Source organism: Prinia subflava, chromosome 7, assembly GCF_021018805.1.
Source record: "Prinia subflava isolate CZ2003 ecotype Zambia chromosome 7, Cam_Psub_1.2, whole genome shotgun sequence".
NCBI classification, from domain to species: Eukaryota; Metazoa; Chordata; class Aves; order Passeriformes; family Cisticolidae; genus Prinia; species Prinia subflava.
In genome coordinates this window covers 19,756,669-20,333,384 of record NC_086253.1, presented here as the reverse complement: position 1 = coordinate 20,333,384, position 576,716 = coordinate 19,756,669, and the positions used below count along the sequence as shown (strand labels likewise).

Below are 576,716 nucleotides of genomic sequence, written 5' to 3'. Positions count from 1 at the left end.
GTATTTTAAATAGATATTTAAAAGAAGTATTGCAATGTTTACTGAGATTGATTGTCATTTAATACTTGCTTGGATCTTACATATAGCAGATATTATGAAAAAGTAAAAGAAAAAAGATTGAAGAACCCCAAAATACAAAACAGAAATAAGCACATGCAAACTATGGAAGAGTACTTGTTCCATAAATGAGAATGTACAAATATAAGTTCTCATAAATGAGAATAGCAAAATTAGTTGGGGTGGAGGGGAGGAGAGAGTTGAGTTATAACAACCTAAAAAATGTTTCTGAAACTTTTCTACCTCATTCTCTAAGTTCTTATTTTAACATGAAGAAACACCATTAGAGACAATTCTATATTATGTTAAATGATAGTAATTTAATAATGCTATACACCAAACAAACAATTCACGTGAAATAGAGCCTCTAAGATATGCATTAATAGTCTTCCTATGATTTTGAAAACAACATTGATCATAGATTATCTATTGGGTGGTGTGGGGTTTTTTTTTGTGTTTTTTTTTTTTTTTTTTTTAATTCCCTAATGCTATTTAAAAAACACCAACACCTGACAGCCTGTGTTTGTAGGAAGTCATGGAAAGACTTTTTTGTAGTCAGTGCACACTTTTTCAAGATTACAGAACGAATGTGAGATATTTCTTAAATATATTTTTGCGAGAAATGCATGAAATAAAAAATATGTTCCCCATTAAATTTATCAAACAATATTGATTATATTACTAATGTTCTGCACTTGAAAAAGTTCTCTAGTTATTTCTTAAATTATTCTTTCTTTTGACTATTTTGAACCTGAAGACATGGATATATATTTTTTTCATCATATATAAAACCAGATTTTAGAGCATATGAAAAATCTCTTACTATTGTTTCTTAACAATCTCTTACAATTGTTTCTTAACAAAAGTAGCCTTACTTTAAAAAATCTCTATATATTTATGTAACATTTTAATTATAGATGCACATATGATCTAATTTGTGTAGAGGTTCACTTATATATTCCATTTTGAAAACAAAACCTCCAAAATTATTATTGTTTAAATAGTTAAACTGAGAGAAATTTGTTTTCCTCATATAACTTTGAAAGGCCAATATGTACAGTTAATTTCAGACTAATTAAGAGGATGTATTATATTTATTCTTAGAAGCGTGTCTAGTCCTGCTTGTATACCGTCGAAAAAAACTGGAAAATGGGGATATAAAAACCAAAAAAAAATAAGTGATCTGTGAAACAATGAATATCGTGTTCTGTAGTATTTGTGAATAATTCAATAAATAGAAGAAGCAAGAAATGGGACAAAATGGAAAATACTCCTTTATGCTGCACTTTTGGAAGAGTCTGTATACTACTTAAAGAAAAACTTATACATTAAGAATTAAGGAACTGCTTTATAAAGTTAAGAAATAGGAAATTAATTTTTTTGAATATATGAAAATTAGTTTCAACAGAATATTTTTCACCCCTCTAAAACCATACAGCCAATTATATTTTGTTGTAAAAATCATTAAGACTTTTTCAGTCTGTATTGATTATAATGATTCACAGTCATCATGGACCAAGGCTGAAGAGGCCATTGTTAAAAACAACAGTGCTCTTCAATGCTAAGGAAAATAATGTTTTGTATTTTATTATTATCTATGGTTCTGGTTTTTGACCTGAAAAACTAGCAGAAGTAAATGAGTTTTCTAAAGACCAGTTATCCCTATTTAAAATAAATAATTTGAAGGATTCAAAGCACTAGCAAAAAAAAATGGAACTCATAATTAAAAGCTCTCAAACTATGGCCATTTACTGCTTAAAATATCTCCTACAACCTCTTGAATTTTAATTGTATAATATCACTTCTTTAAAAGCCTATCACTTGTTCTCCAATATTCTAAGGACATGTAGACACTGCTGGCAAAAATGAGTTTTCAACAGCTTAAGGAAATACCACTTTCAAGCTTTAGGGCAGAGCTTTTCCTACAACAACAGAGAATATTAGGGGTCATCCATTGTGCATTTCAGCATTTTGAATATCCTTGTTAATATTAATTACTTGATTATTTTTGTCTTTTCTGGAAGTATGATACAAGGATACAATTTCATTTGCAGCACAGGTTTATTCAGAAGAACATAAGAGTATTTTTGCAGGTGGAGTGGCAATTTTGAAGTGTTACCCACTGCTGGAAAAAATCAGACCCCTTTCTGTGTCTGAAATGCCTAAAGAAAATATTAGATTGCAAGTTACTGTTAATAAAGCAGCAGAACTATTAACCAATTAGCTCATGAGAAAAACTGGCGAATTAATACCATTTCATGAATTACAAAATCTTCAATTTCATAGCTGGAATGGTACCATTAGTGTGGATATTTTCGCAGCTATCAATCTGGTTCCTTCTTCTTCAATTTATTATCAAAAATCTCATTAAAACCAAAAAGTGATACTGAGTACTGTGCAAATCTTCAGTTAGTGCAGTAGCCTTTCATTCAATGAAAGATGGAAAAGATGGGATACTAGATTCAGACTTGGTGATTGACAGACATGCACTGGGGATCATGCAGGCTTACACGATCAAAGGAGATAAGAATTAAACTGTGAAGATCTTTCCTGTCTCCATGGCAGATACTACTTGAAGAAATAAAGATGAATGGTAGAAGAGATATCCAAAACAGTTACTGCATTGAAATATATCTGAATGTGCAGAGAGAATTAGACAGCTGTATGTGAGACAAGGAATGAAACTCTTATACTTTGATGCCAAAATCTGTGTGTCAATTATTATTGAGAAGATCTATTAACTGGATTGCTAATTGTAGAAGGAAATTATTTAGGTAGGCTTTTGAAATTTAGTCACCTGTCATGCAAAATTAAAAAAAAAATTAGTCTTGAGAACTCCGAATTTCAAAGAGAACAACCCCCCCATATATAAAAAGATGGTTTCACAGAGTGTTTTCCAGAGAAGACATTAGTCACCTACTATTGCAGTTCCTTGTCTGTATCTCAGTATTTCTTCCTAGTCAAAACCTCAACATATGATATTATCCCAGAGTCAGACATGGCAATGTCACAGAATTTGTATTTCTGAGGCATTTCTGATGTTCTGAATGGGAATTCATTCAAGATCAATGATGATGGAATTTGATTAAATTTAAATGTTCATGTTGGAAGAATAGATTACAATGTTAACTTTTGGAAGGAAGCTGTTGGCCTGTCCTTCACTGTCATAAGTAGCACAGAAAACAGCTGCTGATATACATACAGTGTTGTGGCCACAGAATAAACCCAAATCAGTCTGGTTTCAAAGCTGGTGCAACTTAATGTTGAGCTGTCATCATTGTGAGCAAGAACTGTCATCAGAGCTAAAATGGATCTGAATTGATGCTCTGGGAAAACAGCTTTCAAGGTTTAAAGCTGAGTGTGGTTACTGAAGAGAATTGAACTTGAAACAGGGAATGTGCCACCTGATATTATAAGCACATTCATATTTCTACCTGAAAAATAATCAGTCTTGTAAAAGGGTTCACTTAATCATCAGGGTACAGAAAATTTAAATCAGATCCAAAATATGTCCTTAAGATTCTAATCTATTGCAGTAGATGGTATAGTTGGCAGCATTAACAATGCAAGGAGAAGAATGAGTTATAGGAATTGGGAGAGTTACTAATTATCCACAAAATTATTATACTGAGTAATGAGGTTTTTTCTCTTACTCAAGTGGGAAATATAATATTTTAGACAGCCCAACAGATAACTTTCTGGTAAGCTGGCAAGTATCCAAGTTTGCTGTAGATTGTTCTTTCTGGGAGCAGATGTTTTGGGAAAGATTTCATCCTGTGAGAATGAGCACAAGCCTGAGCAATGCTGAAAAGTGAATTGTCATTGAAAATATTACCTATAGACACTAAGAAATAGGAAAGCAGATCAAAGCTTTCCAACTGGCAAGAACACAAATCTCTCCTATTTGGGCAAAGTGATGGGCTACCAGTAAAAATGAGTTTGGACTGGACAGCCCCAACAAACTGACTGCATGACTGAGTAATTAATACCAATGTGTACTATATCAAATATCAGTAGATAATTCTCAATCTGCTATGTGTGTAAGGTCTTGCCACTCTTCCAATATCTCTAAGACAACATTTCTTATTACTTCTGTATCAATTTTCTCTTTTCCTTTTCTTTTCCTTTCCTTTTCTTTTCCCTCTATTTTCTTTTTCTTTTCTCTTACAGGTTGGAGGGCTGCAGCACTCTCTGCCCCCTGCAGCCCCATCCTGAGAAGTCTAGGATGATACCCCTCCCCTATACCTTCACATTCCTTGACATGTAGCCCTTGCCCGCTGGGAAGCACAGAAGGATTTGTTTATTTCACTGAACCCAAGGGGAATTTTCGATAGGTACCCTTACACACAAGAAATACACATTGTCTTACACATGGGTGTGTGACTTGATTATAATATGAATTGTACTATGTCAAATCTATAGTCGAATCATTCATATAATTTTGGTAAACCCTACTGAATCACCTTGTAAATGTTAAAGTATTCAATGGCTAAATGCTACTAAACCTTTTTGCACACTTATCTTGCATCCTTATGCTTTGTACTCTTGCCCGCTTTGGCATTCCTGGCTTCTGTGTATATGACTCCAAGTTGCTTCTAGTTTTATCTTCTTTGTTTTGTATGTTTTATCTTCTTTTTTATGTTTTAACCCATGTATATAATACCCATGTATAATAGAGAGAACCTTGCCATCAAACTCTAGAAAGTCGCATTTTCACAAATACATATTAAACTCTGCTTTTAATCTTTGGCAGTGTTTCTTTTAATAGCCAAGCCACTCATTCACAAAACATGTATCATGGTTATTCTGTCGTATTTTTAATTCACATGGTTGTTATCATGCATCAAATAAAGATTGATACATGAGAGAGCTGTAATTCTTGAATTGACAATGGCAGCACAACTACAGGAGATCTACAGGTTTCTTTAATGAGAAGAAAGGGTGAGCAGCTTTTGCAGCAGGGATCCTGGCTTCTTATTCAAGTTTGGAGTTCTTGTTTTATACAGATCTTGTTTTAACAACGGTCTCGTTGTTATACTTTTTTAACAATGTCAGTTGAAGACTCTTAAGATTCGATTCTAAGACACCATATGCTGAAGTCAATAGTACAGATTTTATTTAACAGTAAATGTGAAGTAGAGAGATAGAAAGAAATAGGAGATGGACAGGGGGAGGAAACAGCAAGAGAAATATTAAGTAGAATGATACCACCACCATGTGTATTCCACAGAATCCTGGTGGTCTTCTTCCCCCTGTCTTTTCAGCAGAGGGGATCCTAGAGAAGTTTTTTTGGCGATACCAGGAACACTATCCATGGGGCATAGATGTCATTCCCATAGCTTGGGCTGCCATGTTTATAAGCTGTTGCTTCCTTTCCAACAGTTTGTCACTGTGCAAATGTTTTTTCTGGATAGGTTATCCAGATGTGCCTCACCACACCTGGAACTAGCATCTTGCTGTTTTTGCCATCTGTGCTTATCTCAGTGGAGATTTTTCTAGTGGCTTATCTTACAGGAAGTTCTTTCTGTGCCTTTGACAGTGCTTTGAGACATGCAACTACATTCTTTAAGACTTCACAGAGACAAGCATCAAGTTCCTAGCATGAACCCCAACCAGAACAGAAATTCTACCTTACTGATAAATCTTTTTCACTCACCTCATTTTGTTTATAGTCTATCAGACTTATCAGGTACACATAAGCTAATAATCAGTACTATTATTTCTTCATGCTGCTCTATATATCTGTCTGCACCCACTGACAGTTATTTAAAAGGTTTGAACAAAATGTGTTTTCTACAATTTGTGAGAATTCATATTTCACTACCCCAAAAATTTAGAGGAAAAATACTGGTTTTACTTTAAAATCACTGTTATATTGAACATGTTTCTAGCTTTCATTTAGTTGTGGAAACTAACTAGGTTAGGTGTTTAATATTGACATAAAATAAATTCATGAGTTTACTCATTAAAGATTTGAGGACAAGGATATTGTCTTGAGTTGAGAAAACCTAACCAAAAATGTGTATTCTATTTTCATCTGTTGAAGCCGGTTAGGAGATATTGTTCTTTATCTCTTGTAACACTAAAGGGGGAAGAGGGCGATGCCTTCTGTTGATGGGACACCTGATAACACCAGATAAGGCAGTGCCTCCTTATCTCTTCCTGCACCCATCCTCCTCCTGTCGCGGTGCTGATCGTGAAGCCCCTCGGCCTCACCCCGAGCCAGCCCAGGCACCGGAGCAAGTGTAGGAAGAGTTGTCCCTCGCAGCGATCGGAGAGGTCAACTCCGTAGGTTCTTTTGCCCTGAGCGAAGCCTGAACACCAGCTAGATGTTCCACGCGACGGAGCGGAGTGTAAGAAAGGAGGACTCAGTCAGTCAGCAGTCGAATGGGAGCTTTACTTCACCAACAGCGACTGGGGGTCAGACTGTGCTGAGCCCAGAACAAAGGAGTGCAACAGCTTATAAACCCTTGGGAAGGGGAGGAGAAATGGGAGTTCCCTCTTTGTGGTATCCAATCAGGAAATATCACTAGGGAGACAAGGGGAGGAGTTGCAACCTTCGGGCCAATTGGGAACAGGGGGAGGGGTAACACAACGGCGGGGGGGGAAAAAGGGGGTAAAGATACAAGTATCTGAGAGGAGCTAAAAATAGAGGTTTGTAGGGAGGATGTATCAACTTATGCATAACAATTAGGGGAGGGAGTACAAAGAACATACAATATAGAACCCATCATTTTAAAATTTTCCCAACTATTACACTTCTAAAACCACACCACTTAGTAAACCACTCCTATGTCTTTCATCTTCTTTTCTGCCTCAAACTCTCTCTCTCTTATATCCTTCTCTCAGCACCCTCTCCTTCTTTCTTAAATCCCTTCTTCAAACCTTCTCCCTCATCTGTCCTTCTTTTTCCTGACACAATCCCTCGCAGCACTTACTTGCACCTGCTTATACAGTCCAGCTCTCTCTGGAGGGTTCAAAGGGAAAAACATACAGTAAATGGGAGAAACCTAACCACCACACCACCACATCCTCCAAGGGACATCACCTGTGAATGGGCCATTTAAGGCCTCTCACATGACTGATAACATCACCTCATTCCATTGTGAGATGCTCCACCCAGTGGGAGGAGCCAAAGCCTTTCCACCAGGATAAAACCTGCAATCCCAAACACCAATTTAGCTGGTTTTTTAACTGAATTCTTGAGGGAAGACTGAACCCAACTCATCAGCACTGGACCCTTTTTCCTACAGGATCATAGCTACTTCACAGAACAACATCTGTTACTCCAGGAAGACTTATTTGGACTGCTTCCAACACCCTGACAACAGGGTGTCAGGTTGTATCTCTGACTGTCAGGGTTTTCTAGGACTTTTGTTTGTTTGCTTGTTTGGGTTTTTGTACCACTGCATTTGTATTTTTAATATTCCTAGTAAAGAACTGTTATTCCTATTCCCATATTTCTGCCTGAAAGCTCCTAATAGAAAAACTGTAATAATTTGGAGGGAGGTTGTTTTTTTTTTTTTACATTCTCCATTCCAAGGGAAACTCTAGTTTTCCCTGACAGATACCTGTCTTTCCAAACCATGACAGACATATAGCAATATCAGTGACCAGACTGCCAAAAATTTTAATTATAGAAAGAAATAGGATGCTTTTGGAGACATGTACAGAGAAAGAATGCAATTCATGGATTGTCTACCATATTACTAGAATAAAGAGATAAAAGCATTCATATGCACAAAGTATTTTGTACAGTTGTCCTCCAAATACCATGTCAGACAGGGGAAATGGTAATAAACACCAGCAAGGTACTTAAACCTGTATGATAACAACACAAGAAACAGAGGGCAGGTCTCTTATGGCAGGTCACAACAAAAATTATGATTGGGTTGGACTATTAAATCTACCAAAGTTTTTAACTCTATTGGGGTAGAGTTAATTTTATTCATAGCAGCTGGTATGGTGTTATCATTTGGATATGTGACCAAAACAGTATTGATAATCCACCACCATTTTGGCTCTTCCTGAACAGTGAGTGCAAGCTGAACAATGTCAAGCTGATCTCTCTTTCTCACACTACCCAGGCACTGGGCAGATTGGGAATGTTGGGAAGGGACACAGTAAGCAGAGCTGACCCAAACTGACTAAAGGGATATTCCACATTATATAAAGTCAGGATCAGCACTAAAATCTGGGAGAAAGAAAGAAGAAGAGGAAAGAGGACTGTTGAACAAAGACTTTTGGAATTAGAACACCTGTCTTCCCAAGTAACTGCGATGCCTGATGGAGATCTGCTTTTCTGCAAATGGTTAAACGGTTGCCTAATGATGGGAAGCAGTGAATGAATTCTTATTTTGTTTTGCTTATGCATACAGCTTTTGCTTTACATAATTAATTGTCTATCTCAACCCATGAGTTTTCACACATTTACCATTTAAATATTCTTCTCCAGACCACTGAGGATGAATGAGTGCGCAGTTCTGTTTGGATAAGCTTTCTGCTGGGGTTAAACCACATCAGTAAAGGAAGACTTGCAGTAGATTAAGGTATTTGTGTGTAGTTCTTGAATTCAGACCTTTGCTTTGGTGGATTTTTTTCCCCCATTAATCCCATAGTAGAATGTACATGGGAGAGCAAATAACCATAAGAGACTCAAAATATCATTCCTTTTAAGGTTGTACTACTGGAAAAAAAAAATTATTGTTGTTTTCAGTTCAGAGAAAACAATAAAAATAGTGCATGACTGAAGAGAGAGGACAAAGGACTCTGCACACATTCAATATGAATCTAGCAAAAGCCATTTGTTGTACTTGTAAACATTGTTTATATTTACTTCTTATCTTGGTTTACACAGTCATGCATTATTTGATTGGTAGCTTCTCTTTGTCCTTGCATCTCTTGATTGGTGGCTCTCTTGTCCACGAGGCAAGCACACATCTCTTTCTTAATGTAATTGGTTGACACTGTGAGCATCATTTTACTTGGATTGACACCCCTATCTCTGTCAGCAACTTTTCTGCTTCTTCTTTCTTCTTGCAACATCAGCTTTTTTATTCACAAATATGACCTCATTTTTAGTTCCAAAAAATTAGGCTGGTTCATTTAATACATGTCCATTTTCCTGTAAATATGACCCTACACATGAGTTGTTCTGTCATTTTAATAATAGTCAGTGTAATTTCTCAGGATTCGTATCTAGCACATCCTGAATTTCTGCCTCTGTTTGCCATTTTCATGCTTACTTTCAAATCAAATATTCTGATTTTTTCCTCAATAAGTATTTGTTTCTTAAGCAAATATGAAAAACCAGACAGAATGTAAATTCTATTTTCTATTCTGTCACATGTGAAATTTGTGATTTTTTGCAAGGAAACTCTTAACAGTTTTGGCACAGCAGACTAAAATCTGACATTTATTCTCTGTCTGATATATGCTACTGTAACCCAGCTACACTGTCTTTATAGATTTATAATGAGAACTTGTTTAACAATCAGTGCAACTCAGTCATGGTTTGCTTCCTCCCTGGAGGACCAATTGCTTATCTCATCAAAAAGATGATAATTCCCTCTGTCTGTCACTTGATATGATCTTTATGGGGACACAAACTACATCAGCAGACTGAGCTGAGCTCCCAGCCTTGCTGGTGGTAAGGTATTTGAATTCATGTTTATCATATGAACATGATAGATGCTCTAGCTAGCTTCAGGCATTGCATTAGTGCTAAAGTCCATTAATTCTAATTATGTTTTGCATATAGAGAATATTAAAATGTTTAAATTAATAAAGGAGAAGGGCGATCCCCTTGGCACAGTTTCTGCATATTAATACAGTTTTCTGTGCAGGAGGTGATCTGTGCATGCAAGGAACATTCCTTAGGCCACTGGAGATTGAACACATAAAGCTATTTAGGGGACATGTGCCAAATACAGCCATCTCATATCATCTCTGTTCATTAGTGCATGGAGTTTTATTTTTATAGACTTTGGATAAGAATGGGATCATTACCTTCTTGGATAAAGGTAGGATTGGAGTGGTCCAGCTCATCTGTGCATGTCATGTACATGGATGTGCATAGGAAATTTCCATAAAACACATGCTATCCTTCCTTATTGTCTTCCATTTAATGGAAATAGTTATTACAGTGGTAGTTCAGCTCTTGCATAAAAACACGGAAGGAGCCGGGATGATTATAGCAAATTCCTTGATTGAACACTTTCCTTTCAATAGAGAATTTTGTATGAGTCTTTCATGAAATTTTGCTTTATCTTGCTTTCCATCAGATAACTTTTGTTTAAATGATGACAAGATATGATCTTGTTGAACTAACAAAACCAGCCTTGCAATCTTCTCCTCTATGTTGCCTTTTATTGAGTATATTAATTTAGCTTCCATTTCTACAAAGTATCAATCATCTACTCTCACATTTTATTTTTATTATTTAATTAAATAGTAAAAATATGTAAATTTTAGGGTCCTATTTTAAATTATTATTATTAATAATAATAATAAAAAATAAAAAAGTCACTTCCCTGTTATAACCCATTAACAATATCAAGGAAGAAGTAAGAGCAATCCAAATAACTAACACTGAAATCTACAATCCAGCATTCTTAACCTTAAAAACATCTGATAGAGGACCAAAAAAATATACAGAACTTTTAAACTAAATTCTAAAACACTATGAAAATAAAGAATGTGGTACTAATACTAGTATTTATAATACTTAAGCCACCTAGAAAACCTTTATTAATGTATCCAGCTAATTTTAAAGCAAATAAGCTGAAATATTTGATATCAGGCTTCAACGTTGTATAGAAGCAGTGATCTGTAATTGCCAAAATTTAATGGTAGGTTACCATGGTAAAAGATCTGTATGGATCATTTAAGCTGGAAATTTCAAACAATGCTCAGATGCCTTCAGAAATTTTGGGGATTTTTTTTGTTGTTGTTGTTGTGTAGTATATGTTAAAGGCAAATAAAGCTTATTCTGCCTTGCTCTTGCTGGATGGAGAAATGCATAGCTCTCCTCAGTGTGTTATCATACATGAATCTAGCAATCCCTGATGGGAGACAAGTACAGTAGCTTGCATTATGTATTGTGCTAACACAGCAGTTATTCTGTTCTGCTGGGAGTTCAGGTCAAGCTGAAGTGTGGGTGAGGGGAACCAATATCTGCATTCAAAAGCCTTTTTAAATCTATTTAAATGCTCCAAATGCCCTGTGATACATTGACAAGTTAGAAGCTCATCATTCCAATAGTCTTTTTCCAGCTGTTTTATCTTTTTAAGGTCTTCTGTGTGAATATGATTTCCTGCCTGTGTACAATGAACAATAGAGGTTAATTAGTCTACAGCCTCCCATCACATATTCGTTGCCAGCCAGGGCTCCTCAGAGGATATGTGTCCCCACATAACTTTCTACACCTGGCTGCTCTTAATGAAGATAAATAATGACATACAGTGTTCATCGAAAATGTTAGGCATTTTTTCTTTGGTTTGTTTTTTGGTTTTGGTGTGGGTTTTCTTTTTTTTCTTGAGCAAAATGTACTGAAGCTTTCTGTGTCTCCATCAAGAGCTTAGACAATTTACAGTTACCTCTGGTGCTGTTTGTCATATAGACTTCTTGCCTGCTTTGTGCTGAAAGATTGAGCTGGGACTTGATGCAGAAAAAGCCTATGACAAATATCTTGTTTGGCCTTTTTGTATTGTATATGTCACATTATAGCACTTTGTCCTTAGAGGATATGGCTTCATTCTCTTGTTAAACAAATTATTTATTTTCTTATCTTTCAAAAAGGGTTTATTTTTCAAAATTAATTCTTTTGTCTCCTTTTCCCCTGCTGGATCTCTTACTCTTCTGTCATCTCACCAGCCTCTCTCTCACTGCAGTGCCTTTTTATGTCAGTCTGTAGGCAGTCTTGGACAAACAGGGGGAGCAACTTACTGTCCAGTTCAATAATGGTGTGTGACATACCTCAGAGAATAAATATGGACATAAAAACTAGACATACTCTTGGGTATTAGAGTCTGTGTTGGCAGAATGTTCAACAATAATAATAATAAATACGTACAGATCTTGTTTTAGTTTTATATTTGGGAATATAATACACTAAAGAAACAAACTCAGTATTTCCAGTTACTTGTTTTGTCAAGAATTGGCAAATATTACACTGTCATAACACCATAAACCTAGAATGGAGACATACCAAAAAGTATAGTAAGAATGGCATAAGCCATATGTATAAGAATGGCAAACCACAGTAAGAATGGCATGTATCATGGTAAGTATTACATGCTTTAGATCAAAACAAACCCTGCACTGCAAAGTAACTAAAGCAGGCACTTTACAGAATTTAAAAGATATTTCCCCAAGATGTGTATCCAAAACCAAGTATTGGACTGCAACTCTTCTATTTTCTTTCTTTAAGCAGTGGAAATGCACATATAAACTCTTCCTTTTGGTTTCATTTTTTTCCTAGCAAAAATGAACAAGATATTTTTGGCTTGTTTCATTCAATGGTACCCTAGAGGAAAATGTTATGGCAGACATACAGTTCATTTGCATGTTCAACTAGAATTTTGGCACAGAATTTTAAGAGCTGCTATGCATACTAACAAATAACGCCAACGTTAGAGAAGCTAAAGATGGGGCAAATCAAATAAAAGCAGCATGACATGATGTAATTCAACAGGATAATGCTACTTACAGAGTAATCTATGCTCAAACATGATATAAAAATAATTCAAATATTTTTTCTTTTTTTTCACCTATTTTAGATGTTACAATTCCTAAAAGTCAGCCAACACAATTAAATATTTTTATATTTTTGTTTAAAAACTTTGGGGCATGTCAAGTAAATGCAGAAAGATCTAAACTCTTTTATTGGATGAAAAAATAATAACAGTAAAAAAGATGTCTCTCTCTTTGGTAGCAGTGGTTCAAAAAGGAGGCTTCCAGCTGTTAAGTAGCTTTCAGAAGCATTACACTGCATCACTTTATTTATATAAGTAGTTACCTTTTTTTGTGTTTTTAAGAGCATGTAGCAGTACAGTGTCAGCCTCACAATGGAAAAATGCAAATTTTGACTAATGCAGGAGCTCGAACATTGACTGCATTCTGACAGATATTCTACCTATAAATCTTCAAAACTATTAACAACGGGAAGGAGGTGGTGGAGAGGAAAGATATAACCCAGGTCTTTTACACAGTTTATCACAGGACCTTGCTGTCTAGGGAGTTGAAACCAATTAAGGGGTGGATAAATAATACAAGAAACAGAACAATATTGATTCACAAGAGAATTGACAAAGATCCTTAAACCTTTTTCCTTTTCTTCCATGTCTTACAGAATAACAATTTACTGTAGGATAAAAGGAGACATGCTTTGTGACCATGCACAAATTAATAGGATTCAGACATATTGAATGGGGTTTTCTTGTGTTGCAAACCTCTTTTTGTTTCCAAAAACTGGTACACCTTTTATGCAATTACTTTCAATTAAAATGGAAAAATGTGTTTTGGAGTCACTCAAGCTTATGAATTAATAACAGAAGATTCTAATAGTCTGCCCAGGATAGGAGTCAAAATTGATTTAATGCTGTGGTTTCATTTCTGTGAGGATGGTAAAGCACCATTTGGGTTTAGAATTAAAATTAAAAAAATTAAAAAAAAAAAAAAAAGGTACATGATAGGACTCTGGAAATATACAGCGACAATACAGAATTATGTAAAGTACTTTTCCTCTTTTTCATGAAATGAAAAGCGAGGTTTTTTGCATTGTATAATTCATCAAAACCACTATTTCATACTATGAATGGCACACTTAGAATTCGACCTCTGCATATGAAATTTGAGATTTGTATTCATGATAATGTTTTGCATAAGTCTTCTAACTATAATTTACACAAATTGAAATTGTCATAAGATCCAAACCTCACTTAAATCAATAGAAAATGTCTAGCTTCTATAGAAAAACACCCCCAAATACTACGTGTTCAAGCTATGAAAAAAAATCAGAATTTAAATGTAATAGCAGTCATAGCGGATATGAAATCATTAAAATATGATCAGCAGTTATATGAAAAATTGACATCTAGGAGATATTTAGTAAGAGTAAATATCTGCAGAGAAATGTTCTAACACATATGCATCTGTGCCCTATGCATTACTTATTTATACATAAATAATAATTGTGTAGGAATGGAAATTACTTTGTGACCCCCTTGTTCTTGAAGATTAGGAAATGTTACCTTTCAAAATCTATTTTAAAAATAATTAGTCTTACTACTGTTATTGGACTTTCTTCCTCTGACATTTAGAGACAACTTATTTTTTTAGGGTAGATTTCACTGCAGATAATTTCACTCATTTGCTTTTGTACTCACAAAATTCTTGAAAAGAAATAATTCTTTTTTCATATCCTCTTCTGTTCCCCAATTAGTTTCCAACATGTTTATGCACTTCATTTTGCTACTTTATTCTTTTGTTTTCATCAGTTTCTTTATCTTATCAATGTCTAGCTTACTGCCATTTCTCCTAATTTATTTTTGTGTTATTCAGTTCTTAAAGAAGAACCCTAACAATACTTTTCTGTGTTGATGAAACATTTGCTTTCTAGCATCAGTGTGTTCAAATTTTATGCCTGCTTTGTATATTAGCAGTTATAATATTCAATAATGGTTTTTTAAAAAAGATAATTTTGGAAGTCCAAGCCTTTCATACGGCCCACTGACATCTTTCAGCCACCTTTGACAGTGTCACAGTCACTGCAGTTGTGTCTGCATGCAGCCTCGTATATGACTGGCCCTGAGATTGTGGTGCGACTTTCTCATTGATCTTGAACTTGCTTCAAGATCAAATAGAAATGCTCACAACTAACTGCTCATGACCTACTGTTCATAACCAATGGCTTGTTGGATGGCCACTGGACCACAGCTGACCTTTGTTATTTTTTCCTGGACTTGATCTTGACCCTGACTTGCTCAGGATTCTGTCTCCTTGCAGGCAAGGCCTCTTTCCCAGCCTGGCTTGCTGGCACTCTGGCTGCTGGCTTACCATTCCTTGAGAAGCAGCCAGCCTTGCCTGTACCTGACAGTATGTACAATTAAAGGATGATGACTAGTGAAAATGTAATTGCCCACTGGCCTTTGCTACAAGGTGCTGCACCTGGGTCAGAGCAACCCCCAGTGTCAGAAAAGATTGAGGATGACCAGATCAAGAGCAGCCCTGCTGGGGAGGTGCTGGGGGATGAGAGGCTGAATATGAGCCAGTAATTGCACTTGCAGTCCCAAAAGCAAACCCTACCCTGGGCTGCTTCAAAAGCAGCGTGGCCAGCAGGTTGTGGGAGGGGATTCTGCCCCTCTGCTCCTGTCTGACAACACATCATCTGGAGTGTTGTGTCCTGTTCTGGAGTTCTCATCACAAAAAGACATGTTGGAGTGAGTCCAGAGAAGGGCAACCAAGATGATTAGCTGGATAGGGTATCTCTCCTAAGAGGAAAGGCTTCAAGAAAAGAGTTTGTTCAGCCTGGAAAAGAGAAGGCTTTGGAATGACCTATTTGTGGCTTTCCAGTACTTTAAATGAGCCTACAAGAAAGATGGAGAGGTAATTTTTACATGAGCATGTGACAAGAAAAAGGGGAATGATTCAAATTAAGATTATGTTTAGACTAGATATTGGGAAGAAATTTGTTACTGTAGGAGTGGAGAGGCACTGCAATAGGTTGCCCAGAGAAGCTGTTGGATGTGCAGTTCTTGGAGTTCACGGCCAGATTGGATAGGGTTCTGAGCAACCAGGTCTAGTGGATGATGTCCTTACCCATGGAAGGGGTGTTTAAACTAAGTGATCTTTAAGATCTCTTCCAGCCCAAACCATTCCATGATTTAATGATTTTGAAGGAATATGGCATACTTTATACATGCCAAGTAAGTTTGATTCTGCCTTCTGTAGTCTAAATTAATGCAAATGACACCACTTATTTTAAATAATGCAAAACAAGTGCTTCACTAATTATTCTAGAGGAAGAAGGTGGCCAGAGATTTTCCTCAGTTCATGTCTTTATATCAGTAACTTATGATACTGATATACAGGAGTGGTAAAAATAGCCATTTTTCCACATTTTTAATTCAAAACAGGCCATAAAGACACATTTTCAGGAATGGATCTATGTCTTTTACCTATCCCTTTGATGACAGATATTTGTGATCTGTTTCATAAGATAATGGCACCTTATTTACAAAAATATTTTTATAAACATATACACATTCAGTTTTTATGAATGTCCAAGTGTTTGGTCATTTTTGAGGAAGAATCTGCTGCATGAAGCCATCAGGATAAAGCTGTTTCTTTGTTACCTCTACAGTCTTAGGATTGGACTCTCCATTTCCATTTTCTTAAACCTACCCTTTCATCAATGTGAAATTTTAATGTGTTAATGTGCTCAGATTCTTTTTCAAGCAGCCAGATTTCTTTAGCAAGGAGAAAAGCACATCACTGCTGTCCCCAAGATTTACCTATTTACCTTCACTAATCTGTGGGGTTTCAGTATTTCTGACAATACATTTTTGCGCATGGGAGTTCAAGTTTATTTCTTTTGCTCAGTTTGTTTTTATTAAGGTACTATATTCATGTCTTCTCCATCAAATAATTCACCTTTATAAATTTTATATACATTCTGCTGTTCTCAGATGTGAGATGAAGTGGCAAGTTGGGCAGTTCTTAAGGTCTTTGACTGTATGTCTATATAGGTGTTAATAGTGAATGCCTAGCTGTAGATAGAGGTTTCCTTGAGGAAGAGGAAAACCCTGGAATAATTCCCTGGGAAACCCTGCTTTAAGTGCAGTAAGCAATAGATTTACTCACATTCTCCCTCAGTTCAAGTGTGCAAATTGTAGCTAGGAAGTTCCTAGTTCTTTGTGTCACCATAGGTTGATTTTTGGTGCAGAGATTTTAATATTCCTAATCATTCTCCCCTGTTCTCTCAGACCCCACCTTAACTCCCCTCCCCACACTGGAATGTGTAAATACCCCTGTTTGACCCGGGCCTGGTGCCTTTTGCCACTTGTTACTGCCTTGTTCCAGTTCACTCCAAGTACAGTGTACGCCTTAGTGTTTGTTATTTTTGCATTAATGAAATTCTGTTTCTGGACAATTGGATCAAGGCTTCCTCTCTCTACCAAGTCATCATTGGGGCAGAGTCCCGAGGAAACTCAAGGGAGTCTGATCGTCTGGGCTCAGACTCTCAGAAGTTTCACCCAGCTGTGATGGACTGGGGACATAGTTAACATAAGTGATAGATAAATGCCCAAATAATTCTTATATGATTAAATAGGATATAGAAAAAAAACCACAGCACATTTGCCCATAAAGACACTTTGAGGATGCTATTGATCGTGCTTGGTTTAGGGCCAAATTTTGATATTCTACCTTCAGGTAAACAAGACTGAAATACCATAATACCATTTTAAACAGCATTCTGAGAGCAGTAATCCGTTCAAGACAGAGTAAGGAGGTGGCTGCAGACTAGCTCCCTGTACTGTGAGACTCTGCTGAAACCATATGAGACTAAAGGATGTGGAAGCCATCTAAGAATCAACCAATATTAAGTCAGCAATCAGAGACTTCCATTTATAACCTGACTAGAAAAATAATCACATAAGCATAATCACATTCTTTTTGGAGAATTTGCTTTTTGGAGCAAAAAACATTATGTTGCTTTTTGGAGCTTCTTACAATAAATATTATTTTATTAATTACGTTCTCACAGCTTTTTCTATGTATTACAGATAATCTACTTACTAATGTAATGTGCAAAGCTTTCTGTACGTGATCTGAAGGATTTTTAGTTCCCCTGCCTTTATCCCTCAGCTCTCTTTTCTCGGTCCTGTTCTCTGTGTCAGATTAGTTTTTCTTTTTCATTAGATTCTCTCTGGACCTGATGACCTCTGCTTTGGAAGTTTGAAGTGCTTCATCACAGGTCAATTTCTGAGATCTCATAAAGAGTTTTCAGCTTCATGTCATGTGTTCATTTTAGGGATTTGAACCCTTAATGTTCCAAAATTGATCAGTTAAAATCAAACATAATCTCTTCTATGATGGTAACTTTGCTATAATAGGGTTCTGATACCTTAACAGCTGATATCACAAGTCAAGTCCCCTTGTTATCCTCAGTTTGCAAGGACCTAGACTGTAAGTTCTTTACTCACTACTGAAGAACATAGTCTAATGATCAGATTCAATATTAAAGGAGTGTTTTCCTTTTCTTTAGCTACATTTGCAGAGGAAGGGTGGTTATGGCATGTGTGATTTATATTGTGTCAGGGATGCTAACATGCGTTAAGCATGCTCCAGCATTCCATGAGAGACGTTATCTGTGTTGTTTGTGAGTAGCTTACTGTATGAACTGAAGGCTGAGTTTGTTTAGTCATAGTAGCAATGCACTGTACTATAAGAATCATACTGCAGGAGGAGGAGATCTTGCCTGAAAGTAACTGAGCATGTTCAGTTAGGGAAATGTTTAAACTGTGAGAAGCAAGGACAGCCATTAAGAAGACACAGCAGGCAGTGAAACTTACATATCCAAAAACCAAAATGCCCCGATGATGCATTTCTGTTGAAAGACTGAACGTGGCAACTGTGAATGTAGCAAACAGTAAGGACAGGCTTCAGCAAAATCATGGTATATTTTCATTCTGTGTGGTAGGTAGTTTAGATCACGATTAAGTTAGTTCACAGAAATTGTTACAGAGAGCCATGTACGTGACTTGAATGGATCATATAGTCTTTCATTATTCAGATCTTCAGACTATTTTAAAGGTTTCTCCTGGAACTTAATGAGAGTTGTGGGAAGTTACTTCCAATGCAACAGTGACTAAAAGTTTGTTGATGGTGAAGAAGTCAGAATGAACTACTCACGACACAAAGAAACATTGGATAGGAGAAAGACTGCCTTATGAGTCCTTATTTTAACCTGTGTTACCTGACAGATACATCTCCTGTATTTCAAAGCTACCTGGTTTCTGTGTCTTAATATATCCTAATTATTTTTTAATATGAGCTTTTTATGAAACAGTTGTTAGTATTTTCATTTCAATATATCATCAGAGACCTTTTCTCATTTACAATAAGAAGTTTTATTCTGTCCAGCCTTTCTTTTGGATTGTTACAAAACTTGCTTATATATTGGTTCCTTTCCTACATGACTTCCTCCTAAATCCTACATCCTTCCTCTCTAAATAATAATGTGTGAGATCAAATTAATGTAAGTGCCTAATGGCTTTACCAATGCAGAGATAACATCTTCCAAGGTTTTTTTTCGCTGCCTGGGTCAGTTCTATAAATTCATTAAAACACTCGAAGACTGCTTTTGGAGTGTTATCATTAATTACGTCATTTAAGATAATCTTTTCTTTCTACTACCTGCAGGACATGATATTTTTAAAAGATAGATGAATAGGTGTCATTAAACACAGTAAAGACATTCAGTTTTTCACTTGTCCCATCTGATAATGTAAAGGCTGCTGGTCACCTGGACATCTGTATGCAGGCAGAATGTTCTGTGGCTTTGCCTATGAGCTGATTCCATAAATCTCTACCCATTTCTAGTCTGGAATATTCCCATTCTCCCATTTCCTTAAGATTAATCTTCTATAAACTTGTATATATTTAGAAACTAAATTCTAAAATTTAAGCTGCAACTGTTTCTACCTTTCAAGTCACAGTTAGGATTGCTAAGGTAGTAAATGTGCAGGGATTTTTTTAGGTGTTTCTTCTCCAACAGAGGTTAAAAGAGGAATTAGAAATTTTCTTCTTTCTTCCTGGATATTTCACTCATTTCTTAAACAGATTGCAATCATTTTTGCCTCTGCAGACATTCCTTGTACTACACTGAAATGGGGAAATTAGCAAAAATAGAAAAAAAAACCAAGTTGTGGAGAACTTTAAAGGTAAACAAGCCTTAAACACTAGGACAGAGGGAGAGTGAAGTAAGATTCAGCTATGAATATTGCTTTATATTTTGTTATTGTCTGTAATAGCTCTTTGTCATGGTTTAAGCTCAGCTGGAAACTAAACACCACACAGCTGCTTGCTCACCTCCTCTACCATGGTGGAATGGAGAGGAGAATCAAAAGTAAAAGTTGATGTTGAGATACAAAAAAAGTTTAATAATTGAAACAAAGGTAAAATAATAGTAAATAAAAATCATGATGGTAATAAAAGGAAAAACTTAAAACCCAAGAAAACCCAAGGAAAAACAAGTGATGCACAATTCAGTGTCTCAGTAACTCGCTGACTGATGCCAGACCTTGTCCCCACCCACCAATCTTTCCCTCTTCCTGGTAGCTCTCCCACTTTGTATACTGAGCATGATGTTCTGCAGTGTGGAATACCCCTATGACACTTTCAGATCACCTTTTCTGGCTTCCAGGGGGTTTTTTTTGCACCTTTTTTGCAGATTATAAGACACAAAAATGCCCATGAACTGAGACATCACTGTGTTATCAATGTTATTATCATACTGAATCCAGAACACAGCCTGGTACCATATATTGATGAGAAATTAACTCTATCCCAGCTGAAATCAGGACACTATTATATTAGGAACCAACTGTTAGTTGGTTTTTGTTGGATTTGGGGCTTTTAGGTTATTTTTATATTTTATACTTTCCAAGGGTTGATATTTGGCCTACACTAAGCAGGTGCAAATCAATTGGTATCAGGCAAAAATTACATATTATGTCTCAAAAAGTAATAATCATTTCATATGATACTCTTTTACATACAAAAATTTGAAATTTTAAGCCATGATTTTTCATAATAATTGCAGTATGTAAATTACGTTTTACAAAAAAACCCAAGAACTGCAGCCACTTGAAACGCAGAAAGAATGACTTCATAATAGTTAGGAAAAAAAGATTTTCTAACTGTCAAAATAAAATTACTTTTAAATATGTTTTATATATTTACACAGTTAAATATACTTTCACATTTATTCCTACCTTAGGCATTAGTAATTTGTTTCTAATCAGTGAGTTCATAGACTAAACCATAGAACCATAGAATTGTTAAGGTTGGAAAAAATCTTTAAAATCACCAAGTCCAAGAAGCAACATAGGACCACTACCACATTCTACACTAAACCAAGTGGTGGCATGTCCTCAGGGGTCATATCCACTGAAAACTTTCAGGGATGGTGACTGAACACCTTCCCTGAGCAGTCAATTCCACCGCTTTATAACCCTTTCCGTGAAGAAATTTTGCCTAATATCTAGCCTAAACTCCCACACAATGCCATTTCCTCTCACCGTGCCACTTGTTACCTCGAGGAGGAGGCCAAACTCCAGCTGAGTACAACCCCCTTTCAGGTAGTTGTAGGGAACAACTGAGTCTTCTTTGCTCCAGGCTACAACTCCAATCCTTGAGCTGGTTCTCATAAGAGTATTACTCTAGACCTTTCACCAACTTTGTTGCTATTTCTGAAGAAAAATTTCCTGGTTTCACAAGTCAAGCAATCCAATTTTAAAAATTATTGCTACATTGAAGTAAAGCCCGTTCATAAATAAGCTAGTTGAGTTATTGCTAGCATGTCATATGTCTGAGACACTTTATACTTTTAAATATTATTTGGAAATCTCACATTCAAATTTTAATATTTAAAATAAAATTTAGAAAATTTCCTATAAAAATAAATTGGCTGCCTTTTATTCATTCTGCTGAGGAGGAGTGAGTAAATGAGAGGCTGTACGGGGCTTAGCTACCTACAGGGATTAATCCACCACAGTTACGTGTGAGTCTGGCTCCTTGTGCTCCAGGCTAGCTTATCTATGTGATGATGACTGTGTATTGCCATATAATTTCCTACTCTTTTGAATGTGTAAATTTGACTTCTTATCCCATGCAATTATTAATGTAATTATTAATTCTTGTATTCATCTTGGAAAATATTTCTTCTGATAAGGTTTGAAGCCCAACCATTTATTTAAGTCTATTATTGTATTTTTTCATAGTTACTTTTGATATCTTTGACTGACATAAAAATTTCTCATAGAGTTTGAAAACACACTATTCAGTTTGAATTGACACTAGATTAAAAAAAAAAAAAACAACACGGAAACAATTGTTTAGTTCTGAACAAGGTTCAATTCAGAACCCAGTATAAGCCAGGAAGTTAAGAGTGAAGTATATATGTCCACAAACAATATTTAAATTAAGCTGATGGCATTCTACATAGTTTGCCCTTTAGTACTCAGCCTTTCTATCTGTGTTTTTTGAAAATCACATGAAATTTCAATCAAATTATTTGATGTGCAGTTTTCCTAAAAGCTGAAACCACCATTCTTTTTGGTTTTTTAATGAATATTTCCTGTTTCCTTCTACCCCTAATAAATTTTAAAAATTAATAATCTTTATTTAAAAACATACAGACCCCAAATGAAAAGGGAACTATATAATGCAGAAGAATAAAAAAGGGAACACTGAAATGTTGCTTACAAGTAAAAAAAAAAAAAAATTAGAAAACTATAGGGGGGAAAAATATAATTTCCTAAACAATGGATTTTGCTGTGACAAGTTACTTTGTAGGAAACAAATCAGAATGGGTAGTTTGTAACTTCTGAAGGAGACAAATGATGATTTATGTACAAACTGTTGTTAAACTAAATATCTCATCATTACTACATTCAAAGAAAGCAAAAATTTCAGTAGCAATAATCTATTCAAGCCATAGTCTTATGAAATGAGACTTTATTTTATGTATGACTTTACACTTTATTATGTAAAGAAAAGCAATGTACTCTTGTCACCTTAAATATTTTGACTAGGAAAGTTCTAGTTGCATTTGTTTAGTAATGGAAACAACAGCAATTCCTGTAAAGGGAGGTATATATTTTTTTCAGCTTTTCTATTGCATGTTTTTGTGTACTATTGAAGGGTTAATGTAGTCGATCTCTTGCAGGATGCATTCAAACATAACAGAAACATTTTCCCAAAGTTTACTTAGGTACTATTATCTAAACGAACACATTTATTGAGAAAAATTTCTGCTTGACATTTTGTGTTTTGACTGGCATTTGCTAGTTGCCAGCTGTCATAAGGAAAGGACTGCAATGTATGCCGTTAGCAGCATATGCCTTTTTGGGCGCTGAGTAGCGTTTTCATACAAAAAATCAAATGATCCATAACATATTATGCTGTCATTTAAAAACTGCATTAGAACTGTAACATTTTTCATGCTCATAATAAATTTTGTTCCCCAAGGCTTAATCTACCATTTTCTTACTGTGTCTGGGGACATAATGAAGAAAACATTTATTCTATTAATTGACATTTTGTTTTTTCAATATGTAGACTATTTTCTCCAAATGGAGATCTCATGCAACAGTTTTTAGAATACTTTTATTTCTGTGCTTTGCTACTCTCTGTCAAATCTATTTGTTTTTTCCTACTACACCATCTTCCCCATCATTCATAACACTGACAAGTACTCATAAGATGAGATGAAGATTTGATACCCATCCCATTTTTTTCTTTTCTAAAGAATTTTTTTTTGTTTCCTAAAAAACTGTTTCAGAGATATTTAAGAATATGTGACTAAATAAGATATTCATTAGTCATTTTATATTAAAAATAAACATTTATTCTACTAATCGTACAGCATTTTAATTTTATTTTGCTGAGGAAACAACCACCCTATTTTACCACAAAGAAATAGAAGTCCATTTGTTTCCTGGAAAAAGAATTTGTTATTTCTGATTTACATAAAATGTCATTGATGGCTGGATTTCTTTATCAAATATTTGTCACCTGTTAGGTCTCAGACAGGAGAAAAGCTTTTCTAAATTCCCTAAACAATCAAAAGGGAAAACTGAGTATTTCCTTGGTGGGAATACTATTTTTCTTTCTCCAAGGACTATCTGCAGAGCTATTCAAACTGTGCTACTAACTTTAACAATCAGATATTTAAATTAGGAACTTTAATTTGTTCTTCAATGTTTAAGATCAATACAACATTGTTTCTTTCTGAAAGTCTCCAAAAAGCACAAGAATTAACTGTTTTTTCCCCTGGAATTTTGTTAAGTCAGAATAGTCTTTACCTTCGGCTTTGGTCTGGCTTACCTGTGTTCATTATTTATTGACCATAACAAGACCAAAAATAAATTAGTTATTAAATTTATTTATTTATTTATAGAGCTATTTATTTATTTATTTAATTGAAGTAATTTAATTTAATATAATTTAATTTAATATCACACTAAAGCTTATTCAGTAAAACCAGCTTGTGGCCACATTGTTCTTAATCTCTAAGATTAAGAACTAGTTGCAATACCAGAAAGATTATTTTCCATAGCATAGGTGATAAAGTTCAGAATTTTGAGACTTGTGTTTATCTTTGATTATCCATACTTTCATATAAGTATGTTACACACAAAGGAAGAACTAAACTAATAATAAAACTACATATTTTAAGAACAGCAACTAAAAAAAATATTTGAAGAATTCGTTATCTTAAACCAGTATCTGGAGTTTTAAATCTACTATTGTAATTAAAATTAATGCCATTCTAAAACAAAGCCCAAACTTTGACTTTAAAAAAATATGTTTTCTAGTGATAGCTCTGAACCGGAGAACAAAGGAAAACAAACAGCATTTAATTAGAAATATGATGAAAAACCAGTAGATATTATCTTGGCCAAACATCTTTATTTAAATAAGGTAGCGAGTTTTAAAACAATCCACCAGAAAACATAAATCTCTAAATTTTTTTATCGAAATGAAAAATTAATTCTAAAATAATTTCCTTATGTGTGATAACCACGTTCACGTATACGAATAATGCATATGCCAAGAAAGTATCTATCTATAAGTCCAAGTCAGAGAAAAACTGTGTTATTCAGAAGGATGTCAGTTAAATTACTGACATCTTGATCCTTTCACTGTAATATAGAATTTCAAGGGAGGAATATGTGAGGAATCAGCTATGGAGGTCACATTTCAAAGTCCCTTTTCCTAACCTGCTACTCACTAAAGATATAAATCTAACTCCACAGAATTATTACTTACAGAAGGAATATTTTCAGTGTTCCAGGACAGCTCTGTATCCAAAGCAACCAAGAAGTGGCAAATGGGAGGTGTAGGCATTTGGTAGAAATCAAAATCTCATGCTAGTTTTGTTTAATTTATACCTTTGTAAAAACTCCTACTAGTTAACTCTGAACTACTAGTGCTCAGCTCCTGTAGTCATTATCTTCTTATCTAATATGTAACAGACATTTTAGACAAACAATCTTTGAAAAAATAACAAATAAAATGGTCATTTTTAGATTTTTTCTTAATGTACAGTTAGTACATGGTGTGTGTGTTATCCTGCTCTCTGGCCCAAATTAATTTTAATCTACATTTTTCATCTACTATAGAAAAATAGTAGGTCACCAACTAAGATTACCAGATGAGGTAGTTTACCTTGCATCTTAACCATTTATATATTTAATTAAATATAGGTTAAAAAGAGATGGCAAAATTTTGAGGTAAACATAATATATGATTTTGAATTTTGTTATAAATGTGTTGGGGGGAAAAAAAGAAACTTTATTTAATACTCTGATAGCAATTTGTCACTTACATTAAACTTTATATTTTCTCTGCTTTACTGAGCAGCTCTAAATATAATTGGTTGATAATAGTATGTTGAACCTACATATCATGTATAATTAAAAAGATGAATATTCTGTGCTTAGCTCATTTTAGGAATTTAGAAACATGTCCTTTTCTACTTATATTCTTTCTTGTACATTGTATTTATGAAAACAATATTAATTATGAAGTTGAATACTTTTGTATAGTCTTTCATTTGTGAACGAATAATTTAAAAATTCTATGCATATATAAAGTAAGGCTTGAGTCAGAATGGAGGAGCACTAAACAATAAGCTTTCTCAGCAAGCTTTTTTTTCTTTCTAGAAATATAGAGGGTTTCCTATGAACAGCTTCTTTTTTCAAAGCAGAAGTTCCTTACAGATTTTTAATTCTCTCTGTATATGTTTCAGAGAAAATATTTCTTGCATGTAGCCCTGAGTTCCTAGTGTAAAGACGGAAATAAAATAACCAGCAATTTACACAATGTTGAGTGTAGCAGAGATAATAATTCTTTATTAATATACATACCCATGTTTGAATTTTTTCAAGATGCAACTTTAGTTCCAGAACAAAAAACATACATTGAGAAATCAATATTTTCCAGACAATTCTAGTAAATTATGTACTATGCAGTGAAAAATATTCTTTTAAAGGCTTATTATATGAAAATAAAAGCTTTTCCATTTAATAAAATGGACTTCATTTGAAAAAGACTTCCTTAGTATTTACATTGCAGATATTATTGCTATTAACAGCAAAAAATCCACATTTCTTACAAGAGTGATATTAATAAGGCTTATCTTTTCTCATGAACTTTGTGGAATATAATATAAAAACTTAATAGAGATGCACTATATACCAAATTTAGCCTTTCAGTTGGGAGATGCAAGTTCTGTCTAGAAATTCCCTAGAATGAGAAATATGCCTGCTTTTCAGCCAGTTTAAAATGTCGTTATTACATTGCCTGTCATCTTGAATCTCTTACAAGTATCCTTGGGAGGTTACTTGGTCCTGAGATAAGAAATCGAAATCAAGAGAGACCTGTTAAACCATGATGGCTATCACCATGAGCAGGTGAACACACAACTGTTATTTGAACTCATTTCCACATAATAAATATGTGTAAAGATCTACAGTTCATGAAACTGTCTTTGTATGTTTGAAATATAATGGGAGGAAAAGACCAGAAATTAGGCAAAGAGTTTCTCATGAATCCTACTGACAGTCACACAAGAAGCCATGTTTTTCTGAAATGCGGAAGTTTGTCTAATCTGATAAAGTCAGAAAGACTCATTGGACCATAAAACCACATGCATGCCACATTGAAACTCTGCTTGACAACTTGATCACTGCTAAAGTTGTAATCATTGCAGCAATTCTGCAGAAATTTTCACACGTTTATTAGAAAAAACATTTCTATGACCTTAAAAATAGTTCCTTTCATGCTATATATAGCTAAATATAAACACGAATACTTAATTGCAATACATGTTAACAATTTATAAAGTACTTAATATTAAAAATTACTGGAAAATTTTGATTTTGTGTATTCCAAAAAAAACCCATTATTTTTTGTTCACAAATGAGGGATACAGAGCTCAAGTTTTTCTTTTTCGTATTTCATATTTTGAAAATAATAACACAAAAAAAATTTCCTGTGGAAATCTCTCTCAGAATACTGTATGCTTTTTAATGGCTTTCTTTTTAAGATGCTTCAGTCAACAAATTAAAAATATCTCTTCTTCATACAAATGGAGGGAAAATAATATTTAATAATATATAATTTGAATAATTATTAGAATTAATTAATAATAGTGTCCTATTTATAAATATGTCTAGGGAATAATCAGAATTAAGAATTTGGAACCTTTAAAGATATGTTTAAAATAATTATATCAAATTATTGATATAATGAAAATACAATTTTAATGTTTTTATATAAATACATTAAAATGCAATTAAAAATATGGAGTAAAACTCAGACGATTGGTCTTTCTTGTCAAACACATCTGTTACCCATTTGTTCCATTCAAAAAATTTAATATTCACAGAATCACAAAATTCACATAAATTATTTAACTGGGAGGGGTGTCTTGAGATCATCTCTCCCAAACTGTCTGCTCAAGCACGGTCAGCTAGAGAAGATTATCCTTTTAAATATCTCCAGACTGGGGACTTCCCCACTCTCGGAAACCTATTCCAGAGCTTCACCACGCTCACAGTAGAGAAGTGTTTTCTTGTACTCAGGCGGAATTGGAGCACTTGCATTTGTGTTCATTGGCTCTTTTCCTTTCAGAGTGTCCCACTGAAAACAGCCTGGTTTCTTTGCACTCTTCCTTCAGCTAATTTGTACATATTGATAAGATTCTCCCTGACCTTTCTCTTCTCCAGGCTAAGGAATCCTAGCTTTCTCCACCTTTCCTCAGACAAACGATGCTCCAGCCCCTCAGTCCTCCCTGTGGCAGGTCCTGTGCCAGACTCACTTCAGTGAGTCTTTATCTCCTTTGTGCCCAGAATTGGGCACACCCTTCAGGTGTGGTTTTATCAGTGCTGAGTAGAGGTTAGGGACCATGTCCATGGACCTGCTCTTAACACTCCTCCTAAGGAAGCCCAGGCTGCTAAGCTTCCCTGTCACACGGACAAGTTGCTGGCCTATGGTCACCTTGCTGTTCCTTCTTGCAAAGCTCATTCCTAGATGGTGAGTCACCAGCATATACAGGTTCATGGGATCGTTCCTCCCCAGATTCAGGACTTGGTTCTCCCTTTGTTGTTTAGATGTATGAGGGCCCTCTGTAGTCATTTCTCCAGGCTTTTTGTATCCCTTTGAAATCAGCTCAATCTGATGCATCAGCCATTATCAGTTTTCTATCATCTGCAAACTTACTGAGAGTGCACTTTGTCCCATCATTCAGGTTATTAGTGACCTCAGCATTTTCTGGAGTTCTTTGTCACGAGGCTCCCTACCTCATTCAGTCCGGGGCTCTTGTTTTCCATGGTCTTCTCTCTCTCTCTTTTCACTTGCAGAATACTTTACAAGCCTTGGCAAATTCATCTCCAGGTTCTGGCTTTTCTAACTCCACAAATCTGCATGATTGGACAGAAACTCTAATCTCTTTCTGAGTCCACTGCACCTATTTCTCTCTGTTGTACACCTCCTTTACGTCTCAATTCAGACAAGAGGACCTTTCATCCATACAGATTCTTGCCATCTTTTTTCATCTTCCTACTTTTTAGACTGAACTGTTCTTGAGCTTGGTGGAGGCTACCTTTAATATTAACTAGTTCTCCTGGACCTCTCTTCTCTCCAGGGTTTAAAATCATGATGAGGACAAACAATTTGCAGTTTCCTTCAGCTGCATGAAGAAAAGCTCTTCTTATTCCTACTGATCAGGTCTATAGCAAAAATACACTGCAACAGTGGCAGTGTAGGTCTGCCCTCTAATTTTGACCCATAAGCTCTCAACTGACCCTTCATACCCTCCCCCCAAGACAGCTCCATGCAACTCATTACAATGAGATGTAGATTTATATCTGGGCCCATAAGAATAAACGATCCTGTTATCTTCAGCTGATAGCTTTATATTAATTGTTCCCTGTGATTCAGAAATACATCCTAAACATACAATATTCCATTATTCAGTGAGAAAACAACTAATTCTGCAAAATACATATCAGCTAATTAGTGCCTAACTTTTAAAATGAAGGTATATTTAGTTTTCAAGGGAAAACACAAAATAAGGAAGTTCTTGAATGTGTAATAAATATTTTCATTTGTTTTTAAGCTCTCAGATAAGTAATAGTTTTCAGCTGGATGTAAATTAAATATCTCTAAATCAAAGACATTTTTGCTTTACACACTTCACTTTGTAGAAGAAGCACTAGTTTTCACACTCACCATAAAGTATTTTTATTGACAACTGTCAAGGTATACTGGACTAAAAGCTCCTTTTTCATGCATTAGAATGACAGGTTTTATACAGTATTTAGCAGTACCCACAACTTTGTCTCAAAGAGACTTTTTGCTCTCCCTGAAAAAACTGCAAATAAATTTTAATATACTTAATCTTTAAAACTAGAGATGATATATAAAAGTCTCATACCATAATTACAATGTACAGGTCAGTACAAAAATTTAAATGTCTCCATGTAAGTGTCACATATCTGTTTCATTTGGAAGAATGATTAATTTGGTCATTTATAATATGTAATCCACAATTTTCATGAACTCAGAATGTTGGAAGTTATACTGTTTCTTTAAAAGGCACTCAGAGGAGTAATGCATACCTCTAGTGATTTTATAGGTATCCTTAATTTGCACTTCTAATAAAAAGTGCCAAAAAACCTATGTCTAGATCTTCTTTATTTACTGGGGTTTTTTTGTAATTTTGGTTGCTTCCAAGAAATATTGTTTGCCAGGGGCTTGTTGGTATACAAAATGCCTGGACTTTGATTCTGATCTCCCATATGGTCTTCCTTGGTTTTCCAAATGCTTACCACAGTGAAACCTATTTTCCTGGCAGCCACAGAGGCCTTTAACAGCCCGTACTACCCATTTTCCATTGTTCAGAGATGGCTCAGGTTTTTTTCTTGTTATTTTGGCGTATAACTATGAACAGGTGTCATTAGGTGCAAGGAAACATGCGGTGTCAGTGCAGTGGGGCTGTCACAGAAGATGGACTTCTCTCTTCTTTTCCTGGAGAACAGATGTCCTTTGCAGTGTTCTGCAGGTCTTCCTACCTCAGTCCTATTGGTACCTGGCATCTCTGCCTAATGGAAAAAGCTCCACCAACTTCTGAATGGGCATTCTGCCATCCAGACAGATGGTCCTAGAGTCAGGCAGCTCAAAAAAATAGATGTGGATATAATATATTTTTAAAGGCCATAATCCCAGCTGGCTGGTGGAAGTGGTTGCCCTTTCTCTGCTCCTGTACCTATTATACAGACAATATGTTACTGATATTTTGCCTTTGATCTGTATTAATATTTCAAATTGCATTGCATAAATTTCATTAAACATTAACTTTTCTCATATATACATATATATATGCATATATATGTACACAATCAAATGGAATTAATTGTCAGCATTTAGCAAGTGAGTGACTTATAACTTATTTACGTCATAATACTTAGCAGTTATGCAACCATTTAATATTCCAAATCCCTCATATATTAAACTCACATATTCATTAATTCATATTCAACATCTATATAATCAATCAAGGTCAAGGTAATCACTGTAAACACACACAGTAGAATAAATAAAGTTAATATGTGGCAAAATCTATGAAAATTTTCCTGTCTTTATTTGCAAAAAGCGCATTTGAATTATTACAGTGGTTGATGTCTCCTTCATATTCTGAATCATCACATGGAAGTAATAAAATGAGATTCTATCTAAGTCTTTCTAAAGAAGGTGGACATAAATTAGACTTTGAATGTTTTCCTTCTTTTGACACTATAAAATTTCCAAGGAAACATTAGCTTAAATCCATTCAACTCTTCAGGAATTTTTGGTTAGGTGGCATTTACATATTTGTGCTATATCATCCTACATTAACCAATTATACATGCAATCACTTATGCAATTAGTTGCTGCAGTTTTAGTGCATTTAAATTTACATTAAGAATGCAATGACTTAGGCAATTATATACAGAGGACACTGAAGTGAACTGGGAACTTACCAAGAATTTCAAAAGTTATTTTTCAAAGAATGCTCATTACTGCAGACATCTAGTAATCATATCCTAAGTGACTACAGAAACTGGAAACCTCTAGAATGATCTGTTTCTACATTTTCTATTTTTTCCCCCAACTAAGTTAATCTGTTTTGCTTTTGTACACAAAGTCTCACCCACTTTTCTTTCAAGAATCCAGCACCAAATTATGTCTACTGCGCTATTAGTTGCAAGTATGAAGAATGCCTTTATTGTAATGTTATACTGCAACAATGTTTTAAATACATTATCTCTTGTAGCATACACTTTTCAGAATGACTGTTACAAGTTCTCCTTTATGTGTATAGGTAGTAGCAGATGCAGAAGTGATTTGAACTGGGCAAATATTTCCAAATACAAACATTTCCCGTGTGGTTTCATTATCATAGACATAGGATTTAAGTTCCAGTAGTCAGATTTTTTGTTGCTAAAAATTTCCAATTGAAAAAAGATGGATTTCTAGAAAAGGACATGACCTATTCCACCATTTTATTTCCTTAGCAGAACTGATAACAGCTGTCATTTTAATCTGAGTGCATAGCATGTCCTCAGGCACAAGTAGCAAGAAAAAATACTGCATAATAAAATTGTATATGTGGTGTTGTAATTGCCATAGAAAGAAAGATAATACTGAAATAAATATGAGCTATAGGAAAATAAAATAATGAACTATAACAAGGTAAATGAAAGACTACCAGGGGAATAAAAGATGGAAAAGAAGACCTGCAGTTGTCAGACAACCCCACCAATCACTTGATTATATCATGGTATCAACAGAAACTCCATTTGCAGGGAAATCAATCTGTCCAGCTTTATTTCATAGCAGTCTCACAGCTGTATTCTTATCTGTGATTTATCCCCAGAAAGCACCAGAAAAAGCCGGGGTATGTCAGTTGATATAATAACATCTACCCCACCAGAACATTTTTGGCATCCTTAAGTGGATCCAAGGAGAATCAGTTGTTTCTCACAATCCAAGAATAACCACCTGTCTGAAAACAAGAGAAGTAGCTGGATACTATAGATATTAACAGATTTATTTAAAGTTTGTTTGGTTTTTTTCCCAGATAGTTAGTAACATACTAGTAAGTAGTGAGTAGTTAGTAAGATAAACGAAAATTTGCCATTAAGAATATTATGAAGGTTATGGGACCATGGATACAAGACAGAGCAACACTTGCAGACCTCAAGGGCTTGAGGTAGTTTGTGACTTATGGAAAATACAGTGAATGTGATGCTAGCCTTAAAATATTGACATTCAACTCCTTTATAGGATTTTACAAATCTTTTTGTTGTTACCTTCAGTCTGATGAAAGTGGTAAAATAATCAAAAGTGGTAAAAAAAATTTAGGGAACAGAAAAATAAATCTATTAGATTATTTACAACCAGGGTTAAGATGCTACAGGACATTTTGCTACAGGACATAAATGGGGCAATCTTTCTGAAAAATGTCCTGGAATTCAGAAGAGAGTGCTTCAGCATGGATGGTTAGTATATTAGTAATATTAGTTATTATATTATTATATTATATCGTATTATGCTATATAATACTATATTATTTCTGTCTACTTCCAGGGAAACCTTGTCTTCTGTGGAGTTCAGATACTCACATTGTTTTGTTACTTCTGGCTAAAATTAGGTTGTCTGTGATCATATTTAGATCTATATTGCTTACTTGAAAGTTGGTAAATTGTTTCATTGAGAAGCAGTGGAAAGCAGATCAGGTCATACTGGAGACAGCAATTCAACCCTTCTCTTTTCAAGTCTTTCTTTCCTTAGAAGGTATTTTATACCCTTTAATAAAATCAGCTTTCAAACTTCTAATTGAGGTAATCTAGATTAACGGCATGATACAGTAAGAGGACTCTGCATGTGGAATTATAAGGCACATATAGGACTTCCACTGCTATTTTCTGAAAGTTATCCTTGCTACCAATCATTAAAGAATGCAGGGTAAACACATGTTCTAACCGTATAATTTTATTAATGACTATCGACTTATTTGAATAGATTTTTGAACTATATGTTCCATATAGCCACCATAACAGTGACTAGATGTATTCCAGCATACAGGCACATTTTTATTTAAAAAACAGTAGGAAATGATCTGTATAATTTTTTTTTTCTCTCAAGGTCTTCAGGTCATTTATTGCAGAGTGCCTCTCTCTCTCAATAAATAGCTCAGGTATAGTAAAGATTGTTGTGTCAGTGGTAGCAGGCTGCCCAGGTACAGTAATGAGCTCACAGCACAGGGCTTTTCATAGTAACATGGCTTTCACTTGGTCCTCTGGGAAGAATAACGTGCTCTTACTGAGGGTTTTATTTGCTCTGCTGATGGTTATTTCACAGTAGCTACTGCCTTTCTGACAACTAAAGCTTTTTGCTTGCATTCTTGTTATAAATTCTTCAAAAGACAAGGTTAATTATTTGTCTGTGATTCTAGATTTACTAAAGTGAAAAGAAGAAATCCTTTTTTAATTTCAGTGTTCCACAAAACAAGTAAACTTAGAGAAGTTTGTACTAGCACCATGATCATCTGTTGGGAAAGTGATTCTTAAGAGGAGTCCTGCCAGACAGGGAGCTTGGAGTCTTTGTGGTTTTAATACTGAGATGTAATTTAGTGAATTATGCTACAAGTGTATGCAAAATCAATGCTAACATTTTTTTAATACTTTTGCACTTCTACAGTGTCATTACCTATATCCTATTGATTGTGAAGTTATGTACAGAGGGGCCACCACCTCAGGAAAACACTTCCCTGAATTTGGTATGGTAATGTCAGCTAACAAATATATTCAGTGCTGAGAAGCCACTAAAAACCTGTATGATTGTACAGCTGAAAAATATAGCACAGCAAATAAAATGGATTATGGACATTCTACTTCTGAGTTAATAAAAATAACTTTTAAAAAAAGAACTAAGGACCCTGCATATCAAGCTATATGGTTTCTTTTTAATAATCTTTATCCAAATATTCCTAAATATAGGAGCCACTATACAAAGCTAAAAAGAGGTATCTTTAAATATCAACTTTCAAATATTGCAAATGTATTATCATTTCTTTCAGCCCAAAGGTTGTTACAAAAACAAAATATTACTTGCTTTGTGTTACTACAATTAATTTTGAAATGTTCACTTATAATTCACTTCCCTCTATTTTTTGAATGATGTAGGTATTTTTTGCAATGTGTTTGTTTGTTCCTTATACTTTGGAAAGGCACTGCTAGGGACAACTGAGTTTATGAGAAAATGGCCATTTCTGTTGCTATGAGATATGTGAATTTTAGTGAGAAGTATCGAGGACTGAATACACTTTTCTTGCAGTAAAGAACCAACAAAAAATCCACCAACACCCAAATCTTAACCAAACAAAGAGAAAACCACCTCTGATCAGCTCCAGTTCATCTGGCTTCAGTTGTGAAAGATCACAAGAAAAAAAAGAGAAATAACCATCTCAAGAGTAGCACACCCTGAATAATAAAACAAATAGACAAACAAAGAAATCAGATTTTTTTCTCCAAAACAGTTATGGAGATAAGGCTGGATTTAGATTACCAGAGTAAATCTCAATGTAAGAAAGATGATGTAAGACTGTGGGAAACCAGTTTAATCAAGCATGAGAAACAGCCATTCTGGGAAAATGACAGTCCTTTGGAAACACCTGGGCATAACACAAAATTGTGCTGTACCATTTCAACCTATATGCAGAAACTTGCCTACTTTCTTTTTGTTCTTATCTTATGTAATTGTCATCATGAGGTGAAGCCAAATAGATTGTGATTAAAGGCTTCATCAGATAAAACAGAAAAAATGAACATATCTGTCTAGTGTGCATGAAGTTGCCAAAAAACTACTATTTCAAGAAAAGTTCCTGAAAATACTTGTAACAAATATTTTCCTATATATTAAATTATTATAATTATGCTAATACTTAATATTATACTAAAGAAATTGAAAGAAAAATGCCTTTCTGTTAAAGGGAACTTGTAATGTTTTACTTTCAATTTAATCAATATTTACTTTCAATTAAGACATATCACAATTGCTATACAAAACATAAAACATTTTGAGCTGCTTCTAGATTGAGGTATTATGTCCAGTTCTCCCACTGAACAGATGCTTGGCCCTGAGTTCTGTTAAGTCTTGAATGAAAGTTTCTTGAATTGAATTCAAGAAAATTGTCTATTTTTCTTCAGAAATTTACATGGAGTTATAATTTCTTGCGTTGTGTCAGATCAGAAACACAGGTATCCAACTGGTTACTACATAGTGATGGGAAGAAAAGCTCCTGGATTTGACATAGAATGCCTTCATTTGAAAACAGCAGCATCTAAAAAAATAAGGAAAAAGAAGTGTTGACTAATTGTTCAGTCTGCACTAGAAACTTGCCTATATATCCTATGAAAGGAAGTGATCATTTCATAAAATTAAAAATTAAAACATCATTACTATGTTACCAATTTCCATATTTTCTTGCAGTTTCAGGTAAATTTCCTCAAAACCTTTTATTAAAATAGCTGAAAATCTTCTTGGTAAATATTTTTGATGAAAAAAATCCCTATAAAAGATCTATCTTGAGGATCTCAAATATAAGGTCTCTGAATAACTTGTTTTAATATTCCTTTTTAAATATTTTTCATCTTTTAAATCATAGTGGAATAGCTATTTTATAAATTTTTGATTATGCAGAGCTGAATTGCAAGGAATAGTCCTCCATTCATGCCTAATCCAAACCTCTGGAGGAATTACAGCTGCTACCTGGAAAGAAAAGAGGTTTCCTTGCTGTTATTTAATCATCCAATCTGTTATCTATTATCTGCAGTAATAAGAGCAAAGTTCAAAAGCTGTAAGTCCTTCAAATTAAATACCATTAACTTTAGCCTCACATCAGATTTTCTTGAGTTGTCTAAAAATAAATACCTTCTTTGGATATCTTCAATAGGCAATTCATCCTGACTTGCAAGTAGAGAGTCTGAAATCAAGCACTGTGCATGAAACATAGAAAACTTTACATTATAGCAATGTAGAAATACTGCATTCATTTGTGAGAGAAATAAAATAGTTTTTCATTGTACTTGGGAATTCTCTTGTTAATATAGATTCTTTCACCTTTCTGGTATCAGTACTAACATCAAATTCCTTCCAACCTGTTTAAATCCTAACTGTTCCTGATTCATCATCAGTGGAAAATTCTGTCTCAGAGTCCTGAAGTGCCTGCCTGTCCCAAGTTCTTTATAAAAGAGTATCTATAATTCTAGAAGAAGGAAAACAAACAAACAAACAAACAAACAAACAAACAAAAACAACCAATAAACAAACAAACAAACCCCACACCACAAGAATTCTCTCTTCTCTGGCTGCTTGTGTCAAGACCCCACATTCATTCAGTTCATTCAGTTCATCATTATTAACTGAATTTCTCAAATTAATTGGAAAGATTTCTTTCAGGTTTTGGGTCAATTTATGGTTAGCCTTCATGCATAAATTAATGGGATATTAAAACCTGACAGTGTCTTAGAAAAAGAAAAAAGCTGTGCTCCATCTGAAGGTCCTCAGAATCACATTGCAAAAGCAGTCAGAAAGTGCCTCCAACAGGATTAGCTAACACTGATGGACTCTTGGAGACAAAATTTGACTATGACTCATCTCACCTCTGGGTACTGGCAAAGACACCCTGAACTATCTCCGTGCAGCAGTAAGGCTGCCCAGCATCTTCTTTCATATTATACCTTCCGAAAATATAACATCTCTGGTCACTATTATTTGGAGTGTCTTATGTGACCTTTCCTTCATGGTAAAATCTCTGTCTTTTATAGGCCAAGGCAGATGAAATTTACAGTTTTGTCAAGTTTTAAGCCACATGTTGCAAAATAATATAAAGAAGATGGGAAAATAAAAAACCTCTTATCATGATAATTGTTGTCATTATTTAAAAACAGAGACAAAAAAGGACATCTTTCGAAAAAAAGGGAAAATTACTAACTATTGGTTTTTAAAGGAAATTTTAAACAAGTAACTCCTTTATATTTTCAATATGCTCATGTGTCAATATTCTGTATGCCTGAATAGGCAAAATTCAATATTCTGATTGCAAATGCAAGAAAATGCTGATTACATTTCCTACCAAGGAACAAAATTCTGATAAAAATATAGCCCAGAGTAGCTTGAAAAAAAGCTTTAATGAAACCACCATTTAGCTCCAGGAACAGTGATTCTAACATTTTGACTGTGCTGACTTCTATCAGAAACAGCAGTTTCTCTGAGACTGTTAAAGTCAGAAGTATTTGAATCAGATCTCTTCAGTTTGTTTGACCTTAACTGCTGTATAGTTCCATTTTTCGTCTTAGCTTCAGATACCTGTACTCAGAGATATCCGTATGCCTAGTTTGTAGAGTAGGCCAACTTTTATCTTTTATTGGATGTCAGGTTCTTCTGTAGGAAATTCAGTTCACAAAGTATGCATATAAATTAGCTGGACAGAACACATCCTTACAGCAGTAAATTCTTAAACTTTATGTGAATTTATGATTCATTTGGACGACTCCAAAAGCTCCAAGGAACATTTCAATAAGGAAACTGAGTGTGACTAGTACACTAAATTCCTATAAAAACTTCTCAAACACTCATTTTTATTTCCTAAGAAATAACTGTTACAAAAATATTTAATATCTTTAAATTTATTTGAAACAGCATAATATTTTTGAAGGTAAATTTTGACAGTAATTCTGACTTTTTGTATTGTTATTAATAATTGCTCTTGCTACCATTTTACACAACACAAAGATGTGTTTGAATCTGAGTCCTTGCTAGTCGAGAATAGTAAATAGTAATTCTTGAAACATGGGAAATACAGCTAGAGAAGAAGATTACTTTGTACATAGAAAATGCTCCGCAGAGGGGATTTTGTGAGAAATCAAACAGGCAATTTGTATGAGAATTTTGACAGTGATTGAGCAAGATTCCCTAAAAGGATAAAATCAAAATGAACCATATGGAAGAAGAATTTTGTACAGAAATTTCTGAAGATGATCTGTCAGTTTCTGTGTCTCAAATCTCTGTGATGAAGGAATTCACCTTCTGTACTTTCTGTGCACCCATTTACACAATAATTTTCTTAGAGATCTGCTAGCCATATTAGGGAGCTTCTGAAAACACAGATGGCAAATCACAAAGTGTTGGAGTTCAGTGAGGAACTTGTATAGCTCTCACACAATGACCCATACCTGAGTGTTTAAATAATCTCATTAACAATAATTATTGATACACTTACTCTAAGAGGATTTGTGCACCAGCACACAATGCTTAAAATGCTAGCAAATTAGGACAAATGGATAAAATTTTTATTGCCATTTAAGAGTTTGTATATAGTTGAACTACACCTGCAGACACAAACTGACACTACAGAATTTTATTTAAAAAGGATTTTCCTCAATCTTTCCATTAAAGTTAAATGTATTTTATGTTGCCAGGTAGTTATATCATAACAATTGAATAATTTATTTCAGCATCCTTTGTGGTCATCTTACACCTGAGAATACTAAATAAAATGAAAAACAAACAAACAAATTAGCTAACTCAATTTTTATAGCTGATCCATCATCCACGATCTTGCTGGCTTTGCTGCTGTGGTCCTGTAACTCTGAAAATCTATTTTATCTGAACATTCTTGTAATGCTCTTGCTCTGAAGCTCAAATTTATCAAGTTCCCAGTGGAAACGAATATGCATAATTAACAATTTAATTTATATTAACAATTTATAAAAACAGATTGCCAAGGCTCACAGTCACATGTATAAAGATTTTAACTACATGACCTTATGCCTCTTGAAATGCTCACCTTGTGGGAGGGAAATCTCAGATTCTTGTTACATTTCTCTCAACAGTGGAGGTGGGGGGGAAAGGAAAAAGTTACCATTGCTATAGTAGGGAAATAAAAACAACAATACAGAGAAACCATAGACTGTTCATTCATTAAGAGATTAGACAGCAGATTATGCAAACTTAAGTATTTCTAGTACAGTAATTTACATCACCTATATATTTTTCTCAATTTTTTTGCTTTCTTCAAGAAAGGAGGATTTTCCAGAAGTTTCTTAGTCATGCTTGTAATCAATCTCTTAAAATACGTTACACTGTACATTGGAAAGTTACAAAAATTAAAACACTGAGACACCAAGATCAAATTTTAATTTCAGTGTGAATTGTACCAGCAAACATTTTACCAGGTATTCACTGGTTAACCAGGTAATTAACAGGGAATAGAGTAGAATTTTACTCTTATGGTATATCAGCTAATACCCCTGACATAACCTGGCATAATGTCCTCAGACTACAAGCAACAGGATTGAAAGTTTGTTGTCATGACATGTTTTAGGCGAGTTACAAGTGGAAATGTTGAAGAGAGCTGAATTAAATAAAGACACTGAAGCAGAAATATTTTAGTATCTCTGTAGGTGATGTTAGGATCAAGAGCAAAGTTGTTGTACTCTGCATGTGAAACAGTCAAACATATGCTGATACTGTGTTGTTTTGGTTTTTTTTTCTGAGGGGGAAGAAAAATCACTGGAGGTGCAGTGGATGGGATCAACAGATAAGAAGGAAAAATCAATAATGAAGAGAAGAGAAAAAAAAGCAAAATATTTTAAAAGTTTGGCGTCAGAGGATCAAAAGAGGAAATATGTAAAAACACTCATAGCTGAGAGAAAAGACTGCAAAGGTTAAGCATTGGAGTTGTGAAAGAGGACTCTATTGGTCATGGCTCCAACTGGCAATTTTATCTACATTATCTATTATGCAACTAATGGGAAAAAGAAAATAATGTAAAATGACCCAGTCATAAACAGATCTCCAAACTGCAGGCTGTCTGGTTCCTATTTCATGTTTTGGAAACACTACCAACCTAATATCTTTTTGTAATTCTGTGCTTCACAATTTGCTTCATATGTATATATGTTAATGATATATAAAATCACATAATTTTAATTGGCAAAAGAAGCCTGTACGTTCCTTACCATAGCTCCCTAAGCTCTGTGGTAATTAGTATTTTCTTACTTTTTTAACAAGGAGTGTTTTTGTATATGTATGGATAGAGAAGAGAAGAAAATTTGAAAAAAAGTTATGTGATCAGGTTTGAATGTACTTGATCACTTTAAAAAGCAAGAATTGAAAAGTCTCTATGCTGAGGCAGGAGGTTTACATCTTTAACATTTCAGTGATTATCTTTCACACATTAGGTACATTGTAGAACTACACTGGAAAATACTGCTGTGAAGTGGAAAGATTCAGAGCATAAATGTAAGGAAAACTTTGTTAGAATCAGGTATGATTGAGTAAATTGGGAAATAGACTAGTCATATAATTCAAGATAGTACAGAAAAGTGTTTGGTCTGTATCAAGCATTCTTTCTTCTGGAACTGATTTGGGGCTTTAAAATTATATTATTAGATCTTTAAATCTATGATCCATCAGGCCAAAATTCTTATTTAAAAGTAGGTATCAGAAAAAGCATAATTTGTTATTCAGGAAACAACATCCTTGAATATGTGAAATAAAAACAAACAAACAAAACTCCAAAACATCTAGTTTCTTTAAGCTGGTGGTACAATGTAGCACAAAGAACTGGTTGTATCGGGTCATGTTGCACAAAGCTATCAAATTCAAAAGCTGTTTTTGAGGAGTTATTGCCAGTGGGTTGTTACCTACAAGCAGTGAGTCTTTTACTGTTATCCATGGGAAGGAGTCAGTGGCAGGTGTTCTGCTTCTGGCATAGCTCTGCTTTAGAATTTATGGGATTCTTTCTGTTTTCCAAGGAAGATTTCATTAAATGCTGTTACAGCTCTCTATGCATAGTCAACAACCCTAGATTGAAACATAAAAGAAGAAAAGAACTCTTTCTCCCTGCAGATTCTGAACAAAAGGAATATATTATCCTAATGCTTATTGCAGAGAAGAAGGATGCCTTGTATGGTACCATTTATTGTTATAATAAAGAACAGGTTGCTGATAAGACAAGCAGTTCATTAGAATGCCATTGGCAATTACAGTAAAAAGTATGTAACTAAATGTTCCTGCCAGCCCTGAAGACATTTTGTGCTCATGAACAACCCTTAGGATATTCTTTCAACAAACTACAAACTTTTATTTGCCTCAGAAATGTATAGGTGTCCTGTAGACTAAATTTGTGATGCAAAGAAATTTATCTAGGAACACCCCATATACAGAAATAAAAATGTAATTATTCTGGTGTGTATCTTTCAGAATCCATGAATTTCAGTTACAGCCATAGTAATTTATCTAAAACTAGGGAAAAAACTGTATTGGTTGGGTTTGTTTGCTTTGTTGTTTTGTTTGCTTGTTTGTTATCTCATTCTATCAGCAGAACTTAGTTCCACTTTTAAGACCTGTGTGTTGTATATTAATTTTGTCTAATTGAATGACATGAATAGCATCAGCTTATTCCATCATACCAATAAAATTAAATTCATTATCACATGTGAAACTGATGGGTGTTTTTACAGTTAACAGTTGAGAATAAGTACAAAATTTAATTAAGAGAATGAAGTGATGTCATGAGAATGGAAAATAAATTTAGGAAAATTATGTTCTAATGGAATTCTGTTCCAATATGATTTCTGTAATGGATGCTTATTTGCTGTATAGATTTGGTAAATGTTAAAAAAAAAAAATTATGGAAATGTCAATATTAATAACGTAAAAATTTGCCGTCCAAAAGTCATGGATATTTCATGGCTGTTAACAAATGATATTTAATGTAATATGTGTTTTAGAAAAGTAGATGTAGTGGGTTGACCCTTGCTGGCTTCCAGGCTCCAGCCAAAGCCACTCTATCACTTCCCTCCACAGCTGGAAAACGGAGAGAACATATAACAAAGGGTTCATGAGCCAAGATAAGGACTGGCAGAGATCACTCACCAAATACTGTTGTGGCCAGGATAGACTTGAATTAAAGATATTAATTGAATTTATAACTAACAAAATCAGAACAGGATAATGAGAAGTAAAACAAAACCCTAAAAACATATTCCTTCACCTCTCCCTCCTTCACAGCTCTACCTCCTCCCCCAGTGGCACAGGGAGATGGGGAACAAGACTTATGGTCTGTTCATCACAAGTTATTTTTGCTGCTGCTCAGGGAGTGGAGTTCTTCCCCTGTTCCAGCATTGTGGTCTCTCTCACAGAGTTCTGCATGACCTTCTCCAGTGTGAGTCATCTCACCTAGGTCTTTTCTGACTGCAGTTAAAACTGTGAAATAACTTCTCCTTCTCCTTCTCCTTCTCCTTCTCCTTCTCCTTCTCCTTCTCCTTCTCCTTCTCCTTCTCCTTCTCCTTCTCCTTCTCCTTCTCCTTCTCCTTCTCCTTCTCCTTCTCCTTCTCCTTCTCCTTCTCCTTCTCCTTCTCCTTCTCCTTCTCCTTCTCCTCTCTCCTTTCTCCTCTCTCCTTTCTCCTCTCTCCTCTCTCCTCTCTCCTCTCTCCTCTCTTCTCTCTTCTCTCTTCTCTCTTCTCTCTTCTCTCTTCTCTCTTCTCTCTTCTCTCTTCTCTCTTCTCTCTTCTCTCTTCTCTCTTCTCTCTTCTCTCTTCTCTCTTCTCTCTTCTCTCTTCTCTCTTCTCTCTTCTCTCTTCTCTCTTCTCTCTTCTCTCTTCTCTCTTCTCTATTCTCTCTTCTCTATTCTCTCTTCTTCAATCTGTTATTACAGAGGCCTTACCACCATTTCTGTTTGGTCCAGCCTTGGCCAGCAGCACCTCTGTCTTTGAAGCTGCCAGGCAACCACTCTGTTGTACATGGAGGAAGGTTCTGGCAGCTTCTCACAGAAGCCATCCCTGTAGCACCGCACTACCAAATTTTGGCTGTGCAAATCCAATACAGTAGATCATACAACAACTCGTTGAACAGAGTTATATGTTATATATTAATGCTTGTAATATAGTAACTATAATATTTTAAGCATGCTTATATGATCTGTTGACAAGCATTTAGTAGAACACTCAAAATGTTATTTAATTTCTTGAAAAAAATCAATGAACAACAGAAACAACAAAACTGTGTTTTAGTTCACTCTCAAATGTAAGGTTTTTAATTAAGGGGTCTTTCATGGTTTAGTGTTTGGTTTTGGGTTTTGGGTTTTGGGTTTTGTTTTTTTGTCCTTTGATTTTCTGTCCTGTTACCAGGCAGCAATTTTTCATTGCTGCTGAAAGAAGACTGTTCTGGCTGTATAACGCTTATATATTAAGGATATGGCATATGTTAAGAAACATATCCCAAGAAAGATAATCAGTTTCATGCTAAACTTTGCTGTCTCAAGTAAGACACTTGATAGTTTTTTAAGAAACAGGATAGGTTTTTTATCCTATTGTCCATGTTTTCAGCAGTTCATTTCAGTTTAAATAGCTAGCTGAGATGATCTATAAGAATTTACATCAAAACTTACATGACCTGTAAGTCATGTCTAAACTCTGTAGTCTGTGAGTTCCATTCAGAGTTTGTGTCTGTCCGTCTGTCAGACTGTCTGTCATCCTCTGCATACTCGTCAATTGTCCACTCATCTTTTTTATTTTGTTGTTTCCTTCTTCTCAGGTTAGTAGAGCGCCACAGTGTTGCTGCAGCACTTCTTCCCTTCTCACTGTGTTTGCTATGTGTATGCACAGTTTTGTCCCACTCTGTTAAAAGAGAAGTTGTTTCTTGTAGGACCCTTCAACAGCATTTTAACATGCTTTCTTTACCGTCAGGATAGGTGACATATTTCTGAAGGATATGATGTCATCCAGAGGAACCTGGAGAAACTCAAGAAGTGCACCTATGGTAACCTTGTGAAATTCAAAAGCCAAGTGCAAGGTGCTGCACCCAGGTTGGGGCAGCCCCCAGTGTCCCTGCAGGCTGGGGGCTGAGCAGAGGGTCCTGGTGGGGCTGGTGGGTGAGAGGCTGGGCACAAGGGGGCAATGAGCACATGCAGACCTGCAAGGCAGTTCTGTCCTGGGCTGCATCAAAAGAAGTATGACCAGCAGACTGAGGGAGGTAATTCTGCCCCTCTACTCCACTTTCATGAGACCTCACCTGAAGTTCTGCATCTAGCACAGGAGGGACAACAAGTTGTTGGAGCAAATCCGGAGGGGTGCCATGAAGGCGATCAGAGAGCTGCAGCACCTCTCCTGTGAAGACAGGCTGAGAGCTGGGGTTGTTCAGCCTGAAGAAGGTTCTGGGGAGGCACCTAAGGGGGTCACACAAGAAAGCAGGAGAGAGACTCTTTACAAGGGCATGTAGTAATAAGGTAAGGAGTGATGAATAAATGAAACACTTTATACAATGCCTGCTTTTGAAATTTACTATATAATGGATAACAATAAAATAATTATTATTTACTTTTATCAGGGATCCAATATAATTATAATGTGGATCCTTCCCATTGTAGAATTAACAATAATATTTTCTTTCAGCTTTCATTCCTTTGCTTTTCTCACTATTCTTCATAATTCTAAAGTCTGTATTTGGTATGGCTTTCCTATTTTTTTCCCTGGTGATTTTCCTCATTCCCTTCCACCGGCATAATTCCCTCTTCTTGTGAACAATTAACACATAAATTTTCAATATTTATTCAAAATTATACATACTTGCCTTCTCCAAGGCTTGAACAGGATGCACACTCCACCTTTTATCTATTCTAAAGGATGCATATCTCTTCTGCCCCTCCTAATGCTGTAATAACAGAGCAGGATGAGATCTCAGACTTTAGACGAGTAAGGCATAATAATGACAAACGTTGATATGAAATGACCTGCAAGTTTACACCTTGCAGACTAACATTTCCTTTTCAGATCAAGATCCAGAAGCTTAACTCTGTACAGAAATAGGCTGTGGGATGATGTCTGGCACATGAAGGAGTCTGAGGACACAGAATAGACAGAAGGTAACATAGCTTCAGAGTCTGGAGGGTCCTGTAGTATTTAGGCTCAACAGGGCAAATCAAGTCTGAGAGGTTAATCCTTGTCAGTGGTACAGTGCTCTGTGCAGCACCTGCCTAAGTCGTTGTACGGGTATAAAGTCTCTAAAGATCTTACAACATTTTAGTATCTAAATAAAGTAATTTATTTATACAAAAGCACATATCTGAAGGCATAAGAGTCCTGAAAGCAGCCTTATTCTACAATCAATTATAAATCTAGGCAAATAAAGTCTAAACAAGACAATAACTAAAGCATAGAAATCTTAACACACACAACTCTAATGAAACAGCAAACAAAGCATAGAATTCCTAACAAGCAAAACTAGTAATACTATAAGCAAAGCACATATCTGACCTTACAGCCTCTAGGTAAATCAGCCTCCCATCTAACCCCATGCAGGATTTTCCAACCGTGGGGTCACAATAACAGAAAGGGAACAGAAGATCACAGATCCCAGACAGGGGTCCCAGCCGTGGGGATCACAGTGGCAATGGGGAGTCCTCAACTCGGCAGAGTTCCCGAAAGCAGGGTCACAGGGACAAGGAGGGGTCCCGGGGTCCCAAACCCTTGCAGTTCCCGGTTGCAGAGACAGGAAGGAGGTCCTGGGGTCCCAAACCCTCACAGACTCCCCAGCAGCCCCGAACAGAGTCCCGGGGCAAACGCCGCAGGGGAAAAGGGAAGGGACGGGATCGCAGGGACAAGGAGGGATCCCTGGGGTCCTGCACCCTCACAGGAGGAAGGGACGGGACCCCAGGGCCCAGATGCCAGGCTACGATAGATGGTACCTTTAGAATCCCATTCGGCTCCCTGGCAGGGCTCCTTCCTCAGGCTGCAGGAGGTGGAGGTTGGATCAATAGATTGGATTGATCAATCGACCACTGACCGACTGACACAGAGGCTTTTTATCCCAAATTGCAAAATGCATATTCATATTTTTTATCTACACACTAGCCAATCTAAATACAATTCTAAAGTTCGTAAAACTACGAAAATCAGCGTCAAAACCTACGCACATAGCATATCTATTAACGTAAAACTCTATCTTACTAGCATAAGGATCTACCTTGTTGTACATAAAACTCATACTAAAAATTATAAACAGTACTCTACTCTATTTTTGTTATGTCTATACTCTATCACTAAGCCTGAAGCTGTGTCCTTCTACACTGAACTAGGACTTAGGGCATGTGAAACTTAAAGCTAAGGGTTAGATTTCTACTTTATGCATTTAAAGCTTTTATATATTCTAATTTTTCTAAGGGTTTTAATTCTATCTCTGTACTTTTCACTCTCTGTGGAGGATCCATGGAAACATGGACTCTGACAGCACCTACTCAATGTTACCTCGTAATGATAATAAATAAATATGTTTTATTTATTGTCTCTTCTGACCCAGGATCAAGGTTATTTCTTTCATATCTGAACATCAGGCATGAAGCCTGGTGATCCCTAGGTATGACACCTTGTGATTTGGGAGCAACAGCTCCCAAACCATTTTTTTCTGGTCAGTATGCAGTATTTTTTTTTCCCTTCATTTAATATTTTGGGGTTTTTCCTTCCTTTTCTATAGAATCATTAATCTAATTTTTTTTCTATTAAATTTTGTTGGCCATCTGTTATCCTTAGCATTTAAAAAAATCTAACTTTGAGTGGTCCTAGTAATACACTGGACCCAGAAACTTAATTCCATTTATGAAATCTTGGAAAAAATATGTGTCAGTTTACATGTGACTCCTTTCAGATCCATAAGCTACAGCTACAAGGGCATAAGAAGAATCTTCTTGGCCATGGTGCCTATATAAGAGATAAACTGCAACATGCCAGACAGAAGCTGCTGCTCCTTGGAAGTAGTGGAGAGAAAAGACTCTTCTCATATCCTGTTGCTGAGTCAGGAGCAGTGCCACTCAATCAGAAAGTGGGAGATCTACACAGCAGAATACATTTCAGAAAGTACTAGGGAAAAAAATACACCTGAGAGGGCACCCTATAGAGCACAGTTAATTTATATTTCTTGTCATTTTATCCTTAATTTTCTAATGTACAAGTTACCTCCTTTAAATTCTTTAACAAATTTTCTGAGCTGTTTCTGTTTCTTTCTTTTTCCATAAACTTTTACTTTACACTTAATAAAATATTGGGCAAGTAAAAACTTTCTTTACATTCTCCATGACGTCACATTAATCTTTAATCTCTCCTCTCTTATCATCCACAGTGTGGATTGCTGAGGAACATGAAGTGTGCTACAGCAGATGTTGAAACCACTTTGATCAGAGCACTTGCACTACATAACTTCCTCTGAGCACATATCTGTCCTCATTCTTTCTGACATTGTTTTAACATTCTTGTAAGACTTTATTCCACACCATCATGCTTCTTCATACTATTTTTCCTTCATATCTGGGGAAAAAAAAATGGTTACTGCAATTTTCTACTTCTTAGACTATTTTTAATTAGATTTAGTTCTTATCTCATGAGAAAAAGAGCTTGAAACTGAGAGCAATGAATGAAGATGGGGTAGGTGTGTGTCTATTTTTATTTTTTTCTGTCATCAGATCACACTGATGGCACACCATATTTAGTAACATAACCATCTGCTTCTCTCGCCACTTTTGAATATTCTCTGAAACATAAAAGACCTTAAAATGTCTGGAACTTGTGTTTCTTCCACAAATAGTGTTGTTTTCAGCAGCTCTCGTAATGGTAAAGCAGTGCCATTTTGTAGGCAAAGACTACCTCTTAACACCATTTCCATGGGAAGTTCAAAGAGAATAAATTATTTATTATATTCAAGACTGGGCAAAATGTTCATTAAATATATATAGAGACCTAGATTCTAGCTGGAGATGACTTTAGCAATGAACTTGAGGTGTGCCAGTTATAAATATCTGACTTGACTTGCACCCATATAGCATATTTTTTACATGTCATTGGCTTGATCTCTTTTTTTTTTTTTTTAAACTTAAGGGAATCTATTTCCCTTAGCTTCTCAGATTAAAAACAAACCAAACCAAACCAACCCCCCAAAAAAACCACCCCACAACTAAGCAGCATTCATGTTGATGTTCAAGGAATTTGAAGAAAGGTGAAGCTTCCTTCTTGTAAATTAATAACTGTAATTCAACAATACAAAATCTAATGTGACACACCAAAGTAATTTGCTGCAGTTAGAAGTGGTGCAGATCAAATACAAGAACTATTGTGTTGTCATCTTATGAAGTTGTTTACTTTAAAATTTGGACTGAATGTCTTGATACCTATTTCTGATTGTACAAAGCTGTACTTTGTCATAAAGCAAAGGAGCAGTAAGGGAGAAAATCAGCTGTGGTGTGTACTTGACATTAGACTACCTGAGTTCTATTGCACAGTAATTCTGTTTAAGGTTCATCTGTTCAGTTAATTCAGATTCTGCAGGCATTCCAGAGAATGGTTTGGAAGTGCAAAGAAGTTGCAGTAGAAAGAGGAGACAACTGAATATTGATACTGAATAAATAATGATAGAAAATGACATGGACTGATGCAGTCAAGAGATGTGATCAGATAATTCATATTAAAACTTGTCATCTTCTCTGCATAATAAGGCATTATTAGAAGTCTCTCTCACCACTAAGACAAGGGCCAGGCAAGGGGCAGTGTTTGTGTTTGACAGGTGCTGGTGATATCAGCAAAAATACTAGGGTCCTGCAGTAGAAAAATTTGCAAAGTTTGCAAAACAAACTTATATAATCAACTACATCCTTAAAAGTGTATTTAAGTTGTTGTAAGTGCTTAATTTATTATTAAAAGTATTATCAGACTTTTGTTCCTATACTGCTAATCAATTGTAATAAATTCTCATACTGAACAGAATCTAATTCCCTTGAGGACTAAGTATTAGTGGGAATTTAGCAGGCTTCCAAATCCATATGAGCTTGCAGATCGGATTATTATTAGGGTTCTCTGAGCTGAATACTGCTTTAGTGTCACCACTCTCAAATCATTTAGCATCCTTGCTTCTGCATAGAATTATAGAATGGCTCGTGTTGGAAGGTAACATTCCCTATCTCCAACCCCCTGGTCATGAGAAGAGATGTCTTCCACTAGGCCGGGTTTCTCAAAAACACACACAACTGCCTGACTTCTGTGAAAAACTCAGCTGAAAACGAAAACTTAAATCAAGTGAAACAATTCAGCCTTACACTCAGAAAATGTCAAAGTTAAGATATCTGGAGTGGAATATTTTGTACTCAACTAGACTGTTCTTTACACTGAAATTTATTCATGAGAAGATTTCTATTCATCTTAATTTAGGAAATTATCAAGGAAACCTGAGTCATGCTGAAATAACCAATATTTTCCATAAAGCATTTTTTAGGTATTAATCTTTCAATTAATGGTTAAAAGCCCTTAAGTTCTGATGAAAGCAACATAAATTAATTTCATTAACTTTAAAAAAATTATTTGAAGGGATACTTCATTTCTGAAGAAGAAGGAAAGGTTCTTTGACAGTTCTACTTTATGGTCTCTGATAAAATCTCTCATGTAGGATCTTCTGTTTAAAGTAACATGAACAGGGTTTCTTCCATTTTGTTCTGTAACATAAATATCTTATAAAAATAAAAGTTTTCCACACCATCATTCTTGCAGAAGTAAGATCATATTAAAATCAAACAGTATTTTTGCAAAACGTATCTTGCTTTTTAGTAAGAATATTGTTTGTTATTCTGAAGGGGGGTAGAATATTTTTAAATTTACAACATACTGCTCTGAGTGTATTTGTGCATCACTACAAAAGGATGTAAAGAAGAAATTATAGAAGACATTGCTTAGACACTTTTTCTTGAAAATATGGCATAAAACAATATTCTATGAAAAAGTTCAGGCCAGATTGAAACCAGAAAAGGAGTCTGTGAGACACAGGAAATAAAGAGCACAATTTTAGAAAGGAAGAAGTGTTATTCTTCCTAATGCTTAGCTGACATGCAGGTAAAAAGCTTTCAAAATCAACAGCAGCTTAGTTGTTACTCATTTTTTCATTCACACTGCACATGTTGGTGCTACCCAAGCTGAAGTTAAGCTAACCATAGCAGACAGATCTGCCCCACGTCTTTCCTGTGCCTGCCTTCCTGGGTTTCTACTTTCTGCTACACCCAGATCATGATGCTAAGTGATGATGAATTCAATTAAAGGGTTAAAATACATGCCAAGACATACTGTTTTTCTCTTCATTGATGAAATGGGTTCTAACCACCTTTATAGAGCACTCTGTGTTAGTGAAAATTAATGACATTTGCATGTTGATGAGAATTAACCGGCTTATTATTTACATGGGACAGAAATATTACTGTTTTTCACTCCAACAGTACAGTTGGTTTGAAACATAGCTGAGTGAAATCAATTATCTTGCAAACATCATTCCTCTCCCTTAGTAAAGTAGGATACAAGATATCATAAATAAAAGGGCACTGAGCACTAACCTCTTCCTTGGCCACTTGCTGGGCATGTAAAAAGGCTTTGTCACAAGGTACTAAGAATACAATTTTGGCTGGTTTTCTTCACGCGCAACAGTGTGAGACGCCTAAAGTAAATTACATTTCATCATTGTCAAAGCAAATAAAGGAGCTGGCCTAAAGTGGAAGTCTTTCATAACAGAATAGTAAATAGCAGGTTTCTATTTCTTCCAAGTATTCATGTATGCTATTGATTCAGTCTGCTGAAATTTTGAATCTATCTGAGGTTAGCAAGGCCTGCCAATACCAAAAATGTCAGCAGGTGAATTCATTATTGTTGTCTCCTTACATATATATCATTTACTTAAAAACCAGCAGTATCTTATTTGCATGTATTATATTCAAGGTCAACAAGTTTGCAAATAATCAGCTCATATAGAAGACATTTTATTAAACAGCAACTAATTATATTTTTTTTACACAGATTTGAATTATTGGGTCTGAACAAAAATATTTTATAATTACAATGAATATCTTATAAATTATTTCTAAAAAACATAGTAAATAACAATAAAAATCCATTATGCTAACTATAAAATTAAAAATGTGTTATACAACTAACTAAAATAAGTAGAGCAACATTACTGTGTTTTTTATTATTATTATAGTATTTATTTAATAACAAACTAAATAGTTTCTAATTGTTTTAATATTTACATATACACATCTGAAGTGTCATTGTGACTGTCAATTATCACCATGTCTTACTCTCTGCAAAAAAAACCCAAACTGTTTAATACAAAAATGGTTGATAGTTGTACCCTATCATTACCTGATTTTATTGGTTTTCTATTTTTGAGATGTAAATTTTACTTGTAACATTTGTTGAGTTTTGCTTTCAAATTAATTTTTTTGAAGTTACTGTAAATTATTTTCTTATTCATAGAAATAAAAGGTAAGAAGTTGTTTAATCACATTTACAACTGTAATAACGTTTAACATCTCATCACTTTACAGCTCAGTGTATTAATTAATTCAGATTTTTAAGAGTAAAACTGATGCAGAATCTTCATTTGGCTTTTCAGCTTCATATTCTTCTAGTTATGTTCAAGAATGCAAGATAAACCTTGCTTGATAATTGCCATTCAACTGCTGTACTTAAGATGAAAAAGAGGATTTGAAACTTACAGTTTTATAGTGTAAAGAGGAAGAAACTGAATTGTTTAAACTAGGAGTGAAACCAAACAAGCAAGGAAAGAACGATTAAAACCTATCTCAAAACTTGCTCATTCAGAACCCAGCTCAGCTTGCTGGTATGCAGCACCTTGGCTCTTCTGGGGAGAAAAAGGGAGTAATGCTAATTCTTTCACATGCCCAGGAAAGCCAGTACTTTCTGTTTTACTGCACACACACATTTTCTGGTTTGTTGCACACACATATGAGTACCCTTTCCTGCCAATTTCTTTTATCATTTTGTTCATTGATTTTCATCAAGATTGTGTGATTACATGCTCAGGATGAGAAACAAGTTCTCTCAGCCACAGTAATTTCTATTAAGACTTTCAGAATCTCTCTATTCCTGTATCTTTCTCTCTCTCCCTTCCTTCCAGTCTTTCTCTTTCTCTCCCTTAACTAAACAGTTCTAAGATTTCTTTCCTGAAGTCCTCCAATATTCACCTTCTAAGAAGTTTATCAATGTGCCCACTGGAATTCTCCAAAGTTTTGCTTTGGAAAACTACATATTTCTTGAGTGGGAAGGAAACAAAAAGAAAAAAAAAATCAACAAAAGCAACAATGTATGCTAAGTTTCTGGGGGCTTTGTTAGTTACATTAGAAAATACAAGAATACTACAATGGTTGAAAATATTAAAAGCAATGTTTTATAGACAATTTTTTTACAATGATGTTATACTTCCATTATATTCCACTCACAATTAAAAGGAATATTCTCTCATGAATAGGTCCATTCCTAAAACAAATGTACATCTCAGTTGAAACCTCCAGAGTTTTGTACTGCATGCAGATCTCCCACTGTACATCAAAAGCACTTGATTCAGGTTTTTGGTCACATCTTTAAGGATGTGTCAGCATACATGTTATACACATTTTTTATGGGATCTGTAGCTCAAAGGTCAGTTGCCTAGGTACAAAAAAGGGATCTGGAAAAGCTCATTCCTGAAGGTGCTTAACCCTCATTTGGGTAATAAATTCTCAAATTACCACTGTTCTTTAGGTACTTAACCTGAGCTACATTACAAAGAGCAGTAAGTGCTATAGAAAGAAGCATAACTTAAACTCTCTTGAGGTACTGAAATAACCCAGATATATGTTTAATCTTCTCTGAAGTTGGAAGGACTTGGTATTTTACCACTATTCAAACACACAATAATCATGCACGTTTTTGTGAACATCCACTACATTGGTCAGAGACACTCACAGTAAAATTCAGCCAAATGGAAGAATATCACCTCTATGCCCTACTTTTTCATGATGCTTCCACTTGTTTAAATATCTTTCTCATCCCTTTGTACACAGTGACACTCACTATGCTTTTAACATCTTATTTCAAAACTGATTGTTTTCATCTTGGCCTTTGAAGAATTCTGTGTGAATTCCAAATAATATTCAATGTTAATATTACCTTATTTGCTATTTGTCATGGCTTTTGACCTTGAAAGTTTTTATTCTTTGCTGACTTCTTATATGGTACAGGTTACACTGTGTATCTTTACTATATTTTAATTAGGAAATGAAAATTTAATCTATATGATACAGAGCATAACTGCACTTTAGAATATTCTTCATTAACTCTATTCAGTGAAGGAGTAGAAAGTACAAATATGTATTCAAACATCATCAAAATGAAATTTTACAACTTCTGAATTTCTGGTCATAAAATATAAAATAATGCTTTGTTATTTTGCTTTAAGAGAAATAAATAAAGATCAATAAAGAAATATAATGCTAAGATACTTGGTAATAAAAGTGAATTTAATTTAAATGTAGTTTTACATAAACCTGGTTGGTGATGTTAGAGGTAAAATATTTACAGATTTTGCTACACGTCTTCTAGAAAAATATTTACATGTTTTGGAGACATATACTAGTTTGGGAAGAAATGAATGAGTACTATATCTACTTCCTCTTTACTTAAAACAACTCAAGATAATTCACCTTTTAATCCAACACTATTCTATGTTTTCATTCTAAATTAAAGATAATTTTGCATATTGTACTATATTATACATTATTTCTTCCATCTAGAATAAACATCATTCTATCAGTGATTTGACGATCTTTCTTTGAATAACTAAAGGGCAAGGAGTGGTGAAAAAGAACACCAGTTTGAAACATCTGAATCCTGGATATATAAGAATATCTGTGAGTAGGAAGGTGAATCTAGTAGAGTGTTGACGCTTCAGTGCCATCTACAACTGACATTTATCATTCTTGTTGTGGTAAGGCAAGAAAAATTAAGGACCCTTGGGAGATTGGAACAAGATATTGATCAGAGTTTACTAAGCTCAAAAATCTTGTACTTGAATCTGGAGTAAGTCCTTTAAAAGAGCTGTGTCAGCTCAAAATTTGGCTTTCGTGGAACATGGGAATACAAAGTAACATGACTGTAACATGGTTTTCTGGTGAAAAAAGGTGCTATAAAGGGATATTTGAGTTACAGTTACAAATCTGCTATTTCAGAGAAAATTGTTCATTTTTTCCCTTTTCATTTTAACATAAATTTCAATCTCCTGTGCTGTGAAGTACCTATTGTTATAGATCTGTTCATTGTCTATTGATGTCAGCCTATTCATTGTGGTTGTAGATGAGATACAGAGTTAAGGAACTTACAGTTTTACCCTTCAACATGATCCATCAGACAAGGTAATTACATACAGTTGTTAGTGGGGGATGGAGGAGTATGTGCATTTACAAAGTTGTGTCAGGAAAAAAACTTTCATCTGCCTTTTATAAGGCAAACACATTTAAACAAAGGACAAAACCCCAAAGAGACAAACATACACAGAGCACTATGGTGAAAGGGAGTGTATGCCACTCAAATATTTATCCTTAATATTCCTTAATGGTTGTCTCTAGAAAAATCATCTAGTCATGAAATGCAAAATGTTCTTCAAAGAAACTCAGATGTAATTTTAGGCCATATGAAATTTCTTTTTCAAAACCAAGTGCTAGACTGCTTGTTTCTGTTTATTTTCATATGCAAATTGTTGTGTTGCTTCTATTAAGAGCTTATGAGAGAAACAAAAAACAAGAGAAATTATTTGCATTTTCATTGATTTTATCTGCAGTAGGAGTTTTATTATTTATCTCTCTATGATGCAAATACAACCCAGTGTGTTTGTTTTTAATTTAAGGTGTTAAAAGGGTTTGAGATGATTTCTGAAATGAGTTTTTAAAAGATATGCCTTCAAGACCTTATGAGGAACTGCTTAAAAAAAGAATAAGTATTTCTCTAGATAGACAGAAATTATAGCCTTAAGGAGTCCTTAAATAGATCCCTATTTTGTTATGAAATAATATATTATTATATTTGCCTCATTATTAGTCTTTAACTATATCATACCTAATATTCCACTTATTTGAATGTCCAAGGTATGGAAAACACAGTAAATGGGTAACTAATATCAGAAATTTTAAATATTTATGTTCTCAGAAAGGCATCAAGGACCTGGACCAGCTCCCAGTTATATGAATATAATCAGCATGTTGTATCAGGATGAGACCAAAGAAACTTGGCTGCTAAACAGAGTTAGCCAGTAAAAAAGCCTTGAGGATAGCACAGGATGCAGAATTCTCTCCTTTATAAACTTATAATATTTCATTGAAATTTTGAGAATGCAATTGTCATACTCTCATTTTGTGCAGTGCTCTTCTGTGTGTATACATTTAAACTTAGTAAAAAGAGCTCATGGTCAAGATACTAATACAAAATTCTAACAATTAGATCACCACTTATGGACTTTTCCAGCTGAGCAGAGAGTTTACACATAAACCCCAATAGCTATGTGCTCAGGAATAATCTGTGTCTGAGCTCCACTCTTTCAAGAGGTTTTGGTGAAAGAATGCCTAATTCCTGTGTCTAGAGGAAGTTTGTGGCTGGATTGATTTTGAACTAATTGGACTCTGAAAGTCTGGATATGTGCACAGGCACAAGAGTAGCTTACTAGGGAGCCTAAAACTGAAGCTGGACATGATCTACATAGCCTGCATGTTCTGTCGCGGTGCCGCTACTAAAGCCCCTTGGCTTCGCCCCGAGCCAGCCCAGGCACCGGAGCAAGCGGAATCCGAGCTGCCCCTCAGCGGAACGAAGGGGTCAGCCCTGTGGGTTCTTGGCCCTGGGAGAGGCTTGAACGGCAGTAGGATAACTGAAGCGACGCGCTAAGAGCGAGAAAGGAGGATCCAGCCAGCCAGACAGAGGAACCACAACTTTAATCCAACAGAGCACTGTCCAGACCGAAGTGGAACCAGGCTGAACTGGATACCGAACAAAGAAATGCACCAGCTTATATGCTTTCGGGGTAGGGGAGGAGAAATGGGAGTTCCTCTTTGCGGCAACCAATGGAAACTTGACACTTGGGAGATAAGGGGAAGGGTTGCAAGCCTTGAACCAATTAGGGGATAGGGGAGGGATAACACAGTGGCGGGAAGAGGGGAAAAGGTAACATGTGACCAAGGGGAGCTAGGAATAGGGACTTGTAGGGAGGATGTAGCAACTTATGAATTTCAATTAAGGGGGGGTGTGCAGAACATACAGCATTGTGCAGAACATACAATATAGGACCCACCAGCCTTTCATCTTTTTCACATATCTAAATCCTTCCTACTTGGTAAACCACCCATATATCTTTCAACTTCTCTCTGCCTCAAAACCTTCTTTCCTATATCCTTCTTTCAGCACCCTCTCCTTTTTCCTTAAGTCTCTCTCTTTAAATCCTCTCCCTCGTCTGTCCTTCTTTTCCTTGTCACAGTCCTTCACAGCACCTGCTTGTTCCTGCTTACACTGTCCCAACTTTCTTTGTGGAGTCCAACTGAGGTTTAACATACTGAAATGGGGAAAGTCCAACCATCCACACCACCACATCTCCCCCTTTTCTTTTATTTTTGACCCTGTGAGTCCTATCTCAGATATCCGAATTGAGGGGGGTCCACCAGGTGTTCAGAACGTGGGTATGATTCTGCAAACCACTGCTGTTGAGTAGGCCATTGTTCTCGAGGAAGGCTGCGCACTTCTTCTACGGTGATTTCAAGCTGTTCAGCCTGCTCGTCCTCATCAACGAAGCTTTCCTCCTCTTCCTTGAACGCTTCTGGGCCTACTTCAACGGCTACTCGGTGGACTTCAGCTTTGGGTGGTGATGTGGAGGAAGAAATCAAATTCTGCAACATCTTTTTCATTAGTCCAAGGCTGGCAATAGCAACAAAAAGCACAAAAACAATTAACAGAACAGTTTTAAGAATCGATCCCGTCCAACCCGAGATCCCCCATCCCTTGAACAAATTACTGAGCCAGTCCCCGTATTCTTGCTTGATGTCTCCTATCATGTTTTCCATTTGTTTGAGTGCCTCGCGAGTCCCCTTGGCCCTAGATGTCAAATTAAAGCAGCAGAGCCCCTCAAACTCCTCACACGAGTGACCGTGGAGGAGCAGGAGGTAATCGATGGCTGCACGATTCTGGAGGGTTGCCTGCCTCGTAATTTCCTCATCTTTCAGGAGGTTTGATAGGGCCCTAGAAGTCAAACGGGATTGCTTAGCTACCCAACATTCCAAATGGCCTAATTCTCCGAGGGTCTTAGCAATGGCGACCCACGGCGCAAATACTGTGATTGCGATGCCTTTAGATCTGCTCCAATGGATAATTTCCTCATCGCAATCGTCTGCCAATTTTTTGAGAGAGTAGTCTTCTCTCTTCTTTCTAGAGTGTGCCAATAGATGTGCACCATTTGTAGAATTTTGTGTAACCCAATCCAAAATTTGTGATTTGTTGGGTGAAAACAATCCGAGGGTCCCAAAGGTGCACGGGCCTCCGGAGAGGTGAGAGGGGATACCTGCCCATGCGTGGTCTCCGCAAATCAAGAATGTTCCCCTGGGAAGCTGGCGGGGATGGGCAAAGACTTGGGCTGATTTTTGGGGAGGGATTGGAGGATAACTAAAGGACACAGCGTTGCACCAATGAGTATTAAAATGGGCTTTGGAGGAGACAAAATGACGGTGGTGACGCTGGACGTGGTCGTTGCGGATATGAAAACAAGATTCGGCTCTGGCGGAACCTAGAAGCTCCAGCTCCTGAGGCTCGTTTTCTAACTTTGGAAGACTTTTAATATAATTGTACCACGCGACGATGTAATGGGCATGCTTTAGGTTATGCTCCATTTTAGCAGCTTCTTGTCTAAGTTTTTGAGCATAACCTAGAAGCATCTTGGGCATCTCACGATCTTTAAATGGGATCCCCACGAGGCAGGATGCCATGGGATTCGCGGCACTCGCTTGGTTGAGACATATGTGGTCTTGGCCCAGTGATTTGGCCAAGACAGTCCAGACGTTCTGTTGCGGCTGGGGGACGAGCCACGCCTGGGCGATGGTCAGGAGACTGGCGAAGAGGACGGCTGAACTGATGGCAGTCTTGGCGCTCATGGTTGGACGGATCTAAACAGAAACTCAGAAAAACAAATTGTTACAAAGTGGGAAATCACTGGAAAAGGGGTCCTCCCAGCCTTCTGACTTCTCCTCCTCCCCTGAGTCACTGGACTCACGCCTTCTGCGGCGTAAAGCCGCAGAGGCGACTTGGGGCTTTCCGTTTTCCCGGACTTTAGTTTTTTTCTCAATATACGGTTTAACCCATCTGGAGGGTATCCACTTCGGCCCGGCATCAGTAGAGACGCAGGCGTACCCGCGCCCCCACGTCAAAAGCGTCAGTGGGCCCTCCACTTTCCCCGTTTCGGGAAACCTTACGGTTACCGGCGGATGCTGCTCACTCAGGTCCCAGTCGCGGTTGCTATTAAAATGCCGCACAACTGGCGGATCTGGCTTTTCATAAGAACAATTTAGGAAGTTTAACACATAAAGTGCCCTTGCCAATCTAATTGGTGGAGTCTCAACCTTCAGGACTGGTCTTTGCTGTTGAAGGACCCGTTTGACGTTCTGATGGGTCCTTTCAACAATGGCCTGACCCGTGGGGGAGTGAGGGATGCCCGTTTTATGCTCAACTCCCCATTGCTGCAGGAAATCTGCAAGCTCCCTGGAAGTATACGCAGGGCCATTATCTGTTTTAATTTCCTTGGGGATGCCCATGAAAGAGAAGGCCTGAGTGAGGTGTTGGATGACGTGGGAGGCCTTCTCCCCTGCGTGTGCGGAGGCATAGACTACACCTGAGAAGGTATCAACGGACACATGCACGTACCGGAGTCTCCCGAACGCCGCCACATGGGTGACGTCGGTCTGCCAGATTTCACAACTTCCCAGCCCTCTGGGATTGACTCCGGCGTGCATGGTCGGCACGGAGTGGGATTGACACGATGGGCACGAAGCCACAATCGCCCTGGCCTGTTGCCGGGTGATACGAAATCGGCGGACCAGGGCTGGTGCATTCTGATGGAACAAAGCATGGCTGAGCTGTGCCTGTTGAAATATGTCAGGCAGTGGGGTCTTTGTCACAGGAGCAGCGAGAGCATCTGCTCTCCTGTTGCCCTCTGCAACAAACCCTGGCAAATCAGTGTGCGACCTTGTGTGCATCACGTAGAAGGGGTGCTCTCGGTGGGACACAAGCTTTATAAGTTTCGAGAGCTGCGCATAAAGCGCGTCGTTGGAAACCTGCTGTAATACTGCCTGATCAGCTCTGGACACTACCCCTGTAACATAGGCAGAGTCGGTAACTATGTTTAGCGGTCCGGGAAATCTCTCTAATGCCCTGACGACTGCGGCCAACTCAGCGACTTGAGGCGAACCCTCAACGATTTCAACATCACTGTCCCACTGCTGAGTTTCGGGATCCTCCCAGGTCATCACTGACCTGTGAGAAGCCCCGGACGCGTCTGTAAAAACGGTCAAGGCCTGGAGTGGTTTTGCACTTCGGACACTCCTCAATGCCAATTCAAAATTTCCATCCAGATTGAACAATTTGTGGGCCGGCCGATGAATTGAAATTTGGCCCGTAAAAGAGTCCAGAGCGAATTGTAGAGCTTCATTATTTTGAAGCAGAGTTTCCAACATGGGTTTGGTGATCTGGCCCGAGGATAATTTGATGGGGAGATGGATGCACTCAAAGTCACAACCGGCCAACTCGCAAAGGCGCGTACGTGCCTTGCGGATCAGCTCAGCCATGATTTCTTGTGGCCTCGTAAGTCTCTTGGGCCGGTGGTGGCTAAGAAAGACCCACTCTATGATCAGCAGTGGATCTCTCCCCCCGTGGCCCTTGGTGTCATGCTGTGTGGTGTTCGAATCCCACTGAAAAATGACCCCAAAAAGATGCGGGAGCTTACCCAGCACCACGAACCGAAAGGGTAAGCCGGGGTCACATCTGTGCGCCTGGCGTGATGACAACGCCTGTTGTACCTTCTCCAGTGCTTTCCTTGCCTCCGCGGTGAGCGCCCTGGGAGAGCTAAGCTCATCTCCCCCCTTCAATAAATCGAAGAGGGGTGCTAGATCCTCCGTGGAGAGACCCAGCCAGGGCCTCACCCAATTCAACTCTCCGCAGAGTCGATGGACATCCGCAAGGGTCCGGACTGATGTCCGGATAGCCAATTTTTGGGGAACAATGGTCCGCCGTCCGATTTCCAGCCCCAGGTATTTCCAGGGTGGCATCCGCTGAATTTTCTCTGCTTGCAGCTCAAACCCTGCAGCAACTAACAAATCTGTTACGCGTGTGAGGACTCTATCTAGTTCGCTTGTTGTTGGGGCGCAAATGAGGATATCATCCATGTAATGGTGGATGATAACCTCCTCCGCGGCTGCGCGCACAGGACGCAGCAAGGAAGAGACGTACAGCTGGCACATCACCGGGGAGTTCTTCATACCTTGGGGAAGAACCCTCCAGTGATACCTCTTCCTTGGGGCCGCTCGGTTGATGGTAGGCACCGAGAAGGCAAAACGCGGTGCGTCATCCGGATGTAGGGGAATTTGGAAGAAGCAATCCTTCAGATCAATAACTGCCAGATTCCAATTTCGGGGCAGCATGGCAGGGGATGGCATTCCTGGTTGGAGGGATCCCATGTCCTCTATAACGTTATTAATTTGGCGAAGGTCGTGAAGGAGGCGCCAGCGCCTTCCGTCACTCTTTCGAATGACGAAGACGGGCGAGTTCCAGGGGGAATTCGTTTCCACGATATTACCCTTCTGTAACTGCTCCTCCACGAGCTCCTCGAGCGCCTTTAATTTCTCCTTGGATAGCGGCCACTGGTCAACCCACACTGGATTATCCGTTTTCCAATTCAGTTTGAGGATTGGGCGCTCCTCAGTGACCGCTAGGCAAAAAACCTGAGGGGGGTCTGGGATACTAATTGTGACCCCCCATTGGGACATGAGCTCCCTACCAAGCAGGGGCCGTTCATATTTGCAAACGAAAGGGCGCGTATATGCCAATTGCCCTTTCGGCCCCGTGAATTTCACCATGCGCGCTGATCTCTTAGCCGATTGAAAACCCCCTACTCCGGAGATATTCGCCGGCGCGTCCTCCAAGGCCCAATGTGACGGCCACTCCCGGGTGGGAATGATCGTGACATCTGCTCCTGTGTCGAAAAGAAGACCTTTATTAACGGACTCATCCCCAATGGACATCGTACATTGTATTATAGGTTTTTCTTCTGTGATCCGATGCACTGCGTTGACTGAAAGTGGCCTTTCCTCAGGGTAAACCTGATACTGATCTGGCCTGGTGTGTGGAATTGCCTGGGCCACTATTTGTCCCTTTGGGTGGAAAGCTGGGGGATGAGTGGAACGCAGCCAGACATTGAGGAACCTGGGGTCACCCTTATAGGTCCCCGGGTATACCTCAATGTCTTGCGGAGTGTATTTACAGTCCCCAACAACAATGAACTTACCTTTCCTTTGAAAAGGCCAGTCCAGAAGGTCTTCGCAATCCACGCGAACTGGGTACCAGCTGGTATCTCTGAGGTGTGCACTGTGAGTGAGCCTCAACCTGTAAGGTTTACAAAATGGTGTTAACGTCAAGTCCGGGAAAGTTCCCTCCTGGGAAGGGTGAAGGAAATGCCAGTCCGAGATAGTTGTCTTGGTCCAGTGACCCCCAAAGGCGTTGACTGCCTTCTCTTCTGCACTGCCCACCCTGTTGGGGTCATCATGCCGGGTGGGCCCGCACTCCCCCCCTAGTTTTTTGAATTGTGTTCGGAGTCCTCCTGCTGCGGCCGAGGCTTTGCCAGCAAGTTATGCGGGCATTGGCTCACAAAATGCCCTTTTTCATGGCAGAGGTAGCACTCGACCCGTGCTCTGGCTGGGTTCGACGCTGCCGGCTTGCGGGCCTGTGGGCGACGAGGAGTCGCATCTTCCGCAGCATGCACCTGCCGAGTTCCCTGCTTGCTTGCGGTGGTCATATGTTGAAGCAGGAAAGGGACCTTTTGCTGGCAAACTTGCAGCATCACCTGTAGAGTCCGTGGGGGTTCTGGAGGGAGACTTAAAATCGCTTGTTTGCACACATTATTAGCATTAGCAAAAACAATCTCCTCCAAAATTCTCTTACGGGCGAGCCCGTCCGTTACTTGTATTTCTAAAGCCCTAGTCATCTTGTCCACGAAATCTACAAATGATTCTGTGTCCCCTTGCCTAATCTGGGTGAACGGCGGCAGGGGTGCACGAGGCTGCATCGTGAAAAAGGCTTTGCAGGCCAGGTCTCGCACCCTAGGCAAAACTGCTGGTGGAATGAGCAGTGCCTGAATTTGAGGGGACTCGAAGGAACCTTCTCCTCCCAGCAATTCAACAGTAAGGGGATTACCTCCCTCATCAATTGCTGGGAGTGGCAGGTGCGGCAGCTCTTCCCGCAGGGCTTGCCTAAATGCAGCAAGCCATAATTCAAATTCAGCCGGTGTCATCAGGCAAGAAAATAATTGCTTTAAGTCTGCAGGAAGGGTTGTCGCAGCTGCTAGGTCTGCCTGAAGGAGGCCGCGGAAGTACGGGCTCTCTCTCCCAAACTCTTTGTGCGCCTTACATAAATCTCGAATTATACTTTGTGAAAATGGCTGCCAATTCGGTTTTGGTTCGCTACTCCCGCGAGCCCTTCGGTAGGTGACAGGCGCAGCTGAGAGATGTACTTCCTGGTTTCCATCGCTGTTGTCTTCCGGTTCCTTACCGTGGGAACCGGAAGAGGCAGCGTGGGAACTATCATTCCAAGATGGCCTCCTTCCGGGGTGGGGAGAAGTGCCTGGCTCCGCCCCTAGGGCGGGCCAGGGGGCAGGAGTGGGAGGAGTGTCAGCGTGGGAAAAGGGAGGAACCAAAGGCGGGGTTTGGGCGGCCACAAAGGGAGGAGACATCGGGTATGTGGGAGGAGCCATGGGTGGAGCAAGGGAGGGAACAGAGGGGGCGGGTGTGGGAGGGACCAAGGGGTAAAATGGGTTGGGCAGATAAAAGGGGTTGGGCGGGTATGAAGGGGTTGGGTCAAGGAAGGGATTGGATTTCGGGGGAGGGGGACGCGGGGGAGGGGTAGGAGAACGGCGCGAATGGGCGCCATCTTGTGTGTCGCAGGCGCCATCTTGTGGCTCCTGTGACGCAGCAAGATTAAATCTAACTTTTGGTCGATAACGTGGGGAGACAGGGGAAGGGCTGCGTCCCCGGGCCGCTTGTCCAGGGCGACCCGAGGATTCCTCAGCAGTCCGGACAAGACTGCTGAGGCTGGGGGACCGGGAGTTCTGGTGAGAGCCTGGGCTGGCAGACCTAGGGTCTGCGGCTCTCCTCAGAATTCCCTTCCGAGGAACACGGGGATTGGGAGAAGGGGAACGGGAAACTGGGGCGGGCGGTCGCGTTGGCTTTTCATGCAGGGGAGAGCTGTTAGCGATCGTTTTAAATTTGACAATCAAAAACATAAAATCTTGGGGACATTTATCCGAATTGGCCGCCTTTTTTTCGATCGCCTCCCAATAACGGGGGTTCCTCACAAGCTCTTCAGACGTGTTACTGAACTGCATGGAAAGCCACCGCACCAGCCTTTTTAACGAACCGCGGGAGAACTGAACCTTGTTCTCCTCCAAAACTCTAACAAGAACATAATAAACTCCTTTCTGGGTGGTCGAAAGCGAGGCACCCATCTCGCCGGTGTTGAAAAACCACCCTCACCCAAGACCGGACCAACTAAATCTCAAACAGAAAACCGTAACTGCCGCAACTTAAAAACCGGGCAACCCTGCACTCGCTAAAGCCACTGATCCTCCCGGCGCGCGGCACACGCAACGTCCCCAAAAACCCGACTCTCCCCCAGCTCCGAGCCTCCCTCGAGAGCTGGCAGGAGCACTCTAACGAAACAAACCCGAACGAAAAGAACTGAAAACCGCCTGGGCACGACCAAACCGGGAGCGAGAACAAAAGCGTTAACCCCCCGGTCCTGCGCAGACTTCTCCTCGGAGCCCTCCCCCGTGGCTTGGAGAGGGGGTCCTGATCGCGTGCCCCCGACGGAGGGTACTTACCTGCGGTCTTGGGGAACCCTCAGCGCACAGAAGACTTCGCCGGGAGTGCTGCCGACGAAGCTGCCTCCTGGATCTGCGAGGAGCGCTCCTCCGAAGAGGCTGCTCGACTCGCAGCGGTGGGACTGCCCTGGATCTGAAACTCTTCGGTGCTCGCGCCTGGTGCAAGTACCGCCAATCCTTACGGGGACCACAAAGAGGGAAGACAAGAGCCTCCACGGAGACTCAAGGCTTCTCCTCAGGGTCCCATCTGGGGTGCCAGCCACTTGTCGCGGTGCCGCTACTAAAGCCCCTTGGCTTCGCCCCGAGCCAGCCCAGGCACCGGAGCAAGCGGAATCCGAGCTGCCCCTCAGCGGAACGAAGGGGTCAGCCCTGTGGGTTCTTGGCCCTGGGAGAGGCTTGAACGGCAGTAGGATAACTGAAGCGACGCGCTAAGAGCGAGAAAGGAGGATCCAGCCAGCCAGACAGAGGAACCACAACTTTAATCCAACAGAGCACTGTCCAGACCGAAGTGGAACCAGGCTGAACTGGATACCGAACAAAGAAATGCACCAGCTTATATGCTTTCGGGGTAGGGGAGGAGAAATGGGAGTTCCTCTTTGCGGCAACCAATGGAAACTTGACACTTGGGAGATAAGGGGAAGGGTTGCAAGCCTTGAACCAATTAGGGGATAGGGGAGGGATAACACAGTGGCGGGAAGAGGGGAAAAGGTAACATGTGACCAAGGGGAGCTAGGAATAGGGACTTGTAGGGAGGATGTAGCAACTTATGAATTTCAATTAAGGGGGGGTGTGCAGAACATACAGCATTGTGCAGAACATACAATATAGGACCCACCAGCCTTTCATCTTTTTCACATATCTAAATCCTTCCTACTTGGTAAACCACCCATATATCTTTCAACTTCTCTCTGCCTCAAAACCTTCTTTCCTATATCCTTCTTTCAGCACCCTCTCCTTTTTCCTTAAGTCTCTCTCTTTAAATCCTCTCCCTCGTCTGTCCTTCTTTTCCTTGTCACAGTCCTTCACAGCACCTGCTTGTTCCTGCTTACACTGTCCCAACTTTCTTTGTGGAGTCCAACTGAGGTTTAACATACTGAAATGGGGAAAGTCCAACCATCCACACCACCACAATGTTCCAAGGCTGAGTGACAGCTGGAAGGATAGTGTTTTGGGGGTTTTATTCTGAAGACCTGAGTGACTGTTCACATCCACAGTAAACCTGTTTTAGGTAGCTATGTACTAAATTTAAGAATCTAGTTCTGAAGTAATGAAACTTGTTTCAAGTTGTCTAAATGCCTTCCACACAAAGAACAAACAAACAAAAAAGAGGAGAAAATATATAGTTACTAGTTAAAAAAGATCTTTCCTTTTAAAGAAACATACTAATTATCTGAATGAAAATTAATTTACATTTTTAAATAAATATTTTTGCTCAATTACAGATATCTATAATTAAGAAAAAACAAACAACAAAAAGCCTCAACAAACAACAGAACCTCCCCACCAAACTACATACACACACACACAAAAACAAACAAACAAACCAAACCAAAAAAACCCACAAACAAACCCCTAAAACAAAGTAGTTAACATTTGAGACACTTGCAGTTTTACATAATTAAAATAATTAAATGAGATTTTCTATTCCAGATGTAACTTACAAATATTTTCTTCACTCAAATTGATAGAGAAATCATATGCCTTACTTGAGATCTTTGGAGAATTGCTTTAGAATTTTCTAAAAGGTGTCCTGATGAACAATCACTTGGTCTGTGGAAAGGATTGTGAAAATATGTGGTATCCATCAAAGTCAGTCCTAAACAAAGAAAAATGAAATCTGAAATATAGGATTGATTAATCGGTGACTTAGAGAGCTTAAAGCCAATTCCCACACAGATTTTTTTTTCCCCTGTTGTTGAATGATTTTCTGCATTTCATGCAGTATTCCTAAAAAATATAAAACAGTAAAAATGCTCAGACTCATTCAGATAAAAAACATTACCAAGCTGGTAATGTTCTGATTTACCTCATTTTGTAACAAAATGTTTTGTGAATACATGTTTCCTGGTCTGCATAGAATTTTGATTAACTTTAAAAGCTGTAGAGTTACAAAATAAAAATCTATTTCTTAATAGAGAACTATATGTGTATTTATGCATTAGAAGTGGACTACATAGTCCTTATTTTTGCTGTCTTGGTGAATATTTAAAATTATTTGGATTCATTTAAGAACTAAAACTGTAAATTACTGATTTAGTCTCAGCTGGGATGCAGATACTTGGGAGGAATCAAATGGATCACCAGCAGAGTCCTGTTCTTTCACTGACTTCTACATCTCCTAGTATCTATCTCCCTGAATCCTGCTGCAGCTCACAAAGTCTTTGCCTACTAGAAAGTTCAGGGTAGTTGGTCTCCAACTAACGTTTCCTGAACTGAGATGCAGGATCCAGGAGAGGCACCCTTCAATCATTTCTTTGACTGCTTCACACTAGCAGCTTCCTATTTGATATTTCTGTGTAAGGTCTGGGAATCAGGCCATCCAGCCCTCCTGCTCTCCTGGCTAGACAGGGAGAACAACTTGCAGGAAGATGTAGGAACAGTTTATCAATCTCTGTTGGGACCTAATCCAGCATAGCAACTCTGCCAGCTACTTTGGTCCCCCTCCTCTACTTGTGTTTTCTTTTTTTTTTTTTTTTTTTTTTTAATCCCTCTGTACTCTACTTTCAGTAACTCTTTTCACTTTTCTGTTTGAATACTGCATGACTTGAAACTTATTTCTGTGGCTGTGATCTCTAAATTTGTAGGAAACTTAGCTGCCAAGACCTGTATGTCTGCAATAATAATAATAAAAAAAAGGCTAAAGAACTCAGACTGTCACAGCTTGAAAAGCTGGGATATAAAAAGCCTGCAAGGCCTGGGCTGACAAGGTTGCAAAGCAGAGTAGAAAAGACTTCTGTGCTGGGCTTGTAATGGTTGCAGAGCCTGAAAACATGAAGGCACATGGAGCTGGGATAGATGAAACAGGGTGAAAGCAGAAGTCAGGAACCAAGACAAAGTTCCATTGTTGCTTTTCTCTTTTGATTTACAGATATATACAGCAGGTAGTATACTCATTCAAGCTTAGTCTGCTTGCAGAAAAATGACTAAACATCACCCTTGTGTTTTTGTTAGTGTTAGTGCCAGCATTCAGGGGGCCATACTCCCAGACAACCTCACTTTTTCTGAACATTACACAGGAGCACAACAAACAAACACAATCAGAAAGGACTGAAAATAGCATGACAAGAGGCAAGGCTCAGCAATTTTCAAAGAACAAGGACAATCTACTTTTCAGTAATCCATGACACTCATTTGTCGCATCAGCACAATGTGGTGTTTTTTGTTTGTTTGTTTTTTAATGAATATCAGTTCCTCTCCAGAATGTCTCTCTGACCTGACATCAGTTACCACCTGCAGCAATATCCTGACTAGCATTCACACAAAGTAACATGCAGTGTGGAATGATGGGAAAGTGTTCACACAGGGGGTGAAAAGGTACCTTCTTTTTAAAAAATGAGTATTTAGTCAACAATGTGATGAGGTATTTTTTATAATGACCCTTCATAATTGAAAACACAACAGAGTTGCCAGGAAACTTGCACGGTTTGTCTAGTACTGGCATGCCAAGTACAGGAAAAACTACAGTAACAGAGAGCATATAATTTGTTCCTCCCTTATGCCTTGTTATAAGCCATGGCATTTTTCCTGCCTTGAAATAACACTTCAGATCCCCCAACTGGTGAAGCTCAAGAAACATACCTTACTCTACACTCAGTTTCAGTGAGGTATCACTGTAGAAAAAACGGTGTTCATCATCCCAAACATTTTGGTCATCAGCTACAGATAATCAAGGATATGGCAGTATCCTTCTGTCTCCTTCATTCTGAAATACGTGTACTTGGCAAAACAAAGGTTCTAAGTGACTTTGGTTAGCCAAAAGACATAATAGCCAGGTCTCCACTCTCCTAGTCTAGTGGCTGGAGAGGAGAACCATGTTTTAAAACTAATGTTGTAACCACATTGAGGAAAATTAAAAAAACAAGTCCTAAAAATAGAGCAATTCTTCTAGACAGCTTTTTAAAAAAGGAGAAAAAGACAAAACAACAACAAAAAACAAAAAAACCCACAAAAAACAAAACAAACAAACAAAAAAACCCCAAAAAACCAAAACAACAAAAAAAACCCCACAACCAACTCCCTGCCTTCAAAACACTTGTATTTTGATTTATCTATTATCTTCAAGTGTTCCTTCAGACCTTCAGGATGAATATTTTAGTGCTTTACAATAATCAGCCTTACAGTAACACAAAGCTCAGATGGCTCCCAAATAAACAGTAGAACAGCTGTACTAGATAACAGGAGAATAACCACTAAAATAGCTATCAGGTAATAAGGTGTTAGAGATAACAAAGACTGCCAAGAAGTCTAATAAAAAGTTGAGAAAATTAATTCCTAACACTTGGATTCAGTTATTAAAACATTTAAAAAGGTAAATAAAAAATACATAATAGTATTTTTACATACAACATAAAACACTGTTATTGCAAGTACTTATAAATAAGAAAGTTACCATAAATACTGCTACAACAAATGCCATAAAATTTCATAAAGCAATATCTAGAAAGATCAGTAAATATTTATAATGGAAAGGACTTGAAATACTCTTTACAAATTCCATTGTTGCTGTCTGCTAGTTTGTGAGAAGATAACAAGTCCTTTGAGATTAATGCAAGGTAAACCAGGGAGGAGGGGCTGCTTCAGAGAACAAATCACTCTCTTTGCTGTTGACCTAGTTAGAGTTTACTTCTCAAAAATAGGTCTGTTCTCTAACCCTGTCACATAACCCTCAGTGCAAAAAAATAGGAACAGATTCAATACGATGGGAAAAGAGATTCACTTCTTCTTATGCTGTGTTCTTTATAATGCACATGGAAAAAGAAACTTAGAATTCCCTTATTTCAGATAAGAAAGAAGAGAAATTGCAATATTACTTTCAAACAGTCTTCATAATACAAAGCAATCTGTTTTTCAAGTGAAGTGCATAAAAGAGGAATAGGGATTTGAAGTTTTTTAAAATACTCCAAGAACCATAGATGAAGTTTCTCTAAGCTTCAACTAAATTCGTTTTGATATACAAGTCTCAGTTCAGTCTTGGCTTTCTGTTTATGTCTTTCTCTACCAGTAAATGCAATAAAATCAGACATGTCCCTTTATACCTACTGTACACTCTTTCTATTTTAGCTCAGCTGACAACAAGGCACCTTCCTGTCTTCTATGTGGAGATACAGAAAAAAGATTTTTTTTTTTTTTTATGATAATTTTTTTTTTGTTTCTGCTGTCTTTAAAGCACTGGTCATGAGGACTTATGGAAAAATAGACTTCATGTAGCAAGATAGTTTTCTTCACAGAAATCTGCCCCATTGTTTTATATTGTACTGTTTTAGTTGTGTTCTGCTTCTGATCTGCCAGTAAGCCCTTACAGATAAAGGAGAAATTAGGCTAAATGAAAAATTATTTGGATAATAAAAGTGCAAAAGGCCAAATGAAATTAAAAATTTGCCAAAAATATGATAAGAACATCTCTTGAGGATTAGTTCAATATAGACTTTTCCCTGCTGGCACAGACAAGAGAAGTCATTCCCTCAGGGAAGGTTAGCCTTGAGCTGGTGACTCCAGCACAGGCCATGCCCCACAGGTTCTGACGAAAGCCAGCTGCTGGAAACTGGGCCCAGCAACAAGTCCAGACTAAGAAAAATGAAAAAAGCAGATCTGAAGTCCAGTTCATGGGGTCCAGTCAGGAGCAGCAAGAGACAGGCCCCAAGACAAGCTTATAACCAAGTCACAGCATACCTCAGGAGACAAGGTGCCTGCATGTTGGGCATGAAGCCACACAGCAAGGAGAGACAAGGCTGGGGACAGGCACACCTTGGGCACAGCTTACCAAGAACTGGCTACCCAGGACTGAACTCAGCTGGGCATCCTTGTGCACGGGCCAGGGTGTGGATGGACACCCCTGCAGGTTCCTTGTTGAAGTCTTTAAGGTCTACTAGTGTCCTTGGGACTCCGAGAGACAAAAGGGGTAAAAAGCAAAGTCTAAATGTTCGGGTTTAATAGAATAAAACAAAAAATCAACAACAATCAACCAACTACAACAGAACAATGAACTCTCACATGAATAATCCAAAACCTACAATATTTTCATTTAATCCTCTTTGATACACTTAATCATACTTGATCAACTAATGAATTCAAGTAATAAATTTTGTATCACCAGGACTGTTTCAGCGAGTAAAAATTCTTGTGGGATTTTCATGCTGTAGAGGAGCAACCTGAAAATATTTTCTAATTGCAACCATGTCTGAACTTCTTAAAAAAATTTTTGTTCAACATAAACAATGAAATGTCAAATGTACACCAATTTATATCTAATAACATCTTGGTGTTTTGAATCAGAGACATTTCTTTGCTGAATTTGTATTATTCCTGAAAGGCCAGTGAATACCTGCACTACTTTTTGAACATAGAACATCCATGCTGGGAAACATGCTTGCCTTATATCCCACAGTCACCTGCTCTGGGATTCAGTGATTGGTGTGTGGAATGAAGTTCATTCTCAGCATGTTTGTGTGCAGCCAAACTGCCAGATTGAGAAGAGCAAGCAATTTTTTGGAGGGCCGGGCTGTTCTTCACATGGACCTGCTCACACTGGAGCCATGATCTGACAGGAACCTCCTGAAGGTAAATAAAAACACATGCAGCATTCTCCATCCAGGTTAGAATAACCCCAAATAAGCAGTAGTGACTGGGTAAGAGTTGCCAGAATTGAGAAGGCAGTTCTGCAGAAAGAAATCTGGGATGCAGGTGAAAAATAAGTGGAAAATGTCCCAGAAATGTGCTCTTGCTGTGAGGGAGGTCAAATATGCCAGACTGTATTATTAAGAGTGCAGTTAATAGAATAAGGATAGTGATTTCTCCCTTAGAAATAGTGATTTCTCCCTTTCTCACTTAGAAGTGATTCAGCACTTCTAAGACTCCATTTGGAATCCTGTGTCCAGTTTTGGGTTCCTCAGCGTGAGAAGGATACTGGCATACTAGAAAAATCCATCAGAGCCACCTCAAGACTTGAATTCTGGAGCACAGATTATATAAAGACAGGCTGAGAGAACTGGGTCTGTTTACCCTGAAAACAAAAAAAGCTCAGGATATCAGGTAGGTATTTATATATTTACAGCTACCTGATCAGAGAATAAAGAGAAAAATGGGGTATACTCCCATCATAGGTGCACAGTTTACTTTTCCTGGGATAATTAATTTCTGGAAAATACTGATTACATAGTAAGGTGGTTTGGTGTTCTTTATTTTTGTTTGCTTGTTTTTTATTATTTAAAAAGCTGGTTAAATTCTCAAGATCTGAAATCTCTATCTTTGGATAAAGCACTGAGCAAGAAATCTAATAAAAACTTCTCTGTGTAGGGGTTCAGATTAGAAAGACTCCACAGTTCTGATACAACTGAAATAATGGTTGTACAATTCTATATACATTATTTTTAATTTAACTATGTTGAAAAAAATGATGTGATCTAAAGACATAAGAAGTCTGAGGACATAAAAAGAAAAATTATAATGTATAACATACTATACTCAGTGTATAACTGTTTACCCTTAAGAAATCTTAGTGTCATATCTAAAGTGACATTCATAATGTAGCTGAAATTCTGAGTTATGAGTTGTGAACTTGACAAGAGAGGAAAGAATTATCATGAAGCATGAGCAAATGCACAGTTACACAGATATATACAGTAAATATTTTACAGAAATAAATACACAGATAAAATAGAGTAATCTCCATCCTTATGTTTGCAGATAACCACAACTGATATTGTAAATATAGCCACAGCAGTCTTCAATACTATGTGATTAAGACTTAATGTACATACAGGCAAAAAGGACAATTGAAGAATATAAAGAAAAGAACAGGGCAAGATTCTAACCCTGATAGAGTAAGAAGGATATTAAAAATGTGCCATCTTGAAACACAGATAACAGTAGCTTTTAAGGAGGACACTAACATTATGATGAAGTATTGAACTGACTGGCAATAAGTTTAAAATTATCATGTATAACGGAATGACAAAAATACCAATTTCATGTCTTCTCTGGATTAGAGGCATTTTCTGTTGATGATTTCTAGATTAACATATTTCTGAGCCTAAAAATAATATTTTTCACATTAATCAAAGTAATGAAATTTTCTAAATAATAGTGCTTGTGTTTCATTACTAATATATTAGCTTAGCTTAGATCATGAAAACCCTGAAAACAACTATGTGCCAGCAGAGTTGCTTACTCTAACATCACCACCTGAAATACCCAAACTGACACCCAGAGGGTGTGACAAGAAATGTGTGCCAGCACTAAATAAGTAACAGAACTATTAATGACAATTTTACATTCTTATTAATCATAAGCATTTGAGTACTCCCAGATCTCATATGAAATGAAGAAAATAAAAAGCAGGAGTATGAGTCTATTGTTGAATTATTCTGAATTTTCCCTTTATTTTCAGGGAAAAAAAAAATCAAATGCATGTATATCTGGTGTATTCAATAGGGTTTGCAAAATCATACCCAAATTGATAGCTGCAAACTGAATCACAGAAATTTTTGGGAGCTAGGGGCTTTTGCAGTTTTAATAAAGGTCAGGGAAAGACCCCTTCATGCTTTTGAGATCACCAAATCAGCTTCCATATCTAGTCTACATCAGCAAATAAGACTTCTCTCAATGACTCAATAGATACGTACACTAATGGGCTTTATATTTTCCAATTAATATACATATATTAGATCATTCATCAAAAAGTACTCTGCATATTATACTGATATGTTTTTAGCAAAACATTAAACATCATGAAAAGAAGCCTAACCTGTATCATTTCATACTTTTCAACACTCATCACAATTACATTTCTTGTTTTAAAAACCCCAGATCAAAACAGAACAAAAAAACCAAAAAAAACCCAAAACAAAACAACCAAAAAACCCACAAAAACCCAAACAAACAAACAAAAAAAACCCCAAAACCACACCAAAAAACCCCAAAACAAACAAACAAACAAACCACCAAAAAAACCCCAAAAACCCACAAACCTGAAAGTTATGTCCTTGTTCTCAGACTTTCCCTTTAAAAATATGCTTGCATTAATTAGGGCAATGATGAACAATTTATAGCTTCCATAGAGTTTTATGTTAGTTTCCCCAAATTCACCTTTACCTTTTCAAAAAATATTATGATAGTTTAACACTTCACTGAAATAATTTTTCGTATTTTATATTTTTAAAAATTGTATGCAACTAGAAAGTTTTCCTTCAAAAAATTAGCACAGATCGGTTAGCAGAAGAGTCCTTAAATTCAGCTGTAAGATGCCCCAGCAGAATTGTTAACACTCTTTGCCTCAGCAAGGTCAAGTAGGGATCCTCATTCATATTTAAATTCAGCTAATATTCAGAGAAGGCTTTTGCATCATATTTTCCAGATCTAATTAATAACATCTGGACAGTTTGGAACAGATTGGGAAGTGCTAAATGTGCAACAGCTAAGAAATTCATATGCCAGATGAGAGAAATAAGGAATGGAATGCAAGTACTCAGAAGAATAGAAGAGATTTTTCATTAAATAACTTCTTGCTTTGTTTTATCTCAAAACTATGAGGAAGCAGAAAAGGGAAATACAGTAAAGCAAAGGGGAGATTTAGGTCCTGATCTTCCTCTGACACCTAGCAACCAGGCCAAGTATCCTTAGCAAAGGGAGAAGTAGCAAACTACATAACTGCTGAGTAAGAGAACAAAAAAAGCTTAGGTAAGAAGACCAAAAGTTTTAATCAATAAGAAAGATTAGAGCTATTCATAACACAATTTAACTAATCAGTTATTTTGCAGAGATAAATGTGAGTGGGATGAGGAAACATTAATTTTGTAAAATAGAAAAAAAGAGGAAAACATGAGGTGAATCCCACCCCCTGTTTTCATACATCTATGGCATCCCTTTGTGTATTTATCCAGGTTTTTTACAGAGCCAAAGCTGGTTCACTTTCCTCTGTTTACCAACCTGCTCACAGTTTACCTTGCAGGTCAAACAAGCCATCCAAACCTTATGGAGATCCTGTTCTGACCACTTACCACAAGGAGGAATTCACACAAGCAAAATAATACCAGCAGCATTTTGAATGTGGTACTGGTATAACATCAGATAAATTCACAGAAATAAATAAGGCTTGCTGTGCTTTTAATAAAGTCTATGAAAAAGAGTAAGCATAACTTAGGCTACATTAAAAAACCTTAGCTAGGAACTTCAAGCAAACAAACAAAACAAACCCACAAATTAAGGCTTAAAGTTTGAATCAAATGTAAAATACTATGATGTATCTTATTTCAGAAGTGTATGTTTTAATTACATTACTGACTATCTACATGTAAAAGCAAAAATTGTATAAGTTATGTGAAGCTCAATAATTTACATGCAGCACAAACATATAAAGGATCTAGTGCTGTATCTCAAAAGAAAAGCCATTCTCAAACAAATAGTCATTCTATTTCCAAACCTGACAAAGAGGCTCATCTGCTTTAATGTTCTGTGACTTTGAGCTATATTTGTCCAGAATAAAATTGGCAGTATTGCTCTTTGCACATACCAAATAAAATTTCTGTAAACTGACAAGAAAAAAAACTGTGCAAGCTTTAGGTGTCTGCAGATGTAAGTAATGAAAGAGTTAACCTGCCAAGATTACTTTGTATATAAACAGGATAAATTCAATCATGCAGAGGAATGGAATCCTTACAAAACAGAAAAGAATTACTAAAGGAAGAAATTCCATCTCCAGACAGGACTGCAAAGAATTGGAAGTCAAAAAAGAACTGAATTATAATCATCTAAATGAAAACTGTCATAGGACATGCAGGACTTGCACAGGATAAGATAAATGATGGTACATTTGCTCAAATAAAATGAACCTGTAAATGGTCCACTGAACAGCACACAAATGTTAAAAGGAAATAGTCAGCCCATTGCAGGAGGATTTGTCTGTACAACTAACACAATGGAAGGCTGGATTTCTAGTAGTCCAACGATGACAGGTGATTTCCTTTCATAATAGCTTCAATATTGTGATTCCATCTTAAACCACTATAAAATGCAATGCATTTTACTGTTTTGGTGTAAATAATCCCTAGATTTGACCTGAAGTCACGTCTCATGCCATCTAAAAGCTCTTCTGTATGAATCTCCATGGCTTTGGTGTGGAGAGTAGAAGTAAAGAAACAAAAGGCAAACATTCATTACAGGGAAAAGCAACCCCACCTCCAGATACATGAAAGTTACAGCAGAACAGACCAAATACTGTAGAATCTTGTGATGAAGTATGATATATTCTTAAATTATAACACACCAGAAAATATGTATTTTAATACAAGAAATATAGCAGCTGTACACAAAGTAAATGGCTTCATTCAGGGAACGGTTTCAGCTGTATTTTACAAACCAAAAACAATTCTCCAAGAAATGTAGTCTATTGAAACCCAAGAAGCTATAGATGTTAGCAAAATTTCAGAAATAACATTTTAAACAGAGAGGATGCTGAAATGAACTAAACCAATGGCACCAGTTAATTGAAGATACCAAAAGATTCGTCCTCACAGTGTTATCTTAGTGTTGTCTACTTAAGATGATGGTGAAGAGATCACATGAGTGAAAATAGTGGGTCTTCCTTTATTGTCTGCAGGTGTGTTTGATAAGGGGCCAAAGAGAGTCTTTTCTCGCACCACAGCACTCATTCTGTTTCTCAGTAGAACATGATACTTCATCAGAATCTTTCCTTCACCCCGTTTTCCTATGAAGTCTGTTCCTCATGTAATTTTTAACACCATGTGCTGAAACAAGAATGATTCCTGATTTTTGAATGTCTTGAGAATACTGCAAGGCCTATGTCTAAGAGTTTGTGTATAATACTTTAAAAAATATATTTCTGTGTATTAATTTGATCACATGGGAAAGAATTCTAGCTTTTCTGAAGGTCCTTTTCCAACTTCAAATTGCAGCAGTATTTTAGCAGATGAAATACATAATTGCAGATACTTTCCTAGTTTTAGACAAATGGATATAAATCAATGTTATTTTTTTTACTGGTGCATAAACAATGTTCACACTGTTTTATTTTACATGTTACTGCTATTTCAATACACTATAAAATGAAAATAAAATCTTAGATGTTAGACATGAACACAAGAGAAAAATAGTGCCATCGAATATCATAAGATCTTGGTGGTGCAAAATTGTTTTTTCTTTACTAGCTCACTTTACAAAACTGATCTTTCAAAATGAATTCATAATTCCATACACGCTTAAAGAAAGCCCTCGCTCTGGGAGATGGGAGTCTTTACTCTCTGTGCTCCATTATACTCTACCCAATGTTTTTTCCTCAGAGTAGGAAACTGATCAGAAATAATTTTTCCACCTATGGTAGTTTCATTTGCAGCTTTTCCTCCGGTCTTCGTAATGCAACTTTGCAAACACATAAGTGAGAGAGCAGGGAAGGAGTAGGACATAATTCTACTGCTGTTTGATAGGTGCTGTTTTACAGTACCTTAAAATGTATGGGAGTCACTTTCTTAGATGTCTAGTCATGGTGAATGAATATGTTGGAATTGTGTAAAACATACAAAGGATGTGCTGTTTTGAACCATGAACAAGTGCAAAGAGCTAAAATTTGAGGATGGACTATTTCAGTTTAAAACAAGTGTAGTGCTGAAAAGTTGAAAAGTGTCACTGACTTCTGAAAGATACTGAAGACTTGAAATACCCTTTTAAATTATAAGAGGAGCCTTTAAGAATCACTCCACACCATTATGTTCTGAACTTATGCCTTTACAAAATGTCAAAAGCTTACTGCAGTGGGACAGTGAGTAAGGGGACTTTTTATTTCTTTTTCCTTCACTCCACATCCAGGGACTCTAAGATTATATAAAGGGTACATATCACAAAATTCTCTTCTAAATAAAGGGAGACAGGTCCTTAGTATCTAGTCTTCCAGATATTATTGAGTCCAGACACTGTAGAATTTTGATGATATTAATATATCACTTGCAGAATTCTAGATTGTGTGCCATTCTAACAAAAAGGGAAAAAGTGAACTGAGAAGGGTAGTACAAAAGATAAATGAACCAAGGTCATGAAGTAGGTTATGCTAGGTCAGAGGACTGAGTGATAGAAAAAAAAAGAAACTGGATTGGATAAGGCAGTATGAACGTGAAGCTAAAGGTAATTCACCAGATTAGGAAGTATTTGTAGGACACTATTTGTAGAACACTGTTGGACACTACTGTGATACTGAAATTACAGACAGAGCAAAAAATATAAATAAATTCTACCCACAAGAGTGAGATCATAGAATGATTTTTTGAGACCCCTTCATCCTTATGGTACACTTTGTGCTTTGTTAGGGGTGAGTTCTGACCTACAACCCCTGCCATTGCACATTTAAGAGGTGAAGAAGCACAGATCAATTTGACCCTTTTTGTTTTCATTTCACAGAAATGAAAATACGTTAGCTCTGAAAACTGTTTAAATCTGGTGTTGCAATAGCTTAATCAGAAAAGCTTTTTCCTCTGATGAACTAGAAGCAATACTTCCAAACAGCAATAGAAAAACTGGGCCAAATGCTTCTGTAGTGATGTTAGTCCTTGGCTCCCGTACCACATCCCTACAATAAAGTGCTCTGCAATTAATTACCATGTGCAACCCCCACAGCAGACCAGAGGCATTAGGCATGATTAGAATTGAGTGCTGGAGCTCTCCTTAGCTGATGTGATTCTGCTGCCTGCATCACCACCATCCAATTGTGGCTATTTGAAAGCAACAGCCTTGTCATTGTACTCGTACAGCACCAAGGTGTGTATTATTAAGCATAATACAAAACTATTCTATAATTCTGCATATGTGTGCCACAAATGTTTGTCTATAAGAGCATTGGAAAAATACTATACTATTAAGAAAAAAAAAAAAAACATAAAAACATTGTGTGTCTCTAGACAGAATTCTACTAGGCTCCTCCTTAAATGTAGGAAGACATGACCAACCATATGCTCTAATTTGGAGCATCCTAAAACTCCCAGTGTTGATGGCTAAGGTATTTGGTCTCATGACCAGTGGCAGAGGCAGCTCTAACTCTACCTGCTGTTCTCTTCTGCTTTTGTTATTGCCACACATTTTTAAAGGAAATGAAAAATACTTCTGCTTTGGCAGTGCTGAACAAATGTAGAGAGAGAGGGGAGGGGTAGGTGACAGTTTTTGTTTGTCCTTAAAATTTGAATTCCTTCTCAGGATTTTATACTAAAAATGTTGAGAGCAACATATTTATTTTATTTTAAAGAAGAAAAGATTCTTGCCTCCTAATATTCATAATTAAACCCAAAGAATGTGCCATTTCTGTCTACATACAGAGTTACAAGCAATACTAAATTAGCTTTATCATTTCTATTGTGTTGTGGGCTGCCTAACAGGCAGTGTCACAAGCCAACACCCCACTGTGCTAGGCATCACAAACAGTGAACACAAAAGACTGTCTTGGTGCCAAAGAACACTTCAGCTGAACATTGTAGTTCAGAGAAAAAGAAGCAGGAGCCAAATGTAAAGTTCAAATATAACACTATGTGCTATCTCAGCTAGTTCCCATGCTCATCTGTATGTCCTGTTTTATCTTCTGGTTTTCAGCTTTAGAATGCACCTTGTCATTTCACAGTAAAGCCACAGTGATCTGAGGAAATGTGAATACAAGCAGAAAAAAATCCTTGGAAATACCTGGTACTGTCACATTATTTTTTTTTTTTCCAAATCAACCAGAAGAGTGAAAATAAAGTTTAGAGAAGGAAAAAGGTCCTCACAGAAAATTGAGTTTTTAGTGATTTTCCACCTATCTGGCAACAATTAGAAAGTTGTGTTTAGTAAACAAGTGTCATGATGCTCAGCCTCTACTGTTTTTAAGTATGCAATCTCCAGTACTCTGCACCATTGGTCTGAAATATGTTTGTTTGCTTATATGCTATTTGATGTCAATGAAACCATCACAGAAGAATTTAAATGGACTTAGAACTACACTGACTAAACTACACTGACCAAACATTTCATAATCCAGAGCAGAGGATGGACTATGAAAGAGAAGGAGAGAAAGGCTGGAGAAAATAATTACAACGTAAAAACAATCTGGGGGGGCAGGTGCACCTAGGCAACTTCTGTGAAAAGTGAGAGGTGCCCTGCTCCACACCCCCAGGAGCCTCTAGCCCAGCCCAGAATGGCTGACAGTCACTGGCACACCTGAGGCAATACCCCACACCTGCCCCTTGAGCCTCAAACTAGCCACAGAGTGCTGATAAAACCAGAAACCCACATAAGAGCGGATGACCACAGGAAGCCAGAGCAAAACCACTGCATAGAGATCCACCTTGTTATGTTCCTATTGTCCTTGGACTTCAAGGCAGGTGATTGGATTGTTTGGATCCAAGAGGTAGTACCTCTATTTTGTTCTCTCTCTTATTTTCTCCTTTTTTATTCCCACTTCCTTTTCTTGAAATCTAGGCAATTTATAGTTGGATGGGTTAGAGTTTGCTAAGTTAATGCTTTATGAAATGTAATATTTTGATTGAATGATTGTTTTTAATTTTGTCAAGTTCCTGACTGTGGTGGGTTGACCTTTACTGGACAACAGGTGCCTGCCCACTAAGCTGCTCCATAATTCCCCTTCCTGGCTGGACAGGGTAGAGAAAATAAGATGGAAACAAACTCTTAGGTTGAGATAAGGTAGTTTACTGAAGGAAAAAATAAAGTTTGTGCATGTATAAGCAAAGAGAAAAAAACTTTTCTCCACTTCCTGCTCTCAAGTGATGTTCAACCACTTCTCAGGAAGCAGAGATTCAACATGTGTAGCAGTTGCTTTGAAAGGCAAAACATTGTAAATAATCAATGTTCCTCCTCCATTGTTTTTCCTTCTCTTATATCTGAGCTGATGTCACACAGTATGGAATATCCCCTTTGGGTCTGCTGGTCTGGTTGTGACCCCTCCCAGGACCTTGCCCACCCCCAGCCCTGCAATGAGGGGGAAATGCTGAGAGGCAGCGCTGCTGCTGTGCCCGCCCTGCCCAGCAGGACCCGGAGCACTGCTGTGTTATCAACACCTTTCCACATACCAGTGCACTGCCCTGTGGGGGCTGCTGTGAGAAAAGTCTATGCCATTACACTGTTCTTATAGAGTTTACAAGTTTGTTTTTTAATCTTCTGAGAACACTGTCATATTTCTTCAAATTCTACCTCAGAGAAAAGTAGTACCTTAAACCCCTTTTAAATAAATTTGCCAAGTTGAGACTGAGGCTTTACAGAGGGTGCTGCTTTGCAGCCTTCAGCAGGGATACCAAATGTCTAAAATTTAGAAATACCTATGAACAGGGACAGAGTGGAGAATAAAGTATATTTGTCCATATTGATGGAATGTGTATATTTTTAAGGCAGGCATGAGATTTATGTATCATTTCATGTGTGATCTGCAGTATACTCATGATGTTAGGATTGCTTTTCATGGATATGATTCTATGATACGCTATGGTTTCTATGGTGTGAAAATGCTTTTAAAGTGATCTAAAAATTGTCTTCCTAGACTGGTAGTATCAATCTGTGGAATGAAAATCAAGCCAACTACTATTAACTATATTCATCATTCCAGTTTTGGGGCAGAAGAGTAGGGATTTTTTTTTTATCCTTTTTTGTTTGGTTTTTTTTGGATGCATGCGTAACTGTCCGTCATAGTAATCACTAGATAGGTCATTATCTCTAATTTTCTGAATAAGAAAACAACAATGTGAATCAAACCTTCATAAACCAGGGTTAGGGGTGAGTTATCTACCACTAGGAGTTCTGGTTCTTCTTCTTTCTCATATTTCCAAAGAATGCTCTTTCTGCTCACTGTTAGCCATGCCATTAGCTTGACCTCCTTTGCATCACTTCAGAGAACTGAACTGAGAGAAAGCAAACCCAGACTTAAAAGAGAGCTGGCAGCAGGGAGGAGTAGGAATGCACCTGGGATTTGTAGGTAGATCTGTGTTTATACACACAGTGTCAGGGAACAGTGAGCTGGACTACTCCCTGGGGACATGGGAAGAGAGGGGAGCACAAAACAGGACAGCACCGAGCTTCTGAAAGAGAAATAGCTCCTGTTAAGAGTTCAGTGCTCATCAGACAAAGGCAATATAACAGGTTGAGGAAGTCAAGATAACAGCTCAGGAATGGGGCACTCCCATGGCATTACTGGAGTGGGGACTGCTGGGCTTGGGCTGGGATGCAATGGGATCCTAGGCCATGGGCAGGGCTGGGGAAAGCCCTGGGGAGGCTGACTGGGAACAGTCACACTTGGTGATGCCTTGACATGTGTGAGCAGAGAACGTTTCCTCTCAGAGTGAGGTTTGGAAAAATTACAGTTCAGAACCTTTTTACAGATTCACAGAATTAGTAGATTGGAAGAGACCTTCAAGATCATCGAGTCCATACAAGGGATGAATGAGGAAAAAAAAGCAAGTTATGTGACTTTTCAGTAACAGTATTTAATTTTTTTAATCTCAACCCTAATTAATTTGTTGACTTTGGATAATTACTTGTGTCTTGATTTGAAACACAGTATGCTCAAACACTGGTATTGCATCCCCTGTTAGATATCTACACTTTCTTAAGTGTTTCACATACAGATGTGTGTGGACCAGTGAATTGCTTGAACTCATGCACTTCTTCCTCTCATTCATGTTTGAAGATATATAGTACACATGATTGCATCACAAATTCATCATTTGGACTATCTAGAGACTATAGAATCATTTCCTCTGGAGAGTAAGAAATAGTTCACACTACAGATCTGATACTAAGGACAGCATTTTATGTTTAAAAACAAATGCAGATATTTTAAACATCTTTTCAATGACACTTTTTTGGTATTCCTGTACTGAAAATGCAATTGTGGTTTCCTGTGGCTATTGTCTGAAGGAACAATCCAGTGTTGTCTGGGAGATAAGGTTCAAATTAAAATGAAATGGCAAGACTGAAGCCATTCTGCAGATGATGTCTCAATTCACGGGTTTAGTACTCTGAAAGATGTTACCCATTATATACTTTTTTGATGCTATATTTAAGGTCTGTCTTCATTTTAAATAAGTTCACTTTATAACTGCATTTTCATTCTATCAAAACAAACTCAAAATCAAACAAATATTATTGTTTACACTAAAATTCACTCCTGTAATCCAACATATGCTGGTATAAAACATTTACATAAAAATGTGGGGAAATATTTTTTTATCATCAATATTTCTTGCTTAGTGATCATTCAAAGGAAGTTTTAGTTAACCTAAAAAATTTCAGTTGGAGAAAAATACCAAATTGTTTAGCAATGAACAGAGAGAAATTAGTTACCTATTGTGTGACATTATTTTTATGCAGTTTAAAGGTTAATTAATATTAAAAATTATAGAAATACAAAGTAATGGAAAATAATATTGGGCAACTCTAAATGAAGATTTCCTTTTTTATATTTACTGGCTTCTACTTTCTATGCAATTGCCCTGAACTAATTAAAAAAAAAGGTATTAAAACTCTAGTGAGTTTATAATAATTGAATCTATTAAATGAAACCTATTAAACAATTTTATTAAGGTACAAGCCATATAAGGCATATTGTAAATGTCAGTCTAAATGACAATAGCAATGTGAAGAAAACAAAGTATTAGTGGGAACCATGAGCATGTTTTAATCAACAAGGACATATTTGCTGCCAGATAACTTGGGACACATTCAGACATAAATTTTTTTTATTCACATTATACCAAGCAATGCATCAAACCAACTGCATATTGTACAGAATGTTGTAAATATTGTAGTATTGTAGAACTGTGTAGATAAATCTTGTACAAAATGTATGGTATGCTTTACAGTTACAGGATATCAAGAAGAAATAACCCATATATTAGTAAGTGTATCAAATTAACGTTTAAAAATGAAAACATGAATGAAAATAATGAAAAGTGTAGCAGTTTTATTCAATGTTTTCAAGGTCTCTGAGGAATGAATCATGAATTTTTAACACAGGTAACATCTATCTGGCTATTTTGCTATATCTATGTGCCTTTAATAGTTTGGAATAGAAACACAAAAACTTCAGGCAGGATATCTGGTAGGATTTTCTGAAACAGAAGAATTTGGATTCACCTGCAGGCATCAGAAAGGATTGTGAGGCAAGAAAAGCTGTGTCTGGGAATAATTTCCAAACTATGAAGACAAGTATACAGCCATTCACATTCTTCTTCACAAATACTCAGACTGTGCCTTGTCTTGAGAAACAGACTACCAGGTTGGCATAAAGTAGTATCTGTAAGATGTTGATGGAAGGTCAAATGTCTTGGGAGCTCTTCAAAATGTGAAAGAAAAAAAATAATTCATTTTAATTTAAACATTATTAAAAGTTTTAATTTTTTCCCTGCCCTATTTAAGAAAGGTGCAAACACTGTCACTTCATTTCCCTGTATGCCATTATATTTACTGTGTTTCATAACAGCTTCCCACTTACATGCTCTGAATCTCCAGTGCACATCTGAGTGATATTTGAGGCACACCCAAAATATTGTCTTGTACCATTTTATTTTTTTTTTCCCTCCTGTGAATAGGAAATATAGTTGAAGCTTGCCTCCAGTTATAATCTAATGTAACAAATCATGGGGTAGTTTAAATGTGTTTTGATACAACATTCAGCATAACTGCTGCAGTGCAACACATCCTGCATGTTCTTTATTTTGCTTCTCTACAAATTAAATAACCTAGATGTCTCTGCAGTGCAGCAGCTAGAATGCCTTTGTTGTCCATGCTGACCACATCTGCTCAGCAGCACCCTGGCACTTGTCAGGGTCTTCCTAAAAGTATTTTCAAGTCTAGAGAAAATTTTGATCTCATGTTCCTAAAATTTTTAATCTATCTTGTTAATTTTTAGAAAGAGCATGCCAGCCAGAATGAAGATATTATGTTCTTTTTTTTTTTTTTTAAATTCATCCATTTTATGACACAATAGAAGAAAAAAACCCACTCACAAGATTCTGCTCTCAGTTATTTTTGACTCTTGCCATTCTTCACAAATATAGTAATATTGGATATTTGTCACATAGTCCAGTGTTTGAAGAAAACCAGCAATATCAGAATCTCAGCTTTCAAAAAAAGTGTGTTTCTAGTTCTCATAAAGAGCTTGAGAATACAAAGAAAGCGAAGAAGAATGACTGAGGAGCCAGAAGGAAAGTAAAAAAATAATCATGCAAACAAAATAATTCTACTTTTCAAAATTTTAAACTTTTAAATTCTACTTTTTAAATTTTTAAGTGTAATGGCTCAGTATGAATGATATATAATTAAAAAGTCTAAAAATGTAATATAGACAATGGTGCTACTATTTCAAAAGACAAAAGCTCACCAAAATTATGAAGGAAGTTAAAAAAGATGAGTTAAATACTCTGATATGGTCATGTTCTCATTATATTTTGTCTTTTATCCCTATACTTGTCACTAGCTCACTTTTTCCGTACAATAAAAGTCTTCTTAGAAAACAAATATTAAAATTTAGTTTCTGGAGGTATCAGTAATGTGTCATTATCATTTATTTCTTTTTTTTTTTTTTTTTTTTGGCAGTTTGAAGCATAGGAAAGATAGGACCTTTGGTATTAGGATCCTACCAAAAACGAGGTCAAGATGCATCAATTAGAAGCTATAGGTAAGAGAATATTTTCAGTCTGAGCAGGCTTTCCCATCATCAGCATTTTTTTTTACCCAAGTCTTTCTTCCATAAAACGGTGTCATTTCAGTGGTTCATTTTTTGCCTTCAGTGGAGTTCTGAGCTTATTCAGAAAATATCTTCCTGCCTTTGACATAAATTCAAGGATGAAGATTTTTTGCCTACTTTCAAGAAATTTAATTGGACAAAACCAGATAATGCATAGCTATGCATACCATCTCTGTGAGATATTCTGAAAGGGAATGAGGTCAATAAAACAAGGTAAGCAATTTTTCTCCATTTCAATATTTTGGCTTTCTTTTTTTTTTCAATAACCACAAGAGATTGAAAACTTCTCTATCAGTTGGTTTGTTAATAACTCTGTGAAAGTTTTTTCCAGAAGCGTAGAAGCTACAATCCTAGCCATAAAACAGGAATTGAATACAGATTCAGAGATCAGATTATAAATTATTTGCAATCATTTCATATTTGAGTAGACATGCGTGTAGACTAAAAGATGACCAAGACATGGGCATAGATATGAAGAGACAGATTAAAAAAAGTGCTAATGATTAATCATCAAAATATAATATAAATTTTATTAAAGGTATAAGACTTTTTATAGTGCGCATTTATTGAAAACTTAAGGACTTTCCCAATTCAAAAAGAAACAAGTTTTTATGTTTGTTTGTAGAGATTTTTTGCTGTTAAGGAATACTGTATACATAGAGGTGTATCTTTGCCTATTGCCACTAGACAAGTATGATTGTCTTGATTTCAATGTTTTGAAATCTAACCTACCAGCAAGACTGGCAGCAGTAGAGAAAAAGTTAGACACATACAATTTCAACTTACAATTAAATTTTTTTGTTTATTCATTCAGTTACTCTTTCTCAAGGAAAAAAAAACCAAACTTGTAATTTGGGAATGAAGCTTTTGAAGAATAGGAGGAGAAAAATTTTATTGTATAAGTCTAGTTTGACAGTGATAAGAAATGTCTTATTATATTGCTTAAATTGCATTTGAATTTGTCCCTCTTATGCTGTCATTTTCTCTCTGAAGTAATACCCTTAAATTTCAGACTTATCAGAATAAATAAAAAAATATATAATTAAAAAACTCTTAAATGGCATTAGATAATTAGTATTTATTATCCAAGACTAAAAGTCTTCTGGTTTGCTTACTGACAGAAGTTTCAATGGAATAAAATCATTACTTAATATGTTTACTTGGTCCAGGTACATAAAATAAAAACATATTTTTTAATCATTAGTTGGTAATTAGATATAGTAAATCTGGACAAGTTAGTCTGTCTGAAATGTTAATAGTAATAATAATATACTGAGAGTATAGGCAAGATGTGTGCGCCTACATTTCTCGAAGAGAGAAGGTTATTTCTTCACCTCTAATTTATGTTTTATTCTTAGGTTATTTTTTTTTACCATTTAAAAAAATTGGTAAAATTATATCTGTGTAACTCTTAATACTGTAGTGTTAGCAGGGAATATGAAAAATAAGACTGTTGCAAGTATGAGCAGCTCAAGTCCAGTGGCAGTAGGTATTAATATGCATAGTGAGACTGTTCATTTTCTAAAGATGTCTTCCCCCACTGCAATTTATTGTGTGTAGAAAGCAGATATATTCCTTATTTGTAGAGCAACATTTTTTTTTAATATATGAAAAGATTTAATTCACTGCCAAGGTTTCAGGTATTAGATTGACTACTTTACGAATCAAGATGTGCGCTAAAGACAGATTTTTTACAAAACTGTTTCAACACAACCAAACATTTTTCTCAGCAAATGTTTTTGTGACTTTTACAGTTACATTTCAATACAACATGCAGTAGCTGAGTAATAATTGCTTAAACAAACAAAAATAATCCATACAGTTTTCATAATATCAGAAATATCAGAATGCTGGATGAGAGACTTAGAGGATAACTAAGAAAAAGCTCAGCTTACAATTAGAGAGGTCTTCTGTAAGATTATACTGAACACAGAACATAACAAAATTTGTGTTTGACTACAGCTAATGCTGACCAAAGTTAAAACGAACAAGGACAGTACAAATATCTATAACTCTAGGCAAGTAGGGAATTCTAATATCTCAGGAGATTACAAAACTTAATAGAAAAATTAAAATCCCTTTTGAAACTCAAATTCCTTTCTTTTCCCAGGGAGTAGCCAAAGAGTAAATTTTGTAGGAAACCTTTTTTTTTACTCTAAAACACCAAGTAAAATTATGAAAATATTGAAATTACTGATGTATTTTGGTCATTATGGTAATGTTTTATGATATGACCCACTATCTAATTCTCTAGTAGCCAGTGAGTTAAAACAATAACAACAACAACAAATCACAAACAAACAAACAAAAAACCCAACCAAACAATAAAAACCCAAAAAGCCAACAAAATTTCAGATGAGGGATTTTATTTAAGTTAAAGCCAAACCAACTGCAAATAAATTTTCTCATTATATTTTCTTGACCATCGATGACTGTTGCGGTGTGCGTTTCCCAGGACGCACGAGGCAGCGTTGGGGTGCGACACATTCCCCCCGGGGAGACTTTTCCTCCCCGCTCTGGACTTCGGTGGTCTTGGCAGTTGCTTTTGGGGTGCAGAGATGAAGCAGAGGCGAGACGGGTCTTGGGGTAAACTGAGGAGATTTATTACAGGTATAACTGAAGCATAACCCCGCCGTGCGTTTTATAGACGGGGCGATACGAAGCAAACAACCAATGAGAATGCACTCAGGGAGGAGTCTAGGGCAGGGAATACAGAACTAGATCCGATGGGAATAGCAGAAGCAGTGTAATGATATGAAACAGCAAATGATATATCGAGTGAGGGAAGATTGGCAAGGAAGGTTCTAGAAACAGAGGCAGGGATATGAACAGAGCTGGCCCCAGCAGAGACCCCTGAGGGACACCACTGGTGCCTGGCCCCCAGCTGGATGCAGGCACTGTTCACCACCACTCCCTGGTCCTGCCATGCAGCAGTTCCTGACCCAGCACAGAGTGCTCCTGTCCATGCCATGGGCTGCCAGCTTTTCCAGGAGTGCGCTGTGGGAGACAGTGTCAAAGGCCTTGCTGAAATCCAGACAGACAACATCCACAGCCTTCCCTGCATTCAGCAGGTGAGTCACCTGGTCATAAAAGGAGACCCCGTTGGTCAAACAGGACCCTCCGACCCTCCTAAACCTGTGCTGCCTGGGTCTGATACCCTGGCAATCCTGCAAGTGCTGCGTGATCACTGTTCCATTAACTGTTCCATTAACTGTTCCATAGTCTTACCAATTGTATCTAGAAATGGGAAAAAAAAAAAAAAGCAGCAAATGATAAGCAAATCATTATTTTTTTCTTACAGATGCCCAGTTGTAGATGGCAGATTACATTTTTTATATCTATATTGCATTGTGTATATCTAAAAAATATTTATTCTTACTTAGGCATAGGACAGTCACCACTAATTAGCTTGCTAACAATGTCTTGGTAAAGTCCTGGCAACTCTGTCAGAGCTGAATAAACTTGTAAGCAGCGTGATGAAGGAAAGGGCTAACCCACGTTGAACTGACATACCCATAACATTTACAAATGAACTGACTACTTGGAAGAACTATATCATGCTGAGTTGAGGTAGATTTATTGCACATGACATTCAGTGATTAATGAAAGAATTGCTTCTGGCCTTTCTTGAACAGATGCTCAAGGAGAATACATAGAGACTATTCTTATTTTGTGAACAAACACAATTACTATTCTTCCAGTTGAGCATTATCTACTCTTTGTGACTTTCCATAGATGATATAAAGAGGTGAAAAAAGATATTCCGTTGCCTTCTTATGCTGGTCACGCATAGAAGTAAAGTTTATTATTCAGAGTAGTTTATAATTCTCTGACATTTTTGAGTGCAGGTGGGTAGTTCAGGGGAAAAGTCCATTTTTGCTGACTTCCTAGACCTACAACTATCTTCTCATCTCAAACTTTAAAAATAGTGTATAAAGATAATTTATATTCTCTAGATGCAACAATCTGTAGCAAAACTCATAAACCCAGTTTTTTCAGTGGGAGACCCTGGATTAACATCTTCAACTTTAAGAGGTTGCACTGACATCTTTTGTTTTAGCCTTTCAGTTCCCCAATTGCAACATCTGTCAAACACCATGCTGTTTCATCCTAGTTACTGAGCTTCACAATCCACTGAGAAATTCATAAAATTCCTAATTCTCTCCTTCTTTGTCTGCTCAAGCTAGAGAAAAACAACATTTAAAAATAATGTAGCTATTTGGATCTTCTTTTATTTCCTTCTTGTTTAACATAATGTAGTTTACAAAAGGAATCTTTTGGTTCAGTTTTGGTTGATTGATGTATTTATCACTTGCAGGCCTCCTTTTAATGAGTACTTTTTCATTATTATAATTAATATCTGTAAGAACAAAAAGACTTTTCTTTGGTCTGTTTTATTTTTTAATGAAGGTTTTGATTTCTTCAGGCTTTTGGTGGCCCAGTTTCACCATATCCAGAAAATAATTCACATTTACCAATTAAGACATTAACAAGGTTTAAAATAATAGTTAAATCAGCCAATCTTGTCATTATACTTAAGATGGATGTGTTTAGTAAACTCAGTTCTCTCTCTTACCTTCTTTCCACGTTCTGGCATAATATACCATAAACATGAAATCTGTTTTGGTTTCAATAAACACCAATGGCAAAAATATTATCAAAAAAATCCTCATTAGCTGAGGAAAAAATTCCTGACACAAGACTGAGACAATATTTGAGGCTTCTGATGGTGCTATGATCTGATTATAAGAGATACCTCTGCCTGAATTGAGCTGTGAATGAGACCTTTTGCCAAAGTCAATACTATGGATTTTATTAAACAGTTAATGTGATGTAGAGAGAAAGAAAGAAATAGGAGGAGACAAGAGAAGTGAGAGAGAGAAAGAGAAGGCTTAAGTAGAAAGATACCACCACCACGAGGTTCCTATGGCATCCTGCTAGTCCTTCTTCACCCTGTATTGGGGCAGGTCCAGGGAAAATCAACAAAGCTGGTGAAGAGCTTGACATGAAGAAAAATGTTTTCACTGAAAAGGAAGGCACTGGAACAGGCTGCCCAAGGAAGTGGTAGAGTCATCCCTGGAAGTGTTCAAAAGGCTGGATGTGGCACTTGGGAACATGGTCTGGTGGTGAACGTGGCAGTACTAGGGCATCAGTTGCACCCAATCTTACAGTCTTTTCCAGCTTAACAATTCTCTGACTTCATCTTCCCCAACAAGCTAGTTTTAGAGATAATATTAATGTTCTGCAACTCACTAAATTGATGCAGCAGGAGAGATACTTATTTAACTTATTTAAGTTCACTTTTTGCACTATGATTACTTTCTATTCTACAATTAACAACAGCCAACTATTGGGCAACATTAATTTATGTCTCATGGGGAAAATAAAAGAAAGATAAAATGCATGCAAAGGAAAGCAAACAAACAATTCTACTAGTATATATGAGACCTACTCAAGGGGAGAAGGATTTTCACAAGGGGATAGTTTTAGAGTTTTATCAGTGATCATATTTGTCACCGATGCTGCAGTTTGAGAAAACAAATATTTGAGGGACAAAATCAGTAAAATTTTCACATCAGTAATACCCCTTTTAATTTTATAACATATTTTCACATATTCATTCTCTCCAGTAACCCAGATATTTATTTATAATACTCAGACTGATATTTCTGGTGACAACCCTACATAAAAATAAATCCTAGATTTTTACCCTGTATTCTAATATTTAAATCTGTGAAATATGAAAGTGTTTATATGCACTCATAAAATACAGTGTGACTGCTAATATATTGGCATTTTAAATTCACAGGAAATTGTTCCAAACAGGGCCATTCTTTATCAAATTGAAGGATTATTGCTCCCCAAGGATCAACTCAGATGGGACTAGTCTGTTATTTATCATTTTTATCTTAAAAAGCAGTATAAGAAACACTGATAGCTCACATGTACCATGTGCCAACCAATCAAAATATTTTTATCCCCTCCATGACAACAATCATAAAGACAGTATTGCAGCAAAGCATCGAAATTCAAATGATATCATCAGTCTGACAATATATTGAAAAACAATTCTGTTGCCTATAGCAACAAATAGCTTTATTGAGTCCTATGTTGCCTTGGGGATGCACAAAGGCAAAAATTAAAGAACTATAAATTACAAGTGAAATAATTGGTAAAAATGAATATAAATTAAAAATTAAATCTAATTTAAGAAATAGTAGGCGAAATACCTACCTAAATCCCAAATCTCTTGCCACCAAGAAAGTTCTAAAAGTGTGTATACATTTCAGTAGCAGACCACAGAGTGGCTTAGAAACCTGATCTATAAAATACAATAAATTTGCATGAATCAGGTCAGGAAACACTAAGCATATGGATCAGAGTTTTGCTGTATATACAGTACATGGAATTTGGGCCAAAGTCCACACATAGTTTCAGAAATATACCACCATTACTAAGGTTAGCTTACTGACTACCATTAATATTGCATTCACTCACACATGGAAAAGAGAAAAAATATTCAACTTCTAAAGTAAAGATCTCTACCCTCAAGATTCATATGCATTCCCTGAAAAGTAAGTCACAAGCTGCTTATGATGGAGGATCTTGCAATGCTTTCAAAAGAGATGAAAGAGTTTTTTGTCGCGGTGCCCACTAGAGTCGACAGACTCTGTCCCCGGCAAGCCCAGGCACGGTGACAAGCGTCGTTGAGGGTCAGCCTGCGAGCAGCGCAAGCAGGGCTGACTCCTGTGGGTTCTTATCCTGTGGGACTCTCGTGAGGGATGGAGAAGTGACAGGCAGTGGAATGAAAGGAGGAGACAGTTCTGAGTGAACAGAGGGTTTATTAAAACACCTCCTCAGCCCAGAACTGGCCGAGGAGAGGAGGGTGCAGTGGGTTTTTGTTAGGGGCTGGCTGGGAGGAGCAAGGGGAGTGGCTGACTACCAGTAGCCAACCAGGGCCAGTTGCTGAGGGACCCAGGGGTGGGGGAACATAACGTGGACTAATCAGGAGAGGGTGGGAGGGGATTAACAAAGGCGGGAAGGGTGACTGACACATAACTGAAAGTTACATAACAGGTGCAGGTGCAGGCTAAAAATAACTCATGTGAGGGAGACAAAGGAATATTAATTAGGGGGGGTAGGGTACATAGAACCAAACCAGTACAGAAAACATATGAATTATAACTGATTAAATTAACACACTGCCACAGTTTTTGTCCATTTTGACAGAAAGACAACAGGAATTATATCAAACTAAAACATGATAACTAACATTAGTATGCATTTGAGAACTGGAAATCTTTACTCCTTAAATTAAATGTGTGCACTGTTAAGTGTAATTAGAGAACAGAGACTAAGAAGTAATAGTGGCTGTAATCAGCTATATTTTTTTTCTTTCAGTGCTGTAGGCCTTCCTCAGTCATAATTTTTTTTGTGATGTGACAGTTTATCTAAGAAGTATTAGCTAAAGTGGTTAAAGCATTACCTAGCCTTTCTTTTGTACACCTATGAAATTTTGGAGCCAGATGTCTTGTTGATCAGGATAAGCTAGAACAATCCAGAAAGTGCTGAAATCTGTGAGCCTTCAGATCAACAAATGAAGCATATTGTGACATATTCAGGATGTGGCAGATGTTCCAGAGCACTCTTATAAATAGTAATTTAGAAGGTGGACATCTAAATTTATCAGATCCTACCAGGGAGAAAGTGAAAATATAACTTTTAATTTTAAAAAATATCACCACTGGCTGGCAAAACCCACAAACAAACAACTTTCTTATTTTACACATTCTGGGAAATAATCAGTTTCACATCCTCTTTAGAACACATTTAAGAATAAGTAGGCGTTTTTGTGACTGATACAATGTCATTGTCAGCATGTATTTTCAGAAAGACTTTCCAGAAAACATACTTAAATTAACAAAAATCTAGACTTATCTGCAATTTTTTTCTCCTCCTACAGTTGGAATTTCCACCATTAGCTCTAGATGCACTTGGATAACTTGACAGAAAAATAGCAGGAACTTTCAAATTTGAATAGATACATCAATCAGTTAGAATAAACATGCTTCAGGTAAGATAAGTCAGATCCTGATCTATCAAACATTTAATAACTTCAGAAAACCTGTTCGTCATTAATTAATTATCCACTCTACAGAAATTCAGTATTTCTAGGAAGATTATAGTCAGCTAGAAAGCAAGAGAATTAAATATAGGAGTTATCAAAAAAGTGTCCCTTCACAAATAGATGTTTAGGTATCCTCATATTTCTGGAAAGTAAGAAAGCTGGAAAACATTTTTTTATTCTGAGAGTTTGCATATTGTGTCATTTTTTGTTGAACACTTTATGACTTTTAAATGGAGAACATGGACGGGAATTCCAACTCACACAATTCACAAGCTGAATCTCTTTTTAAGCTTACAAATTTTCAGTTGCTTCTTAAAAAATCATTTAATGAACAAAAGTAATTACAGTTATAAAAGAGAAGATAACTGTGATAGAGTGAATGAACTATACATAGATCCTGTCAGGATGTCCTTTAACATTCTTTGCAGCCAGATATCTCTAGATGCCAAAATTAGAAAAGAAATAGTCACTTGAGGCTTGAGCTATCTGCACTTCAACAGCCCAATTAAGGACTTGAGGTTCAACCAGGGGCACAAATTCTTACATGTGACTGTGAATTGCTAAGAAATACCAGTCTGTAGGAAGAGGAGCACATAGCACAGCAGCAGAGAAGTTTGAAGCTGAGCTTTTTTGTAATTATTTTTGTAATTCTACACAATTTTCCAGGTGAAAACTTGTGGAGAGTCTTAACACTTCCTTAATATAAGCCAGTGGCTAAGTAAGTTGGTGATGTTGGAGGTTGTGTCTTGGAAGGAGGAGGAAGAAAAGGAAGGTAAATGAGTCTCAAAACAACAACTAGATAACTGCTTATCACAGTTCTATATATACAGCTGTGCATAAAGGAGTCTAGTTAGAGAAGAGAAGGTGGCATTGTAGTGGTTGAGTAACTGTAAGTATTTGCAATGGCAAAAAAGGAAATTCTACAGAAGAAAAATTATCTATTTATGAGTTGTTGCAGAAGAAATCCTATGAGACAGCAAATTTATTTGTCTTTTTAGAGATATGCAGGATCTAATCCCATAGTATGGATGAGATGTTAGTGCTAAAATGTGTGGATGTGGATTGCAGATGTTTGACTCATAACAAATAGTTTCCTGTCAAATATAAGGCATTACAGGGAGATGGGAACTCTCTATACTTTTCCTTGGAAAAACATGCTTGTAGGTGCATATTGAGGAACTGAGATCATAGCATTGTACTTTTTTGTTTCACTCAAATATGACTTGACTGCTTTCCATCTTTACTTCAGCATTTCATTTTTTAAAATAACCCATTCTTCAGGTTGTAACTTTCAATTTCTTTTCCTGTAGTCTGCAAAAGGATTTTTCATTTAGATATATTAAATAAATACGATCCTGTGTTATTCCTTGTATAACAGGTAGTACAGTTAACCTCAGGTGTAAGAGCTTAAGATACATATAAATATCCTTTTTAAATAGGATTTCTCCTTAGTTTCTGGCCTTAGGTTTAACTTAAGTAACCTTTTATGCTTTGACATCCTTTAAAAATACAACAAGTTGTGTCTCTCATGGGTGGCAGGGGAATATCTTGTTATCTAACTTCTTGTCTGGGATTCTATGACCTCACTGTAAGTTAACTTCATCTTTCTTTGGTTTTATTTCTTGTTGAAAGCTCAGTTAAACAGCTCATGTAAATTATTTATACATAACTTGCTTAGGGCTTTTTTCTTCGCTTATCTGTTACACTTTATACTCAAATGGGAAAGCTCACTGTGAGCTGTATGCTCAGTACTGATCTACAAAGAAGTTCTAGACACATTAATTTGGGGTTTTTTTGGTCTTGTCTGTTCTCTGCATTATTTTTTGAGATGTGTGTTGTTATGAGGTGTTTTGCAGTTTAGGTTGGTCCCTATATTTCTGTTCTGAAGTGTACATGTACATATTTAAAACTATTTGCATCTCTCTGCAACAAAATCGTTTTAAATAGAATTAGTTTAACTTGGTTACTTATCAAGCACTAGGAAATGTAGAAGGAAAAATATCTAATAGACTGCAATAAAGTCAGCTTTTCTAGGTTATGTGTTTTCTTTCAAATTTCCTTTGATTATCCATTTAAAAGTGCTTCTTTTCTATAAATGTCCTTTTTACTTCACTGACTATTTTTTTTGTCGCTTTGTTGATATTTTCCTTGTGTTTTATTCAAATTCTGCTTACCATCATTAAACCAAGGAGCTCCTTCTTCCAGGAATTACAAGACTTAGGTACATTATTTCCTTTCTTTTCAAGGTCAAGTTAAAACTAAGATAATAAGACAGATGTCCTCTATTAAGGTATGCTGTTTATTGCAGGTAGTGCCTATTTGTTTGTACAATTTTTATATTCATTTCTGCAAGTGCTTCTTTCGCACAAAGCCAAATCAATTGTGCTTTTTCATTTGAGCAAGCTAAACTCCCCATCATTCAACAGTGTTGAAAATCTTAAAAGTGCATTATGAAACACATGCCAGGATATAGATTTATATGCACAATGTCTGCTAATTTACACATTGGTACCAAAATTAATATAAATCAACATTTTTCATACTTTAGACTGAAGAATTTCAGCTACATTTGTATCACTGGATTTGGATTTATCTGAATTATAATGTGAAGTCAGAATGAGACAATCATGGGAGAAGGATTCTGTGTTGTTTTTCTCTTAATGCATTTATATGTCATGCAGCTGTTTATTTCTTAGTGATGTGGTCTGTAGCCACAATGTTAAAAAAAATGATGACTTTAAGACAAAGCGTCAAAATCTGCTATGCCATTTTCTTGTTGTATCACAAAACCTGAAGATATACATGTCAGAATAAAAAGAAAAGAAAAAGAAAGACTGAGAAATATGCTATTTCTGTGTGAATAACCTCAACAGATTGCACTTTGATTTCCCATGTTAGATTTGAATTATTAATATATATTTATTTTTCAATTTAGGAAAGTAATATTAAGTTTCTGTATTATGAATGAAAAGTTTTTATTTTTTTTCGTTACATTGAGAAAACATAAGGCTGGATTGGAGTTATAAGATTGGCAAACAGCATTTGCTATTAAAACCCTTTTTATTGTGTTACTAATTCAAAATTGCATGTGAATGTGTTGAAAATCTCATATTTTTACTTCTTGAAGTAAACTTGATATTCACGTTGTATCCAAATTAACCCCTGGATAATAGAAGGCCTCAAGACAAACTTTGACACCAAACTACTTTTTAACTACAGCTAATCATCTGATTGAAAATATTCTATAGTTAAAATAGCCTTGACTATCATTCTTCAAATAGTGCCACCATAATTACTTAGCCTGTTTCACACACAGGCTCTTGCTCTCTCTCCAAGGTACTTACTCAGTTTTATTGTTCTCTGTAGCTCATACAATATACAGATCTAAAAGAATAAAGCAAGCCATGTGGGGATTAGCAGTGGGCTTAAGTGTTAATGCTTCATAACACTCCACATACTCAGAAATTCACATTAAAATTCTGATAGTGGCATAAGCAGTGTGAAGAATCTTTGAAGAAAGTTACTGTCAAAGTAGGGGGCTGGGGAGGTTATCTAGAGGTGAAAAGTGCAACAAAGAAAGTATATTCCAAGCAGAACTTTTGTAATATAGTGGGAAAAACCCATATAATGAATTCAGCTCCAGTAACTAGAAATACACTAAGGCTGTGTCTGATAATTGTGTAAAGCATTTTTTACTATTTCTGCTATGCTTCTGAATTTTTTCTTGTATTGATAGCTGGTATACTCTTGTTATTTACTAGGGTCTACAACTTTAATTACAGGTTTATATTTGTGTAATAGCATAAGTCATGTTTTCATTCATATTTCAATTTTCGTGTTTGGAACTGATCACAACAGTCATTAGTAATTTAGGAAGTTGTAAGAATGCCTAAAATAGGACTTTGCCCAGTTTTGGTTGTGTTTACCTCAATTACTTTAATCCCTCCTTCACAAAATCTGCTGTTAATTTTATCAATATGAACCTAAACAGAAAAATCCAGATTGAGATTAAAGTCTGTCATCTTTCCTTCATAAAGAGTCATGAAAATGAAGATATCTTACTGTCCAAATTATTACTTGCAGGGTTGTTCTCTGTTCCTGATGCCAGAAGTTACTGACCTCTACACTAAATTTGAAGTTCTCATTTTCCTGGAAGAGGCCAGAGCTAACTTTTTTTTTTTACCCCATTAAAAAAATTACTTTCTCAAAAACTTTGTGACAGCAGTCAGCAGGATAACTCAGAGATGGCTAATCCAAAAGCTGATATCCATTACAGGAATCAAAGAAAAACAAAATCATGAAAGCCTAGCTGTTTTATTCCTCCTCTATTTTTGTTCCAGTCCAGGCTTTTTGGTTGACTCTCTGATGTGCTAAATATCAGTGCTGAATTTTTCAGGACTGAAGGGAGTGAAGACTACCTTTTCTCTTGGCTCTTCAAGGAACATTACCTCAATGTGGTGCTGATAACATACAGGCAAGTATAAACCTGTTAACAGATTTAGAAGCCCCAGATTTCTCAATTCTCTTAACACTTCTATCAGATCAAAGATCTAAACTCATCTTTCATTTTTATTTCACTGTCAGACCTATACTTTACTGTCTCTCTAAAATTATATTGTGTCAGAAATTAAACTTTTTCTTTTCTATGGTGATCCTAAAGCAAGGAGACTGTCTATTCTTTTCTATATCACCTGCAGTATAATCAACAGATTGTTAAAAAGTGTTTTTCCTTTGCTGAAATGTAGGAAGTAATCTTCCTTAGCTGTATATGAAAGTCACTAAGCATACCTATTGTAAAGCAAAATAGAGCAAACAGCACAAATATAATCAGGTAACATTGCTCTACGCTGGTCTGGCAGCTTGATAAAAGAGAACCTTTTTTCACTACATCAAATCATTTGGCCTCACTCAAGTCATCAGTAAAATTCCCACTTGGTGGACTAGAAAAAAGTGACATCAATCAGTACAAAAGGTAATTGTTATTCTTCAACAGTTACATATAAAATATACATAAATGTAAGTATCACTGGCTACTGTAATTGATCAAAAATAAGAGGCATGATTTTGTAGAAGTCCTGGAGCAGTACATACACCAGAACAAACATCGATAAATTAAGCAGAGATTATTGAAAGATGGAGGTGTACAGTTTTTTGGTTTGGTGGAAGGTGGCTGAGATTCAAAACTGTATCCAAAGTTCTGGACTCCATTATAAGGAGGGGTCTGGACAGTATTTAAAAGTGTTTTATCATTTTTTTCCTCAGCAATGTCTGATTTAATTATGAATGCAAGTGTTTATAATTTAAAAATCTGAAAATCACACATATTTATAATTGTATTACACTGATATTTCCCATGCTTTGTGTTATTCTTTTCAACTGGTGTGACCTCCCTTTTGACAGTTTGTGATCTAACTATGCATGCAGGTGATAATCATTTAAAATATATCAGTCACTGTAATTTTAACTCTAGTATTATCCTAGTTTTTTGAAGCAATTCATGTAATTAGCACTTTTCAGTCTGTTTTAATAGGAGCGCAATTTAAAGAAAGAAAAGTATTCATTAAATGGAGAATTGAGTTTCTTCACTGGGGAAGACCAAAGAAATAATATGTTTGTTTTCTTGTTAAAAAAACAAACAAAAAACACCAACATTCTGTTTGAAGAAGCCCCCAGTATTAAAAAGCTAAATGGAAAGACAGGTCTTTACAAAAAAATACAAGTTTAAATTTTGGAATGCTGTACAAGGACCTTTTTCCAATACATTTACAATGTAAAAATCACAAAATCGTAGATGGTTTATGTTGGAAAGGACTTTGAAAAGCATCTATTTCCAACCACCTAACCATGGGCAGGGGCACCTTCTATTACACCGAGTTGCTCAAAGCCCCATCCAACCTGGCCTTGAACACTGGCAGGGATGGGGCCTTCATAACTTCTCTGGACAAACTATTACAGTGTCTCACCACTCTCAGAGTGAATCATTTCTCCCATACACCTAAACTGAATTTCTCCTCTTTCAGCTTCTACTCATTACTCCTTGATGTATCACTACAGTTCCTGATGAAGAGTTGCTCTCCAGCTTCCCTGTATTCTCCCTTCATAAACTGGGATGTTGTTATGAGGTATCCTCTGCTCTTCTTCAGGATGAACAGTCCCAATGTTTTCAGCCTGTCTTCATAGGGGAGGTGCTCTACTTCCCTTCTCAACCTCATGGTTCCCCTCTGGATTTGCTCCAACAGTTCTATGCCCTTTTTATGTTGGAGCACCAAAATTGTACACAGTATGCCAGGTGGGCTCTCATGAAAGATGAGTAGAGGGGGAAGCACAGGGATCCTCCTATTTAGTTCCTTATGGAAGGAAAAAGAGTTCCAGAGTTTAGCTAAAAAATTCAGACTATTTTAATTTACACGCTTCCAGAATCCCTTTTACCACTATCTAAGAGGTCTATAATAAAAAGTAGACCACCTTGTAACTTTACCTAGATTTTGCTTACCTAGAATTTATTTGATGCCTGATTTCCCTGCTTATTTAGCCTTTTAGAGGTAAAAGGTCTTTGGGACAGTCTCCAAGGCTTGTTCATTCATTTTTACCAAGCCCATTTTACTAAATATTGGAGACTAATATCCACTAATGCTAGCATGCCTGTTCCAGAACTGCTTTTAACAAATGAAAACATACAAGCCTTACAAAACCCAGTTGGAAATCTCATTAACAATTTGTTTGACAAAACAAGGTTCTGTTTTAATATACAAGGTCTCCTTTCCTTCCAGTGACTGTATTAGCAAAAAACTCCACGTGTACACATGGAAAACATGCTAAAACTGCAGTACTCCTAATACTTTAATTTGATTATGTGCCTCTGCACCTATTTCTTCACATTGTTTTTGTCAGACTTTCTCTTTCAGGAAAAAAAAAAAAAAAAAAAGAGTTATTGAATCAGCAGCTTTGTGAAGAACAGGTTTGCAAATTAGTTTGAACTGAGGTAGCAAGGCAGGCAGGTGCCTCCATGTTGGGAGCTATTGAACTTCCCTGAACCTAGTCAGTTCATTCCTGGAATGCACCCATGCTTTTATAGATATTAAAGCTGAACAGGATCTATGTAAGGCATTTGTCTCTCTCCTTGCCAATATCAGTCACTATCTGTACAAGAAATATAACAGTAAGCCTAGATCTTAAAAACCCAGGTCAGGAATGCTTCACTTTCTATTGAGACAGTACTCTTCAGCTCAGTTATTCCTTGGAGTTTGCTAGATTTTATGTAGAACCTAAGTTTTTCTTCTCTTACTTTAATGGTAAGTATCTCTGTATTTCACCTCTGACTATTGCACCTTTCCTTCAGATTTGAAAAAGATTGGAATGCTAAACTCAATGCCAAGAGGCTCCTTCATATAAAAACGACCAAGAATTCACTGTCAGATTAGCCTGCTAAGTGACTGCTTCCTCTTACTCACTGTATCAAATCACATATTCAGAGAAAAAAGACTTTTCTTGATTGCTGGAATAGTAAATATGTCCTCCCACAAAAAAAAAAATATTCTAGTGTTGGGGATAGGTCTCTTGTCCTACCCAACATGTTCTCATGCAAACATCCCAAACTGACCCAAGACTGATGATGGTTTCTGCTCAATAAAGATTAATGGACTGCACATCGAATAATGCCATTTGGAATATGACAGCCACTCTACAGCCTAACTAAAGAGTCAATACTAAAATAAGATGGCTTCTTATTTGTATTAAATATATTTAACAACATAAGAAAATTGGTTTTCTTTCCATCAGTGATAATTGGCCCTACAGTGGTATAAGAACAAAGCCAATTCTATTAAATTGTACTAAAATTTGCAAAATAATTAAATTTGAGTAGCATATGTATAAAATATATTAAAATTTTCACAGTATTATACCTTCTCTTCACACGGATTTTGTCCCTATTTTTTACAAGTTTCTCTTATGTAGCAAGAATCTTTTAATCTTTTTTCTTTCTGCAATGAAAGAAAAAATGAATTTCTACTATGAATTTTTGGGGGTTATTTCATTTTTTCTCTTTCTTTCATGGTATCAAAGCCACTATTATTTCATGCAGCCTGAAGAAGTATTTTTCTAACAGCACTTTTCAGATTTGTGCAGGGAATATATTTTTGTCTTTATGATAATACAAGCATGTCAGTTAGCTTTAATAGCCTTAAAATGGAGGTAAAATTATTAATAAATTGCTCATAATCTGTTGTAAGCCATGTATTTTTCAATAGCAGTGGTAGTATTCCTCCAAGAATTATTTTGAACATTTTTCCTACATCATCGAAATTCCAGTAACAACAGTTTCTGATTATAGAAACCATGTTTTTCACATAATGCACTCTTTAGAGAGAGGGGGCAAAAAGCATCAGTTGACTATAAGAAGTTTTCTTTTTTAGATATCTGAAATAATTATTTGTTCCTGTAGTGCATATAATTCCAAGGAGAAGAGCTCAGGTACTTTTATTTTGATTTGGGTTTGTTTTTTTTTCAGGGGAGGGAGGCAGGCGTGGTAGTGTTGGTTTGTATGGGATTTTTCCCGGATTTCATTTGTAGGTTGTACAGGTAAAAGCATGTGGACAAATCAGGAGAGGAATTGATCCTTAGAAAACATAATAATTGTACATGTGTTATTGTTCAATGTATTTATATAAAACAAAGATACAAAATATGTTTTATTACACACACATACATATATGTACACCTATGTATGTACCTGTGTGTATATGGGTTTATATATATATATATCTGCATGTATAAATGTATATTTTGAATTTTTCTGCTCTGGTTAAATAAGGTGGTATTATCTGAATATCCAGGCAGACAGCTAGTATGTAGCCATTTACAAAAATGTTGTCATAGCTGTTAAGAAAAAGAAAACACTTTTGAAAACTGTCCCTGAAGGGATTCAGCTGTGAAGATTTGTGTCTAAGGACATCCAAAGAAAGCTGAAGTAAGTAGCTTATAAAAATCATAAGGTATCCACCCACTGACCCACAAGTAAAAGTTTATAGTCAGTATTAGTTTATAATGAGGTGAAGAATTGAATTATATTTGAAAATTCCTGTTAGCGTTTAGGCGAATAGACAAAAGAAACCCAGCACATCACTTTTATGGACAGATATTAACCTTCACAGATCACTGAGTATATCCAGACTCTATAATTGTGTTTGCTAAAAACAAAGACTCCTAAGCTTCTTTCAGATGACTCAGCAGAAATGTATTTGTTTTAATGATGCTATATTGATCTTAACTGTATATCCTTCAAGAAAATCTATGTGTCAGGAAACTTTGACCTGAATTTTCAAAGACAGCAGAAAAAAATTATATTCCCTTTTTTTTTTTCTTCCTGGATTTAGAAAGAGATTTAGCTGTGTGTCTGGTGTTTATATTAAAAAAATAATAATAAAGCCAGTGATAAAGCACTATTTCAAATGTTGCTGCAATGACTTAAAATTGCATTCCAAACTCCTGAAGAGCACCTTAAAAGTTTCATGAAATGTATGAGATAGTGATATATTTTCTAAACAAATATATGTTACAAAATAATAGAAAGAATAAGAGAGAGAATTTTGTTCGGGTTTTCTTTTGTTTTCAGTTAATTTGCGGGGGGGGGAAGGGTTTGGTGCTTTTTTTGTGGTGGTGTTTAATTTCCTTTAACTAGAAAATATTTATCTGTGTTTTCCACAAACTGGTTTGCAAAACACTTTCAAGCTTGGAATTTGTCTCCGCCTTGACTGAATCCTGAACATCAGACCCTATATCCAGTAATTCACATAATTTTTTCTACTTAGATTCAGCATTTATGTCAAAGAGAAGTCATACAAACTAGGGCCTCTGTTATTCTAGTTTCCAAAGATGCATCTGGTATATAAAGCCTGCCTATCAAACACCAGCTATTGAACTCACCCTAAAACACAGCAGTCACTGCCACTTTCAGGTTCTCCCATCTTGCATTTTACAGAGTATCTACTGAGGAAGTAGCATCCCGTTCCCTCAGAACTTCAAGGCTTTCAGGGTACAGCTAACATGTCTTCATTGCTGACAATTAGATTCTAAGTGCAAACCACTGTCCTTACTGAACTTCTACCAAGCATTCAAGGCCAATAGAACCATAGAATCATTTATGTTGGAAAGGATCTCCAAGATCATCAAGTAAAATAACAAACACGGCAATGCCAAATCCACGACTAAGCCATACCCAAGTGTCACAGCCACTTGTCTTTTAAATACTTCCAAGGACAGAGATTCAACTACTTCCCTGGAAAATCCTTCTCATCCTTAACAACCCTCTCAGGGAAGACACTTTTCCTAACATACAGTCTAAACCTCCCCTGAAACTACTTGAGACCATATCCTTTTGACCTATCACTTGTTACTTGGAAAAGAGACTGAGCTCTCTCACTTAAAGAAAAAAAAGAAAAAAAAAAAAAAAAAAAAAAGAAAAAGGAAAAAAAAAATAAACAAAAACAACCCAAGCCTTATAACGTATAAAATCTCACATGTTCATGCATGGGATCCTACCCCCAAAAAGCATTAGAACATTATTATTTTCATAAAATCAAAACTGATTTTTATGGGAGGTAGAGGTAACTGAGGTGTCAAAAAAGTCATCTTCAACTTACCCTAAGATATTCACTACAGAAAAAGGTGTCTTTTTTTACGTACTCACCCATATTATGTGATTTTTTTTTCATGCTTAAAGTAAAGATGTGATTGGCACTGAGAGATATGATGTGTGGAGGTCAGAGAGATCTGACTAGGCTGACCATAACCCTTCATCCAGGTTACTGCTGATAGCCAGAATTGTAAGAATCACTTCAAGTGTTTCTCCTTGATCCTGTCTCTCTCTGCAATGCATTTTTTGTTGTATCTTGCTACCTAGCATCTGGTCACTACTTTAACAGAAGTCCATACTGAAGATTTAGGTAAATTAGAAATACAAAGAAACTGAATAAATACCTTCAGTCTTATATCCAAAATTACAAGCATCAATCCAAAAACATTTAGTGCAGAATGTCACTAGAGATTTCCAAGGTCGACTATCTTTTTATTTGTGAAGAAAAACATTTACATCTTTTTTCATTCTAGCTCATAGCAAAAGTTTATTTGCAATCCAAAAATGTTCATATAAAGTTTTAAAGTAATTAAAACCTTACAGTGTACATATGTGGATACTGAAAGCGAGAGATCAGACAGCAACAGCAGAGTATGAGTCTCTGAAATCAAGTCACATAACTTTCTCACACTGGCCTGAGAAATTTTGAGGAGAAATCAGAGACAATCCTTGGAAGGTGAAAAACTGTTAAGGTGGAAAACCGTTAATAGGTGTTGTTTTTTCTAACTTGTTATTTACTTGGAAATAACGGTCAGGGGGTGTTGTTCTGAGTGTCCATTAGTGTTTCTTTCTCGAAAGTATATTTAAAGGATGCTGAAAAAAAAAGCTCTCTCTTGTCTTGGAGATCAGAGGTCGGCATGTCATTAATACCCTGTTCCTAATCAACAGCAACACACAAGTTGATTTTTTAGAGCAGCTAAAATATTTACAGTATTTTTGCAACATTCCTTTCATTAAGGATAGAAAACTGAAAAATAAAACCTTAATCAATTGTTTTAAAAAATACATCTTATTCTGTATATTGTAGTGAACGTTAAGGAAACATCCTTCTCTGGCCATTGAGGAGCCACTCTGGCAGTCACGCCCCACCACTCGCCAAGCTACCGGCACCGCCTGTATTCCTTAACAGTGCGTGTGTTTGCATTTAGGTTTTAACAGTAACAATTCTTTCCATTTACCTCTCCCAGCCTGAGGGAGAGGTCCCAGGCCCTCCCTTCACACTGCAACTTGCTGGGCTGTATCTATCACCCGAAGATTTATTTGGGTCGAAGCCTCTGCCCTGGCACAGAGAGCTGTGTCAACACCTCTTGGAAAATGTGCCCTGTGCTGCTTAACCACCATTCCTTTGCTGTTGTTGCTAGCAGATGAGCTAGATATTTCAACGAAATTGTAAAATATTTTAGTTTACCTACATCAGTGATTTTTTTGTGGAAAAACATAGAACAATTTTTTTCTTGTATTTCTAAAACTTTTTTGAGAGTTTCCCTTGTGAATTATAATTAAAAAAAAATTACACAAGTTTTAAATTTAATGAAGATTTATGCATGAGAGAACTCCTCCATCAAACTAATGCTTATTTAAACTTTTCATAAAAAATATCTGAGGAGTTTCTATTATTTTGAAGTATATCTCATAACTCTTAAGCCAAGATTTAAACTGTACCCTGGCTGTAAAATTATTCTTTGAAAAAAAAAACATATTTAAGATCTGATCGTTTTATTCTAACATTCTTGTAATGCTTGAAGAGCAGAAAAGCTGTGGGATTCTTCATGAAATTAAGAAATTATCAATATCAGCATTCCTGTCTGACACAAAGGAAGAATTATAGAGTGAAATGCATTTAATCTTATTCTATAGCTCTTAAACATGGGCTAATCATTCACTAAAGTTATTCAATAAACGACACAGGTGCATTTTACTCTGAACAAGCAGCTATAGACTTAAAAAGAAGTAGCACCCAAGGTAAATTTGCTCAAACAGAGTAAGAAAAATAAGATGACAAAGGGAAAAAGAAGGTAAAGAAGAGTACATTATTTAGAATCATGTGTAATTCAGGCACATACTTTGTAGAAAATATTGTGGAAAAGGCTAGCATAAAAGTGCACAAATTGTCACTGAAATTTTATTCATATTTTATTAGACCAATGAACTAGTCTAGTCAATGAAATAGTGCTATAGGTTTATAAATACACTGAATCAAAAAAGTTCATTATATTATTAGTACTTTAGACTCTTTATAGTTTTTTAACTATAATCAGATGGGAAACGTGCTTTTGGAGCTATATTTTCACTGAACATGGTGACAGACCACCAACTGCCCAAAAAAATCAGTGAGACCATAAGGACACAGAATAAAAGTTGTGAATTTTAAATCACTCTTCAAAAAACAAAATTTTTTAAAAATGATATAATCTGGTCATTAACTACAATACACAAATGAGCTTAAAAAAAAAAAAGTTATCCAAAAAGGAAAGAGTTTGAAGAGGAATTTTTCTAAGGTATGTATATCTTTAGATTGGACCCTTTTGCTAGGTGATCTCATAAATACACACAGATGAATAAGTGCACATAGAAGGATAAATGTGTCTACAGAGTGAAATTCCTCCTGCAGAACACACAAAAAGAACCCAGTGCTTCATTCTGGGGGAAAAAAAAAAGAAAGAAAGAAAAAAAAAAAAAAAAAAAAAAAAAAAAAAAAAAAAAAAAAGAGAAAACTGAAATACCAGTTAGAGAAATCCTGCAGAAAAAAGCATTTATCTTGCCAGCAAGAAGGGATGAAACTCAGTCATGTTAAGCCTGAGAAAACTTTTCTTCATAGATACTTAACAGAACATGTTGTTATGTGTAAGACTGAATTCTGTACAGAGGAATGAGTCATTAAAGCCTATGAAGTGTGACTAAAGGCTGCCTCCTTCAGAAAGGTGTGTGTCCTTGCACTCTTTCTTTGTATTTACTGCTGTAGGTATAAACAACGTTACCAAAGAGGATACCAATTGGTTTCACCCTTTTAAGAGTATTTGATTGTTTATGCAACACTATTTGCATGTCAGCATTCAGAAGTGCAACAAAATGTATATTAGTTAGTTAACAGCCATGCAAACTTGCAAATTTAATTTAGTTGCATATTAAAAAAAAATAAATCTGTCAATACAAAACTAATAAAATGGTAATATGGCAGGAGTGCTGACAAAAATAACACATAACCCAAATAATGAAGCCTCAGCACCTAGAAATGCAGAAACAGCATATGTATTTCAGAGGAATCACCTTCATTTGTGGCCATGTACTTTTCTAGGATCAGCCGATTTAATTTTATGTCTCTTCTTCCACTGAGAAATTTTATACTTTACTTCACTGAAATATATTTACCAGAAACAATATCAAAACTGCCATTTGCAGTAATAAAGTCCAATTATTACATTCACTATCTATAGATTTTTCTATTGACCAGCTTTTAATTCTCTTCACAGTGTCCTGGGTAACCCAAAATGTTATCGTGTTCCTCAACCATCTGTGCCCAAGTTTGTTATTGTCACTTTAAGAATCAGTGGCATGGCTGAAAACAGAACTGTGGGGCAGGGAGGTGCTGCAGGGAGGTGAAACTTTGAAAAATTCATCAAATCATTTGTTCTTGTGCAAATCTGAAAATTAAAATTATAAGAAAATCAAATAATTGTGTTTTCCTGACTGAAAATAGCCTTATTTAAGATTGATTTGAAGATCCGTGTGTTATGTTAACCACAGGATTTTGTTTGTCCTGTGTTATAAGTGGATGTTCACATAATTTTATTGAGACTTTCTACAGTCTGAAGGGCAAGAACTCTATTACAAAACATGTCCAGAAATGTGTTATGAAAGTGCAAGATAATTACTGAAATAGTAATTATTCAAGAAACATTACTCTGGAAGATCTAAAATGAAAATGACCTTAGTAAGAGGCCAAATGTTTGCTCATATTAATAAGTCACAAGTTTGTATTTCTGAATAACCCTTCATAGTGGTAGTATGTTTTTTCCCTCTTTAAATAAGCTTTCTTAAATCAAAGTGGATAAAAGAAAATCCCTCAAAAGAATGAGGCTATTATCAGTCATTGAGCTCATCAGAGTTCATTGGGGACAACAAATAATGCTATCTAATTAATTAGGTTGACAGCAAACTGTGTGACATATTTCGTATGGCTGGCTGGTTTAACATTCTAAACTCTCTTGTTTATTAGAGCCTGCATGTTTTAAATAGAAAAGGATGTTAGACATCCCATCTGCTGTGTAACAGATCTTCAGAAAAAAAAATACACTGAAGTCTTGATAAGTTCATATCACAGTAACAAGACAAATGCAGCATCTTATCTGATATTCAATGACACAATTCCAATTGTTTCTAAAATTCTATTATTTTAACCAGGCTACATGGAAATAAAACTTCCTACTGTCAACACAATTCTTTGATTAAAGTCTGACGTCAGGTTAGTCAATAAACTGTCTCAGTTTGAAATACCTCTTATCTCTGAGTGAGCACCAGTAAAATTTTGAAATGGAATGCACGTCCTGGGATGGCACATCTTGTTTACAAAGTGGTGGTTGGCAAATAGTGATATAATACTGACTGACTACTATGCAGAGCTGTGACTCTAATTATGTGCATATTCTGAAGTAAATTTGTTAGAAAGCAATTTACTTAAAAATGCATGATTCTATTTCATGCCTGAATGCACATATGTGAAAGTGCTGTACTTCTAGTATACTTCAAATAGATTTAGCAAACAAAGGAAGGGGCAGAAATCCAAGTATGCCATAATCAAACTCTTTTTTTTTCATTTTTCTTTCCAATAAAATATTTTATAAGTAATACTTTGTTAGCATAGATATCCGTATTATACATGGTTACATAAAACTGTATGCAATTATAAGTTCTTGAGTTCTGATGGAATCAAATGAAGAAATTAGGTAGCAGAACTACCTAAAATTAAAGCACATGACTGAGAGTATTGTCTGGATGCTCCCCAAATTCTGACAGGCTCGATAATATCACTGTTTCACAGCAAGACATATTCCAGTGACTGACTGTTCTCTCAGTGAAGAAGCTTTTCCTAATGGCTGGTGTGAACCTGCCTTTATGCAGCTGGATTCCATTTACTTGTGTCCTGTTGCTGGTTGCCAGAGGGAGGAGATCAATGCCTACCCCCTGCTGACACCCTTAAAGAAGATATAGATTGCAATGAGGTCATCCCTCAGCCTTCTCCTCTCTATGCTGAGCAGGTCAAGTGACCTCAGCCACTCCTCCTAAGTCTTGCCCTTGAGACCTTTTACCATCTCACCCATCCTCCTCTGGACACACTTCAGCAGCTTCTAATAAGTCCTTCTTGTAGCAAAGTACTTAAAACTGCACACAGAACTGGACTTGGGCAGTCCCACTGCAATGCAGAGTGGAACAATCACCTCCCTTGACCGGCTGGCAATGCCCTTCTTGATGCACTCCAGTGTAGAGGAATTTTTAGAAGAGTGAGGTAATGATTTATTGATAAGGGGTTTGAACAATCCCTGCTACCAGGGAGTAGTATGAGAGTCTGTACTGTTCCTGTGCTGGTCTTGTAGGCCTTGATTAGTAAGAAAGTAGCAATTGTAATAATTTAGTGTGCCTTCTCAGGGATGCTTCCTCAAGGATGCTAAATATGTGTAACAACTTGTTAGGCCTTCTCATGGAAGTAGAAAACAGAATGCTATTCATAGGGTAAAACAAAAGGTAAACTATATGCCAAAAAAAGTGGACCAATGAACAATCATTTAATGTATATGTGTATGTACTTTTAGCCAATCACCAACTGTTTAGCTGTGCTTGCTTTCCTTTCTGTAACCTGATAAAAGTAGAATACTAGGAATAAACGGGAGAGATCAAACCTAGTCATATTGATGCCTGTTTGATACTCTGCTCCTTTCTCGCAACACTCCAGGACACAGTTGGCCCTTTCTGTCTTTCTGTCTTTCTGTTTCTTTTTTTTTTTTTTTTTCCAAATTACTGTTAGTTTGTTAGTTTCTTGAAAAATCTTGTTGATTTACCATTCAAAAAATAAGGAAAAAATCTCAAACTAGGAATGTTTTTCATCACATATTCTCATATCTACAAGTCTAGGTGAGTTCTACACATATTATGCATCAAGTTTATGTGTCAAATGCTTCTGCAGGATGGCTGTAACAGATCTAAGCTAACTGGTTAATCTAAGTTAACTGGTCTTTAAACTTTACATAGAGTGTTTTCCAGCAGATGTTCATGTCAGGTTGCTTTGTATTGATTTTTAATTTTTTTTCATTCTACAGTATAAAAAAGATCTGATTTATTATTAATAAACCCTTTTAGTCAGGAACATTTTGAATGAGTATAGAAAACTTGCATGAAATTTTATATTTTATTGTTGATACTTGTGAATAAGAATGATTGTTACCATGGAAATAGACATGGGCAATATTAAACATGGAAAGAATAAAGTTAATATTAGACTGTATTAAAGAGATATTTTTTATTTCAGGGGAATGACAAGGCAGTGTACTCTGTAATGATCATCTTAGTAAAAAACAGAAGTCCATTCTATGTTTTATGGATCACACCAAAAATCTAAGACTGTATTTTAAACACTTTGAAATCTGCTATTAATAGCACAGTCAAGAAATCTTTTAAGATCCAAAGATCTTAGCAAAATCATAATATAGACAGAGACTCCACCTGAACATGCAAAACTCACAACAAACTATTAGGCTAGACAAGTTTAATCTTTTTTATGTGTGAACAATAAAAATTCTACAGTAACAACAACAACAAAAATCCATCTAGAACAAAAACTCCACAGAATAGGCCTTATCCATACTATTGAATTCTCTTGCCTTCTAAAACAAGGTTATCACAACTGACCTGCCTTGGGAACAGTCTCTAGCCTGAGCCATGTTGAGAATTAAATGCTACTAAATGGTTTTCCTTTTGCTGAGTTGTTTAAATTCTCTTGAGTGTAGATCTTAGCTTAGACATCAATTTCTCCTCTGTGGAGTCTTGCCATGTGTAAGTAAAATTTCAGTGGAGAATTCAACTCCATGGAAATCTTTGTACATGTTCAAATTTATACTAGCACAGAAATTTTTCCTTTGCAATTAACCTTATCTTGGTCTCTCTTTATCAGGTCTCATGGAACCTTTGAAACAATTATTGGAAAGTAACAGAGCTTTATATCATGCATCCAAACCTAACAGATTCAGTTTGTTTTTCAAGTAAACGTGTTTTATCCCTGACAGCATGAGAAACTGTAGTTTGTGTGAACAGGAGTGCACTATGCACAAGGTAAATGGTTTTCTACTGTTAACTGAGGACAGGAGGGGTGAGTAGAGAAATCAATTTCTTTCCAGCCTGGCCATGTCCATTTTTGTCATTAAAAAAATAAAAGTGGAAATAAAGAAGGTAATTGCTCTGAAACAAAATAGTTAAAACCATACTTGGTCTATTTCAAATGAAGTAGTTAACCCAGACATCCCAAAAATGCATTCTCTGAAATAGAGGGATGAATCCTGAATCAGCTGCTGCACTGATTGTGTTCAGAGAGGGGATATCCTTCTTCTGCACAGACATTTTGCTTTGTATAAACCTCTTTTGTAAAGAAATTGAAAACAAAACTTTAATTCTTCCTGCTATAGCTTCTCTGAGTGCAGAAGTTCTCTGAAGTGCTCCCAGTTTTCTGCTAATTATCTTCCCCATTGTAACACAACTGTTTGTCAGCTCCTGAAATAAATATAAATACTGAAATGTCTTCAAGGTTTTTTTTCAGATTTGTAATGACTAATGTATTTAACTAGCTCATTAGTTCCATAGTGATAACACTTGATACATCTGAAGAAGGTAGTTTATGTCTCTTCTCACTGCTTACCCAGTTTTCTGAATGATGCAGAAAAAGATCTGGATTAATTTTGATAGTATACTTCATAGCTTTAAAATACAACAGACTTCAAAAAAAAATAGTCTTGCAGATGGAAACCCAGGAATACCCCAGCAATATAAAAGAGGCTGAATCAAAAGAGATGTGATTTACATCTCTTACATGTATTTTACAGGTAAAACATCTGTATGTAGACCTTATCAATATTTTCAACCATTGAAAAAAATCTTTTTAGCTCCCAAAGAACCTCTTAGTCTCAGTGAATGAATCCAAACTTTCCATTTTAATAAAAATCATTTAATGAAAAATCAAGGAGAAATGAACTATCATGAAAATGAGCAAATATTATTAGACTGTTTTTCAGGTATTTGTCACACACAAGCACATCTCCTGGTGCAAATCACTTTAGCAGTATTTTAAGCTAGTCTGCTTGCCTTACTCAAAATCATGTTTTTGGGCAAGAGAAAACTAACTTTACATATCAAGCCAAGAATTCATTGCTAAAATAATTGAATATTCACAGTTTTACCTGTCAAACCAGAATAAATCCTAGAATAGAAAATGAGTGCTTATTAGATAACATAATTTATATGTTGAAAATCTGAGACTTAATTTATTGACATTCTTGTCTGTTGACATGGGAATCAATGTTCAAAACAAGATTCACCTTGCATCTGACATATCAAAAAATTGTAAAAAAATTAGAACTGTATCTTATGCATCCACTGGGTTTACTGCAGGAGAAGAAGCTGCATTGGGAAGAGAAAACTAAATCACTTTAAAGTAGGACCACTAAGCACTGTATGTTGCCATACATAGGTGACATTTCAGAAATTTGAAATAATTTACTCAGTGTAAATAGCTGTATACTAAATTGTAGATAATTTTATCTATTGGATTTAAGGCCTCATAGAAATAGAACAATTACAAACCTGGAGTTGACTAGACAGGAAAATGTGTGGAGGTATAGTAATCTTAGAGGTAAGAACACCATAGTAAAATTAAAATAAAATTAAGAAATCCTTCAAATTTACAAAAACCCAAAGATACAGAAAATGGCATGAAAACCTTACATTTGTGTACAGCAAATATGTAAAGGTCTGTGTGGTGGGTTGAACCCTGTTGACTAAGTACCAACCAGTCTAGAGTGACGGAGGGTGAGAATCAAAAGGGCAAAAGTCAAGAAAGAAAATTGGATCAAGATTAAGACAGTTTTATAAGTAAAGAAAAAAAAAAAAGAGGCAACCACTTACCACCTGCCACCCACAGACTGATGCCCAGCCAGTCTCTGAGCAAAGGTTATCCAGGAAAAGCAATATCCTCAGTGTGGAGTCATATGATATTGATTATCCCTTTGGTCAAATGGGGTCAGTTTTCACAGCTGTGTCCCTCCCAGTTTCTTGCCCCCTCAGCCTACTCACTGGACAGGGGCAAGGGAAGAAGGCAAGGCAGAGAAAGAAGCAGAAACCCTTTCTGCTGTACAAACAGTTCAGCAATGGATGAAACACGATGTTTGTTATCAACACCATTACACAGCACTACACAGGAGGATATGAAGAAAATTAACTCCATCCCAGACAGACCTAGAAAATTAAAAAACTAACAGGTCTGCTGGATTTTTCTATTTTATAATAATTTAATAAATAATTATAATGGAAACAAAAGCTTTCCTCATATGTGAAACAGTCATTTTTGATAACCTTAGTCAAATATCTGCATTTTCATGACTGGATGGATTCTTTGTTTTCTCCAGTAAAGGCAAGATGTGCACAGATGTATCCTTTATGTCAATTTATTTATTTAACATTGTGGGTTCTATCCTAAATATAATGAAGTTAAAATATTAACTTGATGTCCCAAAGAAAAATATTTTATTCCAGCCAATGTAGAACATGGCCAAATGTTGCATTAGATACCATCTGTATCAACATATTGTTAGCCAGGTGCAAATGCTTAGCTGGCAAATCTGGCAGTCCACCTTCTACTTTTGTTTAAACAAATGGGTTTCTGTTCCTCTGGGATCCTTCGTCTGCTTAATGAAATTCTTGGCATTTAGTCTTTCCAAAACTTATTAAATGACATTTCTTTGCTTCTATGCATTTATACACTGGTGACACAAATACACATTTCCTGAAGGTGTTCAAATAGCATTAAAAGACACCGAACTCACAAACGCATCTAGTCAGAGTTAGTAAGTTTTATGGAGCAATCCTTGTAAGTGGCAGGGAGTAGCTAAAATTCAACACATATCTTCGAAAAACAACAGCATAAGGAAGTATACTATTTTTATTATGTACCTCAATTGATCATATTTCCTCTATAATCTGAAGACAATAATTATGTCCTTGTGTTTATGTAAAATATTAAACTCAAAAATCCTGCTACAAACAAACAGGAAAATACCTCATGTGAAACTAATAATTTACTCTTAGTCCAAATAAAGTCTGAACAGCTTTACAGTCTGACTCATTAGTAGAGTTACCAATATTGTAAATTCACTATTCAAACCAACACAAAGGAGTCTTGATAAACCATTTAAAATATTTCATGAAGGCTTTCCTGGTATCTGCTGCACTGCTGGGTGGTAGTGTGCAAACACTGCCCATGTGCAACTCCTGAGACTGTGTTTGTTGCGCAGGGTTGAGAAAGTTTTGCTGCACCACCCTGAAATCTTTCCAGAAGAGTTGTGACATCACTAACAAGGAGGATTTCTTCCTTCCTTTAGAGCAAGGCAGAGAGCTAAGTGTTTTATTCCTTTTCAGTCTTGGAATCCATTTACATTAATTTTCCCAATTTTTCTTAACACAGTCTGCCTAGATATCCTTTCAATTCACTGACTTTCAATTATTTGGTGTTTCTATTCTCTGTCTAGTAGCAAAAATTAGTGCAAGTGGAGAAGATTATTTCTAGAGCATTCAGGTAGACTCGTGTTCCTGAAAGCAGTCTTTGAAGCAACTACTAAACTCATCAAAATCTTTGTGTCTTTTAACATATTATATCTTATCTATATTAAAAATTCTTTAGTTTTAAAAGCATGTTCTGTGGTTAATATTTTTAAGGATAATTATTATGTTATAAATTTTTAATGTCTAAATATTTATATATAAATAGAAAAAAAAGAATACTCAGAATAAAGGAAATTCACCTTATTGCAATGTGTATACATATACATATTTGTCTATACTTAAAAACTATACCTGACATAGGTTATGTACTATGCAGAGATTTGTCCAACTTCTCAACCATTCAGAGTTCCTCTGGAAATTTCTGGAAAACATAATTTTAACTTTGTATCCAAAAACCTGAAGTTGGTTTAAACGTGGCAGTAATGAAAAAGAAAGTCAATAAATATATAAACATTTCAGAGGTTTAAACAGGGTCTTTAAAAATTACTATTCTAGTCCCTTAGTTCACATGTATGGCAAAAAAAATGTGTAAATAAGGACTATCAGAGACTTCATAAAAAATCTAATCAACCAATGGTTTTCAACAGTATGTCTGATAAAGTGTTGGGTTTTGGTACTCTTTGCATCCAGCCAGTGAAATATGAGAAAGATCATATTTCAATCATAGTCATTGCTATAGATCTATTTTATTATTTAACATATCTAAAAGCTATTTTTTAAAATAAATTTCAAAACTTTCTCATGCACACACACACCATTTTCAAAATTTAAGTTCAGCAATTTGACCTAAATCCAGCTCTGTATTTTGCTCCATCGTGAAAACTTTTCATTGATTTTAAATTATATTTTACGTATCATACTATGTTTTTTACTAAATATACATTCTGTTCTATGCAACTTCAAGACATATATATCTTATGCATCACATAGAGTTTTTTATGTGTAATTTTTTGCATATATATATATATATATATATATATACATATATATATGTATATAAAATGTTAACCAAGAATATTTCCATAAAATGAGGGTTTTTTCCAAGGGAACTGTATAGTCATGCTGATTTGAAAAAAATCTCTGTAGAACTGTGTGTTATTGTGTGTTCTCTTTACTCTTACAATTACTGGGAAAAATCACAAAAAATTTTAAGGGTTTTATTGCTGGTTTAGTTACCAACTTTAATTTGTTTTGTGGAAGACCCTACCATAGACCAGGAAATAATTGCATCTTAGTTTACCCATTCTAAGATCATCAGTTATATATATGATTGACAGTTTTTCTTAGAGAGAAAAATATAGAAGTCTATTGACAAATATTTAATTTTTATGTTAAAGTCACATTCAGCCACTTGTTTGCTACTCCACTAGTGGGATTAGGGAGAGAATCAGAAGGGTAAAAAATAAAGAATTTGTGTGTTGAGATATGGACAGTTTAATAGGGAGAGCAAAAGCCAAACACAAAGGCAAAGCAAAGTAAAAAATTCATTCACCACTTCCCATGGGCAGGCAGGAGTTCAGCCATCCCCAAAGATGGGGCAGGGCACCATCATAGGTATCTGTGACTTGGGAAGACCAACACCATCACTCTAATTGTCCCTTCTTCCCCCAGAGCATGATGTCACTGGTCTGGAATATCCCTTTGGTCAGTTTGGGTCACCTGTCCTGGCTGTGTCTCCTCCCAACCCCCCATGCACCCCCAACTTCCTTACCAGCACGGCAGTACAAAAAGCAGAAAAGCTTTGGCTCTCTGTAAGCTCTGCTCAGCAATAACAAAAACATTTCCATATCATCAACACTGTATTCAGCACTAATCCAAAACACAGAACCATTCAGAGGAACGGAAAAAACAAACAAACAAACATACAAAACTAAAAAGTTTTCCCCCTCTTGCCAAATAAAGTAGCTCAACTAAAATATTATTTAGCTTTCTTTTCAAAAGTAATGACATATAACTATATTTTTCTTGCTAACATAATTAAAAAAGATAAGAAGAGTGAGAAAAGGTAATAGGATACAAAGGATGAAAATTTGATCTCTTATATTGACTCCAACATTAAAAGAAAGATTTCACACCTCTTCATCATCAGAGAAGAGCAACAGCCCAATGCAAAAGGCACAAATGTATGTTAGATGCGCTGTGTCCATGCGAACAAGAACAGACTCAAGTTTTATGCTGCAAAGGTAGTTCTAACCACATACAAAATATGGTTTCATAAGATAAAGCAAAGTCTGTGAAGCATATTTATACATAATGTCTTTCTAACAACACATTAAAGGTCTGGTTAGTGTCTAATAAGTCTAATAATCCTGGACAAGAGCCAAATATTTTCATGGACCCCACTCTGCATTTCCATACAAATTTTAAGTTGTTTCTATTTGATATCTTATAGCAGGAGAAGATAGAATTGTGGACAGCTGAAGACAAATTCGGGGTACTGCAAGCTGTCCTGGAAAAGACATGGGAAATGCTATCACACATCAAATACTTTTGGGTATGCACAAAATAAATGAATTAAAGTGTGTAATCTAAGTTTTAGAAAAAATATAACTCAGAATTAAAATATCTGTGTATTCAAATATCACTGAAACTGTGGTAAACTAAATTATCTGTAAATGAAAACCCAATGGAATTGGCAGAATTCACTGTGTAGTGTCGTAATTCAGCTACTGTGAAGGTCAGCTAGGTGTAAGTGCTATTGAACTGACAAAAGTATCAAAAATCATGTCTTCTAAACAAAATATCCTACTGCCACTATTCAAAAAAGGTTTGTGGACTCATAAGATTTCTCTGGTAAGACACTAATCACCTGAAAAAAGCAAAAAAGCAGCCACAGACACAGTGATGGATGTGAAATTATCTGAACTTTTTTTTTCTGAAACCTATGATAAGTTTTAATACTGTAAGAACAGCCTCTTCCAGAGGACTTGTATTTTCTAGCACACCTGTTTCTCAAGCAGCACCTACACAAGTGCATAGTTGAAATTTGTGTAGTTACACAGCATTCAATTATGTGAGATTAAGAAAAGAGATTTGTTGTTCTTGTTTTAAACTAGGAAATATGAATTAATTGAAACCAAAATGCTTTAAGCTAACATGGCAATTCCCAGAAAACCCTTCTGAGGATGTAGCAGATGCTATTTTCCCTTCAAAATCAAGGAAAAATGCTCTGTATCAGGCTCAAATTGTCCTGATGCTGTGATAAGGATGTTTATACTTAGTATGATGTTCCAATATTAAAGTGCAAGCTTAACAAAAGTAAGCTACTTCATCTGAGGATATAAAAGTTCAGTCTGTTTCTGGAACAGACTGAATGCATAAATGCATAAATAAAATTTTGTTTTTCTTCACTGATGCAAGATACAGTTTTCTAAAACCTTCAAGGAGAGTTCAACTCCTTTTAAAAAAGAACAGTTTGAGAACTGCTAACTATTGTATTTTTCCTTTGGAAGTAATTTTCTGATTGTGAAGGAATCTCATTGCTGTAGAATACCAGCAACACAAAAATACTGCATACCAAAGCATTTCATAATTTCTGCTTCTCATTTCACAGGAATCCAAAACCCACAAAGAGTAGGGGAAAAAATTAGCCAGGCTATTTTAAATTACTGATATGAACTAGACTTAATTTTGTCTGAGCTGGAGTTGAAGATCTGAACATCAAATAATGTGACTGTTACTAAGCAGACAAGTAGGCAATAGGCTCTGTATCAGTAAAAAGGTCCTCCCATGCATTCCTGCCCTATCTGATGTCAAGGAATTCTGACTTCAAAAATTTAGGATGAGACTGAACTTGTTTCTGTTTAATATCTCACATGTTTATATAGATTTGTCCACAGTCTCCAAGCAGTATGAAGCTGTAAATAAATGCTGCAAATTTAAGTAAATAAACTGAATAATCTATTTGTTTCAAGTACCATTTTTTTTTCTTAGAGATACTTCTTTAAAGAAGTTTCACTTCCAAAAATGATACTGAAAAATAGTGAGTAAATATGTGGCTATATCTATCAATTCAAAATTGTTTCCAAATCAAACATAATGATTATAAACACAAAGATAAGGGAATCTTCACTTGCAGTTCTGCAAACTTAGTCTGAGGTCTGACAATGCATATGTATTGTTCCTTTTTTTGCCTACTGTTTTCACTAGCAAGAGATGAAAGTCAAGAGAGTCTCTCAGTTGTCTATGCCCAATATGCTGCTGCAGCTTGTTTTCTGCCAAAGTTTTTGATTACAAGAAAATAGAACTGAGCTCCTTATCTCTCTCTCCTGTGGTATGGCATGCCAGCCAAAAAAAAAATGGTTTAGCTTCTTTAAGCAGCAGAAAATTATAGTTGATCCTGAATGCGTGCACTGGAACTGATTCTCAACTGCACCCAGAGAATACAAGGTGACTGAACATGCCAGGTGCAGGCCTAACTTCTGAACAGGAAAAGGAATGTGTTAATATCTCTCCAGCTTACTACAATTAATTGTTGCAAACAGGTAAAAATACAATTTTGAAGTGAGTATTGTCCAGCAGTATATGGAATAGATGGTCTTCAGCTCCACGTGGTTGAAATCTGTGTTTTCTCTAAAGCATTGTTTCTAAAGAATATCCTCTGAAGGACACTGCCCTAAAGGACTTCAAAAAGATTTCAAAAGTGACACCACCAGTGCTGCCCATAGACCTGGCTGCACTCCAATCTTGATCCACACAGAACAGAATTGCTTGGAGACAAAAAAATATTTTGCACATGCTTGTCTTCCAGATGAGGATGTATAAGACTAAGTAAGTAGACACATAAAGAAAAGTATATTAAAATTATATTCTGTACTGAAGCTCTTGTATTATGGTCTGGAGGATGTAGAATTTAATGATTATATACTAAATGTTTTTCTGTATACCTAGAAACTGACACCAGAGCATGATGCCAAACTATTAGGTTCTATATCAAGGGGAGAATGTTCCCCTTTCCTTTACAGGTGCAAACATAGTGTATTTTCAGGAGTTTCTGTCTTTGAAAGCAGACTGGCTTCCTTCATATGCAGTCCAGAAACTTCACAATTTCTTGTTGCCTCAACAATATTTTACACTATGTTTTATTCACTCACTTTACAGAATAAGAAATAGCACACAAATAATCATATACCTAAGGCTTGGTTCTATCATGGTTCTATCATTATGAGGCATGGTGAACTCCCATTGAATTTTTGTTTTCATTCACAGCCTATGTGAGATGAGTGTATTCTGTATTTATTGCACATCATTCTGTAGAGCTTCAAGATCTCTTCTGAAACAAGAAATGTTGCATATAGTAAATGTAGAGTTGAACTTATTCAATATCATTTATTATTTATATTAAATATACTCTGTTTCATTAGGAGCAAAAACAAATATTTATTTTAGGTTAAAACTGGTGGTTTTGCTATGCAGCAAATCCAGTTCCAATCCAAATCTTTTGGTGCCAGACCATTCTGCAATCTGGATTTCATGGATACATTGTTCTGAATTTTTTTTTTAAGTTTGACCTGGATTTTGATGATACTGAATACACTTAAAGGATAATGAAAACACCAAAGAAACTACAGAATACAGAGTAAAAATAAAGCACACCATTCCTTTCTCAAGTGCTTTCTCAAGTCCCATCACTTGGTGTTTTGGGGATTTAAGAACTGATTTTGCAGAAGAGGAAGAAGAAATCAGGTGAAGTTTATTCTTTGTACCCACCCACATACAAGGCAAAAAAATAACATAATTACGTGTTTATACCACAATTTAGTGTATATTGTCATTTGTAAATACAGAAGCATTTCTACCTGCAGATGGGATTTGTACATTCCTGTTGGGTTGCCAGATATCTCAGATTACCAAATTACACTCACACACATTTAATAAAAAATGCAGGGATTGGATGAGGTCTTCATAACTTCTATGGGTCGTTTGAATTCATAGTTTGGAAATTTTTTAGAACTCCTGGCTCTTGTAGGACACTGGAAAACAATGAGAACTTTTTTACCTCATTTTATCTTCTATGTAACTATTAAAATTGTCATTTCTGTCATACCAGACCAATAGATTTTTCACCCTCTCACTGCTTCACAGCATAATTAATAGGGCTACACTATGACTCATGATATTAAACTATTGTAAAACACATTTTGGGAAGACATAGATCGAATATAATTGCTTATTCTGTAATAACTTTTTGTGAGGTTTTTTTATTTTGTTTTCAGATAGGACAGTTAGGTATTAATTAGATCATACTGCTTGTACCCTCCGTATTTTTCTCAGTTCCAAATCTAATTCTATGCAAGTTAGGAGTTATTCACTATACTGTGTCATTTTAATTATAGTTTGTTAAGTGCCAAAGCTAAACCTTTTTGTCATTTCAATAGAAATGCTGTTTAGGCATAGGTCCATTAAGAAGTGAAACGGATCCAAAGTAGAGCAATGGGTACTTTAAACAGGCATAAAAGCTCAGGCTGTGAATACAAAGTTCTAGATAAAATCTGAATCATAATATAGGTAATACAGAAGCACCTAGGTACACTGTTAAATATTATTACAGTTTGGTTGAGATTTGGAAAAAAAAAGTTTTTTATAAGAAAAAAGAGCATATTGTTCAAATAAATCAATTACTATAATGGAAAGGGTAGAAATAGAAGCTGTCTGTTGATATTCCATACATTTCTCAGTATATTATTATAACAACTATAATTTTCTTCTTATGTATGTAATATAATTCTAGAATAAAATCCTGGACAAGAAATATGAAATGCAGAAGTACAAATTCCTTACGTGAAGCAAAATCCAGACCTGTTCTTGTAAATATACTTGTAAATTTTCACCTACTTGGAAATCTTGCCCTTACCTAAGTGAATTCAGGTTTAAGAAAATAAAAGGGTGAGGAGAAGAAAGGCGAAGCAAATAATTCTACACAAACAAACATACCAACTTGAGGTCAAACATTTTACAGATTTCTGTTAAATTAATTTTTTCTAATTTAAGGGGAAAACCTATATTTTTTCGTTTAAGTCATATTTATTATAAAAATTAAGGTAATTTATACCCATACCAAGAGAAAACAGTATTTCAATTATTTATGTGCTATAATAAAACTCAGAAACCCCATTCAGCTGTAATAGGGGTAGGTGACTGTACTGGTCCCAGTGACTGATATTTTTTAATTTTTTAGTTAAAATTTTTACTTCCTCTTTATGCTCAATTTCTGCACTCAAGGTTTGCCCTTCTTTACTTGATCCCAGATATTTTCCAGATAGAATTTATATTTCTGCTTTATTTACTGCTTGACATATTGCTGCTGCCTCTTCCCTCACCTTCTCAGGGGAAGTTTCTCCAGCTAGAATATCATCCATATATTTTGCTACAGTGTCACATCTTGGGGGAGTGAGTCTCTCTGCAAAAGTTCAGCAAGTGTGGCATGAACAATTATGGGTGAATATTTATATCTCTGTGGGAGACTGCTAAAGGTGTATTGTATTCCCTCCCAAGTGAAAGGAAAATTCTCTTTATCCTCCTCCTTCAAGGGAACCATAAAGAACATATTTTTTATATCTAGCATCACCATCAATGGGTGTACAGCTACTTTCAAAGCAGCAGTTAAATTTGCAATGTTTGGTACAGCAGCTGTTAGCATGGCTGTATCAGCACTCAGATACTAATAATCAATTGTTAAATACCACCTCCTGTCTGCTTTCCCACTGGCCAGACAGCTGAATTATATGGGGAGAGAATTCTGGAGATTATTTGTTGTTTCCCAGTCATGACTTCAGAAATTCCATTTTGTGCCCCAGCAGAAATCTGTATTAATTTTTCAGTGAGGGAGTGCATTGGTTACAGTCATTAGCACACACATTGTAGACTCCCAGTTCCTACCAAGGCTGGGATGGATGTCTGAACCTGAGGACCACACATCAGCATTTGGCAGGTACATCCATGTAAAACATTGAAACCTAAAATATTTTCATGACAATCTTTAATTAAAATATATGGGCTACCATCACCACTCAATAAGCCTCCACGTGTCAACTGAGAGGCATAATTGCCTGAAGGGGTTTTTGTTTGTTTGTTTAGTGTTTTTTTGTGTGGGTTTTTTTTTTGGGGTGGTGGGTTTTTTTTGTTTGTTTGTTTGTTTTGTGGGGGTTTTTATTTATTTATTTATTTATTTATTTATTTATTTATTTATTTATTTAGGGTGTGGTTTTTTGTTTGTTTGGTTTTTTTTGTTTTTCTTTTGTTGTTTTGTTTTGTTTTGCTTTGCTTTGCTTTGCTTTGCTTTGCTTTGTTTTGTTTTGTTTTTTCTTCATGCTCTGTAATTCTTCCTTAAAGGGAGGGAGGGATTGTGTCCCTTTTTGGAGACTGATGTCAGAGGAGTTGAAATATGTTTCTTCCTTTCACTGTTATCTCATTTCTCAAGCACCTAATACATTCTCAAAGCCTCATCCAGCCTGACCAAGAACATTTCTAGTGACAGGGCATCTGCCACCTCTCTGCAACTTGTTCAGGTGTTTTACCTCCCTCACTGTAAAAAAATGCCTTCCTTATATCTAATCTAAATCTACACTCTTTTAAACTGTTCTTACTAGTCCCCTATATTCTAAGGTTTTCCAAAGTTACCAGGACTCAGAAATATGCTTTCTGTATATGTGACACAAAAGCTAGATGAAGTTGAAACCTGGATCTAAAGGTTTTCAGAGCTGCTAATGTTGTAAAATGAATTTATCAGCCCAGACAGTTTCCATTACTGGGATAAAATGTATAATTATTTTAACAGAGATCAAGATTTTCTTAGCATTATGTATATTATTAAAGGAGTTAGTTTTAAGCTGATTTGAATTATTTTTTGAGAACACGCATTGAGGAAAAATTGAGGTCTCTGTCAAGAAAGCAGGACTGTGAAACAAAAACCTAAGTTCTACTGGTTGAAAGAAATTCCTCTGTTATAAAAATCTATTTGAATATTTCTTGTATCTTATTATTCCTTCTTTAGACTATGTCATGTTGTAAAATATAAGTATGCACACCTAAAACATACATGTGATCAGTGAAATGCTAACACTATTTGCATTCAGATGCTATGGCGATGGCCACAGCATAAACAAGTTCAGAGTGAGATCTATTGTCAAAGACACTAAAGGTCATCTTGTCCAATCCACCACTCAAAGAAGGGACCAGTTTAGGTCAGGCTGTCTATCACCCCAAGACAATAGTTTCCACAGCATTGCTGGGCAGCCTGTGTTTGACAATTCTAATTGTGGTAGGCATTTTTTCTCTAAGGTCTAACCAGAAACTCTGTTAGAACTGAGGGTTTTGCCCCTCATCCTTTTATGGACACCTCTGAGTCTGTTTTCACCTTCAACAGAAAGTATCTTTAGTGTAGCATTTTAAAGAAAGTAATAAATAACACTCTTTTTTTTTTTAATGTTGTAAATTGGACTGATGAAACAATAAGAAAACAAAAACATTTTGTTGATGAAGAGATTAATATGTCATCATACTGTCTTTTCCTTCTTCTAAGCTGAAGTCAGAGATTAACCAGAAGTGTGTGAGTGGAGTGCTTGCAGGGCATTATCTCCCTGGAGTGAGGAGGTGTTGTCTGTGTCCATCACTAGGTGCATGGTCAGTATCAGTACAGAAAATGTAAATGTCAGACAGTCAGACCCTCCATAACAGGAATTCTGTATATCCTACCCAAGCACTGGTCCTGACAGGCAACAGTATGTGCCTGCAAGGGAAGAGCCCCCCATGGAGAAGCGTAATTTTATGTTGCAGACAGTATAAATATTTTTCATTTGTTAAAGAACTACTATACTACTCTCCCATTGTAGGTACATACATTTATAAATGATGTATTTTCCATTTTAAAGGTAGATGTATTTAGTAAAGTATATTTTAAAAATACATGAACTAAGACAGAAATAACATTCGTTGCCCACTTAGCATCATCTGGCATATGTAAACTCAAATGCCTTGTCAAACTAATTTCCCAGACACAAAGTGCTGAGCCTACCAAAGAGGGGGGAAAAAAAAAGATAGAGAATTTTAAGAATTTTTGGTTACTTGTAAGGGGAGCAGTGAGGAATCTTTTTCTGCTTATGCAATTTGTCATCTATATTTCAATCTCTCTGGTACAATCTGTCTCTAACCGACGAGCATTTCTCTCCTAACTTATCACACCAGTACTGGTTTCTCATATATAATACTTTGAACCCTTTTCTGTGGCAGTTCAAAGTCCTCAGTCCTATGCAAGTTCTTAATAGAAAGAAATTTTACACACATTGTAGTGATATAGTACAGATGGGTTATGACTTGGTCAAAGGCAAATTTATTACTTGATAATAGACTGAAATGTCTGAGAAAAGCTAAAGAAAAAAGGTCTAAAAACCCTGCAAGTAAAAGGCATATGCACCTGCTGCAAGGAAGTGCTACCGAGGTAGTGACAGTCTCTTCTCTCATGTAACAAGTAATAGGATGAGAGGAAATGGCCTGAAGAAACCTGCCCCAAGGTAGGTTTAGAATAGATATTAGGGAAAATGTCTTCCCTGGAAAGGTTGTCAACACCGAAAGATTTTCCCAAGGAAGTGGTTGAGTCACAAACCCTAGAAGTATTTAAAAGACATGTTGAGAGACATGGCTTAGCTGTAGACTTTAAAGTCCTAGGGTACAGGTTGGACCTGATTTTCTTGACCTAAATGATTGTATGATTCTGTAGGGGCTCCAGCATGGGGACAGCCCTGGACACACTGCTCACCTCGAGTGGAAAATGGGTGGGGCATAGAGAAAAGTCAGAGTGGCCCCTCCCACAGTCTTAGAAAAATGATTACATCTAGATTAATTAATTAATTAAATAAATAAATAAATAAATAAATAAATAAAATCAGTATTTCGAAGTGTTTTGCTATGTTATGCTGTAACTTTTGTTCACAGAAATGGGCTGAGATAGGAAATACAGGTTGTCGTCTTCTCCATACGTAGTCCTGAAGGAGCCTAGGTCTTCTAAATTGAGAGTAAACATAGCAAGTATTCTTTGGTCTGTATAACTGAGGGAAACTGCAGGTTACTTTCCACAGCATCAAAATAAGTCAGTCAAACAAGTCAGTGGCAATACCTGGAAAACCTGCAAGTTTTATTTTTGTTAGCCTGTTTGTTGAAAGAAAAAAAAAGTGAGTTTTACAGCTAAAAGCAGCAAGAAGCCTGGTAGTAGCTATTAGTTTGGGAGGTGTTTTTTTGGGTTTTGTTTTGGTTTGGTTTTGGGGGTTTTTTGGGGGTTTTTTTTCCCCTGAATTATTCCTTCTTTTTTTAGAGAGACATTTCAATAAATAAATTTACTGCAGATAACTTTCTTTCAGACACAACTGATTTCACAGATGATCATAAAATGTCCATGAGAGACTGCAGAAATGGAAAGCAGAACTGCCTGACAGAACACTATTGCTACAGTTCTTCATAAATAAGAGTATATGATTAAAATGCTGTGGGGGAAACGACTACCATTACATTCAACTAGGAGATTATTACCAGAACACATCTGTATCCTTCATTTCTCACTTGCATATTCTGTTATTATTCCTTCTAACAATCTTGGATTCTTTCACTTCAGCTTCTAGGTGTGCCCTGTTTTTACTAAATGAAAGGATTCACCCATCGTATTTTTAAAAATTATATAATGATGTTTTGAAAGAAAATTAAATAATTGGTAAAGATTTGAAAGAAGAAACTTTTCTGTTATTTTACTGCAGTACATATGTACATACTGACTGCATTTATATGATTTCTTTGTGCTTTACACTAATAATAGAAGATATTGGAAGAAAATTATTTGATGCGATGCTTGCTAAAGTATTTTCTTGCGATACATATTCAACAATATAAAAAATAAGAACTACAAAATGAACTATTTTAACATTTCTGAGATATGTGAAAAAGGCAATTTCTTGCATTTTCATTTTAATTTTTTAATCTATTATAACAACTTACTTATTAAGCATACTGAAACTGTGTAGTGGAAAAGTTATTGTGAACATTCATTCAAGCAAATGCCAGATGAAACAAAATATTTACTATGCTTATGCTCCTGTCAAGATTAGTTATTGCTTAATTTGAACTACTATGTTCAATAGTAGTTATAAAATAAATAATTGTATTTTATATATATGAATATACAGTATTATATTTATTAATAAGTATTCAATAAATATAGATATATCATAGATATGCAATACCTGTGAACTCTCTTATGCAAAATACAAATGTGAAGAAAGAAAAAAAATCTGAAAGTTTTGTTGCCACTTTCTATTAATCCTAGGTGTATTTTCATATAATTTTTATATGACAAGATTCAAAATACTTATGGACTTAAAAAAAAAATCAAGACTCTTTTAGTAAGAAAAATTATCACTTAATGTCTGTATTAATCAGCAGAAACTAAGGGGATGGGAAAAGCTGTATTGGAGTAAGACAGGACAAAAATTATCATAGTGGGTGATTTAATTTTGATTTTTTTTGGATTTTTGGGGGGTTTGGATTTTTTTTGTTTGGTTGGTTTTTGTTTGGTTGGGTTTGATAGATAGATGTCCAGTTTACTTTTTGGATGATATTTATGACTAGATCTTTTTTTTCTGATTGAAATATCTTTTTTCATTTCACATTTTCAATATGTATAACAACCTGGACACTAAAGACACCTGCTTTTATTTTCATTGAAAACAGCTGCAGCTTCATCTTTAACTTCAGTGGGAAATGATCCTCCTTAAGAGCAAGTGAAGGAACAAATTATTATTGATGACTCAGTGCCATTGTGGATTGGTTTTTAAATGACAATAATTCATTAAAAAAAAAAAAAGAAATTGTAATGGATTTATGTTTTATCTTTTATGTTTCTATTTTGTCTAACATTAAACCTCTAGAAACAAAGACACCATAAAATAAAAAAATGGGTCAGGAGGAAAAAAAAATACTGAAAGAGAAGAAATAAAACAATTCAAACTCAAAAATGTCCTGAAATAAGTATCAAAATGCTTTGTCTTTTTCTGCAGGTTATATCCATATTGTTGCTAAATTGCACTGCCAGCTTGTGGGAAGCTTTGTCTGTTTGTCTTGAAAACAGGCAGCTGGTAGCTCTCCAACTTTGAAGGCAAGAGATCTATTATAGAATGGAATTGTAGAAACCTAAACTTGATACATCTTGATGTGACATTCCCTGTACTTACTATTGATTCCTCTCCACTCAACATGAATTTTCAAACGCATAGAGTGACTTTCAAGCTAATTTTGACCAAATTCTTGATAGTGTTTCACCAAGACATACTCAGACATTCTTTATTCTGCTTATTCATCTGCTCCATGTGCTTCCAGAGAGTGGTAGAGGGGATTCTTTCATTTTCTCCAGTTATTAGCTATCTTCAGATACCAAAAGGATGGATTTCACCCATGCAAGACAAACGACACAGTGTCTTAGTCCCCTTATTTTGACAGACTTTCATTTCAATGTTATGTCCTTATGATTCATACGTTGTCCTTACATCCTTCTAATAGATAACTAAAAAGAAAAAGATACACCTTAACAATTTTAACCATTGTAATATCTCATAACCATATATACACAAATACAGCACGTAAGTATAGTAGTACATAGTATCTAGTACATAAGTGTAGTAGTAAAACCACTACATAAAGTATCTTGCTTCCAAAGGAGTCCAGGTAATTTTACATAATGTATTTTGTTTTGTTCAATTGAATTATCTTAGCATACATATTTTAAGGTACCACAAAAATATATCAGAAATTAACTTTTCCATATGTATTTCTGCAGATCAATTAGAAACACTGCTGCATTTCATTTTTGCAGCTTTAGAATACTGTTTAGTCATAACATGGGGTCTCACACAAAACTGCAGATAAAAAAGTCAGGGGAGGGGGGAAGAAAAAGAGAAAATATATTCCATAAATATTTAAAATAATTATAAAGTAATTGGAAAACAATGCTTTTTCTAAAGTGAACATATGGTACTTGTCCTGTACTAATCGATATTGATAATCATGGAATTGAATCTTTCCCTAAGAATTAGGAAGTCTTTTATTTCCTTACTCAACTGTTTTCATCATATAAATCAAATATGGAATTATATTTTTTAGCTAATATATAAATATACCTGTATAAATTACAGCAAAAACTATTTTCAAGTCAATAGATTAGATATATAAGCTTTATTTTAAGAACCTTTTTTTTCCACTTTAACAAGGTATGACTTTATTAAATCTATTAAAAGAAGGAAAAGGCCTTCTGGAAAATGCATAAAAGTTAAATAACCAAATAACTTATACAGAGGGGAAAAATGTCTTTCCCAGGTGATAAATCGGTACACAAACTTTTAAAGGAATCTTTGATCTGATCAAAAGAGGTGGGTGTTTCTTATATTTCTGTTGAAATTCTCAAATGACAGGAAGGGCAATTAGGGAAGCTGGATGATTTATTGCTTCAGGGGTATAATAGACAAAATTGTTCTAACAAAATTAAAAGCATGAAACTGAACTAAAATGCCTAGTTACTAGAGGCAGCCACAACCAATATTTGCCTGTTTTGAACTGCATTAAAAGGCTTATGAGAAATTAATAACAATACATACCACAACTTTCTGTCTTCTTTATTTCACAAAATCATTGTGACTTTCTAACTAAATATATACCTTTTTCAGAAAGAATATTAAGACAAGTTCATGTATATGAACATTTATTAGCAGAATGTGTAGCTGATTGCATACCTGAACCATAATTATTAAGATTACCTTGGAGTAACCTCCTCCTACCTTGGAGGAGAGAGAACAAGAGAGAGAGAGGGAGACAGAAAGGAGTTAAGGGAGAAAATGCCCAGAGGAAATGGTGAAAGCAGTTATAAGAAAGAGGGAACACGGATACACATCCTCCCCTGTGGGGTTTCCCCAAATTCAGGATGTGTCAATGATGATGATTATTTCCAGCATGCATTTTTTCTTAGCAATACCCTTTCAGTGAGATCTGCTCATTGATTCCCTTTTCTGATGACATAACTTTTTGGAAAACAAATGTTTTATATTTATTGGTCATTGATTCCCTGTTGACACATATTATCAGGTATTTTGAATGAATTTCAGTGACTAGTGTTCACTTTCTTTGTGCACTATGCTTGGCTTTCTGGAGTAAAAAGTAAAATCTGCAAAACAAAAATGAGAGTTAGCGACAGCATATAGAATCATATAATATTTTGAGTTGAAAGGGACCTTTTTGAGCATTGAGTTCCAAGCCCCCTGCAATGGGCAGGGACACCTCACACTAGACTAGGTTGCTCTATACGGAGCAGACACAGTGATTGATTCATTTCTGTGACAGCTAAGAAATGTTCAGTAAGCAGAAGCTGAACTTTTACTAGCTTGAATTTATGTTCCTCTGAAGACAACAGTCAAAGAGATGACATTATCTCCTAATATGATCATCTTTTCTAATACACACATGTGGATAACCAAAAAGGATCTAAGGAATCACATATTAAGCATATTCTCATTACAAAATAAAAAATATTGTGCTACTTAGAAATGCCAAAGTTGTTTTCTTTCCCTTGAATTTTCTTTTAAATTATCTGTAAGACTTGGAGAAAAAAGTTTAAGAGGACACAATACAGTAGTTTTTCAGATAATAAAGTTTTCCTCCCTTTCAGTCAATACTTTGATTTTAATTGCAAAAAAAATATTAATGTCAAAGTCATAAACAAAAAGAATGGTAGAAAGAAAAGATAGATAAATAAGAAAACTATGAAGACACAAGTAAAATTTAAAAAAGGAAATGATTAGTAGAAAAAGAAAAGAAAACAAGTTTTTAGTAAAAAGAACTAAACTCCCATAAGGACCAGCTTTTTGCATGATGCCTAAATGAGAGGAGAACCTTTTAAACAGAAAAATCCCTAGTTAATGTCATATTGGCAACCAGAGCCTAGAACAAGATGTTCAAAACAGCAGGTAAATGATTAGCATTCTGCCAGGGTGAAGCCTATCAGTAACCACAGAAAGCACATTTAGTCTTCAGGAATCCATGTCAAAATAGCATTGAGCATTTGAGCCAGCATTATCTCAAAAGTGAAAAATTAGGTGTTAAGGCAAACAATATACACAGCTAAGTACAGCTGTAGGGAAGTAGCCTGAGTAACCCAACCATCATTCAAGTTCTCTGGTGGCAAAGCACTTTGAACAAAACAGACCAGTTGCACATGCAAGTGTTCTGTAGACATTTGCCTCTATAAAACAGTTCTAGAAGTTTATTATGATCTGGCCAAAGACAGGATTTCCTCAGTATTTTTGAATAACTGGGGTAGAAATAACAGGGAAGGTGAGTTTTGTAGGTTTTTAAAAATAAACATGGCAGAACACTTGAAGAAGACAATTTTTTAATTCACCTATGACAATTGCTGTATTGATTTCTCAAAAGGTGAAAAAATCAGGAAAATCAAAGCCTATTTCTAGAAAAGATAGATATATAGCCAAAATAGGAAGAATTATAGCATACTTTCTTAATTTTGTTCACATACTGAGTATGCAAGCAAATCACCAATGGCCTTGAAAAGTATGTTGTCCCCTTACATATACCAATCATATATGTTGCAATTATGGAGGAGATAACAGATGACAACTAGACTTTCATGGTGAATCTTGAATTTTGTCTTATTTTATTCAGATTGCTCCTGTTTTCCATATACCAATATTAAAAACATCCGTATTCTTTCAGTATCTGACATATAACGATTGAGAAATTTGATTGTCCTACACTATTAATCAAAAAGGCAAGAAGATCCCACAACAGTTTTAAAAAAACCTTTCTTACCTGTGAACATAGATGTTCAAGTTAGTATGAATTATGTTCTTTGAAATACCAGAGCTGAAATCTGTGTTATTGCTCCTGAGCCTTTGAATTCAAAGGCCTCATTTCACTGTCTTTAATCTTCTATTTGAAAACACTAATTCTAGGTCCCTAATGGGATGTTTGCATTTTATTTTATGCTATATGCATTTCAAATTATTGAATAGTAGTTTTGATCTGACTTTCTGATAAGGTTAAAACACAGCTGATACAAAAGAACAAAGTATTTTGTATCCTGTTACATTCTATTAAGTCTGATTGTCTCATAATGCTGAAAATTGCATTACATCTAATGCTCCCTGGTATGCAGATCAGTTTAAGTACAGTGTAATGGTAACAAAGAAATGAGGAGGTTTTACATGTAATGTTCATTCATTCACTTTTTTGGCACTTGATAGACAGAGCTTCTTCAAATTTTTAAACTTTCTTTCTGTATTCATATGGTCTGAAATAATTAAAAACTACTTATATTGAGTTCACAGATAATTTTTAAAAATTGGAGAAAACCTTTATTTGTTGTTTTAAAATGTGTATATTAACAAAACACAAATTAAACCAACGACATTGGTCTTTGACACCTGAAATAACTTACAAAGAATTATACATTTGTTTAATCAGTTACAATGAAACCCTACACCCTTTTTTTTCTCCACAGAATCCTTAAAAATATCTCAGGGGAAACATCAACAGGATTGCAAACTCAGATATTTGTCATTTATTAATTTATTTAGGATGTTAAACCATTCCACTATAATAGAATTGGATCTAGATTACAAGTCTAAGAATTCAGGTGTCTGCTCTACTAAAACCTCCTGAATATGCCTAAGCAGACTGAAATGCCATTGCTAGCATTTTTCTTTCCTCACATCATTACTCATCTGTAAACAAGTTCAAATTAAAGATATATGTGCAAACATTACAAATCAGTTTTTCAGAGAAGATCAAAAGTTTATTTGAGATATCTAAATACATGTGGAATGCCTTATAAAACATGTATAATTTCAGTTTAGCAGTGAAGCTGGACTCATAGTTTGTAATTATTCAACCATTACCATAGTAACAAACTCATCTCTTTAACACAGTCTGTTTCATTGCAGTTTTATCTGAAGTTGAACATGAAGAGAGTGAAAGCTCATATCTATCAACAACGCAACAAATTTGAGCAATAATAGGAAAAAAGAAGCTAAAGTATTCTAACTTAAAAGTTTGTATTAATTGTTTTAAGTTAACTCTAACAGGTAGCTAAGCACCACAGAGCTGCTTGAACTCCCTGACTGCTTAAGCTTATTAAAGCCAAAGCTACACGCACAAGAAAAGCAACTGAGGAATTCATTCACTACTTCCTATTGCAGGCAGATTTTTTTTAAGGAAAAGCAGGGTTTTCTCATGCCTAGCAGTTACTTGGGAAGACAAACATTATAACTCTGGACATTGGAATGCTCTGAAGTGGCCTTTTCAATGGACACAAATGCCTATGAATTATCCCTGTTCTTAAGCAGACTTATTCACAGGTCATAGTCCCTTTAACTGGAGGCCTCATTCGAGTTCCAGCCTGTCCAGTACAGCAGCATAGGAAGAGCAAAAATGCCTTGTCCATGTGCTAACCAAGGCATATTGCTGTTGCAGTTATCAAGCTGTTCCCAGGCACAGCACAGTAAGAGGATGAGCAATACAGGAAACAGCGAAAGCAGCCCCTAACAAGCACTAGACTTTTATATACAATAAAGCAAGCAAGCCCCATGGCAAGCACAGGAGACTGGCAGTGGATATCTGAACAGTTACAGCAGCCATAAATTCAGTCTATCACACTGAAATCTGTCCTTATCACAAACCCTTCAAGACTCACATTGGGTTCCATAAAGGATTGTTGTAGCTTATCCCAGTAGGCAGCTCAGCACCACGCAGCCACTTGCTCACTCCCCTCACAATGCAATGAGGGAAAGAATCAGAATGGTGAAGGCTGAGATAAGGACAGTTTAAAGGATTAGGCAAACACTGTGCATGAAAGTGAATCAAAATAAGGAATTCATTCATGGCTTGCCATAGCCAGGCAGATGATCAGCCATTTCAAGGAAAGCAGGGCTCACCACATGTAGCAGGGACAATCAGATTTGGGCAATCAGATGTTGTAACTCAGAACATCACCTCCTTCCTCCTTTTCTCCCCCATCTTTTATTGCTGAGAATGACATAATATGGTAGGGGTATCCCTTAGGTCAGTTTAGGTCAGCTGCTCCAGCTATGTCTCCTCACAGCTTCTCGTGCATCCCCAGCCTACTCACTGGCTGGGCAGAATGACTGGATGAAAAGTCCCTGGCTTAAAGTAAGCACTGTTCAACAACAACTAAAACACCAGTGTGTTATCAACACTGTCTTGGTCACAAATCAAAAACACAGCACCATACAATCTGCAATGAATAAAATTCCCTGTATTCTAGCCCAAGCTCATAAAATAATTTATTAACCTTTTGTACATACTAAGTTTTGATACCACAACATATGAAATAAGTCATTAACATAGATTATAAAATAATAGTAGATTTGTATTTGAAATATCATGTAAAAATTGATTGCATAACATTGTTGAAATTCCTTGTAAGGACTTGGTGTCTTCAAGAACAATAGCTATTTGTATGATCTTCATGGCAGACTGGGAAGCTGAATTGTATTTCTGCAGTAAACATGGTTCAGAAAAGCTAAACTTTGTATTAAACTTGAATTATTTTGAACATTTCTGTATGCATATCTTTGTAGTAATTTTTTAACTGTAAATGAATTATAATGGATTTTTCAATTAATGCAAGTGAGGTTTAGAAATTTAAATTAATATACACTAGAGTTAAATAAGAGAGTCTACATATTATCTTGGGTTGTTTTTTCTATTTTTTCCCTCTCAGGGTTTGATTGATACAGTTGCTTTCAGCTAGCACCTTGCACTGAGACTTTTTCTTCAAAGCAAAGCTTTGTTATACATTCATACAACACTTTACTAGAGGAATGGGTATTTCAAGTATCAATGCATCAATGTAAATAATAGTATTTGTGAAAACTGCAGTACAGTAATGCTCCAAGTACCAGTCAAAGTGGCAGTTCTGGAGTATTCTAGTGTAATCTTTTCAACTATGCTTGAAACATTACGTGATGTACGCTAGGAAGTGAAATACACTACATATAATAAAATTACTAATACGAAACATTGACACCAAAATTAAATTCACAGAAGATAGTATTAGAATGTTTGCCCAGTGAAATCTGTACATCTAACTTACATTTTATACTGTGCTTTACAACACAGAGAAAGAGAATGGAAGTTGAATCTATTACAGTGTGGAAAGGGTAAAAGAATGAGCTTCTTATTTTTAGGTCTTAGAATTGTAGAATCATAGAATGATTTGGGTTGAAAAGGACCTTTAAAAACCATATAGTTCCAAACTCCTTCCATAGGCAGGGAAACCTTCCACTACATCAAATTTCTCAAAGCTCCATCTCACTTGGCCTAGAACATTTCTAATGATGGAGAATTCATGGCTTCTGTGGGCAACCACTTCCAGTACCCTACAACCCTTTTAGTTTTAATCTATTAGCTTTTGTCCCATAACAGGTGGCCATTAAAATAAAAATTAAAATCACCTTTCTAGTATTCACCTTTAAATATGAAAGGCCAAAGTAAGGTCTCCATCCTTCTCATTATTTTCAAGACCTTATTATGAGTCCACTTTAACAGATCCACATGTTTATGTCCTGGGTGCCCCAAAGTTGGATGCAGCACTTGAGGTGGCATCTCACCAGAGCAGAGTGTAGGGAAAGAATTTCCTCCCTTAACTGGCTGCCACAGTTCTTTTCATGGGATAAGGATAGGATTAGCTTTCTTTCCTGCAAGTGTACCTTGTCAGCTGACACACAACTTTTCCACTACCAGTGGAACTTTTCCACCTCCTTCTCATCGTGGCTGCTCATAATCCACCCATCCCCTAGTCTGTTGTGGATACTGGGGATTTGCCCAGTCCAGAGAAAGGGTCTTGAACTTTGCCTTGTTGAACTTCAAGAGGTTCACATTATACCACTCCTCAGGTCTGTCAAGGTTCCCTCTGGATTCCAACCTTTCCTTCTAGCGTATCAACTGCATCATTCATCTTAGTGTCACCCAAAAACTTGCAGAGGCTGTATTTAATCCCTTTATATCATTGATTAATGTATTCAGAAGTATCAGTCCTGACCTGAGGGACCCTCAAAACCCTGAGGGACAGCACTTGCATTAATCTTCTTTTGGCCGCAGAGCCAGGAACTGCAGCATTGGATGCAGCCATCTAGCCAGTTCCACCCATTTAGGAGTCCATCCATCAAACCAATAGCAACAATGATTTTGTGTGAGACTGTGTCAAAACCTTACCAAAGCCAAGATCAAGAAATATTGTTGTGATTTTTTTTTTCTATTCTATTCCATTCTAACTCTTTTCTACTTCCTTGTGCCTCTTGTAAACTGGAACAATGTTGACTAGTTTTCAAGCAGTGGGGATATTCCCAGAGTCCTTAGACCATTGGTAAAAGATCATAATGGGGTACAACAAGGTAACAGACAGGATCTCACTTCAGTGATGAAGTGTCTGACTGAAGTCAGACAGGACTTCTCAGTGGAAGTCCAAGATTTCATAAAAAGTTAATGTGGAGAATTCAATCTGTTTAAGAAAGGAAAAGTAGCAGTAGTCTAGGGAGTTCTCAGAGAGAGAGGCTCCATTTTAGATGAAAATAAATGGCCTGTTATAGAGATATAAAAGGGCATAGAACATATTATTTAGAGCAGACAGTAGATGCACTTGATTTTTGTTTTTTTAACCTTAACAGCCAGTAGATGATAGTATTTTCTGTTCCTTCAGAGTAATTTTATTTTTCCAGACAGTTTTCCACCTTTTCATCCAGTAAGTTTCTGTTACAGTGCCTTGTTTTTGTGCCTGTCAGTGGTATCTCAGGATGGGTCAAGTCTCAGTGTATCAAGCTGTACTTCAAGGAAGTTTATCATTCCTAAGCCTATTTCCCAGCCCAGCAGTTTCAGCCTGGGAGTCCTTTCTCTGTCAGTTCTTTTTCATCAGTACTTTTCAACGCTCATATTCTATTGCTCAGTAAGTTTCACCTTCTAACCAAGCCACCTCTACAGCTGCTCTCATCAATAGTGAGCCAAACCCACTAAAACAATGACTGAAGAAACAGCTTTCCTATAATTCAGGACATGTAGACCTACGGTTTCACCAACTCATTGAGAGAGAACAGAAATGCAAGTATGTATATATCATTATATGTAGGAAGGCCTCAGATAATTTTTAATTTTGACAAATTCTTTTCAGAACATGTTATGGTGCCCACTACAAGAGGGGCATGTGGAAAATGACTGGTAACATGCTGGCAACTAGTGAAATTTAGAATCCATCTATTGTGCTTTTGTAGATTTTTATTTTTAAGGGGGACTATTTGCTCACGTTTTATTTGCGAGATTTAAATTCTAAAAACCTGACCATATCCTGGTGACTGTGCCTAACACAAATTTATTGAGCATGGTAGAAAGACATCTGTTTTGTTTCCTCTTGCTTGTTCTCTCTGTTATCTTTCAGAAAAAGTGGTTGTGGAGACTTGCATCTTCTTCTGCCCCATGTGAAAAGGAATTAAACACTCCTGTTAGCTGAGTGCTGCCTCTAAGCCACAAGTACACAATTTGTCCCTTAGTGTCTTTTCAGGTTCCTTTCTTTGTGATACATTGTTGTCCCCAGGTGCCATTGCTGACACTGACTTGCCTGTGGCTATGCATTCCTCATACCTATGGTTTGACACAAACTTTTTTGACACAAACTATTGTCTGTAGCAGGTTTGTTCTTCACAAACATTAACTACAGCTTGTCTTGTTGGAAAGGTACAATGTACCTTCAGGTTCCTCTTACAATACTAGTGCTGCAGTAGTCAGCACCATTTTTGTATTTTATTTTGTTTACAAAGAAATAAATTTATAAAACCCAAAACATTTCTAAGATGTACATGGAGATAAAATACGTACCAACACAAATGTTAAAATAAAAATATTTTTTCTATACTTTAGAGTTTATGGACAGTAGAATTTCAGTTTGTTCAGAAAATTATTATAAAGCAGAACCCAGTTGTATCATTTGTATCAATATTATTAATGCAACTTGACTAGACATGAGACTGCAAATGTACAGACGGTTGCGAAAGCGAGATAATATTTTCAAATGGAATCTGTTTTATGAAAAGTAAAAGCTAAGACTACTGACTTGAAAACTTGGTTCTTGCTAACATATAATTGCTATAGGGGAAAAGAAATAAAAGGAAGACTTTCAAGCAGAGACATTCGCACAAGACCTTTTAAGAAATTTTAGAGTTAGATTTGTCAGATAATTGGTATTGTGTGAGAAATTAGATAGAAATAACATATTACCAACAAATCAAATTTTATAAAAATAAATTACATCTCAACCTTCATTTCATATTATGTACAAGGCTTCACATTAGTATGGAAGAGAAGAATAAAATAAGTTCATAATCTTTCTTTTAAAAATAAAGTAAAATTTTGGTAAACATAACATTGTTTACATATTTCACCTGCCCTAGTTATCATATTACTTCAGTAGGATTCTCTTTTTTTGTTGTTTTTGGTTTTTGGGTTTTGGTTTTTGTTTTGTTTTGTTTGTTTGTTCAGTGTTTTTTGTGGGTTTTTTGTGGGTTTTTGTTTTGTTTTGGTTTGGGTTTTTTTTTTTAGTTTTTTGGGGGTTTGTTTTGGTTTGGTTTTTGTTTTGTTTTGTTTTCAGTCTGGAAAAAGCTATAAAATTCAGAAGCAATGCATGTTTATTCCATTAACAAATTCGGCAAATCTAGCAAGGGGTTTGTTGGCACTGTAAACTGCCTTCTTAAGTATTTTCCATTACATTATTGTACTTTCTTGAAGAGAAACTGATATTATAATAGAATAAGAGTGTCTTTCCACTCACCAACAAATGAGCTTGTGTACAAAAGAGTCCTTGACATTGTTTTCTTTTCATTACCAATTGCTAATTAGTCCACGGAATTTGTCTATGTGTGTTGCTGTTGTCATGCTTGAGTGCCCTTGAAAAAATCAAGTAGCAAGCATATATGTTTGATGTCTGATAATTAGGTAATGTTGTAGTCACTTGGAATAATTGGTCTGGAAACACAAAATTATTTATTATTCTGAAAGTATTAGAGGTGCTGAGTCTAAATGCACCTGATTTTTGGTAAGTTGATTCCAATTATGCTTTAGTTAAAAGGATGTCTTGCAGAAGCTGCATGGGACAAAGGTGAGGGAAATATTGTCCCTGAACAGAAGCTGAAGAGTTGATGTAAAGCTTCCTAACTTCGACTTCACTAAGACCAAGTTAAAAAATGCCTGTCTGTCATGAAAACGTCTCTTTCTCTTGCTTTCTATATCTTCCTTTGTTAAAAGGGCAAACAATAAAAGTTACTATGCATGAAATAAAGAGACATTCCTTCTTGCAACGGTCACTTCCAGACTTTTCTCTCCTCTTTTCAAACTTGCATCATCTTTTTTCTCCCATGTTATTTGTCTGTTTTTTCTTCTACTGCTTTTACTTTCCACTTTTATTTTCATTGTTCCTATTCTTCTTTTTCCTCATTCTTTCTGTTCACACCATGCTGACATATTTATGATCAACTTTGTTTCTACTAGCAGTGAGTAACTTTAGTCATACCTCAGAAGAGGAGAGATGGAGGTGAGCTATAAGGAAGAACTTATTTCCAGTGAAACACTGGACCAGGCTGCCCAGAGAGGTGCTCCATGCCCCATCTCTGAAAGTGTCCAAGGTCATATGGACAGGGCTGTGAGCAATCTGATCTAGTTGATGTCCCTGCTCTTTGCAGGGGGATTGAACTTCAAATCTTCTTTTCTACTTAAACCATTCAATGATTCCATGTAAGGTTTGTGGAAAAATCAGAAATCGCAAACTAACTAGCAACTGGTTTATTGAGGTTAATATATCATATATTATACACTATGTATGTGATATATATATCTTACATTATACATATATGACATATTACACATTGTGTATTATTTAATATTTGCTTATTTTAGCTTCCAATAATCCCTTTCAATTCATGTATGTGGAAAGGCAAAAAGTATTTTTGTGTTGTGCATAGCTACGAACTAAGAAGAACTGATGCTCATGACACATACAGAGATGCACTTAAAAGACTGAAATGAGGTTAGTATGAACTTTGCTTTTGTAAAATATTTGTAATATTCTTTTTGTAATTTTCATACAGCTTTTCATGGGTATAGATAACCTATGTATCTTCTGTACTGATATTTTATTTGGACAGTCAATATATCAACCATTAGTTTTGTGTTATGGTTGTGGAGGTAGTTGGTTATTCATAGTTAAGCATTTAAGAGAAGCAAAAAAAAATGCACAAATCTACAGGTTGTAAATATACTTTTCTAACAGAAGAGGTAACTAATAGTCAACAATATTTGCAAGTATTTGTGGAAGATAAGCATGTTGTAGATCCCTGTGAAGCAGTAGCAGCTAAGGGCTTGATCAAATCTATGTGGAAATCCATGGTATTTTACCTTTACTAGAATGACTTTATCACTCTTCCCTAACTGAATTGATTTTAAGTCTTGGAGCTGAATTGAGGACACAAATTCCATCAGCTTTATCTTCCAGCAGGTAGACTGCCTTTGCCAGTGGAAAAAGAACTGTTTGCAGATCAGATAAGTACTAAAACCTCTCCTTATCTTAGGGTACCAGCAAGTCATAAAACTAGCATGATTTGTCTTTTTTCTTGTACCAAATAAACACAATGCTATGTATGAATCCCTGAAAAAAACTCAAGGCATATTAAAATTCTCTGATAAATAAACCACAGACCATATATAATGTTTGTAAATATGTAAATGTTTGTAAAGATGATGTTAGATGAAAAGGGTTTATGTAAATAAAAGGGTCGCAGGTATTTTAGCAAAGTTATTAAAGAATGATACAATCAGGAACACAATTTTCACACCTTAAGGATGCATCCTGCAGCCTTAGTTCTATGCATCAGAAAAATATTAGAAATTCATATGTAGGTACTGAACACTAAGAAAAACCTTTCATAATAGCTTTAAGGATGAATATTTTATTTTTCTATATTGATAGAGGGATAACAAACTAATGTGGAATTAATGGGATAACACTGGAATACAGGATCCAGTTCTAATGTCCACACTTTTTAAAAGATACTGAAAATCTGAGTTTAGAAGACACCTACAAAAATATTCTGAGAAATCAGGGCCCTGAGTGCACAGATGGGCTTTAATATTCAGGGAAGGGTATCAGCCCTGTTTAGCTCCTCTGAACACTGCCCTAAACACACACATGCACATCCCCACACATCCCACTGTCCCTGTGCTTAGAGGCTCCAGTTATGCTCAGATCTGAATGTCACCTCCCTGCCATGGGTGTCCCCCAGCTCAGCCCTGCTCCTGCCCATCCTGCTGTGCTGATCTGCTCCCCAGGCTGATCCTCAGCCCCACTCCTCAGCTCCCCTCTGCCTGGTGCTGGGCAGGATGCACTGCTGGGGCTGTGCTGCTCTGCTCTGCTTCTCTTTTGGGGTGGCACAGCCCTGCCTGCCCTGGCCACCCTCGGGACCAGCCCCACCACTGCTGCTCCCTGACAGCCATTGCCTTATTATTTGAAGCAAAGAAAGATAGCTTTTGTTGGTTAAACTAGAAGGAACTTGACCATTATCTAAATGGAGAGACATTTCTCATTTTAATACATATGTTGACTAACACATACAATTCTACAGAAGTTCACATTACATGCTGTATATTTTTTAAATTACAATTTTTCTGTGGTTTTTGACTATTGAACTAGTAATAGGAACCACATACAAAATTATTGTCCTTTATCACTTAAATTTCTGAAAGCCCTGTGGAAAAAATATGCTAGCACAAGATTATTTATTTACTCAGTAAATCCAGTAGTCTTTCTTATTCAGGATCAAACTAAATGGTTGTCATACTGTTCTCTATCCTCATAAAAATCTATTAAATAGCTTTCATCATGTAAGTAATGTGGAAAATAAAATGAAAAATTTGATTTAATCTGTCTATTCAATGATAAGTGTGAAAGTTAGTAATAAAATACAGAAATGTCATTCTCCTAGATTATACATTTGTACAGGAAATAGATAAAGTTTTGATGACTGCAGAAATTGTGGAACATGTTATAATGTAAATATGACAAAATCAACAGCCATTCTAAAGGGAACTGCATGAAATCCAGATCAACACTGACAGGCAAGAATGCCTGCTCTTTTTGCACTTGAATGAGATAAGAACTTAAACTTATATTTCATTTCATACAAAATGCTAAATTTTACATAACTTAGCATGTCTGACACTAATTACACAAGCATTAGAAGTGTTCTTTTTTGAGTCAAGAGTTTGCCCAGGGCAGTTTAGAAATTATTCCACATGTCTTTGTGAATAAGAGTTTGTGCTGACTTACTTACATTTACTACCCTTTCAGTGTTTTACTGGTCTAATAATTTCAAGACTTCCAAATATAGAAATAGACAACATTTAAAAATGCAATTCTAAAATATGACAATAAAGCAAAAATTTTGATTTTCCTGAAATTTCTGTATACACTAGAATGACACCCAGGTCTCACTTCTCAGTATCAGGTTCTTCTGCTGGAAAAAAAAAATCATATCTAATATGCAATGTAGCAGGCAGTGTTAATTCAAACTCTTTGGTTTAGAAATATACCAGTTTACATCTGTTTTTTCTCCTTCATTGCCCAAGTTTACATGCTGCTGTGGCTGACACCGCAAGATACACCAATTGTACCAGAAATCCTCATGTATATTTTTAAGCAGAGGTTTACTTTTAGTTCAATGAATAAAAAAGCTTAACCTTTGCATTTAAAGTCAAAAAAAAGATTCAGAGGGAAACCTCCTTTGTTCTTAAGTCTTTTTTAGGGCAAAAGACAGTCTATGTCTTTTGAAACATTGCCCTTAAAACATCTATCTATTTTTCTTCTGTCATGTCTTGAAGATATTTTGGTTATACCAGCTACAAATCAGATCCCTGAACTGACTGACAGCCTCTGTCCTTGGGCTCCTTAAAGAGAAAAGCCATCAGGTATTCACATTCTTCTTGCATCCTAATATGCCAAAATATTATCTTACCAAAATCCCTATTCTTCAACATGCTTGATTTTGCCTTTGTCTTGGATGAAATAAGATGTTTACTGTTGTAGTGGGTTGACCCTGTCTGGATTCCAGGCACCCACCAAAGCCTCTCTCTTATTCTCCTCTGCAGCTGGAGAGGGAAGAGAAAATAGAGGGTTCAAGAGTAGAGATGACAGAAAGAGATCACTCACTGAATAATATGATGGGCAAAACAAGCTAGAATTCGAGTTACTAAATTTATTCTATTACAAAAAAAATCAGGTCAGGATAATGGGGAAAAAACCAACAAATCCAAAACTCAAAAAAACCTTCCACCCACCCCTCTCTCCTTCCCAGCTCTATTTCCTCTCCCAGAAGTGCAGGAGACAGGGAATGGGGGTTGCCATCAATTCATCACACGTTTTATTTGCTACTGCTGCTCAGGGACTGGAGTCTTTCTCCTGCTCCAGCATGGGGGCCCTCTCACTGTCTCACTATAGACAGTTCTCCATCAGCTTCTCCAATGGGAGTCCCTCCCACAGGCAACAAACTGCTGCAGTGTGGGTCACTCGTCTACAGGGTGCAGTCCTTCAAGGACAGACTGTCCAGTCTGGGTCTCTCACAGGGTCACCAGTCCTGCCAGCAAACCTGTTCCAGCGTGGGCTCCTCTCTCCATGGGTCTGCAGGCCCCTGACAGGACCCTGCTCCAGCACAGGCTCCCCAGGGGTTCACAGCTTTGTCTCAGGCATCCACCTGCTCTGGTGTGCATCTCATCCGTGGGCTGCAGGTGGATCCCAGCATTCCCGTGTTCTCCACAGGCTCCAGGGGCAGAGCTGCCTCACCATGGTCTGCACCACGGGCTGCAGGGGAATCTCAGCTCCAGCACCTGGAGCACCTCCTACCCCTCCTCCACTGACCTGGGTGTCTGCAGAGTTGTTCCTCTCACATATTCCTACTCCTCATTTTCTCTGGCCACAATTATATCTACACAATAATATTTTTTTTTTGACTTTTGATTGGCTCTGTCGGACATGGAGGAGGTTTTCTCCTTACCAAAGCTTGGCCATGCAAACACTGTCTATCAAAATTGTTCAAAAGAAGGTGGAGAAGGTAGTCTGGTCAGTGAAAATCCACATTTTAGTAATGACAACAATGACAATAACAACAAATAATAGCAGTTGTTATTGTTATTATTGTTATTGTTTTTATTATTACATCTTGATTATTTATTTAGCATTATAAAAAAAACAAACAAACAAACCAAAAAACCACAAAAAAACCCCACAGGTTTCCATTAACCAGATTTTTGCTGATCCCCATCAAATAAACTCAAAAATTATGGTGTCTTCCAAAATACAAACTCACATATAACTTCTCTGGGAAAAAAAAAAATTAAAATGATAGTGTAATAGTATTAACTTTCAATTAGGCAAACAAAATTCATTAATTTCATGTTAGGAATATAACTAACTGAGCAGTGAGTTACTAATCACCTGTCTAGTGGAGTTGAGAATGCATTTTTACATGGAAACACCCACTTAGGTAAAATTTTCCTCACCTGTGACAGAGACTATAAAGATTTTTCTGAGTCCTGCTCTGATGAAGAAGTTTTCTGTCCCATTCTATGCTGTGTTGTTGGAATCTACACCAGATATTGGGAAGACTGTTAGATGATAACTAGGATTTGCTGGTAGTGGTGGCAGAGCTACTCTGTGTTTTGTGAGTAACAGGATTCTAATGACCTTCTTAGCCAGGTGAAGAGGGTGAGTTCAGGCAGAATTTCTATCCCATATATTCTTGACCAATAGCAAATATAGTAAGGGCATAAGCAACACACTAAAATCAGCTGAAGCAATAAAAAACAGTAATTGAAATTATGGTGGAACAACATAATAATTAATGTAAACGAGACTGGCCAGACCTGGCTTTTGTCTGTACTGAGGACAAAGAGTTCAGTCCCTCTAAGCCTCCCAGCTTGTGAGCTTGTGCATACATTAGCTTCGGTAATCAAAATAAGAATGAAAAACATTTTAAAAAGTATGTATCAATTACAGGAATGGAGGAGCCAAGAAGGATCCTTTGCTAACCTTTAAAATGGAGAAGAAAATTAAAAATCCAGTGTATAGCTGTTGTTCTATTTTTCTGAAAAAGAATAAAAAGAGGACATGAGGTTTCCGAAATGAAATACTTACATGATTTCCAGTAAGGTTCCAATGATTATTGCTCTGTTATAATTTCATTATGTGTATTTTAAATAAAATTAAAGTAGAAGAGTTAATAAATCTTTGCTGAGCTGAATCTTATAGAGAAAAAGACAAGTGAGGGCAAAAAAGGAAGTAGACATGCCTTGTTAGAATTGAAAATTTTTCAGATCATAATAGTAATTAATTAATTAATTTTAAAGTGTGTTTAAATGGGGCCTACTGCTATGTGAAAGGCAAGAAATATTTTTTAACCTCTTGTACATATATTTATAGGTGACAAGTCAAGCGTGTTTCTTGTTAAATGCTATGCTAAATAAATCTGTTAGTTTACCAGAGATTAAGTACAAAGGGGACAGTCAAAAAATACATTTAAAAAAACCCAAGAAGACATCTTCTGTTCTAATGAAATCATAAATTTATAGACTGACAGACTGCAGAATCAAAGACCCAGAATTTTTTACAAAATACAGGGATAATACACTAAGAGAAATTGTAATTGTTTTCACTTAGAAAATATATGCAACAAAAACTTTATTACTTTCAAAATTTATTTTGAGAAAAATTCACAATATGAAATTATTCTGTTTCAAACAGTCTCCATTGGCAATAGATGTTCACAATTCTATGTTAAGCTATATAAGTAGCTCTTCAGGATATAAATGTAAGTGAAATTCTGTACAGGCAAAGGGCAGCTGTATGTCTAAGTGTCCCTCACATGAGAAAATACAATTAGCATTCATTAAGGAGTATGTAATCTTTCAGACCAACCAAAGCATTCTGAATCACACTGTGGAAGTGATCATGTTTACTATCTAATTATGTTTTGTGAAATGTGTTGCACATAGATCCTTCAGATAAGACAAGATTTTTGAAAAGACCAAAGTCATTCCTGAAGAATGATGAAATCCCAAACTACTAGTGGAGGAAGACTAAAAAAAAGGGAGGGGCGGCAATGCAAAATTTTATGTGCCCTAGTTACCATCGTTTGTGCGTGATAACTCCTGAAAGGTGCAACAGTCAGAGATATTTTATGCTGTCTCATAGGTTCTTTATAACTTATCTTTGGCTTACAGTAACATAATTTAGACAAGCTTGGCATGTGAGAATCACATAATATATAAATCATCAGATGCAAGAAATTATACTATATTTAATGGCAATAACCATCCCCTTTCTGTTTACATTCTTTTTTCATACCACAAATTCAGCTTATTACTTCATTTTGTTTTTGCCCTCTGTGAATTTAGTTTCCATGTATGCCTTTATTTCACTGCTCAGTTGTTAAGGTTTCCTTCTGTGCAATGAGATTTGGGTCTCATTGCAGTAAACTACAATGTAAAAATGAAGTCATTGGGAATTAAATTGGAGCTTAATTTTAAGCTCACACTAGAATTCAGTCAGAATAACACACATGAGCTCAGAAGCTTTCTCAGATGAGGGCTTAAACACTGAATAGGGATTCATTCAGTTCTTCCTGCTTTGATTCTACTTTTTTCAAGTAAATAGATAGGTCCTAGCTCCTAGATACTTATTTAATAACAGCTGACTGAAAGATAACATTTCTTTTTGCACCAATGTTTGAATTTACAATTTATGGGGTTTTTTTTATTATTCTGCCCACAGCATGTTTTTTTCCAGGACAGATACACACCAAACTGTCCTTTGTTAATTTGTTGTACATGCTGTTGTACACTTGCTTGATCATACCAATTGACTGAAAAAATCACATTTTTTTACAAAATAATATGATTTTCAACTTGTTCACATCAGGTATTTATTTTCAAGGAATCTAGGATCTAGAGGGTCAGAAGTCTTTGATGTTAAATAGCAGTTATAAATATTGTCCTGGTTAATATGCTTTGTTTGTACCAGCATTGTGACTGAACATGTGTGTCATGCACAGATGTATATATGTATATATGAATGGATGTAATCTTTCAAGTTATGGTGCTTGTAGGATTCCTAGACAAAACTAAAAACACCTTTGCCTCTCTTGACCATATTGCTCACAGTCCTATTTAATCTTGTTGGCTAAGCAAATACAGCATTAGAAAATAAAGGTAAGACTGTTCTTGATTACAGTATTTTAGTACATGTATTTGAGATGGAGACAAGAGGATATGAATTATATCCAGATTGTCCCACTAATAATTAATAATTTTCATACATTTACCTATACTATAGAAACAGAAATAACTCTGAATTTTGTTGGTTGTGATAGTTTTAATCAAGAATAATGGTAGTACAGGGACAATTATGCATATCTGTACATTTTCAACATACATGCACATTTTCCTATACAAAATTTGACCACATGTCATAGTGATGTAATATGATCTTTTTAAAATATGATGATGCTCTGAAAATATCCCTCTAAAAGTATATTTCTCACCACTGTATTTCTTATACATTGTCTTCCTCTCAAATAAAATTTATCAGCAAGTAAAAAAAGATTAATTACCTTTTGTAGAAAAACTGAAAATCCCTGCAAATTCTTTCATGCAACATGTCAAGTGTAAGATAATTTGGTGCCGAGTTCAAGTCTCCCATTTTTTCTCTCTGAGCAGTAAAAAACAAGGTTAGTTTTGTTATGTACTTTTCCTTTAAATACGTGGATGGCTACAGAAATCATAATGAAAAAACCTCCTGTTTTGTTAAGATCAGACCTTTTATTTGCTTTATTTAGGTTTTTTTTTATCCTTAATGAGCTCTGGCATTTCTGGGTAGTTCTTACCTCATATAATTTTACAGATTTATGTTTGTTGTTAGATATTGTATGTTTTATGTTCTGGTTTTTAATTTTGATTTGTACATAGACTTTGAGGTAAAAATCATCTTTCTGTTATGCATCTGTTCATTAGTACCTTATGCATGACATTTTTGACTATTCTTAACTTTTACACTCAATCACCAATGGAACATACACTGTATAATGCTTCAATTGAAATATATAGCTCCAAAGTTCTGTTGGTGTCTTTGCTCTAAATGATAAGGATCAAATAAAATTCTCAACTACATATAGAAGTGTAGTCTATATTGAAAATTATTAAAAAAAAAAAAAGAGAAACATGAACTTTAACTGACAGATTCTGAGAAGCAGAAATTAAATACTTAGAGACAATTTTTGTAAGCTTTGGGATTTTTTAATACTCTCATGGGATCAAATGAACTTGTCACCCTTTATGTAACATCACATCTGCTTAAGAAAATGAAAAGAAGTTATTATGAGGCAGTTGTTGCAATGTATGAGTCACGCTGTCCTCTTAGACTATTAAATGCACTTGAAGAGTAACTTTTGAAGATTTGGTTAATGTACTTTGAACAGTCAACAAAACTGATACATACTTAAGATGAAAAATTTAGTCTTGCAACTTTGACATATTCTTTTATTCTCTTAAGGAGAGTGGCCTGCTAAGGACATTTTTTTGCTAAGGCTCTAAGTTATGAAGAAAAAAGTCTATACTAATAGACAGTGGTTGGTGTTTCCACAACCACTCGCTTTTAGGAGTAGAAAACTAAGGCAAAGTAGCTGCAAAAAATAGATTGTCTCCATCGTGACCATGCAGTATTTCAGTGTTCACATTTTGTTTTAGGTTGAGTTTGTTCAGATGTAAAGATATCATGAGAGACAAAAAATAAAGGAACAAACGTATTGTTACAAAGGTAAAATGGTTGCGAGGTGCAGACAGATCTTTACATCAAGAAATACTAAAAAGTATGTAAATATTTCTCAGAAGCATGGAAATGGCCACCATGGATGCTTCTACACAGATAATTCAATGAAAGCCAGCCACACACTTTAAAGTAAATATTTTTCTGTGGGAAATATTCTGTAGAAATAATCATAGTAAAACATAACTTTATATTCTAGTTTATTCTTTCAGAAATTGTATTTAAATCTACTTAATCTATTAATTGCTATATAAGATGTCGTATTTATCTTCTCAAAGATTCTGTTTCTTCGCCTTTCTTTGCCTGACTATGCCAAGTTACCTTATTTTTCTGTCACTAAAGGTACTCAGCTTCTGCTTACTATATATGAGGGCATAAAGAGTCAGTCATTTAATTGTGCAGTGTAAAATAGCATGTGCAGTTTCTGAAACACTTGTAAATAATACGAGAAAGATATTGAATATTACATAACATTTGAAGTCTAAATTGAAAAGAAACAGCTTCCCTCTCAGTGAGTGAATTAAAATTCTGGCAAAGGAAATCTCAAAGTGTCTGGAGAACAATTTGTTATGGGGATAATTCAGTCTTCCTCATAAGCTTGATTTTTTTCCCACAATTGCATTTTTTTTAATTGGTGGTTAAATACTATGAATACTCCCGCCAAGCATCTGGTGTGACAGACATGGTAGGTGATAAAGAATCCTTTGGCAGCAAGCAGGCTGAAAAATACTGAAAGTGATTGACTTAGTCAATTTCAAAACTATTTTGCAACATTAGAACTTTGTTTATAGTTTTTCAAGATAAGTGATTTAGATAGGAAATAATGATGGGAAAGATGTAGAGTGGTCTGCACTAGATTTTTAAAATGTAGTTTGTTTTAGAATCTGCAACCCGATTCTTAATTTTGTGTTCCAATATTTTGCTGTATTTCTGTCAAAAATTTTTGATAACTCTAAGCTTATTCAGATCCATTGATGTTCTTTATTTTAAAACTAAAATTTATAGTTTCTTTTCTTCTTTTCTTTCCTGTCTCAACATTTATTCAAGTCATTAATTAGTTGATGGGTATTTGTAGAATGGGAAGGGAAGGAGAAATAAGTACTACTACACTGCTTGCTTTTGTTGTATTTGCATTATAATCAGCATATACATCTTTGCAACCAACGGTCCATTTGCAAAATATCCCCATAAGGTTTCTGTGAATCAGGATTTTACAGCACAGCACAGTAAATTTATCATCAGTTGTACTTCTCTCATCTGCTTCTGAGGAAACAGCATACAAACGTGGAGGGTTTTTAGACAAATTATTCTAGTGTCTAAGGGAACTGCAATATAGACTCTGCAAGCAATCGTAAAGTCCATTAATATCTTTCTGGTAGAAGCAAATGCTATCTTTGGACACTATCAGCTGAGAACCACACTGAGGGGAAAAAACCCAACAAACTGTGTAAGATCCTGAATCTTGTCTCAGTGAGACACATCACAAAGTAAGTAATATATACGCTTGTAAGAAATACATATTCTGATCTCTTTTGGAAAAAAAACCAAAACAAAAACCCAGCTGTTCTATGCAACAGAATAGCGTTCATGACATGCAAGAAAACACTTCTTCCATTTTTCCTAATAGAAATCAATAATGCAGCAGCAGCTTTGAGATCACTGTAAGCTTTACACAGAAGCTGATTAGAGGTGAAATTGGTATAGTTAAAATGAAACCAAATAAGATGCCTTGTACTGTGGTTTTTTAGCAGAATAGGAAAAGAACTATTATTTTCCTCCTTGTGGAATAAACAGAATGCATAATAAGCACTTGCAGCACTGCATGGAATCGATTTAAATGGAGAACAAATACATTTATTACTCACTTATGTCTTTGGCTTCAGCTGAATTAAGAGGTATTCTCATTACTTGTGGAATGCAATTGCTGTTCCATAAGTGCCTAGGCACCCTAATGTGTGTATACTAAGCTCTGAACTTCATGAAAGAAATTCTATTAATCCTAACTATAGGCTTACTCGTTAGAAATAAGTATATAAAACAATACAACTAATGATTATTTGGCATGTTTAGTGTACACTGAAAAAAAAAAATCTCATCAGCAGTAAAAGAACAGTAGGATATTTTTGCAACAATATTAAATTTAATCTTAACAGAAAAGCAGCGTTACCTAATACTTCCACGTTGACCTCTGATGAAGAACCTGATATCATATAATTTATCACGTACTGTGGCCTCACTTTCAAAAAATTTCAGAATGTGACCATTTTTAGCTTACATTTTACATTGCTATCAGATACAGGGCTTCTCAGCATGTGCTCTGAGACAACCAAAGCCATTAGGACATTTAAGTCTGATGCAAACCAGAATCATTCCCTCAGTGATATTTCAGAGGGTTGTAGTCTGTGTTTGACATAGTTCTACTACTACTATTTGACTAAGAAAAGCTTGTATCCTCTTTGCTCAGAATACCAACTGATCTAGCTCAGTTTTACCAGGGATGCCTTACAAAGTAGTGCCCTGAGCACAGGAATATCTCTGACTTGGCTATCTTTAAAGTGTTGTAAATCCTTAAAAATTCATTTTTCAGTTTGCAAACAGCCCACAGGTGGGGTGTTATTGGACCTGGTGATGCCTCCCAGACTTACTGTACAGAGATCTCTCTTTGCTAGACAGTACAACTGTGGTGCTCAACCTTCATATCAGGAAAGAAGACTATGCAGAGTAGGATTTCTTCCAGCATCCTTCGACAAAGACTGCAAATATTCAATATCAAAGATCACAAAAATGGAGACAATGAAGATGATCAGTAATAAGTTCTTCACTATAATTAATCTAGCTGTTCCCCTAATTGAGGCACTTCACTTGGGGATGTTGAATAAAAACCAAAATATTTTAGTAAAAATTGGTTTATTTTCTCTTTCTTGTACCTAAAGTTAAGCATGTAAAAACTTGTTAGATAACTTTCTGGAACTATATTTAGATAAATGACCATTGCATCCTGGATTTTCAGCTGAATGTCAAAAACCAACCCGGGGAGGGATAAAAAAACACAAACCAGCAGTAACAACAGGAACTTCACAATTAGAGGTAATCAGATCCACACACTTGACTGAAGATAAATGAGCAAATAATTTAAAATTAATTTTGGCTGCCTGAAAAGGTTTGTGAAAAGGATACTGAGAAAGCCTACTCACTTTTAATGCAATATTGAAGAATCAAATTCAAGATTTCGGAAAAAAATCTTGTTCAGTGAACTATTTCTCTTTAAATTGTGCTATAACGGAAATTAAATAGTTAAAAAATAAACTATGGTACATATACATGCTCATATAGATCTGTTTCTGGATCTGTATGATAAATATACAGAGGCTTACATATGATATTTATAGATATATCTTTTCAGGTGACATATATGGGGACATATATGCAGTAATGTCAGTTGAATCTAGAAAAATTCTGATCTGAAACTTTAAATCTTTTTTTAAACTTCCTCATTCTGCAGACAGGTTATTTCTACATTTTGTCTAAGGAATTTATAGGATATTTATTTTATTTTAATTCTAAATTAAAATCAATGTACATATTATAATTTTTAAAACTGGCAAAAAGAGACTACAAAAGGAATTGCTAATGTCTCATTTATAGGCGAAATTATATAACCTAATTAGAAATAATTTGGCATGCATTGGAAATTACCAATATGGATGACAATACTGCTTATGCTGAAAAGTGTCTAAAATAAAGAAAAGAAATAAGAAAAGTAAAAGCCATTGGTATTCTTTGTTGTTTTGATTTGTATTGATCTGCAGTAAACAAAGTAGTATATAAATTGATACAGTGGCATGGAGTGTTTTAGGAGTTTATTTCTTCATTATTTCATTTTCTCTGGTTTGCAAAACTTGTGTTTCTCAGACTGAACTCTCGTGTAACCTTATGTAATTAAAATCCAAACATTACCTTTTCTTTTAATAGTTAAGATACCCTCTTAAAGGAAGTGCCTATAAAATACCTAATAATTGTAATAAAGGTAATAATTTGATCATGGTGAAACATAAAGCTTTTCTCCTTTTATCTAACTTTGAAAAATCTGGATAGATTTTCCACCTTTGAAATATCCTTGTATTGTCTGTAGATGTTATTACACAGAGAGAAACAAATCCTATTCAGATCTCTTTTCTTGTACTTTCATATAAATTGTGTGACTTGAATAAAACCTCATCATTTTCAAAATATTAAACCAAATTTCCATAAAACTCTCTGTCACATTCCCATTCATGGAACTCACAAAGAATATTAAAGCAAAGTCACTATACAAAACAACAGAGGAGAAAATTGTATGTACTAGCTTATTCTGAAAAGTTGAGATAAAATAGAAAAGAAGATAGAAAGAAAAGTATATGCATCTATTATAGAAAGCAATTTATTTGATACTAAAACCCATAAAGAACTAATCTTTAAAAATAATGGCTATCTATATTGTTATGTCTGATGATAAAATTAGGCAGATATATTAATCCTTATGTATACATTTCTCTATATTTTAAAAAGGTTTGCAAAAAAATGACATAATTACCTAACAGTTTCCAAATTTTACAAGGTTTTAGTTTGTTGTTGTTTTGGGTTTGATTTTTTTTTTGGTTGGTTGGTTGGTTGGGAAGTTCTGAATTTTTTTTCCCCTGGTGAAATTTCTCCTCAATGTTTCCTGAAAGATTTGGACATAATTTCATGCTTACAGCAATTGTTCATGCCATATGTATATATGATTCCTTGACATAAAGAAGATATGTGCAGCACTATTATGGATCTGCTCTGGTTTCAGGTTGTTCCAAGCAACCTGTACTTAGGCCTGGTAACCTGGGTGTATTTATAGGAAGACATCAATATTTCTTTGACCTAATTTTCTGAGAAGAGCAGAAGACATACAAGGAAGCCTAAATTTATGACAGTTTGTGGAATTTGTGGTAGTTCAAGAAACATATTGCATTTAAAAAAAACCCACCCAACAAACTAACCCAACAAAAATTATCGTTATCTACAGCCAATAAACTCTATTTTTATTTTCCCTAGAAATAAAATACTTTATCAATGGAAGAGGAAAAAGACAGGGGCTGATTAATGGTGTAATCCTCACATAAACTGTAATTATCTATATTAGGCTCCATCTCTGTAGTACATGTGAGTCTAATAATTGCTAATATATTTTTTCCAGCTCTGGGAATTGCATTCATTTTCAGAAAGCAATGGAGCTGTACACAAAGAGGTGTTTAGGAAGACAGTTCTATTTAAGGAAAATATTCAAAACGTAAACCTTTAAAACTCCTATTCAGCAAGCACCAAACACCAGAGGTCATTAAGTTTCTCAGGCATCTACATTCACTAATTTTCTGCTTCAATTTGAAAAGCCATCAGTAATTCACCATGCAAATGCTCTTGGGAAAAGAAAAAGACATTCTACCACCTGTCCCATTTCAGAGAGTTGAGCTGTTTAGTGCAAAACTAAACTAGAACTTGAGTTGCATTTAAAATAGGGCAAGACCTAACTATGATTGTATTTTGCCCTCCCTTAACAAAAAATGACATATTACCTCAATGACAGTAATTTGAATAATTGATTCTGAACAGATCCCATGATTGGACTTTGGGCCTTAGTCTGCACAAGCAAGCAAATAGTATTTCACTATCATACTTTCTTTATCTCTTTATAGTTAAACTGCTATCAACATATTTTAAGTCTTCAACAGAAGACTCCACAAAATAACTTTATGCCCTGATAAGCAAAAAACTTTTCTGGGTGTTAGAATGTTTGGCTTATTGATTTTAAGTTATTAAATGGTACTTTTTGGGTATTACTGAGCTAATAAATGAGTGAGGTGAGGTGGTATAATGAGTTGCAGAAGCGATTGGAGATGCATGGGGCTGAAAGGCAAGTGTTCTGAAAGCAGTTACTGTGTCTCTTTTTTTCTCAGCTTTGATTTTGAAATCTTCACTGATAAGGACATGTTTGCAAGGTGTACTCTTCTGGGAAGAGAAGTAGAGGTCAATACTATCCAAAATTGAAAATCTGAGTTTAAACAAAAATTTTAAAGGATGACGATGGATTTACTGCTCTGTGATAGTCTTGCAAGTTGCCAAGAAAGACCAGTTTAAAAGAAAAGCCAAAGTAGTAAATGAATAGGAACTTGCCTGTCAGAAAATCCTGGTCAGTGTACTTAAATAAAAATTAATACAATTACTAGTTCTGCAGACTAGCAATGGTGAAACAAAATATGTGAAGCAAACAATTATATGATCCATTCTTAGAGCATAATGTAGACAAGTTTTGTGTGAGCCAAGCAGTTGAAAAGGGCTGAGAGAAAAAAGGAGAAAGGTAAGGTATATCAGCTGTAAAAATATTTCAATGAATCCACCACACAAATACATATTCAGACAAGAAGGAAAAAGAAATGTGGTCTTTATTCACTTACCTGCACTTTGAGTTTTAAATACAAAAAACAGCAACAGAATTTCATCTATGTGGTGAAAATACTTTCAAAAATAAGTAAATATTGGAAGTAATAGTGTGAAACTAGGCTTCATTAATAACTCATGCTGTTTGAACTTTATAATTTCAAAAATAGCTTATTTTGTCAAGTAACATATCTTTCTTTGCTTGAATTATATATTTTTTATTGTTAATGTTATATCTTTCAGCTTACTTAAATCTTTGAATTTTCATATTGCAGCATCATTTCTTGAAATGAAATTACTTTTACCTACAGCTAGCTGAAAAACCTGAAAGGTCCTTAGGGCTATGGTACATATACATTAATTCATGTTCTCTGCATCTGCAAAGCACTCACAGATATACTCAATTAAAAGTGATTTTGAATAAAGATATTTTTCCAGTGTTTTCCAGACATTTCATAAGCAATGAATATTAATAAAGACAAATGACAAACAAATGGAAAGGAATTTGTCATATCTAATGATATAAAATATCAAAATGAGTTTTTGTTTTGGGTTGATTGTACTTTTTTTTTCTGGATACTGAATTACATTCATTCATTTTTAAGACTTGTTAAAGCATACGAGAAATACATATAATTTCTATAACATTTATATTTGATTAATTGTTTTTACATCGTTTGCGATAACTTACTTTGAGGTTAACCTCAAATAATGTCAGATTATTAAAAAGGCATGCAGTGCTCTTTCAGAAAATGTTGATACCTCTTCATATTCAGGAAATTGTTTAACTCAGAACTGGATATCAATCTTACAAACACTGAAATGTTTGATCACATCTTTAGAAGAAAGAAACAATCCTAGATGATAAAATAGAAGCTGCTTAAATTTGTATAATCTTGGCACTGTCTCCAACATTATGAGGCAGAAACAGATGGAGGAGGAAAAAAAAGTACAATATTTCTGGGGAAAGCCACTCATGGCAGAGCAGACTAATATGGCATAAGAATGTCCATTTTCAGTTGGAGAAATGCCTTACTCCTTCTCTAGCATGGTCAGTGAATAATTACCTGCAGTATTCCTGGTTTGATATCTGTCTCAGTTAATTAACTACAACATTAATTCATAAAAAGTTAACACACAAGTGTCTTCATTTGGATGAGTATGCTTCTCTGGCTTAATTTCAAGCTTGTCTGGATGTTTTAAGTTTTTTTACTATAATGATAAAAAAAAAAAGAAGGAGGAATCAAACAGTGAAAAGATCATAGGGAAAAAATATGGAGTGAGGAAAATCAGAAGTAAATATATAGCTTTAGCATGAGGAAATACAGAATCTTCACCATGCCAATAAAAAAATACACTATATTGTAAATTTTTAAAGAATATAGAGGAAGTACCCTTTTTGATTCTGTGTAGATGTTTTAGAAATAGTGACTCTGAATGCTTGAATATGTTATTTGAATTTGTGTTTGAGACCAAAGAAAAAATTGCCATAGTTTAGGTGAAGGCAATTTTAACCTGATTTTCCAATGTTCAGAATGGAAATGTTTCGCTCCTTCTTATTGCCTCTTCCTATTCCTACCCACAAACACAGGGAGAGAAAGGGGTCCATTTGTTTCACATTCATCTGTTCTCCATATTCATGAACTCTATCAGATTTTTGGCAAACAAATAGTTTCTATTTTAATATTTTAAAGAAATTAAAAAAGAATTATTAACAAGTTACACTCAACAGAAGCAAAAATCCTTTATGGTTCACCAGATTCTTGTCAGAATTTAAAATGCCTTTTTGATTTCTATCAGCATCATAATGCTGATAGCTGGGCCTGTAAGAGCAGTAGGTGAAGTCACTGGGCCCCCAAACCAAAAAGAATGTAAAGAGAAACTTGTCATCCGAGCTCTTCCCTAAAAATGGAAAAATCAGAAGTTCTTGTTAGCTTTCCATCATAATCACTTAGCCCAAGGTAGGAACATTTACCCACTCTTTGAGTACTTTTAAGAGGTCGTATTTCAGAATTATAGAGAATTATGTGCATAAAATTATAATATTTGTAATGCCCACTACTTCTAAGTATAGAATTAACTGTCAGCTGCAGGTTTCTTATAAACTCAACTTCTTTGCCCCTATACCAGGTTTCACAGCTACAAAATAAGTAATTTTTTTCATATCAGAGATATATAATGTAACCTAGAAACTGAAGTTTCAAGATCAAGTCTGCAAAATGGTACATGAAAGAAACATACCTTAAATTTTGAATATTTGATTAATAGTACTTTAAATTACTGCTTTAAAGGGAAGCTACAATAGTTTTCTTAAAAAGCATATCAGTATTTAGGGAAATGTACTACACAGCCAAAGGTCTGCAAAGTAGTTAGTAAATTAATTTCCCATAAGCATCTTGGTGGATTGTGTGTGTGTTAGATCAATGGTTCATATGTTGTGTTCATCACTAACCTTCAATAGTTCTTGAAATAAACTCAAAGTGAACTGTTCTTGAACTTCCTTGATAAAATGTCATATAATTGCTCTTTTTTTTTTTTTTTTTTTTTTTTTTTTTTTTGCATTAATCCTGTATACAGTTACTATTCTAATTGAGTATAAATTGAAAGGGGAAGGGTATGGTAAATGGTATTCAGGTTTTAGATTAGAAAAATATTAGCCATATACTGTGCCAGCACATATAGCTAAATAAATGAGCTTGACGTAATTGTGTATACTTAAATGTAAGCTGCATAGGACATTCAATTAATGAAGCACATAATGTGAAGCATTAGCAGTACTAAATGATCTGTTTATCATTCACATCAAATCATCTTTTCCCATTAAAATGCTTGTATCCCATAATAAGTATTAGCCTCTTGTCTCAAAATGAAAATAGCAATTTACTGGCTTGCCATTATAATGTTAATGATAGCAATACTCTGGAAAGGAAAAATACAATTAAAATATGTATCATCCAGTGTGTTTTTCCTCTTCTCTTTTTGAATAAATACTGTTGTAGATAGCTCATATAGAAAAAAAATCTGATAAAATATTTTTTCTTTTTATGTTTCTTTACAATTTAATTTACATATTGATTATATAGCCTGAAAAATCTCCCAGTTTGATTAAGTAAAGGAAAAAATGCCTAAGAGTAAATTGATAATTGAAATTGGAGGATGTACTTTCATCTAGTTGTATTATTAAGCTGCACTGATTAGGTTTGTTTAGTAAGAAAAAGCCCTTTTGTCATTTTTATTAACAAAGACTCTAGCACATTCTGTCTTTTTACAGTATTCTCATATTTTTATGGCATTCTTATTACATTCTTCAAAATCAAACACTTTTAGAAGACTTGTTCAAACAGAAAATATAACAGAATAGTAAAGACTTATAAATTACTTGCACAGGGAGCTATGTAGTGTCTGTGAAGCTTCGTTTCGATTGGCTTTGTGTTGCTAGATGCAAATTGCAAGACAGAAAAGCTGTAGTCTGACATTTTTCCTTAAAGAATTTTTTGTCAATGTCTTTGTCTATTAATGATTCAGGAGTTCTCCTGTGTGTGAGAGAGTATGGACTTTTTTTCCACTTTCCAAAATGTAAGGAAGCTGTTTTTAGTGGCTTGCATTACATGTTCTTAATAAATATACACACCCTGAATTTGTTCTTTGAGGTTAATATCATAGATTATTATTATTATTGTAGTTAATATCACAGACTAGAAGATTTTTCTGGAAGAAAAATCTAGACTAGATGAGGAAAAAACCAATAAAGCTCAAACAAATTATTACACTTTAAAACATTTGAAACCAAACCATTTTTGTGGTATGGCATTTTGCTTACAGAAACACATTTTCTCTTCTCCATATACAGGATATACATATACAGGAGAACAGTCTGAAAGACAAGTATCCTAAGATATTCATAAGATCAGATTTTAAATATCTGACAAGACCGTGTCAGAGGAAAACAACACCAACCAACATTAAAAAAAAAAAAAAAGGAGATTTTTGGTACTAGTTATTTCTGCTGTTTATTTCTGAGATTTTTTTTTTCAATTTGAGAATGTAACATTTTCTTTTCTAGGATACACAGCATATCTGCTAGTCTCAATGGCGACTGAAGCTTATCTTGCTGTTTTGCTTAATCACTTCTGTTACTTTTTCCTAATTGTACCTTGTTGTCAACAAACTAAAAGTCTCCTCTTGCAGAAAAATCACAGAGATTAGCAACTTTCCAAAAGCCACTGTTGTTCTCTGCAAGAGGTCAGCTTCTTTTCTGATCTTCCAGTTTTGAGTTGCTACGTAGAACAGCTCCCTTTCTAGTACACCATGCAACATTTCTTCAGAAAGACTATTTTGATGTGATCCTATCAGCCAGCTCTCCTCTTCAATTCAGCATCTAGGTTTTTAATTAAATGCACCCAATTTTAATGAGAAAAACCTGTCCTTAGAAATCATAGAAAAAAAAAATCATGGTTGTACTTTTTGTAAGTAAATTATTCCCCTTCTCTTGCTATTCTCTTACTGTAAATGTAGAATGATGTAAATGTCTTATATGTTTACTGAAACTTTCATTCATTTTCTTCTAATATTCTGCACAGACAGAGGAAAAGGGAATTTAATAGCACTCTGCTTATCTGAATCATACCATGTCTGTAAAAAAGGATTTCACTGCAAATATAATTGAGTAGTTTTACAGACTTAGTACTACACAAAGCGGACAGTTTAATATTATTATACAGGATATCTCCTCATGTATTTTTTTTTTATTTATTCTCATTGTTTTGGTTTGATATCTTTATTTCAAGACTTTTCATGATGTCTCTTTCTTGAAGGCTCAAAATTGTTTTGAAGAAAATTCCCCGCTTCACAATGGACAATGTGAGTTTTGCTTTGCTTGGAAGTCCAGAACATCTGCCTGGCTATCATTTTGCTTCATAAGAATTGCATAAGAATTCATAATATTTGCTTCATAAGCCAGTAGGAAGTAGGTTATTTCTGTGTACAAAATATACCAGCATATTGGAAATCAATGATTCTTTCTCTGTAAAAGTTCATTCTTATGAATATATATGCCACTGTATGGGTCTATGTGGCATCATAGCTTGTTTCCTTCTTATTTGATGTCCAAATCATGAGGTAGAATATATGTTATCAGAATGTATTGCTGACCCAATAAATTATATAATTAAAAAAAAAAAAACCTAGGGGTTTTCTTTTTGAGAATTAGATTATTTTCTACCAAGTGTAAAACCTGAAAAGCCGAGTATATCCATTCTTATAAAACTTATCCCTGTGCTATACTCCAAAAAATAGGTAAAGATGAAAGATCTAAAGCTTTTGTAATAGCAGGGGATAATTTGAATGGAACAGACCTGGGTAATTCCAGGAGCTGAATCATGTATGCAACTGTGAAGACGAAAAGGGAAATGAAGAATACAGAGAGAACAAGCTCAGAAGAGAATTTATTCAAAATTTCTTAGAAGTGGTGGGAAGAAACTGCTCAGATTCAAATTTAGCTGTCAGTATGTCCCTGAGGAGGTGAGCAAAAAACATCAGTCAGTTATCAATGTGAAAAGCATTCTTTGAACAGTCTGTGATTACTGCTCTCTTTTCTTGACTTTATCATGGCCAGTATCCAATGGGAGAATAGATGACAACAACCTGATTGTGAATCATCCACACAAATGATATATAACTCAGAGGATAGCAGATGATCTTCTGCAGTATGAATTTTTGTTTCAACCATGAGCTGCAACTGTCATCAGCAAGTAGCATACACATTCAGTTCTGTTCATTTAGGCATGCAGAAAAAGAATTAAGATGCTGATTCCAGAGCTCCCAACCTACCGTGCCAGAAATTACCATTGTGCAAAAATGCTGATGAACTTTTCACACAACTGTGTTAGAGAATATCTTTTGAACAGGCTAGCTAATTCTTTTTAAAATACTTAGAACACTGGCAATTTTTCCCCTGCCATATTATTATAGTGGCAGACAACCCTCAGTGCCAGGAATGGACTTTTGATCCTTGCACCCTCTCATACCTCAGTCAAAAGAGCTGAAAAGCTTCCCATTACAATTTTCTAGGTGTTTGTACCTATACACATGGATCAAATTGTTTCCCAGCTTTCTTTTCAATTAGATGATTTATTTGCTCTCCTCTAGCCCCAGCTAAGTTTAAAATACTTAAGCTGATGAAATGCTGTTATTTCCAGTACTTAACATTTTTTCTTCTTCCAAATGTGAATAAGATTGTTAGAGGTCTGGGATCTCCTGAAATCATTACACATACAGCCTTCTCTCTCCTTCCTCAGCATCTTCATCTATCCTTTTCATTTGTTTTAATACTGACATTACCCATTGAAGAGATTTTATTGTAATTCATAGGTCTTTATTCTTTTCTAAAATGGTCTGTCAAATGAGCTTGTGAAATGAAGACAAACTGATTTTGGTTTAGTTTAGCAGTGCTATACTTTATTGGATTACTAGCAACCTTACTAGCCAATGCAGGTGTTTTTAAACAATAACCTGTCCTTCTCATTATTTAGAATCCTTAAACTTTATTAGATTTTAAGTCAGCCCTGGATTTTGATATTTTAAATAATTAAACCAGTTTAAAAAAATTAATCTTTGGAATATCTTGTAGTCTTGTATATTAGATCTCTAATAAATAAGGTTAATTAGCATCAGTGTTCTGAAATCTACTGGTGAATCAGTTTTTATTTTGAGATACTTGTGCATATTTTCCATGCAAGTGGTGAAGAAAAAAAAAAACTACCTAAAGATTCAGCATGAGTACAGTAATTTTAAAGCACTTCAGAAGACATGATAAACAGAACTGTTTTAATTATACAGACTAAAACTTGTTAACTCTTGAGATGCACCGATGAAAGACAAGTCCAAAAAGATCAGAATTTATAAAAAAAAAAAAGGCTGACAGATAAGGCTGAAAAAGGGTCTGACAGATGAAAAAGTTAAGAAGGTAAAATGAACTAAAACCAGAAAGACTTTTGAAATGGCAGAACAAGAACCAAATACTGATATTTATTAGTCCTTTATCTGAGACTGAACTAATGAAGATGCTACACTAAGAATTTAAAATGCTGGTTATGAATATAAACGGTTGCAGAATAAGTCTCTTCTAAATGAAAGTGCTCCAAGTTACTAGGTATGTATACTGAAGTGCACTGAGCATAGGAAGGAACAGCTGAAAAGCTAGTTTTATGTTTTTAATTTATTTTTGTTTTGTTTTTATTCATACAATAAATATATAAGAATACAGCATAACATTTTCTAATTTCTGTCATTTTAGAAGGGTGATCCAGAAATGACAGACTAGATATTCATTATTGAAAAAAGTAATAGAATCCAAATTCAGGACTTCATTAATAAAGAATTAGGCACTAAAAATATTATTAATGACAATCAATTTGGTTTTAAAGGAGGTACTGCATGTCACATAAAATTGTGATCCTCAGAAGCAATGGAAGAAAGGATTTCTTTTCTTATCTGTCATCTGAAAAAGATTAACTGCATATGTGAAAATCTGTACTTTCTGTGTAGAAAATAAATGTTAAGACATTACAGAAAAGAAATCTACTATATAACAATGAAGACTTCATACATAAACTAAATTAATCAGTTATTAATCATAATTCATACAGAATATTGACAGGTACAGCCTAAAAATTTGCCACTGAGTTTGCTCCAGAGAGATTCTGATTGCATCTATGAGGTCAGACCTAAAAGGCTACCTTAAATTTGAGAAAAATACTCAAATTAATTTTGTCTTCATTTTTCTCTGGCTTTTTAAGACACTAAGAGAGCTATTCAGAAGTACAAATTGCTTTGGTACCAATCAGTAGCAGATGGGAACTTTTTATGATCTGGCCAATTGTCCTCTATTCTTCCAATTTTATTTAACTACACCCAGTTACAGGAGAAGATACAGAGGTGTTCACTGAGATAATGAGAATTCCACTCCAATTTAAGAGTACTAGCCTTTTAATTTCGGTTTCAAAGATCTGTCATTCCATAACAAAGAACAAGACTTTCTTCAGATAAAGACGGTATCAAAATAAAACTCCCCTCTAATGTTCTCCTGTCTTTGCACACTAGCATTATTGCACAACTTTCATTTTTTCTTTTCACTGTTGAAATCTTCAGATAAGTACCAAAGACACATTTAGGTTACAAACTCCATAAAAAAGATTGCCACTTCTTTTTTTTTTTTCCTAAGGAAGTATTTCTTACAAACAAACACAAAAAGTATGGAGTTGATAAAGTTTGTAGTACCTTAAAAATTGCTAAAGCACCTGCATTGTTATCAGCAAGCATGCTATAATTGCTACAGCAATTTATCACTGTTAACACTGAGACTATTTTTATAAATACTTCTGAGACTCTTTCAGCTTCAACTTCAGATTCTCAGCTGATAGTTGGAACCACTGAGGGAGTGGATGAAGTGGGATTCTATTGTTTCACCTGAGAATCTGCCTTGAGAGCACAAATTGTATTGAATTCAGACTTCAAAATTGGGTTGAAAGGTTTTGCTCTATAAAATTTAGTTCACATAATGAAAACTGAAGAAGCAGTAATTGTGTCAGGAATCATAGGAGAAGAAACTGATAGAATTCTGAGTCATTGACAAACTACAGACCCTTTGCAAAAACAAAGAAATTCAAAGCGGTCGAGCTTACCAATAAATTTAGCCCAAATTTCATATTTTGATTAAACAAGATCAAATACCTAATCCATTTAAAAATATTTAAAGATGTATTGGTATTTAAGGTTTATATTTTTGATATACTTGTAAGCTTCACTGTAAATGAGTATTTCTATTTTCAGTTCATGATCCTGAAGCAAAAGGAATATAACACATTCTCATATACAGTGACTTACAACATCTTTATTTGTGCCTTTGTTTTCCTGATTGTATAACTGTCTTCTCTAAGGGGTTTCTATCCTATTTCTTACCAATCAGATTAACGTATTTCCTATTTCATCCTTTTAAAATAGTTTCATATATATTTATAGATATATAAAATTTTCTGCTTTTCTTGGACACTTAAGAATACAGAGAATACGATTTCTTAGGAATACAGAGAATATAATTTCTTAGGAAAATCATATTAGAATGCTTAAGTGAGGGTGCCTTCAGGGGTGCAGTGTTCAGGCAGGTCGAAAGGAGACAATCACAGCAAGAAGACATACAAAGTGCACATACTCTCAGAGAAACAGAAGCCAATTTTTCCAGGAATGACCAGAAGCTGGACGAAGTTTATTACAGCCCAGAGGAGAAAAAATATTGTTGAACTGAGGACAGTACCAGTGAACAGGACTCAGTGAATAGACTCAGGGTCCAGAGGGCAGATGTATGCATAAATTTCTTTAAAATTGGTTTCCCTATTTCCCCAAAGTTCCCTAACATTCTGTGTTTCTCAGTTTGAAACCTTTTGATTATAGCTTTTGCCTAATTGTTTGCAGCTTAAAATAATTTGACTGGTTCTGGTGTCCTCACTTTAAGAAAAACAACAAAACAACCCCAAAACTCTGGTGGGCAGAAAGTGGCGTCTTTGTTTAAATGACAGTTTCACTGCACCCTCCAACATATTTAGCCTGTAGAAAGTCCCAACAGCTTTGTACACAAAACTGTTAAGCATCATATTATCACTATATCTGACAGACTACTGCTTAGTGTTAACCTATTAAAAATGCACAGGAAAATCTATTAATTGTATCGTGTTTGCACCAGAGAAATACGGAGGCATTGTGCTCTAGCAACGAGAGGACAGGAAGAGGCTCTATGTTATTAGTGCAGAAACAAAGTGTTAACTGGATTTTACCTCCAGTAAAAATAACTCATTTAAAAGTGTCAAGTCTGGCCTTTCATTAATGATACTTTCACATTTGCTGAAAATCTACAGCCACAGAAGACAGCATGCTGTTTTCTGTTTGTTCTTTTTCATGACTTTAGAAATAAAAATTATATCCAATAGCTTTTATTTATTTTAATTTTGAAAATAAAAAATCATGAAATCAAGTACATTTGCAAACAGAATTTGCTTCAACAGTTTCTCTCTCCATAAATTCTTGGGGTTTTTTCTTACTGTCTTTTCTTATGTTGTCATCATTTGTCACAGGATGATCACAAGAACACTATTGTTATACCTGAAATTCTTAAGTGGTGTCCCTTTTAGCTACAATTCTTTCTTGAATCCCAAACTTTTGAATGAGTTAAGGTTGAGGAACTTCTGTGCATGAAAAATGCTATTTTTGTTACAATATTCAGTATTTGAAAGACCTAATTCTGAGACTGAAACTAGCATTATTTGTGAAAATTTCTAAGAATGTAATTTTCTAAATTAATGGGGCTTTTTGTGAAAAATTCTAAGAATCTCATTTTCTAAATTAATGTTTTTTCAATTGAACATGTGAATAATAGGATATATTTTTTTAAAGTATCATTGCTACAATCAGTTTTTGATGAATCTATGCAGGTCATAGATTCCACAATTTTTCTATGACTCCTATGTTCTAGCAACACTTGCATCCAATTCTTTGCCAAACTGTATGCTGGAGATTTAATGTACTTCTTAGTACATTAATAGGAACAAAATAATTGAAAATACCATAAAAATAAATATTTAAAAAATAAGCTTATCTATTGCTTTTTAATTTCTAATATAGTAATCTCTAATTTTACTACTTTTTTTTTAAGAAATCTTTATGTTTCACATTTAAAAAGTTATTGTCCTTCTAATTATCTGGTACTAGAACTCATAAAATAGTATCTATTAAGGCAAAATATTTGAATACTGTACTTGCTTTTTCATAAAGAAAAACATGGAATATACCACCATTATAAATGCTTATAGGTTCTTTAGACTAACGAGTGTAAAATTTCTTTCCCCTCTCAACCTTTAAACCTTCCTCTGAACTTCAGAGAATGAGATAACAAAACCCCTGGAGCACAAGATTTTTTCTTTTCCTAGCCAGTATCAGAAAGGCTGGAGTTTCTTTTGCTGGTTTCTTTGTCTTGTTCATGCTCCTGAAAAAGACAGTCCAACACACATTGAATTTGACACTTCACTTCAGGACAAATCTGTAAGTGTGGGTCTCTCTTCTATTCATAAATGCCTTGAAAATAAGTGGAGCTCCATCAAGAGTCAGGACTGGAGGTTGTGAGAGTGACAGCATGTTTTACACACACGCATGCCAATGTGACAACAAAGTCCATTTTTAGAAACCTGCAGAGAAACCTCTCTGCATCAGTGTCAAATTAGAGATACTGTTCTGAAACACTGATTATGACTGCATATTTAGCCTGTGTCAGCTGAAAGTATCTGACTTATCTATCCATCTATTACTGCCTGCTGCTCAAATGAATGTCATCTTGTCACTGGGCTCATTGCATTCAGCTGGAAGGTTTGCAGACTCTCAGCTCTGAGAAAGAACCATTATGGTGTTTATGTATGGCTTCAGTACTAGCACATCCCTTTTTTAGGAGTGTCAAATTTCTTAGCAATCCATTTTGTTGAACAAAATGTGTCTCTGAACAAAAATGAGTCGATTAATGAGCTTTCTATACCATTCTTTTAAGGTATAGCTCCTCAATGATTCTTTATGCCCTTATGAATGTTCCACTTCTATGCTTCCTTTAGTGTAACTCTGGCTGCTTTTGTAGTATTATTTGTTTCCAAAAGCACAGTTCTGTGAGAGAATGTGTTTGAAAAATTCATGTATAAGTGGCAAATTTTATGACAAGCTGAGGGACAAGACAGAATGATTTAGAAATACTTGATTTTATTTTTAACATACCATCTATAAATTAAATTCTTGTTCAATTAAATTAGATTAATGTCTTATAATAACAAAGTATTTTCTAGTAAGTCTGCTATACTTAAGATTACAAGTTTCTTGTCTCCAGGTTTTTCACACAGTGAACTCGTATTATCTGAAATTTATGGAGTGCAGATTTTCTTGGGTTTTGATTGGGTTGGGTTTTTCTGCTTTGTTTTGCCTGTTTATATGCATGTATAAATAGAAATTGCTAAAAATAATTTCATGTTTACATGTGCCTGTTCACACTTAAAAAACTTGTAGGAAAAAGCTGCTAGTCTGAATAAATTATTGAATTTTTCTATGTCATAAGTCACTTAAGTATTTAGTTTTTTGCTTTCTGAAAGTTGTGACAGGCTAAAAGTATTGTATGGATGATATAAGAAAGCTTACTGGTTTGCAAATATGAGTAAGATAAATAAAGAGATGCTCTTAAAAGAGTAGAACCTGGTAAGGTGAATGACATAATGTGATCAAGAGATATGCAAAAGAAAAGAAATAAGGGTATTTGTCAAGAGATTCTTTCTAGGCTCTGGACTCTATTGTTGGCCACCTCATTGAACCACACTCCTGCAGCACCAGATGTCAAAGAGGTGATACAATAGAGCAGAAATGTGCTTATTAAAGGTCATGATAACATTGCAGAGATGGAAATAGAAACATGAGAGCAGAACAGAGCCACGAAGAGAAAATATTTTTCCTTCTGGCTTCCATCTGCCACTGATATCAACTGGATTGATGCAAGTGGTTAAGGATTTATCTGTGAACAAGTATTTGAGGTCCCTATTAAGCATATTTATTAAACAGCCTTACTAAAATTAGACAACAAGAGAATAGTTAAACTAAAATTAATTCCTGCATCATTGAATGGTTAATAATTCAAATGCAAAAAACAGACCTTGAATTTGCTTTTGTTTTAGCACTGGCTTTTATTTTACTCTTTATTTGGCATTTTGATAGTTATGTCAAGAGTAGGAGTGTTACTAGACAGCTAGGGAGTACATGGAAATGAAGGAATCTCTAAGTTCTGGGAATACCTCTGCAGTTCTTTTCTGGGAGGAAATGTAGCCCACTACTGTATTTGAAATAGCAACTCCCTACGATTCGAAACAGTTTAGAAGGACTTTCCAACCCCTATATGTTTTTTTCTGTGCTACTATTCTTGAGCTGCTTTATAAACAAAAAGCCCATGATTAATTTTTTTTCTAGCATGAAAATAATTTTAAGGCTGATCTAGTAATCAGGGATGCTGATCTATTAGTCTCATACAAAAGTTGCTACTTTCATAAAAGACAGCATAAATCTTTTTACAAAGGCATCATAAACAAAGGGAGGGCTAAGAAAAAATTCCATCCATCCTTTATTGCATACAAGGGGAAATATAATGACAGAGGATACAGAAAAGAATGAGCCCACAAGCTGAAAGACAGAATTGGGGAGCAGAATGAAACCCCCATAATCAAAGGGATGAAGCACCTCTTCTTATGAAGAAAGGCTGACAGAACTGGGATTGTTCACCCTGGAGACAGAATGTTCCAAGGGAAAACTTATAGCAGCCTTCCAGTACATAAAGAGGGGCCTAGAAGACAGCTACAGAGAGTCTTTACAAGGACATGTAGTGATGGGACAATGAGGAATGGTTTTAAACTGGAGACTAAGTTTAGATTAAATATCAGGAAGAAATTCTTTACTGTGAGGATGGGGAGACACTGGAACAGATTGCCCAGAGAAGTTGTGAAGGCCCCATCCCTACAAGTGCTCAGGCCCAGCTTAGACAGGGCTTTGCACAAACTGGTCTAGTGAAAGCTGTCCCTGCTCACCACAGGGGCACTGGAACTAGATGATCTTTAAGATCACAGAGTCAAGGAATCATTTCAGTTGGAAAAAACCTTCAAAGTCATCACATTCAAAGTTTAATCAATGACTGTCTTGTCAACTAGACCATAACACTGAGTGCCATGTCCAGTTGTTTCTTGAACAACTCCAGGGATGGTGACTCCACCTCCCTGAGTAGCCCATCCCAATGCTTAATAACTCCTTGCATAAGAAATTATTTCTGGTCCCTTCAAAGACAAGCTATTCTATGATTTTATGAAGAGAAAGAAAAGTATTTAGGCAGATAGTAGTGACATTAAAATGGAAATTTTGTCAAGACAGTGAGGTTATGCTAGAATGTAGTCATGGTTAGTTTTAGAATTACTTTTTTCCCACCATTACGAGGAAAGGGAATTGACCAGTCTTATTCTAATTAATTAAAATTCAACATTTATCCAATAATTCAGATGGCTGGATGTAATTATATGTTTTTCATTGTTATGTCAAATGGATAAAATAAAGCCCATTCAGAGAGGGAAATGTTTAATATGCAAGGTACAAAAAGGAAGAGTTGTTTAGTAAACTGTAAATACTCTGAGGTATAAGCTCATTACTTTTGTTGCTATGCAAAAGAGCCCCACTAATTCACATTAATGACTTGGAGACTCACTTTGAATGACTGAATTTTATTATGAGACATTAGGTGAAATAAATGGTAAAACTCTCATGGACTTGCAATTGCAGTTTGATTGGTATCAAGACAAATGAGTAAGAAAAATAGCAAGAACTAATTACAAAATATCTGCTGGTCATTTTTATGATAGACAGTTTCATTTCAAGTATTTGAGGAGGAGTATAGACGAAACTGAACTAGGTTAATTAACATCTTATTAAGTAGAAAAAATGGAGCTAAACTATATCAATTTTAAAAACAAAATGGTACATTTATTTTTTAAACATTTCCTCATATTATTGAGATTGTTGGTTTTTTTCCCACTTTAATATAATAATACTATAAATACTTACAATACTATTACTACTAATAATAAAATTGATAACCATTATTTTGGCCACAAAAACATACACTTCTAAAGAAAAAAATGCTGAGGAATAGATACTGAGGCATCTTTGGAACTCTATTGCAGGCTGATTCTTTATTTTCACGGTGTTATTACATACAAATTTCCTAATTTCAGAATCACTCACCAGTTTGTGATTAGATGCAGCATACTAGCAACAGCACCATCCTTTTCTGGTGACCTTCTCTATTTTTCATTGTACTGTGTTTTACTTGATACAACAGGAAGAAACAAACTATTTTACATCCTTAGTTATTAAAAAAAAATTCACAAGATGTTTTTATACTTTCATTAATTGTAAATTTTCATTTGCTTATCTGGAAAAAATCTGCCAACCATTATAAGCCGTTGACTGCATGTGAAAGAATGTACAATTAGGTTTTGTACATCTTTTTCTTAATATTCTGCTTGCCATCTGGATCTGAATTTAAGGATGTTAAATTCTGTAGAAATTAGAGATGTACAAGGGGAAGGATATATTTCAAAATAAGTGGAGGAAAGAAAAATCACATGGACTAAAGGTGTCAGAAGATGAACAAATAAAATGCATGGGAAAAGGAGTGTAGCCACTTAACTAGATTAAAAAAAAAAATCTAGGATCTGTGCCCATTATCAGAAAGATGGAAAATTGGTTCACACATACAATTTCACAAAAGCAACTCTGTTTATCAGTATTCTGATAAGTAGCTTTTCTACATCAGCGGAATTAATTTTCAGGATTCTGGCAACTAACTTACATAGAATAAGGGATTTCTGGAGACTACATGTGAGAGAAATTCCAGCTTCTGATTTCAAGTAATTCTACTGGGGTTTCTTTGTCTTTGCTACATTAAATTAAACACGAAACAACAGATAGCAATGGTGCCGAACATTTTCTGTGGCAATTATTCGCCTACACAGAAACCCAGTTCCTGAAAGGATTTTAATGCTACTCTTCGTAGAATGGAAAGTTGGTGTTTTTTGTTTTATCAAAGAAAATAAAGCCCTGCGGTACCACTTTAGGTCCCTGCAGCTAACAATCTAACACTGAGGTCTTCAAATATCTCTAGCACAAGGGTATTGAATGTTCACTGTATATTTTTACCATCTTACACAGCCCCATAGAACAGTTATTGCTTTGTTGTGCTTAGCCTTACAGGTGTGCTCCAAATTCCATGTAAATGGCAAACAAAACTGTCAAGAACAGGTTGCAGGGCACTCTGGAGAGGAGGAGCAGTGACACAGGCCTGCTACCTTGCTCCTGCAGTATCCAGAAGAGCAATCTGTAGCTCAGGTGGGCTGCAAGGTGCCTCTCTGGAGCACTATTTTCCATGACACTGTTCCACAGCTTCCATAACAGCACCCTAAGGTGGACATCTTCATTATCTTCTCCCTTTTCAGTTGTAGAATACTCAGATTTTTTGTTTGTTTGTTTTAACTAAAAATTTATTTAAAATAAATAAGCTTTCTTGAAACAGAAACTTCTGATACAGACTGCAAAGCATATAATGTGATTACACTGTCATAATCAGTTTCTGGTTTTCTGACTACTTTGTCCTCAAATAAGTTGCGAAGCTTCACCAAGAATGAGTAGAAGAGACCTGCACAATCACTCAGGAGCTTGATAGTGAGTGCACCTTTACACAAAGTGACAGACCTTGAGCAAACATCCTTCTTTGAAGGAACATGGTGATCTGAAGTCTTGAATGACCTCAGTAAAGTGATATATTTGCGACTGAGTCTCATGTAAGGAGCTATTTTCAGTGCCCAGTTTCATAGATGCAGTCTGAAATAGGGTTTTTTGTGGAAGGGAGGATAGGTATCCAGTTACTAAAATTACATTATTAAATGAAAAAAAGAGAAGAATTGCACATTTAAGAGGTGTTAAAATAAATACAAATTAAATGAAATAGAAACTCTGATGTCAAATGCACAACATGCACCCCTTTATAAGGCATTTCTTTAAATTAGTCTAACATTAAATGAGTTAACAAATACAACTTGATAGGATGTATCCATCAGTTATACTAAACTGCATTCAGTGAGAAGTCTCAGCTAAGAAAGAGAGAAAGAAATAGAAAGCATATCCCACATTCCAGTGTATTGAAAAACACCCTACCCTCTTTACCAAATAAATCTTTCTTAAAGGCACCTTCTGACATTCACTGTGACAGAGAAAATAGCCATCAGCAACAACTGGCAGCCAAAGAATATTGAGCTGCTTTGAGTTGTTCTCAAGAGATAGGAATTCTAGCAAGCAAATCCTTTTACACTGGCTAAAAATGTCCATTTTTTTTTTTTACCTGTGATCACCAGATACTCAGCAAATAAATCTCTCCTGCAGCATCCCTCTGCTGCAGAGCTCAGTGAGGTTTTTTTCAAAGCATTTTATTTCTATTGACTTTTTCATACCTTAAAAGTTTAGTGACGTAGTGAAGGTGTAGTTTAGGCCTGAATTACTTCTTTATTGCTGCAAAATAAGCTGAAGTTTAGTAGCTCAGATCTGGTTTTCTGTGACATAAGAAATATCACACACCATTTCTAAAGATTTTGTTATCATTGCTTAAATGTCAGATCACTCCTTGTTAGAAGTCTCTGTAGAGGCTATATAGGTGTACTACAGTACTACTACTACTGTAAAATATATTTATAAAATAAATAATACTCATTTATAGATTAAGAAATGCCTATGGCTTAGGCAGCACTTCGTGAAAATAATAGACCTGACTAAAAATGCAGTGCTTCCAAGTAAAACTAGCACACCAGCTTTTGCTGGAGTGTGGTTTGAATAACAGTGAGGATGTGCAGGATATGACTAGCTGTTTGCAAGCACAAGCTGTGACCGTGCAGCCCAATAATAATTGCCATGGCTATTAACAGGCCATAAGCTTTGTACAGAAATTGCTAACCATCAGGACTGAGGCTTGTCAGACTTGGTCTGTCTGAACATTTCTTTAACTTACAAATTTGTTTCACTGTGAAAACAATTTCTTCATTTGGCCAGGTATTTATGGCTAAATAATTTTACTTTTGTTTATTTTTATGTGGTGAAAGCATGATTATATGGAGGCTAACAAGCAGTCATTCTGCATAGAATGGAATATTTCAACTCCAACACAACGCAGCAGAGAAATGCAGACCTGGTACCATAACTGAGGCTTTGAGAAGCGGAGACAAAGGATGTGACAGAGGAGTTCAGGCATGGGATAATCAGGGATGTAGCACAGATAAAGAGATCACACAGTAATATAGGTTTCTACTCGTGCAAATAAGTAAATTAACAATGTCATTGCAATTCCCAGGAATGTTTACAGTGTCTACCATGGCTGCATATGCATTTATAGGATCTCTAATGCCCTTACAATCTCTAATATTAAACATACCTGGATATAAAATATGATACCATAGATAATAATATCTTCTTAATGGCATGTATTTAGGAAGATCTTGACCTTCTCTGATTACTCAGTATTTTTTCTGTCTGCTAACTTCACAAGCTTCTGGGAATGTTTAAACTGGGTAAACAGTTATGCAGAACTTGTGCTTAAAGATTCTGGTTATGCTTCAGTAATCTAAGAAATCAAGTAAAGTTATTACAGGATCTTATCTATGTTCAGCTGTTACAATATAAAGTCCAACTTTAAATTATTTGTTTTTGGTTAATTTGCCTGCATGCAGTATAATAGCAGGAAGCTTCTGTTGGAATCTGAAATCTATTCCAGTCTGAATCTAATTAAAACCCAACATTCTTTAACTGTGATGGCAAAATAACTTTATTTTCAGGGATATATTTTCAAAGAAGGTTTTGAAGAACGTTATTGTAAAAATAGATACCTTGGTGAATATGCAAATTTCTTTGCATGAGAGGATACCAGCTCTGTAGTATACATGTAAATGTTATTTGTGCCATCCATTTCCAGCTATGCAAAGAAAAGTAGAGATAAGGATTTGATTCTTCAGGAAATAAAGTATGGTAGTTCTTTTAAAGAAGTACAATAATTTCACATTAAACCCAAAAAATAATATTGTAAGGTGCCTCTAAATTATGTGAAAATAGAACTGTCTTTTTAGATTCATGGTCTTAAAAGAAGTAGAATTCCAAATTATTTTAGAAAATTTCCTCTGTTACATCTACAGCTCTGATTTGCAGGACTGAGATGTTAAAAATTGTAAATTCTTTCATATGTTGTGCTACATTAATGCTCCTTTTTTTTGTATCCAAAAATATGATGAAGGGCAGCTTAGTTCATAAATAACTCATTTTGCATTCTCCCTCACTAAATCTCAGTGATATGTTTTGTGTACAACACAAAAGCATACTAGAGAAAAATAATGAGAAAAACATTAATAATTACACAGATGACAAAAAGAAGAGAATACCTGTTGCAACATGAAATGAATTTTTAAAAAAGCTTAGAATACTGGAATTCATCCAATCGCATAAAAATATGCAAAAAATTATATAATACACAAAGGGAAAATAAAAAAAACAATAGCAATGATTTAATAAAAAATTAGTTCTTAAACTGAACAAAAAGCAAGAGATAATCCAGTTACCGAGACCTTGACTTTATAGAGTATTATTCAAATTACAAATAAATGCTTTTAATTAGTTTCTTTCTAATTTCTTTGCACAACTCTCAAAAAGGAGGCCTCTGTATCTTATTTTTGACAGTAACAAAGCTGTATTACCATGGTAATAATTTGATTTGAGTTTTCTGTCATTTCTTTAAACATTTTTCTTGTATAGATCTGACTTATGAGTCTTGTTATTTTAATTACTTTATGCGAAGTAAAAAAAAAAAACAACACGTGGGGACATATACAGCATTTAACAAAAATAAAGACATAACTGCTCCCTATCCTCGTTAGTCCAAAACAGCCACATAGCTCTGCTTTAGTCATTGCCCAAAAAAATTATTTGGAATGTGTTGAAGTGTCTGTGACTCTGTACAGTTTCTACCTGGAGACCTGCATATCAATTTTCAAGCTTTACCATACTCTTCAAGAAAGTCAACCTTAACAGCTTACCAAGGATGCTTCCCTAGCCTTTAGCTTTATTATCTTATTCAACACTCTACTTTCTATTCCTTACATTTTCTTCCTGACACTCCACTCTTTTATGACCTTTTTTCAGAGCTATTTACCTTTGCCTGTCAGTTTAGGTTGTTCTAGAATGGATATTTGAGACACTTCTCTAATAAGCCTACTCTCTTCCAATGAAAGAGAAAAGAAAAAAAGCAAACCTAAACTCATTTATTAATAACACATATAAAAGAATTAAATTTTGCAACCAAGCGCATAGTAGAATAAGTTCCTCTTTTTTTTAGCAGCCTTTTTATGAAAAGGCCGATATTTATCCTTCTGGTAGTTATGCTTCTAGGAGGCTTGCAAAACTAATATAAAGAAAAAAGTGTTTCTTTTATTCTTATATAATTGTTGTACAAACCCTTTCACTTGTTATGTTTAATGCTTCTACCATGAAGGAAAATCAGAAAGTATGATCTTCTGTTTTAATCTGCTTTTTTAAGAGGCAAACAATGAAAAATAGTGGCAAAGGTCACCCTACTTCAATATAATATTTTTGTAGTACTATTAAGTAGTTCAGTCACAAATCAGAGAATGTAAGAGATTGGAGATGGCTTACCATTACATAGAAAGTGTCAGAAGATATATTTTATAGAGTTTTAGGGAATTTTGTAATGAGAATACTTTGTAAAATTATTTATAAGTGCAGCAGAATAACAAGGAATTTCTCAAATTTTATGCCAGGACCCAGAAAACTCAAAAGTTTATAAATAGATCCAAAATACCAAGGGTCCTGGCCTTTATAAATCTCACTGTAGCAACTAATTCTACTTTGGAATATTTTAAATAAAGTGGCAAACTTCTTTAAACTGCTTTGGGAGTCCTTAGAACAAGAGGAAAAATAGCATAAATATATAAAAGTATGCTTTCTTGATAACCATCAAACTATTACATTTTGATTTTTGAATATAAAAAAAATCTAAATCTAGTTTGCTGGAAAGTGGGAACAGCTGAATTTCTGGTTGCTAGCAGTTGTTTAAAAAAACATACAAAATTGAGTAAACGTGAAGAGAAAACCACAACATTCCTTTAATGAGAAAGAAAATGGAATAAAAATTGATGAAGTGGAAGCTCTTCTAGTAAAATCAAAATTTTTATGTTGATTTTGAAGTATTCTTGGTTTTGTGGGTTATAAAGTTTTCTAGGAATAAGAATCTTTTAAATAATTTAAATATTTTTGAAGATAAAATTGCAAAAACATTTGTTGTTCTCTCTGTCCACAAGTGGCTGCAGGAATAAATCAATGTATAATCCTAGTTCAGAAAAGCAGTTATGAAGAATGTTCTATATTTAAAAATAAACATATGAGATCTATGTGCTACAAAATATTGAAATGTAATGCATCATAAATATGTGTGGTATTTTGAAGGTCAGCAGGAGTTAAGCTCTTAATTCAGTTAAGTGCTTTTGTAAAACTGGTGACTATGTGCTCCCCAGGTCCATGAGGATGCAAAAAAAATCTTATATATTCTACTATTTAACTGACACAAAAACCAGTTTGTGAATATCATTTAAAATAAAAAGAATTAGGTTGTTTGCACAATAAAGAACGACACATTTACCAAGATATCTGTAATAGAATTCACTCAGGTTTTATCAGCACAACAAATTCCTACAAAGATGGCGGAGTGTAAACAACCAGCAGAATTCCCATTGTTATAAAGTAAGTTTCTTTAAAATGTATCATTTAGGTCAAAAAACTGTCTCTTGCAGGCAGGATGAAGTATGAAGAGAAAAGTGGTTATGATATCTGTACTTGAAAATAGAATTGTTTAAATATAGCTTTATTGTTACACTGTTTTTGCCAAGTTACTTGGTTAGTTATATAGGGTAACATCTATTTTTGTGAAGGCCAAAAAAAAGAGTGAAATCCCCAAAGATCCCTTTGCTTCCTTCCTCTGGAAAAGAGAATGAAGAAAAGAAAATATAGGGTCTTCACTTGACAATTCTGTGCATGTTCATTTACTTTTGACAGATATTAAATATCTTGATAATAACTTTTAAACTGAAATTTGCATTTACTTGCTTTTTTCTGCTTTACAGTTCTTAAAAGTTTTAAGAATTAAAATAGAATGATTGCTGCTGCATCAAAACATTCAGAACAGGAGACTGAGTTTTATGGTTGACAACAAAAATATCCACACAGACAAATTGCTTCAGAAAAATCTATGGATTTAAAAATTATGCAGAAATTGATTGGGGGATTAGTTAATATTCTAACGTCAACCTTCCCTTAGATATTCTTTCTAAAATATTTGTCCTTGAAAAAAAAAAAAAAGTGTATGGTCACCTATAGCAAGAGGTATCTTCCTGGACATTTCCAAGTTTTTGATTTTATGCAGCACATCAAGGTACTGATAAATCACTCGTGGGTTCCAAACACCTTCAATGCACCTTCAGCCTGATCTGCAGTGCTCAAGCTGTCATACTCTGAATCCCTTCTGGACAGAGCTGCCAATCATGCTAAACCATGTGAGCAGCTTAGTGACACAGACAGATGTTCACTGAGAATGGGACAGAGACCACCAAACTCACTCATTTATAAATTTAACAGGATTGGAATATAGGACTTCAATGTGACAATCTAGTTCATTTATCTGGTAGTTTCTTTCAACTGTATTTTTAGAAGATATTTTGCAAACAAATTATCTCAGCCCTTTTATATTGCTACCACCAAACCAGAGGGAATACACTTAGCCCCATTCAAGCTTTCAAACTCAGCATTCTTCATGATTTTGTGGTAGTTCAGAAAATAGCTTTTCATATTAAGCTCTGAACTTTATTTCTCAAATCTTCTTTCACTTGGAAAGAGACATGACATTGAGGCTTAAACATAATAATTTTAAAAAGAAGGAAACTCAGAAAAATTAAGTACTTTAAGCAAAACCTGAAACACAGGAACGCAAGAATTTAACAGCCTACAAAACAAAAACAAAAACAAAAAACCCAAACAAAACTAAAACAAAATGAAACAAAACAAAACACCAAAAAACAGAGACAAAAGATCATAAATATTTACATAGGTATGATTTTCATTTCAATAAGAAATACCCAAATGTTCTTAATAACTTCAGCAAAACCCAAAAGCAATAAAATATTTTTATCTGTGCCTGTGGTAAGATCATGGAAAAAAATGAACAAAATAATAGCAGGTATATATATAATCAAGACAAAAATATAAAATCACTGTACTTTTAAACATTTTTTTTAGTGAAGCCTAGTTCTGACATTTTCTTCAGTTATAAGTACGATATATTTGATAAGACATCCTGAACTAAACTGTTTTCCCCCAAATGCTTTGCCAATTACCCTTTTTGAGGTATTTTGGCTTTTTGAGGTATTTTAACTTTTGGAGACAGTTTGCAACACATATCACAGGAAGAATAAATACAGTTTCATGTATTGTTATTAATTTTTTATTTTACATGATAGTTTAAAGAGTAAGTAATTTACATGTTCCATTTTCTGAGACAAAGATAAGGCAAACTCCAGTGAGGAGCTTATATCCAGAAATGGTGAAAAATAGATCATTTTAGGCATAACACTGAAGTTGGACTTTCAGATCCAGGGATAATATTTTTCTTCTGGGAATATCTCTTGGCTCTTTAAACTTGTACACAAAAGTTAATCTGTGTGAAAAGTTGTATTTGAGTCTGGAATGGTTTCATTCCTTAAAGAGAATTTAGCTGTTTCTCAGAGGGCTAGAAGAATCCATAAATTTAAATTTTCTCCATATATGTGGAAGCACATATTAAGCACACAGGTGTGAGATACAAAACCGAAATATTTGAATCTTCAGCAGGGAGTCACCTAAATTAATGAATACCAATTGAAAAGGAATGTCTCCTTTATCTTTTTCCACTGCAGAATTTTTCCTCCTCTAGCAGTAAAAATTTATAAGGATTTAATAAGTAATTCGGTAATCACAATATAAATAACTATTTCAGGAAATAAAAAAAAAAAAAGAAATTTTGAGAAACTGGTTAAATATCTCCTATTTTACAGTGAAGACTTCCAGGGAGTTAGAGAGAGTAACTGCTCTATCATACTGGACTGTTGTATTTTGAATAGAACATCCAATAATGGGGAGAAAGACTTCATGAAATAGTCATCATGTTATTTCATTGAAGAAGGGAGACATGCACTCCATTAGTCCTTTAAAATTTTTCTTAGATGCAGTTATATGAGAAGAAATTTAATCTGCTTTCTGAATTTTTATCCAGTGAGTCTGTAAGATTTTGCTACCTGTATTATTTTATTTCAAATAATTCTTTACCATAGAATGGAAAAAGAAGTCATTTTACTGGGAAAGACTGATAAAAAAATCACTGTAGATTTTCCCACATAGTGGGATTTTTTTCAGCAATGTCCAGAAAAATTTAAATTTCAATGTCTTCATACTGGATCTGTCGATTCTCTGATGAGTGGTTCAAGTTTCCAAACTAGTGAACACTGAGCTGATGAATGATTACTAACCATAATTCACAGGACATTCTAAGATTGACAGTAGGTGCACAACTCTGGATGTGAAGTGAATGGAAGGAATCACAAATTTTAGCCCTTCAATTGAATGACTTACCTCTCAGCAGAGAAAGAACTCAGTATTTTTAAGAATTTGAAAAAAAAATTAAAGAAAAATTAGAAGTGCCTTTGGAAAAGGACTGATTCATCCAAAGCCAGGTAACAGTTTTAAGCAAGTATCAAGTGTAGGGGAATGCTTACATTACCATTCTAATTTTTGTTTCAAAATAATTTTTAACTTTTTAATTACTTTTTGTTCACATATTTAACTATTAGCTTAGAAGCTAAGATTCAATCTCAGTTTGGGTTTAAAAAAATGCTCAAATAATGACAACTTTGCCTTTTTTTCTCTTTTCATGACAGCTAATCTCTTAGGATTAGAAAATTACTTTTTGCTCATTTTTAGTTAAAATAATACATTTTTTGATATTAATCCTCTGCATATTCACAAATGCTTATTTTTTATGTTAGAACTCAATCCCCTAGAACATACTGTCAATAATTACAACAGACAGAGTGTAGGAAACAATTTATTTTCAAACACAAATGAAACAATTATTGAAGCAAAAGAGTTATATGCTATATCTGCAAGGAATGCATTTACATACTTTCATTTCGAGAAAGAGGCTCCTTCCTTTGAAATGGAAGCAGTTTTCTAACTTAAAGTAGGTAATTACACACTCCATTAAACAAGTAATTAACAGATTACAATTTAAAAAAAAAAACAACTTGAAAATGAGCCATTGAGATGCTAAATGTGAAGCACACTGTTATAATTAGCATAATACTTTTTGAAATGGATTAACAAATACACAATGAAAATGGAAAAACAATCTATTTTTTCCTTGCAAATCATAAGCAACAAACAGTATTTTTTAAGTCAAACAATATAATAGTATAAGAACCTAATGCAAATACCTCTTGCTAAATTGTTTACTTAAATAAATAAATAAATAATCTCCTAATTCCCTGGAGATATAGCTAAAACTTTTGGAAGATTATTACTGTGTACGCATCATGCTGGGAGCATTCATTATGTGGAAATAACAAAAAGGTCAGATGCTGGGGTTTCACAAGCAAATATGCTTCTCCTATTAGTTTGAAGATGCATGTGAAATTTTACCTACCACGATTCTAAACATCAGGAAAAGCTACCATAATGACAAACACTATCCAATAATTTATACCTTTTTATTTTGTACACCTGATGAAGTTTCTCAAATAAAGGTTAATAAACCCAGATAGAGTAGTGAAAGGCATGAATTGGTTTATGAACTAATTTCTTCAGCTTCTTCAACCCAGCTGGCACATACTGGCCACCTGTCTATTCCACCAGTACAAAATGTGTGCTTTTCAGCTGCTTGTAGAAATGTAAATTTTACTTCAAAATTAAGGAAATGGACTTTGATAGGAGCCATTTTCTTTGTATATGGTCAGAGTATTTAATCTTCTTTATAGTTATCTCTTTTTATTTGGTGAAAATATAAACTGTAGACAAGAAGCAATCAAGACAGAATCTAGTTTAACCTCTTTTTCACAGGTATTTAATCTAGCTGTTCTCTTGAATTCTCATTTTTATCACCATTTTCCTTCAAAACGGTACATTCTTCTCCTTCTCACTCACAGGAAGATTTTAATTATTCAAACATTATTTTCAAATGTTCTTTCTTCCATAAAAAGAAATTACTAGAATAAGTACTAATACCATTTCCATTATTTTCATTAAATCAAAAGAATTATCATAGGAAGTTTAAATCAGAAAGGCTGTAGAAGGCAATTAACAGTAAAAAAAAGCCTTAAAAATTAAAATTTTAATAATATAAAGTCCAAAACAAAACAAAATATTCATGTTCTGTCTTTTTTTTTTTTTTTTTTTTTTTTTTTTTCCCCTATGAATTCATGAATCCAGCTACTGGCAACCCAGTCTTCACTTATAGGACCTGACAATCAGAGCCCATGGCAATGTGACTGTGCAGGAGCAATGTTTTACTGAATGCATTAATGTCATGATAAGCTGAATTACTCTCTTGCTAATGAAGTTGACCTCTTCTGGTGTTATTGCTAACCAGGACACTAAAGAATTTTAAATATCCAAGAATCACTCAGGCCTTAATTTGCACTGAAATAGAACAACTACAAAATATAGTAAAAAATTGAATTACCGTGTAATACTGAATCAAATGCAGTATCTGCGGGTAAAGGAGACTGCAAACCTTACAAAAGGGAATTGGTGTAAGAAAAACATATGACACATCAATGTGATGGGTTACTACCACATACAGAATACTAATTTCTTCTATTTGCATTTACCTAACAGGTTGTTTTGAGGAAGCACCATCTCATATGGTTGAAGGAGGAGGGTCATGAGATGAAATCAGAATGGTAAAAACAGTTACTATTCCTCTGAGTATCAGCAATTGCTGTAACTTCTTCAAGTGAATAAAGCCCTCCTCTGTTTCTTTCTTAGACATCTTTCCCTTCCTTAAACATCTTTCTTGGTCTTAATTATTATCATGGATGGTCCTTATTGCATGATCATGCATGAGAGCAATAGGAATTTAAAAGTTGGGGTTTTTTTTCATTCTTCCAGGTATGATTGAAAGCTACAATATAAACATGAGAATGCATCTATAAATGTACTGTATTTTATCTTTTTTCCTCTATGGAGGAATCATTTGTCTGAAATTATTAATTTCTACCAAGCTCCAGGAATCTTAAGATTCTGATGAATATGATGAATAGTTGAAACTAATTTCATAATCAGTTTGAATTTAGTAAAGATAAAAGCCTACATATAAATACACAGAAGTGGCAGCCATAAAAGCCTACATATAAATACACATAAATGGCAGCATAAGACAAGTTACTTGGACTGATATCATATTGTAAAATGTCCCATATGTGAAACTTCTGGCAATTTGCATTTTTTGTTGTTTTAAATCTACGGATGTAATTCTGGGCTTGTTCCATTCAAGTAACTTTCTTTTTTACTATTATTTATTTTCTCAGTAAATATAGAAAACTGTTCTGGAATATTGTTAGGCTGATTGTTTTCATTAAATTCCTATTTAAAGAATCTGTTTTCTAGAATTATTCGATTTCTGACAATTTAGCATCAAAAAAAAGCAATAAGTCTTATTCACAAAAAAAATTTTTTAATATGAGTTTCAATGACACATAAAATGCAATACTTTTTCCCACTTATTTGAGATATAACTTTATTGGACATGGGTTTATTTATCCTGAAAAGAGAGATATACAGATATTCTTAAAATTAGGACTCATATATTACCAACAGCAAATAAATGTCCAGAGTTCATAGTGTTTCTTTATAAAACAAATTTTAAAAAAAGTATTTTGCTACCTACATTAGACTTCCTTATTTTGATTTCCATTGTAATTTCAAAAAAGGAGAAAAAACTTAATAACATCACCATTAGACTAGCAATTAAGTAAATAGTGACTGCAATGGTCAGTCTTATGTTTTAAAAGCTATTGCAGGCAAAAAAATTAATCTAGAAAAGTGCTACAGAGAGCCAGCAATTCTGATCCTCTTTCTGCAACTGTTAAAGACAAAATCCCTCTCACTTCCTATCTGTAGATTATTTTTATGATTAGTCCTCTTTTCAATGCTGTACTTTGCTGTATACTAACTAAGATGTGTGTGCAAAACCATATGAAGAGATTCTACCTAGAGCAGCTAACAAAGCTAATAGTTTTGGAAGATAAACCAATGCAAACTCACATGACACTAAATCTGATTATCTTTTAATACCCATTTCTTCTGTGAAAACAAAACACTTTAATAATTGACCTTGTTGCAGACTTCAGTGTAACTCACAGTCTTGCTTCATGGTCTGAGAAAGCAGCTTTAGAAGCCCAGTATAGAAAGATAGGTTTTGGAGGAACTTCAAGGTTTTTCTATTCGAACAAAAGCAAATAATTTCTAAGAAAGACAGGTAATTTTCAAGAAAGATGGAAATATTTTCTTTCACAAAATTTGGAAGAAATAGAAGGAAAGGCAGAAAATTCCTCTTTTTTTCTTGTACAATTTTCTAGCATAATGTTCCTTTCTATTTTAAATGAAACTGTAAAAGCTGTATAAGTAATTGTGTTAGTTTGCAATGGAAGTCGTAACCAAAAGTATGTGTTCTATTGCCAACTGTTAAAACCAGGTGGGGCAGTATTCCTTATTGCCTAGGCTGGGTACGGGTATAAAGTCTCTAAAGATCTTACCACATCTTGATATCTAAATAGAGTAATTTATTTATACAAAAGCACATATCTGAAGGCATAAGAGTTCTGAGAGCGGCCTTATTTTACAACCAATTACAAACCTAGGCAAACAAAGTCTAAACAAGACAATAACTAAAGCATAGAAATCTTAACACATACAACTCTAATGAAACAGCGAACAAAGCATAAGATTCTTAACAAACAAAGCTCTAATAAAACTATAGACAGAGCATATAATTCACAGCCTCAGGGTAAAGCAACCTCTTATTACTGTCTGCATTTTCAATCTCTGGGATCACACTAACAGAGAGGAATCGATCACAAATTTCAGACAGGGATCTCAGCCACAGGGATCGTGGTAACAAAAGGGACCCCGAAATTCTAAACTCACACAGAGCCCTCGGCCACAGGGACGCAGACGCAACGGGAAATCCCAAACCGCACAGAGCTCCCATCCGGGGGATCACGAGGGCAGTGGGGACCCGAGCCGCGCAGGGTTCCCGAGGGCAGTGGGGGCCTGAGCCAAACAGGGTTCCCGTCCGGGGGATCGCGAGGGCAGATGGAGGGTCCGAGCCGCGCAGGGTTCCCGTCCGGGGGATCGCGAGGGCAGTGGGGCCCCAGGATCCCTCCCCACACAGAGTTCCCGATTGTCCCAACCAGTGCACTGGTAGCAAGTGCTGCAGGGGAAAAAGGGGAGACCCTGGGGCCCAGGTCCCTTGGAGCGGGGACCGCGATGTATAATACCTTAAAATCCCGTCTCGGCTCCCTGTCAAGGATCGTTCCTCAGGTTGCAGAGAGTGGAGGTTGGATGGATGGATCGAATTGATCAATCAATCGATGCCTCCACCTCCAACCCTGAGGCTTTTTATCCCAAATTGCAAAATGCATATTCATATTTTTTATCTACACACTAACCAATCTAGGTACAATTCTAAAGTTCGTAAAACTACGAAAAACAGTATCAGAACATACGCACATAACATATCTATTAACGCAAAACACTATCTTGCTAGCCTGAAGTTCTATCTTGTTATTGTAAAAAACCTCTATCCTATCATATAGGAAAAACTCTGTCTTCCCTACATAAAGTTTATACGAGTTACAAACAGCAGTCTACCCTATTTTTGTTATGTCTTCACTCTATCGCAAGGCCTGAAGCTTGTTACCTCTACCCTAGCAGCTAGGCACTTTGAAAAGGTTTAAGGCTTAAATTTCTACTTCATGTGTGTGTGGCTTTATATACTTTAATTTTTCCCAAGGTTTTAGCTCAATTTCTCTATTTTTCATTTTCTGTGGAGGATCCATGGGAACATGGACTCCAACACCTTATCTCTTCCACAACCCATCCTCCTTCCAAGGGCTTATCTTCTGTTAATGGGCCTTTGAGGATCACTGCATGACTGACAAAATTACATCATCCCATTGTGAGACGCTCCACCCAATGGGAAGAGCCAAGCATTCCTACCTGGATATAATCTGTCGTTTGGAATAGCACAGCCAGCCCCACTGGATTCCCAGAAGAAGTAGACCTTTCAACTCCACTACTAGACCTTCAGAGGAAAACTACACCCTTCCACAGGATCACTGCTTCTACAGAACCACATCTGTCACTCCAGGAGGACTGCAGCAACTATTTAACTGGACTGCTACCAACACCCTGACCAAAAGGGTGTCACATTGTATTCTGATTCTGTCACTGGTTTTGTACTGCATTCTATTTTAATTTTCATATTAGGCTGTATTATTTTCTCTTTTTATTTTTTTAAATTTTATTTATACATACTAGTAAAGAACTGTTATTCCTATTTTCATATAGATGCCTGAGACCCCTTAGAGTTCAAGACTATAATAATTCAGAGGGAGGGGATTTACATTTTCCATTCCAAGGGAGGCTCCTGCCTTCCTTAGCAGACACTTGTCTTTCAAAACAAGACAGTAATTTATTTGTTGTAGGAGAAGAATATTTCAGTTCCTTAAAACTTGACAATAGGAAAAGTCTGTGATCTTGATAAATAGCATTTATCAATTTATCCAGTGGGAAAATTAATTTTGCATCAATTTGAAAGAAATACACTGTAATAAATTTAGCAAACAAGGCCATAAAAATCATCAATATATTTGAAAATAAACCAGTAAAAATTTTATTATGTTGTTCCTTATTTTCTTCTAGATTACACTACCATATAGTTCCCTCTTGCTAGAAGCAACCAAAATCCAGTGGAGTCCACAACACTATCAAACTGCAGGGTTCATTCCAAAAGGAACAGAACCTAGACATTACTTTCAGATTAATAATTATTCTTTCATTGTTGTGGCTCCATTAGATATCAGAAGCAAATATCTTACTCTTGCCAGCTACTCTAAATTTCTTTTATTGGACCCTGATATATATTGTTGTATCTTCTAATGAGGTTCCAGAATGTCAGCTTTATCAGAGCCAGACACACAATAAGAAAGTGTAGTAAGTTTTCCTTTTAGAAATGTCTGGCATCTCTTCTCTTTTATCAGACTGCAGCCTCAGGTGATCTTAGCTGAGCCATCCTTCCCATAAATAGTAATTTCTTATGATTCTGCAATTAATTTTTAGTCTTGAATGATCCAAATTCCTTAGTTAATGGTTAATAAAATCTGCCAGGTAATTAATTTTATAGAACTTTATTAATTTTTATTTAGAACTGCTAAGTAGGATACTGGTGATGTGTTCTAATTCTGCCAGCCAGCAAGGTGTGGCACAGCTACTCTATGCAAGCCTATGGCAGTGACAGTACTGTAATTCTTCAGTCTGTTGTATTAATAGGATATGTAAGACTTTTATAAAATGTGAATCAAACAGGTCTCATGACTAGAACTTCAGAGATATACAAACAAAATGTATTCATATTTTATTGTCTATACCTCACCCTGTTGTTTGAGTTGCTCTACCAAAGAATGTTAGGATTTTTAACTCAAAGACGAGTTAGGATTTTGACTCCGAGCCAAATAGACAAAAGCCTTCTGAATACTGAGTTTCCTATATTACACATATTGCTCTACCTGTTGGGATCACCTGTGTGTCTTTCCGTGCCCAGTTCCTCTACATAACTGAGGCTACAACTCTTGCATTGTATTGAATATCTGGGAGGACTTATCTGCCTCCCTATTTCTTACAAATTTGAACTTAAACTGTCTAGATGGCATTAATTACAAAAGGGAGGAATCACAGGTAACAATTTGTATATTGAAATACTTTTTCCCAATGTTATACTCCAAGTATAGCTGTACACTGTTATGAAGCATGTAACAAGTTCTGGAGAAGACTCTGCCTCATCAATCCCGTTTTCAGCTTCTATGGAAACAAGGGTGTGAGGTGAGAGGAAATGGAAGATCATGTATGCTTTAGTATCAAAGTGGCAATGAAATAAAATCAGCTGAGGAAGACAGATCTCAAAGCTGTCATATAGTTTTAATATACTGGTATAGAGTACATTTTCTGTGTAACATACAATGTTAATAATATCATATGACTGTGATCACTGTATGTTTGCTCTTAATCAGGGCTTCCAGAGGAAGACAGCAAATATTTGCTTCACCTTTAATTTAAAGAAATATAAAAATGACCAGTTGAATAGAGTTGTGTGTCATGATGAAGAAGTAACAAATGACTCTACAGAATTAAACTAAACTCTTTGAACTAATTTTGCGAAAAATTGTGGATAACATGTCATGCTGTCCTATAGTCCAAAAGTGCAGTTTTTGACATATTCCTTTAAGTCCTTTCATTGCATATATTTTTTCATAAATAAAAAATATTGTTTTCCTAAAATTCATAGGTCCTAGAAGGAAAAGACAAAAATATAACTACTTTTATCAGTTTCACCTCAGGTTAAAAAGCTGAGAGCTACAAAGCGTAAGAATTATAAAAAATGTGCATCAACTCTTTACAAACAAAAAAGCATTTCCTACAAATATCTTGAACCTTCATTTGTTGTCTCTTTGGGCTATCACTTACAGCTGTACAAAATAAGTCTAGAGTTTATTCATACCAAAAGGCTTACTTATTTTAAGTACAAAGTAGCACTTTTTGGTCTTATGCACAAAAATATGATTCCAGAAAAGATTTGAATGAACTGTGTGAGAATTTTAAGACAACGTATAAATCACTTCTGAAAGGTTTCCTTGCTTTTCAAGAAAGATGGTAGAAGTATTTGTGGCAAAGATTTTTGTTCCCAGTCTGAGATAGTCTAAAAATTTAATCAGGTGCAGAAATACAAATTAAAGCATGTTAATAGAAATTATGCATACCTCACTAAAATTCCCTGTAATAATAATCTAAGAGACAAAGTGATTGAGACTATGCTACAGGGCACTTTCCATTAAGTACATTTGAAGCTGTAGGTTAAGCTCTTGGTAGCTCTTGAACGCTGTATGGAAGATATTTTATATTTCACAAAGTACTGCATCTATTTATCTCTTATAGATGCCGTGACAAGGAGGAGATCCTTCTTAATCTGCTTCTCATCAGCATGTATTAAAAACCTTTGCTGGCCATATTTAGGTGTGATGTATATTTCCTAAGTTCTCACTGTTTCAGCTAAAGTGCCACACACATTACAATGATAGTTATTAGTGCTACTTGCATAGAATTGCTTTGTACATACCTCATCTCTGTAGCTATTCATATATCAGTGTTAGAAATGAGTTTGGAACGCCAATGTCAGCATCTTGGTACACAGGGATGAAACAAACACATTTATTATGATTCCCTGTGCCACCTAGGAGATTTGAATGTTCAGTTCCCATTAATTAGCATCCAAGTTCCCTGAATGCCTGACTATCTCAGCTTTCATCTCCCATGAATCTTTCAGGAAACAGTATTAGCTTTGACACTGCAAACTTCAGTATGCTTAAATGTTGGTACATGGGAAGTAAAGTTCATATATAACCTGATAAAAAGGTTAAAAATACATAACAATATGTTAAAAAGTTGATGCTTCAGAGATATCAGGTATACTTGTTAGCAATATTTAGAATTACTCTGACAGCTTTCATTACAGTTACTGTCCACTAATTTCTTTAAATATTTTTCCTCCAAAGAAATGCAGTCAACTATGTTATAATTAACTTGGCTGCCAAAAGATATTATATATCATCAGATGCTCTACCGGCCTAAGGTAGTCAAAGAGTGGCAGCTGTATTGTTCAGTGTTTAATCAGGTCAAAACTGTGGCAACTTTAATTATAGTTATTGTCAAGATGCTGCTTAATGCTTGCAACAAACCTTGTCATATGTCAGCTCTTGAATCTTTTCTTTTAGTCATGTGTAAGAGAAAAGGCCGTCCCTGTTGAATTTGACAGGCATGATTCTATAACGAATATTGGTATATTGCTAGATAAATTTTGGGTAATTTGGACATGTAGTGTGAGGATAGGAAGTTGGCAAACATATTGAGGTAAAATGGAATAAATTCTTACTCTTGTAGCTAACACAGGATAAGAAACAGGTGCAGAGAAAGTGAGGCCAGCAAGTCACAATTTTATCCATTTCTTTTTTGAAAAACAGTCCCATTACATACACCACACTATTTTAAAAGCAAAATATTATCATGTGTTATCATGTATCATTGTAATGTATCCACCTGAGTCATCACACAGTACTAATAATGTAGATCTGTCATTCATGCATCTGCCACCTGGCTCAAGAAATGAATGTCTAGTGATCCTTTGCCCTGTTTTCCAATTTATAATGTCTTGTTCTGCATAAGTGTTACATTTTTAAACAGCGTCTCACTACTTCTCTGTTGGGGGTTAGATTTGGTTTTTTTTTCTTCTCACAGAATTTTTTCCCATAAGTTTCCAAGAAGCCTTAATGACTACTTAGTCAGAACAAAAAGAGTGCTTGAGAGATATGGCAGCACGAAGCTACACCTATTGTTTTTGAGTCCCTGGGAGTGTCCTTCAGAAGAGAGAGATGATGAGCCTTGGGGAAGGCAAAAAAGACAGATCTGGGGGAAGGGGAGGCACTCTTGCTCTCAGCGCCGAGGAAGACGGTCAGGCTGCACTCTGCCTCTGCCTCGTCCTGGGAAATCTATCGTCATCTGTTCGTGTACCCGAGACTCCTGAACTCGTTTTCTCCAGCCTCTCCCCCCCACCGCCGCTGCTTCTTCAAACCTTTGAGACCCTCCTGCTACTCTGTAGCCCTGCACTGCCCAGCCCTGCCGGGACACCCCTGCTGCTCCAGCTGCCAGCGCAGAGCTCCTCATCTGATCCACCAGCCCGGAGCTTTTCCTTCCTTCCAGTTCGGCCTCTCAGAGTCCTGCAGGGGCATCCAGATCAAACTGCTCTGGGCTTTTGTAAAAGAAAGCCCTCAAGGTTCTTAGTTCTGTTTATTATTGATGCTGTAGTTGTTGTTTGTTTGTCGTTTTGTCATATATATATTAGTAAAGAACTGTTATTCCTACCCCCATAACTCTGCCTAAAAGCTCCTTTAATTTTCCTTTTAATTAGAATAATTTAGAGGGAGGGGATTTGAATTCTCCATCTCTAAAGAAGTCCTGCCCCTTCCTAGCAGATATCTGTCTTTAAACCAAGACATTCTCCCACACTAATAGTTCGGCTCATTTCCTGTTTTTGTCCAGCTGTATCCACACTGTCTCTATTCTCCTGGATCCCAAGGCCCCATCCGAATAAAACAAAATTGCTTCTCCCAAGGAAACAAGCTGAAAGGATAGTTGGCTTCAAAATCTTCTCCCTGTAAATCTGGCACATCTTAAGGATGGATAAGGTTTCATTCCCTGTGTTCACAACAATCCTTCAACATTATTCTGGCATATATCTTATCATATCATATCACAGTATGCCTCCACAAGCAATGGTTGAGATGCATGCAGCCAACACTGTGGGTGTCATGCTATGGGAAACAAGACAGTAGTCTCATTATTTATCTGGCAAGTTTATGTTTTCATGAGGAGTGTTCTAAGCAAAATCTCCTAAGATATGTCAGAGTACAAAATAAGAATTTAGGGATGTGGAGTCAAAGAAACTCCTTTGTCTGCTCAGTCTTTTGCTACAATTTCTTAGGTGATCTGGTCCCCATGCTCTAAGTAGGATTTTCTAAGGCGTGAGTTGAAAGGAATAATCACTCCTCTCTAGCTACTGGCAGTGCATCTGTGTTTGGAAACAGACTGGGAACTGAGCACAGGCGCAAGGCCAGAAGGGCCAGGACCCAAACCACAATGACCTTATGCCACTGTATGTGGGTGAGGTAAGCTGGGCAGCTCGAGGAGCGGCACAGGGAGTCAGGCCAGAGTCCAGATCACCATACATACTTGTGGTGAGGATGCAGGTCTGGGTCAATGTTGTGGTGTGCATTTCCCAGGACGCACAGGCAGCGTTGGAGTGTGACACATTCCTCCCGGGGAGACTTTTCCTCCCCGCTCAGGAACTCCGATGGTCTCAGCGGTTGCTTTTGGGGCGCAGAGATGAAGCAGAGGTGAGACGGGTCCTGGGATAAACTGAGGAGATTTATTAAAGGTGCAACTGAAGAATAAAAACTAAAAGCTGAACCCCAAGGACCGGGAGCACGTGTCCCACCGTGGATTTCATACACAGGCAATACAAAGCAAACAACCAATGAGAATGCACTCAGGGAGGAGTCTAAGGCGGGTGATACAGAACTAAATCCAATGGGAATAGCAGAAGCAGTGTAATGATATAAAACAGCAAATGATATATCGAGTGAGGGAAGATTGGCAAGGAAGGTTCTAGAAACAGAGGCAGGGATACAGAGAATTGACACATAATGGCATGTATAGTTTAAATCATAACACACAAATGAAATAAAAAGCTAGCCTGAAGACTCAAAGCAAAAACCCACACCACCACAGGTCAAGTCAGGAAGTCAAGCCACATTTCAGGGTTAAGTCCAGCAGCTGTAACTAGTATCAGAAATAACCTGGTGATTGCCAAGCACGTCTACAGTCCATAGGTCAAAGCTCAGACCAAAAAGGTCCCTAGCCAGCCACATGCAGAGCTAGGACAGAGCTAGAGACATGTACATGGCAAAACATATCAGGCATGAACTAAAGATCCAGGCCCAGGGGTGCTTCCAAGGCGTGAGGTCTGCCCAATCACTGCCCTACTCCTCTGGGCAGGGCAGACAAATTATAACAAAAGGTTCATGGGTTAAGATGTGGACAAGGAGAGATCACTCAACAATTATTGTCATGTGCAAAACAGACTCAACTTGGGGTATTTGATTTAATTTAGAACCAATCATATCAGAGTGGGATAATGCAAAATAAAATCCAAATCCACTGTAGGGTCCTGTCTCCACAAGGCTGCAGGTCCTGCTCCAGCATGAGCTTCCCACAGGGTCAAAAACTGCTTTGGGCATCCACTTGCTCTGAGTTGTGTCTTCCACAGACTGCAGGTAGATCCCTGCTTCCCCACAGTCCTAGAGTGCCTCCTCCTTATTCACCAGCCTTGGTGTCTTCAGAGCTGTTTCTTGCATGTGCTCACTGCAGTTGCAACTGCACAGGCATTTCTCTCCCTCTTCTGAATCCATCATCCCAGAGGAGCTGCCACCAATGCAAATGGGCCCAGCCTCGGCCTGGATCGGGTCCACCTTGGAGCTGGCTGACACTGACAGATGTAAGAGATGTAAGACAGATGTAAGAAGCTTCTGGCAGCTTCTCAGAGAAAACATTCTCTTGCCCCTGTGTCTACCAAAATCTTGCCGTGCAAACGTAGCACAATTATCCATGTCTGGCCCAATAGTAACAGGTTCAAAGGAAAGAATGAGCTAATCAACATGAAATGTTTGGGGAGATGAAGTCTAATTTGTAGTACATGAATATATGAGTGAGTAGAGGGACCAGCTGGGGACTTTTGGTTTGGTTTTATTTTTACTGTGTGTGGTAGAAAAGGAATGTCTCTTACTAATTGGGGACTTTTTTGGAGGGAGATATTAAAAAAAAGGTCTTTTTTTGTTACATATAGAACTTTTATGCATTCATTCAAGTAGTTTACACTCTGATTGTGAAGGCTACTAACTTTAATAATTGCCTCAAAAAGCAGTTAAATAATTAAAGAAAAAAAACCCCAAAATTTCCCTGTGATTCATAAGTTATAATTATGATGAGAATAGACATTGATTTTCATATATTGCAATGGAATCTAAGAAATTAACTGTAAATCATCTTCTTAATGATTGTAGAAGATCCCTGTGTAGGTACACATTGATGTCTATTCTAGGCACTAATTCTTTTCTCTCTCTGATGAAAACAATAAGACTCAGTTCCCAGTTACATGAAGGCAAAACTTGAAACAAAACTAAAAGACACCTAGATATCCATTTCCTAAGAAAAGCCATGATTCTTGGTGATTCATAGTAGTACATTTTTTTCCAAGAAGGATAGAGTCTTTGAGAAATAGAAAAGACAGCAAACAATATATAAAAAAAAAACTACTAAGGGAATATATCTAAATTATTTTGCCCTTTGTTATCACAAAATAATAGAATGGTTTGGGTTGGAAGGGACCTTAACAATTGTCTAGTTCCTACTGTGCCATTGGCAGAGATACTTTCCACTGGACTGAGTTGCTCAAAGCCCCATCTAACCTGGCCTTGAGCAGTCCAGGGATGCGACAGCCACAGCTTCTCTGAGGAACCTGTTCCAGTGTCTCACCCCCATCACAATAAAGAATGTCTTCCTAGTATCTCATCTAAACTCCTTCTTTCAGTTTGAATCCATCCCCCTCTGTCCTATCACTTATGCCCTTGTAAAAAGTCCCTTCACAACTTTCTTGTCAGCCCCCTTGAGTTACTAGAAGGCTACTGTAATGTCATCTTGGAATCTTCTCCAGGATGAGCAGCCTCATAAAACCTGAGTTCCTTGTATGCACAATCCTTCACAGGAATCTAAAAGCATCACAATACAGACAGCTTGAGAGCTAAGGAACTCTTAAGAAAATTAGGAATTATAAGTTATTTATTTTGATTTTGGGAGTTAAAAACATATCAGCTTTGGAAACATCATGAAAATATTAGTGGTTTTTCAATCTTTATATGTGTATTGGTAGGATTTAGAGGGGCAATCTCCTTTAAAATTGTTATTAATATATCACTTTTTTCAGTTTAGGAATTGCAATGTTCCTAGTTCAGTATAATGAGTGTAATTCATAATTAGAAATGGTGGCTGTTTGGAGAATATAAAGGTTTTACTAGAGCCTGAAAAGTTATTAAAAGAGATTACCTTGATCTGTTAATCTGTCATTGTTATTATCTCTGCAATCAAACAGGTTAAATCGCCTAAGTTTCTGAAGATAGTCGTGGCTAGAATGGATGTTTATCAATTATGAATCAATTAATTTATACTATAGCTATGCAAACATTATTTTTAATACTATGTCAGATTTTATTCTCTTGCCGAATTTCCTGAAGATAAATTCTCAGCTCATAGCTTCTAATTTTTCAGTTAATTTCTACCAGAGGGTTATGATACACAAATCATTGGACAAAATAATTCAAATAAATGGTGGTAACAACATACATTTTTATACCATCTTTCATCTTAACTCTATATCCAGTATCTCACTAGTGCCTAATTTTGTGATACTTCAAGCAGAATCCAACCCTCATGTGTAGCTTTTCTTAGCGGTAATTGCAATTTTGATGTGAAAGTTGGCAAGTAGATAGGCACCTCTTCCCAGACTAAGAGAAAATGGTCTTTGGTCAATGGTCTTTCTAAGAGAGGTCTTTTGTAACAAACTTCAGCAGACAGATGATTATAACAGAACCATTTATAGAAAATTCTTTATGCGTGTGAGAGTGGCAGCTATGCTGTAAGAAATATTCTAAATATATATTGGTAACAAACACACAAATTGGTCACACACAAAAAGTGTTCTTTTCATGTTCCTTTGGGATGCTTTTTATATAAAATTTTATCAGAGATTATTACTAAATAAATAATTAGTATATCCTTATTATGCTATTTCTTATATTGGTAAATAATATTTATCATATGAAGAAATAGGAAAATCTTCATGGACAAGAGAATGAGAACAGTTACAAAGATATATTAGTTTTCCCAAAAACCCCCATCAGTATTTTTATTACTTGGTATTTAAATAATTCATTATAAGTAAGCTTCTCCTAGATGACAGCAACTACAACAAACAACAGTAACACAAACCTCCGTTTCCAACTGAACATAAAACAGAAATTCTGGCAGTGGATCCTGAGTTAAACATCACATATTTTACAGCTCTATATTTAACATCTCTATCCTCTGGACAGTTTTATCCTTCAGATACCTTGACATTCGGATTGATCAGTCACAAATTAATGTACTTTAAACACTGAATATTGTGTATAAAATACTTAATCTATATTGGGAGTGATTCAATGCAGAATGGTAGAGTTTCATGAAAATAGAATTTAAATCATGTATCAAGTATTTTTCTTCTTTGAATTGGCATGATATCTAAACTATTAGTAGGAGCAGTTATTTAGACGTGAATCTCCCAAAAGTAATAATGCCCTAATTCTACCTTTGTTGAAGACAGTGGTAAATTTTCATTATATGTAACAGGAAGAGAATTTGCCCGGTGTTTTGAGAGCTCCACATTTAGGCTAAGCTTTATTCAACTGCTTAATTAAAATTTCTGCTTGTTTTCTACTTGGTTATTATTCCTATGGTGAGCTTAATTGCTGCTATATGAACAGTGCATTTGCCTGGAGATATTTATTAGTTTTCTGTTGAGAAGCATTCACTTGTTATACACAGTTTGTGATAAGTTTTGTTAAGCAGTACCCTACTTCTATGCACGTAGTTCATATGATGAAGTCTGTAGTGTGAAACCATATAGAGCAATTAGTTTCTGTTGTCATGAAAAACTGACAGTAATATCTTTATTCATTCAGATGCTACAAACTCCTTTCCCTCTTCTCTTCTTGCTTGGATAAGTATTATTATGGCACTGCATGATGATCTGTGTGTGGCTGAGGATTTTCAGAGGTTAGGCAACTTTCACATTCCGTACATGCACAACATTCCATCTCAAGTTCATACTGAAAGTGTTCGGTTTTGCAACCCCTTTTTTTTCAGTATCAAACTCAGAAAGAATAATTACAGTAATAGTGGTAGGCAAGAAAAATTGCAACAATTAATATATCTGTCAAATACAAGAAACATCTTTTCCAGCTTATTTCTGTTATGTGTTGAATCATTAAATATCCTTGCTTTTATTCTTTAGTATTTTACAGAAAAAATTAATGATTCTTCCTTTTTATACTGTATAAATCTGACATGCTTCACCTTCCAATAACTTCTTTAACTCTTTATCCTGATCATTAACTTCAAAAAAAGTGCACTGATCCCAAAAGCAGTTGGAGGAGTGAAGTAGAAATAAATTGACACACAGACACATTTTCTCAAACACAAAACTCAGAACCATTCCGATGGATAGTGAATGTAATCTGTGTATCTATTTAGCCATCATCTCTCTGATGAAATATGATATTGTTTCAACAGTATATGCTACACAGGTCAATAATTCTAGACTGTAGTACATAAGACTCAAATACCCCTTTCTTTTCAGAATTATTGTATTCAACAAATTTACCTTCTGAAAATACACTTACTTACCTGCCTCTGTCATTCTTTCATCACCTTAATACAGGCACAATTTGATAATTTTTGTGTGTGTGTGGTTTTTTTTTTAAGACATTTTGACTGTTTCTATGTAGATACATACATCTTCCTCCCTCTTATGATGTCATTCAACATACTGCAAATACACAAAATCTGGAAAGACAAAGGCAGTAATCTTTCTATAAGAAAAAAACATGCTTTGTATTAACATTTGTATGGTATAATATACATTTGCCTTTCCAGCTTTTAGGAAAGATATTTTAGGAAAGCATGTTTTAAGGATCATATGTACTTTGTTTTCTCATACCTGATAACCACAGCAAAATGTAGATTTTCTTGTATTTTCTTTTCTATTTTATGTCTTCATTACATCACACTGTAACATCAATTTCTCCATTTTCACATCACAACTAATCTTCAGGAAAACAATGCTTACGAAATATTTGAAAAATACATTTATTCCTGATGTTTGAGTTTTACTTAAAATGTTATCTTTGTGTACCTTGATTTCAAGACATGTTGAATTTCATGCATATAGGGATATCTACAATTCTTTCTGTTTCTTTTCTGCATTAAAGTCAAGTTTTTAACAGGAGCTGTTCTGAGTCATTTTCTCAGTGAAAAAAATTGGTATCTTAGTTACTTAAGAGAAAAAAGTATTTCCTGGGTTTCTAATGTGTGGAATTGTGTATAATACACAACTTAAATTTAAGTCATATGTCCCTTAATAATTCTGATAAAATTTCTAGTTTAAGAAAAAAATAATGCAGGAAGGGTCAAAATGCTGACCCAATAATGTTTTCAAAGTCATGTGGTTTATTCAAATCCACATATTTTTCTGACAAAATCCACAAAATTCTTATTCTTTACAAAAGTATACAGCTATTATACCTCTTTTCTAGGTACATGAGAGCAGGTTAAATACTTCTTTAATATTTTCAGGAAATGGACAGCTTAGTAGGTACAGCCCAAGGAGAGGCAAAGACAACTAAGAGGCCATTATGTGGATTAATTCAAAAAGTCATTTTAGCCTTTGGAAGACATCCCAGTGTCCTAGAATTAGGCAATGACAAAGTTGAGCTTTATGTCTCTTGTGTGCAATCACTTACTTCTCCACCTTTCAGCTGGCACTGCATGCCCTTTGGCTATTACTGAGAATATAGCTGAGTTTTAACTCATTAATGTGATAGCAACTCACCAGCTGACACGGGAGGCCTTGTGCTTAAATGGGCATGTTCACTGAATTCTAGTGGGATTCCTTTGTTGTGAGTGAGTATGGATCAGAGAGAGCAACCTAATTGCTCAGCAGCAGCAGACATCCTGGCTCTCTGTGAGAGAACTTATGTGAACGACTCATGCTAGTTGTCTGAAGAAGTGGGCACTGTTGCTAAATGCTTAAATGCCTCTTTTAATAATAAAATTTTAGTGTGGCTAGGGAGGATGTGAGAAAACCAGGAAAATTAAATGACCTAGAAATATTAGTACAAATTATTGCATTCTTTCTGGAAGTTTCTTAGTAATTCTACTTTGTCAACGCAGGTTTATGTTTTCATTTAAACTAACAAGATTGATGTAAATATAAAGTAATATACTAGAAAAAAGGCTGACAACTGTCTTTAGAGTAAAATCCCAAAGCCCAGTCAAAAAGATGCACCTCAGTTGTGACAGTAGAGCCTATTTTGACTTCTCAGTAACTCAACTATTTTACACTACTTGAAATATTTTCTCGTGTATTTTATATCTCCACTTCCCTATGCCACTTGGCCTTTTTATTCTAATTAGTTGTACAATCAAGGATAGTATTTGCTGTTATAATAGATATTTGGACTAAGCCTCCTCTATAATAACTTACTGGAATATTTTTGTGTAGAAAGGTCATAGTTCCTTGACCAAAGGACATTCTTTTGTTATGCAGTACTACACACAGAGGGTTTTGTCTGATCTTACATCCAGGTTTGTCTAGAGTTCCTTGGCACCTTAATGACATACCTCCTACACAGGAGCAGAAAGAAAAGATTCCAGATTAATATAGAAGTGTTTGGCGTGTGTATCTCAGTTAGAGCAGACTACAGCACTGCATTGGAGGACAGTAATACTGAGTGGTCAGGTAGTTGGGCTATATGATTATTGTAGGTTCTTTCCAGCTGAAATTTCTATTCTATTCTATTCTATTCTATTCTATTCTATTCTATTCTATTCTATTCTATTCTATTCTGCTGTTCTGAGTAAATATAGGTAAACCCAGGATGGAAAATCGTGCAGTGCTCAGGCCAAATACAGAAGTCTGTAACTAGGAAGAGGAGGCTCTTCAGTACTCAGAAGTTTTAGCAGCAATTGATTTTTCAGAATTTTAAGCAAGAATGCTTTTTGAATTTCACCAATGCATCAACAGAAAATGCCCTGTAACATCAAAGTTTAGCATTATTTTAGGAAAAATAAAAATGTTTTGGAATATTTTGTAATCCAATTTATTACATTTCTGCACAATTCCAGTTACATCAAAGCAGAGAGTAAAAGTGAAGAGACTGAAAAAAAAAATACTTGGAGTCTTTTAATGTGTGTTTTTACACTTTGCTTTGGCTATAGTGAAAGCATTCCCCAATAGCATAAAGAAATGAATCAGTGCAGCTAAGCATGGGGTTAAGGGTCACCAAAGCCATTCTTAAACAAGTGAAGTAGCAGCCTCCCCCACAGAATCACAGAATATTCTGGGTGGAAAGGGACCCAAAGGATCATTGATTGCAACTCTCGAGTGCATGGCCTGTACATAGATGCCTGTGTAGTTCTTACCTCTCAGCTCTCAAGGCTTTATACTGTGAATTTAAATACCTGAAAAGACAGCAGTTTTCCACAGAAAGTATTTTATTTGTTTTGATTTCTGTTTTAGGCAATTCTTTTCAACCATCTCTCAATATGAATGTCAAGCTACATAAAATTCTGTATAACACAAATGATGAGGAACATCATTCACGTATTGAACTGGAGGAAAATTATATGCCCTATTCTACTTTTTCAGGTAAACAATTAATACTCAATAAAAATTAAAATGGTTAATTTAGAAAATGATTTTATTTAAAATTATTTTTTAATGTTTGAAAATTGATGATATCAAACCATCTCAAGACAATGCAAATTATTCCCCAATAAGAAATAATATGAATACTGTCTTGGGGGAATAGATCTTGCACATTTCATTCATGTAACTAGTTCCACAGAAACCATTGAAACTATGCACATAGTCGGGATGATTAATACGAGAATGGCTTGCAAGATGAATCACTTCAGGTATGTTGTTACTTTTCACTGTTAGCTTAAAAAAAAAAAAAAAAAGAGAGAGAGAGAAAGGCCATATTTCAAATAATATAGAACCAAAATGTAACAGAAAGTTAAATCTTTGGAAACATAGTTCTGGTAAAATCGATGTTGAGTTGGTATAATAGATTATTTCTGAAATGTTAGTTTTAACAACAAACATTACTTCTGTGGTAATTATTAGGTTGTTTTGAATTCTGTCTACATCCTCTTGTTATCTGGATGGTATAAACAGAATGTGGTCACGGAGATGAGCCAAAGTTAGTTAACGTAAAAGTACAGACTCTACTTTTCCATGAGATTTGCATGGAGTTCCAGGTAAAGGGAAAGTTCCCTTTAGGGAAAAAACAGGTCTATGTCCTACTGAATCAACTCAATTGATATGGGATGGGAAAGATTTCTGGCCTCTTCTTTATTGTGGCACCACTGGCATTCTATTAGAACAAGAGTATGTGCACTTGCATGGCTAGTCCAAGGGGGATGGGAATAAAGAAGGAGACAGGACTCTCTGAACTTCTCAGTTCTTACATGTCTGGCCACAGTTTGGCTTCCAAACTGTATTGTCAAAATATGAAAAAACTATGCAATTCCTTGACAAAACTGAAAAACCATTTCTTATCCACTTACCATGGTACCTGTCTATTTCCCAAGGTTTTATGTTTCGGTTTGTCAAACCATGAATATGACCCTATTTGGAGTTACAAAACCAAAACCAAAATCTGAAGTCATAAATTTTAAAACTGAAAGGAAAAATATAATCCAATAAAACAGTGATTTTAAAAAGTTTGTTTAACTCCTGTCTTACTTGATATTGAAGGATGTTTATAGGGAGTACAAAATGTGTGTATCTTGTCAGAAGAGAAAGACTGGCACATTGTTGAGTTTGGAAAATGTCACCTGTAGTTTCATAGGTGGGACTCCAAATACACAGGGAGCTATAAATGCTAAAACATTAAATTTATCAGGAACAGAACTATGTATTGATAGATTTGAAGACTTATATCTGCTGAAATGATAAAAAAGATAATTACAATTACACAAGGAAAAATTCAAAATATATAAGGCTATCAGTGAAACAGAAAAGATACATGACAGGAAACTCAGGAGTAAAACTGTGTGGTTTACATTGCAAATTTAAATGACTGTGCAGCATTGTGCCTCAGACTGTGGAAGTCATTCTGATCTCTGTAGTAATTACATGTTATTAACTTCAGTCAATTTTCTTCAGATTTGCACAGTTGTCAAATAGAAAATATATTCTATAGCTTTTAGGAAGGAAGTTTTACTTTTGAGGTTGAATATCTAACCAAGCTAAAGCTTAAGATGTTGGTAAAAAATCAATAAATAATTAAATAAACATGGAGATGTAAGAAGGGGAAGAAATACTGTGGCATGATTACTGGGATCATAGGAACCTTGCAAAAGGCAGTGCATTTACTATACACCTGGGATTTGGAAACAGTGGATGTAAGGATAGCAACGAAGTTACAAATGATAATGCTACCAAGAAAGCTACTGAAGTAAACTGCAAACAACTTACAAGTTCATGGATTTTGCAATTCAATGCATCCTAAGGGAATAGTTTTAGAAGTGAACATTGAAAGTTTAACACCAGGCAGTGTAGAAAAAAGCATTTCACAAATTCTAACACTTGATTTAAGTTGCCTTGTGTAAAGGGTTTATATTTATTTTTAAGATTGCATTACATCTGGCAGTAATAATAACAGTAAAAACATTGAAACCTATATAACTGTTTCTCTTGGAAAAAGAGTTGATATTAATGAATGATTCAGCATTTGGGAAACAGTATGTTTATCAGTATCACCAATAGATTGACAGCAGAGTGAGTGAGCAGAAGATTTCACTGGAATAAATCAGTGATAATCTTTCCTAAACCTGGTAAGTTTTATGAAAGAATCTCAAACAGACAGAACAATTTTTCACAGACAAAAAATAGCTTTACTCCTATATGCACTGGGTAAATTTTTGAAGTCACTATGAGTATTGTTTTGTTATTATGACATAAACATATTTTTCTTCTTTATTTTAAGGTGGATTTGGTAACTATTTACTCTTACAGTGTCTTTATTTCCACTGGTTTTTAATAATATTACTGAGAGTTGCAAGAGCTCAAGGATCAGCTGACAGCCAGAATATTTTTTCTCTCTTAAATTTCTCACTAGAGTTAAAATTATATAGATATATAATGAATTTGTGAAAGCAGTATCATCAGTGATATTTTCTGTAATTCTGTAGCATAAAGACTTACTCTATGTCTTTCAAATCAAGAGCTTTCTTTTTCGGTTGGGGTGTTTGCAGCTCATTTTATCACAGAATCACAGAATATGCCATGTGGGAAGGGACCCGCAAGGATCATTGAGTCCAAAACTTGGCCCTGCACGGGACCATCCCCAGGAGTCACATCATGGGCCTGAGAGCATTGTCCAAACACTTCTTGGACTCTGCCAGGCTTGGTGATGTGACCACTTCCCTGGAGGGACTGTTGCATGTGAATGTCGTACAGTTGGTGATTCATATTTTCAATTGTGTATAGAAGTATTTGTAGATTCTTGGTAGTCAAAGAAAACATTGCCTTTAGTTATTTTATTTTAGTATTTGATTACTTCATTGGTAATTGGTTGATTTTTACCGCTCATTTAAATGTAATTACATTGAATATAAAATTTAATGTCTTATTGATTGTAACTTGGTAATGTTTCTTAACATATGTGTAGTTAGAATAATAAAATTAATGTAGCACCTTACCTTGAGAGCTGTCTCTGAGCTAGTGCTTTCATAAGAGGTTTATTATATTGCTGTCACTAAAGAGTTTTCTTTGTGGCAGTTATACAATAGTCTCCTATTGAGATATTCTTTCAGCACTTGCTCCTCTCTGGATTTACAGTGTTCAGTAGCCAGATCTGTACATTAAAGGTCATTTTTTATGAATGCCAGGAGCCAATACAGACAAGCGTACACAAATACCTGCAAAGAAAATGCCAATCAAAAATAAAGATGTTTTCATCTTGAGCAATGATATGTTAGGTAATTAATTTTAAAATCCAGGACATTTCTGCTCGCTTCACCATTTCCAAGTTGTATTTTGCTAGGCTTAACAGTCTAATTACAAGGACATGGGAAAATTTTCAAAAATAATCTTCTCCATATATCCTTACAAAGAGTAAGATTCTATGTATCTATGTGTGTTTATACTTGACTGAAGGATCAATTTTTAGCCTATAACAGATAACATAGCTCAGACACCAGCACAAGTCACAAAACAGAGAAAGCTTTTTCAAAATTTTCATATGCTACTTTTTCTGCAACAAAACTTTTAAAATCACAATATTATAAGTGAACAAGGAATGTGGCTATAAAAACTGTATTAAAAAAAATCACTTTGTCTCTATTTCTTATATTTTCAGTACAATTTTACCATAGGTTCTATAGTAACAAGACATAGGGCATGATTGTCTCTTTATGTACTTTTATTTCACGCTCCTTTATCTTCTTTGACTAATGATTATAATATAAATGCTGTAGAGCTAATGACAAATCAAGTTCCATAAGTACTAAGTTTATTGGATTTTTATCAGAATATTTTGATGAAGATAATTTTGCTGCATTAAGTAAATTCATTTTCCAAGTGAACACAACAGTTATTTAACAGCTCTCAGGAATACTAGATATCAGTCTGGTCCTGATGTGAAGATACCATCTTTTTTTAAAGCTACCCTCTTCCTGCAATGCTAAATAAGTTGACAAACACCAATAGATTGAAAATCTGGCCAAGAAACTAAAGATAATTAAAAAGGTATCTGAATGGAATCACTGAATTTAGGACTTCAGTGAACTAACAAGCCTCAGGAGGGATCTCTAAAGATAATGCTGAATTGAAAAGTGGAAAATAATTGGGACCAAAAAGAAAAAAAACTTTCTTAGTGAGTACATTGTTTATACTTATATCTTCTCTTAGATTAAACAGAAGCTTTGTTAATTCTGTTGTCCAGTAAAATATGAATGAGTAAATAAAACCATTCAGATACTTTGAGTGCTTCCACCATTGTGCTTTTACATACAGTTATGATGGCATGCTAGACTAACATTCCAAAAAATAGCCCATCCTTGTACAGAAACAAAGAAACACACTAGATGAATAAGAGAATGATGGCAACAAAATGGTATTTTCAGCCAAACAATTCATTAATACTTTCTGTTTCTCAAGCCTGTTTATGGGCAAAGTTGAGATCTGAACATAAGACCAGAATGAAAATCCAGCATTGCATGAAGCAGTAAATTAGGATATTTCTTCATAATTTTTCATAATATAGCATAAAACGTACTTTCAGTTAAGGATTTACAGATAAAGCCAGTCCCTAATCCTTAAGAGAGAACTGGCAGTCAGCATGAACAGAGATCATAATGGGTACATCATGACTTCTACATAGTTCCTATCTAAGAGGAAATACAAAGATTGTCTTTCTTACTTTGTACTTTGTCTGGCAATATCTTTTTCTGGTAAAATATTGATGAAGTAATTGAAGACAGACAGCAATTTTATTGAGAGTAAAATGACATGTTCTTAACAGGTCAAAATAAATAAAATTATATTTTTAATCAAACTTCAATCTTGTCTTTTCTAAGCACCTTTTCTGAAAGTATTTAAGGGAATTTGCATCTATGTTTATGCATCTACGTTTATGCATCTACTCTTTTCTCTGCTATCTCTTCTGGAGCCCATGTGTGGCATACAGGAATGTATTAATATTTTTCATGCTACTATCAGGAATTATTTGAACTAATCTGAAAAAGAGTAAAGAATCTAATAGATTATTACATTTAAGGTGATGAATAGAATATTGTGCATCAATTTGGCTCTTTTAACAACAACAGGAAATCAAGTACCATTTAACTGACAGACATTTTCTACTACCGAAATACTTCAGCTCTGTTCAAGATTAGGTTATGCAGAAAAAACCTTACATCAGTTAGAGCAAAGTCTCCATGTAGATGTAGCATTGCTTTCAGATAGTCATCAGTATCTAAAAAGCCTTTTGATTGCTTCTGATAAGCAATCTCTTCTTGTGCAATTACAAAAGTGCCTCTAAAGGCTTGCATTAGCCTTCTCCTTTTGGGACTCACTCTGTTTAGGTTCACCCAAGCATGCCCTCAGGCACATTTTTAATCTCCTATTGATGTAAATTCCACTTACAGAAGGCTGACCAAGGAGGTCATTGGAACCTCCTACTGCCCCAAATTGTACAACAAATTTGAAAAACTATTGTGAGTATTCAGAAATTGTTTTTTTTTCCTCAGAGTTTTTGTTCATCTCAGTAATAGCACTCACATGTAGTGAAGATATCCATCAGACTTACTTATGTCTTGATTAGCCAGCAGGAAAAATACTAAATATCAATAGTAGGGAGAGATAATTCCTGCAATACTGGCTTACCAAATAAACAAGAAAACTTACTTCTGCATGCATAAATATCACATAATATGAGAGGAGATATTGAGATGATGCAACATCCAAGAGTTTTATTATAAATTCTGGCTATTATATGTTTCCAGGAGCTACTATAAAATCTTTAATCCTCTATTTTGAATGACTACAGGACAAGTTTTTTTGATGTGGAAAATAAATATGAAGTATTCAATTGAGAAATAAGATAGTAAGATATAAAGTCAAAATTAGACCTGTAAACAAATAAAAGATTCATAGAGAAGCCTAAATTCCCAAGGAATCTAAAAATACTACCATGAAAAATGGCATTAAAACTATTGGGAGCATATAGACTTTCTCAAGTGTATTTTCTCAAAAATGCAAAGCAGATCATTGCCAACAAACCTATATACCAGTACCACTGACAGAAAAAAATCTGACCATTTTCCCAACCCATGTGTGGAGTTTGAGCCTGTATAGGTGCTTTGAACAACCTTACAATTTCTAGTGTGATAATCCAGAACTTGCTCTTCACAACTACACACTTTTAACTCCAGGCTAGAGAAACATCTGATTCTGTATCATTAGACAAGCATTTTATGCTGTAAGTTTTACCAAATGCAGTAAAGAACATCACTGCTTTCCTTTTTAAATTTGAGCACAGGAAAATTGGATGCCAAAATTTGCCTTGATAAAGTCCATTTGACTCAATGAGATTACTTTGATTTATATTAATTTTTACTTACGAAGCTGGAAGAGGCTTATATCCCCTCATAACCTACATTTCCACTGAACAGTTAAATTGACCTTCAAATGTAAGCCTCTTTGTAAACCTGAAATTCTCATGAGTGCCTGGTGTGCACTGGTGCCTCATGACAGTGTTTTGTGCTATAGAAACAAAGCAAATGTCCTTCTGGGAGAGAGGGGTCTTTGAAAGCAGCACCATCTGTACCCTGCACCTCGACACCTCTGTTAAGAGGAAAAGAAGGGTGGTTGTAACAGGAGACTCCCTTCTACGAGGAACAGAGGGCCCAATATGCAAACTGGACTCAACCCACAGGAAATCCTGCTCTCTCCCAGGGGCTTGGGTAAGGGTCATTACTGGAAAACTCTCCAGTCTTGTAAAGCCCCCTGATTACCCACTGTTACTGATTGTTCAAGCTGACAGTGACAAAATAACAAAGTCCAAGGTCAATCACAAGAGACTTCAGGGCCTTGGGACATTTGGTTGAATAATCAGAAAATCAGCTAGTGGTTTTCTCAATCCTTTCAGTAACAAGGAATAGTACTGATAGGAATGGGCAGATCTGTCAGGTCAGTGTGTGGCTCTGAGACTGGGGTAAGCAGAAAAAGTCTGGGATGATCTATTCAGTGCCTGGTCTACTGACTCCTGGTGGGATCTAGACAGGAATAAAGCCTCTCTAGAGGGGAAGAAGATTTCTAGCACAGGATAATTGTTGACAGAGCGTTAACTTAGAAGAGGGAAAAAGAAAATACCAGGCTTGCAAGTGATGAACAATGGGGTGGTGTGTCAAAACTTGAGGAAATGAGAATTAATGGGATCCCTCAACCTGCATCATGAGATGCTGACTACAAAGTACCACTCCTGAAATGTTTCCACACTAATGCATGCATCAAAAACTAAAAAAACAATCTTGAATCTTTGACCCAGTCCCAGATATTTGGTATCAAACCAAAGCCTTGTGAGAACCAGATGAAATCACTTGGTTTGTTCAGCTTGGAGGAGACTTAGGGGAGACCTCATTGCAGTCTACAATTTTCTCCTGAGGAGGAGGAGCAGACACTGATCTCTTCTCTGTGATGATCAGTGAAGGGAGCCAAGGAGCAGTGGAACAGGCTACCTGGAGAAGTGGGCACACTTCCAAGCTTGTCTGAGTTCAAAAAGTGTTTGGACAATACACCCAGACACAGGGTGTGAGACATCCTGAACAGAGCAAGGAGTTGAACTCAATGATCATGATGATCCTTCCATCAATGATCCTTCCATCTCAGTTTATTCTGTAATTCTGAGATTAGTAATCCAATACGACCATTTCTAAGAAACTTGCTTGAGAAATTTTCTGTTCAAGGCACATGGCAAAATGCTGCAGCACCGCAGTAATAAAACCTGAGTGTCAAAGCCAAATGTATTGTACTTCAATGAAAGCATCCTTTTTTTTTTTTTTTCTTTTTTTTTTCTTTTTTTTTTCTTTTTTTTTTCTTTTTTTTTTTTTTTTTGGTAAGAGAAAAAGAAATCTGCAGTCAATCAAACTGCAAGAGGACTTTTTTGTACCCAGTGGCCAAGGTACTGGTGGTGCTAGGCCTCAGAGATGGCCTTTGTGAAAATAAGTTGGGTCTGGTCCCTGCCAGACAGAGACATTTCCAGCCATTTCCAGTGAGTTCTATAACAGACCCACCATGGCACACATGTCAGCCTGGTGGCACTTCTGTGAATGTATTTAAGAAAGACAAAAAACTCCACCCAGGCAGAGAAGGAGGGAAAAGAATTCAGTGTGGAATGGTGAACACAAAGATCAGAGAAGGAGGTGGAGCAGGTACTGTGATGCCAAAGTGCTTCCCTGTAGTCCACAGAGAGGAGCAGATACCCATGCTGCAGGCCATGAAGGACTCCATGGTGGAGCAGGCAGGAATTTCCTGAAGGCTCTTCAGCCTGTGGAAAGTCCACACAGAAGCAGCCTTATCCTGAAATATTGTATCCCTTGGGAGGGACCACATGCTGAACCAGGGGAAAAGTAAGAGAAAGGACCAACAGAGAGGAGCAGTTTCATACTGACCATTGCCTTTAGTGTTCCATTCCCCCAGGCTGCCAAAGGTAGGGAGAGCAGACAGAAGTATCATGTTGAGAAGGAAACCAGCTGAGCTCGGGGAAGACAGATGTGTGGGAGAGGTAAAATTTTGATAGTTGTGGGGATTTTTTTCTGTGTGTTTTTTGTCGTTGTTGTTGTTTTGTTTGTTTGTTTTTGTTTGGTCTTTTCCCTTTTTTTCTTTCTTTTTTTAACGTTTTGGTCCTCAGTACCAGAATATGCTTTGTCAATAAATACAATTATGTTTTCCCTTCTCAAGACTGTTTTGCCCATGACAGTAATGGGTAATTAATCTCACTTTATCTAAACCCATGAGCTTTCTCATCCTATTTTTACCCTCCATCCTGAAGAGGAGAGTGAGTGGGAGAATTGCTGAGTGGGTAACTGGCTGCTGGACAAGAATAACTCTATTGTAGCTTTCTAAGTGGCCAACTATTACTCAAATTAGATCTAAGAGCTCTGTGTCTGGCATAGAGGAATGTTACTGGTATTACATGCCAGGGCTAACTCTATGGTGAAAATGTGCCAGAAGAATAAATAACACTTAGGATACCTCAGCATAAAGAGGGAAACAATCTTAACAGGAGGATTCAAAACAAAATAAAGATACAGAATAATTTCTGAAAAATATAATAAAATCCTTTAAATATGGACTGTTATATAACAAACTGAATGCAATCCCATTAACTCAGACAAATGTACTGTACTGTCTAGATCAACCTCACAATCATTTAAAATAACTAGAGAAGCTTTGCATGTGTTTGTTTTTTAATTTCATTCTTTTGGAAAAAACCCAACCAATCAAACAAACAAAAACCCATCCAGATTTTGTTGTAACCCAAAGCTGGTAGCTGGCATAAGCACTGATAGCACTGAACACATACTTTAGTGTAAGGAATTCTCTGAGGAAGCACCATGCACAGGAAACTATGGTTTGCTGCTTTTCTTTTTTTTTTCAATAAAAGCAGGTCATTATGAGAACCAGATATTCTGCCCTTTTCTGCCCTGCTTCTAAGCATATTTATACCATTTCCACCACAGCCATGTTCTAAAAAGAGTGTATGTTAGTTATTGACTATTTTTTTCTAGCCTTATGTAAAAGTATATCTGAAATCTGAACAATAATAACTTCAGCATGTATTCATGACTTGTTTATAATTTTCATACTTTTTTTAATATCTCTTCAGGAACTGTGGCCAGTAGTGTTTTCTGCACCACAGGGTACATTATAAATAACAACTGTCCACAGTTACAATTAGACTACTGAAATGAGAATTAGGAGAATCTTTTCGTGAAAAATTTCAGCTTGCCTCATACTTTATGAAGTATTCAAGTGGAACCATACATATACACACATAAACAGAACGTGTTGGTTTTATCGGAATAGAAGTGGTTTAGCATATGATCTTTGAAGGAGTGAGAAATAAAGAATATAAGCATTGAAGCTTGTAACAAGGTCAGTATAATTTTAGAGCTTAGTATATATGTTTATAACTGAAATATTACTTGCTATTGTCAATTATTGACTAATAGAACATATTAATTCTATGTAGGATATTTTTCATACTGCATTTCTGAAAATTCTTGGTTTATGCTTTTTCAACATGTATAAAATCTAGCTGCTTTGCCAGTAGAAAGTGTTCAAAATTTGTGCAGCTTCAAAATGTTATTGGGCAGCTAAAAAATATTAACAGCCTTTGTTTGCTCTTAAGTGTGCTAACTTGAACCTAAATCCTGCTCTTGGGGGATACTTAAATATGTTTTTAATTGTCTGTAATACCTGTAACAGCAGATTTTATTCTTTTCATCTATACTTTCCTCTTTTCAGAAGGTATTGCAAAAAGCTATCTACAGGTATGGTATATATGGACTTTCATCATAATACTTTCAAAGATGTAAATGTTTCTTAAATTATTTCTACTAGATTTTTTTCCCAAGTAGGAAGGTTGTATAGACAATAAAGTAAATGGCAGCACTATTAAGGACTTGTCCAAAGCTGTGTAAAACTGTGAGAAAGCCAAGAAATAAACACAAAACTTTAAAGTTGTAGAGCAGGCCCAAAATTGCTGGCCTTTTTAAAGGCCAGCATTTCTTAAACTTAATCTAACAGTCTTTCTTAACTATCTCAGTGCAATATCTATATATAGATATAGTAACTTGCCTCAGTTAAATTTGGGAAAAATAGGCCCTCATTGAGATTAAGAATTAAATCAATTATGGTGCAATTTTGATATTAACAATCTTTCTTCTACAAGAAAGAAATAAGAGAAAACATCTTACAAAGAGAAAAACTTCGTTAAAGCATACTATAATCCAGCCAATAGAGCTATAACAGACAGATGAATAGAAATGAATAATAGACTACTAACTAAAAGTTCATTTAATAGCAGTTCCACTCCTAATTTTCAATAATGAGTACTGAAAACAATACTAATGACAACGTTAACTAGTAGTGTCAAACACAGGCAATATCTTTTTTACTCTAGAAATATTTGGCATCATCTATTCTTCTCTTCAATCAGCCTCCAGTAATTTCTCTAAAGGCTTTTGTAGTTCTCTGAGTAGAAACAGCATATTGTCTGTTTTCCAGGATTTCATTGGGATGGGAAGGAAGTCACTTCTGAATTATAGCCTGCTGTAGTCCTGTGTTTGATCTAGATCTGTCTGATAAAATCTGTGGGTAATATACTTCTTTTTTTTTTTTTTTTGAAACAGTTATTTTAGAATCACTGTGTGTTGGGAGAAAAACATCGTTACTACATTGGTTTACTTTTGCCCATGTACTTAAATCATCATTCTTTTGTGACCATATGATTCATGAGTGACACTAGGAGCAGATGAGTAAATTATGAATTTTCAATCCAATGTGATATTTATAGGGTTCTTTATTTTTTGTGTGCTGACAGACATTGATCAGTATAAGAAATGAATGCACTGGAAAGATAAAGTAATCTTTGTTAGAATATACAGTAAGTTATGACTTCTCAACTGAAAAACAGAGTAACAGCAGTACAGTAGCAGTTTCCTACCTTTTTCAAGTATGGGTGAATAATGCATTTGTAAAGATATGATTCTGAGAAAAATCATATCAGTATATTTATTGATTGATGATGTAGAATTCTTATTTTGCTACAATATACTTCTACTATGAATTGTGTCAGAAAATAGAAAAAGAAGAATTAATCTGAATTGGCAGTTAATTAGCACTGGAGGCTGGGTCAAGACATGTGGATGACAAGGAGGTGATTACAGATAGCGAACACAGTTTCAAAAAGGGCAAATCATGCCTGGTGAATCTAGTGGCCCTCTACATGGAGTGACTGCCTTAGCAGATAAGTGAATAGCAGCTGATATCATCTACCTTGACTTCTGCAAGGATTGATACAGCATCTCTGTCTTTAAAGTGGAGAGATGTGGGTTTGATGGGTGGATTCTTTGATGGTTAAGAAGTTGGCTCCATGACTGCATCCAAAAAATTTTGGTTAAGGTCTCAATGCCCAAATGGAGATCAGTAACAAATGCTGGGGTCTGTACTGGGGCTTGTGCTGGTCAGTATCTTTACTAATGAAATAGTGAGATTGAGTGCAGCCTCAGCAAGTTTTTGGATGACACCAAGCTGAGTGTTGCAGTTGATATGCTGGAGGGAATGTATGTCATCCAGAGGGATCTTGACAGACCGGAGAAGTAGAACACTGTGAACCTCATGAAATACAACAAAGCTAAGTGCAAGGTCCTCCAGACTGGGTCGTGGCAATTCCCAGCAGCAGCATAGAGTGAGGGATAAATGAACTGAGAGGAGCCCTGCGGAGGAGGACCAAGGAATAGTGGCAGGTGAAAAATTAGACATGAGCTGCTAATGTGGACATACAGCCCAGAAAGACGAATATATCCTGTGCTGTATCTGAAGTGTGACAAGCAGGTCAAGGGAGATGATTCTTCCCCTCTACTCTGCCCTCATGAGATCCCACCTGGAGTACTGCATCATTTTATGTGTCCCAGCATAACAAGGACATGGACCTGCTGGAGGGAGTCCAGGCCATGAAGGGCCAAAAAGAGACCAAGGGACAGAAGAACCTCCCCTGTGAAGACAGTCTGAAAGAGCTGGGGTTGTTCAGCCTGGAGAGCTCTCCAGAGAGACCTTACTGCAGCCTGCCAGTCCCTTAAGAGGACCCACATGAAAGCTGATAGGAGAAGGGGAAAAAATTTAAACTAAAACACGATAGATTTAGACTAGATGTAAGGAAGAAATTCTTTACTTAGAGTGTGGGGAAGCACTGAAACTTGTTGCCCAGAGGAATTGTAGATGTCCCATCCCTGGAAGTGTTGAAGTTCAGATTGGGTGCAACTTTGAGCAAACTCTATTGGAAGGTATCCCTGTCAATGACAAGGATGTTGAAACCAAATGACCCATAAGGTCCCTTCCAACCCAAATAATTTTATAAATTCATCACTATCATGGTTGAAGTTCTAGCTTTATGGAGGGAGTCAGTGGAGGTATATGTTAAAAAGCAAAAAAAAGCCAATGTCCTAAGTACTTCCTATTACTTTTATTACTGCTTTAACTACTGTCCCAACTAATTCCTAATTGAACAGGTGAATTAAACTCAGTTTACCAATCAAAATCTGCATAGTACTAAAAGGAGATTTACAGTAACATCTGCGGTGTTGAACGAGGGTTTCATTCCCACTCCCTAACTTAGCAGCTTAAAATAGAAAGAACCAAAAATTTTCATTTTGTGAAGAATCAGCAGTTAGATTCAGCAGGCAAGCCTTTCTTTTTATTCTGCTACTCATGAATAAAAGTAGAAACCATTTAATATGTCAAAAATAATGGAAAATTTCCCTAGGGGTATTTTCCATCTTGGCCTTTGCCATCATGCATTCTCAGGCTCACATTATTTTTTACATTGTACATTGTTGTTGTTAAGGTGGAAACATAAGCAATTAAAAAAATAATATCCACACTGTTTCCATGGAGGCCATTAGTGTTCTCCACTATTGTGGGTTTTGTGGTTTTGTTTCTTTTTATACTAATAAATCCCATTTCTTTTTTTATTTTATTGTAAAATGTGTAACACTAATGTATCAGACTTTCTTCCTCTGTCAAGTCTAATGCTATGTAATAGTTTGTTTATACTGTTGGCTGCCTTAAAATAAATAAATAAATAAACAAATAAATAAAATATGAAAGAAAAAAGTAAGAGGGAAAGACCAATTTTATCACTTATGTCATTAACCTGTAAATTTGTTGGCACAGAAGTGACAATATTGCTGACAATGACTTTGGCAAAGACAGGTCTCTTCGGCTTAGTGTTTGATAAGATTGTATTTAATTTGCAGCTCTGACTTGAAAGACAATGGAGGAGCACACAAAAGATGTAGAAATCATTACCATGGAACAACAGTTGGTAGGAAAATAAAAGCCACTAGTAAAAGCACAAGCTTTGCAAAAAAAAAAAAAAAAAAAAAAAAAAGCTATGTAGTGCCTTTTATTTTTAATAAATTCTTTCTATAGCTAATTTTTCATTTCTCAAATAATTTATTAAATAATTTATTTAAATAAGTTTTAAGGGCCATTTTTCTTATCACTGTTACAGAACAGCACAAGTTTATCTGTTTCTGTTTCATTTTTCATGTTAAAATAAGAAATAAGATTACAGTGTTTAGTCATCTTTCTAGATTTATCATTGGTACAAGGTACTGCATCATATTAGAAACAGATCAAAATGGTGGATTCCTCCATATTATTGTATTTTTAAAAATTATTTCTTTTCTTTTGTTCAGGAGATTTTAAAGATCATAGTCCTCGAGACTCAAAGCATGGATTAGTAGATCTGATGAGTCATCTGAAAATGTAACAAAATAAGAATTGCAATATTGGCTCTGCTCCAACAATTCAATATCTTAAACAGCATTTATTCTCTCCCTCTGGGGTTATTTTATATATTACAATGCTTCCTTTGAATGTTCACTGACAAGTTTAGGCCAGCCTAGCTAAAAGAACAAAGCTATATATAAATTGTGCGTGCACAAAGGAGTTTTGTCCTTCTTCGTAAGTGTACACTCAACAACATATAAAATAAAAATACATAAGAAGATGCAGCCCTGGCAGCTGAAGCTCTAAGACACAAGCTTTATTCACATACACACATACATAGCCTTCTCTGAAATTATTTGCGCTATTGTAGCTGTGGCCCAAGGAAAAAATAGTTTGTCGACATCAGGGTTCATAGAGAAATGTAGAACAGTTGTGGTCTGAGGATTTGTAGCAATCACATAATTTTTGGTATATAGCAAATCTCATCTCTTGTCTTTCTTGTTAACTGCAGGTGAAACAGGACTTTGATAAGAAAATTTGGTTTTGCTCACATCTACTACTTTACTAGACTTTGTTCATTTCCTAATTCATGTACATAAAGAAAAACAAATCAAGTGTGAATTCTGGAATTCATAATGTCCTTTTAGCTCATTACACTTGAAAGGGGATTATTAAGTCACAATTCTAGTTGAAGAACTCTGTCCTTAATGCTACCACTCTCCTGACAGCAAGGAAGAAAACTGTACACATAATGAAGCCTTGATGAGGTTTATTTCTTTTCTTATGTAACTTCTGGGTAAGAAAGAGACAAGCTGGGCTAAAAGGTCATGTTCTGTCCAATGATAACTGTTACATTTTAAAGGCTTGATTTGATTGAAAACAACCTTCTCTGGTAAATCTAATATCACAGTAAGAATCCGAGAGCTAAATTTTTATGTTTTTATTCATGCAGAATAACCCAGTTACTAATGCCTGACTTCAGAGGAGTAATTTAGAGGTGGTACAATTACAATAAATGTTTCTTTGCAAGCAAGGACATCCAGATTGATACTAAATTGAGAAACAAATTATTATCTAAGGAATAGAAAGTCCACCTCCTCCATTCTTTTTTCTTTTCTATGTAAGAATGAATCAAAACCAATCTATGTTATGTCTTAATTTATACAATGTATCCTGTGAAAGGACTGAATACAGATCCAGAAATACAAGTAGAAAAAATAATTTTTCAAACTTAAGGTATTTGAAATTAGAATTAATGCAAGTGCAGGGTATACAGAAATTTAAATTTTCTGAAATATCAGATATATCTCCTTGTAGAAAGTGATAAGTACTTTGTATAATTGATCTGAAAGACAACAATCAGAAGTTAATGTTCATACAAAGCCTTTAGTTCCTATTATATCAATGAGTAAAAACTATAAAAAATTAACTCATTCCAGGTCATATAGGATGTAAGATTAAATATTGTAACAGGCCATAATTGTCTTAAAATACATTAACATAATGGGAAAATTTACTAAAAAAGAAAACCAATCTAAAAAAAAGCAGTAAAGTGTTACTGCTGCAATACAACCTTCAGAGAAGTGAAAAAAGTACAAGGACATCTTCTGAATGAAGATAAGTTTAATATTGACTGTGAATAGACTGGCAACAGCTGAGGATAACATTCAAAGTTGGGAACACTTATTGGCTCATATCAGAGACTGTAACTGTATCCTAAAGCAAAAACCAGGATCTAAGGATCTATATCCACAAAACCCTAATTCAAAGAGTTTTTCCACAGAATAGAAGTCATTACTCTTTGATTAATACAAAGGTCTAAATAATTCAGGTGAACTGTAAGGAACATTAGTCCTGGATGCAAAATTATCTCACTAAGTAACAAGACACTTAGAACTTGCATTCCCAAGGTAAAGAAATTTAATATAATTTTACATCATATATGACTTTTTTTACAAGAGACATAGTAGAGAAATAAGAATCACCAAGATATTTCCTATTACAATTCATAGCAATTCTCAGAGTACATGTGGTATAAAATCTTTTGTAAACTACCTACTATGGTTTTTTGTCTCAAATACTTAATCCATGAGCTTCAGTTCCTAGAGGCTAGGAAGCTATCTAGGAAGCGTCACATAAGATTGCCTTTGTTTTATACATTTCCTAAAGTATCAACTAGCAAACTCCAGTCTACTGTCAGAGTCAGGCTACATGATTAGTTTTGGTTCTGATCTTTCCTAGTATGATTCCTAACTTAATAAAAGGAGATAATGTTCTTATTTGGGCAATATAGAATTTATGTACTTATATCAAGCCAAAAAGTTGAATTTGTTTGTTTTCATGAGCTATTGGACCACTGGTTTCTTCTCAAACACAAACTTTTGAAAATTCTTTTCTCAGAATAGCACATTTTTGTCGCGGCGGGCAGTGGTGGTCAGTGCTGTGATGTCCCCAGAGAAGCATCCTGAAAAGGACACACTTGTGGCACAGCCACGTCTGCAACCACCCAGTGATTTCAGCTCAGCCTGGTGATTTCAGCTCAGTGGGGAGCTGAGCCTCCAGGGCAATGACAAAGGAGAGACAAGGTCTTTGTCTGGGGTTTCTCAGAGCCTTTATTCTGCTGCTTCCTCAAAGAGCTCCACGGCAAAGAACCAGAAAGAGCAGGGATTTATATATATAAACCAGGGGGCGGGGTTACACAATTTGGCCAATGGGGCTAAGGATTGGAAATGAACCAATCAGGGGAAGGATCAAAAATGGACCAATCAGGTAGGGTAAAAAGGAGGCAGTAGGGAATGAACCAATGAGGTATAACTGATTGACATATCAACCACAAAGCCTCATGGCGGAACACATTTGCTCGCCCTGAGGGGAGAGCAGCCTCCCAAGGTTTCTGCCTTAGGGGAACTACCACAGTCTTGAAATCTAAAGGTTGGCCTCTCTCCAAGGGAGAGTGTGTACATTACTGATTGGTCTACGGGCCTCCACACACTTTAACATGACTGGTGAAGAAATTAATTCTGGCTCTCTGTTTTCTTTGGTGACAAAAGCAAGGTAGATATAAAAATGTATGGAGAAAATAATTGCTATACCTGCTTTTCTCAGGCATTTCTCAGGCATGCTAGGTAAGAATGCTCCAAGAAATTGCATGAGGTAAAGAGAGAAACCCACAAAGAAGTCACAAGGAGAAATGTCTGAGTTCTGATTGCCTGTAAAAACTTTGTTATCGCAAGTTGCACAGATATAGGGAGGAGGAGTCCTCTGAACTTCAACCAAAATGGAGTTTAAAACTCTCGTTTTCAGTGCTAGCTGGATAATAGATTTTATTATCTTAATTATCAAATCAACTGAACAGTTCAATTAACAATGAACACATTATTTTTCCTTAGAAACAGAAATCTAACTTCTGGAAAACATTATAATACAAGATTTAATTATTTAAACACATAAAGAATGAGGATATTGAGAGAATAGGAGTACAAGGCCAAGACCAAATAAAAATGGAGTTAAAAATTACTTCAATAAACAGATCAAGAATACCATTCACACAAGAAATTTATTCTTTAAATCTTTTATTCTGATGAATCATACTCCAGACAGAACAAAGGGAGTAGTGATCTGTAAGCAGACAAAACTTATTAAGAAGCTTTAAGATGCAAAACCAGAGTGTGTACTGCAGCTGGGCTTTTAGGAGGCAAACTACAAAATCACAAGAGTCTGTGAAGACTGCATTCTCTAGAAATGAAAGGAATAGGCTGGAAATTAAACCAAATAAAATAAGAAGCTTCCTGGCCCTACATTAGTCTTCTACAGGGATTGAAAGAAACCCCAGAAGAAGTCAGTGTTAAGACAGATCTTCATTAGATTAAAAAAAAAAAAAAAAAAAAAAAGGAAAAAGAAAAAAGGAAGAAAACAAAACAAAACAAAACAAATCTAGTATAGTGCAGTTATTGCTGAGTTGGGTTTAGTAGCCCAGGAGACCCTATGGTTTATCTTTTCCATATAAACTCTCTGAAAAAGATTGCTATAGCTAAAAAAAATATGGTAATTGGTGAGTACAGACATGGGAAATATCTCATTCAGGATAGTGAGACCCAGTGTGTAGGGTGAGACCCGTACTATGTTGAACCTTGGCCACCCAGTGGGTCTTACATGGACCCATCAGTCATAGAGGTTTACTTTCAGAGAGGCTACTTACTAGTCACAGAGATTTTGGTCTAGTCCTTCATTAATGTTCATGTCAAAATTATTTTTCCTGATCTGCGTTTTGCTTTTTAGATGTGAGGAAACTTCTCCTCTTTTAACGACTTGTGCTTCTCTCATCCACCATGCTTCTCTTTATTCAGTGAGTCACAGGAAAGATATAGATATATTCTCATGCTAATTTGGGTTTTGAATAGACCCAAGCTCTTATACTTAAAAGGAAACTATCTAGAATAAAGTTCTCAAATCAGGATAGCCTAATGATTCCACATGTTCAATATGTAGAGATAGCTGTCAATTGAAACTCAGGTCTGAGTATGTGAAACAGCATGGAAAGGGAAAGAACTAGGATGTTCACTGTTAAGCTGAAGAACTCCATCAAGTCTCTGAAGCTATCCTTTCTTGCTGCTGTTTCCACGGTACTATTATCTTCCAGAGTTTTCTGCAACTTCTGAAAGTCATGCTACACTTAGTGCCTTATTTCCTATCCTTTAATGCCACGAAATCTTAACACTTTACAGTATCCTACTGCTCTTTTCTACAGACTCCGGAAAACTTCATTTAAACTTTACTTCCTTTCCTTTCTTTTTGAGATGCTCCAGGCAATTTATCATCAAGCGATGAACTCTGCTTGACATCCTGTATTCCAGTATTTGTATATCATATTGCAGCCCTGGAACTTCAATGAGTTTCTTTCAAGTAGGTGTTCTGTGTCCAATTTAAATTCTATTTGCCTAAGGGTTTTCCCTATTGGAACTGGTATAAGCTGTCACACCTGTACAAGTGACATTTTCTTATTTAACCTTGACCCATATCCCAGTGAATATAATTTGAGTGATTTTTATAATATCATCAATCTTCTAATAATATGGTCCAGAATTATTTATAAATCTTTAAACTCTGTAAGTTATGATGCAGAATTATTGGATGTGACAGGACATCTAAAAGACTTGCCCTTAATTCCTATGCCCTAGCAGCTAAGAAAGTCTGAATAAAGTGCTATGAGACTGAAAATAAAAAGAGGAGCTTGTCATTGACATACACAATGTAGGAAGGTAGTAGAAATCCCTTTTAAGAAAAAAAATGCATGTAAGCTTTTGAAATTACAGTAATTTTTCTCAGCATACTATCGTTCCTCCCTTTGTTTTTTTTTTTATCAGACAGACTTGTAATGCTTTTCAGCTGTTTTTCTCATGATTTTCACATTTGAAAATTAAGGTCTTCCAGCTGAAAAATTTATCTATTATTCCGCTTTCTGATTTTATTTTAAATATTTCTTGATCTCTTATTAAAAAACACCTGATCCACAAAAAAAAAAAAAAAAAAGATTGTTTTTATATTATATATTATATTCCGCTGTTGGTGACAAGAAAAACTTTGGCAATCCTCATATATAAGAAGCAAAAATTAAGTGATTCTTAACCTAGTTTGACTGATTTTTGTGATCCTACTAACTACAAACCTTAAATACAAAATATTTGCTGCAAGTAAATCACACTTATATGACCCTGAAGTGGTAGCACTATCCTGAACTTTCTGCTGTTATAGAACTTGGATTGTTTTACATTGTATTTAATACATTTATTCAAATTGTTACTCTCTTGCCTTTGTGAAATGGAATAAAACGGTATGAAGATTCTTATCTTGGAAGGTAGTAAAGTAAATTACTCTTGAGTGTCCTGATACACATTTCCAAGTGTGAAAATCTGCTGGTAAAGCATTTGGGAGACATTGTTGCTGAATTAGATAGGACACGTAAATTTTTTCCCTGTTAGAAGAACCCTTTAGAAAGCCTAACTCCTAAGATATTTTGGGATGTTGTTGATATTAGAGATGTTGATATGCTTCATTATGTTCTCTGACAAAAAACTAATGTAATACTTGAGTAGCTACAGATTCTACTTATAAAAAAGTCTAAATAAATAAAAGTATATGCCCATTTAAACCACTGTAGTTTTATAATATTTACCAAAAAAAAAAAAAAAAAAAACCCAACAACAACAAACCAACAAAACTTTGAAGATATATAGCCTACCTTTAAGTTTAATACCTATGAGATTTTGCATTCTGTCTTTCTTGATTTTGGCAGGGACTATGGTTTTTTTAGGCTTTCTATTCTATGCTTCTACGCTTCTATGCTTCTACTTTCATAAATTGATGTTCCCCATAAAATATTCAAACTCTGTTCTGATCGAAAACCTTAATGAAACAGGAGTCCTTACTATGTGATTTCTAAAAGTAACAAAACATATTTTGATTCATATTTCTCCTGATTGTCTAGTTGTATGGGAATATATAAAAGACAAAGCTACTGTCTATACTTTCCCTACATATTATAAATCTAAAAAATCTATTTTGTGTGAATTTGCATTTGAAACAGACTTATGTTATTGCTTGTCCACATTTTTTTAAAAATGTGAATGTTTTGAAAGAAAATAATATAATATGAAAGTAATCATAAAATGCTTGCTAATAATGTGATATTCCTTTAAGACAAAAAATAATTATTCTTTTTTCATTAGGAAAGACAAAGCCATCATAAATTAATCCATTAAAGCTCATAATGGTGGTCATATCTAGTCTACATATGGGTTTAATGGTTTTTAAATGCTCATGCTCTGTGAAATTTGTAAAACTGTCATAAAATGTAGTGAATATATGGTGTCCTTATCAAATAATTACTTAAAAAAAAAAGAAAGAAAAAAAAAGAGGATACTTATATTAGGTATAACAAAACATTATTGAGATTTGATAATTTGACCACTCCAAGTAAATTGAATGTGTTTTCTAGACTTAGAAACCTGAAGCAGGATGATTTAATGAGATATTCAGGAGAAATTCCTTCCATTATAATTTCTCTGTCAAACCTTCAATATTTGATGACCCACAGCATATCATTACAGAAAAGGGAATATCAATATAAAGATTTTGAGTGATGAAGAAGACATTGTTTCAATGCCATTATTTTTAACACATTTTATTTGCAATACTAATAAAGCTTATTATAGTAACTTAGTCTGCAATAAGCGTTATCAAATCACATTTCAGGAGATTTCATTGAGCTTGAAAGAGTAGGTGTCAAATACCAAACTTAAATATGATTCCCTTTTTGCTGCTCCTTACCAGAATTTAGGATACAATTCAGTTTTGCTCTACTTTGAAATCCCCAGGAATTTTTTGTCAGAGTTTTGTCAACGTTTCAGGCTCTATCTAGGTATGTATTTTGTTGCTAGTGTCATAGTTTTGTGTCACTGGAGCACAATTAGACTCATTTTATGCAACATATAAGCTAAAACCAACTGTGATATCTAAAACTGTACAGATTCATGAAAGTTCTGAAATTAATACTGAAGTCAATCAAAGTCCACACTCGAAAAGCAAGTTCTCTGAGGTTTAAAGCTGTCTTCTCTCAAAGACTGCAAACTGGATGCACTCCTTTGGCTCATGGAGTTTTTTAATGGAGAAGCATAGTTTTATATCTACATATACATATATATACACACACACTTTACTATCCTTTATTTTACTGCACCCCCATGCAACCGCATATTGTTTTGAACATGTATAATTTTATTTGAGATATGTGGTACTTTTCAGCATAATGATGATACTTTTGTTTATCTTGGTGCCCAGACACAATGGAAACAAAAATTCTCTGTCCCCTAAACCCCTGCTTCTTCCAATTTCATCAGTGATCAGTCTACATGAATGATTCCAATTTAAACTAAATATCACATGAAAACTTTCAGCAGGAAATAGTTAGTAGCCTGTGTCCCAGAAGACAGAAGGTTTTCTGGACTCATAAAATACTAAAAAGAGTGTTTTGCCAGTCAGTATTTTATATGAGTGTTGAAAATTCATTTAAAGCTAATGATATGCAAAGTGGTCTTGCTAGGAAATGCAGTTTTCGCTCATATAGATTTACAATCTCATTTACTTGAGTAGACTCACTAATCTGATTGTAATCATGTTACTTATCTTTAAATTTTGTGTGTGGCAGCTGTACATCATAAATGACATACGGGTGGGACTGTGATATATTAAATCAATTTAATCACATTTAAATATTTCAAGGTTTGGTCTTTTGTAAAAAGCTAGTTCATAAACAAGAAACATAAAAAAAACCCCTCAAAACATAACAAACTCATAGCTACATGCTTATGTCTAATTATGTCTAAGGTTAAAATATTTTAACATTAAAATTGACCTTAAAATAATATAATTATTGCTCACGATTGAGAAGACTCAGCCAGCTGTTTGATTACTTTGTGATAGAAGAATTGCAATGCTCATTGAAATAAATATATTTTCCCACCTTTTCAAGGGGAAATTATATTCTTTAATCAATTTATATTTATAATTTGATATTTCATAGAAATATTACTATGTTCTCTCACATGTATGCAGAACACCTAATTAGATTTCATCTTGATTGGTTACCAGCCAAAGGGACTTGGATCTAGAATCCAGTAAAACTGCTTGAATTCCTTGCATGATTTCCAGTGGCATTGTCATTTGTAGAGATGAAAATTCTGAAGACTGGCATTCTTCCAGGAGCTGTTGCTACTTAATATCAGGGTAGTTTTCTAGTGGCAGTAAGACAGGTAGTACTTCAGATGATACAATCCCCATCATGGCTGTCAGTCCTTTCTCCATTATCCATCTTCATGACATTTTCTGAGAGCACTTTATTGCTACCAGTAAAATATCACATGTCTGAGCCTATGTCTCTGGAATGGTGACGCCTATTGCTTTAAGAACTTACATAGCTTAACCCTGTACTTAAGAGCACTCCGTGTAAGAAATACTTTATAACAAATACAGAATAAATAATTTTATGCAAAATAATTACATATTCTCTTAAAAATTAATACATACATTCAATATAGCATTCATACAACTTGTGTAGATAGGTCATTTTTAGCATATCTAAAGCTCAAGGATTTTATATGCCATTTTGTACATTTATTGATAGAGAGTTGCCAAATCTAATATCAAGAGGTCATGACTGACACTGGGTGCAACCAGTAGCACGTATTCTCAGTAGTCACACACATAAATGTACTATACAGTGCATGCTACCTTGTATACAGAGCCAGCCACACCGATAAACACATGCAGCACATGCAGCACCAACAGCTGCACCCCATTCCCTTCTCTGACTGACCAGGATAAGGATCCAATGGTGGGAACAGATACAAGTATTTAATGTTCATTCATCCTGTGTCTGGGATCTGCTGCCCCTAGATGCCAGGATTCCCACTCGGTAGCATCTGGCCGTGCCACCCTGAAGGCCATAGCCCCACTCCAGCTGCAGGCCTTCAGACTGCACTCACACAGACACATACACTTATCCCTTCAAACAAAGAGGTACTGGGTACACAGTCCTGCATCCTCCTGCTCCCCGTTACCTCTCACCGAGGTGTTCGTACACACAAGGAGGTTACACAGCCAACCTCCAGAGCCCACCTGTGTGTACCTGGTCCCACCTTCTCACCGCTGAGGCTGACTTGATGTCCGTTTGTGATCGTACTTGTGGACCAACACTCATCATTCCTGCTGGTGACCCAGACACACAGACTCTCTGGCACGCCAGTCACTTATGGCTCTTTGACTTCCCATACACACATGTGCAAGTGAAAAGAGCCTTTCACCCAAGAAATTAGTTAGAATTTAATGAGAAAACAAGACAGACTGTGGTGATGGAGCATACAGCACCATCAGGTAAGAGCACTGACCAGCACTGTGCAAGTAACCATCCTCTCCTATTTCCTACATCTCTGCAGAACAAGGCTTATGAGGAACAGCTGCTGGAGCTGGGGGTGTTTAGCCTCAAAGGACAGCTGATTGTTCCCTACACCTAGCTGAAAGAAGGTTGTGGTAAGGTGGGGATCAGCCTCTTCATCCAAGTAAAAAAAGTGACAGGACAAGAGGAAACATCCTAGAATTGTGTCGGTGTGCTCACAGAGAGCCAACGGGCTCTGTCGCCGCTGGCCCAGACACAGCGACAGAGTGGTAGGGGGTCAGTGTGCGACCAACGCAGGCAGTACTGACTCCTGTGGGTTCTTTGCCTGGCAGAGGCTTATGCGAGCGATGGAGATTCGACAGGCAGTGGAAAGAAAGGAGGAAACAATTCCAGACGAACAGAGGGTTTATTGCAAACACCTCCTCAGCCCGAAACTGTTCGGGGGGAGAGGGGTGTGGGGGGTTTTTGTCCGAAGGATTCAGAGGGGGGGCAAAGGGGGTGGCCAGCCACTGCCAGACAACCGGGGCAGGTTGCCAGGGAATACAGGTGTAATAGAACATCACTTGGACTAATCAGGGGAAAAGTAGGAGGGATTTACAAAGGCGGGAGAAATGACAGGCAGCTAACCGTGTGCCGCATGGCAGGTGCCAGAGTCATGTGAGTTAAACAAAGGAACAATCGAGGGGTGGGGAACAGAGAACCCAACAAGTACAAAAGTATACAAAAGCATAACCGATTAAATTAACACACTACCACAGAATTGTGTTTAGTTTGGACATTAAGAAAAAATCCTTCACTGAAAGGGTTATCCAACATTGGAACTAACTTCCTAGGAAAGTGGCTGAGTTGATATCCTGGAGGTGTTTTATAAGGCATGTAGGTATTAAGGTTATGGCATAATGGTGGACTTGGAAGTGTTAGGTTATTCTAGCCTAAATGACTTCTTGAGCTACTCTCCAAAACACCTCAGGCACCCTTTCCTCTCCTTTCATCTTTTCCTGAATATCTCATTGTCTTGTACAATTTCCCAAAAGTCCTTCTCCTGCATCCAGTCACAAGTCCCGCACTCCTCTGAGCATCAACCTCTCCTTTAGTCCAAAATGTGAACCAGAAGCAATAGTGAAACATTAAGCTTAGGAAAAAAGTTACCATAGTGTGCTTTTATCTAAAAGTTTTGTGCTGCAAAAAGACAAAATATACTATATTATTTATTAATAACATAAACTTATACAAGGAAACATTCACCCAGACAATATAGCTAAATAAAAATAGAGATTAAACCACAGAAATTTAAGGATTTATATGCAGAGCAATTTGGAAACCAACTTTAATTAACCTCGGTTTATATTACACACTAAAGCTAGCAGAGGTAGATCAGTCAAACAGATTGTAGACAGCAATCTCTCTAGTTGGCATGCAGGTGGAAAACCCTTGTTACAGTTCTGCCCTCCAGCTGCTCATTATTACCCTTTTGCCAGCAGAACTGGGAGGGCAGTCACCTCCAGCAGAGTGATTCCTGTGATTGATCCCTCTTCCTCTTCAGGCAAAAGCAGACAGGTAAACACAAGCAATTTAAATGGTTGGCTTGAGGCTCAGGACAGGAATCCTCTTTCACATCTAGCTGTGCTGATATCTATTGTTCCTAGTTGTCTCTGTGCTGGAGACTATGCCACTCACAATGTCCAACCAAGTAGCAGATATCTCAGGACTTCTTCTAAGACAGGCAAGCTGAGATCTATGTATGCACAGTTTAAACCCACTTGTTAACCTGTTGGTAGCAGATCTGTGTTAATCTCTGTTATAAACAGCATAGTGTGCTTTTCTGTATCATTTGGAAACTTCACTGGCTTTGCTCTGAATGTGGATTAGACAGAATTTGCCAGAAACACTTCACCAGCTGAGCTGTGAAAAGGGTAAGCTCCAGCCAGTGAAAAAGAGAGAGATTGATGTTGCTATATCAGCACCTGCAGAGGTGTCTGTTTATAGCTTTAGGCAGTTAAGAGGGGCAAGAGATGTGATTCCTGATTGTCATAGTTTTGTTCACAAGTGAAGAGACTTTACAGACACCAATTATAAAGCTTCTTTAGTTCTATTTGAGCTGAATGATAAAAAGACTTTCTAGAATTGTACAAAGTGTGCCTTTTCATTCACATAAGTATCATGCTGCCAGTAAACCCTTTGATATTGCATCAGATCTCAGGTTCTAAATGTACTCCCTAAACAAATTTTCTAACTAAAAGAAAAGTGTAGTGAAAGCATTATATAAGAAGACATTTTTATTTACATTCTATTAACTACTAGAGCTAGTTTTTAAATGTGAAGATGTTAGGAAGCAAAATGCAAGTATTGCAAATCCTGCCTCCTAATAAACTCTAGACTTTCCAGAATGTAAGTAGCAACTGTTCAGCTTGATGTTCTTTCAAAGAGACAAAAATGTTTCTAGGGGTTATTATAACCTCTATTTTATTAAGAAAACAACTTAGGAAGAGAAAACTGCATTTGTGATATGTATTGTGAAATTCTAAGTATTTGTGACACACTGAACAAAAAGATTTTGTTAGAACTGAAGTGTATTATAAATGTATTAGCTTTAAATATGTTCATTTTGTAATGGTGTTAAAACTGCTGCTAGACAGCAGCATTACCTTCATCTGAAAGGATTTAATTTTATTCAAGCCTCTTCCAGCCACAGAACACAGAGAGGCTGGACAGAGGCATCAAGTTCAGCTGCCGTGCAAATATGCAAGAAGGGCCATGCCTGAGGTCAGGGTGGTGTCACAGTGCACTCTCTGCATTTGCCAGTGATGCAAAGAGGCTGTGACCCCAGCCAGAGATCCTTTGACTGAAGGGAATATCATTCAGTTAAATGGACTGAACATTTCTTTAACACCATTTCAAAAAATTGTAAGAAACTCATATGAGCTGCAGTGAACAAGTAAAGAGACAACATGAATGCAGTAGGGAGGTCTTCCTAATGGTCAGGCAACTTTCCGCGAGGGTTCTTAGCAGGAACTCCAGCTGACATCTTCACTGATAGTTATGGTGTTTACATGAGTGAAATCAAGGAGATACTTGTAGTTTAAAGTCCACTGTAATCACAAATCATTTTGTCACATGGAAACACTCTCATTTTTTAAGTTTGGCCTGCTGTGGAATCATTTGGCAAATTATAGTTTTACCAGTGGTCACTTCTCCATTACAATATAACCACAAATTAAATCAATTGTATGTTAATATACTTAAGTGCATTTCTCCAATAACCCTAAGAATCATAATTGAGGTAATGGCAGTGAATAAATGTCCTTAAAGATAAGCTACAGTAAAAGCTTCATACTGAAAATCTAAATGCTGAAAATTTCACTATTTAGTCCCATATACCATTGCTAGTTACATGACTGTCAGGTTAAATTTTACCATGATTATTGCAACTTCTCCTGTAGTCTGATGCTAATCTTAGCTCTTTATTCTATTAAAATCACAGCCACTATAATTATGTTTCTCATCTCTCATTTCTTCTGTAACATATCAATGAAGAGTCCAGGCATTGATGCCCCCTCCACAGTGCATTAGATATAGATCTTCATCTTCTTCAAGACCTTATACAATTTATACCCAATTTTATGTCTCTATCTCTGCAGCACCACATATAAAAGTCTTTATGTTCTGTTCTGTCTAGGAATTCTTCTTCAGATTTCAGTGCTGATTCAGTTGCATGCAGTATAGTCCTTGTTACAAATGTTTCTGATCCAAAACTTAAAAAAAAATATGACATTCTTCTGTGAAGTTAATAATTATGACAACAAGAAAACGGGAGAATCTTAGAACCTTATTTAGCTATGTACATTAATGGTCTACTTTTCATAAGTACTGGCCATTCTCTGAATGGTCTTCACTGAAGTTGCTAGATGGTGGAAATGAACTTTCCAAATGAAGAGTCAGAAACATTCCATCTATTTTCTAAATTATATTTCATGTATTATATACAAGCAATAGGATCAATTGGATTACTTATCTATTAACCCTCTTTGCAGCCCTCAGTGCAAAATTTCTCTTGAAATGTATTTCAACATTCATTAATTCTGATAATGGTAGCTCATAGTTGGTGTGTCAGTGACAACAAGTCTCATGGAGAACTTCTAAATGTTGTCCCCTGGGATGACATTCCATGGTATCTTCAGCCTCTCTGGAAAGGTCAGGGACACAGATTTGCTTACAACAATGTAATCCAGTCCAAGAGTGACAGCCAGACTATTCAGCATGACAGAGGCAAGGAAGGTTTGTAAAGACTTTTCACTTGTAAATGACAGAAACAAGTCATACTGGGAATTGCAACCTTTGTCTATCTAGAAACATCTTTGAACACAATGAATCAGTACTCCTTGATCTGGTTTAAGACATAGAAGGTAAGATCCTGATGTTTTGGCTTAGTCATTTCCAGGATAATTAAGCCCAAAGGTATTATTACAGAATTGTTAATTCCTTCCCAGTGGTTCTGTCATCTATATATATATTCAAAATCCTTACATATGGAAACATCACTTGCCATTGGTAGTCTTTCTAATAGTTTATTTCCCACCCACATCTTCTAGCAAGCAGAGATGTTCCTTTAACCCCTGTTTTATATTATAATTGCAATGTTTCTTTCAGTTGTGAACAATCTGGAAGAATATATCCCTGTGTTTAGTCATCAGGTATATAGGTATCAAGTCTTTAATTCATATGAAGAGTGTATAACTCAAATTTATTCCTAGAATAGAGGTTTTTCATATGCTAAAAAAACCTAGAATAATCTTAACTCATTTACATAAACACAGATTCTCTTCTGATACACATGCAAGCAATTAGAAATGCAAAATTAATTTCTGTCTCTGTTGGTCCTCGTGACTTGTTATGTGCATTATGTACTGTGTCTATGTGTGTCTGCCTGCTGCCACTCAAACTTACTGGCTGGACCTGAGAGCACATAGCTTCAGCAACCTTTTGGGCTATCAGACTTGGCAGTGCTCTACAATTTCTACTTTCCTTCTTGTCCTTGCAACTTATTCCTCTCACTAATTGTCTAGATGACAAATATAACAAACTACAGCTGCTGCAACCTTGGCTTCTAAGTAAGGTAGGCCTCTATGTACTTCATGTAAAGCCTTCACCTTCAAAAAGAAATTTAAAAATAATAGATAAAACTTCCACAATTAAAAAAGTATATGTAATTTATGACATATATTGGAAAGAAGATTATTTAAGTAAAGGAATTATTTAATTTGAAAAGGAAGCAAATATGTGAACATGCATGAACTTGATTAAAAGCACTGAAGTTTAAAACCCCAGATGTTACAGGAGCTCTCTTCAGTCACTGAGTATGAAGTCTTAGTAATAATGTGCTCCTTTTCATATTAACCTCAGTTATGAAAGCTTTTAAGCAAAAACAGTAATGACTACTATATAATTAAAAAGAATGCAAAGAAATTGCTCTTTTTACACTGAAAAAAATGCCTTGTCACCCTTAATTTAGTAATTAAGATTTTGCCAATGAAAAGGGAAGACAAACAATATTAAGAATTTACTGGAGCATGCTAAAGAAGAATCCTTTACTTGTCATGCTAAGGTCATCACAAGCATGATATTCATGTGAGGCCATGGCAGAGAAATTTGGTCAATTATTAAACAGCAATAGATCATCTTTTTGGTTTCTTTTCTTTTCCTTTTAAATGTCAAAACCTTGTTATTACTGCAATAAAAATAATAGAAAACTAGAGTATTATTTACCTTTTAGATATTGCCTTGCCTAAAACCCTGTATTGGATGCATAGGTTTCTCTATAGGATGAAAGCAAGGTAACTTAAAAGTACTACCTTCAAAATATACCTAACATTACAGCTGATAATAATTACCTAAATAATAATAATTTCCCCAGAAGTTTACTTAGAAGTGGGTCATACTAGAAAACACTGATCTCCCATCTGTCTTAAGCTCTCATGACCTGCTGTGGTGGTTCAGTGCTGTGATATCTGTAACAAGCTGACTAACTACTCAATAAATGCACTAATTTAAAACAGCTCAAAGGGCTACCACAATTAAGAAGATTTCTTGGAAATGCAGGCAAACATTTGCCATATGGATGAAAGTAAAGTAGGTGAAGAATCTATTCCTGCTGCTGACAGAGCAGAGGCAGAATAGAAAACATGTTCTTACCTTGTCAGGTGCAGCCACGGATCTCATGTGAGATTGGGCTGTGGTTAAGTTTCTGTTCCATTTAGGTACAAACTGTGCCATATTATTTGAAATCACCTAAGACATTGTAGACTAATTCATTGGATTTTGCCCAGCAAAGGATAAGAAACACAACACTCTCAGGTACAGACTGTCAAAGAAATTGCTCCTTTTTCACTGCATTTTGAACTGCTACTGCCAACCCTTGCATCAGAAATAGGCCTAGCACAGGCAAACATTCCTTGGCCAAGAATTCAAATTTGACTTGTAAGCCAATGTACCATAACTCAGATTATTATTAGAAGTAATTAAAAACATGGATTAGGAACACTCTTATGCAACTGAATCAGGAAAAAAAAGAATGTTACAGCCTTTTTCCCAACCAATTTTGCAAACTCGATTTGATCAATACGATAGGTGTTTGTTGTTTACATCAAGTTACTCAAAGGATTTAACAGTGACCTTTAATCTTGGATGAGGAGAAAAGCAAGCTTTCTGCCATCTACTTTTTTATGAAGCACTTTAAAGGTACACCACTTTGGTCTTGAATGGAGTTCATTTTCTTTATAGTAGAAGACACACAACCAGGGGGCTGACCTGACCTAATCAAAGAGATATTCCATACCATATAACACCACACTTGCAAAGAAAAGGGAAAAGAGGGGAATTTAGGAGGGTCAGCCATCTTTAGATCAGAAACTGTCTGGGCAATATTCTACCCATGGAAAGTGGGGAGTGGTTGTCTTTGCATCACTTGTTTTTTTTTTTCCTTCCCTCTTCCACCTACCCTTCAATTATTAAGCATTTATTGTTATTACCATTATTGTTTGTTTTGATACATAAGTTTTCTCTTTTTTTATCCTTCATTTACTCTTCCTCCATTCCCCTGGCAGAGTGGGAGAAGTGAGCAAGCAACTTTGTAGTGTTTGGCTGCCTATCAGAGTTAACACACAGCAGGAGATTAAAGCATTCTTTCAGGAAATGGGAGCCAAAAACCAGCCCTGCTCTCATCCTCACTGACTTCAGATAGGTGTTTTTGCTGACGGATTCTGAGATCTCTGCAAGATTATGATTATCAGATTATAAGTTATGTGGATTCTTTGTCTCTTTACAGTGTTGTACCATGAGCCTGATAATTTAGATTCTTTCCCTCGTAGTGATGTTTAATCTTTTGACTGCATGATAAACGAAAAATATAGCATGCCTACTATCAAAAATACTATCAAAAATTACATCACATTCTTGTCATTTGTTCAGTTTCTTCAACGTATCCTTCTGCTTTGCTTTTACAGTGCTAAAAACACAGTTCAGTAAATGGCAAATAACGATGTTGTTCAAATGTTCTACTAAATAGCATTAAAATTTGAAGATGAATGACAGAAAACGTAATACAAATCTTGAACAATTATAGTCAGTTGAAAGGGGTTTTTTACATATTATTGTTTGGAGGATTTTTTTTTCCCAGTAATTACCTGCTTTTTTTTTTTTTTTCCCTTTGCTGTTAGTCAGAAAAGAAACTGTTTCAGTCTGAAAGGTCATTATAATTAAATCACTTTTCAGTTTTAATTTTCCCTCTACTCTCTATGGTCTGATAAATTAGGCAAGTCCTCTCTGTTATTTCTGTTAAGAGGTATATTAGTTATTATACATCAATGCACATTTTAATTGTGGAGCTAAATGACAGAAATGTAAAGTCATGATCCTAAGGGATACGTAAATGATTTGATGTCATATTTTCAAATATATTCAAATATGCCATTTGAATGTCATACCTGTACAGACTTTCTTAAAAAAAATACTTAAATAGGTTAAGAGTCCGTCATTGAAAACAGATTAAAGCTTTTGCTTTGATTTTAGAGAAAATGTGAGATTTTTCTCTATTTTTTCCCTAAGAGATCTTAAATAATTATCGTATGCTTTCGTTGTCTCTTAATATTCTACTTCCTTACTTCAGACATCTTTAAACATTTAAGATACTCTAGTAGGTTTCTAATTAACATGTTTTTAGCTAACATTTTAGCTTTATGTCCAACCTAAGAATTCTCGGACAGAATCTGGAGAAACCAGCTTTCCAACACAGCTCATAACTTAAATTGGTATGGCTGTGTAGCTTGTTAATTTTAGTGACTGCAGATCAGTTTGAAAAGACAATTGTGTTCATTCCAAATACTTATCTCAATTCTAGGTCTGTTTTTTGGTTGGTTGTTCTGTTCTCATTTTTTTATTGCATTTTGATTTGGATATTTTGTTAGTCTCTGCCCTAAATGATTGCCAAATCAAAATTTACTTTACAAATCATTTACTGCCAGAATTAACTTTAAAACTGATATGCAGAATATATATAAAATGCATAGGGGCCCTTTAAGCCCTCCTTTCTGAGGAGAAAACAAAAAAAAAAAAAAAAAAAAAAAAAAAAAAAAAGGGGATTCATTTCTGTGTCTCTCTACCACCTGGCAGGCTTCATACACTGCAAAAGGGTTATTCAAAAAGATGATGGTTCCTAAGTTAGTTGTTTCCTAAGGAACCGTGTGTTCTAGGAATTAAAGACTAGTTTCCTTTTACAGACAGAAAGATGAGATTATTGGTGTGTTTTAGTCTTTATCTAGAAGGCAAATCTGCTCAAGTTTATTAAATTGTTTAGTGGTAAAGCAGCTAGGCTACCTGGCAGTAGGTGTATTTAGCCCAAAGGAAGGAGGCAAAGGTGACATACAGTGCACATGAAACAAAATCTCATAAAGAAACTGAATTTTATTGTTATTTTTATGTACCTAAAAAGGACTCCTTCTGTATCCTTGTGCTTACTGCATTGGCATAACAGCCCAAAAGGTAATTGTGTGGTGCTTTTCATAGTCTGTTTTCACTATTGCATTCTTCCTGTTTAATTAAGGAAGGAAAAAATTGTCATGTATCTGGTTAAACTGATTTTTCTTTTCTCTACTCTGTGACTTCCAAAAAAAAAAAAAAAATCCAATTTTCTGGGCTAACCTGAGTGTTTTTGAGTAGTCTTCTGTTTTTCTCTATTGTGTTCTGATTTGAATAGATTGGTTCTATTCCACACAGTTTCAGGATTCTGGGAAGCCAGAATCAGAGTGAAATATTCAAAGAATCATCCATATGAGTACTTCCACAGGAGCTGTGGAATCTGTATCTGTAATTCTATTTGATCCTTAGTGACAGTATTTTAATAGTCATTTGCTGGTTTGTAACAGAGTACACTCATCAAGTACTATTCCATTGGGTAGGACAGTTAAGTAAAGAAAGAAGGACTGTTTATCTTTCCTGATGAATATTCAATTTTACAAGTTTCAATGTACTAAGTCAGAGTACCTCACTGCAGAACAGTTTGTGACTGGATAGGTGTGAAGAAAAATAGTATTTAAGATGCAGAACAGGTGCTGCTTATTGGATGTCTGCTCTAATAGATGGGAGTGTGCCTTAGCACTTGCCTTGAAGCAAATGAAAGCTACTATAATGATCGTAGATGATATATGGAAAATCTGTTCCAAAGAATTTTTATTTCCCTATTAAAATTCAACTTGTGTCTGGTGAGCTAAATGCTTCTATTGACTCAGTCTGTCATATTTAAACTGCATAACGGAAAACTGATTTTTACTGTAATTTTTTTCAGCTGTGTCAGCATTCTCCTTAAATATCTTACATGAATTTGTGGGAGCATGTTCATAAAAGTTGCTCACAAGCTAAAATTTGTCAAACAAAGTTGCCCTCCTTTTTCACTTTGATTTTTATTAATGCTGGTGGTTTGTTTTTAGTATAGCAATGGTTCTAATCAGAATAGTTTCTCAAATCAACTGAGGTACTTAAGCATTTAAAATATGACTAAGAAGCCCTCACCTAAAGTTGCTGAAGTTTCCTGAACTTGTAGTAATAATAGAAATATTTATGTCTTATTTCAGAAGGTTTATAAGCTTCTGATCAAAACTTATTCCCACAATAAAAGGTCTCTCACTAGCAATGAGGTGTCCTTCTATATGTGACTGTAGGTTTGTTTCACAGTGCTTGATTGATTTCTCCCTTCTTGCTTGTATGTACATATGTATGTATAAATATATATGAGTGTGGGTATATGCAGCTGCGTGTAAGTTCTCTAAAAATATGCAACATGAGACCTTGACTTTAGCGTGGAAGCTTTTAGTTTAGTGAACACAGATGACAAATATCCCATTATAAAGTTAGCCAATTATGTTCTGAGTAAACTGCATAACATTGAATTCTGACAGGTTTGCAAAAGAGATTTGTTAAAGATATGAGTGACAACAACAAAAGCACGACTATTTTTCAACAACACAGATATGAGAATAGGACACAACTGAGAACTACTCAGCTAATACATGGAGATTAATCTCCTGAAAGATAATCACATCTCATCACAGCCTAGGAAGATGCTGTTGAAGTGTAGGCAGTTAGGTGCCTCTAGGGATGACTTAGCAATGGTGTTTCATAGCTTTATACAAATGTCTCAATTCACTGAAGTCTAGATTAGCCATTTGTTTCTTATTCTTGGTAATTAATACTTGAGATTAATTAGCATTGAGATCACTGCAGAAATTGCAGTTAGCTTGTTGGCAGTAGGTATTCTCCCAGTTTGTTACATTAGCTAGTTTTGATTTTTTATCCAGTCAAATTGCATTAAATCTGTGGTCTAAATAATAAAGTGTCAGTTGTTTTTTTTTGCTTTTCCTTCTGCTCACTGATACAACCTTAGTGATATTAGTCCAGTTCAAGAAATGTAAGCAGGTGTAATACTCATTTGTCAGTGTCTTATTTAATGGCAATGTTACCATCCTAGTAATTTTAGAAGACTTAAAAAATAAACTACAACTATATATGTGTTTCACTGCTTCTTCAAAGAAGTTCTCTCTTGCTCAGAGAATTTAGGTAACTAAAAGAAATAATAGCACATGAAACAAAATAAAGATATGAGAAGTATATTGGGTGGTGTGGTTTTTTTGTTATGTTTTGTTTTGTTTGTGGTTTTGTGGTTTTTGGGTTTGTTTTTTTGTTTTGTTTGTTTGTTTGTTTTTTATAATGAATGATTAACAAGTCATTAGGGACCTCTACATTGAGGATCAATGTCAGCAAAATAGCAGTAATAGCTGAAAATTTGTAAAATTTTTAAAAATGACCAAAAAAATTCTGAACAATTTCTCTTGACACGTCCTCAAAGTTCTTGATGATGTAGACACATTCAAAGGGTTACAACTAGACCAGAACCCCTGTCTCATAGGGCACTATAGGACACCCTGCATCCACACACCTGTACTGGAGATGTGGGTGCTCCAGCTTTGTTGCACCCACAGAGCCCACTCCTTTCAGCTTAGCAGAGCACACACAGGTGGTGAAGACACACGGAAATCCAGGTGCCACCTCAGCCCCCAAAGGTGGGCATCCCCATGTACTGTGCCTCATACTTTTAAACTAGGAGCTGCTCTTTCCAGCCTGGCAAAGGCCGTTATACCCCATGGAGCCTTTGGCTGCATCATTCCATTTTAGCTGCATTTCTGTCTTCTCATTTCTTCAAATTTTAATGATTCTTTCATACCGCGCTTAAAGATGACTCACCTTTTTTGTTTGTTTTTCTTACCCAAAATTTTCATGGTCATTCAGAGATGATTGTTTATTTCAACAGATATTAATCACTGGTGCCATCAGTTTGTTGGTTTGGTTTGGGGGTTTGTTGGTTGGTTTCTTATTGGATTTGTGGTATTTTTTGTTGGTTAGTTGGGCTTTTTTTGTAAATATCCTCTTAAACACATTTGAATATTCCACTCACATACATTGTTTACATGCACATTCCTATCTTATCATATATTGTTACCCAGGCTGTTTTACCAAGGGAAAACTATTAGTGTTTCTCCACAAAGATATAGTGCTTCTAGTTTATATGCTAGCATGTAAGAGCTACAAGAGGAGCTTGAGCTCAGGCTGTGCAGAGATCCCATCTGTCTTAGTGAAATACTGAAGTTTAGTGACAAAGGACCCTCCAGATCTTTGCAGACAGCTTAAATGACAGAATGACACCATATATCCTGTATTCAAGCTGTACATGGATGCATGGGCTCTTTTTGTATAGTTAACCACTTTCAAATTCTATTCTTCCAGGCCCCCTAAATAACAAAAATTGCCTGTGGCTTGCATCAACACAGCATGAGGTGCATTTTAGTACACAGTTTTTTCCACAGGTTGATATCAAATATGCACAATTAATTTTTAAGGTCATCTTCCAGATGTGTTAGAAGCAGGGAAAATAACACATAGAAGCAGCTATGTCTTCAGATATTGAAAGGCTAGATGCTTGGGGATTTGCTTTCTTCAGTTACGTTTATGCATATGGGGTGTTTTTAATTTTTTTTTTCTCAGTACCAGAGGTACACATATTCAATTTCTTCCCTGTGCTTTATGGTGCCTGTGATTGTGAACCTATGTAGCTTTAATTTCAGCTGTGTTTTGTTTTATTCAAAGTATCCAAATTAATTTTACGAGAATAATGTGAAGTAAACTGGATTATTCTGAAGTATTCTGGAGAGGCTTTGGTTATTCACAGAGAGGAGTCTATGGAAAATTTGCAAGTGTAGCATATCTCTTACCATGCTTATCCAGCTTCTTGACAGATACTATGTGAAAAACAAACCAGCAGTATACTTCAAGGCAAGTGCATCTTTGTTGTCTTGAGATAATATAATTTTGTGTTCTGTGGCCAGCACGTAGTGCAAGTGTGCATGCATGTGAGATGTCTGGTGAGTGTACTGTGGTTACTTTCTTGGTTCTAATTTTTCTGGCTAGCAGAAATATAACTGGCATGCACACTAAACTCGAAGACAGGCTCAAGTCTTTGAAGGATGTATCTTATTTCAGTTGTCTACAGATTTTCTAAAACTTATCCAGATTTGTTCTAGCTAACAGTTCAACAAACAGTTCAATTGTTTGTGTTGAACTCATGTCCCAAGTATTTTGAAAGAAATATTGTATTCCTACAGTATCTAGTGTCTCTGTTTGTCTTTCTTTTCAGCAAGACAATTTTGCTAATCTGTTGTTGACTCTGGGTTTTGGTGGTTTGGTTTTGGTCTTTGGTGGTGGTGTTTTGGTGTTATTTTTGTTTGTTTGTTTGTTTTGGGGTTTTTTTTCAAGGTTTTTTGGGGAGGTTTTTGGGGTTTCTTCTTTGTCTGGGTTTTTTGTGAAGCTTTGGATTTCATTTGGGGGTTTTTTTGTTGTTTGTTTGTCTTGTAATTGCATTTTTTTATTTTCTAGTGTGATGTGTTTTGTGGTTTTTGGAAGGTTCTTTGTTCACTTGTTTGGAGTGAAACATTTTGGGGGGGGCTGGGGCTTTTGTTGTTGGTTTTGTTATGTGTCTTTTGTATCTGTGTGCATGATTTCACTTATCTAGTACATTTGAAAGGGTCCAATGAAGGCCAGTGGAAAGTGAAGGAGGGATCATGGGACTGAACTTCTGACAAATAGATTTAAAGCTGTAAGGGGTATCAACTTTATGTTTTGTTCTCTGAGAAAAAAATCCAGATTTGATAGTGTATACAGAACCCTCAGCAATAAAGTCTCAGTCCTCAACTGTCCATCTTCTGATGTAAGACAACAGTTTCTAACTAAAAACATTTTATATTACCAACCACTAGAAAACAAGGATATAAATAAAGGAATAATAACCCATCACGGAGTGTGACCCTCAACATCCCTTTGCACTGATGTACTTTCAGGCTCTTGGATTCATCTTACAGAACTGTGCTTTTGCACAACAGTTGCTATAATGTGCCTCTGGGTTTTATAGTTATAAATAATTACAACCATAATAACAGAAACGAGAAACAGGAGCTTTCATTTTTTTCACTTTAGAAAGGAATCTGCCTTTCAGGCAATTTTCTTTATAAATATCACTTGAAAATCTTTGCCTCCTTTTACTCTATCCTCATACCTTTTTATTTCTAATTCATGTTCAAATACTCTCTGTATCTATGTTAATATTTCATTCTTGTAAATTGATTTTAGTGAACAAAGAACCAGAATAATTTTTATGTATGTGAGAATGCGACATTTCAAGAACAGATATTTAATCAATAATTAAGCTGCAAAACAGAGTGTGCAGAATTCTTTCTTTTGGTGTGATCTCCTTAATTTATTACTCAGTCTATTGTTGTTTATGTAGAAGTTTAAGAAATATTGGCATTCTAATGCTGTTATGTACTCACTGCAGGATCAAAAGTGATGCAATCAGTCACAATCACTGGGTTTAGTCAGGGAAGGGAAGCACATAGAAAGTGAAAGTGGTAGTGGGTTGCCTACAAAGAATGTAAAGACCTTGCCTGAGCAGGCAGGAATAGGTCTAGGAAACCCAAAGCTTACCTGCACCTGAAACTAAGGAGCAAGTGAAAGTATTAAGAGTTTCTGTGGCTAGCTCAGCAGCAAAATGAGGTGTAGGAAAATGAGGTACAGCTGTTTAGTGGGGCAGGTGACTTGGTTGGTGATGAAAGACAAGGAAAAGACTGGGGGCCTGAAAACCTTTCCACCACTTGTTTTCTCACCCCTCTCCCCTTCCTCTTACCATCCTCCAGCTTTCACTTCACAGGTATGACCCCTGTTCTTTTGAGCCCCTTTCACTTATACAAGATGACCAGAAGCTATTTCTGTATTGTGGAGAAAGATAGGGAAACAATCTGTGATGAAATCACTGGTTAGATGGAAAAGGAGATCAGAGGAGATGCTGCATACTTATTTTTAGTAAGGCTTTTTACTTAATTCCTTACAGTATTCTGAAATCCAAGTTGAGTATAGTTGGTGCACTTAGCAGATGGATAATAAGGTGCAAGCCTGGATCATTGAGCTCAGAGGGTTGTAAGCAGCAATACAAAGAAAAAGCATTGATCTGATGATCACTGTAAGTGGTGATCATCAGAAATAAAAGTGAGACCCTTTACCCTTGCTAATGGTAATGACAGCTATCTGTCACCAAGTTCCCCCATGGTTCAAACACTCCTAGTGGCCCCAGTGTCACACATCTTCCAGTCTTATGTTCTCACCTGCTTTGTACCACTATTTCTAATTCAAAATTATGTTAAGGGAAAAACAATTTCCCTCTTGATTTTTGGGGTACAATTACAATAATATCTTTTCATTCTCATCAAATTCTTGTAAATATAAAGCTATAGAATTTATGAGGGTGGCAGATATAAAACTCTGTAAATAACAAGAGAATTCAGAACCTCTTCAGTACTAACAGAACTCAATTTGTAATTAGGCCATGCTGTCCTTGTCTTTCCAAATACTCTAGTAGGAACATCAAAAAACAAAAGCAGTGAGGAAGTCCATCGGTGTGCTCACAGAGAGCCAACGGGCTCTGTCACCGCTGGCCCAGACACAGCGACAGAGTGGTATGGGGTCAGTCTGCAAGCTCACAAGCAGTGCTGACTCTGTGGGTTCTTTGCCTGGCAGAGGCTTATGCGAGCGATGGAGATTCGACGGGCAGTGGAAAGAAAGGAGGAAACAATTCCAGACGAACAGAGGGTTTATTGCAAACACCTCCTCAGCCCGAAACTGCTCGGGGGGAGAGGGGTGCGGGGGGTTTTTGTCCAAAGGATTTGAAGGGGGGACAAAGGGGGTGGCCAGCCACTGCCAGCCAACTGGGGCAGGTTGCCAGGGGATACAGGTGTAATAGAACATCACTTGGACTAATCAGGGGAAAAATAGGAGGGATTTACAAAGGCGGGAGAAATGACAGGCAGCTAACCGTGTGTCGCATGGCAGGTGCCGGAGTCATGTGAGTTAAACAAAGGAACAATCGAGGGGTGGGGAACAGGGAACCCAACAAGTACAAAAGTATAGAAAGCCTAACCGATTAAATTAACACACTGCCACAAGGAAGTGTAGGTTTGAGGAATATTAAGGCAGCACTGGTAGGTTTATAACAGAGATGTGCTATTCTTAGTCCTTTCTAAACCCAACAAAACTGTATTAGGACAATCAACATCTGATGTAAGTAGTCTTACATGTAAGAAGTCTTACATGCTCTATGTAGTCTTTTATGATCAGGAAGACAAACTCCTCCAGTTCAACTGGAAGGATGCTCTGAGTTTTTCAAACTCCATAAAAAAATTCAAAGGATATGGAGTGAGTGACATTGAATACTCTTAGGCTATCTTTATTTTTGTGAATTTCTCACTTTGCAGCCTTTCCCTGTACCACTCTGCCGTGTTGGTCGTGCTCTATTCTGACTGGAGACATCATAAGAAGGTTCACTTCTTTTGAGAAAGGTAGTCAATTATCATTGTTGCATAGATTGATCTGAGCAAGAGTATATTCCCTTCTCGTTATGCACACAAGAAACTCAAGTCTCAGGCAACCTTATGGTATTTCATTTTTGTACAGTTTACTAAGAACTTTAAAAAATATGTTGTTGAAGATCTGCATTTTAATTATGCCTCATATACCCTGATTTTTAGTTATGCAGTTTCTTGGCATATCTTGTTACATAATTGGTCACATTTCTGAAACTCTTAGAATATCCTGAACACTGCTGTGCTCCTGGAATTTAGGACAAGCATAGCTGTGTGTACAGAGTTCTAATATCTGCTTTACTGAATCTGTAAGTGGCTTGTTAATGTTACTTTAAAACAGCAGATTTGCTATGCTTAACAACAAGTGATTTATTTTTTCAAACCTGTTTTATTAAATACAGTTTAGCATAAAAACAGAATTCTAGACCCTCTCCTCAAAGAATATAAGGTTTTATGGATCATGATAGGAATAAACAAAATTTCCTTAGAACCAGAAAAAGTTCATATCGTTCCAATGAGAGCAATCAGTAAAATTAGTCTTAAATGAGAATAAAATATTTTAATGATACATTAAAAATTGTAAGGTTCACTAATTTCCAAGATGGGAGTTTGTTGTATTCACCTTAATGTTTTATCTGTTGCACTTTTTTGGGGGAGTTTTAGGGAGACATATAGCATGCCTAAATCCAAAATTTGGACAAAAACTATTCTAATGTAGATGGAAGTATATTTCTAATTATTCACTTTTGCCAAGTGATCTATAAAAGATCAGCTCAAGTCACAAGTTTCATGACAAGTGGGAAAATAAATTGCTCAAGATGGGATGCAAATTAGGGACAAGGTTCAGCTGACTACCAGAATATGTAATTGTATTTTGATATGTCACAGAGTAAGGCAGTCTCACTTGATTTAAATTTGTAAACTAAAAATATTTGATTGGAAAAATGGTAGAGAAAGGGTGTATAAAAACTGGTAACTCTTGAGAAATATAAATATGACCTTGAAATATAAATCAGAGAAGGTTAGAGAACAAGTTTCTTGAATGCAATTTTGTCTTGCAATAGTATAGAGGTGAATTTGTGGTTATATTTGTTTTATGGATGATGGTGAATATCCATAAATACATCACTGGTGGTCTGAGGGAGAAAAGATTCTAACACATGATCAGCTGAAAAATCCAAAATATCCATCACAATGTATTGATAGTGAACAAATACAAATAAATAATTATGACCAAAAGAAAATCCCATCGAACAGTGAGGCTACTTCAAAAAAAGAATCCGGGACCAGAGGATTTTAAGACTTGAATACAGTGTGTAAGCAAAGAATATGATTAAGAGGGTGTGGCTGCAATACTTCAAGGGCTGTGCAACGTAATTGGTACTGAAAGTTGATGTTCCTGGAGTAGTTCACTCTTATAAGCACTTCAGAACCTGATTTTGATGTATCATTCCTTGGCTGTCCATTTGTATGTATACCTGCTTACTGAACATTTGATGGTGTATAGAAATATTTACTTGCATGATCTGTGTCTGCATGCATGCAAATTGCCTATCACAATTATTGATTAATGAATGCAAATTCAGCTTTTTTTCAAAGCCACTGATGCACTGTAACTCAGCACCTATGGATGCCAGAGTAATGCTCCATATGTATGTGGATTTAAGAGTTTAACATGAGAGAATAATAGCGAAGCAGTGAATCAGTGGGCAGAGAGCAGTTATACAGTGCTGTTTAGTATAACTTTTTTCAACTAAAGTTAAGTTTGCCCTTAAGCACTTGATTGTATCTTTAGTTTAAGGTTTGATTGTATTAGGCTGGCACAATGTTTGATGGAAAAGCAGTAGGTTTTTTTTCCTCAAACAATATAGACACTAAAACATCACCATGAGAAGAGTGGATTTCTGACAAAAGGCAATGTGATGATGTCTGGAGGTACTCCTGAGCCTTGACAACATTGCAGCAACAGCCTCTAGCCCCTTCTGCACAGCAGCCCTACTCTGCTTATTTGTATCTAAGCGCAGAACAACATTGTACTGTTTGGATGCAAAGAACCAAACTGTATTATTTCAAGTTTACAACAAACAAAAGAGAGACATAGAGACATAGAGACATAGAGACATAGAGACATAGAGACAGGAGGCTGGTTTGCCAGCAAACCAACAAGGCAAAAAGATGGTAAAATTTTTAGAGGGACAGGTTGGAGAATAAACTCCTCTGCTTGTCACTGGCCTCTAGGTAGGGGAAGACACTTTAAAGATCACCTTCTGTTTTCTATCAGATTTAGGGTGGTTTTTACCCAGTTAGATATTTTTAATTTTTTTCATCCATTCAGACTATAATATTGCAACCTGGATGTAAGAATAAGGCAGGAGGCAGTGCTGAAAGCATTGATTAAAATCAAGGTACATTACTTCCACTAGTTTAACCTCATTAATAAAACAATTTGTTTTATCAAAGCATGTAAAGATGTTTCTCAAGAATCGTTTACAGTTGGTAAGTATTGATTCTTCTCAAGTACTTTGTTGTTCATATGCCCAGAACTGTGTTTCAAGAGTGTGGTGGTGTGGATGGTTGGACTTTCCCCATTTCAGTATGTTAAACCTCAGTTGGACTCCACAAAGAAAGTTGGGACAGTGTAAGCAGGAACAAGCAGGTGCTGTGAAGGACTGTGACAAGGAAAAGAAGGACAGACGAGGGAGAGGATTTAAAGAGAGAGACTTAAGGAAAAAGGAGAGGGTGCTGAAAGAAGGATATAGGAAAGAAGGTTTTGAGGCAGAGAGAAGTTGAAAGATATATGGGTGGTTTACCAAGTAGGAAGGATTTAGATATGTGAAAAAGATGAAAGGCTGGTGGGTCCTATATTGTATGTTCTGCACAATGCTGTATGTTCTGCACACCCCCCCTTAATTGAATTTCATAAGTTGCTACATCCTCCCTACAAGTCCCTATTCCTAGCTCCCCTTGGTCACATGTTACCTTTTCCCCTCTTCCCGCCACTGTGTTATCCCTCCCCTATCCCCTAATTGGTTCAAGGCTTGCAACCCTTCCCCTTATCTCCCAAGTGTCAAGTTTCCATTGGTTGCCGCAAAGAGGAACTCCCATTTCTCCTCCCCTACCCCGAAAGCATATAAGCTGGTGCATTTCTTTGTTCGGTATCCAGTTCAGCCTGGTTCCACTTCGGTCTGGACAGTGCTCTGTTGGATTAAAGTTGTGGTTCCTCTGTCTGGCTGGCTGGATCCTCCTTTCTCGCTCTTAGCGCGTCGCTTCAGTTATCCTACTGCCGTTCAGGCCTCTCCCAGGGCCAAGAACCCACAGGGCTGACCCCTTCGTTCCGCTGAGGGGCAGCTCGGATTCCGCTTGCTCCGGTGCCTGGGCTGGCTCGGGGCGAAGCCAAGGGGCTTTAGTAGCGGCACCGCGACAAGTGGCTGGCACCCCAGATGGGACCCTGAGGAGAAGCCTTGAGTCTCCGTGGAGGCTCTTGTCTTCCCTCTTTGTGGTCCCCGTAAGGATTGGCGGTACTTGCACCAGGCGCGAGCACCGAAGAGTTTCAGATCCAGGGCAGTCCCACCGCTGCGAGTCGAGCAGCCTCTTCGGAGGAGCGCTCCTCGCAGATCCAGGAGGCAGCTTCGTCGGCAGCACTCCCGGCGAAGTCTTCTGTGCGCTGAGGGTTCCCCAAGACCGCAGGTAAGTACCCTCCGTCGGGGGCACGCGATCAGGACCCCCTCTCCAAGCCACGGGGGAGGGCTCCGAGGAGAAGTCTGCGCAGGACCGGGGGGTTAACGCTTTTGTTCTCGCTCCCGGTTTGGTCGTGCCCAGGCGGTTTTCAGTTCTTTTCGTTCGGGTTTGTTTCGTTCGAGTGCTCCTGCCAGCTCTCGAGGGAGGCTCGGAGCTGGGGGAGAGTCGGGTTTTTGGGGACGTTGCGTGTGCCGCGCGCCGGGAGGATCAGTGGCTTTAGCGAGTGCAGGGTTGCCCGGTTTTTAAGTTGCGGCAGTTACGGTTTTCTGTTTGAGATTTAGTTGGTCCGGTCTTGGGTGAGGGTGGTTTTTCAACACCGGCGAGATGGGTGCCTCGCTTTCGACCACCCAGAAAGGAGTTTATTATGTTCTTGTTAGAGTTTTGGAGGAGAACAAGGTTCAGTTCTCCCGCGGTTCGTTAAAAAGGCTGGTGCGGTGGCTTTCCATGCAGTTCAGTAACACGTCTGAAGAGCTTGTGAGGAACCCCCGTTATTGGGAGGCGATCGAAAAAAAGGCGGCCAATTCGGATAAATGTCCCCAAGATTTTATGTTTTTGATTGTCAAATTTAAAACGATCGCTAACAGCTCTCCCCTGCATGAAAAGCCAACGCGACCGCCCGCCCCAGTTTCCCGTTCCCCTTCTCCCAATCCCCGTGTTCCTCGGAAGGGAATTCTGAGGAGAGCCGCAGACCCTAGGTCTGCCAGCCCAGGCTCTCACCAGAACTCCCGGTCCCCCAGCCTCAGCAGTCTTGTCCGGACTGCTGAGGAATCCTCGGGTCGCCCTGGACAAGCGGCCCGGGGACGCAGCCCTTCCCCTGTCTCCCCACGTTATCGACCAAAAGTTAGATTTAATCTTGCTGCGTCACAGGAGCCACAAGATGGCGCCTGCGACACACAAGATGGCGCCCGTTCGCGCCGTTCTCCTACCCCTCCCCCGCGTCCCCCTCCCCCGAAATCCAATCCCTTCCTTGACCCAACCCCTTCATACCTGCCCAACCCCTTTTATCTGCCCAACCCATTTTACCCCTTGGTCCCTCCCACACCCGCCCCCTCTGTTCCCTCCCTTGCTCCACCCATGGCTCCTCCCACATACCCGATGTCTCCTCCCTTTGTGGCCGCCCAAACCCCGCCTTTGGTTCCTCCCTTTTCCCACGCTGACACTCCTCCCACTCCTGCCCCCTGGCCCGCCCTAGGGGCGGAGCCAGGCACTTCTCCCCACCCCGGAAGGAGGCCATCTTGGAATGATAGTTCCCACGCTGCCTCTTCCGGTTCCCACGGTAAGGAACCGGAAGACAACAGCGATGGAAACCAGGAAGTACATCTCTCAGCTGCGCCTGTCACCTACCGAAGGGCTCGCGGGAGTAGCGAACCAAAACCGAATTGGCAGCCATTTTCACAAAGTATAATTCGAGATTTATGTAAGGCGCACAAAGAGTTTGGGAGAGAGAGCCCGTACTTCCGCGGCCTCCTTCAGGCAGACCTAGCAGCTGCGACAACCCTTCCTGCAGACTTAAAGCAATTATTTTCTTGCCTGATGACACCGGCTGAATTTGAATTATGGCTTGCTGCATTTAGGCAAGCCCTGCGGGAGGAGCTGCCGCACCTGCCACTCCCAGCAATTGATGAGGGAGGTAATCCCCTTACTGTTGAATTGCTGGGAGGAGAAGGTTCCTTCGAGTCCCCTCAAATTCAGGCACTGCTCATTCCACCAGCAGTTTTGCCTAGGGTGCGAGACCTGGCCTGCAAAGCCTTTTTCACGATGCAGCCTCGTGCACCCCTGCCGCCGTTCACCCAGATTAGGCAAGGGGACACAGAATCATTTGTAGATTTCGTGGACAAGATGACTAGGGCTTTAGAAATACAAGTAACGGACGGGCTCGCCCGTAAGAGAATTTTGGAGGAGATTGTTTTTGCTAATGCTAATAATGTGTGCAAACAAGCGATTTTAAGTCTCCCTCCAGAACCCCCACGGACTCTACAGGTGATGCTGCAAGTTTGCCAGCAAAAGGTCCCTTTCCTGCTTCAACATATGACCACCGCAAGCAAGCAGGGAACTCGGCAGGTGCATGCTGCGGAAGATGCGACTCCTCGTCGCCCACAGGCCCGCAAGCCGGCAGCGTCGAACCCAGCCAGAGCACGGGTCGAGTGCTACCTCTGCCATGAAAAAGGGCATTTTGTGAGCCAATGCCCGCATAACTTGCTGGCAAAGCCTCGGCCGCAGCAGGAGGACTCCGAACACAATTCAAAAAACTAGGGGGGGAGTGCGGGCCCACCCGGCATGATGACCCCAACAGGGTGGGCAGTGCAGAAGAGAAGGCAGTCAACGCCTTTGGGGGTCACTGGACCAAGACAACTATCTCGGACTGGCATTTCCTTCACCCTTCCCAGGAGGGAACTTTCCCGGACTTGACGTTAACACCATTTTGTAAACCTTACAGGTTGAGGCTCACTCACAGTGCACACCTCAGAGATACCAGCTGGTACCCAGTTCGCGTGGATTGCGAAGACCTTCTGGACTGGCCTTTTCAAAGGAAAGGTAAGTTCATTGTTGTTGGGGACTGTAAATACACTCCGCAAGACATTGAGGTATACCCGGGGACCTATAAGGGTGACCCCAGGTTCCTCAATGTCTGGCTGCGTTCCACTCATCCCCCAGCTTTCCACCCAAAGGGACAAATAGTGGCCCAGGCAATTCCACACACCAGGCCAGATCAGTATCAGGTTTACCCTGAGGAAAGGCCACTTTCAATCAACGCAGTGCATCGGATCACAGAAGAAAAACCTATAATACAATGTACGATGTCCATTGGGGATGAGTCCGTTAATAAAGGTCTTCTTTTCGACACAGGAGCAGATGTCACGATCATTCCCACCCGGGAGTGGCCGTCACATTGGGCCTTGGAGGACGCGCCGGCGAATATCTCCGGAGTAGGGGGTTTTCAATCGGCTAAGAGATCAGCGCGCATGGTGAAATTCACGGGGCCGAAAGGGCAATTGGCATATACGCGCCCTTTCGTTTGCAAATATGAACGGCCCCTGCTTGGTAGGGAGCTCATGTCCCAATGGGGGGTCACAATTAGTATCCCAGACCCCCCTCAGGTTTTTTGCCTAGCGGTCACTGAGGAGCGCCCAATCCTCAAACTGAATTGGAAAACGGATAATCCAGTGTGGGTTGACCAGTGGCCGCTATCCAAGGAGAAATTAAAGGCGCTCGAGGAGCTCGTGGAGGAGCAGTTACAGAAGGGTAATATCGTGGAAACGAATTCCCCCTGGAACTCGCCCGTCTTCGTCATTCGAAAGAGTGACGGAAGGCGCTGGCGCCTCCTTCACGACCTTCGCCAAATTAATAACGTTATAGAGGACATGGGATCCCTCCAACCAGGAATGCCATCCCCTGCCATGCTGCCCCGAAATTGGAATCTGGCAGTTATTGATCTGAAGGATTGCTTCTTCCAAATTCCCCTACATCCGGATGACGCACCGCGTTTTGCCTTCTCGGTGCCTACCATCAACCGAGCGGCCCCAAGGAAGAGGTATCACTGGAGGGTTCTTCCCCAAGGTATGAAGAACTCCCCGGTGATGTGCCAGCTGTACGTCTCTTCCTTGCTGCGTCCTGTGCGCGCAGCCGCGGAGGAGGTTATCATCCACCATTACATGGATGATATCCTCATTTGCGCCCCAACAACAAGCGAACTAGATAGAGTCCTCACACGCGTAACAGATTTGTTAGTTGCTGCAGGGTTTGAGCTGCAAGCAGAGAAAATTCAGCGGATGCCACCCTGGAAATACCTGGGGCTGGAAATCGGACGGCGGACCATTGTTCCCCAAAAATTGGCTATCCGGACATCAGTCCGGACCCTTGCGGATGTCCATCGACTCTGCGGAGAGTTGAATTGGGTGAGGCCCTGGCTGGGTCTCTCCACGGAGGATCTAGCACCCCTCTTCGATTTATTGAAGGGGGGAGATGAGCTTAGCTCTCCCAGGGCGCTCACCGCGGAGGCAAGGAAAGCACTGGAGAAGGTACAACAGGCGTTGTCATCACGCCAGGCGCACAGATGTGACCCCGGCTTACCCTTTCGGTTCGTGGTGCTGGGTAAGCTCCCGCATCTTTTTGGGGTCATTTTTCAGTGGGATTCGAACACCACACAGCATGACACCAAGGGCCACGGGGGGAGAGATCCACTGCTGATCATAGAGTGGGTCTTTCTTAGCCACCACCGGCCCAAGAGACTTACGAGGCCACAAGAAATCATGGCTGAGCTGATCCGCAAGGCACGTACGCGCCTTTGCGAGTTGGCCGGTTGTGACTTTGAGTGCATCCATCTCCCCATCAAATTATCCTCGGGCCAGATCACCAAACCCATGTTGGAAACTCTGCTTCAAAATAATGAAGCTCTACAATTCGCTCTGGACTCTTTTACGGGCCAAATTTCAATTCATCGGCCGGCCCACAAATTGTTCAATCTGGATGGAAATTTTGAATTGGCATTGAGGAGTGTCCGAAGTGCAAAACCACTCCAGGCCTTGACCGTTTTTACAGACGCGTCCGGGGCTTCTCACAGGTCAGTGATGACCTGGGAGGATCCCGAAACTCAGCAGTGGGACAGTGATGTTGAAATCGTTGAGGGTTCGCCTCAAGTCGCTGAGTTGGCCGCAGTCGTCAGGGCATTAGAGAGATTTCCCGGACCGCTAAACATAGTTACCGACTCTGCCTATGTTACAGGGGTAGTGTCCAGAGCTGATCAGGCAGTATTACAGCAGGTTTCCAACGACGCGCTTTATGCGCAGCTCTCGAAACTTATAAAGCTTGTGTCCCACCGAGAGCACCCCTTCTACGTGATGCACACAAGGTCGCACACCGATTTGCCAGGGTTTGTTGCAGAGGGCAACAGGAGAGCAGATGCTCTCGCTGCTCCTGTGACAAAGACCCCACTGCCTGACATATTTCAACAGGCACAGCTCAGCCATGCTTTGTTCCATCAGAATGCACCAGCCCTGGTCCGCCGATTTCGTATCACCCGGCAACAGGCCAGGGCGATTGTGGCTTCGTGCCCATCGTGTCAATCCCACTCCGTGCCGACCATGCACGCCGGAGTCAATCCCAGAGGGCTGGGAAGTTGTGAAATCTGGCAGACCGACGTCACCCATGTGGCGGCGTTCGGGAGACTCCGGTACGTGCATGTGTCCGTTGATACCTTCTCAGGTGTAGTCTATGCCTCCGCACACGCAGGGGAGAAGGCCTCCCACGTCATCCAACACCTCATTCAGGCCTTCTCTTTCATGGGCATCCCCAAGGAAATTAAAACAGATAATGGCCCTGCGTATACTTCCAGGGAGCTTGCAGATTTCCTGCAGCAATGGGGAGTTGAGCATAAAACGGGCATCCCTCACTCCCCCACGGGTCAGGCCATTGTTGAAAGGACCCATCAGAACGTCAAACGGGTCCTTCAACAGCAAAGACCAGTCCTGAAGGTTGAGACTCCACCAATTAGATTGGCAAGGGCACTTTATGTGTTAAACTTCCTAAATTGTTCTTATGAAAAGCCAGATCCGCCAGTTGTGCGGCATTTTAATAGCAACCGCGACTGGGACCTGAGTGAGCAGCATCCGCCGGTAACCGTAAGGTTTCCCGAAACGGGGAAAGTGGAGGGCCCACTGACGCTTTTGACGTGGGGGCGCGGGTACGCCTGCGTCTCTACTGATGCCGGGCCGAAGTGGATACCCTCCAGATGGGTTAAACCGTATATTGAGAAAAAAACTAAAGTCCGGGAAAACGGAAAGCCCCAAGTCGCCTCTGCGGCTTTACGCCGCAGAAGGCGTGAGTCCAGTGACTCAGGGGAGGAGGAGAAGTCAGAAGGCTGGGAGGACCCCTTTTCCAGTGATTTCCCACTTTGTAACAATTTGTTTTTCTGAGTTTCTGTTTAGATCCGTCCAACCATGAGCGCCAAGACTGCCATCAGTTCAGCCGTCCTCTTCGCCAGTCTCCTGACCATCGCCCAGGCGTGGCTCGTCCCCCAGCCGCAACAGAACGTCTGGACTGTCTTGGCCAAATCACTGGGCCAAGACCACATATGTCTCAACCAAGCGAGTGCCGCGAATCCCATGGCATCCTGCCTCGTGGGGATCCCATTTAAAGATCGTGAGATGCCCAAGATGCTTCTAGGTTATGCTCAAAAACTTAGACAAGAAGCTGCTAAAATGGAGCATAACCTAAAGCATGCCCATTACATCGTCGCGTGGTACAATTATATTAAAAGTCTTCCAAAGTTAGAAAACGAGCCTCAGGAGCTGGAGCTTCTAGGTTCCGCCAGAGCCGAATCTTGTTTTCATATCCGCAACGACCACGTCCAGCGTCACCACCGTCATTTTGTCTCCTCCAAAGCCCATTTTAATACTCATTGGTGCAACGCTGTGTCCTTTAGTTATCCTCCAATCCCTCCCCAAAAATCAGCCCAAGTCTTTGCCCATCCCCGCCAGCTTCCCAGGGGAACATTCTTGATTTGCGGAGACCACGCATGGGCAGGTATCCCCTCTCACCTCTCCGGAGGCCCGTGCACCTTTGGGACCCTCGGATTGTTTTCACCCAACAAATCACAAATTTTGGATTGGGTTACACAAAATTCTACAAATGGTGCACATCTATTGGCACACTCTAGAAAGAAGAGAGAAGACTACTCTCTCAAAAAATTGGCAGACGATTGCGATGAGGAAATTATCCATTGGAGCAGATCTAAAGGCATCGCAATCACAGTATTTGCGCCGTGGGTCGCCATTGCTAAGACCCTCGGAGAATTAGGCCATTTGGAATGTTGGGTAGCTAAGCAATCCCGTTTGACTTCTAGGGCCCTATCAAACCTCCTGAAAGATGAGGAAATTACGAGGCAGGCAACCCTCCAGAATCGTGCAGCCATCGATTACCTCCTGCTCCTCCACGGTCACTCGTGTGAGGAGTTTGAGGGGCTCTGCTGCTTTAATTTGACATCTAGGGCCAAGGGGACTCGCGAGGCACTCAAACAAATGGAAAACATGATAGGAGACATCAAGCAAGAATACGGGGACTGGCTCAGTAATTTGTTCAAGGGATGGGGGATCTCGGGTTGGACGGGATCGATTCTTAAAACTGTTCTGTTAATTGTTTTTGTGCTTTTTGTTGCTATTGCCAGCCTTGGACTAATGAAAAAGATGTTGCAGAATTTGATTTCTTCCTCCACATCACCACCCAAAGCTGAAGTCCACCGAGTAGCCGTTGAAGTAGGCCCAGAAGCGTTCAAGGAAGAGGAGGAAAGCTTCGTTGATGAGGACGAGCAGGCTGAACAGCTTGAAATCACCGTAGAAGAAGTGCGCAGCCTTCCTCGAGAACAATGGCCTACTCAACAGCAGTGGTTTGCAGAATCATACCCACGTTCTGAACACCTGGTGGACCCCCCTCAATTCGGATATCTGAGATAGGACTCACAGGGTCAAAAATAAAAGAAAAGGGGGAGATGTGGTGGTGTGGATGGTTGGACTTTCCCCATTTCAGTATGTTAAACCTCAGTTGGACTCCACAAAGAAAGTTGGGACAGTGTAAGCAGGAACAAGCAGGTGCTGTGAAGGACTGTGACAAGGAAAAGAAGGACAGACGAGGGAGAGGATTTAAAGAGAGAGACTTAAGGAAAAAGGAGAGGGTGCTGAAAGAAGGATATAGGAAAGAAGGTTTTGAGGCAGAGAGAAGTTGAAAGATATATGGGTGGTTTACCAAGTAGGAAGGATTTAGATATGTGAAAAAGATGAAAGGCTGGTGGGTCCTATATTGTATGTTCTGCACAATGCTGTATGTTCTGCACACCCCCCCTTAATTGAATTTCATAAGTTGCTACATCCTCCCTACAAGTCCCTATTCCTAGCTCCCCTTGGTCACATGTTACCTTTTCCCCTCTTCCCGCCACTGTGTTATCCCTCCCCTATCCCCTAATTGGTTCAAGGCTTGCAACCCTTCCCCTTATCTCCCAAGTGTCAAGTTTCCATTGGTTGCCGCAAAGAGGAACTCCCATTTCTCCTCCCCTACCCCGAAAGCATATAAGCTGGTGCATTTCTTTGTTCGGTATCCAGTTCAGCCTGGTTCCACTTCGGTCTGGACAGTGCTCTGTTGGATTAAAGTTGTGGTTCCTCTGTCTGGCTGGCTGGATCCTCCTTTCTCGCTCTTAGCGCGTCGCTTCAGTTATCCTACTGCCGTTCAGGCCTCTCCCAGGGCCAAGAACCCACAGGGCTGACCCCTTCGTTCCGCTGAGGGGCAGCTCGGATTCCGCTTGCTCCGGTGCCTGGGCTGGCTCGGGGCGAAGCCAAGGGGCTTTAGTAGCGGCACCGCGACACAAGAGGACTTCCTCCTTGATTTTTTCCAGGCACAAAAAATTAATCTCATTGGTCTGTAGTTTTCTGAATTTGGCACACTAGTCTTTTTGAATATGACTGCAATATTTTTCCTTCTGCAGTTCTCAGATTTCCATGACCTGTCAAAAATTACTGACATTAGCCATCCAAGGACATCAGCCATCTCTTTTGGTACCCTTGGATGCAGCTCATCTGATCACTTGGATTTTCATGGGTTGAGTTGTCTGAAGTAAACACTATCCTCCTCCAGTATTTTCCTTTCTGACTCCTTTCACTGAGCACAGGTGCCTGGGAAACATTCTCAGCAAAGACTGAGACAAAGGTGGCATTGAGCACTTCATCCTTACACACCTGCTGTCACTAAATGACCGGCCCCTTCCAGCACTATACTTGCATACTACTGCTGTGCTAGAAGCAATTCTTGTTGCCCTTGTCATCCCTAACAGGTTTCCAAGAGAGCTGCAGCACTCTTAACAACATCCCTGCATGGCTGAACAATACTTCCAAATTTCTCTTTAGTAGCCTCTCCTCAACCTTCTTGTACACTGCCCTTTGTTTTTTTCATTTGAATTCCACCCTGAGCTCTCTGTTTTATCAGACTAGCCACCTGAGACATTTTCTTGTTTTCCTGGGAGTCAGGATGGACTATTTCTGTGTTTGGCTGGAGTCTTTCACAACCTTCTTGAGTACCTTTGCCTTTTAAAATGCCTCTTCCTACATGATTCTATATACCTGTTCCCTGAATGAGATGAAAGCTGCTCCCCTTAAGTACAGAATATAGACTCTGCTTATCTCCTTCATTCTCCTCAGGATCTTGGACTCCACTAATTCATGGTTATTTCAGTCAAAGTTACCTTTGACATTACTCAAAGACCCTGAGTCATATGTCCTCAAATGGTTCTGCCTTGTTTCTGAGCAGCTGATCCATGGTTCCAACTCGTGGTTGGTATCACTATTTGCATCAAGAAGTTACCCCTGACAAAAATCCTGTCATACTGACCTACCGGAAAATGCCAAAGTATTCCTCCATGAAAATTAGGGTCTGTCATCCAGAATTCCTTATTTCAAAATAGCTTCATTCATATCCTCACCATGACCAGGTGAACTGTAATAAACTCCTACCTCTGGGTCTTCCTCACTGGCCTCTCTCTTGATCCTGAGTTGTGAACTCTCAGACAAATCATTGTCTGTGTCACAGAAGGGCTCCCATACTTCTGAGCTACTCCTTCACCTCTCCCTCACCTACTTTGTCTTCTTCTTGATATGTCTTCCCTCAAGAATGTGTATCCACACATTCTTGCAATAACCATCCATTGCAATAACCTTTTTGTATGAGTTTTCCCACTACAGCTGAGTAATCAAAATGATGTAAGATATGTGGATGTGTAAACACATGCACAGTTGCTGTCCTTGCTGCTTCTTTTCCTGTTCATATAACATGCTTGAGATGGACCTCCTTTCACCCTGTTTTACTACTCTGAAGTTCTCTCCTGTACCTGCCACCTGCCCACTACTTCTTTGCTTGACTGTGGATTGTAATTTCTTTCCACACCAGTTCATAGGTTACAGCTGTACTCACCAGGTTTACCAATCTGTGGGAAAAGCTGCTATCAAGTGCTTTGTCTTCAGGTCTCCAAAGGGCCCTGTGGTCTAAATCCAAAATTGGTGTTGGAGACATCAGCTACACAAGCCTCTAATCAATTCCCTAAAATAACTGGGGTCATACCTTATAGTTTGCAAATTTTTGTGATGATCCAGCTATTGAACACAAGCTATGGCAATATCATCATCTAAACCAAAAAGAACACTTAGGAGAATGGATTTCTTCCCTATAGATTATGTGCTGATTTATTGTAGCTGAGGATTTCATCAGCAAACCTCCATGTTGCTCCTGTTAGATTAAAAATATATGTTTTTATAATCTTCAAATAGCATCTCTAAAAGCATTCTTGGTTGCAATAGGCACTGGAAGATATTATAATTTCCCAGGACATATTTTAAATCTCACTGTACTTTCTCTTTGAACTAAATTGCTGCTGCTCTGGGGTCACTATATTTCTTTCTTGTGGATTGGGAAGGTGGAGCAACGCGAGGCTTGAGATACTGCTGTCATGTATGTTCAATCTTTACTGTGTTAATCTAACACTGACTGCTCCTTTTTCTCCCCAGGAAAAACTTTTTAAAGTCTTTAACTACTATTGAGAGCAAGAGGTTAAATGTTCTGTAATGACTTTTAGGTCAACAAAAAAAAATAGAAGTTTCTGGGGAAGTTTGAAGAGGAAAAAATGAACAAAAATCTGTCAAAGGAAGATTGCTTTCCTTCGCCTCTTGGGCAAATGGATTCTGGGGGATATTTAATGTAACTGGGGAAACAATATTGTATATCAATAAACAGTGAAATAGTACACACCTATATGTCACAATTACAATGGAATGCATTTGGGCAGATCCTTTGCAGCTCTGAAATGCTGAAGTGCAATTTAGTCTTAAGAGATTTCTTCTTCAAGAGAGATTTGAGAGTTTTTAATTTTTTAGCATTCCAATCAAGTATATATTGGGGTGCACTAGAATCTGGATATCCAATAGGGGATGGAATTTATAGCAAAAATATTGAAAATACTAAGAAGGCTGCTTCATTTTCCTGCTTGTAATTTGAGTATACTGAGACAAACTCTATTCAGATTTGTCCCTATGCAGATTAATTCCAGTTGCATGGGTAAACTGAAACAGAATTTCAGTAGTTATTTTTCTGTACATATATTCTGCTGTAGTTATGCAGAGGCAAGATTTTTTTTATATGACTAAAAGGTAATTCAGTTTTCTCAGGAGTAGGGCATGAAAAATTTCACATCCTATATTAACAGACATTTACTTATTAAAAACTTTAGTATGACTTTGATCTATTCAAAAATAAGTGGCAGCCAGATTTAAGGATTACAAATAAACACCTTTAGCTATATCTGATTCCTTTCCACAGTTCTAGTGTGAAAAGAAAGGATAGAAGCTGTAAGAACCTGCAATGACTGCTTTCTGGTGCTCAGAGGCAGAGATCTCTCATTGAGGCATGATATCTGATCCTAGCTTTTTCTACAGAAAATCAATACTCTCACAAAGGTGGTAATACGTCTTTGGAGTTGGAGTATGTCTCCTCCATGTCAGAGAGTACACTGTAAGTTCCTCAGGTGTGGAGAAGTAAGAGTTAGATTCTCCTGTCTAATCTTGTGTAGGATGCACCACAGTCCACAGTCCTGCTTCATGTATTGCAAACAAACCTTTTATTAAGCTATATGAAAATAAAGGAACTAGTTCTGAATTATCTGAGTAATATAGCAGTCACATGTAGGATAACGTGGTTATCACCTCTGCACTGTGCTGCTTTTTTTACAGTGGCAATATCCTTTGAGATAGATGGTAACCTTCTTATTTCCATGTGGTGAAAAATACCAGAATTTAACTCTCAACAGATATGGCAGATTTAACACATTAAGTGCAGATTTACACTTAATGACATTACTGATGATAGCACAAGAAATTTCAAACACAAAGAAATTTGAGGGATCTGGTTTGCTGTTGGGGAAAAAAAAATCAAACCCTTTTTATTTTCATCCATAGGTAAACTTCTGTATTAGTTTTCTTTTAGCACTAGTTGTCACCATGTTTAGGAAAAGCAAAAAAGAAAAAGAATAAAGTTATATATGTCTCCTTTTTAGAACTAAGTATTAATTGGCTTTGATAACTTAAATATCTGCATTTCTGTCTTTATAGCCTTTTATTTATGTAGTTAATTAAGCCAAATCAAAATGTCCAGTTTCTCAACTTTCAGTATCCAAAATGCACTTTGCTTAAGTTTAATGCAATTCTGTGAACTCATTTACATTGTTTTTAAGGTAATGCAGCATACACTTCCCATGTTTGTAACCCATGCTACTGCATGGTATGTAAGGAGTATTTTGTTCTGCAAGCCAGAGTTTTAAGAATTTTGGAGGCTGATAAAGTTCCAGTACCATTGCTGTCAAACAATGATCTTTATATACATGACGAACACCACTGGTATTCTGAATAATTCTTAAAAGTGATGCCTTAAACCTTCATATTTTCAGATTCAGTGCTGCCTAGGTGTGTAGTTCTGAGCCTCATATTAAGTGCCAGTCACCTCTCTTCACAGGGTATGTAGACAAAACAAATCCTTTTCCTGCTGAGGACCAAGGACAACTTTCAGGCCCAAGTCATAAGCAACAGTGGGCTGTTGAATAAAAACAAGAAGGATGAGACTTCACAACCCGAAGCTGTAATTGGGCAATTAAACCCCAACATGCAAATAGACCAGAACTTATAAAAGTGTAAGATCTCATGCCCAGTCAGCCATTTTGTGACCATTCTTAGTCCACCCTGGGTGTAGGCCTGGTCAGGCTCCTGTCCTGCCCAAGGTGGATCCTGGAGCCCTTTCAATAAATACCTGCTTTATTCTCTAGCTCTGTCCAGTCTCTGTTTCAGGTCAGCCTTTCCAAGGCATCAAAAGTATATAATTGTAAATTAAATGAATGTACCTTCATATAATAATCTTTTTATTTCCTGCCATGTTATATGAGAATGTTTTTTTTTAAAAAAAACTGCAGCATGATTCTGTGTTCTTTAAACTAAAGTAATACTAACTTGTATTTAGTGAAATGTTTGTTATGCATGTTAGCTTTATGGGTTTCAATCTAGGTTTTAAATAAAGTTTTAAAAATTAAAAATGTTTAGTTAGTCTCAAATCATTGCAGATTAACCTGCACAGATGTTACTGACTCCAAAATGATGTTCTATGGAGACACAGTTGCTTTCTGTAATTAAATGTGAAGGTGAAGAAACAATTTTTTTAATGTCTATGGGAGGGAAAAAGTGTTATATCTTTTCAATAATATCAGAAGATACAGCAGAAGTTCTTATTACATCACTGATGCCAAATATTTTAGGTGTCATATTTGATAAAACAGACATATCCATAAACTCCAAACATCACGAACATCATCTGGTGAGACCTCACATATTAATGTATACTTAAAGTACTATCTTCTGTTTGTACTGGTGTTCACAAGTATAAAGTTTGAAATAACAGACACTTTTGGAAAATTGCAAATGTTTTTGGTTTGCTTTGCCATCCATCTATATGAATTTCCACAATCAGGAGTGCACAAGGTAAACACCTGTGACAGAGTTAAATAAACGACTTCTTCTAAAACCTGTGTCTATTCACATGTCCAAATCAGTCACGTAACAGTCTGTTCTAGTGCTTGTAACCTACACAATTCTGCAAGTTCAGCCATGTGTTTCCTGAGGCAGAGAGTTTTAGAGTTTAATTGGTAAATTTATTGCAATCTGGATTTTAAAAAAATATAACTTTTTCTCCCTCATTTTCTAATGTTTTCCCTGTTGAAAGTTTTCTCAGTAGAAGACTTTCAGCAGTAGATTTCCAAGGAATAACTGTGGTTAGGCATAAATTATTTTTCATCACTCTCTTGGAGAGACAGCACCAAAAGCATTGACTAGCAGAAAACATTTTCTGAATCAAGGTTTTTTTACTTTTTTAGCTAAAAAAGAATGGTGTGAGGGCTGAGGTTTTTGTTAATTTTGTTTTGGTGTGTCTTTGGTTGAGAGTTTTTAGAGAGAGAAGGAGACTTTGAACACAATATTCTGTTTTCAGTAGTGGTTAGTATATTTGTTTTGGTAATAGAATGGAAGAAACGGAGATATGCTATTATTGTGTTATCCTTACACCCTTCATAAAAAGAATGAAACTAGAAATACTGTAGATTTTTTTTTATTATTTATGTGAGCCAAATTCATAGGTGCATCCCAAGATCTGATGTCTGACAAAAAATTGTTCCATTCAGTGTGAGGAAACACACTTCCATATATCTTGAATGCAGTGCATCATAAGTTCTTGTGATGACTCATAGCTGATTTATTAAGCAAAACTAATAGTTTCATGACTTCATATATGTCACTGTCAAACTTCTCAGTTCACTTCTCCAGGCTGAAAAATATTATGTTATTTATTCAATCACCCTAATCAGTGCATCTTCTAGTATTTATATTCTTATCTATTTAGAGATGAATGGTCAGAACTCTGAAAATCTTAATGATGCACCTGCATCTTTATTTAAGCAGAAGAATTTATTCTGTTTGACGACTCTTCCTTAATTCTAAGCCTTCATTCTGCTTTGTTTTGTTGTTTTCCATTTTGAGTGACACTGAACAGTGTTCTGGAATCCCATCACTGCATAAGGAAAGACAAGATGTTTTTTTTAAGCGTTGCTAAATTTATTTTTATCTGCAGTCACTCAGTACAGAAAACAATATTCTGTAACTTTCAGATGTGACCCCAGTCCATGACAAGCCAAACTCTCACCCTTAATTCTTTCTGAATGCTCATGTTGATTAGCTGAATTTTCTTTGGACTGGAAAAGTGATGTTTAACTTTTTGTAGTCAATACATTATAGTGCTTTATAGAAGTTATAGTACAAAAACTTCATTCTCCAGCCAGCACTTTTGCATCATAGCCCCTCTATTAATTCTATGCCCACCTAAATGAGCATGTCATACTAAATGTACCATTAATTAGCCATCATCCTTTCACTGATAGCACATAAACATAATCAGAATATTCATCAGGGGGTCCAAACTGTTTGGAAACAGGCTTAACTTACTAGGGTTGGGCAAAAGATGGTTCCTTCTTTCTTGCATATATAAAGCACTGTACCTCAGAGGGACCTGGAGAATTTGTGCATTTTCCTTGCATCTCTACACAAGGTACAAATTAGAGTAAGTAGAAATGTACAACTTGTAATTGTAGGGTTGTACCTACCATGTGATTGGTTCTTTATCACACACAGCAGCTTTTCAATCCTCTCTGGAATTCAGGATATTTTTTTTTATCAGCATAGCACCAGAATATTCTAAATTCAAGGCATACTTCTTGCTCTGCCACCTTTTAATATTCAAACATGAAGTTATGTGTGAGTCTACCATAATTTTATGCTCCTAAAGATAAGGGTGGCAACATGATGGCTACCAGACTCTCAGAGGTCAGACTGAAAAAGAATATGAAATCACCTGTCGTTCCAGGTCTGTCTTCTAGTTCAGCACAAGGTGGAGAAAAGCCAAGGATGTGCCAAGCTGATTCCAGGTACTGTCAGCAAGAGGAGATGAAGATTAAAAATAATGCCCTGACTTTTGTTCTAGCAGCTTATGTGAGATAGGAAACTAGAGAGAAGCTGAAGCAGGTTCAGTAATTATCCAGTTGTCTGTGGTTACTGTACACTGCTGCATTAATTGGTAGATGCTAATTTATGTATTTTGTTCTGTCTTACTAAACCTTAGAATAAATACAGGACCTCCTACTGAAGGTCTTTATTATCCAATATTCTGGATTGGATTCATTGGATAACAACAAAGAATTCTCTGGAAGCTTAAAATTGATTTGTGTCCTGGGGTGACAGGACATTTTCATGCTTTGTATCCCAAATCGTGGTTTTTGGGGTTTTTTTGTTTGTTTGTTTGTTTGTTTGTTTTCCTGTTCCCATGTTCCCAGTTTGTTTTGTCTATAGCTGAGCCCCTCCCCCGGCGTGCTTTTGGCTTGCTGCTAGCTTTTGGCTGCTTTGCTGGCTTTGCTCCCTTGCTTTCTGCTTTTTGCTTGCTTTTTTGCCATTTTTCTGCTTTTGTGTTTCCCCTTCTTTCCTTCCTCCCTTCCCTGAAGACATTGGACCTGCTTCGGGCCCTGATTCGGGAACATCAAGGGAAAACCCCCCGGAGTCTGCACCTGAAAGAAGCTTTGGCACCCTCCCCAGCAGAGACTGCTCACCCTCTCTTGGACTGGTGGACACATTTGTTGTCATCTCGGACTGTTTTTCTTGTGCTGGGGAGTGTTTTTTCGTTGTTTCTCAATAAACAAGTTTTTTCCACTTTTCCTCTGAGGAAATTCCTCACGAACCCGGTGGTGGGGGAGGGAGTTGTGGGAATTTTCCCCTAAATTTGTCCTAAACTAAGACAAACATTTTTTGGTGGCCCGTACAGGGAGGCGATCATACAAAGTGGAAAAAACTTTATTCTAATAATATTTTGGTTTCTGTTGTTTTGTGGGCATATTGGTATGTCTCTTTTTGAAAGTATAATGTCATTTGGAGTGAAAGCCTGCCTCTATTTCTGGTCATTAGGGTTCTTTGAAATTTTAATACCTTTTTGGTAGTTAGGTTTATTCTCTTATCCAGCAATAGCTCCGCTATTGTCCCTAATGCGTAGCTTTTGTAACCGTGGGGCGCTAACCAGAATATTTATCGGGCTGGGCTTGGTTGTGATAATTTGCAAGAGGTTCATAAAAATGTTGCTATCGTTTCCAGGAATGGATGGTTCATGGTTGTGGTTGTGTACTCAGTTTGTTAGGGGAGAAGCAGGGGAGGAGGCTTTTCAGCCTTTGCTCTCCTTCTTCTCCTCCGAATTGTTTACATCTCTATTAGAAAATGTTTGGTCCTCCCTGACTGCCAAGGACACCATCTTTCTGGCATTCAATTTAGTAAGCTTTCTTTATACTGTCTGCAGTTTATATAAGATGAAGGCTGAGATTTCTAGAGGGGCTGGTGAGACTCCTGATTTAGGAGTGAAACCAAGGGTGAAGAATTCTGAGTGGCGTGGGAAATGGGAGGATATGGGCCAAATTTTAAAGGAGTTTTCTGATCCTGTAGTCTGGGACTTCCCATCTGAACAAATTCAGAACCCAGCTGAGGTGGTAAAGTATCTGAAAGAGAGGTGCCATGGTAACACTAAGGAGGAAAGGATCATTGCAGTGAGCTTGGCCCTGGCACATGCTTAACGCACCCTGCTAGATACTGTGGGGCAGCAGATAGAGGAAAGGGAACAGGGAGACAAATTAGTTACTGTCCCAGTCACTCAGGCTGCAGCTAACATCCCAGGCTCCAGGCCAGTAGTTAAACCAGACAGTAAGCCCCAACCAATGGCTGTTGCTGCAAATACAAAAGGTGGAAAGTGTAAAAGCAAGACTGACCAAAGGGTGGAGGATGATGATGATCCAAGAGAAGGACCATCACCAACATCAGAGACCACAGCAAGTGGCATAGATTCCGGAGCCAATATTGATTCCTTCTCCCTGAAGGACCTTCGAGGCCTAAGGAAGGATTATAGGTGACAGCGCAATGAATCTATAATTAGTTGGCTAGTCCGCCTTTGGGATGCAGCAGGGGAGGCTACCATTCTGGATGGCACTGAAGCGAGGCATTTAGGATCCCTGTCACATGATCCTGTCATCGACCAAGGCATGATGAGGAGGGCTAGCCCTCACAGCCTCTGGGAACGAGTCCTGGACAGCATAGCACAAAGATACCTGTGTGCAGATGACCTTTATATTCAGCAGACACAGTGGAAGACCATAGAACAGGAGATCCAATGCCTGAGGGAGATGGCAGTGGTAGAGATCATTTTTTCAGATGATATAACAATTAGGAATCCGGACTTCGTACCGTGCACACCTGTAATGTGGAGGAAACTTGTGCGCCTTGGGCCACCTGAATACGCTTCTGCTCTAGCAATAATGAAGCGGGATGAGATATATGAGACTGTGCTCGATATGGCAAAGAAGCTTCGGGCATATGCAGATGCTGTACATGGCCCGACTCATGCCAGAATTGCAGCTGTGGAAACACGACTGCAGAAATTAGAAGATAAAATAGAGGAAAGTCGTAAGAAACTCAGGGAAGAGATTAAGGAGGACCTCCTCCAAATCTCAGCTGTACAAATTAGAGGCCCTAGTATCCAACGCAGACGTTCCTCTGTTGGGGAGAGAAGGTACACCCCACGAGCTGAGTTGTGGTTCTTCCTACGTGAGTCTGGAGAAAACATGAGGAGATGGGATGGGAAGCCTACTGCTGCTCTGGCACAACAGGTGCGTGAATTGAAGGAAGGTAGGAAAAGGGAAGCAGCTCCAGTTGCCCGTACTCGAACTGTCAGGCATAATGATGATGATGACTTGTCTGATCCCCTTGAAGGAACCTCCAAGACATATGTCTCAGGAAAGAAGGATAACCAGGCTTAGAGGGGCTCTGCCTCTAGCCAGGTAGAGGTTAGGGAAAACCGAGTTTTTTGGACAGTATGGGTTCTATGGCCTGGCACATCAGAGCCACAGAAATATAAAGCTTTGGTTGATACTGGTTCGCAGTGTACCCTAATGCCATCAGAACATGAGGGAACAGAACCTATTTCTATTGCCGGGGTGACAGGGGGATCACAAGAATTGACCCTGTTGGAAGCCAAGGTGAGCCTGACCGGGAAGGAGTGGCACGAACATCCGATTGTGACTGGCCCAGAGGCTCCGAGTATTCTGGGCATAGACTGTCTCAGGAATGGCTATTACAAAGACCCTAAGGGGTTCAGATGGGCTTTTGGAATAGCTGCCGTGGAGGCAGAGGGCATTAAGAAATTGAACACCTTGCCTGGATTATCAGAGAACCCATCTGCAGTAGGACTCCTGAAGGTAGAAGAGCAACGAGTACCTGTTGCCACCTCGACAGTGCATCGCCGGCAGTATTGAAAAAATCGAGATGCTGTGATCCCCATCCACAAGATGATCCAAGAGCTGGAGAGCCAAGGGGTGGTCAGCAAAACCCACTCACCCTTCAACAGTCCCATCTGGCCTGTGCGTAAATCTGAAGGAGAATGGAGATTGACCGTGGATTACCATGCTTTGAATGAAGTGACTCCACCGCTGAGTGCCGCTGTGCCAGACATGCTGGAACTCCAGTACGAGCTGGAGTCCAAGGCAGTGAAGTGGTACGCCACAATCGACATCACTAATGCGTTTTTCTCCATTCCTCTGGCTGCAGAATGCAGGCCTCAGTTTGCTTTCACCTGGAGGGGTGTGCAGTACACCTGGAACCGACTGCCCCAGGGGTGGAAGCACAGTCCTACCATCTGTCAAGGACTGATCCAGACTACGCTAGGAAAGGGTGAGGCTCCAGAACATTTACAATACATTGATGATATCATTGTGTGGGGAAACACAGCAGCAGAAGTGTTTGAGAAAGGAGAGAAAATCATCCAAATTCTCCTGGAAGCTGGCTTTGCCATTAAGAAAAGTAAAGTTAAGGGACCTGCTCAGGAGATCCAGTTCCTGGGAGTGAAGTGGCAAGATGGACGGCGCCAGATTCCTACTGATGTCATCAACAAAATCACAGCTATGTCCCCACCAACCAACAAGAAGGAAACACAAGCTTTCTTAGGTGCTATAGGTTTCTGGAGGATGCACATTCCTGAATATAGTCAGATTGTGAGCCCTCTTTACTTGGTTACCCGTAAGAAGAATGATTTCTATTGGGGCCCTGAACAGCAGCAAGCCTTTGCCCAGATCAAGCAGGAGATTGCTCATGCGGTAGCCCTTGGCCCCGTCAGGACAGGACCAGAGGTGAAGAACGTGCTCTACTCTGCAGCCGGGAACCATGGCCTGTCCTGGAGCCTTTGGCAGAAGGTGCCTGGTGAGACCCGAGGCCGACCACTGGGATTCTGGAGTCGGAGCTACAGAGGGTCTGAAGCCAACTACACCCCAACAGAGAAAGAAATCCTGGACGCGTATGAAGGAGTCCAAGCTGCTTCAGAAGTGATTGGTACCGAGGTACAACTCTTCCTGGCATCTCGACTACCCGTGCTGGGGTGGATGTTTAGAGGAAAGGGATTTGAAAAATCAAATCCCTCCACCCACCATGCTACCAATGCTACATGAAGCAAGTGGATTGCCCTCATTACACAGCGCGCCCAAATTGGGAAACTAAATCGTCCTGGGATTCTGGAGGTAATTACCAATTGGCCTGAAGGTGAAAGTTTCAGTCTCACTCGTGAAGAGGGAGAAGAGCAAGTGACCCGTGCCGAAGAAGCTCCACCATATAACCAACTGCCGGCAGAAGACACGCGCTGCGCTCTTTTTACTGATGGTTCCTGTCGCCTTGTGGGGATGAACCGGAAGTGGAAAGCAGCCGTATGGAGCCCCACACGACAAGTCGCACAAGCTATCGAAGGAGAAGGTGGATCAAGTCAACTCGCAGAGCTCAAAGCCGTTCAGTTGGCCCTGGACATTGCTGAAGCAGAGAAGTGGCCAAAACTTTACCTTTATACTGATTCCTGGATGGTAGCCAATGCTCTGTGGGGATGGCTGAAGAGATGGAAGGAGGCGAACTGGCAGCGCAGAGGAAAACCAATTTGGGCTGCTGAAGAATGGAAAGACATTGCTACCTGGTTAGAGAAACTACCTGTGAAGGTTCGCCATGTAGATGCCCATGTCCCTAGAAGCAGAGCCAATGAGAAGCAGCAGAACAATCAGCAGGTAGATCAGGCTGCAAAGATAGGGGAGTTGAAGATAGATCTTGACTGGGAGCACAAAGGAGAGCTGTTCCTAGCACGATGGGCCCATGATGCCTCAGGCCACCAGGGTAGAGATGCACCTATAAGTGGGCACGAGACCGAGGGGTGGATCTAACCATGGATAGCATTTCTCAGGTTATTCATGACTGTGAGACGTGTGCTGCCATTAAACAGGCTAAGCGGGTGAAGCCCCTCTGGTATGGGGGGCGGTGGTCCAAGTACAAGTATGGGGAGGCTTGGCAGATTTATTACATCACGCTGCCTCAAACCTGCCAAGGCAAGCGCCATGTGCTAACCATGGTAGAAGCCACTACGGGATGGTTGGAAACCTACCCCGTGTCTCATGCTACAGCCCGCAACACCATCCTGGGCCTTGAAAAGCAGGTCCTTTGGAGGCATGGTACTCCTGAGAGGATTGAGTCAGACAATGGGACTCATTTTAAAAATAATCTTATTAACAACTGGGCTAGGGAACATGGCATCGAGTGGGTGTACCACATCCCCTACCATGCACCAGCTGCAGGTAAAGTGGAGAGGTACAATGGATTGTTAAAAACCACTTTGAAAGCACTGGGTGGGGGGTCTTTCAAGAACTGGGAGCAGCATTTAGCAAGAGCCACCTGGTTAGTTAACACTCGAGGTTCCACCAACCGAGCAGATCCTGCCTGGTCTGAGACCCTTAATATAGTAGATGGAGATAAAGTCCCAGTGGCCCATGTCAGAGGTTTGTTGGGGAAGACAGTATGGATTAATCCTGCCTTGAGTACAGGCAAACCCATTTGTGGGATTGTCTTTGCTCAAGGACCAGGTTATACCTGGTGGATAATGCAGAAAGATGGGACAACCCGTTGTGTACCTCAGGGAGATCTGATTGTGGGATGATATCATTGTTTGCTGAGCATTACCACCATTTTCTGTACGTTAGATCATACAGATATGAGACAGAAGGAAACGTGAAAGTGTCAAAGGTCTGAGCAAGTAAGATGGAAGGAAATGTGTAAGTGTGGAAGGTTTGAGCAAGTGAGAAGAAAGTTTTTTTTTCATTGTGTTCAGTAACATGTTCACGATATGGGATAAGGGGTGGAATGTCCTGGGGTGACAGGACATTTTCATGCTTTGTATCCCAAATCGTGGGGGTTTTTTTTGTTTGGTTGGTTGGTTGGTTGGTTTTTTTCCTGTTCCCATGTTCCCAGTTTGTTTTGTCTATAGCTGAGCCCCTCCCCCGGCTTGCTTTTGGCTTGCTGCTAGCTTTTGGCTGCTTTGCTGGCTTTGCTCTCTTGCTTTCTGCTTTTTGCTTGCTTTTTTGCCATTTTTCTGCTTTTGTGTTTCCCCTTCTTTCCTTCCTCCCTTCCCTGAAGACACTGGACCTGCTTCGGGCCCTGATTCGGGAACATCAAGGGAAAACCCCCCGGAGTCTGCACGTGAAAGAAGCTTTGGCACCCTCCCCAGCAGAGACTGCTCACCCTCTCTTGGACTGGTGAACACATTTGTTGTCATCTCGGACTGTTTTTCTTGTGTTGAGGAGTGTTTTTTCGTTGTTTCTCAATAAACAAGTTTTTTCCACTTTTCCTCTGAGGAAATTCCTCCTGAACCCGGTGGTGGGGGAGGGAGTTGTGGGAATTTTCCCCTAAATTTGTCCTAAACTAGGACAATTTGAAAAGCAAGAGGTGTACATACATATATATAGAAACACACACTTATCCACATTGTCCATCCATAACCTTTTTTATCCTTCTTCCAGTTTTGCTTGTGAATTTTTCTGTCTCTTCTCTTGATTAGGCCTAAATAATGAACCATTACAGCATGTGCAGCAGTTTGTGGATCTTTTCTGATTAATATTCTGATTTCTGCACATCTACTTGTCTTATCAAATATATGTTCAACTAACTTTGAACAAACTACTAACACCAGAACCTTGCCACAGTTAGAATCAGCTTCGTTTTCTGCAATCCTGTAACACAGTTACTACTTAAGAAGAAAAAGAATCAGGAAGATGATTTTCCCCAGCTAGATTTACTACAAGTTATAAAACCTGCAAGTACCTTTGGAAGAAGAAAAAGTATACACTTTTGTGGGGAAATGGCAGAATCCTGTATTGCTATTTGGGGAATTCTGTATATGCTAGGAATCCTTGAGAGGTAAGTAGTAAAAAGACACAGCAATTTTTTGTCCTTTTGTTCTAGTCTTTCCTTCCTTCTCTGATTGCCGACAGGACTGGGAAAAACTTAAGTGGTTCATTGTTATTTAAGTTGCTCTCTTCATGACACTACAGTTTGCTCAGTGTGAATTTACCAAAGGAGTAGTAAACGTGGTATAAACCTGCTTTTATACTACTTTGGCTTCTTTGTTCCCTCAGTATTATCCTTGAAAGCACAGCTGAAAAGTGTTGGTTTTTTTTCATTTGTTGTTAAACCATGAACATGAAAAAGTTGGTTGTTATCCTAAAAAGAGTATAGAAATATGAAAATTATATCTTGCTTATTGGCTCATGCCAAAACTTTCTTCTCCTACTGTGAATGCTGTAGAAGGCAGCTGAAAATTGCTTTAGTAAGCTTACAAAAAAGGAATACTGAGATATAAACATTTTTTAACAATTACCTAAATCTTTAGAAACATCATCTTAAATAGAATGACATGCCTTATAATTAGAAAGAATCCTTTTTTATAAATTACAGTACTATACCATAGTACCATAGATAGCTACAAATTATGCATTAATATCTCCCTATTTTAGAATCTTTACATGGGTTTGAAAGTCCTAAAGGAATATGTTTCTCTCAATTCTGGACCAATTACATTATACCTATTTGCTGTTCTTTGTTCCCTTTTTTCCTCAGAGGTTATTCCACATAGGTACAGAATAAGTATTTTGCATTTCCTGTCCCCACCCCAGTTTCTTGGCAAGTGTATCTCAGTCTTTAAACCAGATGCACTTGCTTTAGAATAAAGATCTGTATGAACTGCCTGACTAGAATCCTACCATTTTACTAAGGAATACACTCATCCAACGTTAGTGTTGCTTTCTTTTCTAGCAAAGGCTGGATGATTTGCATATTTATGAACTATTAGGCATCTTCTATACACTCCCCTCAGGAGGCTCAATAAAGACATGAAATTATTTCTGCCTAGGTCACATTTATTAATTTCAGTCTCTGCATAAGATTTACAATTTACTGCAACGCAGGAGGGAGAAATGAAGCTAGGGTTAAAGGGGAGCATAAATTGTTTGCTTTTGCTAGTTTATAGCATTCTCTCTTACCACTCTTAGTGGTTCAGGAAATTTATCATATCTTCCTGTAATCAGTTTCCTGGATGCAGTGGGTAAACAAGAAAATGCAGATAAAGGACAAAATAAACAAACATAAGGTCATGCCTTGCATACTAGTAAAAATAAACTTGAAAGCTTGATTGAAGTTACTCGTTAAAATACTGCTACTGCTGAACAAGGTGGAGGGGCAGCTCATTCAAGTGCAGTGTGAGAAATCCAGGGTCAGGTGGCGAACTAAACCTTCTCCATAGGCTTGTAGATTCAGACCTCTGCTCGTGGAAGGAAGAATCCTCTTTGATACATTCATTAGAGAAGACTAGGAAATGTTAACTTAAAAGACATTCAGAGAAATAAATTTGCAATGTAGAGTTTATTTTAAAAAACATTCTGGCCAGCTTGTATTAACAAAAATCAAAGCCTAATCTGTAACTATGGTAAAAGGATATAAACAGCACTTTCTGTGGTGTTTGCTGGGAAATTGTATTCAATGGTTTGCAAGGTTTCTGTAGTAATTCTGAATTTTGCATAACATAGAGTCAGGGGGTGAGAGGAGTTTTGACCTTCGATCCTTCTCCCCACAAACACATTGTTCACATATTGTAACTGATGCAAATCCTGTTTTAATGACTGTTTTGGAACCTGCTCTTTCAAACAAACAAACAAACAAACAAACATAAAAAAGGCTATGTGTCGTGTGATCCAGACAGCTAAGGAATAAATCTTTCTTTTTAGATGTTCCTTTTTGAGGAGGATTTGTTCTTGATCTGCAGTTTATGCTGAGATGGATAATTTGATTCACAGCCAGAGAGAACCGGAGGTTTTTAGTTCCTTCCCCCCCCCCACCCCCCCGAAATTCTGCATTAATTGTGTTGTTTTTCTCCATATAGAAACTCCACTGACATTTTAGGATTTGCTGATTGTTCTAAACTTCTTGGAAAAAATAGTAACCTTGCAGATAATAAGAAAATTGTAGTTCCATAATAGAAATACATGGACTCTTACTAAAGACTTGTTATTCCACTTAATAGGAAGGTTTAGAACACAACTTAAAAATAAGCCCTTTTGAACAGTAATCAGAAACAGCTGTTCAGGTTACAAGTACTCTACTTCTGCTATGAAAATAGCTGCACACTGTCCTGGGTGGCAATAGCCTCTCCTCTATCAAATTTCACTCTGAAGACAGGTAAAACCTCAGCTGCCTCTGTGGCTGGATCTGTGGCCGGCTACTAAGGCAGTGTCATCTTTGCCATTCAAAATATCATTAAATATTGAAACTAGCCTGTGATTTATTCTAGTAAAATTGGAATAGACTGTCCAAGAAAGTAAACTGGCAAATGGGCAACCAGTTGAACATGTTATATTTTAATTTGCAGAGACAAAAATGACAAGCAATTTATTTACATAAAACTGTACAAAAGCAAATTAAATTATGTAAATATTTCATAAATAGAGGTGGACTAGCGTTTAATACATTTTGCCATGTTTAGCATAGTTGCGTGCATAGTGACTCATAATAAACAATGATAAATTGTTCTCTGCTTCACTATCAACATCCAAGTTGCAGAACAATAGTCAATGATTATTATTACAAACAGATCGTACCACATTGAATGCAAGTGCTTTAAAATTTAGGAAAAGTTGTCTGAAAGCATACCCCAGGTAGCTGGTGAATGTTGTCTTCTTCCTCTTGCTTACACTCTTTCAGTCAGTAATTCAGCTTAACTGATGGGCTTCAATTTCTATTGCTTTTTCATCTGCTTCTTTTCTTAAGGAAGCTGTGTATATTTATCACCAATAAAACAGAAGGAAAAATATGTCGTTGTTCAACTTCCTTACAAGTGTTTGGTGGATTTATGCAACATCTTTATCCATATTCACGATTTTTCTGCTTGACAACTTCTAGGGTAGCCTTTCAGCCAATCATTTCAATCCCATTTAAGTTCTTCCCCCGCATAAAAATAATGTTTAACTTTTTTTCCTGAAACTCAGGCAGCAGGCCAGTCAGAAACGATAATCCATAAACATAGTGGGTCTGAGATCTGGAATAAGCCTTAGATTTTAGACCAAAGCTATTGAGCTTTCTAATACATATAAAGTTATATATTAACGCATCAATCTATAAAGGTGCCCTAATGTAAAATACATGCAAAGCTCATTTGAGTTTCCCATGGAAGTAAAGAAAAACATGATTTCTATACTGTACAACTAAAATGTGATGAAGGCTAAAAGCAATTTTAAAAATTGTCAATTTTCCTGGCAACATGAACTGGTGACACCTTGCTAAATAACTATCATATAGACTGATCATACTTTTCCAGGCAGCAGAATTAAAAACAAATTAAAACAACCCCAAACCCCACACAAATAGTAATAAAAAAATCCTCAAGACCTACTTAAACCACAGCCTTGTGTTATTAATGCTTAAGACTGGTCCATTAACTGAGTTTGGCAAAAGGCTTGTTTTTAAATATATCATTTATAATTTCTCAGAAAATAAACACAGGTAAATATACAGGTTCAAAAAAGTTGGGAATAGCCCCTTACCCCTCAGTGTCCAAACCCAACTACCACTTTACCCTAATAATAGGTATAAAAGGCACAGTTGCATATTTTGCATTCACCCTAATTATTTTTATAGCTTTATTTCTTTATTTTTATACAAAAGCACTCTATTTATGGAGTGGCACCAGATTTAACCTATTTCAACTAAAGAGGAAAAATACAAACACAAAATATATTTGTATGTCATGCCAGGTCAGAAGAGTAATCAGCATATTAATAGTGGCTAGTTCCACAAGAATTGCTGTGAATACTTACAGTAGATAGAATTTTTAAAAAATTCTTTCACACGCATTTTAGATCTAAGGAGATGCACACAAGAAAATTATTTCATGACTGTCTTATGTGGTGCAAAAATTGGTGAGTGACTGCTGATCCATTTAATCTGAAGGTCTACTATGACCTGTATTATTAGCCTTGTAGAAAAAGTGTCTAAGAATATACAGAACCCAGCTACCTAATTTATTTTCTTGTCTGTAATATTAAATAAAATCTTATTAAAGGAAGTTCTGTTGAACATTTGTGTTATGCAATTGTGTATTCTGTTGAAACGTGCAAGAAAAATGTGTTTACATTACATAAGCATTTTAGAAGCATTTTTAAACAGGTACTTACAGATTATACAAAGTAGTAACTGCTATATGCAGTCTCATAACAAAGTACTAGCTTGCATCTCTCCATATTACTTAAATAATTAAACATAAAAATGTTCAATCATTAATAATTTTTGATTTTAATATTTTCTTTCTAAAATGTGCCCATTCATCATAACTGCTATACACAAACTAATGTTACTTGAAGAAAGTAAACTTTAGAGAGGAGAATGAAAAGGCCAGTAATGGCACAACCCACTCTATGGAGAAGTGAATTCAAAAGATAAATGTGATGAGTTTTTTTGATTTACCAACCTCTACCTTAGACTGTTTAAGGTTATTTCTATGCAATTCTTCAAAGCAAGAAACTACCCAAAGCTACATTATGACTATAGTTACTAGAGTCATCTACCCATGCCTTCATGCCAGGTTCAACAGCCAGGGATCCAAATGCTTTCCTGTCCTTGAGCTGTCCTTGCTGTGTTGTTTGATTGTCACTTTTGTCTGAATGTCTGAGCTCGGTCTCTGATTATTACTACAACATCAACTACAAAGCAATTGGTTGATGTTCTGCATGTTTTGTTTCTTTTATTGCACAAAACCCTGTTTCATTTCCTCTTCCTTTCAAGAAGCACTCACCATGATAATTGTTACAGCTCTTGCATATCCCAGTAGCTTGGACTCTTTTTAAGTAATTTTGACCTCCTCGGTATCATACCACTGTTTATCAGACCATTTGTTACTAATGCTAAATATTCTGAGTCTTGATATCATTTAGTATTGCACTTGGTTTTAATGCACTTGGTTTCAAGAAAGCTTTCATTATCCTCATCTTTGACATAACCAAAGCACTTGATAAGCTGCAACACTGATGACCAGACTTAGCAACTATGCCTTGCAATCTGAAAAGGAGCTTTTGTATCCAAGTTGTGATGTTCTCTTGTTACTGCATTATCCCACTGTCCACCTTTTTCCCTCCCATCAAGCATCCCCACTAACACAGCCTTCTCTTCTACTATTAGTTTTAAATTTTGATCTTAAAAATTCCCTGGAACTACCATATGCAGCATATCATATGCAGCATGTGCTGCAATATATCATGTCATTACAAAAAAAGCATCAGTTCCTTTGGGCATTCAACTGAACTTCTCTGGAAAAAAAATTGTCATCTGGGCTTGTGAACTGTGCTGATGTGTAGAATGTAGCTGAAGCTGTGTTATGAGTACATGTGTTTTTTTGTGAATACATTTATTTTCTAAGTCAAGCCCCAATACTTAGCAGTTCCCCTGATCCATTGTGTGATCTTTGGCCTTTTTGTTATTACAATCTTCCCAGCTAAATGTTAGTCTTTCCCAAAATGATGGTTTCAACAGTTTATCATTGCTATCCTATGGTAAAAGTGTCAGTAATTGTGTTTACATTGAAATAATCATTACAGAGAACGAGAGAGAGAGAGACAGAGACACAGCAAGACACATTTGTTCGATGGATAAAACAGAACCAGAGTTCATGAATCACAGGAAAGTATGCCATGTTTTTGACTGCAGTCTCAGGCTGAATGTATTTCTGTTGCTTCCAGCCTCAGATGAGAAGTGAGAATATTAAAGCTGTGGTCTTCACAAAGTGCCTACTAATGATTATTCCTTTATATTTATCCTATATCTTTATGGTTTCTGAAGGATTGTCCCTGATGGGGATCAGCGATATTCAGATGGTATGTTTTGAATATATTTTCCCTGACCTGTTATCCTCAACAAGCCAGATGACAAACAAACAAAATGAGTGGTTTAATTCATGCTTCTGCCGAGGGGAAACAACAGTGTGTTGTGTTCTTTTTAATCAAGCTTGCTACTGTGGGAGTAATTTGCAACCATAGATCTAGGAAAATAAAAATCAGGGAGAGGGGAATTAGACATGCAAGTAACAACAATGTTTTCTACATTGTACAGTAAAGTCAGGCAGACAGTATAATTACATGCCTGCTATGGAGGCAGAAGTGGCAGGCAGATCTTTTGTCTCTTTGGTGGCCCCCTCTTTTTTGTTTCACATTTTTCTTAAAATTGTTGTGATTTTAAGACATTTGCCCCATTTCTTTCTTATATTATGAAAGAGCTTTGTTGCTGCTTGTTAGCCTACAGGTAAACTTCTCTTCTAGTTAGAGTGTTGACAGGAGATGGCTTGTATTCCCCTGTCTGTGTAAGGGGGATATCCTCTGGATTGCCTTCTTCGTTTTTGCTGAAACTAGCTGCACTGAAGGTCTCATAGGATGAGGTCAACTTTTTGTTGAGGAGGTTTCTGTTGCGATCACCCATGAGGGCGGCTTCTCCATTGGCCAGCTTTTCCTGACTGCCCCGTTCATCGACAGGCATGAAAGTGGAGAGTTTTGGCTGGCTCTTCTGCTTTCTCTCCGGAGAAGTGCGCACTGGCATCCAGCAGGAGTCTGAGTGGCCGTACTCGTCACACTCTCGGGTGCACTTCCCCGTTAGGGCTACATCTGGTAGAGGTCGTGAATCTGAAAATAAAAGGAAAAAAGTTTTGTCTTTACAAATTAATATTACAGTGACTTTGACTGAAACTGACAATACTTAAATTCACAAAAGGTATTTTTAAATGTTTTGATAGGAATGTTGCAATAAGTTCCTGAGTAATAATTTTTTCCCATTACATGTGCCCAGAGGCAACAAGCAGATCTGTACAGTTATTCTCAACCTAAATAATTGAAAAAAAAAGGCTGTTAATCCTCTTCCTGTGCCTGTAAATCAATTCCAGAAACATTCGGCATTAGGTACTGAATTAATTTTGAAGCTGAAAGAGTCAAAGAAGCACTTAATTCCATACTGCCAATTTTCTAGAAATTTTTAAAAATACCTTTCCTTGAATTTTTTTTGTAGAGAATACTTTGAATTTATGTGGAAGGATCCTGAGACACTGCACCCTGTAAATACTTGCAAACATACTTAATGCCCTGCAAATGAACAGATCTGCTATTGACAAAGGGACTGAATTTTCATATAATGTAAACCTCTGCTTGTATTTCTGAGGATTGGGCACTTAAGTTGTTAGTTCACAATATGTTACATAAATTGTACAATCAGTAATTGCAGAAGCATACAAAGCCTGTGCTATGGGTTATAAATGTTATCAATAGTGCAAATAAAGCTGTTCTCTGTGTATATGTTCATGTTGGGCATGGAATGAATCTGACTGCTGCCTAAAGAGAAACATTTTATATGTGACTTGCTATGTTAGAAGGTGTCCTGTTCCTGCTCACGTCTAAGTTTTCTGTACTTCTAGGAGCTTTCATTGAAAACCAGCAAAGTTCAGAGGCCTGCAGGATTGAGTCCTACCTGTTTGCAGTGCAGGTATATTTAATATTTGTATTTTGATACTTACGTACAACTGAATTTAAAAGCTTCCTCAACTATTTTAAGGGATGGGTAAGATTCTTAAACCTTGATTTTATTCAGTTACAGTGTACTTTATGGTCTAAAGGAATAACTGAAACTATCTTCAAAGTAACAACATGATATTCAAACAAAGTTGACGAAGAACATAAATCAAAAAATAAATTTTTCAAGTGTGTTTGATATGATTTTCATATGATATGATTTATTTGATGAAATATGTAGGTTTGCTGTATAAAAATAAATTATTTTAGAAGGTAGCAAGGAACTTCAACATGGAAACATAGTAAGGTACTTCATATGGGCTGTGGATTCTTTCTACTTTCCCACTACAACACCAAAGTTCTTGTGAACAGTAATTTTTGCCTGTAATAACATGTGCCTAATAAAAAATCTTTTAAAGGCCTGCTCAGCCTGCATTCTGTTATTTTTGTTTTTCTTATTTTTCTTTGATTTTGGCTGATAGAGTACTTTCTCAAATGATAATTCAAACTGTCGTTTTCTTATAAATTGATAAAAAAGACCACTGCTGAAGATTAAAAATAAAAAAACCACACACACACAAACAAACAGACAAACAAACAAACAAACCCCACAAAACCCCTCAACCAAAAATATTTCGCTCTTCCAGAGTGAACATTTTAGTTTAAACTACAGCAGGTGCTTGCAGAGAAAGCATTATTTCATTTCAACATCTGTGTATTTAATCCTGATAGAGTTGCAAAAGTTCTTGAAAGTCAGATTTATCTTCATCTTGTCCTGATTTTTTTCAGGCATTTAACATTAATTTAATAAATAATTTATTGCAGTATTGTAAAGAATGTGTACACTATTTGCTACTGACAACATATTATAGAACCTACTATATGTACTCTGAATGTTGTACAAAATTTCACATTTCAATGAAATATCACTAACTTTAATGAAGAAACAACCCTGGTGTCTAGATAATTGAATAACCCTGTAAGTAAGATGTGTAAGTCTGGGAGGAGGCAACTAAGTGATTTTTTCCTTTTTAAACTTTTTCCCCCAATTTATTCGTAAGGTTTTTGCCCTTAGACACAATTCCCCCTCTTTTTTTTATCAGTGAAGAATGCAATACTGTGAAAACTTGTCAGCCCTTCAGTTTTCAGATGGCTATGTTCTGCAAACATACACAGAATATGGGGATGGTAAGAGGAAATCCTCTGTTTGTCAGCTAAATCAGCATTATTCTGACTCGCCCTAATGATAAGAAACATAATTCACTGTGCAGCTGCCCTGATGTGCTTTGACTCTTAAGCAGGATTTTTCATATTTTTATAACAGGGCCAATTCCTTTAAATCTCCATAAACTATTCAAACCAGGACCTAATTCCCCAAAAACCGAGCCATGAAACATTATGCTTGATTCAAGCATTTTAACTATTACTCTGACATAACATTAGCAACTGCTTATCAAGGCAATATGTCTGAGCTTTATTTAAAACATAAGAATATATGTTTATTGAAAAGATTTTCTTTTCTTTTTGAGTTTGGGTTTTTTTTCAGATTGAAACAATTAGCATCTCATTATATCTGATGGAGTCTCTTTAGCTGAAAAGAATTTTGAGTCAGCAATACATGGGTTCATAAAAATCCTTCCTTTGCTGGTGGTTTTTGAATCATGCACATGAAAATGTACCATTTTGCATTGTAGTGCTTCTCCTATTCACTTCTGGACAAATACTGGAATTCCTTATTTTAAAGCATGAAGACTTAATATACAATTCAGACTTATAATGCTGTTTTAATAAGTAAAAACCTCCAAGTCAGTTTGTTGCTGAGTTTCCCTGTTGGGTTATGTGATGAACTTTATCTTCACACCCACAGAAGAGCTCAGAGAGACACTGGAAGAACAATATCAGCCCAAATAATACAGACCTAGCCAGGCCCACCATAAGGACAATCAAACCCTCAAAAGTCCATCTGTCCAGACCCAGCGGAACACAGAGTGTATAGGAGCAGATAGGAACTCAAAATAAGGATTCAGGAGGAAAAATCATCTTTCTGTGTAATCCTAGAGATCCCTGTCTAGGTATGCAGAGCACATTATAAGTCATGGGGAAAAGGAATTTGGGATAGCAAAGGGCTTAGATGATGTTTAGGGAAGGAACCATTGGAAAGACAAGTGAGGAGTTTTGGTGAGAGAGGAGAAATACAGGTACAAGGGGATAAAAGGGCCATTCACATGTAAATAGTCTGCTGGGTAATAAGTTTATCTGGTTATGTTCTGTGCCAGATGAGCACCATCTGTCCTGTGCTCATTAAATTCTTTTGTAACTCTTTCCTGGGAATGATCTCTGTTATGAGTGCATGTATAGACATGGGCATGTCCACTATCACTAGTGGTCCTTCATCCTGTCCAGCCAGAGGAGAGGACAGAATGAGGCACCTGGTGTGTTTATGGAGGACCTTTGACTGTCTGTGATCTGTGTGGACATTTCAGCATATATTTGGTGTATGTGTGTGTTCTGTGGATGTGCCTGTTGGGAATGTCTCTTCATCTTTGCTGCTGTTTGGACTTGGGGGTATGGAGCAGCAGCAACAGCCTCATCTCCCTCAGGCTGTGAAACCGAGTGCTATATATTTTTCTCTAAAACACCCTCAATTAAGATTTGACACTTATAGTTAATACAGCCTTCTACTCCATTGCTTTTTGCATCCGTTCTCAGAGCTTGAATCAGTACAGCATTGGAGTACAAATTTGATCTAACATGTCTTGAAACCTGTTGCATTTTAGTTTCTCTTCTGTTTAAAAGATTGACATACCTAAACTAGTCAGTTAAGGGAAAATGGAGCACTTTCTATACACTGCACTTGATAACAGTGATTTAATCTCTTATTTGGATAAACTGCTATGCCACTTTAGCTGTAGAGTAAGTAACTGCATTTTTGCTGATTCACTGAAACAGATCAACCCTCTTTTGCTGAGTAGGGACTCTACACTCAGCATTTTAAATTACCTAGTCCATGGAGTTTTGAAAAATCTCTAAATTTGAAAATAAAAATAAACTTACTGATGTCCTCTAATATAATTTGTCTATCTTTAAGCGAAATTCTTTTTTAAGTGCTTCTCAGTTTAAAAGTTAAATACCCCAGCAGTGACCCCACTGAGAGCTCAAAAGTCTAATGGAATATGACATAGCAAACAATTTGTCAGCAGAATTGGCAAATCATCAAGAAGCAGCACAACATATTCCTACTGCAATTACATATCTGGAAACCAAATTAAATTTTTTGCTTAAAATGCCTCTTATTAACCAAAAAAACCCCAAAAAAACCACAAAACCCCCCCCATGTTAAATAGTGAGAAAGATATATGACATTTCTTGTTATACAGAAATCTGTAGATTTGGGATTAGGTTCTAAGAGTTTATATAGACCTGTCAAATCCAACCTTTTATCTGCACAAAAGGATTATCAGAACATGTCATCAGAAGGTATCCTCTTAGTTATTTTCAAGAATACCTTCTCATGGTGTCTCTAGATCAGAACTGGGTATTGCTTGACATAGCCATTGTAAACCCATTCCCTAAAATGCAGATATTTAGGAAAAAAAATAGGTATACATGTAAATAGAGACTTCAAAAATTAATACTTTTATAACAGATTTCACTTGCCAGACTTCAGCTTGGGAAAAAATTGAAAACATTTATTTAGAGGGCCTTAATTCTGTTTTGTCATTGTATCTCATAGAAGTTTCCACTACAAATTTTTAAAAGTTATCTGATAAAAATATTTTTTAAACTTTAATAACTACTCATTCAACAAATCTTTGGACATTTTCATCTAATTTCTGAGAAAGTGATATGTTTTATGGTTTCCATAAAACTTTGTACAAAAGAATGTAAGTGATTGGAGATATTTATGCTAGTGTTTCTTCTGATTGTAGCTGTTTCTTTAGCTAGGAGGGTTGTTTATTATCAAGAAAGGAAGGCAACTACCACTGCAGGTTGGAAAAGGAAAAGATGATGTTCTACCTCCAGTTTAATGCCAAAAAAAACCCCTCAAATATTCCAACCAAGAAGTTTTCCACTATTTTCTCTCCTCCTATTCCTAATCAAAAAAGGTTTATGTATTTCATCAAGAACATAACCAGTATTATGAACTCAGTAGTCAAGAAGTACACCTGGGGATTGGAACTAGATGATTTTTAAGGTCCCTTCCATCCCTATCCATTCTATGACTCTGCATGTTACAAGTTATGTGCTTTTATTTTACACACACATTTCAGAAATATAGTCAAGAATGCTCACTCTGGCTCCATTCTACACATTTTTAAACAACCATTCTTGTACAATATATTTTATAGACCTACATCTAGTCATGACATAGTTCTAGCGCAGACACTGGAGAAAAATGTAAAGAGCTTTTAACTTTTTTATTTCTGTAAACCACACACAAAATTGATGGTAACAACAGACTTGAGATGTACTTAACCTGGCAAAAGTTCTGTTCCACCTATCCCTGGAGATGGAAAACCTTCCAAATCAATAGTGACTATATCTAGACATAATAATTGGAACATTTTCAGAAAACATTCCTAGCTGTAGACCTTTTCCTTGGAGGACTACAAAACCACAGTAGCCATATAGTACTACAGCAGTGCAACAGTTTTTCTGTGAACCATGCAGCTTGGGCCACGGGATCTGAGGAGTCATTGGCAGAAGAGTTCTAAATAGTATCTATGACAAATCAATGACTACATGCAGATTTTGCTTTCCACATTGACAGGCCCATAATAGCCCTGCATGGTTCCATTTATTGAGGGCCCATAAAAAGTGCATGTGGAGTAGCTCCAGCTACTATGAGAAAATCAAAAAATAAGGCTAGGAACAGTTATATAGTAAAGGAAGAAGCTGTGGTTTGGATGAGCCCCATTTTTTCTGCATTCTGTATACAAATATGTTACATTCAGAAGACCATCCAAAATGCAAGTGAAACGCCACTATAAGATTAAAGGGGAGTACATTTACATGGCTTTTATATTAAAAGCCATGACTGTTTTATGAGCTGTGTGATCAGGGACACAATAGAGCTCTTAAGGCATAACAAGTATTGACTACATGATCAGGGAACAATAATGCAGAAAACAGGTGAGAGAGTGCATATTGTATAAAATCACTGTTTAAGGGGGGAAAAAGAAAGTTAGTCTACAGGGATGTACAGCTACAAGAGTACTGTTGTTGAAATTCTTGCCTCCTAATTGCAGTAATTCAGGAACTGGACCCCAGTTTGTGCTGTAGCATATTCTGACATGCCAAGACACTATAAAAATACTTAAACATGTTTGAAAGCATCAGCAATTTTTTTTCTCTGTACCTTAGGCCAAATACAGTTAAACAGCAATTGAACATATCTCAAGGAGCGTTTAGTGCCCCTAGGCTTGGGCTGCTGTCATTCTGAATGTGGCATTGTCGTGTACCGCAGAGATAGTGCACGCCATCTCTGAAACAGTCTCACTGAATAAAATCAAACACAAATCCACTGCCCGAGACATGCCAACTGCATGAAGTCATGAATATATTAATTGCGTTTGGACTAGAATAATTTTGTGCATATCATGCCTAATTCTAAATTTCCTATCAGTGCTTAAGAAAATACTTGAGAGTACAGAAAGGGTTTATGTCTGTTGATGGAAGGATTGGTACTGTGAAACAAGGCATGGCAGAATCATACAAAATAATGAATTCTGAAATTTTGGGGTTTTTTTTTAATGCAAAGGAAAGAAATATAGAAATAAAGAATGAAGAATATTGAATGAAAGTGATAATTTTCAATACATTACTTGAAAATGGTGGAAAGTAATAGTTCCTCTTAAATAATTCCTAAAACCAGTAAGACTCACTGTTGTGATTGTCCAAAGTCTTAATACTCAGCAGGTTCAAGAGAAACCAGAGTGACATGTTAAAGGAAACACGTGCTGCTAAATAGTCCTTTACAATTAAAACTGATGAAAATAAAATGAACAAAGAAAGCAATGTCATAGGAAAATAGAAACAGTTAAATGATTCTTTATCATTTTTTAAAAGTTCATGCTAGATGAATGAAAGTGAATTTGTGAGAAGAGAAAGTAGATATCATAAAAAAGAGCACTGCTAAAAAAAAAAAGAACAAGAGCTGAAAAAAAAAAAAAGAACAAGAGTGGAAACAATCTGTTTTGCATGCCCATAGCGAAAAAAGACCAGAAATAATGTCTTGATTGCAACAATGACAAATCAGGTTAGAAATTAAAAAAAAAAACTTTGAGGATGAATGAAGTAGTAATAGAAGGTTACAGAATCTCAAATGAGTTTTATGAATGTCTAGAAAAAAAATTTCCAAGGATAACATAAAGGTAGCTAATCATACCTTGGGAAAGAAAGGATAAAAGACTAAAAGACTAAAAGACTTCTAAAGTTTCCCTTCAGCTCTACAGTTCTGTTGATGTGATTGCCAACTCTCATGTACTTTGGCTTCAGTTCCTATTCATAACTGCTTCTGGGTTGAGACTCTTGACTTATTTAGCAGTAAATTAACCTCAGACAGTGGGCCACAGTTCAACCAAAAATCCATTTTGGAATCCTCCTTAAAAATTTATGGTAATAAAACTACAAGCAAAACCCAGAAATAGTTGGACCACTTAATTCAGGTGTTAAAAAAATACAGAAACATAAAGCCCATAATGCTAAAAACACCCTCCTCACTCTCAAGTTCCAACAAGATAATTTAACTTTTATAAAATCTTGTTTCCTAAGGAAAAAAAAAATCTGTGCCATTTTATAATTAGTTTCTTCACAAAGTTAAAGACTGAATATGGCTTTTAACTGTAGTGGTGCAAAACATATCACACCTCTGAAGCCCATTAAACCTGAAACTGGTGTAAGAATCGAAATTTTACAAGTGTTTATATCTTATATTTTTGTTTTGCTACCCTTGAATATTATCTGTCTGTAGTTTAAGGAGGAGCAGTCAAAGAAGATAACGAATGTACAAAGTTTTGATTGCTTTTTTTTTTACTCTTATTAAACATACTATACTAATCTATATGGCTACTTAAAATGACTCAGCTATGTAACCAAATATCACTCAAGAAATAAAGAAATTACCCAAGCAATAATATTTCTGACTTAGATTCCACATACTCATGGTTATTTCTATCATAGTTACCTCCAGCAGGTTAAAGTATAATATTCTTTAACTGTTTCCCTAATTATGGAACAACTTGATTAAAAAAAAATCTTGCTTAAATTAGTGATTATACCAGTTCAATAATGTTGCTGGAATATCCACGTCCTTCAAGGAATCATCAATATTTCACAACTAACTTAAAGACAGTTTATATTAAAAACAGATCCATGGGTTTGGGGTTTTTTTACACTAAAAGCCCCATACTTGTACTCTTATGGGCCAAAATCATACTGATTGATGGTTGTCAGTGGAGGATAATAACATAAATTGTTTCAACATTATAGTAAAGTGAAATCAAATTCAACAGGCCTAATTCTAGACAAATACTAGTTTGATTACATTATAAAATAGGAAAGGCCACCAGAAACAAAGATTTCTCTTGTTTAAACTGTATTTATCCTGTAGTTCAGACTGTATTATTTAATTTTCTTTCACAAAAGCAATTGCATATATATAATGAGAACTAAGTATCGGCTTATGGGATACTAGTGGTGAGTGCCATACTAAATACACCATGCTGAACCTCAATTCCCCAGATTTGAATTTTCTAGATTTAAATGTAATTGCTGCAAGACTTCTTGTAATCCTGTTAAATCCTTTGATAGCCTGATTTACTTCTATCACTGAAATGGCAACATATCCTTCAGAAAAGCAGGACTTACTGTGGCTTCCTGAAGTAGCATAGACATTAAGATGTAGGAAACATTTAAGCTGTCTAATTGCTCTGCCAATCTAATGCTAAGGTATTAATCTGTCACTGTGTCAAATTACATACCTTTATTTTTTCAGTAAAATGTGTCAGTGCTTAACAAACCCTGAGCTGAAACAATTTATGGAGCAATTAGAATGTCAACTCTCCTACAGATGACTTAAGAAAATCTGAATCGAGGCTCAGAAGTCACCATAACTTCCTTGATACTCTGCCAGAGTGATGGGACTGCAGCAGCTCTAAGGGAATCAGGTAGCTAAAAGCCATTATTAGCATACCTCAGCTGTTTCTCCCTTTTATTTCCTCTTGATAAGGATTTAATCATATATTTTCACATCAGGAATGGATACCAGGTAGGAAAACAAGTCCTTTTCCCACAGAAGAAAAAAACACCATGACTTCCCCTCATCTCCCTTCAATTTATGCTCATCTCATTCAACAGACAACTTATTTTTAGAGATACTTCAAATAATATTTTCTAAGGGATACTAATGAATGCAGCATTGCTTCAAGTTAGAAACTAAAAAACAGGGGCCCAAAAGGTGTCCAGTGTCATTTGGTCTCATGGATATCTCACAAATATCTTCAAGGATATACAGAACTGATTATGAAAATCCAATACATAGAAAAAGTCAGTGACAGAGTTTCAAGCTCTTTTGTAAGACTGAAATTTGTTGAAAAAGGATAAAAGTTCATACATTCTATATGGCTAAGGTTTAGATTCAAATGGTGATTGATTAAAAAGTTAACCCCCCACTAAGCATATGGCCAGTTAATCATCACAAGTAATGGCAGGAATAAAACCAATAAACTAACAGAAAAACGAACCACTTGTGCTTGTCAACAAGAACTCAAACTAAAGTTTGAGGCTTCTGTTTGCAGGCTTCTATATTTGAGAATTGGCTTTAAGGGAAAATACTGATTTCTTTCTTTCATACTTTTCAGTGAGTTACTTTTTCTTACAGAATTATCCTGACACATGAAATAGTAACTTGAACTGATTATGTTAATAGTACCACTGCACTTCTGAAAATGAAATGTTTCATGTTCTTCCACTTTGTGCAGCAAAATATTGCTGGATTCTGGATCATATTTCATACCTGCATACACAGAATAAAATATTATATAGTAACCTATATTAAATAGTAGTACTGCTTTCATAAAAAGGGAATTACTCGGGTTTCCAGAGGTTTTCCTGTGACTCACGTAAAGTATATTTTGTTACACATTGTAGACTCACAAAGGGTAAACTTGTAAGTGTAAAATGAGCTGAAGCTCTGTTAATTTATATTATGTTGTTTTCAGATGGGGAAAAGAACAAAGTTATCCATGCTCTACATGCAAATGATCACCTAAATAATATAGACATCAGCATGATGCAGAAACAAATAACTTGCATCTTTTTAGCAGATGTCAAGAGAAAGTCACATTGCAAAGAAATATAGCAGTCATGTGAAGGGTCTATTTGACCTTTTGTTTCACATGAAGGGAACCTTATCCCAAACAACGGAAAAAAATACACTTCTCTGTTCATATCATACATGTTTCTCTCACAAATGCACATATAAATTTGTAATTTTACTTAATTATATTAGAAGACCTGTGATACAGAACCAAATTTAATTCAATGCAGTGAATTGAAAAATATGAAGAATGCATTTTCATGTCTTTAACAGATATTACAAAAAAACCCCGAGTACTGAAATGAATGTTAAAAACAGAAATAAAAAACCATTGTATTAATTCACATTTTTCCTATCTGTGTAATTAAACTTCAGAAGAAATGGGCTAAATTTTATAAAATAATTGCTCATCCTCATTAATTATGAGAATAACAGGAATATAAAATCATACAACTCAGCCATAAATAATAAATAATACTTTCACTTGTCACCAGGAAAGGAAATAATTTACTGATTATCTAGTTACAGAATTTTGTCTTTTATTCCATGTCAGTGGCATGAATTCTTTACAGGAAATATTTTGGGACTTTGAGATTTTCCTAAGAAGAAATAAAATCTACCCTGGAATTTTAGAATAGTAGGATAATGGAATATTCTGAATTGGAAGGAATCTACAGGGATCATTGAAGTCCAACTCCTGGCCCAACACAGAACAGCCTGAAGAACCACACTATGTGCTGAGAACATTGTATAAATATTTCTTGAACTCTGGCAGGTTTAGGATCATGACTGCTTCCCTGGGGAGCCTATTCCAGTGCTCAAACACCTTTTGGGTGAAGAACCCAAAATATCCAACCTTATATTTTTAATATCTAACCTTAATCTCCCATGACACAACTTCAAGTCACTCTCTCAGGTCCTGTCACTGATCATCACAGAAAAAAGATCAGTGCCTGGACCTTCACTTCTCCTCTTGAGGAAGTTGTAGACTGCTTTGAGGTCTCCCCTCAGTCTCCTCCAGGCTGAGCCGACCAAGTGACCTCAGTGGCTCGTGGTATGGTGTCTTCACCATCTAGATGTCTAGACCCTTCACCATTTTCACAGCCCTCCTTTCGATGTTGTCTAGTTGCTTTCTATCTTTCTTGCACTGTGACACCCAAAACTGCACACAGCACTCAAGGTGAGGCTGTGCCAGCTCAGAGCAGAGCAGGACAATCCCCTCCCTTGCCTGGCTGGTGATGCTGTGTCTGATGTACCCCAGGACAAGGTTGGCTCTCCTGGCTGCAGGAGGTTTATTCAGCTTTTCATTGACCAGGATCTCCTGGTCCCTTTCCATGTCACTGCTGTCCAGCATCTCATTCCCCAGTCTGTACACACACCCAGGGTTGCCCACCCCAGATGCAGAATCCAGAGCTTTCCCTTTCTGAACTTCACGTGGTTGGTGATTCCTCAGCCCTCTGATTTGTTGAGGTCTCTCTGCAAGGCCTCCCTGCATTTGAGGGAGTCAGCAGCTCCTCCCAGCTTTTCCTCATCTGCAAACTTCCTCAGTCCTTTCCAGTCCTGTGTCCAAGTCCTTTATGATATTGAGGAGCTCAGAGCTGAGGATGGAGCCCTGTGGAACCCCAGCAGTGACAGGTCACCACTCTGCTGTCACCCCATTCACTGCAATGCTTTGTGCCTGACCCATGAGTCACCTGCTCATCCAGCACACCATAATGTGTTTACCCAGCTGTGTGCTCAAACTTTTGTCCAGAAGGATCCTGTGAGAGAGAGTGTGGAAAGTTTTACTGATATCCAAAAGGATTACATCAACTGGCTTCCCTTGATCAACTAGGTGGGTAATGTTTTTGTAAAAGGAAGTTAAGTTTTACAAGCAGGACTTGGCCCTCATGAAACTTTGCTGGCTGTGACCGATGATTGCATTATCCTACAGGTGTTTTTATTACCTCACACAATTAGTTCCCCTAAATTTGGACTTCTGTTATAAGAACTGAAGCTTTCTTATTGGGATTTTGCAGGGAAGAGAGAGTTTTAGGAGTTTGTTTTTTTGCTCTTGATGTCACTTTTATAGTATGTGGAAAAGTCTTTACACCTCAAAAAATGAAGAGAGAAATACAGAAAGATAATGAATCTCTCAATGTGATTTATGTCCTGCTCAAAGGGATTTTTTCCATTAATTTTTTTATTGATTTTTCAGCTGTGTCTGCAGATTACAGTGAATTAATTGCAAACACCAGCTCAGAATTTTTCCATATTTATGACAGATTCATCTGGGTTACAGTCCATTAGTAATTAAGTATTAAATAAGCACTAATTCCTCTTGAGTGCATATAGCTGAAAGAGTGTAATCCTACACATGAATCATAGGGATGTCATATGAAAAGAGGTTAGAGTGCTCATCTCAGAATGGAATGAAACAGAATAATGATTTTTTTTCTAACAATAGAAAGTATAGAAATAGTTTGAATTAAACAAAACAGGACTGACAATCAAGTGTTACTTGCAAAGTCTAAGCTTGTTGGAAACAGTAGTGTCAATCCTTCTTGTGAGAGGTGGAATCTAACCGTGTGTATCACAGCTATTTGACCATACTTATTCTACAGGGTTTCATTCATTTAGCAGTTGTAGGGGGTAAAGAAGTATAGCTTTTACGTTACAAATAGAACTGTGCATTGAGGAATGTTAAAGGCAATACTGGACTTCAACAGGGGTATCTAAGCATATTAGTCAGGAGCTATCTCTCATCCCAGTGATGAAGATACTGGGGTTTAGTTGACTAGGTGACAGTGTCTTCAAATTTCCTAAGCCATTTAGTTGAGTTGGGCATACTCTGCAACAGATTTCTTGAGATATTCCTCCAAATTTTGTGAAATATTTCCCAGCTCCAAAGTAAAAATGGAATAATTTTTGTCAGAAGTATCTGTAGTGGAAGTACTTTTTTAGTGAATCAGCTCTGGTTTTGTTTTAAGAATGTTTAATGTTGCAATTGATCTCGTGTTGTGTAGCACAATACTGAAATTAGTCAGTTTACTTCCATTTAACATGGATGCCAAAGCATTTAACACACCCATAAAAATGTAAATCTCAGGAAATATTCTATTGTTCCTCTGCTTGTGACATCTCCAGATTTCTTAAGATGTTCAGTACATGTACTAGGCTACAGCTTCAGAGTTAACATCTGCTTTTTCCAGAATAAATATTTTCCACCTTGTTCCATTCATTTGAATACCAAGAAGTTTTGTAAATTATTAGTTGATACTTTCACTCAGACTTCATAAAAATGACAAGATTAAGCTTGCTTCACTGGCAGTGCATGACTAAATTCTTGAGAATAGGTAGAAAAAAACCCTAATTATGTCTGTCAGAAGAGCATAAAACTTAGTCAAGCAAAACATATTAACAGTGAGATTAAATTATCTTCTTTTTAAAGTACATATACAACTGAAAAAAAATATTAGTGGTTTAAATGTATTGACTGGAGGTGAGGAAAATAAAAAATAATCCTCTTCATTATTTCCAGTTTAAATCTACAGAGTAATTTCTACTAATCTACCCAATATTAATTGCAGTTGTCATAATCAGTTAGCAGCTGCTGGACTGTTTTGAAAAGCCAAAGAAGACACAAATCACCAGTGGTTAAAGGGTCAAAAATATGAGCTGGCCAGAACATAAAGAAGTGGAAGATGAAAAAAATACAAAATCCGTAGATTTCGTCTTACTTGAAGGACAATTCTTGTTAAAACCAATGAAGCGATGTGGTATTTTGGCAATGATTATATCAGACAAATTTTTAATAAACTGTTAATTTACTTCTATTAAATGGTTATTTCCCACTATTGCCCCCACAATGTATCATAGCTGGGCCACATGGTGCATAGTTTGCACAGGCATTTTCCTTTCAGGTCACTCTGAATATGGCCTCCTGGCAGAAAAATGTTTAGTAGAAAATTGTTCTCTCGGCACTGTTTCAGTCTCTGGCTCCTTTCTAGATCATAATAGAGGTGTCAGTTGGGATTGTGATTCTTTTGAATGCAAAGCATTGTGCATTGAAGTATAGCTAATTTATTCATCTAATAGATTCCATATTGGCTGGTACAATTGTTTTCTACTTGTGTCTACTATGAAGCTGCAACTTCAGGCAAAGAAATGTGTACCGAAATATCAATCACCTGAGCCACATTTATTGTCAGATGAGGGAATTATTCCAGAATTATTCCAAGTGTATGACATGCTCCTACCAGAGCTGAATGAATTCCTACCAGTAACTGCGCATCACACTTGGATATTTCATGGACCTTGTACAGGAATGAGCAACAGAGAGGGCTGATGAGCATATTTAATGCCCTTTTGTAAACAAAGCATTTCTGACAGTGATCCATTAAATTAGGTCTGGACTAAGCACAGCAGATAAACCCACAGTCCACAGTCGTGGACACCAGTGATCAGTTTATTAAACTTAGGCTTTAATATAACTAACTTAAATGGATTGGTAAAGCATTTGTTATATTTATATATATATTATATTTTAAATCAGAGATGAGTGGCTAGCTAGCTAAATTTGAAAACTATCTGCTTACTTTCAAGTGATACAGATAGAAATCAAACAGAAAAAATAATGTGTTCTCAAAATATTTTGACAGAAAATACTTTTCGTCATTAAAATTAACATTGATTTTATTCTGCTCTCTCTGTGAAGGTATTTTGAGACTCCTATATTTTATTAGACTATTTATGTATACTCTCAAATTTCTTTCCCACCAGGTGTGTGAAATCTAGCTATATATGTAACAGTGCAATAAAAAACTGAACAAACTCTCAGTGTATGCTTTACCCTACCAGACATGTGAACTGCAATTACGTATATCTTGAGCGTTATAATTATTTGGTTCTGCTGTAGAAGTATTTTGTGGAGTTTTTTCTGTTTCTATTTACTGATACTTTTAGACACTGGAAGTAGAGGAGATACAGAAAAAGGTCAAAATCAGCAGCAAAACTGAATTGGGGCTTCTCATGCCAATGAAATAATGAAAGCTAGAGCTGTTCTTACAGCAATAAAAATGAATATAAATAGACAAAGCTCTGAACAGCTACTGGGAGAAAGAGAATAAGGCATCCATTTCAAGAGAAAATCTTTTCCTGCCATCACAGATAGCTCTGTGAACTGGATAAATTAGGGTGCCCTTTAAACAATTTTCATGCTTCAAAAATATCTGTGAGAGACAGGTCTTCCTTATTTTCCTTTAAGGAAGCAGACTTAATAGGTTGGATTTTGCTTGTATTTTCTACACTTATATTTCTCATGTCAATCATTCTTGGAAAAAAATTGTTATCTCATCTTTGACAAACTTTGATACTTAATATGACTGCCTGTTTCCTTCCATGGATTTATTGTCTCAGGAACACATATCCTTATATCTCCACAGATAACACTGGATATATAAGGATATACCCTTATATATCCACAGATAACACTGGCAGAGTCCAAGTACCATCTAAATAATCGTCACTAGATACAAAATATTTGTCCAACTCTTTTTTTTTTCTGTTTAAAATTAAGTCCATGAGTAAATGTGTAAAATTGCAGCAAAATAATTTATTGGAATAGTTTTATCTGTCTGGTTTTCTTCCATATAAAATGCTGAACACTATACTTAAAAAAAGAACAAATAAGGAGGTTTTTTTTCTTTTTTGGTAGCATCTTCCAAACCCACAAGATTAAAAGTCATTGTATAGGTGCCATATAATTTAATTTCAAGAGATTAGAATGTTTTTGCCTGTTACTAAGTGATTCTATGGACCTAATGTAATTTATACCACATTGTTAAAAAATCAGTAGAGAAATATCTTGTTTCTAATTGAAACTATTTGAATATAATTATTTCTTTTGCTGGAATAACAAAATGGCAATTTGTTATGATATTTATTAATGTCATCTTGCTATAAGAGAACAACTCTTCTGGATAATGTAAAATAATTTTGTTCATAGGGAGATCTTAATATGAATTAAGATTTACAGACATATTTCAAATTTTAAGAGGTAGAACTCATGGAACAGGAAGAAAGAGCAACTTTGGAATAAATTTTCCTTGCTAAACAAAGTTTCATTTAATTTCTCTTTTGTTAGATTCATCCATTATGCTTCAGTCCATGAAAATTTGCCTAGCTGTAGGCATCTCCCGCTTTTCAAAGTAAAACTTATGTGGATTTCTACAATAATCCATATTTTGAAAACTCTCTTAGGAAATTTAAATTTTTTTTAAAGATCTCAGCTACACAGATTTGCCAAAGGAATTACAAATATCTATGAGAATTTCTGTCTCAGTTTTACCTAACCTGTCTTTCAGGAAAAAATAGTACACACATAAGGCATAGCTTTCACAAGATGCATTACATCAGTAGTACATAAGATTTAGAAGTCTGGTCAATCCAACTTCATTTAAACTTCTAAAAAGCATAAATATTTTGTTTATTCAGAGACTAACTTCATACTGCTCTGATATCCTTTGAATCAATTATTTCTGTCATCAGTGAGAAGTACAAATTAAAAAAAAAACAACTAAAGCTGGTATGATCCAGATCTGTTCCAAGGATACGAACTGAAAATTTCAGTGAACAGAAAGACAAGATAAAGTCTCTCAAGATTATATGTTTTGCATTTTTATTATAAAGAAGATGAAGATTTATGCAACTTTAGACCCTTTTCTAAGATACTGACATCAGCAGCATATCCAAACCATAGATAATTTTTCTCCAAAAAGATAACAGGTATCTTAAAGATGGTACCAAAATGTTTACTATATATCGCTGCATCTCATCTATTAAGTTTACATGGACAGAGATAACAAAACACCATGACAGAAAATACAATTTAAAGATGTGTTTGTAGTCTGTCACATAATTACTGTGTAATGTATTTTTCAGCTCAGAAGTGTAAAGCTGCTGAGCAAAGCTGCTCAGCAGCAGTGTGTGTGTTTTTCTGACTGAAGAGTTTTAGGTTAAGTGGAACCCCTTTGAGGAAAATGAAAGATTGCTCAATTCTCAAGAGTAACTAAACTTGTTTAACTGAGAGAATTTTCTATGGCTCAGAGGGGAATCTGTGCCCCTGCCTCTAAATTTATGGGTGACAGAATGAGACTTCAAGGAGACTGTAGAGTTTATTCCACATAGGAATCTACTGAAGCTTTCTTGACTACATAATGTGGGAGGAAAGGATATTAAAAGGAAGTGGCAAAATACATATTTCAGGTTTTCATATTCTGTCTAGCTCATAAGATCATTGTTTTCACCATTAAGAACAACAAAAAAATTGTTAGCTTATTACATAGTGTTCTAATAAAATAAGGGCATAGGGAATATAATTATTTCGACATATTGTTATGTGTTATTTACCCAACAAGGCTCAACTAAAAAGGTTATCAAACAAAAATATAAACAAAGGGATCTCATCCCTTTTTAAAATCAAAAAATATGAATTTGTAAAGAGATAGCACAAGAAAATGAAACTGAAGCTACTTATGGAGCCATACCAGCTTTGCTTTACCCAGGGGTTATATCTGTAAAAGTGCAGTAGCCCAGAAACATAATGTGATGAAAAAAAAAAAAATCTGGTCTTACTAAAAATTCTTTTGCTTTAAAACTGCAGTGATTAATTTTTCAATGCAAATATGGGATTCAAAAGGATTTGAGTAGTAGAAACTTGATCTGATCCTTAGTCACAAAGCAATGTTGCAAAGAGCTCAGAATATAATTTTTAGGAAAAATTTGTTAGTAAGACAGACATCTGCTATGATAGACCATTGCCATTTTACAAGTAATATATTTCATACTATAAACATACCAATGGCAGGTTATATATGCCTAAATGTGGGTGGAACACAACAGACAGGGTCTAAAAGAGCGCTGTATAATATGACATGGCAGATGGAAAAGAACAAAACAAAATTTTACAGGATGGGAAAACTTTTAAGTACTTAAGACTAATTTACACCCATTTTCTCTGACTGCTATGAAACTGAAATACAAACTGTACTGCACATGCTAGTCTACTTTGAACATTTTTCTGGCCTTCTAGGATAATTTCAGGTATTATTTGGGTTGGGGGATAGTATTTGTTGGGATTTTTTTGAAAATAGCAAAAGAAAGTTAAGAAGAACATGGAAGAGACATTTCTGTTTATAAAATATGCAAATCTTAAAAAAAAGAAAAAAAAAAGTGAAGGAAAGGATAAAAAAGAAGAAATCATTAGATTTGAAAGGAACTCAACCCAAACAGAACACAAGCATTTATAATGAAATTTTTGTAGTGTTTGAATAGATGGATATTCCAGTCAGTAAACCTGATTTAGTCTGAATACTGTAATTGCCTGTTTCATGCTTAATATTCTGTTGTTCAAATGAAATGCAAGCTAACTCTAGGTAGTTCTGCAAGTCTAGCTTAAAAATAGAAGTATTATCAACAGCTATAGTTCATCTTATCTCAAAAAATCTATCAGGTAACCAACACATCAAAGGACTTGCACTGCAGTTCTATCCTACTCTATTTCTAATTATGAGGTTCTTCTCTGCAGGAAGCAATTCTAAAAGAACTGAAACAATTTATTTTAAAGGCTACAAACATCAGAAGAATTCTGTGTCATACATCCTGAAATGCAGAATATCTTATCACCTCACAGCTTGCAACAAGCAAGTACACAACCCTTTTCTAGGTAAAGAGTCTCTGGAAAACAGCTTTTCAAAATAATTTCTGAATTTAATTTCTCACTATTATTAACTTCACAATCTTCTGTTAAAAATTAAGATAATCTTCTATTGATCAAATGAAATTTCTGAAAAAGTATCATTCTCTAATATCTGCCTGAGAGATATATTTTGAATTTCCTGTATTTTAAATAGTGAGAAATAAATAATCTTGCAGGTAGAAGTAAAAAGAGCAATATTCTTTTTGTCACATGCAGAAAATAACTTGTGTGGAAACATTAAGATGGGGAGAAAAGAGTGTCAGACAAAACAATAAGACATATTCAGACTTCTTTTTCTATAAGAAGTTATAGTACCTCACTTTGGAAACTATTTCACTTGTTCTGAAATTACGTGTCTTCTGAGCTCTGCTACACACAATAAAGTTAAAGAGATCCTTTTATTTCCATAAAGATGTGTCAGCATATTTCAGGAAACAAAAACATTTATGACATTTTACATTATTACATTTTTGTATTATATCCTTTGCCATGACCTTCAGTACAGATCATCTGCAAGATTTTGATGTTATTGTCCCAGATTCAAATTGAAATGGTGCATAGAAAATATTCTGACTTACAATTGTCAGCAAGACTTACTTAGAAGAAAGTTGCACCAACAAACTGTGGTGTCTTAGCTTAATCTAGGTACAGAACTCAGGAGTAGAGACCTGAATTACATTTTTTACTTTATTTCTTATTTATGCAGCTGATATTTCAAGTCACGCCTGTGTTCAAAATTGAATGTTCATAAACAGCTTCCCTTCCAGGTAATGTCATGGGAGCATTCTCTTCTCACTGAATATGGGAGAGATCAGGAACATGATCTATGTCCCTTGCTGATTGACAAGCTAGACTCAGCTAGAAGAGGAGGTAGGGACCTGTGGTCAGCTTTCAGAATGCATATTTCTGTCCCTGGTTGAATGTTTAAAAGGCCACAGAGGGAAAGACACTCTGCTTCCCTCTCTTGCAACAGCTCCTAATGGAGGCTATGCAGCACACAGCTACAGAATGATGATTGCTCCCACCAAGAAATGTCTAGAGGTGAATCCCCTTAAACAAAAGATAGCACCTGCAACTTCCAAAAGCTTGCTTAGCTGAAACTGTCTGTGTCTTCAGCTCTGATTCTGACCTATGTGCTAGTTTCATGAGTTAAGGGAGTCTTTAGAACTTAACTGCTCTTTGTGGCCGGATATCTGGATGTCACCAGAGCACAGATTTCCAGATGAAAAGGTTTTGTAACCATGAATCTTAGCTTAGATTCACAGGTGACTTTGTGATTCAAAACACAGAGTAAAATAGATGCAAGAGATTAGCTTAATGAAACTGCTTCTTAGGCACATCTGCCTCTACCCCACTGCTAGAGCCAAAAATAGATTATCTTGAACTCTCCTATTTGCCTTAACAAACCAGTCAAAAAGGCTTTGGCTGGCACCAAAACTGTCAAAATTTCTGAGGTTTTAAATTTGAAAATGGCAAGGTCTAAAGCTGCTCTATGACACAAATCATAATGCTGTTAATTAAACTCTAAAGCAAAGACTAAATTTTGAGCCTCAATAATTACCAACATTTTCTCTAGGGCTCAATATCAAGTACTTATTTCAATTAATTAGCTGGTATGATGCCTTCAATAACTTTAAAAAAAAAAAGAGGTGGTTGAAATTTAGCTGAATTTATTAATAAAATCTTTGCCCCTCAAAAGACTGAAATTTAGCTTATTATCACCTTATCCTCAAGAGATTAATGGCATGAAGTCCACAGTTATCATCTATTCTTGAAAAATATTCAATATTCTGCAATAAAGTCTTTTAAAGTAAATATGAGATGACAACTGATTAGAGATCTGTCAGCTTGAGCAGGAAGACTTGACACTTTGTTTCTAGCTGAATTTCAAGTCCCTTATTTCGATAATTGCACAAATGAAACTCTTGCATATTTTTCCACGATGTGAAAGCTATGAGTAAATAAGGGCTGTCATTCATTTGTTAACATGAAATAAAAGTAACACAATGAATGGAAAACATTTGATTGGCCAACTTTTTCTTTTGTGAACCAATACCCTGCTGCTAGCTAGACATTTTGAAAGGCTCTGAGGGCTCTGCATCCATCAGGATGGTTCATGAAAAACAATTGTTCCCCTGTTCCAGTCATCATCTACTTTCTTCAGCTCATATCTGGATTCCCAGCAATAGTCAACATCTCACTCACCAGTGTGATTGAACATGAGTTGCAGGAGCATCAAAAGACATCTGATTAAACTGATATTCATTTAATGTTTCCCATCAACTGACAGACAAATTACATCAGGAGTTTCATGCCTTTGACCCTTCAAATTCTGTCAGAGAATTTAGTGCTATCAGTCAGGATAAACCTCCACAAACATTATTAATTCAATTACTTGCAGGCACTGTAATGGCAGTATTTATTTTATACAAATAAAACTAGTAAGCAAATATTTGCAAAAATACTTAGACTCAATTTCTCTGTCCAGAAGGTGCCACTATGATCTTCCAGATAGTTTCTTGAATGCATGAATTGAAGCTTTTCCTCCTCCCAGAGGCAAGATAAAAAGTATGTCTTCTAGAAAATAATACAGTTTAGACTCCAAGAAATGTTGAATTTATTAAATCTGTCTGGTGAACTGTTCTAATTACCCTTTCTCTTCCTCCTTAGAGGAGCTTGTTTTGTCTACGTGTACCAGAAACATACAAAACTGGAAAAAATGTCTTATATAAATATATCTAATGCAGTATCTTCCCCCTTTCCTCTTTACTTTCTTACTTAATGGAGAAGCTTTGCTCTTTTAAAAATTTATCATTGCTGAAAAAGAATCAGTTGTAATATATTTCCTTAGGTTAATTGAAAGATATAACCTGGAAAAGAATTTTGAGACCTTGGTGCAGTTTATCAGGCCTTAAAATGTATTTGTAAACAGACAGACTTCATTAGCTGCTGTTTTATTTCCACATGAACTGAAGATATTTAGAACACTTTTTTTTTCCCTTAAAACCAAGACTTTCTTTCTGTTTGCGAAAAATCAACATCTCAATGGTCCATTTTATCATATACCCTTCTTGAAATATTTTTTCAACTTTTATTTGCTCAAATTGTTCTTTTTCTATTTTTCTTACTCCTCTGTTGTTTCTGAGCTACATCATCCTACCACAACAGCTTACACGATAGACAATAAACTTTAAAAACTCTTAAATCTCTACCATTGTTCTCCACTTCCAAGTTAAAAAAAAGAAGAAAAAATAAAAAAGGAAAATAATAAAAGGAAAAGTACTGGTAGTTTTGCCACTGATTATTCTAAAAGCCTTATTACACTCTTGCTATACTCAAACTATAATGGATTTACTACAGAGGTTCATTTACGAAAGGCATGGTATCTGGACACCATGATATACCTAAAATTTGATGTATATCTACCTTATTAAAAAAAACAGAGATCTAACTTGTTTTTATTTTTAATTCAAACTTCTTTTAGAATTTCCTGTTTAAATAAAACACTAATTTTTACCTGTAGACATTAATATATGTTTGATTGCTTTCAATTTCACTGAGTATAACATAATCTGCTGCCTATAGCAAAAAAATACCGATGCAGTTTTCCAGCAAATAGCAAAACTGGACAGCGAAGCAAAAGCCATTAAAAGCTTTCAATTAATAACTAACAATTAAGAACTCTTTTTCTCATTTAAATAAAAAATTGTTCTCCAGACAGTATGTTGGACATTGTAGTCTCACATTCATTTTTATCAGTTTCTAGACAAAACAACCCTTCTGCCACAAACACATTTCTACTGTATTATAGCACATGAAATAATCTGCATTTTAGTCATAATGTTTAGCATTAGTTGTATAAACATAAAAACCCTTTTTAAAACAACATTGAAATCAGAGTCTCTAAACCCATGTGGGGTAGGATCATCTGACAGGTACGAAATCTGAGAACAGGATTCTCTGTGCTTCACAACCACACATTAAATGGCTCTTTCTTGTCCCTTTACCAACAAATATACACACTTCCTATAACCTATTTCTGCGTTTGTTTCTAACTTTTCTCTTTGCTGGCGTCTTTTTCGCTTGAGTTGGCGCCAGTCAATCGGGACTTTTGTTCTTCAGCTGCTCGAGCTGCAGCGACCAGGGCAGCCACAACAGACACAGTTCTGGCAGCTTCTAATGTGTGCCCCTGCCTTTTATTCAGATGCTATTTACACAGTGTTTACATGTAGACCACGTAGCTTTTATAAAGCTCAAAGCTTGGATGGAAATGGAAAGCTTATTAGGCACAGGAGTCTCTCAAATTAAATCATAGTAAGTAGCTACTTAAAATGCTTTGGAAGATAGAATCCAGAGTAATACATTTTTATACACAAATAATGCTAATTTGAAGAAAAAAGACAGAAATGGAATAGGAAATGTAATCAGTGAGATGGACTGGACACTGGAGTTTTATTGCTACACCATCTTTCTACTGTAGAGAAAACCCAAATCATTCTTGTCTTAATTTCATCACGTATAGGTAATTGTGAACATACAGAACAAGTAAAAACATGAAAGCAATTTCCTTAGCTAAATCTCCAAGAAATAGACATTGAAAGGGTACCATACTGTTAATTTTTAATTTCTGTCCCAGGAATTCCAGACAAAACAATATGATCTGTCTTAAAAGCCAAGCAGTTTCCTTTCTGCCCCAAATCTTACTTTCTTTCTCTTTTCTTTTCTTTTCTTTTCTTTTCTTTTCTTTTCTTTTCTTTTCTTTTCTTTTCTTTTCTTTTCTTTTCTTTTCTTTTCTTTTCTTTTCTTTTCTTTTCTTTTCTTTTCTTTTCTCTTCTTTTCTCTTCTCTTCTCTTCTCTTCTCTTCTCTTCTCTTCTCTTCTCTTCTCTTCTCTTCTCTTCTCTTCTCTTCTCTTCTCTTTTCTCTTCTCTTTTCTTTTCTTTTCTCTTCTCTTTTCTTTTCAACTTGGGATGTAGGAGTTTCAAATCTATGTTTTGTCTCAGACATGGAAATTATTTCAAGCTGGGTGAATTTCACCTATAACAATATGGAATTCTGTCTAGGAATTGAACTATTAATTTTATTATCAATATCTCCCTTAAAATATTGTGTGTTTGTATGAAATATTCTGATTAAGGTGAATTTAATTTGTATTGTACTGCCTCACAGTTTGTGCTGAACTTATCTTTTAACAATTTCCTATTTCCTCTTCAGTCTGCTTGTTTTCAAGTTCTGTACCAATAATATAAGCTTTAGGAAAACGTAAGCTCCTTATTCCCTATTTATAGTGCAGCTGTCTCCTCACTCTCTCTCATCCAGTATTGCACAGTTATAATTTAAAACAGACATAAGTGCACATCCTGCAAATGTGACCCTGCAGCAACCCTCTGAATCCGAGAAATGTTTGCATCAATGTCATTTTATTCAAAGAAGAATGCTACTAACAGAGTTACCACTTCACTGTGGTCTTAGTGCACAGAGTTTACAAATATAAGCAAAAGAGAAGCTATTACAGGCTGAATTTGAAAAATCTCTTTCAGGCTGCACTTCAATTCTCTTTACTAAGATTTGAAATGTTCTTGGAACATATATCTCTGAAATAGCATATGAGAAGGTTGATTGAGGAGGCAAAACCTCTGATCATTAAAGATAAATGGAAAAAGTCTTTAAATTTCTAAATTTTTTGTTAAAAATTTTAGTTCTACTGTGCTTTAAGCTGTTTCGCATTACTAATGAATGATGTTTTTGTAACATTAAGGTTTCATAACTGATAGTATTGAAAAAATATTGCCTTAAAATTGGGATTATTAATTGCAGGTTAAAAATATTTTCATCATTCAAGAGCATACCATCATTCCAATCTTCTTTACCAAATTATACTTTTCTGCATATCTTTGTAAGTAAAATAATACTGAATATGCTGAGATATGCATAAACAATCTTTTAACATTAAACACTTGACTGGTTGAACATTCAAGGGAATGAGGTAAAGTCTATTTGCTGTAACACGCATCTCCAAGAGAGGAATGAAAGTGTATTAATATTAGGTTCTTTTTTGGTGACATCAGCTAAGTTTTTCATGTGTAATTCAGAGCAATGCCTATGAACAGAAGGGTAGGAAAACTTTTATTTTACACTGCTCTGGAGATGACGGTTCAAAATCCAGTACATAATTAAATATATGGGATGGATGCAGCTGAGTGGTTAATGCATGTAAAATTTCCTTTGACAATTCAAGTTTAAATTCACTTTAGTTCTTATAAATCTTGCAAGAGTATAATTGACTTAACATTTTCTCCAGTGCAGCTAATACATTACTTTTATTTCTGATAGCCAACACTGAAACATCTGGGGAAGGCTGGGCTTTTGGTTCTTTTTTTTTTCCCTAATCTTTTAGATGTAGCCATATGTGCAAGTAGTTGATGACCTAAAAGAGTGATCTTTTAATTTCAAGACAATAATTGCTAGTAAAATTAATCTGATAAATTCTGACACTATGACACTAGGATCATAGGTAAATAAGTTATTGTGTTAAGAATTAAGTATTTCAGGTGTTATACATTTATTTTCTACATGTCATTGAACGGATAGAAAATGGAAAAAGAAGGATATTTACCTCAAGTACCTTTACATTCTCTATTTTGCTGAATCCATAGTTAGTTCCACTGAAACTGAGTGACTTCAGATTTCCATACCTTCTTTCTGCTGCTCATATCAATTACAAATATAATCTTGAATTCAAAATTAAATTTCCTTTCTCCTTTTTTTTTGAGAATTTTTCTAGCACTTTGATTACTTATGAAAAAATTAGTTTTTATGCCTGTATTTTTAAGTTTTTAGGTTTATAGTACATATATTTAAGTAAATATAAGTAAAAAAAAAAAAGTCAACTTCTAGATAATTATTTTAGAAAGTTAAAAAAAATACACACTTACTATAAATAAATAATAACAACAGCAGAAAAAAACCCCACAAACACCAAAAATTTTCAAAAAAACTCCCTGGAAAGCCATGCTGCTTGAGACCAGGGTATAGTTAATTTTCTTCACAGCTAGCAGGTGTTTTGGATTTGTGCTGGAAGTTATTCTCATTATCAACAGCTTCGAAATCCTAAACAGCACAGAAATCCTAAACAGCCTCATACCAGTTACCCATACGTGAAGAAAATTATCTCTACCCCAGCTAAAACCACCACAAAGATGTGCTAGGCTTTGCTTTACCTACTGAACTGTATTTATTTCAACCCAGGAGTTTAATCATGTTCCCTGTTCTGATCCTCTCCTCATCCCACTGGGGAGAGGAGTGAGTCCCTCTGTGGGCCTCAGTAGTCAGCTTGGGTTAAAACACAACAAAAGCAGAGGAAGAACAAGTTTTATGTCAATATCTTGTGAACAAAGGCATATGTACAACTCTGACATATATTGGTTGTAAATTTAAATAATACTGAAGACATTTTCTTCCTACTTAATTTGAGTTTTCAGAAGAAATAATACTAATTAATTGTCTGGTGTTTTATTTATATTTATTTATAATTAATTAATTATCCTGATACTTATCAAAACCCCAATCATTTAAACAGCAAAGCAAACAAAGCAAAGAAAATAACCATATCATTACACAATGATATCAGATGTTATCAGATAGGGTGATAATTACTTCCTAGTTTCTGTATTTATTCATTTATTTTAAAGGTTTTATCTTTTATTTCCTCAAATAAAGGAGAAAATAAAAAAGTTGCCTGCTCTAACATTTTCTTCAAGATAATTTTCCACTTTATACTTTAGAATGAACTGAATTGCTCCCAAACTCTCTTTACAGAAAACTCAGTCATTCCTGTATTATCAGCAGGACAGGCATGTTTCTCAGACCTGCTGAGTTTTACTTTAGTTTGTCTCTTAAATTATTTACAAATTAGCCTATCCTGTAGTTTTTCTTTTCTCCTTTGATAATAAGCCTTTTAGCATTCAATCACCTCTTTCTCAAAATGGAAGTTTCTTTTTTTGTTTATGACATTACACTCTAAGTAGAAAATTCATTCAAGTAGATCAGTGGACTCTGTCTCTCTGTCTCACCATTGCTACCTTCTGTTAGACTGTTTAAGAGGATACAAGCAGAGGAACACTGCAAAACTACCCCACCTTTAACATTTTAACTGATCTGCTGTTCTTCTCTATTGCATAATGTTTTTCTGCAACATTTAAAGCTCTTTTTAATGTCTAATGAATGATTTTACAAATGCATTTTTTTATGAGTAGCATATACAAAGTCTATATTGAATCTCATTTTCTGCTTTGGCTATTCATAACAACTGCATTTCAGAAAAAAAAGTAAAACTAAATAAGGCAATGATTTTCACAGTTTTTGTATTTGTTGCTATAAAACAGGCTCTGTTTTCATCATAAGGACAAATGTCCCAAACAGTTGCCAATTCAGCTTCGGAAATGCCTTGTCTCTCATTAGCAAAAGCCTAGGTAAGCACAGAACACTGCTTTCTCCAGGGACTTCTCTTATGGTTTTCACCTCTTCCCCATCTTTTTTCCTGTCAGTAAAACTAAACTAAACTAAACTAAACTAAACTAAACTAAAATAATTTAAAATAAAATATGGAGAGGAAAAGTCAGGAAACATTTTCTGAGGTGTAGTGCCAGAAGAGATTCAAAATGCTTCTACTAATATGCTGAGTAAATTCAACTCTTCTTGTTGGGAATTTGGAAGTATAACATTCAGAATTTTTTCTTTCTTCTGCATCTGTCACTGTTAACCTAGCCTTTTTTAAATACATATACTTTAAATAGTATCTCTCTAAAAAAAGAGGGGTTATTGTTTGCTTATTTGGGGTTTTTTTTTGGTTGAACTTCTGTAACATGTTTTTATTATATAACAGCAGATTTGCCTCCCTGTGGCTCAGTAATATCTTTGAGCATTAAGAATGCTGAAAAGAAAATGCTTCACACATAGAAGGCAGAGGGGAAAACAGGTGTGAGAACTCCAAGCATGTAACATGGAAGAGCTTTTCAAGTGCTAGTAGAAAGTATTCACTTAGGGGAAAAAAACCAACCCAAGCCCAGGGTCTATGTCTCATGTCTCTACCTTTAAAATCTCAAATGATACCATGAGGAAACCCGATTTACTGTCTACGCTCTGCAGTCAATGCAGGGCATGTGCATGAAAACGTGTCAGGCTTGAGTAACACTGTGAATATAATTACATAGTGAAGAACTGGTACCTGCAACTACCTGTGCTTCATTAAGATCTCTTCATGCCAGATTCCCAGTCTAAATGCTCTGTGCAAATGCTGAACATTTCTGGATAGCAGAGTGTACTAACTGAGCAAATTAAAAGGGAAAATTGTACACTTCCTCATAGTACATCATGCCACCTTCATTTCTGAAGCTTATCTCTGATTTTCATTGATGTTTCTATCATAGTTCCTTGAAATAGCAGGAAAAAATAGGCAGACAGTGAAGAAACAACTATTCAGAAGTTTCTCCCCTTTATAATATTAACAGTAAGGCAAAAGAAATTCAGATATATTCAGAAACCATGAATATAAATGATCAAGAACTTTTGAAACTTAAATGGTGCATCTCTAAAGTGAAATGTAATGCACATTATATGATCTGAGTTCAAAAGCTCTGGCAATGAGTGCAGACACCCTTTGAGAGCTTGGCAATGAGACCCTAGTGGAGATATCAGTATAACTCCATGCTAGCTGGGCAGATCAAATTTGTTTTTTACTTTTTTCTTGACTTTGTGGGACAATCAAGGCATGAATTCAAATGAGTTTCAGGTTTACCTAGGAAATTCCACTTCATTGCCACATTTAATTTTACTTTTCTATTATATCAGTTTTCAAGGAACAGAACTAAAGTTCATTCCGGATCACTATTCTTACAGTGCTGTTGTCTTGGCATTTGGTTATACTGCTTTGATTTTGGGGCATGAGATATTTTGAAAACTGTAATCTGAGACAATACACAAACTAAAAGTGAAACCCCAGTCTCCCAGATACTTGAAACAGACAGTGGAAATATGTTGAGTTCAGAGACCATCCATGGGACTTTAATCCCTTAGACAGGTTGACACACTTTGCACCAGAGCTTTGTATGCTGCCTTACTAAACAAGCCTTTTTTTTTTTTTTTCTTTTTATTGATTGCAATAGAAGAACCAAAGAAGCAAAGTGGTGAAGTAATTGAAGGTGCAAATGCTGAGTCAACCAGAAAACTGCAACTCAGAACTTCAAATGTTAAAAAGGAAAGATCACCACTACACACAAGTGCAGTTTATCTTTTATATTTTTATCACCACGGAGAATCTCACTAATTCTTCATTCCCTCCATCGTATTAAAATTATCTTGTAATCTTTACTTAAAAAAGCTTTATACGGTGAATTTGATATATCTACCTTAAAATGACAAATTCAGAGAATAATAGACTGAACATCATCAACAACAGCTGTTTGCAACAAGTTGGAAGTACATGTGATAGGATGCTATGTATCACGGCCTCTTTAAAACAAGCTGCTGAACTAGAACCTGTGCTGCACAATGACTTTTGCAGTTTATTCCTACTGTGTCTTCTAGTGGAGAGTATTTGGAAATGCTCATCCATAACACAGCAATAAAATTTCAGTAAAGTGGAGCACGATGGAGAAACAAAAATAAAGATGTATTTTGTAGAAAAACATTCTTATGCTATTAATGCATCACTGCTAAAATATTGATTTCCTTCTGTCCAGTCACACATAAAAAGCTGATTCGTCAAAATGTTATACATCATAAGAATGAATACTAGATTTTTTTTTTATCACAATCACTTGAGTTCTATTTTAAATTCTGTTAGATCTTATTCACATGACTTTTACTCTCCCTTTTCTATACTTCATAGCAAATGGTTCAGTAACATCTGTTAGTAAGATCAAGGCTCTAAAACAGAATTTGTACAAATAAATCTAAAATACATTATCTCATCTTTTTAAAAAATATACACTTATTTGTGGGGATGTCAATCTATTTGAAATGGTGAGTTAAAATATTTGCCTAAGTAAAAGAGTATATGTACTGACAATATACAAAATTCATATTATACATGCTCAAAGGGTTTTTTTTAATACAGATATCAGATATATAACCATCCACAGGAGTGGCAGATACAACAGAATCCCCCTGCAGTCTGCATCATTGCCTGCAGACTTCAGCAGTGTGACCTAAGGAAGAATGGGCAGACAAGTTCTAGGGAGAAGAGCACCCAGAAATAATGAACAGGACTTGGAATGAATATACAGGTAAATGAGATAACACCAGCCAAACCACTTTCCTGACCCCTCAAAGGGAATTAATTTCCTAGTTACCTACATATGCTTATATTAGTGAGTTCAGATCCACACCTGGTTTTGCTTTTTTTTTTTTTTTTTTTAAGCATGAAGCCTTTTTATTTCAACTGTTGCTTGAGATCATGACTCATAAATGCCTGAATAAACAGTTTCTTGCCAGCACAGTTGACTTCTGAAACCAGTGATATTGCTCGATTTTTAAAAGAGCAGGAAGAATAAGTAATGACTTGCATGAAATACAGTTCCTCTGCTCTTTCCTCCCAAATTCTAAATTGATTTTCCAAGCACTCTTATTGCCGAGAAACATTGAAGTTCATCACATGTAATAAAAATGGTTTTCCATATTACTATCTCAGACAGCATTCCTGGTCCTTTATTGCATCTGTCTTTCTTTCCAGCTAGAGTTTGCAAAGCAAACTCTTCCCAGATCTGCAGGTTCAGCTTTAAAGGATGCAGACCTTAGTTAGGAGTGGGAGACCAGCACATGGATTATCATCATGTTCTAACATTTCATTATTCCTACACTGTCCTGGGCTCTATGAATGGCACAAAGAGAAATGTTGTAGAAGGCACCACATTTCCTAATGTAGGTATTTCCAACTCCTTTTTCACACAAGACAGAGATGGAATGGCAACCCATATTAAACTCCTTCTGAAGCACCCCTTTCATCATACTCCAGATATTTCACAGATGGTTAACTCTGGTCACCATTGCTTTTTCTATAATTTTTGCATGGCAGGTAGGAATCAAAAAGGGAAATAAGGATTAGGTTATACTACTTCCAAAACAGGTAAATTAAATACAAGAGCAAGTCAATAAAATACAAGTCAATACATTACAGGACACCAGTACAGTATTTAAAAAAGGGGATCTTTCTTTTTGGGGGGGGGATTTAATTTAAAAATATTTCCTCTGTTGACCTGAAGTGCTGTATAGTTCCAATATTTTGAGAGTACCAAACCCTCAAAACACAGACTTGAGAACTGGATTTGTTTTAAATTTCAGGATGAGTAATAGATATAGATACTCCACGTAATGGGGTTTCACGTTTTTTCCTGCTGATTTTAACAAAGAAAGTGTGTAAAGCGTTTGACTACGGAGAATAAGATGAATAAAGTAAATGAGTCTGCTTTTTTTTTTTTCTGATGCTCAAGGGATCTCTGTGAAAATTGATAGATCAAATCACATTTGATAAGCTCCTCTCAGGAGTATAATCTCTTTGCTGCTTACAAAATAACATATGTTCACTTTACTTGACACTACATGCAGAAGATAACATGCTGCAATGTGAAATTTGGAGCAATATACCTCATGTGGTTAACAAAAACCCTTAGAAAATAAAAAAAAATTAAGAAATATTTTTTTATGGGAAGGTTGACATTCATGGTATCATTTTCTTCTATTTCTACTGGCATGAATTCCAGCTCTATTGACTTAAATGCCCTATTTTTAACTTTGTACAGACAAAAATAAAATCAGGGAATTATTAATTATAGCTGCAACAAAGAGTTATGAGGCACCACTTTTGGCATAATGAGGCTTCTGTTCCATTAGTGTAAACTAGTTGCACTTTTCTTCATTCCAGATAAAGATCTGGATCAAGAGTAAACTGTAAAATGAAACGTGAAGTGTAATGCTCATAGGTAATATCAATAGTAAGCAAAACTTAGTGGTATGAAATTAGTGACTGTAATTGTTTTCCCATGACCTCTTACCTTGAAACATTACTGTTTAGAAATGCCACCATGCAGTTTTTGCTCCAGGGTTTTCACTTCATTCTCCATGCACTTTAACAATGTGAATCTAATGGTAAATGGTAATGGTAAGAGCAAATACTCATATGGAAAGCTAAGAAGCAAACACACATCTCCTTTGCCTAAAGGAAATGTTTTATGTCCAGTCAACTCTCTGCCCTTTCAATAGTGAAGTAAAACTATTTTAAGCTATAAAAGGTTATGAATAATCAAAATTTTTTTAAAGAAGAAAAGAAGACACTTATGGATGTTTCTAAGTTCATTAAATAACGGGCTTCAATTATACTACAAACTCTTAATACCAAATAGTATATAAACTGAACAGGGGTATGTCAACCATATAAAAACAAAACCTTACTGTCACAATATTATAACTTATGTACATACAGATATAAATCATGACATATTTCAAAACATTATCAGTTGAGTGGTTGATTTACTAGTAATTATGGCAGCAAAATTTTACATTTTGAAAGTCTGAAGACTTTCATGACAATTTGATGACCTAAGTGAAACAGACCTTCTGTCTTCAAACATGTCTGTATTCTGTGATACAGAAAAGTTTGGCCTCCCTATGCCAACAGTTTTGAATTGACTGGAAGCTGAACAGCAGGGCTAACATAGCACTGAGCCATTCTAAGAAGCCATTCTGAGGAATGAGGTGTGTTAGCCTGGAGATGGCTCCCCACTGATGCAGATACTGAGACTGCCTTGGAGCAGAAACTCACTCTGCCTGCTCTGAACAAACTCGAGCTCTTCCACTGCCCCACACAGCCAAACTCCTGCCCACCACACTGCAAGTATCATCTGGAATTGACATTCAATGGCTCCTTTCTTTCACCAGGTAGAAGAGTTCCTATTGATCCTGAGTTTAAAGGTTTTCCCACTAGCAACCATTGTGCTATCCTACAGTCTATATTATTTCAGCATTTATCCTACAAAGAGAAAGCATTACAACTAAGATTAGCCTGAAATTTTCATTATCTCTAATGAAAATATACAACCTTGTTGTGACAACATGATTTGAATTTTGGAGAAAGTATAAAAATAAAACTTTTACAGAACTTTTGTTCCAAAACATGCGAAACATTGCCTTTTAGCTACAGTTTCATCTGTTTAATTGAAGTATCAAGCAACAGATCTTTGTGTTTTCCCACATTTCCCACAACTAACTTTATATGTAAAGACATAAATTGCCTCATGACTACACTGCTGTAGAGCTTTTGCCTATAAATGGTATTTTCTGAAGTTTGAGCTCTGCATCTCTTCTAGATTATGCAGCTCACCAAAATTTTCACCATAGCACCGTCCATTACTGCATGAGTAGATTCTAGAAAAAAAGAGTACTTATAGAATCACTAAGATAGTTTTTACAGTCATTTATCCACCCTCCTCCTCTTCAGATACAAAAAGCATAATTTGAAAAAGGGGAAGGGCATGGTTTGTTGTACAAAGAAAAAAAAAAAAGAAGGTACAGTTGGACTTTTCTTCAGGTCAGTCATGGATTATTAATATTCCTGAAACTTACAAGAAAAGTTTTATCCTTCCTTCCCAACAGAGTAATTTTCACTTTATCTGTGGACAGCTTTACATGAACTGTATTTGTCAACACTCAGACAAAAAGTACCTTAATGCTTTGTAAAAAAACTTTTGTGTACCTTGAATTTTAACGAATTGCATTTTTAATCAATATGTGCATATTCTATAATCTCAAAATTGTTCAAAGAACATTATTCTTCTTGTTACAAGAGAGAAAAAATCTAGTTGGACTTTTAATATAAATTGGTTTCATTTCTTATGCCTCTAATATGGAGCTTACTTGACTTTCCTGAGTCATCTAATTCCAGCTTAATTTTATAATTAGAGTACTTTTTCTAATATAAGTGGTAAATGCCTCATGCTTCAAATCAGAACTCTTTTCTGTCATGGGTTTGCATGGTTGAAAGCTATTTTCTTGTCTCTTAAGTGATCTCTCACTTCTCTAGGCTAGAATAAACCCATTTATTTCCACTTTCTGCTCTTGTATTGTATTTCTTAGCATTCTGATTTTGCTATTCTTCTGCAAATTCTGTTTTACTTAATAGTTTTCTTAAAAAAGTGACACAAAAATGATGACACCTGACTTGATCTACTAATATGAGTAGAAGTACATCATACACTTTATAGCCAACCTTCTTTCACATACCTTTACAATATTTTTGTTGTTTGTTTTGAGGTTTCTTTTGTTCCCAAGATCACTTCAATTTCTACTCCTTTCTTCTAAATATTCCAACTGTCTCTCAGAATGGTATTATCTGATATTTAATAATAGTTCAGCCTTCTTTCATTCCACTTTTTAGTCCACTTATCAAGTCCAGATTTGGGACAAATCTCTCTAGATTATTACACTAAAACTTCAGCAACTGTTCTGAAAATATTTTTCCAACAACTTCTAACCTGCTTCATACCAGCTTCAATGGTCATAACTCCCTAGATTTCTTAGAAGAATATCACAGAGTATTCAAAATCTTTGTGTATTGGGTCTAGCTGAGCTGGAGTCCATTTTCTCACAGCAGCCCCCACAGGGCAGTGCACTGCTATGTGGAAAGGTGTTGATAACACAGCAGTGCTCCGGGTCCTGCTGGGCAGGGCGGGCACAGCAGCAGCGCTGCCTCTCAGCATTTCCCACACATTAAGGGACTCGAAGGGGACATAACCAGGGTAGCTCACCCAAACTGACCAAAGGGATATTCCATACCATGTGACATCATCTCAGATATAAAAGCTAAGGGAAGGAGGAGGAGAGTGTTTGTTATTTACAGTGTTTACCTTCTGGAGCAACCACGATGTATGCTGAAACCCTGCTTCCTTGAATATCATTTGCTGAAGGGAAGTAGAGAATAAACTTTCTTTCCTCTCTGTTTACATGCATGCAAACTTCCACTTTGTCTTGATTAAACTGCCTTACCTCAACATATGAATTGGTTTCCATCTAACTGTCTCTCCCTTGGGCAGCTGGGAGTGGTAGAATGGTTTGGTGGGCAACCAAGGTCAACCCACCACACCTGGAAGAAGTAAAAGTATATCACACCTTCAAGCCTCACTGACAGATTTGCATTTCTCTATTATTTGGTTGTACTTCCAGCAATGGCAAAGGCAGTAATCTCTGAATAATTTTTTTTTTTTGACTAAAAATCAAACTGCAGGGCAGGAAGAACTGGAAAAAAAAAAAAAAGGTAGTTAAATCCTTCTGGAAGTCTAAGTGCTCCTGATACTTTGTGAGCTGCTGGCTGCACAGATGAGATTAATCTTGGATGATGAAGATTTAGTCCTATTTTCTACATTCCAATTTACAATTAAAGAAGGAAAGTAGAAAAGAGTAATTGTATAGACAATTACCCTCATAGGTTAGAGCTGCCCTCTACCTTCTTCAACAATTCTTTGAATATCGAAGTAGAATAACTTTCACTGCTTTAGTGTTTGTCAAAGGTCATCTAGATCAGGAAAGGAGGTTTGAAATGATAAAAATATCTGGCTTTATTCAGGATAAAAGATCACATATCATAGCTCAGAGGTCGCTTGGGACGGGATCCTCAAAACTCTTTCTTCTAATTATGATGATCATTATTATTATTATAAATAATAGCTTGTCCATTACGTGTCAGAAATCCAGATTATTAATTTAGATGTAAGTTGTAAAATCCTTCACAGATCCAGCATAATTTAAATACAGTTCAATTGCATCAATAAAATAATTTGCTCTCCAAAATTTAGTGAAGAGCTTTTTGCTTCTACCTTAATGCTTCCCTACTCTGTTGTGATAGTGTTTCCAAAAAAGGCTGCTTCCCCTGCTGTTTGGGGAAATGTATTTATAATGTCTTGATCCAAGCATTTCATATTCAACAGATGGGAATCTTGGCTGTACATTCATTCTGGTTTCTCTGAGCCTGAGTACTTAATATGCCTTTCTCTGCCAATCACTTCCTAACCAGCAAAGGAATCCTGATCAGACATGTATCGTTCCTGGTGTTCTCGCTCACCTTTGGTGAACACTGACACCTTCAGACATAATTCTGAGATGTGTACTTCAGATCTGCCAGGTGAAGGAGGAAACCTCTCACTCTTTCTTTAATCCTGAGTACAGGCAGGGAAGAAGAGAGGTCTGAGTTTCTGCAGAATTAATATTTATTTCTTCATCAGAACATGTTCAACAACCTGCACTTCTACAGGCTGAAAAACTTCCCTCTCAGACAGCTGATCTTTTTTAACCCAAAGACAAAATCATATTGTAGAGACAAGTTTTTTCCTATGAAACTTAGTTTCATTTCTAAATCTGAAGAACATAGAGGAATGAATCTATGGACTTTCTGTAGCAGTATTTCAAATTTGGTGGGATTTCTTGTCTTTTTTTTTAAATTTTTTTTACTTCTTATTGTACAGACTAATACATAGATGGAGAAAAAAAATATAATTATACAGTTTTAAACAACACAAACAATACTGCTCTAAACCAGATTATCCAGAGCGATTTTTTGAATGACAAGTTCTATGTAACAGAGTTAGTAAGTTTTTTGTTTGCATTGATATTTGCTTTTTCTTTTAGATCCTTGAGCAAAGTTATTTTTAAATAAAGTGGGAATGACACCAACAGTTATTGTCCCATTTATCTTTTGTCTATACAGGAAGCAGTGAGGCAGAGCATAATCTGCTCATATTGATGACCATATCAAGGTGGACTTCTTGTTGTTGCTGCTGTACTAGGACTTTGTTCATTTGTTTTTGTTAGGTTTTGGGTTGCTTTCCTTACTTATTGGAGTTATTTGTTTTCATTTTTTTAAAATTCATGCTAGTGGCAAAATCAATCCAGAAAACTGAAAACAAAGGCAAAAAATGCTAGCCTCTATGTAAGAAACAAACTTGTTTGGTTATCATTTTTAAAACTACATATATGATTAAAAGCAACTCATGTACATGCTTGTAGTTTATCAGTAATGTTAAGGGCATCTCATAAAATCCATAGGGAAATATCTCTTTACAGAGAGAAATGACTTACTGAATAAATATATGTGAGACAAGCAATTTGAGGAGATATATCATCCAGGACTGTTTCTTTTTTTTCAGATTGTTTGTAAATGGTGTGAAAAATGAAAAATAATTTAATGATCAGTTATATATTTTAAAAAACTAAAATTATAAAATTATTAGCTATATTAATTATATATAATACTTGAAAAAATATTATTATTACACCTCCCTGGATTTTTGCCTGCTTCCTTGCTGACTAAGGAGATTAAATTTTTTTTTGCTTTGTAAAAACAGGGATCCAGTTTTAAAAAAAAACTAAACTAAAAAAAATTCCGATCACAATACTGGACTGTAGAATGGGGATATGAAAACACTGGTTAACAGAGTAGGAATTAATTTTTTGTTTTGCAATTTTTGGTGCAGTATATCCTATTTAGATTAAGTCCTACGGTACTTAAATCTACTTTCCAATATAATGAACTTTACTGTCATCATTAATTAACATTATTCCATACACAATCACTATTACTTAGCCTTCAGTATTCAGATTTCTAGTAATGAATTGGCTTTCTGGGAAATCTGCAAAACCAGTGTGCTCTGCTCTACATTGTGTGTATAGTCTGATTAAAGACTAAACAGGACAAATTGAGACATTTTGAAGCCACAGGGATTTTTATAGACATACTACAGATCTTAAAAATCTGAAATTTAAAACACTATCACACATACTCTACTGAAGCCACTGTTTATATCTATTAACAACTAGAAAATCTTTATATTAATCACTTAATTCCTTTTGGTTTTCCCACTGACAGTTTGAAATTTTATTTACTTCAGGAAAAAGTTTCATTCACAAGCTTCAGATGCAATTCTCTATTCACCACGGGAGAAAATTCACAAGGATAATTTATGGTTTAAGGATATATTTTCTTATTGTTTTGCATATCATATAATTCAGATGAGATGTTAAGTATCACCATCATCATCATCCCTAAGGCATTCTACATCATTATTCGGGTATGAAAAAATAGAGCATTTCAAACTGTGCAGCTTGCCAGCTTCTATTAGAACTCATGGCATTTGAGTTTCACTTCCTGTTTAGTGAATAGTTCAGAACACAGTTTGTGGATTCATTATTTTTAGAATTTCCAGCAAGAAACCTGAAGTATTTTCATTTAAATCTTTCCTAAATGGGGGCTTTAAAACTCAATGCTATTGTTATCTACTGTGATTTTCGTTATTGGCAAGATATTTTGGCATCTCCTAATTTGAAAACTGTAATAATGGATTAATGAATATATTCAGAACAGGATTTTTGGCAAAGTCTGGAGGTTTGACTTCAAATAATTCTCTCACTTTTTCAATAACCTGGAGGAGGTGAGTAGAGTGCACAGTTGTCAAGTTTGCAGATGAAATCAAATCACAGGACCAGTTCACATGCTTGAGGGCAGGACGGCCATTCAGAGGGGTGCAGGCAGACTGGAGGAGCAGGCCCGCAGGAACCATATGAAAATCAAAATCAAGAAATGCCAAGTGTTAGAGCTGGGAAGGAAGAGTCCCTGAGTTGATTGGCTGGTGTGGAGCAGCTTTGGAGCAGCTCTGCAGGGGCTTGTGGATGACAAGGTGGGTGTGAGTCAGCAGCTTGTCCTGGCTGCAGTGAAGTACAAATCATCTTGGGCTGTACCAAGAGCAGCACAGCCAGCAGGTCCTTAGGAGTGATTAACATCTCTCCTCAGCCCTTGTGAGCCTGGAGTCAGGGGTCCAGTTTTGGATCTCTTGCTCAATATGAGACATTGGCAAACTGGATTGACTTCCAGCTTGGGGAACTTGCCCTGTGCAGAGAGGCTGAGCAAGCTGGAAACTCTGGAGGGCCCAACAGCAGCCCCCAAGTATTTATGAGGAGTTAATGAAAACATGAGAGTCAGACAGCTCACAAACGTGGAGGGAGAGAACGAGATAATGGCCAGAATTTGGAACAAGACAGGATCCACCTCCATGTAAGTAGAAACCTCTTGACCCCAAGGACAGTCAACCAGTGGGGCAGACTGTACAGAGAAGTAATGCAGTCTTTGTCCTTGAGAGTTTTCAAGACATAAAGACCTAAATAGCTTATCTGACATCATAGCTGAATCTACTTTGAGCAGGAGGCTGAACTAGAGATGTCCTGAGGTTTCTTTCAATTTGAATTACTGTATGGTCTCATGATAAAGAATAAAGCATGTTGATATACATCTATGACCTTCAACTGTTGCAAACCCATCTCACATGATTGAAGAGATAGAAATAATTGTCTCAATAGTGATTGTCTGTATACATCCATTAGGTAGCTTGCAATATCATTGCATTTGGAAATATTAATGCATACACAAAAAGTGTCATTAGTGTACATTTAAAGCTGTAATAATGAAGAAGATAATTTCCCTTCCCATTACTTTTTCTCATTTCTCTCTATCCTTAGAATTATTGAGGTAATTTGGGTTGCTATAACAAAGGGAAGATTAGACTCTAGAAACTTCTAGAAACTAGTGTCAATGAAACTTGCTGAGATAAAACCCTGTTTTATTATATTTGATTGCCTACAAAATATTAGCTTAAATGATTGCTTGTACTAAAATTTTCCATTCTATAGGGACTCAACACAGTGAATAATAACAGAAAATACAGATGTGATATCTACTAATTATATTGAAAAAAAATAACCACCCTCTGTTTTTCTGTTATGGAAGCAAAGATTAAGTCCAGAGACCCTGCTTTAGCTTCTGGCTCTACCAGGGACTGAGCTTTGATATCCCAGTAACTGGATTGCTTAAGCTGTGAAATAAATCTTTTCAATTCAACATGTTGGAGCACTTATTGGAGTAAGAAGTAATTTATGAGTGTTATTCTGAGAACATTTTTAAAACTTTATTTCATTTCAACAAAATATTTAGAATGCAGAATATCTAGATTAGGTTAAACTGTGAATTTATCTCAATGTTTTCACCATGAGGAGTAAAAATATCAGTGATTACATATTTATATGCTCATTTTCTTTTACTCATAGAAGAAATTTTCCTATTTATAAGAACACAACACTTTCTCCATTCATCTGTTTCCTTTTCTTACACTAATGAGTAAAAAGCTAGTTACACAAAATACAAAAATAAACCCTCTAGAGAAATACTTTTCCTGCAAGAGGTTAATATCCCATATTCCAGACACAAGGGTAATTAATGCATATTAACACCTTGAGAAAGCTCACAACAGAAAGATAGTAAAAAAACTCTTAAGTTTTCAGAAAACTGGTAGGTTTCATGACTATTTTCAAAATAGGTATCTTTATTAACAGAGTAAATATATTAATATCTTACTTTTTTTCTGGCTAAATTGTCTGATAGACTGGGTTCATCAAAGTTTAAAATAACATTTTATGCACCTAAAAAGCAAAAGCCAAACAGGAACAACGTTTGAATTGATACAATTTTTTATGTATCCAGGCAAAAATTTTGGTTTTCATTTTAAATTCTCCCATTTGCTCTATTAACATTTGTACATACACTAAATAATCACACAATTACTATGCATTTTATACACTTTTCGCTTTAAAGGTTTTAGTAAACCGACTAAAAGCTATCTAGAAAGGTATTGAATCATTTGTATACTAAATACACTTTCTGGACAGAAAAGCCGGATACTAAATCCAGGACAGGACATTTCTCAGAATACAAGAGTATTAAGGTAAATACAAAGCACACAAAGAAATTCTGGTTGTCTTTCATAGATCTCGACAATTTTTTATACTCAGCTTTAAATTATAAACTCTAAAAAGCCTTTTGCTTTTTAGAAAGCAAAAGGCTTAAGAAGTCAGTAGGTAGTCAAGTGGTCAAGAACAACACCATCTTGAGATCTGCTTCTGTTCCTAAGCTCATAGGCTTCAGGATAAACAGATGGAAGTCTAGCTGAGGTTTAATCCATACATTTCACACATTCCTTATAGAACCACAATGCACAATCAAGGCATTTTCAGAGCACCTCTACAGCTAAAAAAGTGATTGTGGCACTGTGCATATTTCCCTGAGCAATTCAGTGTTTTCAATAGCTATTAATACCACTGGAAAACCACATTCAGTTACATCTGCTCAAAACATAACCCTCTTTTCCAGTCTTCAGCTATTCTGAACTTAGTGTTTGTGCACTTATTCATATTCCTACCTGATGAATGTTCTGTATTGCATAAAAAAATATTCATCATTTTCCTCCCCCGGCCCTCATGGGAATGAATGTATGCCTCTATGGTTTACCAGTGAAGCTATTCTTGTTCTTATGAAAAATAATAAAATATATATTGAAATTGGGCTTGAAGCATAAGATTTTTTTTGCCCTCACAGTAAGGATTCTGGGCTACAGTGACATGTGATACAGCTCCAGTGCTCAATCACATGAATTATTCTCAGCCATATAGTAAGGTTGCAGCAGAAGAAATTGCACTATTCACTGTAAGTGTACTCTGTAACCAGCCTGCTAGTTATGTTCCCAAGGACTAAAGGACTGTTTTAAAGCCACAAAGACAGAAACAGGAAGTCAACTCATGCCATCAGTATTCTAAAAGCTGTAATAGGAGAATGGAACATCTCCTTTCACCATATTTTAAAAATGATAAAAAATGAACACCACGGTTGCCTCAAACAATGACCTTGCAGAAGGCATTCAAGCCTTTGGACGTTTACTAGAGATATGCATCTCAATCTTATGTCTCCCTAACCTGAGTAATTTAAGCACAATTTCCACTGTAAATGGATTGTAATGATCACCTTTAGGGAAACTTCATGCTCCCTATTACAGAAGCGTGAGTTTCCTCTACAGCAAGCTGCATAAATGGTAAAGAACTATACTCTAGCTTAAATTGTGTCTATCCCCATGTTTCAATTGAAAGGACACCAGGGTATTTAATGAAATTGTATGACCTTCCTATATATTTAGTGCACACAGATATGAAGAACATTCTTTCTGTTCACTAGGGATTGCAGAAAAAAAAGGAAATTCACAGCAACATCAGTAAAAGCTTATCTAAAACAATTAAGCTCATACAACTTGCACTAGATGGAAAATAAGAATGGAAGAAAAAGCAGAAGACAAACTCAGTCTGACACTATAGATCATTAATAATTTTGTAACAAAAATGAATAGTGAGTTCAGTAACTGGAACAGAGACTCCTTTTAGACTCATCTGCTGGGTGGGGAGCTGCAGAGTAAGGCATAGTCATTCCCATTTAAATGCATGACAAATATTTAGAACAATTTGAAGTGGTTTGAAGGCAGAATTTTTCCTCTAACCAAGCCACAAGATCAAGTCTCTTCAAAAAAGACAGTTTAGAAACTCCTCAGTTCTGTCTGAATTAGGACCATTCTATGCCACTGAATTTCAGTCTGAAAAGGTTTTGTTTGGAAATCAATACTGGATCTTTTTTCATATGCCATCTCTTTCATTTTATCCTTGTAATCCCAGTCAGGAAGAAAAGAAAAAGACAGAGTTAAAAGAATATGTTTTGCTTAACTTCAAGAAAGTTTCAAATTTATATTTGGTTTCAAAAGAAATGGTTTGTATTTTTTTTATCTTAACTAAATCAATTTTTAGAATCTTGAAATGAATCAGATCCTGGCACAGGATAAGAATCCTTCCATAACCCATTGTAATTTCATACTCCTATGCTATTCAAATAACTCATTGGAAACAAGGAGAGAGATTGTGCCTCTTCACCCATTCTAGTAATGGGAGCACGAGGAGTCAGATAATAACCCATTCAGAACTTTTTACCCTCAGCATCAGAATAATAAAGAACAAGTCACAAGTCAGTAACACTCCCCAGGCTGCCCCCCACCCTCCTCTCCAAAACTAGATTAATGCTTTTTTGCATCACACAGTAATGCAACCCAAAACGACTTCATAATTTTTTCATAAAAATTATTCTTTCTAGTTCTTTTACTTAGCAAACACATACAAAAGGGTAATATATAATTAAATACATTTTAACCTACAGCTTTGCTAGATGAAATGTACTTCATAAATATCAATGCGTCATCAATAATAAAAAAACTTTTCTCTTAAAACCCAGTAACATTGTAGCATTTAAGTATATCTAATTTAAAGGAGAGCTAAAGTTTTTTTCAAAATTACTGTTGGTCATTACAATAAAACTTTTAATAAATATATCTATTTCAGTAAGTAACACCCTGGCCAAATTTAGGTTCCAGCTGATGGATCTTGCTATGCTTTGTCATTATTGGATGCTATGCATCATCATTATTATCATTTTTAAATCAGGATATAGTTAATTTATATTTCTATATTTAAAATTTTAAACCAGTTCACAAGTGTGCTTTACCACTCATTTACTTTAGATTTTTTTTTTCATAAATGCACAAGAAAAAAATCGCAGGTTTCAAGATTGTCCACAAAACAAAAATACAAAATATTCTGCTGCAAGAGCAAATGAAATTGTTTCAACTCCAGTTACACCTAGAACTCACCAAAATGTGTGCTTTTATCAGCTACAAGTTGTTTGCTGTGTTTCTCAAAATAATTATTCCACACCACTTACTATATGGTATGCCTGTATACTCTCATGAAAGAGAGACTATAGAAATATTTCTATGTACCAACAAATTTTTAATTTTTTAGCAACAAAGGTTTACTTCTTTAGATGTTTGAGTTACAGAACTTTAAACATAAATTCAAAGTAAAAGTACTAATTAAAGAGAGATAGTGTTAGCCTTGTTCCCGGGAGTATATTCACAATCAGGAATACGGCTCAGTCCACTGCTTCTATCAGGATCTCTCATTATGCTTGATATTGTGCAGGTGAGGGTCTACTACTATGACTTCTAATTCAGGAATTTTAAAGGTATATCTGTGTCTAAAATATCTTCCAGTCAGCCATGATCAAAGAGAAATCAGTCTCCAAGCCTCTGTTTCAGAGAGCACAACAGTCAAATTGAGAATTAGCTTAGGATGGTATATTTTTAGTAATATAAAACCAGTAAAAAAATACATTTATTCTTGGCAGGTGGCTTATACTGAGTCTTTCACTGGGGACAAAAATGGCACTGGTCTGGATCCAACACATGCAAAAAATATTTATGTATTTTCAATGCTGACATACTGACTACTTCACACTACCAAGAGTTACTTCAAATGGAACAGCATCAAGAAGAAATGTATAAGAGCAGGGGTTAAGAGGATGCATAGAAATTTACAGCTCACTCTCAGTATACACAAATATATAGAGAAAATATTTTCATAGGACAAGGAATAAAGGATGAGAGACAAAAATATTCTACATTGTTCCTAGCCCCAGGGGGGAAAAAGAAATTGTGCTAGATTAGCACAATAACAATTTAAACCCTTAAAGATGGTGCATTTGAGAAATAATTCTGAAGAAAGCATTTGTACTCTTGTAAATAAAAGAGCTTGAATCAAGAGTTAAACATCAATTGGCAGAGATTTTAGTAAGTCTCCAAACAAACACTTACAATGGTTGACTGGCCTGCATCAGAAAAGTATTTTACTTATTGTTTAGATATATTTTCTTTGACTTTACAATCCCTATAAAGCAATATAACATTATTCTACTAGATTTAAGAGCTCTCCTCAATCAGGTGTCTTTCCACAACTTGATATTTTTAAGCCATGGTCAAGTCATTGTGATTCAGAATTAAATATATTTATTAACACATACAAAGATCATTGTAGTCAACAGAATATTGAAAATTTTAGCCACAGGAAGTCACATCTTACAACTGTGACATTAATGTTTTATTGTGAACAAGTGCACTTTGGACTATTTCATCCATGTAAAAGGGCTTTGAATATATTTTTAGGTCATAGCGGCAAATCATCTAGAAATTTTTCTGTTCCTGTTGTTATATTATTTCTATTTGAAATAAGACAATTAATGAAGACTTTCTCATTTTACCTTAATTAACCCTGTGAATCAATCGTCCAATAAATTTAGGCTTGTCATGTCAGAACACAAGAAACTGTGTGCTTGAGAATGAAATCTGGAACACAGACTCAGCAACAGATCAAGTAAGGAATTAGCTGTATTTGTAAGCATAGAGATAAGCATAACTGTAAGCATAACTCCACATATGTGAAAACTAAAACATCATTCTCCAGCCCTCAATGAAAATTGAAAATATTCAAAAACCTCAAACAATTTTAAGCCTTAATTAATGGAAAAGAATATAGACTGAAACATGGATTAATTTTGACCTTGAATGAACTAGGTATTTTATCAGCTGCCAAAATTTAATTGGCACATAAAGTCTATAATATCCTTTAATTTATAACAAACTCATAGGTAGTACGTCAGCTGCAGTATTTGAAGGACTAAGATTTGCCTGCATATTCCTGGAATGTCTGGGTTATTTTCTCTGTCTACAAAGTAATTATAGAGTGATATCATCATGGATGTGACCAGCTTTATAACTAATCAATGGTTGTCAACTCATACTGTGTAATAGCTTTTTCCATAATGCCTGTCTCTTACCACACCAACTCATAATGATTTTCCTTCACCTCTATGTAAATTTTGCTTCAGATAATCGATATATCATCCTGATTGTAAAGAAGCAAAACTCTCTACCACCTACTTAATGCCATGAAACATATTTCAATGAGAACTGACAGTCTTCTTAGAGATGGGTGCTTACAGTCTGAATGGACAATATGAATGGATAACTTGCTCCAATAGATTAATGCTAAAGCTTCTTAATGCTCTTCTATAAAGAAAATGAAGGGATATTTTCTCCTCATAAGAATGTAAAACAATTCTATTTGTGAACAGGCTTTGAATTACTACTCTTCTGTCAAATCCATTTACCATCCACACAGACCATATCTTTAAAAGCAAACACAAAGAAGGAGTTTTTTTCACTCACTTCAATAGAACTGGGTTTTTCTCAAGACAAAAGGTGAGATTGAACACATCTATAGCACTTATTACAAGCTCAATAAACACTGCATAATTCTCTTTGTTGAAGCTTCTATTTCTTTCATTTTGACCTTGCAATAATGGGAACTTAATTTAGGATTATTGATTTGAGGTTTTTTTGGTCTATTAAACCAGCACTTAGAGAAATTCCAATTTCAGGTCATACAGATGTGAAATGTTTTTGCATATTTTGCAGTGCTTTTCATTTTTACTAGCAATACTTAAACTCTATTAAAATGTCAACATCACTATGGCTAAGAACAAATGAAATATAGTTTCAAAATTAACATCTTTAACTAATATGTCCATTTATAACTTACTTTCTTGGGGAAAAATCTATTCCCTTACAATAGCTATTACATTTATATTATGTACATTTCTGTGAGCATTTCTAGGTGCATAATGTCCTTCAAAAGATCAACCTAAAACACTAAAAATTTCTTTCTGTTAATAGAGCAGCTTATCTACAGTGATACCTAATTTAGGCTGGAAGTATTTCATTATATAAGACCATTGAATCTGATGAACTTTCTCAAACTAATTTGAAAAGTATTAATCAGATGCATGTCTAAATACTTAGAAAAAGATTGCTTTAAACAAACAGGTCAAATATTATGTTGCTCACTGATTTTTAGTATGATAGAACAGTCACTCTCTAGACTCACCCTGCCAGACAAACTCATGCTGAAGCACATCTAGAACCAAAGAAGTATCCTGGACCTTTGAGAAAACTTCAGTTCCTTTCTTTGGTATTTAAAAGAAAAGCTTTGACTATATCATGGTTAACTTACCAGGAAACTTTAAAACATAAATAAAACAGCCTTTGTCTTTCATAGAACCATAACATCTTTGTTACTTTCATAGATTATATTGTAAACCTATAGAATTTCAGATTTTGTATACTAAATATATAAAACTTGATACTTTTCCAGTGGTACTTTATAAATGAATATATACATATATTCACTCCTTAAATTAAAACAAAACAAAACAAAACAAAACCAAAAAAAAATTCCACAAAAAAACCCACCAAAACAAAAAAACAAAAAAACAAAAAACAAAAAACAAAAAACAAAAACAAAACAAAAAAAAAACCAAAAAAACCAAAAAAAAAAAAAAAAAAAAAAAACCAAAAAAACACAGGAATGCCAGGCTGGGAAGGGATTTGCAGAGTGCAGAACAGGGAAAGCAAAACTCTGCATAAACAAAATATTCTCATAAGTTATGTGAGCAGCAAGCCTGGAGCTAGCAGCTACTTCTTTCTCACACTATCTGACATGCATAGAGGTTTATTGACCAGTGAAGTTATGCTTACTTGAAGGTGGGTCACAACTGACCTGCAATCTAAAAAATTTCTGTGCTGCCATCAGCAGTCTGTAATGTCATCATCAGTAGGAGCAAGAATAATTTTCCCTTTTAAATAAATATACAACACAGTACACTCATTCTATTTACAACACTCTGCTCTGCAGACATGAGATGTAACATTTTTCTGGATGCATGTATCTCCTTTGTGTATCAGTATCATGTTACATTCTGTCCAATAGCCAACATTTATATACCAGGAGAAAAAATAAATACTGCTTTATTACCACTGAACAGCATGGCACAGGCAAAGAGAAGTTGTTACCAAATAATCATCACTGTCTATTTAGCAAGTTTTTTTCTCATATTATCTGATTTTCGCATTTTGAAAATATTCTGTTATCTAGCAAGCCAAACTATTGATAATGTTTTTCAATTAGGCAGCACAAAAATAGAAGATTAACATCTGGGACATTTTAGAAATTATTCAGTGGAAAATAAGTTTTATGAAAAATCTTAGCCAAAATCTAACTTACATAAGAACTGTATTCTTCATATTTTGCTTTATAATAGAGAAACTATGCTTTAGAATTTTCATGGGAACAATAAATATGCATTTTTTGATTTAGTTCATCTGACACATTGTAAATAAGAGGACAAAACATGGATGTCTATGCACAAAGGCATATCTTTGTGAAAGGAAGGAATTTCAAATAGCAAACATCTCATTAATGGGCAGAGCATCTACAGTTCTGCATGTCTGTAAACCATTTAGAGTTGTATAAAGCTTAGTTTCTTACCCCCTACTGTGCCTGTTTTGCAATGTTCCACTAAGATGCAGATCCAGCAGCTCAACAATTGTCCCATGGAGTAAAAACAATGCTTCATTTACTCTCTATGGCATGACCTGAGACCCTCTCTCAAGTTTTCTTCCTTCTTTTCTCCATAAACAATATCTACATATTTAATATGTAAGACAAAATGTAAAAGGTGCCAGCAAGTTTCAATATTCAGGCTTCTCTCCCTTCCTCAAATGAGAAGGCAAGTTTTAAAGTAAAAACAAGGGGAGACTGCTTTTTCTTCTTTAAGCAGTTCATTAAGCTGGAGTGCATTATTGGGCATGAAGATAAAATTAAAATGAAGAGAAAAAAGGAGACAAAAAATTTTAAAATCCCATATTAGATACCATACAAATGGAGAACCAGAGGGATTACAGAGGAGGGAACACAAAGGTTAAACTACACTGGTATGTCTTGATGCAGGTGTTGTCCCTTCACCTTTTCCCCACCTTGTCATCTGCAGCTCCCTCCCCACAGAACAAGTCCTTTATCGATGCAGTTCTCAAGTCACATGTGCCACCATCTGCCTGGCAGATGGGGCAGGAGCTGAGCGCTGTCACTCACCAGCTTCCACTTGTGCTTGTCATGGTCAGAGTCAACAGGTTCCATGGCAGGAGGTGAGCCATGCACACAGCAGGAACAGCAGGAACAGCACCTCGTGCCATATTTGTTCACCCAGTGTCTCCAGGGGAAGAGAGGGTGGTGAAGGAATGAAGAGGCAAAGGAAACAGGAATTTTTCTTTCACCTAGCGTGTCATTACAGAGGAGCCGGTAGGTGTTAGCTTGTTAACTGTTACCTCTCCTGTGCAGCACATCCTTTCCTTCAGGGTACCTTTGTACCCTGAACTCACACAATGAAATTATGAAATTGTTCATATATTAACTTATGTGAACAACAGTCCTTTTTTGTTATGATTTGGTGTTTTGTTGTTTTTTTTTTCCCCAAAATTCAGACAGATTAAAAAACAAAAAACCAAAACCCAAAAATAAAACAAACAAAAAACCCCAAACCACCAAAACAACAAACAAGCAGAAACACCATCCTCCCCCCTCCCTCCCGCCCACAAAAAAAGGTAAGTTTTCAGGAAAAGCTGAGGAGGAAGCCCCATAAAAGGAAAGATTTTTTTTTCTTGGATAGATCAGAATTCCAGGGCTTATTTCTTATCCAGACTAGGTAACACAGAGTTCCAAGAACATTTGTCTTGGAACAAGAACAAGTCTCATTTGTTTCATCTGCAGGTTTACACTTCCATTATGAATTTGATGTGACTGTCAATAAAAAAGTCAACACTTACTGTGTAAATAATCCCCACAGAAATCTGGGAAACCTCCTAGCCAGAGCAATATCTCTCACTGATGTGTCAATGAAATCTGCTGGTGACTTACTGTCCCCACAGAACAGTGCCAGAGGATGTGAACTGTTACTTGGCACGCTTTCTGTAACTAGAAACTGTAGGTCTTATAATGTGAGGAAATTAATTTCTCTGTACATTTAAATGATTGATTACAGAGAGAATTTTTCATTTGGAAAAATGCTAAAATAAACAGAGAATATATACTCAAAGCAGAAGTCTTAACTATGGAGATGTTTCTTGATATTAATAAAACTTATCCAGTGCTGGTTTGTTTTGGGGTTTGCTTTATTTTGTGTTTATTAGGGAATCTTTAAAATATTAATTTTTGGGGTTTTACTAATATAATGTTTTATCACATAAATTTGATTTTGTAATGGACAGTCAACCATCTAACCATCTAAAAAAACCTTTTTTTTTTTTACCAAAGGCAAGGTATCTTACTATATTTAAATTTACTCTACAGAAAATATTGTCACCTTAGTTACTCTCCAAGTATGTGTTTCCAAACCTCTATTTTTGAGACTAATGCCTTATTTTGATTTCATTTTGCCTACAGAAAACACACCTCTTCCAATGGAGACCAGGAATTACATGCTTGAACACAAGGGAGATTCGTTCCCATTAATGTTGAAGACTATATTCTTCTAAATTTTCACCACAAATCATATTACTAACTTTGATTCCACTCCTGAGCACATTTTTCCTGTATAGCATGATGACTCACCAAAAAACAGTCAGCTGGAAACTCGTACAATTAAAAAACTCTAGATTAGAACGCAGATATGTTTTAACGCAGATATGTGTTTAAACAGAATACAACTGAAAATGACAATATTTCAATCCTTTATGCCATCCCAATTGTTTTGTAGAAAGCTCCAGCTGAGATTCATAGTGTGAGCAGTCTTTTACTGCCAAATATTTACATATACATACAACTACTTTTATATATATATGTATAAAATCATACACACACTTCATGTTCCCACAAGACACTTTTTTGCTGATTTTTCTACTTAATATACAGATTTGAAAAAGCCTCCATCCTCCAAGGAGAAGTATACAACTACCAATTGGCAACCGATGCAAAGGAGGAAGCAGTTAGACAAAGAAAAGTGATTTCTAGATTGGGCATCCACAAGTTCATTATTAATAACATACAGAAACATTTTATACCATGCAAAGTACTGATTAAGAGTTCATAAAGTCTCCTGCAAGTAAAGACTGTCAGTGTATTTTTAAGCTTTTTCTTTTCTGTTAGATCAGAAACATCTGCAACTAATGCATTTTTTTGTGTCTATTTCTCATAATAGCACATTTATCTCCTTTCAGAGTCACACAAATATACTCTCTGAACCTCATAAGTATGCAGGCTCTGACTTAACCTCATTTTGTTGACTCCTATGACCCAGAGATAAAAGCTTGAAATCTATACCAAAAAGATGAGCAACCGCTCTTGACATTCTGAATTTATCAGTCCATGAAGAAATTTATTTATTTTTTTTTTATTTTTGTTGCATGCTCAAAGTGACACAAAGACATTAAAAATTTAAAACAGGAATTAGGTACTAGGAATTCAGTCAGAGAAGAAAAATGAATAAATAAATTGTTTCACTTTGTCTGGATCCTGTGGCATTTTTAGAAGGCAGATCCAGAAAATAAAAGGCATAAACCAGTGAAGAATGGATCATTATTGGAGATGGAAATTGTTTCTTATTGATTTTCACTTTGTTATGAGCAAAAGAGCTCCTAACACAAGGATTATATTTATAAAAAGCAGGATCTGCATTATCAAGAGTCTCTACACACTGTGCAGGAAAAAGTTGTTTCTCATTTTTCACTTTTACATTTTTTACTTGTCCTGGTATGAATTGTTTTAGCAAAAGAAAAAGGAGAAGAAGTTTCATCATCATAAGCATAATCATCATCATCATCACATCAAGCATCTGAATTAAAGGAAAAGGGAAAAAAAACCCCTTAAGATTAGGGATATAAATTCACATATAGTGTGAATAGTATACAGAACAAGTATACTTGTAATATGCAATACTGATACAAGCATTATTTTGCTTCCAGGTAAAACTAGAATCCCACTGTGTTAAGTGTTTCACAAAGAATACAGTAAAAAGTCTTCATGTGCAGCCTTTTTCAGCAAGTAAATTATGTAATAGTTTTTTCTTCTAATGATTATATTTTTGGTAAAATTCTTTGCTGGACTGGACAGAAGAATCTTTTAAATCTTCTGCTGTTTAGTCTGCTAGAAGAGTTTGAGCTGGGATCCTGCTGATAGATTGTAATAACTGCTGTGCCTTCAGGTTTATCAGGATATAGTACAACGACTTTGATCTTTTCCTGTTTAAACCTGAGACATTAAAGAACTGCAGCTACAATAGATAATTACTATTCTCCTTGCATTCTTGAATTTGCAGATAGCTTCACTCTGCCACACCAAGACTCAGTCCCAAGGCCTGATCGTATCCTCATTTACATTTATGTACACTGAGAATAATTCCACAAAGGCCAGTGGAAACTTAGTGAGGTGAAATTGGTGTGAAGTGTTTTGTGAAGTGAGACATAAATTCATGGGTTTTGTGTAATGAATTGCCTCATCTGCAACAAAACATTTGAAGCTGGAACAATTCATAGTGGACAATAATAACGCACTATACATAATCTATTTTTCTATAATGCAGTGGCTTTTTTCAGGACTGTTTGTTGTCTCTTGGATTTTTTTTTTTCTATTTCTAGTCCCTTTCTACTTTATTATTAAATGGTTGCAGTTTTACTGTCTTTCTGAAAAGGAGGACAAACAACAATAGAGTTTAAAAAGGGGGGGGGGGGTGGGGGGAACAACATGTATTTGTTCTTGTCCAGAATTTAAATTTCGGTTTTGAGTACAAGTCATAAAAAAAGATTTTAGACATCAATTTACAAACAGTACATGATACACTACCTGTAACACTTCTCAAAAACTGAACTGAAAATTATATAGGGTCTTCTCCTTAATAAAACAGCTGTATGCTTTCTAACCAGAAGCAACTGAAATACAAGATGACTTCAGTTAAGTTTACCTGAAACTAAAGAAATTTTTAGTTTTAACACAATTTTCCCTAATGATCAAGATTATCAGGAGAAATGAATAGTCTCTGATTCTATATAAAATCTCATGTCTCCCAGTTTTCTATATGGATATCCCTTAAACATGAATGGCCACTATGGTGCATAAAGAGAGAATGAACACAAGTGTTGGAACCTGTGCCACACAAGTATTAATACTTTAAAAATATTTATAAATTAAACTGTAAATTAAGAAGATATTTATTGATATCCTTTTTCTAGGACAAGGGTGGGGACAGCACCATACTCCCCTCAAAAAAAAAAAAAAAAAAAGAGAAAGAATCAACTTCTGGAACACACTGCTTTCCTCTAAATACAGGATGCGCTTTTTATCTAAGTAGATGAGGTTCCCTTTGGCAATCATTTCCCCAAGCTCCACGTCTATGCAATATACTCGCCATCACCTTGTCTGAGATGCATACTACTAATAAAAGGTAGATATACATATTGGACAAAGGGTGATAACATATTGGACTCCCATTCACAATGTTGAGGAAAACAAAAAAGAAAAGCAAACTAACAAACAGAAGTCACAGAGCACCTTAGCTGAACTGAAAGGTTTAAATAGGTGCCTAGAAGTTAAATTCAAGACCATTTAAGATATGCCAAAATGCACGTACTTAAAACAGTGGAAAGGAACCAGAGGCAGGTGTGTTTAGTAGTCTGTCCCTCTGTGTGAGTGATGCCTCTGCTTTCCAAGTGACACAAGATAAAGTTGAAGGAGCTACGGCTGGGGACTGACCCAGCTGTTACAGCCAGGCTGGGGTTCTGTACTGTGCTATACTAATAACTAACTAATAACTAATAACTAATAACTAATAACTAATAACTAATAACTAATAACTAATAACTAATAACTAATAACTAATAACTAATAACTAATAACTAATAACAACTAATAACTAGATAACTAATCTCCAAGAGAGATTAGTTTTTTCCAAAGACATTTAGCATCGGATCATAATCAAAATTTTTACCATGAGTGTTGCCAAAAACATACTAGCTGCATTTCACATATCTAAATTTTTAGCATTTTGGATTTAGGAATGTGCTGTCTTTCTCTTCTCAGATGATCTCTTTATGTGAAATTATACAAATGATCACAACATACAATCAATATTAACTAAATATGAAACTGAAAAAAAATCAGAGTCTTTCACCACTCAGTAAAACAGATTGAGGGTATGATGAAAATGTGTGATAATCTGTCACATAGCAGTGATCAAAAAACTGCAAAAATTACAGAATCAGAGGTTGGCTAAGTTGGAAGGACCTTGGGAGTTTTTCGTGTCATAAACCCCTGCTCCAGCAGGGCCACTTACAGCTGGTTGCCAGGAAAACATCCAAATGGCCTTTGAATTTCTTCAAGGAAGGATACTCCACAATCTTCTTGGGTTCATTTTCATTTGAGAAGGGACACCCAACCGCCCTCTAGTTTTAACTAGCTTAAACATCATAATGAATTAAAAAAAAGACTATGTAAATAATGATTTTTATCCTGAAAGACAAACTGAAGATCCACACAACAGGAAGAAATGTGAGAGTAAGAGGTTTGTTGCACACATTCTACCAACAAGACTAAACAATAAACTAGCTTGTAGGAAGAGAAATATTAATTTCTAGGTCATCCAGCTATTGCCATCTTCCAAATGACACGATAGGGTTCCAAGGGGAAAAGTCCGTTCTCGTTGTATCGAAAGAATTTAACTTTACTATGTGAGTCAGGGTAAGCGTTGCAAAGCAACATAAATACATAACTGATAGTTACATAGGTAAATTTATTAAAGAAGAAATGAAAGGTCAGATCAATTAAATATGTATGAAAATGTATGATGTGGGTAAGCAAGTTGGACCTAAAGAGAATTTAGTTCTCCTTTGGCCTGAGCAAAATGATCTCTTGAAAGTATATTGGTAAAACTTATGCTGAGAAGCAGTACTTATAGAGCCTGAAGAAGAGAAATATTTAACTTGTAATTTTAGCTTGTAATTTTTTTTCAAACAGATACTTCTAACCTTTGAGTATATAGATTGAGATTAGGGGCAGGGTGGGAGAAGGTTTTTGAACGTTCTGTAAACAAACACAGGCATTCAGCAAATTTTGCTAACAAAAAAGGTTTGCTTTTTTTTATAGATTTGAGAAAGCATGGCTAGGCTATGCTTTTGAGAAAGCATGAAGAGTAACAGAGTAAATCAGGAAGCTGCAATACTTTTAAAGAGTGTTAATGAAACCATATCAGATACTCATGTTGAAAGTGTTTGACGAACTGTGACTAGTTCAAGATTTTCAAGGTAGGAAACACACTAGATGAAATAAGACAAGCTGACAAGATATGCCAGATCAACCATGTCAAATTCTGGCAACACATTACTTCATATGCAACAGAAATTGAAAGTGCATGCATGTGTTATTTCTGAATATATTCTGAAATAACATAACTCCTTGATTTCAAAACCAACCAATTTCATCTTGTAAACTGGATCATTCCAGTTCAAAACTTAAGGTATATTCAAAATACTTAGATTAGCAGCAGTATGGATAGATAATGGACAACCATATTACAAGAAGACAAAAAACCCCAACAAAACAGCTCAGGGAAGTAAATAAAACACATTAGCCTGGATAGCTGTAAAATTATGCTGATATAGCTATGTAAACTCATGCATAAAAAAATATGCTACACAACATGACCTTTTCTCTATGACTGTGCTGTTATTTTTCATGCATTTCCATCTTTGTCAGTCTATTACTGTATGTTATCAAGCAAAGTTTCCCTGGCAGTTCAACAAGAACTAAGCTTGTAATAGTTTTTGAGAAATTCTTTGATTATTTATTTTTCCATGACATCCATTTTTTATTTAATCAGAAAAATATTTAGTAGTGCACTTCTAATGATAACAACTGCTCTGCTGTTCCTTAATTTGTTTGTTTATTCTTTTCAAATGTGCCACATGACAAAAAGATTGTAAATTCCATCTAGAATACTGAACTCAGTTTGGTAGTTTTACTTTTATTGAACATTTTCTATGGGGCTGTACATTATGGACTTAATACACAAGGCTGATATATTCCTGAGAAGCTTGCTGTTCCCTGAGTCTTCTCTTAAGGGTGTAGAAAGGCTAACTCTTCTGTATATTTCAAGACACACAGTGAACATGATGCAGCTGATTTTCCCATGACAGAAATGTCTTAGGATGTAGATTCATCTTTATCACTGCACAGAAATATTCATTTCAGATTCACATCTCAGATTCAATCTGTGGATCAGAAAACAAAATTCTGAGTCAAGTAAGGACTCTCAAAAATGTCAAAAAAATGATGTGTATAGGATATGCTCCTATACTTCACAAGAAATTGAATTGATAAAACAAATAAATGAGCAAACTTAGGGAGGGAAGGGGGGCATGTGTGTGTGTGTATTAGAAAAACAGGGCAAACTAAACAAGGCAGTATAGTCTGCTTCATAAAATCAAAGATATGTACATTGTTACAGAGGGTGATTCATCACCTAAGTGCCAATAATCAAGTCAAAACTACACAGCTATGTTTCAGAACATCCACTAATTGTAGTCAGATATAAGACCCCACAGGGAAGCCTGGAATCATAGAAAAAGCATGTGAAAAGAATCAAAACTTACATTACAACAAATTTGGAAAATTGCTTCTGAAGTTAAAAATAGATGACTTGTTCACAGACCTGAGATGATAAATTAACAAGATGATAATAAAACTGAGTCACAGAATCAACTTTCTAAATGCACCTTCTTACACAATAAATGTGAGATAAGCAAAATAAACAACTCTTCTCACTTTAAAACTACAAGGTTTTACAGACATGAGACAGAGTGGGGAGCTTGCAAAAAATAATACAATGAAGATTGTGTCTAGTCTAAAGTCAAAAGTGGCAGAGAATGTTAAACCCAAAAGGAAAAAATGTATTACTCCAGTATAATATGAGGTTCTATTGTAAGTGACTGTTAAATGTAATATTGGACTATGACAAATACAATTTCATTATCTTATTTTCATACAGTAATAAAGAAAGAGTATTTTTACTAGTTCCTGAGGCCAAAGCACAACTGGAAACATTTTATTCAGGCTATATGTAATTTAAATCAAACTCTAAAGAAAATATTAGTGGGCTATGTCTTCCACAAGGATTGATACAAACAGGTAATGGAGGTAATATATAAACTAGAGATTTATAACTACTGTTTTAGAGGCTTTCCTATGATATGAGAATATTTATTGAAAATGTGCTCATCTGCCTCCTGCTGAGGCTTTTCTACTCCAGTTCTTTCTTCTGGTCTTCATGATTTGCATATCCTGACTCTGCTCACTGTACAGCCAATGTACACACACTTATGCCCAGGGTATTATAAGATACCTGTATAGACCATTTTGGAATTATGGCAATTTCCAAAATACGTTTCAATATAATGGATTTTAAGATTGTAGCGATGTACCAATATAGGTGGTATTACTAATAGCATTGTAAGTAAATTATCAACATCTGAAAGGTAGAATATAATTTATATTTTATATGATTTTATATATAAAGTAAATTTATTTATTTAAATTATTTTTAGTATATCTGCTATTATACTACCACCTAATGGTAAAAGATAATTAATATAGCACACAGTTACATAAGGATGTCCTGACAAGCTCTGCAATTCAAGCATTTGAAAGTAGGAACATCCTTTTCTCTGTCTTTTACAGGTGTCTTATTTCTCCTGCTGTTAAGACATTTTGTACTCCTTTGTCCATACTTCTATCTTTTTCTGCAATTTTCACTACTTCAGGTACATTCATGGATTATTAAGTAGTCAAGCATATATCACTGCAGATAAGGTCATATAAGTCCTGTGTTCAGCAGTATAGACATTTCCTGTCCTCATACAGTTACGCTAGCAGTTGCTTTCAACAATAAAATTCCTTTTCTACCTAATTTACTTTCTTCCATTTTATTTTTAAGATACATTCACTTAAATCTGTAGTAAAGGATCTAGAGGGTGGGGTCTTGCTGGACAAGCTGAGCCACAGCAGCAGTACAGGCTTGTGTTAAAGAATGCCAACCACACATCCATCTCCACACTAAAATCAACACACATCAAAAGCAAGTTGACAGAAGTGATCCTCTACTGATTCAGCATGTTATAGGGAGGGTGTATATGTCTAATTTTCAGTTCCTCAGTACAAAACAATCTCTTTTTTTTTTTTTTTTTTCTTTTTTCTTTTTTCCTTCTTTTTTTTTCCTAGAAGAGGCATCAAGACAATTAGGGGACTGAAGCATTTGGTGTCAAAGAAAGGACTTAGACTTTGGTTTATCCAGTCTCAAAAAGTGGAGATCAGAAACTGATTTCATTGCTGCCTTACACTATTGTGGAAGCCTAGAATATAAGATGGCAAGATTTTGCTGGCCTTCTGACTTTTGTTGTTCCTTTTGAGGACAAGAGTCTATCAATATGGAGAAAGAGAGTCAGATTCCACTGGAAGATGTACTTAAAAAAAAAAAAGGAAAAAAAAAAGTAAAAGATAAGAAGTAAGGGATGGAATTTGCAGTACAGGAAATTTCAACTGGATATCAGAAAAAAAAAAAGTCACAGTGAGAGGAGCCAAATGATTGGAGTATTATGTGATTATGTCCAGGATTATGTTGTGAAATATCCATCATTGGATATGCTTGAAGCTTGACTGGACAACACCAAGAAAAATGGAAAAATACATGTTGTCATGATCTGTCTGAACTTCTTGCTACATTTTCTCTCAATTTATACCTAGCATAACAACTGAAATATACACAAAATCTTTGCCCAGCATTTTTTGTTAGCATGACTCAGCACCACTTCCCTCAGAATGAATATTCCTATTTTTTTTTTTCCCGTCCATGTGCATCACATATTAGGCTGCATATAAGGATGTTGTTGTTTCACCCCAGCTGGCACCTACGTACCATAGAGATAGCCACTTTTTCACACCTAGTTTCCCCTTTTCCCTCTAGTGGGGTAGGAAGGAGAAGCACAAAAAAGTGGAAATTTCTGGGTTGAGATAAGAACAGCTTAACAATTAAAATAAGAAGAATAAGAAAAGGATTAATGAAAAGTAGAGAGAAAGAGGAATAAAACCCAAGAAAAGCAAGTGATGGACAATACAGTTACTCCTCATCCACTGCCCATCACTGAGCAGCAGTCTCCTGGACAACTTCACCAATTTATATCCTGAGCATGTTCTATGCCATGGAGTATCCCTTTGAGCAGGCTGGGTAAGCTGTCCTGGCACTGCTCCCCCACAGTGTCTTGTGCCCCTGCTCACTGGCAGAGCAGGGGAAAGTGGAAAGTCCTTGATTTAGAATAAGCACTGCTCAGCACAACTAAACCATTTGTTTGTTTTCGAAACAGAGTACTGTACCAGGTACAAAGAAGAAAAAAGCTGAGACCAGGACAAAGGAAGACATTTTTGATGATGAGTATGGTGAAGCACTGGGAAAGGTTGGACAGAGAGGTAAGAGATTCTGGGAACATTCAGGTTGGTTGGGGCTCTGAGCAATCTGATCTAGTTTAAGATGTCTCTGGTCGTTGAAGGTAGGTTGGTCTTGATGACCTTTAATTGTTCCTCCCAACTCACGATCTTATGACAACAACTTGGAAGAAAACAAAATAAAATCACTACAGAGAGAGCAATTTTTATTTTGCTTAAAAAAATAAACAAAAATAAACCCCTAAAACCTACACAAGGATGAGAAGATTTGTTTACTGAAACCTGTTCCTTGATAACACAAACTGCAGCAAAATTTAACCTCAGCTAAACAGAACAGAGCTTAATTAATTCTGTTGCAAATTAGACTTCTATAAAAAAAAATTATTCTGTTCACGATTGTACACACACTTTTGAAGACTGATGATAAAAGCAAAAATATGACACATAACCAATATCTAATCTCATTTTAAATTCCAATTTTTATTTACAGTTATTAATCTGTATTAAAATGAAAATTCAGAATAAGAGCTTCCATGATTTGTGTGTTGAAGCTCAAATATGTGATTAATTTGTCAATTCAAGCAAGCACTATTGCAATTACAAAACATGGATCTCTTTTTATCCATTTTAGTACAGGGGAAACACACCACAGATAGCAACAACTTTCAAAAGCTAAGCACTAAACTGAATACACTTCTCTCTTTTCTCCAACTCTCTGTCTCAGTATTTGAAAAAAGCAATTGACCACTGAAGTTTAAAATCGAGTGAAAAATAAAAATTCCAGATTATATGAATAATATATAAATCTATAAAACACACTTCTCTAACATCTGCATAGTATTATAGCAGAGCTACAAGTTCCGTTTAAACATAAAAATTAGATTTAAAAAAAACTATAAAATATAGGAAAGTGCTAGTCAGATGATGCAGAATATCAGTATTGCACAGTATCATCATTTTAAAGAAAGGAAGTATTTAGATGAATAATTATGGTCAACATAAAATGAGCTGACAACTTAAAAAATAATTAATCTGCATTTTGCTTGAATTTCACCTATGTCACATGCAGTTCTAAACATAGCTGGAATTAAAATCTCTGATCTTAAATGTTTTCTGTTCTATAACCTCTGCTTTTAATCTGAAACACACATCATGTACTTGGTTGTCCTTCCTGTGCACCACTGCCTTCAAAATTCTAAGGGAGTACTCTATCTTACTCTGTTGATGTCCGTAGAAGATACTTTGCTAAGACAACCTTCAGATTTAATGTTTCCGCTGTATCTCTTGGCTGAAAAACTCAGTGTGCACGTGGCTATGAGCATTCTCTTTGCTGCAGTGCAATAATGCCCTTGTTTGATGAATTAAGCATCCTGTCATTTTTAAAGCACAGTTTGATGTTTTATCCTATGAGTACAGTATGTAGAACTAAGATCAACTGTTATTAGTAAAAGCTTGAGGCTTATGATCACTTCTGTTGAATTTACCTTTCATTCCACATAAAGTAAATGAGTTGGAATTAACAGGTCTGCCCTTGCAAAAGTGAACAGGAAGGCTGACAAAGTAATTCCCTGATAATCACAGCAAATTAGTCTTGAAGTCCACTGACATGGAAACATTCTTACTGGCATCAAGCCTGAGGAGTAGGCATAATCCCTTATCGTAAAATTGTAATGTTAGTTTGGAAATTTTAACTAAGGAGAAGGTCCCTTTTTCTTTTACTTTGTTCTTTCTATTTTTATCCTGGTTTAGAAACACTCTTTGCTAAAAATTATGTGTACATGTACATACTATATATTCACATTAGTCAAATTTTGAATACATATCCACAAATAGAAAGTCTACCTACGTCTTTATTTGGAACTGTGTGTGAAAAAGAACAAATCCATACCTACCATTTGTGAATCTAGAACAATTTTATTTTTAAAGCCAACATCTCACAATTACATGAAATCAAAACATTGCCCTCTAGACATGATGATTTCTTATGAAAGAAGCCTAAAAGCTCTTGTTGGGGAAACAAGCCAAAAGCATCAACCCCTGTTAGTAGAAATGATAATTTCAGAGTTTTACACATGGATCTTGAGGCTGTCAATCTCACACTAGGTACTAATGCTGATGAGTTAACTGCGGAAGAGGCAGCAATCAGATCATTAAAGACAGGCCTACCAAGTTATTCTTTTAACTGTGTGCATGTTCCAACGTGTTTTGTAGGTGTGCTAATATTTCTGGTTTGAGTCTCTCTATTTGTCTGCATATGTGTGGGACTTTAGACATAAGACAACAGCAAAAAAACCCATGACCATGGTGAGTCACACAATATTACAGAAGCATGACATTCCTTTCTACATCATGTAAATTCAGTATTTTGAGTACTCAGTATTGGTGCTGTTAACTGCAGTAAAACAAACTTCATTATAACATTTTGGGTGGTGTTGTGTTTTTTTTTTTTTGTTTTTTTTTTGTTTTTTTTTTTTTTGTTTTTTTTTTTGTTTTTTTTTTTTTTTTTATGATTGGTTGGGTTGGTTTGTGAGGGTGGGCTTGTTTTCTGGAGGGACGTGTGAAGCAACAGGCACAGGTAACCAGGGTGACCATCAAACCACAGCTGAAATGCAAAGGGTGCATTTAATTTCAGCACCTTGCTAACTCTGTCGGGCTTCAGAGAAGCACGGGGACCCGGGCTCCTCAGGCTCAGTTTATCCTGTCACCCAGCAGGGGTGGAGGCAGGGCTGCTGCCTGACCCAATATAACAAAAATCTTCTTGCAAGCAGTGTTTATCACAGGGCTGTGCTCTTATGGTCTCCCTCTCCCCCAGCAGGAGGCTCAAGCATGCCTGTGAGACTGTGTTATCTCTACACAGGAATTCTAATTCTCAAAAGAGGCAGAGGATGAATGACTTCAGCATGACTTAGATATGACTTAGACATGACTTAGGAATGACTTGCCCACATTCCCTGCATTCCCAACTGCAACGTGGGAATTTCACTTGGGGTGAAATTATTCTGTCCCCCTCCAAAACTTCTTGTTTAAACTCTTTCCTCCTAACAATGTGTGTTGTATTTTTCTTTTCCAAAGAAAAATACCAGAAGTGATATTTTTACAGCTACTTCTAACTGTCACATTGGCAGGGGTCATTTGGAAACCAAAGGAAGAATTTTTTAATTCCTAGACATCCAAAGTACCTCCAAATTGATGGACATATAGATAAAAGTTTACACACCTGCTACATAAGTGACCTCATACAGAGGTATACAGAAAAGTAAAAGCCTCAATATATTCATGATTGAACAGAACCAAAAGACTGAGGCCTGAAAATGCAAGGCATTATGCAACAAGAAATATATTTTGCCTTGAAAAATTTACAGTTAAGACAGAACAGTCACCATAAGTAGGCAAAACACAGACTAGAATTAATGCCATCCAGGGTTAAATACTAAGACAGTATGCACTAAATTCTCACCATAAAAATCCCCACCCTGAATGCTCTCTTTTGTCCAAACTCAACTGCATATCTTCTCTCTGTCTTTTTCTCCTCTTACTTCAGTACATCCATATCTCCCTTGTACTGGGGAGCACAGGCTGGGACACAGCACTCTAGACACACCTTACCAGACCTGATCAGAGCAAAGGATCACCTTTCTCAACCCACTGGCAATATTCTGCCTAATGCAGCTATGAAGGGTTTTGGCTTCTCTGCCAAGAGGGCATGTTGCTGATTCATGTCCAGCTTGTCTGCCAGGACTCCCAAATACTTCTCTGCAGAGTTACTTTCCAGCTGGTCAGCACTCAGCCTATTTTGGTGCCTGGGGCTAATCTTGCCCAGTTGCAGGACTTGGTATTAAACATCTTTGGGCTTCATGAGGTTCCTGCTGGCTCATTTCTACAGTCTGTTTGTATGTAGCCTCTGAATGGCTACACAACTACCTGGCATACCTGGTTTATCTCATATATATGAAGTTTTAGAACAAAGCTATGAATTTATTGGAAAATGTTCTTCACTGAGCTAAAGTACATGAAAATTAGCTGGAGTTTCTTATCTTGTCAGTTACATATGGCAAAATTCAACACTATCTTAGGGCTTCCACCCACCTCAAAACTACAAAAATCCAACATGTCCCCGATTAATGTGGAACATAATCATGTCTTGAGTTACCATGAGTATTTGTTGCTATTGAAAATGGTCATAATTGATGATGATACTATATTGACTTCAGACTTCTATTATGCTATCCATAAATAGTAAAATTCAATGAATTATCTCAGAATTAAAAATTTCCTGTTCTCTAATTCTCTCTAAAAAATTCTCTAATTTCCTGAAGAATATGAACAAGTTTGTAGAAGAAATTCACATCTTGGAGACCAAGATCTATTTTGAAATAATAATAATAAAAAAATACCCCAGCCAAACTATATACACATGTATGCTTTCCTAAACAAGTTTCATGTGTCATCATCACAAAAATGTAGAATATCAGGAGCTTCCAAGGATAACCAGATAAGAGATCTTGCTGTGTCTTTTACAGCTCTAAATTCTGAAAAATTCTTAGTTACTTGTCTATGTAGATATATACTCAATGTAGTTTTTGCAATTGCCCAAGACCTAATTCACTTTGTTTAATCTGCAATTATGTGATTTAAAGCAACAATTGGAATCCTCATCTTCCTTCTCCAAATAAGTCCTCCAATCATCAACAAATGGATAACAGAGCTTGACACAGAGAGAAGAAACTGGAACTCTCCAAAAGGAATTCACATCTCTGATGATTTGACTACTGAAAAAAAAAAAAAAAGAGAGAAGAATATGTCTTCCTCTCTACCCATATATTGAAAGATTGGGTTAAAGTGCCTAATTCAAGGTGGTGAGCAAGTCTGTAACACCACCCCAGTTATTTCCTGCTGACAAACTCAGGGCAGTTTCACTCAGAATGCTGCCTTCTGTGAGTTTCCTTCCTTAGCAGACAACTGCATGGAGAGAAGCATGAATAGCTCAAACACGATAAAAGGTGTGCTCCACAGACATCAGGCTCTGAAACAAGCTGGTGGATGGTATGATACACTTTTGTAGATCTATTGCTGAATGCTCAGCCATATTGACACACAAATATCTCTGAAAATTATAGCTCGATAAAGCCAAATCAAGACAAGGTCATCCATAAAGTGTCTTCAATGTCAAACTGATAAGAGCAAAAATAAAAACACTGAACACTCAACATTTTTGATCAGCTGGATTACATCACTGAAACTGCTTTGAAAACCAAAGGCCAGCATGTCAATAGAGTGTCAAAAACTTCCTGCAGAAATACAAGATTTAGGAAAACAGTGGTAAAACAATAAGAAAGATAAAAGGTTTCATCAGAAGTGTAAAATGCATGAAATACAACAATGGCTAAATAGAACCAAAAAGGTAAAACACAGATTTCACTACAAACACAAGAAAAAAAACCAGAAGAGTCTAAAAAAGGTGACTAATATGGAGAGTTTTCGAATCAAGGGTTGAGAATGGCTGGTCTTGGGGGATTGGGAACAAGTAATGTAGTCTTTAGAACAGCAAACTGCACTCTGTAGGTAATGGGTTATTTATGTTCTCATCTGTAATGTATCTTCTGCCTAATAATTACCTCCTGTAAAGCATAGAGGAAATGAGATTGCAGGTAATTTCTGAATGGCATTACTACCGAGATACATGTTTATATACATAGAGATCACAAAGTTCTTATGTTTTAAAAACAGACTGTGATGTCAAGGTTAGTAACGGGTACTCTGCATCTAGAACAAATCCATGGTCTGTAAATGATAATACAAATAAAATAGCCCCATTTCATTATCCCATTCCAACACAGCTGCAATCAACACACAGACCCTCAAGATATATGTGGCACATATTTGAAATGAAAATCTCTCTTCTAAATGTTGTACAGGTATATTTGTATCATGTTTTTATCATCTACTAACCCTTGTCACAACCACAAGAGAAAATAAACTACATCAAGCCTCTTGCTTTCCATAGCTTCCACTTTCAAAAGAGAGGAGAAAAAAATCCTACACAAACCCCCAGCTCTCAACACAAAAGAGTGCATTTGCTCTGCCTTATTAAGTATTCGTTCATTCATTCATTTATTCATTCATTTATCAGAAGCATTTTAAACTAGGGGTAAAGTATGAGAACTTTTAAAATTATATTCTTTTCTTAAGCAAATTCTGTACTGTGTGGTTTTGTTCAGTTATGGAATTGCAAAACTATGTGCAAGCTGAGATTGCGCATATCATAAAGGTATTAAGTCTCAAATTATATAAATGTATGTGCCATGTAACATTTGCGAATCTTCTCTCAGTAGGTGTTTTGACTTTTTTTTTCAGTACTTACATGCAACTAATAGTACACAAGCAAACTAGTACAAAGACAAAACCTAAATTGTGTTTTCGGGCTGTTACTTGCTTTTTAAAACACAGTTGGTGAGAGGTCAATGGTGACTTTAGTTAGCATAATTCTCTTAGTATCTTTCTACAGATTCTCTAATAGAAGGGATTTTTTGTGCAACCTACAGCACACTGAGGGATGTGGTTTTCTATCCACCTGTCAAGACTTTGTGACCATAGCACTTAGTACTGACTGTGTTTTGACATGCTAAGCATGATCATCCTTCTTAAAAATGAGAAGAATTTTTGAGAAGTATCCTGGTTTCAGCACAATTCCATGCAGTAGAAAAGTGAGTCACAGCACTGTTGTCTGGCACATTTTCTATCAGGATTCAAAGACCTACTTTCTGATAGCATCATTGATCATTCTCAAAGAATACCTCTTGAGCAAACCAGAAACACAGTTTTGTGTATAGTATATATCATCACTACTGCTGAAGGATAAACACTGGCAGATTCATTAGTCAAAATTTTCATGTTCTTTTTTGACATGTCTGAGTAGAACAGAGTTACCCTGTGCAACAGATAAGGCTATGCTTCCAGAACCCATATATTTTGGTGAAATCCATTGCATATGAATCCTCTTAGAGGCACTGTTGCTCAATATTTTTTATGATACGTCTTTCCTGCCTAATAAAATTGCTTCAGTATATTCGAACACATCGGCCTACAGGTACCTTGGACTATCCTCTAAATGACAGTGTTAATACTTAGGAACTCTCTGGAAAGAAATTTTAATCCCAGCTGTGATTTTAGAGGTTTGTTTTTTGCTTTCTTTCTTTTGTTCTTTTTGTTGTGTAGGAAGGAATTACACCCTTGCATCATTACAGACAGTAAACCCGTACCAAAATTTTATTCAAAGAGATATCTGCATTACATTTCAGAAGGGAAAGAAGTCTTTAGAGGGCAAGTATTTAGTACTCTCTAAAGATATCGGGTGTATAAGCAGCACCCCAGACTTCCTCAAAAACTATCTCAAAAACAGAACCTCCGAAACCAGTAGCAATTCCCAAAAATTTTTATGTGATCTTTTTTTGTAGGCAAGACTCATCTAGTGAAACTTGGACATTTGTAAGCTGCATTTCTGGAAACAGTTTAACAAAAATCTAACTTTATTTTGAACCTAAAATTTTATTTTCTGTAACAATGGATAGTTTGAATTAAAAAACTGTATTTTTGTTGATTGGGCTCTGGAAAAGAACCAAAAAAAAAAATAGTACTTAGTCATTCTTATTTCCATAGCTTCTAAGTTCCATTCTAAAGCATTATGGCAAGGGGAATAAAGATTCACAGGTCTTTCATTGAAAAACATTGCCTCTCCTGATAACAGGCCAGTTCTTTAAATCTCACTTTGTAGCACACACAAAACATTAGTACTTTAATGTTAAGTCTCCTCTAGTTGAGAAGGAAAAGGGAAAGCATTCTGGAAAATTGCTGGTTTTGTCACATAGGGAGTACCCAAACTTGTTTACACTCTAAGGAATCAAGTGTTGCAAATGTCTTGATTTTTATAAAGTGCAGCATAGACTTCCCATATAAAAGGAATCTAAGAGGAGAAAGACACAGAGAAAGAAATTACCCTTGGTACATCCCTGTCCACCATTTTCCTATATGCATGAAAAAAGATGGCATACCATATACCACAATTGCTTATATCCTTGCTTATAATGCTAAAGTGCATTGGAAAGTCCTATTTGCACTGGTATTTTCAGTACTATAATCTTCACTACCCTGAAAGTGTTTTTGCGTGTCTAGATCTCAGTACAGGAAAGTACATCATGGAAACATGAGACATTAACTACTTTACACACCAAAGTCTAAGTAGCTGAAATTCACATAGTTATAGTTCAACACTTAAACTAGTGGAAAAACACAATATTCTTTCATCTGTGTTTTGCTGGGAGGGAATCCTACTACTGACAGAGCCTAATCCTTGTCAAGAGATAAAACCTGTAACTTTTTTAACAGAAGCATTTACTTCTTGTACAAAGGCTAAAGGAGTCTAAGACTGAAGTCTCAGTAATATCCTTTGAATTTCTTATCAGCTAATTCAGTAGCTGACTGACTGTTGTTGTCTGCTATTTGTTCAAGAATTCATTCTTATTCATCTATGTTATGCATTGCATGGGAGGCTGAGACGTTTAATGTAGGACTGTGAATACAGTGACAAATTCTCCAAAGGTTTACACAACACAGTAATTTCCTAGTTTCAGTCCAAATTGCTTGAAATCTTCCCAAGTACATATCTTCCTTTTCCTCTTTGCCTTTATTATTCCAGCAGTATGTTTGTTTTCAGAATATGGACTAAAGTTGCAGTTATTTAAATCCACAGACATTTTTATTTGTGTTTCTTTCTGATAACTGTTTTTTTTACATATAGAAAGATAAGTTTAAACCACGTGGTGATCCCAGGACTGGTGGCTGCAAGGGATACTTAAGTATAAACAACACCAGTAGAATACAAAAAATTGTGGAGTTCACATAAACAAAAAACCATGCACCAAACTATTCTAGTTGAAATATTATCAATGGCTAGTATGAACTTATCATTCTTACATTATTAAATAAATTTTAAAAATATAATATTATAAAAAGAGTCTGTACTGCATCAAAATAGACTTAAAGCATGGTACTCAGTAGAAATGACTAGGTGTAAGCAAGCAAATTTGCAGGTTGTCAGGTTTTATTAGCTCAGTTCTCATGCTATAATAAAGCAGCAAGACTGTCTTAGACTGAACTTGATCTTGAAAGCATCATGACCGCATTTGTACAATGCTGAATCCAACCTTAACCTGGCAACATGAGGGCACGTTGATGTCATGTGTAGCATAGATCTCTACAAACTAGTTTAACTACCCACTATCAATAAAAAAGTCTACTGTTTTAGGAATAATAAAAAAGCTGTAGGTTGACCTTTCATAACTTCAACTGATTTTTTTGGTAAATTACATTCTTACATGTCATATTTATTGAAAAGTACAGAAGAAAATAAGTTCAAGTGGGAAATTACAGCAGCTCTTTGTTTACTATAGGGATCTTTCCCAAGATGAGCACTGCAGATTTTCTTTTCTGAGGGAAAAACTGTTTACCAATAAAAGAAAATAGATGTTATCTTTTTAGACAATATTTAATTAAGGACTTGAATATGTCTGTCTGCATTCTTTTGTGCTTCTGCATTCTTTCATGTTTCTGTGTAGCTACAAAAAGAAAGAAAAAAAGGTTTCCTAGGCTTCTTATTTGTGTGCTATTCTAATACTCCTCATACAAACAATTTGTTCTAAGAGACATACTATTTGTAGCTTGACTACCACATTACAGTTATGTGAAGAAAATTGCAACACACAAACCTCCTTAACCTCTATTAGTCTTCAGCTGTATGGAATGCATTTTAACCTGTCAGATCTTGTGTTCCACTGCTCTAAGATCAAGCCATATGTAATATTCATCAGCTTAAATAATGTCAGAGACAAACACTATTCACAGCAACTTCCTCAAAGACTGAAACAAGTAACTGGTGTTGAGTATTATAATACCATTTGTTATTTACCTCAGCAATAGAGTTCATTATTGAACAAATTACCTTCTAAGTTACTGATGCTGTTCCATAAATAATTGGAAGCAGCAGAAGTGTTCCTAAGAATTTTTCTGTTGTGCTTTTAGATACATAACTGCTTGGAATGGGTAAAAAATATTTGTTTCAGAAAAAAAATTCTTCCATATATGTTTGTTTCTATCATATTTACTGAAAGCTATATATCAGGTCAGTCTTGTAAGTGAAAATGAGGAGACATAACTTTCTTTAGCAATTCAAAAGTCTCTAATGACAACTCACATATTTTATGAAGGTAGTGGTTCTGCTAACGCCATTGTTTTGAACAAACAGCATAAAGACACTGTAGGTACATGCTGTAGGATTTTCAGGCAGTTAAATTAAAAATGGTAACACATCGAAATAAGGTGAGTTGTTTTCCTTCATAAAGACAAAAACAAACAAACAAACAAAACCAAAGAATCAAACCCAAAACAAAAATAGCCTTAAACAAATAAACAATGTTACCTCATCTTGAACCACAAAAAGAAAACTAATGGTATCTTGCCTTTGTAGATGGCATGAGCTGATACAACAGCGTAAAGCAGGGATTTCTGCACTGGCACAATAGCTGTGTTTCCTTTGATCAGGTAAGAAATTCTGTCTCCTAATAAGTTCATAAATACTCTGCTGATCTAGAAGATTTATGCACAAGGTCAATGCAAATTCATCTTGAACTACTCTCCCAGCTACCAACTGATGTTATATACCTCAGTTAGCTGGAGTTAGGATGAGGATGTAGGAATGGAGCCAATAAGCCATGGTAAGTGGCATAAGCTTGAAAGACAAGAAGCAAAAAATTCTAAGGAGCTACAACATTTTTTAAGTCACTGTAAGAAGAAAATCTTGTGTGATTGCCTGTACAAAGTCTCATGTCAAAGTCAAATACACTCATAATTAATCCTACAAAAGCTGATAAAAAACTGCTTTCTAAACCAGTCATAATTTTTTTGTAACTGTTGTCTGCCTAGAAAATGCTTTTTTAACCTCTTGTACACTTCTATTGCAAAACATCTAAGAAATTGAATTTTCACAATTAACTAAATTAAAACATAGTAGCTATCTGATTACATTGATCCTACTTTTCTTACTTAATTCTTATTAAATATTTACTATCTGCTTCTGGAATTTTACACTGCAATGACTTCCATTTTCCTGAACCTCCTACTGTTTTGTACTGTACATGAGGTTGGAAGGACACAGGAAAGGCTAATATTTCTCTTGCTCCCTCTAAAAATTTTCTGAACAATTTCAGAGACACAACTCTCTGTAAACAGGATATAGGCTCTATGTATCATATAGGTTAAGTATGTCACCTCATTCTTCTTATAAAATGCAGGAATACACAGAGGATTGAAGGTTATCCACAACTGGAAATCAGTTTGTGTGAAATACAAAATGGGTTCTCATCACTGTGAAAGACTGATTTTATTACAAATAATTGTTAATAACTTCTAGTTATATTTGTAATACCATATGCTCTAGAATTTTTTCATCTTACGTCAGTCATACGAGTGATGGAGGAAGGTGCTTAAATGGACTATAACCACACTGTAGAAGTCAAGTGAAGATCAAGTAGACTTCTTCCAACAGTTATTCTGGTAAAATGTGACCCAAAACAAACTAAATCTATATACAGTTCTTCAGCTTTGAATTTCCTAGCCATTTAGGAAATAAAGCATGAATATTCCTTTGCATTAATGTTGTTAGCATATGCAACTTTCAAGATAGACTTCTATTTTATTTTTTACTGAAATCTGTTGAAGGGGCTGCATACAGAGTATTTTTGTCATGAAAACAAACAATACTAGTTGGCTATATTCAGTCTGGTTTTGCAGTTCCACTGGCATTAAATATTTACCTTGCTTTTCTGAAAATTCAACATTTTAATGAACACCTTCATGTTTTCCCTGCCAACGCCCACTGTCTTACATCACAAAGTTTGAAAGTAGTAGCAAAGGTTAGTGTTTTCCCCATCACATTATACTCATATAATTATATTCATATCAGATAAGCTGATGCAGAAACAGTAGTTTAATATAATTAGGTCTCAAATGACTTAAAAACACACTCAAAATTCCCAAAGAAAAATAAAATAACACAATGATAGATTAAAAAATATTTCTTCACAATTTAAAAATGCATACCCGGATTCTTACTTCAAAGAAATTTCAGATTTGATCATTTCAACATAGTCATTATGAAGAAGTAACCAGGTCTAAGCATCCCTTTTACTCTCTGGAGTAGACACCCTGTGGTAGATTCAGTTTCAAAGAGGCTTCTGCATTCCAGAGGTAGGTGAGAGGGGAGCAGATGTGCAGCATACTGCCTGAGCAAATGCCACCTCTCACATTATGTACAACTTGGCTAGTCACAAAATGTTAGTTCAGACTACACCTAGATTTTTTAAATTGTTTTCCTGGACCAGAGAGTTAGAGGTGATTTGCACAGATGGAGACCAAGAAATAGAACACAGCTCAAGATATGACCTTAAACAAAGCTGGTTGAAGCTTTCAAAACCCAAGGAAAAATAACCAAAACAAGCAGAACAAGAATTTCAGAACAAATATCAGTGAGAAACAAAAGAACTCATCATTACATGAAAATATTTTGTGTGGGAAGAGACAAAAGGTAGCCTATAAGGCAGAGGGTTCCTCTTTAATTTTTGTTTTCTTTCACTGGGGCAGTAAAACATGTACAAACAAATACACATTCCAGATGGCTAAAACAAGCATACTTGTTCCTAATAGATTCAAGATATTGTTTAGTACGAACTTCACTCTCCTGGAAGCAGAATTATCCCTGCCATACTGCTAAACTCAGTGAAAACAGAACATGCCTGCTATGCAAGAATCACTGCACAATCAGAATGGCCCAAGAGATGCACTCTAGGTAAGTGTCCCTGTCCACATTAAGCCACCTCTCTTGATAAATTATGCTTGTGTAGACATTAGAAGGACCATAACTAAAGCACAATTACATGGAAATTGAGCAATAATCTAGCATAAGTAATTCTTAAACAGACAACATACACATCATAGTTTTGTCAAATCTTGCCATCTGTTGCATGTGTTGTAAGTAGAAAAATAATAATAAAAAAGAGCTGACTTTTCCCTCACAATGATCAAGCTCTTCAGAATTCTTTTATCTCCTTCCAGATTGTAACACATAGAAGTTCATTGATTTGAGGCCGTTTTGCAAGTTTCTGACAGCCAAGAAAAATGAAAAAAAGAGAAAATATTATCATCTGAAAGGATGCCAAGTATTTGAAAACAATTAAAAAAACAGAACGCCTCTTTTCTTCTATTTTTTTCCGAATCTGTTTTAAACCACACTATATTAGGAAAAATACAATGTAAAATTGTTAGTAACATTTGTTTTATTTGGTGGCAGAAAAAAATCTCTTTAGTAAGCAGTCAAATACAAGAAGAGAAGATAGCAGGGCTCCCATATTCAAGAAGAAAAAGAAATGAACAGCAATGTCTTTACGTCTTTTTTTTTTTAAATCACTGTCAATAAGGAGTCACTTTAGGCTAACCTAAAATTAAACACCAAATCTATTTGCAGCTTTTAAAAAATGAAATTAAGAAAGCATGTTGCCATGGTTTTCCTGTACCTTGGAATTACTTCAAAATCCTTCACTAAACACATAAATATTTCTATAATATTTGTTCATATATGCATATGTATGTATGTGTACATACACAAACATATTAAAACATATTAAAAGTCATTAATATGAATGCAGATGGCTTAATGTTACAGATGTAGGAAGAAATTTTACCTTTACCCTTTCCTTCCAGCAGATGCTTGGGAAAACCAAACCAGATAAGGGAAAATCACAAAATAAAATATTACTTTTATGTGGAAGCAATGGGCTAGGGTTTTAAGCTGAAGATTCAGGAATAAGATGTTGCCATATATCTATCTTTTTCTACACCATCTCATTACTTAATAAATAATTAAAGAGGAAATAAAATTAGAAAGAATTACAAACTGACATAGAGCATTGTTGTACTAATGAGTATTTGGATGGCTCCCTTACCATTCCCAGTTTTGGGTTTGTCACACTGGACTAGGTGAGTCAGTATAGTAGTTTTTAAGTCTCATAGTCTGGCAGCACTCATAGGCAAACATATCTATTTACAGAAACAGATTATATGCATGGTGTCGGGTTTTTGGTGTCTACTTCTCCAGTAACTGATCAGTGAAGAGCTGTAAATAAAGCCATCTGCTGTTGTCAATACCTTTTCTGAACCAGGTAATCTTTGTCTGCATTAATTGTTGCTCATTTCCAACCAAAGTAATTTTTCAAGGGATTCAAGGTGTTTAGGATGGGAAACTCAACAAGTTTTGGTTTCCAATTTCCTTTACAAAGGAAAAACCTTTTTTGGGCAAGGTAATCCACCATAAAATTTTCATTTACAACTAATTAACAAGCTTTTAAGTGTACAGTGTTGAAGTTTTATAGGCCTTGGTTTCACAAGGAGCTTAAAGGCAGACTCAGTCTTTGCAGCCTCGTGTGAAAAGAGCCACCTTGTAGCCTGAAACAACTGGTGGCTGTAGTTAATTTTAACAGATTTATGACATATTGTAATGCAGCTGCATGCCTATTAAGTCAGAGTGGCATTTTCAATTATGCTAACTCATTTTTATTGATCAACTTTGGCTTCTGAAAGAAAATGTTTTCTTCTAGGAGTAAACAAGATCTTTATACAAGAGAACACATTTAATGTCAGCTTTAAGGAAAAGTTGGTATTTTTAACACCATCTCTTAGTAATAACACAAGCAATGTTTCCCAGCAAACTTTTCCTAACCAGACTTGAGGATTGTGTACCCGAGGCATCTTGAAGGTTAGGCTAGCTTCTGTTTTTCCAAGATGTTTGAAATCTACACATTGCACTTGCCTGTCTACACAGATATTAAAGTGTGCTATCATATTTGGCATACAGAAAGCAGTTAACACTCAAACATTTTGAAAGTCATATCTGCTGTAGCCTTAGCCAACAGGTAAGTAGGCACAATCTACACAGCATGATACATTTGTACACATGGGCCTGAGAGCACAAATGGTTACATTCAATACACTGTTGTTTATACACACACATTTTTTAATAAAAAGATATCCAAATAAAGGCTTTCTCAGACAGAAAAGTATCTAGTTAAACTGCTGCTCTGAGACAGTGGGCAAAACCACAAATACATCCACCCTATTTCAGTGACCAATGCCGTTATAACAATTTCTAAATCAACATTACCCCACTTATCACCTTCTAATAGCTTCATGTTATCTTTCTACGAGGTTAGCAATGACTTCAAGTGAAAAAAGAACTATGGTTCTCAGCAAAGGAAAAATGCAGTACTTTCTTTTCAAAGAAAACAGAATCTTCTGTAATAACTCCATAAGGATTAATGTGTGAGTGCAATAAGTATTTTACTTCATAGCATTTTTGTTGTGCCAGCAAAGCTGCCCTTAAAACATATTTTACTAAGAAATACCTTCAAGGCATTGAGTTCCTTGTGGTATAATTCATACACTTCAAAAGAATTACGTACAGGATGGATGTGGTCCACAGTATCTGCTACTGGCATTGTTTACTTCCAGGAGGAATTGAATTCCCTGAACTCTGAAGAGCAACATAACAGTAATGTAACATATGTGCAATCAGGTCACTTGGCCTCTACCTGTTCTTTAAAAGATAATTCATCAGGAAATTTTTTTAAAGCCCTTAAAGTTACTAGGTGCATAAATTAGTCATATTTTTCTGTGCTAAAAATACATGAATTTTGATAGCTTTGAAAAACAAAACAAAACAATCCCTGATTTCATGTTCTCCCACTGTTTTATCATTTCAGGTCTTATATTTTCCTGATTGCTCCTTTCTAATACAACTCAATGGGTGCAAATACATCAAAATACAGTACATTAACGTTTGCTATTCTTATCAAGAATTTAAAAATATTTTATATATTTTCATATATTCTTCCTACACATTCTATTACACCTATATCTACTTTTCCCAGAAGACAGTAGAATTTACACATTGCTAGAACCACACCACTGCCTCAGTAATTTTCCAAGGATTAGGAAAATAATAACTTTTAAAATATGTGCTGATGGTTCTTGCTAGTGTTACCTTTTTTTAATTACAAAGACATTTCTAAACTCAGGAGTTCATGACAAAGGAGGCTGCATCAAGAATTTAATACAATTCTCACTTCTATTTTTAATTCTATAAATTAGGAAGGTGTCGTTGCCAGGGATTTTTTATCCCACTGAGAGTCTTATTGCATTGAGTCATCTCTACAGAAAACCACACAAATAACAGATACAGGGAAAGGGAGGAGACAGTACTTTCCCAGTATGACTGGCAGTAAAATTAACTCATCTGGAAGCAGAAAGTACTAGTCTACCACAATTGTAGCAAGGCATTTCCCCTGAAACTACCTGAAGATTTCAAACTGAAGCAAGGGAGAATTAATGAATAGAAATTTTTTAGGATACCTAAAAAACTATTACAAATTGAAAGGGGAGGTAAGGAAAAGTGGGAGGGTTGTAAACTGGTTCCCTGCTAATACAGAGGGAATGTACATTTGGTTAGGACATGAAAAATAAACAACGAAAATTTAGTTTGCAAGAGAATTATCTGAACCTTTTCAAAAAAACTGAGTAGGTCAGATGATAAGTCTTCATACCAAAACAATGTCCTTGGTCTTGTTTATTGCTTAATGTTTTCTCTCAAGTATGGGTTCTCAGTTTATTATTATTATTATTATTATTATTATTATTATTATTCCCTTTGCTTAAAGAAACAATAAATTTAGAATTTTTTATTCCTCCTTTCATGAATGTTAGGGAATTAGCATCTAGGGTTTAAAATTATTTTGAGCTGGACACACAAAGGGCCATTAAATACTATTTGAAATATTTTCTTTTATCTCCTCTTCTAGCTGTAACCAATTAATTAAAAATGCGGAAAAAAAAGAAAATAAACAAAAAACTAGTTTACTTTTAAATACCAATCTTGATATATGATTGGTCAAAGTCTTTGTTTTCCTGGTTGCAACACATGCAAGGAGTGGGGTGGGAACTACACAGCCAAGCAGCTCAGGTTGTCTTTTGAGCACAGGGCTGTCATTTCCAAAGTTAGATAAAAATAGCTGTGCAGTCAAAACAATAAGAACTAAGGGGTAGATTTTTTTTTTTTTTTAAAGGACCAAAACCTCTCTTTCCCAAGCCTAGCAGAAGGACACAAGGCTTCCAGCCCGTGTGCTGTTGGGCGCTTTACTGTGCAAACCTTTCACTCTGACTACAATCCCTACTGGAGTCTGCTGCTTTAAAGGAACAATGTGTGACATATGTCAACTCCCCTCGGAGAAACAAGAGCAGTGACAAGAGATGAACAGATTTAGAGGAGTGCCATCAACTCCAGAGTGTCTGTGGCTCGCAATTATGTTGGAAAGCTTGATCTAGAAAGGGCACTGTGACGTTAGCCATGCCAGTACTTCAGAGCTCTCTCTCTGCCACATCTTCAGTCACTCGTCTGAACACTCCTGCATGGCATGAACAAGCCAAACACACAGAAAAACAGCAACATCACAGTGCCTCGCAGAAGTGGAAAACCAATAGTGCTGAATTACTTATTATTCAACAATAATTGCAAAATCTTTTTAAAATTATACCAGAATTGCTGCAGTTATTCTTGAGTTTCTCTGACCCTCTTAATTCAATTCCTGTGGTTACCCAGGAAGCATTAGAGTAACAACAGACATATGGAATGAAGTGAGTGAGGTTTTTTCAGATTCTATGGGAGGTGAAAACATCTAAATGTGCTTAGCAGATGTGGCTGACACAGTGTCTCTTTATCTGGATGTAACTTCTTAAATCTCGGGAAAAGTATAAAAGATAGTCCTAAGGACATGGTATGAAAGTTATTCACCTGGATACCTCCACTATATTTGCAGTGTAGCTCTAAATTCAACATTACCAGAATGCCTTTCAGTTAGAGTCCCAAACATGTGTGACAAGAGTCTAACTACCCTCACCACTGCACATAAACTTTTTTTGTAAGTACTCTTTGTACAAACTAAGCTTACTTACCAAAATAAAGAATCACCCAGCTGCATGGAGAACACACCAAATATTTACACTGTGTTAAACAATTTCCTCTGGGTGACAGTTGTGGTCAGTGAACTACAATAGCTAATCTGCTATGAAGATTGTTCATGCCCCAATGGATCACAAGCTGACTATAGCTAGTCCTCCAATAGAACTTGATCGAAACAGAAGAGCAGCTGCTACCAGGATAAAAAACCATTCCTTGAATACACAAAAAGCATGTTTTCCTGAGAAGCAGTCTCCAGCTTCAAAGATATCTGATACTGCATCAGAGTGCAATCTTGAAAAGTAACATCACACAGCCACTCCCTCATAGTCCTTTAGTAGGATGGGGAAAGGATCAGAAAAAAAAATTGAGATATAAGAGGTTTGATAGGATAGAAAAGGGAGGGGTAATAGTAATAATAATGCTGATTGTGATAAAATAAATATGTAAAACAAGTGACGCACAGTGCAGTTGCTGACCAATCCCTGACTGATGTTCAATCAAGCCCTGAGAAATGGGCTGCTGTCCCCCGTCCAAACTTCCCCAGTTTCATTGTTCATCATGACATTATACAACATAGGATATCCCTTTTATTAGCTGGGGTCAGCTGTTCTTTGCTGTGTCCCTTCCCTACTCCTTGTGCATCCCTATCCTCCTCGTTAGTAGCATGGTGTGAGGGGTTGACTTGGTGTAAGCACTGCTCAGGAACAACTAAAAAACGTCAGTGCATTACCAACATTATTCTCATTCCAAATCCAAAATACAACATTATATCAACTCCTAGGTAGAAAAATAATTCCATCATAGCCAAAATCATGACTAATTCACAATGCAAAATGGAAATATAGTTCACTGAAATTAAAAAGGCAGATTACACAGATGGATCTGTATTCTTGGGCAATGTTTTGATTCATCATTCCCATTGACTTTATCACATTCCTTAACATTTCTATTTTCTTATGTCCACTCAGTTCGTATGTCATTATTTTGTACCTAAGATACTTTAAGTTCTTCCAAGAGAGAAGAAATTAAAAAGACAAAAGAGAAATAAACAGATTTTGCTTATTCACCTGCAAAACAAACATAAAATTTAAAATGCATTTTAATATTTGTGACTGTCGTGGTTGGGGGGGGAGGTGAATTTTTCCAGGGGGATGTGGGCAGTCCAATCAGTGATCAGCTTTTCTGCTAGCACCTGGATTGGTCACTCGGAGGTTTGGACACGCCTCTGAGGACACAAAGAGTTAAAAGCAGGAGTCTGGGGGGCTCGGCCTCTTTTCAGATCCCGGTTTCAGCAGAGAGACGTGTAAAGCTTCTTTCCTCTGCCCAGCCACGAGGCTGGGTGGGGGAGGGGAAACACGTGGTCGGCTCAGGTAAGCCGGAGCCCCCCGGGGGGGGGAGAAGAGAGTGGACAGGACTGGAACTGAGCTGCCCCGTCCAGGATGGAGGGGTGGAAAACTGTGGAAGTGCCTTCTGTGTGTGCTCACCCCCCTCCTCCCCCCCAAACTCTGGGAGAAGGTGCTCAGCCACCTGGGGGTTTGCGGAGCCTGGGAGTGCCTCCGCCTGCAGCACCCTGCTGAGAAGAAACTGTTAACCCTTGCTTGGTAGAAAGAAACTTTTCTTAGACATTGATTCTCATGACTGGTGGTTTTCGGAGAGAGGGAAGCGGCCTGGGACCGAGATGATAAAGCATGATTGGAAGGAACTCGATGGAAGAATGAGAGGAGTAGCCTTTGGAGCCGGACTTCTCTTGCATAATGTCAGCCATGGACTGAACTTAAGTCTCTTTTGAACATAAACTGCATTTTGGGTGGATGCAGCTGCCCCTGCTTTTGCTACAGTGACTGGCACTTTGAAGAGTGGAGCGAGCAGAGAAAAGAGGGGGAGGGTGAGGTGGCACCCTCTGCCCTCAGGGCAGACCTGCTCCTGGAACCCCGGCCCCTGGGTAAAAAGGGGAGAGCTTGGCATGCAAGTATCCTTAAAAGAGCCCTGTATGCAGTTTTCAGCCTGTGGACAGCGGTGAGAGCGCTGGACATAGGAAAAAGAGAGTGTCACCCTGGCAGACTTCTCCGGGCGGTGCCACGGGTGACATGGGAACACATAAGGGGTGGACCCGTGTTTTCTGAGGAACAGTCTGTGGTGCGAGAGAGACTCCTCTCTCCCTTGCTGAATTGAAGATTAGTTTGTTTTTGAGTGGTGATTGTTTGATCTAAAACCCAAGGGTTGGTCTGTGAAGAGTGATGGGTGGGGAGGTAGAAACTGGGAGAAGAAATGTTCTAAGAAGTTTTTATTTCTGTCTCTGTGTGTGTTTAAGAGTATTTCTGTCCCTGTTCTTATGTAATTAATAAAGTTTTGGTGGGGTTTTTTTGTTTTCAAGATTTAAGCCTGCTCTGCTCTGTTCCTGATCACATCCCACAGGAGTTGTTAGAGAAAAAACATATATTCATGGGTGCACTAACATCTGGCCAGTGCTAACCCATGACAGTGACCTAAATGCTATTAATAGTGTGTTGAAGTGACTTCAGTGATTATCTTTAGCCATGGTCTGAACATAGATAATTTTAAGCATGAAGGTATTTAAACTCTTCTTACGTTCTGCCTTTAGGACTTGGGATTAAGGATAAAGTGTCACACAAACACCATCCTCTTCATCCATTAAATTGCTAGACATACAATGCCCTGGATTACCACAATCATTTTCTGCCCAAGAAGATATTGACAATACACAATTGACACAGCTAAACTTTAAGAGTACTCTCACTGTCACAAAGTCAAAAACATAATCTCTTTGCTCACACCTATCTGCTTGCCAGGAAACATAAAATCATTAGGGAAAACAAGGGGATTTTACCATGCCCTAGTTAAAAGACTTATTTAATTTCTTTTGAGGGAACATAAAAATCAAATATATATACATACATCTACATCTACATCTACATCTACATCATCTACATCTACATCTACATCTACATCTACATCTATATATAAATCAAGCATTCATTGAAAGAAGGGCTGGGATCCAGGTCGTCTAACCATACTCACTAATATTTCTCTTTGAAACAATAATTTGCCAAAATACATCAATCTGATAAGAATATGAAGATTAATTGTGAAGATTGTGTTAGTTCTAGGGACCTGCAGTCCACCCAAACAATACAAATAAAAGCCATGACTTCTTCACATTTGTACAATGTTTTAAGAAACACTATTTCACACAGTTTCTTAAAAAATGGCTTAAACACTGCGGCATAATTGTTATCTGTGCAGACAGTGGTTTCTTTGTTGTTTTACAGAAATGTCAATATGTCACCACTTATATCAATGCTAGCTAAGACTTGCAAATCCTTAGGCTAATTTACTCTGACCTTATCCCCATTGACTACACTAGGAACTGTGGAGGTTCACTGTACTGAACATAGCTAATACCACTTCCAAGTTACTGTCCTTTTTTGTTAATGAGGATAATAATAAACTCCCCAGTGAATGGGAATGTATTTTCTTGTTCACTGTGTTTATATTACTGAAATGATTTAGTATGATGATATTAAATGATTTAAAACTATGATATAATTCAAATTCAACATCATCTGAAGTTCACAGAAGACTCTCCATTCCGTACTACTGCATGATATTAACCACACCTACAGTCAATTTACTAATGTTAATGACAATGGTCTTTGTTGGGCAAGATCCATAAACATGAAACAAGCTTTAAAAGTCATTGGTTCCCTCATTGGTTCAATATATTCAAGTTTTAAATGAATCTGACTTGAAATATATAGAAAGTACTGTATTGTGCCTTGGATATTCTGTAACCTGCAACATATAACTGGCTCCAACTCATCTCTGCCACTGCATCATTCTGCATATGGGTCAAATCCTAGAAAAGAACCTTTCAGTAAACCCAGCTCAACCCATGACACTTGGGAAAGTACAGCGTATCAGTGCTGTGTGATATAGTACAGACTAGGAATATTAGCAACAAACTATAAGGTACAGAAATTAATGATTAGGTAAGTCTTACATTAGAGAAGCAGCAATAAATACTTACTGGACTTTAGACTTGTTAGTTCAATTCATCCATATTTCGTTTTGAAAAGTATAAATGAGAAATTTCACAGGTTTGAATATATTTTATTTCTTTCTCTGGAAAAAGACTAAAGCCATATGTTTCTTGTTTCAGCGTCTATTGTTAAAAATTTTCATTGCTCTACAATATTTTACATACATTACATCCATAATGCTTTTTTTTCTGAGATTTTAAGATTGATTTTTATTCCAAACATCAAAACAAACCTTATTTGGAATTCTTGCAAAAGTCTTGGTGAAATATATTTACTTATTTTTAAAGTTTTGTGGACAGGGTAGTGGAATTTTGCGCTACTATAATCAGGCAAGTGTCTTAGTTAATTTAATTGGATTTAAACAATTTTTAGGATTATATTTGCAGAGATTGAATCAAGATGTTTCTTGTTCTATATATACTGTAATTCTTAAAAAATATACCTAATCCATGGCACTTTACCATAGCTGTTGCCCTTGGTGAATAGTATGTTCACCAGAGTTCTTCACATACCTTTTAGTAGAATTTAGAATTAGCAAGTTTGAAGAAAATTTGTTCTTTACATTGCCATGTATTCCCCTGACAAAAGTGTTTGTTTTATTATTTCATCACTTTTAAATAAAAGCACATATGGAGATTTATAATTGTAAAAATTTTTTTTTTATATGTTTGGATTTCTTTTGGGTTTTGGACTGTTTTTTTAAACAATTGTGTAAAGATATTATAGATCCTTAAGTGGGTTTTAAGATCAGTTTTTGTCATTTTGGCTGAGTAATACTAACAAAACAAAATCTTACCTAAGCACTGTCTGTGATCCTACGCATGAATGTTAATAAAGCCTAACATTTATGGAGTTTCACTGATTATTAAAAAAAGAAAAAATAAAAAAATAAAAAAAAAAAAGAAAAAAGAAAAAAAAAGTTTATTTTAGGAGAGATATTCAGATTTGCGAAAAACAACCAGAAAAAAGAATAAAGTAACTCCCTTTGAGCAGTATACAAACAGTTCTGGATAAAATACACATAAAACTGGTGTAATCTGACACAAACAAACCTCAACAGCCCTATAAAGAATGAGTATGAAATACCCAATTATGGTATTGAAGGCTCTTTCACTGAAAAAGATGTTTCAATTTTTTATATTGACTTCCTTTACCACATTATTAATGGCAGATACAATATTAGTGTACAGAAACACCTGTGTACACATATACAAGTAAGGTTCTTTTTTCCCACAGTTTTTGATACAGATTTAAGAAATTGTCAGATTAAGATACTGCAGCTTTAGTTTATATGGACAGGGAGTAAAAGGACAACACAGAATAATAATGGAGACTAAGTTGTACCTTCCCTTCTCCTTATAACAGCACTGAAAATCCTTGTTGTTTCCAGCTGGTGCTCTGTACTCTGATTTTCTCCTCTAAATGCTCCAAAGGCAATAGAAAAGTGTGGCAGAACTATGACCTACCTGCCCCCCTCAGTGTGTATGCCTGTGAGCAATTCAACACATCCTGGGACAAAGCTTGAGGGATCACACTCTCCTCTCATCACAATTTCACTTAAACTCAGATTTGGATACTCACAATCACAAACAGCTTTGCTGAATTATATAGTACCAGGAGACATCATAATTAATCATGAAATCATGAGCAAGGATTATGTGCCATGCCACAAGAAATTCTGCTGGTTACTATTTCCATTGATTTCTTTAATAAAATTCAGATTTGATTACAAAATGTCTCTAAATGCTATTAAAAAATAAAAATATTTTCACTAATATTCATGAAATCTGACACTTCAGGACATTTAAAAAGACAAATTTCTCACTCTAGTTAGAGGAGCAGCAGCAACAGTTATTTATGGGGGTGTGTTTGGGGTTTTTGTTTGTCTATTTGGGGTTTTTTTCAAAGTTTACTTTATTTGGCACAGGAATAATTTAGATTCCAAAGCCTGATAAATTGATTTATTTATCCCAAGAATTCCCAAGTAGGTGGTAAGAAGTAGAACACTGAAAGACAAAATTCAAAATTTATACTTTTTTAAAATCTCTTTTAACTGCACTATTTCTCTGACTAAATTGAGGGGAGGAAAAACATCATGGCCTAACATTTTTTCAAATCTGAAACATTTTCAAATAATACTGAGAAGTGATGGCAATCTCAATTTCCATTCTAAACAAATAAGTAAATAGAGAGCATGTATTTGGATAGAAGAAGACATTGTTTAAATTAAAAAAAAAAAGGTTTAATGTTTAATATCTGTACTACCCCCATAAGGAAAAATTTTAAGAGTGCAACTGAGCTCTGTCAGTCTATAACAGATGAAGTTTTACAAACTATTTTTGTTTCTTCTGGTGGATACAAATGAAATGAAATCCTAGTCCTGTAAAACACTATCCACATTCTAAATGGAGCATAGTAATCCCAATTCCCATTGACTTCAAGTGCTCGTGTTAAGTATTATTTGTTGCACAGAAACATTTTTCAGTCTCAGGAGGTTTAAGCTCCACTTGAATGAATAATATCCATTTTCCCATGCAACTGATAGATTCAGGGAAAACTGTTCTTCATGCAAATTAGGTTACACCATGAATAGAATTAACCTAAAACAAAGGTATAAAAAAGTAATAGAAAGCCTCTCTTCCATCTCTAGTTCAAGTATAGGGGTGGGAAAATTATTCTGTTCCCTGGGTGAACTTCAGTTCTTAATTTGGCTGCTCTAAAAACTTAACACTAACTGAAGATCTTAATATCATGTGCAGAAAATCCTTGAAGAATTATTTCTCTCTTTATTTCAGAGTACTGACAGAAGAAAGCAACTTAAACATATATTCAAGCATCTCCTAAAAGTAGTATAATTTCTGGCTACCTTTTGTTTTCTTGGAAGCAACAAAGTGAAAATACAGAACCAGAATCACAGGAGAACTGCTGATAGATACTACAGTTCCCAAAATATCCAGTCCATTTCCACATAACCTGCTGGGCTCTCCAGCTCCCTTTAACTGCTACAGGGTCATAGTTCTAAAGTATAAGTAAATACATCTGAAACCATTGTCTAATATAACTCTGAGCAATACTCCATATATTCTTATTTTACTCCAGTGAAGGGATGTTGAGAAAAACACTTTTTTCAGTCTTTGAAGGGATTTACAGTCAGTGGCAAACAGAGAAAACCAAGCAGTCCATAAGAAGGTGAGACAATACCCTTAGCCAGCTCTGCCACCATCACTCCACCAGAAGTAGCTCAGCCTAGTAAAAGTGGAGGATTAACAATAAATAGAAGAACTGAAGAATGAGTGTACAGACTTGCTCTGCCCAACTACTTGTCCATATTCTTTCCCTCGTTATGTAGTATCACTTCCCCCATAGCACATACATTTTATCCAAGTCTCCTTGCATAAAAAAAGGAAAGTCTACTTGCTTTTCCTATGGTTTAGGAATGGCTTTTTCTATCAGGTCTTAGAAATTGTCCCATTTTACTCATTTTACATTGACACATGTACATAGAGCACTAATTATGACTACATTCTACCTAGCAAGAGATGATGAGGCAGGATTAAAGATGATGCTCTGCAAAAAGTCTAAGATATGCACTCTAACAGTTCTTTCTTAATTCCTTTTATCTGTATCCAATACAGGTGTGTCCTAACTGGCATACTAAATTCAATTAAGAGGCCAGCATATGTCTGCCTCCAGTTAAACACACACATGGAAGGGCTTGCATTATGTCTTTTCTGCAGAGTACTGAAAAATTCAAACATACATTCTAAAGTGGAGGGGGAATAAAGGAAGAGAAAAGCAATATAAAAGAAATTCCAAGAGAAAGTTTGAAATGACATGTTAAATCATGGACATATCAGCTAAAAATGACACTATCTTTCAAGAAAATATTTCTGTCTTTGTATTGGTGATTAATTTCTCATGTGGAATATTTATCAATGTGTCTTTAGACATACACTAGTTATAATGAGGTAATTGAGCTCAATTTTTGAAAAATGTCATTTTATTTGTCTTACTGGTCCATTAACTTGGCTTGCATATAAGTGGAAAAGTTACTGTAATATTTGCTTGAACCACAAATTATTCTTCATATGTTTCCTCTCTATTACCAAGGATTTCTTCTTTGCTTGCACATCTCCATAAGCACAATATTCTAGAAGTTAACACAAGATAGATATGGCTGTCTTTTTTCCTCATTACTATAATCACAATGTTTTCTAAAATATTACTGTACTATTATCTTCAAAGTGAAACAAGTATTATCCTAAACAAGCTTCTACAAGTGCTCACAGTACTTGGATGAAAAAATCCTTTATCCATCAGGATACAGTTTAGCAGATCTAGCAGTAATTTACAGACACTTTTCAAACATGTAACTACTAAATCACATACAGCCTGTATGCACCTGCTCCTGAACTCTGTTTAAAATTTCAGGTTTAAACTCTCCTGTGGCATAAATATAGCTTAGTCATCATCACTGAAATATTCAAAAGCATTTCTCAAGAGAGGCTTTTTTTAAGTGACCTATATTAGATACAGTTTGGAGTGATGTTCATCGTAAATGAATTATTGACTACAGTACAGGGGAACAGGTTTGTCATGTCTTTCTCCTTACATGGATATATTGATATGAATTTGTATACTTTAGTCTCCAGGTATAAGATTTTTTTTGAGAATTGGGTAGCATTACATGAGACTGAAGCACTGAATGTGCTATGAGACAGAAAGTTATTTTCTGAAGTGCTGCAGTTTTCATCAGAGGGTAGGAACTGTGCTAGACCAGACAGAATGGAATTTGGATTACACAACAGTTTCAGTTAATATCACAATACATGTATTTTGGGCATCATTTTCACATTAAAACCAGAGGTCTTTATGTATTTGCACAAACCATAAAAAATTGCTTATGCATATTTAATATTTATCAGTGCAAAAATTTCCTTAATTAAAATTTTCTTGCTGCATTTACCAAAGTAGTGGGTTGACCTTGGTTCTCAACTCCACGAAAACCATGCTGTTATGCTTCTCTTCCAGGAATCTCTTGCATAAAGAGGATGGGCAAATCAAAGCACTTTTATTATCTTAAGCACTAGAAACACTTATTTTCTGTATGCAAATCCTTTCATTCATAATATATAATAATTTTTGCATTATTTTTTCTCATTAATTTTATAAGTGAATGCCAGGCAACATTAAAGTATTACATAGACTGATGACAGAATTATGTTTTAGACCAGTACCTTATCTGTATATCAGATACATATTCCAGCATTAGATTCTAGTGGATTCAAGACTGAAAAAAACTGAAATAGAATAACAATATAACTGAGACAGGGAGGGTAGGCAGTATGGAGAGGGGAAAAGACTTTGAAAGACTTGTGAGAAGATAAAAATTAAAAACTTTTTTTTGGTGGTATTTGTAAAAAGACAAAACAGAAAGTAACTGGACAGATCAGGAGGCAAAAGCTCTGCCAGACTCTGCAGGCAAGATTAGGAAAACTGAGCCAGTTTATTTACTGAGAATTACTGCACAGTTTAAAACCCAAGCAGTGAATAAGGTTAAAGATAGTGCAGCAGTGCCAGACCATGAGAGAGGAGATAAACAATTTAGAATTCAGAGCGTCAGGTAAAAAAATCAACATTTTTTTTTTAAATAAGATACAAGTCTTTATACCAATACTGAGAAACACAAGCCCCTTCATCAATTATATGGCAATGAACCAAGAGCATATAAAGACAGCATTTGAACCTTATCCCCAGACTGATCACATGGAAAGTTCTGTTGCTGGAAGAGTTTTTCTAAAAATAGCACTATGCCATATTTTATATTTGAAATTAATCCTTATGGCAATGCATCATCTAAAAGGTTCAGGAAAAAATTAAAAATAGCTTTTTATAAGTGCATAATAAGGAAAAAAGTTGTTTACTCTTTTTACAACTAATGCTTAGATAGAATTTAAATGCCTTAAGCTTGTTTTTATATATTAGTACACTCTATATTTTCCATTTAACTTTTATACAAAATCTTTTTTTTTCCTTCTCAGCTCTTCTCAATATTATTCCAAAAATTTTTGTTGAATGTTTTTATACCACATTTGCCTGCCTTTCAAAATATTGTTGTGAACAAAAGGAACTGTATTATGTAAGCCCAAAGCTCTGACCATTTTGATAGTTGATACAATAGACTGCCACCAGTCTCTCTCCCAAATTACAAAATAAAGCAATAATTTTTCCTGTCAGAGTGAAATCACAAGTCAACGCAAGATGAACAAGAAATTCAATAATACTGTATATTCTGCATAAAGTTTACACACTGAATTTAAAGCGGTAAAGGAAAAAAAAAGGACAGGGTAACAAAAGAATATTGCCCCACTGAAGACCACACACAGGAATACAAAGTTTTTACACTATACAAATAGTTTATTTTAGGTTTCAGAGACAGAATCATACCTTAATAAGTTTGGCCAGTGGATATCTGCAGTTACATATCAGCTGGAACTAAGACCCACATAAGATCCCTTAGCTTAGCACAACTCAAGGCAAGCTTAAAAATTTACAATTACAGCTTACCCTGAAGAAATGAAAACAAGGCAATAAAGAGAATAATTTCTTCACTTTGTTGGTTTGTAAGAAAGACAAATGCAACTGGCATCCATCAGTTCTCAGAGGAAAAAGAGTTTCTTTTGACTAGCATCTCTAACAGTAGTAGTCAGTCAAAGGGCAAAGGAAGTGAGTGCAGCTGAAACAATCACACTGAAAATAACACTGTCTACAGCTGCAGAGGGCATTCCCAGAGAAAGTAACACTTGGGTGTTAAATACAGTTTTTTGCTTGTAACATTCCTGACCTATTCCAGGGCTGTATAAACTCAGTTGTGCAATTCCACTGGAACTAAAAGTTGGTTTAATTATCATTCAAAATACTTTTCCTCCTTCTCTTATAATATCAGATCTTTAAAAACAAAACACCTAAAACCAACTAACAAAACGTCACAATTTTTTAAAAAAGAAAAGAACCAAAACTTCAGTAAGAAAACAGGCTACTATTGTACTTGCACATAAAGTTCTTTTAAAGGTCCAACAAATGCCTCAGCAAGCTTAAGATTTGGAGAACCTCTGGAAAAGGAAGGTGAAGTTGCCTGAACAAGACAAAGCCTAGGCAGTACTTTAGTGAGTACATCTGTTGAACAACAGCACAGTCAACATCAAGCACTAGAGGCTAAATTTGATTCTTAGAGAAACCTGTCAAAGAAATAGCCCACCAAGTAATACATCAAAAGAGAAGTGTAAGTTTTCTGGATGATAGTATACAAAACTGAGAAAAAGTTCAAGGTACTCTTCAATATGAGCAAGAGCACTTTGACTCACACCTATCTTTCCTTCACAACAATTGATTTTGTTCTGTTTATGGTGTGTCATGAAATTGTTGGCACATCAGTGCCATCAAAAGCCATCTGATAATTCTACATTTATTCTATTATTCAGTAGAGAAATGTGCAAGTGCTCAGGTTTTCACCTCAGCTCAAATTTTTTTAGTGAGGGAATTTAATTTTGGATATAAATGTGATAATCAGTTCAACAAGAACTATTTAGAACATGTGGAGCTTAAGTTTAAAGAGAAAAAATAGAGGAAGATAATATATAATTGCTGTAGGGAACAGAGTTTTAAACAGAAAACTTCTTCATAAGCTGTGGGAACAACTATAAAATAATAATTTGGATTAATGTTACAGGAAAGGTTGCTACTCAAAAAATACCCTACACCTCTAGGAAAGTCAGAAATTATTAATATACATAACTGCTGGTTAAAATGGCTCTAATCCGTAAAAATAATCTTCCAGAAACAAAAATTCCCTGTTTCTTTTAATCTGATTTATTAGTATAGTATTTTGGAGTTATCATGGTGGGAAATCTTATTTCAAATAAATGACAGATATTTTATAATGAAACAGGGGTTTAAGGGAAAAAAAATGAGGTAGTAATCATGACTTTCTAACTTAATAATAAAAGTAAATGTTAAAGGGACTTTTAGGAATCACTGTATTAGACATCATGGTGTGGCTCTTCTTGATCCATTGTACATAATTATGCCAATTGGTTTGTGAATTTTTTAGCTCTCTACTAAAGTTCAAATGTTGATTTTTAGTTCTGTTAAGGTTAGGAATATTTTGATATCAAATTGACTATGTGCTTCACAGAATGTTATAACCCAGCCTGCTACAATGTTGTGTGGAAACATAGCTGTTTGTCAAAGTACGTAAATAAATCCTGATTAATTCTATCTGCCTTTTTTTTTTTTCTCAGACAAGCATATGATATCAGAAACTTATGAGTCTGATAAGAAAGACTATATTTCAATTTTACCCTTGATTTCTGTGCATCTGGATTTGAAGCAACTTTTTACATAGCAAATACAAGATCCAAAATGTAATGGTTATGGATCCACCTCCTTTGGTAATTTTGCTCTCTTTATACTCCTGTCCATGGCCAGAACATGTTCACAGGTGTTCTCAACACTGAGTTAGAGTTGATGCAATGCTGTCTTGCACTGCACTGGGACAAACTAGAACTAGGTGGAAATGTATGAATAAAATATATCTATCTTAAATGAAAAAAATATTTTAAAACACAAACATAAGAGAAAAATTTTAAGTTAACAAAGGTAAACTATAAATCATAAAAATATATGAAGTTTTTGTACAGCTCTCTTAAGGAGAATAAATCCTTTACTGTTCCTGTGGTTTACACAGTTTACACAGACGTCAACTAGAAAAAGTATAGCAAATTGAAACCCTGGTTTAAACTGTTCAGTGTACCTCCTTCTTCTCACTCTGCCTGCAGACAAGATGTTTGCAAGCTCTTTTATCTTGCACCAGGCCTCTACAAAGCAATGGCCTCTGCCTTTGGGCAAATCATCTGCCAGCTTGCTAAAAATCTTAGATGATTTAGCAACTTTCTTACGTTTCTCGTGGGGCTGTTAAAGCCTATCTCCTTTTCATAATTCACTTCCTTGTAGGTGGCAGTTTAATTATTTTACTGCTAAGCTTTTAAGTCCGCGTGCTGCACCCTGGGAACCCCACAGCATACCTGGTGTTAATGGGCGTTTGCCCAGGCAGGTTCGCTCTTTGTAGTTGTGCACATCACTCTCCAATTACCTGGCTGCTTTAAAGATAGCGTGTATCAGTCTTGAAGCTTCACAGGCCTTAAGAGGCGTCTCACTGAAATATGATGCCTCTTCTGCAATTCTCTGTTCCTACAGTGCTTTCTGAAAACTGAGTCAGAATGATTCATGTTATATCCCCGAAAGAGCACCACCTTTCCCTCTCAGTGCAGATTTGTACATCTAGTTGAACCTGCTCTTAATAGAAACTTTTCTTTTTAAAGGCAAACTGTGTATGCATTATATCACTGTTCGGAATCGTAGCTTTATTTGTAAAACAAAACAAAACAAAAAAAATATTTCTTGTAAGAAGGCATACAGGGAAAAAACACAATAATAAAATACCAAAGGCTGCAACTCTTCTATGATTCTACCCTGAGACTAGACATACCAGTTTTATGTATAAGCTTTACACTGAAAATATTTATAAAGCTATAAATATATAACCACCTCATTAAATCCAGCATGTTCTAAGTGTGCAGTGAAGCCCAAGCCTATTCTGGATGTACTTAGCTAACAAACAACTCCTGTTCACACTCACAGGAAGAAAAATAATTCCTCCTAGCCAAAAAGAAATATTTTTACTGCACTAGCCCTAGACATCTAGGTAGCATTCTGTTGTGTTAAAAAGAAAAACAGAAATCAAACACTCCTAATTCATGAATACTTCCTGACCTCCTTATCTGTATGTCTGGTTTCTTTGTGGCATTTCTGTTGCAATAATCCAGCTCAGTGTACTCTGACTTAGTAAACAAGAGAATTCTTGCAATACCGATCTAGCAACAGGCATTTTTGACTGAGCCAAGGGTACATTTGCTGTAATCAGAGAAGCCAAGTTAGAATATAACCCAATGAATTATAGAGTGATTTGGGTTGGATGAGACCTTAAAGATCATTTGGTTCCAACCCCTCTTCCATGGACAGGAACACCTTCCACTACGTGGCATGGTTCAAAGCCCCATCCAACCTGCCTTGGACATTTCCAGCAGTGAGACAGAAAGCAAAAGTATTACAACAGGCTGGAGGACACAATTATTGAAGGAGAACTACAAAAGCTCATAGTATTTCTGAATTTGCTCCAGTATGGAGCATCTTGGCTCTCTTTCCACTTCCCATTGACTTCCTACTTTGCACTTCAAACAAAACTATTTTCTAGTAGTAAGTTTTGATGTAGGTTTGGATAAATTTTGTGAATCTCACAAAACTGAGACTACTCATTACATCTTAGTAGTTGTCCAGCAAACTAATATAAAAATATTGTACAATACCTTGTTATAGTTACTTTTATTTAAATTGATTCACTAAAATAGTAACACTACACTCAGACATACAATCTACCTAACCTTTTTGGGACTATAACTCTTATATGAAGACAATAGGATATAAAAAGTCCAATCTGGGGGAAAAAGAACTGAATTATAAAGGAGTCTTTTGACCTGTGACTGACCAAGTAAAAAAGGCATCTCTATCTTTACAGTTACACTACTACACAGAATTTGAAAACAGTGCTGATATCAATTAACTACTGGGGAAAAATCTCATGGACATACTTAATAACTCTGTTTCATTGGTAGATAAAAATTAATATCTCTTATTTCAATTGTTCTGTGCTAAAATTCTGCTAATTCATTAAGCATGAACCTTATTACTAAGCCATTTATATCTTTAATGAAGGTACAGGGTTGTCTAGCATTGTGTTTGTGATTTTGCTCCAAAAGAAAATTTTGCTGCACCTCATTCAGTATCATCAAAATTATTCTACAATTAGAATTTAAATTGTATAGTTCAGAATGTGCCAATATATCATTAGGATCCCACCTAGCAATGTAATGCATTTAAAAGAATAAATCATTCCAAAAATTTTGACAAAATGTGATAATTAACTAAATTTTCTTTCAATAACCATTGTCTAATTATCATTAGGAGTAAAATATTTATTCAGTATGTTATTATATATTAAGATATGAGAGCTATTTCAGAGTCTGCTTTAAGTTCTTTTCATAAAAGTAACTTCTGCAGAAGAATCATTGTTTAGGAAGAAAGTAGAAAAGCAAAGAACCCTCTTAAAAACACATAAACAAACAAAAGCCCAAATCACTCTGTATCATGCACATCATGATGCCATTTGTGGAAAAAAAAAGTCTTTTTCCCCCATCAAGTTGTACATCACTAATATTCCTTTGTACAGAAAAGGTTCTGCCCTGCAGCTTACCTGCTCTATGATAGCATACAGTCCCTGTATAGTTTTTCTGTTTGTGATTGAAAGCAGTTGGTGGAAGTAATTTTACTTATTTGTGGACTGCATGGTCCAGTTAAAACCCAGATTGTGTTTTGTCCATTCATCCTGATGAACACTTAATTTGGCAAAGTGTTCATTGTACATTACCTAACAGCTACATCCAGAACTTCAATGCATATCTGTGGAAGTGCAGTGGGCTGCATAAGAATGTCTTAAAAGATAGATCTTGTCAAGATGATCAGTCTTGCTGTATCTAACTGTGCTAGGACAAAAGGATGCCTGCAGTTTTAATTCCTACATTGGGGAACTAACATTTCTTCACACCTGCACATTCCATTTTTCTTCAAAAGCACTGAACTTTCTCCTTATGTCTCTTGCACTGTGAAATAAATAAGTGTATTCTTTAATTTGCTTGAATTTAGCACGCTCCTAGATTTCAAATAGTGATGATTTTCTGGGCAGCTGATTATTATTTGGTACAAACACTTTCCCAAACCTAATGTTGAATTAAGGCAGCACCAGTGTAATGCCCAAGCTGCATTTCCCTAACCTTAAAATAAATTGTAACACTTCATGTCCCTTGGCCTAAACCTCAGTGCTTCAAAAGACAATTATTTCAATATTTAGAAAAAAAAAACCAAAAACTAAAATCAGGTAGTTTAGATGGCATTCTAAAAATGCAGTCTTCCAGATCTCATATTGACAGATATATTTTACTTAAGCAAATGTAAGGCTAGACTCTACAGTATCCTTTTGAAATATTGGATAAACAGAAAGAAAACAATGAAGAATCCTTTGGAAAAAATGAAACTACTTTTATTTTAGTAATTGTTCAGGCTGAAATAAATAAATACTTCTCTAGCATTTATAGCAGTCCATTTAGGGATCACTAATTTTATTACTTTAGTTCTCTCTAGCAATTAAGAACTCAGATAGTTATGGCCAGAGTATGAAATAATTGAACTGTATTCCCTGCTCTAAATTAGGTTGTTTTCATTTCAAGAAGAAAATAATTCAAGAAAAACTGAATTAACCTTACACATAAATACATTGTGAGGTTATCTTCAATTTATTAGATAAATATTTGTGTTCTAAAATCATCCTATGAAAATTAGTAGAAGCTTCAACTACACTACATGAAGAGAACTAAGAAACCTCAAACCTTGCATTTCTTCCCTAGACAGAGGAATCTTCAATGTTTTCAATCAGAAATGAGAGAAATGAGCCTCCACAACCCCCCTTGCCCTTATGCCTACGAATAAGAGTCCTACAAACCAGAAAGAACAATGGAAGAGATAAATCCACAGCCTTAATAAAGACAGGGACTAGAAAAGAGACCAAGAAGACATAAATTCTCCTTGTCATTATCTTATATGCCTCATGTCTTTAACCTCTAAGGAGCTACAGGCACACAAACAAAAAACTTCCTTTTGTGGTGATGAGAAAAGTCTCCTGAATCAAGATTCAAGAAAGACTTTCTAAGTTACCAGTGGGATGAGAGCACTCCAAAGGCATTACTCAAAATTGTTTACTGCAGCAGAGAGAAGCAAACCTGTTATGCACATCTATGTATTAGAAATAATTTGCTTTGTGGCCTCATAGTGTAGAGCAGATATCATTATGTCCTTATGTGGAAAATGGAAAAGTTAAATATTTTAATTAATTATCACTTCATCATCTAAAAAAACTAAACCGATGGCAAAGAGTTTACTTTTGAGAGTTTAAAAGTATCTTAGTGAATAATCAAGAGCTTGTTTTGAAATATCTGGCATGCACTTTACTAAAATCAAATACCACTGGACTGAAAACAGAGGTCCTATCCATCATCCTTGAGTCTAAATTTTTGATTATAAGGAACAAGGATTACATTGGTCACTTCAGATCCACTAAAAGTGAGCATCAAGGCCTGCATTTAGTCCTGTAATTTTTTGAACTTTTACAGTGCAATTGAAGCTGTTCCATTGAACACATAATTCATTTACTTCTGTGAAATCACTCTGGGTTCTCTCCTATGTGTAGTATGAAGCAAGACCTTGCCTTGCATTAGTGGGAACACTTAGGACATCCCAAGTCATGTCCATAAAATAAATAATTCAATTTCTTGACAATGGCATGTCTGAAAGTTTATTCAGGTCTGTCGAGGTGTCACTGCAGTTGGTAACCAAGTACCTCCCAGCTGCTCACTCATCCCCCACCAGCAGGGTCGGAGACCAGCGTAAGGTCCTAAGCAGACAAAAAAAATTTTGGTTTTGTTTTGGTTTTAATACTTTTCTTTGTCCAGCTTTTAGCTTAGTCAGTATTTATTACATACCCTGATGTTAACTTTTTGACGATAAACAGCACTGCATTTTCCTTAAGTGTACGAGCACCAAGCTGACCTCTACAAATTTAACTTTTTAGGGATAGATACTCATTTATAAATGCCAAAAAGTGAATGACGCTAGTTTTTCTGCTAACATCTAATTGCACCTTTTGTATTGTCATATTCTATTCTCAAGTCCTTAACTAACTCTGGTATATTTAGCTTTGTTACATGTTGTCATTCCATCATCTATATAATAATGTCCTTTGTAATTCTGACACAGGTAATAGCCAGCAACTGCAAACATCCCATGGGCTAGCATTTATAATTTATAAGTTATGAACAGGAGGGAAACTGCTCTTTTCACATCTTTCATTTCATTCTTTATTCTCTTTACCCCCTGTTATTTTTCAAAATGGGAAATTGCTTATGGCCTCAAAATATCAAAAATGCTCTCTTCTACTGTATCAACTACTTTGTCAATATAGAATCCATATTCGGAAATGCTCTCTTGTACATTTTAAGCCTCAAAATCTGGAACATTCTAAAGCAGCTGGTTTTAAAAAGAATGCACACTCAGTAAATTCCAAATATTTTAAACTTTTTAAAATAGTTTGTAAAGTTCCTCACATTAAAACAAACAAAAAAAATACTTATTACTTCAGAAAAACAAAAAGGAAATACTTAGCCTTCTTCAAAAGACAAATATTTGTATTAGGAAAATAGCCAACTAAAATAGAAAATAATTGAATATGGATATATTAAAAAAAAAAATCTCAGCTTTAGATTTATCTAAAAAGTTAAGTTAGGAATGCGGGACCACCTCAGTTTTTCTCTTTGACATAGGGCTTTGGATGGGGGTTTTTTGTTGATGTTTATTTGTTTAAATTTTATTTGCTGATTTTTTTTGTTGCTATTGTTATATCCACAATGAGCACATATTTCATAACACCAGGAAAACACATCCCGGGAAGAGATGCTATGTCATGAAACTATTTGTTGTGCCAGATGAATAAATCCCAATAAACTTTTGGCAATATAGCCACCTTCAATACGTTCAAATAACACTTTCTGCTCTTAATATGACTACCATAGCCACAAACACCTCTTGTGACTGCACATGTAATCATAATACTAGATACATGGTTATAATACTCATCTAAATTGAGATTTCATATGTTCTTCAACAGCAACAAAAAAAGAAAATATAGATGTTTCTGCAAGAAGGGCTGTAATATTTCTGAGACTCACATTGCTCCCTGAAGAAAAGACATATTTCACAATCATTTCTTTGATCCCTACAAATGACTTCAGCAATAAAACCCAGGCACCTGCAGAATAATTCCTTTATTGTCACATCTCATTAGTCTATCTGTCAACTTCCTTACACTACTCTCAAGGGATCTCATACTTTTGTTTTCCAATGTTTTAAATCCATAGAAGACAAAAATAAAATTAGTGGAGGGATCATAAAATTTAGGTGTTACTTTTATCTAGAAATACAAAATACATTTTATTTGTCATTAAGACTGAGTCTCAGAAAAGTTCAAAGTCAAACATTTTAACATATTTTACTGATCCACATAAATTTCTTACATGATATAAACCAGATTTTACATTCACATGCCACTTCTCATCACTTATTTTTTGAAACCTAGAATATATTTCAGTGTATTACTAATGTAAATTTCTTTGTAGTTTAAAAGTTCTATTTTATTTCTCTTGTCTTGCCAGATTGGGCCAAAAAATAAATTACTCAAATGTCTAAAGAGCTATTTTCCATTACTCACTGATGATATTATAGTCCTAGCTAAATGTTTACACAGAAAAGAATTAAAATTAATTAAGGAATATGCTTTCAGATACACAAAAAATAGCTTAAAACATTTTTGAAGAGCTTGTTTTTATGTACTCACTCTGTAAGATCTAATGTTTAATGTGTCTGGGGTTAATCTAAATCTGACAATATGGCAGTTTTCTCACAGATTATATGTCCCCAAACCAGAAAGAGAGAGACCAAAGAATTCCTCCTATTAAGCAAAAGTGCACTATAATTCAGTTACTTTTAACATTAAATAAGCCTACAGGCTATACCAGAGGTCATCTTCATAAAATCAGCCAGTCATAAAAGAACTTCCTTTTCTTAAATCATTTCTTCCTTTGAAAGGCCATCAAGGACTCTCAGAATATGAATTAACTTAATCGACTTCTGTAAATGAGTGTAGTGCTGTGTTAGCCCTTAGTGGGTGTACAGAGTTAAGAATATGAGTTATTTGAAGAGGACACAAAGCTGAGAAGGTACTTGCCAAAGTAAGCCAGAAGTGAAAGTCAGTAAGGTGTTGGTGTTTAACACCAAATTCAAGTTGTATTCAGGGTGTCCACATTGAATCATATAGAATAGTCTGAGTTGGAAGGGACCTTAAAGATTATTTGGTTCCAATCACCCTGCCATGCACAGAAACACCTCTCACTAGATCAGGGTGCCCAAAGCCCCATCCTACCTGGCCTTGAATACTTCCAAGGATAGGGCATCCACTGTTTCTCTGGGCAAGGTCTTCCAGTACCTCACAACCCTCAGAGTAAAGCATTTCTCCCTAAGAGCTAATCAACACCTACTCTCTTTCAGTTTAAAGCCCTTCCCCCTTGTCCTATCACTACAAGCTCCTGTAAAAAGTCACTCTTTAGGTACTGAAAAGGTCTACTTCAAGCCTTCTTTCTCCAGTATGAACAATCCTAACTCTCTCAGCCTGTCTTCACAGGAGAGCTCATTGGAGCAGTTCTCTCTGGGACACCTTAGGTGCACAGTGGGGAAAGCCCTTTCTGAAGGGCAGGCCGGATGGTCTTCGCTCAATAGTCCAACAGTCACAGGGAAGAGCTTTACTAGAGTAATGTCTCTGCCTTTCTCTGCCATCATTCTATGTAAGGACAAACTATTCCGGAGGTTTGTAGAGCAGAGGGCGTTAACTTTTTTTACTCAAATATCTAGAGCACTCACCTTCAGTGTGAAAGTTTCAGTTTCCAGTCTTTTTCCCTGAATATTTAATGATCTAAATAAAGGTGGGTCTGACAACAACAGAATATGACAATCATGTTGGGGCAAGGACAGGCAACCTCAGTTCTAGTGCAGAAGGCACAGTGAAATATCACTTATTTGATGACCAGCCCAAATGAAAGTAATGGAAGACAGGTTCAAAAGGAACTAGAACAGGTATATATGTTTTCTACCAATAATTATGAGACTGGACTGAAAATTCAAATTAAATCAAAAGAAACACACACACACTAAATAGTTTGAGATTCATGATAAAATCTGAAGAGTTGGTAAGGCTGTTTGCAGCACCTGTGAAAGATTAGTTAGCACATACACTTATAGGTATATTACAGAAACTTTTAGACACACTACAGACGTACAATATTTGTATATAAAACAGACAACATGCACTGCTGCAGGCACACTACAGGTGGTAGGTCTTACAGCTATAGTTAATGCTTATCATTGGCCCATTTCTAATTAAACATTCTAATAAATGAAAATTCCTAATCATGGAGAAAAATAAGCTATCCCATTAGATGGCTACTAATTTGTTTTTTACTGCCAGGTATCTGTGGCTTTCTGCATTTGAGAAATACACAGAATTTATGGTTCGGTATTTCTAATGTACAAGAATTTCAGCTATATTTTAACTGTAATTTCTTGATCTTCCTGTTTTGTCTTTGTCCAAATAATGCAGAATTTTATGAAGTATAGGTATAGAAAGCCATTTGAAAAAATTGCATCTACCAAACATTGCAAAATATGTTTCAGATTAGTCAGAATTTATCAATTGACTCTATTTTATGTTCATTTAAAATGGGAAAATAATAAGAACTGTCTAATATAACTCATTTTATTGTACAAATACATAAAGAACAATGATTTATTTCACAAGACACATTTATCTTTCTGCAAAACTTTTTCTAGGAAAGACAGTGATTTGACTGAGTTTTTTCAGGGGTAACACAGAAAAACATGCATTAACACCACCATTGCTGTAGATAGCCTGCAGGTGAACTGAGGTCTTCCATTCCCAGTCTCATTTGATATTTTTAACTCAACGCCGATGGTAGGATTTTTCAACACTAAGTTCTAGCCATGAAATGATCAAAAATGTACTAGTTTTTAGTGTTGTAAATCTCAATCTTGTCAATGTAGTATGATTCTGTGGCAGTTCTATAGCCAATATTATAAGAAATCAAGATTTAGATTATTGGCTTCAGAATTTGTACTGTCTTATCATAAAAGAAAATGTCTTCAGCTGAACAAATACTGCATGGATAGCAAATATCAAAACAAGTGAGAAGTACTTATTTTGTTTTTATCTTTTGTATCTTCAAGCCTAGATTCATCCAATACTAAATGTTAATGGAACATGAATATTAGAAAAAGGGATGGAATATGACAGTGCATATGGAAAATATTAGGTTTCCTTCTCTGTCTGAACTTTGTTTCAACTTAATTCTGACTAGAGTGTTTTAAAGAGTTAGACCTAAACAGTTAGAAAAGTGACAATCTTTATATATTGTGTCAGAAGTAATCTGTTATATAGTTCAAAAAATTCACTGTTTTTTATGCTTTTATTTTAATAGTACAGTCGTGTGCACAGAATTTGTTTTATGAGTCAGGGTTTGGTTTTTTTTTAATTAAATGCTTCTATTAGCAATTCTTCGGTTTTGTCTATAGGAAGCTCTTTTAAAATGACTAATCTCTTTAAAGCAATTTGGTGTTCCTTAAAACATTTTGTGACCTGCAGCTTTATAATTTTATTCATAAAAAATAAAACTATTTTAAAGAGTTTCTTGTTTTAAGGGCTTTCAATATGAGGGCAGATCTGGGGGCAGCCCATTTTTGCTAATTTGGGAGCTCAGCTGGACTTCACAGGTTTTTTTTAATCATCAGAACCCTCACTAACTAAATGAGTATTTGGGAATGCCTAATAGTTCTAAAAATATACCATAAAAGTCTTAAACAGATTAAAAGGGAAGAAAAAAAATGAAAAGCAAGCAAACAAATAAAAAAACCAAACCAAAAAGCACAAAACCCCAAACTCAACAAAACAAAACAACAAACAGGGATAAAGTTTCACACAAAACCTTATCAGTAATTGAAAATATGAAAATTAGAGGTTTCTCTTAAGTGTGTGTGCTGCAATGTAGTAAGTTCTTAATGCTGAGTGGTAAATCACAAAAACTGACTTCAAATCCTTTATTCAACCTTGTTCTTTGAGAAATAACTTTTTTTTTTAATCAACAAGTAATCTTCAATGCAATAATCCACATAACAGAGAGGTATATGGGCTTTGAACAACACACAGGTCTCTGTTCTTCATATTTCTGAATAACAAAATAGAAAGGGTGTATAAAATTCTTTACAGAATTTTTAAAATTACTAGATTTTGGGTCAATATCTGTATGACAAAGAAGTAATAACTAAATTGCAGGAGCTTTGTCAAAACACTATTTGGCAAAATCTGATCAAATTTGTCTAAGGAAACACTGAGGGGTGACCTCATCACAGTTTTAAACCTCCTCGAGAGGGGTAGAGGAGATGCCCATGATCTCTCAGTGACCATCATCATTACACCAGGAAATGGAATGAAGCTGCATCAGGGGTAAATTCAGATTAGTAACAGGTTCTTCACACAGAGGAAGTGGGCACTGGAGCAGGCTGCCCAAAGAAGGGAAGGTCGTGGCACTAAGCCTGCCAGAGCCCAGGGAAGCATCTGGACAGCCCTTAGTCATATGGTTTATTTTCAGGGACCACAACTCAGTGAGCCTTGTGGATACCCTCCAACTAAAGATATTCTATGACAGACTATGGCGAGTTTGGCAAACTTTTTACATTGTCCTTTTTTTTATGTAACTCAAGGACTTCATAGAAGAGCTACCTGAAAAAAAATAAAATTATCTGTTTCACCATGAAATAAGAATTCATGGAATGTTATTACTTTTCTGTTTTAGGAATGATATCTATCATTAAACATATAAATCTTCATATATTTACAACTTTACCATGACTTCTGAAACCTACCCTATTATATAACATTTAACTTTGCTTACAAGAAAAAAAAAATCAAAAAAATAACTGTGTGCCAGAGCATATTTACTTTATTTATTGTGGTTTTGACTTTCATTGTCATAATACTATTTGGTATGTGTAACAGCTCTTAGAAGCTTCCTCAACATGGAAAACATTTATGATAATTTTAAATCACAAGAAGAAACAGTTTCATTACATTAGCAATATAGCACAACTCTGTAATGCTGTATATCTACGGACAAAAGCAACTATACTATGTTTGATAAATGAAGTCACAGTAATTGGTTTCAGGAACTTCTTCTGGCTAAAGAATACCCAGTAACACTTTTGGATATGAAATTGCATATTTCAAAATGTCAATCTTGTCACAGTTCCACGTAGAATGCATACTGATTACTGCTACTTTATAAATATGCTTGGTCTAATAAAATCAAAATAGTCACATTAAACTACTCCAGGGTTTGAAGTTTGTCAAAGAGCAATAAAAATAAATAAGTAAAAAGATAAATATATAGCATAAATATTACTAACCTGTTTGTTTTTTCTGTATGAAGAATGTGAGAAATATTTTCTAAATGTGGAAGATTTCAGTATTTGTGTGACTGAGATATATTACACCTTTTTATTCTCAAGTCTAGAAATAAAACTAGGGTTTATTATATCTTTAACAATATCTACGTGGTTCGATTTTTGTAAAAACAGTAATTTAAGATCTCAGTTTTGCTGTCCACTCTATACATTAGTGCAGATTTTGGAAAGAAAAAATACAAACTACTAGTATTACTAATCATGCAATCTAGATTAAAAATGAAACAAAAAATATAGGTAAAACTTCTTCACTATTATATTTTAAGAGTACTGTGTATAAAAATAAAAGCTCTTTCTTCTCAAAAACCTCAGCACTCCTTTTCACACCATTACCATTTGCTTAAGAAATTTAACCAGTCTTGTATTATTTTAAAATGCCTGGAACACACAACTTTTGTTTTTTGCCTTTTTAGTTAATGATCTTTATCCCAATTTTACAGAAATGGCCATTGAAAAAAATAAATAATGGGAGATTAAAATAATCAGCAGAATTTTGCACAATTTTGTAACTTTTGAATTAAGATTAATGGGCTTGAATTCTAGCAGTAGGGACCTGCTGGTAAAATTAAAGGGAAATAAGTACAGACAGTGGGAACAAGGACAGGTAACCTGGGAAGAGAACAGAGAAGTTGTTTATGTAGGGATGAGATGAGAAGGCCAAGACAAAGCTGGAATTGAACCTAACAAGGGGTGAGAAGAACTAACAGAAGGATTTCTATAGCTATAGTTGACAACTTTCTTGCCTCAGTCTCCAATGACCGTCTCCCTTCCCACACCTCTCAAGTGGCTGGACAGCAGGATGGGACTCGGGGAGCAAAATGCCTCCTACTGTAAGAAAATATGGTGAGCACCTGAGGAACCTGAATGTGCACAAGTCTACGGGACCTGATAAGATGTATCTGAGAGTCCTGACGAAATTGGCTGAAGTAGTTGCCAAGTCACTCTTCATGCTATTTGAAAAGTCATGGCAGTCAGCGGAAGTCTCAGGTGACTGGGGAAAAGGAAACTGTATCCATCTTTAAAAAGGACAGAAAGCAGGACTGAGGGATCTGCCCACCTGTCAGCTTCACCTCGTTCTTGGGAATATCATGGAACAGACACTCCTAACAAACTGAGGCACATGGAGGATAGGGAGGCAATCTGAGACAGCCAAAATAACTTCCCCAAATCCCTCCTAACCAAACTAGTGGCCTTCTATCATGGAGTAACTCCATTAGTGGACAAAGGAAGAGCTACAGATGTGGACTTCTGTAAAGTCTTTGACATTGTTGCCTCACAATATCCTTCTCTCTGAATTGCAAGGAGATGGATTCAATGGTAGACTGTATATGGAATGGTAGAAATGTGTACTTTGTTGGATGGTCACATTTAAAAGGTAGTGGTCAATGGCTCAAAGTGCCAATGGACATAAATGACAAGTGGTGTCCTTCAGGGATCCCTATTGGGACAAATGTTATTTAATACCTTCATTAGTCACACACATGAGAGAAATGAGTGCACGCTCAGCAGATTTGCAGGTGACATCAAGCTGAATGGTGTGGTTGCCACACCTGAAGGATGGGATGCCAACAAGAGGGACCTGGACAAGCTTGAGAAGTGGGTTGTGGAAATCTCATGAGGTTAAACAAGATCAAGTGCAAGATGCTGCACCTGGATCTGGGCAGCCCCCTGGTGCCAATACAGCCTGGGGGATGAAGTAGAAAATATTTTTGTGTTATAATACTTCCACGAGAGCTCAATACAGTTTCACAAGCATCTTATGTGATGGAAATAACATACACCATAATATCATGCAATTCATATCAAGAGACATCAGTGCAAAGGCATACATGGTTCGTACATCATTCAGTTGCTAAACTACAGCATTTTACTGCTCTTCATCTGCAGATTTTATAAATGTTTCAAAGACAGAAAAAGATTTGTGGTTTGACTTATGAAGGTGAGCCTTTGCTACTCTTAGATGAGTAGCTGGAATTCAGATCAGCAAACTTATATTGTTTTCAATTTCATCTATTCCTTTTCCAAGAACTGAAACTTGCAACACTCATGAGTTCAATACAATCATCTGTGTATTTTGTCACGTGGTAGAGATTAAAAATGACCAATCAACTATTTTGTTTCCATCTGGCTTTTCTACACTGTTCACAGACTGGTGGCATCTACAGCCTGCAGGTTCACAGTGACTCACAGCACTGCCTACATTCAATGCTCTCTCTTTTACTGAAGCTAAACTTAAACTACACCCAAAACATATTGACACTTGTTCATAAAAAACATTCTCATATTTTTGTGTAGTTTTATTCAATGAATATTCTAAGTACAAGCTTGTAGCGCTAAGACTACATGCCTATTTGTACCAGAATGTACAAAATGTAAAATATAAGATTCATACCTAAGTTTTAGGCCTTATTTTTCACCTTTCATAATACAGAGACTAGAAGTCCAACTCCAAGATTCTGTTTAACTATATATTGGCTCTTCCCTTCCAAATTCACACCACTGTGACTTTGTTGCTCCTATGATCTGGTCAGAAGCAGGCATATCATACCTTACAGTAAGATAAAATGGTGATACACCACTTTTTTAATCATGAAAAACATCTCATTGTTTATAATTTCTTCCTTTATTCATTCTATTTGTCTTTCTTCAGGTAATTTGGTATAAAAGAAGAAAAAGGTTTCATCATTTAAATATTGCTGACAATTCATTAAGCCAGCATATGTTACTGGCTCTTTTTACAACATATTCATGTCTCTTCACAGTTGAGTGAAATTTGTTGCATCAATTGATTTAAATACCCTCATTGTTCATAAGAATACTTTTACCTCTTTTACCTGCTGCCAGAGTGTACTTGAAGGGTGGGCAGATGTAGAGTCAACTCTCGGTATGTGACTGGCACCTGTTCTCTTTTCTAATGAAGAACTACAGATCACAGGTAACAGAATATACAAAATATCTTGATCTAAATGAAAAGCAAAAGATCAAGGAAGCTAAATGAGAAGTTAGCATGCAATTCTCCATTATTGCCTGATTCTTTCCTTTCAGGAAAGAGAGGGACTAAGCTCCTAGTCACTTTTTTATTTGGAGTGAGTATACTCATTGAGTTAGCATGTGCTGCTCAAAGGCAAAAGATTGGTGCTTCTTAACATTTCAGTCCTTTGGTTTGACATCATTGTGTTAATCTGCCATCAGTCCTACTGTCAAATTCATGCAGTATTAAAAACTAAGAATGTAAATTGGACCCTCTGGTGTTCACCTCAAGGAATTCATTACCAGATAAGGAATGGGTTGATGAAATTAGTCTACTGACACTCAGGTATTTGTTGTTTGTTGCAATTGTAGGGAGTTATCCTCTAATTGCCAACATTTACAGTAATCTCTTAAATCTGAATTAGGCAGAACTATTGTAGTGTTAAATAGATATTGGTTAAATTTTGATCTGGTTTAGCTACATTTTAAGTAATATTTTTATTCCCAAAATAAAAACAAGAATAGGCAGCAGATAGGCACACACAGTGTAGACTTGACAATGCAGTCAAAATACTAAGTTTTTGACTCTAAGTTTTTTGACTCAGTTCACTGATCTGTTTTCAGGAGCTTACCTTTGTCTGAATAAGAGGATGCAGTTTTCTTCACATTTAAAAATATCTCAAAACAAAAAAATCCACCTTCAATTTTCTTACACGGATAGAGGGAGATTGTGATTTTTCATTTTACAAACTATTCTTAGTTATGATATTTTAAGCAAATTGTCAGTTGATTGGATTAGATCTATTTATTTTAAACAGCTAGACAGTAATAACCTCTTATAGAGAAATTTGGGGAAAAAATCATAAGGATTAGGAAACAACTAGTCTAAAGAACAGAAAACTGAAAAATAAGATTCAGCATGAAAATGTAAAAGAAAGAAAAAATATTCAGAAAGGAATATTATGTAGAAATAAAAGTATTGGAAAATACATAATACCAGAAAAAATGTATGCCATGAAACAAACCCCCAGCATGATTTGCAGCCAAATATATAAATTCATCCCATTATAAAAGAAATAGGATCACTTAATTCTATATATGACTAATAAATTGCACACAAAACCTGCATTTATTTATGTACACTAAAGAGACTGGAACCATAGCGACAAAGTGTCACTTCATATATTGCTCTATTTTCTAGACATGGCTTAAAAATACTGAACATGTGTAAGTAAATTAGTCAGTCATCCAAGACAGCTGATATTCATATGATGCTAAAATAATGGAGACTTTTACTGACAAGATATTTAATCAAAATCCATGTAAAGAAACCTACAGAAATAAAAGTCATGAAATTGTGGGCCAGACCAGTATCAAAAGAAGTACAGCCAAAATTTTTACACATTGCTGTGCAAAAGAAAAAATCGTAACAGAATTGAACTCTACAATGATATATTTGGGGAATTCTATTTCCGGGTATGTTGGTCCTATGAATTAAATACCTGTACCAGTTGGGAAATGTTGTGCTTTTCCTGCAAAGTATATTTTGTCTAGCTTCACATAAAAGGAATTCAGTCCTCATACTACAACACTGCTCTGCAACAGCAAAGCTCTTTAGGTCATGACAGTCAGCAGTCTGAAGAATGCTCTTGCACAAAGTAGGATTCATACATAGATATACCCAAAGTCCAGAACTGTGAGAGCAAAAACTTGTTTGGTCTTTTGAGGCACTTTGTGTCTTATCCCAAAAGTTTTAAAAAACGCCTCCAGGCACACTCAGAACTACATTGGTTTTGACAGGGCTAGGATTGTATGAGCTCAGTGTCTAGCTGCACCTTATCAGTTTCTGGAGATCAGGCGTTCCGCCTACAGGAAGAGGAGAAGCATTCACTCCAGTATGTGTGAGAAAGATTCAGTTCTTAGTCAGAGAACTTTAAACACCACGTCTTCATTCCCCAGTGATGACACACAAACACTGTCTAGTCTACTTCTAGAGCCTTCGTTTCTCGCTAAAGTTTGGACATAGCTTACAGGAGGTCAATCTATTTGGGCAAGAGAAAGAGCAAACACACAAAACATTGTTCCACATGAGTCATTAAAACCTCTGACTATTATAAAGGCAAAAATGGAAGTGAAAGGAGATCTTGTTCCATATTATCTTAGTATTTTATCCAACAACTGTGGGATACACGAGTAAAAATAGACATGGGGACAGGAATCATAATCTGAGAAGTTCCCTTCCCACATGCAAGTACAGAGTTGCTCATAAATATTATTACTTTGGCATTTCATAATAACTTTAGCATGAAGAAAGAACTTGGCAAATTCAGTGAGCTAGATTTGGATGTCATTTATCTGAAGGCTAATCCAAGCACATCTCCTGCTTCAAAACAATTTATAGTAGTAAATTAAATAAGCTTAATAACTAACGTAATCAGATCAAATTAAATGACCTAGTTGGTTTTTTTTTTTCTTTATTCTAGTAATGTCTCGAGGACTAGCACTATAAATGCATTTTATCAGAGAAGAGTTTGATATACTAGTGAATCAGAGGAGAAATTATGTTGCCAAGTCAGATAAAGATGAAATAAATATTTCATCTGTGGTTGTTATGCACAACATAAATTCTGAATGTACATCTCAAGGTGCTGCAGAAACGTTAGGAGGTGCTGAGGTATCATGGTTAGTTTATCCCAACTTTCACGTACACAATTCAAAAATAATTAATCTGTAAAACTTTTTTTTTTACACCCCCAAAGGATGAGAACAAAACAGCCGAGTTGTAAAAAGGATTAGTAAATTATTCTGTTTCCTCTATCTACTTAACCATGCTGGGTGGTCTGCCCTCAAAATCTGTCTGCTAGCTATCCAGCTGGCAAGTACAAACCACTGTCTGTTGAAACTGCAGCACAGCTGTATGAATGCCATGAAGGATTCTTTTTCTGCCCAGATCACATCCAAGTTTCTTAACCCACACTGAGCTAGAAGGAAACTACATTACACAAATGACAGACAGGATGTGAGTTAATTTTTCACATACTCTCTGACATAATTTTTTTTTCCCCAAATCAAGAAAATTGCAGTGAAATAATATAACAAATACAAAAGCCAGAGAGCTGTTCTGATGATTGTGTTTCTAATTTAGTTGTGGTTTAGAGGAACTTATAGCAGTGCCTAAAAGTAAAAAGGCAAATTCCTTCACATTTAACTTTCACAGCAGTCTAAATAATTGCACTGAAGACTGGTATGGACTGTTCATATACTCAGCTTAGTTTCATCCTTTGGGATTCCAAGTGCACTGAGATCCCCATGAGAGAAAAAACTTTCAAAGAGGAATTGCAAGTCACACACACACACTAATTTACTGGTGTCCAGAAAACACCTAACAGAGCTGAAAAATTAAGTGCATGATGCTCATCCAGAAATGCAAAGTGCCTGTGGAATAGACATACTATGAGATTCCAGGGGAATTGTTGCTGGAAAAGGAGCAAATAAACAAGACATACAATTTTCTTTAACTTACTTTTTTTTTCTGTCACTGGGTATAAGTTGAAGGCAGTCTTTCTGCTGTGATAAATAGTTTCAAAATGTCGATTGTAAAGCAACAGAAAAGAAATTTGTTCTTTGATAACTCACATGGCATCATTTAGTCATATGGGTTAATCTTCCATGAGTAATTAATTGTCGGGATTTCCACTCATTTTTGTTTCCTCCCCTTTTCTTTTGAGAAAAAAAGACTTGTAGATGACAGCAGGCAGGACAAATAAACTACAAAGCATGAAATCTGTTAATAATGACCACCAAAGGAATGCTGCTCTTCTGGAAAATAGAGCAGATGGCCAGATAATGCAGTGCAATTAATAAAGAGAAGCTCATAAGGACTGAGGTTTCGCTGGGTGCTAGAACAGCAATGGTTAGCAAGTGAATGCTATTTTGATTTGATTGGGGTCTTCTATGATGATCTTTCTGAATGGCGGATTTATTAATCTTTTTTTAATACCAAGAGTTGTAATCTATTATCTTCAGACGCTTGCTCTCTGCTTTGTTTGAAGTCAGCAAGTTATAATTCAGAGTTTAGCAACAATACTTATGCAATTTGGAGCTTTATTTTTCATTTTAAAGTGCATTCAATATTATTAATTTCAGAGTGTACACTGATTATTTGTTTAGCCAATTTCTACTACTTAAAAGGACAAGATCAGTTTCCATTCCAGAAATCTATATTATTTAGAAAATAATACAGAAGGGTAATCTTCAAATACACATTCATTTAATGCATTTTTTTCTCCTTTAAGAGCAAACACATAAGCATTGTCTTTATATGATACTATATATAACACTTCAGTTACCAAAAATATACTCAGATCTGCTGGAACTTTCTTTAACAACATGTTCTGTAAAAAATAGTTAAAAGAGATTTATTTAACTGAAAAAGAGTTATATTACTAAGCCTGATGAGAAGCTGAACATCTGTCATGTCTGTAAGATAAGAAATCCAAGGTCGAATTTGGAAATTACACTCTACATGTCACTATAGAAAAAAAAAATAGTAATATAATTAACACATAAAAGTTTATTTTTAGAAAAATTGTTCTAGAAAACTAAAATCAAAAGAAGAGTTACAAAATAAAAACTAAAGAATAATAGCACAAGAAGTATTATGATTACTGCTGGTTTATACCACATGTAAAAGTACATCAACCAAAGATGCCTGCTTTCCTCATCCCTTTCATATTTTCTCTTTTAAGATACAACTTTTGTTCTTTTATTCTTGTTCCAAACATAACACACTTTTTTTTTCTTCTTTTTTTTTTTTTTAGAAAACTCAGTGTGTGAGGTGTTTCCTTTAGACCTGATATCAGCAAATACAAACATGGTTTATTCCACAGATACATGGTACAGATAGAAAAATTTGGCATCTATTTTACAACCAAAGTCTTTGTAGGGCAGATTTTCCAGATGTTTATGATAGAAATCCTTTCATAAGGAGGATTTTCTGGGTGACCTCTAAAATCCCTTCTGACCAAAACCATTCTAGGATTCTATGATAAGGCAATCTTTATAAGTCGTGTAAAGAAAGTATTTTTCCAGGAATTATAATATTAATAAAGGAAACATATTTAAAAAAATCTTCCATTGAAACTCTTTATGAAAAAAAACAACCTTACCCATAAGTATTTAATATTTTACTTTCCTAAAGCTCTGAAGCTTTAGGAACCAACCACAGAAGGTTATGATAACCATGAAGTTACAAGTTAAGGTGTGGAAATTTTAAAGGACTGTACACTGGGTGCTGTTGTTCTATGGTAAAAATACAAACTCTTTGAAGTAAAGATAAAAGACAAGACTGAGAAAGCAGAAATCAGTGTCCTAATGCTAGACTCTCAGCTGGGTGAGCAGAACCCTTGTTCTCTGGAAATTCTCTTTACTTCAACTCACCGTTGTTGAGCACATATTACTGACCCAGTCCTGGGAAGAAAAACTACAATTTGCCTATGATCATAGCAGTTAAAGATGGGGAATCTTGTATCCCAGCCCAGCAGTTTTTTATTCATTTTACCCAAGATAGTCACTTATTAACACTTGATGATTTAGGCACTCCTGAGGTTTGTAGGAGTCAGAATTTCAAGGCTCTGCAAAAAATAGAAATACTTGAATCCCCACGTGTCTTTACAGCTTTTGTCATTGATCTATGCTGGCATAAGAGAAAGTCATACAAGTGGCTTAGAAGATCTTAAAGCAAGCTAAATGAATCAGGGAAAAGAAAGGAAAGGAAAACACTTATTCTGAGAATCCTTGACAGTTTTGGGATTGTGTCTAACACCAGAGCTTAAGGGTGTAGGAAGGCAGCAACAATATAATGACTTTGTATATATCCACCAGTAAAAGTGTAAATGCTTGAAAGATTAGATTCAGCCGAGTTGTTTTGAGGCTACCAGTGACACTTAAATGATAGATGAGTACTTAAAGAAAAGAGATAAACAACTACATATCTTTGAAAAATCTTAGCAGTGGTTGCTAGATATAACAATTTATCATAAAATAATTCTAGAAATGCCCACTGGGTTAACGAAATAGCCTTCAAGCAAGAGATGTTCCTTGCTCTACAATTACAAATGTTCATATGAGGCCTCTATCTCTTCTTTCATGAGAATATTCTACTTCTTTTTATCTGTAAGCACAAAAATCTTGGCAGCTAATTTTCTTTCTTAATTTAATGATAAGAACTTATTTTGCATTTGCCACACCTAATTTCAAGCCTTTTAACTGACAACTCATCAAAAAGACCAAACAGGAGATGGCTGAATTTTTATTGACACACTAACTCATGTTATACAAAAAGTGCAACAGTGACCTTAATTCTTGGGTCTTGGTAAAACTTGGGTCAACATTATATGGTCCTGAAAGGCTTATCTCCTCATGCATATGAGCTGAAAATCTTCATCCTGAAAACCAAAGAACTGAGAATATCCTCAGCTGGAAAGAACTCACAAAGACCATTGAGCCCAACTGTTGGCTTGCACAGGACAGTCCCAAGAATTGCACCTGAGTGCATCATCCACAACCCTGGACAACATTTCAAAGACATTTCCGATAGCTCTAGATTGGAAAATGAAGAAGTGTTATGATTTAACTAAAGAAGAAATTACCTAATTTTTGTCTCTATAAAGAGGAAAAACTGTTAGACCAATGGCTATCTATGTCATGGTAACTAATTATAAACATGTAGAATCTATAATGAAATGTTTTTTCTAGAACTCTTAAATAACAATAATATTTAGTTTAATGGGCTCAGTAGGAAAACTAGAATAACACATGAAGATTAGGAAAACTTTTTTTTGTCTGATGTATATTACACCAGATTACAATAATTTATCATCACTACTACACTCATACTCCTTCGTATGAGAAGACAAAGGTTTATTGAAAATTAAAAAAAAAACCAAACAGCAACAACAATAACAAAAAAAAAACAAAAACAAAACAAAAACAAAACAAAAAAACCAAAAAACCCCAAAAAAACAAAAAAAAAACAAAAACAAAAACAAAAACAAACAAACAAAAAAAAATGCAAAAGTAATTAGACAAAATGACCCCAGTGGATGCTGATAGAATAAGCACATTTCAGAAAGTGTCCATCTAACCTTTCTGGTAAACCAACATGAACTATATTGAATGAAGATCAGGTTTGGCTAAACAAATAATCTGACTGCAATTTTCTGCAACCCATTCCCTGGTATAAATGCAGTGAAGGCCATGGAAATTGAAACACAGTTCATTAAATGTGTGTGGGTTTTTGACAAGCAGCTCTGGAATCTGTGTTCTCTCTGATGACCAAGAATAATCTGCACTGTAACAAGCTGATGATGTGTTTCAGTGCACAACCTATTAACCACCTGCTGCTTAATATGCCAAAGATGATACTTGAACAATCCACAAGTAGCTAGGAATAGACAGGAAAGAAAACCTCTCATCCCAGCTTCAATACGCATTACCGAAAATCAGCAAGTTATTTGACTGAAGAAGTCAAGGATGGTTTAATCCATAAAGCAAATACTTTTTCTCCTCCTGAACTTCAGAACAAAACCTTTGGTTGCAAATAATAAATAACTAAGTGAATTGAAGTGTTACTACTGAAAAATAAGTTAATTTGCTGGAGATCTTAAGGTTACTGAGAAGTGTGAGGCTTTTCACTGAAATCACTGTGGGAGGCCAAGAGGTGGTGGTTATTTAGTAAGACAGAGGAAGTTCTGAATAATGAAAGGAAAAGTAATATAACTGAAGATATCAACACTGGAGCAAGTATCCCAGTGAGGTTCTGGAATCTGTCCTAAGAGATTTTTCAAGATCCCGTTGAACAAAGTCCAGATCTGTGAAGGCCCAGGGGCTTATCCCCAAGGTAGCTGTGCCCTAACCCTGGAAGGACAGAGGCAAATGGGGAAAGACACCCCTTTAGGTCATGGTGAGGAAAACCTCCCTCCCATGGGCTTTTGCAGACACATGTTAATATTTCTTGGGTTTCATTTTCTATTGGCTTGTTAAGTTTATGTCACCCTATTACCACATATGCCAGAATGTTCTTCTTTCCCTTGAACCTCTGTAGCCCTGATTTCATGTCTGAGATGTTTTAGATTGTGAAATTTCTTTCCCAGGCAATTTGCTGTAAATAAAAAAAAAAGATGTTTTGTTAACTGTATCTATGTCATTCATTACTTTTTATAGGAGGGACTTCTTGATGGCCCTCTAGCTTAACCAATGTGGTTGAAGAAGTGTTAACTTCGCCCATCCAATCATATTAGTCTCTGTGAATAGTATATAAAGAAAATGCATTTTGGATAAACTGCTTTTTTTAGCCTTCTGAAAATTCACGGAGATAGAGTAGTTCATTTCGTGCCTATAGAGACAAACTTCATTGGGTTAATTTTGCCTCAGTGTTACACCTGTTTTGTAGGTGTAAAATCTATATGTATATGTGTATAATTTTCACTTTTTGAAAATGAGCAAGGAAGCATAAGATCAAGGTCAGCTATCTAGCACCCATAAAAGGGGTTAAATAATTATTTGGTCTCCCATTGTGAATAGAGAAAGGCAGATTCCTACAGAGAATAATTCAGACATGAAAAGTTTTGTACGATGATCAAGTTCTGGATTATTATGGAGTAGCCCGAAACACTTAAGCTCAGTTTTAAACAAAGACACTCCAGATGACAAATGATAAATTAGAAATGGGCAGGATGATTTTTACACTGGAGATTAAAAATGATAAAATAGCTCTAAGTTGTGATATATAAAATGCTTAATTAAAAAAACCAAAACAATCATAACTATAACAAAGCTGTAGAATTTAAATGTTACTGGACTGAATTTGTATCACTATTAGATTTTTCATTCACCATTTTACTGTAGATCTGACGCTGTTCTCAAAATCTGGGAGTCCATATATATTTTTCCATGTAACAAGGTAATGTTTCCCTGCAAATAATTTTATTTTCAGTTCCAAGGACACTTAAAAATAATTATGTAATGTAAATTTAACCCTGATTTCTCAGGCACCTCTGGCTACAGGAAAATGTCATATATATATTTTTTAAATCTTAGCTATTTCTAAAATTATTTAAAAATCTAAATGTAATACGATGACAATTATGAGTCAAAGGCTAGTTATCATCCCTCCAGTTTCCTAAATGATCCATTTTTAATATACGTGCCACCACTGCAAACCTCTCTAATATATTACTTACTAGTATGTTACATTTGAAACTAAGTATTTTGTGAAATGGAAAACTTTTATCATATTTCCAGAAAGAAAAAGAAAAAACCCTCAACCAGCTAACCAAAAAAAACCCAACAAACTGGAAACAAGAACAAAATCCTTCATATGTGAATCCTTCATATGAAAATATGACTATTTTCAAAATATTAAAATAATCTACTCTTACCATACAGTCTCAAAAAGTTTAAAGGATCTCATGAATTTTCTAAACATTGTCTTGTAAACCTGGCCATTTTCATTAACAGCCTTTTAAAAACATAATACAGCTCCTACTTGATTAATGAGTGCTTTAAAATTATATGATCTACCCTTTTTCTTTTCAAATACAACTATTTCAAAAATTCTTCTATACTGTGATATTTAATTATAATTTTTAGGAAAAAAAATTATATATAGGAAGGAAGTCCTTCCTATATATAATTATATAAGGAAGTCCTTGCTCACACATTATAATAAGAGGCACCTGTTATAATAAAGATATTCAAGACAGGTTTTTCAAGACTGGTAAAAAACCAGGTTTTTTACACACCTGGTGCTCTGTGGTGGGAAGATGAAAAGAAAGAGCTTTAAGATAAAAGATGTTTCAACTGGAAAAGCTTTTGCAACCAGTTTGATTCCATGAAACTCACAGCTTATTGTTCATCGTCATTGGAACTTATATTCTGCAATCGGATTTATCATAATTATCAACAGATTTATTACACGAGAATTAAATGGCACATACATAAAAACAAAGAGATGCAATGAAAGGATCCATCTTTGATTTGCTTCCATATATAATCAAACTCAGAAGTAATTTAATCTGTTTCTCCAGTTGAGATAAGGTTTAATGTCATTAAACCTAAAGGGAAATTCATGCTATTTTTTATCTTCTCTAGAAAAATACACTGCTGAATGTTATTTTTCAAGGAATTTACAGATGTTTACCTTGCATTTTCCTAGCACCCAACTTAAATACAATAGATGTTGTCTGAATAATACATGTTAATTTATTACACTCATTTAATAAAGATTAATAGAAAAGACTAGTTTGAAGTTCCTTTTCCTCCCCGGGCATCAACTAATATGTCTCTAATACTGGCTACACTGGAAAGCATTTAAAGCAGAACTTGAAAACTGCTTCCCAGATAAAGGTTTTTCTGCCCACTTATTATTAGTTTGCATCACATTAAATTGAAAATCTCATTCTGAAGTTTATGACTACTATGAACTCAGTTTATAAATCTTAGAAGCTTTAAGCTTGTGCTGCATTGCAATGATTTTCCACACTAGGACCACATGCTGCAAACAAAAAAACTCTGGAATACATCTTCAAATAAATGACTGGAGTCAGTTTGTTATGTTTTAAAGAAGATAATTTAAAACATAGTTGAATTATCATCAAAATAACTACAAGCTTCATAAAGTGAAAAAGTATTCCACTTCTAATTGCTATAATAATAAAGTTCCTAAATAAAGACATGCAAATGTTAGTGTTAACATAGAAAGGTTTCTTCCTGCCAGTTTTATAATAACTTAGGGGGATAATTTATTTTACTGAGCATAACTATAAGATGAAAATAATCTTTAGATAAATTTAAGTATTATCTGTGTAATGGTCTGAAGTATTAGAAGAGGAGTTTGTAAGTTCTGCACTGCAATTCTCTTATGAGTGTTAACAAAATCCGATAATTTTATCTACAACTGAAAAGTTGATGCCTACTCTTATTATAACTGCAAAAACTCCAAAGCAACAATGATGCTTTGACAGCATCTTGGAAAATTCCTTTCCTTATTTTAAACAGCAAGTAAGTTTTAATCGATGCAAAGTGCCTGCCTCCATCCCAAAGTACAGGGTCCCCACATTACAATATACACCTCTGTTAAAATAGAAAATATTATGATACTTTTATATCTCTTTTAGGAAGTACTGCATAAGACTTCTTACTATACATTGAGCAAAAGATTGACTAGTAAAGTTTCATCATGCTTTGAAGCATTAAATATAATTCAGGAAAATAGAAGTAAAAAACTTTGCATCTTGTTCTGACAATCTTTTCAGACAAAATTATGTGAGTGGGTGAAATGTAAAGTGTGTATTTTAGATCACTGTGTATTCATGTAGCATAAAAAATTGTTCTCTAATGTGCACGTGATGACTTGCCAAAATATATATATATGTCTATTCACACACATGAAATGTCACATAAAAGTTAAGAAAAAATAAAATTGACTTGGTAGAGGACTTTAACAGTTTCCTATAATGATGCCATCAGTAGTGATATCTTTATGTTTCAAAATATCTTCTTGGGGTTGTTTGGATTATTTGAGTTTTTTGATGAGCATTTTGTTTTTTCTTTAGCGGGTAGAAGAGTAAACCTAGATAATTACTTGAAATTACCTATGGAAGCATTTCAGTTTGTATGTTGTTTCTACACTTGCAAAGTTGGAAACAATGAAGCTCAGTATCCTCATAAAGGATACTCACTGAGGGAATACTGCGTACCAGCAGTGATCCATTCCAAAATTTTGAATAGTAAAGTTTAAAAAGTGATCTGGGAAAAAGACAACAGAAATGTAGAGTATGAACAGTTACTCCATCAGTAACATGACATAATATGCAAGCAAACTCAAGCATTCAGAAAAAAATATAATTTTCCATTTTGTAACCAAAATAAAAGAATTTGCTGAAAGAATAATTAGGAAGATAAGATATGCATATATCTTTCTGAAAAAAATATATACTCTTGATACTCCCGATACACCATATGCATGTTTCCCACAAAGCTCAACGCATGTAAATTTAGTTTTTTGATGCCAAGGACAATGAGACCTTCAACAATCTGCTGAGTGTGGGTCATCTAAATTAGAGTTGCCTGGAGTCACACTGAAATTATTTTCTTCCAGGGTAAAAATCAGAAAAAAACAAAACCCCAAATCAAAAAATAAACACATTCTCATCCCTGTATTTATATCTGACAGATTTTGTAAAACGCTTAGAACAGAGGTAACAATAGTACAAGCATGTTTGCATAAAACAAATTTCTCCTCAATTTATCACAAACTATAGGGAAAATAAGAAAAAAAACCCAAACAGCAGTATGTAACGTAGAAGCACCATGAAATCAATTAACTTGCTTATTAATCAGTAGTTCAGAAAATCACTTTAATAACATAAGAATAGGTAATTTCAATAATTGGAGACAAAAGCACTGAAAAAAGTCTATCTTCATGTCTCTCTTCAAATAAAAATAAAAATTAGCTACATTTATTGATAATATGAAATCTCAAAAGACTTTTAGCCTCACAACAGCTTAGTCAACATCTGCCATGACATTCTACATGTCGAAACTTAGTCTTGACTGAGTCAGTTTAGGCTTGAAGCCAAAAGAAGGGGTGAATCACTCTGCATCTCCATCTGATATTGTTACATCAAAAACTGGGGAGACACAGAAGCTGTTTGTTCAAAGCTACCTAAAAGTAATGGAACTAAATTGAAATTTCTAATGTTTGCACAGTCATCTTTTGGTTAAAATTGAAGTTATAGTAACTATATATATTAAATAGCTAAGGGAGGATGTTAAATGAGATGATACTTCTGTGAAGAGGTTTCTCCTGGAAACAGTGGAAATAATTTCTAATCATGGAAAATGTTGGCATAGTTTTATCTTCCTATTATTTTTTTCCATAAAAAGTCTATCAGGACTACTGTGACATTTATTCAAGTCTTTTGAAAAAACCCACAGTGAATATCCACAACAATAAAGTCACTCAGAGAAAACAGATACATATGGCTGGACAATTGACGTAATTAAAACAGCAACTGTCTGAAAGGGGATCTAAACATTGCTAGTCATACAACAACCAAAATTCCAGTCAGATTACTAGTATGACTACAACTTTTCAAACTTAGTTTAGGGCAATTTTTAACTTAGCCCATATATCTCACTCATGTTATTTCCTTCTGTAATGCAACCAAAGTCAAACCTAAAACAATTACAGAAGAGAAAGCCTTCTGCATATCCAAGTGTTTGTTTTTCTTTCAAAAAGGTTTAAGATTGAATCTGAGAGTATCTGAGTAAATGAAAAATACAGCTGCATAATTAGAATCTTGTTAATGCAATTAGACCTGAACAGTTCAAGTTACAGGTGAAACAGCAGTAATTTAATAATTTGTTTCTTCAACATAAGCAAGAACAATCTGAATAAATAATAATAATAAAATGTTACAGTGCATCATAGTTGTCTTACAACTTTTAGAATTCATTCTCTGGACAACATGTTCTAGTGCCTCACCCCCCTTGCAGAAACAAGTTTTTTCTAATATTTAATCTAAACTTACTCTTTCAGTTTAAAACCATTATCCTTTGCCCTGTCACTACACGCCCTTGTTTATTCTACAAGAAAACTCCTGTGCCTTTAAAAGTGTCAGTATTCTGTCAGTCTTGGTTGACCAGAATGGGTTTTTAGTGTGCATTTTTAATGGCTTTAGAAGCACATCTGAACTATATTTTAAGAAAGATAAAATTCCGAGTTATCCTGACATTTATTGTTTTTGAACACAAAGTACTGAGTTATTGAAGCTTCTCATCTGAGGAACTTAAAAAAAAATAATAATTACATGCTTTTTATGTGGATTTTTTTTTTATTCTTTCAACACCCTTATCAAACCTTGCATACTAAAATTATGAGCTTCTGAATGTGCAGTTCAGATATCAGGACTCCCATCACCTGTGCAAGAAATCTACCTCACAGATTTACTTTTTTTTTGTATGTTATTTCCTCTAAGTTAATGAATTTTGTCTTCTTTTCTCCATTGTGTCACACATTCAGGCACAGAAAGATACTTCACCCAAACCTACTGCCTCCCATAAAAGAGGAAAGAAAGCTTAAGGAAACATCAAATAGAGTTTCTCTATTTACTGTGTAAATATTCTAATAATTATTCAGTAAAAAATGTATTATCGTGCTATAAAATATGGTGTTGGCTACCAATCTCTGCCTATTATTTTTAAATAATCTATTCTTAGAGAAAAGAAAAAGAAAAAAAGCCAAAAACAAAACCCCAAAACCAAAATCCACCAAAAATATACTTACTATAAAGAAAAATATCAATGCCCTTGTCATCAACTTTACCTTACTAGTGTAAACTTAAAAAATGGAGGCATTGTAGATGTGCCCAGAGTTTTATACTGACTAGTTGTGGAGAGCTCACTTAGCTCATGTATGGTGTTTTGGGGTTTCTTTGATTGGGTTTTTTGTTGTTGTTTTGGTTTTGTTTCTCTTGCTTATTTCTTTGTTTGTTTTGTTTTCCCTAGTTAATTTATTTGTGTAGGGTTACCTTCACAAAACACAAAGCTCCGAGGCTGGAAGTCTACTCTTGATGGCTGCCTGAAGAGAGAAATATACAAGTAGCTCTTGCTCCTGAGTCTCTCATAAATTAGCACCTATGTCACTGGCCTAGTTTGTGCTACATCTTTTCAATGTCCTTCTATTTGACTATTTCTCATATCAAGTTTATTACAAGTAAAATTATTATAATACTATTTTCAGAAAGACCTGGCTGAGTGTGGTACTTTTCCTGCTTATATGCCTTAAATATGACCATTATTTTGATACCAAACTGGCATGATTTTTAGAGGTCTTCTTATGTGGTCTGACTAAAATGTGAAATGCCACTACTACTTCTCACCTTTTTCAATAAGGGAGGAAACACAAAAGCGCAAGCCAGCAGAATTATTATCCTGCTTGTAGATGCTAGAACCCTCCAGGGAGTTTCAGGTTAATTACTGATGACTCACTGGGACAGCTGTGGCTGATCACGCTCAACATTTGGTATAAACAAGTAAGAAGAGCAATATTCTCCATCAAGCCCAGTGATCTGGGTATAGGTACTGAGGGAATGAATTACAAAAGCTGGCATTGAAATCAAGGGAAAAGAACATAAAGGAATGGTGGTTCTACTTATGTTGTAAGGTTGAACCTGGCTTCCTCACAGCATAGGTTTTGTCTCAGCTCCATCTGTTATTGATGATTCTGTGAGATTCAGGTGAAAGTTGCAGCTGGGAAAAAAAAACAAACTCTTTTGTGGGCAGAAGCCAGCTGCAATTATTATCTTCCAGTAAAGTCATGTGCTTTTCTGAGTCAATAAGCTTAGCTCTGCTAATAATGTCTCTTAAATTGTTTGATTTTAGAAACTGGTAACCACAACACTACGGCTTTCCTTAAATTAATTTCTAGACCAAGGCAGGATTATTCACTTATGCACATAGTAATCTCAGCTACAAGTCGGTGATTTCTATTGTCTCACACTCCATATTTTAAAAAAATATATATTTAAATTTGTTGGTTTACTCAATGTAAACACTTTTCCAACTATGTATGTTCTCTGTCTATAAATATATATCTAAATACACCCACCTAGATTTACATGTTACACATGGACTCACCTGGTTTAACAACTCAGCTAAAAAACTACACATGTAACTCTTCATCTACAACCTTCTGAACCATTTTCCAAGACTGAATTTTGAAATTAGCTGTCAAAAGAAAAACATAGGAGGAAAAAAGTATGGCTTGATCTCATATGTAATAGATACAGGGAGAGGTCATTGGTTTGGTGGTCGCTGATCTAGGAAGGCTTGAACAGCAAAACATTTTTTATTTAGAAATTTGGACTATTTCATAGGCCTGGGGTGGAAAAAACCTAAAGACATAGGGAAAAAAGGAGTGAACTGATTACTATTTTTCATCTTCAAACTTGTAGTTCCTGTCTATCTTAAGAGAGACCTGTATAGACTGCCTTTCCTTTTAAGACAATGGCTTTAGATTGGAACTTAACAAATTTACAATGTGAAATATACAGTGAAGTTTATGAGAGAATGGGACTACCGAGTGGGAGATCTCTTCCAGTCACTGTAGCATCTATTCTATTAAAAAAAATAAATCTCAAACATCATATTTTTTAAAAGGGTATTTCCATCTAAAGCATTTTTTAATGTCGTAGTTCCCTTTGGTAAAGTTATGCAGCACAAAATGAATGTTTCCTGTATTTTGAGAAAATTATTCCAACATAATTTTAAGTATATATTATATTGAAAATAAACACTAGTCATGTTAGAGTAAGTTTCATTGTTTGAGGAGAAATTTTAAAAACTCTGAGCTTTAGTACTGTATTCTGAATTTTACATTACATTACAATACATTTAGTAATGTATTCTGAACCAGACATCCTTAACAAAAACATCTGGAAAATATACTATTAAAATAAAAGCCCAGAAAAAAACTATTTAGAGTTTAGATCTGGTTTTCTTTCCTCTTTATTCCTTTTTTTTTTTTTTTCTCTTTACACACAACACTCCGTTGTATTACATTATTTTTTTTAATTAGAATAGAATAGTTGTAGTAGGAAGGGATAGACCTCCAATTATCATCTAGTTTAACAGAAAGTTAAAACATGTTGCTGAGGTCATTGTCCAAACACCTCTTTAACACTTACAGGCCTGGCCATCGACCACCTCTCTAGGAAGCCTGATCCAGTGTTTGGCTACACACTCAGTCAAGAAATGCTTCCTAACGCCCAGTCTAAACTTCCCCTGGCATAGCTTTGAAACATTTTCATGCATCCTTGTCACTGGATCCCAGCAAAAAGAGCTCAGCATCCCCTTTTTCACATCCCCTCCACAGGAAGCTGCAGAGAGAAACAGGTTCACCTTTCAGCCTCCTTTTCTCCTAAGAACAGACATTAGGGCACAGTTCAACAACGAAGAGAATCAAATGATCTACTAGATCTTATTTATAGCTGTACCTTTTCATGGTAGATTTGGTTAGGACAGCAGAAAGGCAAAGGTATTATCTCTCTGTTACTTTTTGCTCTGAGGTTTTAATTTTCAGTTCTCCAAACCAAAAGGTAAAAAAACTTGTAAATTATTTTTTATAGATGTCTTGATTTGATATTAGTGGTTTGCATGACATTTTACTATGAGTCAGGAAACCACCATGCAGTGATATAAATATTTCTCTTGCAGCATACCCCGCTGTTTTATTTCTGTACCCCTGCAAGGCTAATAAGCTACATGACATATTATCATCATGAGGTGAGGGTAACACTCACAAGAGACCAAAGTGTTTTGCTATTTATTATACTCAAAGCCAAATCATTTCCTTCACTATTAGCATAATCAACTATAGACTACAAAAATCTTTATAGAACAAGGGAAAAAAAAAAAAAAACTACAAAGCCACCAGACGTAACTAGAAATTGAGAAAAAAAAAAACCCAGTGGTTTTCCAGAGAAGAAAGATCTGCTATAAATAATGGGATTTACCCTTATTTTTTTTTATATGTTATTGGAAAAAAAAGAAAAAGTAACTACGCAATGTAAAGTTAACTCCAATGATTAACCCAGTTCTCAAAAGAGTAATCTATATTATCAGTGAAACCATATAATGGGAGAAAAAAAAAAAAATGGATTGGAAAGTCTTAAGCCCTCAAAAGTATGCATATTCAAGCAAGCTATTTAAAAAATATATGCTGTATGCTATTATTGCTGAAATATGAAGGAAGGATAATTTTTTTATATATAGAATTCCATCCTGGAGAAAAAAATTATTTCAATCATCTTTGATTGAAAAAAAAATTTTTTCTGGGAAAAAAAATCCAAACCCCCCCCATACTTTCTCCCAAAAGATCCACCAACATCCCTAACCCTCTCTCCCTGCCAAGAAATACAAAAAAAACCCACCAAAATTTTAGAATGATAATATCTTTTAAGAATTTTGGGTTTTGTAAGGAAATTTTTTGTTGTTGTTCCTTGGGTTTTTTGTTTGGGGTTTTTTTTGGGCTACGTCTACAGAAAGATTAAAAACTACCACCTTGAGCATAAAAAAATTTTGTAAAGTAGAATTTTATATAGATAAAAATGTGGAAAAATAAGTGAGATTTCATCATGAAAACAGTTGTAATTCTGACACCAGGGCTGTGATAAGCACTTCAATAAATAATTATATAATGATAGGTTTATAGTCAAGACACACTGGGAGAGAGGCGTGTATGATCTTCTGGAAATAGAGCAGTATCTATCACTCAAGGAAAACAGACTATTCTAATTCAGGAGAGAGATGGAATAGAAAAACTTTGCGGTGTACATGAAGGTATTTATGTGCTTGAAATAATTAAAATCCATTTTCTTTCTTTAAAAAATGCATTAAGGAAGAATTTAATGCATTTTTTTCTACTTTGGATTGTCACTATTCTTAGCTGAACTTAACCTTTGAATGAAGGTAAAAAAATAATTTAAAATGCTAGATTTATGAAAGGGGTAATTATTCCTTAAGCCTTAAGCACATCAAAACATTCAGCAAAATAACCTTCACTATGTTGCTAGCTATAGTGCTCCTAAACATCACGCTACAGGTAAGTTGTGGCTCAGCAGGTTGCTTAAACCCAAGCACCTAAATTACAAACACTTCTCCAAATTCTGGAAACTACTCCAGCCAAACTTAAGAATGGCCTTTCAGAAATGTTGCTGGAGTAGTGGAAGCTTTGCAAACTTCTTCCCTCCTGCTCCAGACATTAGATGTACTTGTTAACAACAAATAACTTCTTTGTGGAGGATGGAAAGACCAGCAAGGCTTGGAAAGGGTCAGAACAATTCTGTTGGAATTAAGAATTGCCAATTGACTTCTAAAATTAACAGGATATTCATGTAAAGCTTAGCTTATTTAATACAGTTCTTTCAACCCTGAGGAAAAATATTTATTTAGGAAAACAAATGTATTGGTCCATATCAAACCTCTACAGCTCCCTTTTCTTCACTTTTAATATTTTTCTCCTTTTGTTGACAAATTAGGTGCTTGCAAATCACCATGAATACAGAGTGATTTTTCAGAAGATAAGAATAGTTGGAGTAAAGGTTGAGTTTAATCAGACTAAAACTTGGAAGTAATTTGAAAATGGAAATTATCAGCAGCTTTCCCTTTAGGAAGCTCACTGATCTTTACAAAGAACTTCCTATTCATTTTATGAAGTGTATTTTGCATGTTTCATAAATATTTTTTTTATTTTTTCATAGCGATTGTGGCAGAGCTGAAAACAGAATCTAGACTCTCCATCTCCCAATATCTATTCCCAGTCATGCTGTGAAATGAATTCTTAAGTTGGACTGAAAAGTGGAAACAGCTTATTTCTTGCTGATGCAGCATGATGCAACTGCTTCTCCTGCAAAGATTTCTATTTGACTACCTGAGCTGCTGATTAATCACTGAGATTTGATGTAGCGCTGATTTCTGTGTGAAATGTTTTGGTTTGTGAAATTTCTTTCCCAGGCAATTTGCTGTAAACAAGAAGAGATGTTTTGTTAACTTTATCTATGTTATTAATTCCTTTTTAGAGGAGGGACCTCTTGATGGCCCTCTGGTTTAACCAATGTGTTTGAAGAGGTGTTAACTTTGCCCACCAATCATATTGGTCTCTGTAAATAAAGAATATAATTATATATATAATGAGTATAATTATATATTATATATAAAGTGTATATAAAAAATTTTTATTTTGAATAAATCGCTCTTTTTTGCCTTCTGAGAAATCACAGAGTCAGTGTGTTTATTTTGTGAGCTATAGTGATGATGAACATAGGTGCCAGTTTTTTTACCTGTAAATAGTTTTCCAACTCTTTATTTTTTTAAACCTAATATTTGGACTTATTATATCAGAACCATTTCTGGTTTTATTGTCTCATTCACCCAAGGAAGAGTCTTTGCAAGACAGATCTGCTAAACTGATAAAAATAGTTCTCTCTAGCTAGCTATAGTAGTAAATGCAAAGATTTCAAAGGCTGGTAAAGTTTAGATTTCAGAGAGTAAGAAACACACTAAGACTTTCACAAAAACTCTTACCTACTAGAAAATTCAGGAAAATCTAAATAGTTTTTTAAGTGCTTCATTTAAAAATAATTTTATAATTATTTTAAGGATCAGAAGCTTGAAAGGCACAAATATTTGTATATTTTGCCAGAGGTTTCATGTCACAAAACATGACAACTCTCACTAAGGTCACTAGGATTTAATATAATGCTAAAAGAGAAAATGTCACATTATTTTGTCATTGAGTGTATACATAAATAAGATTGAAATAAAAAATATAAGGAATTTTTTTCAATAGAAATATGACATAATTTTATAGTAAAAAATAGAATTACAATTATCTTTATTAATCATTTCAACTTTCTACATATTTTCCTTCTCTGCTTCCCAGGGCAGTGTCTTGCTGCAAACACAGAAGTGCCAGCTTGCTCAACTTTATTATTTTTCTGAAGTCACATCTATGGATGTTGTGAGAAAGTTATACACACAGATCCAGCCTTCAGGGTCTATGAACGAAGCACAGAAATGTGGAAAAGAGATATGAAAACACGTGAAGTTAAATAAAAATTATCAGAAATTTGTATAAGTTTATATTTTGCTTTGAGGTCAATCTAATATCTGTTTTTCTTATGGGGGCTTTCAATTCATTCTGACAGTAATATGCTATTATATATGTGAGCATCTTGAGACTTGTAGGATTTAGACAATGTGTTGAAGCATATAGTATTTGATCCAAAGTTTCTGTAATCCAATAAGCATAAAACATAACAGGTTTAGATATTTGTTACAATTCTACACCCCTACTGATAATATTAGTTACAATCCTGTCATTTGAAACTCATAAATAATGGTTTGTCTGGTTGAACAGATACTACTTGCAGTGTTTTCATGATATCTCAGTATAAAATGCCAGCTAAGTGAAGAGCATTTGCAAAATATAGAGCCTTAAGGATGGAACTATATTTAGCTGTTTATAATGGTTGCAAATCCCTTCTTTACACAGTTATAGTAATGTGAATGAATTTTTAATCTATTTTCTTATAGCAGTATCTCAGAAATATTGTATGCTCAAATACTTTATCCCTTTTGTGGACTGTAGTTCATCTGGAAAAAAAAAAGCAGTTATTGTAGCACCATGCTGAAGAAATTTTAGTCCTGTATGAGATATGGAAAGGAAAGAATAACTCAGATTTAGTCTGTCTAAATGAGTTCATCGTTTAATTGTTGTAAACTGATAATCCCTTTGCAATTGCTAATAAAAAAGATGATGCAATAAAGTCCCACAATTTCCTCTCAGTGTGCAAGATGTTTTGAGATTTTTGACACCAAATTATGAGGCATAACACAGAGACTCTGCTCTCCAAGATTTTGTCAGTGAACGTAGGGGAAAAAAACCAAACACTTTAAAAGGCACCTTTAATGGAATTTCTTCACGTTCTTCTTGCTCTTCAAGACCTGTTTGGAAACTCTATCAAACACACTTAGTGAATATATATGTGAATTTCTATTATTATTATTTATTGAAGAGGTAACCAAAGAACTGGGAAATTCACTTAGCAAGAGACTTTCAAGAAATATTTGTGAGAGAAAATAGTAAATCAACATGGTAAAATTTTGGAAAAAACCATTTTTTTGGTAGGAGATCAGAATTGATTGAAAATCTAGAGAGTAGAATTTTTTTTTGTTTAATTCTGTTTTCCACCCTTTCTTGACAAAGAACAACTAACATTATTTTCAGCTAATAGAGCACAAGCTTTCCTGAGTTGCAATACTGTAAAGTATCATTACTTTCCAGAAAGCAACAGTAAGCATTTCACATTGTAGTATTACTAAAGCACCTCTTTACATTTAAGTGATCTGACCTTGTTCATGTAAGAACATTTAAAATTAGATTAATATAAGTGTTAAGAAGTATAGGAATCAGTTCTGCCTTGAAGCTTAGGCCATCACTAGTGTCATTCACTACAATTATGTGAAACTATTTTAATTCACTGCTGAAGTTCAGCCCTATGTGGATTTCCTCTTTCCTCATAAACCTGGTGCTGATAGGAAGTGCCAGGGTGTGAGTAGACAGAACACTTTGTCCACGATACAAAGCCAGCCCAAAAAGTAGTGCTTGGCAGTCATTGTTATTCAAAGACTAATGGACTTTGTATCAGATCCTTTTACCTTAGTAGCGCTTTGCTCTCCTCTTTCCTGAGCTGACAGTCTCAACAGGATGCTAGTTAATGTTTGTGGGGGCACAAGCATCTCTCCAGTAGGCAATATTCTCAAAGTGCTAACTCATTTTATACGAGCCAGTTAACTGTCACCTGAAAGTAATGACTTTCTATCACTGCTGAACTGGATTCAATTCTTTTACTATTTATCTTCACAGTAATAAACAAATTTGTCTTGTCAGTTTGTTTGCTCAGGCCCTTCTGAAAAAGAACCCTCTAAATGTCTGTGACAGAAAATACAATACTAGATAGAGAGGAGAGGTGGTAGAGAGAATATTTTAGTTTTATAAGTTCCTTAAGTTCCTCAATTAACATAGCACGTTTGATAACATTTCTCAAGAAACTTCAGGACAACGTCTTTATGTTTTGGTAAAGTTTTTCAACTTAAAATTCATGGCATGAACAACAGCATGTGGGACTCTACCTGCTAAAACCTAAAGGCAATTGTTTCCTTTTGAAGAGAAAAGCAAGAGAAAAATATTCACTTATCTAAACCTTTGGGAGCATCTTGGGTTTTTCTGCATTTTCCCATTACTTTTTGTGAGATTAGATCTGACTGTGTCTCAAGTTTCCCTATCTGTGCTCCTGGCAAGTGAGCTATGCCTCTAAGCAACATCCTTTGTTGGGAACGGTGCGCTGTGGCAGTACAGAGCCTGTCCTCTGTATTGTCATTTATAAAATCTAGGATGTATTCCTCTTTGACTCTCACAACAATTTTGTTTCATCATTCTCTGTGAGCCAGCTTCTTATGCCACTGTTATTTCCCAAAGTTTAATTCTGCAGGTATGGCCATTTCCAGTATAGGAGGAAACAATGGGTGGGAAAAACCAATTCTATTCATGCCCCTTGCACACTGCTGTTGAGTCCCTCAATTGAATAAAAAATACTTAAAGATATTTTGGTGTAACTTAAATTTGATTTTTTTCCTATCACCCTTTATCCTTTGTCCTTGGTGTTGTTCAAGTAGAGAATTACGGGCAGAATATATTATTTTAGAATTGCTTCCAAGAAAATAAAAAGACAATATGGTGTCAAAATTATTGACTCTAGTTTTTCTTAGAGCTTTTATCAGGCCAATATTAATTGCTAAAATATGAGAGGGCTATCTGGAGCATGCTAAGAGTAGAACCAAAGCCCATGCTGTTTCTCTCCTCTTCTGCTTTGCTGTACTTCTGTACAGCACCATGTTGGAAAGAGGGCTTCAGGAAGGATGTGTCATCCAGGCAGATTCCATGAATTCTGAGTCATACTGTGCACATTCCTTGCATATTGTCAAATGGATCAGTCACATTATTTCAGTTCTCCAGGGTTGTTTAAATTTTTCCTACATCCTTTAACTGTCATTAGAAATTTTTTTCATCATGCTATTATAAGCTTTCAATAAGCATGAACACTTTTTGTACATATAATTAACCAGGAGGTCTCATTTTAACTACCTTTGTCTGTCCTTTTTTTACCAAAAATAATTTAACCAAATAATGAAACTGCATTAAATACAGTATATTAATTACAGTATATTAATGCTGTAGGGAATTTAATCAGACATCCTCAAACACAACTAAAATACTTAGATTTCTTGTATTTAAAAAAGTCAACATATATAATAGTGTTACTCATGGTTACTCCTCTTTTGTCCACTTAACCCCCTTAGCCCTAGAAACCACTATAAACATAGAAAATAAGCAAAGTTAACTATTTTATTGCTCTCTCATACACTTGAATAATGGATGTGTATGAGATACTTAGAACACACACATTTCCAGAGCCGTCAAATCTACTGGTATATTACAATAATCTCTATATTATTACTACAATACATAGCAGAATATGAAAAGAATGTTAGCATAAACTTTCTAATTCAGTAGCGGGGAATGATGGCCACTGTTAATAGAATTAGACATTGAGAAATATTAATAAAATATACCATGCATATGTAACTTTATCTCTCAAATACTTTGTTAAAGAAAACTAATAGGTTTCTATTCTCCACTCAGAGAATAGAAGTTTCTGTTATTGGCTAGCAACAATATAAGGTAAAATTACATCAACTCTCTTTGCTTTCTCTTTGTAATAAAATTTGCAATGTCATATTCCACTGATAATGTTACTTTAATATCTCATGATTATGAGAATATTATTGCACTGCCCCAAAAAGGGACAGATTCTCCTCTTCAAAGAAAATATGAATTAATTTGAGCAGAAAAACTACATAAGAAAACCACTGACTGTGCAGCTGAAATAATTTAAAGACAGTAGGACAGCAGGACACCAATAGCACACACTTTTTGAATTCATGAGATTTAATTTAAAAAGCCTTTTCCCAGAATTCTCTCTATGGACACTACTGGTCTTTATAGAACTATTAAAATTTTAGAAAAAGAGGGAAAAATGCTTGGATCAAGAAAATAAATCTACCATAAACCCATAGAGGGAGAAAACTAATACTTTGGTGGAAGATAGTCCTGTGTCTTGTTTACATGCAATTTAAAATATTATACACTTTGCTTTTTCTTCCCTTTCTGATGAAATAATGCATATTGCTTATTAAAAGAACAAGTGCCCCTGCAGGGTTGACTTTTTCCTTAGATAGAGCTAAAAAACAGGTTAAAACAAGCAAGCTGGAGAAGCTCATATGGACATGTTGGATAGCAAGAGATAACACAGTGATCAATATAAATTAATTATCATTATTATTTTTCCTTCACTGCCTTCACATTTTACTTTTCCTATTATCTATACAGAAGTTTACATTTATGTCTTAATTTCCTATTTTACATGTTAGAAAAATGTACAGATTGGAATAATCCATCAAAACAATCTTTTTTATTATTATTATTTATTGAAACATGCTTTTGTCCTTTCTTAAAAGCTGTATAAAATTGGACAACTCTTTTAGACATGAGTGACAAGTTATCTACAAGAAAAGATTTGCTATTAATGTTATTAGAATTTATTACTCTAGTCTACAGAAAAAAAAAAAAGAGCACCTTATAAAATAGTGATTACTAAAATACATTTCCTTACATAATAAATACTGACTTTTCTTTTGCTTTTATCTGTGCACAAAAATTGTGTTTGAGCATAAAACCCCTGGGTTTTTTGGTAGTGGGGGTTTTTTGTTAGTATTGTTCCTTGCCCAAAACAAGTCAAGAAGCCCTGAAATACTAAGTTACTGTACTAACAAATTGAAGCAATTTCTTAAAATTTCTAATATATATCTTGTTCTAGTATATGCCATGTTTTGGGGTTTTTTTTGCTTATTCAAGACATTGAGTTGACATTGACATTGAATGCTGCGTTGCTGTTGAGGCAAAAAAAAGCAATATACGTGATACCATAGTAATATTCAGAAATACTTAAATGTCTGAATTCATATTATGCTTGCATTTAAATCCTCTTGTCATCATAGAAATTGTTCCATTTCCCTTGGCGTATCTTAAATCTGATTTAATTTTGAAAATCAGTTATGAAATATAAATATAAAATAGAACTTTCAGAACTATAGATAACACCTATCATACTGGAGCTTCTAATTCCTTTAAATGCCATTCTGTAGATTTTGGCAAACTAAATTTACATTTATATTTGCTAAGATACATAAGAGATACACACACTTCCCTTCAATCTTTGGGGTTTAAACCTTTTGAAATAATAACTGAATAAGGGACTTCTTATACAACAGCAAATTTTAGTACGGGTACAAATCAACACATTCTCATTAAAAAATTGCTATCAACTGTTCCTTTACAGGCTACGAAGTTTATTTTTCTTTTGTCCAATCCAAGACTTATTCTTGGACACACAATCACTTTGAAAACCCTCATTGGGAAAAAGAGATATTGATAGTTGCCTGCGATGGAAACTGGACAAATTTGAATACGTAAATCCATAAAGATTACTAAATGTACATTATGTGGCTCAGGGAATCGGAACTCCCAACTGTTGATGCATAGAAGACTACATGGAAAACAAATCAGTTTGTCCTGCTATACCTTTCCCTGAGCACCTTTTTTGGGCCACCAGATGATCTTTGCTCTTTGCTCTTATACATTACCCATATTTCCCATATATATTTTTCACTGAAATTAAGATGAAATACCTATAAAACACTTGGTTTTGATCTTCATTATACTGAAGATCCATTATATTGAAGATTTGGAGGGATAGAAAGATCTAATGTTGTCCAGGAAACTGAAGAATCTGTCATTAAATAAAGCCAACTGGGAAATACAGTGTGTTGAAAGGACTCATTGGAACAGAGGAAAAATAAATTTCCGTTGAATCTTTGCATTAGATTTTTTTCAGGAAAAAGCCTGCCTTGGATGCAAAGGTTGCTAAATATTCCATTCATAAACCAGATGTCTGTTCTTCCTTGAGTCTGTAAATTTTGGAATGCATTTTGCCTTCCATCTACACTGAGGACTGTGACAGTATCAAAGGGAGTTCTGCAATCTGCATCAGTGGGAGGCTGCCTGAGCTAGCAGCTGGCACAGAAGGCTTGGACAAAAGCCTAACTTCACTAACTCAGTTGCAAAACCTTCATCAAACTGGAAGCTGATGTTCAAATTATTGCTTTTTGAGGGGTGCACAATGTTTGGATCAATTCACAGCATGGCAGTGGACATACTGCTTTACTTTCTGATCATTTACTTCTCCACTTGTCAGTTTAGTATGTTTGTTCTTATCCACCTCAGTGAATTGATTTGAAATTCATAGATGAGGCAGGTTATATAACTGCAACTGTCTAGATCTCATGAGTATTTGCAGTGAGAACTGACTCATTGAGATGTGTACAAGTGTACACACCCACATGTACATACAAACCCTTCCCTCACTGCTTCATCCTAACAGATATAACTGCAGATATGGTACTTTAAAAATCCAAAGTCTTCCTCCACTTTCAAATTATTGCTTAAAAACTGATGGAATGTAAACACGGAGTTCCTTTTTTAAAGGATAATAAGAGAAATCAAAGTTTTAGTATATGTTGTTTCAAGTTATCTGGTATCAATAAGCTATTTTTAACAGTGGTGAATAGATACTGCGGTGTGTATTTTCTTTTTAAGAGCAAGAAACTGAAATCAGGAGTGGAGGAAGAAATCCTATAATATGATTTTTCATAACAGAGGCATATGCTTTTCACTGTGCAGCACAAAAGGAGCTAGGACAAATACCTCGGGAAAGCAACCGAGAGAACTGGAAGAGACGTACAATTCTATTCAGAAAATCAGAAAAGTGATGAATAATTTGTTTTGCTACCAATGCGTGGGGGTGGATTTCCAATACAGAAATATACATTCCCTCTTTGATTCAAGCAAATCCAAGCATATGTTCTCCAAACAGTGAAAATCCTGATCAAGCAGAAAACCATTCACAGCAAACTCAGGTACACCTCATGAACAGAATATAGAAATTGTTGATGTTTGTTTGGACAGTCAAGAAAATTAGAGAAGGTACAAAAAAATTGCTATTCTGTTGTCTTCAATGAGAGCTATTTCTGATTGTATTTGGTGTATATTTGGGGCTTTACTTTGCACTGTGCATTTGAAGTATAATGTAAACACAGAATAGCAGTTAATATAAATAAACCTTATTGCAGTGATGTACAATGGACAAACTAAAATAATTTCTCAACTCTGTGTTAAATTATTGACTTAATAAAGTAAATTTATATGTAAAAATATATATCAGCACTAGGAATTTGACACAAAACATATTTCCCTCATTTCTATTACAAGTGTATGTAAATAACACTTCAAAATACAAGTAATTATTAAAGAACAGCCATAAAATAGTTTTGAAACTAAAATATTAATGTGCATATCGGATATCAAACTTATTCCTCTGTTGAAAAAATTCACCGACATATGGGGTAAGGTCATCTAAAGGAGCACAGTAAAAGATCTGAAATGAAAAAAAATCAAGGAAGAAAGCCAATATTTTTCCCAGCCAGGTTCCCTGCCTTACATAAGACTGCACTAGTGTACCAGGGATTCCTGCACAGTTTGTCTTCTGTCTTACAAGCTGGGCTTTTTTTTAATCTTATCAAATGTCTTTTCACAGATCTTATCAGAATGCTGTATTCTCAAAAAAAATCCCTGCTTCAAGATATAATTCATCACTGAATATGTATGTGTTCCAAAACATTACCATGTATGTTGCTAGTGTTACAGAATCCAAAATTCATCCTGGGCCTAATTATAGGTTAACATTCATCAGAAACAAGGACAAGAATTCTTATGTGTTTCTCTTATATAATAAATTTTGCAGCACTTCCTTGCATTTTGGGTTCATGCATGCAGGGTGATATTTAAGAAAAAGTAGATGTAGCAGCCATGAAATAATAAAAAGAAACAAACTAAAAAAAAAGGAACTGTTACTGTGTAATCACTACATTGAAAACCTTTACTGGCTCAGCCTCTCAGATGGACTACTTACATCAACATTTTCAGGACACAATTTTAAAACAAAATGGTTCTCATGCAACTTTAAGACCTGGATTCAAGAGGAAAGAACATTTGAAAATAATGGGAACTGCAAAAGCGCTGTCATTATGTGAAATAATTCAATGAGTGTCTTTTTGCCATTATACAATAAGGACAGTTATTCAAGAATATCAGGTGGTATTTGCACTACAAAACCTAAATAAAAACAGAACCTGTAAACATAGGTTCACTAAGTTAATGGATTCTTTTCTTCACACTTTCGTCCAGAGAGCAAATTAAGAATCTATTTCACAAGTAAAAGTGAGAGAATGTTCTAATAGATTAAATTAATTACATTTATTAATTGTCAAAACTCACTTTGCATTTTCAAGCCATCATTTAGTACATTATGAACCTCTTCTCTATATTGATGGTAGCACTTTGACACTCACAGTCTAAATCTGAAATTGTCATTGAAAACAGAGTGTATTATCAGACTATGAACTGAAGTATTGCACTTTTCTCTCCTGGATTTTATTTCTTCATGTGTCAGTCAGAGAGTAATTTATCTACTGATTTCTTTGTGGGAGTCAAGTAACTGAATCACAAAAATTCTGAGCTCTTTTTTAAGCTCTTCTCCTTACTTTATCTGTGACTTCAGACATGCCACTTAATCTTTCTTTACTCCATTTCCCCCTGCAAAAATGGAAGCTGTAAACCACTCCTTTATTTTCCTTCTTTCACAGAGATGACTGCTCTTCTCCAACCCTGTTTGATACTGAAACATGGGCTAACTTAAAATTCTGTGCTGCAGATCAAAGACATGTTCACGTAGAAGTACCTGAGCCAGCTTTAAGGCAGGTATCTCAGGTGTGGCAAACAGTTTAATTAGGATTGCATGGAAACAAATCCTGAGGGAAGATCATACAAGCCATAACCTGCAGTGCTGTAGTTTCACCACTATAGGTCACTCAGCTAAATTAAACAAAAAATAAAACGGATTAGGCCACTGCATGCATAAACAAACAGTAGGTATGCAGAAATAAGGGGGTAGGGAGAAGGAATATAATGAAATATTTCTGAGAACTGCAAGAAATCTGACTGAGACCTAATAGAATCAGGTGAAGGGAAATTAAAAAGAACAATGAAAGCTCTCTTTAAAGATCGTATCTGTAATTAATAACTAAGAATTAGTATGAAAAGGCTGTCTTTTCCACTCCTCAAATTGTGAGGAGTGGAAAAGACATCTCCATCTATCCCTACCTTTGTGAGAAGAAATAGAACCTAGGAAGATTTCTAATTCTTAGGAAAGGTAATTATAAGAAAACATAACAATCCATAGTATTTAAAATGCAATTCTTTCATGTTCTTTCTCATAATGGAAAAAAAAAAAAAAAGAATAGTCACTAAAACAGTTAAATAAGAGTTAAAAGAACAACCAAAACCAAAACAATTTTGGCAGCCTTTGGAGGATTTCACTGTTGAAAGACATACTTCAGGCCAGTAACTTAGCTTGTGGTAAATTAGTGGGGTTTTTACTAGTACTATTATTATTATTTAGAAAATCACGTGCTGACTATTAACTGTTAGAATCAGGAGGAGAGGTAATTCTGGAAGTTTCTGTCACAGAAGATTTTTAAAAATTTCTTCTGAGTTGTCGTATTAGGCATGGTCAGAGCTAGAAAGCTATGACAAAAGACCAAGAAACTAATTTACCATGGTAATGTATTTGCCCTTGATATACAAATACGAATGTGATGGAAATGTTCTTCAGAAAATTATTGTGCAATTTACATTAAGAGAGTACTATTCTAACAGCAAAATCAGAGAAGGCTGCAACATATGAGCAAAATTTCCTTGTAAGGAAAGCTCCAAGGGCAGGGGATAAATTAGCTCAGAAGTTACTTTTGGTTCTGCAGATTTTACTAATTAACAAGATCTTTGCATACTGCATTTTCACAGTCAATCTGCTAACATTTCTTTTTTTCTTTCTTTTTTTTTATTTCTCCCACATCTAACACCACAGCTAATCAGCAGAATAAAACTTCAGTCTACATCTGACAGTCATGTAGGCTGGTGGGCAATGTACACCACATTCTAAGAAAATCAACCCCTTTACTCTTTTTTTCCCAATTTTCTACTGTTTTATTCCCAAATGAGAAAATGTAAAGAAACTTTTAACAGCAAACAGAAAGTTGAATTTCCTATATACTCTGCCTGTGAACTGAACCTTCTTAAATTTGCCTTAACTACAAAGATTACTTGTTTTCCTTAAATATCTAGGCTTGAACAAAAAAAGGAAATGTAACGTAAGGTTTCATGTACTGTGCTGAAGATTATTATTTCGAATTCTAAAATGAAAAGAAATCGAGAGCAATTAGTTATAATTGCATTGTTTCACACAAATTGAAATTAAATTGGTAAATATTTGAAGTAAAAATTATTAAGCAAGATCACTTCCAAAATACTGTTTCCATGGAAAATCTTCATAAAAATCCAGGATAAATCCTGACTAAAACCTAAACTAGCCAAACGCTGCAGATTACCTAGATTCCAATTAAATGTGACAAATGGAAAGGTTGACAGACTTCAATTTCAAATCAATTTCTGTCAGAATAATCTATAAATATTGAAGACTACATTATCAGAACTTGAACAATGCAAGTGGACTTAAGAATCATATGACAGAAAACCCTCACTCAGATATCAGGTATTACATATATGAAGGAACAAAAGTACATTCCATCCCGTTCCATTGGTATTTACAGATTAATGTTAACAGAAATTTCTGGCAGTAGATGACGTCACTGTTGAAATCTTGTCTTTCAAATGTGACAGCAAAGCCCAGAAGTCTGTTGACTGTAATTTTCACCACAATAACACCCATGTTTTAAAGATTTCTGTTCAAGGTTTTATAAAGGAGGAGGAAATTCTGATTCTATGTATGTCTTCCCATGTAAAATTTTTTTACTGGAGATTTTTTTTCATTCACCATGAACTAATGTACTTATCTACCTCTACGTTTCTATCTATTAATTTTAGAATACTATTTTCAAAACCAAATCCAAGAAATTCATCCCACCAAATATAAAATAAACTATTTAAAAAAAGCAACCCAAAAATATTTTGGGTTTAGGCTGTAATTCCAGTTTTTGCATCAATATTAAAACTTAAACTATTTTGCTTTAACTTATAACACTGCTCAAGCACTTTTTGTTTTCAATTACACTTCAGTTAGTGTCATTTTCTTTTTCATTGGCTACCAAATACATTAAAATTTATATTCATTTGTGATTTTACAGTTTCTCCAGCATGGATCAGGCATATCCCGTGTCAAAATACTTTCTGAATTCAGAATTTCATGTCTACAAATTCTCTCCATTGCTGGATTATCCTAACCACAAAATCTCACTCTAAAACAGACAATAAAATAATCAGCCTAATTTAGGTACAAAATCTATAAGGTTTTTTTCTGACATTTTTTCTAGTAATATCATTATCAGTTTTTCCCCCTACCACATCCCCAGAAAAATAAACAAATATATTCATATAAACAACCAAGGAGAGTATATAAATACAAATGTATAAACATACATAACCTAATATATCTTTAGATGGATAATACTGTCTTCTGTTTTTGTCAATTAATTATTTTGCTTTTGGGATATACACTTTCAGCATATGTAGACTTCTGTAGCCATTCTTCAGTAATATATACTAGATTTGGAAATATCTTACCATGAAAAATAACATAGTTTTAATGGGCTGACATGTCTCTCTCAGATAACACAAAATCTCAACAATTATTCAGTATTGGAATCGCTGAAAAACTAACATGCACTTAGCCATATTAATTAATTCATTCCATAACAAAAAAATATACCACCCTTCTTGCATGTACCCATCTCTTACAATTGAATTAGAAAACCCATTATTTCTTTCGTTATGAAAAATCGGTATACTTTGACATATATTTATTTTGTTGTTTATGGACAAATGAAAATACAATTAAGTCAGTCTCCGACTTCACAAAACTTTAGATCAAGGCTAAAAAGTGGAGAACATTGAAATATTCCTGTTTTATAAAATACGTTTCAAAATGAATAAGTCTTTTTGGTTTTTTAATCCTGAATAGTTTTATATAGAAAGAAAAGCAGAACCTAACCTGAGACTTATATTAATATTCTTTCATTTTTAATAATAGGAGAATTACTATGGAATAAATAAGTATTTAACATTTTCTCCTCTACATAAATGGACCCTGAATTTAAATGAGATGTTGTAAAAGTACCACACAAAAAAAAAAAAGTGTGAAGAAAAGGAAAGTAATGTTCTTCTATTCTGAATAATGAAGAATGGACTTGACATTGGGTTTTATTTTGAAAACAGTCTATACAACATTTTTGGGGAAAAGAGAATTCTCTAGAGTGGGGTTTTAAAATGTTATTTTCTTTTTCCGATTCTGTATATATTACATTCTGGGAAATTTCCTAAGTATGTTTTGAATCAAAAATGGAAGGAAATGAGAATATATGTCCTTTATGGCCTTTTATCTAAAATGAAAAGTTTTTTATTTTATTCAATTACCATTTCCCCAGACCTTTATTGATATTTTTTTCAGTGTTTTAACTACTTCTGCAGTATAGATTTTAAGTCATGTAAAAAAAAAGAAAGTGCTATTTTAATTAGTGGTGTTATGTTCCATTATTTTATATACCTGCATTTTAACAAACTTTAAAAATCAGATACTTGAGATATTAGTTATTTAATATATTTATTTATGTTTTTGGACTGACCTTTCAAAAGTCTACTTAGTATCACTGGCTAGTGAGATTATGTGTGTGAATGTCGTGTTTGCCCCTACCATTTTCCATATGCTCTGCCTCACCAACACTGCCATCCGGCGTAGTCCTTTCGTAGTTGTCCTCTGGGAGTGGAAGGGCACCCAGCCTTGGCCCTGATGAACTCTTACTGCTTGGTGTTTCTGACTCCTCCAGACCGCTGTCATAGCAACTCTGCAATGACCCTTGATGCGGGTCCTGAGGCTGACTCACAACAGAAAACGTCACTCTACGAAACGGCTGCAAGAGAAAAGATTCTGAATGTCACTGCAAAGTTCAGTCTTTGAGCAACTGATTCTCAAAACATGACTTAAGCAAACTAATATTTTAACATTTACCAATTAAACAATTTTGTCTACATTAAAGCAAACAGAAAGTACAGTTCTTACATAAAAGGCCACTGGACAGAATATGCATGGAATTTTACTGTAATACATGGTCCAGAGCCTTCACACAGCTTATCATATCCTCCTTTCAAATGGGCTAACAAAGCTGATTATAATTAGTTGTAAATTTTGTACAGTTTCTCTATCAAGCAGTTGTAATAAGTCGATCAGAATTAATATCAGACAATGTGTGCACATGTAGGTGTAAGATTGTGTGCGTGGGTAAAAATGCTCATCTGTAAACTCTATTGTGGGCATTACGAACATAGCAACACACCCATAAGATTTCTCTAAAATCACTACCTGTGTTTCTGACAGCTAGTTAACATGAGAAGGGAGAGGGGAAAAAAGGAAAAAAAAAAAAAAGGAAAGGGATAAAAAAAGTCTCTTAGGTCCTCTGCCATAAAAGCCAGTGCCTGGAGACAGGGTGTGTTGCCAGCTGACTTAATAAAGCCTTTAAAGTACCACGAGCACAGCTGACACAACATGCTTCCACTGGGACTGTACAAACATGGATTGTTAGAGATTTGTATTCATTCAAAATGACAGATATTACTGTTGCTCTGGAAGCCTACATGCTGAACCCTGGCACCAATGAGAATCCCAGGAAGTGGTGGAGTCAGTCCTTCACATTTCAGAGGATGCTGAGGACGTGCAGGATTTTCAGTGGGAAGTTAGGGGATTCTCCTAGGATTTAAACTACACTCAAGCAACAATGATACATTTAAAATAATTTAATGACACATTTGAAATAACTTGCTGTTCACAAGGCTAGAGAACTGCTGAAAAAATGTCTGTTGTTCTAGAAAGCACCTTCTGAAAGAAACACCAATAGATTCATTTTATGACACCATGCTAATTTTCCTGTGTTTAAAATGGGGTGTCTGACAGTGCTGTCCTTTGGATTCAGATTTATTTCAAGCCCTATATTAGAATGAGACATAGGCATATATTGCTCCCACTGGCAACTGTAGTCACTATAGGATGGAGATATATATGCAGGCCACAAGGGAGAAAACAGCAACCACGGCAACCAACAACTGCAACCACTCACACAAGCCCTGAAGTACAGAAGTCCACATCAGGTTTACAAGTAGAGGGGAAGGTGGAGTTTCATTTTAAGGGTGCAAAATTCTTTTGAGGGTACAAAACTTTGAAGATATAAAGGTAGTTAATGCTGATGATAGACAGGTGGGAGAAGAAATACAATGCTCAACCTTCCTGGCGCAAGTATATCAGAAGTTTAAAGAGGTGACAGTTATCAGAAATACTGTTCGATGGACCGAAACTTCCTGCAATGAGATGCTTTAATCTGTAACTATGCATCAATTACTTGTGGGCTGATGACACAAACTGTGAATTTCAGAGATTTGAATTCATTTAGACCATCCCATAAACTATTCCTGAATATCAAACTTTTCTGGCAGTCACATTTGGACCAACTGAGCTGGAAGCAAGGCCCTTTGACATCTACGCACCTCAAACTCACAGAGTCATATTAGGTTTCCTTACTGGTTTGACCCCAAATTTCCTACAGCAGAGTCTCAGATGTCCCAATCCTTAAAATAATTTAATCTTGATTCAATAACCATATAAAAAACTAACAGCTCAAGCTGGCACCTCTGAGGAGGGACCCTGAACTGAGGGAATCCTGGGGTTTTATATTTTCATACGCTAAGTGCGTGGAAGTCTTGGGCTCTTCAGCTTCTGCCGTGTCTCTGAATGTCTGATCACCTGGATGGGCACAGGTCCCCATGCCCTTTGGTCCCCATGCCCTCTGTATGCAAAGGGTCAGCTATCCATGCCCTCTTGTCTAGGGCTACCAACACCCAGAGCTCACACTGCAGCTGCTTACCAGGCTACCTGCACTGACTGGTGTTCCTCAACACCAGAAGGACTTTGCATCATCTACAGTTCCTGCAAGAACAGTGATGTAACCTTAGATGGGAATTAGAAAAAAGAAGTCATCAAGTATTTTGAACTTTATGTTCCATTTCTTTTTGATTTCTTGGAAATCAGTCTCAACTAGATCACGAGAACAGAGCACCTGCTTATCACCTCTGTAGCTACCACAAGAATCATAGCAAAGTTATCTAAAATAAGTTTTGGAACTAAAATATGAAAGATTTAGGAGCATCCTGTTCATTTTCACATATTCTTTAAAAGCTATATGCCTTACCTAATTGGCATGTAGGGAAGGGATGTGACAGATGCAAAGTTGGGCTGTTTTATAGCTGAGGCTGAAAATTCCCTAAGAACATCACTACATGTCCTTGAAACTAAAAGAAATTTTATGTCCTTTTACTAAGTTGTTAATAATAGTTTTTAAACAGATCTGAGTGTTAATCGTGTTTTTTTCTTAAGTGCTGTACTGAATAGGAATTATCTAACACATAGAATATTCAGTTCAGTAAAGTCAGCTCAGCCCTTTCCACAGAATATCAATGAGAATGACATAATGATGATAAAATTCTTTCTGAAAGAATGAGGTGCATGTTAATCCTTATTTTGCAGGATCTATTACACTTCTACTTTCAGTACAAATGTCAGAATTCTGACCTTTCTATTGCATTACCTCTGAGAACCAGATCTTCTCAGGCAAATGTATTGCAATTTTTGAATGCATCCAGCCCCATGGAATAACATCATGCTCTGTCCTTTTCCAATAAGAAGAAATAAACTTGGATCATTGTATATGTCTGTTATCTGCATAGTTATAAACACTCATGTGATTAATATAAAGAATTTTATGAACAAAAAAAATTAAATATCTGTATTGTAGTTGACTGTTTCCCACATGTCATCATCGCTGATATGCAAATTGCCATATACTTTAAACAGTATAATCTGGATAAAATTTGTCAGAGCAGAACTATCAGTTATAAAAGATACCGAGTTTTTACATGCTTTAAACATTTGGGCTGAAAGAATTATGGCACCTCATTTTTACACCCAAAAAACTAGGACATGATAAAAATGATAAAAACACAGCAGTATAGGATTGCTCTAAAATGCCTCTGGAAAAACCTTGTATATGTATGTACATGTTACTGTTCATGAAACTCATATTAGTCCTTTAATTGTTACTAATAAGAGCATTTAAATTAAATGAGTTTCAATCCCTATGAACTAAGTTAGGAACTCTAGAATACTAATGCATAATAAATAATACTTATGCATTAGTTTTTATGAATGCAATAAGCCCCCTCCAAACCCAAGAACTTTCTTCATATACTCTAATCTTTGTTTATGTCCTAATCTGCAAAACAGTTGAGATTTCACAGAAAACTGCATATTAATGAAACAAGAGGGAAAGATGATGAATACCAGCATTAATATTTACAAAAAGTTATTGGTTAAATGATGGTTTTCATATGCATTTATTGCTATGCGAAAAATACGGATAGGGAGCTCCACTTTAACAAGTAGAGACAGGCTACATACTAAATCTTGTTCTACCATTTATAAAATTACACCAATAATTTCTCAGAAAAATGGGCAGAAGAAATTTCCAAGTGCTGACAAATTTAGACACCTATCTATGAGGGGTAGAGGGTTATGTTTAGATTTATTGGTTTTCAATGCACAACATTAACACAGCTGCATCTGTCACCACTCTGAAGCAACATGGTAGAGTTGCTTTTACCTAAATAAGTCCACAACTATTCAATTTGTCCATCCTCATCCCTTTGGTAGGGACTTGACAATATTCAGGTTTAGCAAGGAGACTGTAGGTTTAGTAAAAAGTCTGTGGGTTTGATAATTTTCAGCCTCAGAAATCTGATATATTCTCTGAGAACAGCATATGGAGTTCTTCCTAATTGCATCTGATCTTGGAGATTAACAGATCACAGAGAAAAGATACACCTTTTTATTATACCTCAGTGGTAAATCAATTTCTTCCTTGTTTCAATTGTGTTTCTTAAATAGAATAGCTTCTTTTCTACCCATCCGTAGAACAAAAAGCACTGCAATGCCAAAGACATATCATTCCTGCTATCTCTAGTAATTGAGCTCTATTAATTTATTCTATGATACAGAGTTTATATTAACCTGTATTAAATAATTCATCCCTATCCAAGCTGGAAACTATGTGAAGAACCCCAGTTCTGGAGTTGACATTAGAGACAGAGTTTGAATAGACTTGGTAAAAAGCAATATATCCATATAGTTCCACAAGGCTTAATTGTGACAATTTTTAACCACTACAAGAGAGATTTTTTTTCATATCCCAAAGTTTGAAGTTTTGCATTGTAATATCTGATATTTCACAGTGCTCATGAATTGCACTCTTTCATGGTTTCTGTATATCAGTTGCTATCAACATTATAAACATTATTCAAAAATGTTGGTGCATTTGGACTGTAGTAGTGGGTTGGCAGAGTAAATCCTTTTCACATTTAATTGTTTAGAGAGCTAAGCTTGCAACCATCAACCGTTTCTCAGCCAGTTACTTCACCACTTATTCTGTGTACAAAGTGTGCGCCCTAAAGTATAACTATCTTAATTACTTAACACTTGGATAAAAATAGTAAGACTTCCAGGCCTTCCTGTGGTCACAATACCTACATCTCAAAATCATAAGGACAGAAAACCTTTTAATCAAGTGTAAAATGCAGTCCAAGGTGCAAGTTGGCATGTAGAGAAGAATAAAAGCATTAGCCTAAACTGAGAGCCAAGCTAAAGCAAGCTATACTATTTGAAGTATTTCTACCAGTTTGTTCATCGATAGCTTGGATATTACCCAAACTCCTGGAACAGTAGGAATTAAACTTCTTTTTTTTTCCCTGGCTTTCAAATCAAGATGACCTTCCACTTTAACAATGTATGATATCTTGGGGTATTTGCAGGAATTTAAGGTGGCCTAAGAGCTAGCTGGAGACCATCCAGTCCAGCTCTTCTGCTCAAAGTGGGCTGGAGAACTTTGCCAAGGGATATGATCAGTCAGGTTTTTAGTATCTTCAAGAATGGAGGCTCCATGGTCTTTCTGAGCAAGCTGTTCTGCAGTTTTACAACTCTAATGGTCAAGGAGGTTTCTCTTAAGTTGCAATGGAATTCCTGTATTTTCTGTTTGTATCAAGCATGAAAAGCAATGGTGATGAGTCAGGCCTAAATAACATAATTCTTGTTAGCTTCAGAAAGTCAATCAACATCAAGCTGCTTGTAAGACTAATACAGTGACTCTGGGGTGTGTATAGGGCAGACCTGAAAAACAGGCAGAAGAGATGTATCAACTGATCATGTAAATTCAAAGTGTTTCTTCAGCACTTGAATTTTGATACAACATGTCATTATCCTTTTCTTTCTATTCATTCTTAATTGCTGGAAGCTTGTTGGAAGACAAACAAAATATTAATGGATGATTCTTATTCTGCATGAATAGTTTCAACCCACACAACTCTTTTCCCTATTTGAATCAGACATTTCTACTGTTTTAAGCTTCTGTAATTGTAGTTAATATAAAATTGGCAGGAAATTAAATTAAACAGGCATTATTTTTTCAATAGAAAGACTGAAACACCTGAGATTAGTATTAGAATAGCAGGCTAAAAGAGGAAAATGATACAAATAAGATTTTTTTTTTAATTAGCAAAATGCAATGAAAATTGTAACTTTAAACAAGACTTAAATAAAATAAAAAATATTTTGATATTACAGCTCTGCAGCAGACATCTCCTATGATGAACTTTAATTAGCTTATTTTCATTTATTTTGGTTTCACTTTTATTAATTTATCTTGCAGTAGTGGTCTTCTGGTCATGAACCAGAAGTGCATTTTTTTTCTGTATAAAGTTGAAGCATGCATCCACTAATATCTATTTGTTTAAGCCCAAGGCTACATGTTAAGATCTGCTATTCAGGGATGATATTTTATAATTAATTTTAAATTATGGACATCATAGTGTAACATTCAAACATACTTTTTTCCTTTTAACTTTAGTGCTTTTCTTAAATATATTTTGTTTCCTGTTATCCAAACTTCCCTTTTTGAATCACAGCAATCACTTCTGAGCAGGCCAAAATTATTTGTATTCACATGCTACATTAATGAAGTCAATTACTAATAATTCTTGTCTCTAAGTAAACAAATAAAAGGCATTCCTTTATTTCAGTGAATATTACCAGAGAAGAACCAATAATATGAAGAATATCTCTTACTCAAAGATACTCTCAAAGACACAGCATTCTTTTGTATGAGAATCTTCATATCAAAATACAACATACAAGCTCATTTTGGAAAATTAGACAAAATCTTAGAAGGTTTGTAGGCCAATATTGATAGCATATCACAAAAGCTCTTGCTAGCTATTGAAATGTGAGCATAAAAAACCAAGAATAAATTAGAATCTCCATCAGAGATGGTCTAAATAATTTTACTATACTCTTTTGACTCTTCATAAAGATGTGTTTTTGTTATCACTCCAGTGTGCAATTGTTTAAAAATTATAAACACAAAGCATCTATGACACTGAAGTGTTCTCCTATTATTCTACTGCAAAATGAAATGAAGTAATATTTTCATACCAAGAACAATTACAACATGAACTAAGATTTTTATCATATCTCTTTCTATTTTCTTAAAAGCTTTTTCTTATATTTTTCATGAAGATTAAACAGAACTTCTATATATCTAGTCATTTTTTTCTGAACTCAATGCATTAGATTCCTGTACTCTACTCTTTCTGATAATTTCCCTTGAACTCTTCTGAACACTTCTTTGACTCAAATCTATTATTAAAACACTATAAACGTCTTATTTTATCTAAGTGTCCAGTGTCTGGTACTCACACCTTCACGTCCTTGGCTTACATTCTCTCAAACTTTGCAGTGATCCTATCTTTTGCTGAAATATTGCTGAGTGCTTCCCTTTCCTGGAGGAGTTTCTTTTGTTTTCTTTGGTTTTCAGCAGAGAATATGCTGCCTGAAACTACTCCAGGGATATTAGTTCACAGAGTGTTGTGTCTCTCCGCTCCTGTCTTTCAGCATGAGACATCTTTATCTTTGCTAAAGGATATTAAAGTTTCATTAAAGTTTTTAATTGGCTGAAAACAAACAAATCGCTCATTTCCGTCCTAGCAGCTCAATCACCTGAATGTTTGGGTTGTGAATGTCGTCATCTTCTCTTGAATCTGGAATATTATTAAATAATTTAATGTGTAGAAGGGAAAAAGAATATTCTCCTTTACCCCAGTTATCAGGCACTAACAAGCCCTAGAATGGAAGAAAGCCTTTATAAACCTATTTCAAAACTCATTTACACAATATTTTAGTTCACCTAAGGCCCATTGTTTCACCATACAAATCAATTCCTCTTGAGCCATTCTATTTGCTATTGTAGACAGAGACAATTTTTTAAAAATTGCTTTCTTTTGTTTTGTTTCCCTGCTCAAAGAGAGGCTTTTCTGCAAAGGAATTTTTACCAGAATGCTACTGAAATCACAGATACAGATAGCTAAAGCATATAGGAACCTTTCAAAATACAGAGCCTTAGTATTAGCAAATCACTGATGCATAAGTAATGTCTTCTATGTAATGCAAAATATTCTTGTTGCTGAGATTAAATATTTTGGATAAATTGAAAATATACCAGAGTGTTCTGTATAGAAATGATTAGCTAAAAATAAAACTTAAAAATGACCATCAGAAAAGTTTTGAATTATAAATCATATGTTCAATTAAAGTAGAAATTTTTTTTGTGTCTCACCTAAGTCTCACCTAAGTGCTGTCATTATTAAAAAGGCCAATTATTAATACTATTGGGAATATTTTGGTTTCTGTTATTGTTCACAAGACTCTAGCCCAGTATGAATATGAGAATCGCAGCATCAAGTTTTAGGAAAATTCAGCAATAGCTCCTGGAAGAATCAGATCAAATTCTAAATGTATATGAATGCATAAACAAGACATTTCCAGTTCAATAGGGAAGATATGTAAATATATTTAATACAGATACAAAGATTCATTTATTGTCTGAGTGATTAGGGATAAGGACTTCTTTACTGGTCACCAAAATTGTATTGATGATGACATATTTTCCAAAATCTGCTGTTCAAATATTTTCCAAAATTATCTAATATAGTTAATGTTTTGTATTTTTTTTATCTGCAAGGTATTCCTCAATGTTTACCATTTATTAATCTAAATCATCCAAATTATTCTTTAAATTTAAGTGTCTTAAATTTAAAGGCTTAGTGATATTTAGAGATTGACACATTTTCTAGGCACTGGACAACATAAGCTCAAGCATAAAATCTCAGATAGTCAACTACACTTCAACTACAAAAATGAAAGGGCAGAACTCTATAAGTGTATCCCTTCTTGGAAGATGTTTAATTGAATGGAAATATTCTTCAATACAGATTGAGGAATTTAAATTAGCTACAAAATTTGAGATCACTCACATCATGATTCTGAAGAAGTCAATGAGACAATTGGCTAGAAAAAAACAATATGGTCTTCACTAAATCCTTGAATATAGCTACTTTTAGTAACCTAGGACTTGATTTCCACATGTACAGTTTCAATTCGATTTTTTCATGCCAAAATCACTTTTATCTGTTGCTTCAGATTTGGCCCCAAAAATGAAGGACATATGTTAATCATTTAAAATATTTTCATCATACACTTTAAAACAATCATCAAATAAGTATCTGAATACAAGTCAAATTATAATCCATACATAAAATACCCTAAAATATAAACAGAAAAGCATGAGTCATTATAGAAATATTTTAACTCAAATTATCTCATAGGTAAAACTTTATAGATCTGTTTTTCATAAAGTGTTACTATCAATCAGTTTTAATTGTCACACTAGTTGAAATAACTGGTTCGCATAAAAAAAAAAGAACACATTCTCAGTTAAAAACAGGGCTGGCTGTACATGTCAGATTGCATCAACGATTTAACAAAGTTGAAGTATAAAACTTCAGATATGACAACCATCATTATACAGAAAGAAGTCATGCAAAAATACTTTTGTTGATGAATGCTGATTGTCCTTCAATGATTAGAACCACAGCCTGGTCTAAAGGTTCCCTTTTAAAAGACTCAGGTGATTTGCTTCACTTCCAAAACCTTTTCTACATTGCTCAACTGCTGGAATATTCACAGACATTTCTTCAGATTGGTTGTTTGTTTTTGAGAAAGATGCATCAGTTTTTGTTAACAGGAACATGTACTCACTACATCTCATGGTCTTTTAATCACTTTAAATGATTCTGAAAATAAGACAGTAGAAAGAAATATACTCTAGGCTTAATAAATGGCTGGTTTTGATTGAATGAGTCATATAAATAAAACAGAAAAAAAAGGATTCATAATACATTTTGTTATATGGCTGATGAAGGATAAATCCAAATTATGGTTCACTAATCCTTACAGTTTTAATAGTCACTGCACAGTCATCCCTGTCAATCACACTTTTACAGATATTTTTTGATCATAAGAACATTACCAAGATTATTCATAAACACACTGAGTCTCTAGAAAGTTCTGCAAAGAGATCACAAACTGGAGTTCATATTCTTTCATTTCACAGCTATAGACCAAATGGGTAGATTTCAGCATCACAAGGAAACAGTCTAATGAATTTTCTGGAAGGAAATGCATGCCCAGAGAACAATCCTGTGATTGAAAGATGATTAAAATAAGTCTGTGTTGTCATTTCAGACAACCCAATTCATTCTCACTATACATTTTCTCGAATATTCATCTAGGAATGTTTTTAATGCTGTGACTGTAATTCAAGACAGTCTGATGCTTGTTATCAGTTCCAAAGAAGTTTTAAATATTAAGATAATATTAAAATATGTGACAAGGCGAAATGAACCTTCATTGCTTCTACCATTAAGAAGTGTCAGATAGAGATGGAATGTTTTTCCTAACCACCTTTTCTTCTCCTGAATACCAAAGTATGGGATGCACTGAGAGCAAAAATTGAGCTTTGGACACTTGATGTAATTCCATTATTTCATTGTACAATGTCATGCAGAACATAAAGTTGGGTAAAGAACATAAAGTTTTGGGATAATTAGGTGTCACAAAAAAAAAAAGTAAAATTTGACTAAAGCAAAAATAGAATGAAAATAAAATGTAAGAATTTTTCATTCTAAAACCTAGTTTTTATAATATTGTCATTCAGAAAGAAATTAGGATCACAACTTGAAAATATCATGTAATTTAGAGATGAATTTCACAGCGTTAGGCTAACCTGCATATTCTGATAAACTGCATGGATAGCAAGTACTGGGATCCTCATAGGACATGATTGTTCTTAATATTCAGCAGAAGCAGCAGCAACACTTAAATTTTCTCTCTGGATATAGCAGGGAGAGCCTTTCTGGCAAGGAATCTGGGCTTCAGTCTGAACTTTGCTATACATCTACACCACAAATTGTCTTGCTGTGAGAAGTCACCCTAGCCAACTCTAAATGAATTGCACTGGAAGGCTGTTTGTGAGCTTCTTAAGTGCTTTGCATCTCTATTTATACAACACCATATAGTGGAATGTGTGCAATTTCCACTTTGAATGCAGCAACTCTCAGAATGCATTTCACTATTTATTCTTCATTTACCTCTTGTGAATGAATAATGTTAGAGAGGTCAAACCCTTGGCTGATGTAAATCAATGTACTCTTGTTGTCTAACTCGAGATGTCTGTTCTTTCCCTAGTTATATAAGATGTTTTTCTTTTTCAAAGAAAACAACATAATGGGCAACAGCATTGTCATGGCTGCAGACAGTGTTGGATCTTGATTGCATGAGGCAGCATGCACTTCATAAAGCCAGCTGGCATTAACAAAACACTTTCTGGTCAATGCCCTCTAAAAATAAAACAGTATCAATCTCACCAAGAGCAGACCCCTATTACAAAGTCAAGAATTAAATGTTGCTCTCCCATTTTGCTGCTTTATTGCTGCCACTATGCCATCTGGCCAACAAAATTATGTAGCACTGTATCAGTTTTATATCTGTAACTTTTAAAGGACAAATATTTATATTTGAGTTTTGTCCAAAAATTCTCCTAGATAAGTGGTAGAAAAAATGTTTCTCCTCCCAGGTCAAACAAAGCAAAAGTCTGGGCAGATGTAGGGGAAAGAAATCTAATTCAAGAACTTTACAGTGAAAAGGAAATTCAATACTTGTGCGACTTTTAGACAGATTTGAATAGATAAATTATAAGTGATTTTATGCAGATGTCTTAATCTTAAATGACATGGTCTTCTCAGATTGTTCCGGATCATTATAGATTATTGGATCAAAACAGATGTAAAGCCACAGTCTGTGTAGAATTGATTGTACAGCTCTTATTCAGAACTCTGAATGGAACAGTTAGATCAATTAACTTTTTATTTTCTTTAATTTCATGCCTTCTAAGATGAAATTGCACCTGTTTAAATCATTATGTAAAAGGTAACAGAAAGTGCACAATTTTCTAATTGTAAAATAATTAAGTGATGATCATGTAATTGCATTTATCACAGCACTCTTCAGCTAGAAGAAGGGAAGTTGAAAGGAAAGGAAAAGAGTGTTGGAATGTCTGGGTTTAATTCCTGGCTCTGTGCAAATGTCATGTTTTGCTTTGGCAATGTCTTTCACCCATCTGTAGATTCAAGACAAGGATTACCCTTTACCTTTGCATAATGATTTCCTTGACCTCATAAATAGACTTTGTAAGCCTGTGGTAAAGACTGATGGGAGCACAGATGAGAAAAACTGCACAAGCTAATGAAACAGGATTTCAAATAACTGAAGACATTGCAGGGGGCCACCACAACCCTAAGATTCCAGAACATGAGAGATACTGCTGATTTTTTTATATATTGAATCTTCTTGGAAGCTGAAACAAAAATGTATTAAAATTTCTGGCCAGCAACATTACTAAAAATGTGTAAACATATCACTGATAAAATGTTTCCAATACTGCATTTCTTCCAATTGTTTCCAAATTATAAGCCTCTGCAAATAGGCACAGCAAGAATAACTAAAAGTAAGGGGCATATCACCAGGATTTTATAAAAATTGATTGTGTCCCAACTTCAAGAATATATTTTGAGGCTACTCTACCTCAGTGGAGTATGTGTGCTCTCAAAAAAGCTAATATTCACTGAACTAAAAAAAAAACCAGCTAAAACTACACTACATGAGGGTATTGAGTCTTTCATTAGTAAATTTGTAGATGACACTAAGCTGGGAGCATGTGTTGATCTGTTGGAAGGTAGGAGGGCTTTGCAGAGAGACCTGGAATGACTGGATAGATAGGCAGAGTCCAATAAGATGAAGTTTAATAAGTCCAAGTGCAGAGTCCTGCATTTTGGCCACAAAACCCCCCTGCAATGTTATAGGCTGGGGAGGGTGTGGCTGGACAGTGCCCAGGCAGAAAAGGGACCTGGGGGTGCTGGTGACAGCAGCTGGACATGAGCCAGCAGAGTGCCCTGGTGGCCAAGAAGGCCAAGGCATCCTGGCCAGCAGGGGCAGGGAGGTCATTCTTCCTCTGTGCTTGGCACTGGTGAGGCTGCACCTCGAGTGCTGTGTCCAGCTCTGGGCCCTCAGTTCAGGAAGGACACTGAGTGCTGTGTCCAGCTCTGTCTCCTCAGTTTAGGAAGGACATTGAGTGCTGTGTCCAGCTCTGGCCCCTCAGTTCAGCAAGGACATTGAGTGCTGTGTCCAGCTCTCCCCCTCAGTTCAGCAAGGACATTGAGTGCTGTGTCCAGCTCTGGCCCCTCAGTTTAGGAAGGACACTGAGTGCTGTGTCCAGCTCTGGCCCCTCAGTTTAGGAAGGACATTGAGTGCTGTGTCCAGCTCTGGCCCCTCAGTTCAGGAAGGACATTGAGTGCTGTGTCCAGCTCTGGCCCCTCAGTTCAGGAAGGACATTGAGTGCTGTGTCCAGCTCTGGCCCCTCAGTTTAGGAAGGACATTGAGACACTTGAGTGCATCCAGAGGAGGCTGGAGAGGGGCTTGGAACACAAACCCTGTGAAGAATGGCTGAGTGAGCTGGGGTTGTTTAGCCTGGAGAAAAGGAGACTCAGGGGTGATCTTATCACTCTCTACAGCTCCTGAAAGGTGGTTGCAGTCAGGTGGGAGGTGGTCTCTTTCTCCAGGCAGCAGCTGACAGAAGGAGAGAACACAGTCTTAAACTGCACCAAGGATTTGATATGAGGAAAATGTTTTTTTACAGAAAGGGTGATAAAGTACTGGAATGGTCTGCCCGGGGAGATGGTGGAGTCACCATCCCTGGATGTGTTTAAAAAGAGACTGGATGTGGCAGTTGGTGCCGTGGTTTAGTTGAGGTGTTATGGATGGGTTGGACTTCATGATCTTGAAGGTCTCTTCCAGCCTAGTGATTCTGTAATTCTGTGATCTTTTTACTTTTATATGAAACCTTCTGTATGTCTGGCAGATAATCTCCATTGATGCATATTAGTCTCTGTTTTGGATGCTCCTAAAGTGGTATTTCATGACCAAACCAAGAATTAGACTTTAGAGAAACTATAATTGACAAAGAAATAACGGATTCAACCACATTCAGACTAGAAAAAAGAATAAGAAAGTACTGACAAAAAAATTGTATTACAGGTGCATATATTAACAATGCAGATGGCCATGTTTGCTGTTAAAATACTGAAAAATGTTAGAGTGACATTCATTCAAAGCAGAAATATTTGTGGGAACAAAGCTCAGAAAATACTATCATTCCAATGCTTTTTCATAGTTCTCATATACAAACTCATCAGTCACTCATATATTTTCAGACATTTTATAAACTATTTGAAACTGTTACCTGTTAACTCAGCTATAATACAATCATGGGCAGTTTCATCTGACAATTTATGTCCAACATTTTTAGGTTTCAGTGTTTCACCATAAAGATAACTCTAGACATAGCTTTTTTTGCAGTAAGTAAGTACCCACACGTCAAAGATATGAAGGTATGTGCCAATACTTAAACTTTCTGAACAACAAGTTTCTGAACAAGTTATAATTTTAGACTGGGCTATGATGTTGTAATTTACAAGTAATCCAGAATATGAACAAGTATCAGTAACTTCTGTTTGCTCTTTGTTAGTAATCATATGAAGTAAGTAAAATATAAGTTGTCTGAACCTTCACAGCAGTAGAGAATACTTTAATTTGCTTAACTTTTCATGTCATAAGACAGTACCACAGCACATTTCTCTTTCCAGGCCAGTTGATAAATACTCAAGCTTTAGCTCTGATTGTGGTCTCTCACAGATGGTCAATGACATTTCTCTTCCTATTCAGTCGGTGGCATCACTAATTAAGATAAATATCAAAAATCATCCCTTTGTGATCCTAAAGCAGGATCCTTGACAGAAATGGGACATGAAGACAGTTTTAAAAAGGGATTCTGGTATTCAGCACAATTTAAATCAGAGTGTGACTTCACAAAACTTACAAACCTCTTACAAGAGCATAAGTGAGGTCAAAATCAACCTGCCAAATTGCAAAGAATCTCTACTTCATTTAACCTCCTATATCTACCAAGAACAGGCTTCCTAATATGTTCTTTTCAGTGTAAACATGGCAATGCTAGACTGAAAGGGTAGTTACAGGACTTCTCTTTTTCTTTAACCAGCTTTCTGAAATGTGAGGGGAGAGTTAGGGGCTGTACAGCTAGTTCTTCCCAAAGAAATCAGAGAACAATCTAGAGGTCAAAAGAGAAGAATCAACTTCCATTCATATTCTCAGGGAAAGGTAATGGCTAAAGGAGGCTGATTTTCTCTTTATGTAAATGAAAAGCACATTGATTATAACCAGTGGTGAATTACACTCAAACCTCAGAACAGATCGAGGAGCTATGAAGGCATTAAAAAACCACAGAGGGCTACTAGAATAGAGATATCTTTGTACAGGTCGTATTAATCTTAATAACTAATAATCAATAAGTAATAGTACCATTTTTACCTACTAGTTTATACAGAAATAGGTTAGGATCAAAAGAAAATTTGTTCTGTGTGCCAGATTACACACTGAAGCCTCCCTAACTGGTTTTCAAGTAGAGGGATTTATTTGGGTTTGACATCTCTACCATTTACTCTGCCTCTTGATATAACTCTAAATAATGTTTTTTAAAAAGGGAGAGAAAAAAGACCAACTGAGCAACTGAATCCTAAATTCCTGAAATCCATTTGCAGCAGCAAGCTGGTACATTACTTGTTCTTTCCAGACCTCTCTCTCTTCAAGTCATTGTAAAATGGAAGTAAACCCTTGGCAGCAATATGCCCTGAGTCTGCACTAACCTGTTCTCCAACATTTGAGACAGAAATAGGAGCACTTAAATTTCAAGTGAGCAAGCACTGTAACAGGTGTCTCTTGGGGGTGATGGGTCTCTAGTAAGTGAGCAAGTGAGTGCCTCCTAGGGGTTTAAGGGGCATGGTTAATTATTAACCTCAGCTACTGCAATTCTCTGCTATTTAGAATGCATGTTTTAAAATTCACAAGGTCAGAAAATATCTCTGTGTGGGTGGGTGTCTGAGTAGGCTCTCAAGGGGAGAGGAAGACAAACAGTGCTGAGAAATAAAATCATTTACTGAGGTGCTGAGTGCTAGTCCTACGAACTACCTTCAAAGATAAGCAGTACTAGTGGAGAGGCATTTAAAAACTTGTAATGAAAAAGTAGTCAGTGACTTTTCTCTAGGAATTATCTTTTTTGGTTTTTTTTTGGAGAAGAATGACTAAGAACAGCATTAAGTTTTTTGTTTAAATCTGCTGCAACTACAGAGACTTTTTCCTGTGGGTTTTTTCCTACTCAGTTCTATTTCCTTCTTCATGCACATTTTATGGTAAACATTGGTTTCTTGTACAATTCGTTGGAGAAATAAGCATGCACATTCTGTCCCATAGCTACAATAATATATTTGTGGGTAAAGCAGCATCAAAAATATGACTGAAAGAGTAGTTAGCAGGACTGCACACAGAAGCAAAGACAGCAAGAGAAGTCCTGGGATCCTTAGAGTTATTGATCTTGAATCATGAAAGAAGCCTACAAAAGACCTAAAAATCTTTTACAAAGCTGAATTATGGAAGTGATTTTGATGGTCTTTGTTAGAAACATGAAAAGGGCAAATTACAAATCTAAAAAAAGTTAAAATTAATAATTTAAAAAATTTTACAAATGTTTGACACAGACATCTTGCTTCCAGTCTCATTGTCTTGTCTCAATGTAATAATGCAAAATCTCCATCAAATACATATTGATTCAGTCTTAACTATAGCAGAGATTTGCATTGATTTTTGTACCATGTGGTCCTTTCAGAATAAATTTTCCATGGAAAATTCTGACATCTTTTGTTTCAGAACAATTAAGGCATGTTGTTTGAATGTCATCTGTCTAGGATGCTTCTTATTTTATTTATAATATTAAAATGAAAAATCTTATTTTAATAATAGAAATTTAAAAATGAGTCTTTTGTTTTTCTGAAAAACATAAATATTAGCACACCTCTTTAAACTCTTTTTAACTTAAAAAATGACATTTCCAATAGCAAAGTGTTCTATGTGAAAAATTATGGAAATGCTCCTGGTGAAATAGTTTCTTTGTAATGCTAGAAGTATGCTATCTAGCCACTGAAAGTAATTTTATTTTATTTGTTACAAAATTATCCATGAGATCCACACATACACCTTGTAGCTCCACAGTCTTGCAACAAAACACAAAAAAAATTGACAGATGAGAACAGGAACACTATCCATAGCCATCTCTACCTAAAAAATCTCCATTACTTTTTCATTCAGTCCAAAGTCTAAGGATTCTTAACAGGATTAATAATGTAGTTCATATTGACAGCATGTACTACCAAAGAAACCATTTTATACAGTAAAACAAATTATTCTGTGTGTTAAATGCATTTCAGATTGAGTACTTTTATGAGTTCTGCACTGTAGGTAAAGAGAAATGCATATCTATTTGGGAAGGCAGTGATGAATACAGGATTCTTCATGTAATCAGAAGCTACAACATGTTCTTCTTACATGTTATTGAATCCAGAAAATAAGAGTAAGCCTTTGTTAAGAGTTACTGAATTATAATGGCAGATTTCTGACATAGGCAGTTGTGGTCATCTGAATTCGGGTGAAGCAGGCCAGTTATCTAGGAGATGTACTAGCTAGCTGGCAAATGTGTATGATATTATATCTGCTGTCATTCTTTTAAATAGAATAATTAGAAAATTTTGTATATCAAGATTTAGAAAGAAAAAAAAAAATTGTGTAAATCTTAAGGGCTAAGTACTCTTCATAAAATAAGCACTGACCTGGACTTTTGTGATTTATTCTATTTTTGCTATGGTAAAAACAGGTATACTGATTTTTTTCAAATGGAAGTATAAAACCATTGTTTGCATGAAATCTTTCAGCGACATGTTCTCCTGGCAAAATATCATATAAGTAAAATTTAGTTTGAATGACTCAAGCTCCCTTATTTTTGATTGTTTATTTTTTTAAAATAAGGAGAGGAATGTAATATTTTGAGAAAGATCAAAATGCTGTTTCATATGTCCTGGGAAAAATTATTATCTAAAGTACGTGGTCTGACTAGCATGGAGAAGTTTTTGCATGTAAGAAATATCAATAGCATTACAATGATAATAAGCAGTATAAAACTGCACCAATAGATGACAAACTGGAACTAATTTACCATTGGTTATGGGCCTCAAGTTCTACATCAATAGTCTAAATACTAATGAGGTAGACTGGTCTTCTGCTGAACACAGGGAATAAAAATACACACAAGATGAATAGAGTAACTATCCCCTATCAGATCAATATGGATAAAGTGACATGTCAAATACATACCACTGTAATTCTGGCTAGTCAGCTGTTGTGATTCACTCTTATGCTGACTCAGTGCTTCAGAGTGAAATACTGCCTCCCGCCCACTCCACCAGTGCTTGCCAAATCCCATTAGGAAATGTATAGTAATTAAGTTTAAATAGCACCTTGCTATTCCGCTCTGCCCAGAAGTTACTCCAGAATGTCTCTGAAGTCAACTAGAAAGGAAGCTTCTCATTCCAGTTCCAGAAATGCTTAATATCTGTGAGTAGCAGGATCTGGGCTGATCCCTCCAGGAAAGTGAGCCAGGAACCCGGGGTGACTCTAACTCAGGCCAGGCAGTATCAGCACTGGGTGGGAGCAGCCCCACTGCACCTCAGCCAGGCCAGCAAAGAAGGGTGGGAGCAGCCCCATTGCACCTCAGCCAGGCCAGCAAAGAAGGGTGGTGACACCAGCAGGTTCTACCAACAGCAAAAGGATCATCAGGCTAATGCCAGCTAAGAGCAGCCCAGAAAACCGAAAAAAACTATTCATAAATAGCCACATCTGATCTGAAGTGGAGCTCCTGGGCTCACTTGTTTCAGATCAATGTACTAGAATCTAGGGTTTAGTGTTACTGATGACTTTGCCCCTATCATTGCATAAAACCAGTCTTTTTTTTCACAGATTTTTTGTGAAACAACATTCTCCTGTGCAACTTTTGAAGCAAATGTCCTTTATAATTTCATGTCCTCAGGAAAAAAAATTCAAGCTATATATTAGGAGACGTATTTTTCTCAAACAGAAAGGCTCTAGCTACCAAGGCACATTTTTTCAACCAAAAAACTCAAACAAACCACTGCCACATCTGCCATAATATTTCACCTAAAATAGCCAGCAATAGAAGCCTTACTGCACAGGGAGATCACAAGAGGTCTTCTGCTGTTGAAGTACAATGAAAGGTAGCAGATTGGACACTCTTCAATTTACCCTGACTGCATGGGGCAGCAAAGGGCAACAGAGAGAGAGAGGAATGTTATGAGTGGTCTCAGAAAGCAACCTGAAGAATAGCCAGCCTCGTGCATCTCATCAGTAAACATCACCACTTAAAAAACCCCACTGTCTGCCACAAGCTGAATGTTCTCTTGTGTTCCACACATACCTAAAGCACAAGAAGATTTGTGGGTGCTTGGCTTTTCTGAACTACTTGTGGAACAGTTTCAATTACACTCTCCTCAGTATCTTGGCATCTGGATATGCAACTGCGTAGTAGGGTATCTGAAAACATTTGCCTTTAGCCTGTGACTCATCGTGCACTTTAGGTGCCTGTTTATTAATCAAGAATCACACACCCTGCTGTGTGTTATAATTTTCAAGGAAGCAACAGAACCATTAGTGTTTGCTGTTTCTTGTTTTGTATCTCACATTCAAGTCAGAATTAACCAACACACCTGAGATTTAATTACTCTAAGCACCAGCACATTTCAGTCTTTCATGCATTTCAGCCTTTCTCTGACATTCTCATGGATAGGTCCTAAGAATTTCTATAAACGCTTCAGCAGTATTGCCTATATGTCCATATTCACATTTGTAAGTTTGAATAAAAAATAACCTACTTTTTTTCTGAAAATCTTTCTGTGATCAAAGTAAACTTTGGAGGAAATAAAAGTAAGATTTAATGCTTTAAAAAGGCAAACATTCCAGATAGATTTCTAAACTACACACAGAGAGATTTCCTACTATAGTTGTGGAATTTAAATATCATGAAAATGAGATCCAATACCAGAAGTAAAAAAAAAATCCTTTTTTCAAAGTTTTTGTTTTGTTTTGTTTTTAGTTTTTTGTTTGTTTGTTTTGTTTGGGGTTTTTTGTGGGGTTTTTTGTGGGGTTTTGTTTTCGTTTTTGTTTTTTAATAATTAAACTTTGTGGTTACAATGCTGACTTCTCTTGGCCAGTTAGGAGTTTTTCTACTTACTTTATGGGAAACAAAAATTATGGAAGCCTTGCCAGATATACAACTAATCAAGCTGCCTGATTAGTAAACATAGTAAAAAACTGATGGAACTTTAGAATTTTTTTTTTGAGATAAATCTTCTTATGAATTAGTACTTCACACTAAAATAAAAGTTTGATAGTAGTCATTCTGAAATCAAGTTGTTCAACTGTACTTTTTGCTCCCACTCCACTCTTGGTCTTGCTGATCTCATGCTGTTTGATAGTGTCCCTCTGCAATTTAAGGCAGCCTAAACTTCCAGTAGCTCCCAATGGAACAGTAACAGACATGAATAAAAGTAAAATGACAATGAAAAAAAATAAAAAAGGAGTTATGATGAGGGAGCTAAAGGATATTTCAAATCACAGCATTAAATCTCTTGGGAATCTACCTGCATCTTGATGAATCATGAAACACCAGAAATTAGAGTAATCAATGATACCTATTTCACAAAAACAACAGGATCAGTTTTGCCAGACAGGAACTAAAGAGGTAGAATAAGCTTATTTTAAAAACACCCCAAACACACAAAATGTTATGTTAACACTGAGGTAAAATGTCACAGCTTTCAGATGCTGATTATCTGATTCATGTCTCCAACATGAATAAAGTTGACATATTTTATTGATGGCACTGGCTGTCTAACAGATCAAAAGTCAGTGTGGATTTAGTCTCATAATGTCTTCATACATGTAAATGAAAGACTCAGCAGCTTTCTTCTTCTGAACTACTAAGAGCAAATAACAAATTACTCTTCCACTGCTTTTAGAAGAAAAGGAGTAAGATTAGACTCTAACAGACTCTTATATTTGCAGGTCGTATTGACATATAAACAAGTTTACCAGTATAATCCAAAGACTTTGAAAGCGAACCTTTCCTTATCTAGGGATAAAAAGCAATTTCAAATGTATTACCATATAGTCCCATTTGTATTTCCTCATAAAGGTGCGTTAATTGCAAGTCACAATTGAACAAACTTCCTGGAAGGGTTTATTCCACAGGAAATTAAAGCTATTGCAGAATTAATGTTTATGATTTTGTCAGGAAGGTGCTAAATAGAAAATCAGAAGCATCCTACAGGTTAGGTGCGAAATCAAATTCCTCTTTACACTCACGCAGGAAAAAGAAATAAGAGAAATTGCAAAAGGAAGCAGTGCAAACTGATTTATACAGGGAAACAAAGCAATTTGGAGGACCAAGACAATTCAAAAACCTTTAGGAAACAATATGAAATAAAATACATTCTGATTTTCATTGTATTTGTGTTAGGATAACTTGATTAAATCAAAAGTTTACATCATCCTACAATATTGCCACATAAGCACAGAGGGCAACCCAAGTGCCTTTTATCTAATCAACATTTATTAAAAGGAAAAAGTGGCTGGTCACATTACATGCCTTATCATGAACCACAAAGAGGTGCAAATTGTATTTTTTATTCCAGAGTCTCTTGTGAACATTAGGGCACTTTAAAAAAGTATGCTATATAAAATGCTTCTATATGAAAACATTTAATGGGAAAATTTGCATGGAATTATTACTTAAGTTTATGATCTTTTCTTGCAATGAAATATTAATTAAGTTGAAAACTTATGGACTATTCCACTTATAGTTATCTTACTTTGATTAGGATTTTCTCTGAGGCAGTACACTGAAAATATTGTTTATTATATAGATTTTGATTATATAGTCGAAGGTGGCAAACCCCATATATTTCTCCAGAGACATGTAGATCATAAATTAGAATAATGTTGCTACTTAATTCTTACTTTTTAATATTTTTTGATATAATTTTCCCATTCCAAGTTGGAATGAAGAACTGATAAGTTTCATATGTTTCTTACTAAATAATAACTGGAGGGAAAGAAGTAAAAAGAGGTCAATCAGAATTTCATCTTATGTATTCAAAATGTCTCATTATAATATATGCTGTACCACTATTACTAATAAATTTCCAGAATGAAAAGTTATTTTTAAGTCAAGCATTTAACTTTTATTTTCTAAGTTGAAAAGCAGGATATTTAATTATTCTGAAATGTTTGTTAAAAACAAAAGTTTTTTGAAGCAGACTTAGAAATGGTTCCAACCAAGGCAAACCAGAATTTTCCAAATAACATAATAAAAAATCTTCTTTTTATAATGTTAAATGGAAAATATCTAATTTATTTTGTCATAAAAAATTGTCAGTTCTTTGGATTTTCCCTCGGGTTCTCGTTTTGGTTTGATATTTGTCATTATTTGCAATTTTCACTGGGTACAAATTGTAAATAAAACACACAAAAAAAGCCTGGGTACCAGCCTGGGTACCACTACTGGTGGCTTTTGGCTTAATGAAATAATACACCAGTATTTTATTATCTTTAAAGTAGAAATAATCCAAAGAAACTGAGGACATGAAAGATAAAATTTTGTATCTTTGTTGGTTTAGGGTTTGGGGTTTTTTTTGTACTTTATGTCCTTAGAAAAACTATCTCCAAATGACAGAAATCATTTTTCCTCCAATACATTGAAAAGAAATCTTTCTACCTTGAAAAAACTGGAAATCTGGAAAATCTATTAATTTCTACTTGTCTTAAAATAAAATAATCACAATAATGAAAATATAAGAAACATGAATGAGATTAACAAAAATGTGTGGTTTACCCTTTCAGCTTATCTGCCTCATTAATTTTTTTCTGGTCATGCTTACAATAATGATATTTTACTAGCTTTACTCATTTGATTCTTTTGAATCAAAATATCAGTAGCTGAAAATATGTGCCAAGTATTTTTGGTTACAAGCAACGTCTTTTCTAGGCTGATCTTTCATACATTCTCTGCAATGGCGTTTTTCTGGCTGATCACCTTCTGTTCCTTTGGTGTATTCTGCATCTGGGGCACTCACAGAAAGTTTACTGCATTTCAAGCACACTCAGAGATATCTCAGAATTGAAGCTGATTAGACAGAACAGTGACACAGGAAAACATATTCTCCTCTAGCACAGTTCTGAGGCTGACTAAGCCTTTGGAATCTCTCCCCACATCTGGAGTAGCTAATTTCTTACATGTTTTATGCAAAATAATTCCATCTAAACATTTACCTTCTCAAGAACTGCTGAAAAACCTTGCACTCAGCTTTGCTGAAACATTCAGTGAACTAATACGTAGGATAAAATATGAGTTATTGGCAGTATCTTCTGAAAAACCCACAATTTCTAGACAAGGCTGAAGAAAAAGGCAAACTACTTATTGTCTGTAGAGACAATATATTAATCATCATTGTCACAAAAAAAAAATCATGACAAAGATAGGAAAAATGCTAAATGAACACCTGACAAAGTTTTTGGGTTTTTTTTCCTATTAGTTCTATAAAAGAAAAAATTTCCTGTTTTATGTTCCATTCTAATTTACTAGATTAAAGCACTTTGGTATGAAGTGATTCACTGTCAGTGTCTTTAAAATCAAAATTTGGAAAAAAAATTCTTTTGGACCAAGCACAGATGACTAGTGCATTTAGAACCCATGTCAAAACCAGTTAAAATCATCACACAAGCATTTTACATCAAATACTGCCTTTGTGTTTCATGGGGACAGCAGAAAGAGACTGGTCACATTTTTGTTCTTCTGCAATAAGCCTGGAACTTCAGATAGACTTCAAATCGTTATATCTCATATGCTGATCCAGGCTGCTAACTTGCTGGCATTAGCATTAGCTCAGCATTTCTGACAGTGTCCAAAATCAATACAGAGCACTGAATGCCTTAATTTGATGTAGCGTGCTGGATACAGTATGGTTGTATCCAAAACTCCACTGGGGGCTGAAGACACTGGCATAACTAAGAACCTGCATTTTGTTGTGCATCTGAGCTAAGCAGGAAAATGCATAAATGTCTGTCTTCCCAGACAATTTTGGAAAGTTTATCATGTGAGACTTTAGCATAACACAGTAAGGTATGATCTGTAAACTCTCTGATTATCAGACATTACATTAAGTAGTTTGTTGGTAAGTTCCCTATATGAAATTTAACCTTAATTTTATGAAAAAGGACTTGTAAATATAAACATATCTATGTATCTCTGAAATAAAAGCGAAAATATATAAATTAGTTTTGACCTCAGATAAACTTCTTGTTAATGCTCTAAATGTACTGCTGCTAAAGGAGGAGCAGCTGCTATTAATATCCTGTAAGGATAGGCATTGCTCTGTGAAGTTCAATGGACTTGTTCACTTATCACCAACCTCATTAAGTTTTAATTTTATTTTTATATGTTGTACGTAACCAGTGATAAGATGGATGCTGCCAAAGCATCTAAAAATCAATTCAAAAAGCTTTTAAAACCGTGTGGAGAGACAGAGTGGGGTTATAAATGGAACTGCTGACAGAACTTATCTCTAGTGTCTTGAATGTCTCTTGGTCATACCCTAACATAGTTCTTAAAACAAAACTAAAATTCCTACCTCAACTCTTTTGAGAAGAGCTGAAATAGAAGAGGATAGTCTATATTCTAAGCTCATTAAAAATATTGCTCTTTATTTTTAATAATTTTCTGTAGATTTTTCTTTCTTTCTACTGTAAAATGACAAAGGGAAAAAAAACCCAAACAAACCTGTGTGTGCATAGCCACGTAGCAAGGGAGGTTCAACTACTGGAAGATCTTTGTTAAGTCTCTATTTCTGAATTTTTCTTGGTAAAAAAATTTGGTGAATAATTTTTTGTAAAATTATCTGCAAAATTTCTCATTGAACTTGCTGAGAGAAATTTCAAATCTACATATATATATACACAATAAATATGCCTATACAGCTGAATTATGTGAAGAATCATGATGAGTCTGACATTTGGAAAATTCCTGCTGAAACAAACTAAATAGCAAAAGTTAGACTAAATCTTAAAATCAGTAATACAGAATCTAATATGTCAGAGGGAAGCCTACAAACATGAATAAACAATATTTGTAAGTAATAGTGACAAAAATAGACTGCATAGAATATATGAACAATAAAATTTGAAAATTCAACTGCTACAAAAATATTAAAAGTTAGATCACTGAAATATAGGTTTGTCCCAAAACCAAGAAATTTAGGGGTTTTTTTTAATCCATTTTCTCTCAATGTTTAACTGAAGTCTTCATCATTTTAACTCAAGGCTGAGATGTACACTCCAAAGTGGACAATATAAATATGACACAGAATTATAGGTGTCACTATGAAAAGCAATTATATTAGTAGTTATACTAACCACTACAGAAGTCCACCTCACAAATACACACTATTTTCAGGTGACCCATAAACACTAATGGTAAAGATTTAATTACTCTTCAGAATAATATAAAAATTTATGAACATAGTAATAAGTGATAGAACTTATCAATGCTTCTTGATTATCATATCCTTTAAATTCTAGATTTATACAACTGTTTACATTACTTTTGTTGACCATGCTGTTTTATTTTCAGTGGAGATACAGCACATGAAACTGATGGAACCAACTGAAAAATTAAGGCTTGCATAGATGGCAAGCTATTTCCTCAGGCTAATGCCTAAATTGAATATTAAGAAGAGATCATATAGTTCCCTTGTTTTGGGGTTTTAAGTTTTTGTGGCTTTTTCTTGTGTCACAGAGAAGATTTTGTTTCCCCAGTGCTTACTGTTTTAACCAACACTAACCATTTCCTCAACCTGTGTGGTATCTGAATAGGAAAGTCCAGTGTTGGCTGCTGACAAAGGAATTTGAAACAAAGGGGACCTGTTCCCTAAAGTGATATCTGTTTGGTATCATAAACTAAATGAGAAACATAGAGGTTTTAGGATTATTTCATTGTGTGATGTCTACCTATGGAAATACTTCAAGATAAGGAAAAAATACATAGTTTCTTTCCTCAAGAAGAACAAAAAAGTAAATCCCAATACTTAATTTATTTGTTTTTTACTGTAAAACATGGAAATGTTGGAAATTTGGGGAGTATTTCTGATGCACACATTGTTTAGCTTATTTTTTACTATACTTCTCCAATAAGTTTCTACAATAAGGAGTATAAATATAGTATTAGTGTTAGCATTATTTTGTTAGTCTTTAATTGAGTAATATCCTGTAGTGGCAAAAAAGACAAGTAAAATACTTTTAAGCAAATCAAATTTTAGTAATTCCTCAGGTAAATTTTCCATAAATCAGTAAACACAAAATATTGTTTGACAGTTTCTCCCATAATAATATTCTAGATACGTTTTACTATGAGTTACTGTACTCTTAAATATGGAAACAAATTTCTCTTTGTCAAAGTTCTACAAGGAGGAAAAAACATTTGTTCTGATTCTTACCTTTGTAAGGTCTACACTTACATCAAGGGGATTTATATCAACTACTAAAAGTCAGGAATTACATCAAGGGAGGTGGTCGTTAAACTAATAGTTCTCTCTTAAAGTGACCATAATCGAAGGAATCTAGAGTTCTGAATGTATTTAAACCAGAAAACTGTTAATGATTTTTGAAGACAGGGACACTTCTTATTCTCATTACTAAAAAACCACTGGTTTGGATTTTTCTTCTTTTTTTTTTTTTTTTTTTTTTCCTATGCCTCTCTACGATAGATAACAACATGCAAACTGACAAAAAGAGCTTTGGACTTTAATGTTCATAGGTCATATGATATTAACTTTTTATTGTTTTCCCTTAAATGCTCGGCTGAATACTAGCGTCTTTGTTAATGCTAATTGAAGAAAAGCATTCTTTCAGTATTTCTGCAGGTACTGAGCAGACTGATATTTTTCTTAAAGAGCACCAACATGTGTAAAACTCTGAATCAATAAAACAATGTAAAATTCTTAGATTAACCACAGTAACTCCCGAATTCATATAGTCACACTTCCTTACACTTTATGAAATCAGAGAGTCACGTTCCACTTCCAGAGCAGACAAAAGTCACAGTATTTCAAATATAGACATACAAAGTACACTGTTGGTTCATTTATAAAAAACCCTTTTCTTTTATTGTAAATAATTGTGTGTCTCAGAGTCAGGAAACTTACTTCATAAGAAAGCTCATAATGCAGAAACTGTTAGGGACTGTTCTGTAAATATCGGGTGAAATAGCAAATGAGAAAAGACGAAAAAACAAACAAAACTATAAAAAAATTATTTCAACCTAACAATGAAGAAAATTTAGAAATCAGAAAGATTTCTAAAATTTCAGATAAAATTATAAAATAGCTTACTTCAAAAAAGAAGAGTCAGGGAGAACAATAGTTTTAAGATGTCATTTTGTGGCTCTGGTAAATGAGGTTGCATGTTGAGCTTCAAAATAAGGGATTTGATTTAGTGACACAATATATTTTTTTCCAGTCCCATTTCTAATGTATGTGAACTGAATTGCCTTTTACAACTAGGAATTGTCATAACAAATCCACCTACTCTTAAGTAAGCAGAAAAACTCTGTTTGAAAGCTCTGGTTTCCTTTTATACCCCAGACCCTCTACAGACATCCTCAAGGATATTCTTCTGTGTCAGGAAGGAAGCTAAAAGATACAATCACTCCAGAGATTCTTGTCATTCCAGATCAGTGACTGGAGTGAAATGACACCAGAATTTTTTCTGTTATAATCAGTTTCTGCACAGTTTATTATTAATTTTTAATTAGGTTTTGAGAACTGAGATATTTCTTACATTGAATTTCTTATGATATGACTTTTCATGTAGACAAACTGGAACTATTACTGTAAAAATGATGAGAATTATACTTCTGCTTTTATGTTGTGAATCCTAATGCTTGATAATTTAACGATCAGCATTTCATTCTATAAGAGTTGAATTTCATGAGCACTTTTCCATGCTGAGCAGTGAGCCATACATTTGTAAAACTGTCTAGGCTAATTAGGACAATATGTCCACTTATGTGCACAAATGTCTGATAACAGTGTGGTAATGGCCTGCACAAAAGTAGTCTCCCAAATTGTTCATGGATCTCTGACATCATATAATAAAAATATGAATGAGTGAATTAAAATATTTTAATTGTTGATTATTTTGGAGCTTAAATTATGTTCAGAGTTAACAATAAATTCTGAGCTTTAACACATAATAATAATATTTTAATTGTTTATGTATTCCTCTGTCCTAACAGTGCAGAGTGAACATATATCTCATCATATGTCATTGACAATTAAAACAACAACAACCCACCAAAACACACACATACTCAAAAAAACCCAAACAAACAAACAAACAAAGAAAAACTACCGCATAAAAATTTTTCTTTTAGAATCCTTGCTTCCAAGATGGACAGATTCCTACTAAGAGAGAGAAGCCTAAGACAAAGGTTTCTTTTGTTAACCTAAAATTCATAATGTGATTCACCAGTAATCTGAGTTTGGTACTAGAGTATGGGTAATGAAGGAAAGTTTTTACTGAGATCATGGCAGAGGTGAAAAGGAAAAATAAAAGGCAAGAGGTATATTTAATGTAATCATTTAATCATTTAATGCTGAGAAATTCAGTGCCCAAATCTTCCAATTAAATCAATAGATTATCAGTCAGGAGAGAATTTAGCCTGAAAATGTCAAAGCAGAACACCAATGCGATCTGAGCACCTGGTTCTTTCAAAAATTCAAGAAACCTTAGGGACAAAGCATAAGAAGTTAGCACATATTTCCATGGGCAAACCCTACCTTCTGTAGCTGAAAGGCTGATGTGGAACAGCATAATAACATTACAGCATGATGAGAAGAGAGTATTTTCTAAACCTTCAGACTGACAACTTCCAACAAAAGAGAAATCAAACTTTATATGATCGGCAAATTATACTTCAAAGGATACGAGAGCAGAGTCTCACACTAAGTTATTTAGTGTTTAATTATTTCAAATACCAATTATATGAAATGAAAATCTCATCCACAGCCCTTTGTCTTTCCAGGAAGCCTGTGTCTGGTTTGTAGTGAGCACTAACTTCAGTTTCTGTCTGTGTTACACAGAAAATCACAGCATGATTTGAGTAAGTAACCCCCTGGCTCATCCTCCTGCCCCAACCTGAGATGTCTTAAAAGCAATAGGTTCTTGACTAGTTAACTTTCCAAGAATGGAGTTTCCTTAACTTCTCTGGGCAACCATTTGTACTCTTTGGTGAACTTCATTATGAAATATTTCTTCCCAATGTCTAGTTAAAATTCCTCTGGTTGCAGCTTGTGAGACTTATCCCTTTTGTTACTGACTCCTCTGAAAAAAGTCCAGCTCAGCCACCCACTGGAATCTTGAATATCTTTATCTTATGAGCACACATAAAATGCATACAGACCCACACAATATACATGTCTTTGATATCTTCCACAAAGTTTTTCTATCAGAATTATTTATCTTAACATGCATAAGACTAACATAAAATCCTACTTGTGAACATGAAAAAATATTCCAGCCCTACATTCAGCTCTAAGGGATGAATAGCAAAGCTTAATAAGTATCTCTAAAGATGGTAGTTCCATTCTATCATATAATTTTCAATTTAATTACAGATGAACAAATATTAGTAAAGTGTAGAGTACGATTTGGGAAAATTTTATGGTGAACATAAATTGTAGTATTATGGGGAAAAAAAAACAATAGGAAACTAATCAAAGGACAATGACAATGTAGAAGAAAATGCAAATTTCTGGAATAGTTTATTACTTTGATCAGTTATTAATTTTTGCTTAACATCATCATGTGTGAATATATTATTAAATAATACTAAGCAAAACTGAATGATCTATTAAACATAATGAAAAGCAGATGGTAACAATGAAAGCATGGTAGAAAGTTCATTGAAAAAATGAGACTATTTTCCTCAATATATAACAAACTGGCATCTTGACTCAGTGATAGAGTAGAGAGACTTTTGTACAAAAATGCTGATGTGAGTTGTGGTCAGCACTTGTCTGTAAAATTTACATTGAGATTCGTGACACCTGCAGATGCCCTCAAACTCCATTCCCCTCTTTATAAAGGCTGCAGAGCTGCTGGCAAAGCATTCTTTTTCAAGGGACTTTTCCTCTGGAATGCTCTTCCTTGCCAAGGTCTAAAATAGCCATAAACTGTTGACATTCTGGGTATGCTACAAGGTCCATCTGTGTGAGCTGACTGAGGCAGTAATGGGTGGAATATCTCGTGGGAAGGTGTGATGGAGGTGCACAGGTCTTATGACAGGAATTAAATGGGGTGTTAGAGAGTGGGAGGACAGAAGACTGCTTCTTTTTTGGGAAGCTTTATTTATTGCAGTCTCTACATTATATTTTAAAATACATGCCAAGGTTTCTCAGAGTCTTAGGTGTCCTCTGGAGTGCTTTTTTTGGATTAAAATCTAAATGAATGATAATTATATTCGTAGTGTTAATGATTCATTTTGTTTTCCAAATTTCTTAGAGACTTTCCATAAATTTAAATCTGAGCAGAAGACTGTTATTTTTCAGAATACTTACACAATTAAATTAGTATGACTTTTTAAAGACTAAGACACTGTGCAGAGTAAGAATGCAAGAATCAACCCAAATGATTTTGACAGTTAGAGCATGATGGTTTACAGCAACTTTTTTTTTTGTTAAAATGCATGTGTTACACAAAATGTGTTACAATGGTAGCACTGGTTTGTTTTCTAGAGAAAAAAAATCCCCAGAAGTAATGATTCTGGCTAAAAATACAAAGAAGTAAACCGTGAATTATACAAATTCCTGGGATTAATTAGATTAAATATCTATCAGAATATTTTGATAACAATAGCCCCTTTATAAAATAGAAAATACAAAAAAAATTAGTATTTATTGATTTCAATTTCAAAAACATTCACATTTTCCTGTGTTGAACACTATGACTAAAATCCAGAACACTTGTCATTTTAATCACTGATCTTTAAAGAGCCTATGTATTGGTAGTCTACTCCAGCATTTGTTTGCAAGAGTAGCCAAAGTCCTACATTTAAACTCAATTTAGCAGAGCTCAGAAAATGAAAAAAAGTTTCAGGTAACCAGTATTTAAAAAATACTCACTTCTTACTACATCTTTATAAAAACTGTTTTATTTTTAAGATTTGATTCTTTATTCAGAGCTATTTGAGAGATTTCACACTCCTTTTTCTCAGCATATTTAATTCTGGCTTTGTAAATATTAAATGCATATTCTTTCAAAACTTACAGAAAACCTCAACAAAGCACAGTCAGGTGGAACAAACAAAAAATAGCACATTTTTAAAGTTATCCAGCTATTCATACTGTTAAGTAAATTGATCATCAGTTTTTAAAAACTTTGCTTGGTAATGAATAAGCTCACAATAATTACTCTCCCCTTCTCCACATTCCTGTCTCTTCTTGATACTGTCTAATGTGAAAGCAGGCAGTCCCACAATGACTCTGATGCCCTTTAAGGAAGCTATAAAAGCATAACTTTTCATTGCAGGCAGCCACCAGCAACAACAGCTCTTCAATTATGTCTAAATCCATTCAATCAAGATGAATTTCAAGTCTTCTCTGGGATTTTTTTCCCCCTTTTATATTTTATTTTCTGCTCATTTTTCTTTACCACAAAATTGATCATTCTGCTCGAAGAATGTTATAGACTCCCACTGGAAATTCCCAAAACATCTGAAAGAAAAGAAGGCTTTCCTCTCAGATTCCCTGTCTCTGCTCTCCAGGTTGCACTGAATTCTTGTTTCTACACCTTAAAGATCTTAATTTTACATCAAGTAGCCAAGAACATTCCAGTATGCTGAGGCAGACAAACCCTCTGTGCCTGAGGTATGTCAGATACAATCAGCCTCAAGAAGCACTGAAGTAAAACACCAAGACCTTTTGAAGCTTATTCAAAAAGAGAGTCATTAGAACAGACACATTAATCAGGCTGGCATTATTATCAGTGGTGTAAGTGGACATGACAACACAGGAATGCCACAATTTGCCCCTCACTCTTGCCACCTGCAGAAACAAGGTACAGTTCTCACAGGACACTGAGAATTTGCATTCTAATTCATACAGAGGAAAGACAACTATTTCTGATGTCTGACTATGGCTTGAGCAAGACTTCACTACAGAAAAATTCCACACTTTCACTATAGTATTTACAGTTCCATATGTCCATTATTCACACTACACAAGCAAGAGCTGCATGTATGCAGTAGTGGTATATTCCAACTGAGATAACACTGTGATAACAAAAGTCTGTCTGGCAGCAAGTTTGAGGTCATTCTTTTAAAGTCACTATTTTGGAATGTTAGGTTTTTTTCATTAGGCTCATGGATCACCTGAACAGCTATACATCTATACAAATGTAATAAAACCACCCTGATCCTCCCAGCAAATTAAACAAATCCAAGGATAGTTGTACAAACAAATAGAACAAATAGCTGAAACAATGGACACTTATAAATCAACAGAATTTACAGAGCATGCTTTTCTGAGGAAAGAGCAAAACAGAAATTACACGTCTTTTGCATGACACACTCTATTTCTTGGTTTTAATATTCACCTTTGATGTGCTACAGGAATAAGAGTTATTAAAAGGATTCCTTTGCACGTTAAGAGTGATTTCAAAACACAGTGAAAAGTATTTTATTAAACTGTCTTTTTTTGCTTTGCTTACTCCCATGTTAGGGTGAACCAGGGCCAAGACTGCCATACACACACAGTAGCCAAAAAGCATTTTCCTTGCTGCTGAACACACTGCAAAAGTCAAGCTGATTTTGCTCTGCCCTCTCTCTTCTGTCAATAACTCAGCTTTACTAGCATTCCCATTCTTTTGCATTTTCTTTCATAATGCATGATGTTGAAAAGTGGTGGAGAAAAATGTGGAAAGGGTTTTGTATACAAAAGGGTACTACAAAAATCTGGATTTCTAAATACCCCTGTGCTTCTTCCTTGGTATTTACAAATTAAATAAAACTGCAAATTGAAATGTGTAAGCTGTTTGTTTGTTTGTTTAACATAAATCAAATTACATAATTTAAATTCAAATGCATGTAAGTATGCAGATTATGCACATATACACATTGCTGCATTTTTTTTTTCATTTTACAAATGCATTTTCTAAAGGCAGAAATTCCTTATTCTTAGGACCAGAAATAATTAATGGTTTCAGAACAATAGCATCTTACTGAAACCATGAAGCTGCTTCTTGTTAGATGCTTTGGACCTTATTTCATGTACAATAAGAACCCAAATATTTAGGATTAAAATTATTTACAAAAGTATCCCTTTTAAAAAATAATAATTTTCTGGATTAGGTGTCAGTCATTAGAACATACCCCATTTTGCTTCCTATTTAAGTACCATTCAATTTATTTACTCTTAGTGAAAAATATAGCTCAGCACTAATTAACCTCTAAAAGTGAAAATATCTGAATAGAAACTATCTACACACAAAAAAGTAGTATATTAAAGGCAATACTTCCATAAGCAGTCCTTCTTCTTTGAAACCATAGACAATGTACACGCTGCATACACATCCAGAATGCAGTAATATCTAATTTCAAGTCATGAGCTATTTAAATTTTTAAAGCTTCAAGTGGAAATTGTGCAGAGAATTGCAAAGTGTGAAACAGACTGTTAATCTATTATGTAAATGATGCAATATTTAGGGTAATGTAAAAAAGTATCTCCTGGTTAGGCCTTATTGCTGAAAATCATAATGTCTGCTTCACACTTCTTGGGCAGAAGGGCAAATTTTCTTTTCTGGAAGATCAATATAAAAAAAGCTAAATACAAAAAAAATATGGTTTGATGAGTTGAATAGCATTCATAAAATTTAAATGGAAAATTATCTTGCTAATTCTAAATGTGGCATTACAAGCCTGTCATCTGAAAATTTTGCCTGTAACTGATGGGAGTTTGTAAACCTTTGGTTAGGGATACATCTGTACAGGAAAATTTTGTGTAGTTGAATGTAACTGCTGTTGAGGTTAGTATAAGATTATTAAACAATTGAATGTGCTGGAAAGCAAAGTAGTTTCTCTTGTGTAGAAAAAATTTGATACAATTCTCATTTTATTAATATGTAACAGATACTGAAGATAAAACTCATCTAACAGACTAACAGTTTCTTTAATTGCTAGTTTTAATAAAATTATTTAAATATATAAATTTTTACTGTATTTCTCATTCCTTGTTTCTAAATTCTACCTTCCTGATCCTGCACCTTTTTTCCCCATGGAACCATATGTACTATTTAAACAAACAAAAAAAAAGCCTTGGAACCTTTCAACCATCATCACATCATCTAAATGGTTAGACATAAAATCTATGTATTAGCCTGTGTATATAAATGATTGCATATATATATATATATATATGCAACCTATAAATTACTTAGCATCAGTGGAGCAACTGTCATATCAGAAAGTATGTGACATCTAGACCAAAATGAAAGACAGAAAAGTAACATAAAGTTGGAGCTAAAATATTCGTTTCTATATAAGACCAAACTTGTCAACCATTTCTGATTCAGGTGAATCTACTCTATCACAGGAACAAGGTAATACACTGTGTACTGTCAGCCTCAGAGAAATAACTGGGAGCACTTATGACTCTGTTGGAGTTCCCTGACTTGGACAATCGTCTGTGCTTGGGTCATGCTGGATCCAAATGCTTACATATTCCCTATGTGTAGTCTGGCTACAAATTCTGTATCTAGTTCCAGTACCATAGGCCTTTCTGTTATTACAGATTTTGTCCCTGTTTTCCCTTCAGTGAAGGTAGAACTTGGAGCCCCAATGATTGAGGCCCTTAGGACCAGTGTTGGTTCCTAGAATATCTCAATAAATTATTCAACTCTAGTGGTTCAATATGCTTTTCCCAACAAAAGCAATTATTTGAGATGTAAGATATAATACATTCCCACTTTGGGGGCTTTCACCAAGCTCCACTAATACATTCAGCTTTGGTCTACAGATGACTGGTAGCTCAGGGAGCAGCAAGCAGTCTACAAAGCAGGTGCAGTGAAAAATAAATAAATAAATACAGACACATATCTTCCTACACACTTTGAAGACACAAGTTGGTAGCAGCCAAAAAGCATAATGGGAAAGCAGGTCCCAGCTTCTGTCAGTGCCTCCCTGCAGGCAGTTAGCTCCATTTTAGTGCATGTTCACAGCAATACAAGTTCAAGAGACTTGCTCATACAGACCCTGGATCTACATGATTATTTTCTGTAAAGGGCATCAAATCCTAGCTGATATAAAAAGGGTTTTCAAGTATATTACACACAATGTTTACAAATACAATCCTTGAGCTTAATGGCCTTTTTCCATGAACTTCAGCATTAATAGATTCTACATCTCATGCTGTGTCATGGGTGTAGGACCTTACAGACTATACCAATAGGCCCATTTGACCAAGAGACATGTGATACATAATCAGTGGTCAAAGAGGAGCCTTATACTTCACAGGTAGGCAGTAAAAGCAGGGCCTCAGCCTTTCTTGGAAGTTCCTGTGCAGAATGGAACTTTCTGAGCACCAGGGTGGTCCCAAAATAGTTGTTAATGTCATTTTAATGCGAAGCTAATCAACTCTCTCTGATTCAGACTACCCTGATTCAGTGCAGGTCTCCTACCACTGACGCGAGTCCTCTGAGGAAGCCACGTTTGAATTAGTTTAAGCTGTATATTCCACAGCTGCAGTTCACGTAGACTTGCTATCAACCTTAATTTCATAACCCAATCATGTTAAGCATGGCTAACTGTTGTTGAACTTTGGAAAGACTGGGGACTAGAGTAACGTGAGACTAAACTAGTATGGTTTCTAGCACGAATTCCCCTTTATTCTGCGAGATGGCCGGTTAAGTACAGAGCAGATAGTTTACAGTAGCAGGTGCATTGTGATAGGCAGTGAGCATACAGAAGTATGTAAGCAATCTAGGATTAAGGTGGCTACGGAGATCTAGTGCCATTACCTCCATGCTGCGAGTGGCCATACCTTAACACATACGTAGCAGGAGATAAGGTTATCTGCTGCTACGTACTCAGAACGTTCCGCGGCCTACTAGGCCCAGGCCTGAGGCCTAGTTTGGCCTAGTCTAGAATAGCTCAAATGGTATCTGTGAGCATATCATGCCCACGATACCTGAGAAACTCAGCCACAGCTAACTTAATTTCACCCTAATTTCAGCTTGATTTAAGTGTGAATATGGGATGCAGGGTCTCTTTTGAAATGTATATCATTTTGAATAGAGACAATAATATACAGGTTGAAATGTGGGGAGTTCTTTTAATTGTAAGGGTTAATAGTTAATAGCTTAATTGTAAAATGGGTAACAGTTCTAGTTCTATGGTTTCAACAAGAAGCAAATCAACTTTCAGGAAAACTTAGGGAAATAAGCCTTGGTAAGGCCCTCATATCAGAAACACTGTATAAACAAATATACAGGGATTCATCAGATAATATACACAGGCAAAATGAGATGGCAGAAAACACATGCATTTAGTTATATTTTATAATTCAGAAAATCTCTGAAATAGGACTTTGTTTACTTTTTAGATACAAAAGTGCTGGGATGAAAATGTCTTTAAACATTGCCAAATCCTATGAAGACCCATTCAAACTGGTCCATTTCTTGGCTTCAGACACTTCATACATAAGCTGCAATGTCATAATAAGACAGGTGTTCTCCAAAATGGATATTAATTTTGAAGTGATATATTGCACACTATATTTCTTTGTAGATGATCATCCCATGTAAATGAAGCATATGAATTTTATGAAGCAGGCACACAAATTTTAATGTGACAGTGATCTATCCTTCCTTGTGGTGCATAGAGGTTCATGTGTAAAACATAAAAAACAGCTGGATGCTAAAGAAAGACAGCCCTCAAGGAAAAAATGTAGAACATTTTACAAAATATAGGTTAGGAATATACTGATATGTTTATACGGTAAATTCTTCAAGGGAGTTTTCCTTATTTCATCTATAAAGTGCCATTCTTCAGAAATAGAAGGACTGAGTCTGATCACAGTTAAAATTATTAAGTCTGTTAAGGGTGATGTAGATAAGGCAAAGTAGCATGCTCATGTAAGCAATGAGTGTTGGAATTACAAAATGGGTCCTTAGGCTTTCACATACAGAAAGGACTTTACTGTGCCATAGTAAGAATAGTCCTGTCTGTATGGCAGTGTAGTGATGTAAGAGGCTTTAAGTTCAAGAAGTATTTTACTCATGGAGCAGTATTTTTAGAAGTAAAATAGCCAAATAGAAAGCACCTACTTTGGGGGAGCTTAGCTGCCATTTCTTATGTTTGCAGCAACAATTCCTACCAGCTCCAAAGAAGCTGCAGCAAGAGCATTACACCCACTGGGAGAAGTTCATATCAAATCTTCTACAATGCTGGAGGTGGTGTCTTGCTAAAAATAAAGGTAACTGTAGAATGACACCCTTGAGGTTCTATAGGAATACCGTTTGAAAGAAAGACAAATATGTCAAAAAAAAGAAAAGTTTATATTCAAATCAATAATGACAGCAACAGTGTTTCATTGAAAAAGCTTTAAAATAGGCTGCACATAAGATTTTTTTTGAGGTGTAAAGAAATTGCACTAGAAAATGCTGAATATTACTTCATTTGTCTTTCATATTAAAGGAAAAATTAAGTTTGAATGATTTCAAAGCTTTTGTTTTCCATTACAATATCTGTACCTTCTAAATGTCTGAGCTATTCTACACCTTATTAACAATCTTAATGAAGTAAAAATGTTTGTTTTTCATTTTTTGTTTACCATAACTATACAGCATAGCTGACAGTATAATTTTAATAAGTATCTACATTTTTCTTCTCAAAAGTTCATCACCAATTAGTGAACTGAAAGGATTTTTTCCAACATTTCCTTTTATCAAAATACTCTGTGCAGCAAGCTAGCGTTGTATTTAAATGTGGAGCAATTTTATTGCAATCTCAGTGGTATCTGCCTGTCAGCAAAAGGGTGGCATAATGGATTGTAATCATTTTTGCACAGAGTAAGGACAGGTCTAGCAGAAAATATTTAATTCTAGGTGATAGCTCCTGCAGAGTCAGTAAAGGGCACATGCTAATAAGGAAGCTGCAGAAAGGCACTGGTGATGACATGCTTCCTGAAAACAGCAAGCTCAGCAGATACAGTGCAGCTAATAGAACCATTACTGCCTCGTGTCAAGCTATGAAAAATACCAAAGGACAGAGTCATCACAGTGAAGGGAAAAACAAAGCTCTTGTACATTATGGTTGGAAAAGCTTTATAGGCAGAGCAATGTTAGGATAACAGTGTTATCAAATGCATGAATAAAAATATGGCAAAAAGCTTGCTCAGTAAAAAGAGCAATTTCCCCATTGTAATTCAACTCTATATTCCACATGTTGTAGCTGTTCCACTCATTGTATTAATTTTCACTTTGAAACTCATTTCCCACTAAGGCATCTGTTGTCTTCTGCTGATGGCAGCAAGTTTGCTTTAGTTTTTCTTTTTTAAACTTCAGTTTATGATAGAGTCCACAAGTAAAACATAAAGTACTGCAAAAGAAGATGAATACAAGGCAGGAAAAGCATCCAGATGCTTTTACAGAGAATTAATTTTCCAGGCTCTGATTAAAGGCTTCTGTTACCACTGGCAAAGTGTTGATCAGCTTCTCTCCTCCTAAATCTGGGAGTCTGCCCAGAACCACTAAGACTTTGAAATCTTCAGAAATACTAAGATTACGAAACCTTCATAGCGTGCCTGTATTACAGCAAGAAGCACTCTAGCTGGTCACATTACACACAGATAAAAATCTGTTTCCATCTGACAAAGCATTGGCAGTTTAAAATTCTGCTTACCAACATTTTATCGCTAATTCCAGATATGAATAAAATGCTAAATATAACCAATGAGTATTTAGATACAATAAGTATTTAGACCTAAAACATCATCTAAAAACTTACTGCAAAATAAAATTTTAGTGAACATTTTTCTAACTTTTTTTCAAAGCCAATACTGTTCCTAATTCTCCACAAAAACATAAAGTGTGTCCTAAACTACCAGAGAGAATATTGCACTTGCCTATTTATTGTTTTTAAGGACAAAAAACCATTAAGGTCCCTCTTCCTCATTCCAGTCTGTGAATATGAGTTTGACTCTGAGCTGAGTCATTGCTTAAGAAAAAAACAAGCTCACAAATGCCAGACACAAGGGTAGCGCTCTAACTTTGCACTCTTTGCAATTGCAATGCTGCTAATAGGATCTTTGTTTTACTACCAAAGGGCTTAATTAGTCAGGATTGTTAGTGAAATGTGTCTAATAAAAAGCCTACTAAATCTATGGAGTCTCTCTATTGGCTTTCATTGGCGCTGACTTTCAGAACAGTATTAATTTGATGAGTTAAATCTATAGCACCAAATCTTGGAAATCAAGAGGTAGAGTGGGGTTCTGGAATATGAATTTCATCCCTTAAAACTTACCAAAAAGTTGGCAGCTTTATTACTAGATGAAGAAATGTTTCAAAGTACATTTTTTGTATAATTTCCCATTATACTGTTCTCTTAATTTGCTACTTAATACAAGCTGAACGTCAGAGGCCAGCTCAAGAATGTCAGAAACCTCATAAATAGTCCTCTGAAACATGCAGTTTATGATCCCCATTCTTCCTTTTCTCTTTACACAATTAATTGAGTGTTTCAGTGGGATATCTCTGAATAATGTAACTTTTTTGCACTTCCTGACCTGCTTCAAATGATCAAAAACACAGAACCACTACAAGAAATAAGTTAATTAGAAAATATTCTCTGTCTATTAATGTGTGTCATTCATCATAAAGATTAATTGTATTAGAAAACAATAATTACACCTGAATCTCATTTATAAGGAAGATGAAGTTAAGTGCATTTTCAAAGAACTCGGTCACTTGTATTCATGGGCATTCTTTACCACTTAGACATTTTTGAGCGAAGTAAGCCTCAAGTAATTAGTTTCAACCTGGCTCAGAATACCAAATGACTGAAATCAAAGGCTTGTGTAGTAAGAAACAACCTATAATTCACTTAGTGATTTGAATTCCTATAAAGGTCTCTTTTAGAACCTGAGAGGAACCCTGCAAACCATAGTCACATGAGAAATCTTTTGTTGTTGTTGTTTTTGACATGAATAGACCCATTAAGTCAATGGGGGTACTCATGTGAACAGAGAGTCATGTCAAAAACCACTGATGCTGAGAATGCAGACTTTTGTATTTTCTTTCATTTGTATGGACAAGCAAGTAAGGATGCATGAGGAGTACTATGTGGAATATTATTCAGTATGCTAAACATATTTCACAATACTTCCCATTTATAAAAACTATGGCATGCTATACTCTCACTCACACTTTATCCTTAAATCTGTTAAGTAGTGTTGGAACAGTAGATGCTTTTAACTCCAGACATGATTGTAATACCACAGTAATTAACAGATTCCATACAGGTATCGTTTCATCCTTTGAAGTTTCCTATTGAAGATTCTTCATTGAAAGAAAGCTTTATTAGGATTTTGTTAATCAATATTGTTGTTTCAATAATTCTCATATTTCTACAGAGACTGATCACAGACTCATGCATTTTTGAGTAAGGTTCTGATCCAGCATGCGTCAGAGAAAAGGAAGGTGTATTAAATAGTTTGGTTTTCTTCTCCTGTTTGTGTCAACTAAAGAGAAAATAGAGATGCCAGAGTACATTAGAAACGTACTACACTCCCCATCATTGCCACATCAAATATTCTTTTAACTGGACAGATTTCTAACTCTGTCATGTATACAGACTAAACAATGTCACTGCTGTCTGCCAAAAGGTGTAGCATTAAGACAGCATGCCTGTTGTGTTCCAGCTTGTGGCTCCAGGAAGAAAGGAGGAGAGGTTGCCCTCTGCTTCTGTTTGTCATTTTCTGCATGTAAATTACATAGCAAAACTGTGGAGATCTTGCCTCCTCTGGAAAATATTGTCAGGCTATAAAAATGGCTCTGATGATTTACTGCCACTTCTGGGATACCAGCAGTTGTATACAGGGAACAAGCCTCTCCCTCTGCAAAATACCAAAGTCCTTCACAGCGGTTTAACTGGCACTTCAGTATGCTACTGACTTCTGCAAATACATACTTTACCTAAAGGGGAGAAAATTTGAAAAGATCTTCATGAGCTGTTTTACTAATATAGTTTTGCTGTTACATTGTCCAGGTCAGGGGATTATTTAGGAAATAGGCTGTAAAGCTATCTAGCTAGCTCAGAAACAATGAGAAAATTTAAAAAGAGATTTTCTTAAATATATTAATGCATGCATCTTCACAAAAGAAATTCTGTCTTTCTTGTTTTCTTAATAGATTTTAGAAAAAAAAAAAAAAAAAAAGGGAAGTGGTTTTAATTAAAATGAGAGCTATCATATTACCAATCTCTGTAGATGAATTGAATCGGGGGAAGTAATTTATCATTATTTTAAGCTAGTCACTGAGAAACTATGTTCCAGGCTCCATTTTGTCTCAGCCTTTAGATCAGGCCAGAGGGGTGTGAAAATTATATATTATCTGAAATCAAAACATATCTAGTGTACTGCAGAGAGCAGAGCTCTGTTTCTGAGGATGCCCTGGCTGTTTCTGAAGTGCGCCTTCATGGAGTGAGCTCTTCTGTCAGAGAGGTGCTGTGCCACAGTTACGGGTGAAGATTCTCCTTCCTGATAAAACACTCTGGGTTTGTTTATACACAAAGCTTGACCACTTTATTGATACCTGTGTACTTAAAGCCATGCTCACCTAGAGTGTACATGGAAATATACTAGTATTAGAAACCAGGTCTAGTTCAGGTTTCCTTACAGCTGTAAGGAGAGGGACAATATCTTTTGATGTGAATCACCAAAGCAATTACTGCATGCTAATGTAACTTCATACATGTTAATGATATACAACTCCATTAAGAAAAAATATCATGCTCCTATATAAAATAATTTAACCAACATAAAAACTGTATTAAAATCAGTAAATATCCACCCTCCATGATGATTTCAAACAAAGATAAGGCTGTCACAGTGTTATCTTCATTTCCAAACTTTGCAGCCATAGAGAAGTCTCACAATAAAGCCTGTTGTTAAGACTTTACGGTTGTCATATTGCATTGTGTTATTATAACATTAAATCGTTACTACAGTGAGACAGATGAGAAAGAACTGGAAATAGTCCCCCAAGACAGTTAAAACGTGCAAACTTCACTTTTCATTCCAAGGAAAGGGAATCTCTCCTGCTTTCCTGTAAAATAATGTTTAAATCACAGTTGCTAAAGAGTTGCAAACAGCCGCTCACTTCAGTAGGTATGTGAAAGAACAAAAGCACTTCAGAGCAAGGGCCACAAGAACAAATGTCTTGATGGAAATACCCTCTCTCACCATTATGAAGAAGCTTGGAAAGTAAATAGATCTTAACTGAATTAGTTGAAAATGGTTGTCATCCCTGTCTCTTTATGCATAATAAAGATAACAATAAACTCGCTAATCTATCAGAGTATTTATCTTTCTTGTTCTTGGAAATGCTGTCAGAAAAAAATACCAAATCAATTAGATAAACATATTTTGATTTTTTTTTCTTTTCTGTTTTCTTTGTTTTCATTGAGGTTCGTTCCAAGTTAGCTTATTCAAAATGCTTGAAACCACCTGATTGCTTTTTTCATACAGGCATAATATTCTCCAAAATTAAACCTGAGTACGTGTGAAAATCTTGTCATGTTATAATCATGTTTTGTAGAGAAGTATGGAAAATAGAAAATTATAGAGATAACTAAATAACCATCAAAGATGGAGGTCATGTACAAAAGAATGTGGGTTTGCAATCTATGAAAGTGAAACAAGATTTGGCACAAGAAGGCAAAAGATCTCAATCTTCATCCAATTGACCTTGGGAATTAATAAAAATACAAGGCATATACAAGCACACTTAGTGTGGCACTTCTGTGTAAATATGTCCTTTTATGTCCTTGTCACTGTGTTGCCTATGAATACTTCATTTTTACCTGAACAGTGATGGATGAGGGAGGAGGTAACTAACACCACAGGATTGCTGACTAGCCTGCAGTCTTTCAAACTGCATACTGTCAGGTAGGTTAGGAGTGAGGAGAACTCTTGCACATTGCCCTGCAGCACTAAGCAGGGTATATCAAGTGGACTTATAGCTGCACAAACCACTGTAGATGATGGTATCCGAGAGGGAGCGTGCTAAGAAGAATCATCCAGTGACCAAAATTAGTCAGGAAACCCCTCTGATGTAGCAAAGTACAGTGACAAGTGAAGATGAAATGAAAAGTTTCTGGATTCATATAAAGAATTTTACAAAAAAACCAAAAGCAACCAAGCAGTATTTCCCTCTGTATTTGGCCCTTACACTACTTATCAGTGAAATTTTTTTGGAATTTTTACAATTTGCCTTTCAAAAGAAAGACTTTGTAACCCACACTGAACCTATTTATTAATAGAACACAACAACTTTCTTCAGTTACTTTGGGTACATGCAATTTGCAGATGAATCATTGCATTTGTCCTTGTTCAAAAAGGCACAGAAATCTATTTTTGTCTATTTAAATTAAATTTGAACAATGAGAAACTCTTATATTACCATCAAACAAGCATTTAATTCTCATATACTCCATCCCCACATCATCATCAGGCCAACACAACTCTAAATCTATACCACTCAAGTGGTACCCTGACAAATGAACTTGATCTTTCATTTTGTGGAAATCAGTAAGAATTCTGGCAAATTGCTAATCTAATGGGGATATATTGCTGAAGGAAGTTGCCCTTACACATGAAACATTTTTTAAAGACAAGATTTTGAGGTCAGGGGTTGATCTGCTATGCTAAAGTGTAGGATTTGGCTATATAGAGTTTTAAATTATGTTTACGGTGAAAGCCAATGACTTTTGAAGATGGATGTATTAAATGGTGTATAATCAATATATGGTTTACATTTTAAAATTCCATTTTAGAATGCTAGTTATAAAAATTCTTAAACATACAGTTACATACTCTCCCTGATGTTAACCTTGACTCTCTTATGGAATTCATTGGAATAAGGAAAGCCAAGAGCACAGGAAATAAAAACATTTCTCTTTTAGAGAAGTTAGTTGTTAGGGTGAAATCTATAGCTATTTCTTAAAAATATATATAAATATGAAGAAAAAATGTTAAAATATTAAAGACCAAAAATAAGTGAAATTACTATCATGAACTATTCCTTTATATTCCTGATTAGTTTTACAAGGCAATTTAGGCAGATTTCTAATCTCCAATAAAATAATATAAAAGGCATTTTTTCTGCTAAGAGTTGATCATCATCCCAATTAAAACTAATTTTCAATGGATATTGTGTTGCTATATCAAAAGATCCATTACAAGACTTCCAGTCAAAATGTGTGTACTTCTGTAATTTTTTTTTAAACACATATTGGATGGAATACTATATTGTAAACCAGAGGCTGATGTACTTACCATGAGTATAAAAAATCTGCATTATTCTCCCTATCATAACCTATCCAATTGCTGGGGTGGAAAAATGAGTAATTTTCGGTAGAATTGATGAGCTATTGAATTAACTTCATTCAGTTAAGTGCAGTCGGTATTGATTCATACTTGTTCACACATAACTTTGATTTATACAAACCAAACCATACCCTCTAATATCTTTGTGTAATGGCCTAAAAACCATCTAGACTCTAAACTGAGTGGAGGTGTACACATGCAGCCTAATAATAACACCTGTTTCAGTTGAATAACTTCTTCAGGAAAGACCTGTGTACCCATTTATAGAGCATAAAGAATGCCTGTTTTAAGGTTACCTATATCACAAGATATATTGGGGAAAAAAAACCCAAACAAACAACTATTAGGAAACTAGAATAATTTGTCTTAAAATGTTTGTTTAATGTTTTAGATATTTTGAGTTTTCTAATCCATATCAAGTTTTAATGATAAATTTATTAGAAGGAAATATTAAGTTATGGTTCTTATTTCTCAGTGTCAAATGTCTTCATCACCCACAAGGCCCTTGTTTATAATATGCCTACAATAATAGCTGCTAGTCTGTGACTGAATACCTCTGAATCAAGAAAAGTGGTAAAAGTGAGCTCATTGAATTTTACACTGAATGAAAGGATTAACCAGGATAGGGAAGTAACAAGGATTTAAACACAGGTTCTAAAATCTGTTCCAAACTTGTATGTGAAAATGTAGATTGACAAATTGTACTACTTTAATTTCTATAATTACTGTGTCTGTAGAATATAAACTAATGTTTTCTTGGAATAGTATGCTTTATAAAACTTTCTTCAGCTGTGTACAGGTGTTCCTCATTCAGCTGTAAATAAAAGACATTTCTTGCTTTGACTATTTTGGCTGTATCTGCTACCATGAAGACAGAGTACAACAGTGAGTATGTGATTTATTAACACTGAAAAGGGTTAACAGTTCTATTATTTAAATATTATATTTTATTGTTTAAATCTACATAAATCTTATTTTATTCTTATATTAAATCTTGCTTTCTTATTTAAATCTATATAGCTTTGTAATAATTCTATTTGCACAAATGAGTGGAGTATCAGGTATTTAGGATTCATGTTTGCTGATCTGTTAGTAGAATCCTGACAGCTATAAATCTGCATATTAACTAGTGATTTTCATCTCACCCACTTGAGAAGATGAAAATTAAATCTATGTAGCTATTTATTTAAAATACCTTCCACACCTACCAAACACCCTCAATATTTAATAGATTTTTGCTGAAATCCTATTAAAAGATGTCAAAAGAGCTTGTTGAAACTGCTCCTTGAATGTCAAGTAAATATGACATGCATTGAAGATTTCAAAAACATAGAATACAAGAAAAAGAAAGAAAAGTAAAAAAAAGAATTTAAAACACAATGAGAAGGAAGATACAAAATTACTAAAAATAGCTGTTGAATACATTCATAATTCTTACTTATTCCTAGCAATTCTTAAGTATAGTTATTATATGGGTAGGTAGTTTTATAAATATATTCTGAAATTACTTTCATTTTTTTGTAATGTAAAATGTATATAAAATTTTGTGTGATTGTATGTAAATTTTTTTAGTTTCACTTTTCATACTTTAAAATAATTTTTTCTTAGTTTTCTGGAAAGAAAGCAACAACAAAATTCCTAAGAAAATAGGAATCCATGACTAAAAAGTTTTTAAGTTTACTGAGATATATGTATTATATCTTAACAGAATTTCTTCATAAACAGTATACATTCAAATAATTTTTAGTATGCACATGTATTTTGAAAACAAATTTTATATACTGAAAACATACTTCACCCTCACATTGGAAAAAATAGAAAAACAAGAAACAAAAAACTAACCACAACCATTTCTAATATGATAAATATAATCAACTGCAAGGTGTCTGTTTTCAAATAAAAGCCCAAAAATGTAAAAGAGAAAATCTTAGCTGAGCAAAACATACTTTAGAAAAAGTAAAAATTGAGTATTATTATTATCAGTGAAGAAGGGGGAGATTAGATGAAAATTAAACTGCATTTAAAACATAAACCGTGCAGTGAAGTATAAAACAAAATAAAAGATATTTAATGAGCAGGAAGCAAGAACTGGTACTGTAAGCAGATTTTTTTTTCTTCAAGTTACAGAGGAAGAGAAAGCTGCAAGAGGATAAATATATACTCAACCAAACATATTCTCAGTATATTTAAAATAAATAATTGATTTTGTCATTGTTGAATCCTTTACAACATTTCAAAGATTTGTGATTTTCTCAAAATCAAGGTGTGCCTTAACATGTCATTAAGCACCACATTTTATATCTTCATCTAATATCTGCATGTCTATTATTATAGAACTTTACATCTCTAACCAGTACTGAAATGTGCATGGTTAGTCTGCCAGGTCAGTCTGCAGGTTATATTCTTTAGAAGATCTGGAAGATTTTGCCCTGTCATTTGATGAAAAAAAATCAATTGCATTTTAGACAAGCAGCATTTTAAATTAATTCACATTTTAATGTCATCCCAATGGAAAAAAAAGTTCCTCACCCAACATTTTCTTAATGCCTAAAAGGTAAACCATATACATTGCAGGATATACTTATCAATATAAAGCAGGGTTTCTGCTTTCACAACACTGCAATTAGTTTTCATTCTTTTGCTTGCTTTTGTGAACCTTGCATTCATTACTTATTATTTATTCATTACTTATTAACATCTTTTTTTAAGTTCATTACTTATTAACATCTTTTTCATTTCCTAATCAAAAGCATGATTAAATTAAGAGCAGTTAGGATAATTTTGTATAGGAAAACTTACTAAACTTGAGAAATCAGGTAAATCATCTCCTTGTTAATCCATGAAAAGTCTATTAAAGCAAATAATAGGGATCAAGTATTGCACATATACTAAACTTACAGAAAATGAGCAGCCATGGGGAAGCCAACTGAGTTATACATGGATTTAAACATATAATGAAATACCCAAGAAGGTAAGGGTCTGATAAAATAGAAAATGGACTTTAATGCCATTTTCCTTAAGGAGGCAAGTGGGTCTCATACTGTTGAAGTCAAGTCAATGGAAAAGACATAAATCCAAAAGACCAAGTGGGAACTTTCTGCTGACACAGCTATATTTTATTGCTTTCCACGAAAGGCTAAAACAAACAAACAAACAAACATACAAAACCAACTTATTTTACTCTTTCTTTTTTTAATCTAATTTATTAGTCTTTTTATCTTTGATTATCTCAATCCCGAATTAAGTACCTTAACTAGGTCTTTCAGCCTTTAAATTTTTCTTGCAATTACTCATTACTGAGTAGAGCAGTGATTGTCTCAGATCTGTAAGCAGAGTACAGTAGAAATAACAACACAGTAAAAGAAACATAAATGACAATTTTGTTTTCCTGGACACAACTGATCTTACAGGCCTGTTCCTCTCTGTGTGGATCTAGATGTCTGCTTAAAGTCAGAAGAAGACCACATTATCTAAAAATAGCTGCCTGTGTGCTCTCTCTTTATGGACTCTTAAAGAAAAGATTCTGCATTTCATCTTGGTCCCAGCAGAAGTATTAGCAATCAAATGTACATGCATCATTGGCAATGTAATACTTAAGAGATTTAAACCTATATGAAAACCCTAGAATAAATACAGTGTAAAAAGTTTATAATACTTCAGAGCATTATAGAAATATTCACATAAAAATTATTTTAAAGAACCTCAATTATAAATTTTATAATGTTAAATATTAATATTTTAAATGAAATATTCTGTAATAATTAGGAGCATCATCATGGTACTTTGTCATATGAAAAAAATACCAATATACACAGTCTCTTTCTATCCTGAAAATCCCATAACATGCTGAAAAACAGTGTATTTGATATTGATGGTATATAGGATAGAAACTACACCTGACAATATGATCTATATTCTCAACAAATGCTCAGACAGTGACAAACTTTGGAACGCAGAGGGGAAAAATAAATAACAAAAAATCAGAACTAACTACAAACAATATTAACTTTTATAAAAGAGCTATGGTTTTTGTAAGTCCTGAAAAAGCAACGGAAGCCAACTGCATTTACATAACCTGTCACAGAAAGGATTACCTCAGTTCCAGGCAAGCCAAACATCCCAGGTACTGCAGTGTCATTATTCAGCAGCAAAACAAGTCTTGATTTAGGGCAAGAGCTGTCAGTCTTCCTAACAACAGGGAAGTATGCCACCAGCTGAAAGATGCCCAACAGGGCAATTCCTCCAGTTCACAGCACGTTGGATCATAGTGCAGATTGCATGAGGAATTTCAAATGTCTTATGACAGGGATACCCTGATCTCCATTCTTTGTAAAATGAGAAGTGTAGGACATCATTTGAACAAAAGTAGGTATGGACAAGGAGAAGGATACTGCCACTCTGAAAAAGTCTCTGCAATACAGTGAAGCAAGACACCAATTTTAGAGACAACAGATCCTACAGGAAACCTGACAAGTTTGCTGCAAATGCCTGTCAAGAAGTACTCAAAAGGTATTTGTGATTCTTTCACAGTGCCCATATATGCATGATGAAAATTTTACTAGCTAAATAAAACTGAAAAAGCAAATTGGATCCATCTTAAATTCTTTTACTCCTGTTCTTCTGTCCACAGAATATGCTGTAGGTAAAGTTACCACTTCATTTTAATGTTTGATCTACTTTGTGGCCCTCCTTTGGACTCAATCCAACAGTTCAATGCCCTTCCAGTACTGGGGACCTCAGAGCTGGACTCAGTACTCCAGGTGAGGTTTCACTAGAGCAAAGTAGAGGGACAGAATCATGAATTATCTTAGATTGCATCAGCAGCCTTGGCTGAAGTGGTTCAGTGATTTATCAGTGTCCTAAAGTGCTCTCAAACTCTATGCCATTATCTCTTCTCCTGTTGCAATAATGACTTATGAAACATAAGTTTGAAGAGACATGAACAAAGGTAAAAACACAGGTAGCACTGCTGCCACAGTGGACACACTCATGCCAAAATATGATACATACTCTGTCACACAAATCCCTATATCCATGCAGAACAGAAGAAAACATTGTAAATATTTACCAAACACTTAAGTAAGTCCAGCCATACTGGAATACACAGACAGAGTCAAAAAAAAGGTAGCCCCATTTGTATCACATACATTTTCTGCACCATTAAATATATATGTGTTACAAAATCAAAGCAGACAGGAGTATGTGTAATGTAACATCCCCCATAACAGCATTACAAAAAGCAAATGTGCTTAAAGAAAAGACCAACGAAATTTAAAAAAATAAAAATAATGCCTTTTTTAAGTTTAGAAAGGCAATTAAGGCTAGATCAGAAGGAAAAATGTAAGTAGGCTGCTTGACAGAACTATGCAAAAGAACATATTTTCACACCAGCAGGCATGACTCTGTAGGAAGGATGGGCAGGTGGTGGAGGAACTGGATGAGAAGCAAAGCAAATGAAGATAGATGAATGTTTGAAAAGCTTTTAAAATATTTGGAATTTAAATTGGAGTCAGTGGAAAAGCATGAGCATCCAGCTGCCATTCCCATACTGGTAATTAATGAATTTTAGTGGTTACTGGTGCTTGTGAAATACAGAAAGCTTTTGTCAAAGTTTGAACTCAGAAATCAATTTCTTAGGATAGTATGAACTGGAAAAGAGGTAAAACAGTCTTTCCTAAGGGTATATATGATAAATGGAACACATCTGGTGAAAATTTGGCTGTAATGACAGCCTATCTGAAGAATAATTCAGTTCGGGGTCATATATGATATATTCTGATATCATATCAGCATAAATTTTGAGCCAGAAGATATTTAGGGCTGATAGACCCTCTTTGCCAAATAGTAAATTATTCTCTTTGTATATACTAATTACTGTGGGCATGGAAGATTTTAAGCCTAATGTGAACAAACGTATAGGTGTCCAGTACAGAAACATATAGAATAAGTTTTATATTATTAACATACCTGTCCTAATTTTGAAAAAAAAAAGGATATTTATTTAAGCAGTTGTATGAATCGTGATGAAAAGGAAAAAGATTAATTGTATCTCCATGTTTAACTGCCTGGTGAACTTATCCAGGTGTGAGATGAAGAGTTTTTATTTTAATGTGTTGTTTTCAAGGGGCCAGAGCTAGTCTAAAGAGTAATGATTACCTTCTTATTCATTAGTGTTTTGAACAAGAATAGCAACTGATGAATACCACACAAAGGCGTCCCTCCACTAGTATAAAATCCATTTAGAACCTATTAATGGAAGTTTCAAATTTAGAGGATAAAAATATCACTTTGAATTCTAAATTTAAGTGTTTAAAATAAATGTGCAAAATAAAAACCTAATGTCATGGTTCCTTTGTGTATGCCAAGTGATATTTTTTATGAATCCTACAAATAATACTCCACAATAGATCCAGCAAATCCAGACAGACATCTTCAGAAAAGCTTGCTGTTCCAGTGAATAGTCTTTCAGTTCTAGCAGGGATTTCAGTAAAGTTATTGATTTTATTGTGGAAAATGATAAAAATATATAGCAGTGTTCAAGGATATCAATATAAAATTTCAAAATGGGTAGAAAGACGGATAGGGAACTAGATAATAAAAAATGATATATTTATCTCTAAAGCTGATTGTAATAGTTCAAACAATCCCACACTTCCATGTGGGTAAAATAAAATGGTGGTTAATATACTATAAAACAACTAAAATTCTTCTGTGTTGCTTACAGCATTCTTGGCTTAAAGTGATATAGAACAACCTCTTTTCCAGTGCAGCATGAAAGACAGAATGCCTTTGATTTCTCTAAGCACAATGGATATGCACTGTGGCAGACTGCTAAATCACAAGGTTCATCTTCTGCTTCATTTTGGTTTTGGCCAAATAAGCAGTCCTTTACACATCAGTTATGTGGACACCTGTGTAATTCTTGTGTGAGGAGAAAAGTTGGGTATATCAAGGACATGAGGAAGATGTACAGAAAACTTCTAACAGACTAGTCTACTTCCCTTCAACCTATTCAGGTTTTTACTATTCTGCCCTGATACTTTAACTAGTACCAGGAACTCAATTACCAGACAAAAAGGGTTTGGAGCTCCAAAAAAGCTTAATGTACAAACCCATTTCAATTTTTCTCAGTGAAAATATTAGAAGATATAAGGTCAATTTTTCTTCAACAATTTTTACTTAGATTAGTAAATCCAAGGAAATCATTCAGCAGTCCTAATAGGAATGCACTGACAGCATTTTAAGATTTTATGTGCTAATAAAAAGAAAGATGAAACTTTCAGTGAGAGGCTCTCAATGCTACTTCTGATAAATCCCCGAAGTTTAGCAAAGCTGGAATCTTAGCTCCCTGTTGTATGTGACTCTCAGCTTTGCACTTGGGTATGAAAGGTGAAAGCCTCTTCATTACCCTAACAATAAAATTGACAGCTAAAATCAGAATTTTTACAGCTTAATGCCATTGGGACTTTATGCAAACATACTCTTCCTATCACACAGATCTTTTTTTTTCTGCTGAGTAATGAGGATATCAGATGATTGGGCAGACTGTGATGCAGTGAAGTTTTCCTCCAGTGATGGAAAGCAGTAGAAATTGTGCACATAAATTCTCCTTCCAATGGTTCAAAATTCAATTATACAAGCTGCAAATAGTCTCTACAGCCTGTCAGAGATTCAGAAATCTGTCTCTTCCACAGCCTTACTCTTTCACACTTGACCATTAAGCAATTTCCCACTCTCTGCACACCCAAAGGGATATTATTCTCTGTGCTCTTAAAATACTGAATGAGATTAACACAGCCACAAGACACATATATGTTATTCACTCTGCAGTAGTAATGTTTTTCTAGTTCTGAGGAAGGTGCAAGGACAAGAGATATAAATATTCTGGTCCCAAAGATCTATTGATGTTGGAGTTTTCAGTAAAACACAATTACTCTCTTGCTCCCTTTCTCACTCACTTGTGTATTAATTTACATTTTCTCATATATTAGACTTAGGGCTCTGGTTAGGACCGACAGAGCACAGCTTCAGATGGTACTTTCACTTTTAAAAAGCCTATTCTGGTATAACTAGGTAAAATACAGACTCAAAGCTCATATCATGCTTAGGTGACAAAAGAATGCCAAACCTAAGAGATGTCAAGAGCACAGTTAGTAGACATCATCCCATGTGGCTGATGCCACAGTACTCTTCACAAAGGGATTTGGTGGATGAGGGAGGAAATTCCAGGTACATATCCAAATTTGAACATACTGACTAAGTTCTTTTCCTATAGATTTCAGAAGGCAAACTGTGCTGACTGGTCCATAACAGCTGTGCATAGTTCTCTCTCCAAAAGTGGGTTATCTCTGCAAAGATCAGCATTAACTCCCACAAAATTTCTGCTGGAAATCTATCAGGTTGCTAGGATAGCATGCTGTGCATAAAGGCTGCTCCCTGGCTGTGTACCCTCCCCGCAGGCACATGAAGCCCTAATTATGAGGTATATACACAGAAGAGTTTCTGTGAGCTAAGGAGAAGCATCAACAAATGCACTGCTTCCTTTGCTCCATGAGTTACAGACCCTTTGGAGCCTTTTTCTGTTCCTTGGTTTGTGCTTGCATCATCAAATAGGAGGCTGTTTAAAACTTCATTTTTGTTATTCTGACCAAAACTAGCATCTAGTTTTTACTATTACTAATTAATTTATTTTAAAATTCAAAGCAAAAAAATCCTGAACAGCAAGCAATAAACTAAAAACTGAAAGGGGATGATATTGTGTTGTGACAGCAGGTCTACCCTTGCCCCATTTCATTACCAGTTAACATGATTTTTTCTTTTGCAAAGTCATTTAAATGATATATAAGAAAAATACTCTCTTTTTTGTCACATTATACACCTCTATTAACTTATTCCTTGGTGCATTTATTTCTTTCTTTTGCCTCATCATGAGGAGTGGAAAACAGTCTCTTTCTTCACTTCATGTTCTATTTCACTTTGTTCCTGTATCTATTTAAAGACTTCTTTGCCTCCTACAAGCAAAAACACCTTCTAATTTCTATAAGTCCAGCATCAAGTCATAAAGGATGACTTAAGCATCCTTACAGGCTCACCAGTACGACTCCAAAGACTACTCCTGGCTTCCAGGAGCTTATATGCTATTTCCATAGCTTTCCCTGATGCTCCATAATGAAAGTGAGGAGACTGAGATTATTCTGTATCATTACACTAGCCCATAAATCTGACTGCAAAACACTTGTGTGTCAACATGGACAATATTTTTAATTTCCTAAATAACCAATTTATCTGTGCATTTCTAGAATATAAAAGTTGAGAAACAGAATAGAACAATCTTTGCACTGAGAAACATAGGTGAATTTCTTAAACAGGAGAGAGACAAAGAAATTACTCTTTCATTTACAGTAAAAATGTTTTCCAAATCCTCACCGGTTAAAAATACTAGTTGTCATATCTGTTTTATGTCTTAGCATCTTTGTTTTCTTTATACTTAAGATGTCCTCAACATATATCCTCATGAATACAGCTAAATTGGAAGAGGAAGGTTAGAAAGATTTATAATGTTGCCAGAGCTGTCATATGGGCAACACACAGGGAGTATTTCATCATAAGGACTATGAAAGTATTCTGGTTACCATTTCTTTTAAAGTACATTCTTTCCCTTTTTTTTCCTAATGAACAAACATCAGTCCTTTTGAAACAAAAACGTAATTTTTTCTTAACAATTAGAACAGCTTCTTTATTTTTAGGTAGAAATCACAGAAATAACAAACATTGGCAGAATTAAGTATGAAACATTTGCAGAATGTGCATCAGTGAGTTTTATTTTTCTTACACTTAGTTCAGGTAAACTAAATCCTTCTTAGTTCTTTTCTGCTGTTTTTTCTTACACTCACATCTAAGTGTACACTAAAGGGGCTTCATCCCCTTATCCTTCATCCATCACTTTGTGTATAATATATTTAGATTTATAGGTTGGAATTCATCCCCCAAAATAAAAAAAATGACAGTAAGCAAACCTTTAAGTTACATTCTGCTACTATAAATACTAGCCTGACAAACATTTAAAGTATAATTATAATATTAATAATAATATTTTAATAAAATATTTAAATGTAATTAATGATAGTATTATAATTATAAACATAATAACAACAGGTTTTAATTATGTACATTGATTGATCACTGCATGGCTTTCTTATTTTAACCAAATACCTATTCCATGACAGTTAGGATTTTGTTTGAATTTGGTTGGGTTTTGTAGTACTTTCCTGAAGAGCTTCAGCAGACAACCTTCATCAGAATCAGAAAGGGGGAGAAAAAGCACCAAAAACCTAAAGCAGCAGCTCCAAGACACAAGATACAACCATAAAAAGTACCTAGTACTTCTCTGGACATTTGGAAACGTTCTAGCCCTTTTGGGAAAACAAAATGCACAAGAGTTCTTAGATAGTTCTCACAAAATAGGCCCAACTGCTCAACTGAGACAGGAACTCCTCAAAGAGGAAAACTCCTCATATAAAGGGGATGAAGCCCCCATATGGATTAATTACAAGAAGTAGTTCAGGATTAAAAATATGAACATACTAGAGATTGCCTGCCTTGGCAGTACTGGGAAGAGAATAGTGTTTCAAGCTGCAGAAAAATGAGGACACTAAGTAATTGGAAAGAGTCCATTAAGCAAGTCATAAATCTATAGAATATTTTATCTCCCCAAGCATCTCCCTAAACAAATAAACTGCTTAAAGTTTCTGGTTCTATATAAGGATAAATGTATTATACCAAAATGTAACAATCTCTTAGTCACTCTATTCAAGTATCGGGCTTCTTTCCAGCACCTTAATTGAGAGTACAACAAATGTTGTACTCCTGCAACGTTTAACATCAATGGTGAAGAGCAGACGGGGAATTCTAGCTTTGTGCTCACTTCAAGGAATTTGTTGTCTTAAGTTTTTAGCTTGATTCATATTAAAAATTATGTTATCTAGAACTGAATAAAAAATTTTGTTCTTAGTTTTTAAATCTTCATTGTGATGTAATTGGTTTTGTGACAGGGTCTTTCCAGCTTCTCTTCTCAAACATGCAGGTGAATGGAATATTTATGTGAAAAATCTATTTATTTGAAATCAGTTAAGCTTCTTTCAGCATCCTGCATTTAAGTGGTATGGATGAATTGGCTGAATGGCAGAGCTCAGAGGGTCATGATCAGTGGAGCAGAATCCATCTGGAGACCCATAACCAGTGTTGTTCCCCAGGGATCAGTGCTGTGTCCAGCCTTTTTCAACTTGTTTATCAGCAACCTGGACTAAATAGAGTGCAGCCTAAGCACGTTTGTTGATGATCCAAAATAGGAGGGAGTGGCTGATACACCTGACAGCTGTGCTGCTCTTCAGCAGGACCTTGAAAGGCTGGAGAGTTGGACAGAGAGAAACCTAATGAAGTTCAGCAAAAGCAAGCGCAGAGTCCTGAACCTGGGGATGAATTACCCCAAGTGCCAGCATAGGTAGGGGGACATCTGCTGAAGAGCAGCTCTGCAGAAAAGAACCTGAGAGTCTTCATGGATGACAAGGTCACCATGAGCTGGCAATGCCATTGCAGCCAGGAGGGCCAGTCCTGAGGTACATCAGGAGGAGTGTGCCCAGCAGGCCTAGGGATATTATCCTCCCACTCTACTCTGCCCTACAGGCTACAGCTGAAGTGTTAGGGTCAATTCTGATTTCAACAGCCCAAGAAAGACAAATTGTTACTGTCAAGGGTCCAGTAGAGGCCACAAAGATGATGAGGGGTCTGGTTTCTCCTATGAGGATAGCCTGTGGGAACTGGGCATGTTTAGTCTAGAAAAGAGAAGACTGAGAGGGGACCTCATCAATACATACAAATATTTTAAAATTTGATATCAAGAGGATGGTACTGGACCCTTTTCAGTGGTGCCAGTGAAAGGACAAGGAGCAATGGTGATAAAAAAAAAATGCAAGGAGTTCCATCTCAACAGGATGAAGACCTGCTTTACACTAAGGGTGGAAGAGCACTGGAGCAGCTGCCTAGGAAGGTCATGGAGTCTTCCTCTCCTGAGACATTCAAAACCCACCCAGACGAGCTCCTGTGTAACCTGCTCTAAGTGACCCTGTGATCTCCAGAGGTCAATCACAACCCTAACTATTCTGTGATTCTGTGATTCTGTAACTGGAATATAGTTACAAAAGACAAAAATTATTCCTTTTAGAGAACTCTGGTTTGAGCTTTGTTCATTACTTGTATTTTTCCACCTATCTTCCTTTGGCATTACAGTGAGCATCCCTGTTTCAAGACATCAGCTGTCTCATCCTTCTTTTTATGTTCCTTCCTTGCAGTGTTCTCTACATATATAAAAACAAAAATCTGAAACAGAAAAATCCCAAACTGTCTCCACTAGGTGATCTTAGTGAAGAAGAAACTCTGGAGGAACAAACAGAGGCAGAAGCTAACTTCTGCTTTTTATATTTTCTTCCACTAAAATCAAACTGCTTTTTTCTATTTTCTTCCACATAAAACCAAACAGCAGCTAGTTTGCCCTCGGCATTTTGCATTATACATTGTGTAGAATACATATTCTTGTCCATTTATATTCATCAGACCTAAATATGGAAACTGTTATCATGCTGACAAAGAACCAGAGACAGAATCTAACTCCTGTGTTGCTCCTGTGTATGACAATATGATCTCCATGACTGGAAATTCACTTGGTACCCTTGCACAGTGTGAAGATGGTATCAATCTGCCTGAAACCCATTCAGTTTCCAACTTTGACATGGAGGGAGTGAACTAAACAGCTACGAAATACCTCATGAGTGTCCTCAAAGAAAAGATCTTTTTTTGGTTTTTAATATTTTCTTGTGTATACTAGGAATTAATCAAATATTTTCGGTTGCTTCTCAAGTTTAAATACTAAACCATTAAAAACCTTGATCCATTACTCTTCACAATGTCAACAAAAACTGAAGCAGAGCACAGAATTAGAATTAATTGCATAGCCTGTTTGCAGAAGGAGTTCTGAGATATCCACTTGGAGCTCCAAAATGGGCCTTTTCCACCATTTGGGGGACCTTAAGTAAGTTATTTTGTCAAAACATCATTCATTTGACATTCCATAAATTTTGCAAGTTGAATCAAATTGAACAGTGCATGCTTTATATTTTCTACCCCTTCTGTTCAGTAAGCTGGAGCACCCTACAAATTTTAAACAGGGACCATTGCTACAGTTCAAAGTGGGGCTTCGGAGCCAACCATCCCATTGTCAAAGTTGTATTAGAAAATGCTACAAAGATGACACATCTCTGAAAACCAAGTTGGAATATTGTTCACTTCATTCACAACAAAGACTGCAGCTTGGGGATGACATGAATAGTAGCACGTTTTCAGAAGTATATTTCACATTAATTAAATTCACTGCACAGAGATGATTAAAAAAAAATCACTTTCCTAATGACTTCTTACACTAACTCTTCTTAAATGTGACAAAAAGCTCAACCTTTCCATCTCTACCTTAGATTTTACATTTAGTCTTTATGTTCCTTGAGTTTGTCAGCACTCTCCTTATCAGCATTTTGACTGAAATTTATGTTTTGCTCTAAAGAGCTTTACATGTGTATTTACTGCAGTGGTATATAAATGAATAGAACTTCAAAGTGAATGACTGAATATTAAATAAATCAAAAGCATAGTTTCAAAACACTTAAAATGGAAAAGTACTACATTTACAGAACTGTCAGATTTTTTTATTCAGTGTATTTACTTTCCTAATACTGATCCCAGACTCTGCAAAGGCAAGGCTATCACTAGTCCAACAAAGAAAGCTGGAACACTGCAAACTGCTTTGTTTTTCCTGCAAGATATTAGTCAGAGATATGTTAAACTACATATGACTACACCTTCCTTTTCCACAAAGTCAGGTAGTCAGAGATGACAGACCTGCACACCAGGGAACTTACATACAGGGAGATCAAATTTGCACCAAAAGAATTCCCAGGGAAGAAAAATTCCCCATGGAGAAACATGAAAAATAAGAAAAAACACTATCCCAAGAACTTGCCACTGTATATAAAAAACACACAAGCTAAATTTAAATAATTGAATGTTTAAGTGAGAATAATTTTTACCAATAGAATTACTACATTTCATGGTAAAAACTAAAATAATAACATAACATGCAATAAGACAATGAAAAACATGGTGATAGAAACAAAACAGTTAAAGTGTTTATGGTTGTATAGTCTAAAACATCCAACCAAGCAGGGATAAAGATAAAAGCCAGTTCAAAAATGTGTGACAAAGAATGCATTAATCACAGACGAAAAAGAAAATAAGGATAACTCATAAGAAAACAAAGAAAGAGGTTTTAAAAAACGGTATCAAAAATCTGAATAAAAATTCTGATTCCAGTAAGGATTTTTGAAGATCCTTTAATTCTTATGATTTATTAGTTCTTCAATAGAACTACTGCACTGAGACACTATGGAGGGGGTTTTTTATTCGAAAATGATTAATGCCACTGCAATCACTAACAACTACTTTCTCTTTCATCAGCTAGTGGTTTGGTGCTGATCAGATCATAAAATCAAAGAAAGAGAATTGGTAAACCAGCTGGAGAAAGCATTTCTAATATGACTTAACAACAACAGAAACAATGGAGCTTTCTCATTTTTCTTTAGTTAACTTCTGTCTGTAACTGTGATTTCATTTATGCCTAGAAAAAGTGCGATAAAGTCCTTACCTAGTACTTAGACTAACCACCTTCTCCCAAAGGGATAAATTACAGCACAATCCAAATACAGCACAGCTGTAAGATCTTGGGGTTTTTTGTGTCCTACCCTGTATTTTACAATGGGAAATAAACATGCACCAATTATGAGAAATCTGTATTTTTAATCCTTTCTCCATAAGTAAAAATGCAGGAAAAGGTACTACATCCCTCTGTGAATTGAGTGAATGAGAATTTAAAAAGACTAAAGGACCAGCAAAACACACACAGACTGTCCCTCATTAGATTTTTTTGCACAATAGTGACTATAGAGAGCTATGAATGCACAGTACTATGAATAATAAAACATCTGTGAATTACATAATATCACTAAGTACATTCCAAATGGCATGCATATATTAACCCACAAACACAGGCTGGTACTTATTTAATACAAAATCAGCAAAAAAAAAGATGTTTCACAAAGGCCCTGGAAGTTCATTATGTTGTCCAATTCTCACATATTACTTTAAGGAATGTGATGCTATTGTTACACCACAACAAACAATTGTCACAGCAAGAGCTCTCAGTGACAGGTAGCAATATCTCTGGGAAATCAATCAACTTTAATAAAACAGTTTAAGGAAATGTAATTTCTTCATTCATTTTAAACAGGCTGGAGTGTATATGGAAAAAAATATGAGGCACTTTTATACATATTAAGATTCCGTATTTTCAAAGCATTTTGGATTGCCATTGAAATGCAGAAGCAAACTTTGGGGCCATAGTACCTTATGACAATCAGAAAAATGTTCCTTTGTATCACTGCAGACTTCACTCAGCTTGATTGGAGCCCCCTGTTTTAGAAGTGCCCCAACACCACCCTGGTGATAAATCATTTTAGGATTCATGCTTGCTGTTAGCTTTAATCATGATGTGCTGCTTTTTCACTGCTGAAGCAAAGCTTGTTTTTAAGCAGCTATAGTAGTCTCTTGACAGTGTAATACACATATGGATCCATAATTATAAAGCACAATCAAAATTATGATTTCTCTGCTGTATGTTCTTCTTGATGACTTCTTCAGAAACAGGAACATAGACTATTGTTTTAACCACAAGTCTCAAACCCCTAGAGGTTTAGATTAATATTAGACTTTTAAAAATCACATTTTTTCTGTCTCTCTGAAATCACCTACTCTTTCAATTAACAGAAATTCATCACTTAGTAAAAATACCCAGTATTTTATCATTCTATTATAGGTTGAACCCATTATTTGGAAAAGTTTTTACTATGAAGTAGCATACTGTTTATTCTCACCTAGTCATCTATAACACCAGACAATTTGACAGTTTACCACACTAAAACCTGATTCAAACCCTCTTGAAGTCACTGACTCACATTTTCCTTTTACTTTGTTGAGTCAGAAGTCTTTTAAAAGTCAAATGCTGTTCATCCTTTCACTACAGTATGCAGCACTCCAAGCTCATCTCAACTGCCTCTTCTGATGTTATGACCTCCATGGTAAGATAGTGTAGTAAAGGGTTATTCAGTATAAAAACTTAGGATGAGGCTCTAGGGTTTATGAAATTAACAGATGGCCTCAGCCTAAGTGTATTTAAAGGAGATTTTATTTTTTTAATGAAAATAATTTGAGATTGGGTATGTAACCTAAACTCAGGTATATATTTGATCTTATCCCAGAAATAATTCAAGATAGATCATCCAGGTTACCATATGGGTTATATTCCATTCCTATTCCTATTAAAAGCAGATTACAGAGTGGCTAAAGCTACTTATGATTTTTCAAGATTATCAGTATTAATTTGAATAAGATAATAGATGAGGGAAGAATGATTGGCAGCCATTCCATCCACACAAAGTACAAATCTCTTCAGCAGAATTTCAATGGATTGCAGAACTAAGTATCAAAAGATCTAGTGATAATTTGATCTTCCATTTTTTAAAATAGTAGTACTTCTTCAGGTAACATTATTCACTCTACTTTTTCCTAAAAATAGAGATTTGCCATATTTAGATGCTGTCCTAAAATGCAGTACTGCAAAATATTATGAAAGTTAGGATATATACACTGAGGTATTAGGTATGTGCAACATAAATTCGGTTGATGTGCAAAAATAATGAAGCTCAAGCAGTGAGTTTAGAATCCAGTCTTAACTTCCAGGCATTGATATCCCTGTCAAGAGACAAGAATTCCAATTGCCTTATCCTTCCTGGTTATAGCATGTAGGGAAGCAACTAGTGCATCTGTACAGGCCCTGAGAGACAGATGAACAAGTCAGGGAGATGATACAGATGTCCAGAATCTTCCCACCTGACACCTGGCTGAATTCACAGTGCTTATTGCAAGATGTGGATAACCATCTGTCCATCTGCCTGGTAGGTACACTTCAGGGTCATATTGTTTCAAAAAGTTGATCACTGAAGTAAGTAATAGGAAAGATTTTTGAAAACTCAACACTATTCCCTACATGAGCTATAACAGTCATTATAAATCTCTCCTGGTGCAGTTCAACATGGCCAGAATACCAGAAATCCAGCAGAGACAATGCACTATAAGAGAAATGTTTTAGTGTATTTCCAATAAATTATGCAAAAAATGATATGGTTACATTTTAAGGACAATTCTCTGCCTTTTTTTCCCCGTCATATCAATATGAGAAAAAACATTATTCTAACAATAGCAAAGCTGAAATTATTATGCCAGACCTCATGATTCTAATTTTTTAACATCAACATATAAATACACTGCTCGTGTGCAGATGAAGATTTTCCCTAAATTTTATATTAGGTCATAAATCAGTAAATTCCCATTGCCACTCATGAATTTTGGATAGAATTTACTTAAGCAATTCTTACCCTGTACTACAATGTAAGCTGTCCTGTATGTATTTCATACACCAGACAATCAAGGCACACAGAGATCTAAGGTGACTTCTTTCATCCCAGGATAGCAGGTCAGTGTCATTCACAAGATCCCCAATTCCCACTCCCCAGTTCCATGTAGTAAACAGATTATGCACTTGAAATTAATGCAGCTCATGGTATAAATGCAGAGTCTACTGAAGCAGACAGTAAGATAGAAATATGTCCTGCTGTATGCAAGTTTTATATGTAATCAGAAATCTAAAAAAAAAATATCAAGGGGATTCTAGAAAGTTAATGGACTAAATGGCAGCTCAAAAATCTTCTGCCTTGTTTCAAGACTTGCTAATATATCATCTTCTATCATTACTTACAATAATTAATTCTGTAAAGCAGAGATTCTGACATTACTGACCTCCCACAGTTATAAATCCTATTCTTCTGAAAGCACTTTTTACCATGAAATGTATTAAAATAAACCACAAACTCAATCAAAGGTACAAAAATTAATTAACAAAAACATTCTAAAAACATATATAAAAATATTATGTATTTTTCAAAAGTTATCCTATCCAAAGTAACTTTTTTGAGTGAAATTAAAATCTATCTGGAGCTGCTCACTGACAGCTCTAATTTCAGTGAGAATGATTAAAAAGCAAAGTGTAGAAGGTTGCATGGAAGTGCTCCACAACACAGCGCAAAATGAAATTATGTCATATTAAAAATCTAATGTTATATTTAAACATTAAAATCAATTTTAAATGGGAGAATAAAAAAAAATACAAACCAGTTTATTAGTTTTGCCCCTCTGTTTTTACCTTTTCATTACTTCAATATTAATGCCAGAAATCAACACAATCAATGCAAGAAAAATAGAGGAAAACTAAAGGCTGCTTCAAGAGATTTTATTTTATTTAGCTTCCTGCACACATTTCAAGTTCTTTTGTCTGTAAATGGGAACGGCACAAGCTTTGCTCAAGAGCTATGGTCAGATTCATAAAAATATTCAAACAGATCTTCCTGAAAGATCAAAACTTGAACTTAACAGGTAACCAGCAGTTACCAACTCCTTATCACTGCAGGATGCTCAGACTTCACATGCTTTTAAGCATCTGAAACACCAGGTGAGCATGACATGGTGTCACGACATGACATCAGTTTTACAGACACATGCAACTGGACTATTTGCATTCTCCTTTCACCATCTTCTCTGCACTATAAACTCTTTATCATGCATAAGAAACACCTGACTAATTGCATCAGGAAGTCTACCTTTTTTATTCCACAACACTGCCTGTAGCTGCCTCTTTCAGGCTCCCTGGAGCTTTAATTCACACTTTTTAATGCCCTCCACGGGGAGTATTTCAAAATGAAGGGTGGAAGCAGGATGAAGGCAACAAGGAAAACACTGGGTCTCCCACAGCTTGTCAAGTTTTCTCTCTATAATCTAAGTTTCTCAGGACAAAGCTCATGTGTCACTACCAGCCCTGAGTACATAATCAATGGTTTCACAATACTATTGAACTAGTTACTTCCATATCTTTTCTCCAGTTTGTTGAAAGACTTTACCTACTAACCATGCCAATATATACATACTGCACAGTCGTGAAATACTTGCACAAAAAGAGATGTGCTATGTATAGTTAAAAGAAAAAAAAAAAAAAAAAAAAAAGGTTTCATTTGCTTGCTTAACCTGATTCTTTAGGGAAAAAAATGTACCTTTTTTTTTTTTTTTTTTTTTTTTTTCTTAATTGCAGCATGGTTAAATCTAAAGCATATTTGACAAAAGTGCACTGAAGTGTATATATGTAACTGTTCCATATACATAGTGATGAAAATGAATATTGCTTTCAAACACTTTGGTCAGGAGGCAGTTCATAGCTGTTAAGCAGTAAAAGGATTTGCTCTGAAAATCAGTTCTTTCTTCTTCAGTGGAACAGAAGATATTGAAGCATTTCTACATCATACTACACTTTAGAGACATTTCTGTGGGTTTCATCACTGCACCTTGTAAGTAATTCACAAAACAAAATGGATCAAAGAACTTTCTGACTCAGGCAATCAAAATTACCCTTTTCACAGGTGTAACCCCAAAGAAGTGGGTACTAGTAGCAGATACAGGAACAGACACTGAATTTCCTGGTTTCTAGCCCTTCAACAGCTAGACTGATTTTCTGCTCCTCCTTAGAAATGGAGAATGAGAAATGGTGTGATGTCAGTAAAGTCAAATGTACAAACTGTCTTCTATCGTTAGATGTATGCTAAAACAAACCAAGTGTGATGAGACATTTCTGCTTAAAAGTGTTCCATGTTAACTGACATTAGGTGCATAAAGATTTTGAGCTTGAACACATAAAATTCCTGAGATTAAATCTCTCTGTAGACTTTCAGAGAGACATCAAAAAAGGTTTCATCCTAAATATCAGGAAAACAACTTAGGCTGAATGAAAGGGTGCCCACATAGGCCTACTTCCTACTGATTGTGACACTGTGCAGCACTGTTTGGCACTGTGAGGTGCCAAACTTCACAATAATCATAATTCACCTGTTAAAATTGTGCCTGTGTAACTGGCTATGTGCTAACTCCCTTCTTAGAGGTGAAAGCTGAGACTGGCTAGAGTTATCTTTACTCCCTGTATGCTTCTACCATTCTCACAGTACAGGGCAGGACAGCAGAAGAAAATGATCATTCTTCTAAGAGTAAAAAGGAAGAGCTGATGGACATTTATGATATTGAACTCTGCCCACACTTCTGATGAGGTTAATTAGTTTACGTACCACTCTTTTGCTCTTATATTCTAAAATAAAATTGCTCTAGACAATATTCAAGAAGTGATACCTTTTATACAGAAACAATTGTCTACACAGATTTACAGTTTAAATAAAGGTTAATTTGTGTCAAAAACCAATTGAAAATTCTGCTTTCCTGAATAAAACTCTGCAAAATGTAACATAAACAGATAATTAAGCCTGATAAAATAAGCTATAGAGCATAATCAGGTTTATTAAAGTCCCACAGAAGCTTTTTCTCTGTCAGATTTCTCATAGATAATATAGAAATAAACATAGTATTTATATGTATAAATAATAAAAAATGGATATTTTTAATTGGATTTGTTGGCACTTGCTATTCAAAATAGTGTTACTGGGCTAAACTAAGACTTTAAATGTGAAAACTAATCTGATTTGGAAGAAAAGTAATTTTAAACTAAATGTAGAAACATTAATGCCCTTGAATTCCACCACTGAAGAATATTGAGGGCTCTGTGGTAACTGCCAGGGGTCATAACAAATCTTTTCTTTTTTTTTCCTCATTAGCACCATAAATTCCTTAGAAAGGGCAAAAAATTGGTTTCCTGTGATAAATTTCTAGGAACTACAGATCAAAGGAAAAAACACTGCTGAAGTAGTAATCTACTGGAGTATGATGGAGAGTAGACTTCAATTTTGGCTTCTTGATATTTCAGGAACACATTCCAACAAAACAAAGAGTTTAATGCTAAACAAATTTGGGGCATGTCCATGGCGACAGAAAGGATTTAAAACATTTGTCACGTTCATCATATTTGCTCTTAAGGTAGATTCTGTAAATTAAGGTAAAATACTGAGAACAGTATAGAAGATGGAACAGCAGTTCACATATTTAGACTTTTCCTCAAAGGAAATGTCAAAAGTCAGATATAATGTCTGCAAGCACAATAGCTCAATTTCTCCCCAGTGAAAAGGGAGATAATACTGAGTTTTTAAGAATGCATAATTAAGTATACATTGGAAATTTAAATATAGCCAGTGTATTTGATAGTACAAAGCTATCTTTTACTAGCTCAGCAAAATTCAGTCTATTGAATGACTCTCAAAGAGTAAAAGGAGTAATGGGTTAAAGCATGGATTGTCCAGACTTTTTAAATGATGATTAGGTGAATCCTAGTCTGTGCTTATGGGCATAAATGAAGCTTGCAGGAAGAGTAGACACAGAGATTTTTTTTATAAGCTTGAGAAATCTCAGATGAAGGTTTTAAAATGTTTATGGGCCTTTGCAAAAACAGTTTATTGAATTGAATTTTATTGATCACCCTGAGACTAAAGTGTGATCTGGGTGGTGCAAGTTTACTTAATTTAATCTTTTAGTCTAGGTTTGATAGATAGATTAGAAAGCAGAATACTACTGAAAAGACTACATCTACTTCCCCATTTATATGTAAAATTGTGGTTGGCATAATTGAGAGTGCCTCTACAAATTGTGGCAGTGCACATTCACCAGAAGTAGAACCATTAAGAAGAGAAAAAGTGATCTTGTGCCATACAGCTCCCTTTCCCACTGGTTGACACTTCATATAATATTCCTACTGATAATTTATCTAACTTGCTTTGTAACTAGCTAAAAAAATTGCATATCACAACTTCCCTGATAGTTTTCTACCAACCTATCTTTTTCTTTAGTGTTCTTGTATGAAACAACTGAAAATAAAGTGGTACTGGAAAAAGAGTGGTCTTTACTTACACAAGAAATCTCTGCGTGTATTTGGCCTAGTCCTATGAGTAAGACAATTCAGATTTGGTTTTAAAAGCTCTAAATTAACCTTTTCCTAAAAGATAGGAAAATGAGAGTCGGATGTATTTTTTCTCTCACTGAAGCAGGATAATGGCAAACAGAAAATAGAATGTCACTTGTCACAAATATCTTTCACTCCCTCATTCTGACATAAAAAAAGACATTACCCAACAATGAAACAGCCATAGGAGGCAAAAAGGAAAGAAATAGTTCATAAAAGCTATATTACCACTTGCTATTCTGAAGCTCCCAGTATCTTGCAAGTTAATGTAACAGAAGAAAAAACTCTTCATTTGGTCTCCCACTGTTTTGCTGCCCTTTCCCCACTGGTATTGTAGCAGGAGGCAATATGAAAGTGCTTTTATTCCATACAAATTACTTGACTGCTAAACTCTCTGAAATCTGAAAATCACAGTAGTTACACTTTTTTTTTAAAAAGAGTTTTTCTTCACAATTGCTTCTGACTGGTAATTAAATACAGAAGAATGAAATTGCAATAAACACAGAAGACAATTTTGATTTCATATCCAGTTGAAGAAAAATTTTATTGAAACAAAACTGGTATATTTGAGATAAGAATCTGATCAGAGGTACTTAACTATGCCTTTATATGATCCAGGCTAAAATTTTTTCTAAGAAAATGTCTATATTCAGAAAAAGGCTGAAAAATTCACATATGTATTATCATTCTTAGTGCATTCATTTTTGCAAAATGTTACATCTGATATATTTTGGTGTTGTTTTCCTTTTTTTCTCATCTTTAGGTGAGATTGGCAAATGCTCTGAACTCACAAAATATGATTCATGGACTGCAGTTATTTCATACACCATTTCTAAGCATCAATTGAACTAAAGAAAAGGGATAGAAAATGCAAAAGAAAGAAACGTGTGAGCTGATTTTTTTTTAACAAAGCTGTTGGTACCAATCTTTATAGTTCTCTGATATTCCTAAACAATGAATTCCAATAGAAAACTCTGCTTTTCTTTATCTCTTTTGCATTTTTTTTTCCTTCTCATTCCTATATGTCTTTACTGTAATCTTCTTTCTTTGTATATTTTATTAATTTCTTTTATGCAGTGTTACTAATGTTCCAGACTAACAATCAAGTTTAAACAAACAATGCACATGAAGAAAATCTGAATCAATTCAAAAATAAAAGAATTGATTTTTTTATTTTAATTTTGCTCATTGATTTTTTTCACAGAAAACAAAATCAATATGGTAGCAGCCTACTGACTTTGAAGTTTGATAATATATCTCAGTACAATAAAGAGGTCAAAGCCCCTACTGTATCATAAATTCCTCCACTCAGAACTAATTACACCAAATGGGGAAAAGTGGCAGACTATCAGTTTTGAAGGGATAAGCACAAAGGATGAGCTAATTCAAGCATAAAAGCATAACAATCAAGAGAGAAAAAGTATTTTTCAGCATTTTTGTTCATAGAGTTGAAAAGCCATACTATGAAGGCAAGTCACAATATACAGTCTTATTACAAATATAATGTAGTTTTCTCACGCTGTTATACCAGATTTACATCAAAAATTTCAATGGGCTTCAATATGCTTTATTCCTAAGAAAAATACCTTGTTGGAAAATTATTATTTAGATATCCTCTTTTGTTGCTTCTTAATATGAAGAATATGACTAAATAAACTATTTTGGAGAAAATATTCAGCCTTTCTCTAAATCATAAGCTGATATGTAGAGTAATATCCAAATACATATATAAAATGAATATAAAAATTGGTGTGCGTAGATATATATATATAAAATTGAAGTTGGCATTATAGCCTTTATTTTTATGTGATGAAAATAGCTTAGTAGTGACTGCAGAGTCAGAGGTTTCCTGTATATATGGTTCTGATACTGGCAATTGTACAATCCGTGGTACAATTATTCTAGGCTGGACACTCTAGACAAGTGAATTCAGTTGTCTTTAGCAACCAGATTGTGTGTGTACCATGTGAGTGACTCTTGATTTCCCTATTTGTTGATAGGCATTTAGTATTTAGTTTGGTTTCTCCTTTGTATCTACCTCGATTTCCTTGTACAGACATTTCTCTCAGCAAAATCAGAAGGACCCAATGCTGCTTGACTTGAATCCTCTTCCACACACTCTCTCATGTACCAGAGCAGGAGCAAAGATTTTCAAATCTTAAGACTCTTCCTGGATTTACAGAATTTCAGTCCTGAGGTATATTTTTTCTTTGTTTATCTAGCATATCATCAGGGTTGTTTTTTTTCTTTTTTTCAGCAAACCACAAATATTTCATTGATTTAAACACTGAAAATTCAACTTTGTTCACACTCATCTCCCAGTTACTAATTCAACAAATTATCTAATCAAATTCCAGTCCTTTCAAAGACGGAACAAAGAAGAAAATGGTGAGCGTTTTCATCCTATTCATACTGCTGAATTAGATGGTATTTGATCCTCTTCCTCCACTTACGATCAGTTCTGCTTACCAAACCCTTCTCATGTACCATTTGTTTTCCTGGTTTGGATTCTTGACTCCATTAAATATCTCTCCAAATGCATCCCAAATGTAATCTGAATATCTTGTTTTCAGTGGTTTTTGTCACGATTTATCATTTTTGTTTTGTTTTTTCTCATAGCTTTGCTTTAAATGTCCACTTAGTTCTGCAGTAACCCTGTCCCCTGGGAATCAATGTCTTAACGTAAGAGTAAAGAGAGTTCATGGATTTTGTGATCCAACGTCCCTTAGAGTTGGAGTGTCATTTCATAAATAATTCACTTACGAGCACATACATTCATTTTACATGATTCCTCAATGTGGCCAGGGTGCTGCGTAGTCTGCACTGTGTCCACCTACAAAAAATACAGAAATATACGTCTGCTTACCGGGTTGTGAGTAGGATTTGGCTAACTTAATCCTTTACCATGGATCTTACTAGTGAGCAAAAAAATTCTCTGCCTTAGGTCCAAACATATTCCACAGAACAACCATTTTGGCAGCAAAGACAGTTAGAACTGTCTATTTCATACAGACATGTACAGAAATATACTGTTTCATATTTCTTAAGAAGGAATTAAGTGAACTGTGCCCAGAAACAGGCTGGTTTTAAATTATAGACAAATTGGAATGATTTATAAATTCTTCCCTTTCTTATTCAGAGTTACTGCAGACAGCAGAAAGAATAATATAGATGTCTCAGGTATCAGTGATGAGCGTAACTCTTCTTCATTAAATGATGGGATAAGTAGCTCAGCACAGAGAGCTGACAGAAGAAAAAAATAGGAATTTTACAAGAACACGAACAGGCAACTCCTCTTCCCCTTCATCTCTCTCACTCAACCACCAGATAAAATGCAGTGAGCAAGCCAGATTTGAAGGGCAACATACAGTATACAATGTATGTATAAATTCTGTGAACATCTACATTCTTCAAAATACCAGGTATCAAGTATCTTGCTCTAAGGTGGACATAAAGAAAATGGAGAACTAGGAGAGAACCTTCTTCGTTTGAATAACTTTGATCAGTATGCTTGTGAAGAAAATGAAAAAATGAAACACTAAAAAGACATGCACATCTAGGGATAAACAGTGGAGGTTTCTGTCCAATATATCCTTCAGAAACAGAACTTCGAATATCACTTGAAATTGGGTCAACCACATGAAAAATATTAACCCATTATTGTTGGTTACATAACATGTTTCATTGACATTCGTAAGTCTTTTCAGCTGTTCCAGTACTGTTGAATTATTAATAATTTTTATTTATTTTACATGAGTGACTACTGCACCCTTATTTTAATGAATCATTTCTTCTAATCTGTTACATATATGTAAATTTAAAACCAAATTACACAAAAGTAGGATAGCAATGTCAAGCATCTCTATAAAACATCTTTTAGTCTATGAATGTAATCCATAAAAGACTCTCAAATGTCCTCAAATAATAATGTCTGCTCCTCAATCTAAATACGATCTTCTTACAAGAAGCCATCTGGGACAAGCAAGCATCCATTTGGTTGCAGGAGAAATATATTTACACCCCCGTAAAATTCTTCATCAGGATCAACCAAATTATTTACAAATTTCTTTGTTCAATTTACACTGATTTAACCTGACAAAGCAGCAAAAATACTAAATAAGCCACAACATTCAATAAAAATACAGGTAATGTACTTACCTACCTACCTACGTACCTACCTACGTACCTACCTATTTTTATTGATCATTCCGTACCTTTGGCTTAAGTTCATTGGTATCTCAAAATTCTTAACAGTATTCAAATTCATATAAAAATTCAGTTTTGCTAATTTTAAGGAGAGTACACTCACTAGAATAGTGGACTTGTCCAGCATGCAATCAACAGGGATCAGTTGGTATATATTTTAAATATTTTTCTCCAAAATATAAACACAATTGTGAGCATTCAGTGCATTCATAAGATATTTCTGAGGTAAAAAAAAATCATAGGTGTAACATATACCTTCTATAGTTAGAGCTTTCTTGCATGACAGATACTGATACCATTTTTTTTTCAGTTAACAAATCAAATCATAAATTGTGAGAGAGAAGCTAAAACAAGCAAAACAAATTCCCTGGCACATACTAGACAAAATGTTGGATCTTTTTTATCACAAATGAAATAAATACATTGTATCATTAACTCCCAAACAGTCATGGAATTCTCAGTGTGTGTGTGTCTATATTACCTGCAGTACACCTGAGGCAGCACACAAGGGGATGACAGTGAGATTTGTTGCATCCTAACAAGCAACAAACTCTGCATCTCCTGCCAATCTTTGGCACACACTGTGCAGGCATAGAGAGCAGAATGATGGAAGGCCTTGCACCTGCACTGCAAGTGCTACACACTGCATGACATTCTAAAGACAACGCTGGAACAAATCAGTGCCTCAAAATGCTCAGGGGTGCTCAGAAATATGGACAGAAGGACTCCAAACTCAGACTGAAGACAAATTCACACCCAAATCACATTCCCCTGCTCTGTGTCATTAGTAGATGCATCCATACATAATAATTGACAGAAAATAATTAGAAAGTTATCTTTTCTCCCCAAACTTCTGTTAAATTCGGTGCCATTTTCCCCGTTTTTCTGCAGCAGTTGAAGACTCTTGCTAATTTCCATGAAATTGATACTACTGTCATGTTCCTCCTTCCATTTCCTTGCCCAAAAATGCAAATACACCAGAGTTAAATAAAGAATTGAGAGTCACTACTTCAGTTGTCATGAGCAAGATGCTTAGATCTCTCCACTAATCCAATCCATAATACTAAAATATAGGCCTGGAAGTTTCTTATTACATACTGGGTACACTTGCTTATCATAGGTGTAATTTCACATAATTTCTTGATAGGTTACAATTCTTTTGCCTAAATATTTCAATGGGAAATTGCTTCCAGAAATTCAATGCTGCAGTGCATAAAAATTATTGTAAAAACAACCCCAAATTTATTAATGGATCTCTATTTCTGTTTCTCCTTTTTCCTTAATTTACATATTCGTTGCCATTGGGAAGTGGCCTTTTATTATTAGCGACATATATATTTTATTAATTGTAATTATTTTTCATTAAATATGTGAGAAGTCACACTTTAACAGAGTATAGTGATCCCAGCCATAACGTATTGCTGTAAACTTGGAATTATTAACTACTGCAAGTATAGTTTTATTGGGGGGGGATGGTGGTGTTGTCACTCATTTCACTTTATTCTTAGATCTATATCTCTGTCTGTAAATATGTTATGATTGCAAGATATATAGTCATCTGATGGACATGTGCACATGACTAAAAACGTGACAGATCACAAGTTTCTATAATATTTTTAAATGGAACTGAAAGGCACAACAGGCTCATTTTTGCCCACTACAGAAAATGCCAGATAAAAATATATCTCCATAGATTTCCTGTTACATTTCACAAGATAGTTCTAACCTATTTTTAAACTTCTTATACATATGTAACTTCATTTTCAGTTTGTGGCAGAAATCAAAATAGGATATGGGGAACTACAGAAAGTGTATTGAATATATTTCCTTAGAATGAACATGTTGCATAGGGAAAGCTGATTCTCATGTTCTCAAATAAACAAAAGAAAATTAATCAGTAAATAAAATATCCTCTATTTTGTGCCATTTGTAAAGGCCACATATAGGGCAAAAAATAGGAAACATGGAACTCATGAACAGTTTTTTTTCTGAATAAGGAATTAATGAGGACTTCTACACATGATCACAAAGAGATAAATAGATTTTGATAATTAAAATTTCTGTAATAGATATGGTCTGAATTAATATAAAAATTTAATAATCCTGACAATTTTTTAAGAGAAGTTAAAGAAAACAGTTTTAAAGGGTAACACACCTAGAGTTAGTACACAGTTTAACATGGTTGTAATCTCACCTAACCTCATTCAAATTAAATTTGTCATATTTTTTTCTGTGACTACTTCTGAGTCCTGCATGTTATGTAAATCAAGTCCTTCAAAACTAATATTTTTAGTTCTCACAAAAACAAAACAAAGTTATTCTCTTAACCCTTCATAACAAGCATAAAATTGATAAAATAAATATCTATCATCTGTTATCTTTACAAACTTCATGGCTTATTGATTTCTTTCTCCTGCCATGCTTATCAAATAAATTTTGAACATTTAGGAATCTGTCAAATCCCACCACCTATGTTATTTTCATTTTTTCCCACCATAGGTGGTGGTTTTTTTCCCACCACCTATCATATTTTCATAGTCACACTTTGCAATAATATGGTGAGATATCAACCTCTCTTGATATTAAATACTAGAGGACTACTGGCTCCCAAAGACAGTGGCTATAGATGGAAGAACTGTGAACATGCCATTGACCTGAAAGTAAGTAACTCATCCCCACAAAATAAAGAATTTAAAATTGAAAAAACATCGCATCCCCTTAAATGTTTGAGAATCAGGTCTTTCTAAACAAACTCAAAATACTGTAGATTAATAATAAGCATATACCTTCTATTAGTAGTAGGTAGGAATGGAAACCAAAGTAAAATATATCCCATTTAACTCTCTAATCCACTCTCAGAGAAGTAGTGCAATATTTAAAAAATGCCTATTTAATACTAAGTACTAGAATGAGTTGCTGTTCCCAAAGCACAAAACTGTCTTCATTACAATCCACTATAAATATATCATTGTTCTATCTTCAGTACATATACATTGACTTACGTCAGGTAGACCACATTCAGAATTATAACTTGCTAGAAGTATTTTGAAGGCACAGAGTGAAATAACAGTATTAATCTGCCTAAAGTCTCAGTAATGTAAACTTCCATATGGTTTGCATTCAACTTATGTGAAACACTTATCAAAATTCAGTCACCTTTCTTATTGATGTACTGCATTAAGAAGCACTGTAGTGACAAGAATTATATCTATTTACCTTATTTATTACAATCAAGCCATAGAAACTCTGGACCTCCTTAAAAACTGAACTTTACTGCCATATCAAGAAAAAACAGTTCATGAAAAAACAGAAGCACAACTACTGATACCCTTAGATGCCTCTGCTGCTGCAAACCTCACACTGAGAAGTTTGTGCTGCTCCTTAAGCAGCTGACAGAACATAGCTTGACCTTGGTGTACATAATGCTCCTAACAGTTTAATCCATGATAATGGAACTAAGGCCTTAAAAGCATGGCCCAGGTTTTGATGTTGTTTTCTTTTTTCCCTTTTGTTAGGAGTACACAAACTTACTGGAAGGAAAAGATCTGTAATTTTATTATTCTCAATGGATGAAGTTCCATTTCAAAACTATAAAGATATTTTTACGTTACCTCAGTCTCAGAGAGTTGAAGTTTTTTTTTTTTATTTTCTAAACTAAACATATAGTTTATTCTAAACAAACATATAGTGTTTATTTGCTGTTATGAATATTTGATATAAATATACACATTTGCAGTTATGAAAATATTGTTCTTTTATAAGTTTTGCTGATATTTATTCCAATATATTTATGAAGAGCAACCACATCTCCTCTCCCCACTTACCTTCTTAATGCTCTGAGGTAAATGGAGCAGAGGCTTAAAACCAGAGGGCAGGAACTGTTACCATCTGCTCCACCCTCCTGATGGGCACCAAAGCCTTCAGGGCAGGGTGAAAGAGCTCATGTACTACTGCAGTCTTCAGCTGGGTGTATTAAAGTAAAAGAATTCCAGTTTTGGTTTACCCTAATATACAAAGCAGTGGTTCACAAAGTGATTCAAAGGAGCTCCAAGTATTCATGCCTTGAGGATAGTAACAACTTCTGCCATCCAATTTTAGCTTGCCACAGCACGTCTCTCAGAGCCTTAAGTCTGAATAAGCAAAGCCCTTTTAGTCTTCTCTTCCACAGCTAAGTCTGTATTCCATGGTTATTAAACAGCTTTTTCTGAATGTTTAAAAGTAAGCGTAATTCTTCCTGAAAAGGGTTGACTAGAATAATAGAATATTTTTTAAGAGGCAGTCTCGTGAATGACTTCTCAAATGATCCGGCTATGCCTGTTTCTCTCACAGCAGCACCCAAACTGATGCAGCCTTACATTGCAAAAATGAATTTGTTTGTGTCACTAGTGCTCCTAGTAAATCTTGCCTAATTTACTAAATTCTTCTCTTTTTCTATTGCTCCCATATCAATTTCCTAACTGAATTTACAAATTGTTCTTGCTTTAAGTTTTAACTTTTAACTTAAGTATAGAATGTTTTCTAGTCCTTCATCTAATACAATCTAATTTTCACACAAATTCATGATGTTTATCATATTTGTTCCATAATCAAGTCTCCTTTTACATTTGCACTAATTTCACTTTAAAATATAAAGCAAAAATGTTCTTAAGACTGGTTCTTTACTCAAGTAACTTCTTATAATGCTTACCTTTGCAAGAAAACCAATTGTCATCTCATTTAAGTGAATTTCTTACATATTTTTTGATTCCTTTAGTAGTATCCTTTTTCCTCAGGTGCACAAATAATTTCCCAGGTGGCACAGTATCAACTGATTGTTGAAGTCCAAGGAGAGAGATTACTAAATTTTCTTTGTCTAGAAAATTGGTTATCTTTTCAAAGAAAGTTATCAGATTGGTTTGTATGAACTCTTTTTAGTAAAGGCATTTTCAATTTTCATGCTATCTCCCCTCGTTCTTTATGTCAGTAACTTAATTTTTTTTTGTATAAACTCTGCTCTAGTGTTTGATAAAAGATGAGGTCACACTTTTAGACCTTTATCCCTTCTTTTCCATCTTCTCCTCTACTGAAATATAAATACTGTGTTTGCTATTCTCCAACAAAACAGTACCTTTTTTTTCCTAACAGAGTTATTTAAAAGAAGACGTGGCATACTTTGCTCTATACCACTCAGAATTCTGTGGCCACTCCTATCTGGTCCTACTTGACTTGAACACATCAGACTCCTGGTTTTGCTTTTCTCTTGGATGCTTCCAGCTTTTACCTCCCGTGTATATCCCAGTCACATCTACATAATCTTTCTCTTCCAAGTGTAATAATTATCCTGATTCTTTCCCTTGCTCTTATAACTTAATAAAGTTCTCTTTTAATCATCCCCTTAATGTCTACCTTAGTTGACATTTGTCAGCACTTTATTTTGATGATGACCACATCCCTACAATGTACATCTCTCTGGTTGTCTGACTTCCCATCTCCCTCCTTTTCCAATTCATTGCAATTTCTTGATCTTAATTTATTTCATTAAAAAAAGTTTTCTCATCTACATGGGATAGACATCCATGCAGCTCTGAGGAGGAATTTGAGATATTTTACTTCACAGACAAGTATGAAGAATATTTCTACATCAAAATCCCCACTTTGTCCTATCTGTCACTGTATATAAAGTCATTGTCTACCCCTGCTACTGAAGGCCAATGTTGAAGAGAATAAACTGTATTCATTGAACAGGGGACATACTTTTCCAAGTCCCAGAATTAATCTGCCTAGAGGCAAAATGTCTGTGTTCTCTATTAATGATCCTTTGTCACTTCAAACATAGTATTATATTTATTTATAATTTCTCTAACCATAATACTGTACTCACCAAGACAGAAAGAAAATTAATAATGGCACGACTTCAGTGCCTAAAGTATAAAAAAGCTGAGGTAGAAGACAAACATGAGTTTTTAAATGTAATTTTATTTTTTAGAGTCATTAATATTTGGTTGTTTTAAAGGAGAATTTTTTAAACATTGTCTAACATAATCTACACAGAATGGCACCTGTCAATTAAATTTGTTGCTCACTAAGGTTTCCATTTGCATATACAAGGGCAGAAAGGACTTTTAGTGAAATGTTTGTGAGAGACAGAGGAATTACACAAGGAATTAAATACTTTGTAGATAATATTTAAAACATATCACTGTGATGTGGTAGAGATAGCAAGCTGATACATTTATTGCTTACTTTGTTAAGGGAAGTCTTACGCTTCATCTCATGGGTATGACAGACTTCTGAGGAAAGTTGTTTACTTCAGGCCTTTGGAGGCACTGGGCCAGTACTCCCCATTCAGAGCAGACACTCCTACTCTGCCTGGGGTACAACAGACTCCAGGGGCTTCTCTGCCCCACCAGCACTCACAGCCCCCCTGCTTGCCCTTGACTGAGAGAGGCATTTATCCTCCTCTCTAGGCAAAATGCACGTCTGAAGCAGAGACCTGCTGCTCCTTCTTGGGTCAATAAAACTCCATCCATCAGGCAGCACAGGAGATTATCCCAAAGGCACAGCAGGGCTCTACAGGTAGAGACTTACACAGCAGCCAAAACTAAAAGAAAAATTCATGCAAAGCAGGGAGAGTGAAGGATGTAGGGAGGTTGGTTTAGCTGTTTTATACAGGATCCTTAGCCAGGAAATGACAGACCTAGCAGCCTTTATATCAAATTCCAAAGTATGAGTAGATACCAGTCTCACCTAGAAAACTCACTGATCACAGCAATACCTCTCATGGTAGGGATGTTTCAGTTAAAAAAACCCCACCACCACCACCAAACTATGATGAAAATGTCAGAAGACAAAAGAAGGCACTTTTACCAGCGTACCAACCATTTGAAAAGAAATGTCACAATAGGCATAGGTCAAACCCACTGTTTGAACAGATTACAGGAAACATGGATGTAAAATACAGATTCAAAAAGTGACATTAAAGGAGAGAAATTAAGTTTCAGAACAGCAATGAAACTGTGCTTAACCTGGCTGGCAAGCAGAGTACACCAGCCAAGACTGATAGGTTACAATTCTAGATATTTATTTCAAATGGAAGGATGCCTCAGAAATTAAAAATTAGTGCATACTTCATGTATATTTTAATTGGTTTTCTGCACCACTGTAGAGCATTTTACAAATGAAAGGCCTCTGTCTTTCTTCAAAAAGCAAGACTCCTGAGCTGATTTCATCTTAAAATTTGCATAACCTTTTTACTGATGCCTTTTCAGCAGTGATTTCTTGCAAAACTTGAGTCCTCCTTTGGATGCCCACAAACAGAATTTTTTTGAGAAATTTCTAAATAATGGCTTAGCTGCTTCAAGGAATTGAGAGACCTTCGAAGATATTTTCTTAAAGACTTCATGTATCTGAGGGAAAAAACATTGATTCTTTACTCCAATTTCTGGCTTTCCTAGAAACAAATAAATACCTGGTGCAGGTCCATATACACCCTCTGCTTTGTAGTATGAAAAATATTTAAGTCCCTTCTGTGTATCAGGCAGGAACTTCAGAAATCCAAGGCTATAGATCTTTGGATCTGCTACATTTAAAATAATGCAAATTCATTATGTGATAGTGTAGGGGGAACTAAAAAGAAGAAAAGTATCTTGACAGGTCTTAGTATAACACAGTAACTAAGCTGTGTTGGAGCAGATTGCTAAATAAGACCAATTCATTGCAGAACATGAAGAAAGCAGCAGCCTGTACTCTGGTATCTGCACAGACTGTGGGTAGCACACAGGGCTTTTACTTTATGGATAGTGAGTTCCACTCTCAACAAAACTTTAAACCTTAGTAAAGTCTTTCTGCAAAGTATTTCTTTTGAGTTGAATGTGAAGAGAATGTACATTTGCAGTGAGACTTATGCCATATTTAAAAGTAGCCGAAGAGAAACGTACACTGGACATTTACCCCCCTGCTAAGAGTATGAACAAGAATTTCACCATGAGCATTTATATCTGCTCAAGTGGAAAGCCATGCTCAACAACATCTCCCCCTCTGCTATTTTAAAAATCATTTTAGAAAACCTTTCTTTGTAGATACTTGCTAAGACTCAAAATGATTGAAACAAGCAGGCCAGATCACCTTCCTGATTCGTGATTCACAGAATTTTACATAGATTACCTCTATGCAACTATGTTTCATGAAAGCCTGTTATGATTCAAAACTATCTAAAGACAACAATTAAACCAGAAGAATTATAATACTCAGAGTGTTTTATGCTTAATAAGTCATGGTTCTACCATATGCTTATAAAGAGAGAGGAAGGAAGGAAAAAAATAAAAGGAACTACAAAGGTGTTGCATCTTCAGTGAGTGCAGATATTTTAGATTACTTGATTTACTCAATTTGTTTTAAGAGTGAAAAGCAATCTTTGACAAAACTGTCATCTTTGAAATATGGTGATATTTTATCTTCTCCCTTCTGCACTATTTAGATTGCTGGGAACTGAAATACTTCCAGCAGTCACTGTGTCCAATTTTTCAGAGCTGTCACTCCCTAGCAAATCTGCTTAAGCAAAATACTTATGTTAGAAAACAGAGCAAACATATGATATAAAATATATTCTACATTTCTTTGCAGGACAACTGGTACTCAAACACAAAACAGAATGAATATGTAAACATCTGTAATTTGAGTCCTATAGACTCTTTTAAACCGTAAATCTGATTAATTTCCAAAGGTGATAGAATTAGCTCACTTTTTTTCTTAGCTGATTTTATTTTTTTTCACAATAATTATAATCAAGCTATAAAATAATTTTAAAAATTAATAAAAATGCTATTTCCAAAGAAAACACTCCAGGTCATTAAAACTAAAAATAAAAAAAAAAAACATCTGAAAGACAGAAAACCAGAAGATAGAAGATGCTCAGTTTTAACTCTCTGTGGTTCACATGCCCTTCAAGGTAACATAAAACTGGAACAACTCTGCACTTAGGTATCTTTAGCCTCCAATATAAAGAGAATAGCCATCACATGAAAGGCAAACAAATCCTGTAGGCTGCTAAAAATGACACTAAAAATATTAAGATCTTTACCTAAGACAGATTACATTTTGTAAAAGAAAAATAATATAGAGAAAAAAAGAACAAACAAAACAGATTATAAAATAAAATGTTTCTTCCAAGAAGGAATTTTAAACTCTGGATGCCAAAAAATGTTACAAAGGAAAAAATGCAGAATGCTGGTGACTCTTCCACAGCAGTAAATATTAAATTTTATTTTCAGAATTTTAAAAAGATTTCCTGATTTTATTAAACTAATGATACAAAAATCATACTAATGTTTGTACATGAGGAACTATGTCAGACTAGCGTTACTCCTGCTGCTTCAGAAAGCCTGTCATGTTACAGGAGAGTCAGTGCTTCTTCCTGTGTACAGCTCGAATCCCAATGGCCCGTTAACACCGAGTGTGTCACCCTTCAACACCGCAGGATCAATACACTGGAATGTCATGACACCCTGATGAGCCACAAAGCTTCTGTGTACATTTATTAGACAAAGATTTTGTATTACTTCAGGGAAGAAATGTGTCAAGTTAAAATCAATTTCAAGTTTCTTACTAAGAAGGGAATAGTCCTAGGTAATTTTTTTTTCAAATTTCAATCAAACATAGGAAGTTAAAAGTCATTTAGACATCCCCTTCTGAATAAGGATATTTGAATGGGCACCTCTAAATTCTACTGCTCCATTTCAAGATTTTTTGACAGCTCTTTCCCATCCATATCATTACCCACACAGCCCTTGATGAAATCTTCTTTCAGGATAGGATAAAAGAAAAAAGTACAATCAAATAATAATAATCAAAATCAATAATAAATCTTAGTTACACAAAGCTCTTCTAAAGATTATTTCATCCATTTTCTCATATGATCATCTGGATATTGAGACTACTACAAGGGAGACAAGACAATTCCTTACTTTTAAAAAATGCTTCTGCAGCACATTACAAGGAAGTGGAGACAAAGTTATTGACCTTTCTGGCAGCAGTGGAAAATTGCAGATGAGACAAACCCATCAGCATCTTCTCAAAATTAAATCTTAAAAATATTTTCTAAATCTAAGACAAGAAGTGCTGATTACTTGTGTTCCACCCTTGGATAAGCAATACTTATTGGCCAATCTGAGATTACTCGGATGTTTAACGGAAAAAAAAAAAAAATTTAAAAACCTCTTCCTCAGCTGCTGTGCAGCTGGCAGAGTAAAGATTACTGTCTTTCTTTAACCTCTGGATTTCAAAGCTGTGTACATTTGATACAGACATGCACACCTGATTCTGGTATATCCCAAAGGTTTTGTCAGTACTCATATTTCTATTAAGGTACATTAACTACTTAGACCACTTAACTACTACTTAAATTCATAAAATAAAGTCTTCCTAATCCATATGAAAATTAGTTATTTTCTCAGTTGAATAGCAAATGGCCAACACAGATAGCAAATTCAAACTGGATTCTTATGAAATTTAGTGTTGTATTAATTCATTACAATTTGCTTTAGTATACAACAAAATACTACTGTAAAAATTAGGTTCTTCAATACTTTTAATAAATATGATTCTCCAACTGATTTATTTATGTGACATAATAAATGTATCAGTATTAAAGTTGTAGTAAATACTTGCATGTGAGAAAAGTACATGTAAAATATTTAATGTGTTTCTAAGGTAGACAAATAAGAGGAAACTTCTTTCTTCAAAGAAATGTAAACAAATACCTATTACATTTCATGAAATTTTTCTTTATACTGACATAATATACTGTGATAGAATGATTGTGTGTCATTCTGTGAACCCAGCTGCTGGCTATCCTGCATAATATTAACTAAACTGAGGGGATTATCAACAGGGCTTTCCATTAATACATTGGTGGCCGTAAAGATGAAAAAAACCCTCAAATGAGGCAATGCTGCAACTTTGCTGTGTGAAATCATTGCATTCTGTCTCAGAGGCTGTTTCCATACAGGTACTGTTCTCCTTTTCCCTCAACCAATGACATCTAGAACAAGCAAAGATAAAAAAAAAAAGATCTGAATATGGTTTCTGCATGCTGCAATAGAACCTGAAAATTTCAAATGATTTTGAAAATGTCCCACCAAATAAGGGGTTTTAGCTGTAAGTTATGCAAATTGCATACTGTGAAGAAAGAAAAAGAAAAGAAAAAAGAAAAAAGAAAAACAAAGAAGTTCCCTGAGAATATGAATATCATGTTTTGTTTCCTGTAAAGCATTCCCCACACAAGATTGTTCCTATTGCTACTTTTCCTGGATGTCTTAATATTTTCTATGGCATCTCTCTCCAGCTCATGAATATCTCTTAGCAGATATTGCTGTGCTTGCCTGTAAATCTTGGGAAGGCTAGAGTACTTTTGCCAATTAGAAATAGGCAAGTTGTTTAATTAACATGCCCTTTTCATTAATAGTTTAACCCAAAGCTGACAGAGAGTCTTTGTTGAAAACCTGAAACAAAGAAAGGAGCACTAATTAAACACCCTGAAGTTTCTAAAATCAGAGTTTATTTCAGTACCCAAGGGATTCTTTGAACTTCTCAAAGGACCTCTAGAGCCTTCCAAGAGCACTTGGAATTTCTTATAATTGTCCTACTCACTCTGGAAAAAAAAACAAAAAACAAAAAAACAAACAAAACAAAGAGAAAAAAAACCCAAATAAAAACCATCCAAAAATAAAAACCCCAAACAAAATTCAAACCAACGAAAAAAACAAACCCAAAGCCTAAATATTCTGGAAAATTCTGATGGTTTTGATTTCAACGCCTTTGAACCAAACTAAAAGAAAACCAATTTTGACTTCAAAGTAACACAAGTGTAAATTCAAACCTGGAAAACCATTTTCAACACTGACCTGACTTAATGCAATCAGTGCTGGGCAAGCCACTGTGAGCTACATGTTAGACATTACATGGGAGCTAGACTGATGCACAAGGGGAGAGGAAAGGTGACGCCCTGCACTGGCACTAAGTACCTACCAGAGGAATAAACAGAAAAGTCTGTTCTATGGCTGCAAACTTGTTACTTTCTACATTCTTTCAGACTTTCTTTCAGTCTGTGCATTTTATTGTACGTGCGTGGTGAATACATTGTCTGCAAACCAACTGGCAAATCCAAGTAGCAAGCAAAGGTTTCCAACTGGATGTGGGTTTGAACAGAGAGCTTCTGCTGCAAGGAAAAGAGCAGCTTTCCTGGAGAGAGAAGCAATCCTTGCTTCAGCTCTCCATCTTTCTGCCTCCTCACAGATATCTACACCCACACCACGAAAAGCAGAACTCTTTATGAGGCAGCAGCTAACAGCTGCAGTTTACAACCTGGTACAGTGAGGGCAAAGAGCACTGATTCTTTAATATTTGGGCTTCAACTTGCACTGACCCAATAACTGCTGCATGAGCAATTCCTCTGCTCAGGAGCAGCAAAGTGATAGACAGAGGTGGTGAGTGTCACAAAGTTAGACATCATGCCCATGAATCAGACCTCTAAGGCAGACTGGGTATGAACTAACTGTAAATGCAATGTGCTTTCAGGGAGCAGAAGCAGTATTACACTATTTTATTCTCCCTTACACCCACATGCACTTAGCTCCTAAATTTTCTAGAGTCCAAGAGAATGACAGTTCAAGAGAACATGACCAGACTTTTAGGCCTAAGGCTCAAAATATCAGCCATCCAGACTTTCTTCATCTATCTTCCTTTCTATTTTAAGAACATACTATTTCCTTACTGTTTTCTATACATTTATACATTTATTTCATTAGTAACCAGGAAATGAAGAAAATTCTTTTTTCATTTAACTGAACTTATGTACTTGCTTTTTAAAACATATATTCAGATGCTAAATTCAAGACTTTTGTGATAATGCCAATAAATTATTTTTTAGATTCAGACAGATCCACAGTTCTACAGATCCATGCCTCATTACACCACAACCAGCAACAGACCAAATCCTGCTGATTACTGTCACAAACAAATGAGAAATAAACAAGTTTGCAGTTCGAGAACTGAGCTACTCTTTTTTATGCAGTAATGGATCAGAATTTCATTTACAAAATAGATTTTAAAATATTTGCTTTGTGAAGTTTCTTTATAAATACATTATTAGATGTATGTAGGAGTATTTATTTATCCTTGCTTTTATAGTGCTAGTACTTTGGAAAAACTTGATAGTATCACTGACAGTATTTCAGTTCAGTGTTTCTATACACAAAAAGTCTGCCACCTATCACTGCCCACATTAGAAAAAAAGCTCTAAGGAAACACAGTATTAAACCCACTGTCAACTACATTCAATCACAGTATGCCTGGAGATCTAAGAGTATACCAAAATCCACTGACCCAAAGATTTCACAGTTTCTTGTTTCATGATTCAGTGGAAAGGATATGAATGAACAAGTGAGAGAAGAACAAATAGAAGTGAATCAGGACATGCTCTGGAACTCTAACAGGCAGCTGGGCTACAGCCAGGAGTCTGCACTTGCTTCTTTTTCCTCCCTAAGGAACAGCTCCAGCATACTGAACTGCTCTTTCAACTAACAAAAAGAAGCAATTTTTACATCCCTGGCCTGAAAATTTAAACTAGTCCCAGTTCCAGACAGAAAATATTTTAAAATCTAATGCCTATGCTCCAAAATCGCTTTTAAAAAATGTTTTAAAATAAAATATATTATTCAGAAAATATTCACTGTGAGATTGCCTTCAATAAAATCTTATGTAGATGGGATAAACACAGCAGCCGACTGGTACAGCCCTCTGGAGTAAACATTTCTTCCTCCAACTCTGAATATTTTTCCTTTTCTAATTCTCTCATCCTAACAATTAACATAGATCTGATCTAGCCTGCAGGAGTTATCTTTGGAGGCACTAATCACCCACTGCTCTTCGCTGACTGTAGTGAGAATTGTCTTTATTCATCTGCCTGAAAAGCAAGCTTTTAATGATCTAGCATAATGCAACTTTATTTTATAAACTGTTTTTTCTAAGTAGTAATTTTGTAATTTTAATTTAAATTCTATTTTTTCAATTATCTCGCCTTTACTTTGAATTTTACATTATGTGCAAACGAAAAAATAGAAATAAGTAAATGATGCCAATATGGCAAATAACTATGTTTTTTGAAAATAGCTTTTCTTCTGGTCTTTGAATTTCTTTTATTTGTTGGTCATTTTATTTGAACTGCTTTCACTTATATACAAACATTACACAGTAATAAAAGTATTAAAGGAGTAGTCCAATCAAATGGAGTAAAAATAAAGGTATATATTCTATGGACTCATATAAATATGAGAAATAAGGTGGAAAAGGTAATTGCAAATTATAATTGTGAAAATTATGAGGAAATCTTTGCTTATTTTCTTCTCAATAAAACAAAGTGAGTATCTTTTTCCTATTTCTTTGAATAAATCTTAGACGTTCTTTCAGTAGATCACGAAATACAAAATATAGAAGCATAGTTGCATGTACTCAAAGAATAACAAAAAAGTACAAGAACACACCTACGTAGCATTTTTGAAAGCTACTTTTAAATCGTGTTTTACTAATAGAACTCAAAAATCAAGTATATTAAATGATTTTTCTACCACTGAATTTAAAAATCAAATCCATGTTTTTCCAAAAGTTAATGTCATTTTGATTAAAAAAAAAAAAAAAATCTATTTTGAAAACTACTTTTCAAACCCACATGAATTAAGACTTCATTTTGCCAAAGGGTTCAGCTGATGCCTAAGAGATAGCTCTGAAATCTACTGATATCCTGATCACATATGTATGTACCCACAAGACTGAGGTATCTCCACAGTATGGTTCTCTTCTCTCTTGAAAGAGATATTACTTTCTCTTTTCATTCTTGAACAGCTTTGTTTAAGTCTTCTCAGTCAGCTATTTCTCCTTCAGCCACTTCTTGCTCAAAAGAGTTGTAAAGAATAACAAAGGCTGACTATGGAATAAATGGCAAAGCAAAAATGATGTGGAAACCAAACAGCAAATCTCCCTCTTGTTCCCCTTTTCTCTATCAGCTAAGAACTGCACAAATTGTAAATGCATTAAGAACTCTCTCTGAAGCCAATGAAAATCTTCTGAAGGGAAGGAGAGGAAAAATAATAAATAAAATATAATGTCTCCTTTAGGAATTACAAGAGAGTCATGAAGGGCATGAGCACAACCCATGAACAAATAAATCCGTTCTTTGTAGCTTCCATTACAAGAAGTTAAACTTGAAAGGAAGCCCTGCATTAACCAAGGTAATCGCAATGACGTGCCTGCCTCCACGGAAAGAAGAAACCAGAATTGCTACAGCTGGTTTACTTCACTCCTGCTTTCCTAACTTTAGAAGAGCAGCAATCCAGATGGATTTAATTAGCAATTCCAGACCACTGGATTAATGGTTGATACACAAAATGAACTATCAGCTATTATATACAGAGTTAGTATTTCAGCATTAGAAAAACTCAAATTACTCAAACAAACAAACAAGCAAATAAAAGAAGACTTTGAAGTAGCAGGAAAACATATGAACTAATAAACAATAAAAATAGACTTTATAGCAGCAGCATGCATTTTGGCCACTAGAATCAGGCCAGTGTCTCTGTGATTGCCAAGCTTGGCAGCAGTTCCATAGTTTCCTGTGATTTACAGGTAGGCGTACGCTGCAGGGCCCAGTGAGATTGGATTGTGTAGGTAATGGAAGCAGCTCAGTTCCAGTGTTAACCAAGGGATTAGCAGTTAATGGCTGCGTGCAACTACAAAAACACTGAACTCGTATTTTTATGAGGTTTTTTTTGCAGAATTTTGCTGAATTCCATACTGCTGTTATTACCTAAACAAACTGGCTATATCCCCATTTAGGGTATGGCAACAATATAATCAATGTATTCAGTATCTAATAATTTTCTCTGTGTCTGGTATTCAGTGTATTTTTAAACCATACTATTCAAATTTAATATACACATTTTTTCAAAGAACATTTAGGTTTCCACTTGACTAGAAGTGAAAATATAAAAATACAAAACTCTGTCATTCTTTTCTAGGAGGTGTTTTGATTTTGATTTTCTAGGAGTTGTGCTAGCCTAATGTATTTTTCTTAATGGTCATTCTTTGTAAGTAAGTTAGCTTATTCAAAGAGCATCAGATCTAAAGCCAGAATTGAAAGAATATTAAGTGACTGAAAGAGGATATAGACTAGAGTTTCAATATGAACTTATCCAGATGAAATGACCACAGTATTAGTGTTCTCCATGTCATTGATATTCAGTTAGCTGAAAAAAAAGCCATTTGGTTGCTATCCACGTTTTGCTGGCAGGAAAAGGCAAAACTGCAAATGAGATGCTATAGGAATATTTCTTGCATTTGGTTCAATATTTCTTTAATCCTGAGCAATGGTATACTCCTGTGGGAACTGTGGATGACCCAAAACAGGGAAAGGCTGTGAGCACCAGGAAGAGAGCAGGATTTGAATTCAAATGACCTTGACAAATCCACAGACTAACTCTGTAGTAGAATTGTAGCACTGAAAAAAGGGCAAAAAAATCACAAATACATAACAAATTACATCTTATGCTGCCTCACAGACAGGAGTTGGTCCAATGGAACAAAAAACAGAACAGAATGACAATGAAAGTTAAGCCAAGATGTGTAGTAAAGAGTCAAACACTGGAAATGCACGAGAAGGAATGGTAGTACCTAGGACACTGAGAAACCCATTTTCTATTCAGAAATGATAATATTTCAGTTGCAATAAAAAGCATTACTCAGCACTAAAATTTTTTGGCTGCATTGTCATCTGATCTCAGATATACTGACATGCAAGAAAGAACCCAGAAGACAATGACAATTAGAAGCCTGTGAAACATAAACTTTTTTGATGCAACCTTGTCAAAACATAACAAAACACTAATAAGATTCTCCAAAATGTTTTAAAAGGACAATGAAGATTTTTTTTTTCTGTGTATACTAACTAAGGAGAGGTAAAAATGAAACTACCTTACCGTGGTTTCCACATTACAATTTCGATATGCTGATTTTGGCATTTATTGCCTTCTTCACACCTCATTCACTGACTCCCTTTTTTGTCTCCTGTTCGTTGAATGCTTCATATTTTTCTTTTTTTTTTTTTTTCTCTCCATCAAATGTTTCCATTAAACGTTTTTTGTTTGTTTTAAGAACTTAAAGAATATTAGAAACAATAGAAGTCACTTGCAGATATGAAGAAGGCTTGAGCAGCTTAGGGACAGAGGTGAAGTACTCTTAAGCAGCACAAAGAATCACAACAACAGCAGCAGCAAAGCTTTTAGGAAAAGAAAATACAGTTATAAATTCTATTACACTCTGCCTAGGTAGACGGTGAATGTTCCTTTTTTAAAGGTTCTGAAGAATTTAGATGCAAGATGTCTAACACTACATCATTAATGCTTCTGCAAGTTTTGTATCCTTGGACAAAAATGTCTTAGAAATAATATGCTAGGTAGCATCAAAGTTTCCTGTGCCTCCTCCTGTTCATTCTGAGTTTTTAGTTTGTGGTCAAAGCAAAGTAAAAAGCTGAATCCATTACCTTATATTAAATTTATGAAAAAGTACAGCTAAAACACTTAATGAAGAAACATTTATGAGGGAAATCAAATGTAAAAAGACACCATTCGGCATGTGCTTAATAAATATTTCATTAGCCTTTTCCCCCTGATCTTTTTCGGTAGTGTAAACATAAATAGAATGGATTTTTCTGGTTTCTCATTTGTGAGTTTTGTAAAGTTATTGGTTTAATAGATAAATTTCTCATAGGCAGTAGTTATAGCCTGGGGGGAAACAGTCCAACTATTGTATTACTCCCCTATCAATATAGATCTCCATTTACTCTATCAGTCCTGTGATTTGCTGCCATGATCTTCAGCCAGCTATTTTATTTGCAAATCTGTTCCACAGATTTATCCAATGTTCATAACCTGCCATTTAGGAACATTTGAAAAAAAGTTATTTCACATCTCTCCTCCAAGAAGCTTAACTGGATTATTACTTTTACAATTAGAGAATTCAAAAGAAACATGGAAAAGCTTCCAAAAACAAGTATTGCAGTCATCTATACAACAAGCAATCTCAACACTTTCAAATTGCTCAGAACTATTAAAAAAAAAAAACAAAACCACAAAAAACTTCCTAAACATTTAGCATGATACCCAGTTAAAATCAAATCCCTTACTTCCTTTCTTTTTTCCTCAGAACACCATTTCTACATTTACGTGCACTTTGAAATCTTTACCATGGGATGACAATTAAGCATGCTGTTCTGGGCCAGGAGGTTACTGCCCCCTGTTTTTACCAACTGCTTCTCCTGACTCTTTCCTGTTGGAGGTAAGAAGCTCCTCACATCTGACAAGAGAACCATATGTGCACTTACTTCTCAACTCAGTTCTGTCAAAATGATTTCCTTTACAAAAAATCACCCAAAAAAGCCAAAACAAATAAACAAAAAAACCCCAACCAACCAAAAAAACCCACCAAACAAACAAACAAAAATATCTGTTTAGGAACTATTTAGGTTAAAGAGGAATTGCTTGTCTGAATGTGTCATAAAGGCAGTTTATCTTTAAAGGTCAGAAATCAAAGCCTCTGTTAACAATGACAATGATAATCGACTTATGCTTCCCAAATGTTTCCAAGGCTTGTTCTTTTATGCTCAGGGACTAAAACATGGAATATCTGAAGGTAAACAAATTGTTTCTTTTCTACTAGATCATATATTGACATGTTTTACAACATATCATGCTGTCTTACACAGTTAGCTTCATCTATGATTGTAGAGAGCATTGTGACATATTAAGATATCATCATGTCTGTCCAGACCAGTGTATTTATATCACTCTTTTAGATTTTTTTATCATTATTTTCTGTGATTGTAACATATTTCTCTGTCCTCCTGTAGGTTATAGGAAGCCTTCAGGAACTCTGTTATAAAAGATTCTATCACTACATTTGATACAATTTGACATTTGATGTAACTTCAGAAATAACTATTTACAGATGTTATTCAGCATAACATAACAGCTACTAGCACAGAATAAATGTGAAAAAATACACTTCAAGTCAATCTAAATAAAAACAGTTTGATAAATCTCTTTTCTGCTATAAGTAGGTATATATAATTATGAACTATCTGTCCTGAGTTCATGAGAACTTACAAATAGGTGCTTATCCAGATGGCTTTCAGGTCAGTATTAAGACTTCCAGTGGTTTTGCTATTCAAACTACATTAGGTTCTGAGACAGAATCACCAATTTCTGTCTAATCCTCTGTGCTGCCTCATGACACAAGCCAAAACAATGACTTTGAGCCAATTATTTTACTGCTTTGAAAAGGTGAATTTTTATTACTATTATGATGACATTATCATTAAGACTTAGGAACTTGAGTTAAAAAATGACAGGAAATCAAAGATCACCTAACGCCTTAGAAAAAAGTCTTAAAATATAGGGTAATTAAATAATTAGATGACTGTGTGGCATCTGTGTGAGAATGACTTACTTTTCTTCACAGCAGCACGAAGGGTACCATGTTTCAGATTTGTGACTGAAATTATGTAGATAGCACACCAGTCTTTTGTCTACTGGTGAGCAGAGCTTACACAGAATCAAGTTTCTCTTTTACCCCACCCTGCCAGCAAGTAGGCCTGGGGTGAGCAAGAAACTGGAAGCAAACACAGCCAGGACAGTGGACTAAATCCAGCAATATCGATATCCCATGTCAGATGATGCCATGCTCAGCAAGAAAACCTCAGGCAAAGAAGAAGAAAAGGGGGAAGTTCAGGCTTATGGTTTTTGATTTCCTAAGAAACCACTACTTGTGATGAAGACATGCTTTGGAGGAAGTTGCTAAACACCTGTCTGGGAGTAGTGAATGAATTCTTTATTTTGCTTTGTTTGTGTGCACAGATTGCACTTCATGTACAAAACTGCCTTTATCTCAATCTGCAAGTCTTCTCATATTCCCTTTATTTTCTCCCCCTCCATGGAGAGGAGAGTGAGCAAGCAGCTATGTGGGTGCTCAGCTGCTGGTTGGGGTCATCTTGCAACAATGGCCATTTATAGTAATTTACTATAACTAAACAAATATCAATGAATGTTAAAGATGTAAACCTCATAAGAACTTCAGCATTACTGAAAATTTATCAGCGATACCTGTAATATCTGTGTGTAATACTTGGGGGTTTTTTAATCAAATATAATTTCCAGGAGGGTATTGTCATGTGATCCTAATTTTTTTCAGTCAAAAAACACCCTGATTTTTGTCAAGATTTTTGTTCAGAGTAAAGGTTCTTACATTGCATGACAATCTCTTTCCTGTTAAAAGCTTGTAATGTAATGCATTATGAATAACTCTCACAAAAAGAAAACCTCTTAGATTTCAAGCAGTTTGAAATAAAACATATTTTTCTGTTAAAAAAAAAAAAAAAAAAAAAAAAGGAACCAAGTGATACATTTGGGCTTTTATCACTACTGCAGTTGCCATGTTACAGTCAATTTTCCAGCTACTTGATGGATGACTTGTGTGTGTACAACAGCCTGTCCTGTAAAAGGCAAAAGGGATTTCAGGATATATTCTAATGAACCATGTTAAAGGATAGTAGCTCACACACACCTGATACATTTTTTTTCAAGCATTGCCAACTGTTTCCATCAATCCAAGCACATAAGTGGATAATAAAGATTGATTGAAACCAGAAGTATTTGAATTTGAGCATCACGGAGTTTGGAATGGAATAGCACAATAGTCTCACTGAACTGCTTTATGTAGCTAGAATTATCTGTATTTCGTGTACTGCTCTTATGAGTTTTATCCATTATGAGGTTGAAATAGCACTTTTATTCCCATCATCTATTTCTCATATAATCCTCAATGTATTTTGTTCATGTATGTATTTTATTCATACCTGGGCAGATTTTTCCCCCTAATTTGAGTACCACTGCTCCAGCCATCTAGGAACTATCTGAGTGTGAAAGAATGATATTTAAGTGGGTTTTTTCTCCTAAAAATGATTTAGCACTTTTTTCCTTAGGTATTTAAACATGCATCAAACCCTGATATTAACAGTGGTACTATATTTTTCTATTGGTAGTAGTCATTTCAGAGCTTTTATATCTACATTAACTCTAATGCATTTTTATTAGCTTATTGGAATGGTAAACTCCAATTGCGCCTCAAGAAATGAACAAGAACCTGTCATAACATTACACTGTAAGAATTTCCTGAGGTTCACTCAATACCACCAATGCCTGCTGTTAACTTCTTACACTCTATTCAGGGACTGCTCTCAGCATCTTGTGGTACCATAGCCACCCTGGGATAATGTATTTCCCAGTGACAGGAATTTAAGTTCCTACACAACTGCAGGGATTTAATTTTTAGTGTTGAGAGAATGTTTCAATCGCCACTTTGCAGGAATAGATGTAAAAGTATCACGGGACATATTCTACTTTCAGTTATATAAATGTAAATTTAGAATATTTTTTTCTGGTGTGCTTTTATACCTAAGCTGAAATGAGAATTAGGGTTCATAGTTCCATTGGTAATATTCCTACAAAAAGCAGTTCCAAGTGGTTAATAGGAAATGCTGTGGGCATTATTTTTCCCATGAGATTTTATTTAATAGTCATATATTGGAAAGAGCAAAAGAACCCTGATTCTGTAGAGCACTGTAATCAGAGTAGCAATGCTGATATTTACATTAGAAGGATTTTTTAAAGAAAAACACAACCTTTTTTAAGCTTTTAAAAGAGGCTCAAAAAAACCAAGTTAGACTTAATTAAGAATAATCATACTTACCACATAATATTATAGGTATATTTTTGCTTTACTTTGTTTTTTTGTTCTTGTTTTTACTTTTTCTTTAAGCTGAGATCTGAAATCAAAAACAATGATCCTACAAGTAATAGTCTGCACAAAATCCCAAGCCTGATGTTTATGAGTCATTTTTCCAAGTGCATGCAAAAAATATATCAGATAAAAAATATGTGTGATTGCAGTCACTTTTAAAAATCTGCTTGATCTTTTAAGTATGTCTATATTCAGTCATCACATAAAACTTTATTTTCCATATGGAAATATAGTTATACATTAGCATCTTGGCATGTAGCTGCAATACAGAAAATATATATATATATATATATTTTTTTTTTTTTTTAAGAAGTCTATTACTGCAATAAACTAAAAGCTTTCTGAGAGGACAATAAAGTATTATTTATAGTAGTAAATTGTGCAGGGTCATAGAACATTCTCATCTTCTGATAAGTGGGTATCCACAGCACTAAATTATCTGCAGGACCTTTAGTGCTATTTTGGTTGATGCCAACCAGCACTTGGTCCCCAAGAGTGCTTAGCCACAATTCAGCAGACACCACTGCCCAGGAATCATTCCCAATCCATAGTTTGAACCCAGTCATTCTGTTCTGAAGGGTAAGAGAAGCATGCTAGCTGGTCTGACAAAGAACAGCTATGATCCTAAGAGTTAAATTATGTTAGTCAAATATTTTTTGGCATAAAAACGTAAAAAGCTCAAAAAAAAAAATTCTGGAATAAGGTTTCAAAATGTCTGCAGCAACCATAGTTGTATTAGCTGCTTATCTATTGCCTGGGGATAAAAGGAGGAAGCAGACATTGTTGTATTTTATCAGTGTACCTCCATACTTATGTAAAAATGTGACCTGTATTTTTCCTTAAAATGCTGAGTAATGCCACAGTTCACATGCATAGAGAGAAAAAAGTCAAAGCTCCGTATACAAGGTCAACTTTTAAGAAAGAAATTGAAACAAATTACATATATCACCGGTTACTTTAAAAGCAAGCAAAATCTCTACGTTTCTTCTACCAAGCTCGTATCAAAATGAAATTCTACACTGATATTACACTGCAGGGTACTACACAGAACACATAAGGAAGATTGTCCTCAAGTAGGTCTCATGAGAGGATAAATACTGAAACTGCAATGAGTAATACACTAACTTCTCTGGCATCCTCTGGGAATGTGATAACTTGGAAGAGACTATGCTGACATTAGTAACTCCTTATCACAGACACTCTATTAGCGGTTCTCTTCTGCTGGACTTTTCCTGCTGGGATTATGGAGAAGAATGGGATACTCCTGAGTATATCACAGCGAATTTCCATCACTTCCAAAAGCCAGCAGACAGACTCTTACATAAAGTGCTTGGCCCCTGATCACTTTCACAGCAGGTGAATGAAACACTTTTAGAATTATATGACTTGTCAGAGTGCTTCCTTAGGTAGGTCAATGAGAATTTTTATGTTCAAAAATTTTAAAATGTCAGAGAAATATCAAAGAACACCACTTTTCAGCAGCTTAGACATAACTTTGAATGTACAGACACAGATTTTGGTAGAAATGTAATGAATTATGTCAATGCACTGCACTAAGACTGTGCCACCAGCAACCAATGAAACACAGCAGTGATGAACCAGTGCATAAAATTGTAGCCTTGTGCTCTGGTATGTCATGCTTCTGAAAACAGAAGAAAAAACAAAAAAACCCCAGCAAACAACAACAACAACAACAAAACTACCAAAACAAACAAAACCAAAACCAAACAAACCAACCCCACAAAAACAGGGAGGTCCCTGTCTTGTGATCAAGTCACATCAATGTTCAGTCCCATAATATTATTGTATAAGTGATGTTGTACACAATGGTAACAACACTCACACTACGAATCCATTCAAGTTCCTGCTCTCTCTATTCTGAGATATTGCTCATGCATCTTTTTAATGTAGGCAAACATTTAATTTTTTTTTTTTTTTACATTTTTTATATAGAAGAGTACTCTTTAAAATAACACATTTTGCATGAACACCAAGTTTGATTAAAGAAATTAAGCTTTAAAGAGCAAAATACGTATATCTAAGTAAATATAAAACTAATACACTTCTAATACATATGGTCATAACTTTTTCTTCTAAATTATCCACTGCATGAATTGGAAGGTTATACTAAAATAAATACAAAATAGCTTATTTTTATGTGGAGGTGCTAAGCCTCAGAAATTCCTTAATCTGTTAGCTAATGGATAAAATCCAGGGTTATAACTTTTAAAAAAATTTTTTTTTTTCCTTTTCTCATTTAAGTAATTAAATTATCATAATTAATGATTTATACAGTTAAATATATGTATTTATAATTCTATTCTATACAATTAATATTTAAATTTTCATGCAGAATATCGATTCAACACTGCAGAATAATAATTAATTCTATAAAGTAAACAAAATTATTGAATTACATCAGAGTTGCCAAACAAAAATCACCTTTTGATTATTATTGGACAAAACATTAAATAGTGAAAACCATGCTTTTTAGGTATTGAAAATAACTCTATTGATTTAACAGTAAGTCTGAGAATAAACAGCATACAAAAATATCAACCTGAGGTCCAGTAAACACAGTCTTCATCAGAGTATGTAGGACTGTGCCTTTTTTTTTTCTGTATGTTTCACATGCGAACTCTGTTTCTTTGTTTTTAACACTGGGAGATAAAAATACTAAGCCACTGATACACAGGTGTTTCCTTTCACAAAATGTGCAGTTCAAGATCAGTGAAAGGGATAGAAAAATCTCTCTTCAAACCACTTTGAAAATCATCATCATTACTTTATAAGCAACCTTCCCCCAGTCTGGATGATAGAAACAGCTCTGTATCTATATTTGGGGAGCAATGCACTGCTCCCCAAATGGCCTTATGCTAGAACAGAAGTCAAGCCTGCATTAAGGCAATAGTTTGGAGACAGGAACAGCTAAATCTTCCATGACTTCTCCAAAATCCACTAAACCGGGGACTAATAACGTATGCGTGATGACATTTCTAATTATGTGCTCAGTCTGGCTCTTTGCCTGTTTTATGTCTCTATAGATGACAAATCCAGGAGAACAGGAACAAAGATGTGGCCTTACAAATTTTTGCACTAATTGGCATTAATATCCTGTAAAGTTAGAGAAACCAGTCATAGGAAGTAGTTACACAGTTTATATATATATATATATAAACTGAGTTGTATAGACCCCTACAAATTCATTGACTAGGCCTAAAACATTTGTGAAAGTTGACCAATAGGAGAAGTTTGATTTGTGTAATATAACCATGTCTGTATGAGAAACGCATTTGAAGAAATAGGGGATAATAAAGTTAAAATCGATTGTTCAAAATCCAGGCAACCTATATGTTATGTTGTTTGGGCATGAAGAATCTACAGGTCATATATAAGCAATTATAGTATAACAACCATATCCTGGTATCCTGCATGAGTTGTGTGAAATGAAACAGTTACAGAATCTATTGTAAGAACCCACAGTACTGAGTTACTGCTTCTCATCTGTAAGGACCTCTCTGTCACAGCATCTTATTCTTCACAAAGACATATCGATTGATGGACCTACAGCCCTCGTCTGCAGCTAGGCAGGCACTTATCAAGGACATACAAACCCATCCTAGTTGGATGGACCTCTCTGAAGCATTTCAGCTATAATTCCTGCCACACCTGTCTCCCTGTTCAGCCACTATATCCCTGTGTGCAAATATATCCAAGTTAATTTGCCGTTTTTTCCTCCTAGGGAAAAAAATCATATTTTTCATCTTCTCACTTGAATCTCCTTGATCTGCCTTGTGACTTTTTCTATCTCATGAACACTAGCTGTTTCTCAGCAAAGAGAGAACAGGACATAACTTTGAATGTACAGACACAGATTTTGGAAATACATTCATCTGACACTCAGAACTCACTCAGTTTTCAAGACTAAAACTTCGCTTGTTAGAACAATTGCATTACTATTTTTACTTTATATTGTATTTCTACAAATATATTATGTATTTTAGGGGCAAAGAAAGATCAATGGCAGAAACAATTTTTATAAAGTCACCATATAATTACCAGTGAAGAAATTGTAACAAAACACTATATTGTGTTACCATATGTTACCAGGTTAATATGTTGACATGGTATGATAGTATGATAGACAGTTGTCACAAAGTATTTTGCAAAAAATAGGGTCAATCTTGCAAACAGGAATTTTATTTCTTTGAACTTCCTTAAATTACCTTTCCAGTTTCTTTGAGTTTGTGGTTGCTGTCATTACTAAGTTTTGAATATGACCATTGCTAACATTTCCAAGTCATTAATGTTTCCCTTTTTTTTCCTGAAGAGGCTCAATTTAGAGGAAACTTTACCAAATCTCTTTTATAATCTTCAGCACTGACACTATGATGAAGAAAAAAACAGTACAGTATTAAAATCTGGTGCTCCAACAGTCCTAACAAAATAAAATCCCTGTCTTTTGGCACATTTATATACAACTTCTATGTCTGTATCATGATATAAAATGTATCTACCTGCTATTATCTCTTGACTGTTACAGTTCAAGCTGCATTTGCTAGATAAATGCCAAATAGAGGACAAAACATAAAACAGCTTAAGACACTGTGGCTGCTGCATGTTATCTTAGTTATTAGGCAGGCTATAAATACTTTCTAGTAGATCAGTTTGCATAGTCCTCATTTTCTAGGCTTAGATACAGAGAGAACAGGCTCCATCAATGTTATTTATGACATGTGATGAACACTACAAGTCTGTTTTTCTTTTTAATTAACTTTGATGTTTACTGACTATAAAAATTGCCTAGGGCAAGAGGACAAAGCAAAGCATCAAAATTCTCTGCAAATGTGAGGTGAAATCAAAGCATGCATATATCCTGGTGGTGATGAACTTGCAGTCTTTTGTATCAGCATCACATTTGTGCTTATATTTCCATCATTTATACTTTTTACTTAAAATAACTAACAAAGAGCTGATTGCAATTTTTAGAAATAATAATATGACCAGTAATTACAGAGAATATCTACAGAGTATCTGCATTTTGCTTGCTTTCCTAGTTCCCCCAGTCATTTTCCACATTTCCAGAAAGTACAGCCCAGCAATAAGGTGAGAAGGCAGAAAGGATGCATAGCTGCACTCCTCAGGCAGGCCTAGTCCCTGTGCTCTTATCCTCTGCTTCCACTACCTAATGCATTTCTCTATGCTCCAACAGTCAAAACATACAGAAATACCTCAAAATATTTTTATTATAGGTCTGTGTCATTATTTGTGTGGATGAAATATAACATAAAAAATAGTCAAAATTTATACCTGCTTTTGAAAAACCACAGGGCAGCTGGAATCTCAACCTGAATCTGACCTAGAAGCCACCTAAACTACTCTTCTGCCATGATCAATGGAGAGAGAGGTCCAGGAGACAGTACACAGCTAAAGTGGAGAGAACATCTTGACTCCTTAAGGAATCTATCGCTCCTCGTGTGAATTGTCTCTAGACTTGGGCTAGATGACCAGCAAGCTGAGGTGAGATGAATTGATTAGCCTAAGGGCCAAAGTAGACCTTTAAGTAACAAACTTTTAAAAATATATTATTCATTAACATGGGCATTTGTACCTAATTCTTGCCATAAGAATACAAACTGATATACATATAGGAATGTAACAATAGTTCTGTCATTTGAAATACTTTCACAGAAAGCAGTTAAGCATAATTCTATCCCAGTTATTTAAATCTTTCAAGGGAACAGTAATACAGGGAAATTTTGAAAACCTTATCCCCCTTCAGTCAATATGTATGTAGTTAAGCTTATTTCAACAGTGCTAAATAAGACCAGTATGCTCCAATATTGGGATAAAATATCTACTATATTCCAATAATTAAACACAAACTGAACATATAAAGAATGTAGAGATTTATTATCCTACTATCAACATCAGTAAATAGGAATTTAATTCTGATGTACCAAAATAAAGTAAAATGTATAAGAAATTTAAGACACTGAGTTCTCAAGTGAACCAAATTCAAACTCTATTGAGATGCTGAAATCTATTACAATGCATACTTTAGTGTATTGCAAGCTATCTCTATAAATATGTATAAGATAGATCACCTCATCAGGGTAATTTCAAACTGTCCTACAAAAATTACCCCCACACTTTTAAGAGCTCAATACAGTAACCTTACAATTTGGGCTTGTTTGCACTTCCCTTAGGATGTATAGCACAACCAGATCAGAGAACCTGACTCTCACAACATTTTGGACTCTGACTTGCAGACTAGAATCCAGAGTGTGTGCAAAATTCTGCATGCAACAAGAACATTGGTTCATTTACTGACCCCTCTCCAAACTTGTAACATGATCATGAAGCAAAAAAAAAAAAAAAAAGCTATTATCTACTTCTTATGGACAAGAAACAAAAAGGGTGGCATTAAGGGCATGTCTAGAATAAAACAGACCTGAACATATGCTAAAAAACACTTATGACAGCACACTGTTAACAAGGTTCTGTATTTCTCACATGGATTCTTTCTCACACAGATTCTTGTTCTGCTCCCCTTAAATACAAATGAGAATATTTGATTTAAAAAAAACCAAGAAAACAAACAAACAAACAAAAAAAACACACCTTGATGTGATTTATTTCATTATTTTTCATAAATTTTATGCATTTTTCTGCCATCATCATGAAACATGTACTATTTAGAACTACTTTGAACAAACTTAAGCCCAGAGTGTGATAATAGAAAGAGTGTGAAAATAATGCATCATACAGTACTACATCAGGTATTAATGTAGTGAATTAAATTGTATTACTGAATATTATGCACTGTGGATAGTAGTTTGCAATGATTTTTATTACCTCTACTCCGTACTTTAGATGCTAAATATTTATTCAGCTTAAGCTCTAATAACAGGTCATCAGAGTGTTTCTATTACTTTGTCTGTACCTCTCTTTTCTTTCCATGCCTGTAAAATGCCAACACATAATTTAATAATGAACTGCCGAGAAGATAGGTAAATGTTTACCCAGAATTTTCCAGTCTGAATAGCTTTCTTTTAAATTCTCTTAGCTTCTTTTAAGACTGTGTGATAAACCCTTAAATTCTCTTAACCCACTCTAAGGCTGTGCTATAAACCATGAATCTATTCATAGCTTGGATCATTAATGAGTAAGTATATTCCTTCCTTTAAAAAGAACTGGCAAAGGCGTAACATTGCCTCATTTTCCCCCTTCACTGTCAATTACACACAAAGTCACAGAATAAGCTTCTCACAAATCAGGCTTCCTAGCTCTTGAATTATGGAAAAGTAGAGAACATGGGCACTATTTCATTTGTACTCAAAATGCTTAAGCCTCTTTTGGAAAGAAAAGGTTTCATGAAAGACAGAGGATTAGTCATAAAACTGACATCGTCTCTGTTTATACTCTACAGCATGGGTCAGCCATAGGTGTTTGCCAAACTGACTGAATTTGACTAGGGGTATTGATTTATGGAAACAGAAATCAGCCTGAGTTGGGGAACATTTTTGCAGGTTTGGGTTGATTTGGGGGGTTTTTTGGTGTTTGGATTTTTTTTCAATTTTTATATTTTTGTTGTTGTTCCTTTAGTTTTTCTTATTATAACAGAAAGAAATTCCCTCTTTGGGAAAACAAGTATCCAATAAGTCATACAGATGTGCTGTTATTCCCTCAGACAGGGAAAATCTGTAAATTAAGATCTTAACTGTCTTCACTGTCTTATCTTTCATCATATATGCTCAGATCTTCAAATATTTAATGTTTTAGAATACATTTTAATTATTAAAAATGAAGAACATCAACCAAACACGAAAAACCCAACAAAAAACTAATAGTAACATACTTATATATCTACAATACTTTTTGCAATCCAGCAGAAGGAACAAAATTGAAATAATAGTCTCCACATTTTCATAACATTTGATCTCTTATAGTGGTATCTGACTCTTTGAGCATTAGAAAAATAAACTAGTTTGGTGGGAAGAACAGAGATTGAAACAAAAATCCAAAAATCTTCAGATTTCTACTGGGAAGATAAGACTATAAATGCAGCACAAAGCTAAGACTAGAGGACATATAGTATAGGAGTCCAAGGTATGTTAAATGTGAGTGAAATTCTCACATATGACAGCATATGTATTTTACTGCCTCCTCAAAGTAATAGTTCTCTGTCCAAAACACCAAATACTTTTAGACTGATTTCATTTGGTTCTCAAAACAGCTTTCCTTAAAGCCAACATATAAGTAAATATTTTAAGGTTCCCTAGGTTGATTTTTTAACCACAATCTTCATATTTAAACAAAAAAAATGTCAAAAAAGGATTTTGACAGCAATTTTTCCATCATAGCTTATTTTTATTTTATTCCTTTATGTTTTAGTAATAGTTATCCAGTCTATGCTTCTTGTAAAGTCCCTTCAAAATCATTTCAAATATAAGCATAGAAAAAATAAGTAGGCAGTTCTACAAATACAGAAAGATGAAATTTTCCTATCTGCTCCAGTGTCTTGAAAGTGCTCTGCTTTTGATGAAGATGATGAGGAAGATGAGGAAGATGATGAGGAAGAGATAAGTTTTACTTGTCAAAGTTATACACCAATATTAATTAATGACTTTGCCAGACTCTGGAGTGTTGGATGATTAAAAACTAGATTTTCTTAGTTATGAAGAAAACTCTAAAGTTAAAGAAAATTAAAATGGCAGAACTCCTACTTTTCTCCTTTTCTATGAGAAAGGTCTTGTTCAAATGCTAGGCCTTTCCTTTGAGAGACAAAACAAATACCTACAGATTCACGTTACAAGAAAAAAAAAAATCTGTGTTTCCTTTTCTCATGAGATCTTTCCTTTTCCTTCTCCAGATTACAGGATACAATGCCTTAAACATGGGATGTACATTACAATGTACCTCACTCAGTAGCCAGATTGTCTAATTACTGAGCCAGACATTCCGTGAGAGAATGAGAACATATGTCTACTGGATTTGCAATTTTTTCCTATTAATCTTGCAGTGAACTGTAAGCTGTTGATTGTATCCCATAACACTTGTCTTGTAAATAATCAAACTGTCCTCTCTATAGGTTTTATAAAAGTTTGAAGTGAATCTCAATGATGTTAAAAATAGGAAAGACAGGAAAATGTTTTCTTCAGAGATTCAAGGACTCTGAGACATGCCCTTGGTCCAGATTAGCATGGCTTTGATGATGTTCTGAAAATGTGAAAAAAATTACCAGCTCAGTGAGGATTTTAGAAAGGCTGAAGATTAATTCCCTAGAATAAGAAAGATTAAAAAAAATGAAGTACTAACATTTCTAGACATCTTCTTACTCAATTGCTTCCCTTATTCAGGACTTTCTTCTGTATAACTCAGGATTTCTTTTCTCTGCTATCACGTTGAAAATTTAGCATAAATATTACATATTAAATATTTGGATTCTTTGTGTTCTAATTTCTTACAGTATACAACTTCAGATTTATGTTCAATTATTATTGAAATTCCTATTTCTATTCATAATCCAAAAATGTGGTTTCTGATTTGAAACCCCCCTATTACCTGTGAATGCTGCAATCTCAAAATGGAAGACATGATCTACCACATTTTGATTTACATAGAAGTAGTTTTTAGAAAAACTTTCAATTCAGACTTCAAGGGCTAGGTACCTTTAAACAATGTCTTAAGGCATTCTTGAAAGTCTGAAGAGTCGTTCTGATTTTTATTAGTGCCAAACTTGCTATAGTATTCGCTGATCTTCTGTAAAGGAGCTTTCCATATGGGGTTACATGTTGTATATACAACAGCATGCTGCACAAAACTCCTAGATTCCCTCAGTGTACATGTTAAGGAATTCACTAATGTGGGTAAGAGCTACACATTTCATTATGCATAAAGAAACCTTCTCAAGCATACTCATATTAGTATTAAATTACTAACTGGAAATGATCATTAGTAGTAATAGAAAAATGTTCACTATTTTAACTTTCAGTAAAGGCAAGATACATTTTATGACTTCAAGTTTAGGGGCATTTTCTGACCATCTCTTAAACTGAATTTATCAAGCTCACAGTGATAAATGCATGTTGTCATAATCCTTCACTGTCACTGTGTACTGCTGCCCTAACAGCATCCACTCTTGTAAAACAGAATTGCAATCAAAAAGTTCAAAATTAATAGCTGTGAAATCTCAAGCACTCATAAGCATGTGTTTTTATCACTTCCATGCTCTGCAGATCGGGTACTCTTGTTATTTATTATTTGTGACAGTGAACAATTCCCACTTGCTTTAGTGAAAAAAGTGAAGAGCTGTTTGCATAACTAGCAAGGTGAAAAAAAAGATTCAAAACTGTTGGAATCATTTCACAAGAACAATGTACACAGCCCAGAAGACAGTTTTCTTCCAGAACACTGTAATGTGCTGACTACAGACAGTATTTGCTATTCTACCCTCTATGTATGCCTTGTTTAAAAGCAGCTTTTACAGTGTGTTCTGTATTTGTGAAGCACCTGAAATGATGGAGTCTTGGTACAGTACTGGGGCTGCTGTGTATTTAATCACTCTCATCAGCTTCACACTGGAAAAATGTGAATATTTATAACGTCTTAACCATGTAATCTTCACACGTGCTATATATGGTTAGTATGGGATCTGCAATTGATCCAGAGAGAACGTTGGCACCCACACCCCAGGAGCAAGCCCACACACACCAAGAGAGAGTGAAGCACTACTTCCTGCTGCAGTTTGTCAGACATGTTCCTCAGTCCCTGAGATAAGCCATAGAATATGCAATATTACTTCTTAAAGTATCAACAGTACTTCATCTTTTAAAGAAGCAACTGTTTTAAGAGGGGAAGCTAAAGGGAAAAGCATGGCTATAATGTTTCCCTTGAGATTTCTCTTTTATGCATTTCTTTTCAGAAATTAAACATGAAGGTAGTATCTCCAAACAATACATATTTCCAATTAAAGAGGAAAGGTTAAATATGGCAACTGCAACAAAATGACTCCATCTGATGTAATATTAACATGCAGGAAAATCTATCATAGGTCAGGACAGCGAGTAAGATTTGCCTGTGGGCAGTGCTATTATCAGCACACAATTAGTTGCAGATTGGAGACACTAGCCTTAGATCTGCTCTCAGGCCCATAATCTGTTTCCTAGCTGATTGAAAACCAACAGCTCTTGATGAAATGCTATTTATTTAGCTACTGACAATTTGATTAAATGTAAGGGTAATAATAAAACTAGTAATGCCCAACACAACATGAAATGGTGTAGTTCATCTTTTAATTGAGACATTTCAGTGAAGGACAAGAAATTATGAAACGAGACAGGATACATTACATGAGATGTTTTTATGGCAAAGTAATTTTCTTTAGTTTAAAAAAAATCCTTATATTGTAAATGTTAAAAGGAACTCTTTTCTACTGTCAATTACTATAAACCCATCACAAAGTATGAATACTTAGTCCATAATGCTAAGTCTTTCAAATCCTTGGACTTATTTAATTTATTTTTTTTCTTTGATAACAGATGGATTTTCTTTTATCTTTAGTAATTTGCATCAATAGTAGATCATGAAGTCTTATAAATATATAAAGCCTTTTAGAAACATTTGGTAGAGTGATGCTTTAGCCAACCCTTTCATATTTCCGTAACACTAATTCTCCAGGAAGTTTACTGTATAATTTAAATAGTTCAGTCCCTTCATATATTTAATTAAGAACTAGTATAGAAAAAAATACATAAATTTAGTATTCAAGGTTCCTAGAAAGGTGCACTAATGTGCAGTATTAGAAAGTCCAAGATAAATTTTCAATTCATTGAGCAGCTTCTGAAGGGCCAACTGAATAAAACATCACCCAGTCTCCTTGAATATGAGACCATAAGTGATAAAACGTTTTGCAATCTAATGAAAACAAAATCTTCTTAATTTATGCTGCACAGAGGAATTTCACACTGTTGCTTATCTTCTCATCTGCATTAAAGAACAAACATAAAGATCCAGAATACTAGCAACACTATAGATAATTATTTAACGAACAATGTTGCACAAAAAAAGGATAAATTATGTAAGTGTCCAGTGATCTCTGCAAAACACAGGACAGCAATTTTGTAAATACTTGCACAAGTTTACTTCTTAACTAAAGCTGTCTAGTGTATTTATTTTTAATTCTTGCATAAAAGCACAGAAAAACACCACAAGTAGCAAGCATTTTAGTAACATATCTATCCTTTCTGCCTATGCAGCTGGTGAATTCAAAGAGCACGAATTACTGTGGTGCACCAAGGCCTTGTGGTTTCATGTCTGCTCCAGGATCTGCCAGTGCCAGGACTGAAACTATTGAGTGAACCCACCCACTGCACAAACCCACATGCTGGTGAAACACCTCAGTGGGAATTCTCTGTCAGTCTATAAAGCACTACTCACATGTGCACTGCTGTTAGTTCAGATATGTCATACTATTCTGTTCATATGCATATAGTAACAAATTGAGCAAAATTCATGACCCAGACTTTATGTTGCTATTCCTTGGAAAAACACTCATATTTTAAAGACTCTGTGAAAGCAGGTACTGCTCTGTTTCACCCTGCTGTGACTTTTACTCATCAGAATTAACACCTGCTCTAGAAATACCTGAATTTTACTCTTATTCAGAAAAATGCCATTAAAATAAAATGGAATTTTATTTTAATGGAATTTTTCTAAATACAATTAAAATTCAAGGCCTTAAGTTGCAAGAAGAAAAGTAAAACTTTCAGTATATAGTCAGAGGAGCCGTCTGAGTGAATTTTCTAAATTCACTAAAGTGTGACAGGTCTTACCCAAGATCTGGGCTGAGGTTCAGGGGTTGAGTATGTAGTGCTCTGTTAAGTAGATATTTCTAGTTTCCAGTGTAATTATTCCCTTCATATAAGAACTCACAATATTACTGGAAAATTCAACAAATATTTCTCTCTCAAGTAAATCAATTACTGTCCTTCTGTAAACTTGTACTGCAATTGCAATATAATTATATGCTCATGGAAAACAGCACTTTTCTAATCCAGCAGAATGATGGATATCCTCTCTCACTGTCACACAAGGCACCTGTTATTTCATTATAACCAATCTGGAATACATGGATGAAGATAAGAAAACTGATTAACTATTTCTTTACTCAAATTTTATGATAATGTAGCTTCACTTAGAGCAGGTGTGACATGATGAGATCAGATGTATGGTAAAACCAGCAAAACTGTAAAAGTTGTGAGTAGAAAAGGTGTAAAATAGGGGCTTAAAATATCACCATGAAAATATTAGGAGCAGATGAACTACTGCTTTAGTTATCTGTTGGTTTATAATCTGTATTTCCATTTTTGTCTTTCACCTTTGGAAAGACTGCAAATTACAGAAGTATTTTCTCTTGTTAAATATAGTGTTTTAAATAGGCCTTGCTATAAACTAAGCAGATTTTCCTAAGCAAATGGCCAGATTTCATCTGAAGCAAAGTTTTGAATTAGGAAGTTGATAGGAACTTTTAAGCCAAGCCTTTCTTGTAAATATGCCTACAAGGGGTAACACATAGCTCCATGAACAAAGGCCATGACCTGTCTGGGGACCAACAGAAGTAACTTGACATATGCCCTCTTGGTGTTCCATTAGTTTAAGCAAGAATGTGTTCAATACTAAAATCTTATTTTTTTGAAGTGTCATTACAACCACATCTATTCCATACCCCTTTAGAAAGATAATTTTACATTTGGTTGTTATACATGACGGAAACTCACGGTTATTTTGCAAATTATATATACATGCTGATAACCTAAATGCAGGGGATTAACATCCAAACTGACAAATTGGTGTTCTCTATCTATATCCTTTTTTAATATGAAGCATTTTCTGAATATTACAACACCTGGTACAATTTACTGCAGTTAATGTTGGTGGAGGGTTAAAAAATATAATTTGTGGGTTGAGGTATGTGTAGGGGGAGGAAAGTAGAGAACGTACAACTGGAACTTGACGCAGCTCAGCTCGGAACAAGCGTCAGCTTCTGCAAACAGCTCCATGCTATTGTAATGACCGAATCAAGTGTGACTGCAACTCAGGGGATAATTGAGAAGCATTGTTTTAACCAAATCAAGTGTGGATCAGGGTAGAAGCGTAGGTATGATTTAAGATAGTAACTAAGGAATAGGATAATCAGTATCTAGGGGTGGGGGTTAGTTAACATGTGTATAATTTAAACTATAAAAATCACGAATCGACTCTGTATTCTCTGGACATCAGATTTGGGTGTACATTCACCCCTGTGTCCCGCGCTCTTGAATAAAGAACCACATATGATCGCCTTCGCGTGGTTATATGTTTTCCTACGCTAACATTAATACTAGTGAAGTTTGATTTACTTTAGTGGAATTACCTGTTGTTTCACCTGAGATGAACATCAACCTGAGAAGTCTGACAATGAATGGAAATTCAGTTAATTACTTATATCTGATCAGGTATCTGCACATGCAGATTCTATTCTATTAATTGACATGTGTATGGCACACACATTTGACAGTTGTGTTGAAGTTCTCACAGGAAAAATAATTTCATCCCTGACAAAGTGCACTACATGCACAAAGTGCTTGATTCTATTTTAAATGTTGTTCCTTTAAGCCAACCAAAGGATTTAGTGATTGCTCTCTTGTTTGGCCTTGAGCTGCAGCAGCAGAAGAGTGTCACAGAAGACACCCAGGTCTTGCACCACACACCCTGTGTGTGCAGCTCTGTGCAGATAGAACAGGAGCTTTCAGGTACCTAAACTGGCACTAGGATGCACACCCTTAGACAGCTGAATCGTAACCAGAATGCCATGACAGTCCCCATAACTTCCTTTAGTTCATTTTACAGCACAACACTGAAGTCAGAAACATAATTCTACCCCAAAGTGTATCCCTTTAAAAGCATTGTCCAGATGACAATGTCCTTTTTTTACCCAAGGATAAGTCTCTGTGTTGAAGTAATTCTGCCTCTCAAGATTCAGTATCCAAAGGAAGTAGAGGCTGCTTCTCATATTTTACACTGCTCCAGGGTCTAAGAGACCTTGACATTTATACATGAGTAGACAGAATAAATTACAGCAGCCCCTCTCATTTCTCTTTGAGAAGTGCTACAACAGACAAAACATTTTGCACATAACACACAGTACATTTCCTGGCCACAACACCAGTCAAGAATCTAATTTTAATGGAGTTTATGGCAGATTCTTCATAATCATCATGTGACATGTAATTCAGGATTTTTTATGCTCTCAGGTGGCAAATATTTTTACTTACAAGGTGGTACCATAAAGGAATTTGTCCAGACCTGAATTTTTGGCAAGTGGAATCAGTATTTCTGTATTCTGGTTCTAAGAGCAATTTTCAGCATCAGCCAGTACCTACCTTCTACACCTATCCTTAAAAAAACTAACTTTACATTATCCATCATTATCTGTAGATAATAAAAGACTTTATATTGAACAGTTTGATAAATAACAATTGTATTGCTTCCTAATACTGCAAGAATGCTATTTGCAAGCACACATCCCTTTCATTCAGTGACCAACTCAGACATTAGAACAATGTTTGCCTTTAAAAAATATACTCATCTTGTCAGTAGTTAATAACGTAAATTAGGTTTTGAAAGACAAAGATAATGCTTTCCTTCAGCTTCTAATAATTGTGTTATTTGTGATCCACTCTGAGTAAAATTGAACTTTTGGGGCTATGCTGCACCGTTTTACAAACTAATGGTTTCAAAACATTATTTTGCCTAAACGAGAGGATTTTTTTTTGACTGGTATAAACAATAAAAAGGGAAATCACATCACTTTTACCTACCTTACAGTTTTAAATGGGGCCAGAACATTGTTTTTGTTCAAACTTCTAAACCCCAAAACATACTCTAAAGTTTCTCCATAATCTGCTTTCACAAAAAAATACCAATAAGAGGTTTCCCTACACTGCTTGTATGTGCTATATATACAGCTAATCCCTTGTTTTTCTAATACTTTCAAAAGTTGTTCTTAATTTTAGTTTTTAGATTTCTTGTCAGTGAAAATGGCCACATAAGATTGAGCAAATACTCATACTAAGCACCTTTCCACACAGTTGGAAAACTTCAGTGTGTATCACTGACATAATTCAGGAACTTGACTAACTGGTACTTCAGTATAATCACATATTGAGATTTTGTCTTGTGTTTATGACCTGCTCTCAATTAAATATTTATAGAGGAAATTGTATTAAAACAAGAAATTGAAAAGTTTAAAACCTCCCATGGATTGTTCCAGTCTTATTCCATTCTTATTCTTGTCACCCATTTCAGATGCTCCACTAAACTCAGTTACTCCAGCATTACTGTGATATTTTGTCATCCACAACAACAGAGTGCAAGTGACTTTGGGAAATCTGTTTCCTGAAATATATGGAAGACAGTAAGTCAGTCCTAGCTTCAAATATACCTTTATTCATGTCAGAATTTTCTTTTTCAGACTTAATTAAAAATTAAAGTAATGCAAATTTATATACAAAAAATAAAAATAATTAAATACTGTTTTTTGATCTTTGAGACTAGCTGTTAGTCTATTTTTTTGTCATTTCAATTGTTGATTAGGATGAATTGTATAGTATATCCTAGAAAAGTCCAAAATCTGATAACAGAAAACAAATTTACTTTTCCAGGGAAGAAAAATACAAAAATACCATCTTCTCAGCACATGCTGAGATAAAACTATCTAAAAAGGTAATATTTTTCTTTAAAGGGAGAAATGTAGAACATAAATTACGTGGAAGATATTACATGTAATATGGCCTAAGACTGAAAAAAGTATATTTTGCAGGTTTAACAGTTTTTAAATATCTGTTGGAAGCAGACTTGCTTAGAAAATCTGCCTGCTAAATACGGTACTGGATTGCTCATATTCTTCTATCAGTATTTCCTATATATATAGTCAAAATGATGTTCATATTGTTAAGATTAGTAATTAAGTGCTAAAATGTTTTGCAATTATACTGAAGACATGAGGGTGCTTGACAAGGATTCAGTTGACTTATCATGCCAACTGCTTCTGAAGTTTGTTGATTTTCTTTTATATTTTAATGCAAAACCAAATTGATTAGTTTTATATCTCAAAGTAGCCCAGCACAATACTAAGTACAAAAACCTTCTAAAGCTTTTGAAAGAAAATACATAAAAAATGAGTCTGAAGCTGTAGATATGAAACAAAACTGTACTGATGGTCAATTAGCAATTATCCAAAATATTAGAAAACCAGACAACTAAACATAATCAAATAATCAAACAAAAAAAATAAAGAAGAAAAAGAGAGAAAGGAAGGGAAGAAACACCCTCAGAAACAGTAAGACTGACAGCAATAGTAAAGCTGCTAACCATGGTTATAACCCAAGTTTGCTATGTACAACGCCAGAGAGCTGTCTGAGTTGATAAATCAGATTCTAGCCTTTTAAAGATGTTTCTTGCTACCCCTTGCCTATAATAGTACTGTTCTTTACTTATTCAGAGCATGTATCCTCCTTTACTCAGATCCTGTCCCTTTTGGCTCTGTACATCTCCTGGGAGTGCAGAATGATTCAGTGGTAACTTAGCTATTTGCGCTCTGTACAAGATGATTTTACTGGAGAGGAAAAAAAAAGAAAAGCTGCACTTATCAGTGGAAGAGTTTCTGTTAAATAAAGTTAATTAAAGCATCAATGATACATCCATTTCATGTTTAATTAGCCCCTCTATCATCATAATTCGTTACTGAAGGTCAAATGTGGGTCACTTTTAAAAACTAATTGTAAAATATTTAACATAATGCAAAATGAGAACAGAAAATTGAAAACACTTCTGTATACTTTTTGCTAAACAATATTAAAGTTAAATGTACGAAAGAAGTCACCAGTGTAAATGTTTATAGTCAATAACCATGTTCTCTTTCTTTTTGACATGGCAGTTAGTGCCACCATGAAATTGTTATTTTTATGATTATTATACCATAGTATATTTGCTTAGCTTAAAGTTGTGAAAAAATTTATTCTTTAAAGGTGTTTGGGAATATAAAAGGTAACCTTTGAGAAAAGCTTCTGTGTATGTGTGTGTCTGTACATAAACAAGAGGAAAGATGATGCCTTCCTGTATGCTTAAACTGACTGCTTCCTTAATGGATGAATCTGGGGTCCTGTTAAGGCTTCTGGGTATACGTGCATGTTTATGAGGAAATTGATCCATTTTGTTTATAGATACAATTGACGTACAGGATAACCAACTAGTCAAAATGCTTCTGCAATATTGCAGCAGACTGATTAATGTTTGAAATTTTCTAAAATAAATTAACTGGTTAGTGAAAAGGATATTTTTTTAAAGAAATTAATTTCTATGTATTTCACTTTCAGGGAAGTAAGACTTTACAGGAAATGCATATAATTTTGATTATAGTGTCCAGACACTGGTTTGATAAACATTTTTCTTCATGAAACAGTACATTTTCAATGAAAAAAAGCATTGTGATTTTTCATAAAGAATAACAGAGTTAGCTAAGAAGCCAATATCTGAAGTACAGAAATAATTTTACTCAGAAATTCCTTTACTGCATTGACTAGTTCCACTGATAGTGATATCTCTTAAAAAATAAGCAAAAAAAAAACCCTCAGCATCAGAACTGAAGTGTTTTAAAGAGCCAATAATCATTGCTTAGTAGAGCAAGTAAAAAAGAAACCAAGATAAGATGATGGTCAAGAAATATATAAAAAGTTTTTTAAAGGCCTGTTCTTCAAAGAGTGGTTGATAACATGCAGATTCATGATTAAAAGTTTCACTGAAATAAAACTGCTTATATGGCCCTATTTTGCACTGTGAGACAAAGAGGTGGAGAAGAATATATTACAAAAATATATCTGCAACTAAATGATAAAATAAACAAATATTTTAAATCAAAATTTATTATGAGATTTGTGATTAAGTATGTAACTCTCCAAGCTGTTAAGTGATTCCCCTTGGGCACTGAGTTTTCATTATCTTTGGCAGTCTTTGCTGGAAATCCCAATATCCAGACTCCTCACAGGCAATGTGCAGCACCTGGAGGTTCCAAATTTTAAATCCATGATCTAGAAAAACACTTATTTAAACTCATCCCCATTCAGTAAAACACTTCTGTACAGCTTTAACTTTTGGCAAGTGATTAAGGCCTGTGGAATACTAAGCGTTTTAAACAGCTGCAGAGCTTTACTGAAAAGGAGAGAATTGATAAGTGAGAGGCTAAAGGAATATTTCAGAGTAATACCATGCTAAGTAAGACAAGGATAAGAGTTAAACTTGTTAAAGAGCTCCTAAAAAAATAGTGACTGTGAAATGTCAGAAATCTACTGAATACAGAATTTTGTTTTAAACTTTAAATAAAAAAACATGATGTCAGAAGGAAGAGAGTTAGAAACTGTTTGCAGTTTTCTCCAATTAAGTTCTCTTATTCAGTCCTGTATCAAACACAATGTCTTCTGAAACTCATAAGAATTCAATCATGACTTTAAAAATTAAGTATCAAATCACTGGAATGAAAACAACTTGTGTTCCCTGGGGTACACCAGTCGGTCATGTAAGTAGAGACTTTATTTCCTGATTACTGTATTGTAGATATAGGAAAGTATCAGTTACCAATTCTAATTACACTAATGGGAAATTAGCATCACTCTCATCTCTAGTAACTTAGAGCAGGTATGTTCTGCTGTGTCTACTTATTTGTTCTAAAATTTTATACACTGTCTAATGTCTCCTTAGAACAAAGGGAACTGATAATGAGTAAATAAAGGCAGTCTTAGAGATTTCAAGTAGTCTGCCTACCACAGTCACACCATTATGCTTCTGTTCCACCTGTACAACAGAACTATGAAACAATCTGATATAGACCCCATCAGAACCCTTTATCTGCATCTGCTTCACATTCCTCTCCAAACAATTGTGCTGAACAAGAGCTCCGGGTGGTTTGAGTGTTAAAAATCCTCAGGTGTTTTGTCTGCTAAACTGGGAAAAGCTGCACTGTCAATGTTTGAAATGTGAAAAGTGTACCTATGCAAGGAAGTCTTAATGTCCTCACTACTGTGTAAAGCGAACACAAGTATACAAATGTCACTCAGCAACAAGCTGGCAAGTGCACACAGGAAAGTGGTAACAGAGGGTTTGTGGCTGATAGACTCTCCCATAAAGTCTGTTATTTGACACTACCTTTCTTGTTTTCTTGGACAATTTCCCATTTATATGCATGCTTTATAGGTGTGAAATTACTCTCTACACATTTAAAAATAAATAGATCAGATATCAGAATACTGGCTATAAACTACTTGAATAAGTGAATATTCATGACAGGAGAAATATTTACCACAAGAGAACTATCAGCACTGAGAAACTGGCTTACAGCAAACAACAAGTATTGGAGCAAGTCAAGGTGCACGTCTTTGTAGAAGTGCAATAAAGCCATTATCTTCTACTAAGTTTTCTCATATATTTTATATTGAAAGAAATCCTTGGAAAATATTAACTAATTCAAAATATATTTCTGTATTGTAATCTTAAATAAATTGGGGGGGGGGGTTATCAAGCAAAATAGGAATTTGAAATGTGTATTCCTTTACCATTCCTACACTTAGAATGCAAATCATTCTGTTACACTGAAATTAAATTACACTTTAACAGGTTATAATCCATATGTTTAGATGAATTGCAGCATCAAGAAAGAAGTGGTATCTGATTAGCATATATTCCACTGTTACTTTTATCCCAATGTTTGCTAAAATGGCATGATCTACTCTGTGCTTAATAAGCCTTAGGAGATGAAAGACGAAAAACTTACTAATTTTTATTTTATAGAGTCTATTCTCAAACTGAACTTGTGATGTACTCTCGAGGAAAGGGTTAACGAAATGTATCACGCAGAAACTACAGTGTCAAACGTTCTAAGTCTGTATCACTTGCAAAACCACATACACACATACACTGGTGGATTGTACAATCACACTATTTTGGTGACCTGAAAGACTGGAGGGGCTGGCTCATACAATTCGTTTTATGCTACTGTATTTTAAGTATTTCTGAGCAGAATGCAAATATTGACACCACTTGTAAAACTTCAATTTTAGTAAGCTAGCAAACATTTCAAAGTATAAAAAAAGTCATCGTGTACCATTTTTTTCATCTTAATACGTGGGGAAAAAAGCATTTTTGTCAAATTAGTCAGAATTTCCCAGACTTGGCTGTGTAGTTACATGAATCAGCATTCATTTACCTCTAGCTTCTTGTGTAACCTGCATTGTAGCTGAGAAAACGTTCAGGATAATATCTTACACATACTTTCACCTAAAAATTATTCTCCCGAAGGAGAGGGTCCTCTGTTCAGAGCATATATGTGTCTTATAAAATGAACGGAAGCCTTCACTCAGAAGCTTGATTCCGCTCTGTGCTATCCCTATCTTATTTCAAGGACTGCAAAGACTGTGGCTACCATCACCAGTTTTAGGCTGGCGGAGCTTCACTGAACCGAGCCCCGCCGACACAGCCGAGACCAGAGCCAGTCACTCGTGGCACCCTGAAGGCACATTTCGCTCCCAGAGGTCTCACGGCAGTCACACTACAAACACAGCTACGCGGCAGCTGGGCAAGCAAGTTAGGGCCTCTCAGAGTGAATGAAATTTCATGCGATAGGCAAGAGGGGCATTAGGAAAAAAAAAAAAAAAAAAGCCATGAAAACATAAAATCCTGAAGTGCCATTTTAAACTCACTAATGCTTACGTGTATTCAGAGCAACTGCTGCAATGAGTGCAAGTCTCTGTGGTGTAAATTAGAGACCAGATAGTGTCTGTAGATTATTTAAGCATTTCGGTTCTAATGAAAGACCCGGTAATTACGGCCATTAACGCTTCAGAGCGGCGGCTGCAAATCCACTCTCAGTCACAGCTTTAGGAAAGGTCAGGCAGGCAGCAGCCCCCTCTCCCCAAACCAACTGGCTGCCGAGGCGAAACTTTCCTGCTCCGCCGGAGCTGGCACGTTCCTAAGGCTGGGAAAGCATCACGGTGGGGGCAGCGCCGGGAAAGGCTGACGGAGGCGGGGCCGGGGGCGGGAGGGGGATGGCGGCTCCGCCTGTGGGGGGTCCTGATCTCCCCTCAGCCCCCCCAAATGCGCCGGGTTTGGCCTCCGGGCTTGCGGCTGATTAAAGGCATCTCGGGCTGCCTCACAGTTCGCAGCCGGGACCGGCGACAGAAGCCCCGGCCTCCGCGGCCGCCCGCCGCTGCGCCCGGGGCAAAGCAACGCCGCCCGCTGCACGGACGAGCTGGTTGGCTGCCGGAGCTGATAAGCGGAGGGAATGATAAAAATTACAGTAACAGCAGTAAAGATGTCTGACTGTCCTTCCTTCGTGCTGCGTGTTGGTCTGTGCACCTGACTGCCTGGAGGGAGGGGGGCGGGGGCACCAGACTGCACGGGTCACTGAACCTGACGGGGTGTGTGCCTGTGCCAGTGTGGGAGGCGGGGGGACGGGCATCCCGGCTCCCCCGCCTGCTCTGTGTGTGTGTGCGTGTCGGGGCCCGCGGGTGCAGCGCTCTTACCTGCTTGCTGTACTTGCTGCTGGCCTGGCAGCTGTACTCGGAGCAATGGTCCGAGCCGATGGAGATGTTGTCGCCAGCGCCCACGAAGGTGTTGGCTGGGGGCAGGTCCTGCACGGCCTGGTGCTTTTTGCCAGCGGTGGGGGACTGTGGGTGCAGCTGGACGGTGGGCAGCGGTGAGCTGGACTTGTAGTGCCTGGCCAGGTCGGGGCTGCCTGGGCCACCGTTGACCGAGCGATACCGGCCTATGCCGGGGCTGTCTGAGAGCTTCTCGTTGACACTGTCGTAGCGCTGCCCATTGGGCTTGGAAGCCTCAACGGTAACAATGCTGCTGTAGAGGGGCTGCTTGCCCTTCTTGCCTTTCTTGTCCTTCTTGGGCTTCTTGGCCTTGTCGTGCTGCTGGGGGGTGAAGAAATCCTCATGGTCCTTCTTGCCGGCCTCGTAACCGTGCTTGCCCTTGGATCGGCAGTAGCGGGCCATGACCACCACCAGGATAAGAAGGATAACTGTCATGATGCCGGCCACCACACCAATGACTATGCTAAGCCGCTGCTTGCTCAGCTCGTAGCTGGGATCACCAGCAATGTCCTGGGCCAGTGGGGTGTGAAGGCTGCGGGCCACCTGGCTCTCCACCACGGTGGCGTTGGACAGGCTCTCATTGACAAAGACATGGAGCAGGGCCGTGGTGGACTGGGGGGGCTGCCCACTGTCATTCACCTGCACAACCAGGCGATGTAGGCCATAGTGCTTGGGGGCCAACTTGCCCACCAGTGACACCACGCCACTGGCAGGATCTATTTCAAAGAGTTTAAAGGGGTTGCCCCCAACAATGCTGTAGTTGAGGTCAGCGTTGAGACCTGTGTCAGCATCGGTGGCAACCACTGTGGCCACCACAGTGCGCATGTTGCTGGAGGGTGGCAGCACGGTGTAGGAGCTATTACTGGGGAAGGTGACAGTGGGTGCATTGTCGTTCTCATCCATCACAAAGAGAGACACGGTGGCTGTGGCAGAGCGTGGAGGCTCACCCCCGTCCACTGCCTTCACCTTAAAGGTGTAGCTGGTCTGCTGCTCACGGTCAAAAGAGACAGTGGAGAAAATTGTACCAGTGTCATTCTCAATGGAGAAGATGCCAGCTGCCTGGTCGTGGTCTCCAGGCTGGATGGAGAGGCTGAGCTCTGCGTTGCGGCCCTTGTCAAAGTCCATCACGGTCACCATGCCCACGGGGCTGTTGGGCTGCAGGTTTTCTTTCACATAGAAGGTGAACACATCCTGCATGAAGCGTGGCTCGTTGTCGTTGCGGTCTGACACCCGAACCACCACTGTGGTGGAGCCCTGCAGCGAAGGCACCCCCTTGTCCCGGGCCGTCACCTGGAATTCATAGGTGTCACGTTGCTCACGGTCCAGCACTGCCTGCACTGACACATCCCCAGAGTCAGGGTCAATGCTGAAGGTGCTGTCTGGTGCCTCCGAGGAGAGAGGTGAGGCCTCCAAGGAATAAGTGATCTCAGCATTCTTGCCACTGTCCGCATCTGTGGCAACCACTGTGGCCACCCTTTCACCAGGCAAGTTGTTCTCTGGAAAGGAGACCTCCAGCACGGCCTGGCTGAACATGGGAGGGTTGTCATTAGTGTCGCCAACCCGCACCAGCAGGGAGTTGTTGCTGGACAAGCTGGGGCTGCCTGAGTCCACGGCCACAATCACCACGTTGTAGTCACGGACAGCTTCATAATCCAGAGGGGCTGAGGTGTGGAGGAAATACTTGCGCTTGTTCTGTGGCTCCCCTTCACCCTCACTGGCCGGTTTGAGCTGGAAGGGCACATCGCCCACCACGGTGCAGGTCACCACACCATTTTCACCTTGGTCCCGGTCTGACACCTGCACCAAGGCAATGGGAGTGTCCACCAGCACATCCTCGGCCACGCTTGCCACCCCATCCCGGAGCGGGATGCGCCCGATTTTCCGGATGTCGATGGTGGGCACGTTGTCATTTTCATCCCGGATGTTCAGCACGACGGTGGCCTTGTCCGTCTTGGGGGGCTGGCCCCGGTCTCGGGCCATGACGGTGAAGCGCAGCTGGTTCACCTCCTCGCGGTCGATGCGGTGCAGGACGCTGAGCCAGCCCGAGGTCTCGTCCAGCCGCAGTAGGCGCCTGACGGACTCGGTGGCCGCCCCGAAGACGTACTCGATCTGCCCGTTCACTCCCACGTCCAGGTCGGTGGCTCGCAGCTGCAGGATCGGGGTCCCGGGGCTGCTGTTCTCCGCCAGGTCCGCCTCGTAGACGCTCTTCTCGAAGCGGGGGCTGTTGTCGTTCACGTCGGTGATCAGCACCCTCAGGATGGCCTGCGAGGACCGCGCCGGGTCGCCGCCGTCCCGCACGCGGAGGCTGAGCTCGTAGGAGTCCCGCTGCTCGCGGTCCAGCGCCCCCTTGACGATCAGCTGCGGCTGCTTCTCCCCGTCCAGGGTGTCGGCCACCTGCAGCTCGAAGACGCTGCTGCGGGCCGCCGCCTCCGCCTCCTGCCGCCGCTTGCTGCCGCCGGGGAAGGGGGCGCTCTCGGCGGCCGCGCCGCCCGAGCCGCCCCCGCCGCCGCGCCGGCCGCCGTCCCCGCCGGGCTCCTGCAGCAGCTCGTAGCGCTCGATGCCGTTGCGGCCGAAGTCCCTGTCGGTGGCGGTGGGCAGCAGGTAGAGGGTCCCCACGGGCCGGTTCTCCTCCACGGTGAGCGTGAGGACGGGGGAAGGGAAGGTGGGGGTGTTGTCGTTGATGTCCAGGATGATGACCCGGCCCTCGAAGAGGTCCACCCAGCTCTGCGAGGGGCCGATGACCGACACCTCGAAGTCCAAGAAGCACTCGTTCTCGTCGAAGATCATCTGGCACTGCGGCAGCTTTTCGCGGTCGATGCGCCGCTCTGTGGTGCTCAGCTCCCCGGTCATGTTATCGATCTTGAGATAGTCGGAGCCCGACTCCAGGCTGAATGTCACCTCTCCGGAGCCCGTCACGATCCCCAGGTCGGAAGCCACGTTGCCGATGCGGATGTCGGCGGGTCCCTCCTCGGCCAGCCGGTACTTCAGGAGCTGCTTAGCTGCTGCCAGGCTGACCCAGAGCGGCGGAGGCAGGAGGAGCAAGAAACAGCAGCAGCAGCAATGCACAAAGCGAAGGAGGGTCCGCATCTTCCTCATCTTCCTCGTACCGAAACCCCCCGCCCTCCTCTCACTCCCACCTGCCCCCCAGTAAACTCCCCTGATAAGCCAACAGAGCGGCTGAGAGTTCAGGTGATCAATTATAAAATCCTTCTATTTCTGGAAACTTATTGTCTCATGACTGGTAAATTGATGGTCAAAACCCTGCTGCTGGCTCCTCTGCTGCCCTCCCTGTCTTCCAGTTGCGATATACTTACAGTTCACGGGACAGTGTATTTTGCTTTTTAAAGATTCATCTCAGTAGATAGGATGGGATTTTCCTCCTCCTCCCCCTTCTCCTCCTCCTCTCTGATTTTACTGTAATCACTTTGCAAGGTTTGCAATAAAAGCAGGAACAGTACTGTACGATTCGAAGCCCCCCAGGTCGTCGTCTTCAACACTAGAGTTAACTACAATTCACACACTCTCTCTCTTTTCTCTCTCTCTCTCTCCCTCTCGCTCAGCCGTTTACGACCAAGGCATTAGCTTTATTCTTCCCCCTCTCTGCACACACAGGGGAAAAAAAATGTGATTCTCTTTATTCAAAGGGCTTGAGTCCGGGAAAACTCCAAATCCTCTTAGCAATGGCCAGTTCTTAAAAAAAAAAAAAAAAAATATCCCAATAATGTCGGTAGCTGCACAGCTGATAGGAGAAGAACCCCGAGTATTACAGTGCAGTCCACAGAATATTCCCTTTGGCTGGCAGAAAAGCACCCAAATCCATCTTCACAGATCGCCTAAAATGTTCAGCTCTTTCTCCGGAGAGGATTTTTTTTTTAACAACTCTGCGCAAGGTCATTAGTCACAAAGCAACGATACAGAAACTGCAGAAGCCGTTCGCCCAGAATTTGCAAGGCTGGAGATAAGAACACAGACACACAACAGTCCCAAGTTTGTTTTTGCATCCGCAGTTTGTGTGTGCCTTACCTGCATTTGCACTGCATGTGTTATAGCAATCTGGATCTGCAGCACTGAGAGCGATTCACAAATGAGATTGCAGTCTCTCTCTCTCTCTCTCTCTCTCTCTCTCCTCTTCCTTCCCGTCCCAATGCAGGTAACCAGATCTGAACTTGATCCTTTCAGTTCAAAGGTTAGCAACAAAACTATGTGTCCAAAGGCGATTATTGGTCTCTCGTAATTATACCCGGAGCGGAACAAGATGTAACTGGATCCCCCATGTGAATTAACACAGATTCTGAATTACATCCATATAAAGCGGAATGGCAAAGGGGAGGGGAAAAGAGCCGCGACGCGAGTGAAAAAAAAAAAAAAAAAAAAAAAAAAACGGAGTTCAATTTGCAAATAAAATTGTATCAGTCAGTTGTTTCCCGTGATCTGCACCTCCACAGTGGGTGAAATCTGCAATTGTGTATTCCCTCCTGTGTCTTTCAGAGAAGTGTGGATCAGGCGCTTTCACGGCAGAGCGGCTTGTGCTTTAAAATGTTGAATGGCAATTGAGAAGCTTCCCACTCGTAAAAAAAAAAAAAAAAAAAAAAAAAAAAAAAAGAACAAGAAGAAGCGGTAAACCGGCAAGTTTGCCCAAAGTGGAGGGAGCTGCTGAAGCCTCTCTCGGTAGCTCTTCCCTGACGCTGCAGCAGCAGAGCCGCCTGCGCTACATACACACAGAAAGAGAGAGGGACAGAGAGAAAGAGGGAGAGCAGAGAGAGAGCGAGAGAGAGAGAGAGAGAGAGAGCGAGAGAGGGAGGGCGGGAGGGAGGGAGGGAGGAGGAGGAGGAGGGAGGACGAGTCAAGCGCTGCACTCCAGAAAGCTCAGTCTTACCCTCTGTCTCTGCTGCTAGTGCTGCAAGTGGGATAGCTCCTCACCACAAAACACCAGTTCAGTGCTCAAAACCGATCCTCATTTCACATCCGAGTTTTGCTTCTGTTGCGTTCTCAAACCCGTGATCTATAGTGATTTTCTCCTACCCTTTCCCTCCCCACGTCCGCTATAGACTGTGAATCGAGCAACGATTTTTAAAGCAAATGTTTGTTCGCCTTTCTTTTCTTCTATTCTGCATTGTGCGGAATCAAGCTGGTAAGGAAACTCGTTTCCCAGATTCCCACCTTCCCCTGTTGTGTCGGTGCTTTTGTGAAATAGCTGCAGTCACTGTAACTGCATAAAACTCCAGGGAGGAAGGGGGACTGCTTTAGATCTCAGACTTTCGTCCTGTTTCCCAGTGCTGTTTCAGCCTCTCGGTCTTTGCGATTGTGTTCTTCCTAATACTATGTTTTGAATGTGTCTTTTCAGCATGTTTGTGGGTATCCTAGGAGAAAAAAAAAAAATCCCTCGGAGATGATGTTCAGGAAAGGAGCGAGAGGGTTAGTAGAATAAACACATGTAAGAAGTGACAGATTTCCGAACAGAGACTTGCTGCTTCGATGATTGCTAAAATGTAGCGTCACCTACCTGGGTAAGTGAGAAATAAACTTTAATGGTAAAGCTCTCCGGCTCAACTTTGCTTATTCTGACGTCCCTAGTTCGCGTCTCCTTTTGACTTTGAGCCATTTAATCGCGTATGGCTTTTGTGTGCTCCCGCCCTACCCTTGGTGATGCCTGGCTCCTTACCTGTCCTCTCCGCTCGGAGCCCGGAGGGAAAAGAGGGAGACTCCGGGGGCAGGAGAGCGTGGGGCAGCCGGCGGGGCGAGAACGAGGGTGTGCGGTGTGTGTGTGTGTGTGTGCGGGTGTGTGGCGTGTGTGTGTGTGCGGTGGTGTGCGGGTACATGTTTGTGTGTGGGCGCGGGTACATGTATGTGTGTGCGGGTACATGTATGTGCGGTGCGTGTGCGTGCGCGCAGCGAGAGGAAGGCAGCAATCCAGCTGCTCCTTCTGATCTGTGAACACATGTGGGAAAACAAGTTGTTGCGCGTTCTGTATGTGTTCGTGTGCGCATTCCTCGTTATAGATGGCTCTTTTGAATAAAAACGCATGCAGACCAATGTAGTGCAGTGTCTCTTTCATCGCGATGATATATTTGAGCGAAAGGCGGCCGGATATGTCGAGGTGGTTCAAAGCAACGGTCACAGCGTGTCTTTGTCATTTGGGGCGGTGAGTGATTGTAGGAGGGAGGGAAGGTTGCCACCTCTTTCCTTGAGGAGTCCAGAGACACAGAGGGGCAGAGCCGCGCCGCATGGAGTCGGCGCTGGGGAGGGAGGGACTGCTCCCTTCTCCGGAGGGCTGCAGGGCTGCTCCTCCGGCGCCTCCTCCGGCCCTGGCACCGGCCCCGGCCGCTCTCTCTGCCTCGCCAGAACACGAAAACCCTCCCCCGCCGCTGCTGGAGACACTCGGCTTTCTATCTGCAGCATCAGCGAGAAAGCCCAGCTCGGCGCAGGCTCAGTGCTCACCGCCGCAGTCCCGGACGGAGGAGGGGGGCTCGGGAGCGCAGCATCTTCGCAGCGGGTTAAGTAGGATTAGTACCAAATCCCTATTATATTTGCCAAGCAACTTGAATTTATCAAAATTCCCCCTCGCTGTTCTGGAGCTCCGTGAGGAGGAAATTTTGCTCACAGTGTAAGATCCACACATGCCAGTACGTAGGAATACCGGCATACTGCATTACACTGGCTCCCTGCACTGGAAATACAACCGCGAACAGCAGCTCCCGCTGTTCCCGTCCCTTTGTGCTTTTAAACGCAGCCAGGAAACTTAATATATTCGCCAGGGAAGGGGCGGGATGAGAGCGTTTTTAACCTCCCCGCCATAAACTTTAATCGGATTCCGGGCTGTTGCACGGCATGGACGCTCGCCCCTTGCCGGCGTCTCCTTCCCCGTTGTTTCTACTACGGTCCGCTTGCGAGTGCCTCTTTCAAGCGAATGAGTGATTTCTTTCTCTTGCCGTGTGCAATTGCTCCCCCTTCCCTTCCTACCCTCTCTGGCCTCTCTTACACACACTATGCCTTTCACACGCGGTCTGCGCCCCCCAGTCTCCCCCTCCCTTCTTTCTTTTTTGCAGTGTCTTCACATGCAATCTCCCTCTGAATGTGCAATGTCTTTCCTGCTCGGCAGCGCTGCGTCCTTCACAGTGGATTGGTTCCTCTTTCGGAGCAGAGGTAACAGCCCCCCCTTTTCTATCATTCTCCCTTCCTCCCTCCCCTCCTCCCCTCCTCCCCCAGGGCAGGCGGCCGGCGTGGGAAATGGGCCCGACGTGCTCTGCATGGTGGATGGCCGCGCTGCTCCCGCTCCACGTGTCCCGGCTGCCGGGGGGGGACGAGGCTGTGCTGGCCGTGTGTCCCCCGCGCCCCCCCGCATCCCACCCCTTCGAGCCGGGAGGGAGTAGAATTACCGCCGCACCCTCTCCCCGCCCCCCCGGCACCGTGCGCTCCGGTCCCGCGGCCCGGGCAGCCGCGGCTCCCCGGTGTGGGCAGGAGCCGGCCCGGCTGTCCGGGCGGGGAGGATCGTCGCTCCCGGGCGGATCTGTTGCGCAGTGAAAGTCCCCCCGCCCGCCGCCCCCCCGCGCCCATGCACACAGACGCCCACACGCGCTCAGACACGACACGGCATTTGTTCTCCTGATCTGGTGAGATCAAGTGGGAAGCGGGATCACAAATGTAATCGTCTGTAATAAATAAAATAGCCCGAGATGCTGGTGATATGCAGAGGGGAAATAGGAGCTTGTGTCCTTAAAGGGAACATCTGATAAGGCCACCGAAGTGGCATCTTGCGTGTGGGAAGGAATCCGTCTTGCTGACAATCGCAGCCTGCTGTACGTGGGGAAAGCCTAAAGCAGCCTGGGAGCTCCCCCGGCTCTCTGCATCCCCCGAGCTCCGATGCTCTGCGCTGGGGCTGTTGTTGTCGTTGTTGTAGCTGTTGATTGGAAAGACAGGGGTCATCGTTAAAATATGCAGATATAATTAATGGCTGGTTTATCTTCATGTGTTGGCTGAGCCCGGCTTCTGCCGCCGGCAGCCGAACTCGCGTCCGCAGTTGGCGCTTCCAGCCCACGACAATTTGGTTTTCACGGTGTAGGAATGTCAGTGCCTCTCACTGGAAAATTACTTCTGGGATCTGCAGTGAGAATCAGTCTCTGGTTAAAGAAAGACAGGTTATTTACATATCCATACCACTCTATACATTAACAAATGCATACTATATATTACTATTTGGACTCACACACGAAAAAGAAGCTTCAGAAGGGGAAAAAATCATATTGCCTTGAAAGTAATGTATTCATTATAATGTGTGGAAAAGATTAGGTACAGTAAACATGATAGAAAATACGAAAGCAGGGTAAAAACAAGGACAGAACCCCCACACGAAGCATTTAAAGCCATTTGACGGAAAGGCGAAACTAACTCAAGAACTCCACCAAGGGACAAGCAGCTGAAATGACACCACAGCAGCGCGGAGCCCGCGGTGACCTTTCGTCTCTCCGAAGTGTCTTTGCTGATCTGGTGCAATTCTGCTGTGACCTCTTCCCTCCCCTCCCTACCGCAAGTGCCCTCCGGCCGCACCGGCGCTCCCCGGGCTGCTCGCAGTGAATGTACCGGGAGGCCGGCTGGGCGGCAGGAGTGCTGACTCTTGGCCAGTGTCTCTCACGGCTTTGCAAACATGCCTGCTGTGTAGTAGCACGTAATAGGCAGCAGTGATTAAATAATTCATTGCAGCCACAGCGTTCTGATGGACGTTAAAATGTAAGAGTTTAAATAAGAAAACCACAGATTTACTTTTAAGCAGATAAACCCCACATCTGTGCTTATTTAACTGAATGCAAGCTAAGCATGAAACCGGTTACTTTGTTTAAATCCTCTCTCTTTTACTCTCTTTCAGAATTTTGAGCTAGATTATGCACCATAAAAGTTACTGACAGAGCAGAATTAATGTGTGTTGGATAACAGTGGTTAAATCTCGCATGATTATAATCGTTCATTCTTAAACTCATATCTGAAGTCTGTTCAAAGTGAAAGGTTCTTGCAGAGGCATGATTCCATCAGCATTTCTGAGTTCTCACATTTATAAAGAGGGGTGAAAATTAATACCTAGCCAAACAGATAGTGATTCTGTTTATTAAGATTTTTGCAGTGTATATATATTCCTTACAAATCACAATTATTGAGATCTTCCCTCCTTCCTTCCTTCCTTCCTTCCTTCCTTCCTTCCTTCCTTCCTTCCTTCCTTCCTTCCTTCCTTCCTTCCTTCCTTCCTTCCTTCCTTCCTTCCTTCCTTCCTTCCTTCCTTCCTTCCTTCCTTCCTTCCTTCCTTCCTTCCTTCCTTCCTTCCTTCCCTCCTTCCCTCCTTCCCTCCTTCCCTCCTTCCCTCCTTCCTTCCTTTATGGAAGGCCTTTTACAGACAGTTTTTTCCCAGATGTTGACAAAAAATCAAACCACTCATAATCATGCAGAAATGATAGACAGAATATGCTTAAAATCAGAAGGAAAAATTAATGAAAGGTCTTTAAAAACTCATATGAATTTTTATGAGGGGAGGCATATTTTTGTTAAATTTGTTTCATATGCAACTGCTAACTTTCCTGGATCTGCAGGGATATAAATGAGTGCTGCACCCAGCCTCAGTATTTTATAGATTTATTTTTAAATTAAACTATTGTTCATGTTCTCTAAATGCAAAGTAAACTATAGAAAAAAGTAGGGCGAGCTTTCATTAATTCCTATAAAAATAGAGGGAAATTATGAGTCATTAGTACATATTCTACATAAAGAGATACAATGAGACATTCAGGAGAGATAATTAAAGCTGGACTTTATTTAAATGAAATGTATGAGGACCAGGTAGCACTGCCAAAGAAAGAAAAATATGTTCATTGTCACTGAAAATATTAAATGTGTACAGTTGATATGTATATAGATTCACTCGTAAAGCACAGCACAGTTACTTTGGGAAATAATTTAGGATTTTTTTTTTTAATTTAATGTTTCCAAGGTGGATATCAGTAGTGAGCACACTGAAGGTCTCATAGTGCTTTATAAATTATCCCTATGAGATAAAAAGAAGTGCAGTCACCCAGGCAAACTACTAAAAAAAGTTACTCTTTCTAAGTTCATTAGACCATAGTTTTGCATTTCTTTATGTTATTTTATTATGTTCTGGATTCACATCAAGAATTGTCTTTAAATATGTGGCAATAATTTCTGCTTTATTTGGTGGGTTGCTGGAAAGTCAAATCTTTCTGAAACCTGTAAAACAGATAAAACAGGTTTGTATTCCAGAGAACTACTCAAAAAGAAAATCTTGTGCCATGAAATTTGATGGGTAGCAGTAAAGTATACTAAACTGTTATAGATATATTGAAATACAGATGTTTTTAAGCTTGTGCTCACACTTCTGTCAGACATCCTTTATATACCAAACTGAGTACACAGACTTTGTTAAATCATTTTGCCTCAATGAACTCTTGAACACTTCTTGACCTAATGTGATTTTTCAGTTCTATGCTCTACATTTTTTACTGGTTTTTTTGTTTGTTTTTGGATACTACGAACAATTTTTCTGTGAATTAAAGTTTTCTTTAATTTTTAAATGAAAATCATGAAAGCATAAAATCTTTTGTCTAATATTCTTAGTGCATCCTGCACAGCTTTAATTTATTTTTATTATAATTCAGGAGAGCATAAAAGATCTGGCATATCTTCATGATTGTACTGTGTCAGCTGCCTGTTGAGCAGAAGATAAAATACTCAAGCAAGATGGCAACTCTGAGAAGTTCTGAAGAAGAACCTTTGATATTATAATTCAAGCACTGTTATGGATAATCGAATGCTGTGCAGCTCTATTCCTTTCTGTAAGTTAATGCCAATATATGTTATTGACTATACATAAAATGAAATTCATAAATCTACACATCTACTCACTTAGTTGGGAGCTTTAATGTTTCTGTCTGCTTTATCAAAACAATTACTGTTCTCTGGCAGAAAAAAGTGATGGTTGCATAGAATAACTAGGGTATAGAACACAGTTATTCTATATTGGGGAAATAAATATGGTGGCAAGGAAAGTAATTTAGAATGAGATCAAGCTGTTGATTGCTTATTGGACAAGCTACTTGGATTTGTTCTGCAATGTTTAAAACTTTTTTACTAGGTATTTTATAATGTTAGGCTTGTCATTTCTTTTCATATGAAAAGTGCGTCATTAGAATCCTTAGAGGTCATGCTGTTATAAACCTTCTTCAGCTGTACAGTGGAGAAGCAGACAAAGTTTTCCCTTAATTCGTTGTTTGACCCTATCAGAGACATGACTATTCACTGAAAAAAAGTAAGGGCTATTCACCTGCTACCATCAACTGTTAAAGGTGAGCAAGAGAAACTATGAAGTGGAACTATGAAGAAGTTCCTTCCCTGAACAACACTAAAACATAAACTTATATATTCATGCCTATACTGTACAAGTCTAGTGAACAGCTTTGGTACTTAGCCAAAATGGCAATTAGAAGCTGAAGAAGGCCCTGGTTCTATCACCCTAAATCAGGATCCTTTTAGAACCAATAGGAGTAGCCAAATATATTTTAGGCTGTTAAACACTAGTACACACACCTGCTTGGTTTCTAAGGCATTTTGCACTGCTATCTGAACTCTCCAAAATAAGAATGAAGGGGTTGTAGCCACCCTTCCTGTGAGGAAGATTACATAGCCTGACATTGAAATAATCTGTCTTCTTGCTGTCTGTCTCACTTGCACTTTTTGCCATGCAGAGACAGTCATGCTTTTATGTCTGGTTTAGCTGTTTTGCAAAGTTTCTTGGTGATCATCCTTTGCATAATTACATTTTTAGTGTCCTTTATAAGGGTAATAAGTACTGCACAGAGTGGGTTTTTATGACCTACAATATATCTAGAGGAAGAGAGGTACTGATAAGTTTCTATGTTTTTCATCTTCTGATAGAAACCTGACATACCTTCTAGTTCATTCATTCTGTGAGATGATTAAAAAGTTGCTCTTCAACAAACTAAACCTCATCCAGAGCTCAGCAGGAAATAACTGCAATCTAAGCACATTAAAGAACAGACAGGGCAAGCCAAAGTGTACCTCTTTCTTTCCCTCTTAAGATCATGAGGAAAAGAGAAAAGCAGTCTAATATTGTGATAAAACTGCAGCCTGCAGCAGCTGGCTATGGGTAAGGATATAGAACCTAATCTAAAGCACACAGAAGTCAATGGAAGCACTTTGACTAAATAAGCTTTGCATTAGGCACCTAGTGAGTGAATGATGTTTAAAGCATTTATGTAGATCTTAAGCAGATGAGTGAAGAAGAAAATTATGTGCTTTTGAATCAAAATAAATGCCAGTAAAACACTTGGTGCAAATGTTACTTTGCTGACCCCAGAGATCATCTTTATGGCTCAGAATAAACTGGTGTTCTTGGGCACTGAGTCCTATCCTCCATTACCACAAGAACTCATATTGTATGAAAAGCATATCTTTAAAATACGTTTTGTATATATATGTAAAATTCTTGATACTAATCTTAAAGTTCAATACATTATAAACATCCACAGGCTCTTTTTACCCATTCATGTGTCTACAGAGTGAGTTTCTCTCTTCTTAGGGTTGGGTTTTTTTCTGCAAAATAATACAAGATTTTTCAATTTCCTTCTGTGATCTAAATTCTGCTTTCCTGACATTGTGCTGACGAACTTCCCCTTCACCTCCCTCCACTCCATTTTTAATGACGTTTTCAGTGAATCCTTGTTTAATACGGAGGACACAAATGGTTTATGATCTTCATCATGAAGATGTACTCTACCTCATGTGGTAGCGTTAAACATCTCTTTATGTTATGAAATATTATGTTTAATACTCCATATTAGCATTTTTCATAGCTGCATCATATTTTGATGATTAGTAGTCCTTCTTTAGTAGATTGGCTACATCTTTCTTTTTCTCTGTATGAGAATGGATTGTAAGAGAATAGAGATAGTGCTGAAGGCAATCTTGCCCCTTATCAGTTGCAGCTGTAATAATTACCAAAGAGTGGAAACAGCCTTGCCCTTAATAGGTCACAGCTATGTTCAATAAGGAAGGATGTTCTAAAAGAGTGGGTTAGCTGGCTGAGAGTGAGTTGGAGCTTGCTGGCTGTGCTGTGAGGAGTTAGCTGGTCATGTAGAAGGAAGAAGTCAGTGTTTTAAGGAGCTGCCTATGGGAACTCAGAGAGAAGGTATGAAGAAACCTCCATACCTTCTCTCTGAGTTCCCATGGGCAGCTCCTCTAAGATAATGAACTGACAGCGCCAGTCAGTTTGAGACCCCTGTCCAGTGGTGCCAAGCACTGATACTGACATTTCTCTGTTATTTTCAGCTAACAAACTCACAGTTTATACCTGAAAATCTAGTTATATTGCTCTTTGTACTCTTAAATGTAATCCCATTTCTATTATAGAAGTTATCAAATCATCTGGGTCTTCTTGTTTGTTTTTCCAATTTTGATGATTATTCACCAGCAAATTTCAGCAGTGTGCTCTGAGGTTTTATGATCTAGTTTTTAACTTAAATATCAGAAACTTCTATGGCAAGACACCCCATAAAGAACCCCTTAGAAGCTTCCAATTCAATCATGCAAACACCTAACAAAACCTGTTGTCCTCTCCTGATTAGTCAGTTCTTTATCTTCTCTGTCTTTAGTAATTATTTTCAAAAAACTGTTTTGAAGTCCAGATATGTGAGATTTCTTGCCTTGAATAGAAGATAAATTATTAAAGATATTGATACATGGTAGTATCTTCTCTCAGGTATGTTTGGATAGAATTTATTAGGTTTGCTTTGTACTTCTAGTCTCTGTAACTCGTTTATCAAGGACAGTGTGGCCAGCAGATCAGGGGAGTGATTATCCCCCTGTACTTGTCAGTGGTGAGCCCACACCTCAGTACTGTGTCCAGTTCTGGGACCCTCAGTACCAGAAAGACACTGAGGGGCTGGGGCACTTCCAGAGAAGGGCAGTGGTGCTGGGGAGGGGTCTAGAGGGTAAGTCCCGTGAGGAGGGGCTGAGACACAGCACAGGGCTGGGGTTTTTTAGCCTGCAGAAAAGGAGGCTTGGGGGGACCTTATTGCTCTCTACAACTGCCTGAACAATGGTTTGAGCAAGGGGGGTTCAGCCCCTTCTCCCAGGCAGCCAGGAACAGGACAAGAGGTCATAGAGTCAAGCTGTGCCAGTAGAGGTTCAGGCTGGACACCAGAAAGGGTTGTTAAACATTGGAATGGACTGCCTAGGAACATGGTGGAGTCACCATTCATGGAGGTGTTCGAGAAATGGCTGGATGTGACATTTAGAGACATGGTCTAGTTGACAAGGTGGTGATCAAAGGTTGGACTTGATGATCTCAGAGGTCCTTTTCCAACCTAAGTGATTCTGTTCAATTGCTCATTCTTAGCTTCAAAATTTATTTTAAAACTTTGCATTCTGAATCCGTAAAAAAAAACAAACCTTATTGAGACATTATTTATTTCCTCTTCTCTCTCTCCTTTTTGAAACTGATAATAAAAATTCTATTTCTAGACTCTTCAGATATATGCATTAATTTCTTCAGAATTCTGTAGTGAAGGTTATCTGGACTATTGGCTTCTAATTAGTTTCATTTCAGATGTGATAATTCTTCTATGACTTTGCTTTCATTGATCATTTTGTTCATTTCAACACCACAGTCCTTGTTGGGACCTGAAACAACGTACAACAATTTATTTGGGTATTTCTAGGTAAATAATTATAATTTTACGTGTTTTTGTGTTTATTGCACATTCTGCAAAAGTGAAGCCAATGCTTTCTTAGCAGTTTTTGAATAAGATCTAAAGGTTTACATTTGACACTTGATTAAACAGTATGAGGTATAATGCTGTGAACATATTTGCCTATTTTGCCACTGCATTTTTTTGTCTGTCTTGTCTATGCATAACCTATATATCATCTACATTATCTTCTGAAAATTCATTATTTTGAATGTCTGGATGCTTTATAATGACAAGGCAATGAAAGTGAAGCTAAGTAGATCATTCCAGACCAAAGGAAGCTATACTTGACCAGAAGGAATTTTGCACTCTCAAAGAATGGAATAATACACAGATAGAATGAAAAAAAAAGGTTAAAAGACTCTAAAAACTTGGATTTGGGACTTACAAGAACAAAGCCATCCAGAATGTCAACAGTCAGTCTAAATGACAAGCAGTACTACCAGTTGCCAGGTGTTCTCATGTTGAACATACAGAAAACGTATGTTTATATATATATATATATATATATATATATACACACACATATATATATAGTCCTTGATGAACAACATTCCATGAAGAATCTTGTATCAAATAGCTTAGAGAAGTATAGAGAGATAGAATGAGAAGATTTAAAATAGAACAATAGGAAGGTGAAGCTAGGGAGTGTTTAGGTTTGTTTTAAATTTTGTTAACAAATACAACAAAAAATATAAGAGAGAAATGAGAAAAAACATTACAGGAAGCCGATGGAGTTCCAACTTTAATGCATCTACACAGCTACTTCTTAAGTTATTAGTGCTTTATTTATTAACTTTTGTTGTTATTTTAATTTTTTTTTACATTTTTGTACTAAATGTCTATTTTTTTAAGGGGGACTTCATGGCTCATAGTGTAACTTAAGGAGGATATACTTAATTTACTGCAGTTTCAAAAAGTTTATGAACACACAGTATTGATAAGAACTTTTTTAGTTTTCATCTTGTGTCATTCTTGAAAGAAGTTATTAACTTGGTTTATTCCTCTGAAAGTTATAAGTAAGAATGATAGCTATTATGACTCCATGAGACTTCAAATAATATATCCTTTTTTTGTTTCTTATTACTTTATTGAGTTTTAGAATATAACTTCTTTACAAGTCCAAAGCTATATTTAAATTTTTGAAAAAAGTCAGACTAATTCAATGTTATCTGATAATGAAGCAAGATTTACCCGTGATGAAATTTAGAGGCAATCTTATTTAAATATTTTCACTATTTTTATACATTTCACTATGAACTTGAGCTTTTAAGAAGCTAACTTTTGGGAGTTTTTTGTCTGAATATAAAAATCCATCCGTCTAAATTTGTTGAAATTGCGATGCACTAAAATACTACATTTACATAAGAGTGGTAAGAACTTAACACTTTTAGAGAATAAGTTCCTCCAATATTTTATTCACATTTTATGCAGCCCAACATGTGGTTAACTAATATTCTATTGACAAAGTTCATCTCTTTGTCCAGAAACTACAATCCTCTGGTATTGTGTGACCTCTCTTCTGGGACATGACAATGCTAGCAGGTAGCTTCCATTTTGAACACAGAGGAATGAAAGTTAGATCTGAATAGAAAGAAAAGATGAAGAAATGCTATTGACTGTTCCAGGTATCAGTGATGTCAAAAAATAGCTGTTAAATTTGCTATAAAATGATTCATTCTCTCTCTAAACAATGGTAACATTGTATACATGTGGTTATACAAATTGCAAAGGTTTTTGATATTGACCAACCACATAAATATCAATAAGAAAACCTATGACTTAACTTTTTTTTTTTTTTTTAATTTCTATTTTGGCTGGGAAATGACTGAGCAAAAAAAAGGTAAAAAACCAAAAACTAATATCAAAAACAATATTAATATTTCCAGATATGAATATTGCAATCAATATAGCCCTCAGAAGTCAGAAAATATCAGAATAATACATTCAGAATACCATTAATTCAGTGATTACAATTAATTGCATGTTCATATACTCTTTCTGCACTGAATTTCAATTTGGAATAAAATAGGAAAGTGCAAATGGAAAAATCAAATAAAGAAAATAGTTGAATACATTAATACCTATTTTTATTTATTTACACAGAAGAAATATATAAGATTGGACTTATTAAGAAACTTTTTCTTCATGTTCAGTATTTGTCTCATGGCCTTGTTGCCCACTGTTGGGACAGCATCCTGCACACAGATTTATTAAATGGATTTTTTTTATGGTGTTTATCACTGCATTGTGTAAAAAAAATTTAAAACTTTATTTAATTTGAGGAAAATTGTATGGTACTGTGGGCTATCATGATTCAAGTATTAAAAATGGGAAGGTATTATAGAGATTGAGGTTAAAAATATCCAAAGATTTAGTATATCTAATTTGAGTCTTTAAGATCCATATTTTTGAGGCGTGTTTAGAATTATATACTTCTACATATCAAAGCCAAACTCTCACATAGGGTGTGCCTGGAAATGTTCACTCTTCAGCAAAACAGTCTCATGATTTCAGGCAAGAATTCAGGTATAGTGAAATAGCAATCAAAATGTTTTGTTCTGTGATATCAGGGGGGGATTTTATGCTAGAAGTGAATGTCAGTCTCCAACTTTAAAACAGAACATTCTAACACTATGAAACCTTGGATTTTGCCTTGAATTAATATCAGAGAAGGTCAGTTCTGCACAAGACAGCAAGTAGAGATTTTGAGGAGAAAAATATGGCTCTAATGAAAAGATTATGTCAGCCTTCACAAGTACGGGTACCTGTACAAGAACTATGATTACACCTATAGCTTCATTTCATAATTTTCTAGCTATGAAATGAACACTTAATTTTTGATGCAAAAAATGTCCTCTTAATATAACTTTGTGGCATTTAGTAATTTCTATTGCATACAGAAGACAGTATGGAACCCTATCTCTACAAAAGGAAATGTACTTAGCTATGCAACACTTTGGAGAAGGAACTGGAGTGTGGGGAAGAACTCTTGAATAAGCATAAGTGGGAGATGCACAGATGGTAGAAGTTCCCAAATGTTCTATGATTCTGTCTGGGTATCTTTTGCTATATAAGTGTGATAACATTTGTTAGAAGACATGATTAAGGCTTTGTAGGTTTCACAGATGGAATGTAATTTAGTGGAAAGACTTGAGAGAAAGAAGACTCAGACATGAAATGTATTCTATGAAATGAAGGGGTTAGGTCCAGAGAGGCAACATAGATACAATAACTAAATATTGTTCTGTAAACTTTTCTGTGAAAGAAAAGTCAGGAATAAGTTTCCTTCACCCAGGGATATATCTCTGCTTTTCTCAAATGAATATATAACAACACATATTAGCAGTTCAGAAAACAAATTTAAAGTCATATATTCAATTAAATAGTGTATTAGGTTACAGCAAAACTTCTACCCTTTCAGCTTACAGCAAGCCTCATATCCACTAAGCTGTAAATGTCTGGTAGGAAAGAAAGCACTTTGATGAAACAGGTCAGTAAACTTCAGAATGGAAATAAACTTCTCTTTCTCTTGACTTCCACTTCAGGGAAATGGAAGGAAGTTATATGAGACAAATTAATTTACCTAGACCCCATTTCAGAGATTCTTCTATAACATATATACATATGCTTGCCTATGCATATTTGAATATATTTCTATATATGGTCACCTGATTATAGCAATAAAATATTTGACAAATAGGTGCTGCTGTAAAATTGCATGAAATGCAGGATTTGTCAGTAGAACATCAGAATTATTTGTCAGCAATACGCAGAACGTGGTCAATTTTCTCAGATTCATCAATAGAAAGACTTGGAGTGAATAATTTATGTTGATTTTTTTTTTCCTTTTATACTTCAAAAGCAGAAATAGCTCTTAGAAAATAGTTTTGGTTTTAATAAAAAAGGAATAGATGCCAACTAAATGAGTGTAGAAGAACACAGATATCCTTACTGATCCCCATTCATGCTGGAAATTTAAGGTCTGAGATAGAGAACAGCCCATGTATTAGTGCTCTCTCATCAAAACCATTCAAGGCTCCTGTCACTTTGACTTTCTGATTCAAGAAAATAAAAACTTTGGGCCAAAGAGTAATCAATCATAAAATATTTAAAATGTTTTAAAATAATATTTTGCTCTCCATAAAGGGAAAAGAAGACTTCTAAATATTCAGCTTGTGCCTTATAATGACAACAGTAATATTTCTGTTAGTGATTCTTCATTAAATCTGGTTGTGAGCTGGACAGAGACAAAAATATTCCCAACCTGTGTCTGTTTTATTTGGACTTGAGATATAATTTTGAAGAAAAGAACATACTTTTCTAAAATAGAGGGCATAGTTCCATTTTAAAGAAGAATGTCAGAGAATCAAATTCTCATATTTGATGTACAAGTCTATTGTGATCAAAATCTCACTTGCTGGTAGCCTGTTCTTGATAAGGTGTTTAGTTTTACTGGCTGGTTTTCTTTGGTGTTTTGTTTCCCAGAGCTGTCTCTCCTTCATAAAAATATTTATGTGCCAATTTAAGGCATTCTAAAGTCAATCAGTTGCAAATGTAAGCTTGTATTATGGGACTTTCCTCTACTTTAGTGTGGTTAATGACTATGTTCCCATGACTTTTAAAAGGACTGGTGCCTCAGCACATTTTCAAAATTATGCCATTTGAAGACATTTCCATTTATAATGCAGCTTAAATCTCATTTCCCTCAATATGTGCCCTCACTTAGTCTATTTTAAGGCTTCTCTGGAAAAAAAAATTATATCTCAGCTGCTGCTCCTGCTCTTAATGCCTTCCTAGTCTCGGTAAGAGCAGAAACCAACTGATGCCTCATTCTGATACTCATACAGAGACAATATGCAGACACTGCACTATCCTCCATTCCTGGCTGAAGGGCTCTGTCCTACCATTTCACATTATCTACACACACAGCTGCTGCTTTGTGTGTCTGCTAAAGCTTCATGCCTCTCTGTAGTCTCTGTGACTTCACAGTTTCCCTGTAGGGACTTAGGGTAAGACTGGTAAAGACTCCCTTAATTGCAAGATACTGCAGATCCTAATTGGGAAAAAAAGCACGTCACCTGAAATACTCGTACAGACACAGTCCTAGATGAGTGGAAGAAGGAAAAATAGAAGGGGTTATAAAGAAGGGGAGAAAAGAGGTGGAAGTTGTACTATTTGATTGTGTCAACTTGCTGAGTCAGCAGGAGCCAAGAGCTCGGCAGGGGCACACTTAGCCTTCACATTTCTCCATAGAAACCCCATCTGGCCAACTAAATTGCCAGCAATTGAGAAGTCATGCAGGAAGCTGTATCCAGCTATTCTCATTCAGTGTGAAGGTTACTGTGTTGTGGAGGCAGTAGTAGAGGAAATAAGGAAAATATTGCAAGACTTTGTCTCTCACATAAAATAATGGAAAGTATCAAATTTGAGCTGCTCACTGCTGTAGTAAATAAAGAGTTAGACATTGTGAAGAAATGTAGCTTCTATTATAGAAAGACCCATCATCAGGCAAATTTTTGAAGAAAAATCATCCTGGAGAAAAATTATGAGGGAAATTCAATAACTATTTTACTATAGGATTTGTGTTTGAACTTCAAAATCAAAAGCTTTTACTTGTATCTTTCTATCAGTTTATCTGACAGAAATTTCATGGAGTCCTACTTGGCTTTTGCAAGGACATCTAAATTCAACCTCCATTTAAAAGGCCTAGAAAAATTAAGTGCCTTCTCTGAGCCTGCAATGTTCATTCTAATGCGAGTGCTTAAAGAGATATAAGCCAGAGACAAATACACCAACATTGTATAAAAGAATCCAGCAAGTTATATGGGTAAAGCTCCAGAAAAATGCATCAGCCATTGGTTTATGTGCTGTAAAACAGGGTTTTAGCCCTGCAGTTCAGTGTTTCCCAATGAACAGGGTTGCTCTTGCTAGAGAGATGTGCCAGTATCAAAGGTAAAGCACAGAACAGAGTCCAACGAATGTATTAACTGAGGCTCTGTGCCTGAGTGGCACTGCCAGCAGTAGCAAACAGTGTGAGAAAAAGAGAAATGGAGGAAAAAAAGACAACACAGTGTCCAGAAAATCTTGGTACCAGTGATTTGTCTCTCTGCTCACAGTAAAATAGGTTAAATGAGCCAATATCCCTTGCAATATAACTCATTTTCCTGATGCTGGTTGTAGTTTGGTGTTGGCATGTTGTATTATCCTGGAGAGCTGAGTTACACTCAGGTGACTGGGTCTCTTGATAGTGCCTTATTGATCAAGACCTCGCGTGGTCCAAGCAGTTTACAAGGGCATCGGTATTCAGCCTGCAGTACAGAATTGAGTGATCATTCAGATTCAAAATTATCAGTCCTCTGTGCTTTATGTGAAGTATTTGAATTTCAGAAAGAGAACTTAAATTTTAATTTCAGATTAATTTTTTCTTTCACTGATTAAACCTTGTTTTCTGTAAGCCTTGCAAAGCTTTGACAACTGGGCATGAAAAAGTTTCCCAGGAGCAAATTACCTAGTTGTTTATAAGAACACTTACCACCCCATGAGTTTTCTAAATCATCAGTTCCCAGCCAATAAGTCTGGAGATATGTGTCACATCATCAGTGAAGCAGAGAGCAGAACAGAAAATAATAAACTTCCCTCAAGAATAACACAATATCCTTCATTCTATTAATGAACAGTTGAAGCTAGATATCAACTTTTTCTACTATCTTACATCTATTAAACTGTTACTTGGGGTGGATTTCTACTAGCCTCAGTTAATTTTGAAATTTTAAAAAGGTTTATATGAAGCTTTTCTCCTTTCCCCCCCCACCCCCCTTTTTTTTTCCCCAGAAAGGCTAAAGAAATGGACTATTAACTAAATCCTTCCTAGCAATGTAGCAGTACCAATAAATGTTAAGTCCCGTTACTGAGTACTGAAGAAAGTGTTACAGAAGCTGACTGACTGCTAAAACCAAGCTTAAAAAGTAGATTTATTAGGCTTCTTCTGGAAGGCGTGCTCTCTTATAAATCAAATTTTAATACAGAAAGTATTTCTCTAATTATCTGCAAAACTTATATGTTAAGGATGCATGTTTATAAAAATTCCTTCCCCCCATGTCTGTAGTAATAATCTTACTGTAGTTCTGTCCAGAATTGGTAATGAATGTAAATGTAGACATATTCAGTCTGTGTGCTTTGCGAAAACTGTCTGCCAAACAACATTCTTAATCCACTGGAATCACTGTCCTTGGAGTATTGAACTCGAATCTATATGGCTGCTTTATTTTTTTGCCATGTAGTAACTGTGAGACATTATGCATATTTGAAACAGTGTTTCAACCCAGTGCACCTTTAGGTTACCTTCTGAAATCTTCAGGACATGTAAGAATGGATTTTAACAGCCATGATTAGGTTTTCTGCCACTTTAACACAGTGCTCCTTTATGGCAAAGGTCCCTATCGTTTCCTCACAAAATTTTTGGTGGAAAGATGGGATCAATCACTTGACCTTTGTGCCCCAACCATAAAACAGAACCTTTTTGGTTTTTTTCCATGCCATTGGGGAGCTAGCATGCTTTTCTGATGAGTCCTGGAGGGCTTCCCAGGGAAAGCTAACGCAGACCGACTTTTTTCCAAGACTCAATTCTTCTTGCTCACCTGAGAATGGTGGGAACAAGCTTGTTCTCCTGTGGGGTTCAATTCTATTCCTAATTCATCAACAGATGGCAGTAGAAAACTCCCTACTTTTCCATCAAAAGACCAAAGGCCTTACAAATGACCCTAATAATGTCAAAGGAAGAAAAAAAACATCCAAAGAATTGCTGTATAAGTCTTATATATATATAAAATGCTCTCTAATCTTTTCAGGGTAGCATGAAATTCTTCTAAATATTAATTTTATGCTGACCCCAAATGACCAGAAGCAGCTACTGCTTTGGGAATTACTATCTTTCCTGTTAACTTCTGTTTTTAAAGGATTCTTTTATAGATGGACTTTATTTTTCTAGTCATGAAAGACTATATTGAATATAGATTATAGCAAATAATTTACTTTCCCCACAGATTTCTGTGATAAGAAATCTGTTCTCTTATCTCAGTAAAGACTTTTTCAAATGTCACCATTGCAGTGACAGAACAAGTAATTTAATCAGTAAGTTTTTGAGACATTCCTTACTAGTTTTGTCATTTCATTAATTCCTCCCCCTTTAAATCAAGTAGATGGTATAATAAACTTAGTGAATTCTTGGTATAGATTGAAACACTAAGGAGCATGGAATATACAGTAGTTTCTTATTTCATTTTTTAAAATATGCTGATGTTTTGGCATTGCCAATCAAGGAAAAAGGATTACCATAAAAATTTCTTAGAGGTATGTTTTTCTGTAATGTCTAATAGTGGGTGTTTGATACAGGAAAACTCCTATTATGTAATTCTCTTTTAGCCTCAAGGCACATGAATAAGGCCTAGAGCTCCTGATTTCTATTCCCACCTCTTTCACTAACTTATCTTAATAATTCTTTGCACTTCACTATTTTCCAGGTGCTTCTTATGGTGAAAGAAAGTGATTTCAAATAGAAGGAAGAAAGGAAGAAGTGTCTCTTTCAAGCACTGCTGGAAGGAGTGGCTAAATGTTCTAAACATAATAGAAATGTCTGAATTTGCTGAGCCAATGATTTAAATTGAGGTAGGCTTGAGTGAGATCTTCTTAGAGATGTGAGCTCTGACTTCCCTTCAATTTAGTGAGTGGATCTTATGAGGGAGTAAATTTGAAAGGCTGGCCATGTGCTGGCTGTGTGAGGGTGCTGCTGAGCCTTGGTGCAGTTGGCAAAGGAAGGTGTGTGTCCCAGAGGCAGTGCAGAGCATTCTGCCTCAGCACACTTCTGCAGAAGTGTTGGGGGAAAGCCAGCATTGTGTCGAAGCCATGAAGTCTGAAACCTCATTTTTAAAGCATTATTCTTTTTGCTTTCTCACCATTATTTCTCTTTTGATTTGGTTTTTTTGTTTTGTTTTGTTTTTGTTTTCCTTTTTCCCCCTCCTCCTCTAAGGAAACAGAAAACCTGCCACACACAGTAAGATATAGTTCAGTCCTGTTATCAGAAATATTTATTGATTTCTACTCCTCCCCTCATCTGTTTTTTTAAATGTCTAATTATTGTAAAGCTTTCCTATAACTAGAGAAAGGAGATAAATAATGTGGTAAATATTACAATTATTTTAAATATATTTTGACAGTATTTTAGATATATAACTAGTTCCAAGTTGTTGTCATTTTTATATAAAGAATGAAAGTAACACTAATTCTTTGGCTATAGGTATAAATCATCGTGTTGAGCCTGATACTATCTTACTCCTATCAAAAATGCAACCTACATTATAAAAATGAAGTTTTCGTTCAGGTTTATCTATTTGAGTGAGGACACTGATAACAAGTTTATCTGTTAGCTAAAAGTAATTATAAAACAATAATAGATGACATAATTTAAGAGATAAGTACTCATACATAGATAAAATTGCAAAATCTTCATTTAGTCCTATCATGATGTCTTTAACATATTATCATGTACATTTATTTCCAGTGGACCCTGGATATTATTATGGTAGTGTTAATATTTGGAAAATAGTAGTTTCCTTTGTAAATAACATTGAGATATGTTTTAATAAAATGTTATACAATATTATATGTATGACACTAACACGGTGAAGCTTTCATGTTCTGAACTGAAAAAAATTAAACAATCCACCAACAAGTGCATCTGCACTGGGAGTATGTTCTGGATGAATATTAAATTTACATATTAGTTTTGAGGAACTACCAGTGTTTGTGCACAGCATGGAGCAGGCCAGAATGCAGCAAGCCCTCTGTCTTCTTCTGTGAACCCTGATGTATTGCTTCAGGCATGGGAGTGGATGTTCTAAACATGAATGTATTGAGTGCAGTGGAACAGCTAGTGAGAGGGTTCCTGGTCTGGACTAAGTACATCACTAATGGTGGCTGTATTGCTTCTGGGAGGGCTGAGATCTACATTGCTGTGACCATCCATCCCCAAAGGTCTGAGGACGCCTGAGGAAGGCTAAGACCCTCTTTATTCCACAAGTGGTAATTTAATGAAATTGTTCCAGCTGTGTGTGTTGTGTGGCTGGCAGTATGATGTGAGAGCTGTTGGGCAGTGGAGGGCTCTGAGTGTACCATACAGAGGGGTGTGTGTGTGTGTCTGACTGTGGTGGTGCAGGTGTGCACACAGACCTGTTGTGATCTTATCCATATTGTCTATGGGTTTACTTTGGAGAAAATTATCCCCACTTGAAGCTTCCCTGAGAGAAAATTAGCTGTGACAGTTCAAAAGGGAGGCCAGGAGCAAACTGACATACAAGCAATGTGAACTGTCAGTGAACTGCAGGGTGAAGTGAAATGGAGTGCTAAGCTGTTTGACAGCATGCAAAGGTGACTTAGATCAATGTACCTTGTCAACTGTGTCTGTATGGCAGCAATGTCCTGAAGAGACACATCCTGAAACACCATTCTCATATCTTGAGTGAACTCTGCAAAGATTCCTGCACAAATACATGCATATCCTAACTAGTTATTAGTTTGTGTGCCTTCTCATTTTTGAAGATATTTTGGTGTCAATATCTGTCGCGTCTCATGTGCTTACTTGGCTTTTTATGCTCAAAATACTTTACTTTTCAATTTTCAATGCAACTCTGATACAACACAGAAAGATTAAATGACAATTTACTTCTATTGTGAATTATTATTTCCAGAATGTGGCCTTGCTTTTGGAGGCCACTCCATCTGTGTATAATAAATTTCAAAGTGATTATTTCCCTTATGTTTTTATGTTATTATGTTATTATATTATGTTATGTTCCCTTATGTTATGTCACCAGTTAATTTTTTAACAGTTTTTGTCCCTAATTCCTACCTTTGTCTAGCTTTAACGAGTTATTAGAAAATTTCTCTCTTTTTCTCTCTTTACCTTTCCCTTATACAAAATTCTGTGAGACATTTTATTTCACTAAAAGTATCTTCAGTAAGAGTGGTAAATTTTACCAGTATTCATCTTGTATAATTGTATGATTTTTAGTTGTCTTTTAACAGAAATATTTTCCCCATTCACTTTGTAGAGATTAGACAGGAAAAAAATAAACTAACTTCTGGAAACATGCAACTGTAAATCATAAACCTTTCTTTTTCAAGTTCTTTAACCATAAGAAATTGTAAGTCTGTAATGAATTTGAAGTTTTTCTGTGTTTTGGAAAATCCTGTTCTTCCTCTGCTTTCTTAAAATAGTGTTGAAATAGTATACCTAGCAGTAGAATATGAATTTTCAGGCACTGGAATAAAGTATTCATGGTCAGATTAGTACTGGACAATCAAAGTGAAATTTAAAATGGAAATTAAACTCCTACACTCAAAACAACACTTCAGAGTGTCTCTATTAGCAATAGTTAATAATGGACAAATTCTTACTTTGGATTACCTAATCTCTGTTACGCTATCTAAGAGAGAGAAAGAGGGCTTTGGCCAGGAGAACAGGCAGGAAAGAACCCAACTGCTAAACTTCCAAACTGCCCTCTTTTCTAATTTGTTTTTTAGTTCAATGTATTTCTAGGATGAAATTATCTCAAAATTCACAGCATATGCAAAATGCTTCGTCTGCAACGCTGCAGAAATTGCATGGTCTTTTTTAGGTCAGAAAATACCTGCATACCTGAACAGCCTTTAGGAAGTATAGGTCTGAGATGTAGGTTTTAATATCTCTTGGTGAGTTGAACTCTTTTCTGGATTTCTATGTGATCTGCTGTGAAAAACGGGACAACTAGCCACTGTTTAAAAAGGAAAATTTTTTTCTGCTTACTAGGTTTTCTCAAGAGGTAAGAGTGCTCTGATTGAACAAAACACCCAACATCTCAAAAAAGGACTGCAAGCTCAAACCCATTGTACTGAGTGGGTTTGGGGTTTGTTTTGTTTTGTTTTGTGGGGTTGTTTGTTGTTTTGTTTTGTTAGATAGGTAGCTTTAGAGAGATTTTTGTGTGTATGTGTGTGGCCTGTGTGTAAACTTTTATTTTAAAGGGGTGTTAAATATTTTAAAAAATTGTGATGTAGCAGTCATTTCCTTTGAGGTACTGGGACTCCTAAATCTCATACTCATGGTTGAATATGGTTTTGCAATACATTCTATTTTTGGTGTCTTTTATGTAAAGAGCTGCAGTCAAGAATGGAATTATAACACCCTTCTACTGGAACATGGAAACACAGCCATCTGGCATGTATGTGTTTCATCGTTTTGCCAATTTTTTTCCTACAGCCTATTTTAGTACTTGGGAGAACCTTCCTTTACTTGGTGCTTTTGTCAGAGGGAAAAATGTGCAGAAAAGCATACAGTCTATATCTGTAAGATCTGTAAGGTTTCCTTTTCACAACCTCTACTGTGCTGAATGATTTGGTAAAGATTCAAAATTGCCCATGATAACAAATTATTATATAAATATGAATTTTTTATAGAATTGCTGAATTTGTTACTTGCATAATTTAATCAATTTCTCAGTACATGTTTTTCCACTGGACTTGTAAAATGAAAAAAACTTATTATCTCTACAGGAAGAAATTCAGGGGGTCAAGAAGAATCATACCATATTGCAACTGGATTTAGATAGGTAGTTAAGAGTTATTCTTTCTTCTCCTCCAAGAGTGCTATTATTTTTTTTTCCTTTTTTATGGAGATGGAAAATTTATTATGCAGTTTATGGTTCACTTTTGTGAAAAAAATACACTCTGGAGTACTTTTAACTATATTTCTAGTTATTCTATTTACATTTATTAGAGAAATTGCCATTTTTCTCTGTTAATTTAGTTCCAGGTTGGGCCACAAAATTCAGTAAATGGAAACAAGAATTCCTCCTATTTAAACATAGTCCAGGGGTATGAGTGTGGTTCTAGGAAGCCTTAATCAGCTCTACTCCACACTGGCACTAGATTTGTGAGGATTGTTACATACAACTACCAACAACTAATGGCTTATTTATCACTCATACTTTGATTTACCAACTCCAGGCAGATGATGATCTCTTTCGTCTTACATCTTTGCCTTTAGAATGAGAAGGAGTTAGAGTGTGCAACATCCACTTAATTTTACATCTTCTTGTATTCCTTTAAGTGTCCCTTACTGTAATGCATAGGCATCTCACTGAACTAAAAATCTGGCTCTTACATAGGGCCTCTTTGAAAAATCTCTAAGTAGCTCTCAAAAGGAAGAAAGGCAAGGTGAAGTAAGGTCAGGAACACTTCGGGACAGGTATGAAAAAGGTATCAGCCTCTGAACTGTTATCCACAAATTAGTTCCAGTCACACTTTTAGTATATTTTAAATACTTCATACTTTGTGATTCTGGTCACATGAGCTATTATTTTCCTTCCATTCTGAAGCTGTATTAGAATTGGCCATCTTTTCTGTGTGAGACATATAGAGAATGGTGACACATGCATAATCAGGGAATTTTTGCATCTACCATTCCCTAGACAGAGAACAGGTATCTGTTTCTTACTAAAAATAACGCAACAAAACCCTGAAAAGACAAAATTGTGGGTAAGAATGCTGAAGAAGTCCAAAAAAGCGTCAAAAAAATCTGGTGTGTGAAAGCTTATCTGTATCATATCTGCATCCTCTGTGTACTTAACTTCCTTTACCCCTAAATAGGGTGAGGAGTTAGGAAGGCTACTTAATAGTTGCTTTCATTTTGTCAGTTATACCAGTAGACAGGGTAAATCTAAGAATTAGCTATGAAATAGATTGTAGTCCAAAGAGTCCTTGCAGGAAACAACAGTCAGACAAATTGAAAACTAGTCAATTCTGCTGGTAGCCTGTGGGTCAAGGATTGGAAGAGAAATAGCAATGCCCCATTATAGAAAATCAATACTTTTTGAGACCCAGAAAGGAGTTTTAAAAAGATGAGAAGCTACAGTTGATAAGGGTTTTTGGAACACAGAAGTGACTGACAATCATTCATTTTGCTTTCAGTATTATGCAACACTGGTAATTTTAGCAACATCTTGTAGTCTCTTGTAGCTAGGAGTATCTAAATATTTTCATTACGAGCAACATTTGTCAGACGTGAAGGCTTTTGCTATTTCAAGCTGTGTAAGTATGTGTTTTTTAAAGCTGTAATACTACTATCAGTGCTTAACTTCTTGGTCATTCCACAAAATTCATGAAGTCATTCAGGTCTGAATTGAAAATTTGTGATCTTGCTGAAACACCCACTGAATCAGCATGAATCATCACTGAAAAAAGTTAAGCTACTGGGGAAGACAGGAAGAAAATATTTTTTTAGCACCAGAATACAGTGTGCAATTTTGCTTTCATTTGCTCTCTACTGAAGATTTTTTTCTTCTGTATACACTACTGCTGAAATAATATCAGCATCAATTCTATAACACCATGATTGATCACCAGCTGATCAGTCTTAATGCTTTGGAGACAAACCAGCACAGCAAGTCTGGCTAGTTATTTAAGTTACATGTCATCAGAGGCTTTATAAGGATAAGTGAAACTGCCATTTTTTGGTATCAACGGCAGCAAGTAAGTCTCTTGAGATTTTTTTGAAGATTAGTCAAAATGTGTTCCCTCAAACAGTAAAAAAACTTTCACAGAAATGTCATAGGTGAATTACGTAAGAACAGCATTTTTCTTGTAGTTTACATTGTTATATGAGATATCTGTATGTCTCTAAGGATAGCAGCAGTAATTGTATTAGTATTAAAACATAAAAAATTGCATATTGAGTCAAGCACACATGTAACATCATCTTTATTTCCACTCCTGTGCCACCTTTTCCTCCTTTTATCTCCTTCTTTTTTTCTTCTCCTGGCATCTTAATCACTTATACTGATAGAACTGTAAAAGTTAAAATATGCTTCAACAAATTATTTTGACATTTCTTTTCTTTTTTTTTTTTTAATGTTTCATAATGGCTCTTACTAAATCAATAACCTGAAGCCTAAAGAAGTAATTATAATAGTATCTGGAACCACTGTATAAAATAATTAGGACTAACAATAAGGCTTTGATTAGCTGTAAGGGTTACTGTACCAAAGTTCTGTTTTCATTTTAAAAATACTATTTTCTGTGTACGTTGGTGTTTGCTTGTATGGAAGATGCATACTGCACTTTGCAATCAAGAGAATAAAGGAAAATCAAAGAATTGCCCACCTTAGTGTTGTTAAAAAATACTGCACTTATCATCCACTGCATTTCTGATTGACAGCTCTTGAAAGTAAGATTGACAACATGTAGGATGTAATGAGTGGGAAGACGACTGGAGTGTTCAGCTTATAAAAGAGAGGTCTGCCTTCACAATAGCACTAGAAGTTGTTACAGTCATCTGTTACTGCATTTGAAGAAGCATATGATAAACAGTGTCTAAAAAATCCCAAAATGGTGTAAATGCCTACTTTTTAAAATTATGGATTGTATTTATGGATCCCCACACTCACCATATTGCTTTCTCAGGGCAGCGCTGTACTAATGATATTTTTCTTAGGAAGTAAATAGACAAAGAGAAGGGTGAAGACAGATAGTAATGCCCAGTGAATGGACAGTAACTTGAGACTATGCCCACAGTACTATGTAAAAACAGTCAGAGAGCGAGAGTTTCTGAGAACTAAGAGTTTCTGAGGTCAAGTGAAAAGAACTAGCTCATTTCCACACTAGAGATAGACAGTTGTGCACAGCTTTCTTTACCTGATCCACACTACATAGTGCTCCATTTTGTCTTTTTGCCAAACCTTGAAGGCCTTGAAAGATCATCTTTAATTTACATGTCTGGAGGATAGTGGCAGGTGGATTTGCCCATCTTCACCCAGATTAAAATGCCAGAACTATGTGAAAACTATTTTGCAGCTTCCTAGAGTAGCAAGTTATATGAAGAAACTCAGAGGATGTTGTTATTGGAAGTTCTGAGATGTGACATGGGTTTGTGATGAGCGACTGTGTGATAAGTTTGAGGCCCATATTTGAGGACTGTGTAAAATATATGGAGAGAAAACTGATGGAAATATGACTGAGTCTTATCTGCATATACTTTTAAGATTTGCTCATGAAGAAAGCTGGCTCCAAAAGCCTGTGCAGCTCTTGTCTTAAGAAGAGGTATTTGGAGCGGTCTAAAGCATAGGGAAAGAATTATCAAATAAGCAGGTGTAGATGTACAGAGGTCTAGTGCTTAAGCAACATTCCTCTTTCATTTGTTGGGACAGATGGAACTGCAGGTACCAGGAGTCAGCAGAGTGTTCATTGCCTATAGTGCTTGGAGTAAATTAGCATTGACTCATAGGCTAACAATAATGATAATGTACAAGCCTAAAAAAATAGTCACATTATGACTCAAAGCCAGAGAGTTCTGTGTTCTCACACTTCTATCCCACTCTCTTTTTCAGGTAGAGAAATATGCCAGTATGTTTGAGTCCTGTGATTAGAGTGGATTACTTCTCAGAATTCCTATGGATTGGAGAGTTCTATACCATTTATGGTCAATTTTCTAGTTCCATTTGCAAAGAGGGTAAACCAATGGTTCTACAGAAGCTTCTGTACTTGCTAGCAGTTATATAGGCAGCAAATGTAGGCAACATGAATGCTGAACAGCCTCATAATTCCTGGTGTGGGCACAAAGCCAGGATCACAATCTGGCTCTTCAAGACTTGACACATTCTCAGAACACTGTAATACAGTATTGTTATTTATAGAATTCTGGACCTGTTTGAACTTTCCTACTTTTCTATCAGAGGATAAAACCTGAAGATATTTCTAAATTCTGTAAGATGTGGTGTATCTTTCTGCAAACTCTGATAATAATTAGAGAGTACAAGTTACTCTAGACCTTTCAGATTCCTGTGCTATAGCAATGTTATCCTACCTATTTTGCTGGTTCTCAGCAATAAAGGAAACTCATTTGATTATTATCTCAGGATTTCTTTTCTATTTCTTTTTATTATACAGAGCCAATATGTCCCTAAATTTAGACATAACACAGCAAATGGGGTAAAATACAACAGAAGGTATAGTTTAAAAAGTGCTAGAATAGTATTTGTGCTTATTTTGGTGTGAAATTGGTTCTTTGGAATTAAGGAATTCATTTCCCATATATAACAGAAATTTAATTGGAACAATTGTCCTGACACTTTTTAGAATCTTAAAACATGGTTTATTCCAAGTTGTGGCAGTGATTATCACACCTTATGTAAGAGTGGACTGTGATGTCTTTGTGTTGCACAGGACTTTAAAAGCCATATTTTGCATGTGAATATTTGGTTTTAAAATATGGCGAAATAGCCAATCAAAAAGATTCTGAAGAAAACTTGCATGCCCATGGATCCTGGAAAAGCTTGTAGGCTGTACCTGTTTCTACTTGTTAGCAAGAGTCAAATATATTTATAAAACAAGCTTGCTATTCTTCATTACTGAAATAAACATGCAGGGTTAAGAAACATGGCTCTAACCCCTGTTTGACTTGAATTAAATTTGACAAGATGTGCAGGCATTGGGGCAAGCAGACAACAGAGAGGAAGATGTGAGCTGAGCCTGGCTGTCCTTTGGTCACCATTCTCAATAGGACTCATAATGTTTAGTGGAAGCATACAGAAAGAATGATTCTACCTCCAGGGCACCAGCTAGCCATTAACATTTTCAATACCATGGTATAATATTAATGGGGGCAAGTGACTGAAACTTTTACACCTTGCTGTCTTGAGTGCAGAAACAGGGTGCAGGGAAGGACACTTCACGCTCTTTACTCCCTAGCGAGCAATTCAGGGAAAGAGGTTTTGGTGTTTATTTATCTCTGAAGAAAGGCTTTTGAGGGAAAAAAGAAAAATATTCTTGTTCTTTGCCATCTTTATCAGCTGGCGTAATGAACAAAATAACTTTTCTCCATAACTTTTGCCCTCTTATACTGTGGAGTCCAGAAAAAGAAAGGTTATCTCCTTTATTTGCTTTTCTTTATTCATACAGGTAAGCAGCATGCAACTTCTTGCAAGTTTATTACAAGTGTTCTCAGCTAATTCCATACGTCTTTATTCTAAAGTATGAAAGATATATTTATACTTTTTCATAATAACAGGGGTTAATGAAGACATGTAATATGTAAATACTAATGTCACCACTCACAGAAAAGGCAAACCCTTAAATTCATTCCCCTTTGATTTATTGTGCTCCAAGGCAGAAAACAAGAGAACACATGAAACCATTCTTCTCTAAACTCATTTACCTGAGAGCAGGCAGACACACAAAAATATTATTAGCACAGAGCAAAACAAACTGTAAAGCAGAGGTGGAGAAGAGGCTGATCATGGTGGAGTCTTGATCCCATTTCTCTGGAATCCTGCTGTGTATACACAGGTTGGTTTAAACGTGTGTCCTAATTCCAGATTTATTACAAAAATCTGTATCTTATAGATTCCATCCAAAACAATCTCCTGAAAAGCTACTATGTTGATTTTTGGACATGCTTACATATTGAGGGGTGGGGCATTTGTCAGCTATTTACTGTATTTGTTACAGTAATGAAGATTTATACCTTAGCTGATAATGGGCTGGATTCCATAATTTTTCATTGTCTGATATAAAAGCATTTGGGAATTTTTAAACAGGTGATTCATTTTTGCAAAGGATATCAATATATTGTCAATAATCAGAGTTTGATAAGGCCCATCAAAACATGCCAATCCTGCATAGATTTTAACAAAGTTTATGCTTAAGGAATATTTGAATATACTAGTGCTTGGTAACTTTGGAGAATGTCTCCATTTATCAGAGCAGTGACCCCTCAGATATGCTCAGAAATGGTATAAAATTGCAACAATTTTTAAAATTATTTCTAAGATACATACTCATTGCATAAGACTGCTATTTGGTAGACTTAATAATGTATGTTTTGTACCTTTAAATTTTTGTCTTTTATTCTGTTGCCTAACTCAAATATAAGTGATTGAGGACTATGTCCCATTTTCCATTGCCTTATGCATTAGTGCTATTTTTTAATCAAATGAAAGATGAAAGAATTGCAAAAACTCAGTCATAGGATAGTCATAGGCTGATGAAAATTTAGCTATCCAAAAATCCATTTAAATATGCATAAAACAACTCTCTTTTTTTCTTAGGGCTGCATTATTCCTTCTTTCCCTCTGTTCTTGTATGCCTAACTTTTCACTGTACAAAATGATTAAGATATACTTGATCTGAAAGATAACCTAATCTCCTGCTTCAAATTACTTGCTTGGTTCTAAAAATATCTTTGAAACAAATCAGTGAGTTTCTGAACAGTGTTTATTCTGCTGAAATCTTATGAAGGAGACCTGAAGTCCTATCTCATTTCTAAACAGCTGTTCTGTATGTCTGTATTGTCTACAGCCTAACTTTGTAGGCATCTAAAGGATTAGTTGACATCTTTGCTACTTTCACACATTTTAGTGGTATTTATTTTGGGGACATAATTATCTATTTCATACTTATGTCTCTACCTTACTAGGGCACAGCAAAATAAAACACTGAGACCTATAAGGGCATTTTGAAAAAATGGCCATGAATCTGATCTTTTAGCTTCTAGCACTGCTTAGCTTCTTCACAATCACTGTCTGTTTTTAGCATTTTTCAGAGAAATCTGAGTTTCTTTTTTTTTCACTTTAATTATCTTGTGGCAGAAAAAAATTTTCTTCTAAATTCTGGGAAGCCACCTTTTTATCTCTACTAAACTGTAAATAAACATAGTACTGAAAGAAACAGAGGCTATTCGACTGCAAATGGCTAAAAAGGATCTTAGCAAATAGTTCCTTTCTTTTTTTTCAATTGTTGACCTAATATAATACAAATATGTATTACAATTGATAGCATATAGGCTTTTTTTTTCACTTTTAATCCTCCCAAGACAGGAGACTAGCTCCTTCTTCAAGTGTCAGGTTTCTTGCCCTTTCAGCATTGTCATAAAACATAAATTTAATTCCCATGCTGTTAAAGCAGGCACAGAACACACCTCTCCAAATTCTTGGGAAGGTGCTCTGATATGAAGTATTAGGCATTAGGTAAAAAAGCACTGGTACATCTCCTTTGAAAGAGCCACCATCCATCTTCCTCTAGGAAGCTGAGACAGATTAGGTCCTGAGCAGAAAGAATTACCTAATAGGAAAACCAGATAGACACTTATCTTAGATACAGTGCCTTACACAATGGAGGGGGCTTGAAGTTAATGTAGGTGTGATGGAGAATTTCAGAACTGCCACACCTTCTTCACTGATGAACTAGAGATTTTAAACCTTGAATTCTGAGAACTAATTTTTTCCTCGCCTCTCCCACAGAGACAGCCACCTAAAATTTATATCTATCAATTTAAAACGGTCACCTTGACCTCCAGCCTCTTTTAAAATTTTCTTTATTCTTACTTTATTTCCTGTTGAAACTAATTTGAGCTTGAATTTTGAGAACAATGATCTTTTCAAGTTTCATCACCACCGGATAAAAACTTTAATAATAACATAGTAAATAATTTCTTTATTTTCTTTAAAATAAGAGGAAATATTTCAGTGTTCTACAGTATTCTGCAATACCAGATACTTTTCTGCTGTTAATATGCTTTTCTTAAGACAAACAGTAGCAGCTGTCTTTCATCTGAAACGAAAACCAGTTCTCATCTAGGAGAAGGAAAAAGTGGCATTTCCTGAAACTTATCTGTATCCATACTTAAAATACCTCGAAGATTAGCAAAAAACAGTTAGATTTTTTTTAAAAAAATAACATATGCTATTTAAGTGCATTTTAGTAGACAAAAGTACCATTTACTACATCAAATGCTGGCAAAAACTCCGTGAAATTTGAATAATTTTTCCCCTCAGTAGTCAGTATTTCACTCAGCATTAATCTGTAGTGAGCAAGAGAAAATTGCTCCAACATTTCTCGTTATCAGTTCTCCATGGAGTAAGAAAGAAAAAGGATGTAATTTGTGTCCCCCTTTTTTTTTTTTTCCATAAGAAAAAGATATCATGGTCTCAGTTAAAGCTGAAGTCTGTGCTTTCCTTCTCTGTTTGATATTCTCTAGTGACTTTTTTGCTATTGTGCTTCATGTATAAGTGTAAAGGATCATCTTATATTCAGGTACACCACCTACATGGATGGTATAAACACAGTGAACAATTTCATAGGGAATTTACTTGGTTTTTTCCTTTGTTTTTCTTCTTTAAATATTAATAAGTTCATCTTTTAGAAATAGAGTATGTAACTGCTCTCCAAGTATTGAAAAGAATTACATTTACTATCTAAAGGTATAGACTTTCAAAATCACTCTGTCCCTTGAACCAGTTAGAAATGGTTGTTTTCTTCAAAGTAGCTGCCTCCTTTTTTTTTTTTTTTCTTACTAATAAATTGTTTTCAATAACCTATACATTTGTCCTATATTCTGCTGTTCCAGTGCTGACAACCCTGGACAATTTCTTTCTTCTTTCAGTCATCTTAAAACTCAACGAGACCTCTGTTTATGGCTTGAGTTTAGGAATATGAATTACACACTGACATGCTTACAGTGTGAGAAAGCTTATTGTTTGACTTTTTCAAAAGACAGAAAGAATTTGCTGTGTTCAATAGGCTTTCGGCAGCCTTAGAAGATAGCATTTTGTTTATCTAATTCTGTGCGTAAAAATCTTTCCAAAAAAAGTGAATATTATCTGAGCATTGTTCTTCATAATCTTAAATCAAGAAATAATAGCACGTTTCTTTATGGCAGAACAGACAATTGAATGGCACTATCTGATTCTGCTGTGATGTTATCCCTTTTTAGGTCATTATCTTCAGCAAGAGCTTTGCTGCTTTATCAGCTGCAATTTAAAATACAGGTGCTTTTAATGTTCTTTCAAAGGCTTAGCTGATAATATCAAGTAAAGTGAATTTGAGGTTTAGTACAAATAATTCCTCTTACCTGAACAATCATTCTTTGAAAGATGCAAATCAAAGTGAGGGTTAGAAATTTTGTTCACTATATACTAATGTTCAGTTTTATAGTATTGTTACTCCAGAATAAAACTGATATTTTTCTATTAGCACCATTGCACAGTTTCTCTGATGGTACCGTACAAAAAAAACATGACACATGACACATGACACTGACTAGAGAAGAAGAAAGGAAAAAGAAAGACACTAATTCAGGGACTCCCTTTTTTTTTTTTTTTTCTATGTGAAAAAATAACCCCATATAGTGAGGTTGTGCCTATAGTGCAAAACAGATATATGTGTGGCTAATGTTTTTGGCAGCACTTCATAAGCTTCATGGGAATATCTTGGCCAGGCCAACTGTCCCCTGTTCATACCACTGTCATTCAGCAGGGCAGCTCTGATCCTTTTCAGCTCCAAAGGCAAAAGGTCTTGTACCATGGGGTACTGTCTGAGTCCTTCTGCTTCAAAAAGACAAGCCCTTGCAGCATCCCTCATGCTTTGGGACTGAGTGATCATCTATGGGGCATTCATAACTTTTACCTTCACATATCTCATGCTCTATATTTTAAAATGAAGCTGGATTATTTCATTTCAAGATATCAAAAGGAGGAGAAAAAGCATTTTTCATAGACTACTGGAATTACATATTTTGTCTTTGACATAGTATTTCTTTAATTGTCCTAGGAAAGTACCTTAAACTAATTTTTTTAGTAACAGCATAACTGGAAATCTTGAAATATGAACTGTTGAGGAGTCTCAGCTGCAACTGAAATGAGCTCTGTTTGGAACATGTGAAGTATGAGATAATACAAAGCACTCATAAATTCATGCAATGAACATCAGATTTGATTACCCCAAATTTATAGATGTTTCTTAAATATTGTGCTTCTTTTTACTACCTGACATCTATTCCTAATCTTTCAGTTCCTCGTGTAGGTGTTGTGAATTAACTAAAATATAATTATGAATAATTCAGTTAATTCAGAAAATCCAATAAGCATATCAATAATTCTCTTTTTGTAAAAAAATAAGCAGAAAAAATTATTGGTCTGCAGTAAATAATTTTTTAGATCATTAGAGATCATTTAGATCATTTGATAGACAAAAGTGAGCTAAATTCAGTCTGCTTATTGAAGAGCCTCTCTGTTCAATGCGTTATAGTCTCTGTTCCTTGATGCTGGTTTTCCTACGTAGCAGTTTCCAGTCAGACCAGTACAATTCTCTACTAGGTCAGGTTAGGATTAAGTAATTTTTTTTCATAATATCCTATATGGTGCTGTGTTTATGTCCAAAACTGTGTTGATTAGTGCACCATTGTTTTAGCAATTGAGAAATTTAGCAATTTTGTAAGCAAGAGCTTACAGAATGTCAAGAACTTCTCACTCAGCTCTGCCCAGAGGGTGGGTAAGAGGCTGGGAAAAGACAAAATCAGGGCAGCTGACCCCAGCTAGCCAAAGGAATATTGATGGCATGTGACAGGGTGCTCAGGAGTAAAACTACCTTGTGAGGGTGTAATGTTTCAAAGATAGCTGGAGGACTGTCTGGAATTGATCATCTGATGGGAGGTGGTAAATGCCTTTAAACCACCTCTGTGTTGGTCCTTCTTTTCTTCAAATACTGAATTGTATTTATCATGATCTGTTGCGGTGTGCGTTTCCCAGGACGCACAGGCAGCGTTGGGCTGTGACACATTCCCCCAGGGAGACTCTTTCTCCCCACTCAGGAACTCCGATGGTCTCAGCGGTTGCTTTTGGGGCGCAGAGATGAAGCAGAGGTGAGACGGGTCTTGGGGTAAACTGAGGAGATTTATTAAAGGTGCAATTGAAGAATAAAAACTAAAAGCTGAACCCCAAGGACTGGGAGCACGTGTTCCGCCATGGATTTCATACACAGGCAATACAAAGCAAACAACCAATGGAAATGCACTCAGGGAGGAGTCTAAGGCGGGTGATACAGAACTAAATCCAATGGGAATAGCAGAAGCAGTGTAATGATACAAAACAGCAAATGATATATTGAGTGAGGGAAGATTGGCAAGGAAGGTTCTAGCAACAGAGGCAGGGATACAGAGAATTGACACATAACAGCATGTATATTTAAATCATAACACACAAATGAAATAGAAAGCTAGCCTGAAGACTCAAAGCAAAAACCCACACCACCACAGTGATCCATGAGATTTTGTCATTTTTTTTCTCTTCTGATTCTCTCCTGTATCCTGCTGGGATGGAAGAGTTAGAGGGCAACTGGAAGTAGACTTTGCTGGTGGCTAGCAAGGGGTCAACTTACTGTGAATTCTAAGTCCTTTGTTTCTGACTTTATTTTAATAATTCTCTAAGACTTTGTAGGAGTCTAATGTCTTCTCCAGGCCAAACCCCTCACATATTTGAATCAAAGGTGTTAATCATTCATAATTTCTTTTTATCAGTGATGTGGATGGTACAGGAGAAGTAGATTCTCATCTATTAATTCAAGCACTGGGGCTTAATCCAGAGCAGATGAGAGCTGGAAAAATCCCCCTGTTCTTTTTAACTCTGAGATGGATGTTAATTTCCTGCATATTTTTGTGTATGCACAGCCTGATCACACTTGGAACTTTGATAAGTGCATATTTGTTGGGGAGAAAAATAGCCAGAAACTTATTAGGTAAACACTATCAAGTACTCAGCAGCTTGAAGAGTGATTTTTGCATGCATGTTATTTTTCCAGACTTGGTAGAATTTGTTTTCAGATCTATATCTTTGCCTAAAATCTCTTATCTTCTGCCAAATTTCCAAGTGGCCTGACTCTGCTTTCATCCTCTGTGTATTTCCTGCCTATGCTTGGGTAATGAATCTCTTGTTCATTCATGGAGCAATTTTGCTCTCCTTGCAGGGGGGGCACAGAAACCTCTTCCATTCCCTTCCCTCCATTTCTTAGGCCCCTTTCTTTTGCCTGGTGCTGAGAGGGTGGGAGATCCACTCCTGCTTGTGAAGTGGATGGTGTGTGCATTTGTCTGAGGTGTGGTTGAGGGCAGTTCCTCCAGAAAATCTCTTCCTCAGAGTCCCTGATAGCTCTCAGCCTTTCCACTTCATCTCTCATCTCTGCTACTAGGCTGAGAACGTGGTCAGAAGATGGCATCTCCCAGAGCTGGTCTCTGTGCTGCCCCTGAGAGCAGGGCCAGACCCTGGCACTCCCTGCACCCGGGACCTGGAGCCTGGCACGCTCTTGGAATTGCTCCATCTGAGTCACCCCGTCCTTGGTGGTGTGTGCAGGGAAAGAAAGTTTTGTCTGAGTGAACACCATGCCCGAGCTCTCTCAACAAGGGGGTTGACTGAGCTAATTGTTTGAGCTGACAAATAGGTAATTATTATTAACCGCCCCAAAAAAGAAACAAAAACGAAACAAACCCCAAACAAACAGACCTCCCTAGACAAAACCACACAACAACAAACAAAAAACTGCAAACAACAAAAAATGAAAAAACCCAAACAACAACAAAAAAATCTCACAAAAATTTCCTCCCTTTATTTCTTAACAAAATTTTGGATCAAAATGTAATATCTATCAGACTAACAAACATAAAATATCTTTAGCCGGGAAGTAGCTAAAATCATCAATGCCGGATAATGCTATCAATCCTGTCAGCTTTGAAAAGGACTTCTTGTGAAATATAATCAACTAATGTTGCAATAGCTATCATTCCAGAGGCTCTTCTGAAGGCATTGAGCTTCCCTAGTTCAAGAACAGTAGTAAAGGCTTATGCCTGACAATTTGCATCTTTCATACTGAATTTAATTTTTTTCTGCCTCACCTACTCTTACAAGAATATATTATTATCTAGTTCTCTATTTGTAAAAAACCCTAAATTAATGTTCTGACTAATGTTCAAGAATCAAGGATATCTGCCTTTTCTGAGAAATATTGTGGTGTCAAGGATCATGCAACTTCCTAAGGGTGAGCACAAATATTCAACTATTGATATTTTTCAGTCTCTTTATAATTTTTTTATTGCACAGACAAGTAAATAGAAATTACAGGTTTTAAAATGCTCAACACTGAATTAAGTATGCTCCTCATGAGTATTGGATTTTAGAGCTAGATCCATGAAGAAAGTGTGGTGCAGAATGATAAATTTCAGCATCTAATATACAGATATATGTTTTAAAGGATTAATTGACTGGGATTCTTTAAATGATACTGTCTTACTAGTGCCAATAGCAGTCACAGAATATTTCCAACATAACATGACATTATAAAATGGTTCAAAAAATAATTTCTACAAATTCGCAATAAACTTAAGTTTTAGTCTTGCAAGGAGAGCCATTAGTGTGGATCCATATTCCTGTTAAAAAATTAGTAAAAAATCTGGTGAAAAGTGTGAAAAATTATTTTTACATCTATTTACTATTTCAACAAACATCTCCTTTGTAGTCTCATTACATAGTGATTAAAGGATGAAAATAGAATTTCATTTGCAAGGTATTAGTTTACAATGAATTTTTGTAGTTGTCAGGGCAAAACTATAATTACATAGAAATTAATTTTTCTCTTCAGGATATTAAGTGACAGTGTGTGCATTTGGATGGAAAGGGTGGGAATAAGTTCTAAAACCAATGCTCAGAACAACAAGCAGCTGCAACTCAATATATGTAAAAAATGATGAAACCAAGCTGAATAGTGTAAACTTCAGTGAAAAAGTCATCTCTTGAGATGCAATCTTCTTGCAAAGCTCTTGAATGATTAATGGAAATGGTATTTCACTTGTGGTTGTTTTTTGAAGTGGGTCAAGAACACATATGTTTATAACACACAGAGAAATGATGTTAAATTTTAAAGCTATGAGAAATTCGCAAGAGCCAGACATATTTAGGATTAAAACTTTGACTATGTCCACAGTACATTCCCCCTGTGACTTCATAATTGCAGTGTTGTTAAGGCTTGAAATCTGTGCTTTTATGTTACAAGTTAAAGATTAATTGGAAACCTTATCTTTGAATTTTCTTTCTTTCTTGGGTTAAAGGCAAATCATTAAAACAGCATGAATGCATTTCCTTTTCCTATATTAATTTCCTTTTATTAATGGGGAAGGGGATGGGGGAAGGGGGAAAGGGAAGGGGGAAGGAAAGGGGACACTGAAGGAGAACTCTGAAACAAATGTATGCTGTATGCATTCAGTTAAGACATATATTTATTTTCTCATTGAGAAGAATTTGACTTTAGAATTTGCAAAAATGTAGTATTATAATTTGGATAGGAAAAGTCACTCTCATTATACAAATAAATAGTCCAGGGTTTAGCCACATTGATTCTAACAATACACAGTTAAAAGCTTTGCCTGTATTTCAACTCAATAATCTTTATCTCATTCTTGCTTTTGTCTTTGTTGTTATTGCCAGTTATTACTGGTCAATAACTATTGTAATTATTGTCAGGTAAGAAGAAAAAACTAAGACTGTATTAGGATACAATCTTTTTGAACTAATTATGTGTTATGGTTAATTTATTTTAAAATATGAAATATCTGTATCCTCTGCTTTTTTACAGAATATTTAAAGTTAATTTATTTATATCAGACAGCAATAAAATCTCCTAAAAGAGGAATTTCCTTCAAGAGGGGCATAGTTTGTATCTGTATCTTATCTTGTTGGTGAGGCATTTTTTCATGCTTAGAGAATCTCAAAATAATATTTATTCCCACCACACCAGTTTAACTATTTTAATTTTTTTTATATGTAACCATATGTAAAACTATCTTCTGGTTATATTGAATTGTCACTGTTTAACTACAATGAATTAGTCCAGTTCATGTTGTATTTCTCTTGAGAAAAATTTTTGAATAAAATAGAATAAATTATGTAATCTTTTACAGTTCATGGCTTTGCTGTCAGTTGTTAATTGTATCAGCAGTCAGCACACACCTGTTGATGCTAAATAGTATTTTATTATACCATCACTTGTTTTTGCGATGACATTTTACACACAATGTGGAAGTACATATTGCATTATAAGGTTTGACTGAGGAGTAGATTGACAGTCATCTGCACACAAAAGCCACTGTAACAGGCATGGAAAGGTGGCCCTATGACTTCATCACTTTGATAGCAGCTAACCACACCACCCAGACCAAAAGGCTCACTTAGGTAAGAGTTCTGTCCTGCAGGATGGGACATGGAAGAGTTGTGAGTGACTGGTCTGATCAGTCAGGTGGATGGCAGATATGGCTGGAAACTTAGCAAGAAAATGGGTCTAACAGCAGGCAAAACAGAGTCAGGGCTACCTGTGTCTTTATCTAGATGTGAAGGAAATGTCAAGCATAGGCAGGAGAGTGTACATGCTTTGTTTTATTTTTCATGTCAGTGAATAGCCCTTCTTCATGCAAATTAATCACATTTTGTTTTCAGAAAGGTGCACATTCTAATTTTGGAATACTCGTATTTTCTGCAGCCTTACAGATGCCAAATCCTGAGGTTTGCTGGTTTTGTTTGGAAACATATATAAGAGGTATGTATTGGAAGTGCCATCAAAATTTGTTCTTTTAACCCAAAAATAAACAGTGGAGGCTGAGTCTTTTGAAAAAGATGTTTTCAGAAAAGTCTGAAGTTTTGCTTAGCTTAGTCAGAGATCACAACAAAAGAATAACTTTCAATTTATCTCTTAATGAAGTTACTAGAATGACTTGAAAAATAAAAAGTGGCTCTTTTCGTATGTGCAAACCAAGGGACATTCATCTTTGGTCGAAGAAACACATCCAGCTTTCTGTGTTGGGCACCTTCTCTCAGACCAAAATCAATTTCTGGAGCTGCCTGCTGCAGAGGAAGAGAAAATCCTTTAGGCATTGCATCTGAACATCCAGGCTATTTCTGACAACAAATACTGCTCTTTCCCCAGCTTTTCAGAACTTCCCAAAATACAAGTTTCCAAGAGAGTTTTCTATAGACCAGAATGTGACAAGAAAAAGACAGAAAATACAAGCTTTAAGAGAAAACAGAAAAAGATCTTTTAAAACTGGCAGAAGCTTAGACAATGCACAGCTCAGTGCCTTGACTGTGAGTTGATCAACATATAGAACTCTTCATAATTAGTTGACAGGTGAGATCAGATTATGTATATTAAAAAAAAGTGCAAAGGATGGATGTTTGTTGCAAGAATAGGGACCAGACCCATCAAGGCCTCCTTGCCACTTCTGCAGTCAAACATGAAAGAGATATTTTAATCATTGTGCAACAGTTAAAATGCATCTTTAAAAGTAACCAGATCAGATTAGCCCTAAAACAAAATAAGAAGCTACTAAATAAAAAACTCCCAATGTAGGTCTTTTTCACAGATCATTATTTTCTCCTATTCTGAAACAGTTATGTTCTCCATAAATCTTGTGAAGCTAATGACATTTATGAGTGCTCATCAGCCTTAAAACGAGGCTACTTAGATTTTCATATGCCCATAAGCCCCCTCTTTCTACCTAAATTTTGAAATGGAAATTTATATAAAATATATTTGCGGGGGGTTTTAACTCCTTTCTCTTTTATGCTTCCAAAATTTACATTTGTAATATTAAATATCAGTTTCAGAAGATGTTGGGTCAAAGCCCAAAATATTTTTTTTTGTTTTGCATTTTGTGTTATCTTGAATCTTAGAAAGTTGTTTCACTGTGAACCCCCAAATGATGCATAGCTAACAAACATTAACCCCTCGGTAGCATCAGAATGATGATCTAGCTTGACACTAGGTGGCAGACAAGACAACTGGCAAGACCCTTGAGCAAACTATCCCTACCTCCGTACTCTGATGTGCGTCCTTCCAGTTTAACACCTCCTCCAACAAAATCAAGGAGTTAGTACTGTAAACATGCTAATTGCAGCACAGGCTTCCTGCACACACTCTTGACTGACTATATCCTTTAGTGCTCACATGAGCACTGTGTTTTGAAGAATGAATAACATGCTGAAAATCCTTTGTCTTTGAAGCCATGAAAAAGCACACATTGATTAAAAAAAATTTGTTGATAGTTTAATTATGAACTTATATGTAAATACATGTGAAAGAATATATAGTTCATAACATATGAGAAACAATGCCCAGCTAAAACTTCTTGCTCTATAAATATATCTCGTGCTATACAAATATATCTGTATACCTGTGTATATGTGGGCTATATCTATTGGCCTGTAGTCAATCTATTGGCTAATGCTCTAGGATCTGCTCCCCAGTGCATTCAGGAGCAATGCATTCCAACTGAGCCAAAGTCAGGCAAAAACATCAGGAGGCTTGTGTGGATGAACAAGGCTGAACTCAAACACAAAAATGAAGACTGAAGAGGCGGGAATCAAAGACAGCCTGGGATGAATATAGAGAGATTAACTGAGCAACCAGGGGTCAGAACACAAATGCTAAAGACCTGATGGAATTAAATCAACCCATGAACTTCAAGAACAACAAGAAAAACTTCTATAGCTATGTTGGTGATAAAAGGGAGATTAGGGAAAATGTGAACCCTCTCTGTAAGGAAATGGAAGACCTGACTACCCCGCAGGTGAAGACTGGATTAGCCAATGACTTTTCTGCCTTTGTCTTCAATGGCAAATGTCCCACCCATGCTGCCTGTCTCAGGACATAAAATCAGGGACTAGGAGAATGAAGAACCTCCCACAGTCAGAGAGGAAACCACATTTGAGACCATCTAAGGAATCTAAAGAGGCACAAAACAATGGGACCTGATGAGATGGATCTGTGGGTCCTGAGGCAGCAGACAGGTGAAGTGGCTAATCTGATATCTGTCATATTTAAGAATTTTTGCTGCTCCAGGGAAGCTCCCACTAACTGAAAAAGGGGAAACTTTACCCCTAATTTTAAAAAGGGATAAACAGATGACCCAGGGAACTACAGGTTCCAGTCTCATCTCCATGTCTGGAAAGATCATGAAGCAGATCCTCCTGGAAAGGATGATAATACATGTGTAAAATGAGGAGGTGATTGATGCCTCCTGAAGTCAGGATGGCTTCAGTAAGGGCAAATTGTGATGAATTTGGTGGTCTTCTATGTCATGGTTAAGGCATTGGTGAGTATGGGAAGAAGAACTGATGTAATCTATCTGGACTTGTGCAAAACATTTAACACAATCTTACATGACAACCTTGTCTCTAAATTCGAAACATTGATTTGGTGGATGGAATATGTGGTGAATAAGGAATTGGTTGGATGGATGCACTCAAGGACTTGCAGTCAATGGCCTGATGTCCAAGCAGAGTCCAGGCTTGGGTGGTGTTCCTCAGGAGTCAGTATTGGTGCTGGTGCTGGTTAAGGTCTTTGTTGGTGACATGGACTGTGGGATTGAGTGCACTCTCAGTGCTCAACAGCACCAAGCTGTCTGGTGCAGTGAACATGCTGGAGGGAAGGGATGTGTCATCCAGAGGAACCTTGACAGGTTTGAGAGGTGAGCTTGTGCACTTTTCATGCATTTTGAGAAGGGTAAGTGCAAGGTTCTGCCGCTGGGTCAGGGCAATCCCAAGTACAAGTAATGGTCTGGGTGAAGAAGGGATCAAGAGCAGCCCTGAGGAGAAAGTATTAGTGGATAAGTTCATTGTGACCTGGTAATGTGCTCTTGGTATATAGATACAGATGGAGATACTCTGAAGAGTTTTAGCTGGGCTTTCTACCATGTTTTTACTGAATGGTTATATAATATTTTCCCTCTATGGCAGTGAAAGTATCTGTCTATTGCTTCCTTTCTTACTCTTTCAAATTCTGAACCATCTGTTGAATATTGTGAAAGACCTTCCATGAGAATATGCATAAATTACGTTATTAAGTCACATGAACAGAGCAAGAACTTCTCTATAAGCTCAGAGAAATAACAAATTTGCTAATATAATTAAAAGTTTAGCAGAAATATTAGTGGACATATTAACAATATTGATCAAATTATAAAGGAAAAATTACTCCCCACTAAAGGAAAAATTTTAAAAGAAAATTACTTCCAGATTATTTTGAATGTTTTTTCGCACCAGGAATGCAAAGTTATTAGTCACAGGGGACTAAGTCTATAATCTGATTTCCAATTCTTAACAAACTGTGTTGATAATAAACTTGTAATGAGAAAACAAACAAATTAAACTGTCTAAAAGGTCTGATCCTTCAATAGATTTTTTATTTTAATGAAAAAAACCTATTAAGTGAAACTTGAATTTTCTTAATCTCCTAGTTTTGAAGATACCTAAACACACACAATATTGCATCCTTTTTATCTGTCAGCAAAACCAGCTGAAAAAGAATCAATTATAATTGAAATTATATAAAAGATATCAATCCAAGTGATCCAGGACCTTTTCAAAAAGATAGATAAGCAAATAGAGAGCACTTTGACTGTGGCCTTTTTTTCAGGAAGTTAAAACTGAAGATATTTGAAAATTATATGAAAAATAATGCCTGTAATTTTTACTTTCAATTAACTGTTAAATATCAGGATTACTGTGAATGATAATTCATAGATAAAATCAGTGTGAAGGTTAGATGAGACATAAACCAAAGACCAACAGGAGCTTTTCTCATTGTTTAACATTATTCATTTCTGGACTGAACTCATTACCAGAGGCATCAATCAAGCAAAGGTATTTATCCAGTGAAGCTGAATGTATTTTTTGCATTCTGACATTAATTCAGTTGAAAATATGTTGCATAAGGAAAAAGGTGGAAGCTCAGAATACACAGTCTTGGGCTCCTGCTGTGAAGCTTGCAGGATTAGATGCCTCTGTGTGTCTATTTGTAAAACTAAACCAAGCCGCAGATGCAGCTCACTTTAATAGTACTGAATTAGTTATCTCCACACCCAGGACAACTTTTCTCCATTTCCTCCTTTATGCTGTGTGTGCCAACAATGTCATTGCCTGCCACAGGCTTGCTTTACAACAGATTGTGCTGTTTTGCTCGTATGTTGCATTCATTTTGGCTTCCAAGTGGAAGAGGTACTAATGCATTTCTTAGGCACTTACTATAAAAACAATTTGTCTTGTTGGCAGTTTCAGATACTCAGGAATTCAATGTACTTGTCTTCACTTTGCAGATCATCTTTTTTTGGCACTAAAATATCACAGGAGGAACTTCCTGACTGGAGATAGCACTTACCGTATTACATGAGCTGTGCATTCTTTTTGGCTCTAAGGCTACACAGAGAGACAAGCATTTGGTTCTAGAAGGCAAAACAAAAATGAGTAAGTTACATCAGCAGAAAAATTCAGGTCAATACAGTTTTGAGCTGCAGAAAAATCACTTGATTTTTACTACCCCTGATGAGTTCTATGGGTTGAGTATTTTAATGGGGGGTTTTTTGTAGTGCAGTCTTATACAAGACCACTTTTATTTTCATTATAGATAAATAAAGGTTTACTTCCTCTTGTGAATATAGTTCAGCTTCTAGTCATGTAAATGTTTTTAATTATCATTCCATTTTAAAATAGAACTGATATAAAAAAATGACACTTTTTTTTTCAAGTGTCATGTTTCTGATGGATATAAACCTAAAAGGAAGCAATTAGACTGATTTTTACAGCCAAAGCTTTCAGTACAGGTAATTCTTATTTGATAGCATATATTTTGAAACTAATTATTTTTTTTCTGTGATAGATACTAGTTAATTAGTTTTGCTTCAGAAAGGAAATTAAGTACCTGCCTTATATTGAATAGATAAATGAACAGTTTTTTTGCAATCTCTTGATTTGAGACCACTCCCCAGTATTAATTGATCATGATGAAAGGCAGAGAAAAAAATCACAAAATGGTATGCAAGGTATAATAAAACTTCCATCTTTTCTATGTACTATGCCCTTTTTTGAGATGCTGAATGTTTAATAAAGCAGAAAACAGCACTTTACCAAGTGAATACTGGTGATACAACACAACCTTCTCCTAAGATAAGCATTAAAAAATTAGAGCTAGAGGATGTGTAAATCAAGGGGTGGGAGAAGAAAACCAATAACCTCCCAAGGGAATATGATGACAATGCTGGATGTAAAACTCACACGAAGAATAAACCAGTATGTATTAATAAAGGGTGAGAAAAAATTGTACAGAATCTAATTAATCATTTGCATCAGACTCAGAGGAAATGACATTCAACTGCTTCTTTCACTTCCCTTTGTAAGCAAAACCATGTAATACATGTTAGAGATAGGAAATAATATCAACAGCACTAATAATAACAAAGAAAGAAAGTATGCTGTCATTGTCCAAGTAGGATATTTAAGTAGCAGTACTGGAAAGCAAGGAAGATGTGCTAGGATGTTACTGCAGACATGTTGAAGACATGTGGCTGAACATCTAGGTCTGTACTAGTACATATGTGTCACATGATCCTTCTCCATTTGCTAAGACTTTGCTCCTTGGTAAACTCAGCCAATCGCTCAGAAAGCAATAGCAGGTGAAACAACCACTGGCAAGTGTATTGGTGAAACACCTCTCAAGGTTCTCCCAGGGAGCAGTTTTATAGCACATTTGTTGGTATA

The 576,716-nt window shown here is 35.9% G+C and overlaps 4 protein-coding genes across 4 annotated transcripts; 2 read left to right on the top strand and 2 right to left on the bottom strand.

Annotated features, from left to right (window-relative positions):
* Positions 1-56,051: 56,051 nt before the first annotated feature.
* Positions 56,052-61,973, bottom strand: LOC134552789 (uncharacterized). The gene is made up of 2 exons (XM_063401747.1): positions 61,837-61,973; positions 56,052-58,447 (listed from the first exon to the last, which is right to left on the bottom strand). Exon 2 carries the CDS (start codon positions 58,433-58,435, stop codon positions 56,924-56,926), a length of 1,512 nt encoding a protein of 503 aa, XP_063257817.1. The 5' UTR covers positions 58,436-58,447; positions 61,837-61,973; the 3' UTR covers positions 56,052-56,923.
* A 184,531-nt stretch (positions 61,974-246,504) lies between these two features.
* Positions 246,505-252,451, top strand: LOC134552788 (uncharacterized). Its single transcript, XM_063401746.1, has 2 exons — positions 246,505-246,641; positions 250,031-252,451. The coding sequence occupies exon 2, from the start codon at positions 250,043-250,045 to the stop codon at positions 251,552-251,554; it is 1,512 nt and encodes a 503-aa protein (XP_063257816.1). The 5' UTR covers positions 246,505-246,641; positions 250,031-250,042; the 3' UTR covers positions 251,555-252,451.
* Positions 252,452-269,453: 17,002 nt separating this feature from the next.
* PCDH7 (protocadherin 7) lies at positions 269,454-530,617 on the bottom strand. The gene is made up of 3 exons (XM_063402201.1): positions 527,456-530,617; positions 412,020-412,236; positions 269,454-273,807 (listed from the first exon to the last, which is right to left on the bottom strand). The coding sequence occupies exons 1-3, from the start codon at positions 530,615-530,617 to the stop codon at positions 273,428-273,430; spliced, it is 3,759 nt and encodes a 1,252-aa protein (XP_063258271.1). The 3' UTR covers positions 269,454-273,427.
* A 276-nt stretch (positions 530,618-530,893) lies between these two features.
* LOC134552786 (uncharacterized) lies at positions 530,894-551,855 on the top strand. The gene is made up of 4 exons (XM_063401745.1): positions 530,894-534,028; positions 534,577-534,673; positions 538,183-538,359; positions 550,815-551,855. Exons 1-3 carry the CDS (start codon positions 533,553-533,555, stop codon positions 538,237-538,239), a joined length of 630 nt encoding a protein of 209 aa, XP_063257815.1. The 5' UTR covers positions 530,894-533,552; the 3' UTR covers positions 538,240-538,359; positions 550,815-551,855.
* The last annotated feature ends 24,861 nt before the right edge of the window (positions 551,856-576,716 follow it).

Excerpts from the sequence above, each read along its gene's own strand:
- LOC134552789 (XM_063401747.1), bottom strand. The coding sequence starts at position 58,435 with ATGAGCGCCAAGACTGCCATCAGTTCAGCCGTCCTCTTCGCCAGTCTC.
- LOC134552788 (XM_063401746.1), top strand. The coding sequence starts at position 250,043 with ATGAGCGCCAAGACTGCCATCAGTTCAGCCGTCCTCTTCGCCAGTCTC.
- PCDH7 (XM_063402201.1), bottom strand. The coding sequence starts at position 530,617 with ATGCGGACCCTCCTTCGCTTTGTGCATTGCTGCTGCTGCTGTTTCTTG. Across the intron at positions 412,237-527,455 it reads GCAGCAAGTACAGCAAGCAG|CCGTTTCGTAGAGTGACGTT; the intron begins GTAAGAGCGCTG and ends TTTCTCTTGCAG. Across the intron at positions 273,808-412,019 it reads GGCAGAGCATATGGAAAATG|ATTCACGACCTCTACCAGAT; the intron begins GTAGGGGCAAAC and ends TTTTATTTTCAG.
- LOC134552786 (XM_063401745.1), top strand. The coding sequence starts at position 533,553 with ATGCAGACCAATGTAGTGCAGTGTCTCTTTCATCGCGATGATATATTT. Across the intron at positions 534,029-534,576 it reads GCATCTTCGCAGCGGGTTAA|TGTCTTCACATGCAATCTCC; the intron begins GTAGGATTAGTA and ends TCTTTTTTGCAG. Across the intron at positions 534,674-538,182 it reads GTTCCTCTTTCGGAGCAGAG|GAGAGCATAAAAGATCTGGC; the intron begins GTAACAGCCCCC and ends ATTATAATTCAG.